The sequence below is a fragment of the Chionomys nivalis genome, chromosome X, assembly GCF_950005125.1.
Source record: "Chionomys nivalis chromosome X, mChiNiv1.1, whole genome shotgun sequence".
In the NCBI taxonomy this organism is placed as follows: Eukaryota; Metazoa; Chordata; class Mammalia; order Rodentia; family Cricetidae; genus Chionomys; species Chionomys nivalis.
Window position 1 is genome coordinate 30,808,364 of NC_080112.1, and position 576,716 is coordinate 31,385,079.

General features: G+C 39.4%; 4 protein-coding genes and 2 non-coding genes across 18 annotated transcripts; 3 read left to right on the forward strand and 3 right to left on the reverse strand.

The window, feature by feature from the left end:
- The first annotated feature begins 1,409 nt into the window (after positions 1-1,409).
- Nyx (nyctalopin) lies at positions 1,410-27,416 on the forward strand. The gene is made up of 2 exons (XM_057760358.1): positions 1,410-1,472; positions 25,342-27,416. The coding sequence occupies exons 1-2, from the start codon at positions 1,451-1,453 to the stop codon at positions 26,748-26,750; spliced, it is 1,431 nt and encodes a 476-aa protein (XP_057616341.1). The 5' UTR covers positions 1,410-1,450; the 3' UTR covers positions 26,751-27,416.
- Positions 27,417-79,816: 52,400 nt separating this feature from the next.
- On the reverse strand, positions 79,817-432,455 carry Cask (calcium/calmodulin dependent serine protein kinase). Of its 13 annotated transcripts, none has more exons than XM_057758918.1 (27): positions 431,713-432,455; positions 358,807-358,919; positions 287,867-287,972; positions 248,512-248,589; positions 244,518-244,590; positions 196,411-196,513; positions 190,373-190,548; positions 184,571-184,693; positions 179,111-179,194; positions 171,969-172,068; positions 167,879-167,896; positions 157,656-157,777; positions 138,981-139,058; positions 136,520-136,600; positions 128,282-128,470; positions 120,011-120,089; positions 118,110-118,195; positions 115,493-115,561; positions 112,925-112,993; positions 111,517-111,552; positions 109,789-109,985; positions 105,564-105,679; positions 98,457-98,522; positions 98,274-98,354; positions 96,135-96,337; positions 88,920-89,003; positions 79,817-84,959 (listed from the first exon to the last, which is right to left on the reverse strand). In XM_057758918.1, exons 1-27 carry the CDS (start codon positions 431,769-431,771, stop codon positions 84,783-84,785), a joined length of 2,766 nt encoding a protein of 921 aa, XP_057614901.1. In that variant the 5' UTR covers positions 431,772-432,455; the 3' UTR covers positions 79,817-84,782. The 13 variants fall into 13 exon arrangements, with proteins under 13 accessions (XP_057614901.1, XP_057614899.1, XP_057614897.1 ...); XM_057758916.1 differs by having other exon boundaries at positions 98,457-98,537; XM_057758914.1 differs by having other exon boundaries at positions 358,789-358,919.
- Gpr34 (G protein-coupled receptor 34) lies at positions 205,255-213,630 on the forward strand. Its single transcript, XM_057758927.1, has 4 exons — positions 205,255-205,339; positions 205,797-205,987; positions 206,605-206,672; positions 211,863-213,630. Exon 4 carries the CDS (start codon positions 211,958-211,960, stop codon positions 213,080-213,082), a length of 1,125 nt encoding a protein of 374 aa, XP_057614910.1. The 5' UTR covers positions 205,255-205,339; positions 205,797-205,987; positions 206,605-206,672; positions 211,863-211,957; the 3' UTR covers positions 213,083-213,630.
- Positions 232,784-233,984, forward strand: Gpr82 (G protein-coupled receptor 82). The gene is made up of 2 exons (XM_057758928.1): positions 232,784-232,831; positions 232,967-233,984. Exon 2 carries the CDS (start codon positions 233,001-233,003, stop codon positions 233,982-233,984), a length of 984 nt encoding a protein of 327 aa, XP_057614911.1. The 5' UTR covers positions 232,784-232,831; positions 232,967-233,000.
- An 11,975-nt stretch (positions 432,456-444,430) lies between the features above and the next one.
- Trnaq-uug (transfer RNA glutamine (anticodon UUG)) lies at positions 444,431-444,502 on the reverse strand. Its single transcript has one exon. It is a non-coding gene; the product is annotated as a tRNA-Gln (tRNA).
- A 91,040-nt stretch (positions 444,503-535,542) lies between these two features.
- LOC130868708 (U6 spliceosomal RNA) lies at positions 535,543-535,651 on the reverse strand. Its single transcript, XR_009056534.1, has one exon. It is a non-coding gene; the product is annotated as a U6 spliceosomal RNA (small nuclear RNA).
- Between the last annotated feature and the right edge of the window lie 41,065 nt (positions 535,652-576,716).

The window sequence follows — 576,716 nt, forward strand, 5'->3', positions numbered from 1 at the left end:
CTTATTACGGGAAGGGAATGTCAAGCTTCCTGCCAGAAGAGCCAGAATTTAGCATGTTTTTATGGATTCCTAGGGCTGATGTCTCACAAAGGAGCACCCTGCACCCCCCACCCCCCCACTTCCCCAACCCCCCACTACCCACCCCCACCCCCGCTTAGGCCTTGGAGGAGCTACTGGGATCAGGAGCATGGAGGGTCGCTGAACTGAGGCCGAGTGGCCAGAGAAACCTGCTCCTGCTGCCTCGACACGACATCAGTCTCGGCAAACCTTACAGGCAGACACTTGTGAAAATGTCGCCATCAGACGGTCTGGGGGCGGGGCGGGGCACCTGAGTTAACCAGCTCCCAGGCGCTGCAACTGTCGTCTCTGCTGCATCCACAAACCCAACAGAGCGACAAGAGCTTATGCTCAGGGCTACCGGGTTGTAAAACCTCAGCTAGACTCTGGATTTAATGGCCTTAGGCCAAGTATGGCCGTAAGCCTCACACCAAAGCCTCTTGCCTGCTTCGAAGGACCTCTGCCACCTTCTGCTTGGGGATCATCCACCTCTCCAAACAGATGAAGTCGGCAGTCGGCAATTTGGGCAAATTGTTCAACTGTTAGGTCAAACTCCCGGGTCCCTGCTCCAGCCCTCTAAATTACATAATGTGACCTTGTTGAAAAGACAGCTAACACCATTTGGGAGCAGGAAGCAGATTTTTGACTGCTTATGGCTGGTGGGTGGGGCTAGGGCTGGGGTCAGGGTACGCAGCTGAATGTGGGTGGGAAGGTTTTAAGAAACGAAAGGGGCTTGGCAGATGGAGAGGGCAGGAAGCCTGGGGTGGCCACGGCTTGGGGATAAAATTGATTGGTGTGTCATTGGCTTTGGCGATTCAAAAGGCAGACACGTTCTCTCATCTCTGCTAATCCTCATCTGATACAGCGGATTTTCCAGCCACTATATCTCCAGAAAAAAAACAAAACAAGCAGTCAAACCTGCACGCACAGCCCTTGCTCGTCGTCTGTGTGCCCTCCTGCTCCGGCCTTTATTTCCTATTCCAACATTTCCTGTGCTATGGAGGGGCTGGGGGCCCTGGGGCCAGACCCCCAGGATGGTAAGCAGCATTTTAGAGGGACCTTTAAGGGTTCTCCACAGATGCTTTTTCCATCGTCTATTTTCTTGCTGGATCCTGAGTGATACCTGAGTTGCTGTCGGGCCTTGGCTTGATGAAGGGTTTCCAAACTGATGGATGCGGAGAAATTGGGGCGAGCTTCTGACCAGCTTTTCTCACTGGTTTCTCTTAGTCTAACACTAGAAGGGAAAGTGGCTGGGCATAGCCAAGCGTGGAGGTGCGGACAGGATGTGTTTTGGGTAGCCTATGACCTGGTTGGTGACTTGCCCTTTCTCCTTCCAGGTAGGGATCCTACAGCTCAATGGCTCTGAGCCACCTGGTGCGAGGAAGGCCAAGGGATGCTGATCCTCCTTCTTCATGGTGAGTCCTGTTGTTGTGGCCGGGGATGGGACAAGAGTCACACGGCTTCTGCCTAAAGAATTAGGGCTCCAAGTGGCTTCAGTCATAGCTCTATCTGGCTGCTCTTTCTTAGCGGATTTCCCTGCTGTGTGACTGTGGCGAAGAGCTAGAGAATGAGAAAACAGTAGGCAGTAGATTGTTTTTCCTTAATTTGTTAATATACAAAAGTCCTGATCTAAATATGAAATAGCGTTCTTTTTTTATTTTATTATTTATATTTTTTTTTTGGCTTTCGAGACAGGGTTTCTCAGTGTAGCCTTGGCTGTCCTGGAACTCACTTTTTTTCTTTTAAAAAAAAAACACTTATATATCTCTATATTTTGTATGTGAGTTTATTAGTGTTATAACCCCAAACTAGTGATTTTTCTAGACATACTAAAGTCAAGGTGGATGCTGTGGCTCAAACCTTTAGTCTCAGCACTTAGGAGGCAGAGGCAGGTGGATCACTGTGAGTCTGAGGCCAACTGAGTCTACAGAATGCATTCTAGGGCTACATAGTGAGTCTAAGTCTTTTTTTAAAAAAGTTTAATATTTTAAACTCAGTGAAAAACAAAAAATCTCTTAGGAACAAATCTTCCTAAGGGGAGGGCACAATGGAACTGTGGCATAACAGATGTTTAAATATTTTTTATTTTTTTCAAACTTTGTCCCCCCCCCGTGTGTGTGTGTTGAAACAGGGTCTCATATATGCAGGTTAGCCTTAAACTTCGCCTCCCAAGTACTGGGATTACAAATCTGTGCCACTAAACCTCCCCCACTCCAGTATATCAAGATGGGGCTGAGCCTGTGGCTCTGTGGTAGAATGAGTGCTTAGCATGAGTAGGGTACTGGGAACCATCTCAGCACGGTAAAACCACAAACATCTCTGTCCCCAAAACTTAGAAATACTTGTCACAAAATACTTTATCCAGTGTTTCAAATTTCAGCTAGCCTAAGGGTAAAAAAAAATCAATCAATCAATCAATCAATCAATCAGCCAATCAATCATTTCCTTTTCAGTTCTTTAGTAAATGATTCTACACAAAGAATCTGTTTCTCTGACCTCTGTGGAGAATTAATTACTTGATGTTATGGCGATCTATGTAATGATCTTTGTCTATATGACACATGGTACAGATAGTTCTAAAATACTAGTAATAGACTCCTCTTATTTTGTATTCTAGCTTTCTTTATGTCACTGTGAGAAAACACTCCAACTAAAAGCAACCAAGGGGAAGAAAGGATTTATTCAATTCACAGTTTTAGGTCATAGTACACATTGAGGAAAGTCAAGGCAAGCTCAATGCAGGAAGTTGTGGGGAGGCTGCTTTCTATTGTGGACACAGGAATAGGAGCTCCCTTCATAGCCAAAGAAGTACAGTTGCTGGTCTGCTGGTTGGCTTATACTTAGCGAGATTTCTTTTTTCTTTATTATATTTTTAAATTTATTTTACATACCAACCACGGTTTCCTCTCCCTCACCTTCTTTCTACCCAGCCTCATCCACTCCTCAGAAAGGGTAAGGCATCCTATGAAAGTCAACAAAGCCTGGCACATCAAGTTGAGGCAGGACCAAGTCCCTCCCCCCTGCATCAAGGCTGAGTGAGGCATCCCACCATAGGGAATGGGCTCCAAAGAGCCATTAGCTAGGTTTCTTATTAGTCCAGAGCCACCTACCTAGGAATCGTGCTGTCTGTAGTTGGCTGTGGCTTCCTATAATCAATTAACAATCAAGACAATTCCTCACAGACATGACCACAGTCTAATCTGATCTGGGGATTTTCTCAATCAAGGATCCCTTCCAGATGACTCTAGATTGTTCCAGTTGACAGTGAGAGCTAACTAGACCACTCTATATTCCTTTTTTTAAAAAAGTGGGACATGCTCTGTTCCATCAAGCAATAGACAATGTTCCTTTAGTGTGTGCAAGGGATGCTATAAGGGGTACAGCCACATGGCCTATTGTCTTTGAGAAATCTACATTCCTTAATGGAGAATCAATCAATCAATAAAACCCAGAAAATAAAAATCATTAGTAGGGCATAGGGCACATCACGATAAGTAGGATATGAATTCCTACTGCAGGAGCCTCCAAAGGACAGAGGTTGACATTTATATAATCACCAATAGCCAGCGACTTGCCATTTCTCCTCCTTAGAAAGGAGATTTGACTTAGTCATGGGGACAGAATGTTTGCTTCCAAGAGCCAGGATTATTTTCAAGGAGTACCCAAAGCTCTGCTGCCACTCACACAATCCAGACAGTATTTGAGCCTGATGCTGCAGAATGGAACTGTCTTCCCTACAGAACCCTGAAAGACATCCAGACTACTTGTGACAGTTTGGCAAGCTCTGTGGTGACATCATTTACTAACAATAGACACACTTAAAATTAATGACCAGCTCCACATCCCTAGTGCTTTCATTTAAAAGACACTCCATCAGCACAGAGACTATTTCTCTGATGACGAGTCACAAGCGGTGGGAACAACATGTTCTGAAGAAGCAGGCAGGGATAGCGATCTGCCTCCTTGGCAGGGAGTGGGGGGGTGGGGAAGGTTGATTGAGCTTCCCCAAACTTGGACTTGAGAATCAGAAGTGGCTCAGAGCAGGGGAGACATGAGGCAGTCACAGTCTTCCTGGGGGCATGCTTCTCCTCACAGGTGGGTAAGGACACACACTCCCACAGCCTCCTCCAGAGTTACCAATCCCCTAGCTCCCTGGCATTCATAGCATCATATTTGAGTTCCAGACTTGCTTTCTAGGGTCCTTCACACCTTGCTTGCTCTCCACCGAGTCTTTAGAGTCATCCGAGTTCGTGTTTGTCCACTTCTCTCTCTTAGAATATAAGAGGTGGTACGTGGCTAATAATTGTTTGTTGTTTGAATGCATGAATCAGCCCAGTGCAGACTCTTGCTCGGTTGGATGCACTCTTTCCTACTAGGTATTAGGTCTCCTTCTAGAAGGATAAGGATTGCATTTTAAAAGAAGTCTGTAGAAAAGTAAAGTCACATGATGCTATTTTAAGACCCAAAACAATAGCCCGAATGTGAAAGACTGTGAAATCTCAAGCTTTGATGAGACTGGGTGGAATGCTGGAATCTCAATCAGTTTCATGGCATAGTAAACATATTTATATGGCTCAAGCAATCCTGCTCCTAGATAAGTGAGAAATGAAAATACATGTCCATGAACACACACACACACACATACACACACACACACACACACACACACACTCCCCTTGTGTTAGTTTTTGTTACAACAGACTAAAACTGGAAACAATACAAACGCCAACTGTTAGTTACTTTTTCTTTCTCTTGTGGCTCACAGTTTTGGTTGTCCTTCATGGCAAGGAGGGAACGGTGCAATAGAACAGTTAGCATCACGGCAGCCAGGACGAAGGAAAATGGGAATACAGAAAGGGGGCGAGGCGAGATACACCCAAAGATTTGTCCACCAGGCCTAGTTCCTCCAACTAGGCCTCACTTCCTCAACTTAAACTTAAAATAAATCCAGCATCTGGGACCAAGCACTCAATATATGCATTTCCCAGAGACCATCTGTATTCAGATCATAGCATGGCTCAACAGGTAAGGGAATAAGTTAGTCAAGGTACCCCCATTATCTATCACAGTCTAGTCAACTCAGAACTAACAAGTCCCGGTCAGCTGACCTGTCACAATACGGAAGAGCCCCATAAACACACTGGTGATTGAAAGAGCCATTTCCTACCATTTCTATAGAATCCTCCAAAGGCAGAGCTCATCTATAGTCCAGAAAGCAGTTTTGTTGTTGTCTGCAGAAAGGACACGTGTCAAAGAGACTTGAAGAAGCTTTCTGGAAATTCCATTAGCAATGCTCTCAGTCTTGATTGGTATGGGCGTGAACTCTTGCTATACTTACCGAACTGCACTTTAATAGGGTACTTTTTTGAGTTCCACCACACCTGCGTCTCCATGGTTCTCCAGCTGGGCCTTCATGCATGCTACATTCTACCTGCAGAGCCAGTCAGTAATGGAGTAACCAAAATGAGTACATTTTTTAAAGACGATCTTAACTGTACCTCAAGCAACTGAATTTACGAGAAGAAAGCAGGGGTGGAGGGAGAGACCAGCTGTACTCCAAGGGGAATTCTCTCATTGTAGACTTAGATACTATGTCATGTTGAGCAATACATGTAGAAGCTTCATTGATGCTATTGCATGGGCCAGTGGCTCTTGATTTTGTATGATATATTGTTTGTTTCTATATTCCCTTCTTGTTAGGGATTTAAAGTGCTTCCTGTTAGGGCCATATTTTTGGTTGTTAGACCAAAATGTCCAAGGCTAGGTACTTTATAAAGAAAAGAGGTGACGTCAGGTTCATGTTTTGGAGGTCAAAGAACATGACACCAGTATGTATTCAGCCTTGGTGAGGGTCTCATAGTAGATGAATATGCACTAGGCAGAGCTTACACGGTGAGACAGAAAGCAGGAAAGATTCTGGGGGAGGGACCAGGTTTGTTAATGACAATCTACCCTTGTTGAACTTCCTGAGAGAAGAAGAAATACATTAATCTCCTCTAAGCTGCACCCTCAGTGACCAAGTGACTTGCACAAATAGGGTGGTTTGAAAGAAAATGGCCCCCAAAGGGAGTGACACTATCAGAAGGCGTGACCTTGTTGGTAGGTGTGGTCTTGTTGGAGAAAGTGTGTCACTTTGGGGGCAGGCTTTGAGGTCTCATTTTTCAAGCTTTACTCAGTGCAACAGTCAGTCAACTTCCTGTTGTCTCTGAGTCAACTCCAGCACGTCTGCCTACAGCTGCCATGCTCCCTGCCATGAGGACAATGGGCTCAACCTCTGAAACTGTAATTGAGCCACCCTAATTGAATGTGTTCTTTTTTTTTCTCATTTTTTTATTCTTTTTTAATTAAAATTTCCAACTGCTCCCCGTTTCCCATTTCCCTCCCCCTCCTCCCACCTATTGCCCCCTCCCCCCACTCCCCTCCCCCTATCCCCACTCCTCTTCTCCTCCCCCCACTCCATTCCCCCTCCCTCTCGATGAATGTGTTCTTTATAAGGGTTGCCATGGTCATGGTGTTTCTTTTTTTTCTGATTATTTATTTATTTATTTATTTTTTATTGAAAAAAAAAATTTCCGCCTTCTCCCTGCCTCCCATTTCCCTCCCCCTCCTCCCGCCCCTCTCCCCCTCTCCCCACTCCTCTTCTCCTCCCTCTCCAGTCCCAGGAGCAGTCAGGGTTCCCTGCCCTGTGGAAAGTCCAAGGTCCTCCCCCCTCCATCCAGATCTAGGAAGGTGAACATCCAAACTGTCTAGGCTCCCACAAAGCCAGAACCTGAAGTAGGATCAAAACCCTGTGCCATTGTCCTTGGCCTCTCGTCAGCTCTCATTGTCCGCCATGTTCAGAGAGTCCGGTTTTATCCCATGCTTTTTCAGTCACAGTCCAACTGGCCTTGGTGAGCTCCCAATAGATCGGCCCCACTGTCTCAGTGGGTGGGTGCACCCCTCGTGGTCCTGACTTCGTTGATACTTATTGAGCTCTACATTTTTCTCTGTTCCCCTCCCTGTCTCTCCCCTCTCCCTTCAATCCTCCTCCGAGGTCCCCATGCTCCCAATTTACTCAGGAGATCTTGTCTTTTTCTACTTTCTACTTCCCATGTAGATTAGATCATGTAAGTCTCTCTTAGTGTCCACATTGTTGTCTAAGTTCTCTGGGATTGTGATTTGTAGGCTGGTTTTCTTTGCTTTATGTCTTAAAACCACCTATGAGTGAGGACATGTGATAATTGCCTTTCTGTGTCTGGGTTACTTCACTCAAAATAATGTTTTCTAGCTCCATCCATTTGCCTGCCAAATTCAAGATGTCGTTATTTTTTTCTGCTGTGTAGTACTCCATTGTGTAAATGTACCACATTTTTCTTATTCATCTTTGATCGAGGGACATTTAGGTTGTTTCCAGGTTCTGGCTATGACAAACAAAGCTGCTATGAACATAGTTGAGCACATGTCCTTGTGGCACAATTGAGCATCCTTTGGAAATATACCCAAAAGTGGTATTGCTGGGTCTTGAGGAAGGTTGTTTCCTAATTTTCTGAGAAATCTCCACACTGACATCCAAAGGGGTTGTACCAGCTTGCATTCCCACCAGCAATGCAGAAGTGTTCCCTTTTCCCCACAACCTCTCCAGCATAAGTTGTCATCAGTGTTTTTGATCTTGGCCATTCTTACAGGTGTAAGATGGAATCTCAGAGTTGTTTTGATTTGCATTTCTCTGATAACTAAGGATGTTGAACATTTCCTTAACTGTCTTTCAGCCTCCATTGAGTGTTCTCTATTTAGGTCTGTACTCCATTTTTTATTGGGTTATGTGATCTTTTGGTGTCCAATTTCTTGAGTTCTTAGTATATTTTGGAGATCAGATCTCTGTCTGATGTGGGGTTAGTGAAGATCTTTTCCCATTCTGTAGGCTGTCGTTTTGTCTTGTTGACTGTGTCCTTTGCTTTATAGAAGCTTTTCAGTTTCAGGAGGTCCCATTTATTAATTGTTTCTCTCAGTGTCTGTGCTGCTGGGGTTCTATTTAGGAAGTGGTTCCCTGTGCAAATGCGTTCAAGTGTACTTCACACTTTCTCTTCTACAAGGTTCAGTGTGGTTGGCTTTATGTTGAGGTCTTTGATCCATTTGGACTTGAGTTTTGTGCATGGTGATAGAATGGGTCTATTTTCATCCTTCTACATGTTGATATCCAGTTATGCCAGCACCACTTGTTAAATATGCTTTCTTTTTTCCATTTGATACTTTTTGCTTCTTTATCAGAGATCAGGTGTTCGAAGGTGTGTGGATTGATATCCGGGTCTTCTATTTGGTTCCATGGTCACAGTGTTTCTTTACAGCAATAGAAAACCCTAAGTAAGACAACTAAGTTCCAGTTGTTGAAGGGCCTACCACCTGAGCTGGGCATGGTGACACATGAATCTAAGCGCAGCACTCAAGAGACTGAGGCAGGAGCAGCAGGATCAGGAGTCAAAGGCCATCCTCGACCACAATAGATAAGTCAAGGTCAGCGTGGGCTACAGGAGACTCGGTCTCAAAAATAACTAAAAAGGAAAAAAATGGAGGTGCTGGAGAGATGGCTCAGTGGTTAAAGCACTGCCTACTCTTCCAGAAACCTTCGGTTCCATTCCCAGCACCCACATGGTGGTTCACAACTGTCTGTAACTCCAGTTGCAGGAGACCTGACACCGTCTCCTGGCCTCCACAGGCACCACACAAACTCCATGCACAGACATACATGCAGGCAAAACACCCACAGACATGTAACAAAAATAGTAAAGATGAAAGAAAAAGTCCCACACCTGCCATCACCACATTCATTTTTTTTTCTTCCTTTGCTATTTCTTTTCTTACAAGTCTTGTGGTACCTGGCCAGTTTCACATGTTTTGCGTGGATTTGCTAGGTTACAAGGTTCTCCAACTCTTTTCTGGAAAAGCTGCATTGATTTATTTATGTCAGACGCTGAGCCGTCTGTCTCTTCAGCTCCTTCTTTCCCTTCTTGTCACAGGTGTCTGCATGGTGTAAGAAGCAGGTTCTGGGGTCGCCTGAGGCCAGAGGCCATGGCGTGGTGCCCCAGGTACATTTCTGTTTCCCCCTGTTAGTTTTGTTTTGAAAACCTAGCACTGGGCTTGGCTGGAGGAGCAGTTGGGGAAGCATTTGCCAGGAGTGGGAAGAGAATGATTTCTCGAGCCAAAATGGCTAAATACATTCTGCTGAAACCAGAAACCAGACCATATTTTCCCATACTATTTTAGTTTTGGGAGGCACAAGCCTTTTTCAAACAATGAGAATAAAAAAAAATATTCCAAGCTCAGCCTGTGGTTGGAAACTCCATGAGTAACCATTCCCTCAGCAAACCTCCGGGGAGAAAAACACATTTGCCGAGCCTGGTGCCGCCAGGGAGAAGTTCCCCAGCTGCTCCTTATTAAGACAGCATTCTGTGAGGCGCTTGGGCCTCGCCAGCAACGCTTCCCTGCAGCTTGGAGCTGGTCCGTCCATCTCGCCAGGTCACAAACCCAGAGCTCCGATTTAGGGACACCTTGTAACTTCCGTTACAAATTGATCTAAAATTGACACAGAATGTACCACTCCTTTAAACTGTGGCATTTAGCACAACATTACGCAACTATCACTTTTATCTAGTCTCTACATGCTTTGCGCTGTCCAGAAGTTTTGAAATTTTGTGCTATTATCAAGCAGTTATTCACAGTTTGCCCTTCTTCTCGGCTCCTGGCAACCACGAATCTGCTTTCTGTCTTTATGAATTTACCTCTTCCGGATGTTTCCTGTAAATGGAAGTAACATGATATATGGCTTTGTGTGACTAGCTTATTTCACCAAACAGAATTTGTTTTGCAGTTCTGGGGATTGTACCTAGGGCCTCACCCATGATCTGTCAGCCCTCTATCACTGAGCTATAGCCCAGACCTCTTCTTATTTTTTCTTTTTAGTGTTTTGAGACAGGGTCCCGGCTGTCTTGGAACTCACTACATAGACCAGGCTGGCTTTGAACTCACAGAGATCCACCTGCCTCTACCTCCAGAGTGCTGGGATTAAAGGCGTGCGCTATCGTGCCAGGTGCTTTTTTTTGAAACAGGGTCTTACTATCTTGTCTAGGATGGCCTTGAACTTGTTGAACTTGTGCTCCCTCTGCCTGAGTAAGTGGGAATACTGACCCGTGTTGTGAATCCCAGCTTTCACGTTTTTAAAATTCATCAATTCATCCTTCACCTACATTTTGGCATGTGCCCATCACTTTTATTTTTAAGGTGGGATATTCCAGTGTATAGTATGCCACATTCGATTATCCAGTCACTGACCCACAGCCATTAGTTGTTTCTTCTTTTTAGCTTAGTGTTCACAGTGCTGCATATCTCCCTTCAATTCCTTCGACTATATACCCAGGAGAGGCATAGCGAGGCCATGCGGTCCACACTGCACCGGAACGCGCTCTCTCTCTCTCTCTCTCTCTCTCTCTCTCTCTCTCTCTCTCTCGATAAGATCTTACTCTGTAGGTCAGATTGGCCTTGAAATCTTGACCCTCCTGCTTTAGCCTCCAGAGTGCTAGGATTCCAGGTGTGTGCTCCAACACCTAGCTTACCACAACGTTTTGCACAACACAAATGAATCCCATTTTTACAAAGGCCACAAAGATTCTTGCTTTAGCTTCACATTGGAATTACCTGTGGAACTGTATTTGCTTGGATGGTGTGTGTTTGTGTGCATGTATGTATGTATGTATGTATGTATGTATGTGCATGACGAGACAATCTCTGAGGCTATCCTCAGGATGATTCTTTTTGAGACTGGCCTGGAACTTGCCAAGTAAGACAGTCTGACTGATTAGTGAGCCCCACAGATGAGCCTCCCCAGTTCTGGGATTAGCAGTGAGTGCATGACTCTGCCCGTCCTCTTCATGTGCTTTCTGGGGACGGAAGTCAGGTCCTTTATAGCGCTTTACAGACTGCACTGCTACCGCAGCCCCACCTGTGGAACCTTAAAGATATCAAGGTTCTGGCAAGACACAATGGTGTGCGCCTGAAATCCCAGCACTTGGTAGGTAGAGATGGGAGGGTCACACATTTGAAGCTAGCCTGACCTACATTGTGAGCTCCAGACCAATCTGAGCTATATAACAAGACCTCACCTCAAAACCCAAAACCAAACAACAACAAGAACAAAACAAGGGCTACGGATGTGACATCTAAGAGGCAGAGTGCTTTCCTAGTATGCACAAGCCCTTGGGTTTCATGCTCAGCATTGACAACTAAACAGACAAACAAAACAACAGAAAAACACACCAATGTGGGGGTTCATCTTTGTTATAACTGGCTTAGGCATTATGAATTGTTTTTTTTTTAAAAAAAAAAACTCCCCATGGGATTTTAATGTGTAACCCTGTCTTTTGCAGTCTCTCCATAGTAACAGGTTCAATATTCTGATACCTGATGTGCCAGTCAGCTTTCCATGGCCGTGGTAAAAATACTTGTGCTAAGAAATTGCTGAGGAGAGCTGGGTGGTGGTGGCGCACGCCTTTAATCCCAGCACTCGGGAGGCAGAGGCAGGTGGATCTCTGTGAGTTCGAGGCCTGCCTGGTTTACAAGGACAGGCTCCAAAACTACAGTGAAACCCTGTCTCAAAAGAGAGAGAGAGAGAGAGAGAGAGAGAGAGAGAGAGAAAGATTGCTGAGGAGGAGAGGATTTGTCGCTTGCCTTCAGAGGCTTCAGTCTGTGACTGGATTGCTTTGGGGCTGTGGTGAAGCAGAATATGATGGTGGGGAACACACGGTGGAGCCAAGCTTCTTACTTCATGGTAGCTAGGAGGGCGCGTGTGTGTGCTGAAGACCTAGTGTCCCTTCACAATGGCACATACCCAGCCACCTGACTGCCACTGAAAGGTTTCATAGCCTCCCAACAGTGCCACAGGCTGGGGGCCAAACCTTCAGCACATGAGCTTTTAGGGGATATTTAACCTAAACAGAACACCTGGTGTTTTGCTTCCTATTCTGGGACATATTTCTACTTGGTTTTGAGGGATTTGTCCCTCGATGAGCTTTAATCTTGTGACAAGTGGCTTGTGGAGTCCACTTCTGGCTTGGCCCAGTGCTCTCACGGCTGTCCCGAGCAGTACAGTGCCCTGTTCCTCATAGCTGCACACAATAAGATGAGAGAATGGAGTGATGGGATGGGATAGCCTGCCTGAGGCCTAAAAAGAAGGGGGCAGCATGGGGGCTCGCAGAGACTGAAGTGGCAATCATGGAGCCTTCACGATTTTCTCGAGGTCCTCTGGATATGTGTTACGGTTGGCTTGGTGTTTCTGGGGGACCCCTGACATTGCGAGTGGTGATGTCTGTGGTTCTTTTGCCTGTTTTTAGGACCCTCTTCCTCCAGCCTTGATGAGAAGGTCTGTGCCTGGGCTTGCTGTATCTTATTATGCTGTCTTTAGTTGATGTCCCTGGGAGGCTTACTCTTTTCTTGGTGGCGGGGAGAGATGGTGGGAAATGGATCCGGGGGAGAGGGAGGTGTTGGTGGGGCAACTGGGAGGAGGAGAGGGAGGGGAAATTGTGGTGGCGTTGTATTTTATGAGTGTAGTATGGAGCTGTGGGCCACTTCCTGCCACCCGGCTCCTGGCCACCGGCTAGCTTTACCCAAGATAATTACATGGAAACTGTATTCTTTTAAACACTGCTTGGCCCATTTAACTCTAGCCTCTTACTGGCTAACTCTCACATCTTGATTAACCCATTTCTATTAATGTATGTAGCACCACGAGGTGGTGGCTTATCAGGAAGGACCTTAACATGCATCCATCTTGGAGAGGAGAGCTATTGCGTCTGCCTCACTTCCCTTCTTCCCAGCATTCTGTTCGGTCTACTCCGCTTATCTAAATTCTGCCCTATCAGGTCAAGCAGTTTTCCTTATTAATTAGCCAATGAAAGCAACAGACAGATAAAGACACTCCCACATCATATGAGATAAGAGCAAATAAAAATTAAAAAAAAGAAAGCTGGGCAGTGGTGGCGCAAGCCTTTAATCCCAGCACTTGAGAGGCAGAGGCAGGCGGATCTCTGTGAGTTCGAGACCAGCCTGGTCTACAGAGCTAGTTCCAGGACAGGTAGGGTTACAAAGAGAAACTCTATCAAAAAACCAAACCAAACCAAACCAAAAACAAACAAAAAGAAGGGAGCAGAATGAGAAAGTGGGGGTGAGAGCACCCAAAGACCCAAAGCATACGAGAAAAGTAGGGCAGCAGGACATGTCCTCGGGGAAGGGTTTGAAGAAGGAATGTTTGGAAAGCCTCATGGCCGACGATGCCAGGCCCATCTCTAGTATTTCTAGTCCTCCCCTCCCTATTCCTTAGACCAAAGAGGAAAGCTCTGAAACCTCTTCTGGTTTCCAGATGGATCTATCCCCAGAATACCGCTGTGAGAGGGAGACATTGCTAAGCAACTGACAAATGAGTTGACTTTCTGTTCTCACAGACTGTGATCTTTGTTTTAATTGGGCAAATGGGTTTTTCTGGCCAAGGGTTTCCCACAGAACTCAGCTCAGGACAGCCAAGGAGACTTGTTTCTGGAATCATCACTGCTGATTCTGAGAGACACCACCTCCCATCTGGAGGTGGAAAAGCCAGGACTGCCCTGACCCTTTTCAATCCCCCCTTACAAACTTTCTGGGCAAGGAATCGGGAGGAATTTCCTTTTGGTTCTGAATTCAGGTTATTTTCTTGGGCAAGGTGAAGTGTTCACAGTTCCTCAGAGGCAAGGAGGAGGGAGGCCATACTACGAAATGAAGGGGTCTGGTTGTGTTAGCTTTCCATTTCTGGACCAAATACTCAAATAGACAGCTTACAAGGAAGGAGGGCTTATTGAACTTAGCACTTCGAGGCCTCCATCCCTGGTCACTTGGCTCTGCTGCTTTAGGCCTGAGATGGCACAGTATATCACGGTGGCTGGCAGGTGGCAGAAGAAGACCACTCAACTACATTCGGTAATCAAAGGAAGAGAAAAGCCCGGGGCTGGGATCTTAATAGTCTCTTCAAGGACACCTTTCCCTCCAAAGACCTATTCTAATCAGCTCCGTTTCTTAAAGGTTTCTCCTAGCAGTTTCAGGGGTTGTGGGCCTAGTTTTAGCATGTGGGCCTTTGAAAAGATATTTCAAAGCCAAACTCTAACACCTGCGTTGGGCTGTTGCCTAAGGATTTTTACCAGCAAGATGGCTAAGCGAGTAAAGGTGTTTGCCACAAAGACTGATCACCCAAGTTCGAGCCTTAGAACCCACATGGTACAAGGGGAGAAATGACTCCCACAAGCTGTCCTCTGACCTCCATATGCATGCTGTAGCACACACGTGTGTGCATATGCACACGTGTGCATACACAAAGAGACAAATGAGTAGAAAAAATCTGGCTGCAAACTCTAGGACCTACTCTAGGCTGCAGAGGCTAATGGGAGCTTATTTGCTGACATTAGGTATTCTTAGCATTCTTCAACAGAAGCTTCACTGACAGGAGAAATGCCTATATCAGGAAGTGGGCAAGTCTAGCACAGACCCCAGCCATTGCCCTTTAATGGGTCACCTGCACATGGGAAACATGTGAGGAGTCAGGTGCCAGCAATTCCACATGCAGATCTTTTTTTAAAATTTTTTTTAGATTTATTTATTTATTATGTGCATAGTGTTCTGCCTGCTTGTATGCCTCTAGGCCAGAAGAAGGCACCAGATCTCATTACAGATGGTTGTGAGCCACCATGTGGTTGCTGGGAATTGAACTCAGGACCTCTGAAAGAGTAGCCAGTGTTCTTAACCTCTGAACCATCTCTTCAGCCCCAGCATGCAGATCTTTTATTTTATTTATTTTTTCTTTTTCTTCACTACTGTGTAAATCTGAAAGCCAGTGGCTCTCCTGCCATTCTGACCAGAAGATGGTTTCTGCCTGAAGTCTCCTTCTGTTTCTAAATCTTGCTGGCTGGCTGCTTGACCAATCTAGGTCACTTCCTCTGGGCCCTAAATGCTAGACAAAGTGAGGAAGGAGAGTTCCTGGCTTCTAGGTAAATGTGGAAAGAATAGCGAAAAGGCAGCATCCTTTCTGCTGTCGCATGACTACTATAACCAGTGATCATTTGGCTGTAAGGAACAGAATCCTCTTGCAGATGGCTTCAGTGGATTTCTGAAACAGGAACAGGGCAGTAACACAGAAAGTTCTAGCAAGGCCCTGTGGGGACTCAGATCTATTGCTCTCTCTGCACAAGTGTACTGAACATCTGGGTTGCATTCCTAAGGCACAACTGAAATAAAATTCCTAGTGGGCTACAATGAGGAGGGAGGCAGGGTCTTTTGGGAGGTGATAAGGAACTCTCAAAACTGGAATTTTTGGGGGTGTGTGGGGGGAACAGGGTTTTACTATGTATCCATAGCTGGCCTAGAGCTCAGAGAGATTTGCCTGTTTCTGCCTCCCTAGTGCTGAGATTAAAGGTGTGCGCACCACGCCTGGCCCAGCATTGGTATGCTTATAAGGGAGATGTTGGAGAGCTCCTCCACTCCTTCTGCCGTGAAGACAAAGCAAGAAAAAGCCAGCCCCCACCAGCTACCGAATCTGCTTTGATTTGGACCTCCCCAGCCCGCAGAACCATGGGAATTGTTTGTTTACTAGCAAGTTACCCCGGTTTAGGACACTTGGCTATGGCACTCTGAGTGGAGGCACTATGCGTGCACTGCCTTCCTCACACTGCCCTTGGCTTCTGCCTCTGCATTGCTTTGAGTCATGTGTTGCTGTGCTGCATTTTGTTCATTTGGAAATTTGTTTATTAGACAGAACATACTCTAGCTCAAGCTGACCTCAGACTCGTTATGTAGCCAATGATGGTCTTGAACCCCAGATTCTCCTGCCTTCATCCTCCAAGTGCTGGGATTACAGGCCTGTATCGCTACACCCATATCACACGTGGCTTCCACACAAACTCCAGCCCCAGTAATTGACGGGCTTGCACTCACAAGAGCTTGCTGGCCAGTGGCTTAGCACTTGTTCCATTTTCATACAGAAGAAATGGATCCAATTAGATGTGCTTACATCAAAGTGGAATGGTGCAAACAGCTGTGCCTGGGAGGAGGCAGCAGAGACCCACGGACTTTGAGTGGGGCATGTTTTCTTAGAAACGGTGCTTGGTAACAATTGCTGTAGAAGCATGGACAATGAGTGCCGGAAGGCTCCTCAAAGGTCAGAACGTGCTGTTCTTTCATATCAAAGCCGGTCACAGCAGCTCAGATTAGGTGTGTGGGCTGGGAGACAGTAAGGCTCAGTGGAAAGAGAAACAAAAATTAATGCCATTTATCTCCGCCCATTTCACTTTCCTTTTTGAGATCAGGAGAATAATGCTTAGATGTAAGGCTGTAAGAATCGATGAAATAATGTCCTGTATCTATGAACAAACACTTATTAAACTTGAGTATTACAGCTGGGCACGATGGCATACAGTTGTCATTTCAGAATTTGAGAGGCTGAAGCAAGGGGATTGTAAGTTCAAGGCCAGACTAGACTACAAGTGAAACACTGTTTCAAAATTTAAAAACTTGGTTATTATGTGAGAAAAAGAAATCTGTAAAATCTGAGTGGCATTATACATGTATTGGAAAGGAAGAAGTTAAGCTTTCGTTATTTGCAGATGATATGTTAGTATACATAAGCGACCCCAAAAACTCTACCAAAGAACTCCTACAGCTGATAAACACCTTTAGTAATGTGGCAGGATACAAGATCAACTTCAAAAATCAGTTGCCTTCCTATACACTAAGGATAAGGAAGCAGAGAGGGAAATCAGAGAAGCATCACCTTTCTCGATAGCTACAAATAGCATAAAATATATTGGGGTAACTCTGACCAAGGAAGTGAAAGATCTATTTGACAAGAACTTTAAGTCTTTGAAGAAAGAAATTGAAGAGGACACCAGAAAATGGAAGGATCTCCCTTGCTCTTGGATTGGGAGGATCAACACAGTAAAAATGGCAATTCTACCAAAAGCAATCTATAGATTCAATGCAATCCCCATCAAAATCCCATCAAAATTCTTCACAGATCTTGAGAGGACAGTGATCAACTTTATATGGAAAAACAAAAAACCCAGGATAGCCAAAACAATCTTATACAATAAAGGATCGTCTGGAGGCATTACCATCCCTGACTTCAAACTCTATTACAGAGCTACAGTATTGAAAACAGCTTGGTATTGGCATAAAAACAGAGAAGTCGACCAATGGAATCGAATAGAAGACCCGGACTTTAACCCACAAACCTATGAACACCTGATTTTCGATAAAGGAGCTAAAAGTGTACAATGGAAAAAAGAGAGCATCTTCAACAAATGGTGCTGGCAGAACTGGTTGTCAACCTGTAGAAGATTTAAAATAGATCCATATTTATCACCATGTACAAAACTCAAGTCCAAATGGATTAAAGACCTCAATATCAGTCTGAACACACTGAACCTGATAGAAGAGAAAGTGGTAAGTAGACTGCAACATATGGGCACAGGAGACCACTTCCTACGTATAACCCCAGCAGCACAGACATTAAGGGCATCATTGAATAAATGGGACCTCCTGAGACTGAGAAGCTTCTGTAAAGCAAAGGACACTGTCACTAAGACAAAAAGGCAACCCACTGACTGGGAGAAGATCTTCACCAACCCCGCAACAGACAAAGGTCTGATCTCCAAAATATATAAAGAACTCAAGAAACTAGACCGTAAAAGGCTAATCAACCCAATTATAAAATGGGGCACTGAGATGAACAGAGAATTCTCAACAGAAGAAGTTCAAATGGCCAAAAGACACTTAAGGTCATGCTCAACCTCCTTAGCAATCAGGGAAATGCAAATCAAGACAACTTTAAGATACCATCTTACACCTGTCAGAATGGCTAAAATCAAAAACACCAATGATAGCCTTTGCTGGAGAGGTTGTGAAGAAAGGGGTACACTCATCCATTGCTGGTGGGGAATGCAAACTTGTGCAACTACTTTGGAAAGCAGTGTGGCGGTTTCTCAGGAAATTCGGGATCAACCTACCTCTGGACCCAGCAATACCACTCTTGGGAATATACCCAAGAAATGCCTTATCATACAACAAAAGTATATGCTCAACTATGTCCATAGCAGCATTGTTTGTAATAGCCAGAACTGGAAACAACCTAGATGCCCTTCAATGGAAGAATGGATGAAGAAAGTATGGAATATATACATATTAGAGTACCACTCAGCAGTAAAAAACAATGACTTCTTGAATTTTGCATGCAAATGGACGGAAATAGAAAACACTATCCTGAGTGAGGTAAGCCAGACCCAAAAAGAGGAACATGGGATGTACTCACTCATAATTGGTTTCTAGCCATAAATAAAGGACATTGAGCCTATAATTTGTGATCCTAGAGAATCTAAATAAGAAAGTGAACCCAAAGAAAAACATATAGGCATCCTCCTGAATATTAACCTTCATCAGGCGATGAAAGGAGACAGAGACAGAGACCCACACTGGAGCACCGGACTGAAATCTCAAGGTCCAAATCAGGAGCAGAAGGAGAGAGAGCACAAGCAAGAAACTCAGGACCGCGAGGGGTGCACCCACACACTGAGACAATGGGATGTTCTTTCGGGAACTCACCAAGGCCAGCTGGCCTGGGTCTGAAAGAGCATGGGATAAAACCGGACTCGCTGAACATAGCGGACAATGAGGACTACTGAGAACTCAAGAACAATGGCAATGGGTTTTTGATCTTACAGCACATACTGGCTTTGTGGGAGCCTAGGCAGTTTGGATGCTCACCTTACTAGTCCTGGATGGAGGTGGGGGGTCCTTGGACTTCCCACAGGGCAGGGAACCCTGATTGCTCTTCGGGCTGACAAGGGAGGGGAACTTGATTGGGGGAGGGGGAGGGAAATGGGAGGTGGTGGTGGGGAGGAGACAGAAATCTTTAATAAATAAATAAATTTTAAAAAAAATTGAGAATAGAGTGAAAAAAATCTTGAGAACAATTTTATTAGATTTTGAGAAAAACAACAACAACAACAACAACAACCACAAAAAAACCCACCAAAGCAGGCAAAGTGCAAAGGAACGCAAAGGAGCCTGCTTTGAATGGACACAGACTTGTCTGAGTGATTCAGGAAGGCAGACCAACCTTCTGGAAACTACTGGCCTTCAGGGTGGGAGTTGTGGGAAGGAAGACTACACTATCTCTCTAAAAGGGATTCATTATACCCCTAGCTTTTTAGTGAGGTTTAAGGTGAACCTGTCTTCTTGAGAGCTGTTCCCTTGCCTAGGTGATTGGCCAACTCAACTGGATTCTCTTTGAAGTTTTGGCAGCTTGGAATGTTAGGTCTCTATCCAGGTCGGAGAAATAGCTCTCTTAAATTGACCTCTTCACAGATCAAAGCTATTGTCAACAGTCTTTGGAGCCTGTCCTAGAACTTGCTCTTGTAGCCCAGGCTGGCCTTGAACTCACAGAGACCTGCCTGCCTCTGCCTCCTGAGTGATGGGATTAAAGGTGTGTGCCACCACCGCCTGGCAAATGGAAGATCTTTATGAAAGTAATTCATGCTTCTTTTCATCTTTTATATTACTTTGTCATATTTTCCCTCGTGTTTGTTATAAACTCATAATACATTGCTATTTTTGTTGTAAACAATCACTTGGTTGTAAGCAATTAAGGTGAGAAGAGAGAGGTTTTGTATGTTTAGAGACCATCTACCATCTCCATTGTTCTCCATTGTCTTCTTGTAGCTTTTGTCTACCTTCCTTTGCCTTCAAGCAGGCCCATAGACAGCTTACATTAGGATTACCAAGGAAAGGCTTATTATAAACATGCTAAAAGAATTCACAGGGAAAGCACAGGGAACATGACTTTCAAAAGAGAGGCAGGAACTAAAAATGAGGGCTGAAGAGATGGCTTAGCGAGGAAACAGTTGGATACACAATCAATTCCTAGCACCCACATAAAAAAACAGGAGCTGCAAGATTACAGCCTGTAAGCCCATTGTTGAGGAGGCAGAGACATGGGGCTCTCTGGGGTTTGCTGATGAGCCAGTCTAACTAAATGGGAGACCTCCAGGTTCAGCAGAAAACTGTCTCAATATGGTGGTCACTGAGGGAGACCCTTTTTTGTTGACCTCTGTCCTCCATGAACACACATGCATCCACAAGTGTACAAACACACATGCATACCCAAAGTATATTTACTTGTATGGCTATGCCACATTCGTTCAGCCACTCATCTGTTGATGTGGTTGCTGTATCTCTTGGATGGTAGGAAGACTGGGCTATGAGTGTTTCCAGCCCAGTGTTGGTAAACATCTGCTTACAACTAACTCCTTTTGTTATAACCTTAGGCTTGGAACTGCTAGCTATGCAGCGATCCCTCTGTTAGATCTTGTAACTTTCCCCCACCCCCTACCAATGAGCCCCATTTTTATAAAGTAGATCTGCTTAGGTCCTTGGTTTCTTACTTCGAATGCATATTGGAATCAGTCCCTTGGAGCTTTACAAATATCAGTGCCTGGTCTCACCCCTAAAGATCTTGATAGTATTAGCTTGGGTTTGTGAGTATTACAAAGGCTCATGTAATTCCAACGTGAAGTCCTGGGTAGCACACCACCTAGACCTTTTTTTGCAGTCTCCTTGTAGCATCAAGTATGGGCATATTGTAGCGACCAGCAGAAAGTCATCCGATGGAAGATACTGTTCTATGATTGCAAGCAGAACTCACCACAGTATGCTATTATTAGTGATTTTAAATAGTTCTTGGTGCCCCGCTTTTTTGGCTTACTAAGCACATACCTGGTCTTCATACCGGGTAAGTTAATACTGGAGTTTTGTTGTCTGTTTTGAGAACTGACTTGATTCAACTTAATTTTTTCTTACTAATCCAGTAAATTAGTTACTATTTCTAATGGTTATCAAGGTTTCAGAGACCAAAAATAGGTCTCTAATGGTGGTATATTGACAGACCATTTTGTAGAAATTTAAAGTAAACTACAATCTATTTTTTGAAATAGCTTAAGTATCCACATGGTATCTTTTTTCTCATCATGTTAAAAAGAAAATGCCTGACTCACACCTTCCTAGACCTGGATGGAGGGGGAACACAGGGCAGGGTACCCTGACTTTTCTTAGGACTGGAGAGGGAGGGGGAGTGGGAGTGGGAAGGAAATAGGAGGAGGGGAGGAGGTGGAAATTTTTAATAAATTTAAAAAAATGCCTGACTCAGTGATTAAAAGCAAGTACTGCTTTTCTAGCCAGGAACTCCAGCTCCAGAGGACCGGAAGCACTCTTTTGTCCTCTCTGGGTACTAACTCACATGCACAATGTGGATCATGGCTTCAGTCCGTGTCACTTTGACATTTCTGGGCCCATAGTGAAACAGTACAGCATGTGAGTGGTAAGGAGCAGAGCTGCCTGGCTCATGGCCGTCAGAAGTAAGGAGAGACAGAGAGTCCTGGGACGAGGCAGACCCTTCACAGCTCTCCTTATGGCGCTCCACCTCCTCCTCCTTCTTTGCTCCTTGGTGTTTCGAGACAGGGTTTCTCTGTGTAGCCTTGGATGTCCTGGAACTCTGTAGGTCTGGTTGGCCTCTCTGCCTCCGCCTCCCGAGCGCTTGGACTAAAGGTGTGTGCCACCACCTTCTTCCTCCTGCCTCTCAACAATCTACTGAGCTATGATCCAATCATCTCTCAAGGCCCACCAGCTGGCAGCTGAGCTTTTCCTGTATGAGGCTTTGAGGCATAATTTTTAGATTCAAACTATAACAATGTGGCTCAAATTTTTAATCATAAAAAAAGAATATACAGCAGCTGGACATGGTGGCACTTGCCTTTAATCCCAACACTTGGGAGGTAGAGGCAAGCAGATCTGTTTGAGCTCAGCCTGGTCTGTAGCAAGTTCCAAGATACCCAGGGCTATGCAAAGAAACCCTGTCTCGAAAAACCAAAGGAAACAAATACACCAAAAAAACCAACCAACTTGTAGCATGAATAATAAGAACCTACAGTCAGATATAGGGGTTAAAGCTGAAGGTCAGAGAGGCAGAACAGTAAGCCGCTAGAGAGACCTTTTCCCTCTACCAATGCTCAGACCGAAGGGGCGACTGCCTAGACTGCACTGTGTCTCCACCAAATATCAGACTCCACACTCCAGTGAGTTCCTGTCTCTTCCCCTTTATATGCCTCTCTCTGCCCAGCCATATCGCTTCTGTCCCCATCTCCCTAGTGCTGGGTTTAAAGGTGTGTGCCTCCCAAACACTGGGATGAAAGGTGTGAGCCACCACCACCTGGATCTGTTTCTGGATTGATCTTGTGTAGCCCAGGGTAGCCTTGAATTCACAGAGATGAGTTCATCTACCTCTGTCTCCTGAGTCCTGGGATTAAAGATGTGTGTCACCACTCCCTGACCTCTAGTGACTTAGATTTGCACTCTGATCTTCAGGCAAGCTTTATTTATTAATATACAAATAAAATATCACTGCATCAACCAAAAAAAAAAACCAAAAAACCAAGCAAATAAACCCCCAAAAGGGCAATATACAATGAAAAGCTTCATTCCACATCTCTCGATCTCTTGAAAGCATTTAAAATCATTAACAACCACCTTTTTGATCTTTTGCATTATACATATAGTATAGTTAATATATGGCTTGAGTTATAGACAGTTGTGAGCCACCTTCTTGTAATCCTATGAGTTGTCTACAACTTAAAACAAATGACATTGTTTGACAAGAATCTTACAAAGGAAGGCATCAATTCCATTTACTTCTGCAAGCATTTATTGAACCATACTGTGTGCTTGAAACAATGCTGGCTGTTCAGCAGGAGATAAACAAGTCATAGGATCGAGAGCATACTTTTCTTAATTATAAAGGAGAAGCAAGTAGAATGAAGGGCTGTTGGTAAGGAAACGTGAGACTTCAACTTGACCTAGTTGGAAGGGTTGATGAGAACAGGTTACCCCTTTGTTCTGCAGAGGACTGTAGTTAAGGTTCTTGGCCCTGCCTCCCTAGCAGGGTATACCAATCAACAGAGATCTTATTCACAGCCATTCTGATGGGATAGGTTCCTAGAATCTTGCTGGTAGCTCAATGTCTATTTCACAGTTTTTAGGGAGAAGGGAAAGCTATATCAAGCTTCCTTAACAGCAGAATGTCGAAGTAGCCTGTTTCAATTGAACGCTCAAAGACAAATCTGGAATGGCCGAATCCCCCCTGGAACAGCTGAGAAACCATGGACTGCTCACAACAAATGAACCGCTGGGGCTGAGTAAGCCTACAGAGGCGGCAGCAAGCACCTTGAACATACCCTATGTTGTCTTTGCCTTCAGGTTCCCACAGTGGCTTAGAGAGGCAAGGTACTGTGGACATGATGGGGGGGAAATGACAGACCAGGGGTGTTTGCTGGAAATTGGGCACATTTACACCTGGACACTCCTTTTCCTTATATAAACTGTGAAATTGAATACTGCCTGAAACCAGTTGGCTGGAACACCAAATGGTCCATCTGTCAGTGCTGCTTTCTCTCTTCTCTTCCTTCTCTTTTCTATAGGTTCTTATGTGTCCTTGGCTGGCCTGGAACTCACTGTGTAGCTGAAGATGAATTTGAGATCCTCTTGCCCCTACTTCCTGAGGGTTGGCATTACATGCATGTACCATACACTCAGTTTATATAGGGATATAGATGAACCCAGGGCTTTGTGTATGTTAGCCAAGTACTCTGTCTTTTTCTATTGGTCCTCAGACCAGGCTTGGGACCACAGTCTTGCATGAGGAAGCACATAATGATATCCTGTTTGTTGTCAGTGGCAACCATACTGGGAGAGGGCAGGTTCTGATGACTTTACTTGATCATCCACTTGAATTTGCAGAACAAAATTTATAAGCATTTTTCTTTCCCAGTATAATGTAAACAAGTTTCTAAAGAGTAAGCTGTTGAATGGAATTTAACTGCAGTGTCCATAATCAATTCTTTGGAGACGTAGGAGGTCACTGATAGTGTATTTAATATGCTATCTTTGAAATAATAGTCCATATAGTGCTGGTGAGATGGCTTAGCAGGTAAGAGCATCTGCCACCAAGCTAGAGACCTGAGTTTGATCCCTGGGACCCACATGATAGAAAGGAGAAAACTGACTCTTGTAAGTTGTCTTCTGACCTCTGCATGTAAACACCCCCACACAGGCACAAAATAAAGTAAAATAAGATGGAGAAAAAAGGGGGGACAGGAAAATAAAAGGTTCTCATGCCCTTAATTCATAACCTGATAACCCAGCAGGAGTCTCTTTTCCCTTATAGACAACGTATGGCATGTGCTTGTCATTTATCACAAGATAACAAGAAACCCTGCAGAGTGACTCACCAGCCACTGACCATGGTGACTAGCAAAACCCACTGGACCCCATACCGCTCAAACAACCCAGTCAAATGCCTGCACCTAACCCGGATCCCCCACAATGTGTCGTCCCCCCCTTCCTTCCAGTTGAACTTGTCTGAGAGTTCATTCTGTTTGTTTCAGTTTTTTTTCCCTGCCATCACTGGGATCTGAGAGTAGCCTTAATTTTTAACTTTCAAGTGACCGTTAAAGAAAAAGAAGGCAATAGACTTTTCTTTCATTTGCAACCCCCTTGCTCTTTAATTCTTCCTTTTTTTCATGAGGCTTAATGGACTCACTGGGAGTTTTTAAAAACTGAATTTTTATGGTGAAAGGGGCCAATGACACCAATAGAAATATAGCCACACTAAAAAGGTAAAAACATTTGACATTAACCCAATGTATCATATAAAAACACCATTTCAATATGTAACCCATACGTAATTGTTGATGTAATATTTTACTTTTTTAGCTCCCTCTGTATACTTGTATTGCTCAATTTGAGCTGGGCACATTTCATATGGTTAGGGGCCCATGTGGCTATTGGTCACTGCACTGGGCAGCACAGGGCTTAATGTAGGGTATAGTGACATCCTCAGAGATTCCCCTCCCCACACAAGTGACTAAGCTTCTAGTGATATTCTAAAAGCATACTGTGATGATACAGGCGAGGAAGCTTAGAGAAAAGGGACGCAAGGACTATAGCATAGCTTTTGCTCATTAAGGTAATTGGAAGCAAAGGGGAGGGCACTAGAGATGGGGAAATGTATGCTGGTAAGCATATGGGAAGAGGTCATTTAATGATGCAGGACTTGGTGGAGGGTCTGCGACTTGCTACTGGGGTGACTTCTGACTACTGTTCTTTGTCTTTTCTTCTTCTGGCCCCTCTCTTGTCCAGTGGTGGTCTTCGGCCTGCCCTGCACCCGGGCCACCGAGGCCTGTTTGCAGGCCTGTCCTGCAGCCTGCACGTGCAGCAGCATGGAGCGTGGCTGCTCCGTGCATTGCGACCGTGCTGGTCTCCTGCGGGTGCCCACTGAGTTTCCGTGCGAGGCGGTCTCCATCGACCTGGACCGGAATGGCCTGCGCATGCTGGGGGAGCGGGCCTTCGGCACGCTACCGTCATTGCGTCGCCTGTCGCTGCGCCACAACAACCTGTCCTTCATCACGCCTGGCGCCTTCAAGGGTCTACCGCGCTTGGCCGAGCTGCGCCTGGCGCACAATGGCGAGCTGCGCTATCTGCACGCCCGAACCTTCGCGGCGCTCGGTCGCCTGCGCCGCCTGGACCTGGCGGCCTGCCGCTTGTTCAGCTTGCCCGAGCGTCTCCTGGCCGAGCTGCCCGCCCTGCGCGAGCTCACGGCCTTCGACAATCTGTTCCGTCGCGTGCCCGGCGCGCTCCGCAGCCTGGCTAACCTGACGCACGCGCACTTGGAGCGCAGCCGCATCGAGGCCGTGGCCTCCAGCTCGTTGAGGGGCTTGAGGCGCCTGCGCTCTCTCAGCTTGCAGGCCAACCGCGTGCGGGCCGTGCACGCCGGGGCATTTAGCGACTGCGGAGCCCTAGAGCATCTGCTGCTCAATGACAACCTGCTGGCCGCGCTGCCTGCCACTGCCTTCCTAGGCCTGCGCCGCCTGCGCACACTCAATCTGGGTGGCAATGAGCTGGGCCGAGTGGCACGGGCCTGGTTCTCCGACCTGGCAGAGCTCGAGCTGCTTTACCTGGACCGCAACAGCATCACTTTTGTGGAGGAAGGCGCCTTCCAGAACCTTTCGGGCCTCCTGGCCCTGCATCTCAATGGCAACCGCCTCACCGTGCTCTCCTGGACCGCTTTCCAGCAAGGCTTCTTTCTGGGCCGCCTCTTCCTCTTCCGCAACCCTTGGCGTTGTGACTGCCATCTGGAGTGGCTGCGCAATTGGATGGAGGGCTCTGGGCGTGTGGCTGATGTGGCATGCGCCTCCCCAGGTTCTGTGGCCGGCCTGGACCTCAGCCAGGTGGTCTTTGAGCACTCCTCTGATGGCTTGTGTATGGACCCCGAGGAGCTGAACTTCACCACATCCAGCCCAGGCCCCAGTCCAGAGCCAGTGGCCACCACCGTGAGCAGATTCAGTAGCCTCCTCTCCAAGCTGCTGGCCCCAAGGGCCCCTGTGGAGGAAGTAGCCAACACCACCTGGGAGCTGGTCAACGGCTCACTGTATGACAGCCTTCCCTCCCTTGGAGTGGAGGTCTTAGGCTGCAAGGCCATGTTTCTGTTCGTCTCTTGCCTCTTGCTAACCCTAGCACAGTCTGTAGTGTTCAGCCTACAGAGGGATTGACTTTGCCACACTGAAGTGACCCAAACCACTTTGGTCAACAGGGGAAGGCTTACTTGGCTGTGATTTGGAGTGTCTGTAGTGAGAAGAGAGGGAATACGATTGGGGTTGGTGACAAAAGTTCTTGCTCCAAAGATAGCCCTAGGCAGAGGAGCACTCTGGGAAATGGCCCCGAAGTGGGTATACGTTTCTGCTCTTCTCACATGGGCATCCATTGAAGAAGAGAAGAATGAGCATGCTCTCTTGGGTGGGTAGGTGAGGAATGGAAGCTCCCGGAACTCCCACCCTTCCACCTCCAGGCAACAATATCCACGAGCCCTAAATTAAAGCGGGACTCGATCGGCTAAGTACTAAGAACCCATCACCTCTTCTGCTTCAGTAACCCACTAAACAATCCATATCTTTTCTACCATATCACTCCTTCTGCTCCCAGGGGCTTAGGAACAACAAGGTTCAGGAAGGCGGACAGGCCATTAGAGAAGGGGCCTGGGAAAGAGACTGAGATCCAAAGCAGGTGGTAGTTGCTGAGGTCTGAGGTGTTCCATTAAGAGGAATGGAAAACAGACTCACGTCTTTTATACCACAATTGATCCCTTACTACAGGCAGTGCCAGACCTATAGTAAGGTGTGTTTGTGGACCACATTTATAAAATGCTAAAATTAAAGTTAGACCAGTTTCTCTAACGTAAGACTTTTCAGTCTTTTAAATGCTATTGTGAACTTTCAAGGAAGAACAAATCCTCTTTTCTGGTTCTCCTAGCTACCTGCCTTCTCATCTCCTCAAGAAACAGCTGCCTGATGAAGGTTCTAAGGTGATATGCAAGATATTCATCAGTATAGGATAGGGTCATTTCAGGTTCCCTCTCCTCGATGGATCGAGGTAGAGACAGATTCTCAATTTGGAGCAACGGTCTGAGCTCTTAAGGTCCAAATGAGGAGCAGAAGGAGGGAGAACAAGAGCAAAAAATCAGGACCACGAGGGATGCACCCACCCACTGTGACAGTGGAACTGATTTATTAGGAGCCCACCAAGGCCAGCTGGTCTGGGACTGAATAAGCATGGGTTGATTCCGGACTCTCTGAGCATGGCGGTCAATGAAGACTGATGAGAAGCCAAGGACAATGGCACTAGGTTTCAATCCTAATACATGAACTGGCTTTGTGGGAGCTTAGCCTGTTTAGAAGCTCACCTTCCTGGACGTAGATAGAAGACCTTCGTCTTCCCGCAGGGCAGAGAATTTGGACTGCTCTTCAGTATCGAGAGGGAGGGGGAATGGTGTGGGGGGAGGAGAAGAGGAGTGGGAATAGGGGGAGGGGAGTGGGGGGAGGGGGCAATATTTGGGAGGAGGGGAGGGAAATGGGAAACGGGGAGCAGGTGGAAATTTTAATTAAAAAAGAATAAAAAATAAATAAAAGAAAAAAAAAAAAGAAACAGCTGCCTGAGGTCTCCAGGATGGCAATGGCAATAAAGAGGATGCCTCTCCAGCCACATCTCTCTGAGCATGAGCCCACCAACTCCCAGCTCTCCCCTTTCCCATGTCGTCCCATGCCCACAGGAAACAGCCAGACTTGAGCTGGTGCCCCTTTATATCCAAAGAAATGTTTGGTTGAGGGGCTTCACCTCAGTTCGCTGGCACCCCTTTAAAGCACCATCTCAGCTCCCTAACACCCCTTTATACAAAAAGTTGGGATTGTTTGCCTGGGGCATCACCCCAGCTCCTGGCATAAGCTCCCTCCCCTAGGAGTTGCCTCAGTCCAAACTCCACCTCCAAGAAAGCCTGTCAAATGGTGACCCCTCCCTAGGGAGGGTCAAGAAAGCTCGCCAAACAGTACCCCCCCAGGAAAGGTTGAGACCACTCCCACAGGCTATTTAAACTGCTAGCCAGAGAATGAACACATGGCCTCTGGGTTTTGCATAGTCTTCCCCTCTCCATGTTTCCCCTGGGGCCACTCGGGAGTAAGGCCATCTATTAAACATGGGCATCTTTTAATTCGGTTTAATTCACTCTAATTGGAATTATTTATGTTGGTGGAGAGGCTCATAGCAGAGAAAATGCCTAATAAGAAGAGTATCTCTTCTCACCAGATGCAGGATAGAGCATCTCCAGCTGTTAATATGAAATTATTATGAGCTGCTCGCATGGAGACTGACTAATGGCCAAGAGGGAAGAAAGCAGCAAGGACCTGGGAAGGGGGAACTCAGATTTCAAAAGGTCTGTGCCTAAGGGCAAAGGTCACCAGCACCTGTAATGAATGTTCAGGTACTCTGAGTGTGGGGTATATGAGGGTACAGATGCCAAATCCCACCCAGGGTCCCTGACACATTGGCGTTTCTTTGGGTGGATGTGGAAAAGAGCCAAAGTTGACTGTCTTGTCAGCTCCGGAATCGGCAGCTCTTTGGGCACTGGCAGGCTGCCCTCCAACTGTTGGCCCGTGGGCTGGGGGTTGTGGATCAGTGGTAGAGTGCTTGCCTAATATGGATAAGGACCTGGCTTCTATATTCATCACTGAAGACAACAACAAAAAACTGCCCAATCACCTCTCATCTTAGTTCCTAATTGCAGTAGAATCATTCTGAACTTATCACAATAGGTGCAGGTTCCTAATGGGCCATCAGGTGATCAGGTCAGCAAATGTGCCATGTGTCTGCTAAACAGATGCTCCAGTTTGTAGGAGGGAGCTGCTTGTTTGTCCCGGCCTCCCAGAACCCAGATAATCACACAGAAACTATATTATTTAATACACTGTTTGGCCCGTTAGCTCTGACTTCTTATTGGCCTCAATTGCTGGGATTACAGCCATGTGCTATCATGCCCAGCAACTTTATTTCTTAATACTAAGTAGTAGTACTAAGTCAAAACTACTGCAATGTTCAAATATGCTTGCCTACTACTTGGCTGAAGGGACACTAGCCCACTAGAGCATGTGGCTCTGGCAGGCTTGGCCCTGCTTCCCATTTCCTCTGCCTTGCTAAAAACTTGTTAGATTACGTTACCAAAACTAGCCTAAAGGTCCATTCCCTTATTTGGCCACTTCCTCCTCCTAGGGCTGACTACCCAGAGTCTAGCAATCAACCCCCCCCTCCTTTGGTTTACCTAATTAACATGCCCAATTAAAATTAAACACCTCATCCTAACATGAGGTTTCCCCCTTTACCTTTGTAAACCGTCATTTGCCTATGTCAGTCTCCTCTCTATATAGAGGCAGTCCTTTGTGCCTCCAGGACAAGTACCACTTCTCCCTTCCCCTTGGTCCCTTACCCTCTCCCTTATCCCTATCTCCTTTACCACAGTATCCTAGCCCATTCTAACACAGACCTCCCCTTTTCTCTTAAGGAGGACACCTGCAAGGTCATTTGCTGATGTTTTCTGCCTGGGTCAGAAAGCAGCCACTTGGCCTTTCTTTCCTGCTTCATGAAAGATCTCTCTGTAAAATACAGGTATTTGGATGTAGTTTGTGCCTACTCTGGGGTCCAGGAGGAAGCACCTGCTGCTGTGAAGGGATCTCCTTCAGTGGCTATTAATTCAGTTGAATGGGTAATGACCAGCATTAAAAACAATACATAAGAGGTAGGAGAAATGGCTCATTGGTTAAGAGCACACACTGCTCTTGAAGATTGGAGTTCAGTTGCAAGCATCAACGTTGAGCAGCTCACAACCACCTATGACTCCATCTCTAGGGATCTGACATCCTCTTCTAGCCTCCACAGGCACTGCGTTCACACACACACACACACATGCTCACACACGCACACATGTAAGTGCACACATATGGGATTGTAAGCACACACATAGAGGATTAGAAATAAAAGAAATCTTTAAAAGCAAACACAGGCAAGAGTGGCTTGGGGTGTAGCTCAGTAACAGAGTGTGTGTGTAGCATGTGCAAGGGCCTGTGTTGCCTCTCCAGTGCAGCACCATACAAAAAACCCAAAATCTAACAACAAAAACATGTTAGACTAGGAAAGTCACAAAGTGTCACATTTGAGATAAAAATAAGCATTGTAGCCAGGTGGTGCATGCCTTTAATCCTCACACTCAGGAGGCAGAGGCAGATGGATCTCTGTGAGTTCGAGGCCAACATGGTCTACAGAGCGAGTTCAGGGACAGCCAGGACTGTTACACAGAGAAACCCTGTCTTGAAAAAGCAAACAAAAAACAAAAAAAGTAAACATCATGCTGTGAAGCATGTAATTTGCATACTCTTTTTCATATTGTGTGTATATGTGTGTACTGGGTTGCTATGATTTATATTTTAGGGGGGGTTATAGTTTTAAAATGTCGAAGCTACTGGTCTGGCGCAGGTATTTGTTGCTGTATTTTAACTTTTAAAATTACACATATTCATCAGGAGGCACCCTCATGCCATGGCATGGCGTGTGTGGAGGTCAGAAGATGGCTGTGGAAGTTCTCTCCTGCAACCACGCGGGTCCTGGGGATTGAAAGTGCATGGTCAGGCTTGGTGGTGAGCGTCTTTACTTGCTGAGCCATCTCATTGGCTCTTGAGCATGCATGATTTTAAAGAGTCAGTTTACTTTTGGGGCCAGAGAGATGGCTGAGTCAGTAAGAGTGTTTGCTGTGTAAGTATGAGGACCTAAGCCTCAGACCCCATGTACAAAGCTGGTCACCATCCTGAGCATGTCTATAATCTGAGTGCGGTGGCGGAGTGGGGATAAGAGAACTCCTGGAACTTGCTGGACACCAGCCTGGCCAAAAACCATTTGTGAGCTCCAGGTTCCAAAGAGACCCTGTCGCAAGGGAATAAGGCAGAACAGGCTAGAGCAGTTCTGGCTCTGGGCTTGTGCATGAATGGGTGCATGCAGATGAGCAAGTGCTCCCACCATCCACAACACATAAGTGCATTTTTAAAGATTTTACTTTGAAAGGTTTTATATCTGCAGAAAAATTGCAATAGTGAAATGAATATTTTTGCCATTTGCCTAAGTTTTCCAAACTGTTAGGCCTTTGGCCACATTTTCTCCCTCTCTCTCCTCCCATTATATTTACTTCCTTCCTTCTCTTTCTTTCCTTTCTTTCTTTTCTTCCTTCCTTTCTTAGTTTTTTGAGACAAAAAAAACTTTATCAGTGTAGTGCTGGCACATTATTTCTTACTAATAATTAGAATGCAAATATTATGACTTTCCCCTAAGTACCTTAGTATTTCCTAAGAATGGTGCTATTCTTTTATCATTACCATTATCAAAAAACCAGGATCTCTATAACTTATAAAATACTATTATTTACAGTATATTCTTTGGGGATTGGAGCTATGACTCAGCTTATAGAGTACATGCATAGCATGCACAAAGCAATGGGTTCTGTTTCATCCCCAGCACTACATAAGCCAGGCCTGGTTGCATATGACTAGGGAGGTGGAGGCAGGAAGAGCAGAAGTTCAATGTAATTCTGAACTGTACAGCCAGTTCTCGGCCAGCCTGGGCTACATGTGACCCTGTCCCCAAAATACAAAGAAAACCACTCTCGTCTAGGAGTGTGGCCTAGTGGTAGAACAATTGCTTATCGTATATATAATCCTGGGTTTCTTCTCCAGAACCAGACACAAAATAAAAAAAAAAATTAAAAAAAAACACTATGTTGAAATATCAATAACTGTTGAATGGAGCATTCTGAGTAGCCATTCTTCTAGTGGTAGAAAATTAGATTCCTAAATCTTGACTTGCCTTCATTTGGTCACAATATTCATGACTATAAACCTGCTCATTGACTTCAATGTTTTGAAGCAAACTGCTTCTCTGAATGTCTTCCTTTCTAAATGTGAGAATCTGATGAGGAAGAAGTGCTGTTTGCTCAACTGTGTGCTGTGGCCATGGAGACCGAGTGAAGATCACAAGAGTCCTGGAGGGCAGATCTCTGTGTTTGGGTAACCATGGAAGTCCACCATGGGCACACAGCCTGCGTTACTGAGGAACAAGGTGTTGCCTTGAGAGGAATGCCCTTCCTTTCATTTGGAATGGCTTCAGGAGCTGGCCTCAAGGCTTTGCTCTAGTTCTGCCTGGGTTGGGTGACCAGCTTTTAAATGATCATTTACTTGGATGAATTTTTGAACAAATATCAACACTAAAATAGCCTCTTGGGAGACAGAGTTTTGCAGATATACCTAGTCCAATAGAATTCTGAGAATGTGGGAGCTACTCATTGTCAAATAGATCCAGAGATGCCTAAATAAATTCTCAAGAGACCAGGGAATAAACCTTTCTCATTATGAGTACATTGAAGTCTCTCCTGTGGGGAGCAGAAGAGGACCCGAGTGAATGAAGTCCTGAACAAATGTACATATTTGACACGTGCGTAGCCATGTCAAGGATCCCAATGCCTCAGCCCTGTGAGAGTGACAAGGCCTTCCTCAAGTGAGACTTGGAGGGATGGCAAAACCTTTCCCAGGGCTCTAAGTGTGAATTATGACACCGTGGGCAGAAAATGTCCACCATAACCTCCTTCCCCACCTGATATTTATAAACAGAAGATCGCTCCCCTACCGAGACTTCCCTACTGAGATTAGCTAAGCCTGTCCCCTTGGTCCATCTGTATACTCTGAACCCTGCCTCTCTGTCCAACTCGATAATAAAACATGCTGGGTTTGGGGGTGCTGAGGCTCCTCCATCAGAGAGCTCAGTTCACCCAACCTGATTTTCTCTGTATGTATGAGTGGTGCACCTCTGAAGGAAGACTTGTAGCTCGGAGGGGAAAGGTGTCCTGGCAGTCAGGAGCCAAGGAATACCACAGAGTCACAGTGCACAGCAAACCTCACACAAGTGACTTATTGTGAAAGATACAAGAGGCTGCTGCCTCTGTTCAGGGGAGAAGCCTCCAAGAACTGAGCAGGAGATCAGGCTTACATATGGTTTCTTGGGGAGGAGTTTTCCAGGGTCGAGATTTCTACGGTAGGCATTGGTGGGATTTCAAGTCCTGAGCTTGAGGAGAGCTCAGAGACTGGAGGGATTTTGAGCTCAGAATTGGTGAATTCTAAACTCAAAAGTGAGCCCGGACCTTTTACCTACAGTGTATGTGTCCATGTGTTTGCCATTTCTCCATTCCTTCATCACCCCATTCAGGTTAATTCCTAGAACCAGGCAAAGGTGCATCACTTACCCCATCATTGGTTAGTTAGCACTTAGGGAAATGTTAGCTACCAAGGGTTCTGCTAAGCAAAACTGTGTGCAACAGTCAGGATGTGCCATATTCTGTTGCAGTAACAAACAACCCCCAAACATCACTGTCTTACTGGAGTTTATTTCTTGCTTATGGTATAGCCAATGCAAGCTTATTAGGGGAGTCAATATGGGGCTTTCTCCTTGTAGCTACTCAAGGACTCAGGCTGATGAGTTCACCACCTCAGGCATTGTTACCAAAACACAACTTTAGAATTCCTAGCCACAGCGAAGGGAAGGTTGGGAGAATCAATCATTCTTTATAAGTGTTTCCACCCAATTCACACATGTTGATGTTGTGCGACAGACTTTTCCTGAGGAGACGCAACACACATATCTACTCTGTTGACCAAAGTACGGATACCACCAAAGTCCAAGTTGGTGAGCCTATGAGTTTTATTGAGGTAACTTAGAGGAATATAGGTGAGGGGTTACTTACAGGAGCAGACATGACTCAAAGACAGCTGCATCACCAGTGCCCACCTCAGCATGGGGGACAGCTCACAAAAATTGGAAACCAGCACACTGTACAGCCTGCAGGCAGTTCATTAGGTTGGAGGGTGCCCTTTCCAGATGCCTCAGTTCATCTGCACCTCTTCCAGGCAGTTGGGCTGCTCTCTGGTCCTTCTAGGCAGTTCAGCTGCTCTGAGTCTTCTTTGTATCTTGGTTCCTTTAAGAGCAATTCTCCACAGTTCTTTATGTTTCCTCTTGGATGGGAGGGGCCTAGTGAGTCTGGTCGGTTTCAGGGACTTCCTGAAGCCATTTGGGGTTGTTTACTTCCTCTCTTAAGGAGCTTTCCTGAAGGATGGAATGTTTCAGTCAAGGAGGAAAGCTACAAAACAGTGGATGCTCACATAAAACAAACTGTACTCACCAAACTGCTAAGCGGGATCTCTCATGTGCCCAGGAGAGGAGAAATGGGACTTTTTGTGACCAGAGCAAAACCGTTGCACTTGTGGCTCCAGTTTGACAGCTCACTGGGCAGAGCACTCCTCAGAACTACTTGAAGAAGCAGCGACTCCAGAGAAAAAGCCCTCAGGAAGGCTTCTGAATGCAGTGTTTACTCTGGCCAATCATGATGGTCTCTTTCTATTGGTTCTTTCAAGAAAGGGGAGAGATGCCAGGCGTGGTGGCACATGCCTGTTAACTCAGCACTTGAAGGGCTGTGGCAGGAGGATAGTTCAAAGTCAGCCAGGCTAGCTACATAGTGAGCTTGTCTCACAAAACATAAAAGGGGGTGGGGTAGATCTTGGAGGAGTTAGAGAGAGGAGTTGGGGGGAGATATGATCAAAATACATTTTATACATGTATGGGATTCTTAAAGAATAAAAGCAAGACAACAAAAAGGGTAGAGACAGAGTTCATATTTTTCTTTTTAAAAAGTGTTTTCCAAGCTTGGCAGTGGTGGTGCATGCTTTTAATTCCGGCACTCAGGAGGCAGAGGCAGGAGGCTCAAGGCTCTCTGTGAGTTTGAGGCCAGCTTGGTCTACAGAGCCGGTTCCAGGACAGGATCCAAAGCTACACAGAGAAACCCTGTCTGTAAAAAGCTAAGAGAAGAAAGAAAGAAAGAAAGAAAGAAAGAAAGAAAGAAAGAAAGAAAGAAAGAAAGAAAGAAAGAAAGAAAGAAAGAGAAAAGAAAGGTAGGTGTTTTCCAGCTGGATGTGCCCTCCCCCCTCCAACACACAAATTAATCTTTGAATTTGGGAAGCAGAGGCAGGAGAATCTTTGTAAGCTCTAGATCAGCCTGGTCCACATACCAAATTCCAGGTTAGCCAGAGTTATAGACCCTGTTTCAAAAAAAAAAAAAAAGTTTTCCAGCTCAGTAGAACAGTCGTCCAGCAGGCACAAGGCCTGGGCTACACCCTCAGCTCTGACAAAGGGTTTCCATACCCTCACTCACTTTACAATACTTAACTTCCCAAAGTCTGATCTTTGGAAAAAGTTCCCAGAGGCAAGGTCTGAAGGTGATTTGCAAACGGGTCCCTTATGCTGGCCTCCCAAGAATGGCCAAAAGCCATCATTGCTCATGCTCTTCTTTGCCAGGTCAGCACTATCCTCCCCTCAGAGGAAGGGCTGCTGCACACATCTGTCCTTATTCTTGGTCCTCACTGCTGCCCTCCCTCCTTCAAGAGAGAGGACCCTATTCTTTTTCGTTCTTGGCCAAAGTTGTCCCTAACGTCTGAATCCCTCGCAGTCTGGGAGACGAATGAAACTTTCCCAAAGGGGTGGTTAGTATGGGAGAGAAGAAAGTAGGCCAGCCAGCTGTTCCTGGGAGGGGCTGTTGGCAACACTCAGGGCCCCAGTCTCCTTACAGGCCTCACCCACATGCCCAGAACTGCCAAGGTGTCTCTGTGTTTCCCAAACCAAACTCCCAGCAGGCATCTTTTTAAAGCCTGCCTCTGAAACTCCACCTAGGAAATTCCAGTGTCTGGAAAGTTGCTGCCCTTTCCTCTGTAGCACTTCCCAGGATCACCACACAGTCCTATTGTGTGGCCACCAGAACAAGAGAGTTGGGGCTGTCAGCCCATCCGTTGACTGTAATGCAGCGCCTGCTCTATGCGTGAGCAGAGCAAGGGGCTGGAGATTGAAACACACACACACACACACACACACACACACACACACACACACGGGTCACTTTTGAAACAAGAATGCCAAAGAATGCCAATTTTATTGTGTTCTAAGGCAGCTTATATAATGCCTTCCCTGACCAATTGCCACGCCCCAACTCTCAGCTACAAGCCCACCAGAAACCACTCCCCTGTCTCGTGTTCAAAGCAGCTGCAAGCACAGGAAAAAACAAGTTGTTTGCTCAGAGCAGCAGCAAGCATAGGAAAACAAGTTGTTTATAGGAAATTCAGGGTCTGGGGGTCCACAGTTCCCAACAGTTGACCTTCTAGTCTTTTCTCCATCCCAGTTCTACACTGCTTAAAAAACTGCTGCTCAGCCTACAAGGAACAAAAATGGATAACAGTGACTCCAGTTAGCCTAAAGTTACATAGTCTGACACGTTGCTCTAGAAACAGTCCCAACCTCTGGGGAGTCAGGAGGAATCTCTTCTCTAAAGGATTCCACATACAATCAATGTTTTCCTCCTTTCTGCTGTCACACAAGACTCTCACACTGTTCGCAGGCTCCCCCAATGGGGTCTATCTTTGTAGTCACACGAGGCCCAGTGGCTTCACAGAACAAAGGATGTCTTTGTGGATGCCAGCCCATGTTTTTGTCTAAGGAGGCAGGGACTACTAGCCTGTCAGCCTGTCTGTCCCTGACCTTGCAGATCTAGTGGGTGCTGGGGCTGGCACCGCACCATATTCAGCATTCAAGGGAATGGGGGCGGGGAGCAGGGGTCTGCGGGTCATATGGAGATGATTTTTTTCAATGCTGGGAATGGAATCCAGGGCCTCATATATATTAGGCAAACTCTCTGCCTGTGAACCATATCCACAGCCCTGCTTTTGTGTCATAAGCAGCAGGAACTACTGGGTCACTGTCCCTTGAGAGGTGTCCTTCCTGCCCCTCCCCAGCTCGTTTGAGGAGGTTTTCATTCCATTCTCTCCTCCCTGACACACCACAGTCAGCCCCCCTACCAAAGCACAGTTTCGTGTCTGCTTCCCTGTGGCCTGGGGTATAGGCCAGAGTGAGGCCTGGCCTCCAGTCGCCCCTGGCCAACTTCAGTTCTTGAATGAATGCTACCTTTATTCCTTCTGTTTGTGCTCCAGGCAGACGAAACTGAAAGTCTCTCATGTAAACATACAATTTTGAAGGGCGTTCCTTTGAAATTTTGCTGACTTTTAGAACTCTGACCATAGGAGGAGAAAAAGAGCTTGTTTTTAACCAGACTGAGTCTCAAGGAGACCAAGCCATAGGGAGCCCCATGGAAGCTTTTTCTCCACTGTTGCTACTGGCAGCATTCCTTGTTAGCCGGCAGACAGGTTCTCATGCCCGAGGACTGCTCATTGCTCACTCTTTTGTTCTTTTGAGAGAATCTTACTGTGTAGCCCAGGCTGGCTCTAAATTCATGGCAAACACTGCCCCAGTCCCCTGAGTGCTGAGATGACAGGCATGAGTCACTGTGCCTGGTTCTTGTCACTCATCTTTTGGTACATTAGTGGTCATAGAACTTGTAGATACTACAAGCCTTAAAAAACAACAACAAAAAACCTGACTTGCTCAGTGTAGCTCAGTGGTAGAGTGTGTGCTTCCTAGGCCGTGGGCTCAGTCCTCAGCAGTCCCTTGGCCCCTTGTCTTGGTTACTGTTCTGGTGATAAAATCCTCTGACAAAAGCAACTTAACGGAGAGGGGCTTATTTTACTCACAATTAAAAGTACAAGGAAGTCAAGGCAGCAGGAAGTTGGACCAGAAGCAGACAAATGCTGTTGTTCAGTTCAGGATTCTGGCCAGGGAATGATGCTGCCACAGTGTGCAGGTCCTTCCCGCCTCAACTAATGCCATCAAGATAATCCTCCACATGCCTGTGCAGAGGTCCATCTCCTAAGTGATTCTAGATTTGGTTGGAAATTAATACTAATGATCTCTTCCACCCCGCCAAACAACAAAGTAAATGGGAATTTTAGCATGTATTAGAAGTAGTAAAAATGTGTTATTTCACTACACTCTTGATTCACTTAAATGTATGTGTAATCCATGTGTGTGTATCTGTTTACAAGATTCTAATACAAAAATCTATCTTTCCTTGTGCGTTATAATTTCTGTTTGTTTGCTTTCAAGACAGCATCTTACTATGTAGCTCTGGTTGTCCCAGAACTCATTGTATGAACAAGGGTGGCCTTGAACTCACAGAGATTCGCCTGCCTCTGCCTCCTGAGTGTTGGCATGGGCTACTATGCCTGATTAATTTTGACTATTAAGCCAGGGTCACAGATCTCTTTGATTCCTTCTTTGTTTTCAAAGAATGGATCATTGGAAGGAGATGCAAGACTCCATCCCATTGTTCTTTTTAGTCAGTCTTTTCTCATGCTGCCAGTGCACTTGCCTCCCCTGTTCTCTATTTAACATAGTTAGATCCAAAATAGTGAGAGCATACATTTGGAAGACCACCTGGGCAATTACAAGGATGGGCATCCCAGCCGCTAATGAGTGCTGGGCTCCTGCAGTGAGACTCTGCTTCATTTAATAAGTTAATAGCTATTAATGAGAATGTCCTTGAGTGACCCTCCCTGTGTCCTGCAGTGATACCTATTATTAATTCTCTTAATATGAAAAAAGGAAACCCCCAATTACCCAAGAAGAAATAACTACAGAGATTGTCAATAATAGGAGGAACCCATTCTAGTCAGCTTAACCGTTTCTCTGAACCTGAGGCATTGACCGTTGAGCTCCTGGAAATCTGATGTTCCTAGAAATGGGGGTCTTTAAGGCTATGATTGAGCCCTTCACTGACATTCATCTCTGGATTGCTTCCCTTAGCTAAAATCATGTTTGGACAGATGTATCGTACTTTACTCCTAATGTTATATATAGCTGCATTTTCTCCAAAATTTTCTGCCTTTATTTTAAAATGCATGCTCCTCTGCAAATGAGATAGTTAGCATCATTCTATTACGTGCCAGGTAGGGAGCAAATATAGAATTATCTAATCCTCTGTTGTAAGGAGGCCGCTTATTCATTTCCTGACTGCCTGGCAGCTCAGACCTGAAATAATCACACAGAAACTATATTATTTAAATTACTGTTTGGTCCATTAGCTCTAGATTCTTTTTTTTTAATTAATTAATTAATTAATTATTTGTTATGTATACAATATTCTTTCTGCATGTATGGCTGCAGGCCAGAAGAGGGCACCAGACTTCATTACAGATGGTTGTGAGCCACCATGTGGTTGCTGGGAATTGAACTCAGGACCTTTGGAAGAGCAGGCAATGCTCTTAACTGCTGAGCCATCTCTCCAGCCCTGCTCTAGATTCTTATTGGCTAACTCTTATATCTTAGTTTAACCCATTTCTAGTGTTCTGTGTATCACCACAAGGCTGTGGCTTACCTGCTAAAGTTCTGGTGTCTGTCTCTGGCAGCAGCTCCATGGCTTCTCCCTGACTCTGCCTTCTTCCTCCCAGCATTCAGTTTAGTTTCCCCCACCTAGCTAAGTTCTGCCCTGCTATAGGTCTAAAGCAGTTTCTTTATTCATTAATGGTAATCACAGCATACAGAGGGGAATCCCACATCACCTAGCCTTTTCTGTTTAAATAAAAAGGAAGATTTGAACTTTAACATAGTAAAATAACAAGAGAGGTATCAAGCAAGAATTACAGTTATATATTTATATCTACTTAATCTTTTATCATAACTAAGGAAAACTATAATTATCACAATCATCCCCCACTTACCCCTCTCCACACTTTCTCCAGTCTCCTCTCACTGTGTCCCCATCCTAGTCTGCCTTCTATTGCTGAGGTAAACATGATGACCTGAAGGGACCTGGGGAGGGAAGGGTTAATTTCAGCTGCCAGGTTATAGTACATCATGGAGGAAAGTCGGGCGGGAACCCAGGCAGGACCCTGAAGGCAGGAACTGAAGAGGCCATGGAGGAGAGCCACATTCCTCATGGTTCCCTCAGTTTACAGTTTGTACAACCCAAGCCCACCTGTCTAGGTGGCACTGCCACAGTGGGCTGGGCCCTCCCACACCAATTTGCCCACAGATTTGCCCACAGACCAATCAGATGGAGGCATTTTCTCAATTGAGGGTCCTTCTTCCCAGATGACTCTATTTTGTGTCAAACTGGCAGTGCCCTCCCAACTTAATGACCTTAAAAAAAAAAACCCTGAGTACAATTAGGGCTATTGATGAGAGTGTCTAGGACCATTCCTGAAGAAAACTGACTCTCCCTCCCCCACCAGATGATTACTGCCAATTACTCCTCTGCTGCTAGTGTCAATTTGTGAGCCCCGCCCCCATCCATGCTCAGGGTGTGTATGTGCACACACAGGTCCATGTGCTCCTGTGGATGGAACTCAGGACCTGGTGCATGTGAAGCACACTGAGCTGCATCTCCAATCCAGTCTTACTCTTTTTTTCCAAGACAAGGTCTAATATAGTGGTATATTATTTGTCCGAAGATCAGAGTGCAAAGCTAGCCACACTAGTCATACAGGCCAGCAGTGGTGGCACACACCTTTAATCCCAGCAGCCATAGTAGTTAGCAATATGTGCCAGACGCTGGTGGTTCACACCCTTAATCCCATAATTAGAGAGGAATAAGACGGGTGGAGACATGAACTCAAGGTCTCAGTGTGCGGTCAGCTGGCCGTCACTCTGAGGACAGGGTTGTCCAGTCTTGGTAGAGGTATGAGCTCTCTAGTGGTTGGTTGTTTTGCTTTTCTGACCTTCAACTTGAACCCCAATATCTCTGGGTTTCTATTTTTATGCTACAGTCTAACGGTGCAGTTCTGACTGGCCAGGAACTCACTATGTCATAGACCAGTCTGTTCTTAAACTCACAGATTCATCTGCCTCTGCTTCCCTAGTTTTGGGATTAACCAGTTTTATTCTTCAAAAAAGAATTATTATTGGGGCCAGGGTGATGGTTCAGAGATTAAGAACACGCATTGCTTTTGCAGAAGACCCAGGTTGGTTGACCAGCACCCACATGGCACCTCACAACCATCTGCTCCTGTCCCAGGGCGTCTGATTTCTTCTTGTGGACTCTGGGCACTCTATGCCCATACACATAAGCTCTTTTAAAAAAGAATTATTATGTCATAATACAAGTGACGAGCTTCATTACACGTTTCCCTACATGCATGTCGTCACCCTTTGCCCTCCTTTGCCCTTCGCTCTCACTGCCTCACCATCCCCTGCCTCTGCTTTCTGGTTTCTGTCCCCCTTTCAGCTTTCATGTCATACAAAAGCCATTGCACTCTCTCCCTTCTCCTTCTTTAGGAGTTAGGCTCACTTAATATGGTGATCTCCAGTTCTATTTCAGGGCAATACTGAAGTAGATTTGATTTCTCCATAACTGCACAGAATCCCACCGTGTGCGGGTAGCCACTTCCTTTGTCCATCTATGTATCATGAGCAGTGCAGCAATGTTGTGTATGGCTGTTTCCTACCCAAGCAAGCCTGGGGAGCTCTGCTCAGCCCCCTGCAACAGGATTCTTCCAGTTGGGCTTGCTTCTATTCCTCTCATGTAGGTCACAAGACCCTCATGAGTTTCCACCACCTGGTGTAGGCAATTCTCCTCTAACTGCAGGTAACCTCAGGGAGGGGCTAGAGTATATAAGGGTAGGGTGGGGGACTAAGGGAGGAGGACTTTATCTATGTGGCTATAGAGAAGCCCCCATCCTTGTTGGATAAGGGCCAGTGTGGCTAGTTGTTGGGGTAGCCCCTCACCTGTGCTCTGTAATGAAGTTCAAGAAAATCATTGGTTTTCCAGAGTGAACTTAGGGGGAATTGTGTCTCTGTTTGTCATTGGGTGGCAGATTGCTTAGGTCTTCCCGGTGGAAGGAATTTTAGATACAAGAAATAGCATGGATGGGGAAATATCTCCAGCGGCTGTCTATCCCACTCCAGATACACATATACTGGATCATAGTTCCTTTTTGTTGTTGTTGTTGCTTTTTCCAGACAGGGTTTCTCTGTGTAGCCCTAGCTGTCCTGGAACTCTCTCTGTAGACCAGGCTGGCTTCAAACTCACAGAGATCTGCTTGCCTGTGCCTCCCAAGTGCTGGTGTTAAAGGCGTGCGCCACCACCGCCCTGTTCATATGGTCAAAAAAGTTCTATTTTGAGATTTTGGAGGAACCGCCATACAGATTTCCCAATGACTGCACCGGTTTGCTGTCCAGTCAGCAGGGAGTGCTCTCTTCACCAGCATTTGTTGTCATCTCATTTCTTGGTGACAGCATTCTGAGGTGAGAAGGAATTTCAAAGCAGTCTCAATCTGCATTTTCCTGATAGCTAAGGATGTTGAATACTTTTCCAAATAGTTATTGACAATTTATATTTCCTCTTCTAACAGAATTAATTTTGATACAAAGGCTCACTATACAGACCAGGCTGCTGTTTAGATTGTAATTTTCTTGCCCTAGCCTCTAACCCCCCCCCCCACCATGTGTGTGTGTGTGTGTGTGTGTGTGTGTGTGTGTGTATGGTGTTTTCTTTCTCTACATTTCCTTTTCAAACTGAGAGGTGCGTGTTTGGGGGCCTTGTAAAAGCACCCGTTCATTAGGAGCTCCTGTTCTGACACCACATTCACCAGCACACTTCCGGGACTCCTGATTGTGACTGCAGAGGCCCGACTCCCCTGGCACTTCACTGACTAAGCCAGCAGCAGTGGGCGGGTGCAGCCTTCTGGAAAGACAAAGCCAGTATCATTTGTCTCTCCTCCACTGCCTGCAGTGCTGTGGCTCCCATTTTCCTCATTAGGAAAATTCCTTTCACCTCAAGGAGCTGATGTGAGGAGTGAAGGGGAGAAATAGCCATGGAGCTCTTTTTAGGAGCCAAGGAAAAGTGAGTCACTGCTGGAGGCCGCATGGCGCTCGGCAGAGGTAACATAAACCAGGGCCAGAGGTGGACATAAACTAGAAGTTTCTTTCTTTTGCACAATTCAGTCCAGAGCTGTGACAACATGGGTGAACCTGAAGGCTATTAAGCCAGAAACAGGAAGCCGAATACCACATGATCTCACCCCTACACGGAACCTGGAACAAGTTGAAACCATAGAGCAAAGAGTAGAAGGGAGGCTGCCTGCAGCTGCGGCTGCAGTATGGGGGTGTGTTAGTACAAAGTTTCAGATAAGCAAGATTGTAGGTGGGGGTTTTCATCAGAACTTCCTGCTCCCCAATAAATGACATGGAGACTTATTATTAATTATACATGCTCAACTGATAGCTTAGGCTTGTTACTATCTCTTACAACTTCAATTAACCCATATTTGTTAATTTACATGTTGCTACGTGGCTCATGGCTTGTTACCTCATCTTCTATACATCCTATTTCCTCTGCATCTGGCTGGAGACTCTGCCCTTCTTCTTCTCAATGTTTACTCAGTCTGGCTCTTCCACATAGCTGTTGGTCAGTTAACTCTTTATTAACTGATGAGAGCAACATATGTCACAGTGTACAAAAGGGTCATTCCACAGCGCAGGGTGAATAAGCCTTCTTGACAGCATGGTAACTCTACTTAGCAATATTACTTATTGAAATTCACTGGAAGGTTTTAAAATATTCTCATTATAGATGTAATAAATGAGGGGGCTGGAGAGATGGCTTAGTAGTTAAGAGCATTGGCTGCTCTTGCAGAGGGCCTGGGTTTGGTCCCCAGCACCCACATGACAGCATGGTAACTCCAGTTCCAGGTGATCTGAAGCCCTCTTCTGGCTTCCTATGGTCACCAGACATACACTTAGTGCACAGACATATATGTCGGCAAAACACTCATACACATAAAATAAAAATCAGCAAATATGTTTTTAAAAAGGAATATATCCGTGAAGCAATGGATTTAGCCATTTTACAAATGCATACACAGGTCAAAACATCATGATATACACCACAACTCTATACAAATTTTATTTGCCAATTCGTAAGTCACAAAGGGCAGAGAGTATAGCCCAGGTGCAGTCACAAGGTCCTAGATTCTGTCCCTACCATCCTGCATCAAACCAAGATGAAAACAACTACATAATGTTCAGTGGGAGGAAGCCTGTAGCCTATGTGGCAGCTGGGCCACAAAGCTCGAAAGACCTAGGTTTCTCAAGTTATCACTCCATTGTGTACAGTTCTCATTCTCATAGACATCTCAAAATCCAAGAGGGCTGCCAAAGCACCAGCCGTCACATACTTATTCAAGCTAGAAGGATCCCTTCTGACTTGCAGGGAACAAATACAACTATTTTTTCTATCAAGAATATTTTCTGGCCAGGCGTGATGGTGTACACCTTTAATCCCAATATTTGAAAGGGAGAGACGGGTGGATTTCTGTGAGTTCAAGGCCAGCTTGGTCTACACAGTGAGTTCGAGGATAGCCAGAACTACATAATAGAGAGATCCTGTCACAAGAAAACAAAACAAACAACAAACCCCAAACCAAACCAAAAAAAAAAACAACAAAACAAAACACGAACAAACCCTAAAAGGGATATTTTCTGGATATTTCTGCTACCAGAACTCATAGATTATTAAAGAAAAATCCCAGTGTCAGCTGTGGGTCCTTATGAAACACTGGTCAAGAAGGCCGTAGGGGACCCCAAAATGACAGGTGGTTTTGTTGTCGCTCATAGTTGCCCACTAGAACTAGATGAGAATAGCACACCCTTGGTGTTCTGGGTGCAGGGAAATCAAGCTGGGACTGCACTGGAAGCTTTCCCTTGCTCCTTATCTGTCATGGTGCAGGAAGGCGCTACACCGGCTGCCAAGGGAGAAAAGTTACCAGCCATCTTCCCCAGTGGACTGCCTGGTTCTCTGTCAACTTGACATAAGCTGGAGCCATCAGAGAGGATGGAGCTTTAGTTGAGGAAATGCCTCCATGGGATTCAACTGTATCTTAATTAGTGGTTGATGGGGGAGGGCCCAGCTCATTGTGGGTGGTGACATCCTTGGGCTGGTGGTCCTGGGTTCTACAAGAAAGCAGGCTGAGCAAGCCAGGGGAAGGAAGCCAGTAAGCAGCTCCCCTCCATGGTCTCTGCATCTGCTCCTACTTCCAGGTTCCTGCCCTGTTTGAGTTCCTGTCCTGACTTCCTTCAGTTATGAACAGCAATATGGAAGTATAAGCCAAACAAATCCTTTCCTCCAAAAGTTTCTTTTTTGTCATGGTGTTTTGTCACAGCAATAGAAACCCTAACTAAGGCACCCAGCTATGAACCCTATAAGCTACCAACCTGACAGATAAGATGTGCTCACTAGTGCAATATTGGCACAGATGCTAACCAACAGCTTTCTGATTGAGTTTTAGGCCTGTTCCACAAGAAGAATCTGTGTCTGCTACTGTAAACCTGGTTAAAATAACCCATGGCTAGGGAGGCCATAAGCCCTGGAGGTGTGGACTTATGAATTTCATCATGGACTGAAGAGAGGCTTATACAGCTCTGGTCCTCCTTGAGAGCTATAGACTCTAAGTGCTTATGGGGGGATCAGTTCCTCAGCAGTGTAGCCATGAGAAGTTGCCCTTGTGCAAGTAGAAGTTGCCTCCCACCCCATGCCCGTAGAAGCAAAGCTAATTAAATACATGGGACACACACAGAGGCGTGACAAAAGGCAGGGGGGACCTGCGAAGAAGGGTTGCTTTGGACTGAAGGGAAAGGGGATAAGAAAGGGTATTGGGGGTAAATATGATCAAAGTACAATTATGAAATTGTGAAAGAATAAAGAAATAAATGCAATTTTTTGTCAGTTGCCTACATCCCTGCATTCAGCCCCCTTCTGGCTAAACAAAACACACTGGAGGCTGAGAAGTGTTGTTTATTCTACTTGGTTATATCTCCCGAGGAAGGAGAGAGAGCTAGTTATGCCAAAGAGACGCTGAAATATGGATGTCCCAGCTAGGAAAAGGGCAACAGAAGAAAGGAGACGGCTATGCCCTGCTGGGTAAGGGAATGCTTGCTCAGCAACTTCCACCAGGGACCTAGCAGAAGGTTGCACTGCCTGGGTGTGTAGTGTGAAGCGACGGGCCGCTTCCCTGCTGCCCCAGCTCCTGGACGCCTGGCTCCTGCATGGCTAGCTTATGCCCTGAAATAATTGCACAGAAACTGTATTCTTTTAAATACTGCCTGGCCCATTAGTTCCAGCCTCTTATTGGCTAATTTTTACATCTTGATTAACCCATTCTAATTATCTGTGTAACACCACGAGCTGGTTTACCAGGAAAGATCTTAACCTGTGTCTGTCTGGAGTGGGAGAATCATGGCGACTGACTGACTCGGCTTCTTCCTCCCAACATTCTGTTCTGTCTACTCCACCTACCTATTTTCTGTCCTCTCAAAGGGCCAAGGCAGTTTCTTTATTTAACCAATGAAATCAACACAAAACAGAAGACTCCCACATCATTTCCCCTTTTTCTGTTTAAACAAAACAGAAAGGCTTTAACTTTAACATAGTAAAATTACATATAACAAAACAGTTATCAAGTAAGAATTACAGTTACAATATTATATCTATTTTATCTTTATCATAATAATGGAAAACTATAACTCCATCAAAGACTCCAGAAGGATATAATATTACCTAAGCAAACAAGAAATCCAAAACTCTAGAAATGACAGAGACATTTCGCTGCCTGTACAGTCACCCAAAGTTCCTCTGTACCATTGGGGCATCCATCTTCAGCCTTCAGACCCATAGTATTCAGCAGACATTTTCATAAAGCAGGAAATTTCAAAGACAGTTCAGTCACTAGCTGCTGTGGCCTGCAGAATGTCTCGTAGATCAGGAATCCCGAAAGGCCATCTCACCTTTTGGCAAGTTCAGCAGTCCTCTCTCTGAGGGTTCTCTGTGTCCAGTTTATGCAACAGTCCAGACAGGAACAGTTTCTTGCCCAAATGGCTATCCAACTCCATAAGGAGCCTCTTCGATGCCCATCTTCTTCTTGAAGTAGCTGGTGCTGCCAGGAGCAGACGTGTCTCATTGTCATGAAAAGCCCTAAGTTATTAAAACATTAAATGCCATATTCTGCAGTCTTTGAAAGATATGAAGAATGCCTATCTGGCTGAAATATATCACTATATATCTAGAAAATTTAACTAACATGACTACAAGCTTGACTATTATCAATGATTATCCATTAACAACCTATATTTCCTAATTATACATTACATTTTTAAATGAACTACATAATCACAATATCTTAATCAAGAGCAGAAATATACATATAACAAAATTGACCTTAAATTTCTATCAATAAGGCAAAGTTTATACCAATGCAAATTATTCATATCTATATCATATCCCCCTTTAAATGTAAAAGAACATTTATAAACAATATTTAGGAACATGGGCGCAGGTTTTTTCTCTCCAAACTGCTTCATGCTGAATGGGGGAGCTGTTATTTAGGTCTTTCATGGTATAACCTGTCTGCTAGGTTCATCTCAGTTGGCAATTGAGCAAAGTAATTTTTTGAGGGTGTTCACAGCAACCTTTCAGGAGGGCGTGGTCTATCATACCATATTGGGATAGAAGCAATCCATAGGGTCTCATCCTCTGTGAAAACAAAAGAAGACCCTCTCCAAAGCATCATATCCTTAGACCCAAATTCTGAAATCATAATACCCTTGTATCCATTCTGGTTTAGCTTGGCAGTCCATATAATGAAATGTCTCTCTGTAGTTAGCTCTTTCACAGTCAAAAAATTCAAAGAAAACACAATAAAATACATAATCCAGACTCTTTGTGAATTTTCCATTTTTACGTGGCTTATTTTTAATCTATCACTTTATTTTATTCTGTCTCTTTAAAGACTTTACCCTTTTTTAAAGGCATTAACTTTATTCTCTCTATTTTTTTTCTTCTCTCTTCCAAGCCTATGTCTGAATCTGTCCTATTGTGAATCTGTAATTTTTTTACTATCCAGGAGCACTTCTTAAAATGCTAAGCACTTCTTAAAAACTTAAGTTGCACCATGTAGGGGTAATAGGTACTGCCTGTTTACTGCCAGTCTAAACCTTAACTGTGCTGTTGTTATGGTAATTACGATCTTTCCTGCCTGAGGTCAGCACAGTTCAGCCTGGAGCAGCTCCAGCCTCATATCCATTTGGTGCCCCTGAGCTGCGCACAGTTCCAGGCACATAGCAAGTCCACATTGGAGCCGCACTCAGCAGTTTAACTCTGAGACTGAGCGTGCAGCACAGAAACTCTTTTCATCCAAGTTACAGCCAAATCTGACACACAGAGCACTGCGCAGTCTGAAAACATGTCTCTGTATGGAGGCAGGAATCTGCCATGCTCTTCCACCTGCCTAAGCCTGATTCTGCCATTTGCCCAGGTGCAGGCGGGGAGCACTGAGCCATTGGCACTCTCAGAGCACTCTCCTTCTGATCCCAAGCAGGAACACAAACATCCAGTCCCATAAAAGCCATTGAAATGCTTTAAAGTCAGAGTTTGCACTGGCGGCACAGTCCCAGGAAGCTGCGCTTTAAAATGACGCAACATTTTTTCTGCTGCTGTTGCTGAATTAGGAAATCTCTCTACAGCATGCCACCAACAAACAGCAAAAATCTTCATTAAACTCTGTTTTTTCTCTGTTTAAAATTAAGCTCTCTCAGGTTTTACATGGAGTTCGTTACCATGTTGGGTGCCACTCTGTAGTGTGAAGCAACGGGCCACTTTCCTGCTGCCCCAGCTCCCGGACGCCTGGCTCCTGCATGGCTAGCTTATACCCTGAAATAATTACACGGAAACTGTTCTTTTAAATACTGCCTGGCCCATTAGTTCCAGCCTCTTGTTGGCTAATTTTTACATCTTGATTAACCCATTTCTAATATTCTGTGTAGTACCACGAGCTGGTTTACCAGAAAAGATCTTAACCTGCATCTGTCTGGAGTGGGAGAATCATGGCGACTGCCTGACTCGGCTTCTTCCTCCCAGCATTCTGTTCTGTCTACTCCGCCTACCTAATTTTCTGTCCTCTCAAAGGGCCAAGGCAGTTTCTTTATTTAACCAATGAAATCAACACAAAACAGAAGACTCCCACATCATGGGCGACAACAATACGGACAGGTGAGAGCTGGCGAGATGGCTCAGTTGCTAAAGCACTTGCCATGCTAACATCAGGACCTGTGCAAACACTGGGCACAGCAGCCGTGCATCTCTAATCCCAGCAACTGGGGAGACAGACATAGACTGTCTCAAAAAAAAAAAAAAGGTGGACAGACTAGCAATATGGCTCATTTGGTAAAAGTGATTGCTGCGTGTAAGACTGAGTTTGCACCTGGAATCTGTGGTGGAAGGAGAGCGTCGAGTCCCAAAAGTTGCCCACTTAGTCACACTCACCCTACCCCCATGCCTTGAACTAATAAATTGTAATGAGCATGGAAACAGATTCCTCTGAATGAATAAATAAAGGGGAAATCTGTAGTGTAGATAGAGCAGGAAATTTATAGAATAAGAATGAATGTAACTTGGTGTAACGTAAAAGCATTTCTTCTTGTGTGTGGTGTGGAAAATTACTAAGGTGAAATATTAAGAGAACATTTGCCCGCAACTGTGGTAACGAAATAATCTTGCCACACAAGAGGGATCCCCACCCTTCTGTGGCCAGTCGATACTGATAACCTAGGACATCTGGTTATCAGAAGGATCAAACGAGGGAAAATTTTGAACTGACTTAAAAGAGGTGGCTGAAGCAGGATGGTTATCTCACTTCTCACAATGGCTCTGGCACCAGGCCTCCATGGAAAGAGAGATCCTCCTAGCCTGCCTCCCGAAAAGCAGAAATATTAAATGCCTTGCCTAAACATTTAATGCTCTGTCTCCCGAGTACAGAGTTTCGTCTCCCCAAAACAGACATTTAACGCCTTGCATCCCAAATGCAAATCCTTATTCCCTGAGAGTGGACATTGAAGGTCTGTCTCCTGAGAACAGACTAGATACTCTGCCTTTCAGAATGCTTTGCCATCCCGAGAGCAAAGCTTCGTCTTCTGAGCAGACAGAACGCTTTGCCATCCCAAGAGCTGTTGTGGGAGGTCCTTCCGCTCCTCCAGCCAATAGCCGCTGAGATACCAGCCCATTGGGGCGTGGTCTCTCTCCCTTTAAAAAAGCGGCTACTTCCCTCCTCGCTCTCTCTTTACTTCCTGCTCCCGTTCCAGCGACTAGACTTCTTCCTGATTGCGCAGAGGGCTGTTGTCTGGGACGGTGATCCGTAAGTTTTTTCCTCTTTAAATAAATACCACCCTATTAATCATAATTCCAAACTGGTGTGGGATTGTTTATGACTTATGCCTTCATCTGGCGCCCAACGTTTGGTTTTAGGACCCCCCTCCGTCCCCCCCCCCCCCCCCCCGCTCGGCTGCCTGCTGTGAATTCGGCGTGGCGCGAGCCCTCCCTTCCTCAGCCGCGGCCTGTGCCTTGCGGCCTGTGCCTTGAGGCCTGTGCCTTGTGCGTGGAGCCAGCAGTTTAATATAAATTATCATGCAGTGGCTTTTCTTGCTGCAGTTCTTTATATTTTCCCTTTAGACACCTCAGATTGACTTCAAGTCCCCATGCACCCTATTGTCTGCCTCCCCACGTGGATTTAAACTCCACAGGCCCGCGTAGTCTCTGCCCGCGTGGTTTGCTCTTTTCTGAGTCGTTTTTAAATCTCCCTTGCAAGTGCAGCTCTTAAGTGGCACGAACCAGAGCACGCGGTTGCTGGTTGCCGAATGCTGCAACACCTCAGGGTGACTTTGTCACGTGGAGGCATAAGTGGCTTCCAGGTTGCTCTTCTCTACCCCTGGATTCTGGGTTTCTGGTTCTGTCTATGGAATTGATTTAATTACATTTACTTTGTTGAGAAACTCGCATTTTCCAGTTTTTAACATCTACTAAGGCAGACACTGAAACAGGACCCCTTTTTCATCGCAACTTGGCAACAGCGCCACCTGCTGGATAATAGGTAATATGGCAGTTTTCGTTTCTAACACAAATTTTACTGCTTTGTTTTTACTAATACAATGGATTAGTAAATTTGTATTTACTAATACAATGGATTACGTCACACAAGGTTTATATGATTATGGGGATACCTTAATTTGCTTGTTACTAGGTTTCAGTTTTCTTTTCCATATTCTATCATTAAGGAAGAATATGGCACTCCTAAGAACGATAGAATCTTTACGAACTAATAATGGACAGAAGAATATGGCACTTCTAAGAATGATAGAATCTTTACAAACTAATAATGAACAGAAGAATATGGCACTCCTAAGAACGATAGAATCTTTACAAACTAATAATGAACAACTAATCGACAGAATTAAAATTACTGAAAATCAGAGGTTATCTGAACAAGTGGATACTATGTCAGACAAAATTGACTCCATATCCAAGGGTACTAGAAAGTTACCTGAAAGGGTTCAGGCTGTTGAATTTGGCATTCAGACTTTATCACAAAGTTTTGATAAGGTAACAGACAGAATGTACCTCCAAGATGGGAATCTACATGATATACAAGAAAGTTTAAGGAGGACATGTTATCTTTGAAGGAAAAAAATTAAAGCTTTGGAATCACAGGTGCAGAATGGGAACCAAAAAATTGATACCTCAGTGAAATCACTGGAAACATATACAGGTCAGGAGATTCAGGATTTAAGAGAGACAATGATAAAAAGATTTGAAAAGATTGGAGAAATTATTGGAGCTGGTGAACAGAGTAAGGAGGCACAAGGACAGGATACAATGCCTCCACCAGCTATTAGAACTGGCTTACCCAGGGTTTTAGCGACATACCCTATACTTAATTCTGACAAAGAGTCAACTTCTAAAGGCTCAAAGGGAGTCAGAGAAGCTAGATGGACGCCAATAGCAATGAATGATCTAAAAGAAATTAAGCAAGCTATTGTTAATTTTGGCTTTCGCTCTGCATATGTAAAGGAAATGATAAGGACTTGGGCTTCTAATGCTAGAGCTACCCCCCATGATTTCCATCAGTTAGTGTCTGCAGTTTTAGATAATGGACCTTCCTTGATGTTTGGAATTTATTTCAGAGAAGAATCCAAACATATGGAACAGCAAGGAAGAGCAAAAGGTGTTGAGGTTTCCCAAGATCAAATTTTTGGTGCAGGAGAATATGCTGATCCACAGGTCCAAGCTCTTTATGACGATGAAGTACTGTGTCTATGTCACCAAGCAAAACAAGTTGAATCATACACCAGAATTAGGCAGGGACAGAGAGAACCCTTTATTGACTTTTTGCAAAGATTAATTAAGGCTCTGGATATAGGGGTAACAGACCCGGAAGCTAGACGAATACTTCTTGAATCTTTAGCTTTTGAGAATGCAAACATAGAATGCAAAAAGATAATTGGGCCTTTAAAGTCTATATCAGCACCTATGGATGAATGGATTCAGCATACGATGAATGTTGAGATGTTTAGCTATAATGATGAATCTTGGGTAGGAGAAGCGATTTCCAAAGCAATGAGGAGACATCAAACTGCCAGGTGTTTTAATTGTGGTAAATTAGGACATCTAAAAAGGGATTGCAGGCACAAAATTTCTAGGAATAATATCTCTTCTGGAATGACAAAGATAGGAGACCTCGGCCTTCAGGTATATGTAGGAGATGCGGTAAAGGCCGGCATTGGTCCAACAAATGCAGGTCAACAACAGACAGACGGGGCAACACGATATCATCAGGAAACTCCTTGAGGGGCCTCTCGCAGGCCCCCAAGCCAACAGTGGCCCAGTCATTCCCAGTCACAGTGGAGAATGTGCCTCACCAAGAAAATTAAAAGCTCCAATTTCTGCTGTAAAAAGTAATACTGGTCTAAATGATGAATTATGCGTGGAGGATGAGTCAAAAAACCCAGTAGGACAGAGTAAACGTATATTTTGGCAGACTTCTATTAATGATCAAAGACCAAAGCTAAGAGTCTGTATAAATGGCACTTTTATTGAAGGCTTATTAGACACAGGTGTGGATGTAAGTATCATTACTCCAGAATCTTGGCATCTGAATTGGCCTCTTCAAGAGGTAGATGTTCAGTTCCTGGGAATTGGAACCCTATCTCGTGTAAAACAAAGCACAAGATGGGTTGAATGCATAGGGCCCAAAGGGCAAATAGGAATACTAAGGCCATATATAGCCAATATTGCAATAAATTTATGGGGCCGTGACCTGCTACAGCAATGGAATACCCAGATTAACATTCCTGTAGTTCCAGGAACTCATAATTCTGGGAAGGATATGATGAGGTATTATGGAAAAAGGTCACCAGCCATTCAGGCTGTACAAGAACATACAGCAAATAGCAAACCTTTAGAGGTACCAACAGCCCTACCTTTAAAATGGCTAACTGAGAAGCCAATATGGATCAAACAGTGGCCTCTAGCTGAAGATAAATTACAGGCATTGGAACAGCTGGTGCAAGAGCAACTAGATGCTCACCATATTGAAGAATCAACCAGCCCTTGGAATTCTCCTGTGTTTGTTGTAAAAAAGAAATCTGGTAAATGGAGAATGGTGACAGATTTAAGAGCTGTCAACAAGGTAATTCAACCTATGGGCCCAGGAATTCCTTTGCCTTCTCTGTTACCAAAAGGATGGCCTCTTATAGTTATTGATTTGAAAGATTGTTTTTTCACTATACCATTACAAGAAAAGGATAGAGAAAAATTTGCCTTCACAGTGCCTACTTATAATAATTCTCAGCCTAATAGGAGATATCAATGGACTATCCTCCCACAGGATATGCTCAATAGTCCTACATTGTGCCAATATTTTGTAAGTAAGCCATTGGAAATAATTTGTAAACAATTCCCCAAGTCCATAATTTATCATTACATGGTTGACATCTTGTTATCTGATTCAAATAAAGATACTTTAGAAAGGATGTTTGAAGAAGTAAAGAAAGTCTTGCCTAGGTGGAGATTACAAATTGCCCCTGAAAAGATTCAAAGAGGAAATTCTATTAATTACCTAGGTTACAGAATAGGGTTAGAGAAAATTAAAACGCAAAAGGCACAAATTAGGAGAGACCGGTTAAAGATTCTTAATGACTTTCAAAGATTGTTAGGAGACATTTCCAGTCTACGACCAGCTGTTGAGATAATACCTGATCTAATAGTTCATTTAAACAAAACCTTAGATGGTGATAAAGATTTGAATAGTCCAAGAAAACTGACAGCTGAAGCAGAAAAGGAACTGACAAAGATTGAGGAAAAATTACAGGAGGCACATGTGGATAGGGTGAACCTAAATCTTAGCTGCATCCTAGTCATATTGCCTTCCAGAATTTCTCCTACAGGGATTCTAATGCAGAGGGAAGATATTATTTTAGAGTGGATATTTATACCTAATAAACCAAGTAAAAAATTAAAAACTTATGTGGAAAAAGTCTCTGAATTAATTATAAAAGGTAAGCTGAGACTTCATCAACTAGCAGGTATAGACCCAGCAGAAATTGTAGTGCCTTTTACTACTGAAGAAATAAAAAAGTTATGGGAAGACAATGAACCATGGCAAAGAGCTTGTGCTAATTTTTTGGGAGAAATTAATAGCAACTATCCCAAAAGTGGTAGACTTAACCTCATAAAGAAAACTTCTTGGATTCTTCCTAGAATTGTATGTGATGCTACAATAACTGGAGCCTGTATGTTCTATACTGATGCAAATAAATCAGGGAAAGCAGGTTACAGTCAGATGAATTGAGTAAGGTGGAACAAAGCCCTTATAATTCTGTCCAGAAGGCAGAATTATATGCCATTCTTATGGTGCTAAGGGATTTTAAAGAACCTCTTAATATAGTTACAGATTCACAATATGCAGAAAGAGTTATCTTGCATATTGAAACCACTGAATTTATACCAGATGATACAGAGTTGACTTCATTGCTTATCCAGGTACAAGACATAATCAGGAATAGGCTTTGTCCGATGTACATAACACACATCCGGTCCCATACAGGTCTGCCTGGTCCTCTAGCACAAGGTAATGCTGAGATTGATCAATTATTAATTGGAAGCGTGTTGCAGACCTCAGAATTTCATAAAAAGCATCATGTCAATAGTAAAGGCCTAAAGAAAGAATTTTCCATTACTTGGCAACAAGCTAAGGACATTATAAAGAGATGTCCTACTTGTTCTTTCTATAATCAAACACCGTTGCCTGTAGGGAGTAACCCAAAGGGTACTAAGAGAAATGAAATCTGGCAGATGGATGTGTTCCACTTTATGGAATTTGGTAAATTAAAATATGTACACCACACCATAGACACGTATTCAGGTTTTCAATGGGCTACTGCCCTGAGCTTAGAAAAGGCTGATTCAGTAATCACATATTTATTGGCAGTTATGGCCATCATGGGTATATCCGCACAAATAAAAACAGATAGTGGTCCAGCATATGCATCTAAGAAAATGAAATGCTTTTTTGATTATTATAATATAAAACACATTACAGGTATACCAAATAATCCTACAGGTCAGGCAGTTAAAGAAAGATCAAATCGTACTATAAAGGATATGCTGAACAAACAGAAAGGGACCGAAAATACCCCCAGAAATAGATTACATAATGCTTTATTAACCTTGAATTTTCTAAACACTAATGAGAAAGGAACGACAGCAGCAGAAAGACATTGGATAATGGAAAAGTCTGCTCAACTAAATCAACCAGTTTATTTCAAAGATGTGCTAACCTCTCAATGGAAGCCAGGAGATGTGCTACGTTGGGGAAGGGGGTTTGCTCTTGTTCCACAGGAGAAGAAAAATTGTGGGTACCATAAAAATTAATAAAGGTTTGATTTGAAGAGGAGAAACCTCTTGGAAAGGAGAAATGACAACTCATCCACAATGATGATATTCATACAGGTGGTAAGAAAAACATATAGAATGGGGGCAGGGTTCTGTTCTTATCTCCACAGGAAAACACTCATCTTTGAAAAATTCAAGGGACCCTGGATGTTTGGATACTGACAGATGGAAAAATACCTGCCCAATAGGAAACATCAAGAAAACTGAATAAGTTGTGTAAGTAAAATATACTAAACCATATTTCTAAATTTATAGAGCTGGTTTTGAAGTTGGTCTCTGGCTCAGTCTCTCCAATTCCAAGCCTGTTAGTAAGAGAAAAACCCAGAGTTTCTGGAGTTTCTGTCTCATGTCAAGAGCCATGATATGGGACAGAAAGAAATATGAGTTTAGAAAACATCTTTGCTTTTCTTCATATCTATCATACTTTTCATTGAATATATCTATCATGCCTTTCATTGAATATATATATATATATATGTCTATATGATTAATGTTTAAGTTTTTCACAATGAACAATGAGTTTTTCCTGAAGTGACATTTGAAGTTTCCAGGAAGAAGATGGGGCCCCATAACAACAACTCCACCTGGTTGATATGACGTCATGATACTGATAGCGCTACTACAAGACCTGTTTTGGGTACTAGCTGCACAAGACGATCCCAACTTGGTTAGCTGAAATGGTGCACATCTTATACAACATTTTGGCCAGACCTGCACAAAATTACTCAGAGACTATTTGCAATTTTAAAAGACATTGATCTTGAAATTTAACCATCATTTTACTTTCACAGGATCCCCCAGAAAGAACGTTGCTCCCATGACAGCTGGAAGTAATTCTAGAGGACGACGTCCCCTCTCCCAGTAAAGTTTGCCCTTGGGTTTAGGGACATCATTTAGGGGTTGATTATAATTGGTATACGGTTGAGGGTTGGGGAAGGAATTTTATAAGCTCAAGGATCATTTGAAAAAAAAAGAGGGATGATGGGATAAAAGATTTGCAATTGTGAGTTACTGTTTTTAGACAAATATATTGGTATCGATTCTTGTATATTGATACAAAGTTAAATTATATTGACTATTGTATGCATGCATGCATGTTTCTACCTCTGTTTAAAACATTTTTTATGTATTGACATATATTGTATTGATATATATTGTATATATTTACCATATTGCAGTGTACATTTCTACCTCTGATTAAGATACTTATATATTGTTTGTGTATTGATATATATTTACCATACTGCAACTTATATTTTTACATTGTTTATATTTGGAGGTCATTGTCCTCATTTGTTTCACAGTCGTTTATTGTCTTAGTCTTTAAGTTAGATGGGTATTGAGAATTATATAGATCAATAGTATTCTAATTTTGTCATTTATAATTAGACTAATCAGGTCTTTTAGATACATAGAGATTATACTCAGTATAGATAGAAAATCTTCAACCTCTTTAAAGAGCTGTAGAAAATGGTCTTTAATCTAACTCAGAGTTTTGTGGTAGTGAGACACAATTGATCCTGGCAACACCGCTCTATTCCCGAGAGAATGTTGAGCACCAAAGACACTCCACCTGGAGCCTTTGTTTTTGGCAGAACTAGCTTTGAGCAAAGAAATGCCCATACCTCAACCACTGACAGAGATACAGAGCGTGCATCAATGGATAAAACAGGACTGTCATATCCTGCCAAGACAGGGTAAAATAGTTTTGAAAAGTTGCTTGCCTTTGAAAATGGTATGTCAGTTATGTTAGACCTTAGCCAAAGTTGGTTGCTTCAACGCTGCAAACGTGACTTTGGGTGATTGCCCAGGTAGCCAGTTGTCTCTGTGATTTGTTGCATGTTTTGGGAGTTGTTTGATTGCACTTCCTAATTACTCGGGTAACATTATTTCCCTCCTCAGATCTTCGATGGGGTTGAAGACTATATAAATGTAGTTACTTTTTTCTCATGACTTGGCCAAGTTATTTATTATACAAGACCTAAGCTAGTTAGAATAGGATATTTGTACTTATTGTATATAATTTCGTAGTAGGTTTAGAATTCTCTTACTTAAACAAAAGGGGGAGGTGTTGCAGGAGGTCCTTCCGCTCCTCCAGCCAATAGCCGCTGAGATACCAGCCCATTGGGGCGTGGTCTCTCTCCCTTTAAAAAAGCGGCTACTTCCCTCCTTGCTCTCTCTTTACTTCCTGCTCCGGTTCCAGCGACTAGACTTCTTCCTGATTGCGCAGAGGGCTGTTGTCTGGGACGATGATCTGTAAGTTTTTTCCCCTTTAAATAAATACCACCCTATTAATCATAATTCCAAACTGGTGTGGGATTGTTTATGACTTACGCCTTCAGAGAGCAAAGCTTTGTCTTCGAGAGTAGAGTATTAAAAGCCTTGTCTCCCGAGACTCAGTCACCCAAATAGCCGAGTCCAAGGCCCTACCAGATACCAGCCTGGAACATCGGAACCTTATCTCCCGAGTGCAGACTACGGGGTCAAGAGTTCATCTTCGCTACCCAGCCCCCAGTGCGGACAAGATCCCAGCCTGAAGAAATTTAAAAAGCCCTTTTTAAGCCAGGGAATACCAGGTCATATGATGCTATTTCATGTGTGTATGAGAGGTTAAGAGAAGAGCATAGATGTGTTAATACATATGTTTAGTGTGTGAAATGTTAAGAGATATTTTATGGATAATTGATAAGATTAGGAAATATTAATGGATAAGTTAAGGTTAAGAAGCATTTTATATATAATTAATGGATAAGTTAAGGTTAAGGAGTGTTTTATAGATAAGTAATGGATAAGTTGTATTAAGATTATAGATAAGTAATGGATAAGTTGTATTAAGGTTAAAAAGTATTTTATAGATAAGTTAGATTAAGGTTATGAATTGGTTTTATGTATTAGGTTTAGTAGGATTAATAATTGTGATATTGAATTGCCTGTGTGTTGCCCATTATCAATCCCCCATGCCTATTAAGATTGTAAACCCCATTGATGCATTGGATATTGAAGCTGCTAGTAAAGAATCACCATAAAAACAATTCTCTTGCTTGGTCTGGTTACTCATCACTCTCTGGGGAGAAGGGCACAGAGTCCTCATAGATATTACTCGAAAAGAACCTGGAGCTGAAGTCCCCCAGCTCGTAACATAAATAAAATGGAAATTTAAAAATAAAGTGGAGAATGATTAAGAAAGATGCCCGACATTGACCTCTGGACTCCATATGCATGCATATATGTAGACACACACGGGCACACACATATGCACAAGTATGTTTCTACTTGAAGTAAACCTTCTCTGGGGTTGTATCTGCCTTGAGAGGAGCTTTACCCTGACGAGCTCTGCCTGGGGTTTGGATAGCGCTGGATCTCAGGTCCTGGTGATGTCTGCCCTGTCTTGGCATCAGCATGGACAAAGGTAAGGGGCTTGTCTTTGCCCAGCCTTCAGGGCCTCTACTTCCTACTCTAACACCCTGCTACTTCCTGTTTGCTAGGCAAGAGCTCCCTCCACCACCAATGACTCCCCCCCACCCCTTCCCTGCTCCAGCTGTAGCAGTTCCTCCAGAAGTCTCACAGGAAGGGTTACTTCCCCTGTTCCCATGATCACTTCTAGTAACTCATAAGGGACACCTAACGGGGAATATGAGCAGATCATTCTATCTAGAACTCTCTCTCTCTCTCTCTCTCTCTCTCTCTCTCTCTCTCTCTCGTATGTGTGTGTGTGTGTGTGTGTATGTGTGCCAGAGCTTGACCTTTAATGCTATTAGTCAGGTGACACCCACTTTTGTTTTGTTTAGAAAGGATCTCTTGCTGTCTGAACTCCCCAAACGGGCTAGTATGACTTGTCAGAGGGTATCAGTGATCTGCCTGTCTCCGCCCTACCCCTGGCAGTGCTGGGATGACAAATGCAAACCACCTTGGGTTCTTTTGTTTGTTTGGCTTTGAAGTGGATTCTGGTGACTGTACTAAGGTCCTCGTGGTAGCATAGCGAGCCATTTACTGGCTGAGCCATCGCTTTTAGAATCCTTTGTATCAATGCAAATGATCTCAGTTTCGGTGTCTTACAAAGTGGATATGGTGATACCTACCTTCTAGGACTGTTTTGAGAAGTAAATGACATAGCTGTACCTGGTACAAAGTGCTTTTCTCTCTGTAATTAGTAAGTACCTTGTCTCATGTGACACTGTCTCTCGGGAGATATGAACAACTGCCCAGTCATTCCAGATAGGGAACTGATAATAGACCTAAGTATAGACACCACGAAAGTCTAACTTGGTGAACCAGTGAGTTTTATTGGGGTTACTAAGAGGAATGTGGGTGAGGGGTAGATTACTGGAACAGAAATGACTGAGACAGCTGCATCACAAACCCGGCTTGTACTGTGCTTCTTGCAGAAAGTCCAACCCCTTCCAAGCAGCTGGAGCGGCTGGATCCTCTTACAGGCCCCTCTGTGAGCTCTTCTTATTTTGGGGGAGATGGGGAGTCAGTTGCTCTCTGCTTCTTTTAAACTGCTTGGCTGATCTGAGCCTCTTCGAGGCAACTCAGCTTGTTTTTACTGCTTGTATGTGCTTGGGGAGAGGGGAGCCTAGTGCATCTGACCCGTTTCAGGGACCTCCTGAAGCTGTTGAGTTGTTTTGACCTTTGAGCAGTTTGCTTCATGAGTTTAACGAGTTTCCCTGCAGGATGGGATGCTACATCTCCCCTTAGAACATTCTACGTCTCGACATGCTTCACTCCACGATGCATGCTTTTATCTGGAAGGAAATGGTTGAAAAGACATGTGATTAAACCTTTCATTTTGTTGGCTTTTTTGAGACAGTGTAGCCCAAGCTGGCCTCAAACTCAACTACGTTGCTGAAACTTTCTTGAATTTCTGATCTTCTGGGATCCAGCTTTGGAATGCTGAGGTGAAAGGCCACCACACCCAGTGTGATGGTTAACCTTGTCACTTCTATGGGGTTTGGAACTACGTAGGAGACACACCTCTGAACAGATGAGATTTAACTGAGGAGGGAAGATCCACCCTGAATACGGATGGCACCGGCCTATGGGCCAGGGAAAGGAAAAAGTGAGCGGAACAACAGCATTCATCTCTGTCTTTGCTTCCTGACTGTGGACGTGCGGTCACCAGCAGCTGTGGACTGTGTTCCTTTGAGCTGTGACCCACAACCAAACTTCCTTCCTTAAGTTGCTTTCTGTCAGGTGTTTTTATCACAGTCATGAACAGAGGAACGAGTACGATGGACCTCATCTTTTCTTCCCTTTCCTTTCCTTCTCTGTTTATTTTTAAGACAGGGTTTCACTCTATGAATTTCAGGCTGCCTTGCGCTTGTCATCCTCCTGCCTCAGTTTTCTGAATGCTAGGATTAAATATATGTGCTACCACATCTGCTTTGCCTTTTTGTTTTATTCTTCAAATTTAAGTTTTATATTTATATATAATATTCATATATTTGTGTATGTGTGCGCATGAACATGGCATGGTAGCATGTGGAGAGCAGAGAAGAACTTTTGGGAATAGGTTCTCTCCTTTCGCCATACCATGTGGGTCCTGGGTATTGAATTTAGGCTTGGTGGCAAATGCTTTTACGTGCTGAGCCATCTTGTCAACCTTGCTTTGCTTAAAAAAGCATAATTGTACATATTTATGGAATACAGTATGAGATAAACATAAATTATCTCTCGGACCAGTGTAGAGGCATGGGAATAATTGAGGTACAGTTCACACAGAAATATCAGGAGGGAGTCTCTGGGTTCATTCAAACCCTGAAGATCACCCGTGTTTATTATCCAAACAGCTTTTATATCAAAAGGTAAACTGAGGGGGAAGTTCGTTAGCATTCTGTTTCAGGGTAGTGAACTTAGGTCACATTCACAACTATGGCTGAGCTGTCATGTAGACTGAATTAACACCTCTTTTCCAGGTGATCTTCCAGAATTACAAACAAGGAGCAGAGTGACATTAGCATATCCTGACCCTTTGTTTAGGATGGCGTCAGTTTGTCTGGAAAGGCTAGGTGACCACCTTCTGTGTGGCCAGGTGCAAACTGTGGCCTGAAAGTCTGGCCGCCATACAATGTAGAAATATGGGCCTGTATGATATGACCCTACACATGTATAAAACATGTAATGATGAAGTCAGTGTAACTGATGTATCTATAACCCAGATAAATATCATTTTTGTTGTTGTTGTTGTTGTTATTATTCTGGGAATACTCACAATAGTCTTTATTAATTGGTTGTCCAGAACCCTAGCTACTGTATCACAGAATATTTGATGCTCTTCTTCCTTTCCCACAGTACCCCTGAACTTTAGTAACTTCCATATGTTTGTCAGGGATGGGTTTCGAACATTACCAAATAATGTCATTGGCCCCTTATAGAGACACTGATTCTCTGTTAAGGTAGTATTTTCAGAGAAGCCCTAATTGTCTTTGAAGTTCTTCGTACTCTCGTTAATCAGAACCAGAAAAGGTTGAGTTACTCTCCTTAAAATGGGAAGCAAGACCATGGTAAACAATAACAACAGAGATATGATTGATGTTGCCATAGGAAAAAACCTTACATATTGGGAAAATGAGTATGCTTGAATGTACGCCTATCAAAACTGTGACGTAGGCCAGGAGCAGTGGTGCATGCCTGTAATCCCAGCTCTTGAGAGGCAGAGGTTGAATAATGAGTTCCAAGGCAGCCTGAGCTACAGAGTGAGACCCTTTCTCAAAAAGAGAAAGAACGAGGAGCTGGAGACACGGCTCATTGGTTAAAAGCACTTGCCGCTCTTCCAGAGGATCTGCTCTGTTTCCCCACCCCCCATGTTGGGTGCCTTATGATGGTTTGTAACTCCAGTTCCGGACAATCCAACATTCTCCTCTGGCTTCTATGAACACCTTGCACATATGTGGACACATACAAACCAAAATAAAACTAAAAAAAAAAAAAAGATTTTTTTCAACGCATGGTTTCTCCATGTAATACTAGAGGTCCTGATACTCTGTAGATCAGGCTGGCCTTGAACTCAGAGAACCACCTGCCTCTGACTCCCAATTCATTCTGGCATTGACTATTGCTCGCTTTAATGCTGAGATTCAAGGCATGTGCCACCACTACCCTGCAAAAACAAACAAACAAAGAAACAGTAACAAAAAGCTTCTATGGCGAGGGTGAGAGCTATGCTTATCTGTGGGCATAAGTGTTTAGAATGCAGCAGGGATTCCACTGTTTTGGAAAGCGGCAGTAATATGTTCTCTAGGGTCCACTACCTCATCAGTCACAGTTCAGGTTTCCAGTACCAGGCATGAATTCCCTCCCAAGTCCAATTAAGCAGCTGTTGGTTACCCTCAAGGTGTAAGTTGCCACCCTTGTACTCTAGGGTATATCTTGCTGTGCTGGTTATGGCTGTGGTTCATAGGTTTTACAGCTGGGTAGGACTTTTAATTGCTTTTCTCCCTTGGCACCTTGTATAGCACCTTCCACCCTGTGAGAGCTGGTGCTTAGGGAGAAGGCTTCTAGGTTACTTCCAGCTCAATTCCTCCAAGCCCTGTTTCTAAAGTGTGTGGTGTATTCAGCAACAGGATCTTACTTTCGAGAAACTTCTTTTTGTAGCAGATAAAGAGTATCACTGAAACCAAAATCTAGAGAATAATAACCCATGAGATGTTTATCCTCAGTTAGTACATCTACAGCACAAACCCTACATCTACGGCTCAGGGAACATCACCAAAGAGAGAGTAGAAAGATTGTAAGAGCCAGAGGACCAGTAAGTATGTCTGCTACTTGACAGTACTTCCCATATATGACAGGGAAACTATGCCCATCAAATCTTAACAATATGGCTGCCTAAACGCGACCTGTACAATGACAGCACCAGTTGACATCCCAACATGGATAGGGGACATTTCACAAGACCCCACCCTAGATGAAATGCTACAGGCAATTAATGACTTCTAATAGAGGGACAATCTTCTCCACGGATGTACTTTTAGGTTATCCCAAGTGGTCATTCCTAAACACATATATATATATATGAGCAGTACAAATGAAGTCAGTAGGTTACATTCATATTACATATATATGTCAGTAATACCTAAGAAGAGATAATGAACTGGAGAGGGAGTGGAGGAGCATGGGAAGAGCTGGAGAGAGAAAGAGGGAGAAATGTGATACAATGTACTCATGTAAAAAATGTTAAAAAAGAGATAATGAAAACCATTACCAAATGGCAACCACACTGGAACACATAGAAGTATGGAATGAAAATGGTTTTGTGTTGTTTTGGTACAGAATATTTCTATTAAACATTTTCCCCTTTATTTTTGATTTTTGCAGAGAAAAAGGGTCTGCGGCTTCCTTGGTTTTCCTAGGGGTCTCTCAGAGTTTGAGAGTCAGGGTTCCTGTGCTGTTCTGATCACTGCTGCTGCACTCCATTCTTCAGCTGGTAGTCGGTAACATCTCCCAGCTACTTGAGTGTCAAATGCTTTGCAGTGTATTTTGGTACCATTTTCACTGACATTAGAAAGCCTGAATTTGGGGGAAATGTTTGTAGTTTATCTTTGTCATGTGACCCTTCTTGGGGAGTTGTGAAACATCTATTTATTGCAGATGGAGAATTGATTACAGACCAAAGAAATGATTCCATGCAAGCCTAGCTCAGTGAACCAGTGAGTTTATTGGAGTTACAGGAGCATAGATGAGGGGTTACTTATATGACTAGAAAAGCCAGGACTACATAGAGAAACCCTGTCTTGAAAAGCAAATATTAAGATTCATGTATGTATGTATGTACGTACGTATGTATGTATGTATGTATGCATGTATGTATTTGTGTATGTGTGGTGGTTTGAATCAGTATGGTCCCCATAGACTCATGGGTTTGAATGCATGGTCTATAGAGAATGGTACTTTTATTTTTTCCGCCGGGCAGTGGTGGCGTATGCCTTTAATCCCAGCACTTGGGAGGCAGAGACAGGAGGATCTCTGTGAGTTCGAGACCAGCCTGGTCTACAAGAGCTAGTTCCAGGACAGGCTCCGTAGCTACAGAGAAACCCTATCTCGAAAAACCAAAAAAATCAAAAACAAAAACAAAAACAAAAAAACAAAACAGGGTTTTTCTGTAGCTTTGGAGCCTGTCCTGGAACTAGCTCCATAGACCAGACTGGCCTTGAACTCACAGAGATCTGCCTGTCTTTGCCTCCCGAGTGCTGAGATTAAAGGTGTATGCCACCACCACCGGGTGAGAATGGCACTAATCAAAGGTATGACCTTGTTGGAGGAAGTATGTCACTGTGGGGGTGGACTTTGAGATCTCCTACGCTCAAGCTATGCCGGGTATAGAGCACAGTTCACTTCCTGTTGCCTGCACATCAAGATGTAGAACTCTCAGCTACCTCTCCAGCACTATGTCTGCCTGCATTGCTGCCTTGTTTCTTGCCGTGACGATAAACCTCTGAAACTGTAAGGCAGCCCTAATTAATGTTTTCCTTTATAAGAATTGCTGTGGGCTAGAGAGATGGCTCAGAGGTTAAGAGCACTGGCTGCTTTTCCAGAGGCCCTGAGTTCAATTCCCAGCAACCACATGGTGACTCACAACCTTCTGTAATAAGATCTGGTGCCCTCTTCTGACCCACAGGCATATAGACAGGCAGAACACTGTATACATAATAAATAAATACATTAAAAAAAAAAGTTGCCTTGGTCATAGTGTCTCTTCACAACAAAAGAAACCCTAAGACCATATGTATGTATGTCATATATACATATGTATGCATATGTCAAAGCACGTGAGTGCATGTGTGTGAAGTGAAGAAAGGGGTATTGGGTGTTCTCTGTCACTCTTTACCTATTCCTTTGAAGCTGGATCTCTCCTGAATCTGAGGTTCATGTTTCCTTGGCTAGGCTGGAAGCCCCCAAGCCCCAGGGCTCCACCTCTCTCTGGCCCCAGTAGAGCTGGGGTTGCAAATCCATGCACCTTGCCCGGATTAAGTGCTGTGGGCTAAACTCTGGTCCCCAAGTACGTAAGTGCTCTTAACTACTGAGCCATCCCTCCTGTTTCCAGTTTTGGTTTCCTCCGTGTGTGTGTGTGTGTGTGTGTGTGTGTGTGTGTGTGAGAGAGAGAGAGAGAGAGAGAGAGAGAGAGAGAGAGAGAGAGAGAGAGAGAAGAGCTTACAGATATCAGTTCTCTCCTTCCACAGTGTAGGTTTTGGAGGCTAAACTGAGGTTGGCCGTCTCAGGACAAGCAGTTGTGGTTGCTGAGCCACCTCCTTCATCCCCACACTTTGGCTTATCTGTATCCCAGAACAATTCTTGGGAGATTATTTGCATCTCTGCTTTGAATTATGTCTGCCTCATCTTTTCTCCCTTTCTTAAGACTCAAAGACTCCAATGGGAGTGGCCAGTGGGTGGAGCCTCACTCACACCTCCACCTGTCAGAGAGGAGAAGAAAGAATATTCTCATCCTTTGCTATTTCAGGTGGGGAGTAGAGCTCCATCTGCATGAGTTGAAGCATCTCCCCAAGTAGGAAGGACACACAGATGCTTCACCCCTAAAGCTCAGTGAGCTGGGGAAGCAGTCATTCTTGCTAAGAAGGGGGAATCCCCCCTCCATGTTTGAACAGGTGGTCCCCTGCTGGTGGTGCTTTCAGGGAAGGTTACAAAATTTACAGGACTTGGGGCCTGGCTGGAGGAAGAGGGCTGGTTTGGTATAAGGCTTTATCTTCCTTTCTCTCTGCTTTCTGACTGCCATAATTGTATGACCAGCTGTCTCATACCCCTGGATACTAGCAAGCCATTCCTGCCCTCATGCCTTCCCCACCATGATGGATTATGTCGTGTTAAGCTGTAAACCATTATATTGCCTCTTGTCAAGTATTTGGTCTAAGTAATAAAAAAAAAATAACTGTATTAAACAGTTCAGAACCAAATGTCTCACTTGCTTCTATCCCAAGCCTGTTCTGTTGTCCCTTTTACAACAAATGCCCGTCCCCATCCCTGCAGTGAATATAAGAAAGCGGGAAGAGCTGGAGCTGGAAGTGCCAGCAAGGGTGACTAAGTCCTTCTGTTGTTGTGAGAATCTCCAACCTGTATTCAAAATGGATGCCTGGCAACATAGGTTAGGAAACTTTGCTATACATGTGAATGCAACTTTTTGTTTCATTGTTATTAATTTACCTATTTTCTTTTGTGTATGCCTCAGCATATGTGGGCACATGTTCACCTGTGTCACTACGTTGGCTTGTGTGTGGCCACCTGCCAGGGATTGATGTCTGGCACCTGCCTGGACTGCTCTCCTTCGCTTTACTTACTTATTTTGGAGACAGAGTCTTTCACTGAACCTGGAGCTTGCCAATTAGCCTGAGCAGTTGGCAAGTGAGTGCCCGCCCTCAGAGTGGCAGGTGAGTGTCTGAGTGCCCACCTCTACAAGTTCTCTGTTCCCGCCTCCTCCTGATGTGGCAGGTGAGTGTCTGAGTGCCCACCTCTACAAGTTCTCTGTTCCTGCCTCCTCCTGATGTGGCAGGTGAGTGTCTGAGTGCCCACCTCTATAAGTTCTCTGTTCCCGCCTCCTCCTGATGTGGGCTTTCAGAAGCATGTTACCATCCACACCTGGCGTCACATATGGGCTGTGGGTCCGAATTCTGGTCGGCATACTTGTGTGCAAAGTGTTTTACCCATTGAGTTGTTTCCTAGGACCCCTTGAAACTTTTTGGGTAAGTTTTAAAGTATTTCAAGTTTATTTATTTATTTTTCTCTTCTTTTTTGAGATTCTAGTACAGTAACAATGACATCATTTCTCCCTTCGCTTTCCCCCTTCCAAACCCTCCCATAAACTTTTTCTTCTTGTCTTTCAAACTCATGGCCTCTTTTTTCATTAGTTGTTGGTACACACATCTATGTATATGCATATATTCTGCAATATAATCTGCTCAATCTGTATAATATTATTTGTATATATGGTTTTCAGGGCTGACTGGTATGCTCTTCCCTGGGGAAGATTATTTCTTCCACTTTGAGCTTCCCTCCATTACCTGTAGTTCTTTGTGTGGGGCTGAGGCCTCATGGGTTTTTCTTTATCCAGTTTGGCATGCTATTTGGTGTCCTGCTTGTTCAGCTCATAATTGGGCAGTCATGTTGGAGAGACTTTATGCAGGTAGCTTCTGACATTCCCAGGAGACACCATCTCACAGCAAACTCCCTGTTCCTCTGGTTCTTACAGTCTTTCTGCCCCCTCTTCTGCAATGTCCCCTGAGCCTTAGGTGCAGGAGTTATTTTGGAGATGTATCCATTTGAACTGAGCTCCACAACTCATTTTGATTGGTTGTAGTTTTATGTAATGTTCTCTGTATTTTTCAAAGAGAAAATTTAAGTGTGCCGGGTGCCTACTATGCACAAAGCCCTGGATTCCATCCCCAACATTATGGGGGGGAGTATTAGGGGGAACTTAAAGAACCCAAGGTAGACCAGCTCTTCCACAGCGAAGAAAAACAAGCAAACACAATGAATAGCTCAAATTCTTTTGCCAGATCTCTTCAGCAAACCCCTCGGACACTGCTGCCAGGTGGAGCCAGAACTTTAGGCGCCTCTGCCTTGCAGCTGTATGCCTCTACTGCCACCTTGAGCATCAAGCTCACTGCTTCTCCATTCTGAGTTCAGGCGTCCCTCAGGGGCAGGCGCATGCATCACGGCCCATCTGCTGTTTTCTGCCAGGGAAGCTGGGAACAGAGCTCATGGCTTCCACTTTGGGAAGATTACTTACAATGTTGGAAGGTGTTTATATGATTCTAGGGTTTGTCTTTTTAGCCAGGTTCCCCGGCTGCTGAGGACTGAAGCAGGGGCCTGAGCACTAACTATAGGTTTTGGGTTTTGACATCCTAATTCTCTATTTGCTTTTGGCACAGGATCTCATGTAGCCCAGCTGGCCCCAAGTTCTCTATGCCTTGAACTCTTGATCCTCCTGCCTCAGCCTCCAGAGTGCTGGGATTACAGGCTACACCACCGTGCCTGGCTTCTATCTTAATTCTAAAGATCCTTAATTTGACAGCTGAGTTCATTAACACTGTTCTCTATGCTCTGTGCTTCTGTATGTTTGACTTAACTTGGAAGTTATATCTCTTGTTTTTCTTTTAGTGATTATGTAATGGGGCCCTAGGAATTAGGGTCTGTTTTAAAAAAGAATGTCTTTTTTCGGTTCCATCTCTCGACAGGAAATACCATACTGGAGTGAAAGCAGCCCCTCCTAAAATCTGTGGTATCTGGAAAAAGCCTATCTCCCTGACTGAGAACTGGAGCACACAGCTATATCTAAATATGCATATCTTCTGTTTTTTTGCTTCATCTTTTCTATAAACTGTAACACTGCTATATGGGCAAAACAGAGGCAGATGGAGAAATTCTGTCTCCTCAGTTTTGGCTAAATTAATTTCTCCCTCTCTTTTTCTCCCTCTCTAAGATAGCATCTTTGACTTATAAAAATCTGTTACCCCCCACCCCCGACCCTTGACAATGTAGAGTTAAAGCAATCTCTTTCCCAACTTCTGTGTCAGAGTTATAAGGTGTTCAGTCTCCAACAAAGAACTGAAATCCCTATTTAACATATCAAAGTGGATCTGGCCACCAGGTTCTCCCAGCATCCCTCAGTCCCTACTTGTTACAAGGTCCTCCTGACTGGCATACCCAGCCCCTACCATAAACTTCTCTAGCCCAGGGGCTGAACTGCCCTTCCCTATATAATCCAACTATTTTGGCTACCTGGCCCTTTCATCTACTGTCTTGGCCAGTCTCTTGGCCCAGGCTGCCCCTCTTATTTGGCAGCTCCTCTCCCCTCCCCATCTCACATGGCTCAGTCTGGACATGCTCACTCTGCACTCTCCCAGATGGCTATGCCTCTGGCTATGTTTCCCTTTTATCTACAATGAACTTGTTCCTCCAACATGCCTAGGAGCAGTCAGGCCCTTTCCTTCTTTATTTCCTTTTTTTAATCATCTGGTGCCAAAACCTGAGATCAGTCATGTCTATATTTCTTTCCGTTTTTATTTATTTTCTTTCATTCATAAAGTATTTAATTGTATGTATATTTAAGTCAAACAAGATATTGATATTTGGTGTACAGATGTAGTCATCTACTTTGCTATTTTCTTTTCACAAATCTAGTTAGTTTTAAAAATATGTATGTGAGAACCCTTCTTCCTTCTGCCCCCTTTCCTCTTTGGGCACATAACACCATCCAGCTCAGTCTGTCTGGCGCTGGGGGCAAATCCTCAGGGCAAGTAGGCAGGCGAGACTTCCTTTGTCTCTCCAGCCTGCCTGCATCAAGCAAGGTAAGGCCTTTGTTTACAAACTACCCAACCTGCACGGAGATCTGATCTAGGCACCAGGAGAGACAGCAGCGGGGTGAGTTTGTGACCTGACTGGCGGCGGCGGAAGCAGCCCTGGACAGGGAACTCTGAAGTTCCTCATCCCCCACCCTATACTCCCTGGGCTCCCTGCAGGGGCTCTACACCCTGCATACTGCCTCTCTCTTCTTGTCCCACCCAGCTTGCATCCAGAACCCTTCTTCCTTCTGCCCCCTTTCCTCTTTGGGCACATAACACCATCCAGCTCAGTCTGTCTGGCGCTGGGGGCAAATCCTCAGGGCAAGTAGGCAGGCAAGACTTCCTTTGGTTCACTGGCCTGCCTGCACCAAGCAAGGTAAGGCCTTTGTTTACGAACTACCCAACCTGCACAGAGATCTGATCTTGGCACCAGGAGAGCCATCAGTGGGAGAGCTAATCTGGGTACCAGGAGAGCCGTCTTTGGGCACGAAGATCTGATATTGGTACCAGGAGAGACATCACTGGAGCACCAGGAGAGCTATCACTGCAGGGTGCCATCACTGGGAAAGTACATCAGTAGGCAAGGAGACCAGATCCGGTAAAAGAAGATCCATAGGGGAGCATTCGGAGAAAGAGATGGGCAGGCGCCAATGCAAGAATTCACCCAACAATCTGAAAAACTATATGAAACCACCAGAACCCAGCGACCTCACAACAGGAGGACATGAACACCTTAATCATGAAGAAGTAAATAAAATTGACTTTATGAAAGTGATTGACGCCCTTAAACAGCATGTAAAAAATGCCCTTATAGAAATGGATGAGAAGTATAACAGAAAGTTTGAAGAATTGAGTAAATCAGTGAATGATACCCTAGGAAACCAAGGAAAAACAATCAAACAAATAATGGAAACAGTTCAAGACTTAAAAACTGAAATGGAGGCAAAGAAGAAAACACAAACAGAAGGCCAGCTGGACAGGGAAAATCTAGGTAAACGAATAGAGACTACAGAAACAAGCATAACCAACAGAATACAAGAGATAGAAGAAATAATCTCAGATTCTGAAGATACCATAGAGAAAATAAACACGCTGATCAAAGAAAACAGCAAGGCCAACAAATTCTCATCACAAAACATTCAGGAAATATGGGACACAATAAAAAGACCAAACCTAAGAATAATAGGAATAGAAGAAGGATAAGAAGCGCAGCTCAACGGTCCAGAAAATATATTTAATAAAATTATAGAAGAAAACTTTCCCAACCTAAAGAAAGATATACCTATGAAGGTTCAAGAAGCATACAGAACACCGAATAGGCTGGATCAAAAAAAAACATCCTCTCGCCATATAATAATCAAAACACAAAGCATACAGAATAAAGAAAGAATACTAAGAGCAGCAAAGGAAAAAGGCCAAGTTACTTATAAAGGTAAACCTATCAGACTTACACCTGACTTCTCTATGGAAACCATGAAAGCCAGAAGGTCCTGGATAGATGTACTGCAGAAACTAAGAGACCATGGATGCAAGCCCAGACTACTATACCCAGCCAAGCTTTCGTTCACTATAAATGGAGAAAACAAAATTTTCCAGGATAAAAACAAATTTAAACAATACGTAGCCACAAATCCAGCCTTACAGAAAGTAATAGAAGGAAAATCACTAATCAAGGAGTCCAACAATGACCACAGTAACTCAGACATCTAGAAACCCTTTACCAGCACATCTCAAAGAAGGGAAACACACAAAATCTACTACTAAAAAAAAATGACCGGAGTTAACAACCACTGGTCATTAATATCACTTAATGTCAATGGACTCAACTCACCTATAAAAAGGCACAGACTAAGAGATTGGATACGAAAACAGGATCCAACATTCTGCTGTTTACAAGAAACACACCTCAACCACAAAGACAGGCACCTACTCAGAGTAAAGGGCTGGGATAAGGCTTATCAAGTAAATGGACCTAGGAAACAAGCAGGTGTGGCCATACTAATTTCTAACAAAGTTGACTTCAAACTTAAATCAATCAGAAGAGATGGAGAGGGACATTTTCTACTCATAACAGGAACAATTCATCAGGATGAAATCTCAATCCTGAATATCTATGCCCCTAATATAAAAGCACCCACGTACGTAAAAGAAACATTGTTAAAACTCAAGGCAGCCATCAAACCGCACACATTAATAGTAGGAGACTTTAATACTCCTCTCTCACCAATGGACAGGTCAATCAGACAGAAACCTAACAGAGAAATAAGAGAATTAATGGAGGTAATGAATCAAATGGACTTAACAGACATCTATAGAATATTCCACCCAAATAGGAAAGAATATACCTTCTTCTCTGCAGCTCATGGAACCTTCTCAAAAATTGACCACATACTCGGTAACAAAGCAAACATTCACAGTTACAAAAAAATATTAATAACCACCTGTATCTTATCAGATCACCATGGATTAAAGCTAGAATTCAGCAACAATGCTACCCCCAGAAAGCCTACAAACTCATGGAAACTGAATAGTCAACTACTGAACCATACCTGGATTAAGGAAGAAAGAAAGAAAGAAATTAAAGTCTTCCTTGAAGACAATGAAAATAAAGAAACAACATACTCAAACCTATGGGACACTACGAAAGCAGTCCTGAGAGGAAAGTTCATAGCACTAACTGCCCACTTAAAGAAAACAGAGAAAGCACACATTGGAGACTTAACAGCCCACCTGAAAGCTCTAGAAAAAAAAGAAGCAGACTCACCTAGAAGGGGTAGAAGACTGGAAATAATCAAACTGAGGGCTGAAATCAACAAAATAGAGACACAGAAAACAATTGAAAGAATCAATAAATCAAAAAGCTGGTTCCTGGAGAAAATCAACAAGATTGATAAACCCCTATCCAAACTAATCAAACGGCGGAGAGAGAATTTGCAAATTAATAAGATCAGAAATGAAAAGGGAGACATAACCACAGACACAGAGGAAATTCAGAGAATCATTAGATCTTACTACAAAAGCCTGTATGCCACAAAACTGGAAAATGTAAAAGAAATGGACACTTTTTTAGATAAATACCATATACCAAAGTTAAACCAGGACCAGGTGAACAACCTAAATAGACCTGTTAGTCGTGAAGAACTAGAAGCAGTTATCAAAAACCTCCCTTCCAAAAAAAGTCCAGGACCAGATGGTTTCAATGCGGAATTCTACCAGAACTTCCAAGAAGACCTAATACCTATACTCTTAAGGTATTTCACAATATAGAAACAGAAGAGTCATTGCCAAATTCCTTTTATGAAGCTACAGTAACTCTGATACCAAAACCACACAAAGACCCAACCAAGAAAGAAAATTACAGGCCAATCTCACTCATGAACATCGATGCAAAAATCCTCAACAAAATTCTGGCAAACCGAATCCAAGAACACATTAGAAAAATTATCCATTATGATCAAGTAGGCTTCATACCAGAGATGCAGGGCTGGTTTAACATACGCAAATCTATCAATGTAATCCATCATATAAATAAACTGAAAGAAAAAAACCATATGATCGTTTCATTAGACGCTGAAAAAGCATTCGACAAAATTCAACATCCCTTTATGATAAAAGTCTTGGAGAGATTAGGGATACAAGGGTCATACCTAAATTTAATTAAAGCTATATACAGCAAGCCGACAGCTAATATCAAATTAAATGGAGAGAAACTTAAAGCCATCCCACTAAAATCAGGAACACGCCAAGGCTGTCCACTCTCTCCATACCTCTTCAATATAGTTCTCGAAGTTTTAGCAATAGCAATAAGACAACATAAGGGGATAAAGGGGATTCAAATTGGAAAGGAAGAAGTTAAACTTGCATTAGTTGCAGATGATATGATAGTGTACATGAGCGACCCCAAAAACTCCACCAAAGAACTCCTACAGCTGATAAACGCCTTTAGTAATGTGGCAGGATACAAGATCAACTCCAAAAAATCAGTCGCCCTCTTATACACAAAGGATATGGAAGCAGAGAGGGAAATAAGAGAATCATCACCTTTCACGATAGCCACAAAAAGCATAAACTATCTTGGGGTAACTCTAACCAAGGAAGTGAAAGATCTATTTGACAAGAACTTTAAGGCATTGAAGAAAGAAATTGAAGAGGATACCAGAAAATGGAAGGATCTCCCTTGCTCCTGGATTGGGAGGATCAACATAGTGAAAATGGCAATTCTACCAAGGGCAATTTATAGATTCAATGCAATCCCCATTAAAATCCCATCAAAATTCTTCACAGATCTTGAAAGGACAATAATCAACTTTATATGGAGAAACAAAAAACCCAGGATAGCCAAAACAATCTTATATAATAAAGGAACTTCTGGAGGCATTACCATCCCTGACTTCAAACTCTATTACAGAGCTACAGTAATGAAAACAGCGTGGTACTGGCATAAAAACAGAGCAGTCGACCAATGGAATCGTATAGAAGACCCGGATTTTAACCCACAAACCTATGAACAACTAATTTTCGATAAAGGAGCTAAAAGTATACAATGGAAGAAAGAAAGCATCTTCAACAAATGGTGCTGGCACAATTGGATGTCAACCTGTAGAAGAATGAAAATAGACCCATATCTATCACCATGCACAAAACTCAAGTCCAAATGGATTAAAGACCTCAATATCAATCTGAACACACTCAACCTGATAGAAGAGAAAGTGGGAAGTACTCTACAACATATGGGCACAGGAGAACACTTCCTACATATAACCCCAGCAGCACAGACATTAAGGACAACATTGAATAAATGGGACCTCCTGAAACTGAGAAGCTTCTGTAAAGCAAAGGACACTGTCACTAAGACAAAAAGGCAGCCTACTGACTGGGAGAAGATCTTCACCAACCCCGCTACAGACAAAGGTCTGATCTCCAAAATATATAAAGAACTCAAGAAACTAGACTTTAAAAGGATAATTAACCCAATTAAAAAATGGGGCACTGAACTGAACAGAGAATTCTCATCAGAAGAAGTTAAAATGGCCAAAAGATACTTAAGGTCATGCTCAACCTCCTTAGCGATCAGAGAAATGCAAATCAAAACAACTTTGAGATATCATCTTACACCTGTCAGAATGGCTAAAATCAAAAACACCAAGGATAGCCTTTGCTGGAGAGGTTGTGGAGAAAGGGGTACCCTCATCCATTGCTGGTGGGACTGCAAACTTGTGCAACCACTTTGGAAATCAGTGTGGCGGTTTCTCAGAAAAATTGGGATCAACCTACCCCTGGACCCAGCAATAGCACTCTTGGGAATATACCCAAGAGATGCCCTAGCATATGACAAAAGCATTTGTCCAACTATGTTCATAGCAGCATTATTTGTAATAGCCAGAACCTGGAAGCAACCTAGATGCCCTTCAATAGAAGAATGGATGAAGAAAGTGTGGAATATATATACATTAGAGTACTACTCTGCGGTAAAAAACAATGACTTCTCGAATTTTGCATGCAAATGGATGGAAATAGAAAATACGATCCTGAGTGAGGTAACCCAGACCCAAAAAGAAGATCATGGGATGTACTCACTCATAATTGGTTTCTAGTCATGGATAGGGGCCACTGAGTCTATAATTTGTGATCCTAAAGAAGCTAAACAAGAGGGTAAACCCAAGGAAAAACATATAGATATCCTCCCAGCTATGGGAAATAGACAAGATTGATGGGCAAAAAATGGGAATCTTGGGGGGTGGGGTGGGATGGGGATGAGGGGAGATGGGGAGAGAAAAGTGTGAAGGAGAGGATGAGGGGAACTGGGGGAATCGGGGTGATTGGGGGTAAAGGAAGGTTGGATGGGGGAGCAGGGAAACTCATACCTTAGTTAAGGGAGCCACCTAAGGGTTGGCAAGAGACTTGAACCTGGAATGGCTACCAGAAGCCCAGGGCAATGTCCCCAGTTAGTTCATTGGGGCACCTGAGGATAGGGAACCTGAAATGAACCTATCCTATAATCATACTGATGAATATCTTGCATATCGCCATAGAACCTTCATCTAGCGATGGATGGAGATAGAGACAGAGACCCACACTGGAGCACCGGACTGAGCTCCCAAGGTTATAATGAGGAGCAGAAGGAGAGAGAACATGAACAAGGAAGTCAGGACCATGAGGGGTGCACCCAACCACTGAGACAGTGGGGCCGATCTATTGGGAGCTCACCAAGGCCAGCTGGACTGCTACTGAAAAAAACATGGGATAAAACCGGACTCTCTTAATGTGGTGGACAATGAGAGCTGACGAGAGACCAAGGAGAATGGCACAGGAACTTTCATCTGGCGATGGATCGAGAGAGAGACAGAGACCCAATTTGGATCAACCGTCTGAGCTCTTAAGGTCCAAATGAGGAGCAGAAGGAGGGAGAACATGAGCAAGGAAATCAGGACCACGAGGGGTGCACCCACCCACTGTGACAGTGGAACTGATCTATTGGGAGCTCTCCAAGGCCAGCTGGACTGGGACTGAATAAGCATGGGTTGAAACTGGACTCTCTGAACAAGGCGGACAATGAAGGCTGATGAGAAGCCAAGGACAATGGCACTAGGTTTCGATCCTAATACATGAACTGGCTTTGTGGGAGCGTAGCCTGTTTGGATGCTCACCTTCCTGGACCTAGATAGAAGTGGGAGGACCTTGGTCTTCATGTAGAGCAGGGAATTTGGACTGCTCTTCAGTATCGAGAGGGAGGGGGAGTGGACTAGGGGGAGGAGAAGTGGAGTGGGGATAGGGGGAGGGGAGCAGGGGGAAGGGGCAATATGTGGGAGGAGGGGGAGGGAAATGGGAAACGGGGAGCAGTTGGAAATTTTAAGTAAAAAAGAATAAAAAAATATTGAAAAAAAATAAATAAAAATATGTATGTATGTATGTATGTATGTATATGAATGCCACAGTACATATCAGAGGACAACCCTCAGGAGTAAGTTCTTTCCTTTCACCGTGTGAGTTCCAGGGATCGAACTCACATCATCAGACTTGAAAGCAAGCGCCTTTACCTGCTGAGCCATCTTGCCGGCCCTAGCTAGTTTAGTTTTGGGTTTTGTCAGAAACTGTACCAACAAAATGACTTGAAGAAACTCTCTGAATCCTAGAGTGATGTGGCTTTCCTTCCGAGAGGAACGAAACCCTCTTCCGGGAGGCAGCACAAGGCCCAGGAAGTCTGGGATTGTCCACAGATGATAACAGGACTGGAGCAGATGAGGACAGTGCTGCCTTCCTTGTGTTTCAACCTCAGTCTTTGGCAGCCTTTTTTTGGAAGGGGCAAGTGGCCCTGGAGGAGAAGGCTTCCATATTTCCTCTCCCCACCCCATGTGTATGTGTGTGCGCTCGCATGCAAGTGGAGGCCAGAGCTTGACATCGGTCTTCTCCGAACTATGCTAGATTGGCAGGCCAGTGTGCTCCAGGGATCCTCTCGTCCCCACCCTTCCAGTTCTGGGATGACAGCCCTGTGTTGTGCTGCTGTGCCTGCCTTATGACATGGGTGCTGAGGACCTGGCTTCTCATGCCTGTGTAGACCCTAACGCAGCTCTTCTTTAGCTGCGAAGCATATTTGTCTTATGTTTTGACTAGATCCTTCTCAAATTAGGACTTGGCATTAGATTTTGCTTAATGATTATTTTGGGCAGCTGCAAAAAGGATCATAGTTGGCAGTTTTTGTTTTGTTCTGTGAGATTTATGTTATATTAAAAAAAAAACCCACATGGATCCCAGGTGTTGGGTCCCAAGTGTTCTCAAGGTCATATGTATCTCTATAAGCACCACTCCATAAGTCAAAGTGAACATTCATGGCACTCAAGAATGTTCTAGGGGAATTCTGTGAAAGCTGTTAATTCGTGGTGAACCTGCCTTGGGCAGTCTCTGCTTTCCCACCTCTGCCTCAGTTTCTTGCCTTGCAATCAGAAGCCACCGGTGAAGTCTCAGCAGGCTGTTTCTTCTGAATTTCTCTCCAGAATTGACCAGATGCTCTGGCAGTGAGTAGCTGTGAGGAGGGTTCAGAGCATCATCCTGGAGCGCCCTCCACTGATCTTCCCAGCCTGGATAGCCCCTCCTTGTGGCCTTATGCAACTGAGGCAGGGTTGCATACAATAGGTGGTAGAGGGGCTGATGCTCAGGCAGGTCTTGGGACCTTCCCTGCTCCCTCAGGAGTGGTGTAAATAGTCAACAGAGCCCAGTTAATGTGATTCTTTCTCAAGATGGAACAGCTCAACTCCCCAAGATGACTCAGATACTCACTCACTACGTACGTGCGTGCATGCGTGCGTGCGTGTGTGTACATATGTGTGGAGACCAAAGGTCAACCTCACCTTCCTCAGTATCCTTATGTCTTTTGACATAAGGTCTATTACTGAGGCCAGCTGAACCTCAGGATTCATGTCTGCCTCTCCAGCACCAGGATTACAAGGCTGTGCCACCATTCCTGGCTTTTTACATGGGCACTGGACATCAAACCCAAATTTTCATGCTTACTGGCAGGCACTTCATTGATCAGCTGAGCACACCCCCCTCTCCCGCTACCCCATCATACCTTAGTCTTTTTGTTTTAGTAAAGCATTGCAACTCTCCAAGTGAGCATGTGGAACGCACTGGGGCTTGCCTCCTTTCTGGGTATATGCAACACAGGCAAGTGTGGGTCTCTGCAACGACATTCTTGGGCAAAGCCTAAGGCTGGGGTAGGGAGTGTGCCAACTAGGTGAGCAGGGGCATCCCAGGGATCAAGTCAAGCAACCAGCCTGGAGTGCTTCCTGCTCCAGCTTTAAATGGAAACGTCAGACAAGCACATTTGCAGAGCAGTGGCACCTACATCACTAAAATCAATTTAGACTTCTATTTCCAGCAAATGTCACAACTTGTGTTTGTCTCCCGTCTTCTAAAGATCAGAAGTTATTTGAAATGTGTGTCCAAACGCAAGTTGAAATCTGAGATAGCCATGGATGGAGAGGAAGGTTTCCAGGATGGCCATCAGGAGCCTGGGACATGCTGTTCCCAGAGGGAGGAAGTCACCCCCTCTGGTACCGACTTTGTGGGGGGAGGTCTGTAAGCCTAGCCATGCAGAGGAGTTAAAATCTGGCCATCCCTCTTCTACCGGTCACGGTGTTTGTTTCCAAGCGGTTTGGCTGGAATCTGAGCAGACAACTGCCTTCATGTTTTATACATTTTATTCATACATTTCTCCAACTCTGAAATGACGAAAGCCCAAGTCTATGGTTTCCCATTACACAGCATCCTACAGATATGTATATTCTACAAAGAATACTATGCAGTTTCTCTTCTTCCCCTGTCACACGAGATAACTGATTAGGGTTTCGACTTGTACTGTGCTGGCAGTGCCACCAGCATTGTGGTTGTTCAGGCGACAGGGCAAAGGAATTGGGATGGGAGGGCGTGTGCTAAGGCATGTAAATAGATACACACAGAGAGAAAGAAAAGCAGGACATTTACAAAGAATCCGAACCTTTCCAACCCCTTCAGCTCCTCTTGCAAGCTAAGGCTTTGCTGTACCCTGCAAATACTTACAATCGGATACGGTGAAATATACAACAACCATTAACATCTCTCTCTTTTTATCACTGAGACAATACTTCAAAACCTTTTATAAAAAGGCAATAATACATACAGAAAGAAAGAACACGTTGGCAAAGCTTTAAGCAAAACCAGCCCAGAACTGAGTCTGAATGGCAATGCACCTACACTGCACTGAAACACGATGCTGTGGTCTCAGCACCACCTGCCTGCAGAGGACATCCCAGGCAACACCAAAGACTGCAAATCAACCCCTACCCCCAATTCTTGGTCTCTGCCAAATGAAAAATAAAAGCAAGGCCTCTTTCTGTGGAGGAATGCCTACTTCTACTCTCAAGCACAAGTCCCTCTGCTGAGATGCTCTCCTAGGTCCAGAAAGGCTCAGCCCTGGACCTTACGCTTTCGCATGCTATAGACAATGGATTTAACTCCAAGCAGTAGCAAAGTGCTGAGTTTTCCCCATACACAGAGCTGGAGTTGTGCTTGGGGGCTAGAAATGAGGTCTCCCGTGTGTGGCTGCAAACATCTCCTTCCATTTTCTTTTGCTTGGTCCATTTGCACAGGTTCATTCAAGGGAGTTAATGGAGGGTTGGTGACAGGCGGTAGGAAGTCAGGCGGTTTTCTCCCATCCCCCTAACAGCTAAGACTTGGGGATGCCTGCCCCAGGGATGGGGCTGCTCTCTCCCTCTAGCTGCTGCTGTGGCCCAGGAAGTGTAAATGTGAAGGTTGGGACACTCTTCCCCCCTACTTCCTGGACGGATGTGATAGCTGAAGTTCACTCTGTAAACTGGGAGATCCTAGATGTCCCACAAGCTTAAGGCAAATGGACCCATGCAGCGCCCAAACACACTGGGCCTCACAAGTATGGTCCTGTAGCCAAAAGTGCCACATTAAGAGGGAGACCCTATGTCTAAAGGGGCCAGAAAAGGGCAAGTGCCCCCAAACAAAAGCAGCGATGAGAAGAGCATGCAGCCCTTCTGAAAGCCGTAGTGAGAAGCAAAGCATCTTCCTAAAGGAATTAACCAGAGGCGCGGAACAAAGAAGATGCGCACAGGGGCTTCAGTGTGCCTAGGCATAGACAGCCCGTTAAGAGAATAGGCTGAGAGTGTGGTGCTCCGCTCTGAGAAACCATCCACACAAGCTGCTTGCCAGGCTGCTGACCTGAAACAAGGAGTGATGAGGGCTGCAAGGGCCTGGAATGCTAATCAGTGTGCCCTCTCTTCTTTCCAAGGAGACATTTTTATTACGAATTCACTAACCAAGCAGTTCTCTCAATAATGTTAATGGCAAGCGAAGCTTAATTCTGCTCAGCATAAGAAACTGATCTGGGATGCTAATGGAACATCCCATCAGTGAGAGACAAGAGAATGCTTTGGGCTGCCTCATCCTAAAGGGGCACTTTCCACTCTGGGTAGCCCTTGCTTCCTGGAGGGTGGTTTAACTGACTGAACTTTCGCAAAGAATAAACTGGCAGCCTTAAAGAAGAGACACCTGACTGAAAAACAAGAGAACTCTGTGCTGTAAAGTGTGAAAAGACAGCAGAAGCTTTAAAGGACAGCTCGCCCTGCCCACCTGCTCCAGGACTTGGATGCTGGGAAGGGATCCCCTTCTTCACATGGTGGGGGACCCTGCAGCCTTATTTATTCAGCCACCAATAGGGCCGGCTGAGACTCTGTCTTCTGAATGCAAATAGCAAGAAGTAGGTCAACTGGTTTCTTTGCCTTCCTGAGCAGATATTTTAAACATCTCACCTGATGGGGCTGCATCTAAAAAGGTTACAATGTCCTCTCGACACTGGGAAACTTCCAGATGAGCTAAACTGAGTGACACTTTCCTTTTCAGTGTTGAGATAGAAAGACGATGCGCCTGAAAACTAACTACAGCCTTCTGATTAGAAAATCAGGTAGCTCCATCTTAAACAAAGAACTAAGGAGATCCAAACATTCCCTCTCCTGGTGTGCGGAGTAGGGCTGAGGTGGCAGAGAGGACCTGCAATCTGACTTTCCCACACTTCAACCGGCCACTGATTTAGTGATCTCTGATCCTTTGCTTTAGTTTTTAAGTGTGTGCATGTGTGTCTGGTTCTGCTGAGGAAATGGAGGCAGTCAGGAAGCTTTAGCAATATCCCGATTGCTCCAGATAGGATTGTACGCATCTTATTGACTTCAGAAGGGCTTTCTTCTCTAGGTCCTAAACACACTGCTTTAGAGTGTGCACTAGTGGAGAAGACAGACGGCCCGTTGGAGAAGTCACTGGGCTCTAGGTGCAGGCTTTTCACCACCTGCATAAGGGTGCTCTTCTCTCAGAGTCCCTAGAAGGTCAGTGAGGAGAGAAGTCCCCCAGACCCCTAAGAGCCAGCCACAGCACTTCTTTCAGTCTGGGGTCCCAGACATTTAAGCTGGCCTCATTTTTCAAGGCTCATTCTACCTGTAGGAATGCGGTCAATGGCTACAGACAGGCCTTACCAGCATCTTGAGTTGTGTTCTTAAGAGCATGTGGGAGCAGGAGGGATTCTACCAGAGGGAGGGCCAGTTCTCTTTCCCATGCCTTAGTTACAGTCTTCTTTGTGCTTTACTGGAAGAGGCAGGGCAGGTACCAATCCACTGACAAGAGTGGCTTACGGTCAGTACTACTGCACAAATGGTGTCTGGCCCGGGTGCCACTTAGATGGAGGTCAGCACTAGACAGCCCTACGCAACTCCTGGACTTTTCTCCCTCTACCTAGCAAGAGACCACTGTTGAGCCTGTCTCTGGTATGGTATTTTGTCACCCCACTGTGGGACCGAACACAAGTTTTTCTCACAATGTCTTGTTGGTAAGTTGTGACCCGTCTGGGCACTGACAAAGAATGGTATGGTGTAATAGCTGGGGAGGGCGGGGGCCTGAGAATGAAGAGGTGTGTGGGCACAAACGTACCTTCTCTCTTCAGTGCCCAAGAGGAGCTGTTCAGTCCAGAACTCGTTTTGCACATCCTGCCAAGGCACAAAGTGACGGAAGCCACCTAACCCACAAGCAACGAAAGCGATGATGTGTTTCCAAGGATCAAGTCATGCCAATGCCTTGTTCTCGCACACAAGAAGAAGGGGAGAGAGTCTAGTGGCCTCTGGCCAAGAGTCTGAGAATCCCAGTCTGAACCTCCTCTAGATTCTGACAGCATGGCAGCGGATGAGATGGTGAATGCTTCCAAAGCAACAAGGACAGGTGACTCCCCTGTGCCAAGGGATAGAGCAAGAGGAAGGAGTGCCCACAGGTGGCCCTTCGAGTCAGATGTGAGCCAAGCTGTACTCTAGCAGGCTGCTCTGTTGCCCTGCCAACTGAACTTATTCCTGGGCCTGCCATGGGTCAGTGAGCAGCTATCGAATTTTAAAACAGAAAAGATTACCAGCTTGGAGACCTTAACAAATCTGTAATGAAATGAAGGACCCAAAGGCATTTGATTATTGAACACATACAATGAAGTATATTTTAAAAAAATTGGTCAGACTGTCCTGTTAGTTATCATTTTAAAGGAATTTACAGAGCTGTTAAAGATTATTCTTTTGGAATAATTCAGTTTATAGCGAATGCCTAAACTGGTTTCTTCATTGCACAGTATATTCTCTTTAAATGGGTGCTTAAAACAATTACATACAGATTAAAAATCCGCATTTCTTTGCTTAATTAAAACATTAATACTCTTAGACAACACAGATCTGAAATGGCGAAACCAGCAATACCCCCTCCCCCTTACAACAAATTAAATTGAGACAAAATTACAAACACATTTCACTACATGATTATTAATTAATAAAAATCAGTTTCTTTTTTTTCTGTTTTATAAAGTTGCCCTAAATGCAAGGGATGTGCATAGGTTTACAACTTAGTCATAATAGCAATTTATTCTTATTCCCCTGGGTGTGCCCCGTGAACGGAATGTACTTTGCTGTAATTACAGATTGTTTTGTCCAACACAGACACACCGACAGCATGAACGCTCGCGACTGTCCACATGCATTAAGAGTCAAGACCCAACTTCAAATCTCTAAAAGGTTTACAGGGTGCTTCAAAGAGACAGTATCACAGTATCTGGATGTTACATAAAGACTTAAAAAAAAGAGAGAGGAAAAAAGGCCTTTAAAAATTTATGACTGTTTTGTAATCACTAGACTAATTATCTCAAATAAATAAAGGAAAAAAGATATTCCAATCCATAAAATCAGACTCTAAAAAGAATGTAGTGTTCCACCCCCAGTCAAGGTAACAGAATCATTGTTTATTATTATTAAAATAGATTATAGAAAGCAGCATCTATTTTGTGCAGTTTTTAGGGGCCTTTGAAATAAAAAGCTATGATTTCCAAAAATATAACATTCCAAAGGATTGAATAATACATACATTTAAAGATACATTTTATTAAAGTTTAGGAGAACTGATTAAAAAAGATACTGTCTCTTTAAATTAGTGTGTAATTGTTTTTCTCCTCCTATCTATTCGGACATGACAATAATTATAAATGTAGGTCACACTACAACTAGGTAGTCTCTAGGGACCACGACCTGTTGACACAAGGCCGATAACAAAGAGGCTTTTCCATGTAGGAGGTGGCTCCCAGTTTTAAACTCAGATAGCCAGGGAAAAGCCTAATAGACCCAGGAGACCGGGACCCACTGTGGGGCTGTGCACACGAGCTCGACAGCTTCCTCCAGATGTCTGATTGTCTCATCAATTTCGTTGTTGATAATTGTGAGATCGAAGTAGTGTGCATATGTTCTCTGTAAGACATCGGACTCCTTCTGCAGGCGCTGGAGAGATTCATCCTGGATAGGCGGCATGGCAGAGGGGCAGGAATGGGAGAAGGGAGAAGCAAATATTAGAGTCAGTTGTAGCCTTTGTCTGTCTACATCTCAGTTCACCCCAGTGTCAGAACCCCAGGTCCAAACTAAACAACGGCTGTGTGACAGAGGAGACGGTAGTCCCTGTCCTGTGAGGGCAGGATTGTAGAACTCCCACTGGCAACTGTGACTTGTTGACACGTAACAGGGGCCACTGTGAAAAATAGACAAAACCAACACTCCGGCAAATACACGGCCCCCACCCAGGCCTACCTGGGCCTATTCCCAGAGCCACGTGGGGGGAGGCCACACAAAGCATGGGTTTCCAGTGGCTACAGTTCTTTCACTATTCCTCTAAGCCAGGGTGACCAGAGCTAACTCCTATTTGGTGGGAGTACAGTGTGGCTGGGTTGAACTTTTGTATGCCTTTCCTTGGGTCTTAAAGCTTATTTGAGTCTTGTATGTTTGTGCTAACAAGCCTTGTCTTCGGGTAACAAATTAAGTTGTATTTTCCCCTTCTACTGGAAAGGTTTAGTGTGTTCCAGGAATGGCACACAATAGCCTTCATTGCACAGCAGTCCATGCAGAGGCAAAGCTTTCTGCATGTTACAAATCATGGCTGGAATAAAGCCATTTCCCAAATATAATAGTAACTGCCATCTGAGGAATGTGCCCGTCTGTACTAGAAACGGCCAGGCAAATGTTTGCACGTACTCATGTCTCGAAAACAACTGCAAAACCTTGAGCTTTAAGAAGGCTTGCTGAAGGGTAACACCCCTGTACACAGCTGGCCTCAGACCATCAGAACTCTCTTCAGCTTGAGCTAACACCAGGAGGGAATTTGGGGTCTCTAGCTTGTCCCATGAATATTGCTTTTCTTTTTGAGTCAGAGTCTCACTATGTAGCCCAGGCTGGCCTGGAACTTGGGACTCTCCTATCTTAGTTTTCCGAGTGCCAGGATTATAGGCACACACAATCACACCCACCTCTAATGCTCCTTTAGTCTTCTAAAGAGCCACCAGAAAGAAGGTCTGCTTCTCTGTTTAATGGGCCAGATCTTCCTTCCTCCTTCCTTCCTTCCTTCCTTCCTTCCTTCCTTCCTTCCTTCCTTCCTTCCTTCCTTCCTTCCTTCCTTCCTCCCTCCCTCCCTCTCTCCCTCCCTTCTTCTTTCTTTTCTCTCTCTCTCTTTCTTCCCTCCCTCCCTTTCCCCCTCCCTCCTTCCCTCCCTCTCTCTCTTCCTTTTCCCCCTCCCTCACCCTTTCTTTCACTCACTCTCTATCTCCCCTTCCCTCCCTCCTTTCTCCCTCCTTAATTTTCAAACAGGGTTTCTCTGTGTAGCTCTGTCTCTGGAACTTAGTCTGTAAGTTCTTAGGCTGGCCTTGAACTCACAGATATTCACTTGTTTCTCCTTCCTGAGTGCTGGGATTAAAGGGCTGTACCACCACTGCCTGGCAGGTCAATTTTTTTATGTTGAATTCACAAAGGTCAAGGTAAAATTCAAATTTGACCTTTGTGAGTAAAATTAACTACAAGCTTTCTTCTCAATCTGTCAAATACTAGGGAGTTGTAAACTACTGGTTGGCATCTTACACACACACACACACACACACACACACACACACACACACACACACACACAATATCCCCTTAGGAGTAGAAGGGACAGGGTCTCTGTGTAGCCTAAGCAAGCTTACTCTATCTGCATATACGTACATATCTATAGTTTTATGTTTATTTGATTACTAACCCTTTCCTCAGCCAGGGCATAAAAACTTACGTTGCATGCTCTGCCACTGCTATGTCCCAGAGTTAAGCAGAGTGGCACACACGGTACGTGCTTAATAAATGCTATTGAAAGAACAAGTGGTTTTTTTGACTGATACTGATCCCTTTAGGATTTATGTAAGTATTAAGTCTATTGTCAAGAGACTGGGTGATTGTGCTAGGAAATGGGGTTCAGGGTAAGAGAATCTGATCTCTGGAGAATGTCAAAACTGTGATACCTTCAGGGACCAAGGAGAGCTGGGAACTCAGTCCTGGCTAAACAGGACTCCTCCTCTTCTCATAGGGTACAGCTCTCTGGCAAGGACATGAGCAGGGAGGAAATTCTATTCCAGCCCTCTGCAGGACAGATAGGCACCACAGCAGCCAGGAATTCAATATTCCTATTCTGGGCACTTTGACCAATCAAAGTCTACTAGCTTAGTCACCCTCTACAGGAATTTCAAAGTAGGACTCAGCATGTTTTGATTATCAGGGTTAACAATCCCAATGACTAGTGACCTCAGCCACTAGTCACCTTCTGAGGTTCTAAATAAACATATTCTACTTGTACCTGAAAAGCAAAGTATTTTCACTGTGGCTCAGTTTCATAAGAAACAACCCCCTCTTTCAGCATACATATTTTCATCAGAGCCAGGAGTGCTTCCTACCAGTCCCTGGAGGCACAGTTCCTAAGAAGTCACTCTATGTGCCACAGGGTTCTATGTGCTATGTTCCTGGGCCCGAGACACTGCTAGCAAATTCTGGTTTGTTCAGAAGGTTGGGCAGATACAGACATTTAAGAAAATTTATGGCTAGACAGTTATCTTTACTGAGCGACAAAGCTCCCTTATATCTGCATCCTCTAAAGTGAGGCTCGGTCACCTTCACATATAAGCAGGTTTAACTCAGTGAAAACAAAATGCCTTTATTCTATCAGCAAAAGCAAGGATTTATGGGAATGAAATGTCTACATTCTACATCTATTAAAAGACACAGGCTGTGTTTCATCACCTCCTAGCTGGTACTTACAGGCAATTTTCTGCACCATTTTGGCAGCTATGGAAAATTAGTAAAAGGGCAGAACAGGCAAAAAACAAAAACAAAACAAAAACAAAACAAGGATGATAATTCAAGAAAAATACATAGTAACCAAGGACAAATGTTAATCACAATGAGGAGTTTGAAACACACAACTTTCTGAAGGAATATGCCTTTTGCCAATGAGATGACAAAGAACGGAGAAGGAAAACAGGAGCAATAAAGGTCACTCTAAATATTAAAGACACACATGACTTCCAAGCCTTGATCTAACTGTACTGCAAGATGGGTCAGCATTCACTGGACATAGTCAAAAGTCTGCTGATGGTTCTAGAACCTGAAAAAGCATGCTCTTCAGGATAACTGTACAGGAGCGTCTTCCCAGCTCAGGACCACAGGAAGCAGATGTGGTTACACTGTCAGCATGTGCTGCTGCCCTTACCTTCCAGGAAGGGAGAGCCTTTGCGAGGGCTCAGTACGACCTGGGCCAGCCTGGCAACTGCTGACTTGAACTGGCTTGAAAGCACCCAGAATTTATTCCTTTTGTGGTGCTGGGGATAGAACCCAGGACAATGTTCATGCTAGGCAAGAAGGCTCCCTGCCCAGGGCAGCTCATTTCTAGGTTGGGTAGTCTCCAGGGGTCTTCATAGGCAGGGTATCTTGGGCAGCCCCACTGAGGTCACAGATTCCTTATAGCCCCTCTTGGCTCCCTGCTAAGGAGGCAGCAGTCTAGTTGCTCCAGAGGGCAGGGTCTGCTTGGACACCTTGAGCCTTGGGAATTGAGGGGGTTTATGCTTGTACTTCAGAAGCAGATGTACTGATTAAGGCTGCAGGCTGTCCCACTGACTGGTCTAGTCCACATCATATCTCCTGGAACAGACCTCCTGCTATAAATGGAGATGGATACACTTCAGACTGTGCTAGGGAGGAGGCTGGAATTTGTCTAATATTCTGATCCCAGAAGAAACGCCCTGCTTAGGCAGTCTAACTCCACATATTGAACAAGGCCCTTGTACTCTGGAAATCAGAGTGCCCTGCAAAAGGACAAAGCAGATCTTTGCTCAGGTGTCTTCAGTACAAGACATACTACACATTCCTTACCATAGAGCATGCTTGTCCAGAGAAGGGGGAGTTCACTCTTACCTCATTTAAACCTGGAGTGATAGTTGGCGCCGCAATGAAGACAACAAAAGGAGCAAACTCAGCAGTTCTCAGGACCTTCAGTGCCTGTGTGGAAAAGGAAGACTCTTAGAAGAAGAAATAACCGAGACAACATGCAAAGGAGTCTATAAAATGTGATACAACTGAAAAAGTCAAGGCCTTGGCTCAAGATTTTGGCAAGTTATAATTAAATGTACCAACTTTATAAGTAATGTCCATTGCTTTTCTTGTAAAGGGTAGCTAACAGCCCACATAAGAGCTGACAAGTAGGACATGTTTCTTAGGAATCTCCTGACTTTGCCGAATTTATTTTCCTTTGTAATAGTTAGCATTGACTATGTCGGTTAATGTTCATTTAAACCTGGTGATTTTAGTTGATGGCAAATGCATTCTAGGTGACTTAACTCTGAAGGCTGGCTTTCAGAGATTGTAAATCCACTTTGTCACATACCAAACTGCAAACTGTTAAGCAAAGAGAGCAAAGCCTGGTGGCCATCACTGTGTGGTATATTCACATTCACACAGGTCTTCTGTTGAGAGGCCCTCCAGGGGACTCATGGGAGAAGGGGAGACCCTTGCCCAGGGCTGCAATCATGAAGTCCTTCCACTAAAGACACTATGTGGTTGTGGTCAATACCTGACCCATTTGAGGACATGGCATTCAAGTGGAAGGCCCTTTGAGGTTACTACTAGTACATTTCCAAATTGTGGCAAATCTGTTTCTGTTCCTCCCTTGGGAAGCCAGAGTACTCTCAGAAGTAATAAATACCATCCCAGTCCAAAGTTGACCACACCCAGGTACCTAATCCACACAGGACTGACATGGAAGTGACCCATAGACATAAGGAGTAAATGCCTTTCTGTTCTCTATTTAATTTTAGTTCTCTTTCCCCTGAGATAGGGTCTTAGTATACGCAGGCTGGCCTCAAACTGGCAATTGGCTTGCTACTGGCCTGGGGCTTCATGTGTGCACCACCGTTGCTCTTTATGCAAGAATCAAACATGCCTATTTTGTTACCTATCTATTTTGCTTTCCAAGTGATCTTTACTTGTTTTCTTTCCCCTGTTTCTTATGCTCCATCCTTAGCCTGGTTTATAGTACTAGCCCTGAGACTGATTTCCTGCCTTTAGTTTTGGGACTATTAAATCCATATTACAGCCCACCACTAGATGGTCTTTCTGGAACACAAACTCCATCTTCTGCTCCTAACCTTTCAACAGCCCCCTCTGCAGTGCAGGCAGGGAAAACACATGCTCCTTTAGCATAAAGGCTGAGTCCCATGTTTAACTTGTTCTGCCTAGCTCTGCTCCATCCGCGGGGTACACTGGCCTTACTGAACAACTTTCAGTCTTGAAAAGGCACAACTCTTTCTGGCTTCTTGGCCTTTTTGCTTGGTGCTTCAAAGGAACCTACCCTCCCTTCCCACCCTTTCTCACTGTTCTTTCTGTTTGGCTGAATAATCCTTCAGAACCTAGTTTCTGGAAAGATTTATTTTTTGAAAATGATCTTATACAGACAAGAATGACTTCAAATTTCTAGTTCTCCTGCCTTCATCTCCCGAGTGCTGGGATTATAGACATGCCCAGTTTTATGCGGTGGTGGGGGTTGAAGCTAGAGCTTTGTGCACGCTAGACATGCATTCTAGCAACTGAGCTGGAGCTTCAGCTCCAGATCCTCTTGTGCTGCTGTTAGCACACCTGGCAGTTTCTTTGGAAACTTTGCCATTGGGCTCTGAGGCCCTGCTGTGTGTTCCTGAAGTAGCCATTAATCACACTGGAAATACAGTCACTGGCAGTGGCTTGAAGGCAAAGGCTGTGTCTTGTTCAGTTGTTTCTCTTATACTCAATATGGTACACCATAAACTGCCTTTATGATTCAGTAAAAATGCAGAAACAGTCAATCTAGTATGTACACTACTAATCCTGGCCATCACAGTAGGTCTAACTGGACAGCCTCTGCTCTCCTGGCATCTCTGAGCACACGGGATTCTAAGATGCAATCCGATATTGAGTCTAGGCTGGCGTGCACTAGGGTTCTAGCTCTAGTCACATGCTGTCTTTGGTGAGGGAACCTGACTCACTTTCTTATCTGTCCAAATCTCTTTATTCTACTAAGAATGCTTTCCAAGTCTGCCCATGTTCATTCCTGATAGAGGCAGCTGCCCATTTCTTTGTTCACCTGCTGTGACTGAGCACATGATTTAAGTAAGCCTAACCAGGGTCCTTATTTAGAAATGGTCACTTTGTCACTATTATCTTGGCTCTTTGTTTCTTCCTTCCTATGCTCTGGCAGCAAGGGAATACAACATCAGGCAGGATATAAGTTTTTCTCATCATTTCCACTGGATACACACACACACACACACACACACACACTTTCTCTCTCTGTCAATTAAGCTGTGGAAACATTCTCCTTGCTTTTCTCCCCGAGGTACCTCTGAGTGCCAGATAGAAGTGCACACAGCTTGTATGCTGAATGGCATTCACAGAAGACAACAATACCCCAGGGTGGAGATAGCTTTCTTCTTCTTAGTTGCCCACCCTGCTCGCCACCCAATCCTGTGAGTGCTTTCGATTCTAGCCTGCCATCATGCTACTGCACAAATTCGTTCCTTGAAAAGCAGCAGTTCAGCTCCCAGTGAACTAGCCAAACATGTACTGTGTGCTGCCCCAAGTCTACAGCTGTAAATAAGGAGGGCCACCCAACTCTTAACTGCATGAAAGCCCCGAGGAAGGCCATGTTTATCACATTTCCAGAGGTTTCTTGTGCCTAAAAATCAGCTCTAGGTTCCTGCCCCTGCAGCTGACAGAAAGTTTAGAACCAAATTTAATGCTTAGCATAAGAACTCCAGCAGTTTCTGTGGTTAGCATACTTGTTCCTGCGTCTTTTTCATGGTTTTCTATTTCTATCCTATATTATTGCATTTTCCAAAATACCAACGTGACTCAAGTCCCAAGTGCGACTTTCCTGTCTCAATGGGCTTCAGCAGCGTCAGCAGCGTCAGTGCGCATCTCCTCATTTGCTTCTCACAAGCTCTATGCTCACATCCTGCTCTAGGTATGGTTTTCAAGCAGGAGCCATTTTAGGTTCAGGCTCTTGGCTGAAGTTCAGAGTTACTTCAGGGACAGGAAATGGAACTACTCATAAGGAGTCCCCTCCCTCAGGTGGTTAACATAGGAGTTAAAGATGAACTCTAAACCTCTGATTTAAGGGGAGATACAAATTTGTTAATAGTCACAAGCAAATCTCTCTTTCTGGAAGGGAGGAGGGGAAGAAAGAGAGGGAGGGAGCGAAGAAAGAAGAGGAGGGCATGGAGGGAGAGAAGAAAGGAAAGGAGAGGAGACACATACATACAGAGACAGACAGAGAGAAAACACACACTCTAGAAAAACCACTGGAAACATACTGGATTCAAATAATCATTCGATTCGTACCAGATTTAAAAAGTGTCATTCATTTATGAGAGGTAATTTATGGAGATAAATTCATTTTTATAGCTCATCTATGTATGACCAAGAATTAATCTCAGGTTATCTTGCCAAGGAAAAAGAACTCATTTGACCCAAGGATCTAAGGTGCAGGTCTCATCAGACTAATGTAGTTTGCAAAGTTACAAAGTATACAGGGCAAGCAGCTCACTTATTCTGGGACACAAACACAAGGGTTTCAGGGAGAGTACAGTGCTAACCAGAGAACAGAATGGCCTCCGGTTCTGTTTACGTTTTGGTACTGAGGATGGAACCTAGGAACTCCTGCATGCTAAGCAGTGCCCCTGCCAATGAGCTAGGCCCTTGGCCCTGACTCTTTTTTTAAAGTTCAGGTTTTTACTAAGTTTGAAATTTTTCTGGATGGCAACTTTTCTCTCTTTGGGCAAAGGCAAAGCTACAGATAATCTGCTACTAACGGTTTTGGACATAAAATCTGGCTATATAGTCCAGGTTGCCCTTAAATTTATGATCCTCTTGCCTTAGCCTCCTGAGTGCTGGCCTTACAGGCACGCACAGCTATTCCCAGCAACTAATATTAACTTTGTAATGCTTCTGATTGGTATGGAGTTCAAGTTGAAAACCATTATAAGTTCCAATTACCTACTAGTTATTATTCTACAGTTCTGCTTTATTGGTGTAGATTAGTTCCTCAGGTTTTATTTTCAGGAGAAATGAGCTTTATTGTATTTTTTTCAGGTTTAATCTCCCTATGTACTTTTCTAGATGTTAAAAGAAAATAAATGAATGTTTAAACTGTAGTGTTATGCATAAGGTGGGAGACCTAGAGGGTGTTCAAGGTTTCCTTGCCTACAATGGCACAAAAGGTTGGGATTTATCATAAAAAAAAGTAACAAAACAAACAAACAAACAAAAAAAACCCAACCCAGTTCAAAGCTCATTTTCTCCCGGCTGGAAAAGCTTGTTTGATCACAATTACATTAAGTCTGTTTTCCTCACCTATGGCAGTACATACTGACAGCATTCACTGAGCTTACCAGGACTGGCAATATAGGGCTATAATCTCTTGTTATTTTGAAAGCAGCCAGGATACTGTTTTTTTTTTCCCCTAATTTGGTATCACTGTCATGGCCCTCTAGGTTGAAATTGGATCACCACAACTTATCTTAAGTTTAGCCTCAATTGTTTGAAATAAATTAAGATGGCACAAAGCATTAGGCATGTCCTAAACGAACTGAGCACCAGTGTTAGGTGTCATACAATGGGCCACCTATGGGACAAGTGGATTCAGCTGTCATAGATGTTGAGCAGATTAAAACAAGAAAAGCCACACGGCACTTTCCCTCTTCTGGGGAGTTCCTGAGGTATATGCAGAGAGGAATTTCATCCTCACCAGCGTATCTCTTTAACTGCATTCTTAGCTTATGCATGTACATAGCATGACATATTAGTGCTTTGTTGAATCAGAGTTTCTCAGATACAGTGGAAGCCTTAATCTAAATGGCTGGGGTGGGAAAGGGGCACTGAGGAAAATGTTTTAAGAACAAGGCCCTGCCTGAAAGTAATTCATTCATAGCCACAACCATCCTGAAAGTGGGGTGAGGGTGCTCCCCAGCCCTGGAGAGAGTGGGCTGAGTGCAGGGAGGCCCAGGGGAACCCTCCTAGTATAGACTCCATAGATAACTTAGATTATACTGCCATATATAGCATCCAGCTAGGAGTCTAGACCGGGCAGGAGAGTCTGGGACCAGAGTGGTCAACCAGTTCATACAGGGGCCAGATGGCCCTGGCCTATCCTAGGGCAGAGGCCAGAATGCTTAGGGCCTGCCCTCAGGGGCCAGTGGAACTGAGAAATCACAGTTGTGAGAGGAGGGGAAACAGGAAGCAGGAGAGGAGTGCAGGTGAGCTCATCCAGCAGTCAGGGCAGCAGGGGCCAGTGTGCCCGGCAGGAAGAGGTGCCGGGCCAAGTGCAATGGAGAAAGGATCGATCTGCTGTGGACGTCCTGATGAGTCTGAGAGATGGGTCTCCCGCTCAGCAGTGCAGAGCAGTGCATGGCTGTGCAAGGGCAAGGGACAGGGAGAGCTGGGTGCTATGAGTGGAGCAGCAGCGGCAGCAGCGGTGGTGGTGGTGGTGGCGGTGGCGGCGGTGGCAGCAGCAGCAGCAGCAGGGAAGGCAGAAAGCCCTTGGAAGTGGCCTGAGGTAATGCAGAGGGATCTGAGGAGCCCTGCAGCCAGCATACTGCTAGAGACATTACTACCAGCAGAAAACGACGTTCAGGTGAAGACCAGTGTGGAACCCAAGGAGAGGATGTCGAAGACCAGGACCAGGATTGAGACTTTGCCTCTAGCCACCCCTGGCCAGAAGATTTTTCCAATCCCTAGTAAGGAGGGATTAGTAGTTAAACAAAGATCAATCTGTGTTACACATCATCATATTTAGTTCTATATAGGTCCAAGTTAACCATTAAGTAAACTACAGTGTTTATTGTACTCCTCCCTAGCCCCTAACCAGATCCTACTGTAGTTTCCAAAGTTCTGAGTTCAAGAACCCCACTTGGTCTATAATGGAAATGAATGAAACTATTGGCCATAGGTTAGACTCTTGGAGCCCAGCAACTGAGCCATCAGGGCCCAGGTCACACAGACTGTAAATCTAACGATTTACGGATGGCTATGAGACCAAGTCTCATGTAGTGACCCCTCAATGGGGATTTTCCCTGCCTGCGATATGTACCTACGCCTCCTCCTGCTTAAACAGAAACTGCTCAACTAGGGGTATCTCCATAACTCAGCAGGTGGTCTACCCATTCTAGTCTAAGTGATGAAAGGCGTGGGGGTATAGAGCCATCACAGAAATGGCACACCTGAGTCCTGAGAGTCCCCAGCAGCCTGTCTTGGAACTTCCTCTGATGTCTATCACTCCCAAGTCCTTCTCCTTGTGCCCCACTTCTACCTGGCTTATGCTCAGACTTGAAAAATTAGCTTGTCAGCATTCCTGTTTTGTTCGTATATGCTAAGCATGTGCCCACCTTACTGCTGAGAGGCAATGATGTCAATCCCTATATGACGTCTTCAGTTTTCTCTTTCTCAAGTTCCATCATTGCTACTGTTTCCTACATAAGACTTGTTTACAAATTATTAAACCAATCATCTTTGTACCTATCTCCTTTTTGAGTCCTCCCTGAGTTTTCCACTTCTGTCCTCAGGAAAGGAAATCGCAGAGGCTGAGAGCCACCTAGGCTCTTAATCCCTGCTTCACCTAACGCTGCGTAGAAGCACTCACAATCACTGTCATGAAGCTACAGCTGTTTTACATCCAGACCCCAGGATCAGTTTCTCACACATGATCGACCTAAGATATTGGCAGATGCTCTACTGGGCCAGCATGGGCTGTACCAGGAGATCAGAGGAGGGCTGCTGTGATAAAAACTGTCAGAGCCTCATCCTGAGGGTGGGTAAGTGGAGGATTTCTGGCAGGCACAGACCCAAATGGGCACTTCACCGAGCTTCTGAGTATAAGCCGCAGAAGAGAACAATGTGCTTATTGAATGCATGTTGTGTGCGCTGAGTTCAGTGACTGGTTTACATCCTAGACTATTGACCCAGGCAGTTGTGAGAACTGAAATTTTCCTGTGGCTTAGAAAATTATTTCCGTGACTCCAAACTTTCTGATGGCATTTTGGATTTCAGAATCTGAGCTTATCAGCATGCAGGCAAGACGGAGTGGGTTCAGGGTGGCTTGGACATTACCTGAGGTTCCACGTCCAGTATTGCGATCAGCCCCTGCTCGTGGATTTTCCGAATGGTCTCCAGTTTTGTCCCGTACATTGCGTCCTCGTGGCTGCCATACTCCAAGTACTCATTATTTGAGATGTCTTGCATCATTTGGTCATGAGATACAAAGTAATAATTCTTGCCATTTTCTTCATCTTTCTTTGGAGGTCTGGTTGTATCTGCAAAGTTCCATTCATGAGAGGTTTAAATGGCTGGACTGATGAGTTATACTCCCAATGAACTTACTCAACTCAATCACTGTGTGTGTACATGTGTGCACACTCCATGTTGAGATACAGGCCTCTCTGCATATTAGACAAGCACTCTACCACTGAGCTGTAAACTTAGCTCCTCAGTTGTTTCTTAAAAGCTGATGAAACCAGGTATGATAGCACACAGCTGCAACCCCATCACTTGGGAGGTGGCAAGGGGAGGATTACAAGCCCAAGGCCAGCCTGGGATACAAGAGACCTTGTCTCAAAATGAAAAGAAAAAACTGTTGGTTCTTTAGACTGTGTCATATCCTCTGTTTCCATCTCCAGTAACATTGCATAAGCAAGTTAAAAACCATATTTATCTGTGTGCAGCAGCATAGCAGATTTTTTTGGATTGTTTGTTGTTTGGTGAATATTTCAGTGTTGTGAGAGATATTTCATACTGTCCTGGGAGGAAAGACAGAGTTGTTTTTTTAATGAAAAATGGCCCAAATAGAGTCAGGTATTTGAATACTTGTCCCCTGTTGGTGGCACTGTTTCGGGAGTTTGAGTCTTTCTAGAGGAAAGGTCACTTGGAACAGAATTTGAGACTCATAGCCTTTCCCCATTTCCAGTTTGCTCTCTCTGGTTTGTGTCTGAGGCTGGACATGTGATCTCTCAGCTTCTTGCTCCTGCTGCTATGTCTACCTTGCTATGGAACTGTAAGTCAACCAACTTTTTTTTCTTTCAGTTACTCTGGTAATAGTATTTTATCACAATGACAGAAAAATAACTAACTGACTCAAAATTAACATAACTCACTATCCCTTAGCTTACTTAGGTCCCGTGCAGAGGAAGAAAGAAGGAGAGGATGAATAACTACGTGTGGGGATTTCCATTTAAACGAATGAAACAGTTCAGTTTCTTATTTCACATTTCAATGGCTGGAGAGCCACAAAGGACTACCCTACTGGACAGTTCCGATACGGAAACATCTCCTATACCACTTCCCAAATGAGAATGTTTGTTGGAGGATAGCAAAAGGCACACCATACTGAAAACACAATGGGCTTAAAGACATGTGGCTAGGATTATCATAGAAGGACTAAACCAAAAGGTGAGGCAAGGAAGTGGTGAACTGGTTTACAGACCAAATAGTGCTTTAGAGATGTTTCTTGTTTTTAATGTTTTGAGACAAGGTTTTACTTTGTAGCCCTGGTTAGCTTGGTTCTTTGTATGTCACTGTGTCTGAACTCAAATCTGTAGCCAATGCTGGCTTGTTTCCTGACTGCCATGAGGTTAAGAGCTAGGACTTAGCCACCATCTGTTTCCTATACCTACTCTTGAACTTTTTGTACAACCGTCAAGATTGCTTCATTTCACAGTTGAGGGAATGAAAGAGGGCAAGAGGCTGACAATATGAAACAGACAAGTAGGGTGATGGAGAAATATCACAAATTTGAATTCCTTATATTAAACAAAAGAGAGTTCATTGCCTGGGTTTTAAAGAGATAAGAAGTCAATAATGTATGTAATGATTGGTGGAAACATGGTTGTATCAGATAAAATTATAAAACAATTAAAGCTTATTTTTAAAAGAATCATTCATCTAGATAATATTTATGACATACTGTTGGAAAAATTAGGTTAGAAACCACATGGCTAAGGCTAATGCTGTAACTCGCCACTGTGCATATGTTTACATTAAGAGAAGTCTAGAAGGGGTTTACAACAAATATTTGTGGTACTTCTTGTTTGGAAAATGATTTTGAAATTATCATATATTCTTCATTGCTCTTGTTTTGGATTTTACAAATTTCCTATAGTATACAATCATTATTTACATAATTAGAAAAATATGCATATTACAATGACAAGAACATGATAGGATAAAGAGAATTCAGATTGATGCATTGCTTACGTGGAATAGGGTAAGCAAACCGGTCCGGGTGCTTTGTGATGAGGGTGTTTTTTATGTGTCTTCTCCCAACACCATGTGCACCTATGTAATTTTTGAAAAGAATGGAAAAATTAACAACTAGTAAATGTTTGTAGAATGATTTGGAGGTGAGAATAAGCAAGCCACTGATACAGCTAAACTTACCTAATAAGACTAGTGTTTTCCTTTTGAATGCAGGCAGTTTGACGACTTCTTCATATGTGACAAGATCTAATTGATCAAACACTAAAATGCAAAGATTTAGAAGAAAGGTAAGTTTACGGGATGGATATCGCATGCAGGTGATTTATAATTTTATTGGAAAAAAACTAAGTTATAGTAACAGCATGAATTCTGTTTATGATATGTAGCCTACATGTGATTTAATTCATAATGCCATTATGGGAGAAAGTTTCATTTTTAAGCCCATGAAAATGTACTTGAGAACCAGGAACAACCAAAGAGATGATGCGTACATGCATGAAAGTCCAATTCTAAAGGATACATCATATTTTTTCATGCAGTATTCCAACAAATCATTTGAATTCACTCAGAACCACATGCTGTTCATATTTTCACAATTCTAAGCAAGTAGCAATATTCAAAAGAAAAAGTCTTTGGGCAGCAACCAACACAAGTAGAGAGCATGGGTGCAAGTGAAATTAGCGAGTAAGGGCCAGCTGTAGCACATCCAGAGATGGGTGAGAAATGCATGGTCACCCAGTTTTTATTTAATGCTATTGCCTTTATTACTTCTTAAGAATTGATGAAGGTGGCATGTTATAATCTGTCAAAGCCAGGTTCTGGCCTTGAACTCACAGAGATCCGCCTGCCTCTGCGTCCTAAGTGCTGGGATTAAAAGCGTGTGCCAGCACCACCCGGTATGAAAGAATTTTAATAAGCTTTTAGTTGAACATTTCACAAATTTGCTGTAACTCAGGTCTTGGGAAGGCATGGGTTTTAAGCAGGGAAACATGCATTCCTGGCCCGGAAACTATGTCAGCCATTAATTATATGGGAAGCCCTATAAGAAATCAGGATGCGCAGGATGGAAATAATCATGGCGAGGCTGAGCTTAGAAACCTTTGAGAAAGGGTAGTTCTTGAATTATTATAGACCGAGAAATACTTTTAAAATGTTTCAGAAACGTGCTTCTCAATAACACTATGGCAAGACCAATGTCAAGCAATACGGGGAAGTTATCATAGTGAATGGCCATGGCTCTTGAAAGGATCTGATTCTCAGACACATTTGAAAATTCTCATAAAAGGCTAAAATCAGACATCTGTGTTTCCTGTAAACTGCCCACCCATGGTCATACCCAACTGTTATCAAGTACACAGTGAAGTTTCCTCTTAAAAGATTGAGTTCTCCCAGGATTTCAGAGGGGTGAATTATTCAGTGAATTGGATCCCATGGCTGAATCATGCAGAGAGCGTCTGCTCCCTGAAACAATATGGCCAAATGATCTTGAGAATCAGCTCAGCCCTTAACATTTGTGATCTGCACAGTAGAAAAGAACCTTATGATGCAAAATAAGATACCACAGAGCTCAATAGACCACAAGCAAATAAAGGAATGAAAAACATAATTCTCAAAATATATAGAGAAAGGAATACAATATATTAAAATAAAAGCTAGTGTATATTAATGGGTCTTTCTGCATTTGTTTTCTTTTGATAACTTGATTCTATAAAAGCTGAATAAAAAAAATCTTTAGACCGATTTCTATATCTCTAGCAATAGCTTATATTGGAGAAATGTTTGCAGAATGGCATGGCTACAAAATTAAAACGAGCATGAGACTCCCTGTGGTAGAGCTAGTTTGCTGTGCTACAGTGCTAATGGAATAACGAGAATTGCAGAAATAAAAGCAGGAGTGCTTATGGCACTGCTTTCTGTGTCCACTGCCTTGAATATTTCCATCAAGGAAAAGTGTGCTCATGGGAAGAAGTGCATCGGCAAATTGATGTGTTTTAAGCTATACAAATATCATCAAGTGTTTCATGAAAGAACAAGGTGATGAAGACACAAAGTTTTCTGAAAGGTAGACACATCTCTCTCACTCTATAGAGACCTAAGTTGAGTCTTGTTTTTATTTATGCCTTTGTCATTTTCTAAAAGTACACAAGTTAGGGATTAACAATCAACATACCACAAACAAATGAACAGATAGGTTAAACATTAGAATCTTAGCCATGAATGGTAGTATGAAGAGGTTACTCTGGTCTAAATAAAATTGCCACATAGTCATAGGGTTGCAAAACAAAGCAAAACAGGATATTTGAAAGCAAGATATACAAGGAATATTAGAAGAACACTTAAAGACTGAACTTTTAAAGGGTTTAAACTGCTTGCTGATTAAAGAAAAAGGACTTAATAAAATGAAAGCATCAAGAACACAGAGGCATAGTCATTCAACAGGTTACTTACATGCACAGAGGCCATTGGGAGTGAGACAGCATGAAAAATGTACAGGGGTCATTGAAATATGACTTTTCATATATTAGTAAAATAAAAGTATAATAGGCACAAAATAAACTTTATCATGCAATATTTTAAACACAAGGTAAATAAACCACATTAAGAAACAAACTCATTTTAATACAAATTCAATCATACCCTTATATAAAAGCCAGTGGATTTTTATATGCTAGCATGTATACAGAAATTTTATGTGGAAATGATAAGAAACCCCTTTCAGAGAGAATAAATGTAGGGGCCTTTCACTTTTCACTTTGTGCATTTCTGTACCATCGGCAATTTCTAGCTATGTGTGCTTATTAGCTTATTATTGTACTTTATGATTCTGGGGATCAAACTCAGAACCTTGCCTTGCACATGCTAATAAAGTGCCCTATCACCAAGCTACATCTTCAGTCCCAGTTGTACTATGAAAAAAAAAAACCCAGTATCAGTGAGGTTATAGGCCACTTTTCTTCAGGATAGTTTTAAAAGGCTAATTACTAGTTTATAGTATTAAGCATAATTTAAACACAACTATGAATGAATGCTATTCCAGAAATCCTCTAAGTTCATATATATCCACATAAACAGTATTTTCAGGACATTAAATACCACTGTTTTGATGTCTCACAATAAAAAATAAATAAATACAGACTTTCTAATTTGTAAAAAAGTTTAAATTATTAACTTGAACTAAGAGTAACTTTATTTTTAATGTACATTGGTATTCTGCCTACAAGTATGTCTGTGTGGGTGCCAGATCTTGGAGTTACAGACAGGTGTGCCATGTAGGTGCCAGAAATTGAACCAGAGTCCTCTGGAAGAGCAGTCAGTGCTCTTAACCACTGAGACATCTCTCCAACACCCTAAAAGTGCCTTCTTGAAGTCTTGGGCTTAGGAAGCTCAGTGCATCTAGAGTACAGTTCTAGCAGGATGACAATACTCTTCACATCAGATGCATGTGCCTAAAAGGTCTCATGAGTTTGCAGAAACATTTGATGTAAATACTACACATACCATAATCCAATTCATTCCCAAGAATTCAGAAATATTTCCTGGCATACTTTGTTTATATTTCTTTGATTTCCTGCTAAGCTATTTAACATTTCAGGCACTTAAGTATTTAAGCAACTATTTGAAAAAAAAAAGCAAGTTGTTAACATTGTCTCTGAAAGGCTACAAGTAGCTTCAAATACTGAAAAACAAACAAATAAACAAAAACAACAAACAACCTCACCAAACCCAACTCCAGTTAAGAATGAATTCCAACTAGTACCACTGGTCCAGAGAAGATATTGTATGTTTGTAGTGGCCAAGACAGATAATGTGGTTGAATGAAGCAAGCCAGGCAAAAAGGAACAGGGGTATTTGGGTATTGAGGGGGATACTAGGGAATGAAACGTTCATCCAAAAGGAATATTAGTAACCCACAGACCCTAAAAAAGGAAGTGACTTAGTGATGCTGCAGTCACTATTTTGACAAGGGATGTCTAAAATATAAAGTTTTATATTACACAATCTGATTTTTAAATGTGGTATCATAACATTATTTAAATATTGTGTACGAATGAAATTTATACCACTGTATTATGTAGACTGCACAGTTTAAGCATAATTCTGCTTTAACTAGATGTGTAGGTTTTCCTGGTGACAGAAATAATAGCTTTTGATGCTATTATTGCCATTCTTGGTGCTGTGGACAGTCTTTATCCTTTATTCTACTTGAAGATATGAGTAATTTCCAACTTTGATGATAAAATTTAGAGCTTGCCGTCAACGTATGATGAATTTTCAAAGTCTTTGAATAGGTAACAAAACCCAGCACCTTATTTTGAATTACTGAACAACATAGAAAGAACAGAATGTGCTGTATTTATGGTTGGTTTCTGAAAGAAGTCCTTGAGAAAACTAGTTTGATTTGTGAGCATCTGGCTAGTTGTTGGTATGAAAGAATACACTATTTTCTCGTTTTCACAGCATCTGCCTTACCTAGATGGAGGCCAATGGTATTTTACAGCAATTCTTGACATGGGCAATACAATAGTCTATGAGGCAATCTCATCCTAGCCAAAGCAGACAGTTGTCTGACAGCTTCAGCTCCTGTAGTGATAAGCAAAGGCTTCTGGACGTTAGACTAAACAAGATGGAAACGTTCATTGAGAAAGTTGAGGAATCCTGAAGAGATGGCGACACAAAGGAATGCTAGGTTTAGTTAGGCCAGTATATTGCAGACAGAGCAGGCTGAAAGCGGTGGTCACCTTCTCTTAAGAGAGAAATTAAGGAGAACTCATGACTCTGCAGGGGCAGGACCCTGATAGCAATATTCTGACTAGAGACTCACAGAGAAGCAGAAACCCAAAGGTTTAGAAAGAAACTTCAGTGGCTATACAAGGGCCTTCCTTCCGAGTCAGGTAGATATACACGGACTGGAAGGATAACCCCTCAAGAGTGACAAGAACTGTTCAGATGCCTAGAAGAGGTCAGTGGTTAAGAAAATACTAAGGGCAGCAAAAAGAGTGGTGGTCCTCTGTCCCCTGTGCAGCTAAGATTATTTTTTTACAGTTTGAATTTATGAGAACTTTGGCACATGATTTGGAATAGGGGATGTCAGGCCAAAGGATGCAGAAGAGAACAATAGTACCCCGTTGTCTAAATCAAGGATAAATACTTTCAACCTGGACAGGCAGTGTTTTCAGAGAGCTACAGCCTGAGACATGGAACACTGCAAGATTACTCAGATCTACCACAAGGGTACCTGTTTGCCAGGCTGAGTGATGAAAGAACATTAGATGCACTGAGGTTTAGAATTAAGGACCACCTGATTGGCTAACCTGATTGCCTGATTTGAGGGCATCAGTAAGCTAAGTGACCAAGTCATATACTTCCTCTGGGTGGACTAATGATTCTGTCTCAGGCTGCCTATTTGGCCAATAGTCACATTTGCAGGAAGAGTGGACATTGCCTACTGGAATCCAAATGGCCATGATGGAAGAAGCACAGCGATGCCCTGGTGCTCCAAGAACAGAAAAGGTGAACCACAGAAAATGGGAACCACTAGCTGTCAGAGTTGATGCTAATTCTCTAGCAAAATTCTTCAACAGATGATTTGACCAAGTCTTTGTCAATACTTGGAGAAGTCGAGTTTTCTGATCAATTCACTTAATTATCCTTATAGAATATTGGCAAACTGAATACTGATACCTACATGCTTTCCAATTAGTAGAGTATAAAACCAATTACATATTAGCAGATTTACTCAGCTATTTCTTTGCTTTTCTACGTTTAAATTAATTTGAGTGTTGTTCATTTAACACTATAGAAATGGCAAGTTGAGCTTAGATAATGTCTTCTTTCATTTTCAATGTTGGGGATGGAACCCAGGGCCTTTCACATGCTAGGCAAGAACTTTACTACTGAGCTACAACCCCAGCTGATTAATTTATTTTGTATTTAACTCATGCGATTTAGATTTAACTAATCTCCTTGTGAGCTGGCTCGATTGTGTTAGACTGGTGGGAGCAGAGAGGAGAAGGCAGCTAAGAAGACAGCAATAAATGCTGATGTCAGGAAAAGTCTGATGAGAAACTCTGCTTTAAATATTTCTTCCCTTTATGAAACCAACACAAAAGCCATTGTGAGGCTACTGCACTATGGTAGTACATGAGAAAACTGATATTTTTAATTGGGAATAAGTGTGCACAGTGTAACTGGTGGGAAGGGAACAAGCCCTCATTTAATTGAGCCATTTCAACTTAACCTATGTGGACAATCACATTCATTCTGAATATGCAGCATTTCATAAATACTTACATTTAATTTCTCATGGAGAAATAAGAATTCAGAAGTCATAAATAACTTTTCCTAGTGAATGTTGATACATGCTAGAACACTGCACAAAGAAAGCTGCATTCCAGATTTCTCAGAAGCACACTGAATTGTGTATGAATGACTCGACTCATTTGACTTTTTTGGCCACATGTTTGATATTTCCGAGTTATTTCTGAAACCTTGGGAACTAATCTATTGCCAACTTTTAATTTCTCAGGAAAAGTCCATTATAAAAGGAGTCACATTGAAAAGTCATTGAAATTAAATATACTTCCCATATTTTCTTTCAGCTTAAATGACACCCTGTGAGTCTTCTGGGAATCTAAGTGCAATACCAGATGACACTTTCTTGGTATGCATTTTGGTTTTTAACACAACAGTAAACCCCGTGATTCAGTTGAACCCCAGCTTCCATACAGACAAAGGGAAGGGAAGGCATATATAATGAGGGCCTAGATAATGTCCTTTGTGTTTTTGTTTTTTTAAGAACTTCAAAGTATAATGAGGGTAGACGAACAGTCATAGAAAGTGACCATCTCAAGTTAGTATCCATGTCAGCCGTGCACTTTCAAACCAGCTACAGAATCCTCTGTAGCACAGCCCTTTTGTGCGCCTTTGTCATGGGTCCATATCCAAGGGCCAAGAGGAACTAGGAGGGAGGGTCATCCTCTCAAGGCCAATTTCAGCCAGAGAAGAGAGAACCTCAGGGACTCAACACACCCCAAGTACTTGTTTCTCAATGTTGTTCCTTTCATCATAGAGGATACTACCTCCGAACAGTGCCTTTGTCCTAGAAAGTAGAGCTCTGCCAAATAACTGGCAGAAGGCAGAGGTTCTTATGGCATCTGTAAGTTGGTCAAGGTCTCATAGAATACAATGTTCTGGAAAGAGAATTCTGAAGACCAAATGTAAATGCTGTATTTGCTTAGGTCTTGGATTTGTTTGACCCAGCCTCAGAAACAGACATGCTTTTCCTACCTGCATTGTGCTTTGCCAAATATTTATCTTTGTACTGCTTCTTTTTCTTGCCAAACCAAGTACAGCTGGCCTGCTGCTCTTGTTTGGTCTTCTCCATGGCAATGCAAGCTACTCGCCTAGTACACAAACAAGGGAAGAAAGAAAGAAAATAGAATCCAACATAGTTAATACATAGTTTTATGCCCGAGAAAAGAGAAAAAGTCATTTGAAAGCTACATAACAGCAAGAATATCCTCTGGACGTCCTTGACATCGCCGACCTAAGGCTGTTCTTAGCTTCCAGGACTGCTTTCTAGAAATGGTTTAAAGCCACAGGCTTATGTTAAAATTGCTTTGTGTTCCTTGAGTCCACCTTATCTGATAATAAGGGTCAGAAGTTTCAACATGTGATTATAAGATTCAGAATAATTATCACGGGATTATGAGTCAAGGCAGGCCTGTTTTGCATCTTGAATTTGTTACTCATTAACTTATTTTGAGTGCTTAGTACTTAGTGTTAGGCAAGTTTATAGGACTTTTCCAGGTATCAGCTCAGATAATCTTCCTGACATACTGAATCATACATTGCATAGAAATTCTTAAAGTTTATAGTTTTGTCTTCATATTTTATTAGAAATGTTCTTTGCTTATCATATGAAGTAGGATTCCAGTCTCTTTTGTCTCCTTTATGGATACCCAACTGTCCTAGCAGGATATACTGAACAAAGTGAGACCATTCCTCACTGCTGTGCAATGCTATTTGTTACATAGCAAGTACCTATTTTGGTATGGGAATGCTTTAGAATTTTTTTTCTCTTTAGTTGGTCTCTCTGAACACCTCTGAATTATTATTTTTTTTTTTTTTGATTTTTCGAGACAGGGTTTCTCTGTAGCTTTGGAGCCTGTCCTGGAACTAGCTCTTGTAGACCAGGCTGGCCCTGAACTCACAGAGATCCTCCTGCCTCTGCCTCCTGAGTGTTGAGATTAAAGGCGTGCGCCACCACCACTGGGATACTCTACCTCTGAATTATTATATCTTTATAATTGTAATTTGTTTTGGTATTTGGTTGAGTAAGACCTTGTTTCTTGTTCTAGATATGCTGACTATCCCTGAACTTGTGCATTTCCAGGCAAACTTTAAAGATGATTATGCATGCATGAATATATGTATGTGTGAGTTGGGTGTCCTACTTGCCACTCTCCACTCATTTGTTTGAGGTAGGGTCTCTCCCTGAATCTGGTGCTCATGTTTTCTTAGCTAGGCTGGAAATCAGCAAGTCTCAGGGATCCTCCTGTCTTCACTTTCCTAGGAGCCAGGGTTATAGGCATAAACCTGGTTTGCTATGTGGTTCCTGAGATCTGACTCTGGGATTCATGACTGCATGCATTACTCATGGAGTCATTTCTCTAACATCTCCATGTAAACTTTAAAGTGAGTTTGTCAATTTCAAAACTTGTAATTTTGACTGAGATTGCATTGGTACAATTAATGTAGGAGGAATAGACATCTTTACAATATTGAGTCTTATAGTCCATTACTGCAATGTTTGTCTATCTGTCTGTCTTCTTTAATGCCTTAGTAAAATTTATCTTATTTTGTTTGAGACAGGTTCTCTTGTATCTCAGAGTGGCTTCAGAGTCTTTATGTAGCCAAGTATAACTTTGAACTTTTGATACTCTTGCTTACACCTCCAAGTGCTGGGATTGAAAATGTGCACCACCATGCCTGACACGTTTTCTTATTCTTTAAAAACAAGACTTCATGTAGTCCAGGCTGGCCTCAAAGTCATTATGAAAATGAGGCTGGCTTTGAATTGATCCTCTTGCCTCCCACTTCCCAAATTCTGGGATTACAGGCATGGGCTACCACTCCTGGTTCATAACTCCCCCTAAGGCCTTGATAATGGTAGGCAAACATTCTACCACTGAGCTGCAGCTCCAGCCTTGTTTCAATACATTAAAACCAGTTATTTATCCTGCAGTTTCAGGACAGTCTAATTGTTTTTGCCATTTTGAAAGAAGGTCTCTGTAGTCCAGGCTAGCCTGGACCTCACTATGTAGACTAGGTTAGCCTTGAACTCCTGGAGATTTTTCTCTTTAGCTCACAATATATGGGGATTCAGATGAATACTACAACACTTGACTGACTAAATTGTTTTTTACACTGTGAGGTACAGTTCCTGACAGATTCTCTGTCTTTGTTCAGCTTATATCTTATTCTTGGTTCTCTGGCATAATAGCAAATGCCTTCTTGGTAAGACAGGGTACTTGGTGCTCTTAGATTTTGCTTATGGCTCTGGTGAAAGGGTCTCACAGAAGAACTGGATGTTGAGTTCCCCAGTACACTTTTGAGCTATTCAGTGCTTTCAAGCTCATTAAAATAAAACAAAACAAACTCCTCCATTTTCTGCAGCATTTTTTCTTTGCAGGAGGAAGATTGATCTGAAGAGCCTATACTTCAGCAGAGCCAAGAAGTGAACCATCTTTTTCAACTGTGGCTTCTCCAGATTCCTGCAGAGGACTAACAGCTTGTGATTTATATAGCTACTCTAGGTAGGAGGAAGTCTGGAATCTGCATAATTATTGTTTTGCTTCCCTTAAAATTTGTTTCCAATACAGTCTCTCGTGTCCCAGGATGGCCTCAAACTCTCTATGTTAAGTAAAGATGACCCTGAGCTTCCGATCATCCCATCTAAGCCTCCCAAGTGCTGGGTTAAAGGTCTGCACTACCACACCTTGTTTACTCAATGCTGGGAATCAATCCCAGGGTCTCACCACTTGACTACTACATCCCTAGCCCACACATGACTGTTCTGAATAAATGCTCGTATAGATGACAGCTCTCTAGAAGACATTTTGTGAACTGTATCATTCACAGCAGCCACAGTAAAAAGACTTAGAAATTGCTTTCTTCCTACTTATGCTAAACTGTATGCAGATCAGACTTAAAAGACAATGCCAGATGGCAGGCTGCTGCTTCTCTTTTCGGGCCCATATTTCTCCATGCGTAAATGATGGTGCCTGACCTCCTCATCCACTCCAACTTCCTAAATATAAGATTTTTGGAAAACATGAGATAGTTAAAAGAGGCAATCAAGACAAAGAGATTAACCAAAAAAACAAACAAACAAAAAACCAACGCTTTAAAACTCTTAAATAGCTGGGCGGTGGTGGCGCACGCCTTTAATCCCAGCACTTGGGAGGCAGAGGCAGGCGGATGTCTGTGAGTTCGAGACCAGCCTGGTCTACAAGAGCTAGTTCCAGGACAGGCTCCAAAACCACAGAGAAACCCTGTCTCGAAAAACCAAAAAAAAAAAAAACCAAACAAAAAAACCAAAACTCTTAAATAACTCTCGAAAGAAGGACTGGTGAAAAAGCAGAAATATTTATGGGCTTGGTATTTTTGAGTTTTAAGAAAGTTCAAGTAATTTTTTTTGGGGGGGGTACAGGTTAGGGGGTGGTAGAATTTTAGTTCTTGGCAGGTTACATTTTGTTACACAAAACAAAACCAAGACATTAGATTATCTTTTTTTTGTACTAGATTTCTGGTGGATATTGGCCAAATACTTAACAAATGATGTACATTCTCTCTTCTCTCAGCAATAGGGTCTAAAATGCCTGTCTGACTTCAACCTGTTTCACAACGTGAGCCTTCTAACAGAATAGATCATCTTTACCCCTGTCTCTTGCTCTGTGGATGGAACCCAGGACATGCCAGGCAAGCATCTACTTCTGAGCTAGAGAAACCATTCTTTAAACCTGAAAAAAATCATTTTTAAAGACTGGTAAGGCAAAGAACAAGTGTCCTTTCTCCCAAGAGTAACAGGTTGCATCGTTATATACCCTGAGTGACACTGGGTCATGGTATTGAAGATTTTCCCCCTTGGTATTGTAGGATGGTCATGAAAGAATACAGAGGAACAAGAGGAAGGTATATCTGGAAGAAAATGCCAATCTAAGAAGATGAGAACAGTTTGTAGGAGTTGAGGCTAGTCACTCAGCTTGTCTCCAGACCCCCCTTTCTTTATACATATGCAGATCTAACTGGAACAAGTATCTGACTATAAGGTGAGGATTGAGAATTTTTGGACAACTGATTTTTTTGGATTTGATCTCTAATCTCGGACAATTGCGTTTTGTATAGTTATCAAAGCAAAAGATTTATCAAGGAAGTTTTATAATACAAAATATGAAATTGAGAACTGGAAGGAAGGACATTGTTCCATCATAAAACAACAAAAACATACCATTCCTGAAGTTCAGGAGAAGGAATGAGACCTGCAGTTCCATTTTTGGAGTTTTCCAGTTTACCCTGCCACCAGTTGTGATCATCCTTACTAATAATTTGAATGATGTCACCAACTCGGAATCGGATGCCAGCTTCTTTGCAGGGGATGAGGTCATCCTTGGCAGGATCATATTCAAATTGTGCTCTTACATAGATCTATAAAACAGGAGTTTGTAAGAAAGGAGGCCACACTGATGTGAAGGAAAACAGTGACCAACTAATCTAATAACCACACATCAACATTTACAACACAAACAGGACATCAGATAGTGAAACTGAAACAATGTATGGAGGTAGGACACAGAAACAGGGTGCCATGTCTAATGATTACAGCTTCAACTTTGCTGTTTATAGCTAGAAGGAACACTTAAAATACTTGTTGAATAAATTCTGCTTTTAGTAACAGTATATAGAGCAGTATGCTCGCCAATTTTAAAGCTTGCTATGGCTATGATGATGGTATGGATAAGTCGTTACGTCCATGAGGCAGCCTTTAAGCCTTCAGCACTCAGAGTAGGTTTTTATCTTAAAGTAGCAAGAACCCTGGGCTGGTATCTTGCTGTTGGATACTTTCATGACAAGTGGCAGACAAAGCTATATGTAACTCAAACAATATTAAAAAGTTAAAAATATAGCTTTATTTCTTTAGAGGAATTTTGGCTTTGTATTTGTGCTTTACTATTCTGGGAAAATAAAGATGAATCTGAACCCTTGCCTTGCCAGTGTAACCCTTGAAATCAGTACATAGCATCAAAGCATGCATGATTCAAGGCTCTAAGCTTTATGGTGTATGAATTTAAGAGACATAAAAGCAGACAGGAGTTATAACACAGCAGCGTTTTATGAATGACTGGAATTCCAGTGTTTTAAAATAAGGTATTATATCCAATGTTGCCTCAGTTATGTAGTTCTGAGTGTAAACTGTGGACATATTCTACCAACTGCAATTTATAAAATTATTAACTTAAAATCAGATTTATTTTTAGCATTATATTTAAAGAAAAAAAGTCCCACGATTCCATCCCTTGATACTAAGTTTGAATATTCACATTTAAGTCACTGTAAAACCAACCTGAAGGCTTTGGAACCATTGTATGCTATTAATATTGTAGTAATCTAGTCCTTAAAATGAACAAATCTCTGCATTTGTACCTAAAATCCACACATTAAAAGTGCTGGCTGTTTGAAAGGTACCCGGTGATGCTACACAGCACTTAGCAATTGTAAACTAGCTCAGGAATATCAGGATGAAGACCAGGGTACTGATGCTGGTTTCCATCATATGTACCTTTTAGACATAGACAGGCAAATACAAATTTAATTTTAATTTAGTTTTAATTTCAGAAAATTCCCTTGAAATGTTTGCTAGGGCATGACTTTCGGTTATATTTAGAATTTTATGAACTCTTTATGCACCAGAGGCAGGTAGGACTCTCTAAGGCTAAACTATTTACTGTCAGTGAAAATGATCAGGTTGAAATTACAATAACCATCACAGCTACAGAGGTGTGAGTAAAAAAATCTTTATAGAGAATTAGTCATGTATAATGTGTTAAAATGAAATGGTACAAGCTTTCAATGCTCAAATGTTATGGTCCAAAATGCAGACATTATGGGATGGAAAGGGTTAATAAAGGAGCGACTATTAGCTCAGTGTAGAGAAGTTTCTATAGAGGTATCTATTCACCTGTCGTCCTTTTGGTTGGGTGGTTGACGGCAAGTCCTGTAGAATAAAGCCAACCCAGGAGAAAGAATTTTCATTTACTTGTCAAGAGCACAAAGAAATTTGTGTGTTTCTGTTACAATATGGTTAAAAGTGAACTAGTTTTAAGTTGTAAGGAGATCATATACATTATCACATTTCTTAGAAGTGTTGAGTTATTAAAAAAAAAAAAATCAAACCCAGGCCATTTAGCAGCAAGCTGAAGAAAGCAGGTAAGTTGAAGCAGAGAGATAATGTGTTCTTAAGAAACAACTCAGCATCTTCAACACAAAAGCCACTGCGGTTCAAACAGCCTATTACAAAAACCCCTGAGCAAGAGAACGGTTGTCTTTTTCAACTATCACTGCAACCGCTCAGATTTGGACAAGTTTAATGGCTCTATGGCCTTTTCCCATCATAAAAGGGCTACATGTGAACGGTAAAAAGGAATTCTTTGGGAGCCTAGATTCACATTTGGAAACACAGTTATGAATAATTTTCTCGCACAATTTTTCTTACTTAGATAATTGTGATATCATTCCATTTGAGATAATCTTTGAATGAGTTATGATTTTATTTGATAAAAAAGTTGATATATTTTTAAAGGGCAAATTAGAAATCAGGACAAAAGGTAACAGTGCTGCATTCTTAGAGCGCTTCTAATTGCAGCTGGCTGACAGGCAGCACCACCAACAACTTAGAGATTTGGCTATCCCGAAAAGTGGCAAACCTGCAGATGGAATGCTTCTGTTTGACTTAACAATTCTTTATAGAAGCCAAAATGGAGAGTTCTGAAAAGCAGCAACTTTCCAAGTTCAAGTCAAATATGTACTTTGTGTTAAAGATGTGATACCAGCGTGGCTTAAGTGCAGTTTGAAGCCAGTTCCTTTTGCTTTTCATATTCAGGCAAGGCTTATAATTCACAAAAATATGTGCACGTACCACAATAACAAGAGGGCACACCAATTCATAAACTTAGATAGCGGAAACTAAAACGTTGCTGATATCCCTCAGAACGGAAAACTGTAAAGCCCAAGAATACCCAAATCCTTATTCTGCAAAATCCCTTACATTTCTTTGTCAATTTTTTTAAATTAAAAAATTCTTAAAGAAATTTCAACCCAGTTCTATTTATATCCTCTGAACAGTCATACATACTGGTGGGGAGGCAGAGAGTAAATTTTAGAACAGCTCTAGCAGTCTTGTACTATGTTTCGTCAGATGTAACTGATTTTTGAGGAAGGGTTTTCCGGAGTGGAGTGCAGTGCTGCTGCAGTGGCCTTGTGCGTCTGCAGGAGACAATCTTTCCACTGAACACATGTAACTAAACACTCATGGCAGGTGAGCACCAACACAATTGTCACACTTGGCTGTGTGGAGCTAGAGTTCTTACCGAAACAGAATTGTTAGTGCTGCTATGACCATTAGCAGGGGACTGTCTGGAAGTGGAGGGGGAATCTCTCTGAAATAAGACACAAGGTTCATTAACACAGAACACCAGCACAGAAACAGATATTTACATCAACAGTTACAACCACAGTCTGACAACCATTTCCTTTGAGGTTAATGCTATAGAAGGTGCTATACTGACTTACTTGCATGATTTTGCAGAAGTATGAAAGAACTTTTTTGTAGTTTGAAGATTCCCATATTTTTAGTGAGGATGGTATTATCATTCATTAATGATTATTTTCCTCCTGTATCCCAAATTCTACAATCTTTGTTTTTTTTATTGGGACCCCAGGAGAGTGATATTAAGATCCTATCAAATATCTAATGATGCTATGTATTATAATACTACTGTGCTAAAGATCTCGACTGCCTAGTTTTATATTAAAGAATACGTTAAAGAATGCCTTTGAGAAGTAGCCAATGGTTTTTAGGTATCCCATTGTCAAGATATTTCTAGAATAAAAATTACTAGTGGGGATAAAAGAGTAAGCTGCAGCAGAGGGCAACTCTCTTCTGTTGTGTCATTTTAGCAGACTTAGTACAATAGTAACTCCAAGCAACAATGTTCTGCTTCTGGACAAACTCCCAAGAGTCACAGCATCTCCCTAGAGCCAGATTCCCAGACTGCTCTGCTGTCCAACCCACTCAGAATCCTTCGCAGGTTCCATTCCAAGTCAACTTTAATGAAAATAGCTAAGAGGAGAAGAAAATAAGTGCTTTAAATATTTAGATTTAGAGTTCTTTATGAACTTCTGTTCAAAACATAGGTATTTTTTTTCTAGAATATTGAAAGAAAACTTCTGGAATTGGCTACCCTGAAATAGAATGAGATCCCTCAGAGAACATTCTAAAACATTACTGAGTAGCTTGATCTCTATCTGTCAGTCTTTGGGATTTAAGTCAGTTGGGTAGGGTATGGTGGAAGTATGAGCCTTCATCTGAGAAGCCTTGCCATAGCCAGGTATGTACAAAAAAAAAAAAAAAAAAACAAACCAAAACAAACCAGTGTGTTTATATGTTGGAGGTGAACATATAAAGAATATGAAGAAGGGAATAATTACTTTTTTCTAATATTCAAAGGTATAGCATTTATATGTATAATACCTGTGTTTTCCTCTAACTAGTTCAACTATTTAAAAAAAAGAGAGAAACTTGTACTAATAACTAACAATATCTCTGGTTAGCATCCCCCAATCCAATCTATTTATTCAGTTTATTTAACACATGAAAAATGGTGTGAGGAACACCTATGGTTTTAGAGTATTTAAATTATCTATAGAAAAATGTATGCATGCTATTCTCTTTCTCTGAAAGGTTCATACTCTAACAAAATTCAGTGCTCCAAATCTTGAAGCTGGAGAAGTTCTGCAAAGATTTGAAATGTATTATTAATTGACATTCCATAGGAAGCCACCAAGAGGAGCTCAAGTTGCAACAAAATAGACACTTTGTCACTGCCTCACTAAAAATATATTTGACAAAAGCAAAGATCTTATACATATGTTGAATAGGCTTAGATGAAAAATATGAACACTCTAATTGTTTTCTTGTGATATCTGTAGCATCATTAAAGACTTGAAAAGTATAATTTCTATTTCAAATTTTCTTAAACACAAATCTAGTAAGTTAGCTACTGGCCCTTAAAAATTACCTTTATAAAATGTACACATTATATCTATTTATTTGCAGTGATAGGATTTGAACCTAGGGCCTCACACATGCTAGGCAAGCATTTTATCACTCAGCTATATCCCCAGCTCTTGTACTTTAGAATAACATACTTGGAAGATCCACAGGAAAAATTTTAAAATAGCTCCAATAAGTAATACTTGTGCTGAATACGCTACAACCAAAAATGTTATAATTTGTGTCTCGAAATATAGAAAGAATAGATTTTTTTTACTATAATGAACAACATAAAACTGAAAAAAATGCAAGTTGAAAGAGCTCTATTTGCAAGAGGATAAATATGTTTTAAGAAACTTTGGGGCTGTTATTCTACAAAAGGTATTTGTTTAGGAGTAGCTTAACATTTCACATATGCAGACTTTTCTGAAGGGTTACAAAAGCCCACAACCCTGTAGTGAAGTCAGTTACCAATTCCCCAGGGTCGTAATGCTCATCTTAAGGCCTGCAGTCATTCAAACAGCAGTGTCTCAACAGGACTTGATCTCGTCTCAGATTCTTGGAAAGAAGAACTATTTGTGAATGGACTTCCTGAAAATACTACTGTATTTTTTTGCCTCGGGGATTTCATGTTTTTCTGTTAGTGGAGTTTTTCTATATTTGGCTTAGATTTGGCTGCAGAAAGGCTGAAGATATCTGCATGGAAGTGGGGCCAAGGAGGTGGTTGGGACCTCCTCTGTTCCGTTATCTTCGTTGTAAAATTGGTGTGCAGTGATCTAACAGCACAGGCAGAAACAATTTTCCAGAAAGCAAAAACATTCAGCCATTAGCAGACAGTTAGTTAAGAACTCAGGAGATGGGGGAGGCTTGTTCGAGTTATTACCTCACAGGATGAAGACTGAGTGCGGTAGCTTGGCACAATCTTGAAGGTAATACTCCCCCGCATTTCCCTCTGCGAGGAAGAAAAGAGGAGAGTTCTCATGCAAACACATGTTGCACACAAAAACACAGAAGAAACCATTCAAAACGTACACACCACTTGACAGCACACAGCCCTAAAATAAAAACTCACTACAAGGCAAAAACCACTCAGGTCCCTGGGAGAAGTTTCTGGGAAAGGTCCGGTGAAGCCAAGGCTGACTGTCTCATACCTAGCAGTGAGTGGTCATAGAGATCTCTGATGGTTTTCTTTTTGTAGATAGGAATAAGCAAGAGTCGAAATGACACACTTTACAGGAATGATGACTATACATTGAACTGAACAAGAGACTATTTACATAAAAATTCTATTTAATATGCTACTTTCTGATGCTACCACCATAAAATTGCTTTTATACTTTATGAATTTTGGCAAACTTTTTTTATGGCAGCAAGCCTTGGATGCTTACTTCATGCCTAATAGGCATTCATTACATGGGAAGCAGAAAGAAGGACCCAAGGCAGAAAACAAATGTTTCCCTCTGTTTGCTACAACAGAGACACAGATGGGGGTCTGTCAACAGATGTCAATGCTTTTTATTGAAGGTCTAATTTCAGTACAGAGATTTTTTGAGTATGGTCAATAATGACCTGGCCTATAGTGACTTTCCTCTCCTTTGTGCTGTGGAGAGATACTCTACAGCTGGCCATGACTCAGCTAAACAGGAAAGAGGTTTCTGATACTGCTTATGTCAGGAGTCTTTTGAGGTCAGTGAGAAACTAGTTCACATGAGTACACATTGGGAAGGTTTTTTTTTTTTTTTTATAAATATCTGGTTGGTAAGAAACAGATGAAGGATGAACAGTGTAAAAGCCCACACTGCTAAAGGCAGGAAAAATGGTTCCAAACTCCACTGCAATTAAAACATTTCCCTGGTTGTCACTTTTTAATGAACATTGCATAAGTTCAACTTCACATGCATGATGGCACAAGAAGCATTCTGATTATGACTGAAGAACAGTGTTTGTTTTTAAATGTCTATTTATTTAGTGTATGTGTTAAGTATGAGTGAGAATGTGGTTCCTGTGTGTGTTCGGTGTATGTGCATGTGAGTATGAAAGTGTCAGCACCCATGTGCATATGCTTGTGGGGGCCAGAAGAACATGTGGAGTGGTCTGCCCCATTACTCTCTGCCCCATTTCTTTGAGACAGGACCTCTCACTGAACCTGGAGCTAGGCTGGTGGCTAGCAAGCCCCAGCTACCCTCATGTCTCCACCAGATACTATACTGGGGTTATAGGCAGGTGAGACCACGCCCTGCTTTTTACATGAGTGTGGCATCCAAGCTCAGGTACTCCCACAAGTGCTTTTACCCACAGAGCCATCTCTCCATTCCCTATATTAGGTATTGTTTTTAAACAAAATAAGTTAATGGTGCTGTCAACATGGCTCAGCAACAAGACAGAAACAATGAGAACATTGATAGACATGCTATCATGGAAGGGGGAAATAAAATTAAGCTTGGGTCAGGAGGCTGAGTTAGCAACTAGATGACATAAAGTAATCAGAGAGTATCAGAGGGCACCTGGAAGATATAGAGACACACCAGAAGCAGTGGGGAGGGATTTGGAGTGCCAGAGAGCTTTATTTGTTTGATGGAGCAGAAGGATGCTCTCTTTGGGAGAGGCCCACAAGGACAGAAGGTTAGCTAGTTGCTTCTTTCTCTCTCTCTCTCTCTCTCTCTCTCTCTCTCTCTCTCTCTCTCTCTCTCTCTCTCTCTCTCTCTCTCTCTCTACTTTTACCCCAGTCTTTGGATCTCAAGTCTTATTTATAAACAGAATGATAGAGGTTTAGTTAAAGCTACCTTTAGTGGCAGCAACAGAGCCCTTGCCTATGGGAACAGAATTCCAGCCAGGTTGCGGCCAGAGAAGCAGGTAGGTAACTGTGGAGTCATAATTGCTGGCTGAAATAGCAGCAGCTTAAGGCACAGCCATTGCACTGAAGCTATAACAACACATGGTGCTGCTAGCCTAGACAAAGAACTACAGGTAATTTAAGACTGTTGAGGGGTAGAATTATTCATTCCCAGGGACAAGCCTCCCACTTGGTCATTCAATTCTAAGTGGTTAGCTCTGAAAGCATGTACATACAATTAACATTTAATGCAATCAGCAAGTTGTATTTATATACAGAAACATTTATACATGTATAATAGCAAAGGGAAAGAGGCCATGAGTGAGAGGGATTGAGGGAATGGTCTACAAAAGGGGATGGAGGCAAGAAAGCGAAGGAGGGAAATGTAATTATATTTTAATTAAAAACATAATAAGTAAAAAAGATGGCTTGGCATGTAAAGGCACTTGCCACAGAGCTTGATGACCTGAGTTTAATCTCTGGGGCACACATGGAGGAAGCAGAGAACCAGTTCCTTCAAGCTGTCCTCTGAACTCCACATGTGTAGAGACACGTGTGCAAGCACACTCACACACAAACACATAATCAGTAAATGTAATAAAAAGGCAACATCTAAGCTAATGAACTAAAACCTAATCTTAGAAAAGGGGAAGCTCTCATTACTTACAAGCATTTTTTGTAGTTGTTCCACTGTTTGGTTAGCAACACTGATGCCATTGATTTCTCGAATTTCATCACCAACATGAAGTGTACCTAAAATATCACACAATTATAAACATCAAATGAGTAAATGTTCTCATAATAACAAAAAGCCAAAGGTATCAATGTAATAGGAAAATAAGTTACATATTTAAAAGTCAATGTTTCAGAGACAGAGTCATATTTGGCTGCAGAATTATTTAACTTTTACACAGTAAAACCATCCAAACAGACAGATCTACTTTCAGAAAGCACAGTTTTAATGGATGGCCACAGAAATTTGTTGACAACCCAATAAGAGACTATTAGGTATGAGCAGACAGAACTCAAAATAACACAAATGACTAGTACTTCTAAAACAAAAACATAAATGATGATATAAGCTAATAAATGGGTAAACTGAATAAGAATTCAGACATGGCTGAGGAGCAGTTCAGTGATCTTTAAGGTGAAATAAAAGATTACATAAAATGTAGGTCATAGAAACAAAGACATAAGGAAAACAGGAAACAAGAAATAAAGAATATATTTAAAAAGCTATGGAATATAGGAGTAACTTAAATTCAGAAAGAGCAGAGAACATGAAGAAGAGGAAATGTTTGAACAGCTGAATTTTTTTTGAACTGGTGAAAGTGTTACTATACAGATCCAGGAAGAATAAGATAAATAAAAGGAAATATGGGCCTTCAATAAAAGACTCTTGCCACCAAGTCTGACAATTTGAGTTCAATACCTGGATCCCACGTGGTGGAAAGAGAACTGGCTCCTGCAAATTGTCCTCTGACATCTACATGCACACTGTGGCATGTGTATGTGTGAATGTTTGTGTGTGTGCAGGAGTGCACATGTGAGCATGCACACAGAAATGAAACACAATAAAGGTATTGTTTAATTTGAATACGTAGAAAGCTTTAAATTTCAAGGTACCCATTAATATCACAGAAATAGGGTGCTGAAATTTAAAACTAGTAAATAGGGGGCAATGAAACAAACAAAAAATCCCCCCCAAATGAACAAGGAGAGCAAGATAGTAGAATCATCACAACAAACATTAATGAGCTACTCTATCAAAAACAGTGATCAACACTGGTCACAGTAGTGCCCAACCTTAATCCCAGCACTCGAGAGGTAGAGGCAGGAGGATTACAAGTTTAAAGTTACCCTTGGCTACATAGTGAATTTGAGGTCAATAGATCTAATTCATATAGTCAAATATATATGTCCAAAGAAAGGTTTAAGTAGACATTAGAATACTCTACTACTATAAATGGATATTTAAATATTAGTAAGTCATACATACAAAAATTTAATCAACACATAGAAGATTTTAACAAAAACATTAACAATACTAAGTCAATTATTATATAGGGAACTCTGTATGCAACAGTTAAAAAAATAAAGGTTGTTCATAAAGTTTCCCAAAAATGATTAAAGTGCTATGCCACTAGGAAAGTCTTAACAAACCTCTGAGAAATGATGTCATTCAGACCACACTCTGACCACAACACAATTGAGTCAGTTGTAAATTACAGAAAGATGTCTAGAAAATCTCTTCAAATATGATAAATAAAAACACTTCTAAATCACTTATAGACCAATGAAAACTTATAATAGAAATGTAAGAACACTGACGAATTACATATAAAAATTTGTGGGATACAGATAAAACAGTACTTGGAGTTTTTATTTTACTTCATTTCATTTGCGGTGGTGGGGATGGAACTCAGGAATGTGGTCTAGAATGACTGAAGCACAAAGACAAAGAGCTCCTTCATTTGAATCATAAAACAAAAAAGACCCCCCCATGATTTCCTTCAGTATGTGCAGGAAGAGTTAAGGAAAGTTAAGAAAATTACAAATGGAACGCACCTTGCCTGTGAATCATACCCCCGTGCATGATTCTCGCAACGATACAATGATTTAGCTCGTTCATTTTCAAAGTGATTCCCTGTAAGAAAAAAAAAAAAAGAAAGAAAAAGTTGGTAAGGGTACAATTAAATGATAGCACTACTTTATTTTCTTCCATATATTTCTTTTTTTTTTTTTTATTTTTTTTCTTCCATATATTTCTAATTAAAAAATTTACTTTTCATTGTACATACCAACTCCAGTTCCCCCTTCCTCACCTTTTCTCACCCCCCATCTCCCCGCTTCCTATGCCCCATCCATTTCTCAGAATGGGTAAGGCCTTCCTTGGGGAGTCAACAAAGTCTGGCATACCAAGTTGAGGCAGGACCAAGCCCTTCCCCCTGTATCAAGGCTGAGCAAGGTATCTCACCATTGGGAATGGGCTCCAAAAGCCAGTTTGTGCACCTGGGATAAGACCTGGTCCCACTGCCAGTCCCCCCAACAGACCAAGCCACATAACCATCACCTACATTCAGAGGGGCTAGTCTGGTTCCAGAAAGCACTATTTCCTATTTGTGATTTTACTGTAGGTAATTATAATTAGAAGAGTTATGAAATCATTAGAGAAAATATAGAAGATGAAGATCGTCTACTACTTTACACACAAAATTGTTCTATGACAGAAATGCTACTTGCTGGTGTTTTTATTGCTAGAATGGCATGCATGCATTTTATATAGCGTTTTTTAATCTTTTCATTATGTTTATTTCTCACATCCCTTTGTTTTTATGTTCCCAACTATTTTTAAAATTTTTTTACTCCTGCCAAGGGTATATTCTATTGGTATATCCTTTATATTCTACAAAAAAACTTTTATTTTATAACCCACTTAAAATATTTCAAACTTTAAAATTTTCTAAGTTTAACATATGTAAGCATGTGTGAATCTTTCACTACAATCAGATGGTAATTGTGTCTTATCCCCAAAGGTTTCCTCTTATTTGTTGGTAATCTACTCCCATTACTCTATGCTCTACACTCATGCCCAACCAACCACTGATGGGCCTTTCCCGACTATAGGTAAGGGAGCCCACCAAGGCCAGCTGGACTGGGACTGAATAAGCATGGGATGAAAATGGACTCTCTGAATATGGCGGACAATGAAGGCTGATGAGAAGCCAAGGACAATGGCATTAGGTTTCGATCCTAATACATGAACTGGCTTTGTGGGAGCTTAGCCTGTTTAGACGCTCACCTTCCTGGACCTAGATAGAAGTGGGAGGACCTTGGTCTTCCTGCAAGGCAGGGAATTTGGACTGCTCTTCAGTATCGAGAGGGAGGGGGAATGGAGTGGGGGGAGGAGAAGAGGAGTGGGGATAGGGGGAGGGGAGTGGCGGAGGGGGCAATATGTGGGAGGAGGGGGTGGGAAATGGGAAACGGGGAGCAGGTGGAAATTTTAATTAAAAAAGAATAAAAAAAATAGAAATTGAGCCACATTCATTTTGGCTGCTTTCTTTAACTTATCATAATTATTTTGAGATTCTACCATCTGTTATATTATCAAATAACTTAATCTTTGTCTCTGTAGAATGGTACTGCGTTGTTTCCACACAATAACTTGTTCATACTTCCCTCCACTGCACCTTTTCCAGTTCTGGCAGTTACAAAGGAAGCAGCATCTCAGACTTAATCTCCACTTACTCATAACATTTTTTTAAAAAAGGATTTGGGACATTTCATGTATTTGTATATCATCTTTCTACAGACAGCACGATAGTTTTTTTGTGTTAATATTTTAGTATAGCCGGGCGGTGGTGGCGCACGCCTTTAATCCCAGCACTCGGGAGGCAGAGGCAGGCGGATCTCTGTGAGTTCGAGACCAGCCTGGTCTACAAGAGCTAGTTCCGGGACAGGCTCCAAAACCACAGAGAAACCCCGTCTCGAAAAACCAAAAAAAAAAAAAAAAAAAAACAAAAACCCAAAAATATTTTAGTATATACTCTGTTGAAATGAACATAGATATTAGTATTTTCATGAACAATCTGATCTTCTGTTTGATTGATTTTGTTGAGTTTCTGTTTTCTATTCCACTGATTTCTACTTTTTTTTTTCAGTACCGAGGATTGAATGTAAGGTCTCATAGATACTAAGCCAGCACTTCACCACTGCAATATATCATCATTCCCATTTATTTCTATTGATTTTTCTTACATCTACTAATTTTGGCTTTAATTTATTCTTGTTTGCCTTTTTTTTTAAAGGTGGAGGTCTGAGAAAAGGTTGGTAATTTGAGAGATTTTTGTTCTTTAATATATATTTAAATATTAGAAATATTAAATATTAGTGTTACATATGTCTCCTTATTAAGTACTATTTCAGTTGTAGCACACAAATTTTGACACAGTGTAGTTAATTTTCATTAACTGCAAAATGCTATTACCTTCTGATTTTTTTCTTTTATCTATGGGTTACTTCAAATTGTGTTACTTAGTTTTCCAAGTCTTTTAAATTTTCTTTTCAGTTTTTATTTATTTTTGACACATTCTTGCTGTGTAGCTCAGGCTGGTTTCAAATCCACAATCCTCCTGACTCTGCCTCTTGAACACTGGAATTACAGGTGTGTAACAATATACCTGGCTTCTCTGTTATTAATTTTCAAGTTACCTTCATTGTGGTCCTAGAATAAACTCTGATATTAATATAGCAACTTCAGCCTTCATCCTAATAATGTTATAGTGGTATAGCTTTTCTATACTTATTTTGAAACAATTTTTCTTGTTGCATAAAGCACATTTCTTGTAGGCAGAATGTGATGAATGCTTTTTTTTAAAAAACCAATTTGACAGACAATCTCATCTTTTTTCTTGCAGGGGTGGGTTTCCAGACAGAATTTCTCTGTCATCTTTTTTCTTGCAGGGGTGGTTTCCAGATAGAGTTTCTCTGTGTATCCCTGCCTGTACGGGAACTTGCTTTGTAGACCAGGATGGTCTTGAACTCACAGAGATCCACTTGCCTCTGCCTCCAGAGTGCTGGTATTAAAGGCCTGTGAACCTTTTGCTTTTTAATAGGATAATTTAGACTATTAAGATTTAGTATGATTGTTAACATAGTTTTATAGTAATATTTCATTTTTGTTTAAATGAATAAAGCTTGCCTGAAGATCAGAACACAAAACAGCCACACTAGTCAGTCATAGAGGTCAGGCAGTGGTGGCACACACCTTTAATCCCAGCACTAGAGAGAAATATAAGGCAGGATGAGACAGGAACTAGCTTTCTTTTCAGTCTGAAGATTTCATACAGGTAAGAGTTCTTTAGTGGCTTGGTTGCTTTGCTTCTCTGATCTTTAGGTTGAATCCCAATATCTGTCTCTGGGTTTTTATTATTTGTGCTACATAGTTTGGTATAAATATATCTTCTTTTTATGTTCCACTTCTTCTAATGTTTCCTTTTAATGTCTTTTTCTGTATTCTTGTGGATTATTCTCATTATGTTGTATCATGCATTATTTTGGCTCTGCTGACAGTTAACAAGTCCTAGTGATTCTCCTCTGTCCTTCATCTCCAGTGCTGCAATTACAAGCACATCTGGGGATTCCAACTCAGCAAACTCTTACTCACTGAGCCATCTCTTCAGTCTCCCCCAATCCAAATTAGCTGTAACCCTTCATGTTGCTGCTTCGGTGGCTGTATTTGGCTTTACTATAGGATATGTATTTAACCTACCTATTTGTCTTTGAGTGATACTACACTACTTCATGTATGAGAACTTTCTGATAGTACATAGCCACTTCTTTATACTTGACTTTTGTGTTACCCTTGTAATCTGTTGTGCATCCCCATGCAAAGTATTTTTAATGAGACTTAAGAGATATGGGAAAAAGTTATAGTCTTTTAACTTTGGTGTGTCTACAGCTGTTCATATTTGGCCCATTTTTGGAAGACACCTTTGTTGGTCTCCCTAGGATTCTTAGCTCTGCTCCCTCAATTCAGGGACTCTGCCTGCTTTGCTTCTGAACTCCCTCCCCCTGGAGTGGCCTAGAAACTCTGATGGCAGGAAGGTGAGACAGTTACAGGTGTCACTGGCTTTGCATTTGCTCTCTCAGAGATCTCTGTCCTTTGTTGTTTGATGTCCAACATCTCAAAAACCATTCTCGGTTGTAATTTTTGTCCTAAACTGGGCGGTGGTGGTGCACGCTTTTAATCCCAGCACTCAGGAGGCAGAGGCAGGCGGATCTCTGTGAGTTCGAGGGCAGCCTGGTCTACAAGAGCTAGTTCCAGGACAGGAACCAAAAAAGCTACGGAGAATCCCTGTCTCGAAAATCCAAATATATATATGTATATGTATGTATGTATGTATATATATATATATATTTGTCCTAATTTCATCTGTTTCAGATGAGAGGGCCAGAAGCCCAAGTTTAGTTTCATGGTTATATTTAAAGCCAATTTACATTTTGTTTTTCAAATATTCCCTATCAAAAGACAAACTTCCATAAACATGCTTTTGAGATAGACCTGGTTGATCCTAACAATCACACAGGAAGCTGTTAAACAATGCTGACTCTTAAGTGCTCTTTAGATTTATATTCGTGGATGGGAATGGAGATCAGAATTGTGCATGTTTTAACAAGGTCACTTTATAGGATAGTGTTCTTGAATTTGAAGTGGTTAGTAGTAGGCATTCAGTTTTGGACTGAATAACATTTGGAAAATGGTGTTCTGTCAGAAAGCTTCATGGAGTTATCTGAGAATTTATATTCTAGCTTAATTTGAACCATGCCACAAGATATATTTTTGCATGGTTTCTATTTTGAAGCTCTCAGAAAGAGTAGGAAAGTACTGTGAATGGTATAGTTTATCAAAACGATTTTGGTACTAACAGTCAACTGTAATGTTCAGGTTTCATTTCCAATTGGTACATTCAATCAGCATATATGGTTACTTAGAGTAGTATTCTGGAAAATGCCATAAATAAATGTGTACATCAAACTGAGTTTCATAAGGGAAATGATGGCACAACAGAGATTCCACCCTTAAAGCTAACAGGTTTCTCTATTAACTCAGTTAACATGGATGAGAACCTACTATGTTATAGATACCCTTTTAGGCACAGTACTAAAGGAGTCAGACAGTATCTTCATTGCCAGGGAAATTTACTTCAAACCAAGTATAGCCAATATTTTTTATTCTGTCTGCCCCAAAATTTCTTTGCAGAGAAGAATTGACTCATGTTCTTTCGGTTCCCAAGATCATAAACTCCAGGGAAAATACTGGCTCAGCTTGAGGAATTGGGGTGGTGGTGGCATGTATTCCTTGTCTTTTATTGCTTACAGAAAAAAGCCTTTCCCTTCTTGTTAAGCTAGTTCAAGTAGGTTATTTGTCATTTCTAACTATGGGAGTCCCAGTCAACAGAGAAACAATTGTGAGTACAGTGTTAGAAACTGGGGAAAACATAGGGTATAGAGGAAGTGTATTACCCTTAGGAAATGCATGCATTATAGACGGTCCCCAGGCAGAAGAGGTTATGTAGATATAATCTTTAGAGTAATTCAGAGTTATGAAGAAGACAAGCAAATAGGCAAATGACCATAGTAACTGCAGTAGCTATATTCTAGTATTGTTAATATATATTTTACACAAAACTATTCCTGTTTACAAGGCAGCCAGTGAAAAATACGCTATCATTGAGATCACAAATGAGAACACCCTTTTAAAGGAGACTTTAAAGAGTGGTTCAAGGTCATTTTTGCTTTCTGAAAAAACTAACTCAGGGATAAATGTGTGTACTTTCCCTCAATCTGTATAGTCAGTCTCACTGAAAAGACAACTGCCATTATCTTGCTTCAGATTATATGATCACAAGGTATTCCGGGACTTCCTTATAGTCCTTTACATCCTTCTGTCTGCTTTGCTTGGTTGGACATTACCTCTTTTCCTTTCCAGACAGCCTTTTCTTGGCTCTAGTTTTGTTTAGTCTTGCCAAACTGTGCTAAACTGCAAATTTACTTCCTTAGCATGGACCACCCTGTGGAAAGTGGATATGTGGATATGGCTATATCTTGTCTGCCCCTATATCACAGGGATCTAAAGCAGCAATGTATCACATGGATTTTTAACATTTGCTTATTGGGCAAATCAGAGTATGAAATGAATGGATGAAATTTTTGACTTTCACAGTTTGGAGGGAACTCAGGGTCATTTCGTCAGTGTGCTTCTAGAAGTATACAACCTGATGGATATCAAATGAGATGCACAAGGCCTCAAAAACTGTTGCCACATACTCTTAAGACCAAGGGTTGCTAAGCCTAGAGAGCACCAGAACAGGTACCTGATTTGCATGCCCCCCTGTATGCTGCGAGACAATGGTAGACAACTGACAAAGAACAATGAACAAGAATACAGAGAACTGAGGGCTTTCTGGAAATTGTGGTCACAGATCTGTTCTTCTTTCTTAAGTAGGTATTTTGTGTTTTTAAGTCTTGAATAAAAGATAAATGCATATATTTGAATGTCTTCATCACTAGAAATATGCTCCCATCTCTAAACCTGAAGGTTGCCCAGTGCTCTTCTTCACAATGTCATTATCTCCTTATGCTTTCAATTGTATGAACCCTCAAGTTTCAGGGTCATCCTTGATTCTTGCTTCTTTCATTGCAACCTATTACATGCCTCATGGATTTACTTTCATTCGTTCATTTTTTTGAGATAGTATCTCAAGTAGCCAAAATTGGCTTTGAAATTTGCTATTAAATCGATTTTCTCATACCCTCAGGGCTGGGATTACAGGCATGTGTCAGCATGCCTGGCTCTTTCATTCTTTCTGCCTTGACACACATTCCACTAGTTCTGAGTACCATTATCTCTCCCCTGTACCATGGCAGGATCTGCTTTGTTATCTAGTCTCTCTAGAATCTATATAATACAGTTTTCAGATTGCTAAATCTAAAATGAAAACCTAATCCAGTTTCATGCTTAAAACCTTCAATAGCTTTCTGCTGTTTTTAGGCTAAAGAACGGACACCATAACATGTCTTTCACTACTGTGTGGTCCCACTCTCCCTGCTTGCTTACTACCGGGCTTCTGCACAGGCTCTTTGGTTTGCTCATCACCTTAGTTCCCCATCCTTTCCATCTGCTCAGTGACCACCCCAGAGCCCTTTCTGATCATCTCCATCTATGATGCTTCTGAGAATGAGTGGAGGTACAGTACCACTTCTCTGCCAACTGCATGCCTCAGCATGGGAAAAAATGAATAAACAGGTTGATGTGAATGGAAGAAATCTTATTTTAGCAACACCATTCAGGTCTCTGAATGTCTTCTGAATTACTTTTCTTCAAATTTTGGTGAAAGCAAAAAATATGGAAAGTACTGGAATTTTTATTAAATTAATTAATTAATTAAAATATGAGACAAGAAGGCACAGCCTCACCCTGTTCAACTTCTGCTGATCGTGTGCACAGGGGGCAACTTGAAATTCTGTCACGTTGTTGTGTCCACAAGTGAACAACAACAACAACAGAAAAGCGCTGCACATTGGCTCTGGAGATTTCAGGTGTGATCGTGAACAGGCAGATTTGCAGATAGGGAATCTACAGATAATGAAGGTTGACTACATATTTATGAATTGTAAACTGTTAATTGTGTCTGATACAAATAAGTTTTCTCTCCAAAGCCAGTCGTGTTATTTAGGTAAGCTTTTCTCTAGTGTGCTTACTGTTTGAAGCAGTGGTTCTCAACCTGTGGGTCTCAACCTGTTACAATGTTAATTCTTCAAATTGCCTCTTTCTTTGCTATATGAGAGGTTTTTTTGTTTTTGTTTTTACATTCTGGAGTAATGTACCTCTTCTTGGAAAGTTGAAAAGTAATTGTTACAGTAGAGGTGTGATGGCCAGTATGTCTAATAAATGAAGCAATATCTGCTCATTCCTATTAGACAGAAAACAGCTTGTTAAAAGGAAAAATTGGTAGGTGTATAAAGCCCCCTTCAAGCATTATATGCAAAGACTCTAAATACAGTCATAATTTCTATATGTGTAGGGTACCATTATGATCTGTGTAACAATATTTTAATAGTATCTTCATTTTAAATATAAAACATTTTTTGGGTTTCACATATTGTATACTTTCAGACTGAATATGTAATATTTAATTTCAATTCTAATATTATTTTGAACCTCTATAGGAAACTGATTTCTTTAGAACCATCCATTCCACCTTCTTCCCTTCCTCCTTGAGTAGCAGTCTGTACAGGTTGAGTTAGCTGATTGTAACTCAAGTTTTTCCTACTTACCATTGGTTCATCTGTGTTCTTTTGGAACTGTACAAGCCGAACTCTGGTCACATTCTCCATGTCCATGTCTCCATTAGCGCTTTCTGGAGAATCACCATTTAAATAGGGAGAGGTCGGGGGAGGTGTGACCCTTAGCGCTTCATCACTGTAAACTTCATGTGCCACTACATCGTGAGTCTGAAGTAAGGCCTGGCATTTTTATGAAAGAAGAAAAATATTAGTTATAGTATCATTCTAGAAGAAATATGCTATATAAACATATGCAATATCACTTCTCAAAAAGTATTTTTTCATTTACAGTAACTCAAAACAAACCATACCTCTAAACTACCTCAATTTCTTTGTGCCAAATTATCAAGATAGATGGATTTCTTTTTAAAAATAGAATGAGCAAGTAAGGGAGCAAACCAATGAATGGACGGGCCTATCAATTATCAGGGTTAGAGGTAGCATCTGGTGTTAGGCTGTAAAACTGTATCTAACTCACATGTTCAAATAAAAACTGAAATACTAAAATTTTAAATAATTTAGTAGAAAGAACATTTATAAAAATAACCAGCAAATTAGCACTGGGGCTTTAAACTAAAATAATCAAATTTAAAAGACATTGTGTAATAATTCCTGCACTGAATAAATACCTTCTGGGATATGAATGATAGTATGTTGATAATGGAAATGAGGAAGAAGCAAGGATCGAGGAGGACCCATAAACTTCAGGTTCATAACTGAGTGGACAATTATACAGTGACATCAATGATGTCTACCATGATATCTTCATACAGCCAAAATTATACAGTGACATCAATGATGTCTACCATGATATCTTCATACAGCCAAAGGACGAACATAATTTATAACATGGTTTCAGAAATAAAATTAAACTGTACAGACGTACTTAAGACAACAATTTTCTAAAATATCACACATATAAAACTCAAAATTGGAAGTTGAAATGTTTTTACATTTATCCATGTGTGCATGAGTGTGCACACATGTGTGAGTACACACGTGCTATGATGTTCATGTGGAGGCTAAAGGACAACTTGTGGGAGCAGTTCTCTACTTCCACCGTGTGAGTCCTTTTGTTTTTTGGAGCTCTTGGATAAATCTGACAATTATTAACTTTTTTTTTTTTTGGAGACAGGGTCTCATGTATTCCAGGTCGGCCTTGAATTCACTATGTAGGAAAGGATGACCTTGGCCTTCTCTTTCTATCTCCCAAGGTTGAGAACTACACGGGTGCATCACCATACTTGGTGCATGTGGTGCTGGGGATGGAACCTAGGGCTTTGTGAATTCTAGACAAGCACTCTACCAACTGAACTACACCTCTTCCCCTAAGTTGAAAATGATTACTTATTTATTTTGCAAAACTCACTAACAAAGAAAAATGATTTCTTTCTGCTGACATCTGTATGTCATCTTGGTGAATTCTGATAATAAATCTCATCTGTTTCTCTACAGAAGGATATCTTCCTGCTTTGTGCCGTCATAAGCCCTTTTTAATAAGCATGAGAAATTTTAGCTCAAAGAGAATTTACAAGTAACTATTGTTAGTCTGTTTGAAACTTTCTACAGTTATACTAATACATCTATTAGTGTGTATATGCTAATTCTAAATTTAGTTTGACTTCCAGCTGTAATATGTGTGGTAATGAGATATGTACAGATAATGAAATGCAATTAAATAGTATTTCAGCATTTGAAATCACTTCCTAAAAGGCTTATCAGAGCCATGACTTAGCTATTTTAAAGTCATGCATACAAGGCAAAAACAAGGTAATGATGTGTTAAAACCAGAAAGGAGATGGTGCTGAGTTGTCATCAGTAGGTGTCCAGAGTAATCCAGTTATTCCATTTCTAACGGAAAAGGTCAGTACTGCCACAATCCCAGGCTGCTGTTCTCAACTGCAGGCTTAGGTGACGCTTACTAAAGGGCACTGACAGCACACAGTTTTAGAGGAGAGCTCTGCAGGGGCCCTGCAAACCACAGCTACCAAGTGTAGAAGGTTGGACCATTTGTGCAAATCCTTCTTTCTGTGGTCTAATTGTAGCTAGCCACTAAAAAAGCTAAGATTCAGAATAGAGAGGCCAAATCAAGAATGGGCCAAAGTAGAAAAAGTCATCTGTTAAGGTCAGGTTCATCATATCAAGTAGAGAGATATCTTTTACGACTCATGACACTTTGACTGGTAAACACAGGCAAACTGTCATGGGGATAGGTCAGCCTCGAAGTCTCATGAATTGGATAAAATGTTTATGCTTTTTTTGTAGGTGTCTTCTATTCATCCTTTAACGTTATATAAACAGGCACTTGCATTTAATGTATTACTTATAAGGGAGAATAAGTCCTCAATCATAAAGCAGTACCAAACTGAATTTTTAAAAAGTTTAAATTAGGGCTGGAGAGATGGCTCAGCAGTTAAGACCACTGGCTGCTCTTCCAAAGGTCCTGAGTTCAATTCCCAGAAACCACATGGTGGCTCACAACCATCTGTAATGAGGTCTGGTGCCCTCTTCTGGACTTCAGGCATACACACAGACAGAATATTGTATACATAATAAATAAATAAATATTTTTTAAAAAAAGTTTAAATTATATCACCAAATATGGTCATACTTGATATTTACCAGACTTTGCTGCTATTAATGACTGCTGGCACAAAATAAAACTAAATCCCCAGCTCTAAGTCACATGCAAACAGGAAAGGGAAACATGTACAGAATGCTTAATAGGGTTAAAAAAAGAATCGACCAGGTTGGGTAACGAAAGCTTGGGGTAACTACTCATTTAGCTCCTAGTCATTTACTCTCCATTCCACATTTCCTGGGTTTTCATAGGACAGAGACATTAAAAAAAGTTTACCTGTTGTAGTTGGCTACAAATACAGTAAAGTCAAAGTTGAAAGCAAAAATATTTTCCTTTAAATGTCATATGGGGTGTGACTGAACACTTAGTACTAAGCTGAAATCGCTGCTAGCTTGTTTGTTTCTAGACACAGTTTTGCTACAGAAAGTTTGGCCTGGTATTTTCACCCTTTCTGACTCGGCACCCTGAGTGCGGGAGAGCAGGTTTGGGTTGCCATACAGAGTTTAAATTCCTCCTATTTTTCTCTCCCATTATTTTACATTTGTCTACTTGTCTTCTGTGCACACACACGCACCCCTGCCACCCTGCCATGGCACACATGTGGAGGTCAGAGGACAGCTTGCAGGAGTTGGTTCTCTTCTCTACCATGTGAGTTCCAGGAATTGAATTCAGGCTGTCAGGCTTTACCTGCCAGGCCATCCCACTAGCTCCCTTTATTTTCTCTCCTTTAAGTTATTGCAAATACTTTCAAACTGTCTGTGTTTTAACTGAAAGTTAAATGCTCCGGTTATAATGATTAGAAAGCAAAGTCCAGATGACTGAGCAAATTAAGTATAAAATACTGGAACTTTGGTAAAACAAAAATATCACACTTATTAAAATATTTCTATTTCTAGTTGTTGTTATTTTTAAAAGCCCAGGGTTTTTAAAAATCATTATTAAAATATACATAAGACAGAAAACTTTAGTACTTAAAAGCTTATGTAATATATATTTTAGAATTTTATTTCTTTTAAGTGACATTATCCACATGTTTGCTTATTTAAGAATTACCAATAAGCTTATTTAAGCCTCCAGGGAAACTCATCAGCATTACAAATAGTCTGCTGTTTAAGAGTCTGGGCTTTGGAGCCAGCAAGATGTGAACCTTAGGGAGGGCATTTTCTAGGTGGGTGACTTTAAATAAATGTCTATCTCACAGGGAAATTTCTACTAAGGAGGATAGTCACATAACTTTACATTCCAATTATGAGCAAGTCGTGTTGTTCTCTACCACCTGCCACAGGTGGGCAACCTGTCACCACTCCCATCTTTCTCTGAGCCTCCATCATTTCTTTCAATGTCTTCTAATGGGTCTCTCTCCTACAGTCTGTTTACAACATGTGAGCTCCAGAATTTTCCACCCCTTCATTTGAGACAGGCTGGCCTGATATTATGTACCTCAGGTTGGACTCAGACTGGCAGTGTTTCTCCCACCTCAGCCTATCAAATGCCGGATGACAGGAATGGCCTAGAAAGCATGGATTGCATCATATTTTCTTGCTTGCAATCACTCAGTGCAATTCCTAAGTAATCAGGAGAAAACTCTAGACTCTTTACTATGGTCTGGAAGAGCTTGGTCTGGCCTCTGCCAAGCTCTGTAAGCATTTCTGTGTCACTTTCTTCCGTTTTACTAAATCCAATCTTTAACGACTTAGCTGTACTCCTCGAACCTACAGAACTTCCTTCTGCTTCTTCCTCCTGTTTGGATGTTTGGGGGCCAGCTCTTCCTGTAACAAGTCTCAGCTTAGCTAACCCTTCAGAAGAGCTTCCCCCATGGATATAGAATAGCTGACACGTTACTTCTGTCACTGATCTACAATCTTTTCTTCAGAGTTATTATCACTGTGTAAAATTACCATGCTATTTGATATGTTCAGTCTGTTCCTACCTCTAGCCTGCAGTCTCACTGAAATGGGAAATTCCATGAGGGTTGGAACTATGTTTTTCCTGTTCACTACCAGATCCTTGGTGGCTAGCACAGTACACCTGGGACACAGTAGGCACTTAGATGTTTGATAAATGAATAAAGGTGTTTTATAAGCACTGTGCTAGGTATTCAAAGATTTTGGGGAATTATTATTTCTGAAAATGTTTACTGATAGGGAAACACAACACACACATTTTCTATAAGTTCAGAAATGCAAAATAAATCAAGGCTTAAAAGGTAGGTAAGCTGTGAGGAATTGGTCTGTGTGAGCTTTAATGATTTCTGGAAAAAACTTTATCCTGTAAAAAGGTCTTATTTGGGTATATGCTTGCTTGCTTATTTATTTATTTATCTATTTATTTATTTATCTGTATTTTCGAGACAGGGTTTCTCTGTAGCTTTTTTGGAGACAGGGTTTCTCCGTAGCTAGTTCTGGAACTAGTTCTCGTAGACCAGGCTGGTCTCGAACTCACAGAGATCCGCCTGCCTCTGCCTCCCGAGCACTGGGATTAAAGGCGTGCGCCACAACCGCCCAGCTTATGCTAATTTATTTATTTAGTCTCCTTCACCTCCAAAAAGATTTACTACTCTGAAATGTAGTAAATAATTCTATGAAATGGGCTCAGGTTATATATGAATTTATAGTCAGATAGATTTGTTTAAAATTGTGGAGAATAAACTGCACATAAAGAGCAGTGAGTGGTGAGGTGAACCTACTTGCAAATGGGCCAGTTACTATTGTACTCAGTGTTTTCCTGAGCTTACAATGTCAGCTCTGACCACGGGCAGATGACAGACACTGTGGGTAACTGTTAATTCTTACTAGCTAACACTGATGAGGTATTAAGCACATGTCAGGCAGAAAACAGTCTAAGTACAGTAAACATATCAATGTAGTTTTTACTCCAACTAAGGTTGAGCTTGAGTTCACAGAGCCAGTTCACAGCAGAAGGAAGGAATTTAGCCTCAGTCCTGCCTGAATTTAGAGCTTAAATCATACTTATCCCATAGAAGACATAATGTCTGGAGAGGAATGAATTGTAATCTGGTCCCCACATATGCAATATCTAGAAACAAGATAATAAATATCCAGGGCAATTCACTCCTGTTGTAATTATTCAAATGTGGGCACTAATAGGGCACCGAACCTTTTTATTTTCCTGCTTTGGTATATCAAGGACAACAATGATTAAATGAGATCACGCTCACAAAGCTAAGCTGAGCCTAGGACAGATGGAGGAGAACTGCCCAGGCTCATTCTGCAGGGAAAGGGCCTGCTTCAGCAGGTCAGCTGTATTAGAATGCACACACAGGAGCAGAAAGTGGAAAATAGAGAAGGTTAACATGGATTTAGAGTAATTTAGGAATGACTTTGATAGCAAAGGTGGTATTCAAACTGAGTTCAATATGACACATCTCAGCCGTAAAAGTAAGCTCGCCCAGACATAGAACTGTATTTCTAATTCACTACAATCAAATAGAATGGAGTTAAACACTCTCAGAGATGTGTTTGAATTTAGCCATTAAAGCTCAGAAAAATTAGATAGGGCCAAAAACAAAAACCCAAACCGAGAGAGAGAGAGAGAGAGAGAGAGAGAGAGAGAGAGAGAGAGAGAGAGAGAGAAATTAAATTAGGTAGGGGACATATGAAATTGCTTCTTTCAAGTTAGTTACTTTGAAGGACAATGTTTTAGAAATATTACAAAGTTTTAGAAACATTACACATAAAATGAAATAGCATGTATTTAAAAACTTGCAGGTATGGGTATGATATATGTTATATTGTAACTATTATTTTAAAATAAGCATTTAGGATGTGAGGGCGATCTGGCCGCAACATCTGTCACCCCACTGATTGCCCAGGTTGATTCAGCTGATCTGGCTGCCTAGGTGGGTGTCCCCTTCCTCACTGCTCCATGTGTGTCTCTCCTGAAGCTGTGCGCTCGGTCGAAGAGGATGACCTTACCCAAACAGAGGAGGACTGGTCCCCTGCTAGAACCTCCAAACAAGCTCTCAAGGCTTTAAAATAAGCATTTAAAATAAATAGTTGCAGTAAGAACAAGGTCATTTTCAGCATGAATTATGATCTGTAATTGTGTGGTTTTTTTTAGAAAAAAATGTATTATTTTTGCTGTGCCTGTATGTATACACCTCGCAGGTCAGAAGATGTCAGATCCCCTGGAGCTGGAGTTATGGCGGCAGTTATGAGTTTCCTGACGTGGGTGCTGAAAACTGAACTCGAGTCCTTCAGAAGAGCACAAGCACTCTCAACCATAGAACCTTCTTGCAAGCCCCTGCAATTCTACTCTTGAATTGCAGATTTTTTGTTGTTGTTGCAGATTTTGAACTGCAGTAGATAGCTATGAACCTCTTCTCTACAAAAAAAAAGCTTCTTAGCTATTTCACATTTCTAATAACTGGCTAGATGCAAGTGCTATTCCCATTTTTTTTTTTGTAGAAACTAATGAAAAATGTGCAGGAGTTCTGTGCTGTCTAAAACAAAGACACCCTGAGTTTAATTCCTGGAACCACAGGGTGGAAGGAAGACTCCTTCAACTTGTTCTCTGGCCTCCATGCATGCATTGTGGCACATGTGCCACCCTAAATAAATATAACACAAAACTAAAGTCAGTTTTTCATTAAAAAAAAAATCGCCCTCAATTATAGGTCTTTGTGGGTTAGGCAGCATAGAGTTTCAGTGAATGATGGAAGACTGGTAAGGAAGCAGATCCTTATCTGAGGAGTGCATAGTCCTTGAAGAGCCACTTTTACAACTATGATGCAAGGTCAACAAAAACAACAAAATCAAAATATTGGTTATTACCTGGGATTATACTTAGTCTGATACTATAGTCACAAACTACAAAATGATATTTCAGTCAATGGTATACTATATACACAAGATTATATTGAAGCAAAAAAATTCCTAGGGCCTAGTGACTTCATGGCACAATGCCTACTTACATGTTGCTGGTGTAAACAAACCTGTTGTATAGTCAGTCAGACGAAAGCATATATAGTTATCTGTGGAACATCAGACTAGAGAGCGATGATGTTACTGGCTTAGTTATTTACTAGGTTATACTTTCTATCATTATTTTACAGTGTGTTCCTTCTACTTAGAAAAAATGTTTAATCATGGTAGCCCATTGGTTATAATCTAAGCATTTGGGAGGCCAAGGCAGGAGGATCCTCAATTTGAGTCTAGTCTGGGCTACTTTGTGAGATCCTAGGTCAAACATAAATCAAGACCAAAACCTGAAACGAAGACACAACACATTTACTGTAAAAATGCATGCTGTGCTATCCTGGTACTAGCCACACATGCTTGTGTTTAATGTGTCTCTTGATTTCATCATTTTTCTTGTGCCTGTTAAATTTCATGTTGCTTTGCTCACTATGATTCTAAGAGCCTCCCAGAACTATGGCATATACATGTCTATACAGCGTGTAGCCTGGTGTACACCAGTAGCCTATATCACCTAAGCTCTTGTAAGAATACTCTATGATATGCTTACAATGACAAAATTGCCTAGTAACATTCCTCAGAATTTCTCTCAAGAGTAGGTGACATGATTGTATAAGGATAAAATACATTTGATGACACTAGCAATATTTTATGAAGGTTTTAAAAACTTCTTGTGAAAGTATGGTTTCGGTCTAGTGATGTGTTACTTACCATGAAATGAGGTTGTGTTAAAATACGCTTTAGTTCCTTTGCGTCATTATTCTCAGGGTAACATGAAATTTCTTCCAATACCTAAAAAAACAAACAAGAAACATACTAGTGCAAAATGATATGAGATTTATAAAGCATGGAACTCCTTTAAATTAAAAACCATGAGTGGGTTTTTGTAGTGGCAAAGATAATTTCTTTGAAAACATTTGTTGAGTTCAAAAGTTATTAAAATAAGAGAAAGATATTGATAGTATTAAAATTAAACAAAAGCAACAATAGTTTGCCTTCAATACTCAGCTATGACCCAATGGTAACAAAAAGTAAAACACAAAATGGGAAGTTTATAACACGTACTTATGACAGGTTTAGGAAACTTATGTAGCTTAATGAGAAAATTCAAATTTGCCCCCCAAATCAATTTGTACTGAAAGTTAGTAACAGCCTTTAAAATTGAATAGCACTGCTAGTTCCTTAAAAAGATGACTGGAGGTTCAATGAAAACAATGTACAAAAGAATGCTAATTAAGTAGAATAATTAATTATGAATACACTTAAGTAATTTTCCTTGCAGCCCAATGGGAGTAATGCTGTTCTCCATGCTTATCTTCCAACATAGAGAAAACAATGCTCCTGCCTTTGATGAAATTCCAGCAAACCTGAGACCAAATTTAACAACTCAAACACCTTCAGCAGCTTTTGTTCTGCACTCAAACTTTTCTCACCAATCAGGCAATAGGATTTTGTTTGCATTGGTGAAAATGCTGATTGCAAATCAACTGCTCTAAAAAGGCTCTCCCTTTCACCCAGGAAGGGAGCTCACCAGTTCACCTTAATCCAGGTCTAGCAGCCCACAGCAGTGCCTCAGTTTTCTGAGCAGGTACCTGTTACTGCTCTATTTGCAGATGGCTGGCCTCTAAATTGCACTCAACTGAATTCTAAGCATGGATCCAATCTAGGATTGCCTCACCACTACTGGGTGTAAGGGGCACATAGCCCTTCAACTAGCATGACTCTCCTGCCTCAACCTGCCAGAACTTCAGGAAGGGTGTCACATGGCTTGAGTCTCAGATTTCAGCACCCTACCACTCACACCCGTACTGCTGTTTCGTATTCAAAAGCCCTGCTAATGATTGTTGGTTATGCAGCTAATTCCTATTGTTTACTAAAATTAAAGTAGTTCTCTTTGGTGTATTCTGCTTCTCTCCCAGGAACAAGGGGAAAGCACAAACTCTCTTTCCCCTGCCACTTTCATGGTTTATGATTTTAATTACAGAGGTGTGATCTCCTAAGCTAGGGGAAATTCTTCAACTGTATAATTAGGACAAAGGATTGTCCCCAGAGTGTCTGAGCTTCTATCTATTTAGGTATTGATAAAATTGCTCAGTGACTCATGATTCCTGACTGATAGTGTTAATTCCTTTCAAAGAATGAAAGAACGCTTGCTGGGCCAATTAAGACAGATTTTTCTAACCCTATTCTCATCAAGCAAATAGGCCTGGCAGTCACCGTGGTCTAATTTCTCAGTGACTATGTAAGCATACACACACACACACACACACACACACACACACACACACATCAAAGGTCATATTTCACATCTGCTAGGAAGCTGGCTGTGCTGGTACACACCTGTCATCCCAACACTGGACTATATGGGGAGATCCTGTCTCAACAAAACAAAACCCAGAACAAAATCTACTGAAAAGGGATTATGTCTTCAAAATGCTTTCATTTAGTAATCAAACCTTGTAAGAAAGATTTTTAAAAGGAAGCATTCATTTGCATAAAAACTTTAAAAGATCAGACAGTTAAAAGAAAGTATTTCCTAATGGGGTAATTTCTACATCATTCTAGTAATAAGAAAAAAAATTACACAGTCGTTGTGTTATATTCATAAAGATCAAATAGAGGCACAAAATGCTTGTTACATATTAGATCCAAACCAACATATTTTGATCAAAGTCTATATGTAATTGAAAAAGATACAAAAATAGAAGCAACTGTTTTAGGGTGGTGGGATTCTGGGTGAATTTTGTTTTCCAAGCTTTCTGCATGCTTCTATAATAAACAAATATGAAAAAAATTGTGGCAAATACGTTTATCATTTTTATGATGCATAAAAATGACTTCTTTGAATTTGGTATATTGTTATATAAAAGTCATAGTACCACATTAAAGAAGCAACTCACATTTTTAAAGCATGTCTATTCCTACCAGGTGCAGTAAAATAACATCAAAAAAGAAAAGAGTACATTAATATGTTCATTTACACAGCAAAACCAGGAGAAATCTGGGAACTACAGTTGTTGAGACTTTTTTCTTCCCTACATGGATGTTCAATGATAAATTTAGCAATCGGAATCTGAGTATGAGTCAAACTGCAATCCTAATGAGTGCACCTCTTCATTAAAGGCAGCAAACGTGACAACACTAAATACTTTGAGAAAAAGATGTCACTTACCTCTTTGGCTCTCTGTACTGCATCGCTTGGAGGATTCCTGATTTGTGGTGAAGATTTTGTGTTAATTTTGTCATACAGCTAAAAAAGCAAAGAAGAAAATCCAATCAATATCCATCATGTTTTGCTACAGTTTACAGCTTTCTGTTTATTATTTCAACAATGTTTTCCTCTTAAAAAGTCAGGGAGATGATGTCACTGGGTCTTCTTTGCAATTGTTCATCATTCAAGGGAACTTGTCAGAATATGAGTTTCATGCTTATCTTTTTAAAGTCAATACTTTTAAAGAGAGCAACTAACATTTGTCAATACAGCAGCAATCCCAAGATTTCCTTCCAGACAGAAGCAACATTCACTAATGTAACTATGGAGTAAAATGGAAGAACAGTTTCTGGCCAAGAAGAGTCTAAAAGAATTTTCACAGAAACCTAGATCTTGGGAAAGGGCAAACCAACTCCTTCTAGGAAGGAATGTTCTCATAGAGGTTTTTCTTGTCTTACTAGGGATGGTCAATATCAGAATCAGTGCTGGAGCCTTCAGCAGGGAGTCAGGGACAGAAACTTGGTCTCTTTTGACTTTGCAAATTCAGAGTGTGACAGGACTGAAACAGTTCTAAATAAATCTACACTCCCTCGCACAACCGTGAAAGAATCAAGCACCAACTTGCTAAAGAACATTAATTTAATTTGTCAGAGAAAATATTCTGCAGTTTAGAAGTACAATTAAAATGCTAGTTTTACCCCAAACAGAATGGCCCACAGTGAACAGTGTGCTCTGAAAAGTAAAAAGTTAAAGTGACCTTGGCTAGTCTGATGGCTTCTATTTCCTAACTTCTCTAAAATAGCCTGACATTTGGGGATTGGTTTGTCCCTCCCCCAACTTTTCTCTGCATACCAATGTTAGTCTAGAGGTGAAATACTGACTGTAAACATTCTTCATATTATAGTTAGATGCCAGAAAAAATTTTCCATTTATTTATAACTTGTAAATATTCAGGACATACCATACATTAAAAATCCCTAATAAGGTATTAAAAAATGACCAAGAGAAAGTGAAAATAGAGGAGTGGCCATTTTGTGATGCCATTAATTAAGAAAGTACTGCTGAATTGAAGATTGAATAAATAGTTTAACCAGAAAAGTAAAATGCTACTCTACTTAAAACATTTTTGGGCATGTTGTGTGGTCAAATCCTTGGAGAATATACATGGATGGTCTCTGTCTTCTTAAGATTTACTTCTCTAGTGATTGCTAACTAAAATCTGGAATGAAAAAAAATGTACTTTTAAAAAAAAATAGATATATATTCAAGAAGGGTCTCACTATGTAGTCCTGGCTGGCCTGGAACTCACCATGTAGACCAGGCTGACCTCTTACTTGTAGATATCCAATTGTCTTTGAACTCAGAGGGTTCTGCCTGCCTCTGCCTCCTGAGTATTAGGATTAAAGGCGTGTATCACAGTTCCGAGCCTGTCAATGCCAAGTATGTCAACACAAACTCGATTCCCAGGACTCATATGGTAGAGGGAGAGAACTAACTCTCTCAGGATGTCTTATAATTGAAAAATACATGTAGTGGTTCTGGGATTGGTGGTATATGCCTTTGATCTCAGCACTAATGCAGAGGCAGAGGCAGAGGCAGAGGCAGAGGCAGAGGCAGAGGCAGAGGCAGAGGCAGAGGCAGAGGCAGAGGCAGAGGCAGAGGCAGAGGCAGAGGCAGAGAGGCAGAGAGGCAGAGGCAGAGGCAGGTATCTCTTTGAGTTTTAGACCAGCTAGGTCTATCTACATATTGAGTTCCAGGACAGTTAGAGCTACACGAGAGACTGTTTCAAAAACCAAAACAACAAGCACAACAACAACAACAACAAAGACATTTAGTGGGCCAGAAAAATAGCTTAGGTGGCAAAGGTGTTAACCATCAAGCCTGTGATTTGAGTTTGATTCCTAGAGCCTGCATGGTGGAAGGAGAGAACAAACTCCTACAAGTTGTTCTCTGACTTTCACACTTGTATTGTGGCACAAGTGCATGTACACAATGCGCGTGCACGCACACACACACAAATAGAAGTGTAATCTTAAAAAGATACTTGGCTATCCTTGATGTCAAAATATTAATAACTAAAGTTTAAAGAACTTAAATGAGTAATAATAATAACAGTAAAACCTCAAGGCCATTTAAAAAAATAACAAATTTAATTCAAGGCCTTGCAGGTTGATTGCCCTGTCACTTTACACTGTTCATGCTGCAAATTCTTTACCTCAAACAGCTTGAACGTTTTTGCAATCAAAGACTATTGCTGACACGACTTCCAACACTTTCAAATATAATTAGAATTGCTTTCTATTTACACAATTAATAAATGCATACCAACTTTTAATCACAGAGCAACAAACACCCACCCTTCCCAATTTCTGAACCTGGAGACTTGATTTTTAACCTGGTCTCACTAAGCCAAGTAGAGTCCCTTAGTTCTTATGTCAGCGCATTTTCTTTTAGGAAAAAAAAATGGTGCTAGGCACAGCACTCAAGGCTTTGACTCTGCTAACATCTAAAAACTACATGTTAGTATAGTGTCTTGAAGACTTTTATCTGGTCCCTAGAAGACATTCTTGAGCCTCACTCTAGACCTACTAGAGATGCTTTCATATGCTCTGTGAGGTTTTAGTTTATTTGTTTTTTTTCCTGAGACAGGGTTTCTCTGTGTAGCTTTGGAGCCTGTCCTGGAACTCACTCTGTAGACCAGGCTGGTCTCGAACTCACAGAGATCTGCCTGCCTCTGCCTCCCAAGTGCTGGGATTAAAGGCGTGTGCCACCACCGCCCAGCTAGTACTAACTTTTGAGTAATAGTAGTCATTCTAATTGCCCCCTCCACGAGATGGAACCCATACCTGACACTGCTTGGGTGACTGAGAACCTGAGACTAGATAGTCCAGGGGCCTAGAGAACAAATAACACTCTTCTAAAAAAAAAAGTAGCAATAAAATGACTCCTAATGGCATTCTGTTATACTCATACATATGCACGCACGTGCGCGCGCGCGCGCACACACACACACACACACACACACACACGCTCTAGAACGCCAAACTAAAGGCAACAGAAGTCTGCAGCACCAAGCCTCCTAGGAAGCTGCCAGTGCTGGTGGAGGGCTTGTTGCACAGCAGTCTGCGCTCCTTCCACAGTTGGCCTAGGCCTTATTCTGCCTGCAGAGGCAGAAGTATGACATGCAGGAGTCACAAGCTTGAGGAGAGAACACATTTGATTTTCCCTTCTCCTCCTCCTTGAGAACTGTTCTTCCATGATGTAAAGTGAAGGGTACGGGGACCCTCCAGACAAGCTTGCACAGGAATTGGAAGTGGCAAACAGGAGAACTCCTGGCGTTAGTCTTTGGCTAGAGCTTGCCAAGTTGCAGCAATTTACTGGCCCACATTGACACGCTAGGATGGGCAGCTTTGTTCAGAGACTCCTTGGGGAGGCTCAACACATGATATTTTAGGTCTTCAGTGAAAGGTGACTAGTGTCTGCTTTTTTATGCTGACCTGGGGTAACTCCCAGTACATATTAAGGTAAGAATGTATACTTCCTATGAGTCAAATAAACACCCGAGAGGGTAACCTGCCCAAGGTCATTCTGATCGAGTGCTGTCCAAGAGGATTGCCTGCACAGAGCAAGAAGGTCCAGAAATAGGGGTTATGGGTAATACCACAGGGCAGGAGACAAGAGTGTGCTTCTGAGGCTAGCTCAGGCTGTGCCAACAATGCTAAAGCTGCACATTTTCAACTCAGGACATCACCAACACTGGGATGCCTGCCATATCAAGGGCATCAACAACCAAAAAGGAAGTGGCTGTCTGATGTTCATGATTATAGAACATGCTGTGTAAGGGCTTCTTTTTCTTCTCCTTGACCCTTGAGTTCTCCAACAAAAGATAAGAGGACACAGCATATGTTTCATAATTGCTTCCTCAAAAATTAAAAATTTGAACTTGTACATAGAAGTTATGAATACATATTTGTAAAAAAATGTAGACTACCACAAAAATGAACACAGCAGAAACACCTATTTCAGTTGGTTTCTTTAGGAACCAGATACAATTTCTATTTGATCCTGCTTGCACACTAAAAATTCTCCCATATTAAACACATTTTGGCCATATTTAATTCTTGTTTGAATCTTTCAAGTCTGCCTTATCTAAAAAGATTTTTTTAAGATAGAAGATCTTAGATACTGATACAGTTCTAGTTCTTCATTTTGAAGAGCATGCCATAGTTTGGATAAATGTCACCCAAGTACCCATGTACAAGAAGTCTTGTTTGCCAGCTTGTGGCACCAGTGGGAAGCAGTAGAACCTTTAAGAAGTGGGGTCTAGTAGGTGGAAGTTAGGTCCCTGGGGCTGTACCTTTGAAGCAGTTATTAGTGTTCCCTTCCCTTCTCTTTCTTTCTTGTATGTCACGAAGTGGGCAGCCTTTTCTGCGATCATCTATTTATTGCCTTCCCACAAGCCCAAAAGCAATAGGAAGAACTGACTAAAACCTCTAAAACTGTGAGCCAAAATACATCTTTCTTCCTTTGAAGGTGATTATTTCAAGTATTTTGTCATAGCAACTAAAAGCTGACCAATGCAGAAGTGAAAACTAATGTCTACTGAGGTGAATGCTGCACTTAGGGTTACATAACCAGAGCAGTGGAGAATGAGTATGTGGCCTTTGTCTCACACCAGCTATCTTTGGATTGTATTGGAATTTAGTAATAACAACACATGTTACGGAGATGCCTTAGTAATACTTGGGAGGGGGTAAAAATGCATAAAATACTATTCATAGACCATGAAAAAAAATAAAGTAACTATGATTTGGAATTTATTAGCCAATCAATTGCAGGTTTTGTCATGTTAAGATCTTAATCTTATCCTGGCCAAAAGAAATGTTTTAGGCTTTAGGGGCTCTCTGGCCTCTGGCACTCTATTAAAGTCATTGTGTTGTGTAAAGACAGCCACTAACAATGAACAGACACGGCTATGTTTCAAAAAAATATTTATCAAACGAAGACTTGGCTGGATTTGGCTTGAGAGTGAGAACTTGTAACCTCTGCTTTAGAAATTTAAATTCAAGGTGGTCTGGCAACATCAAAATATATTTCTTTTTGTGATGTGCATTTCTTAAGTCTAAAGATAATAAAGCATGTTTATAAGACTGGCATGCTAAAGCAGGTGGCCCAGAGGATGAGAAGATGTTAATAAATTATTTCTAGATGGAAAACAAGGATGCAGAACTCTATGACTGTTTGCATTCTTTTTCTAAAGAAGTTAGCTACCCAAGTTCAGCTATATATCTTCAAACCACACACACAGCACAAGGCAAAAACAAGGAAATGTGAACAGCTGCAAGGGAAACTGGCTGTCTCACACTGTGTCACTTCCAGACAGTTCTGTTCCTTGCCAGTCTTTGGCACCGGGTCAGATATGACCACACACAGCTACATGGACACACTTCATCTCTGTCTCAAGGAGAGTAGGCACAGTTCCATAGACAAGCTGTGTTCTACGCTGTCGATGTTTCAAACAAAGCAGAGTAAACTCAGTGGTAATGTTCAGTTCTTATCTCCTGAGTATGTACTTTCCAATAGAAAGATGAAATCAATTAATATGTCACTTTTAATTTACTTACAAAGCATTAAATGAAGCTTCTTTTTTTAAATGTCATACTCTATTACATCTTACTTTTGATTTTGTAGTCCTCAAATAGAAGTGATTGCAAATTGTTTTATTTATCATTGAATATTTAAACTAGAATTAGTGAAAAGATGTTATGAAATAACTCTCCCTGGGTTCTACAAGCCATTTGCGCCCCCCCCCCCGAGAAAACAATACCAAAGAACAATGATATAAACCACTTAAGACAAGATTATAACTTTTTTTTTGGTTTTTTTCAAGGCAGGGTTTCTCTATGTATCCTTGGCTATCCTGAAACTATCTCTGTAGATCAGGCTGACCTCAAATTCAGAGGTCCGCCTGCCTCTGCCTCTTGAGTGCTGGGATTAAAGGTGTGCACTGCCACCACCCATCATGATTATAACTTTTACAAGACTGTAAGCATGGACCAAACAACGAATGGGCTTGGAGAGCTGCAGAGAAGAGTGAAGTTCATTAGCAACTGCTTACTTTAAAGACAGTGAAGCAACTTCCTGTTGAAAAAGAATTCAAGTTCGTACATAGACACAAAGTAATGAAATGCTTGCAATCCTAGTAAGACAGATAATAAGAGTACGAGGAAAGTTGCATGAAATGACAGTGGTGAGGTAAGAAACAGACTATCTTATTAGGAACTTCCTTCATAGTTTCTGTGAATCATCTGTGAAGAAGCTGGGTGAACAGGAACCAAGTTCCAATGTCACACCTTAGTGAACTGAGAAGTGAGAGGCAAAAGGGTTTTTCTCACGTACAATACATTTGAAATCCAGAAAAATGTTAGCAAAGGTAGTGATACAGGGAACTGGCAAGCAGTTATCACTTTGAAGATGATTTTTTAGGTTGTAAATTGAAAAAATAGTTCTGAGATCTAAACTCTTGTTTTCCTGCTCAGGCTAACATACCAACTTAAGATCTTCAGCATAAACACCTACCCAGCAGGCTTGAAGGGAGGAGGTCCAGAAAACCCCATCTCTTAAATATAAACAAAACCAAAAATGAAAGAGCCTTTCCAAGATCACTGGCACCATTAAACATGAGATAGTGCCACGGCAGCATGATGGGGCCACACATCCTTAGCATCATTAACATGAGATAATGACAAGATAGTCCATACAGGTCTGAACAAAACTGCAAAAGCTGAAACGAAATTTTCAAAAAATTTAAGGAGCTATATAAATCTATAAACTCCAAGAAAAATATCTTAAACATTTAAGAATGATTATGTATCATCGTGATTCCATGATTTATAAAAAAATAAATACCACCAGGGTGTGTCTTCCTTCTTCCTCCTTCCCTCCCCCTCTTTCTCCCTCTCTTTTTTTTTTTTTTTTTTTGAGATAGAGTTTCTCTGTAGCTTGGAGCCTGTCTTGGCACTGTGGACCAGGCTGGCCTTGAACTCAGAGATCCACCTGCTTCTGCCTCCCAAGTTCTGGGATTAAAGGTGTATGCCACTGCCTGGCTTTTATGGACTAAATATTTGTCTATCCTATCAGCACCACCTTCCCCTAAACACTTACATATTATGGAATTTTCAAATCTGTTCAATTAAAAAAATACCCCCTCTGTGTGTGCCTCTGAGTGCATTCCATATATGTTCAGGTGCCCATAGAGTCCAGAAGAGGGTGTTAAATCCCATGGAGCTGGCATTCCAGATGGTTGTGAGCTATTTGTCATGGGTTGCTGTGGACTGAACTCTGGTCCTCTGGAAGAACAGCAAGTACTTACAACTACTGTACCAACTCTCCAGTCCCCAGTTTATTTTGAATAGTTGAGGAAAGCATTCAAATATTAGTCATGCAGATGATTCTCCACTGCAGGGAGACCGTGCACTGCATGCATTAGAAAGATGTACTTCCATTGTCTTTGAACAGTATTGTTACAATTAATTCTGAGTTAACTTTCCCTCTAAATATTCAGAGAACAAGTAGTCTCAGCACCTTTTAGAAATCTTAAATTAAACTTGTGTTTCATCTCAAAAGTATGCTAAACCCTCAGAATCTAGTGATGGGAGTAAAGTAGTGAGAGTCTTAGTCTGGAATTAGCTTGTCCTTGGGTTCATACTGAATAGCTAGAGCTGGAAATAGACTGTTAGTGTGGCTGTGTTAGAGTTAGATGTGCCAGGAAAGCGTTAGCTAAATAGTATAACAGTGAAATGCTAGCTTAAGTCACGTTTTAGTGGGGAATATATCTGTACTTGAAGTTCTAAGAAGCAGATCAGCTGCCTGGTAATACGATAGTCTAAAGTAAAGCCAGGGCTGAAGTTTGCTATGGGCAGTGAAGATAACTGAAAGATCAGTACCTTTGGGCTAGCTGAAGAGTTCCTGAAAGTCAGTAAATGGGTGGGGGATACTGACACTGGGATTTAGTATTGTAGTATCTACTTTAGTACTGAAAGCCAATTTCAAACCCTGGTTTATGCAATCCATTCAAACAAACCAGACAAAACCTTGTATTCATAGCACATTCAGAGAAGATAGTGCATTCATTTTAAAAATAATAGAGACTATTAAAACTAACTTAGGATCCAGAAAGAACAATTATGTGAAGAAGGAACCAAAGTACAAATCTCTGTGATTAGCATTTTGAGAAGCAGGTTTTTCCTATTATTTACATTTACAATATAACATGGATAGTGGATAAGTGTGCAAACAAAATGCAACATATACACATACAACAGACTACTATTCATCCGTCAAAGGGAACAAGTTTTGATACATGCTCTACAACATGGAAGAACTTTAAGGACCATGATGCTAAATAAAATAGGCTAGTCATAGAAAAACAAATACTGGACAAGCGAGGCGTCTGATCCTTCTGCCTCCATAGTTTGCCTATTTTAAGTGGTGACTACTGGTTAACATATAGCTGTGCTGTTTCATCTTGATTGGCAACTTGATTGAAGTTGGGGTTAAGTTAGAACCACACTTCTGGGCAGGCAAGTGAAGAAAAACTCTAGCCAGGCAGTGGTAGCACACACCTTTAATCTGAGGCAGAGGCAGGCGATCTCTTGTCAGCTCAATGCCAGCCTGGTCTACAGAGCAAGTTCCAGGAGAGCCAGGGCTAGCTATGTAGAAAGACACTGTTTAAAAATAAAAACAAACGTACAAACAAACAAGAGGAAAGACCCTGTCTCAGAGGGGGCAGCACTCCATAGTGTAGGGGAAAAAAAGAGTCTAGGAGGAAAACAGTGCTGCTTTAGGCCTGCTTGCCTTAGTTCCTTGCTGGTAAATACATCTTATCTTGTTGCTGATGGGGCTATGGCCATTTTTTGCTGACAGTGGAATACAGCTTCTTCTTCCAACATGGACAGAAGAGCAGCAGCTATCTAGGAATCCTGCAGTCCTTGAGTACCATATCTGAATTGCTAAGGTGTGCAAGCTCATGGGATGAACAGCTCCTGGGCACTCAGTCTTTCCAGTGCCTAAACAGTCCCTGCTGGCTATCTGCCTACGCTGTACAAGCCCCTTTGTAGTGTGTATTAATCCTATTGGCTCTCTTACTGCAGGGAACCTTAACCAACAGTTACATAATTATTGTCTCAATTCAGTTTTTTGAGAAATCTTTGTCCATCCCAAGGCAATAAAGAATTGCCCCTATCCCAGCACTTGGGAGGCAGAGGCAGGCAGATCTCTGCGAGTTCGAGACCAGCCTGGTCTACAAGAGCTAGTTCCAGGACAGGCTCCAAAACCACAGAGAAACCCTGTCTTGAAAAAGCAAAAAAAAAAAATAAATAAATAAAATAAAATAAAAAAAAATTGCCCCTATATTTTCTTTTAAAGGTTATAGGGGCCATGCTACTAGGGCCTTAGTGGCAAAGTACTTGCCTGGCATGCATGTAATCCCAACATGCTCTCTAACACCACAAAACAATTTTTTTTTATTTTTTTAAAAAAGAAAACAAACTATCTTTTTTCATTTTATATATCAATCCTAGTTTCCACTCCCTCTCCTCCTCCCATTCCCTTCACCTTCCCCCCACCACACCCCCATCCACTCCTCAGAGAGGATAAGACACATTGCTTTGTGGAAGGTCCAAAGCCCTCCCTACTATATCCAGGCTGAGCAATGTACCCATCCAAAGAGAACAGGATCCCAAAAAGCCAGTACAAGCAGTAGGGATAAATCCTGGTACCACTGCCAGTGGCCCCTCAGTCTGCCCCAGCCATATAACTGTCACCAACATTCCGAGAAACTAGGTTGGTTCTATGCTTGTTCCTTCCCAGTCTGACTGGAGTTGGTGAGCTCTCACTAGCTCAGTAGACTGTTTCAGTGGGTGCCCCATCATAGTTTTAAACTTTTACAATGACTCTATTTTGAGATAATTTTTTGTTTATGGTGTAAGAGTCCATTTTTATATTTTTGCTTATGGAGCCCAATAGTGGTATCTCCATTTAAAGACTATTCCTTTGTCAATTAATTGTAGATATGATAGATAAAAGGGTAGATTGTTGAATCTACTCTTAAAAGAAAAAGGAGGATATAGATATGATAAGATAAAAAGGTAGATTATTGAATATACTTTTAAAAAGCAACTATTAGTTTTAAGTGTTTTACATTGGATTAGACTTTTGTATTTTGTATACAAATTCTGTATATTGATACAAATTTGAGATTAATTTTGTTAGAAAATACTGTGCACACATTTCTACTCTTGTTCAAGGTATTGTACCTATACAACTCATTTAACAATGTAATGCAAATTTCTAGTTCTTGAAAATTATTACCAACTGTTTAGGATAATAAGGAAATGCAGGCTAGTAGTTAATTACCGATTACAATCGAACTTGTAGTCACATTAGGTATGTTTTCAAGGTCAAACAAAGATATATTTTAGATAGAGAGGTCATCTTCAAACACTCCAGAGATCTACAGACTATGACATTTAAGATGTTTTAATAACATAGGCTCTTTTTTTTTTATGACAATGAGACACATGTGCTCTTGGCAGCACCAATCTACTTCAAAGAAGATGATGGCCATTGAAGAAACTCCACAAAGAATTTATTTTCTTTTTTTTTTCTTTGTTTGGTTTTTCGAGACAGGGTTTCTCTGTGGTTTTGGGGCCTGTCCTGGAACTAGCTCTTGTAGATCAGGCTGGTCTCGAACTCACAGAGATCCGCCTGCCTCTGCCTCCCGAGTGCTGGGATTAAAGGCGTGCACCACCACCACCCGGCAAGAGTTTATTTTCTTTGTGGAAAAAGTAAGCCACTTGGCAGGAAAGTGCCCTTGTCTCAACTGCTGACAGTATGCTGTCCTAATTGGACAAACAGAACACACACAAAAATGTGACTGCAATATTGTTAAGACAAGGAAGGACAGCCCTTTAGAATACCCTTCTTTACAGAAAAGTCTGTCAGATATGATAGGCCTGTAGGCCAAAGATGGATGCCCCAACATTGCAGAGGAACCTTGACTGATTGTCCAGGCAGCCAGCTGTTTCTGTCATTACTCAAATATTTTTTTGGAAGTCACTTGCTTGTACTTCCTGCTTACTCAGTTAATATTATTTCCTTCTTAGTTCTCTGAGGGAGTTGAAGACTAGAGAGTTATATAGTTTTCCTTGTTTACCAGACACAGAAAAGAAATTCACTAAAGAGGTGTAAAGTGTATAAGGTTGAGAGATATCAAAAGAAGTTTTGGATGGTAATTCAAATTATGATAGAAAGTAAATTAGGTACAAGACTTTGGACCCACCAAGATAGGCTAGGCTAGATAATGGAGTATTTTCTCTGAATTTGTCAAATGCAAATGGACTAGACATTGTTGATGTACTTATTGCCTGTGTATATTGTATACAGTTATTGTACTTATTGTATATGGTTTTTCTTATATTGTTTATAGTTTTTTTAAATTTTAGGCCAAAAGGGGAAATATGGTGATATTTTATTTGTATTTTAATAAATAAAGTTTGCCTGAAGATCAGAGTGCAAAGCTAAGCTACTAGAGGCCAGGGAGTATTGGCACACACCTTTAATTCCAGAACTCAGGAGACAGAGGCAAATATATCTCTGTGAGTTCAAGGCTACCCTGGGCTACACAAGATCAACCCAGAAACAGATCCAGAGTGTGGTGGCTCACACCTTTAATTCCAGCAGTAGGGAGATAGAGACAGAAGTGATATGGCTGGGCAGAGAGAGGAATATAAACGGGGAGAGATAGGAACCCACTGGAGAGTGGAGTCTGATTTTTGGTGGAGACAGTGCAGTGTAGGCACTCTGAGGATCATCCCTTTAGTCTGAGTATAGGTAGGGGTAAAGGTCTCTTTAGAGGCTTACTGTTCTGTTTCTCTGATCTTCAGCTTTAACCCCTCTCTGGGTTTTATTATTTGTGCCACATAATTGCCTTGACATTTTTCATGAAAATTAACTATAAATGTGGAAATTTATTTCTAAATCCCTTTTTGTTCCATCAGCCTATATATCTATTTTGTTTTTAATAGTTTTATAGTAAGTATTGAAATTATTTCTCTTACGTTATTATTCTTTGTCATCTTTTTGATATGTCCATATAAATTTCAGAATCACTGGGAGGTGGTAGCACATGCCTTTAATCCCAGCAGAGGCAGAGGCAGGCGAATTTCTGTGAGTTCGAGGCCAGCTGGGTCTACAAGAGCTAGTTCCAGGACAGGCTCCAAAACCACAGAGAAACCCTGTCGCGAAAAAGAAACACACAAATAAAAAACCCAAAAAACCAAAAATAAATTTTAGGATCATCATGTTAATTTCTAGTTCTCTATTACTCCCTTCCCCAATGCTGGGGATGGATGTCAGAGCCTTGTGCTGGGTAGCCAAAACACTCTCCCCTTGAGCTACCATTCCCCTAGGCCACATTGTATGAATTTGTATAAAGAAATACTGCTGGAATGTTGATAAGAATGGTATAGATCAGTATGGAAATGAGTTGTTACAAATAAATCTACCTCTCCACTTATCTGGTCCTTATTTACTTTCTTTTTACAGTATTTCAATTTTAAGTACATAATCCTTATGTTTATTTTACCACTAGGTATTTTTCCTTTTTGTGATAATATGGGTCTTTTCTTATTTTCACATTACTTTTGTTTCTATACAAAACACACATATTGATCTTACTTCTTGTTAACATGTTAAACTTACTATTAATTCTAATAGACTATAAAATAGATTATTTAAGATTTTCCATATGTAAGTCAAGCATAGTGGTGCATACTGATCTTAGCACTCAGAAAGGAGAGGCAAGAGGATCTCTGTAAGTTCGAGGCCAGACTGGTCTACAAAGTGAGTTCTAGGACAGCCAAGGCTGCTATAGAAAAAAAGCCCTGTCATGAAAAAACCTGAGAATGAAAAACCAAAAAGAGAAAGATTTTCACATCTTTGTGAGAAGATATTTTTACATTTTCCTTTCCAACCTTCATGCTTTGACTTTTGTTCTTGTCTTATTAAATTGTTTAGAACATCCAGTGTAAGGTTGAATAGAAGTGGTTAAGAGTTAAGTGGTTAAGAAGTGGTTAAGATCTTTCGAATGAATGAATAAAATGTAGTATAAAAATATTCGGAAAAACTATGCTACAAGAAAAATATAAAACCATGCCATTCACAGGAAAATAGAATGAACTGGAGATTACCAAGTAAAATGAAATAAGCTCAGGAAGAAAAACATATTTTCTTTCACATGGAGAATCTAGATTTAAAAGACACAAATCCTGTCTCTAAAAAATAAAACAAAAAAGTGACCATATCAAGCTCAATGGTATGCTGAAATATCTACATTAAAAGGACCCCCGCTGAACCAGCTCTCAGGTATCTTGTTTCTTGTAGTACTTTCCCACTGCAGAGTTGCAAACACAAGGAATTTTTTTTTCTAATCAGTTGGAAATGGTAGAGTAAGTGACTCTCCAAAGCAAAATCATTTTGATCTTCAGCCCTAGGAAGTGCACAACAGCACAAAGACCACCACCATGGGGCTTGGGTACCTGCCAAAGCTGATGATTTTTTCAGATTGGGTGGGGTGGGGACTACCAGTAACTGAGTCTCCCAAGGTCCTCAGGCTTCTCATTCCAGACATTTAAATCCAGAATTCATGAGAAACAGTTTTGGCATTTCCTCACTGGCAATGTCATTACACAGTCAAACTGTCGTAATTTATTTGTCAGACTCTAAGTTGCTAAAAAGTTCTACTTCTTTTTTCCTTTAGGAAACTTCTGAGTTATAAAAATACTCTATTTCAAACATGTCTACTAAATTAATGTCATCTCAAAGATGCAAAATAGTAAATCTAGAGTTGTAGTTTTCCAGGCTTGATGGAAAAACTCTTGTCTCTAAGCAATAAAGCAATATAATAAAGATGTCAGTCATACGCGATATGAGATTCCAGCACTTGTTTCTTTCTAATGCAATATTTTACCATATTATTTAAAACTAAAACACTACTTTATTAGTCTTCTTATAAATCAGCATCCAAATTAAGCCACTCCTAGAGTTGGCTTTGTGATTTTGGCAATTCATTTACTGGTTACAGTTTTGGAGAACAAACTTGAGATTTCCTACAAAATCCTATTAGTTAGGTGGGGCATTACAGTCGCTACCATGACGGTGCTACATGCCAGCAGTCAGGTATGACAGTGAGTGAACTTTTGAAGCTTAGTTGTCAAAATGTAGCAGAGATGATGAATGTGTCATTTAACAATATTTTATAAAACTTTACTTACAAAGTAAACATTTATTATGTAATAAGGAAATTTCTCTAAGAATGAGAAGACTGAGAATTGTTATAAAATAACATTTGCAAAATGCTTTTTAATCTAAAAAAATAAAACCATCAAAAACGTATACATCAACTGACCATCCAAAGTACCACACAAATTTTAAACCATCACTGATTCGAAAAGACCACAAGAAGACAAAGACTATACTTTAGCCCTTATTTCCTAGAAAGTAAAGGGAGTAACTGACAGAATGACATTGAATTATTTTATGCTGGATTTGTGCAGTTAGCATTCATACCTGATTGAAATGATTATTCAGGGTAAAATCAGTTTTTCATGTTGTACTGCGCTGAATTGTGTCTCCCAAAGTTCAGCTCTACCTAGAGACCCAGAATGTAACTTATTTGGAAATGGAGGTTTTCCAAATGTAATTAAGATGAGGGTCAACTCTAAACTCAATGCTGGTGGCCTTTCAAGGAGGCCATGTAAAGACAGATAAAAAAGCATAGACGACAGTGACATATGAGGAACAGAGCAGATACTGGAAGGAATTATCTACAAGTCAAGGGGTTGGGGACAGCCAGTAAAGGGTAGAAGTGGCTGCTTTAAACCACTTGATTTGTGATACTTTGATTTGGCAGCCTTAGTCAACTAGTATCCATGTCAAATTATATCTCACTAAAATGACCTAAATAGTTAATATGTAGATCATCTTAACATGGTGCCTTAGAGTTTTAAGCAGAGGCTGAAAGAAGCTGACGTAAGCAGGTTACCCTCATGCCTTTCTATATTTCTGCCTACAAAATGAGGAACAGTGTTCATGTGCTGGGAATAGTTAGGCAGCAAATATTTGGAGTGTTTTTTGACTCATTTTAAACTCTAGATTAACTAGAATTCAAGTCAGAACATATCTTCCTCTGAGGAACCAGTGGTTCTTCTCCTCTTATAATAACTACATTATTTGTAGACAATGATGCGATGTGTTAAGAGAGAGGGGAGAGGCAGGGAGGGCAACAGAGAAAAATGTAGAGCTCAATAAAAATCAATAAAAAAAGAAGAGAACATTGGGCGGCAATCACATCAAGGTATTTAGTATATCTGTTACCTCATACATTTATCATTTATTTGTGGTAAGAATACTTAACACCCTCTCTTATAGCTACTTTGAAATATTTAATATGATAGATATTGTTAACCAAAGTCACCCTACCGTGCAGGAGACTACCAGATCCCATTCTTCCCAGCAACTCTGGACTATTGGCCAACCTCTCCCCATCCTTCCGCCACCAACTTCCCCAGCTACTCATAATGACTATTCTTTCTACTCAGTTTCTATGAGGTTAGTGTTAGATCCCACATATGAGTGACACCACGCTGCAGCTGTCTTGCTGTGTCTGGCTGATTATACTAATCCAAATGCTTTCCAGGGTCACTCATGTTGCTGCAAATGACAGGCACGTCAACACTATGGTAATTTGTTCCCTCCAAATTCTAATGATGTCTTCCTGAATGCTAAACTTCTTGATCAAATTTGAAGCTTTGACTAGGGCAAACAAGCCCTCAGATGTTCTTCAGTCATCCCTAGGAGCTTACTCTTGTTTGTTTTGTCAGCTTAAAACTTCTGGTGTCCAACTTAGATATTTAGAATGTTACTGCATCAACAGAATAACATAAAATGGTTCCCTGGGATTCAGGCACCTGAAAGAATTCATAGTCCTCAAAACTATGCCAGTGGTTGTCACTATTAAGGACCCTGTAAAACAAAACAATTTATTAAAAGCATGGGGTGTAGAGTAGTGGAAGGAGGAAATATGGATGGACAAACTTTTAAAAGTTTCTCCCCAAGAGCTGTTCATCCCTACTATCTCTTGCTTTAGAATTTTAATTTGTTTACTATTGTTAGTGTGTGAGTAAGTGTGTGTGTATGTACGATGTGTATGTGTTTGGGGGGTTCCATGCTATGGCACGTGTGTGGAGGTCAAAGGCAACTTTGAGGAGTCAGTTTTCTTCTTCCACTGTGTGGGCTTTGGACATTAGACTTGGTAGCAAGTGCCTTTGCTTGCTGAATCACCTTATTGGCCCTTTCCCTTTTTAGGTAGTCTCACTGTATAGACCAGCTTGGCTTCTAACTTGTGATCCTTGTGCCTCCGTCTCCTGAATGCTGAGGATCAAACCAAAGATCTTGAACATGCTGAGCAAGTGTTCTACCACTGAGTTACACCTCCAATCTATGCCTGTGTCTAAACTGTATTGTTTAGGTCCCTTACATTCTGAAGTCAGAGGTCAAAGGACACCTTGCAAGAGTTGATCATCTCCTTCCACTATGTGGTTCCAGGGACTGAACTCGAGTCATTAAGCTTGGCAGCAGGCACTTTCACCCGCTGAGCCATCTACCAGCTCTACACTCACTTTAAATTATGTTTACATACATGTGTCTATGTGTGAGTATGTGTCTGTAAACACAGTTGCCTATAGAAGCCAGAAGAGGGTGTTGGATCTCTTGGAGCTAGAGTTATAGGCAGTTGTGAGATGTCTGATGTGGGTGGTAAGAACAGCAAGTGCTCTTTCTCTAGCCTCTTCACACAGAATTTCAGACTGTGTATTATAGCAGTTAACAAGCTCTGAATCATATAAAAAGCCAAACCAGGGGAGGGGTAGATGGCTCAGTGAGTAAAATGTGCACTGTGTAAGCATTAGGGCTTGAATTCAGGTCCCCAGAATCCATATAAAAAGCTGGGCTCAGCACTGTGTCTACAACTTCAATGCTGGAGGACCCCTATAGTTCACTGCCCAGTCCGCCTACATGAATAAAAAAGCTGCAGGCTTAGTGAGACAATTTGTCTCAAAAAATAAGGTAGAGAGTGAGTAAAGAAGATACTCCATGTCAATCTCTGGCCTCTACATGTATGTGTATACATGTACACATGTATCCACATAGCCTCATAAACGTCACCCCCCCCAAAGCTAAACTAAGGAAATATGATAATTAATTTTTGACCAAATTTATGGAGAGAAACCACTGTTCAATAACTATAATTATTCAGTGTGAAGCTGCAATATCATGCAACATTCTTAGCTCAGCTTTCCCCATAGCAGTACTCATCAAAATAGGGCTCTACAGGATTTCAAAGTAAAAGATTTGTGCCTGAATTAGTTTGAGAAATGTTATTAAATAAATCTCAAAAGGTTTCTTTTTTCAGGACATCTTAGCACTGTTAATATAATAATGCCCATTTTGAATCCCACACTTATTTAGTCATGACATAACCAATTAAAGTCTTTTCTCTCTTACTGCCATAGCAGAAGAATGATCTATAGACTATCCTGTAAAGCTTTGCTTTAATGTAATCTGTATCCCATGGTGCGTGAATCAAGTAGTACCAAATATTTCTAGGTCTTCCAAAGCAAGTTTTGTTCTCTTATTATGGCAAAAAGCTTCCTACAAAAATGACTGACATATACTCTTACCATCAGAACCGTCCAAGATTTTCACTGTAGAAATCGTGCGAGCTTTCTGATACTACACAGAAGGTAGGCATGGATGGTCAGTTTCTGTTTATATTCTTTTTGGGAGGGGGAATAGGGTTTCATTATGCAGTCTTGGCTGGCCTGAAACTCTCTGTAGACTGGGCTGGCCTGAAAATCATATAGATCTGCCTGCCCTAGCCTTCCAAGTACTGGGATTAAAGGCGTGTGCCACGACACCTAGTCTAGCTTCTGTTTTTGTTTTTGCTTTTTTGTTTATTTGTGCCCTAATCTGCTGGTGAAGAAGCCTGCCAAATTTAATGATGGAACACGCTCTTATGTTTGAAGACATCATTTGTATGAATCCCAGTGTACCAGTGATATTAAATATTTATGTGTGTGAAGAGAGCTAGTCCACTGCTCAGTATCTCATTTGTTTTTATCACTTCTGTATGCATGCTTGAGGAATAATGTTTTAAGGCAATAGAAAGAAATCACCGTTAAGATTAATAGTTTATTATAATAGAAATAAAATATACGTTGGTAAATTAGGGTTGTACTACACTCCTTAAAAACTCATCACTTGCATGCACACATTATTTGTAAATATAAGTATATACAATTTCCACATTGTGGTTAGATAGGATATACTGCATTTGTACTACACATTTGCTTTATTTTGGTTTGGAAGTTGTACTATATAGTTTGTCCCATTTTTAATAGATCCAAAGAAACTTAAAATGAAGTGCAAAGATAGAAATCTGCGAATCTCTATAAAGTAAAAAGGTCTGCTAAATACTAAATGTTTTCCAAACAAGAAAACTAAAAAGACGAGACTTACATCTAGCAGTGTGTGAAGATGCTGATCCTGGAAAACACTGTGTAGAAAATCTAGGTCCTTTTCACTGCAGTCCGTAAGTGCGTGAATCTCTTCCAGGCTGTCCAGCACCTGCGACACGGCTCCTGGAGGGTGAAATGGGAAAGAACTGCTAGCACATCATCACTGTTACACTGCCTTGTAACCTTAGGCTTGCATTTAATAATAATGAGCCTCAGGATTCAGAAGGCTTGCGTTTTTATGAAGGAGAGGCTTACATGTGCTTCATATCATTAAAGGGCAGAATATTTTGAGTATTTATGTTCTCAACAAAGTGTGTCTTTTGTTTTAAAAGTGAACTTAAGCATGGATATTTAAATTAAAGCATTCTGTAAACATAACTGGGCTACTATGACAGAAGATCTGGGTGCAACAAGTTATACATCAGCTAAAGAGTAAGGGTAGAGAACCCCAAGGCATTGCAATATTATAGAAACAACATAGGTGGGCCTTTTACACATGGACATTCTATCAAGAACCGAAACAACAGTCAACTATGGATAAGAGGCACAAACCCTCAATTGAGAGATCTTGCTGCTTAAAATAAGTTTGCAAATTCTTTTATAGTTTTAGTTTATTCCTCTTTAAACTTTACATTTGAAGTCAAGAGAACCAAAGTTACTCTCATTGTCTCAGGACATTATACAGACCCAAAGACAAAGGGTTGGTAGACAAACAGGTGCATGCATAATGGACACATCCAAATACCCACATGAAAGTTTTAGAAAATCGTTTTAGGGCAGAGAATGGAAGCATTATCAGTTTCCCTACATTTCCTCATGTTTAGCATACTAGGCAAGTATCATGAAAGATACACATGAACATTATTAAAGTCATATACACAGCCTTAAAGAATGTGTTTTACTCTACAGACAATACGTAAATAAACATTTCATAAGAAGAATCCGTAGAGGCTTCAGCACATTTGTATATACAAAGAAAGTCTAAGAATAAGTACTTCATCATAGTTATGGCTTCAGATTAGCGGTTCTCAGCCTGGTGGGAAATTTGGATTTTGTTCTCCAAGGGGATATTTCTTAGTGTCTGGGGCTACTCTGGGTTGTCATAATAGCAGAAGTGAGGGTGGCTATTGGCCTGTAGGGGTAGAAGCTAGGGATGGTACTGAATAATCTCCAAGGTCTAGGACAGCACTTCACAACAAAGAGTTGTCTGACCCAAAATGTCAGTGCTGTTTATAAAAATCCTGTTTCAGACAAAAGTGAAATATTCTTAAGAACTGCTTCTAGTTCTTCTTGTCTTAGATTCCATCCATTACAATACGTTTATTGGTAAGATCGTAAACAGTGTTATCCCCCAGAAGGTTATCTGGCAACATATGTCAAAAAACCTTAAATGCTAATGTGTTTCAATCTGCTAATTTCATTTGCAAAAATTGACCTTAAAGAGAAAAATAAGATTTTGTACAAGGATATTTATCATATAAATGGAAAAATAAATCTAATAGATAATGATTAGGTAAATTATAGGATGTTCACATAATGAAATACATAGATGAATAAAATTTTTTTGAAAAAATTAAAGATATAAGAAAATTCTCATGGTACAAAATTTAGAAAAGTAGAACACTAACCCATGTAACATATCTCCTAATTATGGTAAAAAAACAAGACAGACAGACACACACACAGTGGAAAAAATAGGCCTAAATCTACCAGAAGTGTAACAGTAGCTATTATTTCCCTACTCAGTTCATCCTGTTCTTGTTCATATGTTCCAAGGTTTCTACAATAGCAAAAACAAGTTGCTACCTAAGCTAATGATTTTCATAGTACTATTTAGCTAACATTAAAGTTTTGGTGTTTAAGTCACAAATTTATCCACACGGAAATTACTGTAGCTATTTAAAAATTGTCTTTATTTTGAGATAGTTATAGATGCAATGCACTTGTAAAAAAATGACACAAAGACCTAAGTTCATTCAGTTTCCTCCAATATTGCTATATGACAAAACCTTAGTAGATATCTCAGTCAGGATGATGATACAGGTAAAATAAGCTACAAACATCTGTCCCCACAAGGCATCTTCATGATGCCTCAGAGCCACTAATTTTCCTCCCGTTCTGCTCTTTCCTAAGCCCTGACAACTACCAATGTGTTCTTCACTTCTGTAATTCTGTCTTTTTGTGATATTATATAAGTGAAATCACATAGCATATAACCATTGGAGATTGGCTCTTTTTTTTTCAGTTTTTTTGAGACAGGATTTCTCTGTCATTTTGGAGCCTGTCCTGGAACTAGCTCTTGTAGACCAGGCTGACCTCAAACTCATAGAGATCCACCTGGTTTTGCCTGCCAAGTGCTAGGATTAAAGGTATGTGCCACCACTGCCTGGCAGGAGATTGGCTCTTTTTTTAAACCTGGCATACTTCTCTGCAGTCATCCAGTTTGCTCCTCTTTATTGCTGAGTTGTAGTCCATGGCATGAATATGCTAGTTTGACCATTTATTTGTTGAGAAGTAACAAGTGGTACTTTTAAATTTTGGATAATTTATGCCTATCAGGCTATTGAGATTTTCATCAGAAATATTAAGTAGGTATTGAATGGGATAAAAAGGTACAAGGTAGAAATCAGTCCTCTGCCCCTGGTATTCCTGAAGGTGTACGGACGGATGCAATCTATTGCCTTTTACCCGCTTTTAGGATTTTTATTTTGCTCAATGTAGCAAAACCCTCAAAGAACAACAAAAGAGGAACATGGGATGTACTCACTCATATTTGGTTTCTAGCCATAAATAAAGGACATTGAGCCTATAATTCGTGATCCTAGAGAAGCTAAATAAGAAAGTGAACCCAAATAAAAACATATAGACATCCTCCTGGATATTAACCTTCATCAGGCGATGAAAGGAGACAGAGACAGAGACCCACATTGGAGCACCAGACTACAACTCCAAGATTCAAACCAGGAGCAGAAGGAGAGAGAGCACGAGCAAGGAACTCAGGGCCATGAGGGGTGCACCCACATACTGAGACAATGGGGATGTCCTTTCGGGAACTCACCAAGGCCAGCTGGACTGGGTCTGAAAAAGCATGGGATAGTACCGGACTCACTGAACATAGCGGACAATGAGGACTGCTGAGAAGTCAAGAACAATGGCACTGGGTTTTGATCCTACTGCACATACTGGCTTTGTGGGAGCCTAGGCAGTTTGGATGCTCACCTTACTAGACCTGGAAGGAGGTGGGAGGTCCTTGGACTCCCAACAGGGCAGGGAACCCTGACTGCTCTTAGGGCTGATGAGAGAGGGGGAGTTGATTGGGGGAGGGATATGGGAATCGGTGGCGGGGAAGAGACAGAAATCTTTAATAAATAATAAATTAATTAAAAAAAAGATAAAAAAAAGTCTATGCTTTGCCTGACTTACTATACTAATTGCCTGGCTAGGAAGCACATAGGAAACTCTAACAGTCATGGTTCATGCATAGATATAGAGGCTGGAAAAGAACTTGGCCCTAGTGCATCAGCCCATAACTAAGTTCCTTACTGAACTGAATGTTTTTCCTTTGTGCCAGGTGCTAGGTAGGGGCTTCACGAAAAACAGAACTATGCTCTCAAGCCTCAAGGAGCTCCGGGGTTGGTGTATGCAGGAGGCAAACTACCCTGAAATGAGTGATCCTGGGACAGGGTTGGGGAGGAAGAGGAGGATGAGCAGAAAGTCCCCGCCTTAACCATGGGATAAATCTGCTGATGGGGCCACTGGATGGATGCCTTTTTGAAAACCTGGAAGACATCTGTTAGCCTGCATTCCCATTGTCTCCAATGGTCTACTATACCTCTACCTGTCACTTCTGGAGGGACTTATAGTCCCTTACTAGTTTATACACAAATGGGATTCATTTAATGTACTCTCCCCCACGAAAGGGAACACTTCCCCAGTTGTATTCAAGTCATTGAAAAAAGTCACTAAGTTTCTATAATTATGTAGAATTGTTTCATTTAATTTTTCTTTCTCAAATTGAATAAATCGTTTTGCTTTAATTTTAAAATCTTTCCTCTACCTGTGGCTGCTGTTGTTATTATTTTCAGAGCTGGAGATTGAAGTCAAGGCTCCATTCATGGCTGGCAGATACTCTTCTACTGAGCTATACTCCATCCCAAACTGTGACCATTTCCATAGCTTCTTTTTAAAGAACCAATTCTAGTCTTATTATTTCTTTATTGGCCTAGAACTTATAAGAGATCCTCCAGCCTCTGCTGTGCCATTGCCTGCAATCTTGTTATTTCTTTCTCTGGGTTTGACCAGCAGAACCACAAAACATATTTTGGGGCTGATGGATGTGTACAATTAGTATCTCTAATCAAGTACCAAACCCATCTAAAAGGCCCATAGTTCTTCAATGAAACAAAAAAATAAATTAACATGGGGCTAGAGAGATGGCTTAGTACTAAAAGCAGTGATTGCACTTGCAAAGGACCCAGGTTGGGTCCCAGCAGCCACATAGTGGCTCACAACCATCTGTAACTCCAATTCTAGGGGATATAATGCTTCTTCTGATCTTTGAGGGCACCAGAAACACATAGTACACACACATACACACACACACGCATGCACACACGCACACATGCAAAATATTCATACAAAATAAAATAAACAAACCTGGCTAAAAATACATTGACATAAAGATTTTGGTAAGGTTTTCCCACTGCTATTGCTTCAGATTTTAAATACAGGCACTAGACACAGATGATTAAGCTATTACCAGTATTCATTTTGTAGATCAATATTGTCATATAGGAACTAATGACTTTTTTAAAGATTGAAAATGATACTTTCCTATAAAACCCTGGAATAAATGTTTAGCTGCCTTAAAAAACCAAACCAATCAGCCAATAAGTAGTCCACAAGTTCTCCCTAGCTAGACAGCTATCTAATGGCACAACCACAGGCATCCTATTTGCTTTTATATTCTGGACTGTACCTTGTAGAGTGTGTGGCTCAAAAGGATGCTTTATCAATGATTCTTGATTAAAAGTATTTTTTCTAAACAAAGTTTGAAGAATTTAGAGTTAAGTATTAAAATAGAAGATTTACCCACAGAAAATATTTTTATTTTTTGGAGACAGAATCTTGCTATGTAGCTCAGACTGGCCTCAAATTCCTGTGTCAGTCTCCCAAGAGATGGGATTACAGGTGCGAGCTAGCACGCCCAGATAAAAATCAGAGTGGAAATTATTTTCATACAAATATATGTATGGTAATTTGTGTTTTATCCTTGCTACCTGACGTGATTTGACAGCAACACTGTCAAGCAGGCAAATGCTTTTACATTTGAAAAACTGGAAGCTTATCAGGGTTCAATAACCTATCTGAGGGCTCCTCTTAGATGGGGAGTGGAGAAATGAATCCTAGCAGCCAACTATGACTCCTGTTCCATTGTTCTCTCTATAACCTTATACCACATATTACCTCGGCAATGCACCCACATCACATGTTCAGTAATGCTGTGCTTTCCAATTTCTATTCTCTTTTTAATCTCATCTGCATTTACCATATAAGATTCTTTTCTAGCATTTTGCCCAAACTTTTACACTGATAAATTTACTAAAAGCAATTATATCCTGGCTTAGGATAATATTTTACACAGTTCATTCAGTAATCAAGTGTGTTTTTAAAAGTTCAGGTTGAAAATATTTCTATTTTTGTAAAGAATCTCATTTCTCAGAAAGTTTTTCTGAAAAGTCCTCTGCTGCTATTGTGAGACAATAGTAAAAACAGCATAAATATGTCAACCACTTTAAAATTGTTTTCTAGGCCTATTTATTTAAAGGGGACTATGTTTTTAAGGTCAATAAAAGCTCTGGATCCAGAACAGTTTTATTTCAAGGGTGGTAAAGTCTCACAAAAAAATTACCAAGTGAAAATAAGCCCCAAACGACAACAGAATAATGTTTAAACTATGTGGTTCTCAGTGTCGGTGCAGTCTGAGTCCCTCTCAAAACCTTTCTCCCACTTAGCAAACTATGAAGAACTCCAAACAGGCAGAAAGTCTGAGAACCACCCACGCCCACAGAGTCGTTCACAGCTTGTTGTACGGATCTATCACTTTATAGCCAGCCATCCACTGGCAAATCACTTTATTTCTCATTCATGGCAAAGTAAGTGGTGAGTGGCTAATACCAGTCACTTCATTCTTGAACAGTTCAGCAGAGATTTCAATTCTTTCCTAGATAAAACTGAAATACAGCAAAGTATATGAATCTCAAGTTTACCATTCAATGGGCTTGGGTGCTCCAATGTTTACCTGGAGTTATTTCAAGAAAGATCTGTGTGTATTTCTTGTGTACATACATTTCTTGTACAGCTAAGCAACATGGCAACACTGGCAAATGCAGCATGTGAAGGCAACCCACTTCTTTTGAAGGGAAAGCAATACCGTCTATTGCCCATTTCAGGAGAGGCTCATTAACACAACACTGTCCCACTGTACACGCTCTCGTCACCCACTCAAAGCCTCTCCCTTGACAACATGATACCTTAAAGATAGGGTTTCATTACGTAGCTCAGGCTAGCCTTGAAGTTATGATTATCCTGTCTCATCCTTCTTGGGTGCTGAGATTATAGATGTTAACCCTGTCCCCAGCTAAGCAATATAATGTTTATATATTTTGTTTTGTCAGGTTTGCTGGCACATGTCTTTAAATGTCAGTACTCAGGAGATAGAGGAAGGCAGATCTCTGTGAGTTCAGGGCCATCCAGGGCTACATAGTGAGACCTGGTCTCAAAATTTTTTCTTCTCCTCAGTTGCCCAAGGTACCAGCTGGGGACATCTCCCTGGACACCTGCGAACCCCTCTAGAGTCAAGTCTCTTGCCAACCCTAAGATGGCTCCCTTAGTTAGGATATATATTTCGCTGCTCCCGTATCCACCCTTCCTATATCCCAACCATCCCATTCCCCCAAGCTCCTCCCATCCTCCCCTTCTCACGTTTCTCACCCCATTTCCCCTTAGCCCCATGCCACCTCACCCGCAAGTTCCCAGGTTTTGCCCGGCAATCTTGTCTATTTCCCCTATCCAGGCGGATGACTATACGTTTTTCTTTGGGTTCACTTTCTTATTTAGCTTCTCTAGGATCACAAATTATATGCTCAATGTCCTTTATTTATGGCTAGAAACCAATTATGAGTGAGTACATCCCATGTTCCTCTTTTTGGGTCTGGGATACCTCACTCAGGATAGTGTTTTCTATTTCCATCCATTTGCATGCAAAATTCGAGAAGTCATTGTTTTTTACTGCTGAGTAGTACTCTAATATGTATATATTCCACACTTTCTTCATCCATTCTTCTATTGAAGGGCATCTAGGTTGTGGGCAACTGAGGAGAGGGAACCTGAAATGACCCTATCCTATACTGATGAATATCTTGCATATCACCTTAGAACCTTCATCTGGCGATGGATCGAGATAGAGACAGAGACCCAATTTGGAGCAACGGACTGAGCTCTTAAGGTCCAAATGAAGAGCAGAAGGAGGGAGAACATGAGCAAGGAAGTCAGGACCACGAGGGGTGCACCCACCCACTGTGACAGTGGAACTGATCTATTGGGAGCTCACCAAGGCCAGTTGGACTGGGACTGAATAAGCATGGGATGAAACTGGACTTTTTGAACATGGCGGACAATGAAGGCTGATGAGAAGCCAAGGACAATGGCACTAGGTTTTGATCCTAATACATGAACTGGCTTTGTGGGAGCTTAGCCTGTTTGGATGCTCACCTTCCTGGACCTAGATAAAAGTGGGAGGACCTTGGTCTTCCCGCAGGGCAGGGAATTTGGACTGCTCTTCAGTATCGAGAGGGAGGGGGAATGGAGTGGGGGGAGGAGAAGAGGAGTGGGGATAGGGGGAGGGGGCAATATGTGGGAGGAGGGGGAGGGAAATGGGAAATGGGGAGGAGGCGGAAATTTTAATTAAAAAAGAATAAAATAAAATAAAAAAATTTTCTTAATCAAAAGTGTACTTTATTAAGTTAACTCACCAATTTAAATATACTCTGCCATCACTCAAAAATATGGCCCCATCTAACTGCAGCCCATCTCTTCTTACCACCATCCCCTAGTCAACAGCTTTTATTTTCAGGGTCTAAAGCAAATTCAACATTTTAATCAAGCTATAATTATGTAATAGTAAATTCCACAATGGAAACTGTACTTTAAATTCTGGCATGTGTACTATATGCAGTTCCAGTTGTGAAAATTTGCACATGATGATAATGTCTCAGATTCCTTATATGTAGATTATGGTATAGGTACCTCAAAAATGTATTATTTTAAGTTTCTTAAGCAACTCTACATATGTACATATGTATTTCATCAGTATACATAGGCTATAATTCTAGTGACATCATGTTTATTAAAATAGTTGGTTTCCAAGAAGTAATATTCTTTCTTTATTTTTACTTTGTTTTTTTTTTTTTGAGACAGGATGTCACTATGCAGCTCTGGCTGTCTTGGAACTCACTAAATAGGCCATGCTGGCCTTGAACTCCTTGCCTCTGCTTCTCTGCTTCTCAAGTCCTGGGACTTAAAGGTGTGTGACAGTAGGCATAAGTAGTAACATTTTTTGAGCACGATTTTTTCAAAGTACTTTAACAATATTTGGCTATCCCTTAAATGGCTATTTGTGTAACGTTTAACACAGATTAGTAAGTATGACTGATAGGATGCTCATCCTCAATTGTGATGATAGGCGCATGGTTGATTAAAAGGGATAGTGAGAGAGGAATAAGGAAAGAGGAAAGAAGGAAGGAAGAAGAGATTGATTGCTTAATTGATTTCTATTTTTGTATTTTATTTATATTTTAAAATATAATATTGATTTATATTTTTATATTTATTTACTGGCATGGATACATAGGTAGCTGCTGGGTCCCTAAGATCCTGTCCCCTGCTATTCTTACCGTTTGTGATCAACTCCTTCTCCTGGCATGGGGACTGAGCATACAGAATGGCACTTCTGTGGCAAGGTTAAAAATTGTTCCCTGTCTTGGAAAAACAAGGGCACAACTCTTGGCTTCTCTTTAGTCATTTGTGTTGGGGCAGTAAGCTGCCAGGTTGTGAACAGTCTTATAGACAAAGCCACAGCCAGTGAGGAACAGAAATTTTCTATTAACCACTGGGTGAGTCATGTCTTCAAAGGGGGATGGCAGCTCTGGAGCACCACTGCAGGAGATCTTTGGGCAGGGGCACTTAGGAAAGCCATACCCCTACTTCTGATCCACAGGCACTGCACGGAGAATGAAGCAATCCAGTACTCAGCCACAGACCATCAGTAGATGATGGGATTTTTGTATTCGCTACAAATTTACTTATAAATACCAAATGAAAAAAAGTGGCAATGAATTTAATTGTTAGCACTCAGATTTTCTAATTTATCTTTGTCTCTTATTTACTTTCCTTTAGTAAGCATCACTTTGAAGTAAAGTTTTATTTTGCATTTTGAATACTGACGTTAATGCAAACTACCCACTTTATCTGGACTGCCTCAGTTTTACTTACATATGTGTGCATATTTCTTACAGATTAATTTCCCCAGATTACATCTTTTTGCAATTAAGGTAAACCCATCATTACTATTCTCTGTTATTTGTTTTTTTGAGACAGGGCTTCACTATATAGTCCAGACTGGTCTTCCATGTGTGACTTTCCTGCCTCACTCTCCTGAGTGCTGGGGTTGCACCAGTGTACTTCTATGCCTTCTGATAACTATATTTAATGGTCAAGTTATTAAAGGGCATGGTTTAAGGGCTCATTTCACAGCCCAACATTAAAGGACTCTGTATCAACAACAAATCCCACTCATGTATGAAACTGTCAAAAGGAAACTCACTTACCCTAAAAGTTTCCTTGAAACTTCAAAATAAAATGTTATCTTTTCCCTGAATGAATATATTAGTGTTTGAAATTCACATGTGAAATAATATTAAGTGTGGTTGAAAATTTAACTCTGCCTCCTTTTGACTTTTGAAATAAGTGAGAAATTAAGTTGAATAGCAATGCCCCAGGAAATCAATACATATGAGTTCTCATTTTATGGTCAGACAGTGTAAAATTCACATTTAAACATCTAAACACAAACAGCCATGGAAAAGTCAAGCCAATTATGAACCATGCAAAGCCAAACACTTTTGCATAAAGATAAACCTTAGAGGAAAACAAAGGGATACCTACTTTCTGCTGCTAGAAGTCCTAGGAGGAAGGCAGCATATGGACAAAGGACAAACATGATTTTAGAGCAAGCAGGTCATCAAGCCATAGTTGGGCCCACTAGATAAGCCACAAGCACAGTCCCCAGTCGACACCCCCCCAAAAAAATTTCACATCAGTCACTGGGATCTAATTCTAAATTCTTTGCTTTGGAATATGAAAACAGACTATTTCCACTTTGAATTAAGTAACAAAGTAACTGTTTACCATAAGATTAACCTTAGGGAATCTAGTAAATACATAATGAAGGTCATAAAAATCAAAATAGAAAAGTATCTTTAAGAAAAAAGTGTTTTGCATTAAAATAGCATAACCTAAACATGTCAAACTTTTCTTTGGATGACAGGCTGGGGAGCTTATTAATTTTTAAACTGTAATTTTTAAATACTCACATTTTCTCAAATGCATATACATTACGATGTTAAACTTTAATTTAAGGATATAACATGCTGCATTTTGTGGGCAAGCAGTTTTAGTCACTGTCCTCAAAAAATGTTGTAGAGAGAATTTTAAGAAAATCTGGGACACAAAATTGGGATTGCCAGTTATTACTTTTGTTAGGCTTATGTAAAAAAAGTACCAATCTATCACTCTGTAAGAACAGAAAAGGTATTATGAAAGGTGAACACGAGGACAGTCAGTGTAAAGAATGGGCAGTGGTGAAATACACTGTTCTGTCTTCCCAGCCCTTTCTCTGCCCACCCCCAGCAGTACCCTACAAGTGTAGGTTCTGCAGCTGTTTCTCTCTTTTTTGTCTTGGATGCATTTGCAGGTAATCACAAAATGTGCTTCTCGTTTTGTAGTGTAAAACAAACCCATACAAATTCAAACAGAAAGACAGAAAAGGTTAACTTTGGGAATTTAAAATGAACAAGTATAAGGATAAATAGAGAAGATTTTGGGTTTGAAAATTAATGGAAATACTAAAAAGAAGATGGATGTAATGGAAAACAAATGCAGATATTTTCATTTACAAAATTGCAAAGCTCTATTTGAGTCTAGATAAAATACAGAAATGGCTTTTTTTTTTTTTTGCAACGGCTGCACTAGTGTTGGCTGCAGAGAGGACACAGTGGCCAGATGGCTGCTTGGTCAGTAATGTTGATTACAGCAGAATGCCTTCCACAAAAGGCTTAGTATTAAAAATTAATTTTAGAAATGTATGAATAATTTCTCTTAGCTATGTGAAACGTGTAGGAAAATGTTACACTTTTCTTTAAAAACCTTCTTTGCTTTTGACTTCTGACTATATAAAAATTTCCTCTTCATTTATGGTAGTGACTTACATCTAGATTTTAATTCTTCTACTTTTTGTTTGTAGTACCCATATAGCATCACTGAAAAAAATCCTTTACAGGGAATTGCCGTAGCCATTTAAAATATACATTGCTTAGAAGATCATGAAATTTCCAGAATTAAAGAAAAGAGAAGAGAGAAAAAGAACGTAACAAAGTGAGAATGCAGGAAAGGGATGCCAAGAAGGAATGCTCAACTGTGAACAATTAATGTGAGATCTTGCAATTTGCCTACAAGATGGTGGAAGAAGCTTTTTTGTCGTTGCTTAAAAACGACAAAAACTAAGAAACTGTTTCAACCAAATCATTTAAAGATTGTACTAAAGAAGGGAAAACCTAGATGATAAAGTATGTTTAATATAAATAAGCATGACTATGAATATAATTTCTTTCTGTAAAGAAAAATTTCAACTTTTTCAGAAAAAGAACACCTACATTCTCATCATGTTCTCAGTGGGTAGAGAGGTAAATATTAATTAAAGGCAAATTCTGGAGATTAGGTTTATAAAGTGATTTACAAGGAGTACAACGTTTTCTAGAAAGTGACAGTATAGACATTGAGCACACATCTCAAAGAGATAATTTATTCTAAATATAGTACAAATTGTGAATCTAGTATGTCATCACAAATATGAAATAAAATCCATGCCTGGATGCACTCTCCCTACATAGGGTCAACTGTAGTCTATGCTGAAAGCCAGAAGAGAAATGGTCAAGCTCTAAAAATTGTCCAGGGGATGGGAACAAAATATAACGGGCGCGGGGGAGGGGGGGCAGAGACGAACTGATCCGAGCATGTGCATAATGAAAATTATGCCCCAGGCCACTGCACCATAAGGGCTCAGGCAGGTCCTGGGGCAGCACAAGAGGAAGCCTCTGGGCTTTCTCCCCCGTCACTTCTCTAAGATTCTGAATGTGTTTGGAAATCACCTTCACTCAAAAGAGGAAGATTCATATCCCGATCGGTAAAAGTCAAAAGGAGGAAGTACACACCTGCTGGATTGGGAAACTCAGTCCTGTCATTTTGCATATGGTGTAGACACATACTGCTTGGTAAGAGATTGAGTCTGTGTGTGCACATATGTGCATGAAGAGAGAGCAGAAGCATAAACACTGACATTTCTAGACCCACCAAGGAAAAAGCACTCTTATATTGCGAACTTTGGGAATACTGTTCATGCTGTAGGAAGGGTCTCAAGTCTGAATTCTAATGCTCATATACAAATATTAAAGAAACCAGTTTAGGTATATAAAAGTCAAATTAGAAGGACAAATCCAACCACATAAAAATTGTCTCGAACAGAAGTAAAGATGAGGCTCGATGACATACAACGTAGGAGCTAAGGAAATAAACCAGAAGGAGCCCATTTCCAACACTGGACAGCCAGGATCCAGAAGCTGGATGGCTGAGAGACCTAGGGTAGAACCAACATGACTGACAAAAGGCCAATGAAATTATTCCTAACGATATTCTGCTATACTCATAGATCAGTGTCTGGCCCAATCATTATCAGAGAGGCTTCCTCCAGCAGCTGATGGGAGCAGATGCAGAGACCCACAGCCAAACATTAGGCGGAGCTTGGGGAACCCCTCATAAGAGTTGGAGGAACGGTTGTAGTAGCCAGTGGGGTCAAGGACACCACAAGAAAATGATCCACAGAACCAAGTAAGCAGGGCTCATAGGGGCTCCGGGAGACTGAAGTGGCAACCACATAGCTTGCATGGGTCTGGGCTAAATCCTCTGCATATATGCTGTGGTTGTTTAGCTTGGGGTTTTTGTTGGATTCCTACCAGTGGGAGTCGGGGGTGGGGTGGTGTCTCTGACTATTTGCTGCTCATGGAACCCTTTTCTTTCCACTGGGCTTCCTCGATATGAGGGCTTGTGCCTAGTCTTACTGTATTTTGTTATGCCTTGTTGAGCTGATATTAGTGGGAGGCCTGTTCTTTTTTGAAGGGAAATGGAGAAGCAGTGGATCTGGGGAAGAAGGAAGTGTGAGGGAGGACTGGGAAGAGAGGACGGAGGAAAGGTTGTGGTAGAGATGTATTGTATGAAAGAAGAATAAATAAAAAGAAAAAAAGAAATCTGAGCACTTTGCATCTAAACTGGTCATTTAGAGTTTTAGTGAATGGTCCTGGTGAACACCCCACCAGTCAGATGGAAATGTGAGCATTTTGCAGAATGACTGTGTGAGCACTAGCAGCTTTTTCTCCCCCAGGAGTACTTACGTGTCATCCATCAAAACAGGTAACTCTTCTATGAGCTTCTTCCTTGAATACTTGCACACATGAGTTAGAGACTTTACAGAAAGAAGAACTTGGTAACTGTTTAAAGCTCACAAGACAGCTTTTATATGGAAGGACTAAATTTCAAGCAGTGCTGTCCCCAATTCTGATTCCATGGGAAAATCTTCTACTAGAAGGTTTTGCAGGGGGAGAAGATGATCGTCAAGATCCAGTGAATCTGATTATGACATTGGGGTGGATGAAATGGAGCATAGAGTTTGGAGTGTACAAAGGGGAAGAAGTATTGAGGTAAAGAGAAACTGGCATAATGTTGGTTTGGGAGCATTCGGGGAACACAGCTTTGGTATTCAAATAAAGAGGAACCAGACACCTGTAGGTAGGATTTGGTGGCTATCAAACTTCTTTAGAATCTCTTGGAGGTCTTGACTAAATTTCCACAAAGATTATTCAGAATGAATAAGAAAAGATGTATGCCAAGTGATTCACACAGGTGAATGAGGGAATTTCCCAATTACCTGAGGAGGTAGGGTCTTCAGAGAAATCTGGCAACTCTTCAGGAGGGTCCCCGTAGAAGGAGTTGAATTTATGACTTGACACAGCAGCTAGTACTGCACCCTAATGCAAAAAGATGAAAAACCATACAATTAAAACATACCCCAAAACATAAGGCATTATCTAAATGGTTATTTACCTTAAAAATTATGCAGAAAGTAAATTTGTAAGAAATGTTGGCTAGGAGAGAGGTGGCCCTCAAAACAACTTTGGATCACTTTATACCACTTCCATTTGCAGAATGAAGTATATGAACTAATTACATCTTGGACTTGCATATGTACCGTATGGTACAAGACTGTCATCATAAAATGATGTGGCAGAAAGGATATTTAGTAGAATAGAAAGATGTTTGCAATAAATTATATTTTAAAAAGCTTTCAAGACAGGCGGTGGTGGTGAACACCTTTAATTCCAGAACTTGGAAGGCAGATCCTGTGAGTTCAAGGCCAACCTGGTCTATAGGAGTTCCAGGATAGCTAAAGCTACACAGAGAAACCCTGTCATGAAAAAAACAAAAGAAAAGAAGCTTCCAAAATATAGTGCATAGTCTGATTTTTTCTTTGGGAAAATAGTAATTATAAAACAGTAAACATATATCAGAATATTAACACTAGTATCACTGAGTAGTAGGACTATGAGGTTTTCTTTTATCAAACGTTTTTCTCTTCTCTTTTTGTAACAATGACTACACTACTCTTGCACATCAATTCTCAATCAGGCTATACATTAGAATCAACTACATGTAACTTTTTTTCAGTTTTTGAGATTGAGTATTATGTAGCACAGAGTGGCCTTGAACCTGCTATGTAATTGGGGCTGCCCCAAACTCTTGATCCCATTGCCTCTACTTCCAAGTGCTGCGATTATAGACATGGAACAACACACCTGGTTATGTGTGGATCCTGGAAGCTACGGAGAGGACCCATTGAACCCTAGTAGAGAAGCATTGGCATACTAAGTGCCTGGCATCTTTCAGGAGTACTGTGTGGGAAAGCAATGGGAGTTATTGTTTTAGTTAATAGGAAAAAGCATAACCAGCCATGTTTGCTCTCTAGCTCTGCAACATTGCTTGAGTAGATCATTGAAGCTCTCTAGGTTGTCTTGTTCTTGTGTGTGTATTTGCGCATGTTTATGTGGATGCGTGTGCACAGGTGGTCAAACCTAGGTGTCCTTCCTCAGGAGCCATAGTTTGCTTTCTGAGACAGAGTCCCTAACTGGGAACAGGGGCTTGCTGATTAGACTAGGCTGCCTAGTCACCAGGCTCTAGGCACCCCCCATCTCTGCCTCAGGGCTGGGATTATGTGTTCTTATGCAGGTGCTAGGGATGGAACTCAGGTTCTTGTGCTTGTGTAGGAAGCACTTTTTGTGACAGAGTTATCTATCTAACGCCTCTCTAGGTTTTCTTATCTGTAAATTGACAATCTCAAAGGGGATGTACCTTACTTTGCTGTATAACATTGCCAAAAGTCTTAATGTACACAAAAGTGCTTTGAACGCTGTCAAACATTCTGGAAGTATAAATCATTACTAAGTCCACTAAAATAGAGGCAGGCATGAGTGTAAATCTTCTGATGCTCTATATAGAATTATTCACTTAGGTAGTTTAAATATCAAATAGCCAAAGTGGTCTAAATCTATCAGAGTTTCTATGTAAATTTTAAATGTTGAGCTCATGAGTTTTTCTGAAAGGAAAGATAAATCTGCCATGTATGTAGGAACTTGTTGGTAAATACATAAAAAAGCCAGTGGCAATGCATTTCCACAAGGTTCACTTTTTTGGGGGGTCATGTTAAGATTTTTCCTCTAAATTTTAATTGAAAAATAGACTACAGGAAGTAAAGAACCGATGCTAGGCATGATATTTTATGACTACGGGTGAGGCAGGGACATTGGGAGTTCCAGTCTAGCCTGGGCTACATAGTAAGACCATGTCTTAAAAACAGCAGCAGCAACAACAACCACTACCACAACCACTAAAATTATCACCTTAAAACAACAACTACTACCACTACAATTATCACCCTAAAAAAAGACAAAAAAAAAGTGAAACACATACAAAATAAAACACAAATGGTTTTGATACTGCCATTTGAGGTGACTGCCTAGATTTCCCATAGTATAGGGTTAAAACAAGGTTTCTAATGTAGAATTATACCAACCATATAGGAAAAATAGTGACTGTTGAGATCTTTCTACAGAAGAATCTTTTTCCTTTCTTTTTATTTAGTCTTTGTGTCTGTTACATTATGTCTCCCAACCTTACCCATCCCCCCCAGAAGAAAACAAAATAAGTGACAAAGGGGGAGGGGAGGAAGAAAGGGAAAATCTTGTTATGGAAGCTGTACTGTGACACAATGAGTCACGCAGTAAACCCCTTTTCCATATATTTTTACATGCAGGTGTTCACTGAAAAGAATCATTGGTCTGGTTTGAGGCCCCTAGTCTACACCATCGACACTGGGTCCTCCCTGGGACTCTTCTTGGGCATCCTGTTGCTTCCCTATTGGAGATCCTGCAGCCCTCCATCCAAAGGACTCCCTCCCCTGCTGTCCAGGAGATCACAAATGGGGTGGATGTTGGGGTGGGCCAACAACACATAACCCTGGTTCTGGACCTGGGTAGTTGCAGGGTTGCTTGGCATGCCAGCTTTCCCCTGTCTTTGCCACCAGGGTGAGTTCCACAGCATTGCCCTGGCCAGTTCACCCCTTGCAGCAGAGATGAGTAAGGGCCTGTTCTCCTGCTTTCTCATCCTTAGGGTGTGATCTCCCACAACTACACCTTCAGGGCCAGCTCCACTGTGCTGCCCAGGGGAGGTGCAGGGGCCACTCTCCTGAGTGCTGCAGATGAGGGGCAGGGGCAGCTCTCCTGTTCTTATGACCTCAGGGCCAGTTTTCCTACGTGCCCGGTGTGGATGGCCAGGGTGGGTATCTCTCCCATACCTCTGCCAACAGGGTACTACTGTATCGTCCAGGTAAGGTACAGGGTCCGCTTTTCTGAGTTCTGTACCTGGTAAGGGGGAGGGTCATCTCCCCTGCCCAGCACAGGTGTCAGCCATCTTTCCCTTACCCTCGCCACAACATGGCAGACGAGGGGAGTATGGCGAGCTCTCCCACTCTCACAGCCACAAGAGTCTCATTTCACCTTGCGTATTATACATGCTCCTAAAAGCTGGGTAGAATGGAATTTTTAGGCATCAACTCATATTTCCCACATACCCAAATCAAAATTTAGAGATGCTTTGTTTTATTTCCAAGCTAAGTTCAGCCAAGTTTCTTTGTATGTTAGTGTTAGGTTTTAAGGCTTTTCCCAACTACTTCTGTAGTTGAAGATCTTCTAAACACTTATACCAGTACTTAACAGAGCCAGAAAAAAACTGCTCTGAAGCAGCTAGTTCCTGATTTCTCCAGCCTATGGCTGGCAGTTTGGTCTATTTAGTTTTCTCAGCTCAGTGACCATACACGGTTCCACTATGCAATGCAAGTCAATTATGTGAAATAGGAAAATGTTTCAAAATAGCACAGGCTCACAGAATTTTATTATGTATTGAGAGTAAATCTCAGTGATGGGCAATTCTAAAAGATTCATTTCATAGGTGAGAAAATTGAGGTCCAGACAGGCCTAGCAACCTGTTATGATTAAAGGTGTTATCAAAAGTGGTCAGATGGTGGCGCACGCTTTTAATCCCAGAACTCGGGAGGCAGAGGCAGGCGGATCTCTGTGAGTTCGAGACCAGCCTGGTCTACAGAGCTAGTTCCAGGACAGGCTCCAAAGCCACAGAGAAACCCTGTCTCGAAAAACCAAAAAAAAAAAAAAAAAAAAAAAAGTGGTCAGAACTGAGATCCACTGACCATTCTTCCTAATTTAAATGTTTCTACTTTACCAGAAGTTAGCATTTTTTTTTACCCTGTAAAGGGACAGATCACAAATATTTTAGGCTTCGAAGGCTACATGATTTCTTTTGATACTACTCAATTCTGCCATCAAAGCACACAAATATAAATGATATACAACACTGATTTTCAATAAAACTTTACACCCCTCAAAGGCTGAACTGGATCCCCAGGCCACTGTTTGCCAAGTCCTCCAGTAAATTATGGCTAGTGAACAGCCTGATGGGCACAGCAATAAAAACAGTATCTTATATAAGCAGCTCTCCAATTTTTCTGGTTTATTCAACCTTGACAAAGAAGCTTGCTCTTCAAATTTACTAGGTATACTTTAGCATGTTTTAAGGATGAAACATAATTTTAAGTTAAGACTATTCAAAGTCCGTTAAGAGAAACCATGATAAGATTGCAACTTTCTGCTTTTAAAGTACTAAAGCGCCATTCCTAAACTGCCTCGTCTTAGAGAAGACTGATCAGCAGGCAGAGAAGCAGGCAAGGCATACTTTTGCAATTTGCAAAACTAATAAAGGAAAGTCAAAGAGAGTTGTCAGAAATCTCCCTTGCTGTGTTTTTTTTCCTTTTTAAAATCATTTCTTATTTGACAATTTCTACATGTATTTAATATATTTTGGTCACACCCAGACCCTACATCCTCCCACTACTCTTATCCTACTTTTATGTCCTTTTGTTTCGGGTCTGTTTTTTACTTTGTGACCTCACTGGGTGGAACAAGAGTTGCCTGCATGGATACAGGTATGGAACATGGGTAACTCACCCGTGACTACACTAAGACACAGAGACTGTAGATAATTTGCTCAAGGCTTCCAATGAGGGAGAGTCAGAATTGGGGTTCATTCACCCATTAGCTCAAAAGAGGCTCCTATGTATTGCCGTGTACTTCTTACTTCTTCTGCTACCCATAATCAAAATTTAGTAACTGGCTCTCAGTAAAATTGTTCTTTAATCATTTCTAAGGTAGTCTTAAAAATTAGGCTGCCACCCCATTTAGGGAACTTCAAATCACTGTCTGGGATAAAAATAAGTGGGCACCTAGCTGTTCATTTGGGGAAATCAACTGTGGGGTGGTAGGTGTTGTAAAGCAGAGAAGTTACAGCCTTTGTTCTAGAAGTTCATCGGAGAGGCATAGGGAGGAGAACAAGCTTCTTGAGGAGGGCAGGCATGGCATGTGTTAACCTGGTGGCCGACAATTCTCAGGAATGCAGTCTTGCCAGAAGCCGAAAACAAGCCTGTAATGATTAGGCTGACGTTCCTAATTCTATGTTGCTTGGCTGGTCTTGAGACTTTAAATAGCCTGCAAAGGGATGTGGTAAATCCACATGACCCCTTTTTGTTGTGATAGTTTGACCCCGTTCAAATGAATCTTAGTCACCAGTTTGGCTATTTTTGGTCTAAGTCTGCTTCTGTGGCACCAGGGGAAGAACATGTCTACTGTGACGGGCGAGCCTAAGCCCGAGTGAAAGATCTGGTTTTGGGCAATGGAAGGTTCAACCTTACATAGCACAATGTTATGTGAAGCCAAAAGAGGACGAAAGATTAAAAAGATTTAGAAAGAGTTAAAAAAGAAGCCCATAGTTTCTTTGAACAGTTGGACAGGAAACTTAACTGCAAAATTGCTGACCAAATTTTACTTTGAATGATTAGATTTTTTTTCCCCACATGATGCCTATACCAGTTTAGATACATGTCAAGGTAAAGATGTCAAACTTTAAGAAACAACCTTTGGCCAGGAGGCAGAGGCCAGTGGATCTCTGTGTTTGAGGTCATTCTGGTCTACATAGTGAGGTCCATAACAGCCAGGGCTTACACAGAGAAATCCTAGTACTTTTGGGCACTAGGTCAGTGATGGCATATCATTAATAACTATTTTTTGCCAAGGATCTTATAAAAGCAGATAGAGGAGAGCCAGTTTGAACTCCAACAAAAAAAATTAGGAGAAAAGCTTAAATAGGAAAGTTCAACATTAATAATGATATGTGAAAAGTTCTTTTTCTGTTCATTAGTATTCAATATCCAATAGAATCTTCTCCAAGGGTGGGAATGTTTTGTATCTATGCTGTTCAATATCATAGCTATTAGCCTGCTGAGCACTTGAAACATGATGGTATGAATGGGGAACAGGCACTTGGATTCTTAAATTTTAAGTAACTTAAATTCACATAGGTACATGTGGCTATCAGCCTTCCATGGTACTATTAGAACGTGAGAGGTTCCCCAAACATTTACATAAAATCTACAGCTGTATAAATATCATTCATAATCTTCAAGAGGTAAAGAATAATAAATTAATAGTGTAATTTAGGACATCTGAAAATACTCAAGAAGTTTTGAGCTTGTAGGAGTCACGTGACTAGAGACCATTATCTATCTAGTCAACCACTTACAGAACAGACTTAACACATTCAGCACCACAGCTCAAGTAAGCATCAATCATTTCCTCTGCATCTCTGCGGTCCGGTGTTGCTGTTCCACAGCACTTCCTCCCAGAGCTGGAGACATCCACCACTGATGTAGTTCAGGAAGCTCTGAACTACAATGGCTTCCCATGAGGGTATTATCACAGTGCCTTTTCACTTTTTGAGGCAGAGGATAAGAAAATTAACTTGGAAGAGTAAGGAGGGCGGGCGATCTGCAAACATTTTCTTACAGATTATGGTAGTGGGGCTTTCATTGATTGCTTTATGATGGCTGTTCAACTGTAGATCCCATGTTAACCCAGTTGCAGTTTCCGGTGAACCAAAAGCACACTTAAAAATTAAAGTCTTATTATCATTGTTAGTTTAACATTTTGAAGTAGTGTTTTTGTAGCACAGGTTGGCCTGAATCTAATGAATCTCCTGCCTCAGTTTTTTCAGTGGTGGGATTATAGATCATGCTATATTTTTCTGTCAATACATTTATGTTTGAGAAAACAAAGCTTAGAATCACAATGTAACCATATCTCTGCTATGAATTTTAAAGACAAAACAAATTGAAAATGTGTATTCTAGTTGCTATTGTTTTAATTCCTAGTGAAATATTAACTTAAAATGATCTTAAAGACCAAAAGTTTACCGAAATGGCAGCAATTTTTAAAATTATTTAGCTGTAGCAAAAATGATGGCTGACATAAGGATGTGTCTGTAGGAATGTAAGCAGAATAAAAGCATGATCACCTACTCCAGCTAGTACATTTTTTGCTGGTTTTTAAAATTTACCTTTAGTTTCCTCCTGGCATTGAATTTTCTCAGTTGTTCTACTGTTTCTGGAAGGTGAATTTTGTAGGCATAACGATCCCGCTCCTATAAAAGAAGATTATAATGATACATAATCACTGAAAAAAAGTGAAGAAGTGTAATATAAATTATGAAGGTCAAGTCCTTAAATGTGAAGTTTATATTTAATTTTAAGAAATTGGTTATTTTATTTTATATACTGATACATATTCTGAGACAAGGGATATAAACAGTAAAATTGATGGCTAAATAGTATTTCTAGCAATAATAAAGAACGAAAGTAATAAGCTATCTAATTTTTAGATATGTGGCTAAAGTTACAATGGCTGTGAAAATATGAAGTTATCTTTTTCTACTTAATTTTGTAGCTAGCATGCAAAGTAACAGATTTCATTATGAGATATATATATATATATATATATATATATATATATATATATAAATTGTATTGAGGCATTGAGGCTGTCTTCATCATGAGCTGTCAGGTAAAATGAACACTTAAAAATGAAGTCTATACTGACTCAGCGTTCTGCACTTTCAGGAATAACTGGACTATAAAAATCAGCAAGTCTTCCAACTAGGACAGACTTTTCAAGGGCATCTAATTCAGCTACTTCCCCCATGCAGGGTCTGCTTCAGTCCTTGCCCAGAAAGAAACCGTTCCCTCTGTAGCAGCCCTTTAGAATTCCAAAAGAGCAACTTAGAATTTTATTCTTAAAAAATGAAACTAGATTCCTAGCTTTCACCCCGCACAAAAGTCAGCTCCAAACGGATCAAAGACCTTACCGTAAGACCTGAAATTCTGAAACCATTTGAGGAAAAAATAGGGAAAACACTTGAAAATAGAGGTATAGGAAAGGTTTTTTTCAATAAGACTCAGGTCACTTAGGAAATGAGATCAACAATCAACAAATAGGGCCTCATGGTATTAAAAAGGCAAAGGAAACTGTCAATTAACCGGAAAGGCAGCCTATAGAAGGGGAGAAAAATCTTTGCTGGCCAGACATCTGGCAGAGAAGTAGTATTTGAATTATATAAAGGACTAACAAGAGTTAAGAAACAACCAACTCAACAAATGAGCTAATGAAATGAACAGACAGATCCCCAAAGATGAAATAAATATGGTCAATAAATAATATGAAAAAGTTCTCAACTTCACTAGCCATTTGAGAAATTGAAGTCAGAACTAGCCAGAAAGGCAATTGTTAAGTAAACAATTAGCAAATGTTGGGGTACTATTTCCTGAATGGTCAAAATAAAGCAAGTATCTACCACAAAGTTTAAGGAGCGAGAATGTGTGGAAATTCTGATAAAGATAAAGTAGATTAATACATGTGGAGAGAATGCAGAGATGGGACAGTGAAGACAGATCAGATGGGAGAGATGATAAGGAGGAGGCAGGCTAGGTTGGCTTTATTATGAGAGGGCAGAGATAAAGGTACTTGCTGCCAAGCCTCATGACTTGAGTTTGATGCCAGAACCTACATGAAAGAGAGAACCAACCCCACAAGCTATCCTCTGACTCCTCCCTCCAATGTGTGTCATGGCATATCACCTAAACAAATAAGTAAATAAATGTAAAAAAGCTTCTTATGAACATTCACATGAAACTCAGTCTTCATATGAATATACACTTAATTTCTCTAAGGAAAAGATAGAATGGCTGGGTCATGTGACTGGTCTGTTTAACTTTTTAAGAGGTCAAACTGTTTTACAAATTGGATGTATCCTTTACATTCCTAGTAAAAGCATGAGTTCCAGTTGTTCTATATCTTTGTCAATACTAGGTGTGGTTAGTCATTTATTAATTTTTTGTTTACATTTATTTAACACATGAGTGTTTTGCCTATATGTGTGTATATGCATCATGTGTGCACAGTGTCTGTAGAGGCCAGAAGATGGCATCCGATTTTCTGGAACTGGAGTTACAGATCCTTGTGAGCCACCATGTGAGTGCTGGAAATAGAATCTGAGCCCTCTGGAACAGCAGCCAATGAATGCTCTCAACTGTTGATCTATCTGTCTAGTCCCAGTAATTTTTATTTTAGCCACCCTAACACATCCTAACACTGTGGCATTATTTGGATTTCCCTAATGACTAATAATGTTGAACAGCTTTGCCTGTGCTTACCAGCTACCTGTGTATCTTTGAAAGAAATCTGCTTAACTATTTTTACATTTTAGATTAGATTTATGTTTTCTTATGGAATTTTGAGAATTCTTTACATTCTTTAGATGATTAGATCTTTATCAGATACATAATTTGCAAAGATTTATTCTCAGTTTACAGTTTGTTTTTCATTCTTTTAAAAGTATCTCTCAAATAATAGAAGCTTTTAGTTCTGCATGTATTTTGCAGGTAGAACAGGATGTTCTGACAGATTGAACATGGGTAGTTCAAGAAATTTGGGTATGAGTAACTGAAGTCTAATTCTAACTGTACTGGGAAGACTAGGGCAAGCAGTTTGAAAGATGCATGGCAACAAATGGGGTTTCCAGTTGATTTTGAAAACACTTCCTACCTAATAGCATAAATATATTCCCCAAAGTGTTAGGTACTGACGATAAGGAAATCAGTTGAGAAGTGAAGAACGGAAGTGACTGCCTGGTGCTGAGTGATGAGACAGAGAAAGCACATTTCATCACATGCTTCTGCTCAATAAGACCCTAGGGAGCTTACCTGATGGAATGGCTAGAAGACTGAAAGCCGGAGAAAAGAAGGGAGACATTTCAGGGATCCCAGGCTTTCAGGAGAACACTTAGGCTGACATTGCTGCTATTTCCTTTATCTATTTTACTTTAGTTTTGATTCCTGACATATCCTAGCCTAGGTATAAGGCTGCAGCCCGGAAAGTCAAAGGACCAAATGAGCCCTGAGAACAGCCCACGGAAAAGAGGATGTTGGTGAGGATAGAACCTTGTGGCCATTTCACAGCCTGACTCTGTCTTCCTTTTAGACTAGGAAGTTTACTGCAACTGTGACCCTGAATTCTGCCTGTACTTAATCTTGCTGTTGTTGGGATGCCTATTCTGGCAAGTATGATTAATTCAGATAGACAAAGGATGTTAAACAGATGCAGTCAACAACTATATAAAGGCATTCATATATTACTCAGTTTAATACTCAGATTATTTTCAACGCAGAATAAATAAAAAAGACCTATTTTATTTAACTGATGAAATAATTCTTTTGCTCTTATTTTTGACTCAAAACAATAATATTTTTGATTTTGGACACCCTTTATTACAAGAATTTTCATGATTCTATTTCTTTACTTTGTAGTTATTGAGGGCATTTTCATTAAGCCTTGGCTTACATTTTAGCCATTCTAAATCAACATAACTTGTATTCACTGTAATGAGACACATATAAACATGAACAAGGGCTAAATGTAAGAAAGTTGCTCCTTCCAGTTAGATAAACTCCTCACTGACTTCCTTATCTCCAGATGACACGCAAACAGTAAGAATAACCAGTAGTTCACACATGAAAGTGACTCTGAGTTTAGCTTTCCAGACTTTTCCTTTTATGGTACTGATATTTTAAAACATTTTGGTGCCAGAAATCTATTCTATATGGAACTCAGACTACTTAAGATGAGAACTATAATCATTGGTAGACACAAGAATTTCCAGAAAGAAATATGCTATTAGCCAAGATAAGCTTTGATAATGAAAGCCCCTGTAACTGTATAATCCTAAGACATCTTTTAAAGGATCTTAAAAATGACTTAAACAGCTGCCATTGTTCTTATTTGGCAGTAAAAGTAACTTTTAAATGACAAAAGAGCTTTATTGAAAAAAACTCAGAGAAGCAAAGAAAGAACAGGAATCTTCTAAGCTGTTCATTTCATATCAGGAAGAAAAACTACTAACAATAAAGTAAAAACTGTCGAAGAATCTTTGCTGGGAAAATAAAAAATATTAGTATTAAAATATCAAAAGATTGAATGCATATTTCAAAAGTAATATTCTTTTTTAATGCTACTGGGGACTATACTTGTGGGTTTTTTTATGCATGCTAGGAAAGTGTTCTATTATTGAATAATATCTCTCAACCCAAGAAGTAATATTTTCAAGGATAATCAAGATTTACCAAAATGCCAAAATTGCTGTATATTATTCCATGTCATTATCACCAGGAATACATTATTAATCAATACTTTTACATATATCTTAGTGTATTGCATAACCTTGGAGGGAGCAACATGGTATAACAGTAGCCAGGAAAGACTTTACCAAGAAACTGGTATGTATCTAAATAAGGATATGAAGATGGTGAGGGTACAAACCACAGTGTCCTAGAGGAAGAATATTCTAGGCAAAGGGAGGGTTGAGGCAGTGATGCAGGACATGGAACTTTGTCAACAGGTCTGGCCCTGTGATTTGACCACTAGACTTAGCAGCATGAAGGTCAGTAATGACTAGAAAAGAGCTGTTTTTCTTTTGAGTTTTTGAGATTCTGGGGTTGAAACTAAGGGCCTTGCATATGCTAGGCAAGTACTCTACTGAGGCATACCCATTGCCAATGGGGTTGGTAGGATTGAGATCCTGACTAGTATGAGTTCAAGAGAAAGGAATGGCAGAAATTGGGGAAATGGGTACATAAAATTCTGTTCAGTTTTGTAGTTGAGGGAAGCAAGGATTGGGGGCAGAAGCTGGAAGAGTTTGTAGGAGCAAGAGAAGACAGATGTGCATGTAGGCATGTGAACTTAAGCAAGAAAAACAAATCACAACACATTAGACCCCAAAGATCCAGAAAACTGATAATTTGGGAAAGAAGGAAATGGCTGGAGCAATGTCATCTAGCTAGTGAAAGGGACAGAATATAGGACATAAATGGTAAGTCATGGGAGGATGATCTAAAATCTTGGTTCTATCAGTGATAACTTCTGTGACTTGTGCCAAAATTAGGAACATCTCCAAGGATGCATTCTTCCTTATAAAGCAAGAATTTCCTGTAATTATAGCACAACATTTTAATGAAACAATATTATTTCCTGATGTCTCAAGATATGATTTCCCCTTCATCTAGAAAAATGGTATACAAAAACTTCTGAAATGTGTCTTTTCCCTAAAACAGAAAATCTATACCATGCCTATTGAAAACCAGTGAAGTACTACAGAGTATAGAGTCACACCCAAAATAAAGACAATGAAGACAACATGGCTACGCCAGCTGTTCCTTTTCATCTTTAGTACATATGTTGCCAGACAACAGCTTGTCTTCCCTTGCAGATTCTGTTGTAATCTGCTTTTGTGCCTTTCCAGCAGCCGACTATCATACATGTCTCAGACAAGGTGCAAGACAGCAAGCACGATGCACAACACCAATGGAAGGGTGAGAAACAAGCAAAGAGTGAAAGGTTCATCTTCTAGGGTGGTGCACTGCTGCCACTAGCCTTTCAGTCTATGTGGATGGTGAGAGATGAGCGCAGGTACCTTAAGCCATGGGTGATTCAGTGCTTCATAAACGGTGATCCTTTCAGCAGGATCCAGCATCAGCATGCGGCGTACTAGGTCTTTGGCACTTTCAGAGATATGGCTCCATTGCCTTGGATTCATCTGAGGAGGCAACAAGGAAAGTTCCACGGTTATCTTCAAGAAGTCAACACCTATAATTATTTAACATTCTATAATCTATACTATTTCAGCATAATATTCTCAGAGCAAATAACAGAGATTGGAAGGCCTGTTTCCTGAGGAAAAGAACACATGCAATGCTTTGTGATTTTTTTCCCTCATATTGTACCAGCAATTATTCTATTGGTGGTATTAGATTGCACTATTTCAATATTTAAAAGGTAGAATGCCCATAATTCTGGTTTCTAGCTTTTGATTCTCATCTAAAAAGGGTAGAATATATTGATCTATAAAGTACTAGAATAAATTTGAGATGAAAAAAAAATTAAAGATTCCTTTTTGGAGACAAGGTTTCCCAGGATGGACTAGAACTCACTCTATAGCCAGACTGCTTCCAGTTGCTTCTGCTTTAGCATCTTGAGTGCTAGCATTATAGATTTGTTCCACTATACCTGGCTAAATAAAGTTTTAAAAGTGATGCCTTCAAATACTGGGATTATATGCTGAGTGTGCTGTGCATCACTATAATCTTAGCAACTGGGATGCTAAGGCAAGGGAATTGTGAGTTTGAGTTCAGTCTAGGTTGGATAGAAATTCTGAAAGAATGAAAGAAAGAAGGGGAGGAAGAAGGGAGGGGAGGGAGGAAGGAAGGAAGGAAGGAAGGAAGGAAGGAAGGAAGAAAGAAAGAAAGAAAGAAAGAAAGAAAGATGCACACAAGCTCTGAAACAAAAAATAAAATTGGGAGCAACATTAATTGTAAAGCTATAAAATTAATTAACTGGATATTCTGATCAGAGCGTTCAAAATCTGAGGAAAACTATACTATCATCACAATCCCATAAAATAGCCAGTTCCACTTGTATAGTGAGTGTACTCGGTAAAGTCACTTCTTTCTTTTAGAGACAAGACAACCAATTTATGTGGTAAAATTGAATAGAACTAAACAGTAAGAATTCCAAGTTTTCCAAAAGTCTTCTGATAATGGCTATGGATCTTTGAGGCAAAGACTGGAAGGCTCTTGGAAGGGGATATGTCCAAGCCCAGAAATGAGAAAAACATTAAGGAAAGTACTCAGAGTTTGGGAGTTGGGAAGGGAAGTGGGAACTGGATGTAGTGACGGAGGTGAGTCTCATTCCCTGTTCAACACCAGGAAGTTGCCTGATTGAATAACTGACCATATAGGAGCTGCCTGATGCCAGGAACTTCATATAGTATCACAGCTTTTGTAACGGTTGTTGTTGTTTTTTATTGTTGGAGACGAAACCCTAGTCATCACATATACAAGGTCAAATGCTCTGCTAAGGAGCTACATGTCTGGCTCAGTGTGCTGGCCATAACCAGTAGGGATCTATGTTACCTCTTAAGAGAAAATGATGGAGAATGAATGCAGCAATTTAAAGCTAAAAGAAATCACAGTAATTGCATCACAGCATAAAAGAATCATTCCAGTTTGACCAAGGGCTAGCAACAGATACTGAGCTTTGGCTGAAGCGAGGCTTTGAACTTGTAGATATGGAGGGAAAAGCAGCTCCATGCTAGGGAGAGCTCTTAAAATTGGAGGATGTTCTATCTTCCCTTTTTTAGAGGTAAAATTACAAAAGCAACCACTTCCGCTTGTTGAATTTTGTGAGATAACCGGTATGAGACTACTTCAATATTGGCATCCCATTTCCTATTGGAATGTGGCCAATGGACCTGTTTGAAAGTAGTGACTAATTAGGCAGGGCCTAGACAGCTATACTCCCTTGTCTTTATTTTTTCCTTCCTTCCTTCCTTCCTTCCTTCCTTCCTTCCTTCCTTCCTTCCTTCCTTCCTTCCTTCCTTCCTTCGCCAACTTGACACAGCTAGACTTATATGGGAAGGAAAAGGTCAATTGCAAAAACGCCTCCATCAGATTGGTCTGTAGATAAGTCTGTGGGGATTTTCTTGATTAATGATTGATGTGGGAGGGGAGGGCCCAGGCCACAAGTAGTGGTTTTGAATGGTATAAAAAAGCAGACCAAGCAAGCGAAGGGCCACAAACCATAAACAACATTCCTCCATGGTCTTTGCTTCACTCTCTTGTCTCCACGTTCCTGTGTTGGTTTCACTCCCATTGATGGACTGTAACCTGCACCCAAATAAACCCTTACCCCCACAACTTGCTGTTGGTCATGGTATTTCATCACAGCAGTAGAAACCTAACTAAGACACTCTTCTTCCCTATCCTTGGGCTCATGTGATCTTCAAAATCCAATTTTCTTTTTCTTGGCAAATGAAAAGATCTGTAAGTGGTGGTTATGAAGTTTGAAGAAAGGATTCAAATGGTAATTCCCTGCTCTTTTTATGAGGATGTCTGACACAATGCAGTCCTTCAGCTGGCAAAACTAGATAACATTGAGTTATCAGGGGCAAAAAAACCCGAGTTAGAAAATAGTTACTCATTTGAATAGCATTTATTTGAAATATTAGCATGTATTCCAGTTAAATAGTATTCTCTGACATCTACCTTAAAAGAGCAAGTATGGGAAGAGTGATGACATGTAGGGAGAAGGACCAATAGCAAGTGTTGTCTTTCCTACATAGAATCTAGATTTAAAACATTTACACACATGAAAGCAGAAGGGGGCCTACTTGAAAAAAGGGAACCAGAGGGAGGGAGGAAGAAGAACAAGGCTAGGTAATGGAGGAGCAAATGTAAACAAGTGTGTGTGTGTGTATACAAAAATACCACAAGAAAACCCACTATTTTGTATGCTGGCAAAAATTTAATAAGAAAATGAAAAAAAAAAAAAGGACCAAGCAAGTCAGCAAATAAGAATCATGTCTAACCACTCAAGAGCAGGAGCAGCTTCCAACTGAGCTATAGTACACTTAGAAGGTGTCACTGAGCTTTTCTTACAAATGATAAGTACCATCAGGGTGTCGAATGATTTTTGTTTTTGAGATGTTTTGGAATAACCTGAAAGTCTGTGAAATTCAGAATAAGATTGCAATATACTAGCTTTCGAAGCTGAGGATTCTGCCCTATTCTTGTGTTATTGATGCTTTCCATAATAAAGAAGCAGCAATACACATTGATAGAATCATCACAGTATTTTTAAAAAAAGAGACAAGGCCCATGAAGTTCACAGAGGTAACAGAAGTGGAGCTATACTTTAAACTGCTGATGAAAACCTGGCCCGGGCGGTGGTGGCGCATGCCTTTAATCCCAGCACTCGGGAAGCAGAGGCAGGTGGATCTCTGTGAGTTCGAGACCAGCCTGGTCTACAGAGCTAGTTCCAGGACAGGTTCCAAAACCACAGAGAAACCCTGTCTCGAAAAACCAAAAAAAAAAAAAAAAAAAAGAAAAAAAGAAAACCTGGGCCTTTTGTAAATGAGGCATTGAAGGTAAACAAGAAGTGAGATTAGCCAAATAAAATGAGAAATAAGTTATAAGGCGCAAAGTTTCAAGTATTTAAAGCATTGAATACTTATTTTTATGCCTTGGTACAGAAATTATGGTATAGTTGCTACCTTATCACTTCCTATAATATTACCACCATTTGCTAGGAATAGGAAATTTTAAAATAATTTTTGGACATTACAAATAGTCCAAATTTCTTACCAAGGCATAAAAATAAGTATTCAATGCTTTAAAAATAGACAAAATCAAATACCAGAAGCTGTTGGAATGAAGCACATTGCCTTGGAAACCAGGAAGTTAGCAACAACTGAACAAACACAAAGGAAGACTTCTATTATTAGCAAATGCTTATAACTCAAAAAGGCAGGTGGGAGATTTTATTATATGGTAACTACGCCATCAGCTGCTGAGGAGATCTAGTGCAGTGCTCAGTGCAGTTCCAGGTGCATATGAAGTGCTCTGTCGCAGATGCTAGAATTCTTTATTTGCATTAACCTGGTACTTGTCTTTGTCTTTGTTTCTTTCTTTCTTTTTGGTGTTTTTGAGACAGCTTCACTATGTAGCCTTGGCTAGTCTGGATCTTTCTATGTAGACTAGGCTAGCCTCAAGTTTCAACAAATCCTCTTGCCTCAGTCTCCCAAGTGCTGGGGTTAAAGGTATCACCACCATGCCTGGCCCTTGGTGCATTTTTACCTGAGTTTCCTTCAATACATTAGTACCTGTAATTTCATTCTATTTGGTGACATTCAACTAGAAAGCCCAGTCTATGTATTTCTGATAACCACTCACAATCTCCAAGGACAGGAGGGCAGTGGCTACTTAAGAAGCAACCCCCTATAGTATTTAGTTACATTGAAAGTAGTGCTTTTATTTATTAGTCGTCAACTGACTCTAAGAGAAGCAGAAAAAGCTATACTTATAACTTCTGACAGTGCACAAGGCTAACATACTAAATTATTGACCATTTCCACCTCTGTGTGTTTTAATTATAGTTTGAAAGGATGAGGCTGCAACTCTGAAACTACCTTCCCACAATATGGGCTAGAAAGATGGCTTAGCTACGAGAGTGAGTATTGCTGTTGCCCAGAGCATGTGCTCAACTCCCTGTTTCCACAGGAGGCTCCAGGGAGATCTGGTCTCCACTGGCACTTGCTCTCCGGTGCACATATTCACACACAAACATATGCGCACACATAATTAAAAATCAAATCTTTCAAAAATATAACATCACTGACAAAATTAAAAGAAAATGTTAATGGTCTTAGTTTGGGAGTCTAGTGTTACATAAACTTGTATTTGTATTTGGTCTTATGTTACCAGGCACAGCAAAATGAAGCAATGATTCAGTTGAATAGAAAACATGAGCTTCAGTGATAATGGGAAAAAAATTCCTCAACATTAAGTGCCTTGACCAGAGACAAAGACACAGACTCTCATGGTTTCAGACCCTACCAGCTACATGCGTTAGAGTATGGTTAAAAATGTAAGAATAATTGGGACTGTGAACAGGCTTTCAGCTTACTTATTTCTGTGTTTTTTTGATATAGCCCTCCACAATGTCAGTAATAGCATTATTTTTTAAATGTTTTTTTAAAATAATGAAAGCAATAATCCTGCGATTACAAGAAGATAATAATAGTTGAGGTTTTCATTGCACAAAATATGAATTTTAAGTCATATTAATTGGAGCTGAAGAGATGGCTTAGCGCCTCTGGAGGATCCAAGTTTGGGTCCTAGCATCCACATTGGGTGGAACTCTACTTCCAGGGGATCCAACACCTCTGGCCTCTGCAAGAACCTGCATTCACGTGCAGACACATATTTAAAATTAAAATAAGAAAACAAATTCTTTTGAGCAAATACCTCTGAATTGTAATCATGAAGCATGGTTGTGATGCTCACATGTCAGTTTACTCTGTAATATAAAGACATTTTTCTGCTGTATTGGTCAAAATTTAAAATTAGGATGAGAAACAACTTAAAGTAACCTGAGTGAAATTTTCATTTGAATGATATAAATTAAGAAAAAAGCTTTAAAAATAAAGACCTTTTCATTACTATATAAAAAAGACCCACAGAAGTTTGCTTCTCATTGAGTTGAGCTCATGGTGACTCACACTTTATCCAGACTCCACTGTGCTTCACAAGACTACTGGGACCTTTGCTATGGTGGGGCGAGTACCTAGCTGACAGTCAGTTGGTGGGCAAGAGTAACATCAAAACATCTTTTGGGATCTTTTAATCTGAATGGAAAAGAAAAAGTCAGTATCCATTACCTTATATTTTCCTTTAATAATGCCTTCAAACAGTCTTTCCTTGGTTCCATAGAAAGGCAAGCAACCGCTGAGCAGGATGAAAAGGATCACGCCACAGCCCCAGACATCAACAGGCTTTCCATAAGGCTCTCTCTTGACTACTTCTGGGGCCATAAAGTGAGGTGTTCCAACGCGTCCTGTATTTAAAACAACAGTATGGAAAACTGGTTTTATGAAATGTTTTTTTTTCCTATTTGAAATCTGAAAATAAAAAAAAAAAACAATATCAGCTGGGTGGTGGTGGCGCATGCCTTTAATCCCAGCACTCTGGAGGCAGAGGCAGGCAGATCTCTGTGAGTTCCAGGCCAGCCTGGTCTATAGAGCAAGTTCCAGAACAGAGAAACCCTGTCTCGAAACCGCCCCCCTAAAAGCATTATCAGTCTGAATGTTCTTCAAACACTTCTCTTTATAAAAGGAGTTCATGGAAGGAAAAATAGTTTATCTGATCACCTTTTAAAAACACTGGGTCTAGAACAGGACCTGGTATTTATCTCTGAATTTTGCATGTTATGTAATAGGTTTTTATTTCTTGTATCTTCAAGAAGTTTAAATGTTGTAATTTAGAGTGGGGCAGGGAAGAGTGGGTTGACCGAGCCTGGAAGAGGTGGAAGCCTGCCTTGGGTAGAGGTGGGGCAAGGGCAGGGAGAGGGCATAAGTGAGCGACAATTTGATGGTAAAACAATTACTTTTAATTGCCAAGTTCCTATTAGGTTGGTTGCCGCAATTCTCAAAGGCCACTGGGGATAACCATTAGCTCCCCCCTAATGCTAACACTTGAAGAGAATGAGAGTAAACAAAATGAGGAACTCCCTCCCATGCACCCTCTTTTTTTTTTTTTTTTTTTTGAGACAGGATTTCTCTGTGTAACAGCCCTGGCTCTCCTTGAATTCACTGTGTAGACCAGGCTGGCCTCAAACCCACAGAGATCCACCTGCCTCTGCCTCCCAAGTGCTGTAGTGCTGGGATTAAAGGCGTGCGCCATCATGGTGGCTCATAGGAGCTGAGTGCCAAAGTATCATCTGACTCTTTCACTCTCATCTTCTTTAAAGGATTTTCTTTTTTCCTCTCTCTAGCACTATCTGCTTGTACATCATAACCATTTTAACTGAGTACCAAAAGATAGTCTTTTCCTCTATGGAGGAATAAAAGGCTTAAACTCCAGGGAAAGGACTTTGGGATGGGCCATTGACTACCAGACTTGGCAGCTCTTTTACATTTTGTAGGCCCAGCCCTGCCTTCCTTTGTCTGTTTATCTGCCTGTCTCTTCTTAAGCTGAATCCAAGATCATCTTTACTTTGAAGGTTGCAAAATACTTTATCTCACTGTGGTTCAAAGTTTAAAAACAACCTAAGAAATCTTTTAGTCCATCCACAGAGACTATGTTGCAAAGCCTGTTGGTTACCAAACTCAGCTGGGATGGAGAGGGCTAATGATCTCTGCGGCAGATTCTTCTGGTTTCCCTTTCATTCCTCAGAATGGAAGAGATTAATTTCAGGGTTCCAACAGGAAAAATACCCTCACTTAAAATGTACAATGAAAACTCAGTACTGGCTACAAGGACCTGATGAGAGAAATAGTTTTTATTTCTGGATTGCCTAATTTTGCTTCCTCAAGCAGCATAAAGGAGCTGCAGTGTTGGGAGCTGAACCTTCCAGTTCATTGGCAACTTCCAAAAGGCAGGGTCCCAGGATAATAACCATTGTTCTAATGGACAGGGCAGGAGCTGGCAGAAGTCGGGAAAAGTAGGTCTAAGAGCTCAGGGCATCATTTGAAACACTGCTCCCAGGACCCATGGATATCTGCTGAAAAGTTCACTTGGTACTTTGACACTCAACTCCTACGACTTCCTACTCAGGTATGAGTGACTCATTGTGTGTGTGTGTGGGGGAATAATCCAAACCACCACAGTCTAGGCCCAGCCATCTATCTGGACTGAAGAAATGAGTGCTCTTTCTTAGGGAGGATGCATACTCTCAGCTCAAGAATTTGCTCAGAGATGACAGATATACTTTTAAATTTTAAGTACATCTGTAATGTGAAAAACTTTACCTAACTCCTTGCTTTTGCTACCAATTTTTTGCAACTTTATTTTTTGCGACCACTTGACTTCTATGACTTTGATCACAAAATTCTAAGAACAGGAAACCAATTACCAAACCAGACATGGAACCTCAGATATTTACATAAATATTTAAATGCTAACTTAAATGCTGCAATAAAACCCTCCCTCAAACTTCAGGGAAGGAGTTGTTCTGAGTGGTTATGCTTTTACTACTTTAGGATTTGAATCTTCATACATATAGCCTTTTTTACCTTATCCTTTTTGTAGGCGGTTTACAATTTCCTGCCGAGTTTTACATTCAATGTTGTACATCATTCAGCCTTTTTGTGGTGACTTGCAGTTATCATCCTGGCTATCAACACAGGAGCCTTCACTACAGAACAGACTGCACTCCCAGGAGCCTCACAGGTACGGAAGGCTGGATCTCTGTGGTAAGCTGTCCTTGACTTGCTGTCACTGTTACTACATTTTCTATCATCAGCCTTTCATTTTCTTCCCCCTCCCCATGCTTTCTGCAGTGTTGGCAACTCTTATTATTAGCTTATTATCTGATACTGACTGGAAAATGCCTAGTCACTAGAGTCTTTCATTCAAACATTTCCAAAGTGCTTGTCAGGTCCTCACCATGGTGGTAGGTGTGCAGATGTGTAGAGGGATGAGCCATGGCTCTTCGACCCCTTACACATCTCTTGTCTGCTCTTATTACATGCCCTTGATCAGATTTTGTAAGGAGGTAGGTAACCTAGATAGTTCTGCTTAGATGGAAGAGGAGGGATGACAGTTATAATATGCTTGTTTTTAAAAGACAATAATTGTTAGCTTAGTCTTCAAGCGAAAGGCTAAACCTAACAGATAAAATGACAAAAGGCATTCTAAACAGATGGACTAGCAGTGCAAATTATGAGGGGACACAAAATCTACACAATTTTATGAAAACCAGAAAGAGGTCCTCCTACTGTATATGCATTTAGTTCTCAACAGAGAGGACTACGGATGGCTTTTGGGAGGACTTACTCTCTCTGAGGAGTGGATGGGGGTGGGTAGGGGAAAGTTAGGGGGAGCAGAAGGAGGGGATGGAGTGGGAACTAGCATTGATATGTAAAATGAGAAAAGATTGTTTAAAAAATAAATATTTTTTTAAAAGAAAGAAATGCAGGCAAGAATCAAGCCAAGCTAAGGTCGGACATTTATAAATAAGAAAAAAAAGGATAAATGGTTTTACTACATTGCAATTATTTTCTAGGTTGTATTTAGGGTAAGTGGGGGTCTCTAAAGAGTTGAGTGATAGATGGGGAATGTAAGTGGGGAGTTAAGTGGTATTAGTATGTAGAACATGTAAAGAAGATAATCCTTTCGATTTGGAAGCCCAGCTAATCAAAGATTCCAATCTACAGGAAAAAAAGCTTTCTGTTCCAAAGCTGATAAACATTAGCAAAATTTCAAAAGTACTTTAAACATCAGGAAAGCTTTTTTCTAAGGAAAATCATGTATCCCTTTATCTATTCACATTGTGTTTTTAAAGGCATCACAATATTTAAAAAGTTACTTCAAGAATATATAGAATGGTTTATTAAGAAATGACAGTATTTTGACTATTAGAAAGCATTTTAGGACTGGAGATGTAGCTAAGCAGGGTGCCTGCCTAACATGTACAAGTCCCGAGTTCCACCCTCAGCACCATATTAAAATTCGGTGTGATGGTTGGTGCACATCTGCAATCCTAGTGCTCAGGAGGTGGAGTCAGGAAGATAACATGTTTAAGGTCTTCCTTAATTCCTTGTCAAGTTGAAGACCAGCCTGGGTCACATGAAATCCTCTCTCGAAACAAAGTTTAAAAAATAATTTTAATTCTACAGCATGAAAAATAGTAATTTTTGAATAATGGATCTGCTGTGAGCTCAAAAGTAGTTGAAAAATAAAAATTAGGAGGAGGGTTCATGGACTTTACAAAAATGACTGAACAAGGATACAATCTTAATAAATCTACTCCTCCCAATCAAGATTTGTGAAATAAAATAGAGTCCATGCCACAATGAATAGAGAATGCAGAGTAACAGACACAAAGTCGCTCAGTATATAACACAGAAAAGGAATTTGGCTCATTCTCTCTCATTGTCATGTTATTGAAAGGGTTTAGCTGGAAAAGTATGCAAGGTCAGAAGAACTTAACACAATTTAATATCAGAGAGCAGTGTGCTAAAGAGTTATTGTTATTTACTTAATTTTCATATTTATTTATCTATTATGTATATAGTATTCTGTTTTCACATATGCCTGCACACCAGAAGAGGACACCAGATCTCACTATGGATGGTTGTGAGCTACCATGTGGGTGCTGGGAATGGGCCTTAGGACTTCTGGAAGAGTAGCCAGAGCTCTTAGCCATCTCTCCAGTCCCCAGAGAGTGATTTTTTTTTTGTTGTTGTTTTTTCGAGACAGGGTTTCTCTGTAGCTTTGGTGCCTGTCCCGGAACTAGCTCTTGTAGACCAGGCTGGCCTCGAACTCCCAGAGATCTGCCTGCCTCTGCCTCCCTAGTGCTGGGATTAAAGGCGTGCACCACCACTGCTCGGCCAGAGAGTGATTTTTTAAACTACAACTATAATTTATGTTCATTTTTTCAGAAGATAGTCCATATTGTTAGTGCTTGATGCTCTAGTCATAATCAAATTGAATGAAATATCTTCTGTAACAGACAGCTATTTTGACAGGTATGGTTTGGAAAGCATTTATATTTAACATAAGCATTTGCTTTTTTAAAAAAAAAAATAAAAGAGTATCTTGCTGTGTTGCCTAGGCTGGTCTCAAAGCAACCTTAGCCTCCATAGTGCTGGGATACCATGTGTCCATCACCACACCTGCTTAACAGAAGTATTCTGAAAGGTGGCCAGTTGACTGGAAGACTTCGTGTTAAAGGATACGTTTCATGTTGTTATTCTTCGCGAAGCTCTTAGTACTTGGAGGTGGAAAAGAGAAAGCACTGACTACACTGGCAGTATCGAATGGAGAACTATACAATTTGCAAAACTAAGAACTAGAGGTAAACTCTGGGCAGCATTGTGGGCTGGTCTCTGGTGAAAAGAATAAATAAAGACCCCACAATCCTGGGATCTTAATTAACATCCACTTCTATACACCAGTGAAGAAAGTTCCTACTTTTACTTTCTTGTTTTCTATTATGGCATAGGAATTTTAAAATCATGTTTTGATTTGGTCAATAAGACAATCAGCCTGTATTCTTATCTATTTGTTCTTCAGGAACACACAGGCTAGTGACTTCAGGATTCTTTGATATATAGAAAAAGGAAAATGGTACGAAATTAAACTTAGCCTGCTCTGACACTAGAAGGTAAACCTATACACACTAGAGGCGACTTTATTTGTCTTGTTCACCTTCCAAAGCTTCTATGCTCCAAACGTTAACCACTTTGTACACTGTTCTTGTATTGGGCTTCTTCTCTGTGAACTGCTAGGGACACAATACAGAAAGCTACACAGCACTTTCTACAGTACTGGAGATGGAACCCAGTGCCTCATACATGCTAGACAAGTGCTCTGCACCAAGCTACACCTACAAGCCCAGAGGCTTTTGTTTTTGCTTTTTTTTTTGTTTTTTTGAGACAGGGTTTCTCTGTGTAGCCCTAGCTATCCTGGAAGTCATTTTGTAGACCAGACTGACCAAGAACTTGGAGATCTGCTTGCCTCTGCCTCTTGAGTGCTAGAATTAAAGGTGTGCGCCAGCACCTCCCAGCCAGAGTCTGTTTTTAAGGGAGTAAAACAGTTATGACAGCAGTTACTGAGTTGAAAACTATCTCATGGTGCTGGGTAGAACGGGGTGTGAAACACTCAGGCTGGACTAGTATCTAGTTTTAAATTTTACACCAATTTAAAAGTAATCAGGTTTTGAAGGGGGAAAACAAATATGTTAAAATGGTCTTACCTCCAGCGACAAGTCCAGATTCTCCTAACTGAATAGCTACCCCAAAGCCCCCAAGCTTAACAGGTGCCGAGTTTTCTTTTGAAGCGAGGAGAACACAGTGGGGCTGAAAAGAAAAATCAACAATCAAACCTAAAGATAAGAATTAATGGAAAATAATTCAATTTACACAAAACTAAATAATACAATATAGTCATACTTAAAAGAATGTTGGAATTGGATCTGCAGAATGGCTCAGAAGGTAAAGGTACTTACTTGCCTGGTCGATAACTTGAGACTCACAAGATAGAAAGAGACAACTCCTACAAATTGTCTTCTGGGCCCTTTACCTCCCCCCAATAAAAAACACATGTGTTAAAAAATTAAAAACCTATTATTAAAAAACAAATTTCAGTTTAAAAAACAAACTTCTGAAGCTGGGCAGTAGTGGCATATGCCTTTAATCCCAACACTCAGGCAGGTGGATCTCTGAGTTTGAGGCCAGCCTGGTCTTTAGAGTGAGTTACAGGACAGCCAGAGGTCCACAGAGAAACCCTGTCTCAAATAAACAAACAAATAAATAAAAGCTTCTGAATTATTTTCTATGCTTGAATTCTTTATTGTCTTCTCACTTCTGAATGCTTTCTCTAAAGACTTAGGAATTGTTTCCTATATTAAGTTATCTTTCATAAAGCATTGATGTTCAAGAAGTGCAGATAGATTTTCTTTTTCTGAGCAATAATCTCTTCATTTGACAATTTATATTTTTTTTCAGCAAAAATACATGGTCTTCCTGTACAATGTGATTTTACTTAGAGTCACTATAGTTTGCCCCTTAGGGGATGCTAATGGCCTTTTCTTTCTTCACCCTCCCCATCATCTTTCTATATTTTTTTACTTTGTAAGAGGAATCAAAATGACTATTTTATTGTTGTTGTTTGAGACAGGGTTCCTCTGTGTAACAGCCTTGGCTGCCCTGGAATTTGTTTTATAGACCAGGCTGGTCTCCAATTCACAGAGATCTGTCTTCCCTTTCCTCCCAAGTGCTGGGATTAAAAGTGTGGATGTTGGGTTTTAATAACTTGAATTGAGCTGTGTTCCTAAGGATTTCTCCCTGGGCATGTCTTGCCTGTGAACCTATTCTTCTTTCCTGGTTTCCTTGTAGGATCTCATCTTCATGTGTTTGCTCTTGGAAGTTTGTTGGAGGTGGTATCAGAAAAGAAGGTAATTGTAATGACCCTGCTCAATTACTATATTCTCTGTTATACCTACCATACATTCAAATGATTCTTAAAACATGGCCTAATATGAAAAGGCAAGCCTTTTGAGCTAAAGCACTTTTTATTTTCTCTTATATGATGGACTTACAAGTGTCTATAAGCCACCTAGTGTGTGTGTATGTGTATGTGCACGCTTGCTAGGAACTGATATCATTTTAAGTATGTTTAGCTCACAAGATAGTTGGCTTGAAAAAAGGCCCTACCACCCTGCACAATAAAACTGAGCTAGTATATCCATACAGATGTTTGACAGTGATAAGTAGAAATGGGAGGGATCCTTCTTCTTTCTAATAAGAGCATCAGAAATGTTGGATGCTGGGCGGTCACGGTGCATGCCTTTAATCCCAGCACTCGGGAGGCAGAGGCAGGTAGAGCTCTGTGAGTTCGAGGCCAGCCTGGTCTACAGAGTGAATTCCAGGACAGCTAGCGATACACAGGGAAACCTTGTCTCAAAAAGCTGAGAGAGAGAGAGAGAGAGAGAGAGAGAGAGAGAGAGAGAGAGAGAGAGAACGAGAGAGAGAGCACGAGCGCATTTACTCTGGAAGTTATTCTTACTGTTAGAACATTTTAAAGGCCTTTACACTGAGTGCATCATAAAGAAAGATGAATCCTCAAATAGAAGTGTACATAAGTATATGAGAACAACAAAAAGAAAGGGAGCGGAAGAGAAAGCAGGTATACAAATCAATAGTGAACAAACTGGCATGACAAAACAGTGAGAAGAGCCTATGGGAGCTGGGGACATAGCTCAGTGGAGAGCACTTGTCCAGCACATGCAGGTTTGAGAAAGGATGGACAGGAGAAGAAGATACAGCTTAGATTCAAACAAGGTTTCTTGGTCATGCCTGTGGAAGCATTTTATCACTTTCTTAGGGAGGAGTAGAAGCCTCAGTCAGAAGCCTATGTATGGTACATTTCTCATAGTCAGTTGACTATACTAATTCTGAAGTTAATGTTATATTGTAATCTATGTGGATTTAGACATTTTCAATCAATCATGTGTGAAGAGTCATAAAATTTGTACTCCTGGTAAAAATGCAATAAATCAACAGATACAAATTAATAATTATAAAGCAGAAAGCATATAATATAAAATTAAGCTGGTGAGGATTTGGGAACTGCTATTTCATTTGGGTGTTTTTTTTATTGGAGCAAAATCTGAACAGAGACTAGAGTGAAGTTAAAGAAAAAGCAAGCCACATAGAAGCAAGTTATGGGCAGAGAAAACATTCAATAAATACAAAGGTCCAGCGATATGGGGAGGGTTTTATGTATAAATAGTGGAAAGAAGGATATTTGGGAAGAATGAGCAAAGATAGAGTGGTAGAAACTCTGATTACAACATCCTTAAAACCATGGTCAACACTAGATTTTACACTGATAATGATGGAAAAACTACACGGGAATTCTGAACGTGGAGCACTATAATCACCTTGGGGTTCAGAAAGGATCTCTCTGACTGCTCTGAAGACCAGTGATTGTAGGAACACAAGAATGAGTGAAAAGAGGCGACTACAGTTGATTAGGCATGAGATGATGGTGATATGGACAGAAGATGACAAGACCCGATCAAACATAGCTCATGTTCTAAAGGTAAAGCTGAGAGGAATTGCTGATGGATAGATGTGTAAGAGAAAGAGGCGGGTCAAGCTTGACAAGCAGGTTCTTGGAGTGAAAGATAAAGATCATATACTGAAATGGGGAATTCTAGGTGAAGAATTTGAAAGAAGAACTATTGAGTGCTAGGCCTGGTAAAATATTGTGGGGTAGGGGCTGGGATTAGATATGCAAATTTGGGGATCAACAGCATGCTAATAGTATTTACAGCAAAGATAATGACGCTTCTAAGGGAGTGACTACTATTAGAGAAGAGGATGCAGAGTTGGGTCTTCGTGGGTAAATGGAGGACAGAAACATGAGGTGAATCTGGCAAAATAAAACAGAATAGCCAGACAGTGAAACAAGATGAACATCAGAGTTTGCATCTTAGAAGCCAAGTGAGGAAGGAACCTTTTTTCAAGAAGAAATGCTTAGTAGTGAGTGACTAATGTTACTGAGGCCATTTTAAATTGAGAACTGAGAACAGATGATTAGATCTGGCAGTTTGGAAGTCACTGGTACCCATGATGAGAGTGGTATTGGTGGCACAGTGGAGATTATAATGTCCACTGAACTAGGTCTGCAGAGAATGGGAAGAGATGATGTGGAGACAGTATGTATAGATAGCTTCCAAAGTTTTCTGTGCTAGGATTTGAGACGGGACACAGTTAGAGGAACATATGGAACTGAAGAAGTCCCACCCCCACACTTCAACCTTAAGACCAATCATATAACTTCATCTATTTACCAAGTTCAGTGTTTCTAAAAGAAGACCTAAAAATAATTACATTTAAAATATAAAAAATTTATGTAATCATTTTATATAAATCATTACCACATCAAAAAAGCAATGACTGCAATTATCTTTCTTTGAAAAAAGATTTTATTTTTACATGTGTGTGTATGTGTGTGTGTGTGCGCGCGCGTGCGTGCATATGAGTGCAATGCCTGTAGAGGCTGAGAGGGCATCTGACTCTCTGGTGCTGGAGTTGCAGGAAGTTGTGAGCCATTGACTTGGGTGTTGGGAAGTGAAGCCTGGTCCTCTGGAAGAGCAGGAAGTCCTCTTCACTGCTGAGCCATCTCTTTAGTCCCTCTAACAGTCGCACTACATTCTAATTTTCCCGACTATCAAAACAATGCTTTTAGTTGTGCTTTAGTTTAAAAAAAAAAAAACAAACAAACCCAAGCCCTAGTATTTTGGAGGTAAAGAAAGGAAGATCAGGAGTTCAAGGGTGGCTCCAGTTGTATATTAACAGCTCTAAAAGATTCTATCTCAAAACAAACACCCAAATTAAATGAGATACATGACCTTCTATTATATACTTTCCCCTTCTCCAATCTCCCCTTCTATTATATTCCTCCCCCTCTCCAATTTTCACGGTATTTATTTAAGATACTCAGTAATTTCTACCACAAAAATCCCCTACAGTCTAGATTTGGCTAGTTGTACCCACGGGTTTATAATCTATTATGCTTTGTACTTTGCTGCATTTCATGGAGATTCATAGTTAGATCTAGAATCTTGATTAGAGTCAGGTTCAATTTCAGTTTTATGTATGGATACTTCATGTGGTTTAATTGCTATATCTCATCAGTAAGAGCATGTCTGGTTGCCCTGCTACAGGACTGAGCTGTAGGTTCAGGTGTTATTTACCTGACCCATCATGAGATTTACTATCAACTGTTCATTTAAAGGTGTCTCCAATTACAGATGTTAACAGCCTCATTCCATAGATTCATACTTTTGGATCCTAAAAACTTAGTGTCTGTAAAAATACTAAAGGGAAATTTACATAGCATAGAATGTACACATCAGAAGATACTCCCAGAGAGTTTGGATGAAGAATATCTTTGGAACCCAGAGACCTATCAGGACAGTCCCACCAGTCCAGAAACTTCCTTATCCATTTCCCATTCACTCTCTGCTGCCATTGCACATAGTTCTGCGAGTTTTCCAGCAGGGGCTTGCTTTGTCAGTGTTAGGACTTCGTATACATGAAAGCATAAAATGCACTATTTTGTGCAAGGTTCCTTTCAGCATATTTCCAAGATTCAGCCATTTTCTTGTGATCAGGAAATCCTTTCTTTTTATTACTATATTCCATATTTTTCCACTCTCCTATAGATGAACATTTTGACTGCCTCCTGTTTTTCTTTGTGTGTGTGTGTGTTTCTCTCTCTGTGCATGTGTGTTTGTGTGGTACATGCACATGTGTGTGCAAGTACACATGCCTATAGACATGGAGGTCAGAGGAAGTATTAGGTGTCATGCTCTATCACTTTTCACCTTACACCTTTGAGACCAAGTTGCTCCCTAAACCTGGAGCTACAATGGACCCCAGCAAAGCCTAGGGATCCTCTTGACTCCACCCTGCCACTTATCACTGAAATTACAGGCTTGGAAGGCCATGGCCAGCCTTTATGGGTGCTGGTATCTGAACAATTGCTCTTAGCCACTGAGCCATCTCTCCACCCCTCTTGTTTTGTTGACATTTATTATGAATAAAGGTGCTATGAACCATTTCCAGAATATACAGTTGATATCTAGGCAATTCCCGAAGGTGACTTGCAAGAATTTTCTATTATAGATTTATAGACTTTACTACATTTGATATGTTTTAATCAGTTGCTGTCTTTTTTTCATTTTGATGATTAACTTGCCCCACTTTTGGCTAGTGGAAACCCCTCTAAGTCACCTCTTAAACTCTTCCCTATGATTACAGGAGTCTGTTAACTTCATTGCTTTCAGGCACAAGAGGTCGTCCTAAGCTTGTCTTACTCTTGCCCCAGATCAGAAACCAGTCATTTTTCTAAGGAGCCCCATTTCCTTTTAGTGGGAAAAGGTATTTAAATTTACATGAGGCTCCTAAGCATACAGTTATTATTGTTTCTAGTAGACAAAGTTTAAAATGTGTACTTTATAAAAGGGGAAGAATTACACATTCACTCTTTTTCGACTGTAAGGTTTTGACTTCTTTGATTTAGCAAGTAATTTTGGAGCGTAATGACAGTGACACAATTATTCACTTGCTCTGTCTGTACCAGAGATTCTCAACCTGTGGCTCATGACCCCTATGGGGGGATAGTCTATCAGATATCCTGCACATCAGATATTTACATCACAATTCATAACAGTAGCAAAGTTACAGTTACGAAGTAGCAACAGCTAATTTTATTGTTGGGGCCACCACAATGAGGAACTCTATTAAAGGGTTTCAGCATTAGGAAGGTTGAGAACCACTCCTCTATACATACAGGTTTTAAAATAATAATACCTATAGCAGTAGCAGCAAGATTAATAACTATGTATGATTTCTTTGTGATTCTTTTTATCATTAAATTATATTATATAAGTTCAGTCATAATATTATTTCACTACTGAACAAAGTAAGAAGCTGTAAGTCTGTATTGATACAAATAAATCAGGAAACAAATACATGGGAAGGAGAGGAGATACTTTACAATGGCATGGAACTCAGAGATCCGCCTGTCTCTGCCTCCCTAGTCCTGGGACTAAAAGCGTGCACCACTACGCCTGGCAGAAATGCCTTTCCTTAAGTAAGTAAGTAAATAAAATATAATGTTGGAATCAGAAAATCCCCATTGGTGATTTTCATGAACATAATTTATCCAGGTAAGAAGCTCCAAGGATGCTAACTAGTTGGGCAAAGTTTGAAGAGTGATAGGATATTTATATATTCTCAAAGTACCTCCCTACAGCATACTTACTAATTACAAAAGGGGAATAGTTATATTTCAAGGGAGAAGCTTAAAAGAAAACAAGCACAGAGAACATTGCTAATACTGGGACTAGACAATAATGCATGGTCTCTGATATGACACATTGAGAAGCCAGTGACACTTTTATGGTATTCTTGGCAAAGAGTGCAATTAAATCTAACCATGGAGAAAAGCCCAAGAGACATTCTAGAAATTAGCAGGTTTATGTTCTTTAAAATGGCTCTGGATTCAAGGGTTCAGTGAAACTAAAGAAATATCACAAATAAATGTGATTTTGTTCTTATTTTTGCTCTAAAGAATACTACTATTAGGGCAAGTGATGAAATTTATAAGAAGGATTTTCAAATACATAATGGTATTCTTTTAATGTAAACTTCCTGATTTTGATTACTGTACTGCACAAAAAAAGCTTTTTTTTTGTTAAGTCTAAAATTATGTTCTGAACCACCCATCCTATTTTAAATGCACCTAAAATAACTTCTCCATGTGGTTATACTTTCATTTTGTCATGTAACAAGGCTCATTTAGTTTAATTAGATTTGTACAGTTTGATGTTTTACTTACACAAATATGCCTGTACTTCCAAACTCATAACTGCAAAACAAATAACACCCAGAGAAGTCTAGTTTTTATCTTCTTTCACTACTCTTCAATATCTCCTCATTGGAAGAGTACAAAAATAAGGAATAAAATACATACTAAAATACATACATTTCCTGTAATGCACCCTGTATATGTAGAGGAGGTTCCTTTTGAGCTGCTTCTATTTTCTCTGGGCAATGAAAAGCAACTACCAGGTGAGGGTGGGGGAAGGAAACAGGGTTGTTGGCACTTTGAGAAGGCTGAAGGTGTGAAACACTATTTTTGAAGGAGGATGAACTAGGGCAGTGGCTCTCCAATTTTAGCACCAGCATCACACAGATTGTTGGACCTCATCCCTGATTTCCTGACATTTGGGTCTGGATGAGGTTTAGAGTGTACATCTGTTACAAGCTTCTGAACTGTTGATGTCACTGGTCTGGGAGTGAATTTGAGAATTCCTGGATTAAGGACATTAGGATTCACATTAAGGACTGCTGGCAGCCCAGGGGGCCACTTAAGGTTTCTGACAGCTAATCTGAAGCCAGGCCACTGTGAAGGATCGTGTCCTTGTACCCAGCAGTCTTCATCTTCACTGCAGGAGGTAGTGAGCTCAACTTCACTAGGGTTGGATTTCACATAAAGAGGGCATGGTGACAAAAAGTTCAGAATGAACAGGACAGGCTCATAGAAAGAACTAGAAGATAACAGTCAAATCTGATGACAACCCTGATGATTCACACTGGGAAGAAAATGTGGCTACAATATGAGAACATGAAGGTTTAAGAACACTATTTTGAAATGGGATGGCTTAGGCGTGGGAAATAGTACAATACATAAATAGTATTTATATTATATTTTAGGAGACAAAAAGCACTTTATGACTCATTTAGTCATGAAAAATTTTGCCAGGAATTTTGAAGAGATATTTGCATATATACATTTGTTGCAGAAGTATTCAGAATTGCCAATAAGTGGAGACAACCTAATGCCCACTGAAAGATAAATGAATAAAGAAAATAAAATATAGCCAAAAATGGAATATATGGCCTTAAGTATTATGTTACATGCTACAGCACGAATGAACCTCAAGGATAATAGGCTAACTAAAATAAACCAGTCACAAAAGGTTTACGTTTGATTCTAGTCAACATCCCGGAGTCAAGGTTGCTAATGTTGAGACTAGGGGGAGAGAAAATTAGTGTACAGTGGTTTAGAGTTTTAATTTTGCAACATGAAAATGTTACAGTGATCTGTTGCATGATGACATAAGTACACTTAGCCACATTGAATGATAAACTCAAAACTGGTTACGTGGTAAATTCAGTGGTATGTCTCGCTTACCACAGCAAGAAAAAAAAATACTGCCAGACAAAAGCAGTGAGCATCTGCTTTCTCAGAGATTCACAAGGGGAAGTAAGAGTTATAAAATATTTTTAAACTAGCAATGTAAAATTACTGTCTGGTGTATTAGATTCTTAACAGTCTCTGGAGATTATGATATTCAGAAGAATATGTCTAGAAATACTTAAAATGTTAGACAAATCCCAATGAGTTAAATAATGTTTAAACAAAGCTGCAGACTGACAATTATGCTTTAACAACAACCAAAAGGGGAAATGACACTCAAGTGCAGGGCAGCAGTTACACAAATGAACTGGTGGTGGTTAAATAGTAGACTGGGACCAGAATGGAAGCTGCAGAGCCTCGTCATATTTTCCTTGAAATAGGAGAGACCGCTCCAGTTTACTTAGGTAAGTTTATTGCTGTGATGAGGAGAGAATAGCACTACAAATCACACCTAGTCCTCAGTTTTTCAGGTTGTTTTAGGAAATAAATCCAGGGTCTTAAAAGAAGATACAAAAGTATACTAACATAATGTAGAGACCAAATAAAACTTCAGCAAAACTGAAGAGTAAAAAAATCTATCACCAATGTTAGTATAATTCAGGGCAGAAAGACCATTTCATGACATGCAACTTCTACAATGAATCCATAAGAAACAGAAGTTCAGGGGTTGTATTCTAAAATTCATATAGCAAATCCCTCATCATTTCTTTGGAAAGGGGATCTGCTTGTATTTTATGGCTTGTTGGCATTTTATAGGATGACCGAAGCACTCCCTAGTTTAAGCTAGAAGGGCGCATACAGAAGATGTAATTTCCTAAAGTTCAGCTTGAAGCTGTTGCTCAGAGTGGGGTCTTTTCATAGCTTCAAAAGAAGCCCGAGGGCTGTTACACTGAAAAAAGAAAGAAAAGCGGAAAAACAACTGCACCACATGAGAATATAAAAAAGAAGAGAACTCTAGCCAATTGCACCATCACTGGATGGAAGAGCCCAGCTGTCACAACCTGTCTAGGGAGCTTTGGGTTTACTCTGTTTACTCCAGGAAAGCCTCAACTGTAAGTATTCTCTGATATTTTTAAACTGCATACACGAGCCTTTGTTTCAGTTATTGATTATCTGAACATTCAAAGTGAAGCTCAATGTATGCTGATAATGTTATTTTGATATCTGCAAAACTTTCCAACATTAAACTGCTTGGATAACACCTCTGCTTGGTTTTCAAACGAGGTTCTGTCTTTTTAGATAGGATATTTAATAAGAATGCAGTTGCATCATTTATATGATATTGTATAGTGTCAAAATGATTTGTAGTTCTACTTGAATCAACTGTAAGTCATTTTCAGACATTGTAATCTTAATTGTAATGTACTGTGCACTGTCTATCTAATCTCTTTACTTCACTAAGCTATACTGTCTTCCCATCTTAAATACTTTTTATATTATTACAATTTTATGGAACTTATTAGACCAATTAAAATTTAAGTTTTGTGTTTTGGAACTCAATAAAGGGAATACTCAAGAAAAGAAAAAGAAAGCACAATGTACTTTAAAAAAGAATTAATTCAAACTACTAAAATTAAAAGTTGACAGTTAAGTTTATAACAAAATGAAATATGTTACTAACATCATTATTTCCCAAATAACATGCTTTCAACTGTTGTTCTGTATGCAGCAACTACTGCAGCTTCTGAAGCATGGCCTGAATAGATTCCGTCATTTTATCAGTCCATTAGCGGATAGGTATGTATTTCAACATGTGATATTGTTAGAAACAATGCCCAAATTATGTTTTAAAAGCTATTTTCTTGGTTTCAGCCACTGAAGAAAAACTGGGAGAGATAGCATGGAGGTAGTGGGGGTACGAGTGCTCACACAGGGTTGCAAACAGAAAAAACGAATGACTACTGATTGAGTTACAAGTCAGGTCCACTATGTGAACAGAGCACATTCATTTTTTCTTGTCTTCTCTGGCAAATTCTTAATACATCAAACAAGTAGCCTTTGAAATATAAATAAACATTTTAATTCTTAATTAATTATAACTAATTCTGGGTGTGGTGGCTCATGCCTTTAGCATTACTGTGAACTTGTGATTCTCCTGCCTCGTACTCCCAAGGAGCTGTGATTACAGACATGCATGAGCCATTAAGCCCAGTTCTCAACTTTAAAGGCAACAGAAGTTAGTTACCAAGTTTGAGACAGGATATAATTTTTGAAATGGTTGATAATCACTGACTGCTGGGCTACCTGCTATCTGGTATGGTATAACATGTTCCTGTGGCTATTGAACACATTGTTTTTGCTTTATTCTTCTTCAACTTGACACTAACACAGTTCAAAAGACTTATTAGTGTTTTTGTCCAACCATTACTAAATAGTTAACCAACTAACTAATTAATTAATTATATTTGCATATTAGAGCTGAGGAAACGATTTCAGGGATATGTTCATTGTGCTACTATCTTCCTAGAAAGAACTTGATTGTTGTTCTTTGGCCTAGAAATAAGTCTGAAAATTCAGATCAATGATTTTATTCTGTGAAGTCTGGATTTATTTGCATACTGTTATAGACCAAACAAATGGGAAGATTAGTAATTCTTCCAAAGGAGCACAGCAAGGTGGTACAATCTCTTCCTAAAACAACCAAGGTAGATGGTGGTAAAGTTTGATCATGTCAAACTACTACCAACGTATAGAATTCAGCATTAATAAGGAAATGGTGATCAGCTATGATAGGACTGAAGGTGACTGAGGAGGTTCAGGGGTTTTCAGAGTCAGAGCTGAGTACTTTGGGCATTTCCACTTAAAAGCTTTGAGGTCATGGGTAAAGAGCCTACCTATGGCTCCTTTTTTTTTTTTAACGTCATGTAATATCAGAAAGACTATATAAAAGAAATTTTATCATGTGTTCAAACAGTATCTGGATCATGGCAAGTGCTAAATAATGATTAGTTAATCATTTGACCATTTAGCTCAATCATTTTTGACTCTACACTTTGGATACCTCCCAGGAACTTTTAAAAGAAACCAGTGTACAAAGCCCATTCCAGATAAACTATACAGGGTATCCAGGAAGAAGACAGACATGGGTATCTTTAAAAAGCCTTCACAGGGATGCTCATCAACATATTTCAGTACCACTAAGAACCCCTCCTTACAGAGTCCTGAAGCTTTGAATTCCTAGTGCGAAGATTGGAAGTACCTTCCAGGCTAGACTGCTTCATTCTACAAAAGCATCTACTCATAAGGAGGCAGTATCTGCCTCTGAATTTTCTATTGCTGATCCTTGCTTTGCTCTCTGCAGACATGAATAAGAAGAGAAGATCCTCTTCTCCATTGCCTTGCAAAACATTCTCATTTATAGGTTAATGTGCCTATTTCCATCAACTTATCTCTATGACATAATTCGAATCCCACTTCTCCCTATTTCTTAAGTATACCACCGAGGCTGATTAAAAAATGGTTATTACAGGACAGACTTTCAGCCTGGGACAGAATCCATGTAAATAATAACAATTTTCATGTAAAACCTTAGAGATGTATGAGTTTCAAAGATGGGGTTAGTTTTGGGGGAGGCTGTATTATATTGCTGATACAGCACAGGGAATTGTGTTTCCATGAATGCAGTTCAAGCTTCAGTACTTGAACTTTGAACACTTTATATGTACTTCTCCCAAATTCCTCCTTTCATTCAGGAATATTTATTGTGCTAAGCACCTGGACATAGAGGCAAACAAAATGGACTGGGTTCTTAATCCTAATGGGGTTCAAAATACATCAGAAAGAAAAACTACTTGTGATGGTTATTCCAAGTCACTTCAGCTTCCTGAGCTGTCAGTCATACCACCTGCGTCTCAGCATCCTTTTGCCTACAGATAGGATGTTTCCACCTGAGCCTCTGAGAGTTTCCTGAATAACCACACAACACAACAGTGAGAGAGCTTCTTGCTCTCTTTCTGGCAAGGCACACTGCACTATCAGAAGCCTGCTACCCTTCCTAGATTGTCCCATCATTCTGAGATGTCAGATCAGGCCTGTATGTTTCTACAAACATTGTGAAATCTGTCTTGTGCATCTGAGACACAGCCGCCAAGCCCCAGTTCTTCCTTCACTCCTTCCTCCCACTCCTTTTCTCTTTGTTCTCCCTCCATGGTCCTAAATTGTGGAGACAGTTCTCAAGATGGCTTAACAGAACTTCCTCCTCACCAGCCACTTCCTCTTCCTTGGAACCAACTCCTTTCCTCTGTCAAAATTTAAAGCTGAATGCCACTTTCTATTAAAAGCCTGTACTTAACCAAATACAGTTTTAAGAGAGGCTACATTCTTCCAAAATATTTTTCTCTCTATATAACATCAAATCAAGAAATTTATTATGCAAAGACAAATGTTGCATGTTTATTCTAATATAAAGAATCTAGATTTAAAAATACAGTATGTAGAAAACATAAAATCAGGAGGAGGATAATACGGGAGAAGAATGGGTATAAGGAAGGGGGAACAAGGAATAATGAGGTGAAGAAAAACAGGACTGTATATTTTCTTTCATGTAGATTATAGAGTTAAATATCTGTCTATTCAATTATCAATCAATATCACATTAAAGCAGAGGGGTACTATTAAGGGAGGGAAGCAGGGGGACAGGAAGGAAGGGCAAGGGAAAGCAGTGGGGGTGAATATGAGCAAAGTACATGGCATATAAAAATGTTATATTTAGTGAAATACATTTTGTATACTTACAAACTAAAAATGCTTAATTTAAAAAAGAAGCAAAACTGAAAAAAATGATTGTGGTGTGATGTGGCTCAGTGGTAGAATATTTGCCTACTTGTAGGAAGTTCTAGACTTAATACATAATATCATAAGACAATGACAACAAGGAGAGATTAATTATCATAATTAAGATCTATTCTTTCTAGCTGGGCAGTGGATCTACATATGTTTTATCCCAAAACTCAGGAGGCAGAGGCAGAGGCAGAGGCAGAGGCAGGCAGATCTTTGAGTTCAAGGCATGGTCTACAGAGTGAGGTCCAGGACAGCCAGGGTTACAAAGAGAAATCTTGTCTCAAAAAACAAAACAAAACAACAACAACAAAAACCAACAAAACAAACCCACCAAACTACTCTTTATTACTGCACTTAGGGTTTGAACATGCACCCCTATAAATGCTTACTGAGAGCAGGGTCTCTGTCTCAATACTGTTAATATCCAATATGTTAATACTGGTCTTAATATACAAGCAGTACTTGCGTGAATGTGAGATGTGTAGACTCATCATAGTAGGTCCCTAGATTTTTTGTTTTGATTTTTTTTGAGACAGGGTTTCTCTGTGTAGCCCATGGCTGTCCTGGAACTAGCTTTGTAGACCAGGCTGGTCTCAAACTCACAGAGTTATGACTGCCTCTGCCTCCTGAGTGCTGGGATTAAAGGCGTGCGCCATCATCATCTGGCAAGGTACCTAGTTTTTAAAAGATAGCTTGTTTTTCAGTGCTGGGAACTGAACCAGGGATGCACACATGCTAGACAAGTGTTCTATCACTGAGCTAGGTGAGCTAGGCTCAAAGCAAACGATTTTCAACAGTGATTATGTATCAGGGTTAAGAGTTTCACATAAAAGCTTTGTATTTTCACAAATGAGCAAAGAGGCTTAGAAAAGACCATTTGTCATTGATTATGAAGTTAGGTATGATTTTGAAAGCCCTGCTTTGAAAAATTTCACTACATCTATTCATTTGTGTGTATGCATGTATTACGTATTTATGTATGTGTGACATGAATGTGCCACTGCATACATCTGGATCTCAGAGAACCAGTTGTGGAGTCAGTTCTCTCCTTCTACCATAAGTCATGTTCAGGTAAATAGGCTTGGCAGAACATACCTTTACCCTACTGAGCCATCTCATCTGTCCCCAAAGTCTTTATGTTATGCCCATGAAAGGATTTTTACAAAATAACAGGGCTGTTACTATAAGAAAAGAATGTGAGGAGAGCTGCTTGATTTTTCCTTACATATATAATTGCTCCCAATAGTCACATGCCCGAGAGCTGTCCAATAGCAAGCAGCACTGGGACAAAGTAGAACTGACATACCTAGAAATTTCTGGAGACAATCTCAAATGATATAATTCAAGGCATAATTAAACTCTAGATAGTTAACCTTTCATAATCTTGGATTCCACGAACTGCTTCCCATCTATATTACTGCTCTACGCTTCAAGGGTGGGAGTGGTTTATTTGATGCTATCTGATCTGGTTTTATATGACCACTGTATTGTCCTGTGAAAGACTATAACAGTCTATGAAAGGAGGCAGGTATCAGACTTGGTCTGTTTTGGCAACTGCACATTTCTATAGATAAGTAATTTTTAATACTCTTATCTTGGTCTTAGATGAAGGAAGAAATTTTGTGTCCTTTTTTTTCTATTCTCATTGGGGAAAGAGAGATCACTACAGCATATTCAATATACATCATATGGCAATATATGTCAAAATGAATGGATGCCAACTATGAGGGAAGGGGCAGGACAGGAAGCATTTCTGAAGCTGGGCAGGGACAGCAGGGGATCCAGCTCACTCATGACAATAAACACCTTTAGGGGATATTGATATTCATCCTTGAAAAATATGAGCTGTTGTTTTTTACTGTCTATATTCCCATAACAATATTGGTAAGAAATGATGCTTATATGGTTCAATTCTTTACTTTAATATAATAAATGAAATGAATTGTCTGTGTGCTGTAGCAACAGAAAAGGTTAGAGAGATCCTACCGTATTTACTGCTGTTTTGTGACACAATAATGCTACTACACACATTATGTAGATAGCCAATGGTCCCAAAGAAGGTCTGAAATGAAACCCTTATTTATGCTTTGTGTTACAGTAGTGGCTATTATCACAGCAAATGACTCAATGTTTGACATTCTGTTATAGGAAACTGAAGAAATAAAGAAGTACACATAAAGAGCATGCCACTTAGTACTCTGGTTTGATAGCTACAGAAGACACTGAGAAGTCAAGTTGTAACAATGACGACTACTTCAGTTGACAGTTGGCCTTGCTCCTCCTATGGAATGTACTTTATAGCTAATTACAGTGACCAAGCGTCACAAAATTTCTCAAGAGGGTCAAATGTTACCAGCTGTCCGATGGATGAAAAATTACTATCTACGGTGTTAACAACGTTCTACTCTGTCATTTTCATCGTGGGACTGGTTGGAAACATCATTGCCCTCTATGTATTTCTGGGCATCCACCGCAAAAGAAATTCCATTCAAATTTATCTACTTAACGTGGCCATCGCAGACCTTCTACTCATCTTCTGCCTCCCTTTCCGCATAATGTATCACATCAACCAAAATAAGTGGACACTAGGTGTGATCCTTTGCAAAGTTGTGGGGACACTATTTTACATGAACATGTACATTAGCATTATTTTGCTTGGGTTTATCAGTTTGGATCGCTATGTAAAAATTAATCGGTCTATACAACAAAGAAGGGCAATAACCACCAAGCAAAGTATTTATGTTTGCTGTATAGTATGGACAGTTGCTCTTGCCGGATTTTTAACTATGATCATTTTGACGCTGAAGAAGGGAGGGCACAATTCCACAATGTGTTTCCATTACAGAGACAGACAGAATGCAAAGGGAGAAGCAATTTTTAACTATGTTCTTGTGGTAATGTTCTGGCTTATTTTCCTACTGATAATTCTCTCATATATTAAGATTGGCAAGAATCTACTGAGAATTTCTAAAAGGAGGTCAAAATTTCCAAATTCTGGCAAATATGCTACAACAGCCCGGAACTCCTTCATTGTACTGCTCATTTTTACCATATGTTTTGTGCCTTATCACGCCTTTCGATTTGTCTACATTTCTTCACAGCTCCATGTGTCTTCTTGTTACTGGAAGGAAATTGTTCACAAAACCAATGAGATCATGCTGGTGCTTTCATCTTTCAACAGCTGCTTAGACCCAGTCATGTATTTCCTGATGTCCAGCAATATTCGCAAAATCATGTGCCAACTTCTTTTTAGACGATTTCAAAGTGAAGCAAGCAGAAGTGAAAGCACTTCGGAATTTAAGCCAGGATATTCCCTGCACGATCTATCTGCAGCAGCCAAAACGCAGTACGGTACTAAGGGTAACTGAGGCAAATGTGCTAAAATGAAATGGTATAAGACAGCTTCTTCATTCCTTGAGATTGGTAAAATTATTGACAAAATCTCTAGCATGTCCAGAACCTTGATCTTTAGAAGTGATTCTTTACTTGCTTAATTGTAAACTAGTTCAAGGCAAAAGCTTACATTTATCCTTAGATTTTATAAATATATGTAGAATCTTCTCAGAATTTACTGTTAAGCTAACACTTTAACAACGGTTATAAAGTTAAGGGAAATTCATGGATTTAACAACAAAATGAATGAAGCACCATTGTTTTTCAAGTCACTAAAGAGTTACTAAAATTAGGCACTTGATACTAATTTTAAATATGTTTAAAAACAAAGCAGAAAACACGTTTGTTACTTCAAAAGTGTATATCACTTGCTGTTGTATTCATTTATGCCTAAAACTCTGCTAACAAATGAATTAATAAAATTATAATAAAAGTAACACTACTCACTATCACTGCTTCTATAAAAATGGGAAGAATTTAAATACTAAATATATAAGCTAAGAATTTGATAGCCTGCCAAAGGGACTGACTTAAAACAGATTCATAGGTGATTCATCCACCTCACATTCTGATAGCAGAAGAGGGTGCTCAAGCGATGATATGGCCCAGCAAGTCCACTGCAAGGTACAGCTCTTACAGAAGCATGCAAATACATATATAAAAATGTATGTACAAAGATGATCAGTTGTCATACCTGGGAACAATTAAGGATGTATCAGGAAAAGCATGAAGAAGTAAACTGTGGTTTATTTACCACATGAAGTACCATTAACATTTCAGTGCAATAAAGTACACACACATGCATCAAATGGGGACATTTCAAAAATAGTATTGGGTGGGCTGTAGAAATGTAAGAATCCTGGCTCCTCTCCCAGAAGACCTTGGCTTGATTCCCAGTACCCACATGGTAGCTCACAACCACCTGGAACTCCAGTTTCCGGGGATCCAGCACCCTCTCCTGACCTCCTGGGACAATGTACAAATGTGGTGCAAAGACATACATGTATGCAAAACAGACATACACATATAAAAATAGCACTGAGTGAAAAAATAGTACTTAGTGAGAAAGAAAACCACACATAAGAGTAAATCACTTATGTAAAATACTAAAATACTATCATTTTCTTTATGTACACACTATAAAAATTCAAAGCACACATGATAGTGTACAACATACATACCAATTTAAACTTGATGGTCACACGTGAAGAGTTCTGACACAAACTTGGTAAGAGTTTAATGCGCATTAAACCTAGGTGCCTAAGTGTCACTCTGAAAAATTTCTGAGTAAAATACTTTGTATATCAGCATGTTAAAATTGAAAGGAGCAAACTGAAAACTTCATGTATGTTCAAGAACAAATAGTAAGCTCTAAGGAGAAGGGACTTAACACTGACTCCTAGGTCAGTGTAGCTTGGCAAGTTAGAAATCAATAAATATTTTCCAAGTAGTTGAACGAACAAAGGAAATAAAGATAGATGGTCAAATAAGACGGGGGAAGAAAACTTGCTTTTAAAAATGGGCACGGTCAGCCTTTTCCCAGTCATTCTGAATAGAGCAGAAGGATAATTGGATATTGCAATCTAGAGAGGAGGTATCCTTAGGGAAACTGCAAAAATCTGGCTAGTGTGTGTACACACATTATACTACACACACTATACTACCTGTTACTCTAAGTTTAAGGACCATTCAAATAAAATACCCATAGTTCTGGAAACCATCTCATTATTTATATTAAGTGACACAATCTTTCTAAACTATTTGTAAAAGTTTACTGAATTAACTTATGTTATTTTCAATAAAGTAAAATTTGATTAAAGTCTATCCACCTGCAATATCATAATGGGCTATTTACTGATAGATATTTCATCTATAAACACTCCTTAAAATAACCTGAATCTTGAGAATAGTTCTAGAGTTTTTTAAAAATGCTAAATTTAGGGTTATTTATTATATATAATCTTTCTTTCTGAGCATTGGTGCATGTATGTATGTATGTAGAAAATACCGTCTTATCTGTCAACACAAGGGTTAGTTCTAAATACACACAGAAAAAGGAAATTCAGAAGTATATGCATATCTTCACCTTGCAAAAGATTTGCAACCAGAACAAGCTTCTAAATAATAACTCACATGGGCAATGCCATATAAGGACAACATGAATTGCCTGGCCCTTGAGTGACACCTCAATTGCTGCTAGTTTTGAGAAAGTATTCTGCACAGAACCAGGCTATTTGATGGTAACTATTTCTACAATCTTTGGAAAAGACAATTATACATGAACCTTGATTTTTAACTTAAAAAACAGATTAAACCTGCTCATACAAAAATAGAACTAATCAAATTACAACAATTTCAACCAAAGCCTACTGAAAAATTACTCATAAAACATAAAACAGGATTTTCTCAACAGACAATATGGATGCTGCAATTATTTTTTAGGTATCTAAAAAATATTGAGCATACCTAATTTTAAAATCCTCAAAGTCGAAATGCTCCAAAATCTGAAATGTTTTAAAGTTTCCAATACTGGGATTGTAGGGTAGAGATGATCAACTAGTAAAGTCTATGCAGATATTCCCAGATCAAAAACCCCAAGCTCCAAAACACTTATGGCCCTAAACATTTCAGATAAGGGATACCTAATCTGGTAACAGAAACTTACTTAGCTGATACTGAATATGTTCTTTTCCTCATTAGGAAAATCAAGGGAGGAGACACAGAAAGCAACTTTGATGATATGAGGAGAGTGCATGACATGTGAATGGTTCTCAGAATAGGGCAGGAACTAATCTGAGGGAGACCCAAAGCTTTGTTAGCTAAGGTGTGCATGGTTTTGAAAAGCTTCCAAGGTGATTGTCGTACATCCCTTTCTGAGAGATGATCACTGCGAATTAAAACCCCCAACACAGAACGCTTCTAGAAGGAAGAAATGGCTTAATAAATAGTGTGTGCAAATTTAAAATAAAAAGCCAATTTATGGCCTTACTTTGTATCACGCTAAGGCAATTATAAGTGGAATACAAAGTAAGCTGTAAAGCTGTAAATAAAGAGACCAAAAACATTAAAAAGCATAGATGACTAGATCATCTGTGGATGACTAATTAATTAATAATGATAGAAATCTCTATAGAGAAATGTCCATGTCATAGCCTGGCTGAGTGGTCACTGCAGTGCCACTGAGCTCTGTCTGGGTTTGCAGATGAAGACTTGGTGAGCTGCTTAGGTGGTGGGAACAATGGGCACAGATCTGGAAATGAGATATGAGATTTGTCCTAAATTCCCACTTTGTCTCTTATTTCCTTCATGTTTACAAGCAACTGAATGGAACTCCATGTAAAACTGTATTCGTGTGCGTTTCATCGTGCACCATAGCACTGTATTGTGGTGTGTAAGTGGCAGCTATATTTACCTGAGGGAATGCAAACTCATCAGCTTTCATTCCCCAGACACTGTCTTTGCTAAGACAATGTTTTTCCTTGTCATTTTACTCTACCTAAGTACCATGGTAATCGCCAAGTCTTTATATATTTGTGTGTTGCATGTGTGCAGGGGTTGGGGGTCAAAATTATGTAGGCCCAGAGATCTCCTTTCAAAAAAAAAAGAGGGAAAATTGAATGGGATAATAGGTAGATTCCTGTGAACTTACTCACACTAATATTAATAATAGTGAGTAATAGAGTGAATACTTGTGAGCTATTATTTACAATTTACATTGGTATAGATTCTTATATATTGATATAAGTTAGTTATATTGAATATGCTCCTATTTCTTTTTACAATATTTGTACACCTATACAAAGTTATTTTGTCAGATTGTATGCATGCATGTCTCTCTACCTCTCTTTAAGACATTGTGTATGTTGATATACTTCTAGGATATATTCATCATATTGCATTATATATTTCTACCTTTGATCAAGATACTTATACACTGTTTACACTTTGAGGTCATTAAAGACTGTTTAATATTCTGATATAAAGTCTTAGTCATTAAGTTATATAGATATTAAATATTATAGGCCAATAGTCATTCATGCTTGTCATAGTCAGACTAATTAGGTTCTTTAGATACATAGAAACTGTATTCCGCATAGATAGGTAATCTTCAACCACTTCAAAGAATTGTAGAAATGGCATTTTTAAATGACTTAGGGTTCTGTTGACGTGAGACACAATTGCTCCGGGCAGCACCGATCTATTATTGAGAGAATGTTAAGCACCAAAGACATTCCACTGGGAGCTTGTTTTCTTCTTGGCACAACTGGCCTTTGGGCAAGGAACTGCCCATGCCTTGACCACTGACAAAGTGCACGATGTCTGGACTGGACAAGCAGGATACAAGAAGAAAGACTGCCACACCTTGCCAAGACAGGGTAAGATGGTTTTAAAAAATTTTCCTGCCTCTAAAAATGGTCTGTTAGTTACCCTAGGCCTTAGCCAAAGTTGGTTGCTTCAACATTGCAAATGAGACTTTGGGTGATTGCCCAGGTAGCCAGTTATCTCTGTCATCTACTGCACATTTTGGAAACTGCTTGATAGTACTTCCTGCCTACTCAAGTAATATCTCCCTTCTCAGGCCTTCGATGGGGTTGAAGATTAGATAGTCGTAGTTACCTTCCTCTTATGATCTAGCCAAGCCACTACCAATACAAGACTTAGACTTCTTAGGATAGAATGTTTATTAAAACATTTAACATACGCTCCTTGCTTAATATTGTTTATGCTGGCTGTAATTCTAATTTTATAGTTGATATCTGTTCTTATTGTATATAGTTTTGTATTGGGTTTGGAATTCTCTTATTTAGACAAAAGGGGGAGGTGATGGGGAATCTCCTTTACCCAATGGCCTTTGGGAGGCTGGACCAGGTTGGAGGCGTGACTTTTGGGTTCCCAAAAAGCCCCTGGCCCGCCCAATTCTCTCTCTTCTTCCTACGCTCTCCTTCAGGTTGGACCCCGGCTCCTGTTCCGTGAGTTTTCCCCATTAGTAAAGAAAGGCCTTAGAACACAGTATATTGGAGTCAGTTTGGGATTATTTGACTCGCGTCACCCCTCTTTTATGCGTTCAGCTTCAATATTTAGTAGAGGCTGGCCTTGAACTTGTGATCTTACTGTTTAGTTAGGTCAGAATTTTACAGGTATGTATTGTTATACCTGACTATTTTTTTAAAAAACAGAAACATATTTTAAAGGGGGGATATCCATACTACAAGAGACAGTTAAGTACTTATGACTCAAAATTAACAGATGCTAATGTTTTGGTCTTAAAATTCTCACTGGGCATGTTGGTGTATGCCTGTAGTCCCAGACATTTAGCATACTGAGGCAAGAGATTGCAAATTCAGGGTCAGCTTAGGCTTTACAGTGAGTTCAGGGCCAGCTGGGGTGATGCACTGAGACCTTGTCTAAATATAGAAGGTAGCGATAATAATAATAATAATTCTCTAATGCCTATACACAAGATTCAAAGTTAGATATATTAAAGCTTACCTCACAGTATCCGTCAAAGTCTTTCTAAAGTTAATACATTATCTTTTCAATGTATATTTTTGTATTTTTATAACACTTACATGCATAAGATACACTTTGTTTTAAAAGTTTACATGTGTTATAAATACTATTTTACCATTTTATTATTTTAAATTCTATAGTTTCTTTATTATTATTATTATTATTATTATTATTATTATTTTATGTGCATTGGTGTTTTACTTGCATGTATGTCTGTGTGAGGGTGTCAGATCCTCTGGAACTGGAGTTACAGACAGGTGTGAGCTGCCATGTGGGCTCTGGGAATTGAACCTGGGTCCTCTGGAAGAGCAGGCAGTGTTCTTAACCATTGAGCCATCTCTCCAGCCCCTATTTTTTTTTTATCATTTTATAACTTTCCCCCACTATGGTTATGATTATCTATGTGTTTAACACAGATGAAGTGTTTTAGGATACATTTCCCCTACCAATGGACACTTAGGTGGTTTCCAGTTTTTCTGTCAGTAGGAGCCATGGTGAAGTGAAGAGAAGCTTTCTGTTCACCCAGGGTCCTTGCATGGAGGTTCCTTAGAGTTGACATCTACAAGCAGCAATGCTTGGCTGTAAGACTACACAGGTCATCAGTATGTCCCAGCTCTGATAATTAATTTTCCAAAGCAATTTTACTACTTGTACACTAAATCTTACAAGTGGGAGGAAATGAGCTCCTAGATGCCCACATCCTTGCTAACACCTACTGTTTGTCAATCAGATAGGTATAAGACGGTATCTCCTTGTGGCTTCAGTGCACACTTTCCTGATCACTAGGGCAATGGAGCATCATCTTCCATAACACTTCCCACATGTAGGCTTTCTTGAGTAAATGGTCTGCTCACAGTTGTACCTTCCTCTCCTCCCTAGTTGCTTAACTTCCTAGCTCAATTATTATCAGAGAGGCTTTCATCCAGCAACTGATGGAAATAGATGCTGAGACCCAAAGGCAAACATCAGGCAGACCTTAGGAAATCCTATGGAAGATAGGGAGGAAGAACTATGGGAGTCAGAGGAGCTAAGGACATCATAAGAAAACTCACAGAATCAACTAACCTGAGCTCATGGAGACTCACAAGACTGAACCAACAACCAGAGAGCTTGCATGGGACTGACCTAGGCTCCTTGCACATATGTTACAGTTGTGTAACTGTCTTCTTGCAGGACTCCTAACAGAGGGAGACTGTCTCTGACCTGTTACCTGCTCTCAGGACCCTTTCCTCCTACGGGGTTGCCTACTCCAGCCTTAATAGGAGAGGAGGTGCCTAGCCTTACTGCAACTTGATAAGCCATGGTTAGGAGGCCTGTCCTTTTCTGAAGAGAATGGAGAAAGAGTGGAGGTGAGACTGTGGGGAAGAACTGGAAAGAGAGGAGGAAGGGAAACTGTGATCGGGCTGGGAAAAATTGATTAATTGATAATAAAAATTGTTGAAGTAGTTCTTTATATATTCTGAATACTAATCTTTTCTTGTTCAAATGGTTACAAATAACTTCCACATGCATGTACTTATACTTAGGTCAATTACTTCTTCTGTCAGGCAACTGTAGCAAGGAAAAACCCAACTCATCAATAAATCTAGGTAGTCACTAGTCTTTTAATATCATTTCTCAAGGGTTCTACACTTTGTAGGTGAAATCATATTTTTGATAGCTTAGTCGTTTACTTATAAATAGTACAGAGGTGTCAAACGAGGGGACCCTGAGGACATAAAAATAGAAATGTTTTCTGAGTGATAAACTACAAAACCCAAATGCTCACGCATGATATGTAAGAACACATTTAAGAAACACTCTCTTAGATCAGGCCTTCTGATTAAATATATTAATATGTCACATGCTAATTAAAGAAAAGAATTAGTACTGTGCTAAGGAATGAAAGAAAATGAAGGGGAAGATGTGCTGGGGAAAGTCAGTTGTGCCTATTTCCTATTTGCACAGTCCAGGGTATTAGTGTTGGCCAATGGATATGGAGTCAGATCTATGACCTCATTGATATGACCATGGGGAGAATCTTGGGGAGGAGGAATCCAACTTAGAGCTTAATAACATTACAGTAAATAATGAACAGAGAGGCTGCATAACAGACAGGCTAGAGACTGCCTGAGTTCATATGTCTGCTCCACCATTCACGAATTGCCTTGGACAAGCTCTTCCTCCTCCCAAAACAAACAAACAAACAAAACATGAGTAATGGCAGTACCTCACTTAGAGAGTTGTTAAAAAGGTTGAATGAGTTAATAAATGTACCCAGAAAGCAGAAACTAATACATATGTTACCCAAATAGCCAAATGCTAGGGAAAAGGCAGAAATACACACAGAGCAATGACCAAGAGCTGAGGGTAAACACGAGATCTAGAGAAGTATACAATGAAAGCTGCTCTGGGCCAACTCTGGAAGAAACCGACAAAAGGAACCGAATTGTAGCTTACATTCCTAACAGCGGTGACTGGGATGGGAAAGCAGATCTATTCTGCGTTATTCTAGCCAGACCATCCTCTGAAACTCAGCAAGCAGACAAAGAACATGAGGGCATCTGGAAAGGTGCCAGAGGACACATTAGTATATATCTGTGGAATCTGGGTGGCTGAACTAGTCAGCACGCTGCAATGGAAAATGGTGTCAAGGCACCTTCTCTAAAACTCTGCCTCAATGACAGGAACGCGAGTGAGAGTAGCAATCCTAATCCCCTTGCTGTTACTTGTGTTATTCTTTTGGAGGCAGGGTCTCTCTATGTAGCCCAGACTGGCCTCCAACACACTACTCTACTGACCGAGTCTCCCAAGTTCAGGGACTACAAGCGCACATCACCATGGCCAGTCTGTGCTCTCTTTTCAAACATTGCCCAACAGGAAATTTCTAGATCAAAAGTTCTTTATGCCTTCAGCTGATACTGTTGGCATAGGTGTTACAGACAGTTCCTCTGCACCAGTTCCTTCCTCTGTTTCCTTCCTGCCCTTTCTGGTGCCCTATGAATGGAGACTTTCTTAGCAGCGGGACACTCCCTTCTGCTGTTTTCCTTTCCTGTACTGAGAGCACCTCTTTCTCTTCCTCAGTTCAGTTTTGTCTCTGTGTCTCTACTTTCTGTTTTAAGCCTCTTTTCTCATAATTGCATGCCCTCTTCTTTTCCACACCCCCTCTCCATCTGCCAGAAGCAGAAATGCTCATCTGGATGGGGAAATTCAGTCTGTACTCAGAAGAAAAACACCATTTCCTCTATATCCTTTAAACAAACACATTCAGTTGGCTGCAAAGGGAACTGATAGGTTTGCATGCATGCTCATATTCAGTTCCCCTTTGTGGCCAGTGAGGCTTGAAAAACACAGGACACATGGGGTCAGCTCTTGTGGGTAACGATTACAAGGTTCCAAGTAGCTGTGGCAATTAGAGAGCAAAGACTAAGTAAACATATGTGAGTATCCTGGTCCAATGATTTGAGATTTATAATCCTCAAAGCAGTGAAACCTTGAGTGATGGTGACAAGGACAGCCTAGTACGGTGGAAGCTCCTCCACCCTTCTGGAATGATTGTCTTTCCATCGATTTACCCACTCCCAGGGTTGAACAAACTACTAGAAGCTAGGATAAAAGCAGGAATAGGCTTTTCTCCGAGTTTTACTGCAAAGCCAGATTAATGTTCTGGAAGCAAAAGAAAGAGAAGGCTATTAATGCTGGATAAAAATTACAAAGGAAATGGCACATTTAATGTAGCTTTCAATATGAGGAGGAACCAAAGCAGTGCGACAGCTCCAAGACCTGCCTGGGACATGGCAGGTCCTTTATGAAGCACAATCTTCTTTGCTCTGAGGAATGTTGCCGAGGAAACCGTGGACTCAAAGGTACACACATCTTATTAAACCCTAAGGAAGGAGCTAGCTTACTCTACATGGAGGAAAAAACATAAAAGTCTAGTGAGCACATCAAATCTGAAAGCATATTAAGAGGAATGTGGTAGATGAGAATGAAAAGAATGTATCAAAAACAATTTCTAAAAAGGCGATAATGGATATAATATATCCCTTTAGGAAAAACTGAGTTCGTGGAGCGATTTTACTTGCCAGTTCTTTAGTCTGTCGGGTGGGCGGAGGGAATAGTGTAGTTATGTGATAGCCCCAGGCAGGATGGGAAGTGGCAGGAAAACTGAAGATTTGGTGGCAAACCACATTTTCTCAGGGCTAAAACAACATGTGTGCCCCTGATGCAGAGAAATGAATGGCGAGGAAGGATCAGGCCAGCTGATAGGCTAGAGGAGGAAGTGAGGCCAGCTGAGGATAAAGGGCATCTTTTCTAATACTTTCTTCAGAAAGTAAAATCTACTTTAAAATATATTTACTAATTATTTTCATTATAAGAATTTTAGTATTATCTGACTTTTCAAACTATATTCATCAGTTGCCATAATTTTATTTTAAAAGTTAAATACCAGAAGATGGCCACAAAACCATCCCATGATAAAATGTTAGATTTTCTTTTCCTTTTCTTTGGGGGAGGGAGGTCTCATTTGTAGCTGACAGCCTGGACTCACAGAGATCCATCAAGCTCTGCCTCCTGGGTGTTTGTGTCATCACACCATCCCATCAGACTTTAGCCTCCAGGATAATTAGAGTCTGAATATTTCACAGAGGCAACTCTTATGATAGTCATTAGAGCAAGACAAAACAAAAGCAAACCAAAGAACCCTTAAATGATCTAGCCTATTCATGGCTTTCATCATAAGGACAGAAAGGATTGTTTTAAAATTATTTTGATTTTATCAAATTTAAAGTGGTTTTAATCCACTAGAATAATGACATTTATAGATTTGTTAGGGCTTAAGAGGACGAACCCCACATTTTTCTATTTGCTTAGTTTCCAGCTGGAAATGACTGCAATGTAAGCAGGTCCAGTTTGCGCTAGCAGAGGGTTTGACACTGGTGATACACTGCCCTCTGGCGGCCAAGCTTTAAAGAAGCACACAGCTTAGAGAGCTGCCCTGTTTAAAATTTAATGCAAGTTTTTCTCTTCAATTGTTTTCTACTAGGTATTTATTTCTGGACATGCGGAAATGAAGAACATTTGTTATTTCCAAGCATCAATGCTTTAGTTTTATGAAAGCATCACATTTCAGGTTGCTTTTCCCTGAAAGAAAAGGCAAGAAGAAAATATTAGAAATAGTGCCATGAATAGAGCTGTTTAAAAGATTTAGAAAAAAAGACTTGCTTGGAATGATGACTTGAAATTATTATTTCAACTCTAACCTATTTCCACACATCAAAAGTTACCACAATGCAAGTGCCAACAGAAGAGACCCCTAGTTTAATAGGAATCATCAATGATTGCTAACACCTACTGGGTAAAGGGATAGCATTAAATTCAGAATCTCAAAGCATGACCCTCAGATTACATGGAAAGTTGGCAACGGGTACATAAGTAAGAACTGGTTTTGGCCAAAGGAGATACCTATTCGGCCACCTTATCAAAAGCAATAACCACAAAGCAGACTCCATGTTGTGCGTCTGTGTTTTTTGTTTTGTTATTTCTCACACATGCACACATACCCACCACTGTTTTGGTTTTGACTTTTTGAGAGAGAGACAGACAGACAGACACAAAGAGAGGGAGAACATAAAGTTGGGTGGATAGGAAGAATTTTGGGGAGGGGAAAATATGATAAAAATATATGGTATGAAATGTCTTTTAAATAAATAAATAAGAACAATGCAGATTCTGTGAGTGCGATCCTATTTGATGTGAGTCAGGATAAAGTAGCATTTAATATTTGAGGTCAAATCAAGACCTTATATTAGTTGTGTTACCATAGATAATAAGTTTGTCCTCTATGAGCCTGTATCTACCATATAGAAAGTAGAAGAAATAATGGCATTCATCGCCAGAATATCCTAAAACTTCTATGTATTAATATGCATAATTATAAAAATGTAGTTAAGGGATTGTCATTTATTATCAAATTCTCCTTTTCTGACCCTCACTCCCAGGACAGTGTCTCATTATATAGCATTGTTTGCCCTGGAACTTTCTATGTAAAGCCAGTTGGCCTCGAAGTCACAGAGATCCACTTGCTTCTGTCTCCTGAGTGCTGCGATTAAAGACCTGTGCCACCATGCCTGGCTATAAACAATTTTTCTAAGAGCAGTTTATGTAAAACATATTACTTCAATATTTGGGGCTTTCAGTGTGAGAAACTAAATACAGACACTAACAGGTACAGGAAGGAAGACCTCATAACTAGTTCTCCCTCATCTTCCCTTGAAACCCTTCCCTGCTTTCCTTGAATAAAAGACAGGAAGTGACATGGAACACAGCCTTGATCTCAGAACAGTTTTATCTAGAAATTCAAAAGAAGTAGCGAGTAATAAAATGGCCAGGAAACCGTGTTCTTGGAAAGAAGCAGTGGAGAACTCTGGCCGCTGATACGTGACTAATTACCTTCATTTCTCTGCATTCCCAGCTGCTGTTTTGTGGTGTAATGTGTGCGTGTGTTTCTGTCACATTACCTTTAGAACCTTGTCACACGCTTCAGGAAAGCAAGTTTCCACTTGGGAGGCAGAGGCAGGCGGATCTCTGTGAGTTCGAGACCAGCCTGGTCTACAAGAGCTAGTTCCAGGACAGGCTCCAAAACCACAGAGAAACCCTGTCTCGAAAAACCAAAAAAAAAAAAAAAAAAAAAAAAAAAAAAAAAAAAAAAAAAAAAAGGAAAGCAAGTTTCATTGAACACTACAAAGATAGCACAGGCATGGCAGTAACAGAGTTGCAGGTCCATTTCCATCTTTACCTTTGGCTGTCCAAGAACCCACAGAAAAGAATGGTTGCTTCTGAAACATGACTCACATTTGGCTGATTTAAAGAAGCCAAAAGTTCAAACTCTTTCCCTCAAGAGTTTATTCCATTACTAAGATTTCTGCCCTCCCCTAAACCTGCAAATTACGTGTTTGCATCCCAGCTGCCACCTCTGAGGTGACTCCAATTGTGTGACGAGTGCTAAGGAGGATGCTATAATGTATCTGTGCAGTGCTAAGGAGGATGCTATAATGTATCTGTGCAGTGCATTTCTGAAAGGTAATGTTTAGCTGTAGACTTGGGCCTATATGAAAAGCCAAGAGGCAAAGGTGAAGGCTAGCGAATCCTGGATTACCAGATTCACTGTTTGTCATTAGGACTTCTCAAGCTTCACAACTCTCTTCTGTTGCCTGTGGTGCTGGGATTGAAACCAAGGGCATCCGTGATATTTAGAAATGGCTAAATTTTGATTAGAATTTTCTACTGTTTTTTAGTAGTTACTGAGACAAATATGCTGCTTGGTAAGAAATCAGGTCTGAAAAGTAAGAAGAGCACCCTTTTGGGGCACTAATAAACAATGTTTAACAGACACTTAGAAACTGCTTTTGCTAGAAGGCCGGGGAGAAGGCTCAGGTGGTTAAAAGTGCTAGATGCAAACATAAAGACATGAGTTTGATATCCAGAACCCCTCCTCCAAAAAAAAAGTCCGGGTATGGTGGAGTGCTTTTAATTCTGGGCTGGGAAGGCAGAGTCAGGATCCTTGTGGCCAGCCAGTCTAGCCTCATTGGTCAATGAGAGAGCCTGTCTTCAATGGAGGTGGATGGTGTTTCTGAGGCTAGAATCTGCATGTGTCCTTTGCCTTTCACATGCATACATGCACCTGCATACACTCGAACTCGTGTACACACCTATACATGGAAAAAAGAAAAAAGTCCTGATCTTCCTAAAAATCATTACCTTCTCATTTAGGCCCCCATATAAGTCTGGCACCTCTGCCTTCATTTTACATCTATCCCTTCTACCTTCCCTTACTTGTTATGTTTTAATCACCCAAAGAATGCCTATGAAAAAAATCCACAATAACTAACTTATTCCATTGCCCTTCAAGGCCAAGGACACAAAGACAAGACTAAAGGAGGCCTCTTGGTATCGGCTTTTTACCATTTCCTGCTCTAGACACCTAAAAGGTGCCTAAAGTTCTGCAGTCATTATCCTAAACCAGCAGTCCACTGGAGTCTACCCCCCAGATTAGGACAATTCTCCACAACAAGGATTACAGTATGAGCAACCATCTCCTGAGAACCACCCTGTCCCCTCCAACTTCTACAGCCCACCTTGCTGAGCCAGAACTGAGTTAACAATTTGTTGATCACAAGGTGATTCACACAAAGTACTGGCTACACCTTGACAAAGGCAGACAATTATGCATAGCTCTTGACTTCTTGCCTCAATTTGTCCTCTACTTAAAACCCATAGCTGGCCTGGAGGTGGTGGCGCACGCCTTTAATCCCAGCACTCGGGAGGCAGAGGCAGGCGAATTTCTGTGAGTTCGAGGCTAGCCTGGTCTACAAGAGCTAGTTTCAGGACAGGCTCCAAAGCTACAGAGAAACCTGTCTCGAAAAAAACCAAAAAAATAAAATAAAATAAAACCCATAGCTGATGTCAGTAACCTGCAGAGCGGCCTGGGGCCACTAGACACTTATCTGTTTCTATTTTCGATGTGTGCATGTGATTAACTCTCCTTTTCCTGCTCTTTGCAATTTTTCATTTGTTTCTTGAATTGGCATATTAGGATGGGTAGCCTACTCTTTTAGAGCTATTGGAGAAGGGGCTTGAACTCTAGGTACAGATGTGTCTCCCATGATTACCACTTCTTGTAATAGACATGAAGGCCTGAGAGCAGTAGAACTGGAAACAGGGCTGTGGCCAGACACCACATCCTGAAGAGAACAGGAGGTTGAGTGAGCCTGAACAAACCACATCTTTGAGTAACAGGATTGCACTTCACTTCTAGAGCTAACTGCCTTGGGCCGAACAATGCACGGCCTTCTTTGAGAGAACTCATGATCTTTAGTATGTAATGTTCTAAATGTGCACGAAATAAGATGTGTTCTTGTCTTGTATATCAGTTTCTCTCTTAATGCCCTGAGCTTCTGTGTGGTCAGATGGACAATTTAAAAGGCCAGTTACAGCCAGATTAGATACTAGCATGAAGAGGTAAAAATAACTTCCCATTTGAAACACCTAAGTTCAAATATGACTAAGTTATCTCACGTCCTCTGGCTTTTGGCTTTGATGGGTACTGGTACATGTGACCTTGAGCACCCTCCTGCTCCCCAAGTTCACATAGTCACAGCTCACCATGGGTTGCAAAATGAATGAGAACATGGCCATTTTCTGGGCCACTCTTACTGAAGTACTCCAAAGGAATTCTGAAGCCAGATTTGATACATGCACCAAGAAAATTTAGCTCAAGGCAGAACTTAAACTTGGGGAAGATAACATTTCCAAGAGGCAGATCATAAGGATGAGAGCAGAAGACTTTGTTTGGTCAGATGCTAGAAGCAGTAACCACATAAGAACATTTACATGTGGACAAATAAAGCAGAACTTTGAAGAGGTGAATGACGGGGAACACAAAGAACCAAAACAACATCAACAAAAAAACATTAAAAAAACCTCCTTGTAACAAAGGAACACTTTTTATTTCCTAGAGAATTTACAACTTGGCTTAATACTCTTGAACTGTCTCCCTGAGAAGTAACATTTTTGCTAGTGTACTATCACCTGATGTTGATTTTTTTCTACTAGTGGAAATATTTTCTACTTAGAAATTTCCCATCATTTTACCAGTAGTGTCACGCTAGGTGCCTGTCATTCCTCTGAGCCTCGTTTCCCCACTGCTCCTCACACTCTCTGTTCTCTCCTTTCAGTTACAAAGTTTTTCTGGAACCATCTTGATTTACTGTTTCTTCCATTTTCTACTTCACAGAGCATGTGAAGTCTGTATAACACATCACATCTTCGCTGAATTTTAAGAAACTCCAGTTTGTGGTTAGCCATTCTATTTCCTTGACCTCCACATGCCACTAGAAGCGTGGCAGAAACTCCAATAACTATCCGCATGAACCGCACTGTTCAAGAAAAATACAGAACACTAAAATACAAAGCAGTCAAGAATGTAACAATGGCCACTTTTTAAGGTGTTGTCCATCTTGGGGAATTCAAGGGGCCTGCTGGATATGCAAAAGTCCCTGAGTTCTATCCCTATTACTGCCAAAAGAGAAACAGCTTTTATAAAGGCAGGGAGGGGCTGGCTTTGCAGGAGGAGAAAGCTATGTGCCCATCCCTCCTTCCCTTGCTGGCAGTTACCTTTGCCTCTTTTGCCTTTTGTTACTCTAAATGCTGAAGCAAAGTATAGCAAAATGATGAAGATGGTAATTGCCAAACAATTTATAGATCCCGAACTTCTGGTGACTTTCAGATAACATCAGAATGTGTAGCCCTTCTTGTTCTTTTAATTCTCTGCATCAATCAACATAAAGCATACAAATCGCTGTGAAGGTTAACTTGTAGAAAACTAGTATGTTTGTAAATAGCCCTAGAAGGTTAAGGTTGATTATCATGTTTTTGCCAGAAGGGGAAGGGAAATGGGCACAGAGCTTCCTGCCCATTGTACCACTACACAAACCAGACTTACCCTCCCTATAAAAGCCCTTTCTTGTAACTCAGTTCTCTAAGGTAGAGCATTGCTAATGATAGCCCTCTCTAGCTTCTCAGGATCAATCTTGGAATAAACCTCATTTTTCAACTTCTGCATACTGGATGAATGGTAAGCAGATGGGGTGGAACTGGGTCTGGAAACAAGAAGTGGCAAAACTGGGCTAGGGATGTAGGTAGCTCAGTGGTGCAGTGCTGAATGTACATAGCTCTTAGACATAGCTCGGCTATGTGCATTTACTCTTCACTTAGTGGGTCGCTCACAGACTGACTAAACAGCCTTGTGTGTAAGCTTAATTTCATAGTTTGTTATGACTATTAACTTGTTCTGAAACACATTTGCTACTTCCAAGGATCCCCAAATCCATCATCAAATGCTCTAACTGATGTACTCACTACTACTTCAACTCCAAATGAAGGTAGTACATTCCAATTTGAAGTGGAGAAAGAGTTGGTTTTAGAAACCAAACTGGGTTCCTGTCCCTGGGTATAGTCTGTGTACACAGTGAGCATCTCTGGGCATCAGCCTTTTCAAACTCAAAACAGCCTTAAGATCACTGATGACCATGAGGTTTTAATCCAGCAGAGTGATGCTTGGTTTGATTGAGCTATCAAAACTAAGAAAACTTGATGTTTTGTTTTCCTCTACTCTTCGAAAAGATGGATTGCAAGGAGCAATCAGCAGACAATTTTGGAATTAAGCTTAAAGACAAATTTATATCGGTACTTTATTGAGTTACTGGAGAGCAGTTCCTTCTGTCATGCTCACAGAAAAATAATTAGCTATGTGGGATTAATCTTTGAATGTAACTTCAGCCAATCACAATAGTAAAGTTAACTACTTCAGAAAATAAGCATAAGGAAGTACACTAAATATGTTTATAGGTGGATTGCCCACTAACTTCCTCCCACTAAAGAAATAGAGAAATAAGCAATGTTTTTTTTGTTTTGTTTTGTTTTTTTGAGGGAAGAGGTAGTTGCTACATTTTCCATAACTATTGAATTTCTTCAATACCCTAATTTCCTTTTTCTCCCCATTGCAGTTGCTGTCATGCAAGACTATTCATATTGGTTAAAGATACTGGAAGGGTGAAGATCGGAGAATTGTGAGTCTGAAATTTGGATCACTAGCCCGAACAGTACACTATTAGTCAGCATAAACAGGTAAGGACGGTTCTCTGTTCAGTTTTAGCTTAACGATGAACTAGAAATGTGTGAAAGGAGTCAACTGTTTGAACTGTGAACTCTGATCATTAAGTGAGGTGGTCAGCAGAGTAAGTGTCTAGCTAGCCATGAGTATACCTGCTAGAGTTGAAGACATCTTCTCACTTGTCACATTAGCAGAGAGCCAGCGTGTAGACAGACACTCTGTCAAGGGATGCACACTTGCAGACATTTTCTTGGAAGCAATTCTGTAAGCGCTGACTTTTATTTGACTTCTGAAGTTTAGTGGTATTTTACAAATTTTACGAACTGTTTTTCCAGTAGGTTTAGAATCCAAGGCTATTACTCAAGGGGACACAAATTTGGGAAAGTGAAGAAGTGTTATTTGTTTCTGTAGAGACTCAACATCATTGATCCTTCTTGATATTCTCTTGCCCTCCTTTCGTTAGGGAATATTTGCTAAGGATATTCATGGTGGCGCCATTCCCTCTGCTGCTTTTTAGCATGCAGTGCATTGTCTCTGCAGCAGGAGCTCCTGCTTTTCATATAAGACACTTCATCCCTTAAAAGAAGCTTTGGCCCCTCTGGACAATCAAATTCTCCTTTGAACAGAAGGATTTTACTTAATAAATGAACTGGTTCACTTAAATCTCTATTTGTCTGATTTTGAAATCAGCAATGTTACAGATTAGGGTTGCATCTGAAGACTTTAACTGCAGCACACTGCAGTTCAACAGCTGCGAAGGCACTCTGAAACATATGGTGCAATTTCTAAGTAAAAACTGTGAAAAAATAAAATGAAGACAGTGCTAGACCTTAATTCAGGGTCTCAGAATTTGAATGCAGACAAACTACACAGTCTTTAAGTCTTTCAAGAATGATAATGTATTAGGAAATAATCCTCATTTTTGTAAAATCTGGCATATAATTCTAAAGTAATCTAAGATATAGAAAATAATAAGACCACGATTCTGAAGAGGGATAGAGAATACAATAATACCAAGAAGCAGAGGTCAGAGAATGGGAAAATCTTTTCATGTTTATCATCAAAAGAGTGAAGGGGATTAAAAAAAGAGACCCTGCTGTATATTCTAAAAGAGCAGAGTACGGCGACCACAAGTTAATGGTGAAGACAGAGAAAAGGTTCATTCTAGAGAGAAAGCACATTCCTTAAAAGGAAAAACCATTTTGATAATTGCAACTTTGGGAGACAGAAATCATGATTCTTATTTGACTAGAACCCAGTAACTTTTCTGTTTCTCTCACCTGAAAAAATTAAATAAAGAAAAAAATAAATAAGTTTGTATATGATCCCTCAGTTTCTCTCATATACCTCTGCAGCAAGAAAGATTTAAAAATAAGATATAAAAAAGTAAAAACCAGCTGGACTGTGGTAGTGGTGCATACCTTTAATCCCAGAACTAGGGAGGCAGAGGCAGGTGGATCTTTATAAATTCAAGGTCAACCTGGTCTACAGAGGGAGTTCTGAGACAGTCAAGGTTACACAGAAATACTCTGCCTTGAAAAACAAAACAAAAAGTAAAAACCAGGGCTGGAGAGATGACTTAGTGACAAGAGCACTGGTTGCTCTTCCAGAGAACCCAAGTTCGAGTGAGTCTCAGTAGCCACAGTAGTTCACAACCATATCTACTCCAGTCCCAGGGGAGCCAACATTCTTTTCGGGCCTCTGTAGGCATTGCATACACCCAGTGCATGAACATACATGCACGCAAAACACCCATGCATATAAAATAAACGTTTTTAAAAAGTAAAAACCACAGATGCATTTACACTGGATTAAAAACACCATGTCCTCTAAATAAACAAACAAATTCTACGAAACACAGATACTAGATTACAGAGGAGGACACATTAGGGTATCTAGCTACCAAGCATACCAAGTATAGTTTTGACACAAAATTTAATTTACTGAAATATAAGAGTTTAGCACTATTTGGCAGGAGAGATTACTGATGACCTCGTAATGACCATGGGTTCTGGAGACCTTGGTCTTAATGTTTTCTTGCTGTTTAATTCAGGACCTTGTCTGAGTTTTGTTCATTTGGAATTTTGGGTTTACTTCTGAATTATGAAAAAGACCCTTCTAATAGTACTATAGAAAAGTGTTTTAATCTAGCCATAAATATACTTGGAAACTACATATAATCAATGTTGTAATGAAAAACTAGCTTTCATTTACTTTGAAAAATACGAGCTATAACATAAGAACTATTTATTAATTTTTAAGTTATCATATAAAGTGATGAGTTTTTCATGTCTGCTAATGTGACTACATTTCTAGCACTGCCTCTGATCAGCATGTATTAATTTATATGTGCATTTCGCTTTCTACGCAAAACCTATCATGATTTACATATTGCTTTATAATCTAAGGACTAAATTCCTCTAGCCTAGCAATGATAAATCTCAGGCATTTTTAACTATTTGTATCAAAATTTGTTTTTTGTTTTTAGACGAAGGCATTACCCATCACTTTAAATACTGTTGCTTTTATTTCAACTGGCCCACTGTGACAACTAGAAAAGGTAAAATACCAACCATCTGCATTTTCTAGCTCCATCCACTGCATTTTGCTGGTTTTACCCAAAAGCTTAAAAACAGAGACTTAACTTAAATACCATATAGAGTTTTAATATTAAGTATATGTAATTCTGTTCTAGCTCCTGTGACAAAATTCAAGAAAATCTGGTATAAATGAGTAACAACTCGACATGCATCCAGCCCTCCATGGTTTCTACCACAGCTTTACCCATCACTTACATGTTTTTGTGTGTTGTTGGTCTCTTTGGAAACTCACTTGCTCAATGGGTATTTTTAACAAAAATAGGTAAGAAAACATCAACACATGTCTACCTGACAAACCTTGTGACTGCAAACTTACTTGTGTGCACAGCCATGCCTTTCATGGGTACCTATTTCTTGAAGGGTTTCTATTGGAAATATCAATCTGTACAATGCAGACTGGTCAATTTTTTGGGAACCCTATCTATGCATGTAAGCATGTTTGTCAGCCTCTTAATTTTAAGCTGGATTGCCATAAGCCGTTATGCCACCTTAATGAAAAAGGAATCCTTGCAAGAGGCCACCTCATGCTACGAGAGAATGTTCTATGGTCACTTACTAAAAAGATTTCGCCAGCCCAACTTTGCCAGAAAAATGTGCACTTACATATGGGGAGTGGTGCTGGTCATAATTATTCCCATTATCCTATACTACTCAGTCGTAGAGGCTACAGAAGGAGGAGAAGGACAGTGCTACAATCGGCAGATGGAACTGGGAGCCAGCATCTCTCAGACTGCGGGTCTCATTGGAACCACATTTATTGGATTCTCATTTTTAGTAGTAGTGACATCATATTATTCTTTTGTTAGCCATCTGAGAAGAGTAAGGACCTGTACCTCCATTACAGAGAGAGATTTGACCTACAGATCTGTGAAAAAACATCTTTTGATCATTCAAGTCCTCTTAGTTGTTTGCTTTCTTCCATATAGTATTTTTAAACCCATTTTTTATGTTCTGCACAAGAGAGGAGACTGCCAGCAGCTGAATTATTTAATAGAAGCAAAAAATATCCTCACTTGTCTTGCATCAGCCAGAAGTAGTACAGATCCCATTATATTTCTTTTATTAGATAAAACATTCAAGAAGACACTATACAACGTCTTTACAAAATCTTGATTCATCACATATGGTTGACTTGTGCATGGAAACCACCACAAAAGAGAAAAGCATTCATGTGACTCTATTAGTGACATTAAATTAAATGATGAACATGTCACAGCTTGGTTGACAATGGGCACCAAGGAATTTTTCTTTTAGTTTTATAAACAAATATAGGCATAAAATCGGACTTGGAGTTCTACTGATACTGAAAGTTGAGATGGCAGAGACTTTCAGAAGCAAGTTGAGTACATCAAAAAGATTCTACTGTATATGAAATCAAACAAACTTTTTCTGTTTTCAGTCAACTGTGGATCTTCTGTCCAATACGCAATATTTTATGACTTGAAGGATAAAGAAGCAAAAGGTTTATGGGTTTGCCTCCTTTCTAACCTAACACACTAACCCATCTATGGTTAAATTTTATTTTGTTGATAACTTTAAAAAAAAGAATTAGAAACGGAAGCACTAGAAAAGTCAACCAGTAAAAATATCTTCATTTACATCCTATCTAACTGTATGAATAGTGCATTGTAAAGTCAATTTAGTATTACCTGGCTTATTTTACTGTGAAAGCCAACATTCGATGATTCCAATATTTAATAAACAGATTTCACTTACAAATATGCTTAAACATCTGAATTATACCTTGCCAAAATAAAAAGCAATATAATATATAATTATATGCCAATCTTCATGCTATTTTCATATATTTCCAATATAAATAATATTATTAATGACAGTACCTGCCATATAGTTATGTTCGATTAATTTTTGTAAACTAAATGAATGAATGATAAAGAAGTGTAATCTTGTCATATAAAAGATTAGCCTAAGGATTTAAATTATCTGGGTTCAGTATTGGCCCCATCTCTTATTTAGCTGGACAATCTTCGGCAAATGACTTACCCTCTTTACATGTTAATTTCTTTAATTGTGGAACAGAAAATATGATCTGATTCATATCATTACTATTAAATTAGATATTGTTACTATTGTGAGCTAGCAGCTAGTCAGTACTTGCTGTGTGTTAGGTCCTCTGTGTATATGATTCATGAATAAAATTTTAATAATTACGATAATAAGCATGTTAATGTACTACTGATGAGAAAATCCAGATGCATAGTTAAGAGGTCATCTCAATTCCTCCAGTATATAAGTATATTTAAGAAGTAATTATTTCTTAGTGACCATTTCTTCCATGTAATCTTGCCAGTTAGAAAAATAGTAATTATATTCTGTATTATATACATTATGATTAAACAGCAAAAATAAAAACTGTGTTCCCCAAATTATCATAAGCTCCACTGGAGCTATAATCTATCTTCTTTTTCTACCTCCATTCTTTTCTCACAAAGAAACCAAAGAAAAGAGTTGAGCAAAATCTTACCCCTGTTAGACACTGCTTAAAGACTCATTTTCCACTCATCCACATGGGAATCACCTTGGTGTTAACATAAGTTTACATTAAGTTCATGTGATACTACAAATCTTTAATTTTAAGGCAGGTTTTGTACCTGAACTAGAAGTGTAGGACAGATTTTCTAAGAGCTATGTGCTCAAATTACTAGACATTTTGTGTAATTTTTATCAAAACCCAATACAGAAATATACCCAATAAATTCCTGTTGCTTTTATTTCATTCTTTAACTGAGAGATGAAAATATCCAAAATTCTAACATATTCTGGCATCGGGTATTAACAGTGTATATCTATTCTGTGTATGTGTTTGTGTTTGTGCGTGTGTGTGTGTGTGTGTTGGGCATGTGCTTGGATGTGGCAACTGTTAACTTCAGGTCTTATTCCTCAGAAGTAGTCAGCCATGTTAATTTTGAGAGAGGGTCTCTCGCTGGGACCTGGGGCTTGCAGATTACCTGAGGCTGGCTGGTCAGCAAGTGCCAGGGATGTGTCTGTCTCCCCAACACTGGCATCATGTGTCACTAAACCTATCTTTTTATTTGGGTTCTGGGGACTGAACTCAAGGCCTTGTGCTTGTGTGGCAAGCACTTCACCAACTGACTTATCTCCCTAGCCTGTGTATCCATTCTTTCATAGTACTGATTGAATTTTTGGTTCAGTAACTTGCTGAGACAAAGAAGAATTGGAAATTCCTGGTGACTTCCTTGTGTGCAGGTTGAAAACTGAGGTATCTAATGTAGTAGATATGTAAATCACAGAGTAACTCAAAATTCATTGGGAGACTGCCTGAGATGCTCAGATGTCTCCACAGGTACAACACATTATCCTTACATGAGTTTTAAACCCCAGACTCATTAGACTAAGAGCAACTGAAATGATCATAATTTTTATGGAAACTATATCACATTAATAACTCACTGCAATAACATATATAAAACTTTAAAAAGTCATTATTTAAAAATCACTTCGCAGGGCTGGGGAAATGACTCATCTGTTAAGAGTACTGGCTACTCTTCCAGAGGACCTGAGTTTGATTCCTAGCACACACACTGTGGCTCATGATTGTACCTCTAGCTCCAGGAAATCCAATACCCTCCAAGGACACCAAATTTATATGGTACACAGACATAAATGCAGGCAAGACACCCAAATGCATAAAATACTTTGAAAAATCACTTTATAGGCCAAGCATGGTGGTGCTTTAATCCCAGCACTTGGGAGGCAGAGACAGGCAGATCTCTGTGAGTTTCAGGCCATCTAGGGCTACATACTGAGACCTTGTTTCTTTTAAAAAGTTGCTTTACAGCTCTATGCACTATGTTAAAGATAAATGATATTACCAAAGTAGAATTACTTATATTTAAAACTGACATGCTAAAAGGTACATGGTTTCTCATTACTTTGCTCATTTTGATAGAAAATGAAAGCTGTATTAAATTAAATGTTGAGTTTATTCTCAACACATTAGTCATAACATGATTTCCTAAACAGGTAACTATTGTGCTGATTTTTTCTTTGAAATTGAAGAATTGGTTATTTAATATCATAGAAAAATATTTTATATAAAGTATCACTTTCTAAATCTACCCTGATTTTAACATTTGTACTTTAGAAATCTTAACCAATATTTTAACTATAGAAAGCAGGCACGATTTCCCTCTCCTTCCCTCCGGATGCACAGTCCTTAAGGCAACTGTGAAATTATAAAGCAGTAATTCAAAGTATTAAGTCTGGACAAACAGAATTCAGGATGCACTATTTAATCTGAAACAAGTCAGCTCTTTCTGGGTAGGAGAGGAAGATGGAACATGGTTCTGATTTGGTGAGGACTTCCTGATCTTGCAGTCTGTCAGGATGGGAGCTAGGCTGGATAAGCGGGTGAAAGGAAAGTTTGCTGGCAAACCACAGAGGGAAACACTGGTAATTTGCTGAGCATTTCGGTCATGTAGCCTAAAGCTGGGATTGCCATGTGATAGCCCCTACCCCACTGATACCATTTCAAAAAGTTACTGCAGATAGAAAAGTTTTATAATTAGTGTAAAAACCTGACTGGCTATATGACACATGACTCCCTGGGCTCAGGTAAGGAGTAATGGAAGAAGCTACTTCTAATAAGCAAAAGAAATATTCATCCTTTAAAGACCTGTGGGACTTTTTTCAAATCCCAATGATTAAGAGCTTATAATCCAATGAAATATGTACAAGATGCCCAAGGACCTTATAAGAGTAATGCTCATCATGGGGACCTTGGGGGAGGGTTGAATGGGAGGGGAGAGGCAGGGAGGAGAGCAGAGAAAAATGTAGAGCTCAATAAAAACCAATAAAAAAAGAAAAAAAAAGAAATGCTCAAGTACAAATTATCAGTATGCTTCTTACAATAAAGACAGAAAGGGAGTGGATCTTATGGGAGGGGAGGTGGGGAGGAACTGGGAGGAGTTGGGAGAGGGGAACTGTAATCAGAATATATTCTATGAAAAAAATCTATATTCAATTAAAAAAAGTAAACTGGTTTGAATAAGAATGGATTCTTTAAAAGAGAATACAACACAGGGGCTTTTGGAGTTGTGGTAGCTGGTGTAAAGGAAATGTTAGCGAGTGAGCACAAGAGGAAGGGATATTTCAAGAAGTCAGCACTGCTATGGCAAGTCCTGGTTATTGTAAATGTGAAGAACGTACATTTCTAATAAAGTCAGGCACTCAGCAGGTGAAAGGAGAACTGAGAGCACAAGGGGACCAAAGAGCAGTCAGACGTGCTGACACAGGCTGCAAAGGAAACCACCGAGGAAGCACAGGCAGAAAGACTGAGGCAGGAGGCCATAGGCTGAGTGTATGTGCAACTCAGGCTAGCAGTTTTGAGAACTAAAAACTGAGCTCCCAAACCTCCTGGGCCAGGCCCTGCTCAGAATGGAGAGTGGTTGTGCTTGGCAAGCAGTCTGTATGCTCAGCAGCTGCTTTTCTTCGACTTCAATTTCTGAAGCTGCACCAGAGTGAGAGACACAGGGGGCTGAGGAGTGCCATGTCTCTGCAAACCCAGGCAATGCTTTGGGATTCAGGGGAGCTGAGAGAAGCAGGCCAGCTCTCCCAGAGTCAACCAAGGAGCCAGGAACTGCACTGACCTTGACAATGGTCTGATTTCCCTCCAAAGTATGTTGAATTTAGGGATAAGAAGACTAAAGAGGGGCAATATCACTGAATCACAATGGAAATTTCCCTGACCTTTCACAAGATAAAGAATTAAAGGGAAGAAGATGGCAAGAGAAAAAAACAGAACATGCAAGCTTCAGTGCCCACAAGGAGGCAAACCACAAGCAATATAATATTACAACAATGGGTCTTAACAGGGGGCAGTTTTATACCTCAGGAGACATTTCTGGTTGCCGCAACCTGGAGGGCTGGAGATGTTACTGGTCTTTAATGAACAAAGGCTAGGGTACTGCTTAAGCATACTACAATATCCTAGACAGCTTCCCACACTAAGTGTGAAAGTCCCAATCTTACTAGTATGACTGCTGGGATATCCTTCATTATCATGACATGGCTTCTTAAATTAAAAAAAAAATTAAAAATACAACTTCTTAAGAAATTGCTTCTCCAAAGCAAGCAGCTTCCACTATGGTTATGTGGTACTATATGCTTAAATCTAACCAAAACACTTCTTTTCAACTTAATTATGATTTCCAAAGGAAACACTCACTAAGGAGAGGAAAAAGTACGATTAATCAATATAAAATCTACCGCTTTTAGATAATCAGGTAAGGCAGGGATGAGGAAGGAGAAAGAAAAGGGGGAGGGAAGGGAGGCAAGGGAGAGGGAGAAGGAGGAAGGGAGGGAGGGAAGGAGTGAGGGAGAGACAGAGAGAGAGTGTGTGTCTTAAGTTCTATCATGTAAATAAAGTATTGCTGTGGTCTTTATTTTCTTCATTAACTAAAAAGGATGTAAACAAACAAAACATTTTAACTGTAGAAATCAAAATATACACCTACACACACACACACCACTGACTTGGATGCAAAAAAAAAATCCTGGATAGGCTGCTTTAGTGGTAAAAATAATAGCATAATAAAGCAAGCGAAAATTTAAATCACTAGTTGTGTGAAATATATTGTCATTGCATGTGAGAGGGCATAGCTGAAGACTTCCTGGCTGATGTCCTGAGATCTAACAGGCATGAAGGCTTTACAATGACAAGCAAGCAGGATCACTCACTAGAACAAGCACTTGAATCTCACTAAGTTTAGATAAATTACTAAAGTATTAGGAAATTCTCTTGATACAACCTTCAAAGCACAGCTGCAATCTAAGTGCTCTTTCTTTTTGGCCACCTGCGATGCTCTTACTCTGCTCTGAGCCGAGCACAATCATCTCCAGTCTCTATTCTGATTTTTGATCACTCTGCCTGGGCCTTAGTGACTTCCATACTCCTTGTCCAAGCAGGACACTTGTGTTCATGCCTTCACTCTTAGGTATCGGCTCAGCATACTTCCTCTAGTTTCTTCGAGTCTCTGCTTGGGTGCCATGACATCTCAATGTGTCTGCTTTGACAACTCTATTTAAGCCTGTAGCTCCTCCTCCTGCATCCCCCTCTTCCTCTTATCCCCCCCCCCCCCCAGACAGGGTTTCTCCGCATAGCCCTGGCTGTCCTGGAACTCACTCTATAGACCTGGCTGGCTTCAAACTCACAGAGATCTGCCTGCTTCTGTCTCCTAAGTGCTCTCAGTGTCTGAACTGCCAGTTTACTTCTTTTGGCACAATGACTTGCTATCTATCTCCCTGTATTATAATGGCAGTCCCATGAGGGCTGTGACTGTCTTGTACACTGGTGTAGCTCCAGGTCCTAGGACAGTAGGTGCTTGAAAAGTATCCCTTGGATGAATATCTTAAGAAAATATACCCAATTCAACAATGTCAATGAAGTAAACTGACTATTCCATTCACTCATACAAAATGCCCATATTTCAGGCACCATTAACATAATGGTACCTGAGTATAGAGGCCAACACACTGCAAGTCCTCTGCTGAGTCTCCCTGACATCTGAAATATGGAGCTTTTGCCTAGTGATTTCTTAATTTGCAGTCTGAGAATTACTTCTCTATTTCCTTCTTTAGTAGGTTTTTAAGTGCTTCCTAAAAATTACATGGCATGTTCCTCAGAAAAAGAAACTAATTTAATATAACCCAGTATAAAACTACTTTCAGGCCTTTGCACACACTGTTCCTTCTCTGTGAACTATTCCCTTGTCCTCATTCAAGACTGCCTTCAGGAAACCGTCTGATGCTGTCCCTTAATGATACTCACCACCTCTCTAAAAATTGGTTTGCCTGTCTATAAAGATCACACCCCAAAACTTCTTTTACCCTTGTATATTTCAAAAAACAAAAAGATGTGGCTAACTAGACATGATGGGATTACATTTCTGTAATTTCAGCACTTAGGGTAGTAGTCAGGGGGCCAACCTCAACTACACAGCAAGTTCAAGACCAGTTAGAGCAATCATTAGACCCTGTCTCTAAAACCCAAAACCTAACCAAACCAAACCAAAGCAACCAAGACAAACAAACAAAACAGACCCCACTAAAGACAATTATATTTCTTTCCCCGGAACTCATACTAATTCCATGACCTTTTATAATTGATATGATCAATCAAATGCTAAAGGTGCAACACGGAGATGGAACTGGGATCTAGGCATCTACAGGCCTGGCAATTTCCATTCCTTTGAAGAAGCGAGCCACTGTCCTTCTGGGGATAGGGCCACATGAAAAGAGTGTGGGAAGTGTTGGCTATGAGAGAAGGAAGAAGACCTAGTCAGCTCTCTAGTTTTAGTTACCTGAGCTGAGATGTCAGCAGACTGACTGAGGCCTCTGTGCGCTGGCCCCATGACCTTGGCCAAGTCTGGGTGACAGAGGTGAGCAGTTCCAGTCTATCTCTAACCAAACTGTACAGGGAGCAATGATGTCAGCTGTTGTTCAAAGTCACTTAGTGTTGACACGTGGTCGGACTCCAGCAGTATGTAATGTGTCCCTTAGTCTCTTCTCTGACACTGTCATACTTTCAGGGCTTGCACTTCATGTGAATCAGATATTTATGGAATATGTAAACAGATGCTAAACTAGAAAATGAAGTCAAATATAACTACTTTCCCGCTTTGTTTGGTTTACTTCCCATTATATCAAATACCATGGCCCATCAAAACCTGATTATATTATTAGAAGTATTACACATAATCATAATTTGTAATATAATATTTACAAAAATTTATTCTGTCAAGGACAGAATTCACACAAAATAAAATTGTTGAGCAGTTTCACACACAATGTTGTTACATAACTAACACTGTGTTTTACAAATGTTAAGTTTCCAGACTATTTTTTCTTGTATGTATTTTAGAGAGTAAAATATTTGTTTTATATGTATATATAATGAGAAAAATTTTACTCTGTATATATTCACTTTTTTGTATTCATTAAATGTAAAAGAACCACATACTGTAACACTCTATTGACAATTTTTCCTGTTTAATTTTGTGGTGGTTTGAATTAGAACCTGCCCTGCCCCCAATAGGCTCACATGTTTGAATGCTTGGTCCCTAGTTGGTGAACGATTTGAGAAGGATTAAGTGGTGTGGCTTTGTTGGAGGAGGTGTGTCATTGGGGGTGGGCTTTGAGGATTTTAAAGCCCACGCCAGACCCAGTTTTTCCTCTCTCTGCCTGCTGTCTACGCATCAGGATCTAAAGCTCCAGCACCATGCCTGTCTACTTCCTGCCACGATGACCATGGATTGACCCTCTGAAACTGTAAACAAGCTCCTAATTAAATGCTTCCCTTTTTAAGAGTTGCCTTGGTTATGGTGTTTTATCACGGCAATAGAATACTAAGACAATTTTCTACAATTCTTACTCTTTGCATAACTGAAGACTAAAAAATAAAAGTATTATGTATCTATTGGGTTGTTTAGTGTCAAGTTTTCATAATGACAGTATTGATGTTAGACCTTCACATGTGAAAAGAATGAACAATAAGATATAGCACAACTAATTTGCACTAATGGGTATTTTGTACATTTTACATTGGTTTTCATTTGCTGTTCTTACATTTAATTAGATGGTTTTGGAATTGCTCATGAGGGTACTCAACTTTTAGCAACAAGAATTTCCACTAGTAACTTCTATCTAATTTCCTTAACCATTTAAAATATTCCAAAGAGTAAGGCCTTTAAAAATATGCCTAGAGGGAAGGAATCACCTCTGTGCATGCTGAAGGTTAGAATAGGCCAGGGCCAACACAGCTCTAAGCCTGAAAGCATAGCCTAGGGCTAGAGAGATCTCAGAGACTCTCTGGTAGTTAAAAGTGTTAGAAGGTACCAGGTATGAGTGAGAAAGCCCACTGAGCTCCTTTTATGGCCTGATTCTGTGTTTTGTGACAGTGATGACAGAGACTGAGACTTCTCATTAACTCAGTGCAAAGATGGAACAGGAAGAAAGAAAGAATAACAATCTTACTGATATTCTAAGAGTACAAAGTGCATTCTATCTAGAACCGTGACTTCCTGCTGTGTTTCAAAACTAGCTGCATGATAGCACCAAGCAGAAGGGAAGGGGGTGAGCTTGAGCAGGAGCAGGAGGTGGAGAGGAAAGAGCAGTGGGCTGCAGCAATGTTCAACACTTCCTTGATCATTCCCTTGCTCCCTGGGCCCAAGTCCCTAAGCTGCAGAGTTCTTCTCAGTCCTGGCTTAAAGACTATTATCCTTGGCTGTAGTACTCCAAGGGTACCAGCCTTCTGTTTTACTGCTGGCATTTAAGACATCTGAGGATAAAGAAGCATGGTCTTCCCCAAATAGGACACGGGGAGCTTTCATGAGGGACCTGCAATTATAAGAAACTTTTGCTCCTGAGGCACCATGTGTCTACTGAGCAGACTCCATGAAGCCAACATCAAAAATATCATGAGTCAGAAATGACAACAAGAAAAGGCTACTATGATTTTTAATAGTAAGACAAATGAGAACTCTTACTATTGCCAATTTCTTCTGCAACTAGATGAACAGAGAAAGAAAGATACTTGTGACATCAGCAGTATGATTAATGGGAAAATTTTCGAAGGTCATAGGAACATTCTGACTAGAGGTAACCCTCTATTTAGACTTTACAACGCATTTCAAACAAAGACCTAACCAGAACAATACTGCCTATTTTGATATCATTGTAATTCAAGGATGTTTTACGTATCTTGGACTCCTTGTGCTCTAGTAACTTGGTACTCAAAGAATAAGGTACATACTGGATGGCAATTAGAGTGCTGTGAACACTGTAGGGTCAAAGCTTTACAGCATGACATTTGAAAATGCCATGCAAACCACCACGGAGCTGGATTACAGAGTCCCCACATATGCCAACAGTTACTGAGTAAACTATGTTTTATTTTTAGGATATATGGTAGCTACTTGGGTCCTATCAAAATATAGTAGTTGTCCTTTATTCAGCTTACATCCATGTGCCACTTTAACATGAAATGTTAAAATGACATCCACAGTGACAGTTGACCCAGTACCCCTGTTCATCAAGACACTCAGGCTAATTAATACTACTAGAGTTTTGATTCTATTTCTATTTTAATATTTTATCGTGTTAATACAGACTTTAGTGAGAGGATTTTTTCAGCCCACTAGTTCTCTCTTCTTTGATATGATTCATAACCTACCCTAAGTCTCTTCTAGCCTTAGGTACTGTTTTTAATTATTTTGTGCTGACAGGTGTGCTTCTAAGAAGTCAGAAGGTAATGAATTGGCTTATTTCAGCATTCCTTTCTTTTTTGAAATTGATTTTTACCACCTCACAAATAACAATGATGCTGCAAAGTAATGGTGGTGAAGTTGGCAAAGACCATGAAGATGATTCTGATTCCAAGCAACTTTCTCCCTTGGCTCAAATCTAATAAATAGTTTTTGGTTTGGGATATCTGCTACTTTGGCATTATTCTTGTCTCCTAATATTGTTTTTTCAGTTTACAATACTTCAGCTTTACTTGAAAGACAGAGATATGGTTGCAGAAAAGTTATAGAAAAATAAATGATATATTTAAGCATATGGTTAATTTTTCAAAAATGGTTTTCTTTCCCTTACTTACTGGCTTACCTTCACATCCCTGTGAATTATGTTATTATCATGACAGTAGCGCAGAGCTTCCAGTATCTGTCTCATGTAATGGCTGGAAAAAACAAGAGAAATCCCAAACTGTAAAAACTTGCAGTGTAAAAGTTCATATATAATGTCTCTACTTTATAATCCCCATCTTTATATCAGCTAGTCACAAACATGTTTCATTTGACTGAATAAGACAGTGAGACTTAATAAAAAAGTTGACAAACTATGTCCTTCAAGAAACAGAATGCTCTTCTGAGCTAAGTCAAAAGAATGCCACATAATCAATAAACAGCAATAAACACACTAAAGAAACAAGCCTAAAGTAATTATATATATATATATATATATACACCCCCTCCAATATCTTGGTTAACTCTCTTTAGCCCAACTGGATTCCTATGAAGGAAACTGCTCGGAGCTATCAGAATGATTCCAACTAAAGGGGTCATGGCCTTCAGTCAGCCACTCAAAGCATCTCTCTGCCTTGCGTCTATTTAGCCATAAGGAGATGCTACAGAAGCGCTATATGGGATTTCTCTTTGTAACGTAATCAGGCTTTAGCTGAGGGTACTCTTGAACAAAACAAAGCTATTTCTAAACAGCTGGGGTCTGCAGGGGCTTCCACTGGGTACAGGTAAAGAACAGAGGAAGAATGAGAAAAAAATGATAATTCTATACAAAAAAGAACTGTCCAACAGCTCATTTACTTCCTCTAAAACAATGGTTCTCAGCTGGGCTGTGGTGGCGCACACCTTTAATCCCAGCACTCAGGGAGGCAGAGGCAGGCGGATCTCTGTGAGTTCAAGGCCAGCCTGGTCTACAAAAGCTAGTTCCAGGATAGGCTCCAAAGCCACAGAGAAACACTGACTCAAAAAACCAAAAAAAAAAAAAAAAGGTTCTCAATCTGTGGGTTGTGACCCCTTTGGTAAACCTCTATCTTCACTAAATATTTACACTATGATTCATAACAGCTGCAAAATTATGAAGTAGCAATGAAATTAATTTTATGAAGGTTGAGAACCACTGATCTAGAAGGAGTTATTCTGAGGGTAAAGATGGTGGGTAACAAGAGATGACTCAGCTTACTCCTGTGGTGAACACTGGGTTTAAAAATCTAAATATCTGTCGGGCAGAAGAGATCTGATCTCTGATATGTTCCTAGCTAAAGATTATCTATGGTAAACAGAACCAGGAATATTTGAGGTGTGGACAGCTTCACAGACAAGGTAATATAAGCCAACTAACATTCTCAGGTATAAAACAAAGATGTTTCATAATGAAATGCTCTCTGAAGCATGTGGAATCCACTAGCCCTAAAAAGAGAATTTATTCTAGACCAGAGGTGCATTGTTAGCTAACGTGGGAAGAAGTGGTGTGGGGAGCCCTTGATAGTCCTGGTCTCTCCCTGCTTCAGATGGGGTTTTGATTGTCTTCATCCTTCAAATCAGTTAGCAAAGCTTGACACTAGGAAAGAAATCACTGTGATTTTAAGAGTTGGAGTCGGTAGCCCGATGTTAGCCTATTCTACAACTCATTAGCACCAGAAGGATAGAGGCTGTCACTAACTGGGCTGTGTTATACTGTACTAAATAAGCACTACACAGATGTGTGCTTTGCGCCATATCGTGCTACTCTTCTTAAAATTCAGCCAGTTACAGAAAAATAGCTTTAGCCATTTGATTATTTGAGTCTTTAAGTCTTGCAGGTACTCACTAGAATACCCATACAGCTGAATTCTCTAATAGTAAATCACAGAACTAGAGAGAAGAAAGGAAAGTCAAAAGTCACTTGGCAAAACACTACACACCATGAGAAGACTTTCTATACCCTGTTATTGATCTGGCCTAAGAGGGAACACAGCTAATGATGCCACCTGAGCCTCCCTGCTTCCCTTTTCATTGTTAGAGAAGAAGAGACTTTAATAAGTTGTGCCCAAACATTTCTGAGCAATGTCACTTACTGGTCCCACTGCTGCTCTTTTCTGCTCCATTCTGAAGAGATCCTTTCATAAAACCACCATTTAACAGCAAATATAAGTGGGTTTTAAAAAAATCAATAAGATTTTATCTTGACATATACACAAACATCTACTTTTTCTATAAGTCTCAAGATTGAGAGAGCCCAGAAGTCATTTAACTGCATGACATCACCTCTACATGTCTATATCAAGACACAGACCAACCGTAAAGCCAGGATTGAAGTTAAAAGAAAACCAAAAAGAGTTACCAAAAACTAGAGATGAGAGGAAAAGTAGTGGTCACCATGTATGCCGGGTGCTCCAGTGTTACTGTACTTCAAAAAGGAAAAAAAAATCATCTTTACTGAGGGAGTTCAAAGAATGAAAATTTTGATTTTTCTTACTTTATGTTGTTTTTAATAACTGTACAAAGGCCACTAGAGGGTATGGGGTAGAGAACTTGACCAGCATGCAAGAGGTCCTAGGTCCAGGTCAATGCTTAGTGATTAAAAAAATATAAAAATTTCTTTGAATTCTTTAAGAAATGTGTGTGGGGGGCTGGAGAGATGGCTCAGTGGTTAAGAGCATTGCCTGCTCTTCCAAAGATCCTGAGTTCAATTCCCGGCAACCATATGGTGGCTCACAACCATCTGTAATGAGGTCTGGTGCCCTCTTCTGGCCTGCAGGCATAACACAGACAGAATATTGTATACATAATAAATAAAGAAAGAAATAAAGAAATGTGTGTTGTGTACACAAAACTCTGATAGTTCCATTTACTTTAATAAGATATTTCACAACAATGGCACAAGAAAAATCAAGATAACACTGGAGTTACACTTTTTGGAAGCACAACCAACGATGACAATTTAAAAATTGTGATATAAGCTCAAAAATAGAAGAGAGGGACTTGAAAGCAACTAGAACATGCTTTAGAAAGCATGATACACAGGAGGATATTTAATTTTCATTCTATCATATGTCAGTGATACAAGCAAATAGTATAGTTAACATAGTAAGTCTTCTCTTGCTTCTTTTTCCCCAGCTCCAAGAGCACAAAAGCAGCAACTATGCCACACTGAGCATATTCTTGTTCACATTCACTTCATCCTCTACACTGGGGTCTCTTGCTCCTCAGCCAATCCATACAGGGTTACAAGTTGTATTAAGGTAGTTATACAGCTGTTTCTAACTATGTCCTTCTAGGATGCTATAGTTAGAAAACAAATGATAGGAAAGTTATAATCACTCAATGTAACTGTTTTTCAAATGATAAAACAGTTTACTAAATCCTTGTAGGTTTTTGAGTCTTATCCCTTCACCATAGTGTGGCCAGCGTCTGAGGAGGTATTCTCTAGGTCATGTATCAAATCAGTAACCTGCCAGTGCATAATATGCTGGGACTGAATGCAACCAAAGCAGAAAGCTGTATCGCTTTAAGTCTATAAGCTAGTGGTACAGTGCATGCATGGCTACTATCACTTTTCATATTTACTTCTCTTTTGCGTCATTAGGTTTTTATGACTACTGCTCCACTTAGTGTAACAGTCATTGCTTTGGTTGAGAGACCTGAAGCAACAGATTCAGCAGAAAAATGGTGCTTTTATTTTTGCTCCTCTTGTTCTTCTGTGCTTTCCTTATATTAACTGGCCACATAATAATCTGAAAATCACTAAAAAGGAAAATGAAGAGCCAATGAGGTACAATTTGAGAAACCTTCAAGCATAATTCTACGTGGTTCCTGGGCTACCAAACCACTCTTTGTAGAAAGACACCAGGAATGGGTAAAATAAAAGCATTTGTGTGCAAAAGCAAAGTCATGCTAGCAGATACAGGGTTTGGCATTCATTTCATATTTCCAGGTACTGTGAGCTTCTACCATACGTACATACTGAAGCAGCTAAGTTATCTGCAGAGGCTCCAGCAATATGCTTGCAGACAGGAGAGCTGATTACTTCTTATAATTTCATGATCAATTCTGTCTCTTACTTCCACTTTACTTCTGGGGAGTATATGCAGATTACATACCTGGCTACAGCTTCACTGTACACAAAACCAGCATCAGCTCGCTTTACGATTTCAAAACACAGATCTGCTCCATCCATACTGCAGAGAAATGTGAAAAAGAAAATTAGAAAAGAGAAATTTCCAAGATAGCGTGTTGGACGTGTGTCTAAGTGAACACATTGTTGTTGGGTGTTGACTGACTACTGATGATTGTGAATTATTTAAATCTTCCATTCTTTCCATGAAAAGCACACACAATTATAACCACCTGTTGAAAATCTACAGAAAAAGGCTCTTTTAGGGAGATTAAGCTAACAGAAATATCAAACCAACACAATATTGTAGTAATAAGTCTCAGAAGAGAGCAACTCTAGAGGTGGTGGGTATAATTTTTGAATTAAATTACCAAATTCTCTATGTTAAGTAATGTAGTGTTTTAAGAATACAAAGGTTTTTTAAACAATATTTTTAATAGTTATCATCAATAATGGGAAATTTAAATTACATTCTGTGAAAAGAAAAAATAAGCCAATACAAAATTTATTATACCTTCCATTATCCAAATCAATTACTAAAGACACATTCTAACACAAATCAATTACTACAGACACATTCTAACACACTGATGTGATGGTAATATCCTGTTACTACCTTGCCCTAAAATTAATTCTCAATTTCTCATCTTAATAATTCTCAATTTCTCACCCTGTAAGTAAGAATACTTTGATCTAATCTGCCCATTTACATTTTAAGGAAATCAAATTGTACATAGGCGGATCTTAACATGCCATTTCCTCTTCCTGGTATATGCTCTTGTAATACTGTTTTTCATATCTAAAACATACCTTAATTCAAATTTCCATTCCATCCCCTTCTACAAAGAAATCTCCTTCATGACTGCCAGCTTTTAATTGCTAATAAACTACAGTCTGCATCATAACTTTGAGGCTTTATGCAACCTAAGCACATATCAACATACAGATACATAAATGAAACTCATGCAAGATTACTTGTATTAAAATTACTCAAATATTAACAGCTAATAATTTCATAATGCTTCTAAAGTATTTTAAAATTCTCTAGGTCAATTTTTAATACAATTATTGCAGGTAAAATATTGAGAAACGGAAATTCCTGGAATGGAAAGTCAAGGTACCCACTCAGTAGTATTATGAGATTTCATGGAAAGCAGTCTATCAGATCTCCTTTCATACTTAAAGTTGGTATTTTGGTTCTCAAGTAAATCTAGTTATTGGATAGAGTGACGGGGACAGGACTCAAATCAGTCCGGTTGTGTGCACTGCTTTCCCCAATGACTACAGCTACACCTATTGGGTATGCAAAGAACACCCTACATAGCCCCCAAAGAGTATAAAGTCCTAAAAACCAGTTTATACTTTCAACACATTTCAATCTAATACTTAGTAGATGACTGAGCACACAGAACTTTAATGAACATTTGGTTTTGTCATTTGGATCTTAGTGGTGTTTTATGCAAATGAAACATTACCATATTTATATAAGGTGTTTACATGTCATACTTAAATGTCAAGTCAGATTTTTCAAAAAGTTTATTACAAAATAAAATTGTGTGTTTTTTTTTTTATTCCCCCATGTACTTAAGGCTTGAAAACAACTCTGATTATGTGCTAGGAGAGAATTCCTAGGTGAGAGTTGCTAGTCAAGGTATTTACGACAATACTTTGGCTATCCATATTGCCAGACACATTTTAAAAATTCACACAGGTACTGGAGAATCTGAATACCCTTTCCTGTGCCACAATGACTACTCTTTCTCATCTTTGCCAGAGAGGAGGAAACCAGCTCTTTATGCTTGCTTTATAATTCACATTTCCTTGATTACCAGAAAAGCTGATCATTTTCTTTATTTCTTTTCACTGTGGGGTGAAAAATGGCTGCAGTTTAAGTTGGTTAGTTGATCTATGAGAACTAAAAAAATGAAATCTCATAGTGAAGAATTTCTCTTATTTAGGCACCTTCCCTTTTCATGGAAATTCAAGGATAAGTGCCATTCAAGAAGTTAGGTAAAGGAGAAAGCCAAATGGTTGACACAGTATAGTACTAAACAACTGAACCTGTCCTGAGATCTAAAGGAAGACTGTTCAGATGGATCTAGGGCAGGAGAGGGGAAAAGGAGATGGTGGTGAGGAGGTGGCAAAGTGATGAAAGCTCTAAGAAGGGAATGATTCTGAGAAACAACTAGGAGTTACTTACTGACCAGGGCTATGGCTAACAGCACTGATCAATCTGTTTCTGGTCATATCTAAAATACTACTGCCTCCAATGTCAATTTTCATACATGCACATACACACATAGGCATTTTTATCTTTATGAACTTTTCCTCCCAGTTAAACATTAAAACATTTTTGAAACTGTAACATAGCTTTATATTTTAGCTAAGATGGAATTTATATATTAACTTCCAGAATTTAATATTTTCTAATATTTTTATCTCTGAATGATGAATCTCCTACTTTTCATATCATTAAGTTAAAGTTTTAAGCTTTTTAAATATTTATCCCAAATAGTGATTATTAGTTTCTTCTATAGGTATTATATTTATATATAGCTAGTTCTCGCTTTTTCCTCCCTCCCTCCCTTTCTTCTTTACTGTAGTGCTGAGGATAGAACGCAAAGCCTCACACAAGCTAGTCAAGCACTCCATTACTGAGCTATGTCCCTAGCTCTGGTATTTTAGTTAATAATACATGAGATCTTTTTAACATTATATTGTTTTTTATTCAGAGATTCATAATCAGGATCACTGAATAAAATCACAGGCATAACTTTTAAATATACAAACATATTTTAGGAAGGATTGTTTGGAAAGACATCTGATTATTTATAACAGTAACTGATATTATGTAAAAGCAATGTGCTAATTTTAAGCTTCATGAGACGCAGAAGTAAAAACTAAAAATACTGTTATATAAGCAAATTTTATTCACCATAAATTTAATCTATACATATTCATAGTTTACAATCCTGATATAATAATAACCTTGAATGTTTTAGACAAAACTGATGATTTGTTTCCTTTGATACATTATTTGAAAGTATAATACTTCCAAAATAGTGAGAAAGCTTCTTTTACTGCTTTTCTCTTTGGTTTCCCTTCTTGGTGTACTTACTCAGCAGTTCCTGAATTGTCACAGGGCACGTTTTACATTTTCCTAGGTGTCTCCTGTGCGAGTGAAATGAAAGGGAGAAGAAATTCTGTTTGGAAAAGGATGGGGAGGGCGTCTGTACTGCACATGCAGAGAAACTAGGGAAGTTTGTTATAAATCATGAAAAGTGGTGGAATTATGAATAAATGACTTTAACTGCTCCTTCTTTCTGTCTATATGAATCAAGAATTATTCATATATTAAGAAAATGATCCAAAGTCAATGTATCAAACAAAATAGGTCACAAGGTATGATTGCGTGTGTATTGAAAAGGATGAGAATATGCCACTCCCAATTCTGCCACTGTGGTCTAAGGATGATTTTGAGCTGAAAGCATGGCATCATACATTATGATTTCAGAGACATGCCAAATTGTTACAGCAATTTGTACACATTTCCAGTCAGTTTCTATACTGGTCTCAAAGCACACCAACTTGTAAGAGATGGCAGATTGGCATTTGTATGCAAATGACTCTTTGAGGAACTATTATAAAGGACAGACAAATTTCTCTGACCAGCATTTTCCCTGAAGATGACAAAACAACCAGAAAATCTAGATGAAATTAGAAAAAAAAAATTTACATCTTCAAAGAGGAGCACAGCGAGTTGAGAACAGAGAAACATTAGAGCTCAAAGACATGAGCAAGAAGAGCTGCTTGTGTTCTGGGCAGTGGGGGTGGTGAGGTAGCGTGGCGGTGGCTTGCAGAAGTGAGTCATACAAAGGAGGCAGATGTAGGAGAAGACTTTTGGGGAACTATGAAGTGATAGGTTCTGATGCCTCTGCATCTGGATGGTCTAAGAGGGGAGAGTCAATTCTTGTCTGGCAGATGTCTGAAGAGTCTGCAATAAGCTAAACAGCTGCGTTTTGAAAATTGTGATATAGAGTGCATTCTACTGTGACATACTGGCAGCATAGAAACCAACCCCTAAATGTTTATTATTAGTTACTAGGTAGGTAAAAGTTAAGCATAGAGATTTCAGCAAAAGTAAGCATTCAGGGTATGTTTCCTGGTAATAATGCATTTATGACTGAAGTAAGTTGATAAAACAACAATAAAATTCCCCTAAAAATTGTTAGTTGAAAAAAGTATATGTGCAGTAACTCATCAATCAAGGAAAAACTCATAATGATAATTAGAAAAAAATTCTAATATTGATAATAAATAGTAGGGGTCAAAACTTATGTAAGATTGAGGTATTGGCCTAGGTGTGTTAGTGTACACCGTTAATCCCAATATTCTAGAAGCAGAGGCAGACAGGATTACTGTCAGTCCTAGGCCAACGTGGTATATATAGTTGAGTTCCAGCACTACAATTTAGTAAGTTGGGGAATAGTTCTAATCTTCCACTGTAAGAAGGCAATCCATGTAACACACACACACACACACACACACACACAGAGAGAGAGAGAGAGAGAGAGAGAGAGAGAGAGAGAGAGAGAGAGAGAGAGAGAGAAAGAGAGAGAGAGAGAAATATAACTTGGTAACTTGGCCTTGGAGAAACTTTTGTTTAGTCAGCAAATTTATTGTTCATGGAAAATATATCAATAATCAATATAACCTTTCTGAGAAAGAACTTTATAGTGCTTGTCAAACTATTTAAAATATGCACATGTTTCTTGACTCAGTTAATTTTATTCTAAAGGGAAGACTTAGGGATATCTCCCAGTTTTAATGAGAATGGTTTATCATAGTTATTAGTAAGAGGAAATTGGAAACAATTGAAATTCCAGTACTAGAAGAATGTCTATATAAACTGGCAAGCTCACATCACATTAAATGATGTTCCATATTATTGACATAAAGATGTTCATAACATAGTAAGACACATAGGCAGATATATATATGTACAGGTGTCTAAGTTGCTGATTAGTAATGGAGTACTAAAGAGTGGCTAGAATGACACTTTAAACACTTTGCTTCCTTTTACTTTTTTATAAGCAAAGAGGCATTTATCACATGAGATCACTTCTAATCTTTCTAAAATGTGAAAAGGTTCCTTCAGAACAGCACTAAAGTAGGCCTTGCAAAATGGTTTGAATCCATTAATTTGTGACAATGATCTTATTTTGCTGTAATAAAACAATTAAGTTAGTATTTAGTGCATAGTTATGTGATGGGCATTTTCTTGGTGTTTTCCATTCACTAGTTTATTCACTGGCTACAAGAAATCTATTAGGTAAGGTAGTACAAACATCTCCATTTTATTTAGCAGAAAACTGAGAGACAGCACAGGATAAGTGAAAGGTCACATGATGCTTTTTTCTCTTTAACTTTTCAAGGCAGTATCTTACTACATAGCCCTGGCTGGCTCTGACCTCTGATAAGGTCAGGATTCAAACTCTGGCAGTATGACTTTGAGGTTCATGTACTACCCCTGAAACTGGATAGGTTTCAAAGAGTAAAACATCCTAATTCTGTGCATCATTCATTTTCATGCCAACTATGGGGGTCCCATGGTCTAGATCACTGTACTCAAGAGTGTGAGCATGTGTGTGTGTGTCTTCAGAATGCAGAGCTCCCCATCCTCACTCTAAATAATATATGTAGATGCTATTATTGTTGCTGTCGTTTAAATGAGTCCTCTAACCATCTACATTTAATAAGCCTCCCTGTGTGTGTATTGATCTTTTAAGACCAAGGTCTTACTTTGTAGTTCAGGCTGGCCTAGAACTCAGAGGGCGCCCTCTGACTTCAGTTTTTTAAAGTGCTAAGATCACAGGTATATGCCACCATGCCTGTCTAGTACTCTTGATGATAAGTGCTGTAATCCTTGCATATACAAAGTAATTTTTTGACTAAAAAGAATCTTCTTAATTTTGTTTAACTTTCCTCAAATTTACAGCTTTGTTTGTGGGATTGATTTGATATCTTCACAAATGCTATATAACTGGTATCTCTTCCTTATTCTTTTATTTTTTATTTTTATTTATTTTTTTTTATTTTTATTCTTTTTTAATTAAAATTTCCACCTGCTCCCCGTTTCCCATTTCCCTCCCCTCCTCCCAAATATTGCCCCCTCCCCCCAATCCCCTCCCCCTATCCCCACTCCTCTTCTCCTCCCCCCACACCATTCCCCCTCCCTCTCGATACTGAAGAGCAGTCCAAATTCTCTGCCCTGCGGGAAGACGAAGGTCTTCTATCTATGTCCAGGAAGGTTTGGCCCTTGCTATGCCTCTGTCTAGAATATCCTCTGTTTATTTATACATGTCTGCACTGACGCTCTTCATCAGCTTCCTATGAACCTTCCTGTCTATCACAGCTCCCAACTCTTCTCTCTACTGAACATGTGAGCTTTAAGAATCTGGGCCTAAGACCATTTGGACCTGTACTGACAGTTACTATTTATTTTATAGGCCTGACTGGTCTATATAATTCGACTGTAGGCAACTTTGAGGGCAAAGCAGCTCTTTTATCTTCAATATGAAACCACATACAATGGTGATTATTTATTAGCCTTTATGGGGAATGAGTTCATTTCTAAAAGACAGAAAACACACACAGAAGCCTTTGTCACTCTTCCTACATCTATACCATATCCCACAACTGGGAAGTGGATTTAGCCTTATTAAGTACAATTAGTGAGCACTTACTACAGGTTGAGAACAGAAAGACCAGCTATTTCATGAATAGTTGATCTTTTAAGAGCCTACATCACAGAAGAGGAGATAAAGAAAAAATGAAAGCAAAACAAAACAAAAGATGAGTGCATCTTAAGAGTTCTGATGGAGGGAGATGCTCAATGTTGGAAGAATTCTGAAAGTTTCTATGAAGGAGGCAGCCTCTGAGATGGGTTCTAAAGAAAAGAGGTAGGAAAAAGATGAAAGAAACACAAAATAGTGCAAGAACATAGTTTAGAGGAAGGTCAGTGTCTCAGGGAATTTCTTCTGCTAAACAAGCAAAAATCAAGCCTGGATGGAGTCCCAGCAAGTGAGTCAGCATGTGAGGTAGGTTTGTGGTGGATAAGGAAATGTGTGAGGCTATAATCTGAGATAAGTTCTCCCTTTCTATGGATACTACAAAGAGGCCATAATGATAGTCTTTCAGTGGGGAACTAGGCAGGGACCAGTGAAGTATTTAGGATTGTCAATGAAAAAACACTATCATGTATGTCATTGGAGAAAGGACTCACTCACTGGGATGGGAATTCAATGGTTTAATAAAGCAATTATGATATATTGTCAAGAACATTAAAATAATTTGAATATAGCCCCAAGTGTCTATTTCCCAGTTGTATTTATTTTAGTGAAAATCATCTATTTTTGTCCTCACTTACTTGTATGTGAAGCTTTATATCTTCCCTTTCTTTGTTTTTTCCCCCCAGTGTGTTTTATTGGCATGAATGCTATGCTCAATTGAATATAACTCTTTCATATTAATACTGAATCAAATTAATTTTTTTCAGTTTTAAAAATCTATTGATGTTTTCCTTTGTGAACCTTAGTCCTTTGAAGTTTTAAAAGCTAACCAAAGATCTGGTAATCAATATTCTATTTCTTGTTGGCTTTTCCTGATTAGTTATACAAACTCAATTTTGTCTGCAGTATTCCTATTTGTGTTTAGGGGTAGGGTGGGATTTCTGAACTGATAGTTTTCTCTGCACTATTACAAATTCTCTTCAATTTTCTGAACTTTATCACATGTACTGCTCAATGGACTACTATAGAAAGGGAACGCCAATACTGCCCACCTGGAGCTCTGGTAAATCTACTGTCCAGTGTGGCCTCTCATAGCTTTATGGTTCTGAATGTTTGGTAGAACCTAAAAAGAAAACCCCCTCTGAGTGGGTGGTAAAGATCAGGAAGTATCTGAAGAAGCTTCTTCTCATAGATCGTGGAAGGAAGGAATGTACCAAAAAGGGCATCAAGTGAGGGTAAGTAGACACAAGTAGACAGAACACTAAAGGAAGGGGAAGATCATGGAGAGAAGGCTGGACAAGTCCAACACATCTTTCTTTGTAATTTGCTAGTCCACCAGGGTACAGATCCATACTGTTTTAACACATATCACAGGCAGCCTCCCTTAGTTTAGGCCACCCCTAGTATGTTTTGGGCACAGAGAGTGTTCAAAGGAAGCCTATGTTATCCTGTGTCTGAGAATTTAAAAGCTGTAGAGGCAATGTCTCACTTATCCAAAGTACTCAAGATCAGAATTTGTTTTGAATTTCAAAAGTTTTTTAATTTTTAAATAGTGGATCATGCACATGTTCACACATGCACAAACACACACACACATTTTTGGGATAGGACTCTAGTTTAAACACAAAATTTATTTATGCTTTATATATAAAGACTATAAATATCCTGAAGGTAATTCTATCAAAATTTTCATACACCCATGTTTTTACTGTCATCTGTCACATGAGGTGAGTTATAGAATTTTCCACTTATGCCTTTATTTTGCCACTCAAAAAAGTTAGGATTTGGAGGTATTCTGGATTTTTGGATCAGGAATATTTACTTGTCCATCAAACTTACAAATTGCTAAACATGTTCTACAAGGCTGAGTGTGGTAGTGTAAAAGTCTAATCCCAGAACTCAGGAGACAAGTGGGTCTCTGAGTTTAAGATCAGCCTGGCCAGGGCCACATAGTGCAACACCGTCTTAAAGAAAAAAAAAAAGAATGCCATTAAATGTGTTTTAGGTGCCTTGACAAATTGCAAACAGATTTTTAAAAGTACTTGTAGTTTTTTGTTCCTTACAAATCCTCACTAGAACTATGTTTGATAATGGTGCCTCCTAGTGGATAAAAGAAAACCAAAACCAAACCAAACCAAAATTGCTTCAAAGGACTGCAGATCATCTTAAAATAGTAGCAGCAACAGTCTTCTGGAGTATTAGCTGTTCATGGTCCCAAACCTCCCTAAAGTTCTGTGAACTTTCTAGTCAAAAAAGGTGGTAGATGGGAACCATAGTTCTTGTATCAAATAGCAACGCAACTGTGTGCTCAGTGTTTTCACGAATCCCCACAGCTGAAAACCTATCTCCCCAACAATAGTCACATCACAGATTTTTTTTTTTTTTTTGACACAAGGTCTCACTCTTCAGCCCAGGGTGGCCTGGAACTCATTAGGTAAGTCATGGTCCAAAGAGACCATTATTTCCAGCTATCTATAGATTTCAACTACAACACTAAGTGGTTTGATTATACTCTCACATGGTAGTCTAAAGTCCAAGGTCCTCGGGTCTTTCTTTTCTACCCAGCCCTCTACTCCTAAACTGCTTTTTTGTTTTTTAAACCATCATTAGTTCTAAAGCGTAATCATGTAAATATACCTTACATGCAACTCTTCACCTAGTGTGTATCAGCTCATCTAGTTTAAGCGCATTTCTTTTCAAGTTTCTTAGAGGTCTGATCTAGTATTGTACACCCTTGTACATGAAAGCTGGGAGAGAACCCTGGTCACCTCAAATCAATCAATCACAATCAACACACCAGTTTGCTTCCAATCTCATCTAAACACTGTTTGTGGTGTATGTGTGTATGTGTGTGTGTGTGTGCGTGTGTGTGCGTGTATGTGTGTGTACACGTGCATGTATGGAAGCCAGAGACCAATATTCAATGTCATTCTTGATGGCTTTTCACTCTGTTTTTTGAGACACGGTCTGACATTCAACTTGGAGCTCATAGATTCAGCTACACTGGTTGGCCAGTGAGTTCAAAAGATCTCTGTCTCCACCTCTTGAGCACTGTGCTTACAGACATGTGCCACCATACTGGCTTTTTCCATGGTTCCTAGGGTAGGCACTATCTCCCCAGGTCCCTGAACTCTTTTATCTGACATGGGTGAGTACCCATGGTTAGTCTTAAATAATCATGAAGTTAATTATTGGTTTTCTGGGTCTTTTTTTATTCTATCACTTTCACACTGAAATCAAACCAGCTGGTTTAATTCTTCTGGGAATCTCTTAGCTAAAATGAAATGTTAATATTGGCACTTATAAACAATATAAACAAAGCCAGGTACAAGTATTGGTATCTGCTTAAGACTGAACTGTTCTAATTTGGCAAGAACAAAATTAAATCACTTCTATGTCCAGAAGAGGACATCTTATATGCCTGTAAATTAATTCTAATTTTTGGGCATTATGGGGCAAAAAAAAAATGAGCCCTTGAATGTTCAAATAACATCATGGCCAAATTGCAAACAGCAACCAAACTGTTTACATGGATAAATAAATACCAGCAGTTAACTAAACTGATCCTTTGAGTATTATTATAGGAACACATAGAAACCTAAATTTATTATCCTTATATACTGCAATTTTTATATTAGTCACTCCTCTGGGATTAAAATACTGGATGTTCCTGTTAAATACAGGTATGTTAATAGCTAATACTAAAGATTTACAAAGCATTCAACTATATGCCAACCACCATTTGTAAGTATTAATTTGATGTTCATAACAACACTAGGAGACAAATATTATTTTGCAGGTGAAGAAATTGAAGCTTCATACAAATATTATGCAATTTGTCCAAGGTCACCTAGTTACAAAGTAGTAGTACCTTAAGAACTGGAATGTAAGCAGTGGACTCTGGGTTCTGAAATCTTAAGCCCTAATCCTGAAGCTCTATACTAAATAGCACACATTATTATGACAGTAAAGAGAACATTTAGCATAGTGGTAAACTACTCTTTCATTTCATTTCATTCTCACAAGTGGGCAAACTAGAAACTGAGGTGGCAAGATGTACAATGGACCCTGTGTCAATGGTAGTGACTCCTATGTGTACATTTTTTTAATCAGCATAAATGCAAACAGCCTGAGCTGATGAGCAATACCTACCTATTCCCAAAGCTCACTTCTGAAAAGCTAGTGTTTCTTCAACCTGGGACCATTTTTGGCTATTTTGTCTCCTTCCTTCCTTCCTTCCTTCCTTCCTTCCTTCCTTCCTTCCTTCCTTCCTTCCTTCCTTCCTTTGAGACAAGATTTCTCTGTGTAACAGTCCTGGCTCTCCTACAACTAGCTCTTGTAGACCAGGTTGGCCTCAAACTTACAGAGATCCTCCTGCCTCTGCCTCCCAAGTACTGGTATTAAAGGCATGCGCCACTACCACCTGGCTGGCTATTATTTCTTTAGTAGTAAGACCTTTTTTTTATCATCCCCTCTACACTGTACTTGTAGAATTCCTATTCCTAAGGTATGTTGGAAGTTCTCTAAATGACTTTCAGGGTTCTCAGTTTCCTTTTTATACTGTTCTTTGTTCTCTATTGTTTCTCCACTGCTGCCTTTCAACTGGCCCATATCAGTTCCAAAGACAGAAACACACTGACAAAGATACATAAACATTGCACGCACATATAACATACACTCTCTTATGGCTTTTTCAACATTTACCAAATACAACAGCCTTTTTTTTTTTTATATGGTTGCTATTCCTTCAAAGAGTCCTGATGTGGGATTTCCCTCTGTATGCTGTGATTGCCGTTAATGAATAAAGAAACTGCTTGAACCTATAGCAGGGCAGAACTTAGCTAGGTGGGAAGAACTAAACTGAATGCTGGGAGAAAGAAGGGCAGAGTCAGAGAGATGCCATATAGCCCTGATGGAGACAGATGCTGGAACTTTAGCCAGTAAGCCACAGCCATGTGGCTATACAGATTAATGGAGATGGGTTAAATTAATATGTAAGAGTTAGCCAGCTGGGCAGTGGTGGTGCATGCCTTTAATTCCAGCACTTGGGAGGCAGAGGCAGGCGGATCTCTGGGAGTTTGAGGCCAGCCTGGTCTACAAGAGCTAGTTCCGGGATAGGCACCAAAGCTACAGAGAGACCCTGTCTCAAAAAACTAAAAAAAAAAAAAAAAAAAGTTAGCCAATAAGAAGCTAGAGCTAATGGGCCACACAGTGATTTAATTAATACAGTTTCTGTGTCATTATTTCAGGGCTGAGCAGCTGGGAACAAACAAGCAGCCTCCCTACTACAAATTGGCATGTCAATGTGGTGAACTAAATCCATGTAAAACCCGAGAAGACTTGGAAAGGAGCTCTACACACAAAAAACCCCCCACAAAGTTTAGCTGCATTTTTTTTTCAGCTGGCAGCTTGTTGCAGCTCCTTTAAGAGAGGTTTTCCTGATTCAGTGATAGCAGAAAATAAGCTGCGCTGTTTTGAAATGAAGCTTTCTGGGCCATGCTACCAGTAGGAACTCTTGACTCTTTTAGGCAGGAGGTCCAGCTACAGAGCATTTGAGAGGGGTTTGTGAGCAGACTGCTGCAGCTTGCTTAATGGCGGCATGGACTAGCTGTGTGCCTAAGAATGGGGCTGTGTGTATGGTTCTCAGAGGTAGAAAACAACTCTGTCATGCTGGACTGTGTGGAGCAAACAGATAGTACTGTATATACCCTAGCAATGGCACAGCTTAAGTTTTAAAGAAGCACTTAGCATTTTAAGGGCTCCTGGACAGTAAAGAATTACAAATACACAATAAGACAAATTCAGATGAAAAAGACCTCTAAATTAGATGCAGTGTGTTTTTAAAATGTACATAGGCTTGGGAGAGAGAGGAAAAAGAATATAGACAGTTATAAAAAGAAGTAAATGGTATTAAAAATGATAAAGTCTTTAAAGAGACAGTACAGACAGTTATAGATTAAAAGAGTAAAAAGAAAATAAGCCACATAAAGATGGACTATACACAGAGAGTCTGGATTATGAATATTATTGTGTTTTTTTTGAATTTTCTGAATTAAGGAGCTAAATACAAATAATCATTTCATTGTATGGCCTGCTAAGCTAAACTAGCATGTATCTTGACTTCAGAATTTGGGTCTAAGGATATGTTGCTTTGGAAAAGAAGTTCTTCTTTTGTTTCCACAGAGGATGAGAACCTGTGGAACCCTCCCAGACTAACGTGATTTGATGGACAAAGACCCCCTGAATGTTTGCCTTGAACACCCCTCAAAAATTACTTTGCCCAATAAACAGCAGGAAACACTTTGGAGAAACTACACCCATATTCCCAAATATTGTTTATAAATCCTTCTTTACATTTAAAGTGACATATACTAGAGTGATTTGCATTGGTATAAATCTTTGTTTATTGATGCAAATTTAAGCTCAGTCTTGCCATATGCATATTTCTGCTCTTGACTAAGGTATTATGATTGTGTAGTTCATTTAAAAATGTAATGTATAATTAAGAAATATAGGTTAATAGATAGTTATCTATAACAGTCAAACTTGTAGTCATGTTAGTTAGGCTTTCTAAATACAAAGAGATATATTTTAGTTAGGTATTCTTCAAATCTTTCAGAGTCCTTCAGAATACGGTATTTAAATGTTTTAAGAAATCAGGACTTTTCATGACAGTAAGACACATCTGCTCCTGGCAGCACCAATTACTTCAAGAGGAAGGTGGGCATCGAAGAGGCTCATTATGGCATTGGTTAGCCATTTGGACAAGAAACTGCTCTTTCCTGGACTGCTTGATGAACTGGACATGTAGGACCCACAGAGAAGTGACTGCTGAACTTGCCTAAAAGTGAGACGACCCTTCAGGATTCCTGCTTCATCAAAGAGTCTGCTAAGCATTCTGCAGGAAACAGAAAAAAGTGACTGACAAACTGCTAATATAGGCAGAACTGTCACTGAAATTTCCTGCTTTGTGGAAAGTCTGTTGGATACTATGGGCCTATAAGTTGAAGATGGATGGATGCCTCAAGATACAGAAGAACTTTGGGTGACTGTCCAGGCAGAGAGATGTCTCTGTCAATTCTAGAGTTTTGGAAGTTGCTTACAATGCACTTCCTGTTTATTTAGGTAATGATATATCCTTCTGGAGTCTTTGATGGAGTTGAAGAACTTATAGTTATAGTTTTCCTTAGTCATGATAAAAGATAAAATAAATATAAATATTATAACTGTAACTCTTGCTTGATACCTGTTTTGTTATATGTAATTTTAGTATGTTGAAGTTAAAGCCTTCCTTTTTGTTTAAACAGAAAAGGGGAGGTGATGTGGGATTTCCCTTTGTATGCTGTGATTACCATTAATGAATACAGAAACTGCTTTGGACCTATAGCAGGGCAGAACTTAGTTAGGTGGGGAAAACTAAACTGAATGCTAGGAGGAAGAAGGCAGAGTCAGGGAGAAGTCATGTAGCCCTGCTGGAGACAGATGCCCTGGAAGTTTAGCAGGTAAGCCACAGCCATGTGGCAATACACAGATTAATGGAGATGGGTTAAATTAATATGTAAGAGTTAGCCAATAAGAAATCAGACCTAATGAGCCACACAGTAATTTAATTAATACAGTTTCTATGTGATTATTTTGGGGCTGAGCAGCCGGGAACAAACAAGCAGTCTTTCTCCAACAGAGTCCCCTTTAATATTATCTATATTTTCTTGAGCTCAAATTATTGGAAACTTCAAAATTCCTTTTTCTATTATCTACATTTTCCTGAGTACAAATTTTCCATCTTGAGAGTTTTGTGATGTTAGCTTTGCCTTGTATCTTTTAACATGAATACTAATCTTAAGTGAAGATTTCTTTTTCTTCTGAAGCCTTCTTCATATCTACTGGTCACAGTCTTTTTCACTCATTACAGCAGGCTCAGAATCTCCATCCATCTCTTGACTTCACTCATGGGCATGGTTCCTATTCCAACTTCCCTGAAGGAGCTTTTGATCCCTCTTACAATAAAGAAGTTGAACCTCAAATTGTATTTTGCATGGAATTTTCACTGACTTTTGTTTCAACTGTCTGCTACTGTTTTTCACACTGAACTCAGAGGTCTCTTTCATGTACAAATCTGATCATATTGCTACTTTGGAAAATTATTCTAATGTGCTCTATCGCCTATACAGTCAAGTTTTACATTTGATTAAAGGTCACTTCCTGAGACAGGGCTTTCATGAATATCCTATCTGAAGCAAGTAGTACTCTTTAATGCTCAGCATTCCCTACCTCTCACCTGGTTCCACTCCTAATGACACATCCACCATTCACTTTTAGCATTACATAATCATTAATCTTTTCCATTAGAATATTACGTCCATGTATTTATGGACTTAGAGTTGCTCACTGTTAAATCTGTAGTGCTTAGAGAAGAGTACCTGGCACACTGCAGGCATTCTATAAGTATTTGATTATATGGATTAAAAACTGTGGTAACATGGATTCAAAAGACATAGATGTAGTATTGTAATTATGAGTGGAGCCCTAGAATCAAACTGCCTAAGTTAAAATCCTGGCTGCAGCACATAGTTTTGTGAACTTGAACAAGCCACAACTTTGTAAGTTTTATTTTCTTATCTGCAAAACAGACATTGCAATTCAATCCAGTTGGCTATCAAGAAGACTTAAAAGACAATAAAAATATAATGTGCAGTATGATGTTGTACACATTACTGATGGTTTTATTATTACATGTTCAAACTTATCTCCAGCCATGTTCTTGTTTTATGCTTTACTTCAAAGTTAGCTCTACCATTATTAGAAATGCCCCAAGCACACACTCTGACTCCCGTTTCTGGTCAATCTACATGCTTGCTTTTCTGGCTGTAATGCCTATTTCTTTTTACATGAATGTAGTCAATCTGCTCCTGACAGTCTAGTAAATTTATCCAACCTGCCTGCCATGGAAACAAGAGTGAATTTTGATTTATCCTGGTTTCAAAGGAAGTCTATCTATAGTGGACCAGGTAAATAACTTAGGGCACTAGATGCTAGAAAAGCAAGTGGGAAGCGAGGCAATCAGATAAAGCTATTCGTATTTTCCCTCTGTATTTGGAATGTGAAGTAAGAGACCCTTAAAGTAAGAGACTCTTTCTTTTTCTTTTCTTTTCTTCTTCTTCTTCTTTTTTTTTTTTAATTTTTCAATATAGGGTTTCTGTGAGGGCCCACAGATGTGAGCCCGTTCCACTTTAACTGGATGTCAGAGTTTAAGCTTATTTTTGTTCTTTCAAAGTTGTTGACAACAGATGTGCATACAAACAAGAGATTCTGCTAGGTTGCATCAATGTCAGTCATCTTACTGTGACTTATACTAATTTTGTAGAATGCTAAGTTTTGATGAAACTAGGAAAATCTACAAGGATCTGTTTTCTTTCTTCCTTTTTTTCTGAAACAGAGTTTACTGTGTAATAGCCCTAGCTTTCCTGGAACTCTGTTGTACATAAACCAGGCTGGCCTGGAACTCAGAGACAGGCCTGCCTCTGCCTCCCTAGTATTGGGATTAAAGGCGTGCACACCACACCTGGCAGAATCTGTTTTATTTCTTACACCTATGTGTGAATCTATAATTTTCTCAATAAAAAATTTAACCAAACAACTGGCTGGGCATGGGGGCACATGCCCTAAATCCCAGCACTTGGGAGGCAGAGGCAGGCAAATCTCTGTGAGTTTAAGGTCAGCCTGGTCTACATAGAGTTCTAAGTCAACTAGAGTTACATAGTGAGACCTTGTCTCAAAAAAACAAACAAAAAAACATTTCCCACAAGAAATAAAAACCCAAATAAACCTAATCTTATCCTTACCAAGTTTGTGGCATAACTACAAAAAGGAGATATTCCAAATCACTTTAACCTTGACATTTTGTGTACCTATATAAGGCTACAACCAAAGTAAAAAAATAAGTGCAATGAAATACCAACCTGTTTTTAGTAGTCATACATATATTATATATTTAAACTAGTGGGATGAAGCAAGTAAATGTGTTAAAATGGTAAGAAACCAAACTTTCTTTAAGATATGATTTAGAGATAGGTTTTTTTTTTGTTTTGTTTTGTTTTGTTTTGTTTTGTTTTTCGAGACAGGGTTTCTCTGTAGCTTTGGTGCCCATCCCGGAACTAGCTCTTGTAGACCAGGCTGGCCTCGAACTCACGAGATCCACCTGCCTCTGCCTCCTGAGTGCTGGGATTAAAGGCGTGCACCACCACTGCCCGGCTTAGAGATAGTTTTAAAAGTTAAAAAAATCTGTTATTTTTTACTAAAAACCACAACTATAGAAAATTTCAAATATTAAAAATATGAAACTTCTGTAAAATGTAACACATTAGCTAATTTTCTTTTACATATAATCTTGTGTTGGGGCCCTACGTTGAGCCACATTCCCATAGGTCTTGAAGGAGGATCCAGTCACTGATCTAGCTAATTCTATTTTCCCTACTGCTTAAGTCTCTTGAGACTTTCTTTCTTACTGTTATTTTGGATCCCAGGAACAATAGGTATAAGACTTGTCATAGCCAGAACCTGGAAACAACCTAAATGCCCCTTGACCGAAGAATGGATAAGGAAAATGTGGTCCATTTACACAATGGAGTACTACAGAGTGAAAAAAAGGACATATTGAAATTTGCGGGCAAATGGATAGATCTAGAAAACATCATATTGAGTGAGGTAACCCAGACCCAGAAAGACAATATCATATGTACTCACTTACTCATAAGTGGTTTTTAGACAATAAACAAAGAAAAATCAGCCTACAATTCATAATCCCAGAGAACCTAAACAAAAATGAGGACCCTAAGAGACACATACATAGATCTAATCTACATGGGAAGTAGAAAAAGACAAGATCTCCTGAGTAAATTGGAAGCATGGGACCATGAGAGAGGGTAGAAGGGGAGGGGAGAGGAAGAGAGGGGGATGAAGAAAAATATACAGCTCAATAAAAACAATAAAAAATATATATATGAATGTGTACTTAAGTGCACCGTAGCGCATGTATAAGACTGTTTAGAAAACACGGCTCAAAATAGCCAAATCTAGAAAGCCCCAAATACTCATTAACTTTAGAATAGTGAAAGTTTGTTCATTGCAATACTACATAGTGATGAAAAGGAATAGATGCACAAAGCAACCTGGATGGGTCATATAGATCTAAAATATATATGACTCATAAAACAATTGATATAATAACTTTTTATCTAATGAATGAAAATATTAATTGCTAACTTAATCAGGACATTATTGTGTAAACTCATGGTTTATTTTATATGTTAGGTTTCCATTAAAGATAACTTTAAAAAATTATGCTACAAAGTGCTGTGCACTCAGGGCTGGAGATGTATACAAATTAAGCGACAGTCTTCCTTCAAAGAGCACCATAAAAAAATCATTTTTGTTTTATATTTACATGTAAATTGCAAATACAGAGAAATCATGCACACCTATCAGCAATTTCTCTCATGATTAACACCTTAGGTTACAGTTTCTTAGTTTTTCCTTGCTTTTAATGACCTAGAAAATAAAAAAAAGACTGGCCAAGGATTTTATAATGTCCCTCAACTGGGTACTGTCTGATCATTTCTTCTTCCCTAGATTAGGATTGTGCTTTTCTTGAGGAGTGGAGAGAAGAGTATCAGAGCTGAAACACCTTTCTTACCAAATATCAGAAGGTGCTCAAGAGAATAGGACTGTCCCCACAGAGTACCCAGCAATCCTGAGAGTTTTGCTGCTGCTTTTCCCTTTCTTGTCTACTTCTAAGCTCTATGTACTCACACATTCTGACACACTTTGTGGTATATATAATACTACTTTAGTTTGCTGCTCCAATTGCTCTAGGTTTGGCTACTTGGAATGCTTTCAGGTTGGTTTCTGTGTCTCTTTGACATGCATGTATCTTTTGGAACATGTCAGTACCTTCAGACATTCTAAGATGCTTTAGACTTAGCTTGCATTTCTCTGACTTAGCCGTAGAATTAATAAACATTTTTTCAAGAAGCCCTAGCTCCTATTACAGAAGCATATTTAGAAATGAAGGCTTGGGAGGGTATGTATATATAATAAATAAATTACCTCTAAACAGTAATATAGAGTTCACTTTAGCCCATCCTCTTGCTTGTTTGTAACTTCTTCCTTGACAGAATTTCAGCCTTCTGACTTTTTTTAATTAACAAGCAAAATAATCAAACACTATAATAAAATTAAGCATTTTTTGGAGAAGCATTGGAGACACATGAAAAGAACAAAAATGCTTAGAAAATAAAGAATTCTTTAGGGTTAGAAAGACCGCTTAGTGGTTAAGAGCACCTATTGTTCTTGCACAGGACCTGGGTTCAGTTCCCAGCATCCACATGTTATCTCACAAGCAACAGTAACCCCAGCTCTAGGTGCCACCTTCTGACCTTCAAAGGCATCAAGCATGTACGTGGCATCCATACACACATAGAGGGAAAGCATTCACACATAAAATAAAATGAACAAATCTAATACAAACTTTCAAAACAAAAAAAGTGAATGGAAGAGAAAAAACTATTGAACATGCTTTAAAGCATTTTATAGAACTAATGACAAAATAAATGCCAGTTAACCCAAAACATCATTTTGACCTATCAAAATGTAAAATCTGGGGCTGAGATAGCTCTGTTCATAAAGTACTTCTTGCATAAGCATTAGGACTTGAGTTTGTATCTCCAGCACCTACTTAAAACCCAGGCACAGTACTGTGTGTCTGTAATCCTAGAACTGGCAAGACAGAGATAGGCAAATCCTTAGGGCTTATAGGTCAGCCAGTCTATTCAATCAGCAAGATCCATGCACAGTGAAAGCTAGGTCTCAAAAAATAAGGTAGAGAAATTATGACCATTGACCTCTGGCCTCCATACACACTCACACACATTTGAACATAAACACACAAAATAAATATGAATCTGCTCATATCCCAATGGTATGAATATAAAAATAAATATCTACAGAAAGTAATGTGAAACTACATAAAGATCTAGCTGTGTGTTGTAAGTAATTATCCAATCCACAGATCCGAACCCTGACCTTATATCTAGGTATCCCCAAACATCTAAATCTTGAACTTTAAAACAGTTTCAAACTGATAGAGTCTGAAGGTATCTAGCAGAAGGGGAAAAATTCTCTTTTGAGGAAGAAAAGCATCATTTTAGGCTAATAAGTTTCAATATAATTTGCAGCAGAAAATAAAAATGAATCAGATATTTGACAAAGAGCCAGAAAAGAGAACAGACAAAAAAAAAACAAAACAAAACAAAAAAAAAAAAAACCATGTGGAGTCCTTGAACACAAGATTATTAAGTAAGGAAGCTTACTATGTTTCTAGAATACAAAAATCCATCTTGAATTTTTTTTGCAAAAATGTAAAATAATAAAAAGCAATATAGTAGATATTTAAAAAGATAGAGAAACTATAAAACTCAAAACTAAAAGTGTAACTAAAAATCTAGATGGTAGATTGACAGCAATTCAGCAGGGCTGAAAAAAGAAACAGATCTGGAAGAGAGGTCAGTAAAAAACAAAGGAGGGGCTGGAGAGATGGCTCAGCTGTTAAGAGCATTGCCTGCTCTTCCAGAGGTTCTGAGTTCAATTCCCAGCAACCACATGGTGGCTCACAACCATCTGTAATGAGGTCTGGTGCCCTCTTCTGGCCTGCAGGCATACATGTAGACAAATATTGTATACATAATAAATAAATATTTTTTTAAAAAAAAAAGAAAAAAAAAACAAAGGATGGGATGGAGGGGGAGCATATTGAAGAACTAAAGTGGGGGTGCAATTTGGGATCAGGTAAAAACATGGCATAAGGGAATCTCCCAAGAGAGGCTTCACCTACCAACTGATGGAAACAAATGTAGACCCACAGGTAAGCATTAAATGAAGCTTAGGGAATCCTGCAGAAGAGGGGGAGAAAGGATTTAGGAGCTAGAGGGGTCAAGGACACCACAAGAAAACCCACAGAGGAGTTCCATCTGGACAGGCTACCCACCCAGAGCTGTGAGTGCCTGCCTACTGGGCAGGCCTCAAGGTCCCCCCACAAGGGAGCTCGGGCACCTTCAGCTTGTGCTGCAGGGTCTCCTGTGCTCTACTGGACCCCGCCCTGCCTGCCACGTTCTTCCTTTTGTCCCCGGCTCATTGGGCTACCAGGCGTCCCTCTTTAGGTGCTGAGGAGTTCCATCTGGACGGAGCTTCAGTATTAAAAACAGCTTGGTATTGGCATAAAAGCAGAGAAGTCGACCAATGGAATCGAATAGAAGACCCAGATTTTAACCCACAAACCTATGAACACCTGATTTTTGATAAAGGAGCTAAAAGTATACAATGGAAAAAAGAGAGCATCTTCAACAAATTGTGCTGGCAGAACTGGTTGTCAACCTGTAGAAGAATGAAAATAGATCCATATCTATCACCATGCACAAAACTCAAGTCCAAATGGATTAAAGACCTCAATATCAGTCTGAAACACTGAACCTGATAGAAGAGAAAGTGGGAAGTACTCTACAACATATGAGCACAGGAGACCACTTCCTACGTATAACCCCAGCAGCACAGACATTAAGGACAACATTGAATAAATGGAACCTCCTGAAACTGAGAAGCTTCTGTAAAGCAAAGGACACTGTCACTAAGACAAAAAGGAAACCCATTGACTGGGAGAAGATCTTCACCAACCCTGCAACAGACAAAGGTCTGATCTCCAAAATATATAAAGAACTCAAGAAACTAGACTTTAAAATGCTAATTAACCCAATTAAAAAATGGGGCACTGAACTGAACAGAGAATTCTCAACAGAAGAAATTCAAATGGCCAAAATATACTTAAGGTCATGCTCCTTAGCGATCAGGGAAATGCAAATTAAAACAACTTTGAGATACCATCTTATATCTATCAGAATGGCTAAAATCAAAAACACAAATGATAGCCTTTGCTGGAGAGGTTGTGGAGTAAGGGGTACACTCATCCATTGCTGGTGGGAATGCAAACTTGTGCAACCACTTTGGAAAGCAGTGTGGCGGTTTCTCAGGAAAGTCGGGATCAACCTACCCCAAGATCCAGTAATACCACTCTTGGGAATATACCCAAGAGATGTCCTATCATATGACAAAAGCATTTGTTCAACTATGTTCATAGCAGTATTATTTGTAATAGCCAGAACCTGGAAACAACCTAGATGCCCTTCAATGTAAGAATGGATGAAGAAAGTGTGGAATATATACATATTAGAGTACTACTCAGCGGTAAAAAACAATGACATCATGAATTTTGCATGCAAATGGATGGAAATAGAAAACACTATCCTGAGTGAGGTAACCCAGACCCAAAAAGATGAACATGGGATGTACTCACTCATAATTGGTTTCTAGCCATAAATAAAGGATATTGAGCCTATAATTTGTGATCCTAGAGAAGCTAAATAAGAAGGTGAACCCAAAGAAAAACATATAGTCACCCGCCTGGATATGGGAAGTAGACAAGATTGCTTGGCAAATACTGGGAACTTGGGCGTGAGGTGAGATGGGGGTAAGGGGAAATGGGGTGAGAAACGTGAGAAGGGGAGGATGGGGGGAGATTGGGGGAATGGGATGGTTGGGATAAAGGAAGGGTGGATATGGGAGCAGAGAAGTATATATCCTAATTAAGGGAGCCATCTTAGGGTTGGCAAGAGACTTGACTCTAGAGGGGCTCACAGCTGTCCAGGGAGATGTCCCCAGCTAGTACCTTGGGCAACTGAGGAGAGGGAACCTGAAAAGACCCTATCCTATAGCCATACTGATGAATATCTTGCATATCACCTTAGAACCTTCATCTGGCGATGGATGGAGATAGAAACAGAGACCCACATTGGAGCACCGGACTGAGCTTCCAAGGTCCAAATGAGGAGCAGAAGGAGGGAGAACATGAGCAAGGAAGTCAGGACAGTGAGGGGTGCACCCACCCACTGAGACAGTGGGGCTTATCTATTGGGAGCTCACCAAGTCCAGCTGGACTGGAACTGAATAAGCATGGGATGAAACCGGACTCTCTGAACAAGGCGGACAATGAAGGGTGATAAGAAGCCAAGGACAATGGCACTGGGTTTTGATCCTACTGCATGAACTGGCCTTGTGGGAGCCTAGCCTGTTTGGATGCTCACCTTCCTGGACCTGGATAGAAGCGCTAGAATACAAAAATCCATCTTGAATTTTTTTTGCAAAAATGTAAAATAATAAAAAGCAATATAGTAGATACTTAAAAAGATAGAGAAACTATAAAACTCAAAACTAAAAGTGTAATTAAAAATCTAGATGGTAGATTGACAGCAATTCAGCAGGGCTGAAGAAAGAAACAGATCTGGAAGAGAGGTCAGAAATTCTAAGCATTTTTGTTCTTTTCATGTGTCTCCAATGCTTCTCCAAAAAATGCTAAATTTTATTGTAGTGTTTGATTATTTTGCTTGTTAATTAAAAAAAGTCAGAAGGCTGAAATTCTGTCAAGGAAGAAGTTACAAACAAGCAAGAGGATGGGAGGACCTTGGACTTCCCGCAGGGCAGGGAATCTGGACAGCTCTTCAGTCTTGAGAGGGAGGGGAAATGGAGTGGGGGGGAGGGGGAGAGGAGTGGGGAGAGAGGGAAGAGAGGGGGGATGGGGAGAAGAATGGGAGGAGGGGGAGGGAAATGGGAAATGGGGAGGAGGCGGAAGTTTTTTTCAACAACAAAAAAATTTAAAAAAATGATAAAAAAAGAAAACTCACAGAATCAACTAAGCTGAGCTCATAGGGGCTCACAGAGATTGAACTAACAACCAGGGAGCAGCATGGGACTGACCTACGCCCTTGGCATATATGTGACAGTTGTGTAGCTTGGTTTTCTTGTGGGACTCCCAACTATGGGAACAGAGTCTCTGATTTTTTTATTGGCTTTTGGAACCTTACTACTCATACTGGGTGACCTTGGCCAACCTTAATATATAAGGAGGTACTTAGTCTTATGCAATTTGGTATGCCATGTTTGTTGATACTCACGGGAGACTTGTCCTTTTCTAAACAGAAATGGAGGAGTGGATTAGGTAGTGGGACCAGAGGGGGAGGGAGGGAGGGACTGGGAGGGATGTAAAATAAATAAAAAAATTTATAAAACAAAGAATAATGTAAAATATAAGAAAGATTCAGGATACATACAGACTACCATAAGGTTTATCTCTAAGTATACTTAACTGGGTTATAAAAATGATGAGTGAAAGGGACAGAGACAGTACTTGAAGATATAATTGCAGAGATGTTTTCATAGTCATGAATATCAACACAATGATTTAAGACAGAGAACTCAAGGCAAGGTTAAAACACAGAGACACAATTCTTAACATATATCACAAGAAAGCAAAAGATGAGGGGAAATTTAATAGCCTGAGAAACAACTACTACTACCTTTAGAGGAATGTCAGATTATTAGCTGAATTCTCAGCATCAGTGGAAGCTGAAAATGAGTGATGTATAATAGACAGAAAATGCCAGCCCAGAATTCTCTATACAGCAAACAGCCACAAGACTAAAGGGAATATAAGAAAATTCTGAAACTAATAAAAATAGAAGTTTGTACTTAGGAGGCTGACACGAGGAGAACAAACCCAAATAAAACCATAGCTGTGCTCAAAGAATAAAGAACAAAGATAGGCAAGTGTAGGGGTAAACCTAAATGACCAAAATAAGCTAGGAATGATGTGAATGTATATAACTCATATTTTATCTATGTAAATAGATTAATGAAATATGGAATATAAGTCAAAGGAGATATTAAATAAAATTAATGGATTCTATAGAACTTGTCTTTTCAGAACTCTAATTGCTTACAAATGTTTGAATGTGATGGGTTAGGGAATATATATATATATATATATATTGTAATTTCTAGGTTACACAATAAAGTAACAGGAGAGTGTTCAATCTCCGTAATTAATAGAAGGAAAATGTAAAGACAAAAGATATTAAAATGATCTAAATAAATAAAAAGGGGAAGAAACATGTCAACAAGTAGCAAGAGTAGACTATAACCTCAAAAAGAAAAGATATAATATACCAGGACAGGCTCCAAAACCACAGAGAAACCCTGTCTTGAAAAAACCAAAAAAAAAAAAAAAAAAGAAAAGAAAAGAAAAGATATAATAAAAATTAAAAGAAATAAATTAAAAGAAAACAAAACAAACAGCAACAAAACAAAGCACACAAGAAGGCCACACATGTAAATCAAAAGGTATGAAATAGGAAGGCAAGATGTCTAAGGCACTTGCTGCCAATCCTGATGACCTGGGTTCGAAAATGAAAAAGATATGGCTACAGAGTGCAAAGAAATACCATAAAAAGCTTCATGCCAAACCTTGTTTAGGATCCACTGCTAAACATGTCATACTGATATCCAGAGCTTCTGAATATTCCAAAAACTATTTAAAGAATTGAACCAGAAACAGAAACTCTTCTCATAAGAAACTTGTTCAGATGAGTTTTATGAATCATATATAGAAGAAGAGAAAAGCCAGATAAAGAGAGGAGCCTTCAATTATTTTATAAAACTGCTGTAATATAGACATAAAAACCTGGTGTAGATAGTACAAGAAAATTATCCCATAAACATAGAAAGTTTAAACAAAATTAAGCAACATAAAATGATTATAAAGATTATTTATACATCACAATTATGCTGCGTCAACCCAAGAATCAATGCAATTGAGTACATAAACAGACTAAAGGCTGATAGTAAGCGACTGTTTCAAAATTCTAGGAACAAAGCTGTGGTAGTTTGAATGCAATTTGCCCCCTAACCTCATAGGGAGTAACACTATTAGAAGGTGTGGATTCGTTGAAATGTGTATGGCCTTGTTGGAGGAAGTGTGTCACTGTGGGGGCAGGCTTTGAGCTTTCCTATGCTCAGGATACTTCCCACTGTTTCAGTAGACTTCCTGTTAACCTGCAAGATGTAAAACTCTCAGCTACTATTCCAGCACCATGTCTGCCTATATGCCACGATGCTCCCCACCATGATGATAATGGACTGAACCTCTGAAAATCTAAACCAGTCACCCCAACTAAATGTTTTCTTTATGAGAGTTGCTATGGTTGTGGTATCTCTTCACAGCAATAAAACTCTAAGACAGAAGATGGTACCAGGGACTGGGGTATTGTGATTGATTGACCAAGGTTTTGTTTGGAGTAATATGTCCATATTTGGGAGTTTGGGTTAGGAAAGAAGTAAAATGCTTTAAGTACTGTTTAATGGGCCATGCTAGTAGGAACATGGAAGACAGTGGTGCTGAATGTGATTTGATGAACTGTGGGGATCAAAAGGTTTCAGAGGAGAAAAATTTTAGTATGTTGCCTACAGATAGTTCTTATGATATTTTGGTGAAGAAGGTGGCTGCCTTTTGCCCTTGTCTAAAGAGTCTGCCTGAGATTAAAGTGAAGAGTTTTAGATTAATTCTGTTGGCAGCAAGAAATCTCAAAACAGCCTATTATAGACTCTGTCCTGTGGTTAGTAATGGTAGCTCTAATGAAGATTTATAATGAAAAGGAGGAAGCTGACAGAGTAAATTACAAAACATAAATTTTGAGGGGAAAAAAGAGCAACAGGAAGTGGAATGGAGCTAATTCACGTGTTCAAAGAGATAAACGGATTAAGAAATGGAATATAGGAGTGCTGACCTCAGGGCAAGATCCTACCCAGCTAAGCTTCCAATTTGTGAAAAGGAATTAAAGACAAACTTAGAGTCAGCTGTTGTGGGGCACAACTTTTACCCTAGCACTGGGAAGGCAGAGGCTGGTGAATCTCTGAGTTTGAGGTCAGCTGGTTTATAGAGCAAGTTTCAGGACAGCCAAGCTTAGGCAGTGAAGGACAGAAAGCTGGTGAAGATGTAATTGAATGAGGGTGTCATGTTCCAGCCCTAGTAAGTAGCAGAAATTGGCAGCTTCTGCTATGAGGTTCTAGCTTTAGACTTAGGGATAGAAGAAATGGTTTATGGAATTTGCCTCCATGCCTAAAGAAAGTCACTGAGGCCAGGCATGTGTCAGGAGTGTCCCTGCCTAGAAGAATAGTGAGGTCATTGTGTGAAGCTGTGAAATTGAAGACCGGATTGCCTTGGAGAACCTAAGATGTTAGAGATGCCAGAGACATGAGATAACTGCCAAGGAAAACTGCTAACAGGTGGTGGAACCAGCCCAAAAGAAAGAAGTATATTGCAGTCAACAAGGCTGAAGGGAGTTGGAGACCTAAATAGTGTTCTGATAGCACACATGGAGATGCACAGTTTAGAGTTTGCCTAGCTGGTTTCAGGTCTTGCTTTGGTCCAGTATTTCCACACTATTCAACCTTCCCTACATTTTGGAATAGTAATGTATATCTAGTGCCATTATATGTTGGAAGTATGTGTTCTGTTTCTTTTTTTTTTAATTTTGTTTTTATAGGAGACTACAGCTAAGAGATTGCATTAATCTCAGGAGAGACTTTGGACTTTTAAACATTGTCAAGATCGACAGACTATGGGGACTTTTAAAGTTGGATTAAATGCATTGTTTATTATGATATTGTTACAAGCTAAGGGGGTCAGTGAGTGGAATGTGTTAGTTTGAATGTAATTTGGCCCCGTAATCTCATAAAGAGTAGCACTATTAGGAGGTATAGCTTTGTTGGAGTGGGTGTGGCCTTGTTGGAGGAAGTGTGCCACTGCGGGGGTGGGCTTTGAGGTTTCCTATGCTCAGTATACTACCTAGTCTCAGTTGACTTCCTGTTGTCTGCAAGATGTAGGATTCACAACTACTCTAGTATCACCTCAGCCTGCACTCTGCCGCTCCCCATCATGATGATAATGGACTGAACCTCTGAAACTGTAGGCCAGCCACCCTAATTAAATGTATTTTTATAAGAGTTGCTGTGGTCATGGTGTCTCTTCATAGCAATAAAAACCCTAACTAAGACAAAATCATTTGATGAAATTCATTTTCCATTTAAACTTATTATAGTCAGTGTTTTTCTATCACAATAAAGGCAAAAAAATAATTATTGGCTGGCAAGATGGCTCAGTGAGTAAACACACCTGTCAAGGAGCCTGACAAATTGAGTTTGATCCCTGAAACCCATACAGTGAAGAGAACCAACTGTCAAAAGTTGTCCACTGACCTTCATATGTGTGCCCCCAGTAAACAAACAAATAAATGTAATTTTAAAAACAGAATTAGAATGGAATAAAACAAATCATGATATTCAGATAATGTGATCATATATTAAGAAAGTCCAAATTATTCTATTAATTAATGACTGCAATGAAAGCCTGCTGAATGGAAATGGAGATAGTATGAGGAAGAAGGGAAAGAGGGGACAATGAGAAAGGCTCACCCACCCTTAAAAGCAAATAGATATGAACAAATGCAACAAAACTTAATTAATATAGATAACATCTATATTAATTATAATTAATTATACAGATGTAATCTAACATGTGTTAGATTTAAAATAATACATCTAACACAGATGCATATGGTCTCCCTAGAAAAGCATCAAAGTTCACTGAAACTTTCAAAGAGCTAAGTGGGAAGCTACATATGATATTAATGAATTAGAAGATTAAATATTAATATTGTTATCAGGTGAATTATTCTCAAATTGTTATAAATATTGAATATAAACATTAATGTCAAAACTCCTACGTTTTTCCTGGTGCACACTGATAGCTGCATTCTAAAATGTTTTTGGAAAATGCATAGACAATTATGTCTTCCAAACATGCCTGAAGAGAAACACAGGTAGAAGGACCTGCTCCACAAGTTTCCAGAACTCATAAGACAACACACTCCCGGCACAATGCCAGGCGAACAAGCCAATGGGTATAAACTGAGCCTGGAAAAAAAATCACTCATATACAGATGCTTGATTTATAGTACAGGCTCTACTGCATAGCTGGCTGTTTAATAACTGTGCTGAGACAATTGAATCTCCATATCGAAAGACATGAAATTGGGCTGCTATTTTACTTCATATCTCAAACCAATTCCAGATTGATGATAAAATATAGGAGAAAATATTTTCTCAGGATTAGTAAATGGTTCTTAAACTTAAGGTACAAAATGCTAATATTACATTATATTAAAACTACTAACTTCCTTTTCATTAAAAAACCATTAAAAAGGGAGAAGACTCCAAGTGGCAAGTAGAAAGAACAATGAAGAAAAACTACTATGGAATCCTAATACATACCAATTGACAAAAAAAAAAAAAAATTCTGACAACACTAAGTATCAGAAGGGATATACACCCAGGAATAGATAACTGAGGATAAAAAGGGAGCGCTGCTTAGTAAGGACCGACAACAGGCTGAAATGAAGGCAGTTCCAGGAAAGATCACCCTAGAGACCCAGGATCCAGTGATGGGCGATGAGTTTATACATACACTTTAGAAAATGGATTGCTATTTTCTGGAAAAACTGAAGTTGAAATACTCAAAAGTCCACCAATGCTACTCTAAAAAATGTATATATGAACAAGGTTGTCCACTCTGTCCATATCTATTCAAAATAGTTCTTGAGGTCCTAGCTAGAGCAATAAGACACCAGAAGGAGATCAAGGGGATACAAATTGGAAAAGAAGAAGCCAAACTCTCACTACTTGCTGATGATATGATAGATTACATAAATGACTCCAAAAATTCTACCAAGGAACTTCTACAACTCATAAACAAACACCTTCAGTAATGTGTACTTAAGTGCATCATACTGCATGTATAAGACTGTTTAGAAAACACGGCTCAAAATAGCCAAATTTAGAAAGCCCCAAATACTCATTAACTTTAAAATGAATAGTGAAAGTTTGTTCATTACAATACTACATAGTGATAAAAAGGAATAGATACACAAAGCAACCTGGATGGGTCTTACAGATCTAAAATATATGTGACTCAAAAATAATTGATACTGAGTTATATCATCCAAGGACACTTATTTGGAGATATAGCTATAGGAGCACAAAATTACATACATATTAAAATTATTTCTTACAGAGAAAGGGGTTATCATTAGAAATATCTATAATTAAGGCTATGAAAGTGCTGGTAACTATTTTTATTTCTCGACTTGCGTTGTATTTTTGTGAATGTTCCTTTACAGTAACCTTAGAGTGTGTGTTTACGCATATGCATTATTCTAAATATTATGCATGCATTAACTTAAATCTATGGATATTATTTTGTTAAAACTCATATACTGTTTATATAGTAATTCCGTTTAGGTAATTGTTCATTTATTTATTCAAAGCTAATTGGGTTTCTCTGTAACTTTGGAGCCTGTCCTGGAACAAGCTCTGTAGACCAGGCTAGTCTCGAACTCAGAGATCTGCCTGCCTCTGCCTCCTGAGTGCTGGGATTAAGGCATGCGCCACCACTGCCTGCCGTTTAGGTAATTGTATACAAGAATATTTATTGTTAAGGGCCTGTGGTGTGCTTAGCCATAAATGGAAAATCTATATCATACATCCACCTGCAAGACTTAGGAACTATAGTGAAAAAGGGGACAAAAAGATTGTAAGAGCCAAAGGTCAGGGAGGACTGGGACTAAACAGTGTCTTCTGGACACAGTAAGACTCATGAACTTACAGCAGCTGTGGCTGCCTGCATACGATTTGTTTAGGATCAAGTCAGTCAACATTCAGCATGGAGGCGGAAGGAACTTATAAGCACCTATTCCTAGCTGAGGAACAGTTACTGACAGTTGAAGGCTGCTAGGAGGGGGACGCTCAATTTTCTTTAAGAGTAGGGCCCCTGATAGGTTGACCATGCCGCAGTGGATTGCCTCACATTCTGAATATATGGACAGCACAATCCGGACTCAATGGGTTACTGAAGTGCTCAAAGATTTAATAAACATATTTCTTAGGAACTGGAAATGGCTCAGCAGTTAAGAGCAATTCTAGAGGACTGGGGTTTGAGTCCCAGAACTGACAAGGCAGCTCACAACTATCTGGAACTCCAGTTCCAGGGGATCTATCTGATGGCCTCCACAGGCACCAGACATGTACATGGTGCACAGACACTCACTCAGGGCAAACACCGATGCATATACAACAATAAAATAATAATAAAATATTATACTAAAAGGTATATTAAATACAGCATTAGTTCTAATAGATATGGGCATTATCAAATTAGATATGCACATGCACACATCTAGGTACCTTATTGTAGTCTTAAGATACTATTTAAAAAAAAAAAAACAATGTCAAAAAGAAATGCTTAAGACCATTAACTAAAAAAAAAAAAAAAACCCAGGAAACACAATTAGGTATATAAAAGGAAATGTTCTAAAATCTCTGCTGATTAAGTTTTGTGAGTAGCACTATTTGTGGCATTATAATTTCCAATCATTTGTCAATTGTAACAAAGTAGGTATATTATAAATATATTATATATTAAGTTATTTATAATTTTAAAAAATTAATTGTACTTTTAAATACCAGAAAAATTGAATTGATTTATTGTATAGGCATATAATTAATTAAAATTATTTTATTGGAATTGAAGATCAGATTTAATATACTGTGTAAAAATTACTGGAGTGACAACTTCAGATATGTTTCTCTGTTATCAGAATATAATTTACTTTCAAGTACAACTTCAAAGCTTAAAATTTATACTACACCATAAAATCTCAATCAACAATTTGTTTCAGAAATCTAGCCACCTAAAATTTTTTCTGCTACATATTAAAATGATATCATAATTACACTTAAAAGTTAAAAACAATCCCAAACCTAAAGCTTATAATTATCATCATAAGCAATTACATTTGGTTTGTGGAGCGAGTTAATCAACTCAGAAATCTACCATCTAGTTCTCTCTGTTTTAGTTTGCTCAGGATCAGCACGGCAGATCCTGCGAAAGGTCTGACAGGCCTGTTTCCAGTGTTGGCTCTGATGGCAGGCATCCAAGGTCTTGAACCCCAGTAAGTCCTTATCCCACTAACTGAAAAGAGCGGCTCCTTGCATCTAAACTGTGCAAACACCAGTTAATGCTGAAAATCTCCTTCAGTTCTGGGGCCTGGAAGCTAGTAGTGCCAGGCATAAGATAGCTATGCAGCCAGCCCTCAATAAAACCTCTGGGCACTAAGTCTCTAATGAGATTCACTGGTTTTCAGCATTTCATAATAGATTGCTGGAGAAGACCATTGGAAGCTGGGCCCTATGTACCATTTCCTTTTGCTGCAACAACTCATAGCTGTGAATGCCATCACACACTGCACCCTTTGAGTCTTTTAAGTAAACCATCAACTTGAGAATAGTCTTGGGGACCATGAGCTAGTATTTAGAACTAAGATCGACTGAACATTTTGATGTAGTGAGCTTGAAAAATGTTAGTGTGTTGCACGGATAGTAATTTGTATCCTCATACATAATAAAAGTCTGATATAGTAGAGAAGGCTATTTAAAATACAAATAGATTTTTGAAATAAATTAAGACACTACAGGCCATATTTTTGTTGTGTGATAGGAGACAAAGGCATTTTTAGCTTAAAATGCCTGTCACAACTTTGCTGGCAAGTAATAATTAGTTCCACTTAGTTTAACGAATTTCACAAATACTCCCTTCCCCATGCATCCATATCAGACAAAAATTAAAGTAAAAAAAAGCAGTTCCAACCTATTATCTCCTTTATAAGCTTCAAAAATACAAACTGAGAATGTTATTTTAAAAGATAAAAAACTATTGTTTTCATGTCAGATGTGTTTTAAATCCATATTTAATTACTGTAAAATTCTCCCTGTGGTATATGTAATCATACTATAATAAGGTAATTAAAATTCCTTAGCCAGCCAATTTAGGATTTACAGCTTAACTCAAGTACCAGACACTACTAAAAACAATCCTGAATGTACTACTGAGAAACAAATATTTAATTTTTTTGGAGGGGAAACACAACTCAGCCTTATCTTCAAAACTAAGTCTATATTTTAAAACAGGTTTGGCAAATTACTGCAGCCAGGTTCAAATTGAAGAATAATCCCAAAGCAATGGCACTATACACTTGTCTAACAGTCTGACTGCCAGTGGTGGCAAGATGATAATATAATCACTAAGCATTAGGCTTGCTTTAAAGGCCACTCTGCTCACCTGGTTCCATGAAGATCTGCATCTGTTCAAACTGACCCCAAGGACGGACCTGGATATGTGCTTCACTAAGATATTCTGAATAGGATTTTCTCTTGTAAATGACTATGGATTTAGTTTAATACTTCATATTTTACCACAAGGCTTGTGGTTTGTTACCTCTTGCTTCTTGGTGGCTACAAGGCATCTCCTGGGCTCTGCCTTCTTTCTCTCTATATCTCTGTATGGATTTCCTGCCTGACTATATTATGCCCTGATTAACCAATGGTAATAAAACATATTCACAGTGGAGAATTCTCTCTCTCTCTCTCTCTCTCTCTCTCTCTCTCTCTCTCTCTCTCTCTCTCTCTCTCTCTCCTCTTTCCTTCTTTCTCCTCTTTCAGGATTTATCCATTCTCATTCTCTATCTCTCTCCCCTCCTGCCCTTCCTTCCTTGCTTTAGAAAAGAGGTTCTGCTCTTGTTTCCACAGAGGATGAGAACCTGTAGATTCCTTCAAGATTAATGTGGTTCGATGGAACAAGACCACCCCCTCAAAGGTCTCCATAAACCTCTAAAATTACTTTGTCCAACAAAAAGCAAGAAGCAGTTTGGAGAAAACTATGCCCAAATTCCCAAATATTGTTTACTTTACATTGATATGGATCTTTGTTTATTGATACAAATTTTAAGGTCAATTTTGTTATACACACACACACACAAGCACACACACATTTCTGCTCTTGATTAAGGTACTGTGCTTATGCAGCTCATTTGAAACTGTAATGCATAATTAAAATACAGGTTAATAGATAGTCATCTATAACAATCAAGTGTAGTCATGTTAGGTTTTTTAGATGTGCAGAGATATATTTCAGGTAGATAGTTATTCTTCAAAATTTTCAAAGACTAACAGAATATGGCATTTAAAATGTTTTAAGAACTTAGGACTTTTTATGACAATTAGACACAACTGCTTCTGGCAGCACCAATCTAGAGGAAGATGGGTATCGAAGAGGCTCCTTTATGGAATTGGTTAGCCATTTGAGCATGAAACTGCTCTTGCCTGGACTGCTTGATTGTATGCTGAGTGAACTGGACATGCAGGACCCACAGAGAAATGACTGCTGAACTTGCCTAAAGGTGAGATGGTCCTTTGGGGTTCCTGCTTCATAAAACAGTTTGTCAGACAAACTGCCAATATAGGTGGAACTGTCTTTGAAAATTTCCTGATTCATGGAAAAGTCTGCCAGATACTATAGACCTATAGGCTAAAAATTGGATGCTCCAGTGTTAAAGAAGAACTTTGGGTGGCTGTTCAGGCAGTGAGATGTCTCTGTCAAACTCTAGAGTTTTGAAAGTTGCTTACAATGTACTTCCTGTTAACTCAGGCAATATTATATCCTTCTGGGGTCTTTGATGGACTTAAAGAAAAGATAGTTATAACTACAGTTTTCTTTAGTTATGATAAAAGATAAAGTAGACATAAATATTGTAACTGCAATTCTTGCTTGACACATGTTTTGCTATATGTAATTTTACTGTGTTAAAGTTAAAACCTTCCTTTTTATTTGAACAGAAAAGGGGAAATGGTGTGGGAAGTCCTTTTGTATATGCGTTGCTTTTATTGGTTAATGACTAAAAAAGCTGCTTTGGCCTGTGATAGGGCAGAATAGAGCTAGGTGGGAAAGCTAGACTAAATGCTGGGAGAAAAGAAGAGGCATCAGAGAGATGCCATGTAGCTGCCACAGAAGACTGACATGCCAGAACTTTGCCAGTAAACCATGAGCCTTGTGGTAAAATATAAAATAGAAATGGGTTAATTTAAGATGTAAGAGCTAGCTAAAACTATGCTTAAACCATTGGCCAAACAGCACTGCAAATAATATAGTTTCTGTGTGATTATTTTGGGTCTGGGAGGCTAGAAACAAATGAGCAGTCTCCGTCAACAAGACAGGGTTATTCTGTGTATCCTTGGCTGCCCTGGAACTCACTCTGTATTCCAGGCTGGATACCAACTCATAGATTGGCCTGCCTCTGCCTCACGGCCTCTTGAGTGTTGGGATTAAAGGTGGGTGCCACTTACAAAGGATTTTCTAAGTTTTGAAATCTAATGCTTTAAATCTTTGCCAATTCAACTCTGGTTCTGTGAATCTGTATTTAAGTATGCTTTAATTTACAAACTATTTGTAATTATGTGTATACCTACTATTTCCTAGGATTTTCTAATACTCAGGCAACATAATTATGCCATATGATTTCATAAGAGCAATTAAGAAAGAGAGTATTGGTGACACACAGACTGCACCAAAGGCAGATACAGATACCCAATTTAAAAATGTGCTGGTAATCCAAATATGTTGTTCAGTCTAGCCTTACCTCCCTCATAAGAGCTTCCAAGAAGCCATGAAACAAGAAAACCAATTGGCCTAATTTCATTTGTTTCCCCTTTTCCTGTCTAGATGTAACATTATAAAACTGTGAAAATGATCCAGATCCCTCATAACTTAAGCAATGAGCCTTTGAATACCAGGGGAAATTACATTTATTGCCAGGAATATGGAACAAATTCTAGAGTAGCTTAATCCACACTGCAGCTGTAGATGCATTCTCTCTTTTTGCCAGTAGGTGGCGGCACACACAAATGTACTGGCATTAGTCTTTAAAACATAGGACCACAATTCTTAGAGCAATCTGTTTCTGGTTTTTTGGTTTGAAACCAAGAGATCAAGAGGTACAAAACCCGGGCAGAGATCGCTGTGAAGGTTCATTTATAAAATAATGATAAAAAAGAAGAGTTTTATATTTCCATTTTGGCTCTGGCCTTTTAAAGGAATCACTGTGATTTTAGCTGTGAATTTATAATCTACTTTCAGATCCCTAGAGCTCATAAAAAAGTTCTAAATTTAGATAGCTGTCATTTAAGATTCATGTTCAATTAGAAACAACTGAAAGTCAAGTGAATATGATATGATATTAAGTAATTATTGGTGATTTTGTCAGGCATGATAATTGTATTATCATTTAAAACAGGAGTGTTTCTAGGGGAAATGGCACTGCTTTAGCAATCTCCAGGGGCCAATGATAACAGGAAAGGATAGCTTGTCCAGGGAGCAACAAATGGTTGAAGCTCAGTGCAGCCCTTCACAATATTACTCTCCCTTTTTATTTGGAATTTTCCAAAATAAAAGGTGAAAAAAGAAAATAACCATGTTCTATTAATTTAGGCTAACATTAGGATTAGGCCAGTGGTGAATGTTTATCTTCAATGAGATGTCATCTTCAGTCACTGTCACTGAATTATTTTAATCAGAACAAAAATCTTATAAGGATCACCTTAACACTAAGATGCCAAAAATCCAGATTTTCCAGCAACAAAAAGCATCTTCTCTCGACTACACCATTATGTTAGGACCCTTTCAGACAAGCAGCATGACTGCCAAAAGTTAGATTTTTTTTTAACATTTTGTTTTCTGTGCTTGTTACTTTATAGCACACGATTAAAACTGCTTTTAGTTTTCTCAAAATAAAATATGGGCAGAGACAGAGTTCTTGAGTGAAGAACAAAATTGAACCAGAAAAGTGATTTAAAAAGAATTATAATCTTAAAAACTGAATGGGATGTCAGAGGCCCTCTGTAGTCTCAAAGTAAAACCCTACCTTCAGGCTTCTTGGATGGATCCAGCTCCTTGAGTATGAGGAGGTAAGTGTGCCCTGTAAGACAGCAGCTTTATTCCTGGACTAAATCTTATCATTAGAGACCCTTCCTTACTTAACATCAAATCTGTCATTTGTAGATTCTAGTGGTGGCCTATAAGGCCACAGTGAAGAAGCACATACTCTCAAAGAACTGAAGAGTCTAAAATCAATATATTCTTGGATAGCTATGACTCCAATGTCTTTAAGAGCTCTTTCATCCCAGGGCACTTCATCTTGGATTCACATATGTCTAGAAATGCTCAAAATCTTTCCAAGGAACACATGAAATAGATTTATTATCATTCGTGAGCACCACAGTGTGCATGTGGAAGTCAGAGGCCAGCTTTCAAGAGCTGCTTCTCATCTTCCTCTTCGTGAAGGCAGGGTTTCCCTTGTTTCTGCTGCATTGTGTACTCTGGGCTATTCTGTTTGGGGAATTTAACTCAGGTGACCAGGCCTACGCAATACAGCAAGAGCTGTTATCTGTTGGAGCCATACTGCTGGGCTCCAGACATGGGATGTTTTAAAGCCATCAGTTTCCATCTCCTCATTTACTATCTATCACCCGGTCTGCCTGAAAACAAATGCTATGATCTGTTAGTTTCCCTTTCATATCTTGGGATCTACAATCAGCCATCTCAAAAGAGCAACTGTTCCCCTAGCCCCAAAAGCCTGTCTACCTTCAAAGGCAGTTGGGAAATGCAATGCTCCTGCAGAGAAAGGTGTACCTTCTCCGAGGCCTCAGAGAAGGAAAGGAGGTACCACCTTTTATCCAGAAAATGAGTTTCACGGGACAGCTTCATCAACTTAGAATTTGAAATCAATAGTTACATGAATCTCATCAGGATGCTTATTTTACTTTTATATAAAAAGAAGTCAGACTTTTTTCTTTGTCAGAAAGCAAGTCTGACTGGGCTCTGTAATTTGACAGAAAGGATCTATTTTGCCGCGTAGGTCACAGAGTAGACATTTCCTAAAGTGTAGCTATACTGTTGTGAAGGAAATATATTTAAAAGAATATTCGAGGTGCTGAGAGTAATATTCTTAAAATAAAATACTTTAAAATTTAATTTTTATGTGTATGGTGCTTTGCTTGCATGTATGTCTGTATACCATGTACATGTCTGGTGCATACAGAGGTCAGAAGAGGGCAATGGATCTTCTGCAACTGGAGTTGCATGATTGTGAGCTATCATGTGGGTGCTGGGAATCTAACCCAGGTTCTCTCCAAAAGCAGTCAGTGCTCTTAACCTCTGAGCCATGTCTCTTGCTCTCAATTCTAGCACATCTCCCAGCCAGTGTCTTTACTAGGGACACTCTAGGAAGAAAGAAGAGTGTGTAAGGTAGGAGTATGGCTTTGTTTTGAATTCTATATACTTTCTAATTAACGTAGCCTCAGATTCCATTTAGGATTTCTAAGTTGTTGCAAACAATCAAAACATTTATATCTTTTCCAAGTAAATAGTCATAATTAAATTCACACTGATCTTGCACTTATGTAGCTGAACTTGTCTTCAATTTTACTTTCTTCGTTTAGTTCTTTGAATACAAATTTCTATCTAGATAGGCAATGAATTAGTTAGCTTTCTGTTGGGAGCAACTTGTGAAATGACTCCCAGAAACTCCTATTTCTTGCTATGTAGGTCCTGGTATGTGAGCTGGATCTAATGAATCATTTATAGCTTATAAATTATGGCAGAAGAGATGATGTGCAACATTTGAGATCAAGTTGTAAGACCGATCTCTACCCTTGTTGCTCGCTCTGTCAAAGTCAGTAGCCATGCCAGTCTACGAAGAGGTCCATGTGACATGGGACCAAGGGATGCCTCAGGCCAATAGCTCTTAGGAAATGAGTCCCTCAGTACATGATTGCTAACATCCAGGCTATCGGCAACCTCCAGAGCCATCTTGTGAGAGATCTAGAGCCAGAGGATTTGGCTAAGTTTGGCCTAATTCCTGATGCACAGAGTGAGGTTAATTCATGGGTGTTGCTTAAGAGCCACAAAATTCTGGAGTAATGTGTTATGAAGCAATGCACAATCTGATTTTGGTTGAGAACTGAAGCTAGTATATCGTCTTTTTTCTATTTTCCTAATCAAAGTTATGGGTTAAGTTTGAACAGAGTAAGGTTAAAGACAAAATAGTGTATAATGCCATCCCTTAAAGCTTTCTATAATCTCTTTGGGCATTTATCTAGGCATCTACAGACTATTTAGTTGTACTTGGCTCACACTGCTCTATTTTAAATAAAATTATGTGAGAAACAAGTGAGGCAGTTAGTATATTAAAATCAAGAAACTGTTACTTGTGAAGTTTCCTTTTATATAGGAATATGATTACATCAAAAGAAACTTAAGTATATTATTACACATTTTGAATTGCCAGGGAGACTCCTACATGGAATTCTCCATTCTCATCCTCCCTCTTCTTCACCAAGACGCAAACTGAACACTTTAGGTGTGTTATCCCTTTAAACTCTTCATTTCGGAGCCTCTTCTCTGAAATGTGCTAAAAAATGACTAGCTGATGTGCCTAGCCTTTGTTTCCTTTGCCACTATAACCTTAAACAAGAAAATCCTTTTTCACCTGTGACTTTAGGTCTCTTGAAACAGACGAGTCCACGATTATTGCTAAACTTGAAGAGAAAGGTTAGCTTTGTTACAATCAGCATCACTTAAAACGTTACTCAAGCAAGAAAATATAAACTCACAATTCAAAAACCATGTAAAGCATTCCATCTGAACTATATGTCTCCAACAACTCTACAATGTGTGGATGCTTCAGCATATGACAGATACTGGCTTCCCGCTTTAGATCTGCAAAATAAACATACAACATACTTCATTAGGTAGGAACAAAAGACAATTAGAGTGAAGGATGAATGAATGGATGGATGTGATCTATGGTAACGTGAAGACTTCTCTGACTAAAGAGATGAAATCCCCCATTTTAAATTAATCCTGGCTTCTTATCCTTTCAATATTGCACCAATACAACCTTTTATACTTTTTCTCAGCTTCCATCTATATATGGGCGGAAGCTCTTACTAACAGGCGTTTTCATTTCTTAGTGCAAAGAAATACCTTATACCAAAGTAAAATAAGTACATGTATATTTCCCACAAACTCTTTTTTTTTTTTTTTTTTTTTTTGGTTTTTTCGAGACAAGATTTCTCTGTGGCTTTGGAGCCTGTCCTGGAACTAGCTCTGTAGACCAGGCTGGTCTCGAACTCACAGAGATCCGCCTGCCTCTGCCTCCCAAGTGCTGGGATTAAAGGCGTGCGCCACCATCGCCCGGCGTCCCACAAACTCTTATAGTCACTTTTCTACCTACAAATTTAGAACTTTTCCTTGACCTACTGATAAGTAACTCAAATTTACTGTTTTGAATTTTACCTTTGTCTTAGTTTTCCTTAACTCAGATAAGAATAAAATGCAATATTTATAGACATATCATAGAAGTTTTGTGAAATACAAAACGAAATAGTATGGTTTACACAGAAAAGGCACCATTCCCAGAGCCAAAGTTAGAATTAATTAGTGTTTGTAATGATGGAATTGGAATTCAGAGTCTTCTATAAGTAGGTACTCTGATGCTGAATTATACCCCTAGCCTGGGAAACTTCTTTTAATACCATCTATAAAATATGCTGAATAATACAGGATCTTTTAAGTACTTTGCAATGCTATTCTGAAGAACAAACAGATAATGCAGGTAGTAACTGCTAGGCATGGTGGCATATGTCTGTAATCCTAACCCTTGGGAAGTGGAGGTAGCAGAATCAAGAGTTCAAGGCTATCCACTGTTAGATGGTGAGTCTGAGGTCAGTCTGGGCTACATGAGACAATATCTTATAGCAACAACAATAACAACAACAAACAGGCCCTATAAGTTTGGGCAGGGGCATTCCACTACTAATAGGGCGATACCTGTTTGCTGATGTATAAAATACAATGTGGTATTTTTATAATTGAATGTAGAAGGGAGACAAGAAAGTAAGAACCAAAGGCAGATTGTACAATGCAATAGATAACATGATCTCTTTTCTGGTTATTTAATTCAACTTAGTCCTATCAACAAGAGTAATGGCTGCAGGTAGAATCTTATAAAACCTACTCACTTACAGGCAAAATAAATGAAAGGCAGTACAGAATAGACACCATCAGAAAAGGAGGGATCAATAAAACATTAAGAAAGTCAGTGGTATAGAGGAAATAAGAGTCCATATAGGTGAAGGAGGTTGGAATCTGAGAAAAGGCCATGAACATTCTGAGCTGGTAAAATTCCAAAGAGAGGTCAGTTAGTATATGGAACTAGTGAAGTCTTGAAGTGAATGTATGCTACTGACACGGCACAGCCATGTCAAGGATCCCAATGTCTTAAGACCCATGGGAAACTGCACCACTCATCCTGGCTTAGGCATAGGGAAATGGCAAAGCTTTCCCTCCTGGTCGAAGTGTGAATGTGACAGTGTATGCAGAAAATGTAGCTTTCTTTCCCTTCCCCCATGCCTACAGCTTGGTGACTGTCCAGAGACAGCTCCTGTTATGATTTACTAAATGTGCCTCCTTGATTCAGCTGTATACCATAAGCCCTGCCTCTTTGATCTATATTTAATAATCATGCCGAGCTTGGGGGTGGAGGAATATTGCAGCTTCTCCATCCAAGACCTATGCACCTATCTCATCTTTCCTTGTGTCTACCATTCATTCCCTTGTATCCATCCCCTAGGCAGGGTCCTGGAACCCAAACTATGGAAGGATGTGGCAGGTCAGGGCTGAACTTAGTATACAAGAGACAATTACTTAATGTTAGATTAAAATTTATCATTTCTCTCACTGAGCTGAGCACTCCAACAATTCTGTGAGGTAGGTACATTACTGATGAGTAAGCTTACTCAGGCTTGGAAACATGTTCATGATCATGTTTACCACAGGAGTGAGTTTTGAACCCTGATTCCAAAGTCAGCAATCTTTCCATTAAGCTGTGTTATGGGTGTGAATGTGACCACAGTTTAGAAGAATTTTGGAAGAAGAAGAAGGAGGAGGAGGAGGAGGAGGAGGAGGAGGGGGGTGGAGTAGGGGAGGAGGAGGAGGAGGGGGAGGAGGAGGAGGGGGAGTAGGGGAGGAGGAGGAGGAGGAGGAGGAGGAGGAGGAGAAGAGGAGGAGGAGGAGGAGGAGGAGGAGGAGATGGCTGGTCCAAAGCAGGTTTTGCTTGTTTGCTCACTGTGATTGTGAAGGAAATGCTATGTGTGGCTGTCCACAGAATCGGGAGTCAGAAACTGGGTGTGATGGCTTTTGTCCCTGCCACCTGCATATCAAGTGCCAACTTCTATAAATGGCTTCCAAAATGAGAATGGTGACAGGTGACGCTGTACCTTCAGAAGCTACTAATTGGCTTCAAAGGGCAGTGCTAAGATTGCTTCAAGAAGTCACATGGGAAAGGATCATGTAGAGCACAGCATGTGGGGGAAGGCGTTAAAGGGTGTGTGTTTGTGTGTGTGTGCAATGCTCACCACAAAAGAAAAACTGGAGGCCCAGAAAAAAAAAAAAAGGCTTTTGTGCTTTAAAGTAGTTGGGAAGGCCCCATCAGAGGCAGGAATGAAGCAGCTGCAGGGCTTGCACAGGGAGGTGCCTACCATAAGGACGGTGTGTTGGAGGGCCAAACTGAGCCCCACAACATCAATTCAGATGTTTGCATGGCTCCCTCCTCTCAAGAATGTTCTGCTTTCAAACTCCAGGGAAAACTTGAGAGTTTTACGACTTCTTTTTATGTTTTCCCTAGCTCCTCACTATATCACAAGTCACCCTTCAGACCCGTTTTCCACATTAGTGACTGCTTCCTATCAGTTTGTTATGATGAAAGGCAATTTTAACTCTGTGCTCACACTGGAGTCATAAAGCAGACATGCTTAGTGTCTGCCATAGTAAAGACTTCTCTTGCTCCTGCTCCTCAGGTCATTTTCCACTTTGCCCCTTTCATGTAACTACAACACACTCCAATTCCCACTCACCCTCTGCTCCATGACACCTTTGCTACACTGAGAGCTTTCAGTAGAAAGAGATCTGCTGAAGACCCTGGGCTTGGCATGGCGAACGGCTGAACAAGCTCTTGGTCCAGTCTTAATTCCACTCCAACCAAAGACAGAATTTCTGGGGCCCCTGCTTTCCAGTAACAAAGTGGTATAAATGTCACTGGATCTGACATTTTGGAGCCTAAAATCAGAATGCTGATAGCGTAGCATAAGAATGACAATATAAAAATAAATTTGCAATGATAGGGACAGCCAGATACACAATTATTTTCCATAATTCAAATATCAAGTAAATAATGCAAGTAGAAAAGCATACTTTAAAGAACAAATATCAAAATAAAAATTTAAATTAAGTAACTCAAAAAAACACAGATACATTCTATGTACATTTTAACTATAGACTCCAAAAATAGGAAGCTCAAATGATCATTTTAAAATGTGAATATGACCTAAGAAAACATGTACCTGTTGACTGCTGTTAAGTCTATGACATCATAGTGGATAAAAACTATTGCTGCCTACATATTGTTTCATGAGGCAGAGGAAGGAAGGATTGGAAAGCAGATGGTAATACTTTGATGTACGACTGTCTGACTGCTCACAGATACTAGCATGAAACATACCTGTGAGGAACATGGCTTAGCGGTGCCACCTCTGCCTGGAGTGACTGCTTGTTTACTGACTAGTGACTGTCAACCTCTCCTTCCCCCTTCTCTTCCCATTATACTTTATTTTATAATTTCTTAGGAAAGATTTGAAAGATACTTTCAATCCTCTATTTCTATATCTAGTGTCCTGACATTTAACTATGTAACTATATTTAACCAATTCATTTCCCTTTTTCCTCCTTTTTAATTATTCCTTGTGTCTTTCACATCATGCATCTCCATCCCATTCACTTAATCTTCCTTTTAAAAGAGGCACTAATGATATTGAATTTTATGCTTCAAATAAGTAACATATTTAAATTAAATCAACATGCTGTACAACCTTAAAACTACTATTAATTTCCTCAGAAGTTTGGGCTGTCAATGGAACTAGGACTGCCTTATCAATCTCCTAAATAAAGAGTAGCTAGGGAAGCTGTTTCAGTAATAAGTTTAAAAACAATTTGCCTGAAAATATCCTTATTATTCATTTTACTTCCACTTAGTAGAGTTCTTTCATAAAAATTGGGTACCACTTAGTGCTACAATTCTTCAGCAAGCTCATTTGACAATGGGTAAAAAATAGGTTTGGTATTTATAAACATGGTTGAAGAAAGAGCAATTTCAAAAACGTTTAGCCTTGAAAAAGCAATCTGAATCTCAGTTTATGAACTAAAGTTTCTACATTTAAAAGTCAGTTTGCCCAGGAACATTCAGTGAAGATTAGATCAGCTATTTTAATAATATCATATTCAACCCAGTATATGAAAAGTATTATTTCTTTTCTTTTCTTTTTCTTTTTGGATTTTTAAGACAGGGTTTCTCTGTAGTTTTTGGTGCCTGTCCTGGAACTAGCTCTTGTAGACAAGGCTGGGCTCCATTTCACAGAGATCCGCCTGTCTCTGCCTCCCAAGTGCTGGGATTAAAGGCGTGTGCCACCACCACCCAGCGAAAAGTATTATTTTAACACATACTTAAAATTAATAAAATCATAGCTTTGTGCTCTTTGAGACCCACTATGAGTCTTAGGCTTACAGTCTACATAAAATTTTGCTACAGTTTAATTATTTAACAGCAACATATGATTAGCGGCTACAAATTAGAATGGAACAGCTCTAGATAAATTCATTTGCTTTCTTCTTTATTCCATTTATTTATCTGTGTGTTCATGTGCACATGTGCGACAAAGTCACATGTGGAGGTCAGAGCATAATGTGTAGAAGTCAGTTCTCTTCCTCTACTGTGGGTTCCAGAAATGTTCTTAGGTTATCAGATTTGATGGCACGTGACTTGACCCCGAGTCATCAGCTCACCAGCTTGATTTGCTTGAATTCTTACCCTTTTCAGTGATCCTTTCTCCATCAAATTAATGACTACGCACTGCCAGGTGAGCATTCTACCCATAAGCTACATTCCCCAACCTCTTTTTTGCAATTCTTAGGCATACATTTGTAGCCAGTCATTAAAAAAGAACCTAAATTCAATTATGTGTAACTCAAGACTACATCTATAAAAGGAAACTCTATAACTCATCTTAATAACCACATTTTACCAATGAATAACTAAATCTGGTTTTCCCACTATTGTTAATCTTTTATTTGTTCTGTCATTTAGAATTATTTTTATTTTGCTTAATTTACCAAACAAGAATAGTTAACATCACTGTACATAGTTTGCATAGAATGGCTTTATAGATCCTAACACTAGACTATGCAATAAAACATCTGAGGATTTACTAAGTATCTTTTGTGATTTTCAAGCACCCCCTTTTCAAGTACTTAGTGAATAATTGTGACCACTCGTGTGTGTGTCCTCATTTTACAGAGGAAAAATTGAGGTCCTGGGTTCAATGAGGTCCTGAAAAATCATATAACTAGTATATAGAGGACAAGAATAATGGCAACAGCCCAGTGTTCTTGATATTACATCATAATGGCTCCCAGGACTGTGTAGTTTACATATGAACCAAGACCCAACTGAAAACCAGTGCTAGTATGGTAGCGCAGGCTTGGTTGGGCAGCTAGCAAGGCTGTTACACATCCAGCTTCTTCCTGCTGCAGCGTTACCACAGATGGTCAGAAGTCAGACCCAGACTTCCTGACAAAACACTTCTAAGTAATCATCCACTTCTAAATAATATGATGCACTTCTAGGTTGCATCATAAACTCAACAATCAAAATTAACTGATTCAAGCTCCAAACTCAAACAGAATATCCTGATGTTGTCCTAGAAATAATTGAGATCAGTAGTAGTGTGTTTATTTGAACAAATGTTAAAACAAATAGTAAATGAAAATCAGTATGGATAACATATCTCCTTGGTATCATAAAACTAATAACCATATATTTGAAGAAAGGAATATAAGCAGAACCTTGGAGAAGTTATAGTAATAAAGTAATTTTCTGCTGCTGAGTTCCACCTTTATATAATAACCATTTTGAAGGCTAATGTACGGGTCAGGTTTGTTTTAATAAGGCTATTTTTCTGTAAGCCAAAAAAAGGCCTTTTTCTTTCATTCTTTTTCATATTTGCTTTTGTTATTTCGAGGCAAGGTTTCTCTGTAGCCCTGGCTGTCCTGGAATTTGCACTGTAGAGCAGGCTGGCCTCATACTCACAGAGATCCACCTGCCTCTGCCCTCCGAGTGCTGGGATTAAAGGTGTGCACCACCAATGCCCGTCTAAGGAAGACCCTCTCAAACAGTGATGACCAGAGGCTCAGGCAGATTTACACAAACATTTTGGCTAACTGCAAACTCATCATTTCTTTGATCTTTTACTCATTTTTATTATTTTCTCTAGAAATTTTATGATTTTCACATACTTGTAGAGTTCTGTGCATTTTCTAATTTCTTTGTGTTCTTGTCTACCTTTTAATCTCAGAAGTTAAATTTTTGTTCTTTGAATGAAGAAAGAGAATTGGAAATGCTGGACTAACAGGGTTTGTTTTATTTCTTAACTTGACAAATGTGCATTAATTGGAAATTAATATTAACTGCACTGGATATTTCAAAATTAATGAGACTTTGGTAATATATTTCAAGTTTTGGTTCTGGTGCATTAAACTAACACATTAAAACAGGCCCTGTTTAATATTAAATTTAAACTAAAGTCCAAAATATATGTACAAATACCAATCAGCTATAGAATAAAGCCAATTACTGTGACAACTACTTCTTTTCTTCATTATGATGAGTTGATAAATAACTGCCTAAAATATTACTTATTTACTTTGGATTTAAGTCATAAAAATGTCAGGTCATTCCTAATCCATATTTAAGTATTAAAAATCATTGATCTTACTAGCTAGATATTAAAAATTGTTCCAGGTGACAAATTAAACTGGAGAAACCCTAGTTTATGCTTCAATTAGTTTTCAATATTCAAGTCTTAAAAAGTATCATACATATTGGGGAATGAGGGTGCTTTGTAAAATGGTAAAATACAAGCATTTGTTAAAGTTCAGTGATCTACAAACTTATTACTAGGGTTTATTATATTGTATATAAAATCTCCAATAAAGTTTAAACAGCAAAAGAAAAAACATTATTACAATAAAATAGTTCAACTAAATTGTCAAAGTAATAAACATTATGTACATACCTAGTGAATACTATTTCCTGATTATGTTATGCAGATTTACTTCCTATTTTTATTTATTTAGCTATCGCTGGGGATCTTCCAAAGAACACATACAAGACAGATTGCACTGCTACTTCTCTCTACCAAGCCTTTCTCCCTCACGGAGCCACTGCAAGAAATACTGTCAGTAAGGGCAACAATTTCCACAGAAAACAACTTGTAACTGATTTTAATATTTAAATAAGCAAATAACTAAGATCAAAAATCTCTATGGTACAGTAAAATAATTACCGAGGCTTTTAATTACATAGGTTTCTACATCTAGTCATAAAAATCCTCATAGAATAGTATAAGAGTTGTACAGAATCTGTTTGCACCTGGAATCCCAGCAATTTTGAGTGTGAGGCAGAAGGACTGCTAGGCATGCGCTACAGAATGAGACTGTCTCAAAAAGAAGTATGAAATCTCCTATTAGTGTGTGGAGTTTAAAGTGCGATTTAAGTTTTACTAACGTTTCTTTTACATACGTGGGTGCTCTTGTATTAGGGGCATAGATGTTCAGGATTGAGACTTCATCCTGATGAATTGTTTCTGTTAAAAGTATAAAGTGTCCCTTTCCATCTCTTCAGACTGATTTTAGTTTGAAATCAATTTTGTTAGATATTAGGATAGACACACCCACTTGTTTCTTAGGTCCTTCTGATGGGAAAATCTTTCCACAACCATTTACTCTGAGGTAGTGTCTGTATTTGAGGTTGAGGTGTGTTTTTTGTATACACCAGAAGGCTGGAACCTGTTTTCGTATCCATTATCTTAGCCTGTGTCTTTTTATAGGTGAATTGAATCCACTGATATTAAGCAGTATAGCAGTATTAATGACCAGTGGTTGTTAATTCCAGTTATTTTTTTGGTAGTAGCATTTGTGTGTTTTCCTTCTTTGGGTTATGCTGGTGTGTGTGTGTGGGTTATCAGATGCCTGTGTTTTTGTGGGTGTAGTTAGCTTCCATGGGTTGGGGTTTTCCTTCTAATACTTTCTGTAGGGCTGGGTTTGTGGATACGTATTGTAAATCTATTTTTTTTGTCATGGAATATCTTGTTTTTTCCATCGATGGTGTTTAAAAGCTTTGCTGGGTACAGTAGTCTGGGCTTGCATCCATGGTTTCTTAGTGTTTGCAGAAAATCTATCCAGGACCTTATGGCTTTCATGGTTTCCACTGAGAAGTTGGGTGTAATTCTGATAGGTTTACCTTTATATGTTACTTGACCTTTTTCCTTTGCAGCTCCTAATATTCTTTTTTTATTCTGTATGTTTTGTTTTGATTATTATATGGCGAGGGCCTTTTTTTTTTTTTTAATCCAGTCTATTTGGTGTTCTGTAAGCTTCTTTAGGTTAGGGATATCCTTCTTTAGGTTGGGAAAGTTTTCTTCTATGATTTTGTTGAATATATTTTTCTGTGCCTTTGAGCTGGAGTTCTTCCTCTTCTACCCCTATTATTCTTAGGTTTGGTCTTTTCATGGTGTCCCAGATTTCCTGGATGTTTTGTGTTAAAAATTTGTTGGATTTAATGTTTTCTTTGTCTACTTCCTCTATAGTATCTTCAGCTCCTGAGATTCTTTCTTCTATCTCTTTTATTCTGCTCGTTATACTTGTCTCTGTAGTTCCTGTTCGTTTACCCAGATTTTCCATATCCTGAGTTCCCTCAGTTTGTGTTTTCTTTATTACCTCTACTTCAGTCTTCAAGTCTTGAACTCTTTCCTTCACCTGTTTGATTGTTTTTTCTTGGTTTTCTTGGGTTTCTTTGAGAGATTTATTAATTTCTTCCAATTTTTGTTTGTCTTCTCCTCCATTTCTTTAAGGGAGTTTTTCATTTGCTCTTTAAAGGTCTCCATCATGTTCATAAAGTTATGTTTAAAGTCGTTTTCTTCTACTTCTTCTGGGTTAGGATAATCAAGTCTTCCTGTTGTGTGACTACTGGGTTCTGGTGTTACTATGTTGCTTTTTAGGTTGTTGGAGGAATTCTTGCATTGGCGCCTACCCATCTCTTCCTTCAAATGAGGTCAGCAGTGTCTTTGCGTCTTGGTCCAATCCTTGCAGTGGCTGTGTGTTTGGGAGTTTTTCTTGGTCTGCTCTGTACTGTCAATGTCTGTCTCAGAAAGCCTCTGAAGTCTCTATACACCTGCTCTCTTGGTCTTCTCTCCTGGTTTGCTCTCTTGGTGCTCTCTTAATCCCCTCAGTGTTGTAGCAAACTCTTGGCCCTCTCAGTATTATAGCAAGCTCTCAGCTCTTAAGTGGGGTGTAGCTAGTAGCTTGGGGGTCCAGTGGATGGGTTTGGGTTTTGGGGGAGCTTACCCACAGGAACCTCCCTGCTGGCTGGTTAGAAGAGTCTAGGGAGTTGGGGGAGGGGCCCGGGAATTTGTTCCACGGTGGAGGTAAGAAATAAGGTGAACCCAAAGAAAAACATATAGATCCACTTGGAAATTGGAAACAGACAAGATCGCCTGATAAAATTGGGAGCATGGGGGTGGGGAAAGAAGGAAGGGTAGAAGGAAAAGAGGAGGGGAGAAGGGGAGGGTTGAGAAGAACTTGAAGGAATGGGATAGTCGAGATGGAGGAAGGACAAAGATGAGAGCAAGGAAAGAGATATCAGGATTGAGGAAGCCATTACAGGGTTAGCAGAAACCTGGCTCTAGAGAAATTCCCAGGAATCTACAAGGAAGACCTCGGCTAAGACCTAAGCAATAGAGGAGAGGGGGCCTGATCTTGACTTGCCCTGTAGTGAGACTGATGAATATCTTAAATATCATCATAGAATCTTCATCCAACAACTGGTGGAAACAGAGGCAGAGACCTACATCAGAACACTGGACTGAGCTCCCAAAGTCCAGTTGAAGAGTGAGGGGAATGAGAATATGAGCAAAGAGGTCAAGACCATGATGGGTTGACCCACTGAAACAGTTTACCTGAGCTAATAGGAGCTCACCAACTCCAGCCAGACTGGGAAGGAGCAAGCATAGGATGAAACTAATCCCTCTTAATGAGGTTGAGAGTTGAATTGCTGGGGCAGATTGAAGGGCCACTTGCAGTGGCACTAGGATTTATTCCTACTGCATGTACTGGCTTTTTGGGATCCTATTATCTTTGGATGAATACATTGCTCAGCCTAGATATAGTAGGGAAGGCCTTGGACTTTCCACAAAGCAATGTGCCTTACCCTCTCTGAGGACTGGATGAGGGTGGGGTGGGAGGGTATGTGGAGGGAATGGGAGGAGGGGAGGGAGTGGGAACTTGGATTGGTATTTTTTTAAAAATCTAATAAATTAATAAAAGAAGTAAGTATGAAATAAATTTATATCAAACATACCCAATGTCTAACCAATGGAAAGAATAAAATAGTTGTTTTAATAAATACTTTAAAATCACGGACAGAGATAATACTTGTAGATTTATACATACAGCCATCAAATTATTTGGATGTTTCATTTTGTTAGTCTACTGACAAAACACAAAGTATATTATCAATAGAAGATTGCTAACAAGTATGTGTAGGAAAATATCTAACCTGTAAACAGAGACTGTGCTTTTGTTTCCTGTCCACCCAGACCCAAATAATCACACAAACTATATTGATTACAAGACTGTTTGGCCAATGTCTTAGGCATATTCCTGGATAGCTCTTACATCTTAAATTAACCCATTTTTATTCATCTGTACATCACTACTAGGATGTGGCTTACCAGTAATGTTCTGGCATCTTTCTCCTTCAGCAGCTACATAGTATCTCTTCAACTCTGCCTTCTCTCTCTCTCTCTCTCTCTCTCTCTCTCTCTCTCTCTCTCTCTCTCTCTCTCTCGACGGGAACTGCTTCTTTGACAGAGAGAGAGACAGAAAAAGAGACTCATATCTGTTTGGACTTCCCACCTGGCTTTACTCTGCTAAGCCATTGGCCAAAACAGCTTTACTTATCAACCAATAAAAGCAACACATATACAGTAGGATATCCCACACCACTAACCATTTAGTTTATTTAGTTTTAACTTTTTAAAACAGTCACAAAGCTTTGAAAAACATTAGAAAATTTTTAGTTCAAAGTAGAATCACCCAACAGTTGCCAGAAAGTGGCAAAAAGATGTTTTATACATAGTGAAACTCTGGTGTAAGGAAAGAGCCTTCTGAAAGTTCTCTATTTTCCCAGTGTTTTGATAAATTTTAAGTATGTGTTATACTATCCTGACCTTGTAACGAATCTTTCATTTTATCTTTTCTAAAAATAAGGAAGTATCTTGTTTAGTACTCAAAATGTAGTAGCAAATTAGATATATAATTTAAAATTTATTTGGAGTGAAAAATCATTTAGAAAGTCTGGTGAAGTAGTAGGTGTTCTGCCCCCAAAGCTCTGTCCCAAAACAGTCTGCAGTGACATTTAAGGGAAGCACAGAAGCTATAATGAGTGAGGTCAGGGTCAGGAAGGTAATCGTTTAACCACCTCCTGGTTGTTCTGTGAGCAATATGTGAACCTGGAAACGCAGGCTCTGTTTTGTACTCCAGCAATGATCAGTTCTGAGAAGAAGTCTTTAGGATTTAAAAAGTACAACTCATATCATTTCAGCTGTTTGATGCCAGACCCAGCACTGTGCTACGTGAGATGCAAAAAACTACGATTAGCTGTATTTCTTGTTCTTTGAAAAATTGTAAGAAGTTCTCTTGGGGACATCCTATGCGGTCCAACTTGCTGTTTCCATTCTTCATATCAAAATAATATAAATTATGTACTAATTAGTATATAAATGTTTACCAAAATGAAATAAATATATTTTAGAGTGTCTGCCAAATAATGACACTAAAGCTCTTCTCTATGGTTTTTTTGTAGGCAGAATGCCAGAATGTGCATTTTCTTACTCTGTAAAAAACACACATTTATAACCAATCTTTAATCTTGTTTTTTTTTTTTTTTTCCCTTTGAATAGCTCTTTTGCCAGTTCATCAAACTGGGAATGAATAAATCCAGTTTCCTTAACAATCGAGTTTGGGGGCAGAGGCTTCTTACATCTGATTCACATATAGCGGAGTGGAACCACAGCAAGGCAGTATGCTCTGTGCTAGTGAAAACAAATGGAAAGCAGATAGGCTGACCTCAATGCCTCTTCATTTTAAGAGTAAGTGGTCACTCAGTTGTAACAAAAGGCCTAATGCATGATGTAGTATTATGGTAAACAATTGCAATGAACACATTGTTTAGGCCATTCTAGATAATGATTTCATTTCTTATAAAATTTCATACCAGCCTCTTTGATTTGATTAGGACTTTCCTGGCTATAGAACTGAAAGGCCCGTGTCTTGAGAAGTTACCCATAGTTACAGCAAACCAGGCTGGTCACCTTATTCCACAGATCTGGCACGTGTCCTTTCAAGCACTAACCCTTTCTGCAGGAAGGTGGTTATGCTATAATAGGATAACAGACTTAAAGTCAAAGGGTCCATTTTCAAATCCTGTCTCCAACACCTGGTAGCTGTATCGCCCTTAAAGCCTCACTTTCCTCATCTGTAGAATGGGAAGAATAAGACAACTTCCCCCAGGATAAGGGAGAGGCCTAGAGAGTCCACAAAGCATGGGAAAGCATTTTGCACAACACATGGCATGGAATGTGTTTCTTTCTCTTTGACCATTTTGGTGGAAATCAAGTCCTTCCCAACGATGCCAAAATCATTTGAACCAAGTCTGAAGACAAAAGGATGACCCATTACTAAGCCACGCTGTTATATAGCTCAACACTGTATTTTTCATCTACGACTTTTTGTGCAATCATTCATCTAGGTACTTCTTGGAGTCATCCTTACACAAACCACTGCTTCTCTTCCACTTTGTAGTCACAGCTGCCAAAACCTGTCCATTTTATTTCTTCATCACTTGTCAAAACTGCTAGCTACCCAGTTGCAGCACTCACCAGCTCTTGTCTGGGTCACAGCAAGGATCATCTATTGGGCTCCTTTGCCTTCAGTTTCTTATTTTATTCTACTCACTGAAGTGTTATCAGAGTTTAAAGCAGATATTATCATATTACTCCAAACCCCTCATTGTGTTCTGTTCCATGCATTAAAATATCATAATGCTTCAGGGTGGCTTTGATTTTATCTCCAACGTCTTAACTAGAGTCCACAAATCCATTTAGCAATAAAATTGGAATCTAAAGGCTTTTTTCTTCTCTCTAAAAAATTTCCACATACAACATTCTATTTCAGCTGCTTTCCCTCCAGCTTCTCTGAGCCATGCTTATGTGTTTTCAAATGCACCTTATTTTGAACTTCCACAGATTCCCATAGAAAAGGAAGGGGACTAGTGGGAAGGACTTTGGGGAAGCTGAAAGGTAGAGGAGGGTGAATATGATCAAAGTGCATGGTGCACTTGGATAAACATATCTTTATGAAATGCATTGCAATAAGTGTTCCTTCCCCATTCAATACTTCACATGCTTCTTTAGCTTGGTGAAAGCCACTCGCTCACCAAAATACCACATCCATTTTGCCTGACAGTTTTCCTTAGCAGTCTTCAGCAGAGGTAAGCACATGCTGCTGTGATGACACGGCAGTCACCCTCATCGCTGCATGCCCATGCCTCAAAATCTCAGCATTACCAATGTAGCCTGCTGCTGATGATTTAGTTTTCTACTCATCTTGCTGGAAGACAGCACCAAGCACAGGGAACCCATCCAACCTATGTCTATTACATATCTTTGTCACACAGAAGTGTACACGTCATCAAAGTATACAGAATGTTAAAAATGAATGTAATGGTAAGCCATCATCATAACACTCTTTTTTATGTTCATATTTTACTCAGAAAGAAAATGAGGCTCTGATAGGCAGGTGCCATGCTCAAATTCACATGGCTAATTTATAACCCAAGTGAAGGATGAGCACAGGTTTTTTGATTACCAATCCAGCACTCTTGTTATTCCATACTTTCTAAGGAAGATAATGCTAAAACCATCCAAATTTTGAGGCAATCTCTTCTCAGTGTCACAGTCACATTGATTAGACTTTTCAGAGAATAGTTAAGACATACAATTTATATGAAACAAAAGGGTATGGATATTACCCTGAAAATTTGTTACCATGACTGCAAATAGAAAACTTACAGGCACTACCATCACAGACTGCACCAACTTTAGGCAAAGTAGTATATGCCTGCACTTCTATGCCACTGTGTAGTTATGTACTACATTATTTAATATTATCATATAGCTATAAGGCTTTTCTTATAAGGATCAAATGTTTCATGAAAAATTTAACAATTAAGGCATTTACATATGTGTATCTGTCCACTACTGGTTAACCATTCAGGAGCAATTAGATTAAGATCACAATTCTGAAAGAAACGGTTTTTAAAAGAGAGTATATCTGATTTTCCTCCACTAGAGGGACCTAAAAATCATCTACACTTAGCAAGGAAGGAAAGTATCACTAAGATCTATGTATTCAGACAGTTTTGAGGTGGTCAGTGGAGACTCTCTTGTCACTGACTGGGTTCTTGTCTTGTCCTTTCCAAGAATGAGGTAGTCTGACAAACACAACAAATAGTGTACAAAGGAGATGTACTTTTTTTAAATCGCAGGATTAATTTGAACAACTTTAAACTGGAAAAACAGGTCTCTGTGAAGCTGAGAAGAACAGAATAGATTTGAACTCTTGGTAGCTTAAGATATTAGCCAGGAGTGTTAGAGCTATGAAAAGTATTGTGACTCTTGTAGGTCTTAGAGCAATAGATCTCAAAGTCTGGGGTCATGGGTCTCTGAAGCAGTGAGTCTTGAAAGCTAGGAACAGCCAAAGGAATAAGTTCCTGTCAGCTGCCAAAGTATTGAAGACTGAGGCATAAATGAGCCCCCCTGAAGGTGTGGATTCAGTTCTGTGGGTTGCCTCACTGAGTTCTCTCTGTTCCCAGTCTGCTTCTGATGAGTCTTGAAGGTAGTCTTCATTTTCTCTTTCCTCAGAAGAAAAAAAGTACATCTCCTTCAACAAGACTGTTTATTTAATGTTCATCCCACTCACTTATACAGAACCACTTGGGCCCTGACTGGCTGAATGTGTGTGTATAAAAATAAGGTGAAAAATGCTACCAATCAGAGAACAGCTGTCCAGCCTGGAGTGGGAGGGAAACACTGATGCACCAAAAGTAGCCAATCAGGTTGCCAACTGTGCTTCCCACCACTACAGAGATAGGTACACTCAGCTGTCAAAACAGTTGTATTTTGACACATCACCTTCACGAGCTACGCCTGTGCTCTCTTCCAAGTCCATCTCATCGCTGTCGGGAGAACAGTGTTAGGGCTGCAGTCTATTCCTCATTTTGATCCACTCAGGGACTCTTCCTGTCATCTTTCCTTCAGCCAAGGTTCTCTGCTGTGTTCCCTGCTGCTGCTTCACTGACAGTTTGGATGGTGACAACAGGGGGCTGTCAATTGGCAGTCTACCACCAGTAATTCATTGTCCTCAGGGTTGAGCATGGGGACCCCATCTTATTCCTATCATTATTGGTCTTGATGATATAATACACAAATGAGATGATGATTTGCCTTTAACTTGTCTGTTACAACAATAAACACCAGCTAACTTTTACTGGATATGTTACTATGAGTCAGGCTCTATTTTAAATGAGTTGACCCACTTAATCCTCACAACTTTAAGACAATACTTATATAAGACAAAGGCAGAGAACAATTCAGTAGACAAATATTTGAACCCAGGGAATCTGTCTCTGTCTCCTCTCTTTGTTCCATGCACATTATGTACAGGTGCACCACACATGTAAGGACATGTGGAGTTGAGAAAACGACGTTGGAAAATCTTCCTCAATTGCCTTTCCATCTTAGTTTTTGAGAGGGTCTCAGTGCGCCTTAGAGCTCACTGTTCTCCTAGACTGGCTAGGCAGGGAGACCCAGGGCTCTGCCCCTTCCCTGTAAGTGCTGTGGTTACCAGTGTATTCCATAAGCTGACTTTTAGGTGGGGCCTGGGGATCCAAACTCAGGTCCTCATGTTTACACTACAAGCACTTTCCCCACTGAGCCCTCTCCTCACTCCTGGATCTATGTTCTTAATTCCCTGACATTATGCTTCTGAAATCTAGAACTGATCAACTCTGAATAGGAAACTTACAGGTCAACTATTTCTTTGTATTATTTTAAAAACCAAACCCTAGACTTCACTAAAACTAAGCTTATTCAAAGTTTAATAATGAAATTCCTATATCTTTTGAAAAATCTGTTTTCTCAGTTTATCACCTGATTAGAATTTAGAAAATTACCTTTAATTAAGATTCAGAATCATTAAAGCACAATGACTAGGTGGGGTTCTTGGGCAGCTGTCGATGGATTCGAGGACCCTACACCCACACCAGAATATGTGGATGTTCAAGTACAATATGTAAAACAATGTAGTATTTGCATGTAATTTATACTTAAGTCCTCCCTAGATTGCTTATGATACTAATGCAATGGAAATGCTGTGTATGTAGTTGTTATACTGTATTATTAGGGAATAATGGCAAAGAATAAAAGTCTATACTTGCTCAGTAAACACACAATTCAAATATTTTCAGTTCAAGGTTGGATGAGTCCCTGGATGCATACCCTGCAGGTACAGGGGTCTTACTGCATTTAGCTCCTTGGAACCAACAAATACAATCACTTAAAGTCTCTGGAGACAGATCAAAAGGCTAACAACAAATTGTGAGGCATTTATTCAATACAAACTACAGAAACTGGCTAAGAACAATGCGAGGCCTCCACCATGGAGAGAATGCACAGGGAGCACACTTACTTTCCCGGTGTGCCTTGCAAAAAGAACTGTTTTAGGGGGCTCAGCAGCTGGAGTTCAGATCACCTCAAGGTAAAGGTGGTATTCAGGGTGGAGTAGGTGACCAGTAGCTATCATAGTGTGGGAAGCCTATAGTGAACAGGTCAAAACAGCTAAACTGTTTTCTCTCCCTTCACCTGCAGCTAAACTCAGAGGATTTAGGAGAAGCTCTGAGTTGTGAGAGAGCTGCAGAGATGGGCTTGGTAGCTGACTTACAACTCCCATCTTCTTCAGTTTCCTGGAGTAGAAGGTCTATTCAAGTACATTCAGTATCTGGTGAATGCTGGCAGATTTCATGCTCCCTGGCTTTAGGCCAGGATATCTCTACCACTTCACATCGAGCCAGGAGGGCATCAAGGTATTCCACATACTCCCTTACAAGACAAAGCCCCTGTTCCTAGCAATAAAAATCTGCATGGAATGGCAAATGAAGTGTAAGTTCCCTATACCTTGCCATGATTCAAAATAACTAAGGTTAGTCATCAGCAAGCCCACAAAGGATTGCTTTATAGGAAAAGGTAAATAGAGAGCCATATAATACAACAAAATAGAATGTATATTGTTCAATAACATATTTTAACTTTATGAATAAGTGAACTAGTATTTCCATTTAAACTGGTTCAAACACATATTTCTCTAGTACTTCTTTCTGAAAATTCTTCATAGACTTGCTTTATTGTATGAGAATTTCAGACATGCATTTAAGATATTTTGATAAAACCTATCCCCCAGTTCCTGCCAATCTCTACTAGTCCTTGAAAGCAAGCTAATATTTCAACAAATGAATTACAAGTTAATAGCTTAACAGAACAAGTTAGGAAGCAGTAGTATACTGGATAAGTAAAACAAATTTCAGGTAGGAGAAAGTAAGTGGTCAGTTAGCAGATCAAAGAAAGCTGAACTTCAAATGTGGTTACCATTATGATGTGCCCCTCAATCTATGACAGGAGGGAGTGCAAACGGCTGACAAGGTATAGCACCGTGAATTTATTATACACTACTTCTCAACAGAAACACTCTGTTCTGGAGAGGAGGGAGGCTCATATAAGATCAAGAAGTAAAGGAAACATACAACCCAGGAAGTAAACTAAAACTTAAAAAGTTAAGAAGCTTCTGAAAGCCCTAAGATTTATAAGCTCCTTTGCCAGGAGCAGTAACAAACTCTTGGAAGAGGGCACTGTTTGATCAGCCCTACCACCTGCAAGGGCTCCAGGGACAGCTTCCACTAGTTCCCACTGATGCTGTGGGTGGCTATTCAGTGATGCCTTTAAGTGACTCATGCTCCTCTAAGTAGCACTTCATCCACATTCCTATAGACTCATTGCTCCTTAAGCTAGACTTGAGTGGAATGGTTTCTGTGACCTAGAGAAGGGGAATAGTGGGTGGTTTGTTTCCCCAGTAAAAGTCATGCAACACAATCCATCATTGCATTCTCACTAAGTCTATGCTTACAATGCTACAAACAGCTACTGACAAAGGGACAAGAGAATACAAAAGCAAGTTTATCCTTCTGAGATATGGGACTGCAATTGGCAGCTTTGGCATAAGAACTCCAGGTAGTATGCTACAGGGTTCAAAGCACCCTTGAAACTGTCTGGAAATTTCCCACCTAGAGCAGTGGTTCTCAACCTGTGGGTCCTGATCCGCTGGGATTTGTCAAACGACCCCTTCACAGGGGTTGCATATCAGATATCCTGTATATCAGATACTTACATTACTATTCATAACGGTAGCAAAATTATAAAATAGCAATGAAAATAATTTTATGTTTGGGGGTCACCACAACACAAGAAACTGTATTAAAGGGTGGCAGCACTAGGAAGGTTGAGAACCACTGCTCTAGAGGATTAATAAAGCACACTTCTGAGTTTGTCTGTGAACGTGTCTGTGTGGTGTTTCCAAACAGGATTAACTAGGAAAGGGAGACTGTTTCTGAATATCACCCACACAATCCTATAGGTTGGAGCCTCAAGAGTGTTAAGTTTCTTTTTTCTTTTTTGAAATAACAAGTAATTTTAAAAAGCCAGACCTCTCTGCTTACACAGAGTGGCCTAAGAATGCATTTCCCACTACTCAGCAATTCAGGCACTCACAGACCACTGCAGCCATGGCCCAAAGGGTCGTCCTAGCTCTTACTAGAACTGTTGTAGACTTTGGCACAGTCCATGGGATTCTGGTTTTGCAGACATGCAGAATACAAGGGTTGCAGGGTCCTGGAGGCATCAAAACAAGGTTTCAACAGCCAGGCAATGTGTGACAGAGTCAGGTTTCTGCAGGCAGCTCTTGAGATGGAAATGTAGGAAGTTAGATATCTGGAATATAGAATATCTGCTGAGGAAAGCTACAGGCAAGGAACAGAGCCAGGCCATGACAGTGGATAAGCAGGCTGCAACTGCTAAGGTTATTGGGGCAGGGCTGCCCAAGCCCCCTGGGGCTCATATGACACCACCTTTTACTCTGGAAGCTACCTATGGCTTTACGAGGTTTATTGCTTACCCTGGGGGTTTTCAGCAGCATCTCTGTCCCATTCTTTTTTGCTACTCTCCTGTTTGCCCTTTGTAGTACAAACATATACTCTGTGTCACTGGAGTTTGGAAATATCTGAAGACTTCCTGACTGTATAGAGGCTCACAGCTAAGAGTCTCAGATTTTGAAATTGGGCTTTTAAAAACTTCTTTTTCTGTTAAGACTAAGAGAACTCTTGGAGTCAGAATGAATATGCTTTTGCAATATGAACTAGATATGTGGTTTTTAGGAGGGAGGGGAATGGGTAAAATATTACAATTTAAGGTGACATATTTGAGTGTCAAGTTGACAAGAGTGGACTTGTGATTGCTGATCTCGTTTGTTAGCTTGATTAGACTGAGAAACATTTAGATTAATAAAGCATGTTTCTGGTTGTTCCTCTGAAGGTATTTCTAGAAATTAACTATGGAAAAGGATCTTTCTCCCATAGGCTAGACTCCTAGGTTAAACAAAGGGGAAGGGGAAGAAAGCCCTCTAGCATAAAGCACTCTTCTGTGTCTGTTTCCTGGCAACCATAATGTAAGTTGCTTATGCCCTCCCTGCCACGATGAGCTAAAACCTCTGGCACAGTGTGCCCAAATAAATCTTCCTGCCTTAAAGATTTTTTTTTTTTTGCTCAGATACTTTGTTGGAGCAGTGAAAAAAACTAACAGAGTAGGTAAGAATTATATGAAAGTGTACAATACTGACAATTTAAAAGTGAAATAGTCAATAATGTCATTGGAAATAATAAATTAGAGCAAAGATAGGAGATTCAAATAGATGGATTAGAAGATCAAGTTGAAAAACTAAAGCTAGGACAAAGAAACAAGAGACAGAAGAAGGAAAGAAAAGGTTAGCGATGGTGGCTAATTATTTATGCCATGTTATTTAAATAACAGCAACTATTGAAAGGAAGAACTGAGAAAATGGAGGGATCTAGTTAACTAAGAATTTTTTCCCTCTGAACCAAAAAACAATGAGTTTCTAGATATAAAGATTCCTAAGCATAATGGTTTTTATAAGAACCCATAGTAAAGCCTATCACTGAGAAGTTTCAGGGGTTACTAAAACAAATTCAAAAGAGAGAAACAGGGCCAGATATTGTTCTTTTTTTTTACATTGCCAAATTCGTTTTATGATGCTATATTTATGCTTTTACACAAACCATACATAGATTCAACAAAGAATTGATACCAATTCCCCTTTTGAACATGATTCCAAAAATACTCAATGAAACACTTGAAAACCAAATCCAAGAACACATAAAAAAAATCTGACCATATGATCAACTAGAATTCTTTCTGAAGATGAAGGGATGATTCAATATGTGAAAAGATGAGTCAGTATAATTCACTGTATAAACAAAGAAAATAATAATACATCATTTCATTAGATGCCAAAATTGCTATGGAAATTTTCTTTTAAATTTTAATTAATTGAATATATTCATTTGTTTAACATACCAACAGCCATGGGTATTTTCTATTATGGTCTTTTCTTTTAATTTATTAAAAATGTCCACGTCCTCCCCTCTTCCCATCCCCCCCCAGTCCTAAGAGAAGTCAGAGTTCCCTGCCCTGTGGGAAGTCCAAGGCCCTCCCCACTCCATCCAGGTCTAGGAAGGTGAGCATCCAAACAAACTAGGCTCCCAAAAAGCGAGTACATGCAGTAGAATCAAAACCCAGTGCCATTATCATTGGCTTCTCAGTCAGCCCCCATTGTCAGCCACATTCAGAGAGTCCAGTTTGATATACTATACTGGGGCTACAAGAGTATAACAACAATAACAACAAAAAGGTATTTTTTAGCTATTTCATTTATTGTATAAAACTTATTAGCCAATTTTAGTGTTTGTTCTCCTATATAACATTTTTTAAACCTCCTGTTAAAATAGTAGAAATCTGAAAAGCATTATTATCAAAATGATAGCAATACTCACTTAAGTATAAGATACTCTGAAATAAATCCATATCTCTGTACTAAATATGGATGACTCCCCCACTTAAACATAAGTACTCATTTTATACTGTCCTAAATCACATAGAGTTTGATCCACTCTTAATGGAGTGCTAAAAACCACAGTTAAAAAGGTCCTTTTCTCATTTTATTTCTTGGTTAATTACAATGTTCAAACAGACCACTGGAAATAATTTCCTTTTAAAATTATCAGTTTTGCCTGTTTTATTCTCTTTCTCTCTTTTTAATATGGCACGGGTCTCATTAATGTCATTAGTTGCAGTGCCTGCTGAGAGAAAACGCTGACTTCATGCACATGGAATCAATTTCCTGAAATAAAAAAAAAGAGCTTTGTGAAGCTACTTATTGTATAGTATTTATTTTCTTAGAAGCTTTCTCTGTCGGAAATGCTTTGAGTAGTGTGATGGGTGCTGGGTTGCCAAATCTCATTTCTGCAATGTACATAGTCTTGAATTGTGTTCCTCTTTTTGTTTCCAGCTACATTGCAAATTATGACGTATGAAGCAGTATAAACAGACCTTATTAAATGTCTGTCTCTAGGAAGACTGTATACTCTCTACTTTTATATTTTGGAATTTTGTGGTCAAGGTTACTCTTGAATGAAAAGAGAGCATGAAACCAAGAAGGCATATGAAGAAAGGTAGAGGCAGAAGGGAAAGAGGGAACCATATGCAGAGTTCAAGAGTGATTAGCATAGCAGGTCATGGACAGGAGAGCCAGGATGCGCAAACAAGGCCTCAGATAGGTTTTAGAGCCAAAACTGGAGAACAAAGAAAAGAAAAACCAAAGTTTCAGCAAGATAAAGGAGAGGCACCAAACTTAAGGATGAAAAATCAGAGTTAGTGTCCAGAAGTAGTGTGAAGATGCTGTCCTCACACCTGACATAGAAACTGAAGGACAATGTCTACCACATTTGCCCAGTTGTCTGACAAAGGGTTATAGTTATTCATCATTCTGTACTATATTCCCACAGATCTACTGCCTATGGATTTGAGGGAAAGTTTGTGTTTTTATAAAAAAAAAGACATAACAAAGAAATAATAAAGAGGTGATATTCAGAATAGAAAACAAAACAACAAACAAATACAAACATAATTATAAGATTGTCAAGTATGACTATCCTGGGTTTTTTGCTTTTCTATATGAAGTTGAGTACCGTTCTTTCAAGGTCTATGAAGAATTTTTCTGGAATTTTGATGGGCATTGCATTGAACCTGTAGATTGTTTTTGTCATATCCAGAACCTGGAACAACCTAAATACCCCTCGACCGTAGAATGGATAAGGAAAATGTGGTACATTTACAAAATGGAGTACTACACAGCAGAAAAAAATATTGACATCTTGAAATTTGAAGACAAATGGACGGAGCTAGAAAAAAAATCGTATTGAGTAAGGTAACCCAGAACCAGAAAGACAGATATGATATGTCTCAGTCATAAGTGGCTTTTAGACATAAAGCAAAGAAAACCAGCCTACAATTCACAATCCCAGAGAACCTAGACAACAATGAGGACACTAAGAGAGACTTACATGGACCTAATCTGCAAGGAAAGTAGAAAAAGACAAGATCTCCTGAGTAAATTGAGAGCATGGGGACCATGGGAGAGGGTTGAAGAGGAGGGGAGAGACAGGGAGGGTAGCAAAGAAAAATGTAGAACTCAACAAAAATCAATAAAAAAGAAAAAAGATAACTATACATAAAAAAGATTGTCAGGTATGGTAGCATACACTTTTAATCCTGGGAGGCTAAAGCTGGAGGATCATGAGTTCCAAGGCCAGCCCAAGATACAGTGAGACCATGTTTCAAAATTCAAAGACCAAATAAGCAACTAGAAAATAATAGGAGGAATACAGTCAATAAATGGATGCTGAATTCTCAAAACGACAGTGTACATATGAAAGTCAGACTATATGACACGTTCTGAATTTACATGGATAGAAAAGTATTTTGAAATAGCATCCTCCCTCCCTCTCTCTCTCTCTCTCTCTCTCTCTCTCTCTCTCTCTCTCTCTCTCTCTCTCTCTCTCTCTGTGTGTGTGTGTGTGTGCGTGCAGGTTGTATCCGAGGAGATTCTTTCTTTTCACCTTTATGTGGATTCTGGGTTTCAAACTCAAGCTCTCAGGATTACATGACAGGCGATTTTACCTGTCAGGCAATTTGCTGGCTGTGTTGTCATAGTTCTTGCTTATATTTTATAAACAACTATTTAAATATTCTAAAGATTGAGATATACTCTAAATTATTAGGTTTACAAATAATATATGAGCAACATTAAACATAGCAGAAACAAGTGCCATAAACTGTTCTAGGAAGTCTTCAGTAAAAATGAGACTGGTAAAAATAAACACTAAGGAGACAGCTACTGTATACTGGAAAAAGAAAAATGTTTAAAAATATTTTTCAACTCTGTAAGTTGAATGCAGGTGAGAATATACTAAGACCACACACTACATCTGATAGAACCTATCAGATAAATGGTACACATAGCAGATAGTACATGATTACCAAATGAGATTTTGAGGAATGTCAAACTAGAGTTACAAATAGATTAAGGCCAATCTATATATCCTGCTACGGAACAAATCACAGAATAATTATTTTTTCCTCAAAAAGGAAGATACAATGTAGTACATGAAACATGTCTCTTTTCAATCAAGAAAGAGGGATATATTTGTGTGTGCTAACAATACAATATTTACACTACTGAAACAAAACTATATAATCTGAAACACAAAGAATTAAAGCTACTGAAAATGATTAAATACGAAGGAAACATGACTAGAAAACATTTATGTCAGTGTATCTTATTTCACAGTTCACATTTAGAACCATCAAATTGTTTTGTATAATTTAAAAATATTAAATAGAAATTAAAAATAGCTTGAAATAAAGCTAGAGTAAAACCAGTTAATAATATAGACAGTCAGTGGCTAAACCAAAGAATAGTTATTTTAAGATGGGCAGTGGTGCTACACGCCTATGCCTTTAATCCCAGCACTCAGGTGGCAGAGGCAGGTGGATCTCTGAGTTCAAGGCCAGCCTGGTCTACAAAAGCTAGTTTCAGGACAGGTTCCAAAGCTACAGAGAAAACCTGTCTCAAAAAACAAAACAAACAAACAACAACAACAACAACAAAAGGGAATAGTTATTTTAAATAAACTTTGTATCCAAAACACTTTTTACTTTGAAATAATTTCAGATGAAGAAGATTACTGGAATAGAGTTACCCTGTTTCCAGTAGTGTCCTCTGTTTCCATGTCATTTTCTCATTACTAAAACAATTGTCCTCACACAATTACAATAAAAATGATAGCCAATAACAAGGTTTGCAATCATATGTAGATAAAAGGAAGATGTCATCAAAATCTTCATGTAAGTTGTGCTTAAAAGATGGATAACTTGATCTGTTAAAGGAGAAAAGGTGATTGAAGAAGACTGCTGTATGAAACCTGGAAATGCTGCCCCCCAATGGCACCCCAAACAGTGAATCTAAGACTTCAAGTTCTGAAGGTGATTCCTTAGCTGTCAGAGCAGCCTATTCACTTAAAGACAGTACAATGTTGTGATTATGAACAAGACCTTGGAGACTGACAATGCTGACCTGGACTTTGACAATATTGAGTTAGAATCTAGGCCACTTACTTGATTGTTTTCTGAGTCTGAACAAACCACTTAACCTCTGTCAAGCTTCAGTTCTTTTGTCTGCAAAGTTGGCATAATTTTGAAACCATATAATAGAATTGTAATGAGGAAAATGAGACACCGTTTAGCAAGGCATTTTACACAACTAAAATGCTAAGTAAATGTTACCTGTTGCTGGCATATTTTTGTATCTTTAATTCTCATCTCTGTAAGATCCTATTCATCCTATTTCATTCTAACAGATTTCTAATTTTAACCACATTGGAAGTATGGTGATAATTTTCCAACTACAGCATCAGTGGAAATAAAATAAGCTGGATCATATTTGACAGAATTCAATAATAGTATCTCCCTTTTAGTAAGTCATTAGAATTAAGATTCTTTGAAATCACATAAAAAATAATGATGAAGACTTTTGCGAGGCACAAAAGTTTAATTGGATGAGAACTTTCTTTTTCCACTGAACTAGAAAGCTAAACAAATGTACAGAATAAATATTTTTCAGATACGGAACTCATTCTTTCCAGAAGCGGTGCCCACTTCCAACACTGGGAGAGGAGACAAAGCAGAGCATAATAGCGTCTTTGGGTTGAGAAGACAGATTACTGTTTGAAAAGTATGAAGGAGAGGGAATATTCTGGGTGCAGTACTAGAAGAAAGAGCAAGGCACAGAAAAAGTTTCAAAAACCTGCACAAGGAACACTGTGGTATCACACCTTAGTAGTAATTTGGATAGGCACAGCTTGAAATTTCATAAAGCTAAGTGTGGAGAGCAGGTGCTGGAGGAAAAGTGCTCTGGACTAATAAAAATCCTACAAAAGTACCATTTTTTTAAAAAAGAAATTAAAACCATCCCTCAATGAAAACTGCAGAACTACATGGCACCAGTGATTAATTCTATTAAACATATAATAATGTCAATTCTACACAAATCTTCATCCTCAAAACAAAAAGGAATATATCTCAACTTGGTATATAAGACCAGCATAACCTTGTTATTAAAACCAGCTGGGGACATTACAGAAAAAACTACAGACCGATCTGAATTTTTCAGAAGTGGTTTATCACTACAGAAATCAATATAGCTGATTGTTAATAACTTAAAAGTAAAATACAAAATTATTTTAATAAATGAAAAAATAACATTTGACAAAATACAACATTTATTCCTAAAAACAACAACAACAAAACTGAGTAAGGTAGGAATAGAAAGGAATTTCTTTGATCTGAAAAAGGTCATTTACAAAAGAAATCCCTGCAGCTGACATCATGCATAATGGTAAAAGGCCAAATGCTTTATATCAGAAAGATGACACATTTGTTCTCAGCACCAGTTATAATTTTATACTGGAGAAGAGATCTAGCTGGTGCGGTACAGCAAGAAAAGCATATTAGAAAAGAAGATGTGTATTTGAGATGCACAGTGAACACATAAGCAATCTCCCATGGAGAAAATCAAAGGAAATCTATGACAAAATTCCAAAAGTACTGAATTTAGCAAGACTGCATAATACAAAAAACTAACAAATCAAAAATCAGTTGTATGCATGTATCTTAATATAAAAAAACTGGACACTGAGACTAAAAATATCATAGAATCAAATTTAAGGAAGTTTAAAAATGGTATGAAAAGATTTGCAATAATTTAAAATATTGTTTAGGCATATTAAAACAACTAAAAGAGAGTTTGAGGTGATGAGTTAGAGGACTTTCTATAAACTTTCAACAATCATCAATAAGAAATCACTTATTACCATTAAATATATTAGGTACAGAGAAAAACTAAAATCATTTCCTCTAAAATTAACATGACAAAGATGTCCGGTATTTCCATTCTTATTCACAATCCTTGAAATCTTAGTCAAAGCAATAAGGCAGGAGACTGACAAAAAAGAACACGAACACAAAAAGAAGTAAAATTATCCCTCTTTGCAGACAATAAAGCCCTACATTTCAAAGACCCAAAAGACTACACTATAAGACTAGTAAATCTTAAAACAATCTTTTCAAAAGTAGCAAGATACAAAATTCAGTAGATTCTCTACACAACAGCAATGAGCTCACTGAAAAAGAACTCAAGGAGACATCATTCACAATAGCTTAAAACTGCCTATTCATAAATTTAACCAAAGATTATTAATAACTTCTAAAATAAAAACTTTAAAACACTAAAGAAATTGAAGACATGTTTATGGATTTGATTAATACTGCTAAGATGCAATGAAATCCTCATAAAAGACCTACAGAGAACTTAAAAGGGCTATCTTAAAATCCCACACGGAAGTCAGGTGTGGGATTTTGATCCCAGCACTAGGGAGGCATAGGCAGGATGATCTCTGTGAGGTCAAGGCCAGCCTGATCTACACAGGGAGTTCCAAGACAGCCAGAGTTACATAGAGAGACCCTGTCTCTAAACAAATTCCATGTGGAAATATAAAAGATCCTAAATAGACAAAGCAATCTTTAGCAAAAAGAAAAATGCTAGAGGTATTACAATATCTTACTTCAAACTATACTACATACATACAAACAAGCAACACGCAAACCCCCACAATATGACCCTATTAAAGTAATACACACATTTAATACACACACACACACACACACACACACACACACAACATGAAGAGCAATGGAATAGGGTGGAAGATTCAGAAACAAGTCCATGTAGCTACAGTTCTGATTTTTGGCAAAGGTAACAAAAGCATATTCTGTAGAAAAAGATAACCTCTTCAACAAGTAGTGCTAGGTCAACAGTACATTCACAGGAGAAAACTGGATCTAAAACCTGCTCTCCCCCACTATATAAAACCAAGTCAAAATGGATCAAAGATCCTAATCTAAGACTAGGCATGGTGGCACGCACTTTTAATCCTAGCACTCAAGAGGCAGAAGCAGGTGAATGTCTGAGTTCAAGGCTAGTTTGGTCTACAAAGTGAGTTCCTGTCCATCTGGGTTACACAGTGAGAACCCCTCTCAAAATAACTTAAATAGAATAAAATAAAAGATAATCTTATTGTAAGATTCCAAATTTGAAACAGTTTGTGGAAAATACACATTAAGATATCATCAAAGTATAAACCACAACAATGACCAGCATGGTATAATATCCTTAATAGTTCAGTAGTAGCACACATACCTTGGCAGTAACTAACACTTCTCTAAATGAAATTAAGACCACTTGACAAGAGGGAAGTCATATATGGAACAGAAACTTAGTCAATTGCCTAGGGCTAGTGAAATCCTGGATCTTGGAGGAGAACCTACAACTGCTGATTTACTAAACCAGCATAACTACACTCTAAATATTTGTCTTTATGCCTACAGATAAGTGTAGCTCTCATCTCTCATCAAGGAAACTTCTCTTTGCAAAACACAGAGACCACTACAGAAAACCGCAGCCAATTAAAATGCAGAACTAATGGATACCTATAAAATGCTCCTGGACCGAAGGCTCAGGGAACATTGCATAAGAGGGACGAAAAGATTATAAGAGGCAGAAGATCAATATGTTTGCTGTGAGGTTGTGTCTTCCAGTGATGTCAGAAGCTATCTATACCCACAGACCCACCAACATGACTGCCTAAACATGAGCTGAACAAGGATGCTACCAAAAGACATGCCAAAGCATATGGGGGAAGGAACACAAGGCCTCAACCTTCTACACAAGAACTGCAGGCAACTAAAAAATGCTGATGGTGGGCAAAGTAGTCTTCACTAGGGAGGAGCACAGCAATTGGTTGTCAAATACCAAATAACCCTGAAAGCATGGATGCAAGTAACATTATACAGACTGAGTAGTTTATATTTAGGAATATACGTACGTATCTATACACATACATATATGTGTGTAACACCAATAAATGAAAAGAGGCCACGAACTGGAAAGAGAACAAGGAGGTGTACATGGGAGCACTTACTTGATGGAGGAAAGGGAAGGGAGAAATGATGTAATTATATTATAATCTCAAAAATAAAAAAAACAACTTTATAAAAAAGATCCAGGCATTGCCCATGCCACCTGTGGTGGGTGAGGTAGCTGACCTTTCCCCTTATCAGTTGCAGCACTTGCGAGAGTGGACCCTGCACCTCGCCTGGGCAGCACAGAGCTGGCCCTGATGGTCAAGGTATAGGAGAGCTGAGGCTGAGGGCATGAAAGCAGGAGAGCTGGTCCTGCCCCTTGATCATTGATGCAAGAGATGAACTAGCTGTGGCAATGGGGCAATGTTGGAGCGCTCACCTGGTGGGGAGGACAAGGAAGAGCTGGCAGGTTGACCAAGGCTGCAACTACGCACCCCCAGAACCAGAGTTATGAGTTGGCCTGCACCAATATCCACCCCATCTGTGATCTGTGGAAGCATGTGGAAGGGACCAGTCCTGTAAACCGAAAGCTGCAGGATCTCCACAACACAGGGCAACAACAGGATAGCCAAGGAGTCTAAATGAGAGCCCAGCACTGATAGTATAGCAGAAACCAGAGGCCTTGAACCAGATCAATTACTCTTTGCAACGAGCATTTGCAAGTGAAGATATATTATATGGACAGAAGAGTTTACTGCATGACTCACTGTGTCACACTACAGCATCTATGATGAGATTTTTCCTTTTCCTTTTCTTTTTCCTCTTAAATTTTATTTTATTTTTGTGCGTCGGGGGGGGGGGTTACAAGAGCAGAGGGCAGATATAAGGGACAGGGAAATGAATGGGATTGAGGTGCATGATGTGAAAGACACAAAGAATAAATAAAAAGTGAAAAAATTCAGGCATAGCCAATGACTTTCTAAATAGAACTCTGATAGCTTATTAAATAATAGCAAGGACTAACAAATGGGATTGCATGAAATTACACAATCAGCACAGAGAAAAGACATCTTACAGAATTAGAGGAAGCAGCTGTTTCTCCAGAATATATATAAACTCAAAAAATTAAACATCAAAATATCAAATAATCACATCAATAAATGAACAGAAAAGACAATTTTCAAAAGAAGAAACAAGAATAGCTAATAATACATTAAATTTTTTCAGCATGTTTAGTAATAACGAAAATGCTGGAAAATGCAAAAACTATATTGAGATTATTTCTCAATCCACTTAGAATGGCTATCATTAAGAAAGAAACAAAAAATTCCAACAAACATTAGCAGGATGTGGGAAAAAATGGAACACAAGAAAATTTACTTTAGAAAGACAAAATTTGTCTAAACTTGAGAAATCACAGAAAGTCCTAAAAATGAATTAAATATGTATGTGCTCTCTACTCTTCAGAATACAAAAATATTTACTCACAAAAAGTTGACATACATAAATAGAAAGAGTGTTCATGTCTTGAAGGACTTAACACAGTTAATTTAAGATGACTTATTCTTCTCAAATTTGTACGTAGATTAAAAATCAATCACAATCAAAACCTGATGCTTTTTTTTTTAACAAAAGAATTATCTCTAAAACTTTTTTACAATAATATAGAGAACTTAGAATAGACCAAACATTTTTGGGAGTAATGACAGAATTTAAGTTACTATAACTTAAGAGTTAATTACAGAGTAAACCCGACTGCATGGGTTTGACATTAATAGGTCAGAATAGAAATTACAGAGACAGAACAATATATTATTTTTGATAAAAGTGCCAAATTACTCTGATAGACAAAGGTAGTTTTTCCAATAAATATTAACAGAACAAGTAGTTTTTCATGAGTTTCAACTCTAATCTCCCACTGAAAAATAAACTACTATCAAAGGGGTTCATAAATCTAGAGGAATGGCTAAAAGTACAATTACACTAGAATATGCAATAAAAAAATTCACAAACGTGATGCTGACAAAGTTTTCTTAAAATATAGAAACCATAAAATAAATCAAACTGAACTTTCCCCAAATTAGAAATATTCATTTTTTAAAGATTTCATTAAGTATATAAAATGGAATGTCACAAATTGTGGGAAAAAAGTTGCAATAAATATACTTGATAAAGAACAAGTAGTCTAGCCGGGCAGTGGTGGCGCACGTCTTTAATCCCAGCACTCGGGAGGCAGAGGCAGGCGGATCTCTGTGAGTTCGAGACCAACCTGGTCTACAGAGCTAGTTCCAGGACAGACTCCAAAACCACAGAGAAACCCTGTCTCGAAAAACCAAAAAAAAAAAAAAAAAAAAAAAAAAAAAAAAAAAAAAAAAAAAAAAAAAAAAAAAAAACAAGTAGTCTATATATATATGTCATTGCAGCTTAATATAATGAAGATATACTCCACTCTGTCTCTGTCTCTCTCACACATACACTACTATTCTTCTACTACTACTATTGCTGTTGTTAATGGCACACAATGGTCCTTAAGCACAAATGTATGTAGTCATTAAGTTAATACATATTCAAGCTACATGAACTACCATAACACATCCTCTAGAATGGCTAAAATGAAAAAGATGATAATCCCAAGCACTGGCAATGATGTAGCTGTAACTCTAACATGTTACTGGTATTATCACTGGTAGCAAAGTAAAAACAGTACAACAATCATGGAAAATAATCTGGCAGTTTCTTAATAACCAAAATACAAGAGGTCTGTAGCATCTCTCCCTGTGAGGAGACCCAGCAATATCACCTCTTACCTCCCTTCCATTTTCCTAAGGTGCTATTATGAACCTTTCAATTTCTACTGCCACTATGCTTCCCACTTTGCCAACAAAATCACTTGGCTCCTCCTGCCTTCGGCTTCTCTTCTAGTTTCTTTTCTGTTACTGTGATAAACACCATGACCAATAGCAGCTAAGAGGAGGTTTATTCAGTTTACAGGTTATAGCCCACCATCGACGGAAGCGAAGGCAGGAACTAAGCAGAGACTTAAAACAGAAGCTACTGAGGAAAGCCGCTTGCTGACTACCTCAGGTGCATGTGCAGCTAGTTTTCTTTCTTTCTTTCTTTCTTTCTTTCTTTCTTTCTTTCTTTCTTTCTTTCTTTCTTTCTTTCTTTCTTTCTTCTCCTCCTCCTCCTCCTCCTCCTCCTCCTCCTCCTCCTCCTCCTCCTCCTCCTCCTCCTCCTCCTCTTCTTCTTCTTCTTCTTCTTTTTCTTCTTCTTCTTCTATGTATAGCCCAAGCTAGCCTCAAACTCGTGATCCTCCTGCCTCTGCCTCCTTCAGCAAATCCTACCGGCATGTGCCACCACAACGGGCAACAGGTAGCTTTCTTATACAACCCAGGACTACCTACCAAGACAATGGAACCAATGGATGGTTCCTTTTACATCAATTAGCAATATGATGAGACAATCTGATCAGATAATCTATCAACTGAAGTGCCCTTCTCAGGTTACTCTAGGCCAGCAGTTCTCAACCTGTGGTCATGACCCCTTTGGGGGACGCACTATCAGATATCCCACATATCAGATATTTGCATTACCATTTATAACAGTAGCAAACTTACAGTTATGAAGTAGCAGTAAAAATAATTTTATGGTTTGGGGTCACCATAATACGAGGAACTGTATTAAAGAGTCAGAGAGAGCATAAAGGTTAAGAACCATTTATCTAGGCTATGTCAAACTGACAATTCAAACTAACAAGGACAGCTTCTCGTTTATGTCAAGGAATGCCTCCCCCAGCGGTTTCCTATCAAAAATCCCTTCCATCAGTCATGCTTCCTTTTTCTTTCCTATTAGCTTGTACTTTCCAGCAACACTGATGCTGAACCTCCCTGCCCCCCTTAATCTCCAACCCTATTCCTGTTTCTAGGGCTTCCAAATCTTTTCTACTTGCAATTACTTTTTCCTCAAAAAAAAAAAAAAGTACCTGACCTCGGGTATATAAAAATCAAACATTTACAGGTGTAGGAGGCTCTTCTGTTCATATGTTGCTCTCATTGGGTAATGAATAAAGAAACTGCTTTGGGCCTGATAGGGCAGAACTTACGTAGGCGGAACTGGGAAGAAGGGCAGAGTGAGAGACGCCATGGATCTTCTGCCTGAGACAGACGCTTGCTAGAATCTTGCTGGTAAGTCACAGTCGTGTCATGATACACGGATTAATAGAAATGGGTTAAACTAAGATGTAAGAGTTAGCCAATAAGAAGTTAGAGCTAATGGCCAAGCAGTGTTTTAATGAATACAGTTTCTGTGTAGGTATTTCGGGTGTATGCTAGCAGGGCAGCCGGGACAAACAAAGGACCCCTCTCCTTGTAACAATTTACTGATAACAAATCATGAAGAAGCTTTAAAACAATTATTTGACATGTATATAATTTTACTATTGATTAAAGATGAAAGCAAAGTTGCATACTAATGAGATATGTGCTTATTTATTTGCAAATAATTAAATTTTGGCTGGATATTGGATACTGCAGGACAGAGAGCAGCTTTGTTTATCAGAGTTGATCAATATTTTGATTTTATAATTGTCAATGCTGAGATTGCCTCTTTGCATAAATATGTAGTATAAAATGGCAGAAATAAAATTAGGACTATTTCAGAAATTGCTGGAAATTCTTTCCTAATTGAAAGCCAAATTTATTTAATGATTTTTAGAAAATGAAATGAAAGCCAGTAACTCAAACAGTAATTTAAAAAATCAAAAATTTAAACACAATTCAACTTATTTAGGGTAATATTGCCTTCTTTTTATAATTAAACTATTATTATGTTTCTATAAATCCCCAATTTTTTTATGTACAAGAAAAACACTAAGTTGTAATACACAACAGTCTCGATTCTGAGCTGAGGCGTTTGTTGGTATTACATGATGTGACTGGATGTAAGGTACAAAGCATGTGCACTGTGTGTTCAGAAGCAAGGCTTCAGTGAAGTCATATAATGTAACATGGGTGATTGCTGCTGGAAATATTTCAAATTCAGTATGCATTCGCTTCTGAATCAAGTTTTCATTGTTCCATGTTCAGAAACTGTTTTCTGTTGCCAAATTTTCACAGTCCCCATATTCTGTTATATGATGTCATATGGGGTTACCACCCACAGTTTAAGAAGCCAGGATCTGGCGGACCCCCGGCCCGCGCAGACAGAAGCGGCGGATGGGGGATAGCCAGGCATGAAATAGTGAAGCCCACACTGAGAGCAGATTGCCCCACTACAATTAAATCAAGAAGGGTTTTTTGGGGCCTGGCCTGCAGAGTGGGAGGCCTTTTATTGGCGAGGTCCACGGGCGAACGGGGAGCCTGGTCCTGTCCCTGAAGACCCTCCTGAGTGGGGAGAGTGTTCTAGGCCCGCAGCGGGACACAGGAAACGGAGCGGGAGCATTCCCCAACCCCCTTCAACCCTCCCCCCCCCTTTAGCCTGCTAGGGCTGATACCCTCTGCTGGGGCTGCTCCTCTTCTGCTGCGACCTCTCTCTACCTGGCACATCCCAGCTTGTGCCCAGGGGCCTCCTTCACTCCCCCTCCCTTCTGCGGGGCCATGGGATCAGCCAGTATAGCCTGTTTGGGCACTGGGTCGGGAGCTTGGGGCAGAGGGCAGTGGGAGTTTCTCTGTTTTGGTGGCTGGCCTACAGAGGGGTAGGCCTTTTGTTGGCGAGGTCCCTGGCGAACAGGGAGCCTGGTCCTGGTCCTGAAGATCCTTCTGAGTGGTGAGAGCGATCTTGGCCCACAGCGGGAGCCAGGAAACGGAGTGAGGGCACTTTGTAACCGGGGCCCTTGGCCAGCAGGGAAACCTGTTCCTGTTTTAAAAGACCCATTAGATAGCATCGATAGGAGGAGATGGGCAGGCGCCAAGGCAAGAATTCACCCAACAGTCTGAAAAACAACATGAAAACACCAGAACCGATTGATCTTACAACAGAAGGACTTGAACACCCTAACACAAAAGAAGTGGAAAAAATTGACTTTATGAAAGCAATAGAGTCTCTTAAACAACATGTAAAAAACACCCTTATAGAAATGGATGAGAAGTATACAAAAAAGTTTGATGAAATGAGTAAATACGTAAATGATACCCTAGGAAACCAAGAAAAAATGATCAAACAGGTAATAGAAACAGTTCAAGAATTGAAAACGGAAATCGAAGCAAGGACGAAAACACAAACTGAGGATCAGCTGGATATGGAAAATCTAGGTCAACGAGCAGAGACTACAGAAACAAGCATAATCAACAGAATACAAGAGATAGAAGAAAGAATCTCAGATTCTGAAGATACCATAGAGAAAATAAATGCACTGATCAAAGAAAACAGCAAAACCAACAAATTCTCATCACAAAACATTCAGGAAATATGGGACACAATAAAAAGACCAAACCTAAGAATTATAGAGATAGAAGAAGGAGAAGAATCACAACTCAAAGACCCAGATAATATTTTTAACAAAATTATAGAAGAAAACTTTCCCAACATAAAGAAAGATATTCCTTTGAATATTCAAGAAGCATACAGAACACCAAACAGACTGGATCAAAAAAAAAAAATCCCCTCGCCATATTATAATCAAAACACAAAATATACAGATTAAAGAAAGAATATTAAGAGCTGCAAAGGAAAAAGGGCAAGTTACTTATAAAGGTAAACCAATCAGACTTACACCTGACTTCTCTATGGAAACCATGAAAGCCAGAAGGTCCTGGATAGAGGTACTACAGAAACTAAGAGACCATGGATGCAAACCCAAACTACTATACCCAGCCAAGCTATCGTTCACTATCAATGGAGAAAACAAGTCATTCCAGGATAAGAACAAATTTAAATAATACGTAGCCACAAATCCAGCCCTACAGAAAGTAATAGAAGGAAAATCACAACACAAGGAATCCAACATAGCCAACACTGCCTACAATAACTCAGGCATCTAGCGACTCTTCACCGGCACGACTCAAAGAAGGGAGACACACAAACTCTACTACCAAAAACAATAGGAATAACTGGAGTAAACAACCACTGGTCATTAATATCACTTAATATTAATGGTCTCAATTCACCTATAAAAAGGCACAGACTAAAAGATTGGATATGAAAACAAGATCCAACATTCTGCTGTTTGCAAGAAACACATCTCAACCACAAAGACAGGCATCTACTCAGAGTAAAGGGTTGGGAAAAGGTTTTTCAAGCAAATGGTCCTAAGAAAAAAGCAGGTGTGGCCATACTAATTTTTAACAAAACGGACTTCAAACTAAAATCAATCAGAAGGGATCGAGATGGACACTTTATACTCATAACAGGAACAATTCATCAGGATGAAGTCTCAATCCTGAATATCTACGCCCCTAATATAAAAGCACCCACTTATGTAAAAGAAATATTACTAAAACTCAAGGCAGACATCAAATCACACACACTAGTAGTAGGAGACTTCAACACACCTCTCTCACCAATGGACAGGTCAATGAGACGGAAACCTAATAGAGAATTAAGAGAATTGTTGGAGGTAATGAAGCAAATGGACTTAACCGACATCTATAGAACACTCCACCCAAATAGGAAAGAATATACCTTCTTCTCTGCAGCTCATGGAACCTTCTCGAAAATTGACCACATACTCGGAAACAAAGGAAACCTCCACAGATACAAAAAAATATCAGTGTCCAACTGTGTCTTATCAAATCACCAAGGATTAAAGTTAGAAGGCAACAACAATGCTACCCCCAGAAAGCTGACAAACTCATGGAAACTGAACAGTCAACTACTGAACCACACCTGGGTCAAGGAAGAAATTAAGAAAGAAATTAAAGTCTTCCTTGAATTTAATGAAAATAAAGAGACAACATGCTCAAATCTATGGGACACGATGAAAGCAGTGCTCAGAAGAAAGTTCATAGCACTAAGTGCCCACTTAAAGAAAACGGAGAAAGCATACATTGGGGACTTAACAGCACACCTGAAAACTCTAGAAAAAAAAGAAGCAGACACACCCAGGAGGAGTAGAAGACTGGAAATAATCAAACTGAGGGCGGAAATCAACAAAATAGAAACTCAGAAACCAGTCCAAAGAATCAATGAAACAAAAAGTTGGTTCTTGGAGAAAATCAACAAGATCGACAAATCCCTATCCAAACTAATTAAACGACAGAGAACACGCAAATAAATAAGATCAGAAATGAAAAGGGGGATATAACCACAGACACAAAGGAAACTCAGAGAATCATTAGATCTTACTACAAAAGCCTGTATGCCACAAAACTGTGAAATGCAAAAGAAATGGACATTTTTTTTGGATAAGTACCATATACCAAAGATAAACCAAGAACAGGTGAACGATCTAAATAGACCGGTCAGTCGCGAAGAATTAGAAATGGTTATCAAAAATCTCCCTTCCAAAAAATGCCCAGGACCAGATGGTTTCAATGCAGAATTCTACCAGAACTTCCAAGAACAGCTAACACCTATACTTCTTAATGTATTTCACAATGTGGAAACAGAAGACTCATTGCCAAATTCCTTTTATGAAGCTACAGTTACCCTGATACCAAAACCACACAAAGACCCAACCAAGAAAGAGAATTACAGGCCTATCTCACTCATGAACATCGATGCAAAAATTCTCAATAAAATACTGGCAAACCGAATCCAAGAACACATCAGAAAAGTTATCCATTATGATCATGTAGGCTTCATCCCAGAGATGCAGGGCTGGTTAAACATACGCAAATCTATCAATGTAATCCACCATATAAATAAACTGAAAGAAAAAAACCATATGATCATTTCATTAGATGCTGAACAAGCATTTGACAAAATTCAACACCCCTTTATGATGAAGGTCTTGAAGAGATTAGTGATAAAAGGATCATACCTAAATATAATAAAAGCTATTTACAGCAAGCCGACAGCCAACATTAAATTAAACGGAGAAAAACTCAAAGCCATCCCACTAAGATCAGGAACACGACAAGGCTGTCCACTCTCTCCATATCTCTTCAATATAGTGCTGGAAGTTCTAGCAATAGCGATAAGACAACATAAGGGGATCAAGGGGATTCGTATTGGAAAGGAAGAAGTTAAGCTTTCGTTATTTGCAGATGATATGATAGTATACATAAGCGACCCCAAAAACTCTACTAAAGAACTCCTACAGCTGATAAACACCTTTGGGAATGTGGCAGGATACAAGATCAACTCCAAAAAATCAGTTGCCTTCCTATACACTAAGGATAAGGAAGCAGAGAGGGAAATCAGAGAAACATCACCTTTCACGATAGCCACAAATAGCATAAAATATCTTGGGGTAACTCTGACCAAGGAAGTGAAAGATCTATTTAACAAGAACTTTAAGTCTTTGAAGAAAGAAATCGATGAGGACACCAGATAATGGAAGGATCTCCCTTGCTCTTGGATTGGGAGGATCAACATAGTAAAAATGCCAATTCTACCAAAAGCAATCTATAGATTCAACGCAATCCCCATCAAAATTCTTCACAGATCTGGAAAAGACAATAATCAACTTTATATGGAAAAACAAAAAACCCAGGACAGCCAAAACAATCTTATACAATAAAGGATTGTCTGGAGGCATTACCATCCCTGACTTCAAACTCTATTATAGAGCTACAGTATTGAAAACAGCTTGGTATTGGCATAGAAACAGAGATGTCGACCAATGGAATCAAATAGAAGACCCTGGCGTTAAACCACAAACCTATGAACACCTGATTTTTGATAAAGGAGCTAAAAGTTTACAATGGAAAAAAGAGAGCATCTTCAACAAATGGTGCTGGCATAACTGGATGTCAATCTGTAGAAGAATGAAAGTAGATCCATATCTATCACCATACTCAAAACTCAAGTCCAAATGGATTGAAGACCTCAATATCAGTCCGAACACACTGAACCTGATAGAAGAGAAAGTGGGAAGTACTCTACAACACATGGGCACAGGAGAACACTTCCTACATACAACCCCAGCAGCACAGACATTAAAGGCATCATTGAATAAATGGGACCTCCTGAGACTGAGAAGCTTCTGTAAAGCAAAGGACACTGTCACTAAGACAAAAAGGCAACCCACTGACTGGGAGAAGATCTTCATCAACCCCACAAATGACAAAGGTCTGATCTCCAAAATATATAAAGAACTCAAGAAACTAGACCGTAAAGGGCTAATCAACCCAATTAAAAAATGGGGCACTGAGCTGAACAGAGAATTCTCAACAGAAGAAGTTCGAATTGCCAAAAGACATTTAAGGTCATGCTCAACTTCCTTAGCGATCAGGGAAATGCAAATCAAGACAACTTTAAGATACCATCTTACACCTGTCAGAATGGCTAAAATAAAAAACACCAATGATAGCCTTTGCTGGAGAGGTTGTGGAGAAAGGGGTACACTCATCCATTGCTGGTGGGAATGCAAACTTGTGCAACCACTTTGGAAAACAGTGTGGCGGTTTCTCAGGAATTTCGGGATCAACCTACCCCTGGACCCAGCAATACCACTCTTGGGAATATACCCAAGAAATGCCCTATCATACAACAAAAGTATATGCTCAACTATGTTCATAGCAGCATTGTTTGTAATAGCCAGAACCTGGAAACAACCTAGATGCCCTTCAATGTAAGAATGGATGAAGAAAGTATGGAATATATACATATTAGAGTACTACTCAGCAGTAAAAAAACAATGACTTCCTGAATTTTGCAGGCAAATGGACGGAAATAGAAAACACTATCCTGAGTTAGGTGAGCCAGACCCAAAAAGAGGAACAAGGGATGTACTCACTCATATTTGGTTTCTAGCCATAAATAAAGGACATTGAGCCTATAATATGTGATCCTAGAGAAGCTAAATAAGAAGGTGAACCCAAAGAAAAACATATAGGCATCCCCCTGAATATTAACCTTCATCAGGCGATGAAAGGAGACAGAGGCAGAGACCCACATTGGAGCACCGGACTGAAATCTCAAGGTCCAAATCAGGAGCAGAAGGAGAGAGAGCACGAGCAAGGAACTCAGGACCTCGAGGGGTGCGCCCACACACTGAGACAATGGGGATGTTCTCTCCGGAACTCACCAAGGCCAGCTGGATTGGGTCTGAAAAAGCATGGGATAAAACCAGACTCGCTGAACATAATGGACAATGAGGACTGCTGAGAAGTCAAGAACAATGGCAATGGGTTTTTGATCCTACTGCACGTACTGGCTTTGTGGGAGCCTAGGCAGTTTGGATGCTCACCTTACTAGACCTGGATGGAGGTGGGTGGTCCTTGGACTTCCCACAGGGCAGGGAACCCTGATTGCTCTTAGGGATGATGAGGGAGGGGGACTTGATCGGTGGAGGGAAATGGGAAGCGGTGGCGGGGAGAAGGCAGAAATCTTTTTTTTTTATTTTTATTCTTTTTTAATTAAAATTTCCACCTGCTCCCCGTTTCCCATTTCCCTCCCCTCCTCCCAAATATTGCCCCTCCCCCCACTCCTCTTCTCCTCCCCCCACACCATTCCCCCTCCCTCTCGATACTGAAGAGCAGTCCAAATTCCCTGCCCTGCGGGAAGACGAAGGTCTTCTATCTACATCCAGGAAGGTGAGCGTCTAAACAAGCTAAGCTCCCACAAAGTCAGTTCATGTATTAGGATCGAAACCTAGTGCCATTGTCCTTGGCTTCTCATCAGCCTTCATTGTCCGCCATGCTCAGAGAGTCCACTTTCAACCCATGCTTATTCAGTCCCAGACCAGCTGGCCTTGGTGGGCTCCCAATAAATCAGTTCCACTGTCACAGTGGGTGGGTGCATCCCTCGTGGTCCTGATTTCCTTGCTCATGTTCTCCTTCCTTCTGCTCCTCATTTGGACCTTAAGAGCTCAGACCGTTGCTCCAAATTGAGTCTCTGTCTCTACCTCGATCCCTCGCCAGATGAAGGTTCTAAGGTGATATGTAAGATATTCGTCAGTATAGTATAGGGTTATTTCAGGTTCCCTCTCCACAGTTGCCCAAGGTACCAGCTGGGGACATCTCCCTGGACACCTGCGGAAGGCAGAAATCTTGAAAGAAAGAAAGAAAGAAAGAAAGAAAGAAAGAAAGAAAGAAAGAAAGAAAGAAAGAAAGAAAGAAAAAAGCCAGGATCTAGTGGAACACCTGTGTTATACATGTCTCTTTCCTTCCCACTCTAGAAAATGTCTGGAATTTCTCCACAGCAGTTTTTTCTCTCAAAAAGTATCCTGTATTTACTTACTTTCTGCATATTCCTCCCTCAGCCTACCGCAACCTGGCTTCTGGCTTTACAACAGTACTGAAGAAGCTCTGGCCAAAGCTCCCACTGATTTCCACACTGACAAATTCCACTGACACCACAGTTATTCTATCAATTGGTCTGGAATCCCAGTACTGGGGAGGAAAAGGCAGGTGGATCTCTGTGAGTTTGAGGCCAGTCCGGTCTACAGAGAGAGTTCCAGGACAGCCAAGATGTTACAAGGAGAAATTCTGTCTGGAAAAACAAACTAAGAAACAAAAAGAAATTCTGTTGTAAGAAGAGTATGTGGGAAAAAAAAGTTTTTTTTTTCACGCTATCTTCAGGTGTATTTCTAGCTAGCTCTTACACCTTGAATTAACCCATTATTATTAATCTGTGTATTGCCATGAGACTGTGGTAAAGGTTCTGGGTGTCTCTCTCCTTCGGCAACTACATGGCATATCCTTGACTCCTCCTACTCTCTTTCTATATTGCTGTTTGGATTTCTGGCCTGGCTTTACTCTGCTAAGCCATTGGCTGAAACAGCTTCATTCATTAACAACTAAAAGCAACACATATACAGAAGGACATCCCACATCAGTCTGCCAGATATTCTAGGGTTATAGGCTGAAGATGGATACTCCAACATTGCAGAGAAACTTTGGGTTCAGGCAGCCAGACATTTCTGTTATTAGTTAATATTACATCCTTCTGGGGTCTTTGATGGAGTTAAAGACTAAACAGAGTTATTGTTTTCCTTAGTTATGATAGAGAACAAATTAGGTATAAAACTTTGGAATCACTTTGGACAGATAATGGAGTATTTTGATGTTGGGAGCAGTGAGACCCCAGATCCTGACTTTCTTGTAATCCCCTGATCTGAGTGCCTACAGCTACTCTGAGCACGAGACCTTCAGGACTTCCGGAGAGTGGTTTCTGGTGGGTTTGGCTGGGGCGTAGCTATTTCTATATAATCTGCCCCTGAACACAATAAAGGGGGCATTCTTGGGAAATTCAAGGATGACCCGTGTCACTGTCTCTCTGTCTGTGTGTGTCTGTGTATTTTAACCTCCAGCCCCCTTGCCTAAAGCTCGCGAACTGGGTGCCAGCACACAGAACACAGACACGGGGGCGTGGTGCGCAGCAATTGGAGGTCCCACTGAGATATGAACTCGGATCGCTGGATTCAGAGTCCAGAGTGCTAACCATTACAAACAAACAGGGTTGTCCCCAGCCAGAGGGGACGTATGTATTGGGAAAAGATAGAATGTATATAGCTTAAAAAGATAAATGTGTACAGATGTATGATATGTTGATTGTGTTGTTTTTTGTGTTCTGGACTGGAGAAAGACATTTGATTCTAGGAACTGCTAAGAAAGGTATCTTGACTTTAAAATATGGGCTTAAGAATTTGATGTTTTGGAAAGGAGGCTCTGTTTTTGTCTCCACAGATGATGAGAGCCTAAGGATTTATTCGAGATATCGGTATTTTCTTTTTCTGAATTTGCTAAATACAAATGGACTTGTAAATGTAATTCTTGATAAGTGCTTTTGTTGTATATAATTTTACTATGTTAAAGTTAAAACCTTTCATTATTATTTAGACAAAAGGGGGAAATGTTGTAGAATATTAGTTTAAGATATGATACATTTGTTTATGCTGTGGAATATTAATTTAATTATGCAAAGATATATTGCATTCTTTTATGTTACATTTGTTTAACCCTGTAAAGCTGTGTTACTTTGCCAGTCTAAAACATCTGATTGGTCTAATAAGGAGCTGAATGGCCAATAGTTAGGCAGGAGAGAGAAATGGGAGGAGCTGACAGGCAGAGAATAATTAGGAGGAGAAATGTAGGCTCAAGAGGAGAGAGAAAAGGAAAAGGAAATGAAGACACCAGCAGTCAGCCACACAATCACAGCCATGGAGTAAGAAGAAAAGAAAGACACACAGACTAAAGAAAGGTAAAAAGCCCAGAGGCAAAAGGTGAATGGGATAAGTTAAGAAAAGCTGGCTAGAAATAAGTCAAGCTAAAGCTGGGCATTCATAAGAAAGACTTAAGTCTCCGTGTATTTGGGGGCTGAGTGGTGGGCCCCCAAAGAGATAATACAAGTACACTCCAGGACAGTATTATTCATGTGTGCTCTCTCTCCCCAGTGTGTTAGCTGGCATTTATACAACACACTATTGAATTCATTTGATCACACCTACTTCTTCATACTCTTCTTAGAATCCTTTCATTTTCAGGGAGAAATTCTGGCTTTTTACTTTAATATCAATAGCATTTTCACAAAAACTCACTCACTTGGTCATTCATATTATTCTACACAAATTCTCTAGGCACTATTTGTGAAATCCTACCAAAACAAGCCCAAATATACAATCTGGATTAACACAATATTCTGAATCAAATCATGAATTTATGTCATTATGAGGGTGATGATTTAGGTAAAATTTGATTTTCAAAACTGAATTTTTCCAGAATCAATACTAACAGTTCTGCTGTGGATATGCTATGGTATTTAGTCATTGATCATTTAAGAGAAATAAGGAAAAGAAAGCAAAATAAATTGAAAACACTATGAAGTATTACAAGATGGAGTAGCTAGATACAATATGGCATCATGCTATACCATTTGTGTGGGTACAGGTCATGAAACTATAAAGGGAGTCTTACAGGGGAAAAAAAATCTTAAGAGGGAAGTAAAAACAGAAAAAGGGAGGTAATGGCATAAAATTGACACGAAAGAAGAGAAGAGGTCTACTGGGAGAGGGGACCATCAAGAGGAAGACAAGTGTACAAGGAAGGGCAGCAAGGAGGGAAATGAGTAACAAAGTATACATGAAAATATCATAATGAAACTCAGTAATTTAACTTAAAAGCTAAAACAACAAACTACACTAAATTCAATTAAGTATGGTGGCATACGCTTGTAATCCCAGAACTCTGGAGGGCAAGGTGGAAGTTTAAGGCTAGCCTGAACTGTAGATTGATGAGACTCTGTCTCAAAAAAAAAAAAAATACAAAAAAGGCCTACATTATATCAATTGTTAAATAAAAAAGCTCCATGCCCCTACATTACTTATTAATTCACAGTCTCTGCATTTCCTACTTTCATTGACTGCTTTGTACTACTGAAGTCGGACTCGATGTTTTTTTTTCCAGCTAGCACAACATTAAGGGCACTGAGTGGACACCAGAGAAGTATTTTGCTCTCTGGTGCCAGCGGGTTTTCTCATAAGGCTTGGAAGTGTATGCTCAGCATGTAGCACCTGTCCTTGGGCAACTTCTCTCAGAATCCTGTCAGGTGGCTTTTCAGCTGAGTGCTGCTGGGAGAGCACTCTCTCTGTGCCCAGCGTCCTCAGACACATCTTTAGTCAGCTTTCTCCACATGCAGAGGTGAAGCCTATCCCTAGGAATGGCTTCTAGTGGACCCTAGAAGGCAGATTCCATTGTTTCCCACAAGCATGATGTCTCAGCAAACCTATGGTCCAATTAACGACTACATGCTCTCTTCAAGAAGGCTTCTTACTAGCCCATACCCCAGGTGGCAATAATTCACTATACTAAGCTTTTCTTGTTCAAATAATTGCTGTTTGGCTTCCATTTCTGGAAGGAACTATGAATGACACACCTTAGGTACAACCAGAGTAGGTAAAATGATAAAACTATTCAACAAACCCTTTGAATTCTCAAAACTATAGAATTTAAACTGGTTATGAACAGAATCAAAGAAAACAGCCTTGGATTTTTTCCTTATTTCAGGGTCAAACATTTAAAAATACACCATAAAAGCAACAACAACAAGTACACTTCCTTTCATGATTTTTTTTCCAATTAAACCACCTGTATCTGTCTATTGTGAGCACACCAAACTAATTTTCTGCTCAAATCTAAGCAGTTTCGTACAAAAGAATTTCATGCTGTTTTCCAGGATATTCTACCACTGATGATATGACCTTTTTTGTAGACCAAACGCATTTAGCAAAATAAGAACTATTTTACAGTTCAAAAGGCAATTGTTATCCATTTCCTTATATTCTTGAGAACCATGTGAAAAGAATATAAAAACAATCTGCCTAAAATAATTTATCTTTTGATCATAAAACTATTAAAAATTCAGTTTTAATGAACAGCACTAGAATGAATTTAGTATGTAATTGTAGAAAACAATATAGCCTTATTTTAGTCTTTGATTTAGAGACAAATTATTCACCGTTGTCATTTTTATCTTCAATTGAAGACATCTGCATACTGGTTTAGACTGGATTAAGGAACAAAACCAACTATATCATCACTCAAACATTTAAGGTATCAGTCTGAGTTTTAAAATGTATTTGGTATAGCAGAGTAAAGACAGTCAGAGATTTCTTCCTTTTCCATCTAGAGATAGGATCTATATCCTTGCTTTTTCAACACCAAAAAGTTGTGACTTTTCAAATCAATAAAGAAGAGTGGAAAAGAAATTGCCTGTTGACCATTTTTCTTATTATCTAGGTAGCCCTGTCACCATACCACTTGAATTTGTGGGTGAGATTATTTTTTTCATTTTTTTTCAATTTTTTTATTGTGCTATACATTTTCTCCACTTCCCTTCCTTCCTCCACTCTCTCTCTTCTACCCTTTCCTGTGACTCCCATATCCCCAATTTACTCAAGAGATCTTGTCTTTTTCTCCTTCTTATTTAGAACCATGTATGTCTCTCTTAGGGTTTTCTGGGATTGTAAACTATAGGCTGATTTTTCTTTGCTTTATGTCTAAAAGCCACTTATGAGTGAGTACATATTATATTTGTCTTTCTGAGTCTGAGTTACCTCACTCAATATGGTTTTTTCTAGTTCCATTCATTTCCCTGCAAATTTCAAAATGCCATTATTTTTTTAAACTGCTGAGTAGTACTCCATTTTGTAAAAGTACCATTTTCTTTATCCATTCTTCAGTTGAGGGGCATCTAGGTTGTTTCCAGGTTCTAGCTATTACAAATAATGCTGCTATGAACATAGTGGAGAACATGTCCTTGTGCTATGAATGTGCTTCTTTGGGCACATACCCAAAAGTGGTATTGCTGGGTCTTGAGGTAGACACATTGTTTATTTTCTTAGAAATAGCTATACTGCTTTCCAAGGCGGTTGTACAAGTTTGCACTTCTACCAGCAATGGAGAAGTATTCTCCTTACCCCACAACCTCTCCAGCATAAACTGTCATCAGTTTTTGTGATCTTGACCATTCTTACAGGTGTAAGATGGAATCTCAGAGTTGTTTTGATTTGCATTTATCTGATGACTAAGGATGTTGAGCATTTCCTTAAGTGTCTTTCAACCATTTTAGATTCCTCTGTTGAGAGTTCTCTGTTTAGGCCTGTACTACATTATTTTATTGGATTATTTGTTCTTTTGATGGCCAATTTCTTGAATTCTTTGTATATTTTGGAGATCAGACCTGTCTGATGTGGGGTTGATAAAGATATTTATTTATTTATTTATTTTATGTATTTATTAAAGATTTCTGCCTCCTCCCCGCCACTGCCTCCCATTTCCCTCCTCCTCCCCCAATCAACTCCCTCTCCCTCAGCAGCCCAAAGAGCAGTCAGGGTTCCCTGCCCTGTGGAAGTCCAAGGACCTCCCACCTCCTTCCAGGTCTAGTAAGGTGAGCATCCAAACAGCCTAGGCTCCCACAAAGCCAGTACGTGCAGTAGGATCAAAACCCAATGCCATTGTTCTTGGCTTCTCAGCAGCCCTCATTGTCCGCTATGTTCAGTGAGTCCGGTTTGTCATTTTGTCTTGTTGACGGTGTCCTTTGCTTTACAGAAGCTTTTCAGTTTCGGGAGGTCCCATTTATTAATTGTTGCTCTCAATGTCTGTGCTACTGGGGATATATTTAGGAAGTGGTCTCCTGTGCCAGTGTGTTCAAGTGTACTTCCCACTTTCTCTTCTATGAGGTTCAGTGTGGCTGGCTTTATGTTTATGTCTTTGATCCATTTGGACTTGAGTTTTGTGCATGGTGATAGATACGGATCTATTTTCTTTTTTCTTTGTTTTTTTTAGGGACATTGGGATTTAGAAATATTAGTAAAGAAGAATACAAAGACGTGAAAATAATAAGACAGAAAGCGTAGAATAGTATCAGGAGGAAGTTACTGTGAATACTGAAAATTGCCTGCATTTAATTTCCAATTTCTTAAAATACCCCTGACTCCAAGAGATAGAAGTAAGACAAAAAACTACATTAACATGACACAAGAAAATGAACAAACCAATTGAAGGCTATGCCCATAGTTAAACGTTCTGTTGCTAAAACAAAACAAGTCACACTCACACCCTAGACCAAAACATTCTGAGGCAAATCACTCCCTGGGTGGTTAAAGGAACTGGAATTTAGTTGGCTATAAGCCACACCTGTTGACAATAATATTAAGAGAGCAGAACTCTCTGGTCTAAATCTAGGAGGGACCTTTGTTTGAGGTAAAAACAGATACTAATCTTGAAGGAATAGAGGTAAGTTCCAACTCTCTGACCTTTGGTCATTGTGGAAATATGCTTATATTTTTGGGTCTCTAAAATCCCTCCCTTTTTAGTAATTTTAATAAAGCCCGTGCTTCTGCAACAACACAGAGTCTGCCTTAGGTGAACACTTTTCCATTTCCCAGATTTACCTATCTTCCATACATGCATTCCAACTACGCATGTCTATGTCTTAGGCACCTGGGGGGAAAGGATCAAACCTGTCACTGACTGCCAACCTCTGTAATCAAAGGGTTAAGAGAGAAAGGACCTCTGTGCTCCATGTCTCTGAGCCAAGTAATCAAGCAGGCAATACTTTGTACTACGCATACTTCTATGGCTATAGTATTGCCTAATTAAAGGAGTGGATAATCACCAGGGTTGGGAATGCCCACTTTGAATTGGTCTAAAGTGTTTCTTAACAATTTTTAGCTGTATCAAAATCTAAATTTGCTTATCAAACATGACAATTCAAGAATTTATTGGTAATGTCAAACTTTTCTTAGACAAGTTCTAATCTTTTTCTAATCATTAACATATTTACAGTGAACTAAAGCATTAGTAGGTCAGTACCATAACATAATTTGTCAAATCATAATTCTCTTAAATCCATTCTAACCAAAAGACAAGAAAAGGTTTTTGGAATGGGTGAGATTCTAAATGCAATGCTGTTTTAAAGCAATTGTCCCAGTCTCTGAGCAGCAGCAAAAATAATTAAGCTACCCTCCTCATATATGAAGAGGGGCTTCAAGTCACTCCTTGTAACGAATCTTTTTGTTTCCTGAGGGGAAAATTGAAGTCTCAGTTCTCAGGTTCTCTAAACATTTCAACAGCAGACTGAATACCTCACTGGAAATCTGAGTTCTGTGTCCCAAAGAGTAAAACAGTCATTTTTGATCTGGCTCCAAGCATTTCTGATCTGGCTCCAAGGTAAACAGAACTTACTAGGTCTGAAAGGTTGCACAGCAAGTCTATGAAAAAAAAATTAGGAATCAACAGTTGTCACCACAATCTTCTTTCCCTTCTCAGAGTGCAGCATGATGTTGTGGGACAGGAACATTGGTTCAGGTACCCCAATCCTCATTCTGCAACATGGTGGTTCAAGGAAGTTGGGATCATGAATCATAAACCTCTTTCCACTTCTTCTATGGAGTTATCAGTGACTCCATATGTCATCAGGGCATTTCTCTGCTATATGCATTGAACCAGACCATTCTGTAAACCATCTTGCTGAATCCTCATATGTGGCAGGTTCTGAGCTCTCCCCACTCTCCCCATGGCTCATGGCAGCAGGTCACAGTAAAGCACAGGGAACCACAGAAATTCCCTCTGGCCTGGGTCCACTGGAGCCTGCAGCACGGCGAACAATATGGATTTATTTTCATTCTTCTACATGTAGATATCCAGTTATGCCAGCACCATTTGTTGAATATGCTTTCTTTTTTCCATTTGATATTTTTGGCTTCTTTGTCAGAAATCAGGTGTTTGTAGGTATGTGGATTGATATCTGGGTCTTCGATTCGGTTCCATTGGTCCTCCTGTCTGTTTTTATGCCAATACCAGGCTGTTTTCAGTACTGTAGCTCTGTAGTAGAGTTTGAAGTCAGGGATTGTGATGCCTCCAGAAATTCTTTCATTGTACAGGATTGTTTTGGCTATCCTGGGTTTTCTGCTTTTCCAAATGAAGTTGAGTTTTGTTCTTTCGAGGTCTGTGAAGAATTTTGCTGGGATTTTGATGGGCATTGCATTGAATCTATAGATTGTTTTTGGTAAGATTGCCATTTTTACTATGTTAATTCTGCCTACCCAAGAGCACGGGAGATCTTTCCATGTTCTGGTGTCTTCTTCAATTTTTTTCTTCAAAGATTTAAAAGTTCTTGTCATACAGGTCTTGTTTGGTTAGAGATATTCCAAGATATTTTCTTATTTTTGGCTATTGTGAAGGGCAATGCTTCTCTAATTTCTTTCTCAGCAAGTTTATCATCTGTATAAAGGAGGGCTACTGATTTTTTTTCAGTTAATCTTGTATCCTGCTATATTACTGAAGGTGTTTATGAGTTTTAGGAGTTCCCTGTTAAAATTTTTGGAGTAACTTATGTAAACTATCAGCAAATAGAGTTTGATTTCTTCAATTTTTTATCCCTTTGATCTCCTTTTGTTGTTTTATTGCTCTAGCTAGAACTTCCAGTACTACACTGAATAGTTAAGGAGAAAGTGGACAACCTTGTCTTGTTCCTGATTTCAATGAGATCACTTTGAGTTTCTCTCTGTTTATTTAGTTTGATGTTGGCTATTTGATGTTTTATTATGTTTAGGTATGTTCCTTGTAACCCTGATATCTCCAAGACCTTTATCATGAACAGGTATTGAATTTTGTTGACTTTTTTTTCAGCATCTAATGAGATGATCGTGTGGCATTTTTCTTTCAGTTTGCTTCTATGGTGGATTAAATTGACAGATTTTCATATGTTGAACTATACCCACATTTTTTGTATGGATAGTCTAATAATTGCCAAAATTCACTCAAACTAAGTCTTTACATTAAAATACATTACTGCCACTTTTCTAAATAATAGTAGCATTATCACTAAATAATTTAAAGTATTAATCACCATGGTTGGTGATGAATGCCTTACTCACTGTTTCACTGGTCCCATATCAGAAAGATCTTAATATTAACTCACTTAGTTTTCATTTAGTAGAAACCTTTTACTGATCTCATGCTCATAAGCAATTTTACTTATTAACTAAGATCTGTATATGATTCAATGCATTTTAAATTTGTATTGCCTAACTGTAAGTCCATATTATAATTATTTGAATATTTGTTTTCTATTTTGCCATCAATATCCTAATTTTATATTCTAATGATAATGACTCAAGATTAGAGATTTTTAGAGTGATATCTTACATTAAACTGTGTCCCAATTCTGGCTTTGTTATAATGCCAGCTAGGTAAGTTGTTTTCATTTTGAAACTCCGTTTTCCTCTGTCTCAGTTGGGCACAACAAACTGGGTTGCTGTGAGAACTAAAGAGATAATGATAAAGCAATATCTTAGTAAAGTGCTTGGTATTTAGTGTGCAATATGCTTTCTTACTAATGTCATTATCTTATATAACTATATGTCATCTCCTAATTATTCTATACAATCACATTCTTATATCATCTTCACTTGTCAAATGAAGAAACTGAGTTTGAGGTCTCCTTAAAAGGATACTGGGTACTAAACCTATTCGTGGGGATTTTGTCTCTGTGATATAATCACCTCCCAAAGCCGTATCTCCTAATCCTTGGAGAATAGGATTCAACTATGAATTTGGGGAAAAACACAAGAATTCACATGGTAGTAGATTCAAGCCACTTCTCCTAAATCTTCAATATGTCAGTCTTGTAAAGTAGAAAATTATTTTTATTAGCCACTCTGTTGACAGAGAATTTGAAAGCAAACAGTAATATCCATGTGGATGTTTGAATTTTTTATTTAAATATTTTTGGATATTTTCTAAACAGTGTTAGAACAATTTTTCTTTTCTCATATCTTAGAAAAACTACCTCTGGTAGTCTTATTTGGGAATAAATAAAACAGAACAATTAAAATAAGCAAAGAGAAATTGTAGGCATGAGATTGATATTGCTAAGATTAAGGTAACTCCAGAATTAATTGAAGATACACTGTCACAACAGAGGATAGGGAAATTACACACTACCTATAATATGGTACGGTATAAGTTAAAGAACTTCAAACATCCTTACTCTTAATCTACTGCCAGCCCTTTGAGGACAGTATCATGGCCTCATGAAAGCAGAGAGCATGATGTACAGATAATTTGGAATGTCTGGCATGTCTGACTTCAGTTCTACCTAGGCTTTTCCTGCTTTGGTGGATCTAGAAGAAAAACTAAAGCCTTTTTTAGCTATAATCCACTTAGAACTGAACAACCTTAAACTTTCCTTGGATTTAATAAGAATTCAACAGGATAGAAATGTCATTTACTTAATCTCCATAAATAACAGACACATTTTAAAATATCAGGAGCCAAAATGATCACATTAAAACTAAATGAACTCAGTAGGAGGCTCTATTTATGTATAAATTTGTATATGTGCAAGTGTGCGTGCACACATACACACACACACACACAGAGGTCATGAACTTGAGAAGTGGGGGGAACACTAGAGGTAGAGGGGGGAGAAGGTAGGGTAAAAATGATGTGAACACAAGTACTCATGCATGAAATCTTTAAATTTTTTTTTTTTTTTTTTTTTTTTGGTTTTTCGACACAGGGTTTCTCTGTGGTTTTGGAGCCTATCCTGGAACTAGCTCTTGTAGACCAGACCAGGCTGGCCTCGAACTCACAGAGATCCGCCTGCCTCTGCCTCCCGAGTGCTGGGATTAAAGGCGTGCACCACCACCACTCGGCCTTTAAAAATATTTTTAAAAACAGTAAAAGTTAGTTTCTAAAGCTTAGTTAAACAACAGAACTGAGGAGGCAAACAAACTACAGTAGAGATAGCAAAGATCCTTTGCAATACTTTCATTCACATATTGAAAGTGTTCAAAATATGTACACATTATAGAGACAAACTGGCCATGCTTCTCAGAAAGCCAACACTACTTACTAACTTTACACTCAATAATGAGTAATTTGGTAATCATTCCCCAAATAGTAGTGTTAAATCTGCTGGCAGTTATTTCTGGAGTATAACACAGAATAGATACAATTTATTACACTGATGGGGAAGAAATTTAGGCAAGCCAAGATAAAGGTTAAAGCATAGAAAATACAAGGCCAAGTCAAACAGACTAGAAAAATTCTTTCCTAAACATTTCAGAAATGGCACTACATCATAATTTTAGATAGTTTTTAAATCATTTTGAGCCAGATGACTTGTCCTCATTTTCTATGTATCCAATGAGGATTACAAATCAGAATTATCAGATTTACAAGTGTCCTGAGTAATTTTTTTGTAATATTTGCTACTGAGATGACAATCTTCTACCTGGACTAGCAGACCTATAGTTATCTATGCTGTATACCTATTTGTACACACCCAAGTCATTAGTATTCTGCAGAATAGTTACCTAATAAGCTTTGCCCTAGCATAAAATTGAAATAAAGCTTTTGAGAACAAACAAAACTCATTTACTTAAAATGTAAATATCTAACCAGCTCATCTTTACTACATGAATGGATAAAATAACTTACTGAAACTATTCCAGCATTTTGTCCTTGGGACAGTGCAACTGTCTTTCTAATGCTGTGAAGAGACACCATGACCATGGCAACTCTTATGAAGGAAAACGTATTTAGTTGGGGCTGGCTTGTAGTTTCCGAGGTCTAGTCCATTGTCATCATGGTGGGACATGGCAGTGTGCAGGCAGACATTGCTGGAGAGGGAGCTGAGAGTTATACATCTTGATCCACAGACAACAGGAAGTGAACTGTGTCACTGGGAGTAGCTTGAGCATAGGAGACCTCAAAGCACACCCCCACAATGATACACTTTCTCCAACAAGGCCATACCTATTCCATCAAAGCCATACCTCCTAATAGTGGGGGCATTTTCTTTCAAACCATCACACATACCTATTCATTGTTTTTAAACTATGTGTGTGGCTTGCTGAATGTTCAATGAACTCTTTAAAAATAACAATCAAGAAGCAAGAGTACGCCAGGTGGTAGTGGCGCACGCCTTTAATCCCAGCACTCGGGAGGCAGAGGCAGGCGGATCTCTGTGAGTTCGAGGCCAGCCTGGTCTACAAGAGCTAGATCCAGGACAGGCTCCAAAGCTACAGAGAAACCATGTCTCGAAAAAAAAAAAAAAAAAAAAAAGAAGCAAGAGTACAAGCAGCAGCTTAGTAGCCCTTCTGTCCCCCAATAGCCACTATCTTCTTCCAGAGGTAACTACTAATTTGGACTCAAATATAAGATTACTTATAGTACTTTTGTATTTTTAAATAAATGGTGTCATATAGTAGGTAGTCTTTTATTTTATATGTATGTATGTGTATGTTGAGGGCAGGACATGCAACAGCATGCATGTGGAAGCCAGAGAACTTTTGGGGGCCCTTAAATCTTGTTGATACAGGGTCTCCCTTGTTTCTGCTACTGTGCTGTATACTCCAGGCTAGCTGGCACCTGAACTTCCAGGCACCTACCCTGCCTCAGCCTCCCATCCTACATACAGTAGTATATTGGGATTACAGAAACTTGATACACCTGCTTTTTTCTGCGTTCAGGTGATTGACTCAGGTCATCACGCTTGTACAGCTATCACTTTTACCTGCTAAGCCATCTCCCCAGCCCAGTGTGAGTAATTATTTATGCCTGGCTTTTTCTTCTTTTTCTTTTATTATTATTTTTCATTTATTTTACATTCCAACCACAGTTTCACCTCCCTTCTCTCCTCTTGTTCCATTCCCCCACATTTACTCCTCCGTTTCCATTCAGAAAGGGGCAGGCTTCCCATGCATGTCAACAAAGCACGGCATATCAAACTGAAGTAGGACTAAGCTCCTCCCTTTGTATTAAGGCTGGGCAAGGCAACCCAGTATGAGGGAGGATTAGGTTCCCAAAAGCCAGCTCAAGCATTAAGGACAGGCCCTGCTCCCACTGCTAGGAGTCCCAAAAATAGACCAAGCTACATGACTGTCACACATATGTAGAGGGACTAACTAGGTCAGTCCCACGTAGGCTCCCTAGATGTCATTGAGGTTCTATGAGGATAGTTATTTCTGTGGGTTTCCTTGTGATGACCTTGACTACCCCTGACTTGTACAATCCTTCTTCCCTCTCTTCAACAAGATTCCCAGAGCTCAGTCCAACACCTGGCTGTGGATCCCTGGCTTCTTTTAAATATCATGCTTGTAGGAGTCATCTATGTTTTTTGTGTAACAAAGATACATCTATTATCTTTTTACAGCTTCACTATATGAATACACTATAATTTACTGTGTTATTCTTTTTGGAATATGGGGTACTTCTAATTTAGACTATCACAAGGAATTAAACTAAAACCACATTTGTACACATTTATGTTAAAGTATTTCTATTGGGTGCACACCTAAGGAACGGAAATACTAATCACAAAGTCATTAGGCATGTATGCTAGCTTTGGTAGATACTTCCAATCTACAAATTTATGCTTTCATTAGAAGAGTTCTGATCAGTTTGCATCCTCACTGACATTGGGATTATTGTTTTCACTGTTAGCCATTCTGTCAGTAATGTAGTGATCAATTTGGCTGATTTGGTTAAATCAGTTTGCGATTTAACCTCAGTTTTTCTGATGACTAAGTTGGGTACCATTTACTGATCATGTGAGTAATTTTTTTTAACCCACAAATATTGTAAGTTTTTGCCCATTCTTGATGTTTCTCTGGGATCTTGGCAGGGTTTACTTTGAGGACACCTAGGCTGGACTTCTTATAGTATGAGAAGAGTCATCAGCTACTACCACAATGATTATATGACAGCTACAGAATAAGTTCACACAACAACATGGTTTGGATAGAGAGTTGGCCAGGTTAAAGGAGATAAACAGTATTAGAATTATGTATTTTTATAAATGAACATTGGAGGACTGACCATGAAAAGGTAACAAAACCATTTAAACTTTTACAGGTTACCAACAAATAAAAATCTTCATGCACTATTAATACCACACCAATGTTTTACTGTAGTATCCCTAGAATACTCAATACATTAGGAAAATTTATGGTATTTATGGTATTTCTTTATTCACTGAGTAAATATTCACCAAGTGTCTACTATGTGCAATTCTAGATAGTAAGAGTAAATTAAGCTGGGCAGTCTAAAATGTAGTTAAAATATATGCTTGGAGTCCAAAACATAGATCAACTTAGATTCATCTGGCTCTATCACTTCCCATGCATCAGTAGGAAGTTCTTAAATACCTCTAAACCACAACTGTAAAATGTATTTTTTCAGAAGATAAAATAAAACAACATATATAAACAGCACCTACCAACATGCCTGGAGTTTCAAACAGCAAATGGCCAGTACATGACAGCTCTTTAAAAAGTAGAACATGATTATTCATTTGAGTAATTGTAATTTTTTTGATACTTGTTATTTAAATATTTTCATTATATAATCAATTTTTCATGCTACTAGAAGGGTTGGGTTTGTGTAAAATTGTCAAATTAACAAGTTCATACATAAGGCTCAAGCACTCTAGATGCAATGCTATAAACTGGCCATGAGGGAACTGGGCAATATGGAAGTGATACAGGTGGCAAAAAGTTGATACAAAGAACAAAGCAAAGAATCCACTTCAGGAAAATTGTAAATGTTCCTTGAAATCGGGCATTTCTCTTTAGGGGAACTCGAAAGCTATGTATATTTAAGTGTCACAAAAGATAATCACCATATATATGTGTGACGGGTGTCTAAGGGCAAGTCCCATACCTGCCCAACAATGAAACAATTTCCATGTATCTGGTAGAATACGACAATGTTCAACAAAATGCTACGGTACAGCCTAGCAATGCTACCCTTTTATTTCTACTTTGGTTGTAGGGGGAATGGAACTTAGAATCTTACAGATGCTAGTAAAAACATCTATAACTGAGTAACATCCCCATACTACAACAATGCTACTCTTAAACACACACATACACACACACAAATATATATATACTCAAGAGAACTTCAACATATATAGCCACAAAAACCATATACAACTGAGTTTTCATTCATTATTCATAGTACTTATGTTTTCTAAGTCAGCCCATGCATGGGATAAATACTGAGCCATTGTTCTTCAGAAGAAATAGAGGGCTATGTTCCTGTGAATTTTTGGTCACACATTTTTTGGTGAAATGATCAATCCATATCCTGTATATGTTTGTGTAAAGATACATTTCTGTCATATATATTGCTGATTTGTTAACTGAAATCATGGCCAACAGCTTTGTAAGTCATATCTGACAAAAGCATTTTCTTTGTAAAAGCACATAATAGCATTCTTACATTTAAGGAATGCTAGGCAACACTTTGGCACTATACTTGGTGGTCACTTTAAAGCAGCCAAGTCAACAACAGAAAGCACAAAAATGTGAAGTGTGGAACTAAACAGACCTTGAAAAGGACACTCACCTACAGAATGAGAGCCAAAACAAGAAGAAAAGAGCTGCAGTGTTTAACCTCAACTAGGAACACAAGTGTTGAGCAATTCAAAAATTTCACTGTTTTGCAGGTCTGTGGGTGACCACAAAAGTGCCACAAGTATTATTAGTTTGAGAATTACAAAGAAATAGTGCTGAATAGATGAATGCATAAAGTACAAAAACCATGAATGAAGACCAAGAGTATGTATGTGTGTGTGTGTGTATATATATACATATATATATATGTATATATATATACATTGTTAACAGCAGCATTACACATGACAGCTAATAAAGTGGTCAAATACTAACCTTCAATTAATGAGTTGATATAGAAAATATGGTATATCCATACAATAGACAAAAAAGCAACCAGATTACTGATCCAATCTATAATGTGTAAAATGCATTTTTGAAACATATTAAGTGAAATAAAGCAGCCATAAAGGTCTCTTATTAAAAACAAAGGTCTCCTATTAAGGTATGACTTCATTAATGTCCAAAATGTATAAATCCATTAGAGACAAAGTATATTCAAGGTTGCCAGGTGGTGGAGGGTGGTGGGTAAGGGATCATGGGTCTACAAAAGGCAAAACGTTTCTTTGGGAATTTGATGAAATGTTCTAGAAATAAGAGTTGCACCAGTGAAAACCACTAAAATATACAGGCTAACAAACTGTATTTTATTGTGCATAAATTACATCTGAATAAGACATTTTAGTATTTTATTATTTATTAACCTGTATTAATTCTGCTTATTAATGAGGCCAAGGATGGTATTTCAACACATGCACTATCACAAACTAATCAAATACAGCCTCCTTTTATCTCCCTGCTTTTCACTCCCCCAAACCTGTAGGTCATCCTTCCCTAACTCCAGTCACACTACTGTTTTCAGTTTGACTTGTTTGTTTTAAAGAGACCATATACAGTATTTGTGTTTCTCTGGTTAACTTATTTCATTAAACAAAATTTCCTCAATCCGAACCAGTTTGCTAGTGATGACAAGATCTGATTCTTCTTTATAACTGAACAATGTGTCCATACATGCCTGCACATAAGTGTGTGAGTATGCATTTGCCACAATGCACGTGTGCAACTGGCAAAAGTGCATTCTTCTCTTCCACCATATGTGTTCACAGTATCAAACTCAAGTCATCAGGCAAGAACCTTTACCTGTTGAACCAGGTATGGCCTCTATATGGCCATTTGCCCACTTTTAAAATTAGGTTTATTGAGGGTATGTATTTTTAGGTCGCATATGTAATTGGGCATTAATCCTTTCCCAGATATATAGTTGGCAAATATTTCTTCTATTCTATATATTGTTTCTTCTCTATTAATTCTACTCTATTATTTTTTTTTTAAATAAGTAGCTGGAAATGGCTGGTGCTTTGTAAGAGAAATCTCTTTCTGGTTTATATACCGTGAATTCCATAATGAATAAATAATTAGTTTTAGTGATTCACCAGCTAGGAAGTTGATTGTGTACCATGAATTTTACTGAAAGTAAACAGAGAATAAAACTAACTAATTCCTTTCATCAACCCTGATGCCAATTTTCAACATGTCCCTTTTCCTGGCACTCTAGATACTTTTTACAGATATTGCAACACACTACAATATTTTACTTGGGAGAGAAGACTTGATGTAATGTAAGACATAAAATATTATGGAAGGTAATATGAGAGAGAAAAAACTGCATATCCATCATAAGCATTTTCTTAAGCATATCAATTTTATAAAAATAATAAGAGAAGATGAATTCAGAAATGTGTTCCTTTCCAAGTACCTATGTCTGATGCTGTGTGGAAGTCTTCATGAACACTTAGAAATACCTGTAACCCCCAGTCTGAAGAATGCCTGCTACAGAGTGAGAATTCAAGCATCAATTCTCTAAATTCTCTTTTCACCATCAAACTGAATTGTTTATTTATTGACAGGTAATGCATGCTACCACTTAAAATTTGTAACTTCCATATTCTCCCCAAATGTTTCGAATTGCAAGGGGACAGACCGCTTATGTTTCTTTGAATGGACATCAAATTCTCAGAGTAGCACAATGTTAAATGGTATCCAGTATTTTAAAGCATCTCCAGGTTATTTTCAAACTCCAAGTCATTTTTCAATTATGCTGTTTAGAGATTCATGACAAGATAAAAGTCTGTAATTGTTTGGTACTGATTCATTTTTTTCCCCCAAATATTTCCAATCTGTGTTTGGATGAATCTAGTGATCTGGAGCCTATGAATAATGAGGTAGGACTGTATACATAAAAAAAATGGTGACAATAAAGTCTAGTCCTGGCCAAAGAAAACCAGGACTAATAATATATTTTTGTATAAATTAAAAATATAAAAATAATGTAGTGAAAATAAATAATATTTCAAAGTCTTTACAGTTGAACATTTGTTAAACTTTATTTAAATCCCTTAACCCTTGAAAAAATAGCAAAAGTTAATAAATTTACCAACTTTCATGTTTTGGACAGCTTACAATGAAGAGACCTTTCCTTTATGACTCAGATAAGATTCATGGTGCTCCTTCACTTAACTATGATAAGGCCAAACATAGACACTCTAAACTACCATTCTTTACCTTATAATTGATGAGCTCAACTCTTACCCAACAAAAACAATATTAAAAATTTCTGTTTGCCTGATCTTTGAGAAGTAAGTAGATCTTCCTTGAATACAGATTTCCCTGCTATAAAACAGATCCCACTCCCTTTGTTTGGCATCCTGAAGATGTCTGTACATATTTCAGTGGACCATAATAAGATTCTGGGTGGGACTAATAAAAACTCTCATCCATAAGATATTTCAATAGTCCCTTTCTCTTTTGTGCAATAACCCTTTTGAATAGATGTTCTCCTTACTAAGTTATAATTTGTTTTTTTTGCAAATACACATTCAATTAATTACATAATATAAAACTCTGTAGAACAACCACCTTAATAAAAAAGATGATTTCTTAGATTATTTCAAATGCCTATCCATTTAGCCATAACAATACCAACGCAAACATATAAGAATTACCCCTCAGCTACTTTAGACTTAAATATAATCATCAACTACACTGCAAAATTCTCATACTTACTTTACAGAATCTTTCCCATCTTCACCTAGCATGGTTTATGCATCCTCTAGCCATCATTGCCTATCTTTATGGCTTCCAGAGAAATTCTCTAAATCACATAATATAAAGGATAATGAAATGAAGATTTGAGAGAACAGGTAGCTATTTGCATAAAAAGGGAAACAGGGAAATGTTAAAAAAAATCCACATATGGTGGAGGTGAGATAACCTACAATACTATTTTATTTCTGAATAAATATTGAAAATAGGTGCTCATTTTACAGTTTTTCATACTGTTATATATCCTTAATGTGACATTAAAATGAAATTTAATATAAAAACCAAAAGGCTTTGAGAGCACTAGTATATAAACATGTAAACATGACAGCCTCTTTATCAACACATCTAGTATATAAAATAGAAAATCCAGATTAAGAGACATTTATAATATTGATATCAGGAATTACAGTCAACAAATTAAATGCTTACATCAAGAATTATACCTAGTGAGTCCGAATCATTTTAGATAACAAACAAGCCATATACTTGTAGAAGTAGTTAATCTGGACTAAACTATCGCCACATTCTTAAAGAGTAAAAAATATGTAACAAATCAGAGCTTTCTTTTCCCCATGGCTGATCTCAAGAACAGTCATTGTAAATTGTTCCACTTCAGAGACACATTAGCAATTTCTGATGGAACTAGTTGCAGGATATGGTTAGTAAGACAATCAGAAACTTCACAACTGGAAAATGTGCATCTTATTCGAAATGTAGTTATCCAGAAATAGTTGCCACAGCATCACAAGTAATCATTAAGAAATGGATGCATATCTTTCAAAGTTGACTTTTTAGCTAAACAGGGTTCAATATAGACAGGCAGGCAGGCAAACAGAAACATACACACAGTTCCCCACCCCCCCCCTCCGAAGACGTGCCATCAATGTAATTTGCTAAAAAGCACTAATTCTATTACCTAGGACGCATGAAATACAAAAATATGTGAATTCTTTTTAATATATGCTTCAACAGTATGGAGAAAACTAATGGGAAAACCCTCTTTTAGATTCTACTAGTCAGTGTGACCCATGCAGTAATTAAATGGGAACTATGATAAGAAATGGTGAAAATAGACATTCTGGAGAAAATTATACAACTGTGAGCTGGTCTTTAACCAGTTTTGCTCAAATATTTCATTTAATAGAAAGTCCTTTCTCTTTTCTACATAGGATTACTATAAAAAATAAAGTGATTAAAATATTAATCACAGTTAATTATCTCGTGATTCTCAGGAATCCATATTTAATAATATCAATGCTAAAGATGATTATGTGATAATTCCACAACAATATGAATTTATGCTTTACACACATAGAATGAGGCACATATAGGATAATTCAATAACATTTTAAAAGAATGGGTGTTTTCATTTCGAATACTAATTCGCAAATTACAATTTGATTCCTTAAATCTGTGACCAGGACTTCAGAATGCATGATGAAACTGATGAGGACTGCACTCTCTAGTATGTAACACGATAAAATTAAAGTATAAAGGCTAATATCTTGATACATATTTGCTGGGTTAATTCTATACATGCCACAGCAGAAGAAATGCTAACACTAAGGAATACTACTGTATACAAAAGGTTTTCACATGCTTTCTGCATGCTGAAGGAGGGATAGAGATTAATGAGCTAAACCAGGAATTATCCCACAAAATGAGAAAGTACATTATATAAATTAGAATTATTGAATATTCATGTGTCCTAGGGAAAGCAAGTAACAATGTTTGATGATGTTCTCAGTTATATCAATCACGATATGCATGTATGTACCAATTTGAACCCAAACCTTAGTATTAGAACCCAAACCTTTAGTTAAAGTTTTCCTATATTCTTGAATATTTGGCAGACAATTATTACTCTTGTAGAAGACTATACAAACCACAAAGAAAGTTTTAAAGAACATCTTTTATTCTAGAATAATTATACATTAACAGAAATGTGCAAAAATAATACAAAGAAGCTTTGTATATTATTAGTCTAGTCCTTCCTTCCCTTGGTAACAGCTTACACAATCATAGTACAGTATCAAATGCAGGAGATCGACACTGATACAAACAACAGACCCCATTTTGCTTTCACAGGTTTACATGAATTAATGTATTATATGTAAAATTATTCAATTTTATCATTATGTGTAAATTCTTGTCACCAACAAAATGGAAATCAGTTGTGTTCCACAAAGAGCCCATTTTTACTATGTTGATCCTCCCAATCCAAGAGCAAGGGAGATCCTTCCATTTTTTGGTATCCTCTTCAATTTCTTTTTTCAAAGACTTAAAGTTCTTGTCAAATAGATCTTTCACTTCCTTGCTTAGAGTTACCCCAGGATACTTTATGCTATTTGTGGCTATCGTGAAAGGTGATGCCTCTCTGATTTCCCTCTCTGCTTCCTTATCCTTTGTGTATAGGAGGGCAACTGATTTTTTGGAGTTGATCTTGTATCCTGCCACATTACTAAAGGAGTTTATCAGCTGTAGGAGTTCTTTGGTGGAGTTTTTGGGGTCGCTTATGTACACTATCATATCATCTGCAAATAACGAAAGTTTAACTTCTTCCTTTCCCCTTGATCCCCTTATGTTTTCTTATTGCTATTGCTAGAACTTCAAGCACTATATTGAAGAGGTATGGAGAGAGTGGACAGCCTTGTCATGTTCCTGATTTTAGTGGGATGGCTTTGAGTTTTTCTCCATTTAATTTAATGTTAGCTGTCAGCTTGCTGTATACTGCTTTTATTATATTTAGAAATGAACCTTGTATTCCTAATCTCTCCAAGACCTTTATCATAAAGGGTTGTTGAATTTTGTCAAATGCTTTTTCAGCATCTAATGAAATGATCATATGGTTTTTTTCTTTCAGTTTATTTATATGATGGATTACATTGAATCTATTCCTTTAAAAGCACACTGATCACATTTCATGATTTTTATTCTAATATTGCAGTGCCACAGACGAGAAAATTAGTACTCTGTCCTAAAGTTCAAAATTTTTATCAGTTTGAAACTGGTAAAAAGAATTCTATAGAGTACAATGTTATTTACAGGTAGATTTTAAATGAAACACAATTCCTTGGGATCCATTAAACTGTTCAATGCATTACTATTTTTCTTTCTTTTTTTTAATGGAGTAGTATTCCACAACACAGATATACCACATTTTATTTAACTATTAACCCGTTGTAAAGTATTTCAGTACTTTCCAAATTTGACCTAGTACGAACAGAACCACAATGAAAATTTGATTATGATCTTGCCATGAGCATAAATTATTTCTCTGGGATGTATATTTTCTTTTAATATAATGACTGGGTTGTACGGAAAGGGTTTGCTTGGAATTTTTAACTTTTTATTTCCCAGAGTTACAACACCACTTTATAGTCCCAGTAGCAATATATGAAAGAGCCATTTTCTCTACATTGTTGCCAGAAAAAAGTATCATTATTTTTAATTCTATACTTACTAGAAAGTATTTAGTAATATGTCATTTTGGCTTTGATTTCCCTAACGAATAATTAGGGAACATTAAGCATACTACTGTACACTTGGTAGGACCTGTATTCTTTCTTAACCTGCAATAGAATTTTCTTTTTTTAAAATTGATTTTATTGAGATATACATTTTTCTCTTCTCCCCTCCACTTCAACACTCTCCCATAGTCCCAGGAGATCTTGTCTTTTTCTATTTCCCATGTAGATTAGATCCACATATGTCTCTCTTAGGGTTCTCATTGTTGTCTAGGTTCGCTGGGATTGTGATTTGTATACTGATCGTTTAAAAATCACTTATGAGTAAATATATATGATAACTGTTTTTCTGGGTCTGGGTTACCTCACTCTATCCATTTGCCTGCAAATTTCAAGATGTTATTTTTTTTCTGCTGTTTAGTACTCCATTGTGTAAATGTATCACATTTTCCTTATCCATTCTTCGGTTGAGGGGCATTTAGGTTGTTTCCAGGTTATGACTATGACAAACAATCCTGCTATGAACATAGTTGAGCACATGCCCTTGTGGCACAATTGAGCATCTTTTGTATATATAACCAAAAGGAGTATTTCTGGGTCTTGAGGAAGGCTGTTTCCTAATTTACCAAGAAATCATCATACTGATATCCAAAGGGACTGTACCAGCTTGCATTCCCACCAGCAATGCAGAAGTGTTCCCTTTTCTCCACAACCTCCCCAGCATAAGTTGTCATCAGTGTTTTTGATCTTGGCCATTCTTACAGGTGTAAGATAGAATCTCAGCGGTCTTCTGATTTGCATTTCTCTGGTGACTAAGGATGTTGAACATTTCCTTAAGTGTCTTTCAGCCATTTTAGATTCCTCTGTTAAGAGTTCTCTGTTTAGGTCTGTACTCCATTTTTTATTGGATTTTTTGTTCTTTTGATGACCAATTTCTTGAGTTCTTTGTATATTTTGGAGATCAGACCTCTGTCTGATGTGGGGTTGGTGAAGATCTTTCCCCATTCCGTAGGCTGTCGTTTTGTCTTGTTGACTGTGTTCTTTGCTTTACAGAAGCTTCTCAGTTTCAGGAGATCCCATTTATTAATTGTTTCTCTCAGTGTCTGTGCTGCTGGGGTTATAATTAGGAAGTGGTCTACTGTGCCAAGAGTTCAAGTGTACTTCCCACTTTCTCTTCTATAAGGTTCAGAGTGGTTGGCTTTATGTTGAGGTCTTTGATACATTTGGACTTGAGTTTTGTACATCGTGATAGATATGGGTCTATTTGCATTCTTCTACATGTTGATATCCAGCTATGGTAGCTAGCACCATTTGTTAAATATGCTTTCTTTTTTCCATTTGATATTTTTGGCTTCTTTGTCAGAAATCAGGTGTTCGAAGGTGTGTGGGTCTTCGATTTGGTTCCATGTGTCCTCCTGTCTGTTTTTATGCCAATACCAGGCTGTTTTCAGTACTGTAGCTCTGTAGTAGAGTTTGAAGTCAGGGATTGTGATGCCTCCAGAAATTCTTTTATTGTACAGGATTGTTTTGGCTATCCTGATTTTTTTTTTTTTTTTTTTTTGCTTTTCCATATAAAGTTGAGTACTATTCTTTTGAGGTCTGTGAAGAATTTTGCTGGGATTTTGATAGGCATTGCATTGAATCTGGAGATTGCTTTTGGTAAGATTGCCATTTTTACTATGTTAATTCTACCTACCCAAGAGCATGGGAGATCTTTCCACTTCTGGTGTCTTCTTCAATTTCTTTCTTCAAAGATTTAAAGTTCTTGTCATACGGGTCTTGTTTGGTTAGAGTTACTCTGAGATAGTTTATGCTATTTGTGGCTATTGTGAAAGGTGATGTTTCTCTGATTTCTTTCTCAGCCCATTTATCATCTGTGTAAAGGAAGGCTCTTGATTTTTTTTAGTTAATCTTGTATCCTGCTATATTACTGAAAGTGTTTATGAGCTGTAGGAGTTCCTTGGTAGAATTTTGGGGGTCACTTATGTAAACTATCATATCATCAGCCAATAGTGAGAGTTTGACTTCTTCTTTTCTGATTTGTATTTCCTTGATCTCCTTTTGTTGTCTTATTGCTCTAGCCAGAACCTTAAGAACTATATTGAATAGATAAGGAGAGAGTGGACAACCTTGTCTTGTTCCTGATTTCAGTGGGATGATAGCTGGGAGTTTCTCTCCATTTAGTTTGATGTTGGTTGTTGGCTTGCTGTATATTGCCTTTATTATGTTTAGGCATATTCCTTGTATCCCTTCTCTCTCCACGACTTTTATCATGAATGGGTGTTTGTTAAAGGGTCAATGATCATGTGTTTTTTTTTTCTTTCAGTACGTTTATATGGTGGATTACATCGATAGATTTTTGTACGTTGGTTTTTTAATGTCTGAATCGTGCACTTGCTATCCTGTCTAACAATTCTTCATCAAGTTTTATAGACACAATGATTTTCTGGTATACTGTATAAGTGATATAGCTTTAAATTTTACATTTAAATCTGTGAGCCACTTTGCATAAATTTCATACAGGGTTAGAGTGAAGTACACTTACCATGTTGGCTCCTAGGTCAACCCCAAGTTGTCATGCTTAGAGGCAAGTGTCTTCACCTGCTTAGCTATCTCACTGGTACCCAAATAGAAATACCTTAATATAAATTCACTTAGCTTTCATTAAGCAATTTTACATCTTTATACATATAAAGGAAGAAATTCTAAACCATTTAGGAATGATAGGTCTCAGAATCTCCTAAAAACTTACAGTATGATCAGATTTATATCGAAGTCTAGACAAGATCGCTGGGCAAAAGTTGGGAGCATGGGGTGGAGGTGGGGTGGGGGGAAGGGGAGATGGGGAGAGAGAAGGGAGAAGGGGAGGATTGGGGAGAGCTTGGGGGAATGGGATGGTTGAGATGGAGGAAGGGTGGATATGGGAGCAGGGAAGAAGATATCTAAACTAAAGAAGTCATTTTAGGGTTGGCAAGAGACTTGGTTCTAGAGGGGTTCCCAGGTGTCCAAGGGGATGTCCCCAACTTGTTCCCTTGGGCAGCAGAGGAGAGGGTGCCTGAACTGGCCTTATCCCATAGCCACACTGATGAATAGCTTGCATATCACCATAGAACCTTCATCTGGCAATGGATGGAGATAAAGAGACCCACATTGAAGCACTGGACTGAGCTCCCAAGGCCCAGATGAAGAGCAGAAGGAGGGAGAACATGAGCAAGGAAGTCAAGACCACGAGGGGTGCGTCCACCCACTGAGACGGTGGGACTGATCTAATGGGAGCTCACCAAGGCCAGCTGGACTGGGGCTGAACGAGCATGTGATCAAACCAGACTCTCTGATCTGAATGTGGCTGAGAATGAGGGCTGAGTGAGAAGCCAATGATAATGACACCAGGTTTTGATTCTACTGCATGTACTGGCTTTTTGGGAGCCCAGTCTGTTTGGATGCACACCTTCCTAGACCTGGATGGAGGGGGGAGGGGAGTAGGGGGAGGGGGAAGTAAATGGGAGGATGGGAGGAGGTGGAAATTTTTAATAAATAAATAATATATATATATAAACTAAAAGAAAAATAAACACATACATAACAATCTGTTTTTATTTTCAAGGGACTACTGAAATTTGTGCAATATGAAAAATCTCATTGAATAAAACATTAGAATATTGATGGCAAAAAATAAAGAATAAATATTCAAATTATAATATGGACTCTTCAGTACAGCAATACAAATTTAAAATTAATATAATGATCTTCAATTAATAAATATTTTATTTCAAAACTAAATTTGTATGTTATTTATATATAATTTACTTTGTATTTTTCTAATAAAATCATATGATAAACAAAACTTTCAGGTGGGCCTCAGAAGACATATGTACTCATATTTGTTATCAGTTTCTTTCTTGAGACAGGGTTTCATGTAGCACAGGCTGACTTCAGACTTACTAAGTAGCTAAGGATGACCTTCAACTTCTGATCTTCCAGACTCCACCTAATTTTTAGATTATAGTCCTGCTCAACCACATTTAGTTCATAATATATTTTGAAAACAGATATGGTAACAGGAAAAAAATGGGCAGTGACAAGGATCAAATAAACCAGAGGGCAAATGGAGGGAAACTATGAGGAAGACAAGAATAAGTGATGGGGTGGAGTTGTAAATGATGTGCTGCTGCTGAAATCTGAAAATCAAAGATATTTCTAGATAGTCTTACTTGCACTTATGAATTCTGCTTTACTGTGCTACACTTCACTTCAAAAATTGTTTCTTCTTCATACAGTATTCTTATATGCTTTGCCATGGAACAGGCTATATTTGAACCCTAACAATTTATAAATGTAACAGAAAAAAAAGAATCAGACACTGTTGCTTATAGTAACTATAAAAAGGGTTAAAAAGAAGTTAGGCAGAAAGGTCATGAAGGGATCACTATTCAAAAATTTTATACACCAATTTACTATTTACTTCATCTATTATACATCTTATAAAATGTGGCTAAGTTATAATAGAGTAAGCTAGTGTGAATAAGAGCAATAGAGAGTATGGGAATTCCATTATAAGAAGTGAGAGAGTACTAGACATGAGATTTGATTCTTTTCTTGGTTAACTTACTGTATGTCACTGTGCTGAAAAAGACAGGAAAAACTAAATAGTAATACCATGAATATGACAATAGTATAGTTTCACTAGAATACCACTAAATTTTGACCCAAACCAGATAAAGTCATCATAATAGGAAAAATTCAAATGGGTATTATTTAAAGTCTGTAGGTGGATAATACTGATATAAAAACAGGACAAAATTCCAATTGGTTCGAAGAGACATAAAGGATCAATTGAATTGCTTGGTCTTGCTTTCAGGACAGAACTTGACTTTTTTTTAATTACCAAAGCAATGAAGATGTGAGTTACAACTTCACTGACAATTTCATATTAAGTAGAGACAACTTCAAACCAGGGATATAAATAAATTATATGTACTACTTGCCTTCCTCTTTTACAGTTTGGTGTTTGTTTGTTTGGGGCTTTTTTTTTTTTTTTTTTTTTGAGATAGGGTTTCAGTATATAGTCTTGGCTGGCCTGGAATTCTTTATGGAGATCAGGATGTCCTTGAAATCACCTGTCTCTGCCTCCTAAATTCTAGGATTAAAGCTATAAATTACCATACCCTGTTCTAACTAAGTGGTAATAGAGATTTACTCTCATATTCTGGCTCCAGAGTTCCAGAGACCTGGCTAAAGAAATCTGTCAATAATTCACCATAAACAAATGAGAAAGAGGTTGTCTCCTTTAAAAATGTCTTTAGACTGGAAAGACAGTGAATTAGGTATACTGATAAGACAAACAAAATGTTTGATATTAAAAATTGGGGGCTAAGAAATAAGTTCTGAGTATTTAATCATTTATAATATATAGGAGGATCTCACCTGTTACTGTAACTTAATATAGGTAATTAAGGAAATTATTTAACATTCATAATTTTAAATTAGAGCCCTACTGAATTTATAGACAATATCAGAACATTTTTAAAGCTTTAAAACACCTACTTGTTTAATAATCATGTTTGTACAAAATTATCTCAGTGCTCAGTTCCTATACTGACGCATAGGAACTTTAAACTCAAAATGAATTAAGAGAAACAGTACTTGCTTAGCTTGCCTGAGGCCCTGGATTTGCAAACAACACAACCAAACATAAAACAAAATAGTTCAAAGAAAAAAATTAACTGTAAAGTTCACTGAAAGGCAATTTTTAATATTGTTAAGCATATAAAATAACCTGTACTTAAAACGTTAATGACTAATTCTGATAATGAAATTATGAACTATGAAACATTTAAATTTTACTACAAGTTTTCCCCAAAAAGAGTGTTCATGTTTATTCAATAAATGTATGTATACCCTTTGACCTGTAAACAAATCATTACAGGATTCTTTCGTAGTAGTGACTTAACGAATACAGTTTTTTAAAAGATTTGTTTACTTTTATTTTATTTGTATGGGGGTTTTACCTGCTTGCATGTCTGTGTACCAAGTGCATGGCTGGTATTGACAGGGGCCAAAAAGGGCATTGGATCCCCTGGGACTGGAGTGTCAGATGGTTTGTGAGACCTCATGTGAGTGCTGGAAATCAAGCCCAAGTCCTCTGGAAGAGCAGTTAGTGCTCTTAATCACTGAGCCACTTCTCTAGCCTTTTTAAGAATCTTCTAAAACATTATATTGATAATAATAATTTAAAGAGTCACAAAATATTTAAAAGTAATCAACTTGACTAAAAATCTATAGAAATAGATTAAACTGGTACACACAGTGTGTGAGATTCTACTTTCCAGAAGAAGATAATTGGGTGAAACACAAATGGGATACTTCACCTTGAATTTTCTAACCTAAGTTCTCAATTGCACTGCCTTAATATTAAAAAACAAAAGACTAAAGAAGGATACATCATTTACTAGGCTGTGGAAATCTAAAGTTAGTAGATAGGCTAATTAGAAAAGTCAATAGAATAATTAGTTTTGTTACCTTTAGTGTGAATCATGGCACCTATTTAAAAAGTAACTTCAAATGCACATATATGTAACAATATCTTAAAACATAATTCTAAGTTCTACAAATTCTAATACTACTGACCTTTCAACTTTCACACATACTGTGATTAAGCCAAATGTGAATCAAACATCGATCTTCTAGTTATACGAGATAATAACCCTAAAAGCAGCAAATTACATTTAGAAGGACCTTGGCTGCTTTTAAATCTTCAGTAATCATCCATGCAATTACTTCCCTTTCTGTACTATATCTCACACATTAGAACTCAAATTAGACCCTAAAAACTTATGTCCATATTTCATTCTCTAGTTAAAAAAAAAACAGCTTATAAAGATCCCAGATGACTACAACCCTTCCATATTCCAAAGCTATCTTTTAGATTTCTGAGCAACTGTTTCAACTGGAGTTCAAACTGTCTCCACCCACTTCCCCGCTATATCACACCCTCTGCTTCCCCACCCCCAGATGAGGATAGGTTGATAAATGGATTTTGGAGATGAAATAAAGCCAGACATCAAATAACTTACTTGAAATCCATCTCTTACCTTCTGTACTTAACCCGGGACTTGATGTGAACTTGGCTACATCAACAATTTTTACAGCAAATTGTTGCCCAGTTTCTCTGTTGATACATCGTCGTACAACACTGAAGGGACCCCTAGAAAACAAAAAGTCAGTTTAACTTCACTGACTTTATGTTCTTCTTTTTGACCAACAATTTACTGTGTTTTCTTATTTGCCACAGTCAAACTATATAACCAGTGACCTACCATATTTTAATCTTCATATAGAGCTTCACAATAGAACTTAACTAATGTAATTTAAAACATTATTATCTAATTCACTAGTTAAAACAAAAAAGGAAGCCAAATAATTAGGTTTTTAATTCAAGATCATTTTAAAAAATCTAAATAGTATCCTTATATTCAAGGCAAACAATAACTGTAGTAATTACATATAATTACCAACATCTTATACATAGGGAAGTTTGTAGAAGCAAAGCTCACACAGCAGGGAAACAAGGGTTAATAATGTTAACTTTCAGATCCCAACTCTAACTAATCACACACAACCATTAGAAAATAATCCTCTGTGACAGCACAACAAATCACAACACAGCAAATGTTTCCATTTTTAACCTGGACGTCTTTCTTGTGAATATTTGGTCTGACAATAGCATGCAATTTCAGGAAATATTTAACATGATCAGGTTTTGTCCAAACAAAACCTCTCTGGGTTATGTATGCATTTGTGTAGTGTGATTCAACTCAATGCATCATTCTGGGAAATTTCTGATTCTGTTTGTAGAATTGTCTGTGGTCAATACAGTCAATTTTTAAAACCCCTTTCCTGTTTGAATAAAGGTAAGGAAGAAAGCATGAGCTTCTCCTGCTACCTTTTTGTAAAATATAAAATTAACATAGGTAAGGAAAAAGGAGAGAAAAGGCAATGAGACAACAAACCACCTCTTCAAATTAGGAGCACACACATACTCACAAAACAACAACAATTAAAGAAAAAAGAGGGCAGTACATAAAGGAGGACTTTGAGGGAAGAACGGGAAGGGAGAAACCATGTAATTATAATCTCAAAATATTTTTAAAATCTGAATAAAAGTCAAATTAAATTCACTAATTCACTAAGCTAATTTAATGAGATTGAATAATGACTGTATTTATGAATTCTTCAAGTCATAAGTAAAGCATGTTAAAGGTTCTTCCTTAATGACACGCAGGAAGCTAACAAAGGTGAGCTGAGTCAAATTTAATAACCTTAAAGGACATCAAACCATACTCTGAGATTGCTTGTGGATTTCATTCACAACTTGAAACTCAGCAGATACCAATAAAAGATATAATTAGAATTTTTTATGAAAATGAAAAGGGTAAAAAACAGTGCTAAGATATAACCATATTATATTTATATTTGGTTGACAGTTTAGGGAACAATAAAATTTCAAGAAGAACAGCTTGGCTTGTACCCTTTCTTGACACTTGACATTTTTACCTTAGTTTTAAAAAATGTACTGCAGGAAATGTTAAATAAATAAATTTTTAAAAAAATGTACTGCATAGTCAATTCTTGAGTATTGATGTGGAAGAAAATAAGTCATTATCTTTTTTACTAGGATATTGGTCAAAACAGAATGGTAACTGATGCTATTTCTGATTTGATTAAATATTGCTGGGGGAGAGTCATCTATATATGTATGTATGTATGTATGTATGTATGTATGTATGTATCTATCTATCTATCTATCTATCTATCTATCTATCTATCTATCTATCTTGGATGATGTAGCCACTGGTGGGTTCCCCATGCTCCAGTGACTGGTGGGTTCCCCATACTCCAGTGACAGCCTTGTACCCATGCACATACGGGCAATATTAACAGAACTTAATGAGTCATTAAATGAAAATGGCATGAAGTTGGAAGGGGCTGTGTTAGAGATATTCAGGGAACCACAGAGGGAAGTTATGAGTAAATAGGATCACATTTCATTATGTACATATATGAGATTCTCAAAAATAAAGAAAAACATACTAAGACAAAACAAATATCTGTACACACACACACACACACACACACACACACACTTTCCATTTCAAACATTGGCTGAAATTGACAAAGTTCTTACTGAGGCAGATAGCTACTCACATAATTCTATGGGTTTTTAATTTTTAAAATTTACTATTTGGCAACTTAATATATGTAAATAATGCATACTAACCACTCTTAATCAAATCCTCACACATCTCACTATTACTCCTATATACATACACCCCTCTTTCCTACAACTTTCTCACATTCATGTCTATTTGTTTTTCTTTGACCCACTGTGTTTAACCAGGGCTGTGCAAGTGACTGTGGGTTTGGAGCTATCAGTTGGAGGCTGGTGGGTCAGCAGTGGATAGACAACTAGAGACAATTATTTCCCCATTCCCAGAAACTCAATAGCCAATAGTAGAACAGTAAGATGCACGAGTCCCTCCCATTTCCATGACTATTAACATGATCTGTCTCATGTGGGCCAGGGAGGGGAACTGCAGTTGCTGAGTTCGTGGTTGTGACAGTTGTAGAGTCCAGAACATTGCCTCTCACAGGCTTGCACCGTATCTTCTGGCTTTTCCATACTTCCTACACCCCTCTTCCACAGTCTTCTCTGAGTCTTAGAGGGAGGAGTGCAAATGTCTTGTTTAGGACTGAGCCTTCAGCCATCACCTATTCTGAGAATACTCAGAAGATTAGAGATCTATGAGATTAGTTTCTACATTCACTGCTGTTCATTGTAAAGAGAGGCTTTTCTCACTACAGTTGAGAGTAACCTTTGCCAATGAGTATAAGCATACATATTTAGAAGGCAGTTTGATGTTGGATCAATTTAGTTACCCCAGTTGGGCCTACACCCTCCTCAGGCATAGGCTGTTAAGTACTAGCTGTGAGTTCCCCTCTTGTACCAGGTCTCAAATCTTATGAGATGGAAGTTGGTTATCCCCCAAATTATGCCACTATTGTACAGGAAGGCACATCTTGCTGGGCAGGGTTTTTTTCTGTTTGTAGGGTAAGACCAATGATACCTTTTCTCTCCCAGAAACCTGCAGAGTAGCACCTTCTAGGATGTGAGAGCAGCCAGCAGGGAGGAAATTTCTGACTCAGTTTCGGCTTGCTTTCTCTCTATCTTGCAACCAGTATATGCAGTGTCTTTAGCAAAAAGGTCGTAGACTCTAATGGTAGATAACTAAAAGTACCGACAGAACCTAGGTTGTGTTGCGGATGTCTGGGGCTTCCCTGGTGAACTCCTATGGAGATATCTCATACCTGGGACTGGAAATTTTGCTTCTAGGAGTATCATTATCTAGTCACACAGGTTCACTTCCATTTGAAAGATCCCAAATAAATAACTGAATGATGCATCTCAAGTCTCGGAAAAGCAAGAACAAACCAAGCCTGAAAACACTAGACAGTAAGAAATAAGATCAGGACTGGGCACAGAGTAGTCAGGTTTCTGTGAGTTTGAGGCCAAAATGCTCTATATAGAAAGTTCTAGGCCAACCAAGTTTACACAGTGAGACCTTGTCTCAAAAAATTTATAGAGCAGAAATTCATGAACAAAACACAAACAGAAAAACAAGTATAACACAGAGAATCAATAAAACAAGGAGTTTTTTCTCTGGAAAGATGAGCAAGACTGCTAAACTCTTTGCCAATTTCACCAAAAGAAAAGACAGTGAAGACCAAAATCAATAAACTTAGATATAAAAAGTGAGATGTTACAATAGATACCAAAGAAATACAGAGTATTTTGAGGACACACCTTAAATCTATATTTTACTAACTTGGAAAATCTAAAAGAAGCAGATGAATTTTCAGATGCATATGACCTACCATAATTAAACCAAGATGAAATGAAAATTTAAATGTGTATGCACACACACAACAAGAAGATTTTATTACTATAAAAAGTCTCCCAACTAAAGTCATCTCAGAAGCAGGTAGAGTCACTGCAGAATTCTACTAGGTCTTCAAAGAACAATTCTTACTTGATAATACATAGATTATTACACAAAAAAGAAAAGGAACATTTCCAATTTTTTTATGAATCCTGTATTACCCTGATAATACAAACCCAGATCCCCCCCCAAAAAAACAAAAACAAAACCTGTTAGGTAAAAGATTAATTAAACTAGAATACAGTGTATGGCTGCTGGAGTTCTGGAAAGATTATAACTGCCCTATGTAGACACAGAATTATCTTCCCTTTTCATTTATAAGAAAAGTTAAATGTAAGCAATAAATAATTCTAATAAAAAGCTAAATATATTTGATAAAAGAGACTAGAGTTACATGAAACTATGCTACAAATTATGATAGTATGTTGCTTCCCAGAATACCAAGATAAACTGAGTATAGTGAATCTAATTTATTTCCCAAATCTACTGGAAGAATTGGGAGGACAAGAGAGGTGAAATAGTAATAAATAAATTTGAGGGATAAGAATACACAATGATGCAGTGATGCTAACGGATGCAAAAAACTTGGGAGAGCTGATTTGGAGAAAACAAGGAAGGCTATTTGAAAACAAACCCCTTCACATTACAGAATAATCAAGAATCTCATGAAGCTGGAACTAGAAGAAATATGTCAGAGAAGCTGTTAGGTCTCTAACCGTCAATACACCATATATTTATGGACCGCCGCAGTCCTTTTCCCTAACAAAGAGAATGTTGAAAGTTGGATCTTTACCCTAAGACAAGAGATTAAAATTTCTTCTTATTGAATATCCGAGAAGTCCAGTGGAAAAGATGAAAAGATAACATGAAGTTCCCAACATCATTGAACTATATCTCCGCTTCTTACAATGTAGGATGTGATCCTATGAAACCACAAAGGGGAATGTGTCACAGACACAGCAGATACAAAAAAAATTATGGTGAAAGGTTTCTTGCTCCCAAAAACCCTCCAAAAGATTAATTCAAAACCAAATGCGTAATGAATCTGAGGTGTTTTTGGCAGCAGTCACTGGTCTTGTGGCACAGCTTTGGCTTTCTTTGCAAACACAGCATGCTCATTTTGCACTGCACACGTCTCTACCCCACTAACCACCAATGCATGCTTCCTAAAACACCTTAGCTCAGATTTGAGACTGATGTCAGGAGCTACAGTGTGTTAACGTACGCAGAATGTTTTCTGTTATTACAGAAACATAACATTTTGACTATGAAAAACAAACTTTTAATATTTTACCGCTATGATTCCTGAGCATGTAATAAATTAGTATGCCTTTGGATTGGATTGGGTTACAATGACTGACTTTCAAAATTGCTATTTGAGCTTCTGACTTTAGTTGCATTAAAAAAAAAAGTTCAATGCATTTTGTTTGATATCAGAACAGAATTTTTAACAATTTCTAAAATGGCCCTAAAAGATTTCTATCGTTGTATTTATGTATACAATGATCTCAGCATTGACAATCATAAAATCAGTATCAATCAACTCTGAAAAATATTTAATATGCTCTAAGCTCTTTGATTTCAAACATTCAGGCAAAATTTAATTCATGTAAAAATAAGCACATCCATTTAATTAGTGTGCAAATTTGCTTTCATCCTTAACAAACGGTAAAACTATAAACACACAAAGGAATTGTTTTAATATAAATTTCTTTATGACTTATATAGTAAGTATTTTATCTGTATACATATTTTTACCCGAAGCTGCATAAAAATTTCTCAGGTGAAAAGGAGTCATAATTAGAAAAAGTTTAAGATGCCCTGAATTAATTAGATCACCTTCCAGAGAGACTCCTGAATCAGCTGTGGGATTTCTTAAGTTAACACTATTGCCATTTTGAGCTAAATTTTTTGTTTTGTTTTCTTGTCAGGAATATAAATATATATGCATTGCACTCACTGAAGATTAGTAGTAAACACCTAGAGTTTAATAACCCAAAATGTCTCCAAGTGTTGCCTGAGTGGAGGTAGCACTACAGCCTCCAGTTGAAAGCAATGCTTGGTTTATAATCATGTCCAGACAACCATGGCTCTTAAGACTTCTAAAGAAGAGTCTAATTTAGAAAACAGGAGCGCCGGGCGGTGGTGGCGCACGCCTTTAATCCCAGCACTTGGGAGGCAGAGGCAGGCGGATCTCTGTGAGTTCGAGACCAGCCTGGTCTACAAGAGCTAGTTCCAGGACAGGCTCCAAAACCACAGAGAAACCCTGTCTCGAAAAACAAAAAAAAAAAAAAAAAAGAAAAAAAAGAAAACAGGAGCAAACACAAACATAAAGAATAATTTAGAGGAAACAGACCAAACAAGAGAAGCACTAAAATTAGCATTAATATTCTTAGTAAGATTTAATAACTATGAAACAAACCAGACATTTTAGAAAACAAGAGACTCTTAAATAATAAACGACAAATAACCCTAAAATTCACATAAAGGTTTACAGGCAGTACTGAGAAAATCTCCCATAAGACAAGCAAAAATAATAAACATTCAAGAAAATAAATAACTCAAGTCTATACACACACTACTGTGAAGTAGCATTTTCATGTTTCCAGATATGGAGGTAAGAGTTCACAGAAAGCCAAAGATGACCACACTTCATAGTGCTCCAGGCAAACTAGAACAAGAACACAGTAGAGGAAAGCCTTCGGAATGAAGGAAAATGACTTTTAACCTTTTATTCTGTATCCAGTCAGAGCATCAAAAACTATTAAAGTATTCTTAGATACTAGAAAACCAATAACTTATTTAATATGCATACATTATGGAAAACTTATTATAGAGTGTATTTGTTCACAAGAGTGTATAATCAAACTGAAAAATAAAAACTACACGATCAACTCATTAGATGACCAAAAAGCTTTCAACAAAATACAACATCCCCGATAAAGGGTCTTGGAGAGAACAGGGATACAAGAACATACCTAAACATAATAAAGGCAATATACGGCAAGCCAACAGCCAACATCAAACTAAATGGAGGGGTTTTTGAGGTAGAGGAGTTAGAATGCACTGTTATAAAAGGTTATAGGGGACTTCTGATAAGGAAGGGATAAACTGGGTTGGAGTAGGGGCAGACAGGGTAAAAGAGGGGAGCTGAAAGAGATAAATCACACTAAAGAGTTTCAAAAAATAGGCATATGGAAATGCACTACTGTAGAAGCTTCCTAAAATACATCTATACATAAACATAAAAAGTTAAAATGGAGCTACAATGCCCCTACCAGACACCAGAGGCTAACAAATAAAAGGCATAGTCTCAGGAATTGGTTACTGATGAGGTCCCAAAGATCCCCAAATATTTTAAGTCATTAATAATGTTCTTTGCTACCCTCCAGAACTTGACAGTAAGACCCTATTGCTGAAGATGCCATCCACTTGAGTCACAGAACATGGAGCTAGTACTGGACTGGAAACTTCATCCGTACTGGCTAGCTTTCATGGAAGCTCATGAACAACCAGAGACTAAAAGTACGCATCAGTCTTACCCAGCGGTTAATAACCTGGGGAGCTACAATAATGAGTGGCTGGCCAAACATGCTCAGTAGTGGTACAATAGTGGCACAAATGTGGAATTAACCAACCACTTCCTGAATAGATTTGTCAGGAAGATCCCTCCACAAGATGAAGCTCATCCCTGGCATCAAGTCAAGAACCCATGGTTAGACAGATCATAGACCCTAGGAGAGCACGTATTATATTCTGCTAAATGGACACAACTATTAAATAAACTCTTCATGACTTATCAGGATACCCAATACTACGCCCCCCCCCCAGTCCTTATCAAGAGAACCTTCTTATTGCTGTAGATGATCAACACAGCAAACCACAACTAGCTAAGGTGTAGAGAATACAAGAATGCAGAATGTTCAACCTTAAATGGAACATAAATACTGTACCCCTCCTCTAAAGGCTCAGGGATCATTGCAGTAGAGGGGGTGGAAGAGTAAGAGCCACAAGTGGTGAATGAACACAAGGAAGCAGCGTCTTCTACACACAGCAGGGAAGTTGCACATATGAACTCACAGCAGGTGTGACAGCATGTACAAGACCGGTGCACACCCAATCCAGACCAAATCCCAGCATGAAGAGGGGAGGTGGGCACAAAGATCCATCCTAGCCAAGAAGCTATTGGCAACTGTTAGCTGCTAAGAGAGGAAGTCTCAGGAACTGCTGCTAAATGTTAACAACTAAAGATTGACAAAATACTTTGAAAACAGAAAATAAAAGCGTACTTTGAAAAATTGGCAATAGATCTCCAATAACTTAACAGCACAAACTACGTCCACCTGTATCTTCAGAGAGTTAACAGGTAACATTTACTAACTCAGTACTTAAACTGATATAATCAGTACCACTGTCAAATCTTAAGAGTACAATGAAAATTTTAGTAGGCCTTACTCTAGTTCTCATGTGCCATGCTATCATCCAGTCTAGCACTACATGAACTGGTACACTTGTCTTTTCTTTTCTGAGGACTAGAGGAGATACATAGCTAATTCTGCTCAAATCAAGTAATCTAGAATATGTGGTAGTGGTAGTGGTGAAGTATGTCTGAAGAGTTGGGCTTGGGTTAGAACTAATGTAAAGGACTTCATCAACTCATGCAGGATGAAGAAAAACTCAAGAAAAAGAAGCTCAAGAAAAACCACTAAGAGAGGAAAAATATTTTTATAAATGTAAGAAACAGAAAAGAGATTAAACATAGGAAAAAAGAAATATGTAAAAAAACTGAAGGTTTCTAAGAGAAATAGCACAAATTACTTTGACTTCATTATACATGTATAGATCCTCTTAGCTTAATATGTAAAGAACGTTCAGAAATAGATATTGAAGAACTGACATTTTAAGAATTCAATTGACATTTTCACATTTTGTTTATTCACAACATTGTCTACAATGGAAAAATACAAAAAAAAGAAGGAACGTGCAGATAAAAAGGTTTAGCAAAGTAATTCCTATTTCTAAAGAACTCCCACTAGATGACACTGCTATTGGTATATATAAACAATGTCAGTATAAGTCTAAGGACTCAGTACTGAAACAACACAATGCTATAAGCTTATTATCTATGTAGAGGAAAGTGCCCAGAGAAGTCTTTTATGAGACAGGGAAGTTTGGAAGGGCAAGTAATGGTCAACAGATTTACAAAACAAGAGGAGATAGAAAACTTAAAGGGTAGACAAAAACATGTGCAGTGGCCTAGAGTGACATAAAATACACAATGTGTGCTGGGTACTCCAAGCTATTTAATATTGGTGGCAGGAAAAGTTGGAGGGTATAAAGTGGCTGGAAAGGGAGAATGGAGTATGTGGGAGCCAGGATAGAAGCTATTACATTAGCCCAAGAAAGATGTAAAGACCTGAACTAACTCAGTTGGGACAAATGAGAGACATTTTAGTATATAAATTGACAAACAACCTTGAGGGACAGTGAGAGTGAACTGAGAGAATACTGATCGATTTCTGGCAATAATTATTGAGTAAATAATGGTATAGCTAAATGAGAGAGAAGTCATAGGAAAAAGAACTGGGATACTACTCAGAAAATAAGAGAACATATTTAGAAGTTTATTTAGTAAGAGTTATTTCCATAGAACACCCAGGTACAGACTTAGAGCAGAAAGGTAAAAGTCTGAAATTTTAAGGAAGAAGTAAGGAGGCTGGGTAGATGGTTCAGTTGGCAAAATGCATGCTATACAAGTATGTGGTCTTGAGTTTGGATCTCCTATACCCAAGCAAAAGTCCAGGGTGGTATACATCTATAATCTATGCCAGGCAGGCACAGACAAGGATTACTGGAGTTTGCTGGATAGCCAGTCTAGCCAAATCTGTGATCTCCATGTTCAGTGAGAGTCCCTGAGTCAAAAACTAAGATGAAGATCAGCTGAGGAAAATACAACATAGATTGCTGGTTTCCACACAGGACATGCACACATGCATATGTACCTACTCCACATGAGCTCATACACATACAAAAAGGAGGAGTAAGGGTCAGCATGGATATGGAAATTAAGACATTAAAAACTACTATTTATAACATACCAGAGTGCCATGCTGCTAGGACTTTTCAAAGATTCTCTTATTATTTATCATCATCCATAATACAATACTTGCTCCTATTTTATACTATTTATACTATTGTGAAAGTAATCTAAATAATAGGGGAGGCAATGCACCAACTAAATACATCATGCTACCAAGTAAAACCTCCAGTATCAGGAAAGGGTTATACCTTGTTGAGTTGTTGATCAAAGGAGTCCCATGAAGCTGCATCCCCATCCCATGAAGCTGCATCCCCATCCCCGAACATGACAGCCAAATGCCAAGACTATTGGTTGTTCTCCACTACTAATGATAAAGCTTTATGCGGAAGACAACACTACGTATGTCATCAAATACAGAGAGTTGAGCTGTTACCTTACTAAAAGTTCCACTCCTACTGACTAGCTTTCATAATGAGGGAGGTAGGTACTCTATACACTACTAGAAGAGAAAGATAATCATCAATATCACAGAACTATAAACCCTGCCGCCTACAACAATGACAGGCTTGCAAGTGAGTAGCCAACTACTTTTGGTTTAAAGTCCACTCCATGAGATGGAACCTACAGCAAATACTGCTAAGAACCTGAGACTCAACAGCTCATGGGTCTAGGAGAAAACCTAATACTAGTATCTTGCTAAAGGTACATAGCATTAAAATGACTCCTAATGACATATTGCTATACCCGTATAGATCAGTGTATCCCTTGACCACATCATAGAAGCTTTCACCTACAGCAGATGGGAATTAACAGAGACCCACAACTAGACAGTGTGCAGAGAGTAAGAGACAGTGGAGCACTCAGCCCTAAATGGGATGTCTTCATCAAAGCTCTCCCCTCAAAGTTCAGGGATCTATGTGGAAGAGAAGAAAGAAAGAATGTTAAGAGCCAGAGGTGATGGATGATTCCACCAAGGAAACTAGCTTCCAGATATAGCAGAACTGATGCACAGATGAACTCAAAGAGATTGTGGCAGCACACATAAAACCTGCACAGGTTCAAGCCAGATAGTGTCCCAGCACTGAGAAGGGAAAGTGGACCTGAGCTCCCATCCCTAAGCAAAAAGCTATTTGCAATTGATAGGCCCTGGCAAGGAGAATTCTACAGTTTCTACAATGCAGTGTCACTGGGTATATCAACCACACTGCAGGGCAAGTCCCATACCTGGGAGTAGTTGGTCACCACAAAACAAATCCCATACTTTCCATAGTTTTTATTTGTATTTGTATGCTTGTGTGTATGTGTGTGTGTGTGTTAGCATTCTTGTTTTGTTGCTTATTTATTTTGATTTTTGTTTTTGTGGGTTTTATTTGGTTTTGGTTTTTATAAGAGAGAAAGAGAATATAAAGTTGGGGAAGTAGAGGGACCTGGACCTGAGAGGAGTTGGGAATGGAGAAGGAACATGATCAAAATACATTGTATAAAAAACTTTTCTGACACAGAGTATCTATATATGGCCATGATTGTTCTGGAACTGACTTTGTAGACCAGGTTAGTCTTGAATTCACAGAGACCCACCTGCCTCTGAATGCTGGGATTAAAGGTGAGTGTCACCATGCCAAAAGACAAGCTCTTAGATCTCAGTATCTTGCAGAAATGAAACACCAAGGCCAAGTATCTAACGAAGTCTGACCTACACAGTATCACAGGGGAACTGGCCCACCGGAGAGACAATATTTTTGAAATCAAGTCTTCACTTTTTCTCCTTTTTACTAATTTTCTACTAGTGCTCACAAACAAAATTACTTATAATTAGTGCCAGCATTATCACAATTGTCAAATTATCTGTGTATAATCCAATTCTTATAAATTGAAACTAACAATTATTGAAGTCTGAGAGTGTGAAATTACATTGTAAATCGCATCACATCATTAGAGTGATGTGTTTTGTTGGTATGTCACTAACATAGATTGTTTTCAAGACAGCACATTATCATATAATAGTATTGTTGGAAGCCATTATTATAACTGCAACTAAGAGTGAGGTGGAATTAATACTTGGCTTAGAAGCTACCTTTAACTGTCGGCTTTTCAGTGATATCTATGTGGAATATTATTAGTCTCTTCCTGTTCAGAACCATGCTTTAAAGAGCACTAGTTAAACATGCTAGTAAATTACATAAAATTAATGTATCTAATTTAAGTTAGTAAAAGAAACCTTGAGGCCAGCAATACTCCTTCCTTCCTCTAATACTCATTTAGTTGCTTAACGTTATACAATATTGACATTATAATAAAAGAAACAAAATTTAATTTGCTAACAGTCGGAGCTGAAGTTTTCTGAATTGGTTTACTGTGGAGTTCTTTTTTGTTGTTGTTGTTTTGTTTGTCTGTTTGGTTTTTTTTTTTTTTTTTTTGGGACAAGGTTTCTCTGTGTAGCCCTGGCTGTCCAGGAACTCACTCTGTAGACCAGGATGTCCTTCAACTCAGAGATCCACCTGCCTCTGCCTCCCAGGTGCTGGGATAAAAGGTGTGTGGCACCACCGCCTGCCTATGCATGCAGTTCTTTAAAGAATGAAATCTTCTGTGTAAAGTGAGGTTGGAAAATATCACAGGAAGACCTACTTTATATCTCCCTCATATTTCCTGTGACATGTTAAAGACCCAGTCTTGTGGTTGGGAGCAAGTATCCTTCCCTTGCTGTGCTGTACCCCTACCACCATGTAGAAACTACTAATCATTGGTGTTCTCTGGAAAAAACTGATGCTACAGTGATATGAATCTTTCTCTTAAGGATTAAATCTGTTCTTTTACAAAATTATATACATAAATATATATATATATCTTAATGTTTAGAATAACAACATGAATTATGATGTTGTAATATCTTAGGAGTCATTCAAATATCATTTTTTTCTGTAACACCCAAATATGGCATGTAAACTGTTGATTAAATAACTTGGAGGCTGTTAATCCAATTGTTTGCTTAATAAAGGATGGAAAAGATTGAGCTATGTAATTTAAATGTCTATTCATTAATACTCCCCAAAGTAATTTACTTTCTTTTACAATTGTTAATATAAGCACATTCAGCAGTCAACCTCTAGTCTTTTAACCAAAAAACACTTAACACAATGGCAAAGCATGCAAAGGAAATAACCATTTACACTCAATTACCCAGCTCAGTGCAGGGCAGCAGAAAATAGGTTTTGAATTATAATTGTAGTAATCAGTTTCTAGGTCTAAAGAAGTATGTAGATGATCTGGAAAATAATTGCTTTGAGGAAAGAAAACTAAAAATAAGAATACAATGAATGTAATTGTTTAAGCAAGATAGTAAAATATCAAACCATTTAGGGATATAAATTAAGTTAGGTAAGAAACCAGAGTCCCTCAATGTAACAATAGAATATGCTGGTCGGTAATGATCAATTGTAGCCAGTCCAAAGAACAGAACAACTTCTCAGTACTTAAATGACTTCCTATTAGTAAATAAGACACACAGCAGAACATGGAGAACAAGAAAAGAACAACCAACCATATCCCTCAAAATAAGTGAAAGTGAACTTTTTCTTGAGTGTCTTCTTCTCTCCTCTCCCTTTTACAATGGACTCCTAATAGCTTAGCCAAAAATTATGGTACCATTCTTTTTTTGGTTTTTGGTTTTTTTTTTGTTTGTTTGTTTTTTTGTTTTGTTTTTGTTTTTCGAGACAGGGTTTCTCTGTGGTTTTGGAGCCTGTCCTGGAACTAGCTCTTGTAGACCAGGCTGGTCTCGAACTCACAGAGATCCGCCTGCCTCTGCCTCCCGAGTGCTGGGATTAAAGGCGTGCGCCACCACTGCCTGGCTTATGGTACCATTCTTAAGCACTTTCTTCCACATTCTAATTTTAATGAATTGGGTAATGCCCTGCGTGCACTTGGCAAATCTTTTCATTCAGCTGATTGTTGGGGCAACTTTAGAACTTGAACAAAAATCTTCTTCATCAGATCATTCCAAATCAGTCCAGATCATTAAAGACTCAGTCTTTAAGTCAGTTGAATACTTATTCTCATTTAAATTGTTTTTACCTGGTACTTGTGCTGTTAGTATATGGTATAGTGTGTATATTATTCATGGACTGGGGATTATGGGTTGTTTTATTTTGGCAGGCAGCTATCATGTTCAGGTTTAGTGCATAGATCATAGAATACTTTCATAGGCTTTAGTTCCAATGGAAGTTTAATTTTCTCAGCAATCACAAGGCTATTCTGGCTTATTCTTCTGGGGCTCTGTAATAGCTAGTATTCATTGTCAATTTGACAGAGTCTAGACTCACCTTAAAGATAAGATTCTGGACAGGTCTACAGAAACTGTCTTGAACTATTTCATGTTGGAAGGCCTACCTTCTGTGAATGGTAGCATTCGCTGGCTCAGATCCTGGATTATGTAGGTGGAGAAAGGGAGCTGAACAGCAGCAAGCTCAGCTTTTCTCTGACCTCCAAATAGCTGTGATGTGACCAGCTCCTTCCAGCTTCTGCTACCTTGAACCCCTCACTATAATACCCTTACACTCCAAGCCAGAACAAATCCTTCCTCTCTGATGTTACTTGTGTCAGCATATTTTGTCAAAGCAACAGGAAAGGAAACTAAGAGAGGCTCCAATTCAACCTCTACGGATATATCATCTGTAGGGATAAAAGGTAATTCCCAGGGCCACATGTTATTTATCATTGGACAGTTCTGAGGGAGAGAGCTCAGAAGCTATTGGGTTTATGGTGTCCTTGAGACACACGGTAAAGGAAAGGTGCACACGTGAGTGCAATCTACGAAACACACCCCTTGTCGGGGGCAGAAGGAGTAGAAATAGGTATAACATAAATTTTGCAGCTGTCATTTCAGACCACAAGGACCAGCGTTATGGCACAGAGGATGAAATGACCAGGCATTGTATTTGTTGTCAGATCAACAGACCACAATGGCTTAGAAAGACTGCATATTTCAGCTCCAATGACTGCCCAGAGGGGTCCAGTGTGGAGCAGCAGGGATGAGTACATCTGATTAGGTCTCTGTTGGGCTTCCTACTTCCTGGTCCTTTTGTCAGAGAAAGTGAGCTTTGGGGATTTTTGTCTTCTGTGTCCATTGATAATATGTATTATAGATCTCTCTTGTGTTCAGTCTGGGAGCAAATAGAAGGTAAAAAGAAAATCTAGTGAGCTAATTAATGCTTGCTATTTTTATTAAAATTCTAAGGTTCCTAACTGCTCTCTCTATTTTTTAATACCAAACTTCAGGAAGCTTTTTTCTGTTTTTACATGACCCCATTTTGAGGACAGTGAGCGGTATTTATAAGGAAGAGATGCTGTGGCTTAGATCTGAAATGTTCCCTATTGGTTCATGTTTTGAACAGTTGTTCCTCAGATGCTAGTGATACTTTGGGAAGTTGTGGAAACCTCAGTTTATGAAAAGGAGCCTCATTTGAGGAAGGTCACTTGGGGCAGTCTGTGATTAAATACTTTATTATTCTAATAACTGAAAACAGGCCTTGGAAACTTCAGATGTTTGCTAAAACAGTACTTTATAATGGCAGAGAACCAAACACAGCTCTTCTAAAGCTTACAAAGTTTTCCATCCTTAAGTTTTATAAAAAAGAGTTATGACAACAATGTGTACATGATTCTATAGCTCATTAAAAACAGTTCAGTTTGTTTGATTAAATGAGTATCAGCTATTCTAACAGCTTATCAACATAAGATATCCTAAGTGGGAAGAAACTCTTTATCCATATAATCACTATTTTTTTCAGGTAGACAAAGACTTTAAAATGTCATGGATCCAAATTAATGCTGAGCATGAGTTTAAATTGGTAGATGGCCATTGGACAGGCAAACAAAACCAAACAACCCCCACACAAAATCTCCAACACAGTTTAGCCAATAACAATTCATCAGTTCATTTTAAAACTAACACATATATAATTATCATGCATCACCCTGGAGCCAAATCCTTTCTTTCATATCAACTAATAGGAAAATATAGAATAATACATGACAGATATCTAGTATAGACACAAAACAAATTGATTAACCATAACAAAGAATATGTTTTAAATGTAAGGTTTTTTTTTGGGGTGTGATATATGCATGAGTGTGTGTGTGCACGTGTGTTATGTGGATATATATGGAATCAGGTGTCTGGCTATATCATGCTGCACCTTACTTACTGGAGGCATGATCTCTCACTTACCATTTTGACTAGATTGGAAGTCAGCAAGTACCAATGATTCTCTCATGTCTCTCCTCAACAGCACTGAGGTTAGACCCTCAAAGAGGAACTGAAAAATTCCGTTAAAGAAATAGAGGAAAAGAAAAACAAAAAATTGGAAGAAATGAATAAATCCCTTAAAGAAAGCCAAGAAGACTACGAAAAAACAACAAACAAGTCCAAGACTTGAAAATTGAAATAGAGCCAAAAACAAAAAACAAACAAACAAAAAAAAAAAAAAACCACAAACCAAGGGAACTCTAGAAATGAAAAATCTGGGTAAATGAACAGGAACTACAGATGCAAGCATAACCAACAGAATGCAAGAGATAGAAGAGAGAATCTCAGGTGCTGAAGATAGAATAGAGGAATAGAGTCATCGGTCAAAGAAAATGTTAAATCCAACAAATTCTTAAAAAAAAAAAAAGAAAACACTCAGGAAATCTGAGACACCATGAAAAGACCAAATCTAAGAATAACAGGGACAGAATTCCAGAAGAAAACTTTCCCAACCTAAAGAAGGATGTGCCTATGAAGGTACAAGAAGCTTACAGAACCCAAATACACTGGACCAAAAAAAGTCCCCTTACCATATAATAATCAAAACACTAAGCATACAGAATAAAGAAAGAATATTAAGAGCTGCAAAGGAAAAAGGCAAAGTAACATATAAAGGCCAGAATTAAACCAGACTTCTAAATGGAAAATCTAAAAGCCAGAAGATCCTGGATAGACACTAAGAGACCATGAATGCCAGCCCAGACTACTATGCCCAACAAACCTTTCAATCACCATAGAGGAAGAAAACAAGATATTCCATGACAAAACCAGATTTAAACAATACCTAGACACAAATACAGCCCCTCTAGAAAGTACCAGAAGGAAAACTTCAACTCAAGGAAGTTGGCTGTACCCATAAAAAACACAGGCAACAGACAAATTCACAACAGTAAACCTCAAAGAAGGGAAACACACAAACACTACAACCACCAAAACCAAATTAACAGGAATTAACAACTACTCATCATTAATATCTCTTAATATCAATAGACTCAATTTGCCTATAAAAAGACACAGGCTAACCGAATGGATACATAAACAGGACCCATCCTTCAGCTGCATACAAGAAACACATCTCAACCTCAAAAACAGACATTACCTCAGAGTAAAGGGTTGGAAAAAGATTTTCAAATCGAGTGGACCTAACAAACAAGCAGGTATAGCTATCGTAATATCTAATAAAATAGACTTCAAACTAAAATTAATCGAAAGAGATGAAGGACATTTCATATTAGTCACAAGAAGAATCCATCAAGATGAAGTCTCAATTCTGAAAATTTATGCTCCAAATACATCACGGACATTTGTTAAAGCCCCACACACTAAGAGTGGGAGACTTCAACACCCCACTCGCACCGCTAGGCACGTCTGCCAGACAGAAACTTAGTAGAAAAATAAGGGAACTAACAGATGCTATGACTCAAATGGACTTAACAGACATCTAGAGAACATTCTACCCAAACACGAAAGAATATACCTTCTTCTCAGCACCTCACGGAACCTTCTCTAAAACTGACCACATACTCTGTAACAAAGCAAATCTCAACAGATACAAAAAACCTGGAATTAACCCCCTCTATCTTATCGGATCACCATCCATCTTAAAGCTAGAATTCAACAACAAAACTATTACAAAAAGCACACAAACTCATGGAAATTGAACAATCCTCAATTAAATCATCACTGGGTCAAGGAAAAAATACAGAAATTAAAAACTTCCTAGAATTCAATGAAAATGAATGCACAACATACCCAAACTTATGGGACATTATGAAAGCCGTGCTAAGAGGAAATTTCATAGCACTAAGTGCCCACATAAAGATCCTGGAGAAAGGTCACACTAGCGAGTCAACAGTACACCTGAAGGATCTATAACAAAAAGAAGAAAACTCATCCAGGAGGAGTATACAACAGTAGGTAATCATATTGAGGGCTGAAATCAATAAAATAGAAACAAAGAAAATACAAAGAATCAATGAAACAAAGTTGGTTTTTCAAGAAAAATCAACCAGATAGACAAACCCTTATCCAAACTAACCAAAAGTCAGAGAGATAACATTCAGATTATCAAAATCAGAAATGAAAAGGGGGAACATAACAACAGACACTGAGGAAATCCAGAGAATCACTAGGTCATATTTTGAAAACCTATACTCCAAAATATTAGAAAATGTAAAATAAATGGACAGTTTTGGATAGGTACCAATACCAAAATTAAATCAAGAACAGAGATACATTTTAAATAGACCTATAACCCCCAAAGAAACAGAAGCAGCCATAAAAAGTCTCACAACCAAAACAAACAAACAAACAAACCAACCAACCAACCAACCAACCTAGGGCAAGATGGTTCCAGTGCAGAATTGTACCAGAATTTCAAAGAAGAGCTAATACTCATACTCTTCAAATTGTTCCACACAATAGAAACAGAAAAAAACATTGCCAAACCCTTTTTACAAGGCTAATTACTCTGATACCCAAACCACACAAAGACACAACAAAGAAAGAGAATTACAAATCAATCTCCTACATGAACATTGCAAAAATACTCAATAAAATAACAGCAAACCTAATCCAAGAACACATTAAAAAAAAATCACCCACCATGATCAAGTACGCTTCATCTCAGAGATGCAGGGATGGTTCAACACAGGAAAATCTGTCAATGTAATCTATCATATAAATAAGGTGAAAATAAAAAAAACATATGATCATTTCATTCGATGCTGAAAAAGCCTTTGACAAAATCCAACACCCCTTCATGATAAAGGACTTGGAGAGAGCAGGGATGCAAGGAACATACCTAAACATAATAAAGGCAATATACAGCAAGCCAATAGCCAACATCAAACTAAATGGAGAGAAATTCAAAGTGATTCCACCAAAATCAGGAACAAGACAAGGCTGTACACTCTCTCCATATTTATTCAATATTGTATTTAAAGTTCTAGCTAGAGTAATAAGACAATAAAGGGAGATCAAGTGGATGCAAATTGGAAGGGAAAAAGTCAAACTTTCACTATTTGCAGATGATATGATAGTATACATAAATGACCCCAAAAATACTACCAGGGAACTCCTACAGTTGATAACACCTTCAGTAATATGGCAGGATACAAGATCAACTCAAGAAAATCAGTAGCCCTCCTGTATACAAATGATAACAGGGTTGAGAAAGAAATCAGAGAAGGATCACCCTTTATAATAGCCAGAAAGGAAGTACCTTAGGGTAACTTTAATCAAACAAATGAAAGACCTATATGACAAGAACTATTGTATAATAAAGGAACTTCCGGAGGCATCACAATCCCTGACTTCAAACTCTACTATAGAGTTTTAGTAATGAAAACAACTTTCTACTGGCATAAAAACAGACAGGATGATCAATGGAATCAACTGAAGACCCTGACATTAATCCACATACCTAAGAACACCTGTTTTTTTTTTTTTTTTGACAAATAAGCCAAAATTGTACAATGAAAAAAGAAAGCATCTTGAACAAATAAATGGTGCTGGATGTCAACAAGCAGAAGAATGAAAATAGATCCATAGCTGTCCCCATGCACAAAACTCAGTCCAAATGGATCAAAGACCTCAAAATAAATTCAGTTACACTGAACCTGATAGAAGAGAAAGTAGGCCCAGCACTCGGGAGGCAGAGACAGGCGGATCTCTGTGAGTTCGAGACCAACCTGGTCTACAGAGCTAGTTCCAGGACAGGCTCCAAAGCCACAGAGAAACCCTGTCTCGAAAAACCAAAAAAAAAAAAAAAAAAAAAAAAAAGAGAAAGTAGGAAGTAGCCTTGAACGCATGGGCACAGGAGACCACGTCCTAAATATAACCCCAGCAGCACAGACACTGAGAGCAACAATTAATAAATGGGACCTCCTGAAACTGAGAAGCTTCTGTAAAGCAAAGGACACAGTCATAAGACAAACAGGCAGCCTACTGAAAACATCTTCACCAACCCCACATCAGACAGAGGACTAATCTCCAAAATATATAAAGAGCTCAAGAAACTAGACACCAAAATACCAAATAACCCAATTTTTAAAATGGGGTACAGATAATTCTCAACAGAAAGAAACTCATTAAGTTCAGCAATTCCTTAAACCATCAGGGAAAGACAAATCAAAATAACTCTGAGATACAATCTCACACCTGTCAAAATAACTAAGATCAAAAACACTAATGATAGCTTATGCTGGAGAGGATGTGGAGCAAAGGGAACACTATTCCACTGATGTTGGAAGTGCAAACTTGTATAGCCACTTTGGAAATCAATATGGTGGTTTCTCAGAAAATTAGGAATTAATCTACTTCAAGACACAGCAATACCATTCTTGGGCATATACTCAAATGCTGCACTTTCATACCACAAGGACACTTGCTCAAATATGTTCATAGCAGCATTATTTTTAATAGCCAGAACATGGAAACAACCTAGATGCCCCTCATCAGAAGAATGGATAGCCAGGCGGTGGTGGCGCACGTCTTTAATCCCAACACGAGAGGCAGAGGCAGGAGGATCTTTGTGAGTTCGAGGCCAGCCTGGTCTACAAGAGCTAGTTCCAGGACAGGAACCAAAAAGCTACGGAGAAACCCTGTCTCGAAAATCAAAAAAAAAAAAAAAAAAAAAAAAAAAAAACAAGAAGAAGCATACAGAACACCGAATAGACTGGATTAAAAAAAAAAATCTCCTCACCATATAATAATCAAAACACAACACTACAGAATAAAGAAAGAATATTAAGAGCTACAAAGGAAAAAGGTCAAGTTACTTATAAAGGTAAACCTATCAGACGTACACCTGACTTCTCTATGGAAACCATGAAAGCCAGAAGGTTCTGGATAGATGTACTGTAGAAACTAAGAGACCACGGATGCAAGCACAGACTACTATACCCAGCCAAGCTTTCGTTCACTATAAATGGAGAAAACAAAATTTTCCAGGATAAAAACAAATTTAAACAATATGTAGCCACAAATCCAGCCTTACAGAAAGTAATAGAAGGAAAATCACAACCCAAGGAGTCCAACAATGCCCACAATAACTCAGACATCTAGAGACCCTTCACCAGCACAACTCGAAGAAGGGAAACACACAAACTCTACTACTGAAAAAAAGAAAAAATGACCAGAGTTAACAACCACTGGTCATTAATATCACTTAATATCAATGGACTCAACTCACCTAAAAAAACGGCACAGGCTAAGAGATTGGATAAGAAAACAGGATCCAACATTCTGCTGTTTACGAGAAACACACCTCAACCACAAAGACAGACATCTACTCAGAGTAAAGGGCTGGGAAAAGGTTTATCAAGCAAATGGACCTAAGAAACAAGCAGGTGTGGCCATACTAATTTCTACCAAAGTTGACTTCAAACTAAAATCAATCAGAAGAGATGGAGAGGGACATTTTATACTCATAACAGGAACAATTCATCAGGATGAAGTCTCAATCCTGAATATCTATGCCCCAATATAAAAGCACCCACTTATGTAAAAGAAACATTACTAAAACTCAAGGCAGTCATCAAACCACACACACTAACAGTAGGAGACTTCAACACTCCTCTCTCATCAATGGACAGGTCAATCAGACAGAAACCTAACAGAGAAATAAGAGGATTAAGGGGGGTAAAGAATCAAATGGATTTAACAAACATCTATAGAACATTCCACCCAAACAGGAAAGAATATACCTTCTTCTCTACAGCTCATGGAACCTTCTCGAAAATTGACCATATACTCGGTAACAAAGCAAACTTACACAGTTACAAAAAAATATTAGTAACCACCTGTGTCTTATTGGATCACCATGGATTAAAGTTAGAATTCAACAACAATGCTACCCCTAGAAAACTTACAAACTCATGGAAACTGGACAGTCAACTACTGAACCACACCTGGATCAAGGAAGAAATAAAGAAAGAAATTAAAGTCTTTCTTGAATTCAATGAAAACAAAGACTCAACATACTAAAACCTATGGGACACTATGAAAGCAGTGCTAAGAGGAAAGTTCATAGCACTAAGTGCCCACTTAAAGAAAACGGAGAAAGCACACATTGGAGACTTAACAGCCCACCTGAAAGCTCTAGAAAAAAAAGAAGCAGACTCACCTAGGAGGAGTAGAAGACTGGAAATAATCAAACTGAGGGCTGAAATCAACAAAATAGGAACACAGAAAACCCCTATCCAAACTAATCAAACGGCGGAGAGAGAATACTCAAATTAACAAGATCAGAAATGAAAAGGGGGACATAAATATAGACACAGAGGAAATTCAGAAAATCATTAGATCTTACTACAAAAGCCTGTATGCCACAAAATTGGAAAATGTAAAAGAAATGGACACTTTTTTAGATAAGTATCATATACCAAAGTTAAACCAAGAACAGGTGAACGATCTAAATAGACCTGTTAGTCGCGAAGAATTAGAAACAGTTATCAAAAATCTCCCTACCAAAAAAAGCCAAGGTCCAGACGGTTTCAATGCAGAATTCTATCAGAACTTCCAAGAAGACCTAATACCTATACTCCTTAATGTATTTCACAATATAGAAACAGAAGAGTCATTGCTAAATTCCTTTTATGAAGCTACAGTTACCCTGATACCAAAACCACACAAAGACTCAACCAAGAAAGAGAATTACAGGCCAGTCTCACTCATGAACATCGATGCGAAAATCCTCAATAAAATACTGGCAAACCGAATCCAAGAACACATTAGAAAAATTATCCATTATGATCAAGTAGGCTTCATCCCAGGGATGCAGGGCTGGTTCAACATATGAAAATCTATCAATGTAATCCATCATATAAATAAACTGAAAGAAAAAACCATATGATCATTTCATTAGATGCTGAAAAAGCATTTGACAAAATTCAACACCCCTTTATGATAAAGGTCTTGGAGAGATTAGGGATACAAGGGTCATACCTAAATATAATAAAAGCTATTTACAGCAAGCCGACAGCTAACATTAAATTAAATGGAGAAAAACTCAAAGCCATCCCACTAAAATCAGGAACACGACAAGGATGTCCACTCTCTCCATACCTCTTCAATATAGTGCTTGAAGTTCTAGCAATAGCAATAAGACAACATAAGGGGATCAAGGGGATCCATATTGGAAAGGAAGAAGTTAAGCTTTCATTATTTGCAGATGATATGATAGTATACATAAGCGACCCCAAAAACTCTACCAAAGAACTCCTACAGCTGATAAACACCTTTGGTAATGTGGCAGGTTACAAAATCAACTCCAAAAAATCAGTTGCCTTCCTATACACTAAGGATAAGGAAGCAGAGAGGGAAATCAGAGAAGCATCACCTTTCACGATAGCCACAAATAGCATAAAATACCTTGGGGTAACTCTGACCAAGGAAGTGAAAGATCTATTTGGCAAGAACTTTAAGTCTTTGAAGAAAGAAATTGAAGAGGACTCCAGAAAATGGAAGGACCTCCCTTGCTCTTGGATTGGGAGGATCAACATAGTAAAAATGGCAATTCTACCAAAAGCAATCTATAGATTCAACGCAATCCCCATCAAAATTCTTCACAGATCTGGAGAAGACAATAATCAACTTTATATGGAAAAACAAAAAACCCAGGATAGCAAAAACAATCTTATACGATAAAGGATCGTCTGGAGGCATTACCATCCCTGACTCCAAACTCTATTACAGAGCTACAGTACTGAAAACATCTTGGTACTGGCATAAAAACAGAGAAGTCGACCAATGGAATAGAATTGAAGACCCTGACTTTAGCCCACAAACCTATGAACACCTGATTTTCGATAAAGGAGCTAAAAGTATACAATGGAAAAAAGAGAGCATCTTCAACAAATTGTGCTGGCATAACTGGATGTCAATCTGTAGAAGAATGAAAATAGATCCATATCTATCACCATGCACAAAACTCAAGTCCAAATGGATTAAAGACCTCAATATCAGTCCAAACACTCTGAACCTGATAGAAGAGAAAGTGGGAAGTACTCTACAACACATGGGCACAGGAGAACACTTCCTACATATAACCCCAGCAGCACAAACACTAAGGACATCATTGAATAAATGGGACCTCCTGAGACTGAGAAGCTTCTGTAAAGCAAAGGACACTGTCACTAAGACAGAAAGGCAACCCACTGACTGGGAGAAGATCTTCACCAACCCCGCAACTGACAAAGGTCTGATATCCAAAATATATAAAGAACTCGAGAAATTAGACCGTAAAAGGTTAATCAATCCAATTATAAAATGGGGCACTGAGCTGAACAGAGACTTTTCAACAGAAGAAGTTCAAATGGCCAAAAGACACTTAAGATCGTGCTCAACTTCCTTAGCAATCAGGGAAATGCAAATCAAGACAACATTAAGATACCATCTTACACCGGTCAGAATGGCTAAAATCAAAAACACCAATGATAGCCTCTGCTGGAGAGGTTGTGGAGAAAGGGGCACTCTCATCCATTGCTGGTGGGAATGCAAACTTGTGCAACCACTTTGGAAAGCAGTGTGGCGGTTTCTCGGGAAAGTCGGGTTCAACCTACCTCTCGACCCAGCAATACCACTATTGGGAATATACCCAAGAGATGCCCAAACATACAACAAAAGTATATGCTCAACTATGTTCATAGCAGCATTGTTTGTAATAGCCAGAACCTGGAAACAACCTAGATGTCCTTCAATGGAAGAATGGATAAAGAAAGTATGGAATATATACATATTAGAGTACTACTCAGCAGTAAAAAACAATGACTTCTTGAATTTTGCATACAAATGGACGGAAATAGAAAACACTATCCTGAGTGAGGTAAGCCAGACCCAAAAAGAGGAACGTGGGATGTACTCACTCATATTTGGTTTCTAGCCATAAATAAAGGACATTGAGACTCTAATTCATGATTCTAGAGAAGCTAAATAAGAAGGTGAACCCAAAGAAAAACATATAAGCATCCTCTTGAATATTAACCTTCATCAGGCGATGAAAGAAGACAGAGACAGAGACCAACATTGGAGCACTGGACTGAAGTCTCACGATCCAAAGGAGGAGCAGAAGGAGAGTGAGCACGAGCAAGGAACTCAGGACCGCGAGGGGTGCACCCACACACTGAGGCAATGGGGATGTTCTATCGGGAACTCACCAAGGCCAGCTGGCCGGGGTCCGAAAAAGCATGGGACAAAATCGGTCTCGCTGAACATAATGGACAATGAGGACTACTGAGAACTGAAGAACAATGGCAATGGGTTCTTGTTCCTATTGCACGTAATGGCTTTGTGGGAGCCCAGGTAGTTTGGATGCTCACCTTAATAGACCTGGATGGAGGTGGGTGGTCCTTGGACCTCCCACAGGGCAGAGAAACCTGCTTGCTCTTTGGGCTGAGGAGGGAGGAAGACTTGATTGGGGGAGGGGGGGGAATGGGAGGTGGTGGCGGGAAAGAGGCAGAAATCTTTAATAATTAAATAAATTAATTAATATAAAATAAAAAAATAAATAAAAAAAAATTACAGCTACTTCAGAAAAGGGTTTCTAAAGGGTTGATGTATGATGTTGATGCAAACTGAAGGATATCCTGGAATTTCAGAAAATATTTGCAATTATTAAATTATCAACAAAGGTGAGATGAGAAAAATAATCAGTAAAACCATGCTTCTTTTTGTTTTCATGTATATTTGAATTTTTCAGTTATGAAATGGGAATAATTAATTCATTAAAAAATTTAAAATAAAAAAAATTATTTCAAAAAAAAAAATAGTACTTGAAGTTCTAGCAATAGTGATAAGACAACATAAGGGGATCAAGGGGATTTGTATTGGAAAAGAAGAAGTTAAACTTTCATTATTTGCAGATGATATGATAGTGTATATAAGCGACCCCAAAATCTCCACCAAAGAACTCCTACAGCTGATAAACTCCTTTAGTAATGTGGCAGGATACAAGATCAACTCCAAAAAATCAGTTGCCTTCCTATACACTAAGGATAAGGAAGCAGAGAGGGAAATCAGAGAAACATCACCTTTCACGATAGCCACAAATAGCATAAAATATCTTGGGGTAACTCTGACCAAGGAAGTGAAAGATCTATTTGACAAGAACTTTAAGTCTTTGAAGAAAGAAATCGATGAGGACACCAGAAAATGGAAGGATCTCCCTTGCTCTTGGATTGGGAGGATCAACATAGTAAAAATGGCAATTCTACCAAAAGCAATCTATAGATTCAACGCAATCCCCATCAAAATCCCATCAAAATTCTTCACAGATCTTGAGAGGACAATAATCAACTTTATATGGAAAAACAAAAAACCCAGGACAGCCAAAACAATCTTATACAATAAAGGATTGTCTGGAGGCATTACCATCCCTGACTTCAAACTCTATTACAGAGCTACAGTATTGAAAACAGCTTGGTATTGGCATAAAAACAGAGAAGTCGACCAATGGAATCGAATAGAAGACCCGGATTTTAACCCTCAATCCTATGAATACCTGATTTTCGATAAAGGAGCTAAAAGTTTACAATGGAAGAAAGAGAGCATCTTCAACAAATGGTGCTGGCATAACTGGATGTCAACCTGTAGAAAAATGAAAATAGATCCATATCTATCACCATGCACAAAACTCAAATCCAAATGGATCAAAGACCTCAATATCAATCTGAACACACTGAACCTGATAGAAGAGAAAGTGGGAAGTACTATACAACTTATGGGCACAGGAGACCACTTCCTACGTATAACCCCAGCAGCACAGACATTAAGGGCAACATTGAATAAATGGGACCTCCTGAAACTGAGAAGCTTCTGTAAAGCAAAGGACACTGTCACTAAGACAAAAAGGCAACCCACTGACTGGGAGAAGATCTTCACCAACCCTGCAACAGACAAAGGTATGATCTCCAAAATATATAAAGAACTCAAGAAAGTAGACTTTAAAATGCTAATTAACCCAATTAAAAAATGGGGCACTGAACTGAACAGAGAATTCTCAACAGAAGAAATTCAAATGGCCAAAAGACACTTAAGGTCATGCTCAACCTCCTTAGCGATCAGGGAAATGCAAATTAAAACAACTTTGAGATACCATCTTACACCTGTCAGAATGGCTAAAATCAAAAACACAAATGATAGCCTTTGCTGGAGAGGTTGTGGAGTAAGGGGTACACTCATCCATTGCTGGTGGGAATGCAAACTTGTACAACCACTTTGGAAATCAGTGTGTCGATTTCTCAGGAAATTCGGGATCAACCTACCCCAAGACCCAGTAATACCACTCTTGGGAATATACCCAAGAGATGTCCTATCATATGACAAAAGCATTTGTTCAACTATGTTCATAGCAGCATTATTTGTAATAGCCAGAACCTGGAAACAACCTAGATGCCCTTCAATAGAAGAATGGATGAAGAAAGTGTGGAATATATACATATTAGAGCGGTAAAAAACAATGACATCGTGAATTTTGCATGCAAATGGATGGAAATAGAAAACACTATCCTGAGTGAGGTAACCCAGACCCAAAAAGATGAACATGGGATGTACTCACTCATATTTGGTTTCTAGCCATAAATAAAAGACATTGAGCCTATAATTTGTGATCCTAGAGAAGGTAAATAAGAAGGTGAACCCAAAGAAAAACATATTGTCATCCGCCTGATTATGGGAAGTAGACAAGATTGCTGGGCAAATACTGGGAAATTGGGCGTGAGGTGGGATGGGGGTAAGGGGAAAAGGGGTGAAAAACGTGAGAATGGGAGGATGGGGGGAGCTTGGGGGAATGGGATGGTTGGGATAAAGGAAGGGTGGATATGGGAGCAGGGAAGTATGTATCTTAATTAAAGGAGCCATCTTAGGGTTGGCAAGAGACTTGACTCTAGAGGGGCTCACAGGTGTCCAGGGAGATGTCCCCAGCTAGTACCTTGGGCAACTGAGGAGAGGGAACCTGAAATGACCCTATCCTATAGCCATACTGATGAATATCTTGCATATCACCTTAGAACCTTCATCTGGCGATGGATGGAGATAGAGACAGAGATCCACATTGGGGCACCAGACTGAGCTCCCAAGGTCCAAATGAGGAGCAGAAGGAGGGAGAACACGAGCAAGGAAGTCAGGACAGTGAGGGGTGCACCCACCCACTGAGACAGTGGGGCTTATCTATTGGGAGCTCACCAAGTCCAGCTGGACTGGGACTGAATAAGCATGGGATAAAACCAGACTCTCTGAACATGACGGACAATGAAGGCTCATGAGAAGCCAAGGACAAGGGTACTAGCTTTTGATCCTACTGCATGAACTGGCTTTGTGGGAGCCTAGCCTGTTTGGATGCTAACCTTCCTGGACCTGAATGGAGTGGGGAGGACCTTGGACTTCCCACAGGGCAGGGAATCTGGACTGTTCTTCAGACTTGAGAAGGAGGGGAATGGAGTGGGGGAGGGGGAGAGGAGTGGGAGGAGAGGGAGGGAAATGGGAGGCGGAGAGGAGGCGGAAATTTTTTTCAACAAAAATAAATAAAGAATGAATAAATAAATAAATAAATAAATAAGAAAAAAAGAAAATGTGGTGCATTTACACAATGGAGCATTACTCCGTGGTAAAATAAATAAACAAACAAACAACAAAAAATTGGCATCTCCAAATTTGCAGGCAAATGGATGTAACTAGAAAAAGAAAGACAAACAGTATGCATTCACTCACAAGTGGATATTAGACATAAAGGAAAGGATAACCAGGCCACAATACCTGAGAAGCAAGCTAACAAGGAAGACCCTAAGAGAGGCATTCATGGATGCCCCTGTGGGAAATAGATCTCCTGAGTAAATTGGGAGTACAGGGAGGGGGAGAATATGAAGGAATGGGGTGGTTGAGGTGGGCGAGTAACAGAGAGAGAGAGCAAGAAAAGAGATATCTTGATAGATGAAGTCATTATGGGGTTTGGGAGAAATTTGGTACTAGAGAAACTCCCAGGGATCCACAAGGATGACCCCAACTAAGACCCTAAGCAATAGTGGAGAGGGTGCCTGAATTGACCTTACCTTGTAGTCCAATTGATGACTATCTTAAATGTCATCATAGAACCTTTATCCAGCAACTGATATAAACAGATGCTGAGATCCACATCTAAGCACTGGGGTGAGCTCCTGGAGTCCAGTCAAAGAGAGGGAGCAGAAATCATATGAGCAAACGGGTCAAGACAATGATGGGGAAACCTACAGAGACAGCTGACCCAAGCTAGTGGGAGCTCACTATCAGCTGGACTGATAGTTGGGGAACCTGCATAGGATAGAAGCAGGCCTCAGAATGTGGGTGATTGTTCTTTGGCTTGGGCAGTCTGTGGACCCACTGGTAGTGGAACCAGGATTTATTCCCAGTGCATGAAGTGGCTTTTAGGAGCCCATTTCCTATGGAGGAATACCTTGTTCAGTTGTGATACAAGGGGGAGGGCCTTGGTCGTGCCTCAAATGATATGCCAGACTTTGTTGATTCCTTACCTTTTGAGGAATGGTTGGGGGGGGGGGATGGTGGGGGAGCGGGAGGAAAGGAGAAAGGGGGAACTGTGGTTGGTATTTAAAATAAAATTTTTTTTCAATAAAAATAAAAAAATTGTACCTAGGCACAGAGTAAAAAATAATGAAATGGAAAAAAATATTACTCTGAGTTTAAAAAAATTATTTTTAAAGATAGTATGAGAGCCAATAATAGAAATCAGAAGATGATTAAATAATGATGCATTTTATGTGTTGAAATGAAGTGTCATTCAACCATTTCTGTACCAAGAAAAATTACTTGATAATGGAAGCAAACTAAAGATAAACAGAGACTGATAGAGTTTGTCACAGCAGGCAAATTTCTCAACAAATTTCTGAAAACTCAACAAACTTCTCAAAGATACTTCAGAGATACAGTAAAAATGGAGGGGAAAACAAGACGTACACACATGTGTAAATCTAAACAAAAATCATCTGTAAAAAACAACCAATACTTGTAGGATTTTCAAATATAGAAAACATTAAAATATGATAGATATTATATATTAAGGAGGATTGAATTAAATGTCTGAATATCCTTGCACTGTCTGAGATAAAGAAAATGAGACTGGCTAGTATTACTTGGACAACTGGACAGTATATGTTAAGGCTAATCACTAAAAAGGTTAAAAGAGGTATCTATCTTTCAAACTAGGGAGGGGAGGAGATTTTTTTAAAGGTGATAGATTGGGGAGTGATTTCAGAAAAATAACATAAAATGAAAATAAAGAATAAAACAGGATATGCAGAGACTTAAATTTATTACTGCCATATATGCAAACAGGAAGAAATATACAAACAATAAACAAAACAAAATATAAAGTGCAATAAGGGGAATGAGAGAGTCTACAGGGGAAAAAGCAGAATATGGTAAGGGAGTTGAAGTTCTAAAGTGGTGTTGGGATAGATTTTAGCATTTCATGGGACAGCCAGGGGGAAGTCTCTTTAAGAAAGTGGCATAGATCAGCACTGGACACATACGTTTCATCTCAGCACACGAGTGGCAGGTAGATGTCTGTGACCAATGTTTTTAATATATTTTATCCTTCCATTTGTGAATCCCTCCATTTTGTTGGTGCTCCAAAGTTTCATAACTAGCTTGGATGTGTCCAGAGGATGACAATAGAAATATTGCTACCATTTTTGGTGATCTAGTAAGTGTGTTGCAAAAGGTCTTATTCAGTGTTCTCAATACTTACAAAAGATAAAACCATGAAGACTTTGTTTATTTTAAAATGTTGCACAATGCTCCACACTGCAAAGCTAGACTTTTAACATAAACTCTACGTAGCTATAAGATCTTAGAGGTTTTCACTATCTGTACTACATCTGGTGCCAATCACTATAGCCAAAAAAAAAGGAAAAGTAAATTTAGGATGAGTATTTCTCTGTTACCCACCCCAAAAAAGAAAGGTTCGTAGATGCTTTTGATCCCATTAAGGATGCTCATCGAGCAATTAGCTGGATGGAAAGTACAAAGAAGAAAACTATGTATTATATTAAATAATGCACAAAGAACTGAGTTTTCAGACTAGAGTAGAAACCGACCACTGAGCCATTTTCAATAGCTCCATGCCATAACTCATTGCTAGTCATCCTTACTTGCTCTGGCTTCAAATGGTTCTCTTTGATTTTATCATCCTAATGTTCACAAATTCTTAGCTGCTCTTAATCTCTAGACAACACCGTGTTTCCCTGTCCTATTACCTTTGTCTAGCCTGAAATGTTATGATCCTGTTTCTTAAATTACATGTTGGGTGATTTCTCCCAAATAAGGAAAACTTCAAATCCAAAAAAAAAGAAAAACTAAATTAACATTTCCAGGTGTTTTAAAGAAATTCCTATCTAATATCTTATTCTGTTAAGCCGGCCACACTACAATCAGAGATCTTCCTGTCACCATATCAGAAGTACCACCAAGACCTATAAGGACATAAGTACTTAATAGACTACTTTCCCCAAATTTCTTCAATCTGTCTTTTTTTTGGGGGGGGGGGGAATGACTCTGGGGAGAAGGGAATAATCTCTAGTAGCGCAAGGACCAGTAAGAATGTAACTATCCTGGCAAGAGTGAAGATACTCTAAAGCACCATTTCTCAACTTGTGGGCTGTGACCCTTTGGGGATCAAACAACCCTTTTACAGGCATCACCTAAGATATCGGAAAACAGATATTTACAGTACGATTCACAACAGTAGCAAAATTATAGCTATGAAGTAGCAACAAAAATAATGTTATGGTTGGGGTCTCCACAATGAGGCACTGTGTTAAAAGGTTGCAGTATTAGGATGGTTGAGAACCATGCAGTTGTTCCCAATTTTTTCAGTGTCCACATTATGACCACCTTCTTCGTGATTAAAAAGTAAAATAAATGAAAAGCTTACAGAAAAGTGGTTTTTAGCACAATAATTAAGAAGATGGAAAAGATTACTTGAATACTACCTGAAAGACATATTTTCACAAAGGCTTTTTATCCAAAATATTTAGTTATTATATTATTAATATTAAATTTGGGCCAAAAAGAAATGAGTACTTTTGATTTGACCTAACCAACCTCAGTTGCATTCAAAGAACACCCTGAGAAGGAGAGGCAAAGTCAATGCTGATCTTGCTTTCCTACTTTGGGGAAAAATTTGAGAATCCAATTATGTCTTCTAGGACACATTTATATCACTTAACATTAAGTGCTCCAAACAAACGGCTAATACGGAAGCAAAACGTAAAAAACGCAAGCCGAGAACCAAAAATTTACAAGTGCATCTGCTGTGTAATTCACTACAGGTTGTAAACAATTAGGGTTTACTCAAATCTTTTTCAGAACGCCAGCTATAACAGAAGAAATGAGCTCTACTGCACAAACTTACTTTATTTTGGTTGTAATATTATTAGAAAAAATATCAGAAGCACTAAATAACACAGAATTTATCAATTGGCAAAATTATGACATAAATTCTTTCCGGGGAACAAATCAAAAAAGCCATTACCATTTCACTTACAAAAATCCTTGTACTTCCACAGTGCACAAATTCAGAGTTACTATCCTTAATGAGAATGTAGTTTGTAACTTCCATATAACAGAGTGCATTTTTAAAAGCTTGTTTTATGCCTCTGGTTTTCCACAAATAAGCCAAAGTACTACGCATCTGCTGCTTCCATTTATTATACAGATAAAATGGATTTTGATACTAGGTAAGCAAATCAAATTATAGTAAAAATCTCATATACAGGTAATATACTATTGATAAAACTTAGTCATTTTCAAGACATCATTCAGTTTAAACCTTAACTGTCATAATAAAATTTCCCATAGTAAACAGAAACTATGATTGCGATCAGCATGCTGCATTAGCAAAGGCTATTTCGAACACAGCTCTCTATACTCTTTTTTTTTTCTGTGAATAAAACTTTAATAATGTACAGCAGAAACCGGACAGGCTCGTTTTTATATTAAAACAAAAATTTCCTATATTACAATCTATTTACATCTGCATACTGAAGAGGTAAAGTGTCTAAGTGGCTATTTTACAGTCCTTTCTAACAAATTGTACAAAAACAAAGCTCTCTATACTCTTAAGCCTTGCCATAATACTGTTTGCCACAGAACACGACAAGACAGAATAGTAACAGATGCTTACTAATTTGGATTACTACTTGATTTGAATATACAATGATCTAAAAATTAAATAAACTATTAACAACAGCACATAATGCTAAAGCCATTCGAGAAAATCTGTCTTCATTGCTTTATCTAAAATCTTGGGAGAGAGCTCTATCCTGAATCAAAGTCATTATTTTACAAGAGAGTAGTCTCAATAATGTGTTCTTTATAAAGTGAGATTCTGTTTGTATCTTTGATGGGAGTGGAACTGATCTGAAAAGCACTTTAAGTTTCTGTGAGTCTTCTTTTATTTAGATAACATTTTTTTAAATTTTACATCTCAGTTTCCCCTCCCTCCTGTCCTGACATCCCCTCCCCCATCCACTCCTCTTCCATCTCCATTCAGAAAAGGAGCAGGCCTCCCATGCATGGGCTTGAGCAAAGCATGGCCCATCAAGTTGAGGCAGGACTGAGTTCCTCCCCTTATGTCAAGGAGGGGTCAGGCAATCTAGCACAGGAGGTGGCGGGGGGACAGACATGTTACCAAAAGCCGGCTAAGTGCCAGGGAGAGGTTCTGCTCTCACTGTCAGAAGCCTTACTAAGAGATTAATTAAGCTACATGATTGTCACACACATACAGAAAGCCTAGGTTGGTCCCATTCAAGCTTCTGTAAAGTTTTCTTTACTGCCAGATTAAACATTGTGGCCTTCTTTCTCAGCTGAAGGTCCTATGACTTTCTTTCTTTATTGTAATTATAAGGTCTATGGCCTTTTTCCACCTCTGAATTCTGATACAGAACAGCTTGGCTAAGACATGCATGCTACTCTTCTAACCATTGGAAGCATTGCTACAGGGACACCTGACTCTCATCCTCGTGCTAACATCTGTACCTGCCGAAGCTCTCGGACTCTAAAGTCAATGGGATGTTAGAAGATAGGGTATTAACAATATCACAGTGGAAGGAGGTTGATAGAAATGACTGGAAGGGAAACAAGAATGTATTTTAAATGAAGCATGACAACCATAAAGGCATAATAATGCTTCTTTTCAAAGGTTATATTGGCTTTCTGCTGTGCACCTGCTGGCTGCTGTCGAACATTGATGATATAGCACCTCAGGTCACTCACTGCTAGGGATATACTCTGGTGGCCGGAATTCTCTGATACATGTAACAGATGAGTTTACCTCTAATAAAGGAGATAAAGATTACATAATTTCAGCGGGAGTCTAATATAGCTACAAAACAAGAATAGCATAGTGATTAAGAAAATTATTGACATTACATACAGAATTTTAAAATGTGAAATCTGATTGAACTAGTTACAAATTTGGGGGCTGTTGCCAAGTTATTTAACTTCTCTGTACCTCAGTCTGCTCATCTGTAAAATGGGGCTAAAGAAACCACTACTGACTATAATTGGTTCAGAATTTTTGTAAGAATTAAGTGAATGACTGGCATGTAGTAGGTATTTAATATCTAATTAATTACAATATCTTATACCTTTTTGTGCTAGGATAACATTATCACAGACTGGGTAATTTATAACAAACATTTATTAGGCCATGGTTCTGGGGTCTGGGATACCTAAGAATGAGAGCTGCATATAACAAGAGCTATATTTCGAATAAGATAAAGTCAGGCATAGAGTTGATTCCAAGGCGTCAGTAGACCTAGCCCCTTGTTTTGTTGACGACTCTATGCCTGTAAAACACAAGAGATGATCGCTAGCTTTCACACAGCTCAAATGAACCCATGCATGGACACACAGGCACTAGGGACAGAGATAGAGCTAAAAGGATTAACATTTTTATTTACATCATACTATTCTCTATTTCTTTTCCTTCTAAATGTCCACACTGACTCAAGAGTGAAGATTCATGTGAAACACCACGACTTTAGAAAAAGAGGGAAAGCCTCACTTGCCATGGGTAGTTGGCTAGGCATGAATTCCCTTCTGCTGAGTAGCCCTTAAGTTCAATCAGAAAGCTGTTGGTTACTGCCAAAATATTAACGCCACTATTTTCACCCTTGCAATATAATTATTAAAACTCAGCATGACTCTGTCTTGTTGGCATATTGGTGAACAAACATTAAAATTCAAGTTTAGCTTTTTATGTAATGAAAAGTTATTACACTTAGCTGTATGTATGTGTGTGCACATGTATGTGAGTGTATACCACAGCATATGGAGGTCAGAAGAAAACTTGTGAGAATTACATTTTGTGTGTCCTGGGGGGCAAACTCAGGTCGTCAGGCTTTGGACACAAATGCCTTTAACTGCTGAGCCATCTCACCAGCACAATTTTTGTGTGATTTTTATATTATTTAAATTGTCCTTTTAGGGCAACAAAGGAAGAATTGATCTGGTGGAGAGGGGAGATAGGGAGAGGGACTGAGAGAAGCAGAGGGAGGGGAACTGTGGTTGGGATGTACTGTATTTTTTTCTATAAAAACATAAATTAAGAAATTGTGATTTTAAATGTAATCTTTAACAACACCTTGGCAACCCCAAGAACATTTACCAATATTATTTTCTATTGGAGATTTGAGTAGGACGTGTCCTGAGAATTCTGCTACATGTAATGTTTTTAAATTTCATTTCATTTTACTGACATAAATTTGTGCATATTTATGATCCATATGCTGCTTTAAAATGGTTACTAATGTTTTAAACATTTTTATTTTTAGCTCATTAAAAACAGATCAAATAAAATGCTAGTAAAAAGAATTGCTATCAACTAACTACATATCTAATTCTTAGGGAAGAAAAAATGTGTCACAATATATAGATACTAGACCCTCCAAAATAAAAGCCTAATTTCTGATCGATCATTTTTCTTTGATCATTTACTGTAAAAATCAAAATACATTCTGATGTTGAATGTCTTTATTACATGGACACAAACTTTTTTCTAAGGACAAGATTTGACACATTAGAGGCAGACAAAATACATGCTACTTCTACTCCAAAGAATAAGTGTTTTTTAAAATTGATATTCTTGCTCATGGCTTGGGGAGTATTCTTTCTTTTGAAGTGATTATTAAGATTTGATGGCAACGTGAAGAGACTTTGAATATTTCCTGCTAATCTGAAGGTAGGAGAGATGGTTGAGATTATGCTAACCAATCAGAACAGCATTTAGTTAAATTCTATGAGCACTGAATATTAGAAATTTGATGTGGAATTCCCCTCTGTATGCTATGAATATGTTTTATTACCATTAGTTAATAAAGAAACTGTTTTAGCCAATGGTTTAGCAGAGTATAGCCAGGAGGGAAATCCGAACGGAGATAGAGAGAGTAGGTGGAGTAAAGGAGATGCTATGTAGCTGCGTAAGGAAAACGACACCCACCTAGAACCTTACCGGTAGACTACAACCTAGTGGCAATACACAGATTAATAGAAATGAATGTAAGTTATAAGAGATAGGAATATACCTAAGCCATTGGCCAAATAGTATTATAATTAATATAGTTTCTGTGTAATTATTCAGGTCTGAGCAGTCGGGAAACAAAAGAGCAGTCTTTGCCTACCGAAATTTTATATAAAATATAATTACATACATCCCATGTAACTTGAAATGTTTCTTCTAGTTGTATCAACAAAAACAGCAAACTATCGGATATAAGTTATAAATGTTTTTAAACTTTTATCAATTGCCTAATAGATGGCATGAACAAGCTCTTCCCCTTTACTCAATAAGATTTGTTTTAGTAATAAGCTTTTGTTCCCTGAAAAACACTCCAATATAGTATTGGGAAAGTAATTTTCCAGTGAGGAGGGCTTTACCTTTATGTACAGGTGAATGGGGCAACCACTCCCTTCTGCCTAAACAGCTGGAAGAAATTCAAATACATGAGACAATTACAAGTGTCTTCCGAAATGGGCTTGAATTTAAATTACCTTATGTTGTGTTCATATTTAAGACACTTTCTCTAACCACTAACCTGCATTCTGTCTTCTAACTTGTTTCTCTGTAATGACTCAACATCAAACCTCTTGAAATCCAAAAGTATCCAATGAATTCAAGATCTGTGTCCATTTTCAATACTTGACTTTTCATTTCAGGGAGCTACACAATTTCTTAGACAGTATCAGACAGTAAGAATGGTTGCACATTTGTTAGCTGTGTAAAACTACACATGTTCTATTTAGAATAATGGGTTTTAGAAACTATGTAAGGCACATACTGTGCCCACAGAAACATAATTTAAAAACTTATCACATTTACGTGTTTTCCTGGGTGTGCATGAAGGGAGGCATGCACATGGAGGCCAGAGAATAACTTAAGGTGATCAGCTCTTGTCCATTGTGTAGGGTCCCTAGGAGCACGCAGGTGGCCGTCAGACTTGCCGGCAAGTGGCTATTCACTAAACCATGTTGCTTATATGCTTAGTTTTAGACAAATAACTATGCCATTCTTAGTTTTGCAGTTTTCCAAGTTATTCCCTCAATCACTTCAAATTTAAGAGGTTTATTAGTAATGCTGCAAATTAGCTCTTTTGGATAAACTGATCTGATGTCTTCATAATCTTAGGAGGGGTGTGTTTTGTTTGCTTTCTTTTTACTTTGTTTTCTTTGCCTCTTGATACTCCTAAAAAGTGAAAAACACCATTTCCCCCATTTTCAGATAAAATGATAGAACTAAAGGTAGTAAAAAACAGGGCTTTTGTTGATGTTCTAATTTCTTTACTTGGGTGCTAGTTTACAGGAGCTAACTACATACACTTTTGATTTTCTGCTGTACTATATATCACGGTATATACCAAGAGGAAGCTTTGAAAAGTAAAATACTGATTCACACTCCGGAACACTCAATAGTCAGGGCTAAAGATTAGTAGTTTCCAGCTTCAATGCACACCATTCACAGGTAGTTCTCAATACTCTGTATCAAACCCTGTGCTGCATTCACTGTTTATTTCCTCTTACTTAATCTCTTATTTTGCCCCATGATCACTAATAAAACACTCTGCTCCATCAACAGAAAATATCTGGAACACCATGGTTAAAAAATTTATCTTTGCAGTGTGGAGAGATAGTCCAGTGGTTAAAAGAACTTGTTGATCTTGAAGAGGGCTCAAATTCAGTTCCCAGTACCCACCTCACTAAGCTCACAACCTTACCTGTAAAATCCAGTTCAGGGATCTGATGCCCTCTTTTGGCCCCCATGGTGCCTGCATGTACATGGTAAATACACATACACTCAAGCATACATATACATAAAATAAAATATATAATTCCAACTTCCTTTTCAGGGGCTATGGATCAAAGTCTGTGGTAGAGCACTTGACCTGGCATGCATACGGCCTTAAGTTCACACCCCAGTACTGGAAAAATAAAACAATGCGGATTCTTGGGACTGGGTTTGTTTGTAGCTCAGTGGTAGAGAGCACTTGTTCAGCATGGGCAAGTGTCTGAGTCCCAGCCCCATCACACACACACACACACACACACACACACACACACACACGAGAGGGGGGATGGGGAGAGAGGGAAAGGAAGATGAAGAGGGTGAGAGAATGAACACCACCTTTCTTTTCAATCTGACTTGATCTTACAGAAATGATAATACAGTCCTCCCCCTTATCTATGTGTAATGGTTCCTACTCTAGCTCTCTATATTAAATGGGATATTTTTACACAGAACTAAGGCAGATCCACCTACATTCTTTAAATTCTCTATTACTCAAAATACCAAATATAATGTAAATGCTATAAGTAGCTTCCATACTAATTATATATATAGAAAAACATGCACAGTGTTAGTAGAGATTCGATATTTTAATGTATTTGCTTAAATCCACAGATGTGGGACTCAGACATGGAAGCTAACTCCATAATGTTTTACTACCTAAGCCTCAGCGCCTCGTGCATTTCACCAATTAATACCCTTGGCTTTTTGTATTAGTTACTTTTTTGCTGCTGTGATAACATAACATGATCAAAGCAACTTATGGGGGGGGCAGTTTATCTTATCTTACAGTTCGAGAGAGATAAAAGTTCACCACAGCCAGCAAGCATGGCGACAGGCAGATACAGTAGTGGCAGGAGGAGGCTGAGAGCTTACATCTTGAACTACCACAGTTGGCCCCCAGTGATCTATTTATTCCAGATAGACTCTACCTTCTAAACTTCCCCCAAACAGCTCCAACGACTGGAGAGTAAATGTTCAAGTATCTGAGCCTTGGGAGATATTCTCATTCAAATCATTACACTTTGGCAATGTTACTTTAACCATTATTACTGCATCATGTATGTTTTTAGAACTATAAGACATCTCATTATCCAAACTACTTTAGTCAATATTGATATACTTTACTTTTTTTTTTTTTTTTTTTTTTTTTTTTGGGCTTTCGAGGGTTTCTCTGTAGCTTTGGAGCCTGTCATGGAATTTACTCTGTAGACCAGGTTGGCCTTGATCTCACATAGATTCACCTTTCACCTGCCTCTGCCTCACAAGTGCTGGAATTAAGGGTATGTGCCACCACTATCTGGCTCATATAGTTTGCTTTTAAAAATGTTAGCAATTAGAAAATAGAAAAAATAAAATTTAACATTTCTTAGATTCACTGAGGTGATGGGAGAAAGGTTAATCAAATTATATTCTAAAAATTTGATTTTCATATTTGATTACATAAATATTTCTATCTTCTGTCTACCTTTCCTGACTCATTTTTTAACACAATCTAGGCCTGTATCACATTTAACTACACCAATCACAATCATCTTCCTATGGTTAGCTTCTTCTCTTTCCCAGTGCTTGTGTAAACTTTACATAAACTTTTCCTCAGTCTAAAATACCCTTCTTTGCTCCCAAGGTCCAGATGAAGACGAGAAGGAGGGAGAACATGAGCAAGGAAGTCAGGACCGCGAGGGGTGCGCCCACTCACTGAGACGGTGGGGCTGATCTGATGGGAGCTCACCAAGGTCAGGTGGACTGGGACTGATGGAGCATGCGATCAAATTGGACTCTCTGAACGTGGCAGTGAGTGCTGACTGAGAAGCCAAGGACAATGGCACTGGGTTTTGATCCTACTGCACGTACTGGCTTGGTGGGAGCCTAGCCTGTTTGGATGCTCACCTTCCTAGTCCTGGATGGAGGGGGGAGGGCCTTGGACTTCCCACAGGGCAGGGCACCCTGACTGCTCTTTGGACTGGAAAGGGAGGGGGAGGGGGATGGGAGAGGGAGAGGGAAATGGGAGGATGGGAGGAGGTGGAAATTTTTAATAAATAAATAAACTAAAAAATAAATAAAATAAAATACCCCTCTTTTACAACACCTACCTACAATCCATCGAGACTTAGATCAAGTAGCTAAGAACTGCCTTTCATTTCCTTCAGATCAAGTAAAGCTCAGTCTTCTCCAGTGACACAAGTGCAGGTCTGCAGTATACTTGCAGAAAGAAAATTGAATTAAGAGTCACAAAACTCAGTGATAAAATATTAGGTTATGGAAACTGAGAGACCTCTACTCAGAAATGGACCATCCCATTAATTGTCACTTCTGAAGTAGATTTGATTCCATTTTTAATTTCTATCACAGAAATTCTGTGACTTTCCTTCATAGTAATCAGCATCAATGGAATTTAAACAATAGTTTATGAAGTTATCTCTCTCTGAATTGCAATGTCTACTACAGAAACAGAATCCTATGCAATACTCAGCACTGTATCCTCAAGGTCAAAAAGATCCCAGAACAAAACTTCTCAACCAGTTTTGCTGAATATTTCCCAAAAGTTTCATCCTATTTGGGGTTGATATATCATTTTACTTCACTAAGCATTCCAAAGATCTTTTGCATGTATAGTTTTCAGACACTGCAAAGGAACATAACAACTACATCTAAACTAAGAACATGAAATAATTCAATTTGCTATATCTGTTTACTTCCCCCACATAATTGTAACTGAAAAGTTCAGACTTTAGACTCGAATTAACTTAGACTTTCAACTTTATGGCTTACATCTCTCTGAACCTCAGTTTACAAATCTCTAGAAAGAAAGGAAATGCTTTAGATCTTAAATCTCCCTCATATGCTAGGCTAGGGAAATGGCTCAGTTGAAAAAGTACTTGCCATGTAAGTATGAGGGACATGAGTTTAGATGCCCAACACCCACATAAAAGAACCAGGAGGCATGTTCCTATAAACCTAGTGCTGAGAAGGCGGCAACGGGAAGGTCTGAGGTTTCTGGACATATAGTCTAGTTAAATGCATGAGAGCTATGGGTTCAGTGGTAGACTCTGTCTCACAACATAAGGTGGAGTGTGATTAATGATGATAAATGGTGTCAACCTCTGGCTTACACGCACAGGGTGCGGGAAGATCCATGAGGTAAATCTCCTTCCTTAGCACTGCACTTTGGGAGGTTGTGTAACCTTTAAGAACTAGGGCATAATGGGCAATCTTAAGATCAATGCAGGTGTGTCCCAGTAGGGCCCCAAACATCCTTCTCTTGTTACCCAGTCATGAGGCAAGCAGTTTACCTCCACAGTCATGATGTGCTGCCTTGTCACACATACAAAACAATAGGTACAATTGATCATGCTCCAAAATCTATGAGGCAAATATATTGTTTCTCATTACAAGCCTATTATCTCAAGTATGTGTTATTATGCCAGAAAACTAATACAGGATATTATCTATCTTTAGGGATTATTCTGGGGACTAAAGGATATGTGATATTTACTATTATGCCTGGTATTTAAGAAATACCCAACAAAACAACTATTATTTAGCATTATTAAGCCCTGACATCTAATATAATAACTAACAACTGCTTTGGTTGGGAAGCTTCTTTTTGGGGGGTCAGTGGTAACTGTAGAGACTTATAACTGTTCAAAGTAGGTGCCTTTTGAATGCTCAGCTACAAGTGGAACCCTTATTAGGCTAAGAGAAGATCACAGAAGGGGAAGGAAAAATGTAAGAGCTGGAGGAAAGTGAAGAGAGGAGTACTTGTATAAACACTGACTTGTAAACAAACACCAGCTGTGGGCACCTGCACAACACTGGGTCCATAAACAACCTGTTGTGGAGAGGGCAGGGATTTGTGGGGCTCCAAGTCCTCCCTGAGGACTGAGACACATTTAATGGTTAACGGGGGAGAGACATTTTTCTTCAGAGGTATAGCTACTTGAAAGGTACACATGCTCCTGAAAGAATTGTCCTCGAATCAACTCTAATGACACTTAATGGACCACCAAGAAAGACATGAAAGTGGCAAAGAGAATCAAAGAATCAGAGAAACTGGGAGAGGGACAAAAGAAGGTAATAGGGTGTGTGTGTGTGTATGATCTGAACACATTATTGTGGATAATCTAAATACATTCTGCATTTAAGCAAATGAAACTTATTATTTTATACAATTAATATATGCTAGTAAAATATGTTTAAAACACCTGACAATTGGTGCACAAATACACGTCTTGATAATTCTTCTCTTAATGTCTTAAAAAGTTTCAAAGTATTTGGCTGTTTTAGAAAATGAGATTCTAGTAAAGACCACATGCTATTTAGTCTCCTCTTTAATCACCATTTTTTAGAGATATGGTTAAGGAAAACTAGCAAAGTAGAAAATTATAAAACTAAAATATTTCAAGTTAAATAGCATGAAAGCTAGAACTTGTCTTTCAGGTTAGCTTAGTCTAACACACTATTTAAAAGAAGTGTTTTTAAGGTTTACTAAAACTGGGCATATTTTCATAAATGCAAACCTAAAAATATGTAAGGTAATAGGCATCTACATCAATGGAACATCTGTATCAACAACCTCCTTCTAACCCAAGGCTCATGGAACATCATATTAGATGGAGCAGAAAGAAAGTAGGATAGGTATGTGTGCTGTGAAATGCTGTCTTCTAGACAGAACATGGATATTGCAATCGTGAATTCACGGCAGCTATGGGTACCCACTTAAGACCCACAAAACATCGAGCCAGTCAACATTCCAGCATGGATAAAGGAGGGACTCACAAGACCTCATCCCTAGCTGACAAGTTATTGACAATTGATGGCTATTAGGAAAGGAGAGTCAAGTTTTGCTAGGAGTATATAGCTGCTGGTAGGTTGCCCGTGAATGGCCCCATTCAGGCAGCATTAAATAAACTGAGTTACACACGAAAAGGGTACACGTAAGTGGTAGAGGGGTGTGTGTTGAGAGGGTTCAAAGGGAGTGGGAGAGGAAACCTGGAGGGGTAAATATGATCAAGATACACTGTATAAATGTATGAAATTATCAGAGAATAAATAAAAACATTTTAAAAGAGTATGCAAGGTAAGTACTCTAGAAAGCAGAGCAAAAGAATTGTTTTCATTTCAAGAAGGAAGTGATTATATAATAGTTCCTATTTTATTTGTCATCTAAAGTTTCCTTCACCAGCTCATGTTTTGAATGCTTAGTCCCCAGTTTGCAGCACTATTTTTTCTTTTGACAATTTTATTCATACTTATTAGTGTATGTGTATGTGTGCTTAAAGATGAGAGAGTAAGAGAGAATGTGTACTCCATCACGTGTGGAGTCCACAAGACAACTTTCAGGCATCCATTTTCTTCTTTCACTGTGGCTGAGGGGAAGAATAAGCTACTGCTGATGTTTGCTATTAAAGATAGTCTAACGGCCTTCTAAGGATCTATATTTATACCCATAAACTAGTGTTGCTCTCAACTTTGATCAGAAGTTTCGCTGTGGCACTCTTTCGGACTGTGGATCTCCTTAGGGCACAAGGTCTATCTGGAGAAAGGCTAGTAAAGGCCTTGAAGGTTACGCTCATCCTTGGTTCCAGATGGTGGGCTCTGCTTCCAGGTCGCTGTGATGAAAACCTACCTCTGCCATGTTTTTCTGCTGGTAGGTTTGGTTCAAGTATGAAGCCTTCCCATAAAAAGTTTGGTCCCTAACTGGCAATGTTACATAAGAGTGGTTCCAGAAACTTCGGGATGTAGAATGTAATTAGAGGAAGTAGGCTTACTGCCAGCTGGTCCTTGGGGGCTGTATTTTCTTCTGCCCTGCCCCTGCTTCCTGATATTCTATGAAAAAAGTCACCTCTGCCACAGGCTTCCACCACCACAGAGCCAGAAGCAGTAAAGCCAAGGACTGTAGGCTAAAGCCTCTGAATCTGAGCCGAAACTCTTTTCCTCACCCTAATGGAGAAGGCTGGACATCATCAAAATATTGAGGGCTTAAAGTGCAGATGTTTCTATCATGGAAAATGTGGGCAGTTATCTGTACAAAAAGATAGTAGTATAAGGATCAGATAGATAGCTAGAAAGTTATTTTGTAGCAAAGATTATTAATCATCTGTTCAATATTTATTCTCCCCCTTTTATCAGAAGTCCAATGCTGTTGGGCTCTAATGTTCAAGTAAAATACATTGCCCAGTTTTGTAGCAGATGAGATAGTTACATGATATAATTCAGTTAGTAAGATAAAAGCATATTTCACTTGATTTTCAGGCTTATGTGAAAGCTCATTCAAGAGGGTTCATTCAGCTGGCAGGCACCATCTTGTCCTGCCTTCCAACATGGCTGGAACATAAACACAATGAGACTCAGGAACTATTTTGTAATCATAAGTACATAATAAGGATAGTTGAGAGGCAGTGCCAGGTCCCAAATAATACCTTAGACACACCATGCTAGCCATGGAATATACTTTGGAATTCTCATTTTGTGAGAAAAAAAATGGACAAATTTACTTAGGCTATTGTTTAGATTTTCTGTACTAGACAGGAAAATTTAACTCCTAATGATATATACAAAATCTTGTAACTTACTATGATATTGGCTATACTTTTCCTTAAAATACCTGACAAAACATAATCTGTAAGAAAAGCTCTATGAAGTACTTTTTAAAAGTTGTAAGAGGTTTGGTCAGATTACTACAAATTTATCATTCTCATGTTAACATATCTTCACTTCAGGCATGGGTAACTGACCATGACATTCTCTGCCAATAAACTGGGAATATTCCCCTCAAAGGTCTCAAAAGCTACAATTGCTATTGACTTATCACTAAATATCTTAGAACTTATGTTCTATTTGTATAAACTTCAGTTTCTTCTCAACTCTAGATCTCAGAGATTCAAAGACAAATTCTAGACCTAAGAATGAAGATGTGTTAAGATTTCTCTACTTATTAAATAACTGTGATCTAATTAAATCATCTAATTCTTTAACTTTGGATCACATTTCTTTAAAAAAAAAAAAAAAGCTGTTTATTCACCCGGAGATAAGAAAATTAGAAAAACTGGCCGGGCGGTGGTGGCGCACGCCTTTAATCCCAGCACTCGGGAGGCAGAGGCAGGCGGATCTCTGTGAGTTCAAGACCAGCCTGGTCTACAAGAGTTAGTTCCAGGACAGGCTCCAAAGCCACAGAGAAACCCTGTCTCGAAAAAAAAGAAAGAAAGAAAGAAAGAAAGAAAGAAAGAAAGAAAGAAAGAAAGAAAGAAAGAAAGAAAGAAAGAAAGAAAGAGAAAATTAGAAAAACTGATTTATCTCACAAAACTGGCATGAAGGACATATACAAAATAAGTGTTAAAAAAGACTGAACACGAAGAGCTCATGCAGTGGCTCAGAAGGTAGAGGGCTTGCCAATGAGGCATGACAAACTGAGTTCAATCCTCAGAAATGACACAAAAGTGGAAGAAGATAACCAAGGCCCAAAAGCTGTCATCTGACCTCCACACACAGACCATGACATGAACACCTGCACGAACATATCATAAACATACATACAATAAAAAATAAAACCCCAAACCCTAATATACTGTGATTACAAATTATTAATTGAATATATAATATGTAATCTATTCTTCACCTCTAATATAATAATTTACTACCCCTTAGCTGCACCCAACACCTTTTTTAGGTTTTCAGTTCATTTAAAGGGCACAGCTATACTGTCCCACATAGAACTATATTCACTGTTCTGGGTTAATACCAAAGAAAAAATAGAGAGTACATAAAACGATCAAAGGGCATATTCCAATTGTCTCTATTGCTTTGGTCTCACCAGACAGCACACAGTTGACTGCTGACTAAACATAATCATCTGTTGTTATGATAATATCACAGTTCCCTCTGATCTCAAGCAGAACAATGAAGCAGCCCAAGATAAAAATATACCTGAAATGTCAGTAATATTAAAAGCCATTAAAATCTCACTACCCATGTCTTTAAAACAGGTGCTATTACACATTTCCCTCTGAAGTCCATGAACTTTTTCTCCCATGCTGATGGTGGAAACTAGGGCTTTGTGCAGGCTACACTTAGTCAGTCCTAGCCCCCATTAACATTTTTCAATGTCCTTGTCAGCACACAGGAAAACACTTGAAAAGTCTAGAAATGTTACCTTTAAAAGACTATAAAGGAAACAACAGCAACGTAGAACAAGTTACAAAGACATCATTAAGGTCAGGTTGTTTAGATCACTTTTGGAATACCTTATACATTGAATATATAAAATATAGCACAAATCCCAACTACAGGGGAAAAGGCATATATGCAGAGAGCACAAATGAATTGCCTGCTCTACTGGAGGTTATAAGTTAATGTACCTAAATGCTAAAAGAACCTTAGCATTTGTTTCTGGAGGCTTTTTGGTGGTGTTTGAGCTTTATTTAACCCAGGGTCCTATATATGTTAGGCAAGCTGTCTACCACTGAAACTATACATGTAGCCCCAGGACCTTAGTTTTTAAAAAGTAACAATTAAGATCAAGCAAGTAAGAAAGTTCCAAGTGAAAATCTGGCTAAATAAGAAGGTCACAGGTTTCCTTCAAAAATACAGTTACCTGCTAGAGATAAAAACAAAAGATAAATTTGATAGCTAATCTATGTACTTGGCTGATGTAGATGAAAAGCTTCAGAAACTTTCTAAAAGCTACTTCACATAATATACATGCTGCAGCACACCTTTGAGACACCAGTTCACAAACTCATAATTAGGAAACATATGCTAGACCTATGGTATTAAAGGCTTTCTTCCTTGCTATTACTATCCATAATGGCCACCATCTGGGCTGACTGAGAGAGTAATACAAGTGAAAAAAAAAATAAAACCAAAAAGTTTAAATATGTTTCATATTCTCCTATACAAATTTATTTATATATAGTTACTTAAGTGGTATTAGATTTTGAAAAATGGAAGTAAAAACTTCTGAGGAATATGATCAAAAATTAAAAGATGCATCAAGATGTAAAAATGAACCAGGCAGTTGTGGCCTTTAATCCCAGCACTCAGCGAGGCAGAGAGGCAGGTGGTTCTCTGTGAATTTGAGGCCAGCCTGGTCTACAGAGGAAGTTCCAAGAAAGCCAGAGCTACACAGAGTGACCCTGTCTCAATACCCCACCACAAAAGAGGTAAAAATGAAATGTACACAAACCAAAGGCAAATTCTTTATCACAGGTATAACCTAAACATGTTCTCATGTTACTCCTCTGACTTCTGACCTGCAGGCATGTATCTTTCTTCTAGGTTAGCTGTGTATATGTGTGTGTTTAAATATGCACATAAATACACACAAAATGTCAAGTTTCTAGTCAAACAACCAAATATTTAACAGGTCTAAAGTTTCTATCAGATGCCTATGCAAATAAGCCTGAGTATACTGCTGTATTTCTAAGATAAATGCAATTAAATAGCCAGATATGTGAAATATTAAAACTTAACACATTAAGTTTTATACATACATACAGTGAAACATTAAAACTTAACACATTAAATTGAGGAAATCACCTTGAATTCAATTCAATTAAATGGGGCAGTCAGAATACAGTGTTTGTTTAAAGCTATTTTAGCCTTTTATTTTATTTTTATTTTAATGTGTCAGACACATCAGGTAAACAAATACAAACACTCTTTTTGAAACCTTTACAAAGTAATGACACTTTTCTAATTAGTTTAAGCCTCATTGATGAAGACACTGGCAATAAATCATATCTATGGAAGCTGGATATGATGGTTCATGCCTTTCCCAGCACTAGTTAGGGAGGCAAAAGGATGTGATCTCTGTATGAACCCAGCCTGGTCTATATAGCAAGTTCTAGACCAGCCAGGACTATAAAAAGGAGGAGGAAAGAAGGAAGGGAGGGAGAGATGGAGGAAAGGAGGAAGGTATGGGTATATATTATACCATAAACTCTTATAAATGCCAATTTGCCTTAGCTAATTCCAGGTTTAAAAAAAAGTGAATCTGAAAGAAGAAAAAACAAAAATGATAGCCAATCCAAAGCAGCGATGCTATCATCTATCTACATATTTTGAGAAGTATCAGTATTTATCAGTTCACAGAAAATATCACAACTTTCTTTTCCTTATTAATTACTTTCATTTATTTTACATCTCATCAAAATTTTCCCTCCCTCTTCTCTTCCCATCCCCTCTGCCTCTCCTCTAGACCCCTATCCACTTCTCTTATCTCCATTCAGAAAGGGGCAGGCCTCCCATGGGCGTCAACAAAGCACAACTTTCAATATATCGTTTCTCCATTTCATTTACAATTCTATTTTATTTATTTATTTTTAATCTGAGCATTTCTTTATTATATATACAATATTCTGCCCGCACGTATCCTTGCAGGCCAGAAGAGGGCACCATATCTCATTGTAGATGGTTGTGAGCCACCATGTGGTTGCTGGGAATTGAACTCAGGACCTCTGGAAGAGCAGCCAGTGCTCATATCCTCTGAGCCATCTCTCCAGCCCTCCACTTCTATTTTAGAACAACAACAAAAAAAAAAAAACCAAGATAAATGAAAAGCCTGACACAAGGATCTCCTAATTTAGCCATCTGTCAAAAGATCATAAAACCATCTGAAGTTTTAGACTACAAGGCAGCCACAGGTAGTTCCAGATGGTATGAAAAACTTGGGGCACTGGCTCCATGTGCTTTGGTTGTACTTTCGAGCAAGAACATCCATGACTTAAACCTGGGAGAGGAAAAATATAGGTCTTGAAATGAGTGCATTCCAGGGGAAGGAAAGGAAACTACTTTAAGACACTGACACTCTGCAGTAGACACCAATCTCCCTGTTGGTTGGTTCTTATCTGTGTGCTTTAATGCAAAGCTGGTGAATCACTCTAAAGTTACTTATGTCAATATATGGTAGGAAGACTAAACAGAATCTATCAACACCAAACATTTTGAAGTTAAAATTAAACACTAGTCATTTAAAGCATTTAAAAAGCTAGGACTATAATGTAATAACATTTTCTACTAAGAACTTTTGCCTCACAGCAGTTCCTTAATATTGTTTTCCACATAATACTAAGAGGTCATTCATAGTCTTAAACAGCATACAGTCAATGCTTACTAGCTGATCTAAAGACATGACCCAGGACAAAATAGTTGCACCAAAGGGAAACTTACATGAAAAATATCATATTTAAAAGATGAAGTATTTTCCAAAAGAAACTCACAAAACTCAGAGAGCAAATCATGGTTTCAAGTTGGACAGTTTTATAGAACATTCTTTAATTACTTCTATGTTAATACAGTCTTTATTAATGAACTACACTATAACTATGCTTATTAAACTGCTTAGGTAACAAACTACTTTATCCACTATTATCTAAGTAGAGATTAGCTACCCCTTCAAATGTCCATTTGTGGAAGAGTCCAGGTACTATAAAGGGCACCTTGAGAAATACCTACTTCTAAATAGTGCTGTTCTTGCCCAAGTTTTCAGTCCTTGTTTTTTTTTTTTTTTTCTCTGTCCCAGTTCCTCTCTACTGGGATGAAACTGCTATGTGTGCCCTGCTCTAAGCTACTCCAAATTGTGTAAAACAGTGGTTTGGGGGTGGTACCGTGCTCTGGGTGACTCCATTCTATAAACAGCATTTGGCTTCATTTTGCATGCAATGCTCAAGTAGGATGACTCTGTACTTTACTGTACACATGAATATCACCATCTATATTCAGCACTGCTTATGAGACTTATGAGACTGATTAGTCCTAAAAAAGGTACCACCCTATAAGAATTAGCAAAATAGACTGGTATGTATCGACACGTAAGTATATTAAAACCATATCAGAAAAACCAGGCCCAAGAACTCATCAAACATAGCAGATCCAAGAATGGTGCAATGCCCTCAACTGGACCCCATAAAAAGGAGAACACCTAACAACAAAGTAAAGGTGCTGGCCCTGACTGTCCTATAATCTGACCTATTATCTCTGGGTCCAGAGCAAAAAGGAATTGACAGGATTCAGTTCCGTTTTCACTGCTGGCACAGTGAATGGGCACCCAACAGTCTATCCTCTTTTTTCCAACCAGGACTTGACCCTACATTTCACCCCCATGGTGCAGTGGTCCTGAACCTCACCTCTTACAGTCTCTACAGTCCTGTAGCTAGTCTCTGCAGCAATACTCAACTCTAAGGCCCACTAGCTCAACCCTGTGGACCTGAAACACCTACAGCTCAGCTTTGTATCTTCAACAGCTTTCCAATTCAGTGTATTATATCTAAACACTGAAATGACTCTACATTTCCCTAAGTTCTCTGCCTCTGCCTAGCTTTTATGGTCATTTTGTAACCTAAGTAATTAGGTAGATGATAGAGATAAAATTACTGTGAGATATATAATTCACAGGCATGCATGTGAGGGAGATCTAAGAGTTTAAATTTTAATAATTAAGATTAGAATAAAAGAACCGAGTTTACCAGCTATCAACTGAGTTGGGACTACTTGACAAGTTGCAGTCAAGGAAACTAACATAGCCAGCACATTTATTATTATTTAATAAATTCTGGCATTGTGGAAAACCATAAATATGTCCATCTATGTTTCTCACAGTGTATTCATAACATTGTGCCTTCCTCCACCCTTATTCCTCCCTCTTTCTCTGCTCTTCAATTCCATACCCCACCTGCCCTAACCCCAAAGAAGTAAGAGTGACTTTGCACTCCAAGGATAAGCCTTATTCTCTTCTGTTGACCACTGTTCTAATTATGAGAAAACAGAAATGATGTCTTTGATCTCTCTCTTTGAAGAAAGCATTTTCTATACTGGGGGTGGGGGTAGGGAGGAGGGTTCCTGCCACAGAATGAGAGTAGAAAAATATCTACTCCACTAGGCCTAATATCTTTATTATCCATTCAAAAACTAAATAAATGTCAGATTAACCAAAGACAGTAAGAAATCAAAACAAAGGAAGAAATGTAGGTGAATTTCCACATGGTGTTCAGGAAACATCAGAACAACTAAAGAAATAAAGAGACTGCTAGATTATAACTATGGGAGAGGTGTTTTTAGCCAACCTCCACTTAACAGACTTCCCAGGATGAAATCTAATGAATGCCCACAGCATACTGACTGCTCAATGCAGATTGGCTACTGGCAAGTGCACCTGCTCAAGAGTTCCACAAACTACGAACCAAGGGTCATTTGTTTGTTCGCAAATGTGTTTCTTTTTATGCTAGTTTTGTAGGTGTTTCTGGAATTCTTAATTACAGGTTGCTGCAAAAACCAGATAAAGGTGATCCTATATTAAATCTGCAAAACATTTGGGGGGGGACTGTAAGAGACACGAAAGGGTCCAATAGTCAGATTACAGCTTATTATTACTCCTCTTTAAAGATGTCTAAACTCAGAAGTAGAAGACATTAGTGAAATCAGTCAGCCACAGAAAGGCAAATACTACATGTTCTCACTTATATGTGGAAGCTAAAAACACTGTAGTACCCAGAGGCTGGTAAGGATAGCAGAAGGGAAGGACGTGGGTAGATGGAGAAAGCATAGCTAACATGGTTGACAAAAGCTATCTATAACAAAATAGAACAAAGAGGATCTTGGGCTGGGCATGGTAGTGCATGCCTTTCCTGGCACTTAGAAGGCAGAGGTAGGCAGATCTCTGAGAGTTTGATTGAGGCCACCCTGGTCCATATAGTGAGTTCCAGGCCAGTCAGAGTTACGTAGTGAGACCTTGTCTCAAAAACTCAAACGAAACCAAACAAACAAAAACAAAACCTTGAATTTTCTCAACACAAAGAAATGACCAATGTTTGAAATGATGACCATATCACTCACGCTGATCCAATTGTTACACATAGTATATATTATTGAAATACCATGATTACTAATAAATATGTACAATTCTGTCAATTGAAATTTGTAATACATATTTTAAACGATCTGCTCACATTAAGCTAGAAGCTGCGAAGGCTATAGCCATGTTTAAAATTGGAAATAATCCCTTCTCTCTTTAATAAACCAGCAATGAGATTCAATCACATCAAATAGAGGCTCTTTCTAAATGATTTTTAGTTTTTCAATATCCAAACTCATTAGAAAAAATTTTAAATTAAATTTGAAATATATTTAAAAGGTAATAGCAGATTAGTATCTTTGTTATATGGAATTTATATAAATTAGAGAGAGGAAAGAAAGGGTGTGGATTTGAATGGGTAGAGAAGTGGGAAGGATCTGGGGGTGTTGGGGGAGGGAAAACAATAATCAAATATATTCTATAAAAATCGACTTAAAAGAAAAGTACTGGGCAATGAGGGGAAAACAGATAAAACAAATTGGCAATTTGTAAAAGAAATATTTTAAAAATTGAACATGAAAATTAAGACTTTCGTTGCTTAAAAGAAAGATAAGATATAGTTCTATGTGTTACCACTTTTTGCCTATTAGATCAAGATCAATAAAATGTAAGCAGTAAGTCAGGCATGGTGGCACACAACTCTAGTTATAGCACTTGGGAGGCAGAGGCAGGCAGATCTCTGTGAGTCTGAGGTCAGGCTGGTCTATACCGTGAATTCCAGGCCAGCCAGGGCTGCATAGTGAGACCCTGTCTCAAAACAAAGCAAAACAAATGTTTTCAAGCAATAAGCACAATCGACATTGCCAAATGCACAATACAATAAATTTATCACCAAAATCAAACATTTTGTTGTAAGTTTCCTAAAAATGACACTGGCAATCCTTCTACACCTGGAGCTTTAGAAATGTCAAGACTGGTAAAAACAGATCAGTGGGCAGAGCTATTTGCTTTGCAAGCCCAGCAACCTGAGTTCAATCCCTGGAATCTGGGTGAAAGTGAAAGGAGATAATCGACTCCACCAAGTTGTCATCTAACACATAAGCCAATAATAATTTAATGTTTCTGTCATTTGACTAGGCAGTTCCATTTCAGAAACTCCATTCTTGGTAATACACACACGTACACACACACACACACACACACACACGATAAAGTTTTGGCAGCAAGACATACTTTCTGAAAGTACTAACTGTAACATTTTAAAAAGTGGGGAAACAAAAATTACTATGTTAGATGCTGAGGGTGAAATGGTAAAACAATTCCAGGCTTTCTGAGGTTAGAGCCTATTGGGAAAGTCAATCAAATTAAACAAGTAATTATCTAAAGTACAATAATAGGGGAATCACCAAGTAAATTGTGAGGCATTCAAATAAATGATGAGATGACACAGTCATCAGAAATTATTTATAATGAATTATCAAGAACATGAGAAAATACTTGTACTAAATGAAAAGCTATCAAATTACAAATACAGAGTAAACCTATGGGGAAGGGCGAGATAAAAAATGGCATGAGACTTCTGCCTGCTGATGATAGGTAAGATCAGCAGGTCTGTGGCATTAGACATGGGGCTGTTTCTATCCTATACCAGAACTCTGTGGTCTCCTAGCTTTGTGGACACTGCCACTGAAGGAAATTGACCTAATTTTGAACCCCATTGTTGGGACACTGCTGAAAAGAATAGTAATCATTAGTGAACAATCAAAAACCACAGCTGCTTAACCCTGCACTATTTCTTTGAGGCAAATGAGACACAGCCAAGCATGGAAATGGAAGATCTTCACAATGACACAATAGAGGGTTTATTAAACACTCATGGATTCTGGAGGTCCAGGAAGAATGCATATGTGCAGAGCTATGTGCATGTCCAAGAGGCACTGGAGAGGGTCCCAAAGACCTATGTCTGCTGTCTGGTTGTGAGGCTCTGCACAAACTCTGAGTGAAGTAAAGGTAGGCGTGTGTATGTGTGCATGTGTGTGCGTGTAATTTTTAATTTCTTTTTTGAATTAGTTGACAAAGTAATGGGTTTTCATGCATGTTTGGTTTTGGCTGGCTCACCCACCATCCCTTGTCAGTCTGCCTTTCTCACCATACTTTCTCCCAGTATTTGTCCCTTCCACTTCAATTGTGCCCACTAGTGATAACTGGTAGAGCCTCTTTTTTTCCAGTCATATTCCCATTTCTAATTTCCTGGCCTTTGCCCATGCTCCCTCCCACCTAGATATGCATATTTTACAGCTAGAGACTAGAATCTGTATATGGCAGAGGACATTCACATTTGTCTTTCTGAGCTTTCATTACCTCACTTAGTATCTTCCAATTCCTCCCAAGTATATTTTTCTTTATCATGGAATAAAAACTCCATTTCTCTCTCTCTCTCTCTCTCTCTCTCTCTCTCTCTCTCTCTCTCTCTCTCTCTGCCATCTTCTGTTGATAGATATCCAGACTGATTTCATTTCTTTGCTATTGTGAAAGGAACTACTAAACAAGGATATGAAAGTATCTCTGTAGTAGGATTTGGCATGTTTTGGGTAGATGCCCAGGAGTGGTATAGCTGGGTTACTTGATTTCTATGGTGGTGCATTAGCCTACACTTCCCATCACACAGAAGGGTTCCTTTCCTACACCCTAACCTGAATTTGTTTTCATTCATTTGCTTGAGGGTTGCCAATGGGGTGGGATGGAATCTCAAAGTAGTTTCACTTTGTATTTCTTAATGGTTAAAGCTGCTGTTAGTTTCTTTTACTGCACAGCAGCTTAATTTTCATGAAATTCCACTTGGCAATTATACAGTTGTTTCCTGTGTTATTGATGTTAGAGTTAGAAATGTGTCGCTGTACCTACATTCTGAAGTACCCCCTTTGTTTTCCTTTAGCAGCTACAGTGTTTCCTGTTTTAAATTAGTATCTCTGATTCAGTTTGACTGGATTTTTATGCAAGAGAGATATGAATCTAATTTCACTCTTCCGCCAGCACCATTTATTGTATAGGCTTTTTTCCAATTCATGTTTGATGCCTTTGTAAAAACTACGACGTCTGGTGTTGTATGCTTTGTCTCTGGGCATTCTACTAGGCTCATTGGTTTACAAGTCAAAGAGATGTTTAAAGATTTTATTTAATTCATGTATATGTATGTTTATGTGCAAATTAGTGCAAGCACCTAAGGAGTCCAGAACAGGGTTTGGATAGTGTGGAGCTGGAGTTTCAGGTGGTTGTGTGCTACCACTGCCAGACATGGATACTGAGAACTGAATTTAGGTTCTCTGTAAGAGAAGTACAAGCTCTTGACTGCTGATTCATCTCTTCGGGCCCTAAAAAGACTTTCAAACTATCTGAACGTGAAATGTATGCCCCACTCCATATACAATTTCTCCCTAAGAAAAGATGTGAGGCTTACTGGCTCAAAATGTTTAAGGAAAACTGGCCAATAATTGATTCCCCATTAAGTTATCCTGACCCAATGGAAAATCTTAGAAAGACAGATTTTAAAAACAAAGGATTTAAAGAAAACAAAAGAAAATGCTCATCTAGGCAGGATGCCATATGCCTTTAATCCTAGCATTCAGGAGGCTAAGACATGAGTGCTACTTTGAGTTTGAGCTCAGTCTCAGGTACATAGTAAAGATAACCCAGGCCACAGAGATTCTGTCTAAAATAAAGCCAAAACTTTCTAAGAAAACAAAACTCAACCAATTAACAACAACAAAAAATCTCTAGCATAGACTTCAGTAACTCCATACTACTAAAGACTACATAACTAGTCCAGACAATCACTGAACCAAATGAAAACAAGAATAACTACTACCTTTGGAAGCTTATAACAGAATTGCTACAATATATTATTCAAAGTAGCATCATATTGAGAAAAATTGCTGAAGGAAAATAGTAGCCAACAGAAATCGGTCCGGAAGGGACCCAACTGTTGAATTTAGTAGAATTTATGTTTTAATTTTTATTAAATTTTTTACAAGTATGTGCATATAAGCACATATGAACATGCCACAGTAGGTATGTGGAGGTAAGACAACAACTGGAGGACTCGGTTCTCTTTTTAATTTTTTTATATTTGTTTGTGTGTGTGCATGCACATGCACATATGCAGAAGACAACTTGTGAGAGTGTGTTCTTCAAATTCAGGTCATTATACTTGATAGCAAGCACCTTTACCCACCGAGCCCTCTTGTCCGCCAGGAAGTTAGTTATCTCCTTCCACCATGTGGGTCCCAGGGATTGAATCTGTAAGTCATCAAGCTTGCCAGCATGTACTTTTATCCACTCAACCATCTCACCAGCCAGGGTTTAGGAGATTTTAAATTAGGTATTGTAAATATGATCATATAATTAAAAGAAACTTTATCTAAAAACATAAAACAAAGTATCATGACTCATCAGATAGAAAATAATAAGGAGACAGAATCATACAGAAATTGTGATGCCAGAAATTATCTTTGTGCCCTTTCCCTGTTACCTCCAAATTACCCAGAGAAGTGGCTGGTTTGAACACACTCAAGATTAGGCTTCATTTGTAACTCACCACTATGGTCAAGGAAGACACTGCTACTAAGAGGTGCAATAGACATTAGTACCATACTGCTTTACAAGTGGTGTCCTAAGACCACCCTCATCTATGATAACCTAGTAAATAGAGAGAGTAGAGCTGTTGACTTAGACAAGCACCAAGTTCATCCGTGGGGCTCTGAATAAGAATGGCCCCCATAGGTTCATAGATTTGCATACTTAGTTATCAAGGAGTGGCAGTACTAGAGAAGGGTTAGAGGAAATGTGGCCTTGTTGGAGGGAGTCTATCACTGGTGGTGGGCTTTGAGGTTCAGAAGCCCAAGCCAGGCCCAGTATCATTTTCTTCCAGCTAGATGTAACTCTCTGGTACTTCTCCACCAACATATCATAATAGGCTAAACCTCTTAAGCTGTAAGCAAGCCCCAATTAAATGTATCCTACAACAACATTTCTCAAATCTCTTCCAGGTTCTTGGTGATTTACACACAGCGGCTTTTCTTTTGCTTTTTTTTTTTTTTTTTTGTGAGGTTCCAAATTGAGAATCTCAGTTCCTCTAGATCAGTGCTAGCTAACAAAACTTTGTTTGATGACAAAAATGTTCTAAATTTGTGCTACCAGCATGTAGCCACTAGCAACATAAAGTTAGTGAGCATGTGAAATGTGGCTGATGTGACTAAGGAGCTAAACTGTTTAAAAAACATATTTTATTGAGCTATTCATAAATCCTAAAATTTACTCTTCTAAAGTATACAATTTGACGGGCTTTAGTATATTCAGCTGTGCCCTGATGAGCAAGTACTATTCCAGAGACCACAGAAGAGATCCCATGCTGTTATAGCTATTCTTCATCCTGCCCTCCCTACAACTCCTGACAACCACTAATTTAATGTCTCTCTCAAAAGTCTTATTTATCCTGGACATTTCATAGAAATGAAAATTATATCATGTGATATTTTATGCCTGGTTTCTTTCACTTAGCGTAAGTTTTAGAGGGAATCTATGTTGAAAATTATACACATGCTTCACTCCTTTTATGGTCAAATAATATTTCAGTGTGCAATTACCCCATTTTCTTAACTGTTCACTCACCAATGAACACTCAGATTGTTTGTACATTTTGACCATTTTGAATAATGTCAGTATTAATATTTTATATTTATAATTTATTTATGAGTTTCATGTAAATATAAGTTTTATTTCTTTTGGCTAGATACCTAGTAGTGGATTTGCAGGGTCATATGCAACTGTAAGTTTTTAAAGACCTGACAGCATATTTTCCACAGTGGCTGTACTATTTTATATTCTCACTAATCTACAATCTTGCTATCATTCATCTTTTGCAAGCAATTAAGCAAGTTCTTTGGTAATTTCATATGTATATAAGGCATTCTGGTTACTTTTCCCTCCCACTCTCTTTTACCTTCCTTCCATTCATGTGAACCTGTCTCGTTTCCTCTAAGCCCTTTTCCCAGATTCACGACTTTTGGTTTTATGATTCATTTAGTTTAACTAGGGCCACCTGTGTAAGCACAGTCACCCATCCTTTTAGTTCTAGCCATCCTAAGTGTAAAGCGTTTGTCACTCTTGTTTCTTATTTGCATTTTTCAATGCTTTGAAATTAATTAATGTTGTACACTTTTTCATGAGTTCACTGATGATTTAGAAATCTTTTCTGGAGGAAGGACAGGTTAGTGAGTTTTATTTAATAATGACTAACCTGAAATAGCTGCATCCTAGCAGCTACCATATTACCTACCTTTGCTCAAGATCAGGTGGGGTTAGCTAATTGACTGAAAGTCAGTTCTATCCTCATGGAGTGCACTAGGTCAGCAGTTCTCAATCTGTGGATTGCAACCCCTTTGGGGGCCAAAGGGCCCTTTCACAGGGGTCGCCTAAGACCAACAGAAAACACAGATATTTACAATATGATACATAAAAGTAGCAAAATTACAGTTATGAAGTAGCAATGAAAATAATTTTATGGTTGGGGTCACCACAACATTCAGTAACTATATTAAAGGGTCGCAGCATTAGGAAGGTTGAGAATCACTGTACTTGCTGCTACTAGTGGAACAATTAATAATCCAGCAAGGAGAGAAGGTGAATCAATGCAAAATCTAGAAAAAGGTTGTACCTAGTATAAAGTTTAATGCTTTGAAAAAACTAGGGAAACTAATTAGCTATTAGTACTAAATAAGATTATACCATTATGCTCAATATCTCCAATATAATTCTACGCTTACTAATGTGTTCAAAGAGGCACTGTGAGACTTCAAATTTCTGCTTTTGAAACAGGAAAGCATTAGTACTAAATTAGTACTAAAAGCAAACAGCCTTGTTACCTAGAAACTTGGGTGCAATGTCTATTCAGAAGAAGCTGAATCTGATACTGAAGCATAATTATTCTTAAATAACATTTTCTGCTTACTAAGAAATTTTGAACCTGAACATTATAGCCTTGAAAATGGTTCTTGAAAATGGTTCAAACTCCACATTCGGCAGAATTTATCTCCAGCAGTTGCTTCTCTGAATGAAACACTCAGCTGCCAAGCCTAACTGGCTGCCAAGGAAGTGAGGAAAATTATTGAAGCTTACCTCCAAATCTGTGGGGCTGTCCCAAACACCTCTGCACGCAAGGACAAGACAACAGAGCACAAACCACCAGATCTTACCTAAACTATTGTGTGATTTACGAAACTTCTATCATCGCCCACTCCTGACCTCTATCTCACGCAGCTAACACAGAAAGGATGGGGCTGTTGAGATGACTCCTGTGGCGGATTATACTGTCTGGGAATATAACACTATCTTCTTTTAAAGAGTTCACATTTTAGTCATCACCATAAATAACTTTAAAAATTCTTCATTTCCAACACTATTTTGAGGAAACTGTAAAACTCAAATTATCTGACAGTCAGGCTGCCCTGGGCAATAGACCGGAATGACCACATTTTGTGTACTTGCCTTTGTCTGTGTCTTTGTATCTCACCACTGGGATGAGTAAGCAGGGCAAAGGATATGAATTAAGTTGGTTGGAAAAGGCTAATTCAGGCATGTGCAGTCTGAAACTCATTGACTTCTTTCCATGTCTGGGATAAATCATGAACCAAAACAAATTCGCAAGTAAGGTAGTTCAGAATCACTTAGTTAAGATCTGTTTTCCAACTTAAAACATCAGTCACAGAAGGAAAAGAAATACAAGCAAGGAATCACATCTGCAACAAAACCACTTTTTCTGGTTTTTGATACTAGAAAGCAGGAGACTATGGAATGGCCTTTTTTTTTTTCCAAAAGAAAACCATTGGTTTTCCTTCAGTGATGTGAGGAGCCACAAGTAGCCCAGTCCAAACAGTAGTGCATTTTATGTGAGGTTGACCACCACTCACCTTACCAACTTAGAGCAAGTACAAAAGAAACGTCAGGAGTTTTGAATGGCACCCCAGCTATGAACATGAGCAGCTATCCTTGGTTGGATGTGCAAATGCTAACAATAACTCTCCCAGGAAATGCTCAAAGATTACCCAAGACACTTGATAACTATATGTTCAAATTGTTCTGGTGAAGTGCAAGCAATTACAGCACTACAGGACAAGGGTAACAGTACTCCAGGCACAGCAATCAGCTCACACACATTCCTAAGCATAGTGGTCACAAAGTGGGATTTGTCCTGAGGAAATAAATAAGGCAGTAAGAATAGAGAGAAATGAAGATTACAATAGGTGATTAAGTTAGATTACACTAGAATATACTGAGGACACACGAGCATGGAATCAGTGAGAAAGGGTCATAGCATTATTAAACAGTTAGTACTATTACTGAGCACAAAAAGGGCAATGTAGAACATTAGTAACTGAGTTAATAAGTTGATATTAGAGAGAGGAATGGGCTTGTAGAAAAATGAAGGTCATGTGTAAAGGCGGAAATGGGTATTTACCTAATAAATAACTACTTACAAGAAAACAATTATAAGACTTCACCTCAAGCAGAGATCAATGAGCTTTTTTATTTACAGGGCCAAGTAACAAATAGTTGAGGCTCCACACAACTGGTTCTGCATAACTACTCAACTATGCCTATAGCATAAAAAGCATCTGTAGACACTAAATAGGTAGTGACCAATTTAGGATATAGACCATCACTTACTAATCCAGAATTCTAAGGGGATAGTTCTCAAAATTTGGTGTGAATCAGAATTCTTGGAGGGTTTGTTAAAACAGTGATAGTGGTATTCTATTCCCCTAACTTCTGATCTAAGGGTCAAGGGGAGGCCCTAAATCTGCATTTCCAACACATTCCTAGAATGCTTAAATTGTTCCTTACAGGCTAACCAGATGTTGAAGAGTCTAAGTTCATATCTGATTGGACACAAATGTTTTTTATGTGAACTTCCAAATTTGAAAGTTCAACTAAAATTTTACAATTTAAGGGAAAAGGGGGCAACATGCTAATTCAGATTATTTTTCTTTCCTTTGACTTCAGTGTAAATTTATTATTGCTCCATCAGTAAAATAAACATACTTGGCCTTCAGACAGTCAACATTTTGACCTAATGTGTTCTAAGTCCTACCTAAGAGGCAAAGCATATTAAGTAAGACTCATAAAGATAACACTAAACCAGTTTAAAGGCAAAGGCAGGGCCCAGCAAGATGTTGGAAAGGCACTCACTACACAAGTCTTACAATTTGGGTTGGATCTCTGAGACCAACAAGATGGATGGAAAAAACAAAATCATTCATGTTGTCCTCTGCCAGCCTGGTCTACAGAGTAAGTTCCAGGACAGGCTCCAAAGCTACAGAGAAACCCTGTCTCACTCCTACCCCCAAAAATCACATAAAACAAGCAATGCCAGTCATTACCATCCCTTTTTAAAAGGGTGGATTTGCTTTTGTTTTATTTTATGAGCCTGTGTGTGTGTGTGTGTGTGTGTGTGTGTGTACACATGTATGCCATGTGCATGCAGTTACTCACAGACACCAAACGATAGCACTGGATCCCCTGGAGCTGGAGTTAGAGACACTTGTGAGACGCCCAACATGGGTGCTGGGAACAGAATCTGGGACCTCTGCAAGAGCAGCAAGCTCTCTTCACTGCTGAGTCATCACTCCAGCTCCCCGTTCTTCTTTTATGAGATGAAGAAATAGAAAATAATTCAAATACTGATGTCTCTCTGAACTATTTTTTAATAATTTTCCAACAGGCAGGGTGGCTTATGCCTTTTCAGTGCACAGGAAGCTGAGGGAGAAGAATCTCTGTGAGCCTGAGGCCTGCCTGGTCTACATAGTGAGCTCCAGGCCAGTCATGGAGACTCTGCCAAACAAACAAACAAATAATTCTAGAAATAAAGTTTGTTTAGAATACTTACTTCTCTTGGTCTCTTTTGGAGAGTGTATTTTAAAAGAGTTCTCACTCTGTAACCCAGTCTGGCCTTGAATTTACAATAATCCTCTTGTCTCAGCCTCCCAAATGCTGGAATTGCAGGAATGAGTCATCACGCCTGGACTGACAATTACTAAACTGCACTTCTTAAAAATCCAATTTACAGTTCTCTATGTCTAGAAATGAATCTGGAAATGAAGGGGATGTGCTAATGAGACCATCAAGTCCACATTCATATTTGTAAGCCTCATACTAAAGCTATTAGGGTAAGTCTAACCAAGAAGCCTGAGATTCCAGATGTCAACTAAAGCCCACTGAGCTTGCTTACACGTCACAGACTATGAAGCATGATCCAGCAGTATAATGGGAACACTCAACCATGGAAGAAATATTGTCGAGAAACTAAAAGGTGTAACAGCAAGCCTTGAATGCTCCCTCTTCAGATTTCCAGGCTTTTTTTGCAATGATGATAACAAAGCATTTTCACATGAATAGATGTTTACACAGATCAGTTTAATTGCCATGAGAGAAATCTCCTTAAAAAATGTTTGAGACTATAATTACGACATTTCTCCATTCTATTTCCTCCCTCTAAAACCTCCCATATACTTCTCCCCACTCTCCTTCAAATTCATGGCCTCTTTTTTCACTAATTATTATTGTATGCATGTATGTATATATATGTGTGTGTGTGTTATTTATATTCTATACATTTCTATATATGTATATACATGTAGTATATGTATACACACATATATAACATATACATAGGCATATTTCTAAATATAACCTCTTCAGTTTGTATAATGCTATCAGTATGTGTGTTTTGGGGGCTGTTTGGCATAGGACAACCAATTGGTGTGATCTTCCCTGGGGAGGTCTACCTCTCTCACTCCTAGCTTTTCTCAACTGTCTGTAGCTCTTTGTGTAGGGTTGAGGCCTCTTGGGCTTCTCTCCATCCAGTCTGGCATGCTTACTGGTGACATCCTTGTTAACTAACATTTGGGCAGTTATTTTGGTGAGACTTATGAGTATGGCTTCTGATATTACTAGGAGACACAATTTCACTTATCTCTGGCTCTTAGAATCTTTTCACCCCTTCTTCAATGTTCCCTCAGTCTCAGGTTCGTGTTTTGTAGATGAAGCCATTGTGAGAAATCTTTTTAAGAAAAAAAAAAGCACAGCTTACAACATATATAATTAATAAAGTTTTTCCCCACATCTTAGCATGCCTTTAAAATACACTGATTAGAGTGTGAGCTAAATATATTCTCAATCTGACCTGTTATCTGAATAGTATGATTTTTCCAAATTCATGTGAAATATACTTAAGAATGTTCTCAGTGAAAAGAAGTTTTTTGCTTGTTTTACAAACATCTAATTTAACTTAAAAGAAAATATTAAAAGATAATCATGCTGGTGTGATGGCCAGGTAGTTAATGATGCATGCTACTCCTCCAGAGGACCCTGGTTCGGTTCCCAGCACTCACCTGGCTACTCATAAAAGTAAGGAAGCAGAGGTATATGGATGTTGGTGAGTGAGGCCAGTCTGGTCTACATAGTTGAGATCCTGTTTCAAAAAAAAAAAGATAATCTCAAATTTAATGTCATATTATACTGATAGAACTAAAGCCTAATTAAGATGATATTAAGCCTAAGTAGAATACAGGAAGTTATTCATATACAAATAAAGTCAGACAATTCTCCTTTTAAACTAATGAGTTAAAGGAGAAAGGGAAAGTCAGAAAAACTTCTAACCTAAACGATGCAATAAAAATAACACTGGTCCAAAATCATGGAAAAGGTACCTTTAAGTGACCTCTGAAGCCAGCCTATTTCCAAAGTCATGATCTAAGTAGACCACCCTCTTCCAGCATGAAGATCATTCTTACAGGGTATGCATTTAGGTAATCTACAGTCAGTGCCCAATCTTTCACAGACTACAATTTTGAGGTCTTTCTGTCTCATTTGTCCTCAGTTAAGATATGGAAATTGCTGTCAAAACAAAATTTGGGAAACTATTACATTATAAGTTTAACAAATCTTGTTGTATACAGCTATTTTTAAAATATTTATTCTAGGATTTTCATTTTATTTTAAAAATGTACCATAATCTGTATTGTATGTATATATGTACACACACCAGAGAACAACTTGCAGGAATTGGTTCTCTCCTTCTACCACGTGAGTCCCAGCAGGAAGCAAACTCACAAGGTCAGGCTTAGTAGCAAGTGCCTTTACCCTCTGAATCATCTCACCATGGGTCCTAGATGTTCCTTTTCCTCAGCATGAAATCTCACATTATGAACAATTAATTAATTAATTTTACCAAATATCCAAATGCAAAAGTGTGATACAAAACTCTCTTTTAATAAAATCTTTGGAGCTTTTAACAGCAGTGTAAAACTACAGCTTAGACAGATTTACAAATAAATTATGAAAATCTGTAGACTCAAAGAGTACCCTTCCTAGGAGTAGAGGAACTCTAATAACTTAGAAAGTTTTAAAGACTAATTCAAGAGCATTTAGTGTCTTTTAGCTGCTTACTGGCTTGCTCAGCCTGCTTTCTTATACAACCCAAGACCACCTGCTAGGAATAGCACCACCCACTTGGACAAAGCCCTCCTACATCAATCATTAATCAAGAAAGTACCCTAAAGAGTCCTACAGGCCACTCTAATGAAGGCATTCATTAGTTGACATTCCCTCTTTCCAGATAACTCTAGTGGGTGTCACGGTGACAAAAACTAACCAGCACAAATGACAACAATCCCATCTTAGGCTGACATACACCAAAGTACATATTCATCATTGTGTGTGTGAGAGAGATTATTGCTTATTTTGAAACATGCAGTCCAGGTTGACCTCAAATTCATTATGTAGCTGAGGCTAGCCTTGAACTCCTATTCTTCCTATCTCTATTTCTCAAGTGCTAGAATTATAGGTGTGCCTCCCCTTGCCTAGCAATATTATATATATATTTATATTGGATTTTCGAGACAGGGTTTCTCCCTAGCTTTTGGTTCCTGTCCTGGAACTAGCTCTACTAGACCAGGCTGGCCTCGAACTCACAGAGATCCGCCTACCTCTGCCTCCCGAGTGCTGGGATTAAAGGCATGCGCCACCACTGCCTGGCTGCAATATAGTATATTTTGGAGAATAAACCACAGGGGAGAGAGAAAAAGAATGGAGGGAAGGAGGATAAGTATGAATTATTCACTGTACATGATTAAAATAGTCACAATAATGATATAAAGCCAAAAAATACACTAAAAGAAATATAAAATTTGGTTTTTAAAAAGATGTACAGGAAACCAATAACAGAACACAAGAAGCTGAAATTAAATGTATCCTTAGATAAAAAAAATATATCGATTTAAGTACAATTAAATAACCATTTTCTATTGTGAATAAATGGACAATTTAAAGAGCTAATGAACAAATTTGAAAGGTGAGGGAAAGAGGATGACAAAGGAGAGGAGGAACCGTACACTAGCGCTATCCACGGTCAAGAATCTTTGACACTAGAAGGAATTAAGATCTCTATAGTGGAATAATTTCAGAAAACAGCATTGGTGTGATAAATACCAAGAAATTAAGATAAAATTTAAAGGATCAAATATTTATTTTGTCACGCAATGAAAAATTTCCATATAATTCATGGTCATATACAAGCAAGAGAACGGAAATATCATTTTTGGAAAATCAAATTATTTTAATTAAAAGCCAGTAATCAAAAATCTATAAAACAGAAATATGGTGAAAAAGAAATCTGTATTATAAATTTACAACTAAAAATATAAGTCCCCAAATGGGAAAGCAGAATATCTTATCAGCTTGGTAGCTGGTAACAGGTACTTGCTCTACAGTGGTACCTGGACAAAACTAGTCTTTTGACTACTTAATTGAACAATATTGGTAACCAGCTGAGAAGCTACAGTTTAGGACATGGTTTTCAAAATGAAAATACAATTCAGTTTTTAATCACAGGACATAAGAATTCACCCCACCCTACCCTCCAACAAATACCTCTCTCCGCAAACCTCACTACTTCTAACTTAGAAATGTAGAGTAATCAGTCTGGAAAAAAGCACTTGAAGTAAAAGGGATGGAAAACACTTCAAAACCAATTGTATTTAGCTGGGGGGTGGTGGTGCACGCCTTTAATCCCAGCACTCGGGAGGCAGAGGCAGGCGGATCTCTGGGAGTTCGAGGCCAGCCTGGTCTACAAGAGCTAGTTCCGGGACGGGCACCAAAGCTACAGAGAAACCTTGTCTCGAAAAACCAAAAAAAAAAAAAAAAAAAAATTGTATTTTAAGACAGATGGTCAAGATTCCTTACTTCCTCTGCTAAGTAATGCATAGATTTATCAGTTAGTTTGGTAAATATTATTTCATCATAGAGCAGTGGTTCTCAACCTTCCTAATGCTGTCACCCTTTAATACAGTTCCTCATGTTATGGTGACCCCTAACCATAAATTATTTTCATTGCTACTTCATAATTATAATTTTGCTACTGTATGAATCATAATGCAAGTATCTGAATGCAGGATAGCTAATATGCAACCCCTATGAAAGGTCATTCAACCCCCAAAGGGGTCATGACCATGGGTTGAGAAGCACTGTCATAGAGCAAGAGAAAAAAGAAGCAACAAAGAAGCAGTAGTATATGTCACCAAAGAGATGAGAAACGTAACTGGAAAGAAAAGAGATCATCTTTTATAGTAGTAAATTTTAAAAATGAAAATTAGTCTTATTTTAAAGAGTCCAATGCAGTCTTAATCACAACCAGAATCACCAGTAGAATGTGGTCAAAAGGAACAATCTTTAGAAGCAGAGAGAATCCCATGTGATCTTGGCCAGATCACTCCACACCACCTCTTGCGCTCAATCTTCTCTGTAGAAGGGTTAAAATTAAATGAGATGATACATATAAAATGCCTACTATTAGAAAGGTGAGTCAATGTCCTTTGCCAAGTAGTCATTAGGTTATAAAACATTTTTTTATTTTAAAACTTATTGCATCAAAGTTCCTTTAAACACAGTTAAACATGAAACATTTACAAAAAGACACCCATTCAAGCACCATCTCAAAGCAATGTTGGTATACCTATTTTATATTTTACTGATCATAGCTATAGAGATGCGGAAACTTTCAATATAAAGAAAATATCTAAGAACACAATTTAAGGGAATTTAGAAATACAGCCCATTGAATAAAGCTTATATATACAAGAGGAAAATGGAAGGTGAACTGCACATATCAAACTGTACAGCAAGTATCGTCACCATCATGGAAGTTAAGGGAGTCCACATGAAACAAATGACAACTCCAAAAGCAATTGGTAAAAATCTACTAAAGAGATACGTACACAGACAAGTAACTAAAGAGCTCACTTCCTCCCAGAAGGCCCCAGAATCCACTGCTCAGGAAAGGACCTTGTTCCAAAATTCTGTAGGCTGTCTTCTGCAGGAGGGCAGCTGAATCCCAAGTGTGGGAATTATCTAGATTCTTAGAAATGTAGCTGGTGACTGACTGTGGGTTTCATTTGCCTTACTACAAGGGTATTGCTGTGACCATGTTCTTTTTTCATGTAACACTGCTTGCTTTGGAAAGTTTTTTAAAATCATTCAAACTTACACGTGACCTTTTCCTAACATTTAAAACTAGTTTATGTACAGTGTCCACTTAAATTTTCAGGAAGATCCTTCTGCATAATGTAAAATTCCCTCTGAGGTACTAGAATTCCAAAACACTGAGAAAATAAATGAGAATTCAGAGTAATTAAGACAAATCAGTAAAGGTGATTTTTCCCTGTATGTATGTTTATGTTTGTGTGTATGTGTGTGTGTGTGTGTGTGTGTGTATATATCCCACTATTTACATAAGATTGCATTTAACTCAATTCTCTGCCAAATTGCATTATTGTAGTCACAGGTACAGAACTTAAAGTATGCAAGTAACTTAACCATTCTCTTTTAATCAAATGTGTGTGCAAGCAATCCATACAAACCTAATGAATTTCTTATTAAATTAAGCCATTGTAGTAGAAAACTATCATCTATGGTTATTGAAGCAATCCTTGTTCTGTGTTGTTCTAAACATCAGACAATCACCATGTTAGTGTTAGATGAGTGTCATAAATCAATGTGAATCTTAAAAGGCCCGTGAAACCAAAGCCAAACACAGGCTGAAACTAAATTCTTCCACAACAGCCTTAGAGACATGAATGCATAGAACACAAAAATCCATGTTTTGGCCTGATAGCTGAAATGCATTACAAAACATATTTACTCTTCTCTGTAAAAATTTTAATTCTCTGAAAAGTTAGTCCCAGAAAACTACATATATCAGCTAATTTTTAAAACAGTGACTCTTCACACAAGATTTATTTAGTTTAAAAAATACCTAACATGTCCCCGAGATTGCGCCTTGCACTGCTCTGTCAAGGGCCTGCAATGACCGTTTCCACAGCTCCCCTGACTTTAATCTAATTCAGCCTTTTGGGGCAATTACTCCAAGGCTGATAAATATACTTTTTGTCTTTTAATGAGATTTTATTAAAACTACTCAATTTATTCCACAGCTAATGAGTGACTATTACATTGCAGGCAGTGTGTTTAGCAATGGAGAAAGATGCATGTTATATATTTCCCTGCCTTCAAGAAGCTACCTATTAGCTAGGTAGAGAGAGCATAAATAAGTAACTGTAATTAAATATGATAAGTGCTCTTGGGGTGAAAGAAAATACAGCATGCCTGGCGAACTGGCGTGCCATCCTCGCGCGAGGGTCATGCCGCATCATTCCAGTTTTAGTCTATGTCTTAGCAGAGCAGGAGAGTCACAAGTCACAGGTTACCTAAATCCTAAAATTCAAGACAAATATTCATCCTACACAAGTTAAAAATTGTACATTGTGTGATCCTCTTTCAAAGACACTGCTTGTGACAGAAAGATGGTGTGTTTTTTATGTTTTAATTTAAATGAACTGTTTTAAAACTTCTTTCACATACTAATACTGATTTTACATTTATCTATAAAACTATAAATCTACAAAAGGGACAGTAAGTAGTTATGACACAAATTAGTCATTAACTTGTATTTGCATAATACCTTTTCTTTCCAGTAATTGCTACATTTGTTAGGACAAGAAGTCTGGGGACTAGATGGGTGTGGTGGTACTGGACAATTAATCCCAGCATGTAGGACACAGAGGCAGGTAGATACCTATGAGTTTGAGACCAGCCTGATCTACAAATCAAGTTCCAAGCCAGCCTGGGCTAGACACTGTAAGACCCTGTCTCAAAAACAAAACCAAACAAAAAAAGGAAGTTTGGGACTATAACTGAATTTACTTCAATAACTTGAAAGATGCCACATGAAAAATGTTATGGAAATAAGGGGCACTGAAGAGTTTCTGCAATTTTCAAAAAGGAGGGGTTTTTAATTTTTTAAAAAGAAATGGCACCTTGATGATAAGATTCTTTCAAAGATAGCTTTAGCAAGAGTAAAGGTTGCAACAACTACAAAGAAAATCTATTTCAAATAGCATCTCCCTTCAAACCTCCTTAACCAAGAAAAAGACACCTAAGGGGGTCTAAATTACATCGGGAATTAAAGCCAGGTGTGGCAACACACACCTTTATTCCCAGCACTCTGAAGATCTCTCTGTGAGTTTAAGATCAGTTCGAACTACATAACAAGCTCCAAGCCAGCCAGAGCTACAGTAGTGAGACCCTATCTCAATAAACAAACAAACAAATAAATAAATAAACTGGAAACTTCCTTCACACCACCAATAATGCCTAGCTCATAAAGGATGGATGAGTAGGTGGATGGGTAAGCAGAGGAGTGAGTGGGTGGCCAATATGTCTTGAAAACCGAAATCTATTTTAAAGAGCCTCAGTGAAATTTAAAAACTATTAAGACATTGTGGTGTAAACACAATTTGTGGTACTAATTTGCTATGAAAGAGAATCAAAATTCAGTGGAGTCTGGGTAGAAATTAAAAGGATTTTCAGGATGAATGATGAGGCCTTTCTGTTTAAGCTCATAATTGAACAAATTCTGAGTTTAAATGTATGCTGTCAAGACCCCGGCAATAAAAAAAAAATCTGAAACGAATTTCAAATTCAGGATCAATATATAGTGACACAAATTTACTAGAGAAACCTTCAACCTTTGCCAGGGTGAGGACCACCATCATTACATTCTTTAACACTGAGGCTACCTAGGATTCATTATTTCAAGAAATGACATTTTATAAATGACATCAACCAAGTCAGATTTTGTAGAATAGGAATAAAATTTCACAGTTCACAGACATGCAGGCAGCCACTGACTACCTAGCATCTCAAAACAGAATTCTGCCAGGGCGTCTTCTAAAATATTGTGATCAATTTCACTTCAGCTAACACGAAGGTGACCACTTTTCAAAATCCAAAGGGATCACACTGTCATCCTTTCATACCTGAAGGAATGAAAAACAGTCACCAAAATTGATTTAATGACGGCTATTTTCCAAGATCATAATATATGTAAGCATCTTAATTCCACACTTTCCAGTGATCAACTGCAGACTCACAACAGCCATAACTAAGATACAATCAATATCACTCACTCACACATGGTCATCTGGGTGTTTTTGAGAAACATCTCATTTACCTTCTTTGTGTGCTCTAACACTGAAGAAATGAAGGCGATTTCTGATATTTTTTCTCTAGAGATGTGGTAGTTGATGTGGCTAGTAAGCACTTGAAATGTGGCTAATCCAACCGAGGCAATAAATTTTGCATTCTGCTTAATTGATTAAAATTTAGAAATAGTTAATTCAGTTACTGGAAAACTTTTATGTATGTTTGGAACAATTTAAGTATCTGAATCTACTTTTGTACATGCAAATTTTATGAGACCTAAATACAGATCAAGTACTTCTGGTGAAAAATTTAGCTTAGCGTCAAAATTGAGATGTGCTGTTAGTATAAAACACACATTGGATTTCAAAGACTTAGTATGAAAAGATGCACAGTATTGCAAAAAAAATTCATGCTGAAATCACTAATTTAGAGGTAATGTATTAAATAAACATTGCTAAAATTAATTGCACCTTTTTGTTTGAAATCTTTCTAATGCGGTTACTTGAAAATTATAAATGACACGTGGCTCTCATTAAATAGCTTTGGGCAGCGCTGCTGCTCTCGGGCACATCCACGGCTCTAGCAGACAGACACATTTGGACATCTTCCTCCTGACAGACAGGCTGGTCACTGAACAATGGGGCAAGGAGGAATGCGTCCTCGAAGCATATGGATCTAAGGAAAGAAGGTAGCAAGCTCTATCCACAGTTTCACCGTGTGAGCAGCAATGTAATACCTCAATATAGAGGAAAAAATGAGTTATCAGCACTCAAAAAATTGAAACTGAGTATACTGCAGACAACTTAAAAGAGGTAGAGCCAACTGCTCTGTCTTGGTTTCATTTCCTAACTGTGGACCTTAAAATAGACAATAAAGCACCGCTTCCAAAAAGAGGTAAAATATTCCGATACTAGCTATCTAACGAGCACTATTAAATAAGCAAAAATTGCTCTTAAATCTTATCTCAACTTCCAAAGCCACAGAATACACGCTGAGCTGGGAAATCAACTTCAGATTGCCAGCATTTCCCTCACAAGCAAATTAGCAGGATTGTGCACTTGGAATACTGTTTGACAAGAATGAAAAGGAAACAATTCAAAACAGATTTCAGGACTGGACAATTAGATGAGGAACTGCAGATTTAATTCTCAATCAGTACTGTGATTAATCTGATTCCCTGCTTTTCCCTGGTGTAATTATACAACCCAGATGAAAGGATGAGCATTTGGACTGTCAGTTCTATATTCTAGACCAGCCCGGTGACTCAAAGCAGACGGCTCTACCACGCTAACCACCATCCCAACAACAGTGGAAGGGAGCCTCGAGCACTGATTGTACAGTCATTGCATAACGAGGCATTAAAAATTTGGGTGCCCCTAACTCTTTCTACGTTCGTCTAAGGCAGGTGAAGAAATTGCTGAAACTGGACGCACCCGTCTTCAATGACCCTCTTAAATCCGGGCACGGGGTGAACACAAAGGCATCTGTCTAATATCCTGGCACAATAGACACACACCCCACAATTAAAAACCCTGGACGCACTCTCTCGCTCTCTCCACACAAGCACACAAAATGCAGGCTGCTCTTTTCGTAAAAGGTCTAAGGTACAGGAAAGGTAACAATAACCCCAACTGTTCCCAGTAAGCAACTATAAAATCGGTCCTGCCACGTCCCTGTATAACCGTCAGATAAAATGCAGGGAGCCCGCCCCACGCCTTATGGGGTGGCCGACCCGGGCTCGCTGGTCTCCACGGGTCGCTGAGAGCCCCCAGACCCTCTCCTGGCAGGAGATCCAGGTACACGTCTATAAATACTACAGGGTGAAGAGGACAAGGAAGGCAAAGGAGAGGGAGAGAGGGCAGGGGGCAGGCCCGGAGCGGGTGCGGGAGGCCCCGGGCATCGCTGAAATGCATTTTTCCACACTCCCGCTCCCTCGCGTTGAGACTCACTTGCCGATCACCTCGCACAGCTCGTACACATCCTCGAACAGCACGTCGTCGTCGGCCATGGTCCGGAGGGGACAGTGGCCGCAGCGTGGAGGGTTCTGAAACCTGGGTTGGGGGCGCCCAAGAGCTCAGTGCCCGGGCTCCGGGATCGCGTCCTCTCCACAGGACTCTCAAGCCCTGAGTGCCGAGGAAGCTCAACTGGGGCGGCGAGGCCCGGAGACTGCAGCGCCTCTCCTCTGCCGGCTGCCGTCCCGGCGCGGGCGGCGGGGCCGGGGCGTGGGAGCGAGGGCGGCCCGGGCCCGGCGCCGCCCGCCCGCCCGCTGCTCTTGGCGCTGTCGCTCGCGCTGCCGGGCGTGCGGACCCTCTGGGACCCGCGAGGCACCGCTGCACTCTCCGCTCGTCAGCCCGCGCGGGCCGCGAGACCGCGACCGCTCCCTCTGCCCGAGACCGGCTCCGGCGCGGCGCGGGGCAGCTCGGGCTACAGGGGGGGCCGCGACAGCACCACGGAGGGAGGATCGTCGCGAAGGGAGGTGGTGGCGGCTGCTCGGCGCTGGGGACCAGGAGGCGGCGGCAAAGACGTTCCCTCCTCCTTCTCCTCCTCCCGCCGCCGCCGCCGCCCGCCCGAGTGTGGGAGGGGGCTTCACGGAATGAGTGTTCAGTGCGGGCGGGAGCCGCGACCGCTGCCTTCAGCTCCACCCCTTAGCTTCAGCTGCCGCCCGGCTCCCAAGCCTGGAGCTCCCGCCTCGCGCACGCTAACCCTCCTCCCTTTCGGCCCGCCGGCTGCTAGACCCGAAGGCCCCGCCCACTCCAGCCCTTTGGGAGGCGGGGACCACGGAAGAAGGCGGGGGACCGGGAGGGGGGGCGGGGGAGAGGCGAGCGCTCCCAGTGGCGCCTGCGCGCAAAGCCCGCAACGTCACGGAGAACCGGCGGGCGCGGGGAATCTAGAGGGCGCTGGGGGTCGGCTGGCGGAGCTCCACGGGTTGCAGCTGCTGAGGTGGGGCTGGTGGAGGTCGTCGCTTCTATTCCCAGGCTGCGACCAAGTGGAGAAAAGGGGCTGGGGACAAAAGGTTCACAGCAGTTTGCACGTTTTTTGGGACGGCGTGCTCAGTACTCTGGCAGCTTTCCCCTTCTTTTGTAACCTCAGGAAGCCGGTCCCAGTTTTTGGCTGGGAAAAACGCAGGGAAAGGGTTCTAATGAATGGAAAAGCCAGAGAGGAGGTGGAGAGAGATTGTCACTCAAGACCGCACTTGGCGGCGGATGCTTTTAGTGCCACTCTGTCATTCCTTAATGAAGATGAGGACTGGGGGGAGGGGGAGAATTGTCCAGGGAAAGGATCAAACAAAAACTACTGCAGAGAAAGGTGTGCAACAACGAACAGTGAACTAGAGAAACAGCTTCTCCTGCCGCCTGCCCCAAACTCCCCAAATATCTATGCAGTATCTGTTCCTGCTAGACAAAATACAGAGACGGGTCAGGAAGATAGTGACATAAGCAGACTTTAAAACCATTGTATATTGTTCGCCAGCCCCAGCATCTACTTTGTTTAGTGTACTTCCTACAGATGTTGGAGCTCTCGGCATAAAAATGCAACTAGAACGAATGGAGGCACAGGGTCAGGCACGGAGTAAGACTTTGGGTGTTGCCACTGTGCCGGGTTGTATGGCATATGAAGATTTCTGTTCAACTGAGCATGTGCAGAATGAGCCAACGCCATGAGACAGGTATATGCCTTAGTTGAAGACCAATAAAAAAAGAAGTCTTTGTTCCTCCACACAGCAGAAGTGTCCAATTAGTTTATAAGTCAGCTTTCCAGAAATCATCTGTTAAAATTCTCAGCGCGGTATTTTTAAAATAGTACTTACCAAAGTGCAGGGAACAGGGTGAAGACTGGGCTTATTTTCCTTCCAGAAACGATCTGCACAAACCCTTGATTGCCCCCTCAAGAGAGACTGGGAGATTTGCATGTTAAATATTTGGGCGCTAAACCCCTTTCTTTTTCTTTTCTGTCTTTCTTTTTAAAAAGCAAATCATGGGAAAATATAATTGGATGAGGTTTTTCTCCTATCCCAGAGATTTTGTGTTTTCCCTAAAGAATGAGCTTCAGAGTCCAAGAAACTGTCTTCTGTGGAGGTCCAACAGTTACAAGTCACTTACCCCAACCTATCATGCTACCTGCCACCTAATGAGTAAGGCATCCTTCATTCCGCTCTGAAGCACACAGAAATCCTCAAAAGTCAACTTGCCGGCTTAGCTTCCTTTCTCCAGCACAAATAAGAGCTATGCTAAGGCTTGCCCACTTTACTTTGGAGTTTATCTTTCATGGAGAATTCCTCTCAGAAGTAGAAATGGACAACTACAAAGCAGAAAAGGAGGTGCGGGTAGAAAAATAAAAAGAACTGCACGGATAGGCAGGCTCTCTGCTCGAAGACAGCTGGTTTAGGACTGAAAAGTCCAACTCCAGGAATGGAAGGTTTATAGGTCGGTTTATAGGTCGGTTTATAGGTCGGTTGCTCGACCAAGAGCTACCCCATGCCTCCACTATTCAATAGCAGTTCTAAGTTTGATGTGCAATTATACTCAATCTTTGTTGGAGAAGTAGAGGTAGATTCATTAAGTTAATCAATGCAGCACTCCACACACACAGTGGGTGGTCTAATCTTATCTGCACTTGACACTTCCTGGTCAGTCCTTGCTTGAATGGTTCCACATCTCCCAATCAGCACAAAGTTCAAAAGTTTTTCTCCAGCTAGAATGTCTACTTCCGAGCTCCTAGGGAGGATTTAGTCACCCACAGGGTCCAGTAGTCCACAGCTCCAAGAGTTTGCATCACGGCTGACAGCAAGCAAAAGCTCCTCTCTGCTTCCAGGATGAAAATAACCAAACCTTTCAAATGAACTTAATTTTTTTTTCTAAGTTTCTTCCAAAAATCCAATACTTTCCCCCAAATGTAAGTGGTCAGGTGTTAATAATTTAATTCTCTCTTAGCTAATTAAAGGGAATTTTCAAGTAACTAGTTGCATAAGTTAAAACTACATTTGATTTTGCTAATAACTGAATCTTCAAATAACAGTCATTTAAACAAATGAGGGTGGCGATGTTCTGGTTAACACGGAATCTGGAGCTGTGTGGTTGCTGACATTGGCCCCACTACTCCACAGTTGCATCAGTGACCTAGTTTGTTCTTCCCACTCTGCCGTCCTTGATAGTTCGCCTCTTTTCCTTTAGCCGTTTTCCTCATCTCAAGATGGATGCCACTGTTTCAAGCATTGGCAATGTGGAGCAGGAAGGCAGGAAGGGCAGGGGACGTTTTTTTACTCCCTGTCTCATCTCTATTAAAGAAATAAAATACATGTTCTTATCTCATTTGTCCAGACCAGAGTCACCTAGCAGGCAACCTCACTTGCAAAGGAGGCTAAGGACATAGGTGTTTTTGCCTTCTCTATGGAGGTGGATGGGAAAAAAAGCAGGTAGGGAACAGACTCCAGTAATCAATCAGCAATCTGTCTAGCATGGGAAAATGACCATTTATTATCACCATACCACTAATATATATACCACTAATGTATAGCTGATAGGCCTGAATTTTTGGAACTCTCTGAAAGCTCCATGGATGTTATAGATGCTACATAAATTTGATTCTTAGACATCATTACAAATCTCAAATGATTTTGAGTATTTGTTTGAATTTCTCAGAATTGGGATACACATTTGCAGGTTGCCCAGCTCCCATGTAATTTCAATATTACATAGATATAGAAGGGGAAAACACACTCCAGGGAAATATTAGGATGAGGGCCACACAAAGGGCAGTGCAACGTAAGCCTAATTTTGATAATTTGGAAACCAGTCTCATTCTGCAGTATGATTGTTTAATCGTATAAATTATCACTGAATTAGTGAATAAAACTAAGATTGACACTGTTCTCAACTGGAATAAATTTATTGCCTCGTGGCATAAGCAGAGTTTCTAAGCTCAAATGGAAGACACTACCCATAGTTCCAGTAAAAACATATAGATTACACTTATTCTTCAATACTTTGTGGTTCTTTGTTGGTTAGGCATTGAGAATGTTTAAACAAGCTACCAGGGCTTGTGACAAATAAGGCAGGCCCATTCTCAGCTGTACCCTAAAAAAGGATCAGACAAGTAATTACAATGAGAAGTAATGGTCCTTAGGGTTTAGGAAGTTTGAGGGAGCAAATCTGAAGAAGGCCTATGGTGCTGGAGAGATAACTTTATGGATGAAATGTTTATTGTGCAGGCATGGGGACCTAGATTCAGATCCCAGAAGTCAATCTAGTTGAAGCAGTGAGATTTGGACTTAGCTAAAGACCCTATCTCAAGAGATAAGTTAGACGGTTAGAGGAAGACACTGGATTTCAGCCTCTGACCTACTCACGTGCAAGATGATAGAACACACCTGCACACACACTCACACACACACCACATCCATCCATCCATTCATCCCACAATTATCTATCAATATATTACATATATGTCATTAATGTGAACATATATATTGGTTGAAGAAGACTAAACTAAAGAAATGTTTACACCAAGACTGAAAAAATATAGAAATTAGCCACTTGGAAGGATTGGGGCCTGTTGGGAAATAGCAGAGAGAATAACATTTATGGATTCATGGAGGCAAGCAAGAATATACTCTCTGAAAAAAAGACAATGTTCTTTTGGAATTCTGGATAATACAGTGTAGGAAGAAAGTGGCCATAATATGTTAAAGAAATAAACAGGGGCCAGATAGTAGAATATATTAAACGCCAAGTTAAAAAGTGTACCTACTAAAATGCTTGATTTCACTGATACTGACTCTTCTATGTCAGCTTTGGTCCCCTGGCCCTGTGCATGAACAGAGTGCTACATTTTAATGATTTTGTATTAATGTGTTTGTGTCTGTTGCTGTGTGTACATATGTGTGTGTGTGTGTGTGTGTGTGTGTGTGTGTGTGTGTGCTGGGAACTTATCTCAAGGCCTCTGGAAGGACAACAAATGCTCTTAACTGTGGAGCCATCTCTCCAACCCTGGAATTATGCTTTTAAGTCGTTCTTTCTTTAGTACTTGATGTACACTCTCTTCTCCCACCAATACTTTTTAAAATGTAGAAACTCCTCTAATACATTATTTCAATCCTCTCTGATCCCATTTAGCATTTCTGAGTGCCCCACTCCAGCTTCAGGGTAGTTTTGCACACAAAGACTATTCTTGTGACTTAAAGGATTTCCCACAAGCTGCTGGAACTGTTTTGCAATGAGGAAGCTTAGACCTCCTGCATCTGACTGTTAGCTATTAGCCAATCACTGATAGCGCAAGAATGTGGAGGTCCAATTCCCTTGGCTGGGAAAGAGGGAGCATTCCATTACATAGCTTCCCTGTAGAACTGAGCTCCAGGTATATACGCTTTGCAGGCCGTTACCTAAAATGACACCCCGGCTTAGCTCCTTTCCCTTCCGTTCCCCACTTCTCTCTTTTCCTGTTTTCTCTTGGAGTATTATTGCCTTAATGACTCACTTGTTTATGGTTCTGTTATCAAGATTAACTTTTGGGGAACCCTATTTAAACCAGTGGTGTTTCTTAAAGTAGCTATTTCACCAAAATCATCTGGGAGTTTATAAAACGTTTTTGTTTTGTTTCTTAATGTAGGTTCCCAAGCCTTACCCCAAACCTACCAAATCTGACTCCATTGGAGATGTCTCTGGAATGTATATTAGAATCTTTTTAAAAGAGATTTTAAAAGTTTTAATTTTATGTGTGAATCTCTCTGTCTCTCTTTCTCTCTCTCTCTCTCTCTGTATCCATAAGGCCAGCACCCAAAGGAGCTAGAGGCTCCAGATCCCCTTGGATCTGGAGTTACAGGCAACTGTGTGCTACCCAATGTTGGTGCTAGGAACTGAACTTGAATTTGAGTCCCCTGCAAGAGAAGTACATACTCATAATGGAAGAGCCATCCTCCAGCCCCAGCAATCTATATTTTTATATGCTCCCACCATGTGAATCTTATACACCTAAAATTGAATAATAAATAAATAAATAAATAAATAAATAAAATAAAATTGAATAATACCTGCTCTAACACTTGCTTGGAGAACTATCTTGAGGGAAAAAAAAGGTTGACATCACTACTAGAGAATCTATAGGACTCCACTACTATAGGAAATCCATTGAAAATGTACCAGAGTGCTCTAGGGAGCAGGAAAGGGCCTTAATAATGTGTTTGCTACCCAGTTTCTTCAAGTTCCAGTCCTGTAAACTTCCCTCTAAAGATTCGTTTTGCCTTTCTTCCTTTAATAGCCCTGAACAAGTCACTGGCAACTTTTTTTTAACAATAAAAACAATATTGCCTTTGGAAACAACACAACATCAGCATACACTGAATATTATCATTTAAGAATTAGCCAAAATACATCAGTTCTTTTAGCCACTTATGATCACAAGTTCATCGGACTTCCAGAACCTCCAGTGTACTGCATGCTGATGAGGACTGCATTAGACAGAAAGTAGCACACAATCCAAATCATCCTTAAAAATCCTGAGAATCCATTGACTCACATAATTGAAAAATTGGGGCTTAAATTAACATCCAGTGAGATTTGATTCAGGACTCAAGAAAAGTCATTGCTGAGCCTCTTTCCCCCAATTTTTATTATTCTATAAATTTTTATTATTTATTTTACTATGTGATAGTGGCTTTATTTTTATTTGTTTGACTGGTTGGTTGGTTGGTTGATTGATTTTTTTTTTTTTTTTGAGCCAGGCTCTGGTAGCCTTGGCTGGCCTAGAACTCACTATGTAGACCAAACTGGCCTGGAACTAACAGAGATTTGCCTGCCTCTGCCTCTGTATTGGCTTTATCTTTCGATGCCATAAGACAGTTACTGGGTCTCTAGGTGCTTGCCTTGAACTATCAAAATGTTTTTCAGAGTTTCTGACTTCAACTTATACACAAAAGAAAAAGGGTCTTGTCTATGAGGTCCTATTCCTGCTCAAAGATTCCTTCTTTCTCATTGGCCCGACAATGAGGCTCCTAACTATGCTGGGACCAATCACTGTAGGCAGGAAACAAGAGTCTTGAACTCATTTCATCAATCAGGGCCCACCTTTATACATAGGAAAATCATGAAAAAGGCAGAAGCCCCCCAGTTCTAGTCACCAAAAGCTAGCATTGGCTGTGTCTTCTCGCAATGTTGCCCCAAAACCCCAGTTCTAGTCACCAAATGCTGGCCTTAGCTGTGCCTTAGCGATCTGTGTTGTTCTCCAGTTCACCTAGTTACTGCATCCTGTCAACTTTTCTTTCAAAATTTCATCTAAATTCCTCCCTTCTCCATTTTTCCAGTCTCTGCTCCAAATCTACTGTCCTATCAGCTTACATTTACATGTTCCCCAGTCTTCTCATTGGACTACTACCCCCAACTGCTTGTCCTATCCCTGTTCACTGGACAGGGTCGGGGATATCCAGTTTGTGTTCAAGAAAGAGAAATCTCAACATTGAGAATTGGTTCTTGTGTATGGTGAACATTCTGAAGGTGTTTTGCCAAATCTTGAATGAGTGAACAGATTTACAGATCTCATTAATTCCTGAGATTCTCTTTTATTGACTTTTGTTTATAGTCTTGTTTCTTCATGCCTTCCACCTAGAAAATGTGTGAAGCATACTAGGTCTTCCATGTGCATTTGTTAAATAAGTGAAAGACTGCAGACAGTCCCTGATTTATAACGGTTCACCTTATGATTATCTAACTTTGCTATTGTCAAAAAGGGACATGCATCCAGTAGAAACCATACATTGGGCTTTGAACTTGGATAGTTATCCAGGATAGCTGTATGAGGGCTTATCTTCTCTCGTGATGACGGACAGCAGCAGCAATGGCAGCTCCCAGTCAGCCTCATGATCATAAAGGAAATCAGCAATGCTCCCAAGTGTGTTTGTTGTGTGACTAAGATGGGATGAGTGGGACACAGTATATTAAATGCATTTATATCTAGGGTATTTTCAGTTTATGATGGGTTTATAGGCACATTATCTCATCATAAGTAGAAAATCGTGTGTGTGTGTGTGTGTGTGTGTGAGAGAGAGAGAGAGAGAGAGAGAATATACTGAGGAAGGAACCCAAGGCTTCTACATTCTAGGTAAGTTCTCTACCACTGAGCAACACTCTCACCTTAGTTCTTCACATCTGATTTTGAGACAGTGTTAAGTCTCACTATATATAGCACAGGCTGCCTCCAATTCATGATCCACCAGCCTCAGCCTCCAGAGAGCTGAGATTACAGGGATGTGACACTATGAAGGACTTCAATCAAGTTATAGACTCATTTTATACTTAGAACTAGAGTTTGAAACCTAAAGAAATAAAATGATTGAATTCTTAAAAATGGAAATATGTGTCACGGAAAGATCAAGATTTCTATGGAGGAGATGGTCAGCACCATCCTAACTGGAGAGCTGTCAAGAGGAACAGTGGCAGACATAAAGGCCATTGAATTTATTTCTACTAATTGAAAAAGTTTTATTAGTTACCTTTTGTCTGGGGAAGCAAATTAAAATCTCATACGGCATTGGAGTTTTTCCTCCTGCTTAGCTGTAAGAGCTTTCAAAGGTAAACATGGGGAATTAAATCCCCTCCTTAATTTCTTTTGTCTGGATTTCCTAGTTCATTCTTTCCAGGCTGGCATTAAAATGTCACACACGGAAAAACATGAGATGAGCTACAATATGTTCAGTGCATGACTTATATCGAGCCTGGGCCTGGCTACATTACAAAGAGTCATGTTAAGTCACCCAAGCTTCTCTAGAAAGGAGTATAATTTACTATGCTAAGTGCACTGTAGAAAAGGTCAAGTGATTAATAAGTCACCGATATGAAATACAAGCCTATCAACGGTGGGAAGTTTAATCATTTACCCTCTGTGGGCTTGGGGGAAGCAGATTCTTGCTGGGGGTCTTTTGTGGCACTGGGGTCTTTTGTGGCACTGGGGGTCTTTTATGGTACTGGGGTCTTTTGTGGCACTGGGGGTGTTTTGTGGCACTGGGGTGTTTTGTGGCACTGGGGTCTTTTTTGTGGCACTGGGGTCTTTTGGGGCATTGGGGGTCTTCTGTGGCACTGAGACTCTACAGGCCTTTCAGGCAGGGATTTCCTTCTTATCTTACTTTTTCCTAAAATAAATGAGCTCTCTTCCTAAAAATCCTTATTCTCACAGAAGTGATCTATAATGCCGGCTCTATACTCACACAGTATTTTCCATTTTGGTCAAGAGGGAAAAAAAAAAAACACAGACTGTTTGCCATAGTTCTCAAGTCTGACAGGAGTTTTTCCAGTGATATTTTACTTCCTGGGTACTAATCAAATACCTCCCACTCAAACCTGTTTACCATGGTTATGGCTTTTAAATTGTCTTGTAAATAGGGACAATAACTAAGAAAGTAACCTTTTCAATGAACTAAGGGGGAAAGAGAGATTCTAATGATGTGTAAAGAAATAACTGAAGGACCAATTGTTGAGGGCTCATTATAAATGCCAGGCAGTTGGAGAAGACATTACACATATTTCATTCATCTATGCCACAACCGTATGAGGGAACTATCATCACCTTCCTTTTACAGATGAAAAAACTGAGGCTTGAAGAAAGGTTTAGTGATGTGCCAAGGACCATATGACTAGAAAGAGATGGGACCAATGTGGGGAACAACTCTGCAAGTCTCAAAGCCTGAACCATTCTGCACCCTGCCATTGGCTTTCTCTGAGGCAGCCGTAGGTCTGCCTTCTTAGGTTAAGCGGTTTGCCTTGAGCAAACGACACAATGGGTTGAATGACAACAATGGCAGTTTCTGCTTCTTGAAGACTTTTTTTTAAAGTGCCAAGAACAGCAAGGTCTATTTCCAAACACTTATTTGTTCATTGAATAAAACTTTAGTCAGTTAAATCAGATCCTCCCCCCCCCCACCTCAAGTTTGAGGACTGCTCCATTATTAGAGTTTGAGAGAAAAACCACAAGACAGGCAAGCTGGAAATTTCAGCAGCTGCCAAGAGGAGGGAGCTGGAGAAGCAGAAAAGAGAAAGCGTGCCTTTTGAATCAAGGTCAGCCACAGAGGTCTGCAAGCAGCTGTATGAAGAGAGCAGGAAGCGGGAATTCATAGACACAATGAGAAAGCTCCGAGTGAGGCTCAAGCAAGCTTAGGATCTCAGTTGGTATCCAAAGAAGAGATAGAGAGGGGTAAAGGAAATGGTAAGCGTTTAAATGATCTAATTTATTTATTTGACATTTACATTTTTAAACATTCAAAAAATTTAAAATACATTTATTTATTGTATTTGTGTGCCATCACACCTGGATGGTTGTTCATTTATTTGTGTGGTGTTTGTATGTGTGCGTGTGTGCATATGCCTATGTACTATGGCCTGTGTGTGTAAGTCACAGGAAAACTGTGTGAATGAATTCTCTTCATCCACCATGTGGGGCCCTGGGATTGAAATCAGGGTATCAGGATTCTTCAGAAAGTTCCTTTACCTGCTCACCATCTTGCTAGTCCTCAAAAATTATATTTTGAAGTTAGAATTCAGAAAAGTAGGCAGGCAACTGCCTCAACCTGATTCTTGCCTTCTTGTAGCTTATTAGTTACTGAGGGAAGCGATGTAATCCATCACAGTAATAAATTTATGATTATTTCAATAATAGTGCAAGGATCAGGCCTGGGAGTGTAGCTTAGTGGGTAGAATGCTTGCCTGATAAGTACAGGCCCTGGTTTGATCTCTAGCAGGGGATGAGCAGGCATGGTGCTGCGTGCCTGTAATTTCAGCACGTAGGAGATGGACCTGGAGCTCCAGTTCCAGGGGATCCAATGCCCACTTCTGGCTTCAAGGGTATCTGTGCACAAGTTGGCATATATTCACACAAACACATAAATCTTAAAAGAAGAAGAGTGCAAAGACAACTCAACAGGGAAATAATCATTTCAATTAATGATGATGGGGAAACTGGATATCTATAATGAATTCTTTCTATTACCATATTGAAACTTAACTGAAAAGGAATCATTCACTTAGTGTATGACCTAAAACCACAAAATTCTGGAGTAGAACAAATAGTAAAATCTTCATGACATTGGATATGGCAATAATTTCTTACATATGATAGTAAATACAAAAACAACAAAAGTAAAAATAGGTAAATTATGCCATATCAAGACTTTAAATTTCTGTGCACTGAAGATACAATCACCCTGAGAAAAGGTTGTTTTAAAAATGAAGAAAAAAAAGTACAATCAAATTTGAGTGTGATGATGAAAAAAAAATGAAAAGAACAAAAAAAAAATTCCAAGGACGCCAAAGGTTTAAGATTTCCCTGGGCACAGCACAAGCGAAGAGAGGGGAAGGAAGAACTAGGAGAATAGTCTGTATGGAGTGCCCCTTGGTGTTCTTACTACACAAGAGGAAATGACCCCGGGGGTGGGGGTCAGAGCAGGCCTCTCACGGGTAATCATGGCTTAGTCATTCTAAGCAATCCCACTTGTTTGTCCTAAGCTATCCTGGCTAAAATATGTTGTTTTCCTTTCATAAACAACTTTTCCTTAGCCGGGCGGTGGTGGCGCACGCCTTTAGTCCCAGCACTCAGAGGCTTTCTGGGAGTTCCAGGTCGGCCTGACATACAGAGTGAGTCACACAGACAGGACAGCCTGAGATACACAGAGAAACCCTGTTTCGGGGGGAAAAAAGAAAAAAAAAACACCTTTTCTTACTGACATGGTTGTTATGTTCATTTAACACGGGTTAGCCCCAGTGCGTGCTGCCTTCAGGTTCCTCGGAATCAGTAAGGCCACCCTGCCTGCGTTCTTTGTTCCGGATCTGCCATGCTAACCCATACTTGAACCTCTTTTTCGGTTTTACATGCTCCCTGATTGCGAGCAGTTTCTGCTAACATCTCTTTCCGTGGCGAGTCGGAACGTCTCGTGATAGCTGTTCCTCTCCTTCGTTCTCAATTTGCTATTAGAAACTTTGTGGTAGGTGGGGGTTAAGTGAATGATTAGAAACGAAATGAAACACTCTTGGAACTGAATGGTAAAAGGCTGCGATGGCTTAGACCTGTAATTCCAGAGACGGAGGACTCCCAATTTTAAGCCACTTTGGGCCACGTAGTAGCAAGTCCCATAAAAAGGTAACCTATGAAAGGGGAGAAAATATTTACAAATCAACCCAACCACACAACAGGTCAATTTAAAATGTTCAAAAAGGGGCCTGGAGAGATGGCTCAATAATGAAGAGCCTGTATTGCTCTTCCAAATGACCCGTTTGATTTCCAGCATCCACATCAAGTTTCTCAAGGTCGCCCGTAACTCCAGCTCCAGGGGAATCCCACACCCCCGACTTCTACACGCAAAATTCACTGGTGCACATACCCTCTCACACATACCACATACAAAGCTCTTGGCGTTGGAGAGATGGTTCAGCTCTTTCGTAGGACCGGATTCAGTTCTCGGAGCCAAGTATAGTAACTCTCAACTGCCGGTTAACTCCAGCTTCAGAAGATCAAGTGCCCCTGCTGGCCGCCATAAACACATGCTCCCTCTTTCAAGGACAAATGCACACAGACACACGGACATACACATATATAAAATATAGAAACCAAATAAACCTTTAAAAAAGCTTTTCATCAGTCATTTTACATAAAAGTTGAGGCATTCCTGACCACCTAGTGTCAAAACGCTAAGGCTGGTCTCACCGAGACTCGAACTCGGATTGCTGGATTCAAAGTCCAGAGTGCTAACCATTACACCATGAGACCACCACACTGAGTGCTGTCTATTATCGTACTTTTATGGACATGTCTAGCTTCTGAAAGGCCGATTTACATGCCTAATTCATGGGTGCGGATGGAATTTGATTATATTTCCTGACATTTAGGTTTATAGTTTACACTGTCACTCAGCTCAAATAGCCAGATCTAAAAATTAAAATAAAACGGAAGAAAGAGGAAAACCACCTCACCTCTTGATGTTTGGTGACCACGGTATGAGAAATCCCAAATCACTAGATTTAGAATGAAGTGTGTATATCAGTGGCTGTCTAGGTTGCCTGTCTCCTGTAATTTTTCCGGCTTCTCTTCACATCCATCCCCATTCTAGACAAGGAGAAATGCATCTAAATGTGGAATTAGGATAGCAGTTTACTCTCTTTCATTTCAACTCTGAAAGCTTTCTTTTCCTTCTGCAGTGACGATAACACCCTAAACCAAAGTGGAGGTAGAGCATAGAATTTTTTTAGTAGAGCAACTGCCTTAGAAACCTGTCAGAGGAACATATTTGGGTTCCTAAATATGGTAGCTGGTGGATGTGAGCTGGAAAGCAGTTTTCTCAGGGAAGAAAACAGGCATATGCCCGACTGCACCAACATGGGGGATGTTGGTGGTGTTATAACATGCTGGAGCTTGCTGAGATATTTCAGAGTGACGAAGTTACTAAAGCTACTATGACACTAAAGAAAGCCACGTACATGCAGTGGCTCAGCAAGGACTGTACTTAAGGACAAAAGAGAATTTCAGGAAGACAGGCAAGGACAGGGCAATGGTAGTCTTGATAGAACCTTGGAAGGAATGTAACCCTGTCATCCAACCTTGGCTCTGAGGGGATAGATATAACTTAGGGTTGCACAAGCAGATTATGTTTTCATTACCAGAAGGTCTGGTTCTATAGAAATTCTTTTGGGCCACGAATTTGAGAATATAGAAGTGGCTAGAGGAGTTGAGAGAGATTGCTCAGTGATTAGGAGTAGTTGTAGCTGCAGAGGACCCTGATTCAGTTCCGAAAACACATGTGGCAGTTTATAATTGTAAGGACAGTTCTGTGGGATCTGTTCTCCTTTGACCTCTGAGTATTGCATGTGCATGGTGAACCTATTTGACAGCAAGATTTTGATAATACAACTTCTTTATCTGATGTGATGTTCTTTCTTTTCTTTTTTTCTTTTTTCTTTTCTTTTTTTTATTTTTTTATTTATTTATTTTTTTTGAGGCAGGGTTTCTCTCTGTAGCCCTGGCTGTCGTGGAACTCATTCCTATAAATCAGACTGACCTTGAACTCAGAGAGTCACCTGCCTCTGCCACCCAAGTGCAGGAATTAAAGGTGTGCACCACCACTGTCCAACTTGATGTATTGTTTTAAAATAACATCAAAAACTAAGCCAGGCATGGTGGCACATGCCTTTAATCCCAGTACTTGGGAGGCAGAGGCAGACAGATCTCTGTAAATTAGAAGCTCGCCTGGTCTACAAAGTGAGTTCCAGGATAGCCAGGACTGTTACACAGAGAAACCCTGTCTCAAAAGAAAACAAAAGACCAAAGACTAGGCAAATGATTTATCCCCTTATCCTCTAAAATATATTCCTTATAATTGCCCTTTCCCCTTATTTTTATTTTATGTGCATGCATATTTTGTCTATATGTCTCTCTGTGCACCATGTGCATGTCTGCTGTCCACAGAAGCCAGAAGAGAACATTGGATCCCCTGGAACTGGAGCAGCACACAGTTGTTAGCCATCACGCTGGTGCTGGAAATGGAGCTAGGATCCTCTGAATGAGCAGCCAGTGCTTTTAACTACTAAGTCACCTCTGGCAGCCCCTCTTTTCTCCTTTTTAATAGAGCCCAACTTTGCAGCCCAGACAGGCCTTGAATTCACAATTCTCCTACCTCATCCTCCCAAGTGCTGGTATTGCTGGTATGTACAACAATGCCCAACTCTATAATTACTTTTTCTGGAATTGAGGAGGAAAATTAAAGGGGTACAGGATAAGAAAGGAGTCTTCTTGAAGTCTCATCTGAGCTCTGAGTAAAGAATTTCAGAACAATTGATATTTGCTGGGAAAGTTGCTTCTCTAGAGACATTATTTCCCTTTTCCATACCAGAGACTGAACCTGGTACGACTGAACTCAGGCAAGTACTCTACCACTGAGCTACAACTCCAACTCTCAAAATTCCTTCACAGAGAAACATTTCACATAAGAATGTTAAAATAGCAATGAAATATACTTAAGGTGGATAATAGCTGTAAAATAAAGGATAACTATGCTACAATCCGCAGACCCAGAGAGACTAGGGAACAAGGACAGTTCATGGGGGAACACCCAATCTCCCTGGGAAGGGGAAATAGAAGAGATTTTGTGAGTGGACTGAGTGCAGGTGGGGATGGGAACCAGAGTGATCAGGGAGGGGGAGGGCACTGAGAGGGAGAGTGCTGAAGGGGACAGCTAGGCAAAGGGCAGAAGCCTGGCTCAGGGAAATCTCCCAGGAGTCTTTGGGGAGGACTTGAGTTTAGACTCCCAGCAACAGCAAAGAAGTAGTCAGAACTGGCCATCTCCTGTAACCAGATTGGTGCCTGGCCCAGTAGTCATCAGAGAGGCATCATTCAGTAACTGGTTGTGAAAGACCCCCGGTGCAGGGAGACTCTCACTCAAGTCTCGGGATAACACGACCCCCCCCCCAGTAACTCACGAGAGACCGTCCTTGCTGCAATCACACGAGGCTTTAATTGATGAGATGAGATGGGAACCAGTGCACTGGGGCCGAGACTCATAACCCACGCAGGGGAAGAGTTCGACCCCGAGTGACAGGGAGAAGGAGTTTTTAAAGGAAGAAACCGCAGCCCAGTAATCCAAAAGGGTCATAGAAAATTCCGAAAATCCAGTGACGGTCACAAGGGGGCAACTCCCTGCCTCTCAGGACCACTCCCAAGGTCATAATCAGCTAGTTCCTAAAACACAGTACAATGATAATCACAAGGGGGAAACTCCCTGTTTCTCAAGATTATTTTCAAGATTACAATCTAACTTTATCTTCAGCTAGTTCCTGAAACACAGTCACTGAACCAGCTAATCCTAGATTCCTGATTCTTCTCTTCCTGCTGGGCGCAGGGGTGGGGGGGTGGGGGGGGAGGTGTTTGGATTTATCCAGGTCTTTCAGTGGAAACAGATGCAGACCCACAGCTAAACATTAGGCTGAGTTCGGGAATCCTGCAGACGTAAACGGTGTTGATGATAAAAGGCTGAATGCATCCTTATCGGTTTTCAGCTATAGCAGGAAAAAAGTTGCACTGTTTTAAAATGCCAGCTTTCTGGGCCGTCCTGCCAGGGCAAACTCTGACTCTTTCAGGCAGGCAGTCTGACTGAGTGTGGTCTGTGAGCAGAATGTTGCAGCTTGCTTGCTGGCAAGGACCTTGAAACGCCATAGAGTTGTGGCAATAAACATGGCTCCTGCAGGTACCTCTGCCATGAGGCTGGAAAGCTAAGAAATGGGCTGGATCCAGCCATCAAAGCCACGGCTTTAATCCTCTCCTTAGACTCATGTAGTTAGAAAAAGAGAGATATATAGTAAAGAAATTCAAAGAGAAAAAAAAAACCTCTAAATGGTTTACAGTGTGTTTAAAAATATATGCAGGCTTGAAAAAAAAGTTAAAGTTCTTAAAGTAAAGAAAGAAAGAGAGTAGTTTGGGTGTGGTGATACACACCTTTAATCCCAACACTTGGGAGGTAGAGGTAGATTGACCTCTGTGACTTCAAGGTGTGGTAGCACACTCCTTTAATCCCAATGCCTGGGAGGCAGAAACAGACACATCTCTGTGAGTTCTGGCTGTGGTAGGACACACCTTTAATCCTAGCACTGAGGAGGCAGAGACCAAGGGACCTCTGTAAATTCAAGGACAGCCTGGTCTACAGAGTTATTCCAGGACAAAGATATACAAAGAACTTGTCTCAAAAAGTAAAAATAAATGAAATAGAGGTTAAAATAAAGCCACACAAAGATGGAAAATACACAGAGAATCTTGATACTGTATGCTATTATGCTCTCTTTGAATTGTTTGAATGCTGAGGAAGGGGCAACAGCTGCTAAAAGATATTTGTTTATAAATGCTGCTGAACTAACCCAAGATAGATATTTTGAAAATACCTTGACTTCAAAATTTGGATCTAAGGTTATGATGCTTTGGAAAAGTCCTTTTGTTTTCACAGGGGATGAGACCCTGTGGATTGCTTCTATCCCAATATGGTATGATAGACCACACCCTCCTGAAAGGTTGCTGTGAACACCCTCAAAAAATTACTTTGCTCAACTCCCAACTGATATGAACCTAGGAGACAGATTATACCATGAAAGACCTGAATAACAGCGCCCCCATTCAGCACGAAACAGTTTGGAGAAAAATAACTCCACCCATATTCCCAAATATTGTTTATAAATGTTCTTTTACATTTAAAGGGGGATATGATATAGATATAAATAATTTGCATTGGTATGGATTTTAAGGTCAATTTTGTTATATGTATATGTGGTTTTGCTCTTGATTAAGGTATTGTGATTATGTAGTTCATTTAAAAATGTAATGTATAATTAGGAAATATAGGTTGCTAATGGATAATTATCTATAATAGTCAAGCTTGTAGTCATGTTAGATTTTCTAGACATGTAGAGATATATTTCAGTTAAATAGGCATTCTTCATATCTTTCAAAGACTACAGAATATGACATTTTTAAATGTTTTAATAACTTAGGGCTTTTCATGACACGTCTACTCCTGGCAGCACCAATCTACTTCAAGAGGAAGATGGGCATCGAAGAGGCTCCTTATGGAGTTGGTTAGCCATTTGGGCAAGAAACTGCTCTTGCCTGGACCGTTGCATAAACTGGACACAAAGAGCCCACAGAAAGAGTACTGCTGAACTTGCATAAAGGTGAGATGGTCTTTCGGGGCATAAGCTAGCCAGGCGGCTGTGCAGCAGGAACCCATCCCACTGTTTCTTCTACAGGAGAGGGGAGAAAGGAATGTAGAAGTCAGAGGGGTCAAGGACACCACGTGAGGCTCACACAATCAACTAACGGGGCTTATAGGGGCTCACAGAGACTGAATCGAAAACCAGGGAGCCTGCATGCGACCGCACATGTGTTACAGTTGTGTAGCTTGGTCCTCTTGTGGGACTCCTAACAGTGGGAACAGGGGCTGTCTCTGACTGACTCTTTTACAGGCTTTTGGGACCCTACTCCTCATACTGGATGGGCTTGCCCAGCCTTAACACATGGGGAGCTGTTTAGTCTTACTGCAATTTGATATGCCATGTTTTGTTGATATTCATGGGAGATAGACCCTTTCCTGGATGGAGACAGAAGAGGAGGGGATTGGAGGAGGTGGGAATGGGAGGGAGGGACTGGGAGGCTAGGATGAGGGGGAGGCTGTGGTTGGGATGCGAAATAAGTAGATGAATTTTAAAAAAAAAACAGAAATATATTAGCCGGGCGGTGGTAGTGCACTCTTAATCCCAGCACTCAGGAGGCAGAGGCAGGCAGATCTCTATGAGTTCGAGGCCAGCCTGGTCTACAAGAGCTAGTTCCAGGACAGGAACCAAAGCTACAGAGGAAACCCTGTCTCGAAAAATCAAAAAAATATATATTTAAGGCCTGAAATGCATGAGATTAAGTGTGGCATTTCTTCTTTTTTTGTTTTTGTTTTTCATTTCTTCTTTACTACATTTAAATCTGAAATTTTCTGTGAGTCTCGTAAATAATACTCTAAACTTTGTCTACAGTAATGAGAATCCTGTCCTTTCTGACCCAAAAGACAGGACAAAAGTTCAGGAGCAAGTACGGAGTGGCATCCACTTAAGTCACCTTTTGTGTCTAGAACACGAGACAGTCTTACTGTCCCCTACGAGGAGCTTGAAGGAAGTCCTCCTTTGAAAGATTTGGCACAGATGCCGTGCTGGAGCAAGAGCTTATAGGAGAATGATAGGAAGCAACACTGTTCTCAGAAACGAAGACATTTACAATGTTCCTGCGAGGAAAAGATTGCTTTCTTTAGCTGATTCCTATAGAAGTTGGTTTTAAAGCTTTCTTTAGCTGATTCCTATAGAAGTTGGTTTTTCTTTCCCACATCCACTTTAGCTCCTGAATGAATTAAGAGAAATAAGCTCAATCTCCGAGTAATTTGTTAAAATTTTATTTTCATCATTTTGGAGCCTAGGTATGGGGAACTGAGTTCATCAAAGGATCATATCCAGTGGACACAGAATTCCCAACTAAGATATCTCAGAATGACACCACCCATCCTGAGGAAAATGCAGGCTTAACCTAGACTTGAACGTGATAGTGGGAAGCCAGATAAGGCTTCCCTAGAGGTGGTATGGGTTAGCTCAAGGGTTGGGTTAGATGTTGGGAAGCACACACAAAAAAGAAAGAACATATATAAAGGGCCATAATACTAAAAGACAAATCCTGGACACTAATAATCCCCAATTTTGAAATCCACAAACATCAAAAGTTATTAATATCTAAAATCCTCCAAATATTCTGGAAGAAATTATTTAAAACATCATTGGACACATTTATTTACATTTTTAAAGAACATCAATTTGAGAAGCATACAAAAACATGAGAGAACACTTTATAGGCTGCATTGCATGTTAAAATTAGAAACAAAACCATACATATTTTTGTAGGCATGCACACTCAGGTGTTGCGTGTGAAAGCAATATCATAAACATTAAAAAGAGTTCTGGCATTCAAGATGTTCAGTAATGAATATTTTAAGGAAACATAGAATTTTCTTTGAGTAGATTTATCATATGAAAGACCATATAGATTATTTAAGAATGGAGGCTCTCAAACTAAACAGAAAGATGCTCATTGCTTTCTGAAGAGTTCAGTTAAGGTAACTAAACTAACAGAAAGTGCAAGACATAAGGTGTAAAAGCCATATTCAAACATAAATAGACCAAGAAGTAAGTGTATAAATGCATATCACTGTGGCTAGTAATTGAATGCACCCAGGTTTGTAGCTACTATTATCAAAATACTGTGAGAGATAACCTCATGTGTGTGTGTGTGTGTGTGTGTGTGTGTGCCACTGTGCAGCACAAGTTCGCTTGGGATTTGCTAGTAGCCTAGGCTGAGCTCAACCATACCATCCTCTTCCTTGTCTCCTGAGTGCTGAGATGACATGTCTATCCACTATGTGCTAATCTTGATGTTTCTTTTTTCTGCTTCAGTCTTTTTATGTGTTACATGCCTATTCAGTTATTTTTTCCCTGAGTGAGTTTTGAGTTTGTGTCTTTTTAGGTTTCATCTAGGTTATATAATTTGTTAACAGTGTTGTTTAACATGTTTCTATAATCCTTTTATTTCTGTGATACCAACGAGATATTCCCTCTTTCATTTGTTCTTTTCCTCTTTTTAAAAAAATAATCCTTATTTATTCTTTGACGGTTTCATTCATGCATACAACTTAACTCAATCCTATGTACTTCTAACTCCCACTATAGTTTCCCAAAACACCACCTTCCCACTTCCATATCCTCGTTAAATATAACCTACTGAGTCAGGTTAGTACTACCTGATGGAATATTGAATGATCTTGTTGATTTTATCTTGTGAAAATGTTGGGCAGGAGACAATAACTGAAGTGGATTCATGGGTGCAATGGCCAAAGCATGTCTGGGAGAGAATATCTCTCAGCGTTCTCTCCATCTCTGGCTCTTTCACTCTTTCTGCCCCTTCTGCAATGTTCCCTGAGTTTTGATGGGTATATATATATATATATATATATATATATATATATATATATATCTTAGCTACTGCACTGTTACTGGGAGGAGACACTATGACAAAGACAACTTATAAAAGAAAACATTTAATTGGGGGCTTGCTTAGAGTGTCAGAGGGTTAGATCATAATCACTATGGTGCAGAGCAGGGCACCAGGCAGGCAGGGAGGCATGGTGTTGGAGAAATTTGCTGAAAGTTCACATCTGATCTGCAAGTTGGAGAGAGAGAGAGAGAGAGAGAGAGAGAGAGAGAGAGAGAGAGAGAGAGAGAGGGAGAGGTCCTGTCATGGGCTTTTGAGACTTCGAAGCCAACCCCCCAGTGACACACCTCCTCCAACAAGACCACGTGCTTAATTCTTCCAAAACAGTTCACCAACGGGGGGGGGGTCAAGCATTCAAACATATGAGCCTATGGGATCAATTCTTATTCTTATCACCACAATATAGACGTCCCACTGATCTGGGCACTCAGCAGCCACTTATTCTCAGCTCTTGGACCAATTATGAGTCATCACACTAACTGCCCCACTGCAAAAAGAAGCTTCTCTGGCCAATGTTCAGAGGAGCAGTAATCTATGGCTATAACCATAAATATTTAGAAGGCAGTTTGATAACATGACCGTTTAAGAGAACAATAGAAGTTGATTCCCTATTCCCCACCCCTGCCAAGGCCTGCAACTTCCCAAGCCATGGACTTTTGACTAGGTTTACAGTACCAGGTATGAATTTCAACCGAGAGAGGTAGTCCTCAAACCCAATCAGAAAGCATTTGCTTACCTCTGAGCCTTCATGTTACTATTGCACCCGTGGGAATATTTCCCCTGGCAGGTCAGTCTTGTCGCACCCACAGTTCACCACCGGGCAATACCATTAATGACGTTCCTCCTCCAAGGGCTCACATAGCACCTCTTAGTACTGGGAAAACAAGCCTGTGGAGAAGTTTTAGCTTAGTTCCAGCTTGACTTCTCTATGGCCAGCAACCGAACATGTGTTTTTAGCAATAAGATCTTACCATTTAGTTATGGTGGGGAACCAAGAGCAATGGCAATGACCTGTGTTGTTTGGAATGCAACCTGTAAGGCAGCATCTCATGCCCGGTACTGAGATTTTCATCTAATAACCCATGTCTTTTGGGAAAGTATTGTTTACAATGCAGGCTAGTTGTGCTCATGCTCTTCTATGAAAAATTACATTTTAAAATTAACTTACAAAATAATGGGTTTCCACAAGAGATTTTTTTAATACATCCTTAGATTTTAAACCAAGACTATTGACAAAATTGATTAAAAACAAAACAAAACAATGATTCACTCACTATTCATGAATAGAACCCAAGAATGGTTAGCTTAAGTAATTTTACCTTTTGTTGTTTGAGACAGGTCTCACTATACAGCCCTGGCTGGCCTGGAAATTGCTGTGAGACCAGGCTGACTTTTAACGTACAGAAATCCACTTGCTTTTGCTGGTATTAAAGGTGTGTTCCACTATGCCTAGTCAAGAATTGTATCTGTTGCCAATTCCAGTGTACATAAATTCTTATTGAAGGATTTCAACATTTGAATACACATTCCCAGTGCTTCACACAAGGACAATGTTGTGATGTGTGCTTTGTGGAGTTAAATTTGCAACATAATGCACAAAATAAACTAGAACTTTCTGAAACTCCATGTAGCTTGTACCTCCAGAACTGCAAGTGAAGTATAAATGAAAAGCATACCAAGGAAACGCTAAACAATAAGATGCCAGGCATGGTGGCACACGCCTGTAATCCCAGATTCTGGAGGTGAAGGGAGGAGGATCACAAGTTTGATGCTAATGAAAATAATAATGATATTGACAAGTTAAATTAGCAGGAAAAAACTAAAATGAGGAATTGAAACTTCCAAATGAGTTGTTTTGATATAATTTTGACATATGGAAAAAGTGTGTTACAAGAATAGAATGTGAGCAATTGTATAGTGAGACTCCATACAAGGTCATCAACTACTAGATTCTGAAGTCTGGTATTAGCGTAAATAGCTGTTCCTTTCCTTTAGGGAATAGCTTATTATTGAAGAATATTACACAGTCACATTCATTTTCTGTTGGGTACTGCTCTTTTAAAAAGTCTTTTAGGATTCCATATACATGTGAGCGTGTCCAGTGGAATTTTCTCATCATTTGTGCAATGTTTCTATTTGTTTTGGGCACATGGAAATCCATTCCACATTCATTCCTCCATAGACCAAAGATCTAGGAAACATAATACTGACGAGGTCAGTGAGATGATGACTCAGAAGGTTTGCTGCCAAGCCAGACAACCTGAATTTGGTCTTCGGGCCCCATATACTAGAAGGCGAGAACAAACTTCTGAAATTTGTTCTCTGTCCTGCACCTGTTCACCATGAAACTCACAGGCACACACACACAATAAATACAATTAAAAATAGTAATAATAATACAGTTGATCAAACAGAAACATAATTCCTTAAGTCTCTTCTTGTCCTATGGTGCACAAAATTAGTTTAGAATCAGCCAGCAGCTTCACTGGCTCCATTTAGATAAATGTAGCTCTGATTTATTGAGTCCCTAGATTTTCATTATCTGGTATGAATGCTAGTGCAGAAAAATGATGTATTTTCAATCTAAATTTCTTATCATTGGTTACATTATATGGCCAGGTTTTTTCCTAAAATTAGTTTTCTATTTCTCTCCTATAGACTTTGTTTTCAAGAGTTTGGCTTCCTGTTTTTTCAGCATTTGGAATAATAACCTTTTAGTATGGGAATTCAAAGTGGAGGAATTTAGACTTAAAGAATTTGGGTTTTCTGGAATTTCAGCATTTGGGATTATAGCTTTTGGGGTTTATGATTAGTGCTGGAAATCAAAAGACTTGGGTTTTGATAGACATCCCTCTTAGGGCTGGCTACTCCAAAGTTTTGCATTTTCTGCACATTGTCTAGTTTGGGGTCTCTGTGGAAATTTCCATCAAGGCTCAGGTATCTATGCCAAAGAAGCAGAAAGATTGTAAGTCAGAGTGGTGAATGACTCCAAGGAAACAGGGCCTTCCAGACACAAAAGAACTGATGCACTTGTGAAATCAAAGATACTGTGGCAGCATGCACAGGACCTGAACAGTTCCAAGTCAAATTAGATCCCAGCACCCATAGTGGGCAGTAGACATGAGCTCCCACCCCTAACCAAGAAGCCCTCTGCAGTGTACATCTGCTTGCGAAGGAAAAATTAATCTTCTATGGAGTGACACTGAGTATATCTTGAGGGTGGGCCCCATGCCCAGGAGTAGTTGGCTCATACCATTGGCCAAACTCGGTCAGAAGCTGGAGAGGAAGGGATGCTGTTCTACAGTTGACACAGTTTGACTTCTCACAGAGTAGTGCTAGAAGGGGTAGTGAAAAGAAAGGTAACGGAAGTGTTTCACATCAGCTGCAGTTTGGAGAATACACCCAAAGGGAGCAAGAACGAAGGACGAAATTGTTTGGGCTTCTCTGTGGCAGAAAGATGAGGATGGGAAACCTCTGATTTAAAAAAATAAAAAGTAAAACCTCAAATTTCCCCCTCCTCCCGTTCGTGTGTGTGTGTGTGTGTGTGTGTGTGTGTGTGTGCTGGGAATGAAATGCAGCCTCTTGCATGCTAGGTAGACATTTTAACCTTGAGCTAGTTCTCCAGTCCTACAAGGCTCTATAGCTTTTAGTAATTGTTCCCTGACTGCTCCCTCTAGGCTTGTAGGTAGGGATATTTACTCTGAATGGTTTCTATAATTTCTACTCAGCATGCTTTTTCTGAACTTACTCCCAGTGTAAAGAGTTCTGCTCCCAATTCTTATAGTTGAAATGTGTCATATCGTTTCCTGTTGGTACCTTTACCAGGTAGCAGGATATGAAATGGAGTGAACAGGTTAGAGATTAAGTTGAGAAATAACTTAGCAAGATAGTTGATGATGAAAAAGCATTCTTTACAGATATGAAAATGTTACTCACAACATTTTAAGTTTTTAATATAGACTTGTTTATATTATATATATTATACCCTGACTATAGTTTCCCCTCCCTCATCTCCTCCCATTCCCACTCCCCATCTGGCATTTTAATTTTTATGACAAATAAAATACAGGGTGTGAGCTGTTAGCTGAGAATGATAACATTTGTTGTATTTTAGTTACTTTTTCATTGCTGTGACAAGATGTCTGACAGAAAGAAGATCTGGCTATCTCCAGCCCTGCATCTTACTACAAAAATGTTTCTCCCACCAGGTTCCAAAACTAAGAGAATGCAGAAAAGATTCAAAAATTATGTGAATGCTCAAAATACTGTTTTTTTTTTTTTAAGTGAGAACAATTAAGGAGTAAGAACTCGAACATGAGATCCAAGAAGTTAGGAAAACTCATAGCTCAACTTGATAGTAACAGAATACTTAGGCAATAGGAACAAAAGGGATACCTTGGGGGAAGATGAGGAATGCAAGGAACAGAGTGTCAGAAATGAAGCTGTAGGAAGCAGAATAATACCCACTGTACCACAAGATGTCTGAGAATCTGTGAATATGCACCCTTACAGAGGAAACTTTGTAGTGAGATAAAGTTAAAGTGAGATAGAAAAGGAATCTTGGATTATTTAGGCTGCCCTTTAACCTACACAACACACACACACACACACACACACACACTGTGGCACTTACACACACACATACAAATAAAAATAAAATGTAAAAATTTAAATAATGTCCCTTTAAAAAGACATTATAAGATATAATCAAAGATATTATTAGTAATGTTTTTCATTAATAGGTAACATGAGGAAGGACTATTTCTAGATGCTTTTATGAAATTTCATATATTTACCAGTGTTCCACAATGAATGTGCAGTTTTATAATTAACTACAAGATAAAAAAACATGTTTACAGTTTTTTAAGATTCCATGATAATACTTACCACTAGATTTATTATAGACCTAGAACAAAACTTGCATTATAATTTAAGCACTTTCTTTCTTGGAAATCAGGAACGGCTGCATAATTCGTGGGCCCTGTATAAAATGAAAACATGGGTCTCCTATTCAAGTATTAGTCCAAATTCCAGCATTGCAAAAGTAAAGCAAGCATTAAATGAAGTGTAAACCCCTTCTAATCACAGAGTTTTATTTGACTGAATTGGTCTTCTATCCATTAAATGCGCCCCGGTTGTAATCATTGCCATATGTAAATACAATGGACTTTGCTTGACATTAAGCAAACAATGTGAGCATTGAAGTTGGTTTTGAACATTTCAGTGATGAGTGACATGTGTTGAGTAATACCTTTGTCTTATTTTGCCGTTTTATTCTTCCTTTTATATTTTGGACAATGATTATGAGTTTTACTGTGTCTACCTGCTAGCAAAATCCCTTTGAAAATGCTAAGCATTTAGTCAGTTCTTTGGCTCTTTCCCCAGAGCTACATGTTTTACATCATGCAACCAATAAACAGTGACTAAGCCTGCAATGACTAAATCTAGCCTTGCTGCTGCCTCCAGAATCCCTCATCTCTACAGATTGGAATACTTTATTCCGCTGATAAAAATGAAACAAAAATATTTGCCCCTCAAGTTAGTCCTGAAAACATTGGGCTTTGGTATGAGTGAAATTTCTTCCTTAGCATCATGTTTAAATTGTTAAGAAGAGCTTATTTGTTCTGCTATAAAAGAAAATAATTGTTACAGTCTCAATCCAAAGAGACACCAGATAAAGTGAGTTATTGGAGATCCTTAAGTCAAAGGATGCCCTGGAAATCCAAATTCTTCTTCATTGCATAGTGTCTTTAGCCCTACCTGCTATTTAAGTAAAGGATAACCTTTCCCTAGAAATCTTTTGAAATCTAATTTTATCTTATTTTTTTTTTTTACCAAATCTACTTTTAAGAGGTACAGAAAACAAGAATTGTCCATATTTTGGGATAGCAGATGATAATGTTTCAATATGTACATAAATTACATAGTGTTTAAATCGGGTTAAATACATTTGTCTCCAGAAACACTTATCACTTATTTTTGGTAAAAATACTCAAAATACTCCTTTTTGAGTTGTTGAGATGCTCAGCAATAAAGGTACTGGTCTTGGAAGCCTGGCAACTTGAATTCAACCCCAGAATCAATATAAAGATAGTAAGAGAGAAGCTCTTCCCTGCCATCCACACATCTGAAATCCCCCATAAAGTACATGGGGACGATGATGAATGATGATGATGTGGAAATCCCTTTTCCTGTTTTTTTTTAAACAGTACATTGTTGTTATCTATACTCACCTAGCAATACAATAATACATTAATATAATAGTCCTTTTTGATCCCTTCTCTGATCCAGTCTCTGCCCTATGTCTCATCTTACAGGTACTGATTCCCAATTCCACCTCAAGATCTGCTTTTGGAAAATCTAACCTACAGTACAGGTTCTGAGATCCTGGTTTCATTTGCCTTTGCAGTCATGACCCTTAGGACCTTCTAAGGCCATAGTGAACACTCAATAAATGCTGATTGAATGAACACTGTATTATGGACTAAAAATACATAACATTCTTCTCTTTTTTCCTTTTCCTTGTGACAGTTGTATGATGAAAAACATAATGATACATTTTAATATTGTTAGACAACCAATAAAGAAAATGTAATAAAGTGATGCTGAAATATCTTTAAGCAAGTGTTTCAGCCAATATAATTTTTATGTGTTATCTGTATAATCTAACATGATAATATCAGCATTTTAATATAGTATTAGACTTTGCCAGTCTTTTTATATATTGTTAAAATAGAGCCTTTGTTAAGCCCTGGGAAAATGATTATTGGTGGTAGAAATGAAGACAATCCCCAAAGTGCCTTTTAATATGAAGAATGCAGCACAAATTCTTAGTTATGGGGTTTCCTTATGGTACATTCTTGTTTGTTTTTTAACAGGATGCTTAAGAATAGAAATCAGGTCAGGGGTATTGAAGGAAGCAATGAAGAGAAGTAACAAGTTGCTAGGAATGCCAAGAGGCCTTGAGTGATGTGATACTGTGAAATCATTTCCCACTGCAATTAGGATTGGGAAGAAAATTGAAAGAAAAATCAAAAGAAAATGAGATGAGTGCCAATCAACGTCCCTACTATTTCCTGAAGACACCTCCTTCAAAGTCATAAAAAATACCTTTCTAATAATCAAACATCATAGTCATTACAGAAGCTTTGATTTCCAATTCATAGGCAATCAATCAATATAAATGCAATAGATTTTGCAGCTCAAAAGATGTCAGAATTCAAGGGATGGGAATTCAGACAAGATCAGACACATTCCAGATATAGACCAGGAGGGTGCTTAAATGTGGGAAGGTAACAAGAGGCAAACTGGGGTAGGATTAGGGATCTGAGAGAGTAGATGTCTACTCACAAAAGCAAATTGATCAGTTTGCAAAATAATAAGCATCTTTAAAAATGATGGAAATTTTGGTAAAAGCAAATGGTATCATTTTCAAGCTTTACAAAAGTGTTTATTCAAAACAATGTTACAGCCCAAACTATGGCAACTAAAGTTGAAGGGAAGAAGGGTTAGGATGCATCTGAGGAACCCAAGGGATGCTTGGGCCAGTAAAATCATTCTGTGTCATACAGTAATGATGATCACATGACGTTATATCTCTGGAAAAATCTATAGAGTATATGACACCAAGTAGAGCAAAACTAAGGACATTAGTAAATAATATTGTGCTGAAACTAATTAGACTACTTCCTCAGTAGTGATGGGGGAGAGTCTTCTGTTTTGTGTTAATTTCATTGGTTAAATAAAGAGACTGCCTTGGCCCTTTAATAGGACAGAAAATTAGGTAGGTGGAGTAAACAGAACAGAATGCTGGGAGAAAGAAGCCAGTCAGGCAGTCGCCATGATTTTCCCACTCCAGACAGACGCAGGTTAAGATCTTTCCTGGTAAGTCAGCTCGTGGTACTACACAGAATATTAGAAATGGGTTAGATCAATATATAAGAGCTAGCCAATAAGAGGTTAAAACTAATGGGCAAAGCAGTGTTTAAATGAATACAGTTTCCGTGTAATTATTTTGGTTTAAGCTAGCTGGGTGGCGGGAAGCAGCCCGCCACTCCACACAACAAGTAGTAACACATATACCATTCTATTAACATTTCTACCATTCTAAGGCTAGAAATTAGTAGGGTGGATGGGAGGGGAAAGGGCATGTATAAGAACTCTCTGTACTTACTGCTCAGTTTTCCTATAAACTAAAAATTTCTGGGAGTGGAGATATGGCTCATCTGTTAAGAGCACTTGTGCTCCACAAATTCTTGTGGCATGCACACACACACACACACATCTCCAAAAACTGCTCTAAAATTAAAATTTATTCACTTAAAAACAAACCCCACTTCTGTCAATCTGTCAATATTAATGGTGCTAAAACTGAAATAAACAAGTTTTGCTATGATCTTCCAGGAGATCTTTCTCCTGTTGCTGGGTTCGAAAGTGTGTACATTGAAGCCTTTTGTGAATATTGATAAATAGGTCTCTAGAAAACTTTATTGTTTGTATACCCACTAATGGTACAAATTGCAATTTCCTCACACCTTTGGCCATACTACTTGACTTTTTAGATGCTATTTTGGGAGGATGCTATTTTGAGAGTACACTTGGAAAGAATTTCAAAATTGTATAATGAGTTTTGCTTCCTTTAAGTTCTAACAATAATACTGGGTGGAAAAGTCATTTATTTATTCACCCAATATTTCAGGTACTGCACGTGACAACAGTGTTTGGATGGCTGGAGATTAGAAGCCAGTGGTCACACTGCTAAAGATGGTCAATTCAATAAGGTGAGGTGTCACTCCATCCTTGAAATCTCAGCATAGGGGAGATAGAGGGAGGGACATCATGAATTTAAGGGGAGCCTGAGGTTCACTGTGGTTGGCCAGCCTGAGCAGCTAAATAGTGAGATGTCTCAAAAATCCACAAACCCAAAATATCTAAAGCCAAACAGACCACCACAACAAAATATACTACTACCTGCACAGCTGTGACTTTAGAAAAAAAATGGTACTGCGTTTGTTACTGGTAGTAGTTGTTCATGGAGCTATGTCCAAATCCTCTCACCTTTACAGCTTCAGAGTGGCATTGGCCTTACATTCTTTTTCTGCCCTCTGAGGCTTACTTTACCTTTCATGACCATGTCAGAAGCACATATAAATTAGCACTTTCTCAGGAATATGTTTTAGTCAATGAATGACAGTAATCCACGGTGTACTTCAGCTATCTGGTCCCTTTTGAGAAACATCTCTGAGGTGTGTGTGTGTGTGTGTGTGTGTGTGTGTGTGTGTATGTGTGTGTCCTGCAGCCATTCCAAGTTCCTTAGCAGAATTAATTCAAATTGCTCATGGTAAAAGCAGACGGTTTTGTTGAGTCTTTCTTCTTTTCTGCCTCATTTCTCTACTCTGTTACTGAGTGTTGTAATATGAGTGGCGGGGCTGCGTCCCCGGCACCCGGCCGCCCACATGGCTTATGCCCCAAAATAATTACACGGAAACTGTATTCTTTTAATCACTGCCTGGCCCATTAGTTCCAGCCTCTTATTGGCTAGCTTGTACATATTGATCTAACCCATTTCTAATATTCTGTATAGCACCACAAGCTGGCTTACCAGGGAAGATCTTAACCTGCGTCAGTCTGGAGTGGGAGAATCATGACGACTCCCTGACTCAGCTTCTTTCTCCCAGCATTCTGTTCTGTTTACTCCACCCACCTAAGGGTTGGCCTATCAAATGGGCCTAGGCAGTTTCTTTATTAATTAACCAATGAAAGCAACAGATTAATACAAGACCCACCTCCATCAACTGAGTGTGTTTACCTTCCAAATAAACCACGAAGCCTTCTGCCTCATAGCCATGTGCACAACCATGTCTCACTAATCTAACCTGCACTCAGAGGCTTCTCCAGTGAATTGCCCCGTGATTGATTTTTAGTCCTAAGTCTCTTTCACAGTCTTGGACAAATTATAAATCACAAGCAGTAGTAAACTGTTAAGATTTTCTTCTAAAATGTATCTGAAGTTCAGAGAATTCATAATAAGCAGTAGAGTCTTAGCTTTAGATGGTTAAAGGAAACTTGGCAAACAGTCGGTGCTATTTATTCTCTCATAGCTTAGAAATAATCTTTGGCTGAAGTGTAAAGGTTATTGTTCTCATTTGAATGTCGTGCATTCTACCTTTTACATCTGAGGTGTGACAGATATGTGTGCCCTTTGTTCTCTGGGCCTTTTAAATATGCAATAATTATCACACACAGACCACAGTTCTCTATCTTCACAACCCTCTCTCCTCTCACTTGATTGCTGCATTGAAATGACCCAGCGCTCTCTTTTCTTTTGGATTATTCCACCCGAGGAATGTGAGTACAAATATATAGGCTTTATTGGATTCTCTAAACTTAATTCCATCCAATGGCAAAACTGAAAAACTTTCTTTGTCCCCAGTGAATTTATTCAGCATGGAATTCCATAAAGCTACCACAGTCCTGTGAACTGTGAGGCCATAATATATTGAGTGAATTTGTTTCAACAAAACTTTGTGGATTCCATTGTATGTATTGATTTTCAGATCTAGTGCAGTGACACATTCTGTATCAAAATGCATGCCAATTGGAACTTTTTTCAGATGTATTTTTTCATACATTTATATAATGAGTTGCAGTAATTTTCATCCCCTATTTCTCTCCCTCATCCCCATCCATCTCCTGCTGGAACTCTTCTCAACCATTCCCTCTTTTACCTTCATCTTTTCCTTTTATGTGAGGTCACTGAGTTGAGTTACAGTTCCTTGCCAGAGTGTGGGTAGGAGATTATTTATTTGGGCAAGAGCAACTTCTAGTGGCTATACCACTGAAGAAAATGATGTCCTCCTGTTGTGGAATATTAGCTTAAGATGTGTTATATTCATTTATGCTATGGAATATTTAATAATACAAAGATGTGCTGCATTCTTTTACATTGCCTTTATTTAACTGTAAAACTGTGTTACCTTGCCTGCCTAAAACACCTGATTGGTCTAATAAAGAGAAGAATAGTCAATAGCTAGGCAAGAGAGAGAATTAGGCAGGGCTGGCAGGCAGAGAATAAATAGGAGAAGAAATCTAGAAAAAGAAGGAAGAACAAGAAAAGGAGAAGTAGAGGAGGACACCAGGGACCAGTCACCTGGCCTTACAACCAGCCATGGAGCAAGAAGGGAAGAAAGACATACAGAGTAAAGAAAGGTAAAAAGCTGAGCAGCAAACCATTGAAGAAATGGGTTAATTTAAGTTAGAAAAACTGGCTAGAAACAAACCAAGCTAAGGTCAGGCTTTCATAAGTAAGAATATGTCTTCACATATTTATTTGGGAGCTGGATAATGGGCCCCCAAAGAGTAAAAAACCTAACTACATCCCCTAACAACTGTCAACTGCCAAAAGGCTCTCATGGGCTTCACTCCCCCATGGCTGATGAAATGTTGAAATGTTGGTAGGACCATGTTTTGTGCAGTTTTTGTTCATATAACCATGACTTCAGTGAATTCCTGAATGTAACAGTTAGCTCCTTTCAAGAAGACATCTTTCTGCTGTCTATCTCTCCATCCATTGGCTCTTATGTTCTTCTGTGAAATTCCCTGAAACTTGGATGGTGTTATATACCTATCCCGTATGGGGCAAGCATCCATCCTCACTTATTCTTGACACTTAGGCAAGTCATGGGTTTCTGCATGGGCTGCTGTTGGCCTGCTGCAGTCAGAAACTTTTCTGATGAAAGCTGAGCACATTCCTATTCTGTGGCTATAAACACAAGTATTTAAAAAGACACTTTGACAACATGACCATTTATCAAAGCAATAGTAGTAGGTTTCCACTTAGGGCCTATGACCTCCTTAGTCATAGGCTCTTGACTAGGGTTATTGTCATATTTTAGTGACTTAAATTTCTACATTCAGGTGTTGAGGCAGAAGAAGAGCACACACACAAACACACACACACACACATCTCAGAGATGTTTCTCGAAAGGGACCAGAGAGCTGAAGTACACCATGGATTACTGTCATTCATTGAATAAAACATATTCCTGGGAAAGCACTAATTTATATGTGCTTCTGACATGGTCATGAAAGGTAAAGTAAGCCTCAGAGGGCAGAAAAAGAATGTAAGGCCAATGCCACTCTGAAGCTGTAAAGGTGAGAGGATTTGGACGTAGCTCCATGAACAACTACTACCAGTAACAAACGCAGTACCATTTTCTTCTAAAGTCACAGCTGTGCAGGTATTAGAATCTTTTGTTGTGGTGGTTTGTTTGGCTTTAGGTATTTTGGTTTTGTTTACATTTTGGAAATTGGATTCTTTAGAAATTGTATGACGGAAAAATTTCAGAGGAAAAAAGACCTAAACTGCTGTTGGCTTTATAGTCATAAGGCTTTTTTTTTTTTTTATTTGCAAAGGAAAATAAATTTGAAAAGGAGAACTCTGGCAGGGTTAGGAGAGATTCTGGAGGAAGAGCACCTAACAAGGCCCAAAACTACTGATGGTCAACACAGGTCTGCTATGCAGCTTGTTCTGGTACAGATGGAAGGTCATGGTTGTGGGCGACAGTGCAAGCATAACGGAATGAGTCATTTCGCATGCTAGACACTCTCCGACTTTAGTTAAATCTCACAGTTGCCTGGCTCGAAGAGAAGGCAGGGATGCCTTCAAGGACAGAGCAAAGCAGCTGATGAGAAAGCATCTTATCTGACCCTCTGGGCCTGCTCATTTTTCTCCTGCTTCCAGCTTCTTTCTAGCTGGCTCTCCCCCTGTAGTATTTAACACCAGCAGGCTACCTCCGAGGAGGAAAGGATCAAAGCAGCTGTGATCTACAGGAGCCTCTGTGTGTAAATCCTGGAAGCCTTTCATGCAGATGCTGTCTGGGAACCTAGGCTTTGAAAACCTTTTTGCTGAAGGTTTGAGGATAAACTTGGTTTCCTTGGCATTAGACAGCTCCTATGGGTCATGCTGATTGAGCCTGAGATTCATTCTCTGTCCCATGCTCTCTTTACTCAGTCCAGGCTCCACATTCAAATCAGCTTCCAAAATGCAGTTGCTTAAAGAGAAGAGGCAGGTTATTTACTATGTTCTAGTTAAAAGTATAAAGATGTAAGTTCTATAGAAAATAATAAACTGCTCTGGGCATGGTGGCACATTCCTTCAATTCCAGCACTCGGGAAACAGAGGCAGGCAGATGTCTGAGTTCACACAGAATGAGTTCCAGGACAGCTAAGGCTACACAGAGGAACCCTGTTTTGATAAACATAAACAACAAAACAAAAAGAAAATAATAAACTAGATTTACCTACTTGGTATGAACCAAAAGTAGTAATTCCTTTTTGTCCATGTGGGTACTGGGAATTGAACCTAGGTCCTCTGGAAGCACAGCCAGTTCTCTTAGGCACTATGCCATCTCTCTAGCTCCCATATGACTTCTTATATTGCTTACCCTTCTAGTATGTTAATTCTAAATTCTTCATACCTTTTTTAATGGCTTTCACTTGCTTTTATTTTTTATTTGCTATTACATTTTTAACTTCATAGGCAGTGAATTAAATTTATTAAATTTTTATATTATTTAATCAATTTTGTATGTGTATGGACTTGAACATGCCATGGTGAGTGTGTGTGTTTAGGTTAGAGGACAAATTGCAGGAGTCAGCTCAATTTTCTCATGGAGTCCCACGAATCAAACTCAGGCTTGGCAAAAAGTGAGGCATCTCACTGGCCCTGTAAATTTACATGTTGGTACCTCAAACAAGAACCTCAGAAATATGTCTGTGTCACTTGCCAAATAAATGGATTCTTGTTTACAAATATTTTCCATGTTTCATGGGCCTCTTTTTCCCTTCTCTTGTGTCCTTTGTCCTTGCAAGTTTCTTGCACATATATTCCGTATTCACATGATCTCAAAACCAACGAGAGTTTGGAAGGGAGTATGCTGGTGGGGGTGAGGGTTTGAGGGAATTTGGGAGTGGTGGAGGAGATGATCTACATGCAATATATACATGTATGATATTCTTGAACAATACATATGAAATATATTCTCTTTTTGAAAGTCAAATGGATACATATGTTTACATATTGAAATTTCTACTTAATTTCTGGTCTCACTCACTCAGTTCCCCTGCCTGAAATAGCCACAATACCAGTGTGTGAGTGTGTCTGTGAGGGGGATAGGGAGAGTGAGAGGGAGGGAGGAAGAGGAAGAGAGGGAAGGAAGAAGAGAGACAGAGGTGGGAGGGGAGAGAGAAAATGTGTATGTATATATATATATATATATCCAAAGATATTTTATGACCATAGAGGTCATAGACACACATATATAGGCTATATATTTTTTTTCTTTAACCATATAGATGATAATCTATCATGAATATTATTCTGTCATTTTATTTTTTCCACTTACAAATGTGAAAGTATCCCATTTTAATGCATAAAGTGTCTCTTCATTCTTTTTAATGGATCTATAGCATTCTCTGGCATGCATATGTCATGGTTGATTTAACTAACTTCTTATTGATAAAAAAGTTAGAATGTCTCCATTGTTTTCTATTACATGCAGTGCTAAAAAGCATAGCTATGTATTTCATTTTCCCTGAGAAAATATGTCTCTAGAATGCATCTATAGAAGTAAATGATAGGTCAAAAGTAATATGCTTACTATGCTTTGCAATTTTGGTATATGTGGACCAATGTTCCTACAGAGATATCACCACTGAGTACTGAATCTCACTTGTACATTGACTACTGAATCTCACTTGTACATTTTTTTCTACTTCCTATTCATCAGGCAGACCAAGGTCTTTCTTAGGTTAGTGACCGTTCTTTATTTCCAGCATTATACAAAATAATTGATTAGTATATCAAATAGTGATACTTATTTAATTCACTTTTGTGATTTTGGGGGTCAAACTTTGGACCATCTGCATGCCAGGAAAATATTTCACTGAGCTACAGCTTCAATCTTTTCCCCTCTTTTTTTTTTTTAATGACAGGATCTCTCCCTTTGTATCCCTGCTATCCTGGAATTCACTCTGTAGACCAGAGCTTTGTCTGCTTCTGGTTTCTGAGTGTTAGGATCAAAGATGTGCATCGCCACACCTAGCGACACACCTCACAATTTTTTTTTTGAGATAACGTGTTGCTAAGAACTCTGGCAGGACTGAATAAAAATTTCTCTTAAGGAAACTGGAGTGAAAAAGACTTGTGTGTGAGTCATGGCTATATCTTTACATTCCTATGTCATTGAGCAAAGTGCTTTTCTACTCTGAGATTGCTTATTATCTGAAAACCTGGATATCTTTATATCAAAAATGTCATAAAAATTAAGAGACACTACATAAGAAGTGCTCAATAATGTCTTGGCACGGAGTAGGAATCCTATAATTGATTGTTTCTTCCCTTCTTTGTCGTATTATTTTGTCTCATTTTAAAAAAATGGGCATGAGGTTTCTAAGAATTTTAAATGATGTGTTGCTATTTGGAATTGTTTTGTAAACTATACCTAGAAGGCAGAACTGTGAGATAGTCTTCCATGGCTCACATTCCTACATGATTTTCCCTAGAGAACATGAAAGGGATGTAAATATACCTCAATACCCTTTCACTATTATTTTATCTTAAATTCCACTGTTAACTTTAAGAAAGGGTGATTAGCTTTGGTGGGGTTGACCTGATCCAGTGAGATCATTAGAAGCCAAAAGTGTTCCTTGACTGGTTGTCGAAAAGGAAGGTGAAGTGACGGTCTCTGTCTGGCTCAGAACTATGGGGACTGCCTTTGGACAGCTTCCAAAAACTGACATGTGGTCCCTAGTCAACAGTTAAGGAGAAAATGAGGTTCTGTCTTTCAACTATAAGAAAACAAATCTTCCCAACAACCAGTAAAACCGAAAGGGCCAGAAGAGAGTACTAGATCCAGCCAACTGGCTCTGTGATGCCAGTCTGATGAGATGCTGGGAAGGAGAATCTGAACACACTGTGCTTAGTCTCCAATGTACAGAACTTTAAGACAATTGATGTATGCTGCTTCATATGGTGCTTTGTGGTACAGTACTACAAAAACACAAATCTCATGTTTGTGTGATAGACCAGCAATGAGGCTGAACAGAGGCCAAAGAAAACAAAAAGTAGTATTTGTGGCCTTTTATTTCTTTGTAAGATTTTATTAGCAGTTACTAGTTATACACAATAGTGGGCTTCATTATGACATTTTCATACAGGTACATACTGTATTTTTGCCATATTCACTCCCTGTTACCCTGTGTAGTTCCTCTCCCATCAATCCTCTTATCAACCAGCCTCCCTCCCTTCCTCTCTCCCCCCCTTTTCTTCCCCCTCTCTTTCTCTCTTTTTCTAGAAGGAGGAGTTTATTTTGTGCTTAGTTTCAGAAGTATGAGTTCATCATCACCACCATTACAGTGGGGAGCTGTGGTAGCAGGCTGGTATATGTCTTGAACCACAAACAGGAAGCAGAGAGAGCAAACTCAAAATGGCACAAGTCTTCTTGAAATCTCAAAGCCCGATGTTAGTGACATATTTTCTCTAGCAAGGCCACACCTTCCCAGCCTCCTCATATAGTCATCAACTGAAGAAAATGTATTCAAGTGTCCACACCATAAGGAGCATCTCATTTTAAACCACTGCACGGGAAAAGGGCAAGCTTGGTTTATAATAGACTGTTGTGCTGGTTTGAATGACAAATGCCCCACATAGGCTTGGGCATTGTGTACTTGGCTCCCAGTTGTCCCAGTTGTTCATGCTGTTTGGGTAGGTTTTGGAGGTGTAGAGCCGCTGAAGGTGTATGTGACTGGGGGAGGGCTTTGAGAATATATACAACCTCACCCCATTTCCAGTTCATTCTCTCTACTGCCTGTTTGTGGTTGAAGACGAAGTCTCCTAGCTTCTTGATCCTGGCACCATGCCTGTCATTTGCTGCTGGACTCTTTCTGAATCTAAAGCCAAAACGAACTGAACTGAAGTGGCTTTTGTGGTTCTTTCTTTCTTTCTTTCTTTCTTTCTTTCTTTCTTTCTTTCTTTCTTTCTTTCTTTCTTTCTTTCTTTTGCTTTTCTCTGTACAAGCTTTATTATGAAAAACAATCACGTTCTTTTTATTTATTTTTTTTGTTGAAAAAATTTCCACCTCCCCACCTCCCATTTCCCTCCCCCTCTTCCCACTCCTCTCCCCCTCCCCCCACTCCTCTCCTTCTCTCCCCCACTCCTCTACCCCTCCCCCCATTCAATTCCCCCCCCCTCTCGAGTTTGAAGAGCAGTCCGGATTCGCTGCCCTGTGGGAAGTCCAAGGTCCTCCCTGCTCCATCCAGGTCCAGGAAGGTGAGCATCCAAACACGTTAGGTTCCCACAAAGCCAGTTCATGCGGTAGGATCGAAACCTAGTGCCATTGCCCTTGGCTTCTCATCAGCCTTCATTGTCCGCCATGTTCAGAGAGTTGTGATTTTTTCTTTTTAAAATAAAAATAAAGTAAGACAAAAGTAAAACTAACACATTAGACTTGGACAGTCTGTTTTGTTAGATTTTAATATGGTTACACAAGTTTGCTTCTGGGGTCCATTTGCTTGGAATATCTTTTTCCAACATTTTGCCCTCAGTGATGTCTATCTTTAATATTAAGGTGTGTTTCCTGGCTGCAGCAGATTGTCCTGTTTTCACATCCATTCTGTTAGTGTGTGTCTTTTTAATGGGAACTAAGACCACTGATGTGTAGAGATATCAATGAGCAATGTTTTCTGATTCTCATTATTTGTTGTTGTTGTTGTTTTTGTTGTTGTGGTGGTGGTGATGGGGTGGTGGTGGTGGTGGTAGTGGTGTGTGTGTGTGTTAATGTGTATGTATATGTGTGTTTCCCCTCCTTTGATTTGCTGGTCTGGGATTATTAATTCCCTATATTTTCTTGGGTATGGTTAACCTCTTTAGGTTGGAGTTTTTCTTCTAGTACCATCTGTATAGATGGATTTGAGAATAGATACTGTTTAAATTTTTTTTTTTATCATGGAATGTCTTATTTTCTCCATCTATGGTGATTGTAAGTTTTGCTGGGTATAGTCTGTGCTACTGGGTATAACAACCTGTTATCTTTTAGAGTTCTCAGCACAAAATTTTTCTGGGTATAGTAGTCTGGTCTACTGGGTATAGCAATCTTTTTTTTTTTGGTTTTTTTTTTTTTGGTTTTTCGAGACAGGGTTTCTCTGTGGTTTTGGAGCCTGTCCTGGAACTAGCTCTTGTAGACCAGGCTGGTCTCGAACTCACAGAGATCTGCCTGCCTCTGCCTCCCGAGTGCTGGGATTAAAGGTGTGCGCCACCACCGCCCAGCTAGGGTATAGCAATCTTTTGTCTTGTAGAGTCTGCAGCACATCTGTCCAGGTCCTTCTGGCTTTTAGAGTCTCCATTGAGATGTCAGGTGTATTGGAAAGGAGAAATAGACAAGATTGCCTGACAAAATTGGGAACATGGAGGTAGGGGGAGTAGAGACGGAGGGGAAGACGCGGGGAGAATGGGAGAGGGGAGGAGAACTTGAGGGAATGGGATAGTCAAGATGGAGGAAGGACAGAGATGAGAGCAAGGAAAGAGATATTTTGATTGAGGGAGCCATTATGGGGCTAGCAAGATACCCAGCACTAGAGAAATTCCCAGGAATCCACAAAGATGACCCCAGTTAAGACCCTAAGCAATAGAGGAGAGGGTGCCTGAACTTGCCTTGCCCTGTAGTTAGACTGATGAATATCTTAAATATCACTATAGAACCTTCATCCAGCAACTGATGGAAGCAGAGGCAGAGACCTGCATTGGAGCACTAGACTGAGCTACCAAAGTCCAGCTGAAGAGTGGGAGGACTGAGAATGTGAGCAAAGAGGTCAAGACAATGATGGGTTCACCCACTGACACAGTCTACCTGAGCTAATGGGAGCTCATCAACACCAGCCGGACAGAGAAGGAACCAGCATGGGTCCAAACTAGTCCCTCTGAATGTGGGTGACAGTTGTATGGCTGGGGCAGACTTCAGGTCCACTGGCAGTGGCACCAGGGCTTATTCCTACTGCTTGTGCTGGCTTTTTGGGAACCCATTCTCTTTGAATGGATACCTTGCTTAGCCTAGGTACAGTAGGGTGGGCCTTGGTCCTTCCCCATCAATGTGCCTTACCCTCTCTAAGGAGTGGATGGGGGGTAAGGTGGGAGGTAGGTGGTGGGAATGGGAAGAGAGGGTGTGGGAACTGGGATTGGTATGTAAAATGAAAAAAGATAGTTTGTTCTCTTTTAAAAAAAATAATAAAAAAGAAAATAAATAAGATCTATGCTATTCATTCTGTAGGTTGTACATTAAGAGAAGATAAGAGAATAAAACTCTATAGCAACTCTTTTATACAATATAGAATGTATATTTTTCCTGAAGAATCAAGAAAACGTAGATTCTTACTAGATAAATGGTTATTTCCTTTGTATAGTAAATTCAGAATTCTTAAAATTGTTAAGGCCTTCAAATACCAGAAGTTTGGTATGCTTATCTATTTGCTTGTTTTGAAGAGAAATCTATGAACTACAGACATATCATTTTAAAATATTTAATTTAAGTTTTGGTAAAAAATTAAATGTATAATAATATGTATATATAAAGCAATAACATTCTGTAAATAAAATCAGTGAATTTGCTTCAGAATAGGATAAAACGTAACTAAATGTTAAACTTTGAAATATAAATGCTAACATTATCTTAATTGTCTATGAATTTACGATCATGTAACATATTTTTAAAAATTGTTTTCATATCTGCATATATTTATTGAAATTTTTACAAAGTATATGAGCACTAAACAATGTTGAAAAGGCTAAATACAATTTTTGAGGTGTGATTTCCTCTCATCACTTGGAACTGATTTTTGTACTATTTTTCAAGACATCTCTGCCAGGACACATGTACTCAGAGTTCACAACTAGTATCTCAGGGGACTAGCATGGCACAGATGCTCATAACCACACTGTGTTCATATAAAGTGCTAATGCCTTAAGAAAAGAAAAGAAAAGTCAGGTGTAGTTCTAATAGGCCTTCCTTTCTGTTACTTGGTCTTTTATCCTTGCAGCTTTTAACATTCTTTCTTGGCTCTGTATGCTTAGTGTTTAAATTATGTGATGCAGGGACTTTCTTTTCTGGTCCAATCTATTTGGTGTTCTGTATGATTCTTGAACCTTGATAGACATCTCCTTTTTAGGTTAGAAAAAACTTCTTCTATGATTTTGTTAAAAGTTTTCTGAGCCTTTGAGCTGGGTTTCTTCTTCCTCTAGTCCTATTATTTTTAGATTTGGTCTTTTCACAGTGTCTCAGATTCACTGGATGTTTTGCGCCAGGAGTTTTTAGATTTACCATTTTTTTGATTGATGTATCAATTTCTTCTATCATGTCTTCAATGCCTGAGATTCTCTCATCTATCTCTTGTATTCTGTTGGCAAGGCTTGTCTCTGTAGTTCCCATCTGAGTTTCTAAATTTTTCATTTCCAGACTTACCTCAGTTTGGGGTTTTCTTTATTGATTCTATTTCCACTTTCAGGTCTTGAATTGTTTTCTTCATTTCCTGCCACTGCATGTTTGTGTTTTCATGAATTTATTTAAGGGATTTATTCATTTCCTCTTTAAGAACATCTATCATATTTATATAGGCTATTTAGAGTCTCTCTCTTTTTCTCTTTCTCCCTCTGTGTGTGTGGTGGGGGAGTGGTGGAGGTGGGTGTGTTCTTCAGCTATGTTGCAATACTCAGTGCCTGCTGTGGCAGGGTTGCTGGGCTCTGGGGAAGACATATTACCCTGGCTGTTAGTGACTGTGTTTTCATGCTGCTGTCTAGGCATCTGGGTTTGAGAAACTGGAATTCTAGGTGCTGATATCTTATCATGTCTTTGTTGGCTCTGTGTGTTTTGTTCCTTGGTTTCTGTTTCTCTTCTTGGTTCTTAGGAGAGAATGGTGGCTGTGTGTTGCCTGGTAGAAAATTCTTCTGAGATCCTGCTAGTTGTGACAGCTGGGGATTTCAGTAGAATGTGTTTTTAGATATTGGGAACAGACACTTAAGAAAAGGGATATGCTAGGACGGGAGATGAGGGGTTCCACAGAAGGGAGGAAAGCAATGTGTTCTACCAGGGCCTGATTGGTCTGCTAGGAATGGGGCAGAGAGTGAGGAGAGGTGAATTTAGATGGTTTGCTACAGAGTTGGGGCTGAGACTGGGGAACTGGATTTGGAGGAATGGGGTAGAGATGAAGATCTGCAGGTACCCAGGCTAGAATCTCCAGCCTCCTTTCTATTTCCCCTTCTCCCTCTCTCTGTTTTTTCCCCCAATAAGTTTCATTAGATTTGTTTGCAAGAGTGTGGGTGAGATTTTGTTTACAGGGGCATGTGGACCTTACTAGTGGGTAGACTATTAAAAACAATATCTCTTCCTCACATCCATCAACCTGCAAATAAATCCTCGGGGTGGGGGAGACTCCTCATGAGATTGTCCCAATTTGTGACAGATTGTTGACAGGGCCAGTCTTGTGCAGGTTTGCTGTGAGTTAAAGAGAGAAATAACCATATTACAGCTGGAGATCAATGTTCTACACAGGTCCCTACTACCTTTTTACGGCTCTTACATTCTTTCTGCCTGTTTTTTTTCATATTTTCCATATTTTCTGAGCCTCAAAAGAGGTGACATAGATGTTCTATTTATAGGTGTACATATGTCATTAAGTCTCTATACTTTGACCAGGCTGGCCTCAAACTCACAGAGATCCACCTGCCTCTGCCTTCCAAGTGCTGGGATTAAAGACATGCACCACTACTGCCTGGCTGTATTTTCTGCCTTTTAACACAATACTAACATCATTTGATTAGATTATGAATTAATGTATTTGAAGCTTTTCTTCTTTCTTAGACCCAATTTGCTCAAGAACATGGCACCTTAATAGTCCTTTTTAAATTTTTATCTTCTTAACATTGATCACATATCTATATTATAGCTTTGAAACAGAGTCTTGCTATACAGCTTAGTCTGGCTTTGCCCTCTACAAGGAAACAAATCATGTAAGGACTCTTACTGGTCACCACCATTCCTAGCCCCATCAATTGCTTCTGAGAGTGCACTTTTTCTTTTTACTTAAGACAATTTTTGTTTAATTGAGTAATTAACTGAACTATGTTTTTATTACTTTTTATTGTTTTTATTGAGCTATAAATTTCTCTCTGCTCCCCTCCCTTCCTCTTCCCCCCCCCCCCTTCAACCCTCTCCCATGATCCTCATGCTCCCAATTTACTCAGGAGACCTTGTCTTTTTCTAATTCCCATGCAGATTAGATCCATGTATGTCTCTCTTAGGGTCCTCTTTGTTGTCTAGGTTCTCTGGAATTGTGAATTGTAGGCTAGTTTTTCTTTGTTTTATGTCTAAAAGCCACTTATGAGTGAGTACATATAATAATTGTCTTTCTGGATCTGGGTTGCTTCACTCAGTATGATGTTTTCTAGATTCATCCACTTGCCCGCAATTTTCAAAATGTCATTATTTTTTTCTGCTGTGTAGTATTCCATTGTGTAAATGTACCACATTTTCCTTATCCATTCTTCAGTTGAGGGGCATATAGGTTGTTTCCAGGTTCTGGCTATGACAAGCAATGCTGCTATGAACATAGTTGAGCACATGTCCTTGTGGTATGGTTGAGCATCCTTTGGCTATATACCCAATAGTGGTATTGCTGGATCTTGAGGTAATTTGTTTCCTAGTTTTCTGAGACATCTCCATACTGATTTCCAAAGTGGCTGTATCAATTTGCATTCCCACCAGCAATGGAGGAGTGTTCCCTTTACCCCACATCCTCTCCAGCATAAGTTGTCATCAATGTTTTTGATCTTGGCCATTTTTACAGGTGTAAGATGGAATATCAGAGATGTTTTGATTTGCAATTCTGCTGGCTATGAATGTTGAACATTTCCTTAAGTGTTTTTCAGCAATTTTAGATTCATCTGTTGAGAGTTCTCTGTTTAGGTCTGTACCCCATTTTTATTGGATTATTTGTTATTTCGATGACCAATTTCTTGATTTCTTTGTATATTTTGGAGATCAGTCCCCTGTTCGATATGGGTTTGGTGAAGATCTTTTCCCATTCTGTAGGCTGTCATTTCGTCTTGTTGATCGTGTCCTTTGCTTTACAGGAGCTTCTCAGTTTCAGGAGGTCCCATTTATTAACTGTTTCTCTCAGTATCTGTGCTACTGGAGTTATATTTAGAGAGTGGTTTCCTGTACTGAATGCATACTGAACCATGTTTTTAACAACAAAATATAGCTTTAAAAGCACTGATATGATTTTTGGTAATTAGAATGATTGCATTCTAGTACTCAGAAATGGTAGTGCTCTCAAATGAATAGATTGAGAATCCTGGGTTCTGATGCAATTCTTTATTGACCACTCATATTGCATGTGCTTAGTGTATTCTTAATCTCCTATAAAGATAATTGTTCATCTTAAGTAAGATGAACAGCTAGCCAGGAGCTTTCTAAAGAGAAAGCCATTAAGTAACTTGACTTTAACTGATACCAGTAATACCCATAAGAACAAAATTATGAACCAGGAGAGCGTGTAGAAGCTTAATTTGAAAGTTTATGAAGGGTATAAGATGAGCTATTATATAGTAACAATTATCTGAGAGATAAAACTGACACATCCTATAAATGCTTCAAGTGTGCTGGTTAAGACTTAACTTTTCAAATTACCATCTTACTATTTTTAACCTCAAAATTAAAACAATTCATTAAGATACATTTGAGAAAAAGATGTTATCCAAGGACACATGCAAACCACATACTTTCAATAGAAGAGTACATGTTCTCCTGTATTGTCAGAATGCAAAATCATAATTATAAAATTTCGAACAAATATTGTACCTTAAAATTACATTGATTTTTTTTTTCTTTTTTGGTTTTTTGAGACAGGGTTTCTCTGTGGTTTTGGAGCCTGTCCTGGAACTAGCTCTTGTAGACCAGGCTGGTCTCGAACTCACAAAGATCCGCCTGCCTCTGCCTCCCAAGTGCTGGGATTAAAGGCGTGCGCCACCACCGCCCGGCTACATTGATTTTTAATAGCCAGACAAATATGTCTAATTATCATATTGTTCTTGGATAACATCTTTTTCTCAAAGATGATGCTAAAGGTGCTTAGGAGAGCAAATTTCTAAATGATGTTTCTATTTTAGGTTATTAATTCATTAATTGATTAAGGACTTTTAATATAGAAGTGTTGTATATTGCAGTAACAAGTAATATATTTACTATTCTAAAGCTATTGACTTTTTGAAAATTAGTGTGAAAATTTAAATAGTATGAATAATTTGAAAATTATGTGTGGGGTGAGGGGTCAATATTTAAGAGTCTCACATGCTCAGTGTGGCATGGAACTTGTAATCCCCCTGCTTTAGTCTCCTCTGTGCTAGGATTATGGATGTGTGCCACCACACCCGGCCAAAAATTAATTTTGACAGTTAGATTTCCTAAATAAGTGAATAAAAATATCAACATGTTGGCAATCTGTTCATGATAGTGGCTCATTCACATCCAATTAATAGACTTCTATAAGTGAAACCTACATAACTCACTTTCTCCTCTTGGGGCTCAAGGGATTGCACAACTAATCCTCCGAGCATCAGTTTATACTTGATTAAAAACAGGTGGTAGTATCTTCATTTCACAAATAAGACTCATATACAGAAAGAGGTTAATGGTTTGCTGACAAGCCAACAACCAAACTGGCCTGGCAGCCCTCATGGCTGTTCTCCCAGTCCAGTATTTCCTGTTCTGAACCAACATGCTTCTGCCCTTACAGCCATAGTCTCAGCAGGCTGGTTTTCATTATTAATCCCATGCTTGTCTTGATGCTGAAAATGGAAAACTAGACAAGCATGTCCTTTATCATCCTATTGCTTAAATAGTCACTGGCCAAAGTATTTGCAAATTTATTTCTGTTTACTTCTTTGTTTCTCTCTTTTGACTCTCTATGTGAAGATGCTAGAAATAAATGGTATGGGTTATCATGTTTTTATTTTTAACAAATGTCTCTGGAATGCTGTTATAATAACAAAACACAATTTTATGGTGAAAGGTTACTATGAGAGATCATCGACCCAATAGCATTGAACCAGCTAAACACCAAAACAATCTTTTATTCCATGAGGATTTTATGAAATGTGCTTTCTTTGTAATCATGTAAGACTGCTAAGATACAGAAATCTTTTATGCAGTCATGATTATAAAATAAGTCTTTGCTGTAGAAACATCAAAAACACCTTAGGATCACACTCTAAAATCTGAGTAACCACAGTGTGTTATAAAATTTAAAATGAAGGAAGTAATTGCAGGCCTCACTTTAAAGATATCAAACATGAGAACTTTACACAAGCTGCTTCCCCCTTCTCCAGCTGGCAGCATCGCCGCTAGAATCACAAACAACAGCAGGTAACTTTAGCAGAATATGTCACATCCAAAAGAAATAAATGCAGTTGTACCAACAGAGAAGCAAAATTCAACAATTAAGCAACAATTAACGAATAATGTGCCATCGATTCTATAAAGAATATTTGAAAACTGTAACTGAACTTGGAAAGGTGCACATTATCTTTTCTAGAAAAGAAAATGATTCAAAGACAGAAAGCTCAAGTTGTTTAATGTGGTTAGAAAATGAAATATTTCTATAAATCAAAATCTTCATCAACAGAAGCACATACAACATTAATTAATCTCAACCCACAAATCCATGAGTTCAAGAAATGAGCTTTTAAAATATCACTTCAGTCATTTGTGGGTTTCTCTTCTCTAAAATGTTATTTCCCGTGCTAGGATCTTTCTTATTCAGGGTCAAGGTACTGTATGGAGTTAAGCATCCATTTCATTCTCTATGATTGCTTTGTGCCAGACATATTCTGACTTTGTCTGTGTGACTTCCCTTCCTGTCTCATGTGTTGGTCCCTCTCTAAGGTCATTGCTGGGGAGTAGGCTGCAGCTGTCTTTGCTGTAAGGATTATCAACATTTAACCCCACCAATCTTAAGGAATCTCCTTCTGGTTGTAGGGAAATATTTCTTTAAAAAGCTCTAAGCTTATAGACCTACAAATCTTTTTAGGGAAAAAAAGGAAGATTTGTAGGCCTTTTCAGCTTTCTGCACTGACAAATAAATATCTCTCTTGGGGCAACAGAGTTGCCTACCTAAGGATTGCTGAGCACCTCTTATATATTGGGCATTACATGGTGGCCGTGGGGTGTAATAGTGAACAAAACAGGGGGACTCCTGCTCAGGGGCTTATATTCCAGGGGAGACACACATTAAAGAGTGGCTAATTGATTTATTATATAATTCCAATTGCAAAAAGTGCTGTAAGATCCAAGTATGATGTGCTCAGTATAAGTGGAGCCCATTGAATTTGGACTTGGGAAGCTTTTTCTAAGAGTTCTGAAGGATGATCAGTAATCAGTCCAGTTGCGGTAGGAAAGAAGCATTTGGACAGAGAAGAAAGTGTGTGTTGGACATATGGAAGGGCAATGGCCTGTTGAACAAGGTGACATCACATATCATGCTACAGATTGCAATGTAATATTAACATTTTCTGTCGTCAAATTTAGCTCTAGATCAAGGAAGCTATCTAGTTGAATCAGACAGTCATTCTATCCCTTTATAGCATGCCTAATCCAATTTATTAAATATCATCTAAATTGATGACTATTATTTGTTACTACCAAATTCAGAAGTGTGTCAGTTATTATTTGACACTATCTAGTGGCACATACTTGGACTGCCACACAATCATCTAGGAGTTTCTAACTCCTTTACCTGCCCCTGATTTGGGGGACTTTGGGGAATGAATCCTGAGCATTCCTGTGAAAGCAGGTGTATTAACCTTTCCTTTCTCTGTAGCATTGAGAACGGATGGGAAAAAGGTAAAAGAACACAGGGGACCTGATGTGAGCCTGAGCTCAGGTGAAGAAGAAATAGCAGTGATGATGTAACAAGTAGATGGAATCGAGGCATAAAGAAGAGGGATAACAAGAAGGATTAGTGATTGGTTGGATGTGTGTGAAGGGCCTTAAGGGGAGCCCTTTTGGCTTTCAGGATAGATGCTGCTACTTACTGAAATACGGAACATTTGAGGAAGTCCAGGCTTGGACGAAGAAAGCTGGATAGGAAATGTTTCATAAAACAGCATTTTTCTGGCAGAGGCTGGCCAGAATTGGTGCCTCAGTTAGACTGTCTGCTGGGTTGGGTGGGTCGGTTTGGTTCAGATCCTGAAATTCTCTCTCTCTCCCTCCCCCACCCCCAAAGCCTAAGTTTTTCCTAGCCTAGGGTAGTATTGAACTTTTTAAAAAACTATTCATTAGTTTTCACTTTTGTGTATGTATATGTGTATGTGCTTGTGTGTCAGTGCCTAGAGAGGCCAAAAGAGGATGCCAGATCTCCTGTAGCCGGAGTTATGAGCTCTTTAAGAGCATGGGCACTGGGAATCCAACTTCAGTCCTCTGCAAAAGCAACACGTGCTCTTGTCTCCTAAGCCATTTCTACGCAGATCCTGAGAATTTTCTTATGTTATACTAACCTCTCCAGTCTGTCCTCGTAAGTATGATATTGATATCTTATACTTAACATGTCCTGAGTGGAGTTTGCAGTCTTTAAGAAAAAAAAACAGGAAGACTTGATTGGGGGAGGGGGAGGGAATGGGAGGTGGTGGCGGGGAAGAGGCAGAAATCTTTAATAATTAAATAAATTAATTAATAAAAAAAAGAAAAAAACATGATTCTATCTATCTATCTATCTATCTATCTATCTATCTATCTATCTATCTATCTATCTATCTTAAAAATTTCCACCTCCTCCCATTTCCCTCCCATTCCCCCTCCCTCTCCAGTCCAAAGAGCAGTCAGGGTTTCCTGCCCTGTGGGAAGTCCAAGGTCCTCTCCCCTCCATCCAGGTCTTGGAAGGTGAGGATCCAAACAGACTAGGTTCCCACAAAACAAGTACATGCAGTAGAATCCAAAACCTAGTGCCACTGTCCTTGGCTTCTCAATCAGCCCTGATTGTCAGCCACATTCAGAAAGTCCGATTTGATCACATGCTCCATCAGAAACATGATCCTCTTAAAGTGCCCATTGTCCCAGTTGTTCTGCATGAATTCCTGAAATAATCTTTAGTTTCTCTCTTTTATACCACACATAAGCAAACAGCTATTAGCAAATCCTAGTAAGTAGTTTTGCCTTCAAATTGCATTTAGAATCTGATCATCCCCCCACCACACACACACACTGCCGTCCAAACCAAGATCATTTATTTCTTTTCTCTTGGACTATTACAGCAGTCCCATATAGGCCTCCCTTCTTCCACTGCTCCTTGAGACTCAGTCGTCCACAATCAGTCAGACTGATCCTGGTAAAATAAGCCAGGTCATGCCACTGCTGTGATCAAACTCTGTGACTTGTTACAAAAGTTAAAATCTTCCTAGTGGCCTCTAAGGTCCTCCATACTCTGTTTCTGCCTACCTGACCTCATGCCCTACCAGTCTCCCTGCTGTACGTTTCTCTGCAGCCACTCTGCATCCATCCACACAGCTTCACAGTGATAGCATGAAGAAATTCTAAGCCTGTTATTCTCATCTCAGGCTCTTTGCAAGTAGCTCACTCCACTCTGCGGATGCATGCTTCACTTTCTTACTACTGCACCATGTCAGGGGAGCCATTTCTGATACCCCACTTAAAATTGTAGCCTCGCTCCCACAGGCATCTGGGTTCCCTTTCTGTGGTTAATTTGTTTCCTCACTCACACTCATCTAAAGTATACTGTTACTTGATCTTTTCATTATTTAGCTCCTCCCTCCTCTCACCACACTAGAATGCATGTTCCTAGAGGGAAACAGTTTTTGTTTTCTTCCTGGCTTTGTTGGTACTTGACACAAGAAAGAGCTTGAATGGCTTTTCCTTGTCACCAACCCAGCTGCATCTCAAGTTTGGCCTTATATTGGAAGTAATCATCAGGTTTGTACAGCTGGGACAACTTAGGGCTTGGAGCAGTCCCAAGGTTTAGAGATTTTTTTAGTGCCGTTGGCTTTAGCTGTGACATTACCATTCCAATTACTAAGATATGACTCTTTTCCAAATGGGTCATTAGTTTTAATCCAGAGAATCCAACATGACACAAAAGCCAGTGCCATTTGGCCAGGCTCAAGCCTACACCCAGAACAGCCTCACAACTGTCTCTTCATGGAGGTCCCAGTAGACTTCCAGCATACTGGGTCAGTATGTTGACATGGCAGAGACACTAGCCTTCTTATCTGAATTGTTTTCCTATCTAGGAAATCTTTATGAAAAGAGATGGTCCAGGTTCAAGCAAGGCAGCAGCCCAAAAGTGAAAATGTATTGAGTTGATTGGGTCCTTTCCAAAACCAACACGGATATGAAGTAAGGACGTTAGAAAACATGGATATGAAGGACATTAATTGTTTTTATTGAATTTATAAAGCTTGCAAAAGGTAAAAGGGAGCTGAAAAATGATTAAGCAGAAAAAGGTTACAGACCATGATGCTCATGTAGTTAATAACCAACCCAAACATAACCTCTAGCACAAATAGGAGTCCTGCATTGGACAAAATGGCCAAGTCTCTGATCTTTTTGCTTAATCGAGGCATTGGACTGGGCTGCCTAAGAAGAACTTGGCCTCAGCCCCACAGCAACCTCTATGAACACACCCTGGATGTGCTGATTATTTCTGGATCCTCATGTTGGCCTATGATGAGCTGAATGAAGAGGCAGGGAAAATGCAATCAGGTGCACTCATTTTTGTAGCGTCTGAGGGATGTTGGTCTGACATTAATTGGCTCAGGTGGGAAATTTTTCTTTCTTTTTGATTGGGCGAGACAAAAACCAGTAAGTTATTGGGTTTTGTTTTCTTTTCATGAATTTGTTAACCGAAGTCTTGTCTCTCCAGTGACAGATAGGCAATCCAGCACTACAGGATAGTATCAGTTCTGTTTATATTTTAAAAATATATCTCACAACAAATGCAAATCAAATGCCTTAAACTTCTGAATCATTTCCACCAGCCTACACTTCAAAAAACAAAATATCATTGGCAATTACTACATCATCTTAAAACATATACTCTCTTGTAATCAATTAAGCTCATTATACCTGAGTAATCATTAGCAATGATGCATAATTTAAATAATCTCTTCAAGATGATTTATTTACAACTGTCAAGTCTCCTAACAACTTTCTAAGGCACCCCTCAGTAAAGTATTATAAAGTTTCTTATGCAAGTCCTTTCATCTTAGGGAATTATCAGTATTTCTTTGGGACAAAGTGTTATGGACAGAAAGAAAGGTCCATGAAAATTACCTAAGTGTCTTGCTTGTCCTTATCTTCCTCTAGCTGGGCACACTAGGGGGATTTGTCTCTATCTTGATGTTCTTTGCTTGTTCAAATTTTCTTCTATTGGATACCAGGTTCCTCGAATCCCCCACCTCAATGAATATTTATTTGGAGAACCTTGAGACTTTTGACTATAACTTTAGCAGTTGCTTTGGAAATACACAGACTGTCATTTTCCTGCCATGGCATTGGGGCACCTCATGACTATCAGTCCTGTTATTACTCTATGGCTGGTGTCATAGTTTCTCTTATGATCCACCGTATGTGGCTTTCCCCCACTTTCGATATGCTTGTAGCAAGAGACAGAAGTCTACTCTAGCTATGTTGAAGTGAAGCAGGGCTCATCATCACATTCTTCTCTTAGTAAAGTTGTTTGGTCCTACCTCCTATGCCCCACCATTCCATAACTTTAATTCATTCACACGGGGCTTTTGCTTGCCATCACACTGCCTCCTGCCCTGTCTTGACTTGATTCATTTTCTCTGTATCCAGATTTCCCCGTTCAGTTTCTGAATTCCTAGGAGGAAATCACCTTACAGGCTTAGATTGGCTCAGGTGTACTCTAATTCCCTAGTCTATTCAACTGTAAGTGTAGAGGTGACATAACATGGGGCTTAGTAAACCTAGTACTTCTATCGTTGGAGATGAAGCAAGTCGTTTAAGAAAAAAAATATGGGCAGTATGTTAATGAGTAGCATATGTCAACTAAAAGTAAGATGTAGTTTCTTGAGTTCAAGAAAAAGACTGTTAAAAAGGAGGATAAGATTAGATGTAACTGTTTGGAATGATTTCATTATCAAGAAGTCATATAGGTTGGAGAGATGACTCAGCAATTAAGAGCACTTACTGCTCTTGCAGAGGACCTGGTTTTGTTTGCTAGTACCCATATGGCAGCACAGCCTCCTGGACCTCCAGTTCCAGGGTGATCTGATGACTTCTGGTCTCTATGGGTGCCGGGCATGCACTATTATCACAGTGATTAAGATCATGAGCTTTGGGGTCAGACGTTTATAACCTTCCACATGTTATTCAAACTCTCTGCTAGTTAGTTTCCCCATCTATAAAATAGAGATAATGATACCTATCTTGTCATCTCTGTGTGTGTTTGTGTGTATGTGTTGTGTGTGCCCAAGTGTATATATGTGGGCAGTATGTGTGATGACAACTTGTAGAGTGGCTCTTCCTTCCTCTGGGTGTGTCTTGTGAATTGGAGTCAGGTTTAACAACCTGAGTTAACCTGGGTTATCTAATGACTTGGTGATCAGCACTGCTACTGGCTGAGCCCTCTTGTGCCAGTTTAGTTTTTATGAACTTAACTGCATATTGTGTAGGATTCTTTACTGAGTAGCAGTAGAAATGTTATATTTTTTGTATAAATTCTATTTATATCAAAACAAATATTCTCCATGCTATTGGCATAAAGTGATAAAACTGATAAAGGGTCTGCATAAACAGATAAGTTCAGTTCTATGGCTTGGGGGTGTTTTTTTTATTTATTTATACTTATTTGTATAAATACTGACTTTATTGTATCTTTATACTACTTAACCAAATCTTTCTTTAGATTAACACTTAAAGGGAGAAAAAGATCTTAATTACACTACCTTAAAAGAAGAAATACTTCATCATGACAACAAATGAGGTTTGTGTCACTTGCCTTAAACAGGAGATTATAATTTGCATAAATACAATGAAAATAGCACAGTGCTCCTAAATGCTAAAGAGACACATTTGCTTGTTTAAAGCCTGAATTTGGCTTCTTTTAGACAGAAAAAAAGAAAAGAAAAGAAGAAAAGAGATCTGATGTGGGAGTGTCATATCAATCTGTTGCTTTCATTGGTTAATTAATAAAGAAACTGCTTGGCTTCATAGGTTAGAACATAGGTGGGTGGAGTAAACAGAACAGAATGCTGGGAGGAAGAGGAAGTGAGCTCAGACACCATGCTTCTGCTCTCCAGGGCAGACGCGATGAAGCAAGCCGCCAGGTCAGACATGCTGAATCTTTCCTGGTAAGACTGGTGCTACACAGATTATTAGAGATGGGTTGATTGGGATATGAGAATTAGCCAGTAAGGGCTAGAGCTAATGGGCCAAGCAGTGTTTAAAAGAATACAGTTTGTGTGTTGTTATTTTGGGGCACAAGCTAGCCAGGTGGCTGGGAGCTGGGTGACAGGAATGCATCCCGCAGCTCCTACTACAGAGATCAGCAAGTGTTAGAGAGTATTAAAGACTAACACTGAGTTGAAACTTTGGTAATGATGTAATCAGAGGATTAAAGAGAATTGAGCATTGAATAGGGCATAATGCTCTCACTATGGAATTTACTGTTATTTAATGGTAGGTGTGAGGTCTGCCCTAAGCCATGCATGGAATTATCTTTCCCACCACCAGTGGTATAAGCACCTCAGAATAGGAAACCACTGTTTAGACTAACAATTCATTAGCAAGGAGGAGAATAGAAATGGTGCTTTATTCTTTTTTTTCTTATTTCATTTTCTCCATAGGAGAATTATGCCTCTAGGAAAATCGGGGGTCTGGAGTCTAAATATTTTCCCCACCACTTAATTAACCTCGAAACTGTCTTATCTTTGGATTCTTGCTTGCAATGAGGAGAGAAATAATAATGCTTAATATGCAGAGTTAATGTGAAAATTAAATATGATAATACATGATAACTACTTGGCCCAGGACTTGACTAAAATAAATCCCAATAATATATGTTTATTGTAAATGGGATCATGTATGTACTGACTTGCTTGTTATTCTTAGCAATAAGTATTATATCTCCATGCAGGTTCATGTAAACCTACCTTACTTTAAAAGTGGCTGCACAGAGTCTCAAAATATGTATCATTCATACCTTCTTTAACTACTTTTTTGCTTAGAGCCTTTCAGCTCAGTTTTTGTATATATCTGTGTGTCCACATAGCTATTTTATAGATCAGGTATAAAAGGCTAAGCAAGGCTAAACACCCCTAAGGTAATATCATGTTGCTTGACATTGCTGATGACAAGCTTATCCCCACCAATAGTGGCACCTTATTTATATATGCCAGAGAGATCCGTTGCCCATCAGTGTCTACTGAGATTTGATTGACTTGTAAAAGGGCAAATGATACTGCTTAAGGGGTATGAAAAAGCCTGCCTGTAAAAAAGCTTCTTTGTATGGAGAAGAAGGCAAAGGAGACAGTCAGAGGTCTGATAGGGCTGGGAAAAACTAGAAAGATCCCTGGGGTGGGGTTTGGGGAGTTGGGACACAAAAGCAAGAGTCACAGGGAAGAGCAGTGAAAGGATTTTTTCAGAGATAGAGTTTCACTATGTATCCCTACCTGGCCTCAAACTCTGCCTCTGCCTCTAGGACACTGGGATCAAAGATGTGCACCACCATGCCCCACAGGATCTTCTTTTGTCACCTGTTTATGGTGTAGAAAAAAACAACAAATGGCATTTCATGCCCTGTCTAACACAGTGCTTCGTTCTGCAAATGCTCAATCAATATCTCTTAAGTGAACAGGTACATTACCTTGCTTATTACTGAGGACTCAGAGAATGTTGAGTTAGGTCTCCAGGTGTGACAGGGACATAGGAATGAGAGCATTATCCCATGGAGCCCCCAGTGACAAGCTAAGTCTGAGAAACATTCTCAATGGGATGGTTGCCACATGGAGTTACACAATTAATAGCATTGTTTCAGGTGTTAGAAGAGGGGAAAAAGAATCTTAAAAGAACCATTACAAAACTTCCCATACTCTTTGTGCAAAACCATAAAAACAGTATCTGACTCAAGTTTCTGATTCCATGTTAAAGGAAAAATAAAGCCACTAGCAAATCCAAGGAAAGATTTGACTACATATTATTTAGCCAAGTCAGTTTATAGAACACATTAAACTGGGCTATGTGACCCGTAAGAGTGAAATCTATGAGTTATGTTGGGTATTAGTGGATGTAGAAATAAGTTCAAGGCTTTCTGCCTTGGGCAGCTTATTTTGGGTAACCATAACATCCCCTTTAGACAGCAGACATGATTCCAAGGTGTCATACTAGTAGCCCAGACAGCTTGTTTTCTAGGTCAAATGGCTCTGAACTGAGTACTTTCAGAGCAGTAGAGCAAATTGATTGGAAACAGTTCAAATATGGGCTGTGGTGGTTGCATTCTGGTTGTACCTTGTCTCAGCTGTGCATATAAGTCATGACTTTCTAAAATGATGCCCTCTATCAGTTATCAAGCCTCTCTTATTTTCTTACCCAAAAGCCATTGGGTTGAGTGTGCTTTTGTTGGTTCAACAGGATTGTCTGGGCTTACTTTTAGGAATTAGTCTGGTCTTGGGTCTGTTCTACATTGTCTTCTCACACGTTTGCTTTTCAAGCACGGTCTCACTTTGTAGTACATGCTGGTCTCAAAATCATGGTTCTCCTGCCTTAGCCTCCTCAGTGCTGTGTATCCAAGCTTTTTTCTTTTTTTCTTTTTTCTTTTGGACTGCCAGCTTCCGAATAATGACACAAATACTTTTTATTAATTCTGAAAGCTCGGCCTTAACTTAGACTTGTTTCCAACTAGTTCTTAAAACTTAATTTAACCCATTTATATTCATCTATGTTCTGCCATGTGGTTTGTTACCTCTCCTCAGTACCATATGTTCTGTTTCCTCTTCCACTGGCGGGTGAATCTCCTGCATATCTGTGTCTTTTCCAAAGTTCTTGTCTGAAGGTGTAAGTCACAAACAATCCCACACCAGTTTGGAAATATGATTAATAGAATGGTTATTTATTTAAGGGGGAAAAAACTTACAGACCACCATCCCAGACAACAGTCCTCTGTGCAATCAGGAAGGGAGCCTAGTCTGAAGCGGAGCCGGAAGCAAGCCAGAGAGAGAGCGTAGAGGGCAGGTGCTGCTTTTTTAAAGAGAGAGAGACCACGCCCCAATGGGCTGGTATCTCAGCAGCTATTGGCTGAAGGAGCGGAAGGAGCTCCTACAACACTTATCTCTTCCTGGAATTCCCTCCTAACATTTCCTGCCTAGCTATTGTCCTTTCAGCTCTTTATTAGCCAATCAGAAGGTGCGTTAGGCAGGTAAGGAAGGACAGAGATACATCTTCACACAAAGATTATTCCAACAGTGCTGGAATTATAGGCATGCACTGCCACATCTGGCTTTACTTCCTCATTCTTGAGAAACTACTTAGGGTATGTTCCCTCACAGGGGGTAGTGAAAGTTTCAGAACACAATTCAAACCACACAGACATACTTGACATGGCTGTTCATGTTAACATTTCATTGTTCAAAGCCTGTGTCAATAAAAAAGGGAAATTTCCTTTACCTATTGAGGGAGGACATGGCTAGACGGAAAAAAAAGAAGCATATAACGCAATACAACATACTATGTGACCTTGGTTAAGATGACAAACCTCTTTGAACCTCAGATTTCATAATCTGCAAGATGGGTGTTGTAATTTTAGGCATGGATATGTCCAATTAAAATTCCAGGACTTGGGAGGCTGAAGACTTGGCAAGAACCAATCCAGCCTTGACTACACAGTATAACCCTGATTCAAAACAAAAAGAACAAAACACTATCCTATTGTTCTCTATTTTCAGAAGGTATTTACCAATTAAGACATATGAGTTAATGCATAAAGTACTTGGAAAAGTGTTTCAATTAGAATAAATGCTAAAGGTCAATAAATATCAACTTTCCATACTTAAGAGTTTTGTCTCGACAAGAAAACCCATACATTTTATATTTCTACCAATTTAAATTATAAATGAATTTGATGTAATTATACTATTCATATTGATGAATGTATTAGTGTACTCAGAAAGATGACAAAGTATTAGCAGAGAAAGTAAAACTTGATTAAGCAGACCTCAATTAATTTGGCTCTTAGAATGTTTTGGCATATGTATGTGTGGGTGCATGTGTGTAAGTACACATGCACATGTGTGTGCATTCATGTGCTATATAAAATTTAGGGGAAATTTAAATGACCTTAAATTTGGCAATGATTTGTTATTAATTCTTAGCAGCTTTTTATGTATTTTTCGTATGTTTACCAGATATGGGATTTCTTAGTGCATGCCTAAAGGAAAAATAAATACATCAGATTTCATAAAAATAAAAATTAAAAAAAGCCACAGGCCATGTGTGATGCACATACCTTTAATCCCTAAACTTAGAAGACAGAGGCAAGTCGATCACAGGAACATAAGCAAGTTCCAGATAGTGAGACCCAATCTCAAAACATACACACACACATAGATACACAGACAAAACCCAACAAACAGATAAACAAAAACAAAAAAGCACCTCCCACAAGAAACAAACTATTAAAAACAAACCATTGATCATCGAACAACATTATCAAGTCAAGCAAGGAAGCATATACATAAAATCCCAGTACTTTGGAGAGCGAATAAGACCTTATCCAACACCAAAACCAAAGCAACCAGAATAAAGACAATCTGTAGAGTAGGAGAAAAAGCTTTGTCAACAATGCACTGTGGACTGAATGCTTATGTGCCCACAGGATTCATATGTTGAAACCCTAACTGCCAAAATGGCAGTATTTGGATATGAGATTTTTGGGGGATAGTTAGGTTGACATGATGTCATAAGGGTGAAGCCCCATGATGGGACAGTGTTCTTGAAAGCAAAGGAAGAGAGAATAGAGTGACCTCCCTCCCTCCACCCTTCCCTCCTTCCCTCCTTTCCCTCCTTCCTCTCCCACTACCTCCTTCTTCCTTTTTTCTCCTCCTTCCTCCTCCTCCTTCTTCTTTCTCCTCCATTCTTCCTCATCCCTCCTCCTCCTTCTTCATCTTCCCTCCTTCCTCCTCAGCTTTCGTCCTCCGTTCTTCTTCCTCCTCCCTCCTTCCTCCTCCTTCTTCCTCCTTCTCCTTCTTTCTCCTTCCTTCCTCCTCCTCCCTCCTTCTTCTACCTTCCTCCTTTCCTTGCTTCACTCTCTCTTTAGTATTCAGTCTGTGGTATTTTGATATAGAAGCTTGAAGAGACTAAGATATTCCATATCTGATAAACATGAAAATCTTCCAAGATTCAATAACAAAAAGGCAATTACAATTTATAAACAAATAAATGACTTGGATAAGTATTTTATAAAAGTTGTATATACCCAGGCAGTTTTTTAAAAATATAAAATATTGGTCCATGGGATTATAGGGCCTGAGATACCCCCACCATTTGCAAGCTAGAGGTTCAGGAAATTTAGTAGTGTATTTCAAAGACTGAAAAGTTGAAGGATAGGTGGTGTAGACTACAGTATGTATGTGGGGACCCAAGGAAAAAGAGTGTTGAAGGTGGGAGACCATGATAGACCAGCTTAGAATTCAGGTAGAGGGAGTTCAAATTCACATTTTCTTTACCCTTTTGTGTTCATCAAGCCCTTGGTGGATGCAATGATGCCCAGTCACTTTAGGGAGTGGCCACACTCAATCCACCATTCATGCACTATATTAATCTCTTCTCTCATAGCAACATAATCACAGACATGATCAGAAATCATGATGGTCAGCTCTCTGGGCATCCTGTGGTCTAGTCAAGTTGACACATAAACAAACCATCACGGGGAATTTTGTTCCATATTAGATAACCAGAATATGTATGAAAGAAGAAGAAACAGAATTTAATAGCATCTTCAGGGAGGCAAGGGGATGAGGAAGCAAAGACCATTTGTCAAACAGTCTCTTACTTGAGGACTAAGAATGATGTTCTTCATTACTCATGGAATGCAGGCTGCCAGGGATAGAGAAGAATCAGGGAGGGAGGAAGAGAAATAATCATTTCTCCATGGAGCAGAATCAAATGGCAGAGTCCTTCTGTTTTGATGAAAGCCTTGTAAGTGGTCTTTCTATAGCCCACCTCAGTACTCTAAGGAACACCAATATAGTTCTTAAAAGTATTAAAGTTTCAATTTATTGCAGCAAAATGACCCTGGGAAAAGGTTGCCCAGGAATTACTTTCAGTTGACTAAAGGAGAGTATAGTCCTGTATCTTGAAGTGCCAATGAGGAAAATGTTCCAACACACTGAATTCTTATGAGAAAACTGTTAAATAATGAAAATTACCACTGATGCTTGCTGTAGGCTTTTCCAAGACCCCTCACTTATGACTGTTTAATAAATACAAAACTGAAAAAATTATGAGATTGAAGAATTATATGTAGGTTCCAGCTATCCTCAGAGGAACCAACAGAAATACTCTTATGGAAAACAGCCTTAGCATTCTACAAACAACTGGTCTTAAGAAAACAGGCTTTAAAAAAAGAAAGAAAACAGGCTTCAGTGTTGAGGTGAGTGGCCTGTGCAGTCACCTGAGGCCATGGTGATGTCCATGATCTGTATTGCCAAAGAGGGCCATGTCTGGGTCTGAGGTCCTATGGCATCTGGGGACCATGTTCATATCTGTGTCTGTGTTACCAGTGAAGATCACATGGGTCTCCGTGATCTGGACTGGTGCTTGAAGCCTCATTGATATCTGTGGGCTTGCTACTTATGGGGCCACTTTGATGTGGGTGGCTTTCACTGCCACCTGAGGCCGTGTTCATGTCCTTGGACTGGGGGCCATATTGATGTCCTTGGCCCATGTTGCCCAGGAGGACTAGGAAGTGAATGTGATCAGGATGCAGGATGTGAAATCCCCAAATAATCAATAAAAATATGTTGGGAAAAAGAAAACATGCTTCATTTGATAGATTAAAATGGTTGCTAACTGAACCACAGACTCATCATAATAGACACCTGTAAGCTATGAAAAGCTGGGAAAAGACAGACTACAGATGACTGTGATTTTATTGAAGAACACATTGGAAAGAATTTCATGAAAAGCACAACAATTTCTTTTTTTTAATTAGCAAAGAGCCCAATTGGTGACCACACCTATGTTCTTTAAAAGGTTTTGGATTCTGCACCAACCATCATTAGAACTGCTTCATTTGAGAACCATTAAAACCATTTGACCCAAACCAGTCATCCAAATCAATTTTCATTCTTAGTGACTCAGCTATGTTATATTAGATAACTTGCTCCCTTTAAATCTCACCCCTTTAAACCTCTTTTACAGTTTGGTACTCTGTGTTAATTTGTGGTACCCCTCCCCGTTTGACTCTCCTGTATCTTTATTAATTTTATCCTTGTTGACTGCCCTTTGCTTTTCATTTTGGGCTTCACACTGTTTCAAAAGCTTCTTACTGATTCTTCCATCTGTGTTTTCTGGTTCTTTATTCTAAGCACTCTGAAGTTCCACTTCTTCATTTAGTTGTTTTGCCTAGTTTAGGGAAAAAAGAACCTATTAGTTTACATTACTGGAAAGAGTTGTTTTATGTGGTACTGGGGATCAGACTGAAGCTGAGTGTTTATTAGGCAAGCAATATGCCCAGTGAGAATGAGTTTTAGTGGAGAGAGTCATCGTACCTTTTAATTATAATCTAATACATCTTCCCATGTGAATTCTACCTTCAGGAAAAACATATATAAACTCTAATATAAAATCTCGCTTAGCTATCCTGAATTACTCTGATCTAAATCATGATAATTAAAAAAGAAAGCAGAAGCCAATATTAGATAACGTGGGCATTATATTGCAGACCTTGAGTATGGCCGTCCTCCTCCATTAGCATGTGAAGTTTGAGGTAAATCACTACTTGTTAAATTGATTGAGCATTTGGGTTCTGTGGCCTTTGTTCAGGAGTGTCAAGCTGATGAGGGAGGGAGCATGTAACAAGAAAATCTACCTGTCTGTTGCGTTGTTTCATAAATGTCAACTAGAAGGACTCAATTTTCAGTTTTCTCTGTTTTCATTTTTGTTGCTTGTTTTGTCATGTGTGTTTGACACACACACACCCATGGTGGGGGGTTCTGATGTAATTCAGACTGATGTCAATTATGCAATATTTGAGGTTGGCTTTGAACTCCTGATCCTCCTAGCTTCACCTCCCAAGGACTGTGATTACAGATATGTGACATCACACCTGGGTTTTATATGTTGTAAGACTTGGTTTGTACAAATATTTTATAGTCTAGGTTTAAAAAACACCTTGCACATTGTCTATATATAGGGATTATATATAATTATATATAATATATATAATTCTGTCAAGTCATAGAAAAGAGGTTTCAGAATGAGGATATAAACAAAATTTTCTAACATATGCTCTTTGCATTAGACAAGTTCAGGCAGTAAGCATGAAAGAAGCATTATTCTGTTGGCTTGATTTGCAAGCAGTAATACTCATGGTTTACTAATACTCTTCAGTTTAGAAAAACACATTTTCACAGGGCAGCAAAGAGATATCTAGGAAGAGTCCCAGTGAGGGCCTAGCACTGATGGTGTATCAGAGACCAGAGACCTTGAACCAGACCAATGATTCTTCTCAATAAACGCCTGCATGTAAAGATGTATGGATAAAGAGGTTTACTGCAGGTCTCACTGTGTCACACTGCAGTTTACTGCGGGGCTCACTGTGCCACACTGCAGTTTACTGCGGGGCTCACTGTGCCACACTGCAGCTTACTGCGGGTCTCACTGTGCCACACTGCAGTTTACTGCGGGACTCACTGTGCCACACTGCAGTTTACTGCGGGACTCACTGTGCCACACTGCAGTTTACTGCGGGACTCACTGTGCCACACTGCAGTTTACTGCGGGGCTCACTGTGCCACACTGCAGCTTACTGCGGGTCTCACTGTGTCACACTGCAGTTTACTGTGGGGCTCACTGTGTCACACTGCAGTTTACTGCGGGGTTCACTGCAGTTTCAAGGATGACATTTCCCCCCTCTTTCTTTTTTTCATTCTTTTTCTCTTAAATTCTATTTTGTTTTATTTTTGGGTGGGGAGGGAGAGGGGAGATGGGTGGTATTGGGAGGCATGATGTGAAAGACAGAATAAAAAAATCATATTTTAGAAACTGTGCATTAAGGCATTTTGGGGTGCTCAATAGGTAGAACTTGAAGGCTTAGCAATTGGTTTAGCAGATGCTGGTGATGCCCCCACTGAAGCCTTTCCTTTTCTACGTCTAGAGATTCTCCTCTTAACACTGGCAGCCCTCTGCCATAAGGCTTTCTGTGGATACAGGAGCATGCTTTGTCATTGCATGAAGAAAATTAGAAGTGTTGGTAATTCATTATGCTAGGATTAACTCTAGAGTCAGGAAGGACAAGAGCTGGTGGAAACATACTTCAGCTTTATTACTCGCTGGAGTGGGACAATTTTGAGGCATGTTTTATAGTCCCTGAATGATCTCCAGTATGTCCCCAGCACTAATGTCATTAACTCAACCATTTCACTGCCTCTCCCGTTTACCCTACCAAAGGAGGTGAGGTTTTCCTACTGTCACCTTCTAGGTAAACTACTCCAGATAAGTTATTTGACAAGCACACTGCAGTGTAAAGAGCTTGCCATGAAGGTCTGGCAACCTGAGTTTGATTCCAGGAATCCAACTGGTGGAAGGAGAGAACTGACTCCTTCAAATTTTCCTCTGAACTTTCACAGATGCTGTGTGTGCTCCATTATCATATAACAATAAATCATACTAACAATAAATAAAAATAAAGAAAAAATTGGCTATATACACAGTTGTTAACTTGACATCTGTCTTTTGTTTCCTGGGACAGCTGTAACCAAATAATATAAACTGGGTGATTTCAATAAGAGAAATATACTGTGCTATGATTCTGGAGGCTCCCAAGTCTAAAGGGTATCAGCAAAGTTGATTCTTTCTAACAACTGTAAGGGGTAATCTTTCTCCCCTTAGCTTCTTGCAATTTGAAGCTTTCTTTGACTTGTAGATGACGTTCTCCATATCTTCACATTGTATGCCCTCTTGTGCATATTTATCTTCATATTCAAATTTCTTCTTTTTATAAGGACATTAGTCACATTGAGTTAGATCTTTCTGTATGAACCAATCTCAAATCCAATGACTTAATCTTGATCATTTGCACAGGCCCCCTTTCAAAATAAGGCTACATCCACAGCTCCTGAGCTGGGTGTGGTGGCACATGCCTGTAATCCCAGCACTCAGGAGACTGAGGCAGGAAGACTGTGAGAGTTTCAAATCTGCCTGGACTATACAGGGTTCCAGGCAAGCCTGGGCTATGAAATTCTGTCTCAGACACCAAACAGGCAACTGACGAGCATTACCATTGCCATTAACATCAGACAAGCAAACAAGCAAGCATGCAAATAAACAAACAAACAAACAAGTCACAGTTACTTGGGCTAGGATTTCAATATTGTTTCGCGAAGAGAGTACAATTAAATCTACAGCAGTACTCAAGAAATTTTTTAAATGAATTCTAATGCACTGCACAGATGACAGTGTTTACCAACCTTAGGACCCAGAGAGCTGAAACAACTTGCAGGGCTAGAGGAAGACCCTCGTAAGGTTTAAATGCAGATACTTGAGGGAGAGACACGGTTTGGCCCTTGATAGCGCCTCTGTGCTGAGAAGAGTTCCCACAGGTCTGCACTTGGACGTCTGCAGAAAGGATGCTGGCTGGCTGGTGCTGCTGTTCTTCAGGGGGAGGAAGAATAAGATTGCTTTTATAAGTGCAGGAAAAACTGACAACTGGATCGCACTGCTTCTGTAGGGAGAAACTGTGGCTTAGGGCAAAGAAGAAGTTAACAGGAAGAAGGAAGCCCTTTCATCCTGCAGCCTTGTATCCCTCTCCAGGACTTGGCATAGGCAAGGGGGCAACAGAGAATTGCTGAATGGAAGACATTGCTTTGTGGGGTTCCAATCCCATAGTCAGAAAGCTGGCTTTGGATTTTGGTGTAAAAACTCAGGCAATTAGGCAACTCAGAAAAGTAAGATTTCTGTCCCAAAGGAGAGGAAAGGGAAGGAAAGATTAGGCCCAAGAACAGTAGTACAAGTGCTTGATTAAAGCTGGCCAGAGAGGCAATGCTTGACTCAGAGAGAAGCACCTTCTGCAGAGGTATGTCTAGAAAATCATGTGACTGATTTTTTAAAACCCTATTAGAACTCTGGCATACAAATGAGAGCAGTTCCCTTCGCAGTAATTCCCAGGATTTATTTTCCCTGCTGAGTCTTTAAACTGGCCATGGCCTACTGCTGCGAGTGCCTTTGTTGATACCTACAGCCTACACTTTTGATTCCACCCAGGGTGTCATTCATTTGTGTTTTGAGAGCGAATTAACTTTTTGGGGAAATCTTGTCATCTCAAGTTACACATGGTGTGTGAGAGCTACTCTGCCAGGTTTTATTCCTCTTTTCTTTTGACAAGTTGAGAGCAGAGGTTTGGAGGGCTGGCACGTCAAAATGAAGGTCTAATGTTTTTCTAAAGATAGTGTCTAGCTATAATTCTCAGTTTGTCAATAAAATCACTCTGAACACAGAAAAGGCAAAGGCTTGCAATTTGAAGAAAATCAAGATTAATATTTTGTTATTTCCATTTCTATAGAATTTTATTCAATTATAAGTTTTTTTTATTCTTTGAAAATATTATACCTATGTATACTGTTGCTCATATTCATCTCTGTTCCCTTCTTTCAATTCCTGCTAAATACCCTGACATACCTTTCATATTACTTAATGTCCTTTTAAAATTAAATTTAATTAAAATGCAATTATTTTTCACCTTCCCCCATCCTGCCTATGCGCCCCCCACTCTCTCTCTCTCTCTCAAATTCATGGCCCTTTTTTCTTTAATTATTATTGTTACCCATGTATAAACAAATAAATATGTAAACACAATGTGCTGGTTAATGTCAGTTTTACAAAACATGATCTGCTGCTCTAACTCATGCTGCCCATATACACATGCCCTCCTTTAGCAGCTCTTAGCTTCCCATAGCTCCTAAGCCAGAAATAGGTTTTACCTCTCCCCATTTAAACATTAGCATTTAAATTCCATGCTAGAGTTTTTAGATCGTATAAACTATTTATTCTCTTTCTCTCCCTTCCCCAGCTGTGTGTGTGTGGAGGTCAGAAGGTGTTGGAGCCTCAGGATCTGGAGTTATAGGTGGCTGTGAACAGCCCTATGGAAGTGATGGGAGTACTGGGAACCACACTTAGATCCTCTGGAAGAGCAGCAAGTGATCTTTTTTTTTTTTCATTTTTTTTTATTCTTTTTTAATTAAAATTTCCAACTGCTCCCCGTTTCCCATTTCCCTCCCCTCCTCCCACACATTGCCCCCTCCCCCCACTCCCCTCCCCCATCCCCACTCCTCTTCTCCTCCCCCCAGTCCATTCCCCCTCCCTCTCGATACTGAAGAGCAGTCCAAATTCCCTGCCCTACAGGAAGACCAAGGTCCTCCCACTTCCATCCAGGCCCAGGAAGGTGAGCATCCAAACAGGCTAAGCTCCCACAAAGCCAGTTCATGTATTAGGATCGAAACCTAGTGCCATTGTCCTTGGCTTCTCATCAGCCTTCATTGTCCGCCATGTTCAGAGAGTCCAGTTTCAACCCATGCTTATTCAGTCCCAGTCCAGCTGGCCTTGAAGAGCTCCCAATAGATCAGTTCCACTGTCACAGTGGGTGGGTGCACCCCTCGTGGTCCTGATTTCCTTGCTCATGTTCTCCCTCCTTCTGCTCCTCATTTGGACCTTAAGAGCTCAGACCGTGCAGCAAGTGATCTTAACTTCTGATCTGTCTCTTCAGCTTTCTTTTGATTTATTTTTTTAATATTGTGTGTGTGTGTGTGTGTGTGTGGTGAGAATTTGTGTAATGTATGTAGGTGTCCGTGGGAGCCAGAGAGGGTATCTGATCCAGTAAAGCTGGAGTTACAGGTAGTAGTAAGCTTCCTGGTCTAGATTCAGAGAACTCAGCTTGGATTCTCTGGAAGCGCAGAAGCGAACCATTTATACAACTTCATGTTGGAATTTTTGACTGGATTGATCTTTTGCAGGTCTCATGTAACCACAACTGCCTGAGTTCATGTCTGCAACAGCTATTTTATATCGCAAGGACAGCATTTCACAACACTCCAATTTTCTTTTGAAAACTGTAATGTGTTTTTTGTTGCCAATTAAAGAAAAAGTCTACTAAGGTGATAAAGGCAATCATTCCAAGCCTTTTTCCTTCTTTTTTTTCTGTGACTCAAAATCATCAGATCTGGACTATTAGTAAGCATGGCAGCCAACTATTTCTCAATGGGAAGATTCTGTGTCCCTACTCACCTCCTTTTCTATTAGTTTATCTCTTCATATATTTAGTAAAGAAAAATGATGATGTGCTAATCCTGAGCCACACAAAAAAGGGAAAGGGATTTCCTTCATCACATTTGCAGGATTTTTTCTGTATTGATGATAGAATTCCAGTAGATCATAAGTTTTGAAAAACAACAACAAGAACAAACTGTTGGCAAGTAAATAAAAGAAGGTTGGGACTTTCTTTGGACCACCACCTCCCAAATAATGACATGGAGACTTTTTATTAAGTATGAAAGCTTGGCCTTAGCTTAAGCTTGTTTCCAACTAACTCTTAAACTAATCAGTTTATATTAATCTATGTTCTGCCATGTGGCTTGTTTGCTCTCCTCCATACTGTACATCCCACTTCCTTTGTGTCTTGCTGGTGAATCTCTGACTGTCAAGTTCTTCCCCCAAGATATTTTTTTCCCCCGGAAGTTCTGCCTATCCTCTCCTGCCTAGCTATTGACCTTTATTAAACCAATCTCTTTATTAAACCAATCAGAAGGTGCCTTGGCAGGTGAGGAAGGACAGATGCACCCACACACAGTGTGATCAAATATCCTGCAAATAGGATAGATTATGCTTCATTGTAGTTAAAGAGACCAGAAGAACCATTATCATAAGCGTATGCTAACAACTGCAGTTTTTCATGTTTTTTTGTTGACTGACAGTCTCAGAAAACCAAGCTCAAAGAAGTCCCTACATTAATGCATCAGAACTTCTGGTAACTCAACACTGGAATTAGAGCAATACACATCAACACAATTGAATTCTCCAAGGTAAGTTGATTAATGTCCAGAGAAAAATTAGAACAACTAAAGTCTGTTTTGTTTGTTTGTTTATTTTAAATAAAGCTAGTCAAGGTAGATCCATGTTCACTTTGGGGATGAGAAAATAGAAAAATTCCTAAATTTTGCTATGACAAGCAAGCAAGCAAACAACAGCATGGAAAAATTAAAACCCAAAAGACTCAAGGAAAAAATGTGACTGGGAAAATGATCTTTAAAATTACAAGCTGCAACTTCTCTGAAAGAGGAGTAGAAGTTTGAGAATCTTGTATAATAGAAATGATGACATCTATTAGAGAATAACAATAAAACATTGATTTAAACAAAAAATTAAAAAAATGAGTCCATAGTGAATTAAGACTGTAGTAATAGAATAAAAATTTCTTTCTAGAAAAAAAACCACTCAGATTTTTGTTGCTGAATTAACAATACAGAAAACAAATACAATTTCCTCCTGAATGTGAGAAAGTGTGAGGATGTTTACCAGTCTAGAGATAGTGGGAACTGGAAAAATAGTCTGAAAATGAGGCGGACTAAAGTCTCATGTTATAGCCAACTTTCTTCAGAACATTAGGCAGTTTATACTCTGAGGGTTAAGAAGAATCATATGAGCAAAGTGATCAATGACAAAGACAAGCTTTGTGGAGCAAAACCATGCTTTTCCATAGAGGCATATAAGCAAATAGCAATAGCCAATTGTAATGAACAATCTGAATTAAACTCATCCCTATGTGCTACACTGGGAAGGCCACGAAACCACCTTTCAAGAACAATTCCGTACTTTTGAAGAAACTGAGGTCATAAGACTCTTGTCTTGGTTTCTTGGAGTTTTCTCAGAAGCACTCAGAATTACCTTCATTCAACTCCATTTTTATACTGTGTTCCTACATAAGGGGAATAATGATCAAACCTAAAATTTACAGACATACGAGAGAGAGAGAGAGAGAGAGAGAGAGAGAGAGAGAGAGTCACCAGAGCTTAAGAACAATCAGACATAACTTTAAAATGTGTTCCTGAATTAGAAAAAGATATGAATTTGCAATCAAAAGAATGTAGGCTCTGTCTGTTGAAAAAAACTATAAGAAATTCCCAAGAAGATACACTTTGAATCATAACATTTAATATCATCATAGTAACTTTTCTTGTCACTGTGACCAAATACCTGATAAAGAACAGCTTAGGGGAAGAAAGATTTATTTTGGTTCATGGATTGAGTGGGAACAGTCTACCACAGTGGGTAAGGCATGGTGGCTGATTGCTTACACCTTGGCACATCAGGAAACAAAGACCCTGATTAGAACCAGGGTCAGATTAAAAAGTCTCAAGCCTATATGACTGCAAACTAGACTCCGCTAATCAAAAGACCACCATCAGCTGGGGAGTAATTGTTCACACAGAAAAGCCTATAAGGAATATTTTATTTTCAAACTATAACAAATATATCCTACAGATGTCTAGACATTTAAATAGCTAATTAATAGGGGAAAGCCAGGCTAATTCCAGTGTTTACAACTAAAGTAAATGCTTAAGTACTGCAATGCTTTTGGATAATAATTGTTGGCTTTAACAAAACAATTTTCACTTATGAATAAAGGCAACAGAAAGGCAACAGCCAACATCACACTAAATGGAAAGAAACTCCCAGCTATCCCACTGAAATCAGAAATGAGATAACGTTGTCCACTCTCTCCATATCTATTCAATATGGTTCTTGAGGTCCTAGCTAAAGCAATAACACAGCAAAAGGAGATCAAGGAGAAAAGATAAATCGGGAAAAGAAGTCAAACTCGCACTATTTTACCAAGGAACTTCTACAACTCATAAACACTTTCAGTAATGTAGTAGGATACAAGATTAACTCAAATCAGTAGCCCTCCTGTACACATATGATAAAAGGACTGGGGAAGAAATCAGAGAAACATCACCCTTCACAATAGCCACAAATAGCATAAACTATCTCAGAGTAACTCTAACCAAACAAGTGGAAGACTTGTATGACAAGAACTTTAAATCTTTGAAGAAAGAAATTGAAGAAGACACCAGAAAGTGGAAAGATCTCCCATGCTCTTGGGTAGGTAGAATTAACATAGTAAAAATGGCAATCTTACCAAAAGCAATCTACAGATTCAATGCAATGCCCATCAAAATCCCAGCAAAATTCTTCACAGACCCCAAAAGAACAGTACTCAACTTCATATAGAAAAGCAAAAAACCCAGGATGGCCAAAACAATCCTGTACAATAAAAGAACTTCTGGAGGCATCACAATCCCTGACTGAAAACTATACTACAGAGCTACAGTACTGAAAACAGCCTGGTATTGGCATTAAAACAGACAGGAGGACCAATGAAACCGAATAGAAGACCCAGATATCAATCCACACACCTACAAACACTTGAGTTTTGACAAAGAAGTAAAAAAATATAAAATGGAAAAAAGAAAGCATATTCAATAAATGGTGCTGGCATAACTGGATATCAACATGTAAAAGAATGAAAATAGATCCATATCTATCACCTTGCACAAACTCAAGTCCAAATGTATCAAAGACCTCAACATAAAGCCAGCCACACCGAACCTCATAGAAGAGAAAGTGGGAAGTACACTTGAATGCACCAGCACAGGAGATCACTTCCTAAATATAACCCCAGTAGCACAGACACTGAGAGTAACAATTAATAAACGGGACCTCCTGAAACTGAAAAGCTCCTGTAAAGCAAAGGACACAGCCAATAAGACAAAATGGCAGCCTACAGAATGGGAAAAGATCTTCACTAACCCTACATCAGTCAAAGGTCTGATCTCCAAAATATACAAAGAAATCAAGAAATTGATCATCAAAAGAACAAATAATCCAATAAAAATGGAGTATAGACCTAAACAGAGAACTCTTAACAGAGGAATCTAAAATGGCTGAAAGACACTTAAGGAAATGCAAATCAACTCTGAGATTCCATCTTACACTTGTAAGAATGGCCAAGATCAAAAACACTGATGACAACTTATGCTGGAGAGATTGTGGGATAAAGTGAACACTCCTGTATTGATGGTGGGAGTGCAAGCTCGTACAGCCCCTTTGGATGTCAGTGTGGTGATTTCTTGGAAAACTAGGAAACAGCCTTCCTCAAGACCCAACAATACCACTTATGGGTATATATTCAAAGGATGCTCAATCGTGCCACAAGGACATGTGCTCAACAATGTTCATATCAGCATTGTTTGTCATAGCCAGACCTGGAAACAATCTAAATGCCCCTCGATCAATGAATGGATAAGGAAAATGTGATACGTTTACATAATGGATCACTACACAGCAGAAAAAAAATAATGACATCTTGAAATTTGCAGGCAAATGGATGGAGCTAAAAATCATCATATTGAGTGAGGTAACTCAGACCCAGAAAGACAATTATCACATGTACTCACTCATTAGTGGTTTTTAAACATAAATCAAAGAAAACCAACCTACAAACCACAATCCTAGAGAACCTGGACAACAATGAGGACACTAAGAGAGACATACATGAATTTAATCCACATGGGAAGTAGAAAACGACAAGATCTCCTCAGTAAATTGGAAACATGGGAACCATGGGAGAGGTTTGAAGAGGAGGGGAGAGGCAGGGAGGGGAGCAGAGAAAAATGTAGAGCTCATTAAAACTCAAGAAGAAAACAAAATATAACTATAATCTATTATTCATGTTTAAATATTTACTATGTCGATAACAAACATTTTATATTTATATCACTTAAGATAAGTTATATTACCTAACTACTAACATATAATAAAAAGTAAGAAATATAACAGCACACAAGGAAAAATAGAAGAGATAGGAGGTATATCATCATTTTAACCTAGAAAACTGGGTGGCGGGGAGGAGGCAGAAATCTTTAATAAATAAATAAATAAAAATAAAAATAAAAACCTAGAAAACTGGATCTCTAAATTAAAGACTAGCCTTGACTCTCTTTGGTATACGGTATATACTATAACAAAATAATGTTTATACTTTCTAAATGTCCAAATGTGATAAGCATAAAACATTTTTATAACATGTTGTTTTAGAGGAACAGATATATAAAAATGACATACAAGCAAAGAAAGCAAGTAAAACAATAAATTGTTGAAACTGCCTGTGGTGGTTTGAAAGAAAATATCCCTCAAAGAGAGTGGCATTACTAGGAGGTATGGTTTTGTTAGAATAGGCGTGGCTTTGTTGGAGGAAGTGCGTCACTGTAGGTGCAGGCTTTGTGTTCTCCTATGCTCAGGCTACTCTCAGTGATACCTCCTGATCAAGAGGTAGCCAGCACCTTGTCTACCTGCACACTGCCATGGTCTACGCCATGATTATAATGGACTGAACCTTTGAAACCTCTAAAAGCAAGCCACCCACAATGAATTGTTTTTCTTATAATATTTCTGTGATCATGATGTCTCTTTAAAGCAATGAAACCCAAACTACAACACTACCCATTAAGGGGCTGAAGAGATAGCTCACTGTTTAAGAGCCCTTGCTGGTCTTGCAGAGATCCTCAGTTTGATTCGCATCTCTCATGGAAGGTAACCCACGTATAACTCCAGCTTCAAGGGATCTGATGCCCTCTTTTGGTCATCAGAGTCATGTACACTTGTATAGGTATCCTTCTATCATACACATGAAAACCCTACTTGTTAAATAAAAACATTCATAAGCCAGGTGGTGGTGGTGCATACCTTTATTTCTAGCACTTGGGAGACAGAGGCAGGCAGATCTCTGAATTTGAGTCCACCCTGGTTTAAAGAACGATTTCTAGGACAGCACAGAGAAACACTGTGTTGGAAAACAAAACAAAACATAAAACAAAAAAGGGATAAGATTATAATACCCTTTATTATTTGTTAGAGACAGAAATGTTGAATTTTAATTTTAGGTAGTGTCTCACTGTGTAGTTGACCTGGAACTCACTCTGTAGGCCAGAGTGTCCTATAACTCACAGAGATTCACCTGCCTCTGCCTCCTGAGTGCTGGGATTAAAGGTGTGCGCCAGCAAGCCTGTTCACAAAAGTTGATTTTTAAAAAGATTGGACAAGTGTTTTCTTTGTTTGCATGTAGAAACAAAAGGAAAGCAGAGGCAGCAGTAGTAATTTCAGACGCAGAATTCAATGCAAAGGGGATCGTGAGAGGCAAAGTCTTAGTGTAGACATCAGGAAGCAGAAGGTGTCCGAAGCACGCTCACAGATTCACACAAACCTGATAACTTTGAGGGCCTTTTGGAAAACCTTGGTCAAATAAAACAGGGAAACCAAAGACCACATAGAATATAAATAACATAGCTAAAAAGTAAATTTAATAAAATACATTGAATTTTGCTCCTTATACACAATTTATTTTCTTTCCAAAATTGATTTTATTAGGACTCAAAAAATCTTCAATCTACTTCAAGAAATAGAAATCGTGCATGTCGTGTATTTGAGCACAATGCAATCAAACTAAAAATAATGACACTAATTTAAGCAATCTCCAAAACATTTAGAATGTAAAGCTATACTCTTTTGTTTTGAGACAGGATCTCATTATGCGGTCCTGGAACTTGCTGTGGAAACCAGGCTGACCTTGAACTCAAAGATGTGCTTGATTCTCCCTGCCAGCGCTAGGATTAAATGTGTGTACTATCATACCCAGCCAATGTTAAAACATTTAAATTATATTTATTTATTTATGAGGTGGTTTACATGTGCCATGGTGCTAATAGGAGTCGATTCTCCTTCCACCATTTGGGTTTTAGAGATCAAATCCAGGTCTTTAGGTTTGCTGGCAAACACCTTTACCCCATAGAGCTGTCTCACGAGCCTTCAAAGCCACAATCTTCTGGATTAAGAATAATATTTGTTATAAATGTAGCTGTAGTTTATAGTCCAAGGCAATTTAACAGTTTCATTTTTTGTTTCTTATTAACTTGAATAATGAAAATAAATTAATTCGGCTTAAGAATTAAGAGTTTCCAGCAGAGTTTGGCTTTGGTCTCCCCGCCTCTTATCTGAGACTTCTCAGAGGAAAGTACTTTGACGGTTATACTTAGCTAGGTCTTCATATGGTCTTCCTTGTTGAAATTCATAATGATAGAATACATATACTTTCTTCCAGTCTGTGATACAGACCTATGCTGGTCATTGAGGGCTTGTTAAACCTATCTTTCTTTTCTATTTGGCTGCAGTTCTGAATGAATTTTCTTACGTTAGCTTCATCAAGAATGAAACCATAATATTAATTTTTACCTATTCCCTGTGCTTTTGCACCCAGTTAGGCAAAATCTTGAGAAGAAAAGAACAAAAGCATGGGAATCCTGGACAGTTTCTTTGGAAGAATAAACAGTGAAATATTCTCAAACCTGCCGAGTAAGAAACATTTGCTGAGCACCTACTATGTACCAGGTGTTGTGCTATGAACTGGACACAGAAATCAGAAATAATGAAGAGACACAGTTAGTATGCTTGCCATCTGGTAAAGAAACAGTCAAGTAAACAGTCAATGCATAACATTATAGCACAGTATAATCCCTGTAATGTGAACAAGTCATTTTGGGGAAACTGGAAAAGCCACTTCAGCATTCCAAGAGCACAGGTTTGAAGGGGTTGACTGGTGAGAGATAAATTGAGAAAAAGCAGGAATCCAATCATGTAAGACCTTTTAAGCCCAAGGGATACCACATTCATCCTAAAGGCAATGGGGAGCCATTAAAAGGTTTCAAGCTGGGGAAGCTTAGAATTAGATTTTCATTTTGTGAAAATCACTCTGATCATAATACAGAGAATGACTTGATGAGGGCAAAACTAGAGTGCAGTTTTTACACAATTGCCCCAATCTATTTGGGAGTCTGTCTCTCCAATTTGCTTGACAATCTTTTTCTAACCACAATGTCAATTATCTAGAATATCTAGGTAGTAGACAGTGGAAATGGGAAAGGGTGTGTATGGATGAGGGGAATCGATAGGAGGTAGATGAGCATGATAGGACCTTGTCACTGATTGCATGTAGGGAGTGAGGGGAAGAGTGACAGATGCCAAGCTTTGTGGCTTGGACAAATGCACATAGAAAGGGCATGCAAGAATGAAATTATTAGGTGGCATTAGTGAGCTTCTTCCTTTCTCTATTTCTAGCTGTAAGGTTTGTGCATGCTTCTGTGGCTATCTGCTGGAGTAATTTACTTGGAAGGAATACACTAAATGCAATTGGGATAGAAGGCTCATTAATATGCAATATACCAACTTTGCAGATACTTCGTTCTCATTCCTTCAAGATTTTTCTGGGGTTCACAAACAGAAACTGCTGAGTCACACTGCAGGTGATCCAGGCTCTATTGCTATATATCATTTTTTTTCTTAAAAAATAAGTAGGTGGAAGCTTAATTAGTGTACACTGTGTAGGAATGAGTCACAATCAGTTAAAAAACTTCTTGGGACACACCCACCCATTACTCAGATTGATGTAGTCATGATGAGCCTTTGTTCAACAGTACACCATCCCTACCAGGAAAGTTGTGATACTCCTAAAAGGCAGGTGGGTGGGTGGGAATAATTTGTTTTTTTTTTTTTTCAGAAAATACTGGAGAAGGCCAAGGACTTTTCAGATTAATGTGCTGTGTACAAAGTAAGCTTAGTGCAAAACTAAACTAGGTAAAGATTTTGTTTGAAGCGCATTTCCTGGACTGGTGAGCTTTAATCATAAAGGGTGGGCATGAAATGGGTCAAGTTAAAACATAACTTGATATGAATGTTATCTAATGTTCTACTCTTCAGGGATGACTCCCTTCAAGTAAAGACGGAGATCTAGTCAGTGAAATAATTGATTTAGGTTGAAAAATTTATAATCGGACGTGGGGAAATGGTTCAGTAGGCAAGAGAGCTTGCTATGAAAGGAAGAGGACCAGTAGTTAAGTCCTCAGAACCCATATGTTCGGCATGGCTGTCCATGCCTACAGCCTGAGCATTGGTGGGGCATGGAACAGAAACAACAGGCAGATTTAGGGAACTTGTTGATTAGTCAGCTTAAACCTAAATGGTGATCTTTGGGTTCAGTAAGAGATGCTGGCTCAAAGAAATAAGAAAGAGAGAAATCAGGAAAAATAGGCAGCGTCATCTGGTTTTCACATGTAAGTGTATGGTGAACATACTTGCAATCACATGTGCACATGCCCCACATCCCCCACCAAATAAATAGTGATTTTTTTAAAAAAAAATATACAAACCTGAACTTTGTACTGAAGCTGTGCATTTAGAGTATAGTTCTCAAATTCAGGTTTCAGGGCCTAAATCTTGTGGCTAAATATCTAGCTACATAAACAGTACCACAAATAGAACTGCAAGGGCCTAGTGAGTGAGTGGAATGAAGAAAGAAGACTCACTGTCTGGGTCGAGCTGCGTAGCTGTGCAAATATATGCCAATTCTCACTGTATTTCTGCACCACTGTGATTTCTGCTTGAGCATGTTAAATACAAAGACGGAACAGGAAAGCAAAGAGAAAGGAGGTGTGGACACACAACCATGAAGTTACTCTTTCATCTAACATTTGTCGAGTCCTCATTGCGAGTCACACATTGTGTTAGTCTGTGGGGATAAATTAAAAGCCCCGAGGACTTTTCAGTCTAGCCGGAGAGAGAAAGACAATCAGATATAACACCTGTGATGCATGCTGGATCCGGGCTTCTGAAATTATCATATGTATGAAGAAATACCTGAAGAGATTGAATGATGCACACGCTCAGATAGAAGCACACACAGGGTGTGCTGAGCCAACCAAGAGGGAGTCATCTGTTTTTCCTGAAGGTAATGCTGGAGCTGAGTCAAAAAGTTAACTAAGTAAGCAGATATTTGCCAGAAAAATTAGGGGAAGTGGAGAGAATCCAGAAAGACAGTTTGCTGCATTTGTGTATGATAGGTGAGGATGCAGAAGTGAGTGTGGGCCGTACCACTAACGGCCTTAAGTGCCGGGCTGAGGAGCTGAAATTTTATTCTATAGGCAGTGGAGAGCTGTTGAGAATTTTGAACAAGGGAATAAGCTACGAAGGTATTTTGTAAAGAACATTCCAGTGCTAGAAAACAACACGAGTAAAGTCCTTGTTGTTGAAGTGTCCTTGGCCTGCATCCAGACAAGCAAGGAGGCAAGTGTAGCTGAAATATCAAATGAGAACTGTTTGGTGATGATGTCAGGGATGTTGGTGGGGGCCAGGTCAAGTAGGGATTCGGGGGCTATGGTAAAAACACTGGGTCTAGCTTCATTTTGTCAGGTATAGGCACAGTATGGTCAGAGTGGAGGTAAGAGAGCAGTTAGAAGATCACTGTGGCAAGCAAGGGCGGGGTTAATGCTAGCTTGAACTTGTAGTATTTTAATAAAGTCCTATTTCATGTACCTACTATTACTACAGTGATGGTATAAAGTAATTCAACTGCTATAAAAATTGCCTCAAATTGCCTTTTTGTGATCATCCCCCATCCCTTCACGTCCAACCACCAGAAATTACTGACCTGTTTTCTGTCCCTATAGTATCATCTTTTCCAGAAATTCACACAGACGGAAACATGCAGTGCTTAACTTTCTGTGTTTGGCTTCCTCTATTAAGCAAAATCCATTTGATGCTCACTCATGACGTGTGAATAAATGGTTAACTCTTTGTCATTGCGGATTTAAACTTCCTTTGTATGGAAACACCACAGCTTATTTTCTCACCCATCAGCTGAAGAACATTTAGGCTGCTTTCATATTTTGTGATTATGGATAGACATTCACAGGTTTTTGTAGAAATATGAGTTTTCATTTTTTAGATAAATATCTTAGAATAGAATATTGTACTAGCTGATTTTGTGTCAACTTGACACAATCTAGAGTCATTAGAGAGGAAGGAGCCTCATACCTTCATGAAATCCAGCTGTAATACATTCTCTTAATTAGTGATCAATGGGGGAGGGCAGCCCATTGTGGGTGGTGCCATCCCCGAGTTCTATAAGAAAGCAGGCTGAGGAAGTCATGGGAAGCAAGCCAGTAAGTATCACTCCTCCATGGCCTCTACATCTGCTCCTGCCTACAGGATCCTGCCCTGTTTGAGTTCCTGTCCTGACTTCTTTCAATAATGAATAGCAATATGGAAGTGTAAGCCAAATAAACCCTTTTCTCTCCAACTTGCTTTTTGATCATGGTGTTTTGTCACAGCAATAAAACTCTAACTAAGGTAAGACTATATATATATATATAATATCATATAAAATATACATTTAATATATATCATACTCCTGTATATAAATGTATATCTTGCATATTTAACTTTATAGGAAGCTGTCAAATTGCCTTCCATAGCAACTTCTACCATTTTGCAATTTGCTAATAAAACAAGAGCTCCAGTTGCTCTGCAGCCTCATCAGCCTTTGGGATTGGTAATAGATTTATTTCAGCAATTCTAGGGGATGTGTAAGAGTAGCTCACTGTGGCTTTAATTTATGGTTTCCCAACAACTAATGTTCCTGAGTAAAGGAGAACCAGATTTACTGGTGCAACGGATATGGGGTGTGTCACAAAATGAGGAGTTAAGGAGAATCACAAGATTTTTTACCTAACCAAGATCATAGCGAAAAAATGGACAGAATTTCTGACATGAATTCAATGGCTCAGGAAAAGCTCAGACGTAGTCACTAGGAAAGAGAGAATGGGTGATGTTACTTGGGCAAAGGAAAAGTGATAGCATACTCCTACCCCATATGCCCATGAGGAATTGCAAATGAGATTTATTCAAAGCAAATAGAGTTAAAGATGATTAAAGGACTTTTATGGATGGTGTGTGGGTGGAAAATGAAAGGTGCCACCCTCAAGGAAAGACATATTCGTCTGGGAAAAGCAGGCTCCTGTTAACATCTCAAGGATGTGATTCACTGTGGAAATCTGAAACCTGTTTTATAGTCTGGGTGGGTGCTGGCTGGTGCAGGGTTGTTTTTACTGACACAGAGCTGGGAGCAGTTGATGGATTGGATAATGGAATTTGGTATCTGGGCATATAATGAACCATGATGTCACTTTGAATAAGCAAATCTAAGAAAACAGTTACCCTGCCCATACCAGGTAGATCACACAAAAAGCTGGGAAAGTAAAGGACTCTACTAGGAATACTCTGCTGTGGGTTCACTACCCAACTTCTCAGAGACGTCCATGCTAAGTATACATAGGTAGGTAGTCAGTTATCTAGAGTTAATATATAGGTGATAGTCATCCAAGAAACAGTAAAACCAGAGCTGGAGAGCTGGTTAGGAGCACTTTCCATTCTTCCAGAGGACCTGGGATTCAGTCCCAGACTCTACTTCAATGGTCTTTAATTGTTGTTAAATATATGTGTTTATGTATTCCTAGAGATATAAATACAACTTTCTTAGTCTTTGTAATGTTACTTGTGCATGTATGTTTCCAGGATAGCCAATTGGTGTTCCCTGCGGAACATTGTTTCCCTCACTCTCAGCATTCCTTTAGCTGCCTGTTCTTTGTCTAGGATTGAGGCCTCTCTAGTTTCCCACTTGAGAGTTAGCATGTCTATTGGATAATCTCAAAAATATTTTAAAAGGCATTATAAAAATAAATAAAAATAAAAAACAAATCTTAAAAAAGGAAATGGTTAAAAAAGAGAAACAATCTGTGGGAGCCCCTGACACTGGGGTCATAGTGACAGGTTCCAATCACGGAAACCCAAAGCCATGTTTCCATCGTATTTCTGAATGTTTCATTGCCTGCTTTCTAATTCTACTTTGGCTTCTTCATCCATTTCCTTTCTTTAACTTTCTACCTTTATTTTTATTTATTGCCATTAATAATGAAACATCTTTGTAATTTTTTCGCTCTTTACTCTCTGGGGACCTGCCATCCAGCTCCCAAATAAATAAACACAAAGACACTTATTAATTATGAATGTCTGGCCTTAGCTTGGCTTACTTCTAGCCAGCTTTTCTTAAATTATCCCAACTACCCTTTGCCTCTTGGCTTTTATATTCCTTTATTTCTGTATACCTTTCTTTACTTCCTACTCTGTGACTGGCTGTGTAGCTGGGTGACTGCTTCCTGATGTCCTCCTCTCTTTTGCCTTTTCTTGCTCGTTGATCTTCTATTTTTCTCCTCATACTTATTCTTTCTGCCGGTCAGCCCTGCCTATCCTTTCTCCTGCCTAGCTATTGGCTATTCAGCTCTTTCTTAGACCAATCAGGTGTTTTAGACAGGCAATGGAACACAGCTTCACAGAGTTACACAAATGCAATATAAAAGAATGCAATACACCTTTGCATCACTAAACAAATGTTCCGCAGCAAAACCACATTTTCAGCTAATATTCCACCACAAATCTTTAACTTTTTTCTTTAAAAAATTGAAACAATGAATTCAAATATTTGGAAGAAAATAAACCTTTTCTGAAATCTTATAATTGCAGAATCCTCATCACTAATTTTTTTGGTCATACTTTCATGTTGATGTCTACATATTCTTAAAGGATACTTCTGTGTAAATTATCCCACATGCATTTTTAAATAATGAAAAAGTTTTGAAAAATATCAAGTTTTCTTTTTTATTTTTATTGACACTTAAACCCTCCATTGATATTCCTAATAACCAATATAAATGAATTGTTTGTTTTTCTAGACATTGCTCCATGACCATGCAATTTGATATACACACATACACACATTGTTTCAAAAATCAGAATCTAGGTATAGAGAGAAGGTATTTCAACACAAAAAAGTCATATCTCACAAGTCCACAGCTAATATCACAATTGTGAAAATTAAAAACTTCTTGTCTAACATGAAAAACAAAACATATAGTACTGGATGTTTTTGTTTTATTATTTTTTAAGATAGGGTTTCTCTGGGTAGCCTTGGTTGTCCTGGAACTTACTCTGTAGACCAGGCTGGCCTAGAACTCAGAGATTCACCTGCCTCTGCCTCCCAAGTGCTGGGATTAAAGGCATGTGCCATCACTGCCCAAGAACTACTGGAATTCTTAGCTAGAACAAGTAAGCCAGGTTAAAAAAAAAAAACCCATACAAACAAAAAACATGAAGGCATCCAAACACAAAAGGAAGATGTTAACTTGTCTTTATTTACAAAATTTTACATATAGCAATCCCCAAAGATACCACAAAAACCTATTAGAACTAATTTAATGTATTTAGGAAAGTCAAAGCATGCCAAAAATTACAAAAGAGTAACATTTGTATATTTTAGCAAATGGAACATGCTAAAATTCATTGAATTGTGCATTTCAAATGTATGGATTGTATGGAATATGAACTATATTGCAATGAAAGTGGTATAAATTTATTATTATTATATTTTGTTTCCATCCTATAGATTATAACATGTAATTGACTTTCACCATAAATGAATGCCTTTATCATTTTGAACAATGTTTCAGCTTTATAGCTCCTAACTCTGTTTGTTCTTCTTCATATTGCTATGCTACTAATGTTAGTACTGAATTATTTAAATATTTTTTTATCTTACCATGAGATTTGAAATCCTATGGATGAGCCCTAGGGGGAAAAAAAACTATAGCTATTATTCAGCTAAAGGAACATGGCAATAAAATGAGTCTTATGACTCCTTATAGCATTCCTCACCCCTCATTAGAGAAGCTTCTTCCTGCAGTAGATGGGAATTAACAGATACCCATAACTGACACAAGGTGTAGAGAGTGAGAGACTTTGGAGTACTTTGTCCTAAATGAGATGTCTTTATCCAACCCTAGTCCTCCAAGCTCGGGGATCTATGCTGAAGAGGAGACAGAAAGATTGTGAATGCCAGAGGTCATGATTGACTCCAAGGAAACAGTGTCTTCTAGACACAACATGAAGCACATATGAGCTCACAGAGACTGTGACAACACACAGGACCTGCACAGACCCAAGCCTGGCAAAATCCCCAGCACTGAGAAGGGGAAGTGGACACCAAGTCCTACCCATAACCAAGAAGTCATTTGTGATTGATACCTATCAGAAAAGAAGAAACCAGTTTTCTCTAATAGAGTGTCACTGAGCTATCAACCATGCTGCAGGGCAGGCCCCATGCCCGGGAGTGCTTGGCCAACATAAAACAGACTCCATGTTTTTTGTGTGCTTTTGCTTTGCTTGTCTTTTTTGCTATTTGTTGATTATCCATTCATTTATTTGGAGAGAGAAAGAACATGAAGTTGGATGGGTAGGGAAGTGGGGAGGATCTATGAGGAGTTGGAAGAAACAAAAGAATATGATAAAATATATTGTATGGAAGTTTTTTTTAAGTGAATAAATAAAAAATCTTAAGGATTGTGTACTCATTCAGATTTAGCTGTGTTTTTGTCTTTCCTGTGCTCTTTGTTCTGTATGGTATTCTACTTCCACCTAAAGAACTCCTTTTCTCACTTATTTTGTTGTCTGATTTTTATTTGTGAGAACATTTACTTTGTCTTCTCTTTTTGAAATAGTTTCACTAAGTTGACTTCTGGGATGGTAAGCAGTTTTAGGATGTCTTCTGGCATTTCTGCTTTCTTTTGAAAAGGCAGTTGTTGAAAATACTGTTATTGCTATTTTGGCAATGTTTCTTTTTTCCCTTTGGAAATTTTTGGTGTATCCTACAAAGAGTTCATAGGAATTCTTAAACTGATATTTTGACCATATTGGCCATCATTTCTTTGATTGGTCTTTTTTGGCTCTTCAGTTTTTATTCTTAAAGACTAAACTAATCACACATCTTAGATTCTTTAATTTTGTTCCATATGTTTCTTCTTATATTTTTACATCTTTATATTTTCTATCAATTGTGAATGGTTCCAGTTTATTCTCTTTGCTGCTATTAAATTCATCTATTGAATTCTTAATTTTGGTAAAAGTGCTTTTCAATTATAGAATTCCTTTTGAATCTATCTGCCTATGTATTACTACTTTTACAAGTTGTTTATTTTAATGTGCATGCACTTGTGTGTGCATGTATGTGTGTGTGCCACCTCATGGGATCTGGAGAGCCAACTCACCAACCCTCTAGTGAAATTCTTAAGTCTTTTGCTTTCTTAATTGTATTTCAATGGTTATTTAAAGTTCTTCCCCTCTAGAAATATGAAAATATTTGTCACTTATTTGTCTATTTTTATGGTCTGGTCTTCCTCTTGATTTATTATTTGTTCATATTTCTTGACATGTGAAGGACTTTTTGCTTGGAGGCAAGACATTGTATATTGAAAATTGTGGAATGTTTTTCTTGCAGGATTAAACAGTATTGAAGTGTGCCTTGATTTGCTTGATGGTAGATATTATCTTTGTCATGGCTGATCTATCTACAGTTTGCTGTTACTAGTAAGGGACATTTTTGTTCCTAGGGATTTTTCTCTTCTATTGTTGCCATTTAAAGATTAGTATGCTGAAAAGGGCCAACCCCTTTTCTAATCTGATTCCCTAGTGCTATCAGATTACTGAAATATTTTCCTAGATATTTTGCATCCTAAATATTCCTTTCTCTTTGAATTTGGTACTTTAATTTGAGGTATATGTATAAGTTGGAAATCAGGGAATATCTGAAAATAAGATTATACTAGAGTTTTCTTGATCACCTCCCTCATCCCAGCTGAGTTCAGGGTTCCCTTCCCTGGTCATACCAAAGCTGAATGTCTCTCTGAATTTTGGACAGATTTTCAACAGGCCTTTGACCATTGCTTTCTGGTGGGCCTCTATTTATTCCTGCTGCAACGAGCCAGCAAATTTTCTAAAGGAAAAGCCCAAGCAAATGTGGTACTCACATTAATTTATTCCCCTCCTCTTGAAAGATTCACTCCTGCAATCATTCCTGTCTTCTTGTGCTCCAACATCTCCAAATACTTCATATGTTCTTCAGCTTTTGAGATGGTTTTTGTCAGGAAGTTATGCTGAGAAAGATGCTCTTTGTGATTTAAAACTGAAGATCCTTTTATTTTATTTTGAGATGTTTTCACTCAGTGTTTATACTACCAATATAGCTTTTAGAAATAATTTCTTTCTCTTATATCCACTAGTTTTTGAAAAGTAAAAAAAAGTTATGATTTTGATCCAAATTTTTTTGATAAATTTATTTGATTATTTATTTTTATACGTATTTGTGTTTTGCCTGCATATATGTCAGGACAACATGTGGGTACAGTGCCCGAGGGGGTCAGAAGAGGGCATTGGCTTCCCTAGGATTAGAACGACAGACACTTGTGAGCTGCTATGTGGGTGCTAGAAATCAAACCCAGGTCCTCTGGAAGAGCAACCAGTGCTCTTAACTGTCGAACCATCTGTCCAGCACCTGCCCACCCCCAAATTTATTTGAATTGTGTGAGCTTTCCTTAGGTGATCTTTCTTTCCTCCCATGCTGGTACCTGTGTTCCCTAGTAATTTTGTTTCACTATTATGTTCCTCTTTGGCAAATAGATACCAAGATGATGTAGAATTTTCATCATCTTTCTAGACTGTAAAAGGGAACTCCTGCAACTTCTCTGGCAGAGGCAGGTGGGACTTGCCTTCAGATTCAGCTTTGTATAACTTTCCTTACCTCTTGGGTGGTGTGGTTTGAATTGCAACAGCTCCCATAGGCTCATATATTTGAATGTTTGGTTCGCAGTTGATAGAACTGTTTAGGAAGGATTAGAAGGCCATTAGTGATGGGCTTTGAAGTTTCAAATACCCGCACCATTCCCAGTCTCCCCCTCAGCTCTCAGTTACTACCTCAGCGCCATACCTGCCTGGCTGCTGCCATGTTCCATGAAGATCATTGGCTAACCCTCTGGAAACTGTAAGCGAGTCATCAATTAAATATTTTCTTTTATAGACTGCCTTGGTTTGTGGTATCTCTTCTCAGCAATAAACAGTAGCTAGAGAGGTGGGACACTCGTTGAGATTTTAATGAGGCTGACATATTTGTAAGAACTAAAAAACTTTAGCTATGGGTCATAGAGTTTATGCCATAATAATTTTCTCCACTTTCTAGCTCTGTCTGGAAGGAAGCAAAAATTTTGTGGAAGCTCCTCTTTCTGGACTTTGAGGTGTCTGTTCAGGCCTTCACACTCTGAAACCTACTTACTGGGGTATGACTGATCCTGTACAGAATTAAGAGGCAATTATACAGGTGTGATGAGGCCTTGGGCACCAGAGATGCATGTTTTTGCTGATATCTTCCAAGAATCTTTTGTAACTTTTGGTCCACCTCTGAATTTATGTGGTAACCACAAAAAATATGTCAATGCTATTGATGAATATTAGAAAACTATGTGTTCCGTTTGAAGAGACTTGAACATTGCTTAGAATAAGGTATTCAAAAATTAACCTGTCATCATGAGAAAGCAAACTAAAATATATTTGGATGAAATGAAATTTTGGCTTAAAACACTGAATATTCTAATACTGGTGTACATGATTTAGTTAAGCTCCAAATCTCCATTGAAAGGAGAGTGAATACAATTTCATTGAAGTTAGAGACATGCCTGCTGCAATTTCAGCACTTCCCAAACTATCCTTAACAAGGACGCCAAATACATTGGTGTAACTCAAAAACCAATGTTAACTAGGCTTCTGTTTTGCTGATGCCCCTTTCAGTACCACTCCTATCCTACCGTGTAGCATGAATCTCCAGAACAGGGAAAATCAGTAGTCACATATAGCTTGCTAAATTTCTGTTTGGGAGAAATGCTGTTTTATTCCAGTAGCTTATAAAATAACAGTTCAAAAATGTCAATCAAAAATAACATCCCTAGTTGCCTGCATGTTTTAGTTCATTTGTCTGTATGTTTTAGTTCATATCGTCCCCCTCAAATCAGATCTTTTGAGTAAACCTGAGTGAAGAATTTTATTCAGGAAGTGATGCCAGACTATATTACTAGGGATACAGGGATGTGAAAGAATAGCCAAGACGGGTTCTTTTTAACATGGAATGTGGAGGCAGTCTTGCCCAGAAAGCATACCAGGTCTTGAAAAGTGAGCAAACTGAGGAATTTATTAATCAACTTCAATCCTTATGAATCTGAAGGCAGTATGTAGAGATATAATGACATACCCACAATATCTGCTACATATTCTAAGCAATACTGCAAAAGATGATGTATCATATACATATGATATGTTTCCTATTTTTCTTGTATACCTCATAGCACTGCTTTTTAACTAATTAAATATTGTGTATGGGTGTTTTGCCTATATGTATGCCTATATAGTATGCATCCAGTGCCTCAGAGTCCAGAAGAGGGTGTCTGATCCCCTGGAACTGGGGTTATAGAGGGCTGTTATGCTAGGAATTAAGCCTAGGTCCTCTGGAAGAGCAGCTAGTGTCCTTAATTATTGAGCCACCTCTCCAGCCCAAGCCCTGCAATTTAAAATCCTAACTAAGTTTACCTTCCATAGCAAATACAACTTCTATCTGGAGTTTTTCCTCTAACTTTGTGGGTACAAGTGACATTACTAATTATGCGCACCATCATGGCATTCATCTTTAAAAGTTACTTGAATAATTTTGCTCTTGGGCAACTCTCTGTTATTGTATTATAGTTACTTACAAATAAATTCCACCCCCCTTTACAAGATATTTTATCCTTGAAGAGACAGACAAACCGTTTTCAGCATTTTAAACTTGCAGCATTTATCACAGTTGCTTGGCAGGACAAGAACTCAATCAATGTTTGTTGAATAATTGTAACTCAAAAGAAACAATGTGGTGAAGGCTGAATTGAAGTATGAAGAATTTGCTCCTTATTTCTAGCAGTAAGAGAATTTAGTAATTTACTTTTGGAATAGTTGTCAATATTTGTTGGATGAAGTTTTATCTAGACAGTCAGATATTTAAATAAATGCCAAAAGGTGGTGCAAAATTACCTCATGCCATCTGGACCACATAACACATGTATGGGTGTGTCTGTTCTGAAGTCATTCTTAGAACTGGTTAAGTATGTCTTCAGGAATTTTCAGACTTTTAAGGACAGATACTTTCCTTTTAAAATTTATTTTCTAATTTTGAGTTGCACACAATAATGAATTTCATTATAACATTTTCTTAAATATATATCCTTGTACTTTGTAACTACTCACTTCCCCACTGCCATTCCTGGTCTACTATTTTCCCCTCCATTCCTCGCCCTAATAGTTCCCTTCTGTTTTGATCACACAGATGTTTTCTCTAGCTACTATTGGCCTTTGTTTAGACAAATGTAAAAGCCAGCATAGTTTCATTTGCCTTTTCAAAACAAAACAGAATAAACTGGTTTTGCATGAATTACAATGAATTTTTATAGCCATTTTTATATATTAAGTGCTATTAATCAGGAGAAGTAATCTGAGTTAAGGTTTTGTCCTAAATGAGTAAAAATGGGAGCATAATTGGCAATGGTTTTCCTTCTCCTATTTTTGTGCTGTTCTACTTAATATTTGGCAGATGGAGTATGAATAGAAATGCTTAAGTTAGAATGCTTTATGGGGTTTTAAACTGTTGTTAATTAGTCATGAAATAATTTTAATTACTTAAAAATTCCATTATGACCATGTTTCAAATATGTGCTTCATTTTGGCAAACTACTACAGACCATCATTTTATAAATCATTTTACTTACACTTAAGTTTGTGGGAAGGAAAATAAGGTGGATATACTTAATATATTCATAGAGAAGAAATCTTACAGGGCAAAGAGAAACTGTTTACCTCAAATTGAATTATAAAAACCTTGAAGTCTTTTGATGGAGGAGTTACTTTCATTTAATAAAGAAACTGCCTTGGCCCATTTATAGGCCAACCCTTAGGTGGGTGGAGTAAACAGAACAGAATGCTGGGAGAAAGAAGCTGAGTCGTGAGTCGCCATGATTCTTCCACTCCAGACAGACGCAGGTTAAGATCTTTCCTGGTAAACCAGCTCGTGGTACTACACAGAATATTAGAAATGGGTTAGATCAATATGTAAGAGCTAGCCAATAAGAGGCTGGAACTAATGGGCCAGGCAGTGATTAAAAGAATACAGTTTCCGTGTAATTATTTCGGGGCATAAGCTAGCCATGCGGGCAGCTGGGTGCCGGGGACGCAGCCTCGCCGCTCTTATTACAACAGTCTTTGGCACTTTATCAGCAGTTCAAAGCAAATTTTAAAAAGTTAGAAAGTAGTATGAAAGAGTATTGGTGTACAGAAGAGTTCCACAATAGCCCAGAACAGAGTATAATAAAGGTTTATTTATTGGAGGATAAACTCACAGAAAGGGTAGTGATATGTAGTCTTCTGTGTGCACTAGGAACTGAAACAAAATCCAGCAGTCAAGAGGCCTGCACAAAAGAAGGCTTTTTGTCTGCATTTATAGTATGTGAGATCACACTCAAAATGGGCCAGTATTTAAGAGGCTATTGGCTGAAAGAATTCCCACAGAAAAAGAGAAGAGGGATCAACTGAATGTAAACATCTTCTACACTCTTCTTACTCTCTGTACTCTTTATTTGCCTCTTTGTATTTTTACTACTAGTATAGAGAAAAGAGATGGCAGCCATGGCTTAATGGCAGCCATTAGCTTCTCTTAATTTTCCCAGCTTTCATGAATTATAAAATTGCATCATAATTAAACACATAATTAAACATAACATAAATAAACACAAATTATGTATTCAAGATATACATGTATCTTGATATAACTATACATTGTTGAATTACTATCAAAATCAAGGTAACTAACATGTTCGTTTTCTCACAAGTTATTTAAAACATACTGGATTTTTTGTATTAGGTGAGAACAGGTAAGGTGTACTCACTGTAGCAATTTGCATGTTTATAATACATCACTATTATAGTCTCCATCCTGTGCTGCTGGCAGGACTTATTTACCAAATCATGAAAATTTGTTCTCTTGACTAACATCTCTCCATTTCCCCCACACTCTGATTCCTGGAAAGAACCATTCGACTTTGGTTCCATGGGTTCAACTATTTAAAATTTCATATGTAAGTAAAAGCACGCAGTACTTTGATTTTCTGTGTCTTGTTTATTTCACTTACCATAATGTCTGCCACGTTGTCCAAATGTCTGGATTTCCTTATTTTTAAAACCTGATAAAGTAAACATTTTTGATAGCTCTGGTAACTGTTGATGAGAAGGGGATGATGCTATGTATAAGGCATGAAGGAGTAGAAACTCCTCTGTTTATTAATCATTCAAATATTTGTTGAATGAGTAAACAAAAGATTAAGAAGGCATGTTCTCAATTTTAAGGGATTTATAATCTAGTAAGAGACATAATACATGCAGTCAAATGGCAATTATAAATTATAGACTAAGTATTGTTGGACAGGCTATAATATGTTTTTGTTTAAAATGTTAAATCCTTCCTCAGCAAAGCTGGAGAATCACTTCCTGTTTAGGAGTGCCTGTTGAGTCTTGAAATACTTTTATTTTTAATACGGTGTGTGTATGTATGTGTGTGTGTGTGTTATATGTGTATGTGGGTGTGGGCACATGAGTGGAGACCAGAGTTTGATTGTGTGTCTTTCTTAGTTATTGCGTGCATTATTTTTTGAGACAGGCTCCCCCTATGTACTTGTGTCTCACTAATTCAACCAGATGTCTCTAAGAATCCATCCACACCCATGCCCTTCTCATTCAGCATTGGAGTTACAGATGTGGGTTCTGTAGATCCAAAGTCAGGACCTCATGGTTGTACAGGAAGAATTTTACCAACTGAACCATTGTCTCAGTTCTTGAAAACACTTTAAAGACACAGCATCAAATCTTATCCTGAAGCATATATAGAATCTTAATAGGCACTTAGGAGAATAATCACAAGAGCTATATTGTCAATTTCTTCTTCCTGATTGTGCTTTCCCCTCATCTAATGCATGTTGGGGCAACCTTGAGGGGTGCCCAGGTCACAGGAGAAGCCTAAAATACCAAATCCCCTGGAGACTGTGTGAATTGAGAATTGAGGAAATGGTGGGGGGCTGGGTGGGGGTGGGGGAGAATCCTAAATATTTATACACTGAAGAATAACTAGATCAAAATCTAGGAACAGAATAACGGGAACACAATTGTTATAAGCAAACAACTACCACATGCAAAATTGTAACCCATGTATTTCATGTGACATTACATGTTCACAGTCTGAAAGAATAGGGTAGTCCTCAGGTCAAAAATATTGGTGAGAATACTGCATCAGAGACCTGGATTTGAGTAGGGCAGAAAGCCAGACATTAAGATTGAATAGTAGAGCTAAAAGAGTGCTTGAAACTTGGCACAACTCTGTTAGGAATTGTATGTCCTGACTCTATCACTCAGGTTAGAGTAGTTGATTCAATTTGTCATATCAATTTAAACATAGCAAACAGTGAGAACTTGTTCCCATTATTTGTGCAGAACTCACTGCTGCTTTCATACATTGGTTTTGATCTACTGAACTGTTCAGCCTGGTTTTAAGTGGGTGTCTTCTCCCAACACTCATTCTTGTCTCCAAAACAGGGGTGGGCTCTTTTGTTTTATTTAAATTTTTATTACATTTATGTGTGTATGTGCACATGTGTGGGCATATGTAGAGATCATAGGACAACTTCTTGCAGGAGTTTATTCTTTCCTTCCACCATATTGATTCATGTTGTTAGGTTTGGTGGCAAGCACCTTTAGCCACTGGGTCATCTTATAGCTATTTTTGTTTTGTTTTGTTTTAAGGCAGGATCTCACTGAGTAGCTCACGCTGGCCTTGAATTGGTTAAATCCAAGGACGGCCTCCTCCTGAGTGCTAGGATAACAGGCATGCACAACTATAACCATCTTTTCTATTACATGGCCATACATTCTCAGCTCTCTGTACTTACTTTCTGTCCCCACTGTTGCTGCCTTTAGTTTTCCTGTCATTTTCCCCTCCCTTAAAACAGAACAAAACCCTCCTAATTTCTCTCCCTGACTTCCATCTGACAGCTTGTTTTGTCTTAATGACTTTGCTATGGCCAAATAAAAGAAATCTTATTATGTTATTTGCAGGCCTTGTCTTTCATTACTCTCAGTTTTCACCTTTGCCATGATCATCTGAATGTGTGATGATTTGCTAAATATCTTGATACTCTCTACTTTTACACATGGTGGTTCTTTAATTTTAACCATTGTATTTCCTTCCTTCCATTTCCAGAATTTGATCCAGTCCATCTCCAGAGTGGGGCTATTTAGGACTGCTCCCTTTCCCTTAAATCTCAACCCACACAGACTCAGGGCATTTGGTACTTGGGGCAGTCACTGGGCAGCAGAGAGCTGGCTGGTTTATATTTCAGGAAGTGTGATACAAAGTTGACTACCCTATCCCATTCCTCCAACTCTTATGGAGCTAACAGTGAGTGAAGGCTGGGCATTGAAGAGGCCATCTGTTAACTAAAGTCAAGACAGCCAGAGACCAGGATCTAGAGACCCATAGATTGAAGGACAGTCTATAGTCAAGACACATGGGAGTTGAAGGCTTTGGACTTGTATACCTTCTCTGTCTGCTACTTTTATATTGCGCAGTTTGTTTGTACCACCTTAAATTCCTAAAAGTGACTGATAGAAGTTATCTTGATGCTGAAGGGAACTTGTTTTGTGCCAATTTAAAATCTCTTTATAAAATTTAATAGCAAGTACTCCTAAGTTTTGAATAGGTTTACATTGCAAAAACTCTCCCACTAATAGTCATTGCTAAACTAATTTTATTCTATAGGTAGAGAGGGCTAATTAAATCATTCGTAAGAATGAGATTTTAGAATAACTCCTCTCTTGTCTCAAGCAACATGGAATTTTAACTAAGTACCAGATAAATTAGTTCTGCCTCTGTGGCATTTTCCATAGCTAATGTTTTACAACTGTTCAAAAACATAATCAGTCATTGTAGAACAACAGGTTTTGCAGCTGCATTAACAAAGAGAGCTGCATAGTTTAGATTTGTTATGTTCACTAATCTTAATATTAAACACACACTAATAAAGATTCAATAAAGTCCTTTATTGACAACTCAACTACATATTGAGCATCTGGTATAAACAAAACAACACACGATTTTAGGTACTGGATGGGGTGCAAGGAAGAGGAAGACCCATTCTAAATATCAGGGAGAGATTTGTAGGAAATGCAAAATACAGAGAGAAAAATAAAAACAAAAGGGAGAATGTAACGTATCACTAAAGAGGCATAAAGTTTAGCTATTCCAGGGGAATGGTTAAAGAAAAAAATCAAATCTTGCGTATATGTAGGTTGCAGACATGAAAACAGCAGGAAATAGTAGCTAGGGAGAGAGAATCCCATGAACAAGCAGTATGTATAAAGATTGTTCAATGTAGTGATGAGGAAATATTTGGGAAAGATTATCCAAAGCTTTTAAAACATGCCAGTGGATGAAACCATTTTAGCCAATGTTATGTTAAAAAAATGTTATTGGCACATATTCATTGTACATAGGGATGGGTTTCATAAAGTATATCATGTGATTTGAGCATATCTACCCCTCAACTCCCTTCCCCTTCTCACATCTCTGCCCCATTGCTAAGCTCTTTCTGTCCCCGAAATAATCTTGCTTCTAATTTCATATGGTTTTATGTACCTATATATAATCTAGAATCTATGATGAAAGAAAGCATGCTATTTGTCTTTCTGATACTGAGTTATCTCATTTACTATGATGATGCCCAGTTTCATTCTTTTTTTTCAGGAAATGATTTAATTTCATTCTTTCTGGTTGAATAAAACTCTGTGGTCCCTATAATAGACCATTTTCTTTATTTCATCTGTTGATGGACACCTAGAGTGATTCTCATATATTACATCCTGACTGCAATTTCCCCTCCCTTCCCTCCTCCCAGTGCCTGCATCTCCCCCCATCCACTCCTTCTCCATTTCCTTTCAGAAAAGGGTAGGCCTTTCACAGCTATAAACCAAACATGGCATAACAAATTATAATAAAGCTGGGCACATTCCCTCAAATTAAGGCTGGATGAGGCAACTTAGTAGGAGGAGTTGGGTCCCAAAAGCAGGCAAAAGAGCCAGAGACAGTCCCTGCTCCCACTGTTAGTAATACCACAGGAACCCCAAACTACAGAACTGTAGAATATATATGCAGAGGATGTCGGTCAAACCCATACAGGCTTTCTGATTGTTGATTCAGTTTCTGTGAGTCCCTAAGGGCCTTGGTTTGTTGATTCTGTGTGGGCTTTCTTGTGATGTCTTTGATCTCTCTGACTCCTACAATCCCTTCCTTACTCTCTTCTGCAGGATTCCCTGAGCTCCGTCTAATGATTTGCTGTGGGTCTCTGCATCTGTTCCTATCAGCAGTTGGATGAAACATCTCTGATGACTGTTATGCTAGATACTGGTCTGGTTACATAAGATGGCCAGTTCAGGTTCTCTATCTCCCATCACTAGGAATCTTTGCTAGGCTTACCCTTGTGGATTCCTGGGAGTTTCCATTGTATTAGGTTTCTACCTTGTCCCCATGTGCCCCCAGTTCCAGTCGTCTCTTTCTAGTACTATTCCACTACCCCACCTCATGTTTCTGTCCCCATCCATTTCCAGTCCCCACACGAAATCTCTTCTATTTCCCCTTCCCAGGGAGACCCATGCATCCCCCCATCAGTCCTCCTTGTTACCTAGATTTGCTGAGTCTGTGGAGTGTAGCATGGTTATCCTTTACTTTACAGCTAATATCCCCTTATGAATACCACATTATAACAAAGTCAGAAACGACCACTCATATTAAGGCTGGACGAGGCAACCCAGTAGGAGGAGTAGGGTTCCAAAAGCAGGCAAAAGTGTCAGAGACAGTCCCTGCTCCCACTGTTAGTAGTACCACAGGAACCCTAATCTTGTCTTTCTGGGTCTGGGTTACATCATTCAAGATGATTTTTTTCTGGTTCCATCCATTTGCCTGTAAGTTCTACGATGTTAATTTTATTTTTTAAAAAGCTGAGTAATACTCCATAGTATAAATATGCCACAATTTCTTTATCCACATTATGTGGTTGGAAGCTCTATTATGAATAGAGCTTCAGTGAACATATTTTGAGCAAGTGTCCTTGTGATAGCATTGAGCATCTTTTGGGTATGTGCTGGGGTATACATTGGGGTAGACCTGTCTCCAGTACCCTGAGAAACCACCATATGATACAGAACATTTGAAAATATGCTTATTGATTATTTATAGTTCATCTTTTCCCACAACCTGTGCAGTATGTGAACTTGAAGATTCATGTCCATTTGGGCTGAAAATTTGCTTAGTGGTGAAGTGAGTATTGGTTGGGATTTGGTCTCTGAATTTTCTGAAGTTCTTTGTCTTAAGTCACAGTCATCCCTCTGCAGTTCATCCACACCACAGTGGGATCAATGTACCCCCTCCCCCACTGTGAGTTGAGCCCTCCTGGGTCCTTTTGTTGTTTCATTCCCTGAAGCTCCTCTTTCCTCCTTCACTGTTGAGTCTATGTTTTTCTGCCACCATCTTCCTCACTGGATAGCCACTTTCCCACTTCCCACTTCCCCTGATTGGAGCCTAGCGTCATCTGCTACACTCTCTCCTAGGCCAACATTTCTTTAAATAGTATCAAACCAAGTCTGTAAGCTCTAGGTAATTTCTTTAAGATTATTTTTACAATGGAGGACTATTTCTTGTTTCTATCACATCTATGTTTTGGACTAGTTGTGGTTGTGGATTCAAGTTTTCATCAAAGCATCTGTCTGGAGCATGGCTAGAAAGCAGGATGGAAGCAGAATACAGAAAGTCATGCGATAGCCTATAAAATGGCATAAGAAGTGATATGTTTCATTGGCTAGCTAATATCTGTGAGATATTAGCTAAGTTTTAATGTTATTTTTTTGTCCAAAGAACAACCTATAAAAGCAACTCCAGTGTAATACATGTGACCCAAATCTTTCATCTTGAAACTGAAAACAGACATAAGATTTCAGCCAAAGCTGGCTTTCATGATTAGATGACTCCAAATCGTACCACCGAGTTGTTTGATGAGCACTTCCTAGGCAATTAGAGCCATTCGGAAAAAGTAAATGATAATGATGTCTTTGCCCTAGTTGAAACTGGATGACATCACCAGTGTACAATGGAACTGTTCCAGGGCTTTGAATAAAGACATGGTAGGGTTTAGTCATCACAGGTGCATCACAGTAGAGGGAAGCCAGAAACAACTACCACCGTTACCAAACCTGTGTGGTAACATGCAACTCTATGCTTGTGTCTAAGAAGATAATTACCATATAATTCTATGCTTAGATTTAAGGAGATAATTTAGTTTAAGCCTAACACTAGCTATCATATTAAATTATTTTTGTTAATTTGACTTTTATTGGTTTGGTAATTTGTTTTATTTAATTTGTAAAGTTATTTAGTTTGTGTTTATATAAAATATTTAAACATAGGGAGTTTATGTTACCTTTGTATTTGCCTATAATTAGATAACATGTTGATGAAACAGTTTAAGCTTTCTTTTTTTCTTTAAAAGTATATCTAACCATGTATGCATCAGGAGGCCAAGGCAGAAGGATCATAAATTTAAAGTCAGCTTGGGCTCTTCTGTTAAAGACACACAAACACACACACACACACCCCAAATGCATTTGCATATGCCTTGGGATGTAGAGACAGGAAGATTGTGATTTCAAGACCAACCTTGACTGCCTAGCTAATCTGAGTCAAGACCCTGTCTCAAAACAAGTTTTGTCAAACCGGGCGTGGTGGTGCACACCCTTAATCTCAGCACTCCAGGGGCAGAGGCGTGCAGATTCTGTGAATTCAAGGCCAGCCTGGTCTACAAAGTGAATTCAAGGACAGCCAGGGCTATAAGTAGAGAGATCCTGTCTCAAACAACAAAATACAAAACAAAATAAAATTTTGTTTTCATATTACTAAAGTTTGAGAGATGCTTAGTAGGGAATGGAAACTCACTGAAGAATTTTGTGGCTCTGCGTGACATAGTTAGGGCTGTACCTAAGAAAACTGGCCTGACGACAAGAGCGGTTTTGAGAAGATAAATACATAAATAGGAGGAATAATATGATTTTGAGGGTCCAAGTGTGTGACAATAAAAGTTGCTGGGAATGGAGCAGGCTGTGATAACATATGCTTGTAATCACTACACTCAGGAGACTGGGCTCATGAGTTAATGGCTAGCACGAACTTTATGAGTTTCAGGCTTTCAGAAACCTAAGACTTTGTGGAAGAAAGAAGGGTTTATGGAAATGGTAGAAAGAGACAGATGGGGAGATGTAGGTAGAAGAGGATTGGTGGGAAATCTGTAGGGACTAGTTTGATATATGGAAGAGAGGTTACTTCTTGAGAGATTTTAAACTTTTTTGCTCAGTTTTTTTTTCTTTTTTTTTTGGACAGTTTTGTTAACTCTAAAGGGAAAAATTTCAGTAACATGAATAGAAAATTTGGAAGCAATCAGTTTAACAAAATGAAAGTATTTGACTTTAGACACGTTTTTGCTTTCAATGATAGTTTTCAAATAGACTAATGGATTAAAAGTACATGAAAATAAAGAGAAAGAAGAATGCCTTTTAAGTGATTGAATCTAATAAAGTAGTTTCCCTACAAACAATTACATTTTTATATTTTTAGTGTCACCTAATTGTCTTGTACCCAGTATGCATTTGATAAACGTTTTGATGAGCTAGATTTTCTGATGTATTTGGAATAAGTCTACTTAAAACACTTTGCTAAAATAAATGTACACTTTAGGTTTTGTGAATGAATTTGAAGACTCCCCAATGCTTCAAAACAACTGTATCCTTCACAGGACATACTTTTTGAAAAAAAAAAAAACCAAACCAGAGACTCCTTCATTGAGCCAACCCTTTCAAGATGAAGTAATCCTTTGGTTTCTGGAAGAAACAGAAGCAAAAATTCTCTAGAGGAAAACCTCTTCAAATTTCATCTGCAAAACTTCCACTGGTGAAAATGAAACAGTGAGCTCATCATCAAAATCATGAAACACGTGGTACGGAAAGTTACCCTGAGTGAAGGTCAGCACGAACAACACAAGCTCCATTTGGAGTCTCCATGGACACAGGTATCAAAACGCTCATGTATCCAACACTGACTGAAAAGGCATGGGATACATAAACAAAGGGCATGATAAGGAATATAAGCATTCGGTATGATATTACCAGAAACAGCTGAACAGAATTCTGTGAAAAATTTAAATTATAGAAACAAAAACTACAATTGTTGAAGTGAAAACTTAGTGGATGGAATAAACAGCGCATCAGAGAAAACTTGAGGAAGAATTAATAAATGCAGTTTAGAAGGAAAAAATATAGAAAAAAAATAGGACTAGCAAGATGGCTCAGTAGGTAAAGGAATTTGCTGCCAAGCTGGTGACCTGGGCTTGAGTCCCAGGATTCACTTGGTAGAAGGAAAGAAAGGATTCTCTTAAGTTTTCCTCTGACCTCTATATGCCCCATGGGACGTGTGTGCGCACGCACACACACACTAACTCTTTTGTTTGAGAAAGGATATTATAGTTGATGTCAACTTGCCACAAATTAGAATTACATAAGTAAGGATCCTTAGCAGAAGAATCGTCTGGATTGACTTTATGGATGTGAGAAGATTGGCCAGTATTGGACTATGGGCAGCTCCTTCTGGTATCAGGACAAATTTAGAAGAAAATGTATAATTCAGAAAGAAGTTTACTTGGCCTTTGTCCTAAATGCCTTTCATCTTGCTGCCAAACTGCTTCACCCTGCTGCTGCTGCTGCTGCCGCCGCCACTGCTGCTTCTTCCGCCACTATCAGAACCAATATTCGCATGCTTTCATTGCGGACTAGTGACCAGCAGATTGGAACTACAGAAGCTCTCGTCCTTGTGAACCGAGCAATAATTGTCCTCCCTTCCCATCTTGCTCTGGTGTAAGAGGCAGTCATTGTGTGACTACTCTGATTGTTGAGACATCAACGTTAAAGGAACTAGTAGTAACTACAGGGTTTCCAGCCTCAGGTATGATAATCAATTCGCACTCATACATTTATCCCATTGATTGTGTTGCTGTAGAGAACAGCCTGATCAATACAAAGGGTCTCACACTGTAGCCCTGGCTACATAGAACTCATATAGCTCAGACTAGCCTCAAAGTTGTGGTTTTAGCTTCCCATGTGTTAGGATTACAGATGTGAACCAATGTGATTGGCATGAAACACAACTGGTAAAAAGAAAACAAAAAATTAGAGACTAGTCGAATAAGTACCTAATATAAGTGCCAGAGGGGAGACCAGAAAAATTTGCGAAAAGATAATAATAAAAGGAAAGTAAATGGGAATTTTTCATGCCTGATGAAAAATATGAATTCTGAAGCCCAGGAAGTGCAATGTCCAAACAGGATCATAATATACAATTGGAATGACAGTATAATTCCAAAAGCAACAATGGAAATCAAAAGTACTAGAATAATGCCTTCAAAAGGCTCAGTGGTTAAGAACAATGGCTTCTCTTCCGGAAGAGCAGGTTTTGATTCCTAGTATCTACATGGCAGCTCACAATGGTCTGTAACTCCAGCTCCAGCAGATTTGATGCCCTCCTTTGGCTTCCATGAGCAATATACACAAGTGGTACACAGGCAAAACACCCATACACATAAAGCAAAAATAAAATATACAGAGTTTCAAAGAAAATAATTACAAGATTGTCTTTCAAAATTAACAGCAAAGCTAAGACATCTGCATAAAACAAAATTAAGGAAACATCATTTCTCAAATAGATACACTAAAAGAAATTCTAATTATTTTCTACCTGTATTTGAAAATTATCCTACAAAAACATATAAAATGCAAGATGAAACGATTCATGAATAAAATTATGGGAGTTGGGGAGATGGCTCAGTTGGTAAAGTACCTGCTGCCAAAACAAAGTTGCTAAAGATCCTGTTTGAGTTTGGGTCCCCAGAACTCATGTAAAAAGCTAGGCCTGATGCTGTGTGCTTGTTACCCCATCCTTGAGCAAGTGGATACAGAGGGGTCCATGAAATCACTGGCCAGTTTGCTGCAATCATCGAGCTCTAGGATAAGTACAAGACTATGTCTCAAAAAAAAGGTGGAAAGTGATTGAAGGGGACACTTGACATTGATGTCTACCTACATATGCATGCATGTGCACAGGCATGCACATATATACACATGTACATATACACAAACAAGTACACACCATATACACAATAGAAATTGCATATATTGACTTTATTAGCCCATGTGTTGATTGGCAGTTTTGTTTTCTTTGTGTTTACTTTTTGCAGTTCTTTGTAAATTCTGGATATTAGCTCCTGCCTGACATGTAGCTGGCAAATATTTTTATCTTTGTCTGTAGTATAATTTGAGGTCAGTAATTGTGATACCTTCAGTTGAGTTCTTTATCCTTAGAGTTGTTTTGGCTATTCGTGATTTTTTTTTTTTTTGTGGTTCCATATGAATTCTTGAACTACAATGATCACAGAATTACTAAATTGGTAAAATAATAATACGCCAGAATGGAGATAATGAACATTAAAGTGTTAAGGAGAAGTGAAGGTTTTACTTATCATCTATTTATATTTTGCAAACTAAATAGTAATCACAAAAATCCATGTGCCACTATTAAGAAATAAAGTGCCTAAGTTTGATACAAGTATAAAAATAAGATGAATAAATTCAACTGAAGAAACTCAATTCTACTAAGTATTAAAACAGAAAAATGGAGCAAAGTGAAAACAAATCATAAAAGAAATAAAACTATATATTATACAAATAAGATAATGTATATGAATAATCACAAGAAACAAATGCAATGATACAAAATCACAGAACACTCAATTGACAGAAATATATGAATATTCTAATTTTATACATATTTAATAAAATATCCTGATAATATAATGCAAAGTGATATAACTTTAAGAATTTAAATGGACAAAATGAACATCATAGTGTATTTTAATATTTTAATATATTTTTTCTTGCATTTCAAAGTACATGGAAGATTCAAATGATTAGCAATCTTGATCTAATTATCATGGACTGAACTCTCCACTCAATTTTTAAAACTGTATGTTTTTCTTCATGTCATGTGAAACATTTATAAATGGTAGGTTAGAGCTGGAGAGATGGTTTAATTGGCAAAGCACTTGCTGTGTAAACATAGGACTTGAGTTTAGATCTCCAATACTCACATAAAAAGCCAGGCATAGTGGTAATGACATGTAATATTAATGCTGCTTTCAACCTTGAAGCTTCTTCTTGCAGTGGGCAGTGGTTAACTTCAGACTCACACTCTCAAAATGCTGGGGAAAGGGACTGCTGAGAGTGCCTGGCTCTAAATAAGACATCTCCATCATTTCCCCCACTCCACAAGACCCAGGGAGTATCATGGAGGAGAGTGGAAAAGGTGTGAGAGTCAGAGGGTGGGGAGGAGTGTTGGGAAGTGCTGTCATGTGGACAAGACATGGTTGTTGCATTCATGAGCTCACAACAGCTGTGTTTACCTGTACCAACTGTAACCTGCCTAAGATCTAACCTGTTAGCATGCCAGCATCCACGGGGAAGTGGCACATGAGGCACTTTCCTACCTAAAGAGCTCTTGACAGTTAATGGTTGCTGTGGGGTAGGCAGAGAGGTTAATTTTCTTCAGGGGTATAGCCATTGGTATGTTGTCCATACTCTAATAAATAATCATGTACCATACAAGCAACTTAAACTCTGTGGGTTGTTGACATAGACTGCTTGTTCGTTCCCAACTGTCCAGACCCAAAATAATCACACAGACTGTATTAATTAAAACACTGCTTGGCCAATCACTTAGGCGTATTGTTAGCTAGCTCTTACATCTTTAATTAACCCATTTCTATTATTTTATATTGTACCACGAGGCTCATCATTTACCAGTAAAGCTCCGGGGCTTCTGCCTCCTCTGGCAGCTACATGGCTTCTCCTGACTTTGCCTACTATCTTCTCTATTTCTGCTTGAAATTCCCACCTTACTCTATTCTGCCCTGTGATAGGCCCAAGGCAACTTCTTTATTAACCAATGGCATACAGAGAGGGCTTCCACATCACTGAATAGTAAAAAAGACATGAAATTTGAAAGCAGAAGGAAGATGTGTTATGAAAAAAGGTTCCAGGGAGACTGGGAGAAGAATAAGAGAGGAGAGTTGTAGGGGGTCACTGCATGTGATAAAAAATGTAAGTGTATGAAGCTGTCAAATAATAAAATTTAAAATATAGAGAATAAGGTGAAACAACTGAGAAAGACACCCACTGCCAACTTCTAGCTTCCAGACCCATATCCACACATATGCATACATGAGCATCAACTTCCACATGTAGACAACTGAACACACACACAGAGCAAACTTTAATATATTTCAAATAACTGATATTGTGCACAACACATTGCTTTGCCATAATGTATCTAATCTAGAAGTTAAAAATTATTTTTTAATATTATAATGTATTTAGAATTATATAAAGTCTTCCTTCTGAATCAAATGAACAATAAGGGAAATTAAAAATAATAATATTGTACATCATAGTTTGGAGGTACAGAGAAGTTAGAATTATCTATATACACAGGGAACTGCAATCTTAAAATGTTTATGTTAAAAAGCATATATAATACCTTAAATTAATGAGCGAAATGACCAAGTAAGAAAGTAGAAAAATAGGAATATAATGAGTCAAAATAAGTAGAAGAATGAATAGGGATACAATAGAGAAGACTGACAAAGCCTAGCTTGTTTCCTTGAAAATATTAAAAAGGATAAACGTCCATACAATTCTTCTCTTTCTAAGTACAGATAACATATTCTTTCTCACTCAAATATCCTGAGAAATGATTTTCCAAGAAAGATTTCCTGTTATAAAAATCTTCATATTTTTAGGTCCTCCACTTTTACATACAATCTCTTAATCTCTGCTGGAGGAAATGATGCACCCTTGGGGACAAGATCACAGATAATAACGGCCTCTACTTTCAGCTTATCAACAGTGCCCATATCAATCTACTTACTTCATGTTTACATTCAACAGATGAAATGAGCCTATATTTTTACAGAGAAAACAGAAGTGTGTTAGCCATGAGATTCCTTAGGACTCAGTAGTGTTCATTACTGATCATTCTGGACAAGTAGCTTAAATAGGTGCAGTGAACAAGTGAATATAAAATGGAAGGTGGGGACTGGCTGGACCAAGAGCTAATCTTTGCTATGTGAGAATGTGAACTTAGATCTTCTGAGTTTTCGAGAGAAATTGAAGCTATGGATTTTAAATAGCTACTGAATACATACATATTCAGTATGTGTGTGTGTGTGTGTGTCTGTGTGTCATGTTGTAACCTTTCCTATAATGAACATTTTATGTTTTTTTGGCTACAGTTTGAATATGGAATAGGGAATGTACCCTCAAGGTCCACATATTGAAGATTTGCTTGTCAAATTATGGTACCACTGGGAAATGGGGAAACCTTCAGAAGAGGGGTGCTAGTGAGAGGGAGCCAGGTCACTGTGAGTTCCTTTTTCCAAAGCCATTTCAAAGGCCTGGAACATAGTGAATTGGTCACAGTGGTCTCAATGTGTTCTTGAATTAAGTGTGAAAGAATTTTATTGAGAACGTCTGTCTATGCTCATCAAGAAATTTAGTCTATAGATTTCTTTGTTGCTGCTGTTGTGTCTTTGTTTAATGTTGTTATCAATTCACAATGGTTTTATAGAATGAATTAGGCAGTTTTCTTCTTTATTTTATGAAATAGTTTCAGGAGCATTGATCTTAGCCTTTCTTTAAGAGTTTGGAAGAATTCAGCCACGGATATATCTAGTCCTGTGATTTTCTTTGAGGTGAGGCCTTTTGGCTATCTATTCATTGTACATAGTACTCTGCTCTACAAGGACAATTCTATACAAGTATATTATGCATTTTGAGCAATTCCTCACCTACCCCCTCTTACCCTTACCCCATCCCTCTCATTGGTCCCCTTTGCTCCCCTAGACAGTTTTGCTTCTACTTTCTTTTTTGAAAATTATTTTATTAATTTTTTCATATAGTTTTATATTAGTCTTTCCCTACCCCAACTCCTCCCAAATCATCCACACCTCCCTACCTACTCAACTTCTTGTTCCTTCTCTTTTAAAAAAGAAAAAAGTGAAAATCAAAGCAAACAAGCTAAAATAAAACTAATATAACAAAAATACCCCAAACCAAATAAAACAAAAACAAAAAGGACACAAAGACATGGAGCCTTCTTGCATTAGTCAACTACTCCTCAGCTTGGGACCTGGAGTGGGGCTGATTTACCCAGTGACACTCCACTGGAGAAAACTGATCTTCCCTTTCCCAACAGCTATCAATTGCAAATAGCTTCTTGGTTGGAGGTGGGACTTTGTGTCCTCTTGCCTTTCTCAGTGCTGGGATTTGCTTGTTTGAACCTGTGTAGGTCTTTGCCTGATGTCGCATCTTTATGCTTTCATTTCTGTATCAGTCCCAATATGTCTGGATGGGACTATTACCTTGTTTGTACTTTCATGTCTCATATGCATATATGATTTTATATATCTATATAAAAATCGAATCCACAAATGAGAGACAATGTGATATTTATCTGAGACTGACTTAATTTGCCTTAATATGATAATCTCCAGTAGCATTTATTTTCCTGCAAATGACATAATTTTTTCATTTTTATGACTAAAACTAAATTGTATGTATGTGCGAAATTTGTTCTCCATTACTCTATTGATGGACACCTGGGATACTTTAATAATTTAGCTATTGTGAATATTGGTGCCAGAAAATATAGCTGTGCAAATATTTCAGTGACTTAGCTTAACTCTGAGTTTCTTTGTTGATACTTAGTTTGCAGTGCCTGTATAGAGATGAGAGTAGTATATTGAAACACCATACCATTATTGTATCAAGTACTTTCTGATGTTTTGTGTCCATTACTACTTGCTTATCAAATTGGGAGCATCAGTATTGGCTGCATCTGAATTGACAGTTGCTATGCTTTGTTTATGTTATTTACATTTTTTTGGAAAGTTCATGCACAGGTATTTATATCTTTTCTATCTACCCCTTTCCAAACCAACTCATATATTAAACCTACTAAGCCAAATGACTATTCTATGTGCTTAAGGCTTATCACTCAGGACTGGGGGCTTGTTCATGAATAAAATTGATTTCATCCCCAGTAGCCATTTACCGTATGTAGCATTTCATCTAGAAGCAGTACCCTGTGAAATTAGGCATGCCAAATAGTATGGTCTTTGAAGGTCTGGTGCAGGCAGCTATATCATTGAGATTTCATAGGTGTAACATTTCTGTCATGTCAAAACACAATATCTCAGCAGTTGTCCCTGTCCCCAAGCTTTTGCAATTTTCCCGTGCCCTCCTCCTTGATGTTCCCTGCTATTTAAGTGTTGTGTTATAGATGTCCATTATGAGAGTGGGCACACCATGACTACTTAATCTCTGTATTTTGATAGATTGTAGATACCTCTAATGGTCTCCATCTGTTACAAAAGGAACCTTCTTTGGTTATGGAGGAGAACTACACATACCTATGGGTATAAAGATGATTAATTAGAAGGCAATTGGAAACTGTATTAATTTAGCACTGTGGTAGTAGAAAGTTCTACTATAGGGTTGCATCTCTTGGTGAATTACTGCACTCATTGTCTCTCTTTATCTTTTCTAATTTTGGCTTTTACACAAGCTTTGTTTTGGTTTCTGTTCACTTGATAGATGATTTTCCATCCTTTGATTCCCAGTCTGTGGATGCCCATTTGGTCTATAACATAGTTAAGCTCTGAAATTTCTTTGTTCATTTTTATTAAAATGACCTTTCTAGATATGAGAGTGAAGTAATAAAAAACTTTGGAATGCTTTATGGATTTGTGCATCATTGCTGTGCAGAAGCCATTACTACTCTTCTCTGTATCTTTCTAATTATAGTCCATATAGTGCAGAAGCAAGCACTAAAGGCAAACCAGTGTCTTAAACTGTGACTTGTGACCTCATGTGGAATCGTGGCACTAAATGTGGTGGTTGTGAAAAGTTTGGCAATGCTAAAAGATTTCTGAATACATAATGATCAAAATTAATTCAAAATCAAGTGTGTTGTGAATCTGAGGTGGTTTCAGCCATGCTCATTTGTGTTGCCTCACAGAACTCCACTGCAGCTTGGAGTCAGAACACACAACGCATGCATTGTGTACTGTTCATTATGTTATACCACACAATGTGAATTAACAATGCCTGGGCCCAGATTTAAGACTATTGCATTTTATGAATGACAAAATGGACATAGAAAGTTACTACTCCTAGAGAAACATAATGGTTTAATTACAGAAAACGAAGACTTTAAATATTTTCCCACTATCACTACTCAGCATGTAAGTATCAAATTAGTATATCTTTCAACAGAGTTGTGTTTGAATGTTTAATTTTAAAAATTACTGTTTGAGCTGAAGACTTGAGTTTTATTCAAAAAGATGAAATGAATTTGGGGTTGAGATTAGATGAGATTTTCAATAATTACTGAAATGTCCCCAAACATACTATTGCCATTTTATATTACATATTTATATGAAATGGCATTCTCAGTATTGATAACTATAAAATCAGAATATTGATCAACTCTGAAAAATATTGGAGGTATTCTGCAACTTATAGTATCAAAGCCCCACCAAAGACTTAATTCTTCATGCCAAAATTCAGTGAAGCATCTGCTTTCTTTCATGGTTAATAAATGGTAAAATTATATGTATACCAAAGATTTCTCATAGCAAGTTTCAGTATGATTTATTCTTTAGCAAGTGTTTAGTTTGTCTACTTATTTTATAATTCTCTGTACCTTGGGACACATAAGAATCTTTTGGGTTCATTGGAGTTTGAAGGGGGTCAACCTTGAGAAGACCTGTCTTAGAGCAGTCTTCTGGATTCATTCTGAGGCAAGTACAAAGATGGTTCTGGTTTTTCTTGGGGATCTAAACAAGTCTTTACAACATTGCTTCTAAGGAAAAACACACCCAGGGTTCCAAATAATAAAGAAACACATTTCTTAAAACATGATCAGTAACTATGTTAGGAACAGCCTGTTGTAGAAGCCAAAATTTTCTTTAAAAGTGCATTGCAAAACTCAGTTTTCCTGGTTTCCTCAGGATAGCTATCCTTTGCTGAGTCTTATTCTGTATATTTTGCTATGTCACTTAGAAAATATTTTCTCTGAAGTTATTTCAGAACATCTGTTCATACATCTATCAATGTTACTTCTTGAATATGCTAATGATAGTGTTTTTAAAGCTTTTCCACTATTTACATTTATACTTGTAGCTATACTTCTACTTGCTAAGAAATTTGTACTGGTTGCTTACAGTTTTCAAGCATGTATTAAATGAATAGAGTAAAATGTTTCATTGTGATTTCCCTATGCATGTGTACAGTATACATTGATCATATTCGTCACGTCTATTACTCTTTTTGTATTAATTAAACTTGTTCCTTGACAATTTCATACATGTACATCATGACACTGACTACTCTCATTCTCTTATCCTCTCTCATTTCTTTACTACTCTTGTCTACCCTCCTCTTCCCTATGAATATCTATTGTGCTCAGGTTTATGTTCATGTTTCACGACCCACTAAGTTTAATAAGGGCCATCTGTGTGAATATGAATCTGAAGTTATGTATTGGAGTCAGTGGGGTCAGTAAGAAGTTATTATGCAACTAAAGATGATGATGTACATTCTTCTAGAATATATCAATAATCAATAGTTCAGCAGTAAGGGGTAGGAAGGGCTATTACTCTTTTTTCTCCCTTCTTTGTCCTTTACACATCCCTAGTAGTCTCCTTTTTTGTTATAGCTGGGTGAAAGTGAAATAAAAGTTCTATTGGTCTATAAAGTTTTCTCTTGTAGTATAAGGCCCACGACTAAATCTTATTCATCTTTGCACATCCTTTCTCTATCACAGGTCTTGAATGGTAGACACTAAAGAAATCCTTTTTACAAAGAGCTGAAACACTATTGTCATGTTTCATTTTGAAATATGTTACCATAGCTTCTGGCAACAAGAAACTTAACTCATTACAACTTCCTTGACTACTAAAATTAGTCAGGTTAAAAATCTAAAATCACAGTTGCTATTTTCAGGAACAGGAAAACTATCTTATCCCCTTGTGATAAAGACTCCTACTTTTTCACCAAACCCACTTATTCTCTTTGAGTTCATAGTTAAAGTGCATTTCCTGAGATATATACAGCTGAAAGTAGCCTAAATTCTGGGCAGTGTTTTCACATATAACTTTCCATTGCTCTTTCTCCATTTTTTGGTTGAGTCTGAAGAACTGTGGCACCTAGGAAAAGGTAAAGACTTGAAATGGAAGGCTATTTAATCAGGAACACCAATTTTGAATTGTATATGGGCAAGAAATAAACTTCTGTTGAATTTAGCCACTAAGATTGAAGGGCTTGTCACCCAAAATAATACATTTCCTGAACAATCTTGAGAAGTGTTTTATTCCTTTGTATGTGTATAGAATGTTTGTTTTGTGACAGCAATTCTCTGACACCAGCTCAGTGTCCTACAACTCGACTGAATTTTGGCATTAAGTAACTGGAGCCAATGCAGACCTTGCAGGTTAAGGGGCTTAGTCCATGGGGCTTTCTTAGCCTTAGATGCCAGTTATAAGTCTTTGGTGTTCCAAAGTCACCTGGGCATTTTTCTAGTCAGTAAAAAGTTTGAGTGATCTCAAGACCACTCCCTTTTGATCCAGAACTCACAGAAAGCACTACTTTTTTTTTTTTTAGGACTTTTTTATTAAAAATTTCCGCCTCCTCCCTGCCTCCCTTTTCCCTCCCCCCACTCCCCCACCCCACTCCCCTCCCCCTCCCTCTCCAATCCAAAGAGCAGTCAGGGTTCCCTGCCCTGTGGGCAGTCCAAGGTCCTCCCCCCCCTCCATCCAGGTCTAGGAAGGTGAGCGTCCAAACAGGCTAGGCTCCCACAAAGCCAGTACATGCAGTAGAATCAAAACTCAGTGCCATTGTCCTTGGCTTCTCAGCAGCCCTCATTGTCCACCATATTCAGAGAGTCTGGTTTTATCCCATGCATTTTCAGTCCCAGTCCAGCTGGCCTTGGTGAGCTCCCAATGTGAGGTAACCCAGACCCAAAAAGATGAACAGGGGATGTACTCACTCATAATTGGTTTTTAGCCATGAATATAGGACATTGAACCTATAATTCGCGATCCTAGAGAAGCTAAAGAAGGAGAACCCAAAGAAAAACATACACTTATCCTCCTGGATATTGGAAGTAGACAAGATTGCTGGGCAAAAATTGGGAACTGGGGGGTGGGGTGGGATGGGGAAAGGGGAGATGGGGAGAGACATGTGAGAAGGGGAGGATGGGGAGAGCTTGGGGGAATGGGATGATTGGGATAATGGAAGGATGGATATGGGAGCAGGGAAGTATATATCTTAATTAAGGGAGCCATTTTAGGGTTGGCAAGAGCCTTGACTCTAGAGGGGTTCCCAGGGGTCCAGAGAGATGTACCCAACTAGTGCCTTGGGCAGCTGAGGAGAGAGAGCCTGAAATGGCCAGATCCTATAGCCATACTAATGAATATCTTGCATATCACCATAGAACCTTCATCTGGCGATGGATGGAGATAGAGACAGAGACCCATATTGGAGCAATGGAAAGCACTACTTTTAAGACAAACTTTTTGTAAAGGATGCAACTTAGAAGCAAGCCAAATGGGAGAGATAAATAGGGCAACGTCTGGGTGAGGAGGAGGGAGGGACATGGAGCTTCTATTCCTTCCCTTCATGGAATCTGAACATCCACTTTGTAAGAACATCAATAATTTTGCCAATATGGAGGTGTTATTGAGTCTCAGGGTCAAAAGATTTTATTGAGATTTTTATTATGCAGCATGTCTGCTTAAATCATTGGCCACATGACTGAATACAGTCTCCATCTCCTCTCTTCTCTTTCCAAGTTGGGAAGGAAGTTTCAACTTTCCTGCTTTGCCTTTTTGGTGATGAGCTTCCATTGGAAGTCATAGGAGACCCACTGTGAGTCATCTGATTAGCATAACCTCAGGTATGAATGAAAGGGAATTACTATGAATAACAAAAGTACTCCTACTAGATATTTCAAGGGTTTTTGTAGCTTTGTGCCAGGTAAAAAACCAGATATATTCTTTATTATATCACAGTGGTTAATGACAAAGGCCAACCTTTGTAGTGTAAAAAATTGGTTGTTTGAGATTATTGACCAAAGATTGTCTGGACTGGGGCTTGCTTATGAGGCCTTCCCTGCTTTTAAACTCTAAACTTTTCTCTTACGTATTGGATACTTTCAGTTCTTCACCCCTATTACAGATTCGGCATGTATTTGCTTTCAAGTTAACCTAGAAAGGAAGTTCCCACTCAAGTTTGACTGGCCAACAGGTAGTTTAATCATCTTAACTTCACTATTCTTTTGAATTGTTTTATATTCAGAATTCTACTATGCTGATAGTTTACTTGTTGTGATAACTTTTTTTACTATTTCTGATTATAAAATGCATCTATGATAACAAAAGTATAGTAAGAAATAGCAACTATTAATATCATAGTATATTTTTACAATCTTTTTGTCTGCACATATTTTATAAATTAATAATATTTTTACTTACATATTTAGAATTATATTGCATCTAGAAATAGTACTTTTTACTTTGTTTTAAAAATAATTTCTTATACCACTCAATACTTTTTATAACCATATAATATAGTAAAAAAGTAACAAAAACCCACATGTCTACTTTATTTGCAGATATATCATAATTTATTTACACATTCACCAATGATATTAATAATTTGTTTTTTGTATTTTTAGTGCTACAGATAATATGATGAGCATCTTTTATAGTAATCATTGTGATTTTTGGACTATTTCTTCCTTTTTTTTTAAAGACAAAATTTAGTATATTTTGAGTTATTTGCATTTTCAGCAATGTGAACCTTTCTGTTGAACAAATTTGGTACTAGGGAAAAGAATAAAGGCACTGTATCTTTTGATGTGGTGGTTCTTTGATTATGGAAAAATGAAAGTGAATAAACAAACAAAAACACAAGGAGTTTGTCCAGAGATATTGTAGCAGTTCTTATTTATAACCATGAACATATAATATATAATAACCATGAATATAACCATAGCAACTAGTCAAACATGTTCAACTACATATACATATACAAAGTCATGAGCATAATATATGGATGGAAAATGATTTGTTGTGTATACACGTATTTGGAAATTAACAATAGGTTAAAAAGTAGAATGGGGACAAGAAGTATACACTGACTGCCTATGTGAAAATATATTGCTCTGTGCTGATAAAAATTGGATGAAATTTATTTACTGTGATATCAAGACTGGTGATTTAAGTTTATGGAAGCCTTTTCTGTAAGCTTGTTTAAATATTGTGACAGTTTGCCTTTTAAATTTCCTCCCTCAAATTACTTCAGGAAAGAAGAATTTATTGTTTGAATGTTGATCTACTGGAAATAAATGGTAGGAAGTTGTCAACAAGTGGCAAGGTTTTAGGAAGAAGAGCTTCTCTTCTTTAGTCCTGTATATCTTTGTGCATCATTTTTACTTCATATAAGGATTCACCAAAATTTGGTTTTTATAATTTCTATGCAGTCCTTTTGGAATCTGCTTTCCATTAGGCTATTCAGACGTTAGAACTCCCAAAGTCATTTTAAAGAATGAAACACTCTATCTTGCTTAGGGAAATGTTGTTTGAGGTCTTGGGATCCTGAAGCCACTATCCAATCTATATCTAACCTGGTACTGCTCAACTCATTCTTTTTTTAATTTTTTTTATCTATGTGTGTATGACTGCATATGTGCATGTGTATGTGGATGCCCATGGAGGCTAGAAGAGGACATTATAATTCCCTGGAACTAGAGTTAAAGGTGGTAGTGAGTTGCTTGACATGGATTCTGAGAACCAAACCTAGGCTATCTGCAAAGAACAGCCAGTGCTCTTAACCACTGAGCAATCTTTCCAGCCCTTCTCAGTTCATTCTATTGATAAGGTATTTGGCACATTGCCACATTTGTCTACTTCTTCTTTGAAAGGTACAGACCATGTGATGTCATCCCAAGTTAAAACAGGGACTTTGAAATTTAGGTGTGCTTTGTTTTAAGTTGATGGATCTCTAAGTGGTTGAATTTTAGGTATATAAAGCAGATATTTAGGATGAAGTCTGCCTTATTTAACTATAGCTGGGTAAAAAGGCAATTCTTTTTTAAGTTCTATGAAAGTTTTAATGATACCCTACATCATTAGATACTCCTTGGAATAAGATATCAAAATGGTAGGTGGGGATAAAAAAGACCTGGGCTATGGAAAACTGAATATTCAGAATAGAGCTTACAGGTTTTTTCATGTAGAGAAACCAGCTTCCCTGTAAGTGATTTTTATATGTGATTTTTAGGTGGTGAATTTCATATAATAACTAAACCAAAGGCTTTTCTCTGGATCTATTCTTATATTTTAAAAAATTCCTAAGTGTATAGAAATGGTCTGTGTTTCCAGTTTATAACTCATGTCATCTTGCAGCTTCTAGGTTGTCCTGGTGTCAAGGGATTGGCATGTGATGTTAAAGAAAGCATGGGAAGGGCTGGTAAAGTGGTTTAGCTGATAAAACAATTGGTGTGAAAGCATAAGGGATCACTTGAACTCATGTAGTGTTGGGTAGGTTCCTCCCCCTTGATTCTAGTGCTCAGAAGATAGAGACGTAGGGATCCCTAGAGCATGCTGGTTAGGTAGCTGCTCTGGATTCAGGTGAGAGACCCAGCCCCCCCCCATATATAATGATAAGGAGGACACCTGAAACTAGCCTCTGGTCTCTATGCATAGGCAAACACATGGATGAGAGCACCTGTACACAATTGCACCTACATGCATACAAATATACATAACATTCACATCACACAAATGTACACATGCACACATATATACACATAAAGCATGGAGGATAATGTACATGAAAAGTCCTTAGTTTAGAATTGATGATGATGGATCCCACTGAAATCCCTTGGCAAGAATTAGGCACATGTCTCAACTCATTGCAGGATAGTGCTAGGTTAGTTGGCAGAAGTAGTCTGTTGAAACGGCCACTTTCAAGCACTGGAGAAGGTTCTAATTTTATTGGCCAGTTTATTGTCTCTATGCCAGTCTCCCAACTTATTTTCTGTCTACTTAATTAAATCTACTTTACATATTCACAATGGATTAAGCAGCTCTAATCACGTTAGTTAATTACTTAAAAAAAATCTATGATTCCCCACTGGCTGCAAAGTTAAGTATCGCCTCTTTACCCTGGTACTTAAGACCTGAAAGAACATAATCTCAGCTTGACATTTTGGCCTCATCTTTCAATACTCTCATACCTTTTTCAAATGTTCTAGTCCAACGAGACCACTTGCTGTTCTTCAAACACAGGGTCTTGGATTCATCCTATGTGCCCATCTGTTGTTCTGCCTACCTCTCCATTCTGTCACTCATGGGTAGTATACGTTTTAAATCATTTCAGCATGGTTTTCTCATTTTATGCTTTTCTTTCGGAGTCCTTCAGTGAGGGCAGTCACTGAATTCAGAACTATCAGTGTCAAAAATGATATTCGTGTTGAATGTTACTGTACTTGGCAGCAGCCGGAGCCTTGGCCTGCCAGCCAGAGAAAGCAAGTCCCTTCTTCGACATGTTACAATTAGCGCCCATAGAGACAGCAGCTTATGCACATTCCACTGTTTGTAAGTACTAGTTGAGAGCTTTGGCACGAAGTCATTTCCTAGGGCACAGTGCTTACTAGCTCGACATCAGAATTTTACTTCTTTATAAAGCAAAATTCAAGGCTTTTCCTTATAAGTGCAAAGGCTCATCAGAGTAAAAGAAAAAAAATAACACACATATGAAACAAAAGACCACACACAGAATACAGCAATGAGGGCCGCGGTGCGGTAAAGAAATGAAAAGAAAATATAAGGACTTATGAAAAGTCTGCTTTAGATTTATTACTCAAAGTTTCTGATGCCAGAAGGTCAGCTCTGAAAACATACATTAAAGTAACATTATACGATCTGAACAGGTTATATTTAGGGATACACACACACACACACACACACACACACACACACACACACACAATAAGACAATGAAAAAAGATACCATAAATTTAAAAGAGAGCAGACTTTGGAAGGAGTAGCGGGAAGGGAGGAATGTTGTAATTAAATTATAATCTCAAAAATAACAAAAAGAAAAAAAAACCTAAGCAAGTTACTAGTTCTTGGTTCCCTTTATGCCTACTTATATATACTAGGTTTTCTTGAGGTTTCTGATTCTAATATTGTGTCAGTGTGTGTGTTGTCTTAACAATCTAACCACTTTCTCCTTGGACTTACTTCTCTATCCTCTTTAAGTATGCATCTTTGAAGACATGCATTTGATATCTGTTAGCTGTCTTTTCAGCATTCACTACACAGATCATGAATCTATTCTGACTTGGCAAGCTCACAGTACCCACTGTCACGTTCTTGATAGATAAAATGTCACAGAACATATAAGATTGAAAGGAATGTTTAAAATGAATATACAAAATCGTGTAGACTTTAATATATAAGGAACCCGAACTAATATCGATTCTCCCTCTAAATTGTTAAGTGGAGAAACTGCCTTGACCATGTCCTTTCCCACCCAATCTTTAGACAGCCCTTCCTTCTATCCAGATATTTGTCCACCTAGTATTTTCTGTAAACTTATTATATATAACTATTGTGCTTGTTTTTCCCAAGGCTGTTCAATAAAAGACATACGAAGCTTCCCACTAAGCTTTAATCTTTTCAGAACTCTTGGATATTTTTGAGTTATTTCCTCTTTTTTTTTTCCTTTTTAAAATTTGAACATCATTAGACCAGATAAGTAGCCACCGGCTGCATTGCTTTCATGAACTGAAACTTTCAGTATTCTTGAAAACAAGCAAAACGTCCCAAATCTACTGGACAACACAGCAAGAAGGAGCTAGAAGTTTGCCAGTTTGCAGTTCAAAGCTTACTCTAATGCAGCTCCCACTAGCTTTTGTCTAGCTTACTTCCCAGTCCTCTCTTTCTTCTACTTATCTTAACTGATCTTTTTGCAATTCTACGATGTTCTCTTTTCCATGTCCTATGCCAAGAGCTTTCCTAATGTGATCTCTTTATTAATTTATGTCAAAATTCTATTTTCCCAGGTCTGATGCAACAGGTTCTCAACGTTTCCTTTTTAATTTACATTATTTATCCATTTATCCTTGGCTATGCACAATGACAATATTTTATATGCTATGTGCTTGTGTGCATACTTTTCACAAGGTATTTGATAATACACAGACAACTTTAAAACAACCCATTTCCCCCTCCAATTAAAGAAGGTCCTTCTTAATCATTGAAATCTAGAGTCTCTGGGAATGTTGATATGCACAGTTATGTTTGCAATACATTTTTGTTGGCTTGACTAGGCATGTTCACTCATTTAGAGTCTATTGAAAGGAGAGCAAATGGCTAGGGAAGAATGGAGAGATGACAAAGGACAAGGGATAAGTTACTGTTGTGAATGAGAAATTTTTAAAAAGCATCTTGATCTCAAACAAAGTGAGACTGGAAGAGGGGTATGGCCATCAGGGCCCATGATGTGGGATTCCCCTCTGTATGCTGTGAATATGTTTTATTACCATTGGTTAATAAAGAAGCTGCTTTGGCACAGATTATAGCCAGGCTGGAAGACATACAGATAGACAGTAGGAAGAGTCAGGGAGACACTAGTAAGCCACAGCCTAGTGGCACTACACAGATTAATAGAAATGGGTTAACTTAAGATGTAAGAATTAGCTAGAATATGCTTAAGCTATCGGCAAAACAGTGTTGTAATTAATGTATTTTCTGTGTTATTATTTGGTTCTGGGCAGCTGGGAAAGGAACAAGCAGTCTCCACCTACAGGCCCATGCAAAGAACAAATTCTAGTAGGAGAAGGGAACAGGAGTAATGACCTTCTGACTGAGGAAACAGGAGCATCCTTAAGAAGCACAAAGAAGACTGCTTTGGACAAACAGGAAGTGATATGAAGCAAATAATGAAACCAAAGCTTCAGGTACTGAGTTAGAGGGACAGACAGAACCCCAAGGAGGGCCATGGCAGGTTGCTAGAAATGTGAAATTGCACCTTTGTGAGGCCCTTGACTTGAAGGTGATGGTTGGAATTAAAGAGGAGAAAACTCTTTCTAGAAGAAGCCCATGGGTCAAGGAAGAGAGCTGGAACTAGACCTTAGAGAATGGCGATATGCTCAGAGCATTGTCCCGGGAGACGCTTGTTCAGTACCATTTGCTGAGGTAATGATACCCAGCCTTTAGCTGCTATTTCACAGTGGCTGCTGAGATGCTTTCTGTTTTCACAAGTCTCCTCTCCTTCTCCCAGAGTTTATAGGGGAGGGCAGAGTGCTACTTCCTAAACCTTGAAATTTGGTCATTTAGAAGGCTCCAAACACAGTAGTTACTTTTTAACCTGGGAACAAAGCACAATGTGCAACAGTTAAAGATAGTGAACTGCATTTTACATATCAGAGCTAAGTGTACTTTGAACTTGGAGTGGTGAGCAAAGAAAAGTACATTACTGGGAAGGAAAGCAAATAACTTGGGTGGGAACAGACAAAGCAACCTTGGGGGATTTTATGTTTAGACAGGAGATAGACCACAAATGCTTAGTTATTCATTTATTTTACATATCAAAAAGCCTCCTAAAGAGATCCAATACACATTTATTGAGTATCTGCTTTCCACATTTAATCAAGTTTATTTTTTATATATTTAATCCCTCCCCAAGTCCTAGAGACTTTTTTTTTTCATTTTAAGGAGCAAATGTCTTGGGCATTTCTGAGATCATAAACTCTGAACTAGTTCTGTTGACCCCACTGCCAGGGGCACTGAATATTGAGCCTCCTGCATGCATCAAATGCCATTTCCTCAATTGCTAATTTAGTCTTAGGTGGCACTGGGTCATATCTGTGTCTTAGCTGTCAGGACTGGACTTTGTATAGCTTCATTTCATTGCTTCCTCCAAGGTTCATACAATAGGGCTCCCCTCCTCCTATAGAAAAGAGAACAAATTCTGGAAAGGCTCCAAGCTTTTAATAAGAATCCATTTCAGTGAAGAAAGAAATTCTATGTCCAGGAGCAGCAGGACTGAACACAATCCTGGATACATCTTTCTGTTGGACTCTTGGTGTCTTTATGTACTTTTTTTTTTTTTTTTAGGACAGTCAATTCATTTCCTTCCTCATTCCAAAACTGCCCACAGTCAACAAAAATTTTGGGGCACTTATGATGTAAATGCTTTAAAAAAGCCCACATGGTTTACAACTTATATAAACCTTCTAAAATTACTGTAAGGAATTAGTACACCCATTTTATAGGTTGAGAAAACTGAGGTGTAGAACCATTCATTATATGAGTTGGTCCAGAATTAAGTGTTAAGTAGAGGGCTCTAGCCAATTACAAAGTTGGTGACCTTTCTATAACATCACGGCTTCTTCTAAGGCTGGAGAGTGGTAAGGATTTGGTGTGTGTGTGGGAGGATGAGACAGAGTCTTGCTATGTAGTTAAGGTTGACCTGGAACTCATTGTGAAGCAGAGGCTGATCTCTCATGCTTGTGATTTTGCTTTGTCTGGCTGAGAAGGGTAAAGATTAAAGGCTAATTTGCTTTTGCTTTTCTTGTACATCCAGCTCTTAATTCAGTGGATGACGGTACTTATTAAATGAACTATTTGGCATAATTGAACTAAATGAAGTAGGTGGGAAAGAAAACTTAAGTAGGTATGAGAATATTACAATGACGTTGATTTTTTTAAAAATGGATTTATTGGGGCCAGCAAGATGTCTCAGTGGGTAAAAGTGCTTGCCTATAAGCATGCTGATCTGGGTTAGAGCTCTAGAACTCATGTAAGGCTGACATGAGAGAACAGATTTTGCTTTTTACAGGTGCCATGGCATCCATGTCCCCCCAAATACACATCATTCATTCACACACATATAGTAATGATAATAATAAGATAAGATGTATTGGGGTTGGAGAGATGGCTCAGTGATGAAGAGTGCTTGCTGCTGTTCCAGAGGACCCGAGTTTGGTTCCCAGCATACATGTCAGGCTGCTCACCACCACCTGTGACTGAATCCATCTTCGGGAGATCTGATACCTCTTCTAGGCTCTGCAGACATCTGCATATACCTCCACAAACATACATATACACATAAATGAAAAGAAATCTTAAAGAAAAGTTTATCGATTTATTCGTTGCTCTGTGTGTGTGTGTGTGTGTGTAGATGTGGAAGCCATAAATGGGCATTGATTGGAAGTCATCTTCTATTCCTCTCTACCTATTCCTTTGAGGCAGTGTTTCTTCCTGAACCTGGTGCTTTCATTTTCTTTGCTAGGGTTAGAAGCCAGAAAACCCCAGAAATCTTATTCTTGCTGCACTCAGAGCCTCAGTTACAAATGCGAACTCCATGGGTGCTGGGATCTGAATGCCAGTCCTCATAATTGTGCAGCAAGCACTCTTAACTGCCAAGACAGCTCTCCAGTCCCTAAAACTCATCAATATGTACTAATTAAGGAATAATTTCAAATGTAAATAAATTCTTCTTCCAAAAAGGGCACCTTTCCAGAGTGATTGTGAGGGTTACTAGTGAGGGGTTTGTGAAGGAGGCAAGAAGACAGAATACAAGAGAACGAGAAGTTTGCCTCTCACTGCACTGAAAAGCGAAGGCAAATGAGCTAGAAGTTAAGGCACATTTAGAGAGCTCCCACGGTGGGCGTTCCACCTAGGACTACGAAAGGCCAGCTTCCTTTCCTCAGGTTTGCACGACTCTGCAGTGTACCTTCCACTATAGAGCTCAGGTTTTGTCTAACACATTCTCTTGCTTGGCCTCTGCCTAGCCCCTACCCTATTTCTCGCACTCATTTCCTAACTTTGCTGGAAAGCAAGTGGTTTCTTACTAATTTACATGAGCAAAGATTTTTCAAACAGTATCTGCTTCTGGAAGCCCACTCCTGAACCTGGAAATCATTCGAAAACAGTATGTCTGATACTGCTGAACACTCTGTAAACACAAATTGAATGAATAGACGCATGAGTAAATGGGTTTCAAAGATGTCTCTCTCTCTCATGCTAAATATGCATGATTATTAGAGCTATCAAGAAGTTGATATTCTTTTCTATATTCATGTCTCTGCCCTTCTTCTATTACCACTGTCTGAGCTAAAACCTTGCTTACTCCTCACCTCCATTATGTAGCTAGTGCCTCCTACAGGCTTTCTAGGACTATCATCCACATTCTTCACTGTAAGTACTAATTCTGAAGTTCACACTGCCCTCTTAAATTTCTTTAGTAATATCACCTAACTCTCAAGGTGAAGGCCATATTGCTTAGTACAGCTGGTTCCACTTTTGTCTCTCTACCTCACTTACCCCCACCAACTCTCTTCTAGATATGTCCTTTACTATAGAAACATTGGGATACTGATATGTTTAAAATTTTAACATTTCTGTTTAGATCTTTGTTATAATTTTCATTCTGTTATGATAAAACACTGATCAAAAGCAAATTGGGGCAGGGAGAAAGGGTTTATTTCAGTTTATGCTTTGAGGTCCTATTCTATCGCTGAGAAAAGTCAGGCCAATACTCAGGGAAGGATCAGAGACCTTGGAAGAATGCTGCTTCCTGGCTTGCTCATTGCCTTATGCTCAGATACCTTTCCCCCAAACCAGACAGACACACAAACAAACCATTGTTTTTAGAAATTCATGCATAAATAATGCATCTATATGCCCCTGCCTCTCCCCCAACTCCTCCAGAGGAGTCCCTTCTCTCCCTACCCAATTCATGACCTCTTCTTATTAAATTATTGTTTCATATGTAAACATATATGTTTATACAACTTAGAGTCCACTTAGCATTGCTCATATTTGCACGTTTCCAAAGCTGACCACTTATATTTGGACAATTTATGTGAGAACTCATCTCCAGAACAAACTGATTCTCCTTCTCTCAGCAGGCTCTGACCACCTGGTAGCTCTTTACCTAGGGGTAGATCATTGCGGAATTTCCCCTATCCACATTGGCATGTCAAGTGGTGTTGTCAGATAACCATAGTGTCCTTAAATGGTAGATCAACTTTTAGCTTTCTGAGAAATCTACACACTGATTTCTATAGTGACTTTTCAAACCCACCAATAGTGAATGAGGGGTCCCCTTTCCCTCCATTCTCATCTCAACTATATTTCTTATATAGTTGAGGCTCACTTATCCAGGAATGGTGCTGTCCACAATGAGCTGGACCTTCCTGTATCAATCATCAATCAAGACAATCTCTCACAGACATGGCTATAGGCCTATATGATCTGGGGTTCTCTCAATTTAGACTTAGTATGCCCAGGTGACCCTAGGTTGTGTTGAGTTGACAATAAAAAGTAGCCAGGACAGTCTTGATTCATTTTGAATCCTTTTTTGTATATGGTATAAGGGTCCAAATTAATTATTTTATATACATGTATCTAATTTCCCCAAGATCATTTAGTGAGTGGTCTTGGCACCCTTATCATAAAGTCACTGGACATATGTGAGAGTATTTCCGAGCTCTTTTATTTTTTATTTTATTTTATGTAGATTTGTCTATACATCTACCCTATGCCAGGATCATACATACTCTTTTGCTTATTGTAACTGTAGTAAAGTCCTCCAACTGTTGTGGGAACTCCTTTAACCAATAGCCAAAGAATCTCTCCTAAAAAGTTTTAAAGGGTTTCACTCTTGTTTCCACAGGAGAAGAAAAGCTATGGATACCATAAAAATTAATAAAGACTTGTTTTTTTTTTAACTCTTAAAAAAGAGGTGACATCATACGGGGGTAAAAACAAAAACCTCGTAAGGGTTAGGGCAGGGTACTGTTCTTGTCTTTACAGGAAAATATCCATCTTCAAAAAAAATTGAGAGACCTTGGACATCTAAATGCCTAAAAAAAAACTATCCAAAAAAATCACCAAGCCAAAAAAAAAAAAATCTGACTTATGGTGATATATCATCTGCAGGGTAAAATTTCTTCACCTAAACACACACACACACACACTTAAAAATTAAAGCTGGTTTTAGAGTGAGACAATGGCTATCCTTCTCTAAATCCAAGCATGTTGTTAAAAAATTTCAAAATTTCTGTCTCATATCAGGAGCCATCTGGTATGAGACAAAAAAATTTAAAAAGATTTTACTTTTCCCCATAAATATTTTTGTCTCTATTGTACCTTTAATTAAATTTATGTCTATATAGATAATGTTTAAGTTTTCCACAATAAACAATAAATTTTCTTGTAGTAATCTTTAAAGTTTCCAAAAAAAAAGATGGGGCCCCACAGCAATGATTCCACCTGGTTGATATGATGCATAGTGCTACTTTAAGACTGGTTTTGGATGCCAGCTGCTCAAGGTGATTCCAACTTGGTTAGGTGAAATGGTGCACCTTCTTCCAACGTTCTGGCCAAACCTCAAACAAAAACTTAAAAAAAAAAAACCTACCGACTACTCAGAGACTATTTACAATTATACCAGACAGAAATCTCAAAACTTAACCATCATTTTAGTTTTACAGGATCTCATAAAAAAATTGTCCCATGACAGCTAAAAGTAATTCTAAAAGATGATGTTCCCCCTCCCAACAAAGTTTATCTTCAAGGTTAGGGAAATAAATTAGAGGTTGATTATAACTGGTATAGGGTTGGGGGTTGGGGTGGAAATTATGTAGGCTCAGGGATCTCTTTTGGAAAAAAAAGGGAAACTGGATAGGATAATAGGTAGATTAGTGTGAGCTTACTCACAATAATAACAATAGTGAGTAATAGAGTGAATAATTGTGAGCTATTATTTATAGACAGTTTACATTGGTGTAGATTCTTGTGTGTTGATACAAATTCAAATTATATTTGTTATATTGAATATGGTCTTACTTCTGTTTTCAATATTTGTACACCTATGCAAAGTTATTTTGTCATATTGTATGCACGCCTGCCTCTACCTCTGCTTGAGACATTTTGTATATGGATACAATTTTATGATATATTTATCATATTGCTCTATAAATTTCTACCTCTGATCAAGATACTTATACACTGTTTACATTTTGAGGTCATTGTCCTCATTTGTTGCACAATTGTTTAAAGATTGTCTAATATTCTAATATAAAGTCTTAGTCTTTAAGCTATATATGTATTAAGAATTATAGGTCAATAGTCATCTATGTTTGTCATACTTATATTTAGACTAATCAGGTTGTTTAGATACATAGAGATTGTATTATGCATAAATAGGTAATCTTCAACCACTTCAAAGAACTGTAGAAAATGGCATTTTAATAACTTAGGGTTCTGTTGACATGAGACACTATTACTCCTGGCAGCACCAATCTATTCCCGAGAAAATGTTGGGCCCCGAAGACACTCCACTTGGAACTTTTTTTCTTCTTGGCAAAACTGGCCTTTGGGCAAACGACTGCCCATGCCTCGAACACTGACAAAATACACGGTGTCTGGACTAGAGCAGAATACACACACACACACACACACACACACACACACACACACACACACACTGCCAAACCTTGCCAAGACAGGGGAAGATGGTTTTAAAATTTTTCCTGCCTCTAAAAATGGTCTGTCAGTTACTCTAGGCCTTAGCCAAAGTTGTTTGCTCCAACATCACCAATGTGGTAGCCAATTGTCTCTGTCATTTGTTATACTTCCTGTTTCCTCAAGTAATATTATTTCCATTCTCAGGTCTTGGATGGGGTTAAAGTCTAGATAGTCATAGTTACTTTCCTCTCATGACTTAGTCAAACCATTTCTAATACAAGACTTAGACTCCTTAAAATATGATAATTATTAAAACATTTAGCATGTTTCTTGCTTAATATTGTTTATGCTGGTTGTAATTCTAATTTTTATACTTGATATATGTTCTTATTGTATATAGTTTTGTATTGGGTTTGGAACCGTCTTTTTTAGACAGAAGAGGGAGGTGCTGGGAGAACTCCTTCAGCCAATGGCCTTTAAGATGCTGGCCTACTTTGGGCGTGGCTTTGGGTACTATATAAACAGATGTAGAAACATGTAAGTGCAGCCTCTTGGCTGCTGGATTCAGTTCCTGTTCCCCGCTCATGCAGAGGACTGTTGATCTGTAAGTCTACCCCTAAATAAAAAAGCCCTTTATTATACTCCATTCTGAGCTGGTGTGGGACTACTTTATTGTAATCGCCTACATCCAACTTTGATTGTTTGGGCTTCTTTGAGTCCCTTGAAATTCTCTATTATAGTTTTGCAAAAATATTTTGTGTGCCTTTCATAGCTATAAAATTTCTTTATAACTTTAGTTTAAAAATCACAGCTTTAGTTGCATCCTATTTATTTTAGATGCCATATCTTAGTTATCAATTATCATGAAATATAGTTTCTCTCTGGATTTATTCTTTGATTTAATTATTTGAATACATTGTTTATTATAATTTCCATGTATGTGTAAATTTTCATAATTGATTTTTAACTCTAATTTTTACTTTTATGTGTATGTGTTTGGTGGTCTCTGTGTACTAAAAATAATTGCATTACTATTCTTAACTTTCTGTACTAGTTTTTCCAGACTAGAAAAGAATTTTAAAAAAAGGAGCAAGCAAACTGAGCAGCAGCTTTCCTCTCTCTGCTTTCTAACGGTATATATAAGATGAGCAGCAGCTTCAAAAACCTCCTTCCATTTTTTCTCTCACATCAAACAAATTGTGAGTACAAATAAACCCTTTCTTCTTTAAATTGCCCTTCTCAGGTATTTTATCTTTTCATGTAGTCTGAGACCCCAGCCTGTAGAATCATGTTGAGTACCCTTAGAGTGCATCTTCCTGCCTCAATTAGCCCAGTCTTAAAACTCCCCAGAGATATAGCCAGTGGTTTGGCTCCTAGGTAATTCTAGGTCCCTGTTGACTTGACAATCAGCATTAACCATCCCAACTACCAAATTTCAGAAAGCAGAGTTTCAAACGAGGTCATGATGTCATGTTTTAAATTGCACCAGTGGATGTGGCTTCACACAGCATAAAAAGCTCATAGGTACATGAAAGGAGCTCAGCCATACCTCTTTAATGGGGGAAAACTTACATAGTAACCTTCAAGAAAATTTGAGCAAACAAAGCATCCATAATTAGCCAATAAAGCCCACCTCCTAAGCAAAATTTTATTGAGGGGCATTGCTATTAGGTTTTCATGCAATGGGCACATTTAATAGGTTTAATCATATTGATTATGCTCTTTTACATTTATGACTTGATGATAATCTAAAAATATTTTCTGGGTTGTTTCATAGTCTGTATTATTAGGACTTGATAGACTCTAATTTGTTCTTCCAAGTTAATGCAACATAATTCATTTATAGCTTCCATTTTTAAACATGGTAACAATGAACATCTTCATCAAGTGACCAAATTTTCTGTTTAAATAACTTTCTTAATTCCTTCAAAGTTAACATTCTTTGTCAAGGGGCAGGAATTGGTTCTTGTCAACAAAAATCATTCTAATTGCTGAGAGGGGAGTAGACACAAGCCCCCATGTCTAACCCAGGGCTATCTCCAATTGATAATTGGTTGCAAAGAAAAAATTAATTTTCTCCATTGGAGTCTCAGTGAGTATATCGACTATACATAAGGGCAGGCTTCATGTACAGCAGTAGACAGCCAACACAAAACAAACTCAATGGTGCTTTTGGAGGTTTTCATTGTCTCACAGTACTTTGGGCATTTTTTTAAACCTTACAGAACTTTTGCTTATGTGTTATAGTTTCTGATTGAGTTTTTCTAATGGAATTTTTGTGTGTGCAGATGTGTGTCTTTGTATCTGTATGTTTCTTGTGCTTTATCGACTCTTTCATTTGTATGTTTGTTTTTTCTTATTATGATTTACTTTTATTTTATTTTTTAAATGCCTTTTTTTCTGAAGAGAAGGACAGAGAAAGTAAGGGTGTGGATTTGGGTGGATGGGGAGGTAGGGAAGACCTGGGAGGAATTGGGGGAGGGGAAACCATGATCAGAATATATTACAAAAACTAATTTCAATAAAAAAATGAAAATCATTCTAATTGTATATTAGCATAAATGATACCTCAGTGGTGGTGCATAGCTAGAATCCTATTTCCATGGAGGCTGAGGGAAAAGGCTCATGAGTGTTAGGCTAGCCTGAACTACATAGTAAGAACATTAAAAAAAAACCATTATATTGCATTTACTCATTTGGGAAGATACATATATTCTCATGTCATAATTTCCTGATGTTAATTATGTCTTTAGCTCACTTAGTACAGTTGATTTAGAACTGACACAGCACACTGGACATCCTTCCATCTGTCCCAATAAGAACTCAATGAAGAGGAATGCCCTTTTGTTCTGTATGTTCTGCATAGGGTGTCTGCTCATAGTACATCTAGTATTTGCTTTTAAGACTTTCTTTTTGCAGCTCAGCCTCTGCAATATAAGCGAAAGTTCTTCAGTACACTTGTCCTTAATGAGAACACTGAATTCCGCTGTCTTAAGAACCTTCCAAGAATAATGCAAATGTCTAGACTTTTTATTTTTTTCTCAGCCAAATAAAATGGTAGATTTCACCATCTGTGATCTATTTAGTTAAGATGTACTTTAGTGGTGTCCACTGTAGAAGTGTTCCTCTTGAACTAAAAAACAATTTTTCTTTTGACTTGCTGATTGCCACCAACTGATTTCTTCAGATTGTAGCTCTTAGAAATTTTCTAGTCAATGCCTTTTTCCTACCTTGGTCCTAAAACCATTAGCATCAGCAGGGAAATATCGGTAACAGTCATAATGCTTTCCCCCAAAACTTTTACTTTCCTTTAGGTCCTATGTTTTACTGGTGGTTGAGCGTCAATGCATATATTAGCCTTAGGTGCTTCCATTGTAAGTGGAATAAATGTGTATAGCATTGTGTGTTTTCATTCTCATTTTATGATTTCATAAAAATAGCATTGTAATATCATCCCTAGAGCCCGCCCCATGGTCAGCGCAAACCTTTTCTGTTAGAGACCAGATAGCAAATTCTTTAGCTTGTGATATAAGATCTCCATCTCTCCTACTCCTTACCTTCTTTCTCCTCCCCTCTGCCTTCTTCTCCCCCCTTTCTCCCCATGCCTCCTTCTTCCCTGCTGTGGGACAATGGTCTGTACCCTGTCAATTGAATTTTAATAAAATGCTCATTGGCCGGTAGCCAGGCAGAAAGTAGAGGTGGGGTGACCAGGCAGGAAGTAGAGGCGGTGCAATGAGAACAAGAGAATTCTGGGAACAGGAAAGAGTCAGTCTACAGTTGTTACCCAGATACAGAGGAAGCTAGACACAGAGCAAGCAAGATGTGACTGCCTGCCACATAAAGATACCAAGCCATGTGTCTAATACAGATAAGAATAATGGGCTAATATATAAGAGCTAATAAGAAGCCTGAGTTACTAGGCCAACCAGTTTATGATTATTGTAGACCTCTGTGTGTTTATTTGGGACTAAACGGATGTGGGACCTTGTGGGACAGAAACCTCAGTCAACACTTCCCTTAAAATATAAAAAGCATTCTATGTCTAGACCTTACTAAAATAGTATATGGTTGTATTTGGGTTTGGCATGTGAACTATAGTTGGCTATCCTTGAGCTAGGATAATTCCAAAAAAACAAAATAAGTTTAAACATTTTAGATTTATTTTAATTGTGTGTGTGTGTTGGGGAGTATGTGTACGTATATATAGGTACTCACAGAGTGCAGAAGAGGACATCTCTTTCCCTGTAGCTGAAGTTGACGTTACAAGGGGTTTTGAGTCTTCTGATGTGGGTTCTGGGAAATGAACTTGAGCTCTCTGGAAGAGTATCAAGAGCTCTTAAGTGCTAAACCATCTGTCCAGCCCCCTACCCCCAATAAGATGTTTGTGTTTTATTTTTGGAACTAATTAATGCATGAATAAGATTATTTAGCTAGTTATGTTTTTTCCCTTGTAAATAATAAAAATGCATGGCAGTAGGGAGGGGGGGCCTCATCTGAATGGCTAATGTTACTTATCTCAAGACAGCTATTTTTACATCACTATTGATATTCTCTCAAGAAAGAAAAACTGGCAGGCAATACTTGGAGCTTGGGCTTATTTATTTCACTTTGGCAATTGGAAACCAAATGACTACATTTCCTGATGGTGTATTGAGAAAACTAGAAGTGTTTATTGTAAAAAAATTTACAGTTGAATTAAAACATGGTCACTTAAAGGGTTTCATACTAATATTGTTTTCATACTTAGATTTGTATCACCAGTATGCCAGCCAGCTATGCTTTATGTGAACCACCAGAACTTATTGCACAAATATGCAAATGAGTATTAATTGTGACATTGGATTTTACTTCATGACATATTTTTGTAGGTCACAAAATGGAGCACTTCTATCAATCTTTATTTTATAATACTGTATTTGAATTTTAAAAATTTATTTATATTTCATGCACATTGGTTTTGCCTGCATGTCTGTCTGTGTGAGGGTGTCAGATTCCCTGGAACTAGAGTTACAGTTGTGAGCTGCCATGTGGATGTTGGGAATTTAATCTGGGCTCTGTGGAAGAGCAGTCAGTGCTCTTAAATAATAAGCCATCTCCAACTCCTTGCATTTGATTTTTTTAAAGTAAATTTTTACTCATTGTCATGAATGAAATATACCGGAAACACATAGATACACACCATGTCCTTCCACAATGTTAGAATTTATTAAATAACAACAAATTTCCAAGCTGCCACAATGTCTTTCACTATAATATGCCATATACCCACAATTTCCATTGGTAGCTAGTCTTTGACAAATACAAATTCTTTCATTCTAATCTTAATTACTAATATGAACCCTCAGATCACACATTGACTACCACAAAATAATTACTTATCTCTCTACACACACACACACACACACACACACACACAGACAAATAGATTCATGTAGGCTACGGGAGGGCTACAAAAGGGTCAAAGAGGCTACAGAGTTCAAAGAAGCCTTGTAAGAGGCAGAGACCAGAGCAGATACAGGTGCAAAGAGGGTCACTTGAGGTGGCTAGAGCAGAGATTAAGGAGCCCAATTGGAAACCTTCTGGAGGTGTGCAGGGCACAGAGGCTTAGGAATGAGCAGGGCTCCAGAAACACAGGACCATATGAGACTGCAGAGACAAGCTGCAAGCTGCGGTTCAGATGGATGGATGGAGGAATGGAAGAATAGTAATTTGTGAGGCCGCTTTAAGCATTGAGAAGTCTGCTTGCCTTGAAAGCCCAGCGGCAGTCAGACATTTTTTTGTCAGTTTCTTTACATGCTCATACCAGGGGTTCAGTTGGTGGAACAGTCACCACTAAATGGTAGGTAGCCTATTCTTTATGGGGTCCAGGGGAGGGTTTTGATCCCTCTAATAGTTTGGTGTGTTTAATAAGTCCTTGGGCTTTTTGGAGGGTATGGTTCCATTCTATTTTGATGAGTTTCATAAATAAAAATATGGTACCTTTTTATCTTTAGGAATCAGTTATTTACCAGGCTGTTTCTCATGGGTGGTGCTGGACAAGTAGCTGTGTTTAGGTACACAGCCATCCTGCCTCTACATTTGTATGCACAATGGAGTCAAATGATGCTTTGTAAAGTAGAGCCACCCAGGGTGAGGTACAGCCTCTGAAAGCCATTGTTTACATGATATGACATACTTTAGCACAGGGAAAAGCCTGATTTCCACACCCTTCCAGAAATCTCACCTATATGTAACACAGGGAGGTTGCCGAAAATGAACACATTCATGCAACAAAACAAAATAAAAACCCAAAAAGCCACTCGGTGGCTTGTTATGAAGTCTCTCCATGCACTCATGTCTTGGGTACTTGGTGCTCAGGTGATGATGCTATTTGGGGAGCTTGTGGAAACCTTAGGAGGAGGGCATAGCAGGAGGAAGAGTATAACCGGGATTGTGTCTTTGATGGTTATATGTGGTTCCTCACTCCTTCCTTGATCTACTTCCTGCTTGCCTTTGCCACATGTTCCCATCCCTATGACATTCTGTGTCACTGTGGGCCAAAAACAATGGGGTTGACTATGAACCGAAAACCCTGAGGCTGTGCATGAAAATGAGCCCTTCTGTCTTTAGCACAAGGGTAAGTAGAGTAAGCAGTCCAGTCTATCAGTGTGCCCAGAGTGCCAAAATAGAGCCTTAGATAGGATCATTTACACAAAAGCTTTAGTTTGTCACAGTTCTTGGTGCTAGGAGTCCAAGATCAAGGTGACAGCAGGCTTGGTGTCTGGTGTCTGTGAAGGCTCTCTTCCTAGCTTAGAAACAGCAACCATCTTCCTGTGTCTTCTAAGCATGAAGGCTTTCCCCTCTAGTATCTTCTTATGAGAACACTAGTTCTAGTTCAGAGTGGTGGTGTTCCCACCTTAATCTTAGTTCTTGGGATGTGGAGGCAGGGGAATTAACAGTTCAAGGTTGTTAGCATGTATATACTGAGGCCCTGTGTCAAAATTAAAATAAAAAAGAAAGAACCCCACTCGGTGACCTCAGATAACTTCTGCTACCCTTTTCTATGTTCTCTAAGTACAGTTAGAATGAAGGTTAGAATTTCAACACAGAAAGTTGGAAGCGGAAGCACAATTCAGTCCACATTATAGGCAGAACAGAAAGCCCAGTCGCTCAGGCTGCCCTTCAGCTTGCAGGGATTCTCCTGCCTTGGCTTTCCCCATGCTAGGATTGTAGGCGTAAACCTCCATACCCTCCTCTACCTTTCAGTTCTACAAATGTTTCATTTCAACCCGACTTTCTCAAAAAGATTTGATTCGGGGACCCACATGATGGGAAGTTATTGCCAACTCCACAAGCTGTCCTCTGATCTCTGCACATGTAGCAGGTGTGTACCCAGCCCCTACACACTCGTGTCAATGGGTACACACACAACAAATAAATGTGAAAAAAAAGAGCAAATGAAAACAAAGGAGTGGACCTGCTATCAGAAGACTTACAGAATGACTGGATACAGGAAGAGATATGGCTAAGAAACTGTGGTCAGCAGATGAGAGAAAAAATATGAAAAGATTCAAACACCTGTTAGCATGGTAGAGTGGAGCTGTTGCATGCGGAGTGCCGACCTTACTGATTGGCCAGAAACTAAAGGCAGCACTCACTGGAGCTGCCTTGTGGTGCATAACCACCATGTCAGTAAGAAAATGCTTTCTGGGACTGGAGAGATGGCTTAGCAGTTAGGAGCATAAGTGCTTTTAGTATTTAGAAATTCCTTAGTAATTATAGTAAATCCTCCTGTATAGGACCTGGGTTTGGTTGCTAGCACTTCTATGGTGACTCACAACTGTCTGTAACTCCAATTCCAGGAGATCTGATGCCTCTCCTGACCTCCACAGGCTCCTTCATGCATGTGATGCACACAATACACTTAGACAAACACCCAGATCATAAAACACAACTTTTTAAAATTTTTCCTTAGATAAAGAAAATGTTCTGTTTAAGTGTGGTGGCGCAAATGAATGTAGACAGATTATATAGATATATACAGCTTTAATAAGGAAATAAACTTACAGGACCACAGGTTCCCGCGGTGTACCGGAAAAGCAGAGCAAAAGAAAAAAGGGCTGCTGGGCTCACGCCCGGCAGATTTATCCGTAAACATTAGCCCGAGGCGAACACGCCCCCAATGGGTGGGGCTATGTCCCTACATTTAAGTGGGGGGAAAAGCATGCTGGGTTCAGTGGTGCACGCCTTTAATCCCAGCACTTGGGAGGCAGAGGCAGGTGGATCTCTGTGAGTTCAAGGCTAGCCTGGTCTATGTAGTGAGCACTAGACCAGCTAAAGCTACGTAGTAAGACCCTATCTTAAAAAAACAAATGGAAACGAGGAAAAAATATACTTTAGACAGGACCGTGTAGGACAAGAAAGTGGAATTGCTTAGAATGATCTAGCCTTGATTGTAGTAATAAGGAGCAGAGGGCTAAGTTCCTAGCACCCAGCTGCCTGCATGGCTAGCTTACGCCCCGAAATAATTACACAGAAACTGTATTCTTTTAATCACTGCCTGGCCCATTAGTTCCGGCCTCTTATTGGCTCGCTCTTACATATTGATCTAACCCATTTCTAATATTCTGTGTAGTACCACGAGCTGCCTTACCAGGAAAGATCTTAACCTGCGTCTGTCTGGAGTGGGAGAATCATGGCGACTCCTGACTCGGCTTCTTTCTCCCAGCATTCTCTTCTGTTTACTCCACCTACCTAATTTTCTGTCCTATTAAAGGGGCCAAGGCAGTTTCTTTATTACTTAACCAATGAAACAACAGATAGAAAGATGACCCACCTCTATCATTTCCCCTTTTTCTGTTTAAATAAAAAAGAAAGGCTTTCACTTTATCATAGTAAGATTACATATAGCAAAACAGTTATCAAGCAAGAATTACAGTTACAATATTTATATCTATTTTATCTTTTATCATAACTAAGGAAAATTATATCTATCCATTCTTCAACACCATCAAAGACTCCAGAAGGATATAATATTACCTAAGTAAACAAGAAATAAGAAACTTCAAACTCTAGAAATGACAGAGACATCTTGCTGCCTGGACAGTCACCCAAAGTTCTTTTGTACCGTTGGGGCATCCATCTTCGGCCTACAGGCCCATAGTATCCAGCAGACATTTCATGAAGCAGGAAATTCCAAAGACAGTTCAGTCACTATCTGCTGTGTCCTGCAGAATGTCTCACAGACTCTTTCATGAGTCAGGAACCCCGAAAGACCATCTCACCTTTAGGCAAGTTCAGCAGTCCTCTCTCTGTGGTTTCTCTGTGTCCAGTTTATGCAATAGTCCAGGTAAGAACAGTTTCTTGCCCAAATGGCTATCAAACTCCATAAGGAGCCTCTTCGATGCCCATCTTCCTTTTGAAGTAGATTGGTGCTGCCAGGAGCAGACGTATCTCATTGTCATGAAAAGCCCTAAGTTATTAAAACATTAAATGCCATATTCTGCAGTCTTTGAAAGATATGAAGAATGTCTGTCTAACTGAAATATATCTCTATATATCCAGAAAATCTAACTAACATGACTACAAATTTGACTATTATAGATGATTATCCATTAACAACCTATATACATTACATTTTTAAATGAACTACACAATCACAATATCTTAATCAAAATTAGAAATATGCATATACATATAACAAAATTGACCTTCAAATCCACACCAATGCAAATTATTCATATCCATATCATATCCCCCTTTAAATGTAAAAGAACATTTATAAACAATATTTGGGAACATGGGTGCAGTTTTTTTCTCCAAACTGCTTCCTGCTGAATGGGGGCGCTGTTATTCAGGTCTTTTATGGGATAACCTGTCTGCTAGGTTCATCTCAGTCGGCAGTTGAGTGAAATAATTTTCTGAAGGTGTTCACGGCAACCTTTCAGGAGGGCGTGGTCTATCATACCACACTGGGATAGATGCAATCCACAGAGTCTCATCCTCTGTGAAAACAAAAGAAGACCCTCTCCAAAGCATCATATCCTTAGACCCATATTCTGAAATCATAATACCCTTATATCCATTCTGGTTTAGCTTGGCAGCCCATATAATGAAATGTCTCTCTGCACTTAGCTCCTTTACAGTCAAAAATTTTAAAGAAAACACAATAATACAAAGAATCCAGACTCTCTGTGAATTTTCCATTTTTACGTGGCTTATTTTTCTTTATTTCTTTTAATCTATAACTATCTGTACTCTGTCTCTTTAAAGACTTTACCCTTTTTAAGACATTAACTTTATTCTTTATATATATATTTTTCTCTCTCTCAAGCCTACGTACATTCATCCAACAGTGTCTGAATCAGTTCTATTGTGAATCTGTAATTTTTTTACTATCCAGGAGCATTTCTTAAAATGTTAAGCACTTCTTTTTTTTTTAGCTTGTTAAAATTTATTAATCATGCAAAAACTTCTTTTATTTATTTATTATTATTTTTTTTATTAAAATTTCCAACTGCTCCCCGTTTCCCATTTCCCTCCCCCTCCTCCCACATATTTCCCCCTCCCCCCGCTCCCCTCCCCCTATCCCCACTCCTCTTCTCCTCCCCCCAGTCCATTCCCCCTCCCTCTCAATACTGAAGAGCAGTCCAAATTCCCTGCCCTACAGGAAGACCAAGGTCCTCCCACTTCTATCTAGGTCCAGGAAGGTGAGCATCCAAACAGGCTAAGCTCCCACAAAGCCAGTTCATATATTAGGATCGAAACCTAGTGCCATTGTCCTTGGCTTCTCATCAGCCTTCATTGTCCGCCATGTTCAGAGAGTCCAGGTTCAACCCATGCTTATTCGGTCCCAGTCCAGCTGGCCTTGGAGAGCTCCCAATAGATCAGTTCCACTGTCACAGTGGGTGGGTGCATGCCTCGTGGTCCTGATTTCCTTGCTCACGTTCTCCCTCCTTCTGCTCCTCATTTGGACCTTAAGAGCTCAGACCGTTGCTCCAAATTGGGTCTCTGTCTCTCTCTCAATCCATCGCCAGATGAAAGTTCTCGTGCCATTCTCCTTGGCCTCTCATCAGCTCTCATTGTCCGCCACATTCAGAGAGTCCGGTTTTATCCCATGTTTTTTCAGTAGCAGTCCAGCTGGCCTTGGTGAGCTCCCAATAGATCGGCCCCACTGTCTCAGTGGTTGGGTGCACCCCTCATGGTCCTGACTTCCTTGTTCATGTTCTCTCTCCTTTTGCTCCTCATTATCTCAAAAAAATTGGGATCAACCTACCCCTGGACCCAGCAATACCACTCTTGGGAATATACCCAAGAGATGCCCTATCATATGACAAAAGCATTTGTCCAACTATGTTCATAGCAGCATTATTTGTAATAGCCAGAACCTGGAAGCAACCTAGATGCCCTTCAATGGAAGAATGGATGAAGAAAGTGTGGAATATATACACATTAGAGTACTACTCTGCGGTAAAAAACAATGACTTCTCGAATTTTGCATGCAAATGGATGGAAATAGAAAATACTATCCTGAGTGAGGTAACCCAGACCCAAAAAGATGAACATGGGATGTACTCACTCATATTTGGTTTCTAGCCATGGATAGGGGCCACTGAGTCTATAATTTGTGATCCTAAAGAAGCTAAATAAGAGGGTAAACCCAAGGAAAAACATAGATATCCTCCCAGCTATGGGAAATAGACATGATTGATGGGCAAAAAATTGGAATCTTGGGGGTGGGGTGGGATGGGGATGAGGGGTGATGGGGAGAGAAAAGTGTGAAGGAGAGGATGAGGGGAACTGGGGGAATCGGGGTGATTGGGGATAAAGGAAGGTTGGATAGGGGAGCAGGGAAACTCATACCTTAGTTAAGGGAGCCACCTAAGGGTTGGCAAGAGACTTGAACTTGAAATGGCTACCAGATGCCCAGGGCAATGTCCCCAGTTAGTTCATTGGGGCACCTGAGGATAGGGAACCTGAAATGAACCTATCCTATAATCATACTGATGAATATCTTGCATATCGCCATAGAACCTTCATCTAGTGATGGATGGAGATAGAGACAGAGACCCACACTGGAGCACCGGACTGAGCTCCCAAGGTTATAATGAGGAGCAAAAGGAGAGAGAACATGAATAAGCACTTCTTAAAAACTTAAGTTGCACCATGTACAGATAATACGGTACCGCCTGTGTCCTGCTCAGTCCAAACCTTAACTGCGCTGTTATTATGGTAATTATGGTAGTTCCTGCCAGAGACCAGCACAGTTCAGTGAGGCGGAGCTGAGCCCTCCTGCTTCAGAGCCATTTGGTGTCCCTGAGCCACTCACAGTTCCAGGCACACAGCAGTCCACATTGCCATCAAGCAAGCCATAGCACTTTACTCCAAATGCGCCATTCAAAGACTCTGTCTCCCGCAGGAGCCAGACAGAGATCATGATGGCGGCACAGTACAGAAAGCCGGCATTTTAAAACAGCCAGCTTTTTTTTCCTGCTGCTGAGTCAGGACAATTTCTTTGCGGCACGCAACCCACAAACAGCAAAAAAACTGTCTTGAATTCTCTCTCCTTTTTAAGCCCTCTCAGGTTTTATGTGGAGTTCATTAGCACATTGGGTGCCACTCTGTTGTAATATGAGCGGCGGGGCTGCTTCCCACCACCAACCCTGCTAGCTTTACCCTGGCTCCCTTCAAGGTTATTTCTGCCTGGGAAGTAGGAACTTGGCCCACCGTCCTGGTCAACTTGCAGTCCCACCTCTTTCTCCTTTTTCCTGGCCTTTGCCCAGAAGTATCTTCCTATCTTCTAGGTTCTAGAATCTTCTTTCATTTTCCCCTCAATCTGTTCTGTATTCCAGTGACTCTTTTTGCAACTAGAGGAGTAAGCTTTTGTTAGCCAAAGGCAGCAAGCATGAAGACTGCTTTGACCTTTGGCCCAGGTTCTTTTTCTACTCCTGCTCCAGGCAAGCAACTTGTACTTGACTCTGGCCTTGAGTCAGAAGTCAACAAACAATCCTTGGAAAACAAGGAATGTGGGGAGTGGAGAAAGTCCTTAGTAAGTGAAATCCTAAGGGAATGTGTGCTATTGACATGGGCATGGACACCTCAGGGCCTCCAGAACCTCAGACTCAGGAGTGACAAAGCCTTCTTGGGAGGACTGAGTGAAAGCATTGTTGGTAGTACGTGCAGAAAATGTTGGCCAGAGCTTTCTTCACCCAAGGTTTTCCAACATGAAGACTCTTCCCTTTAGAGACTGCTCCTATCTATATTAGCTCAACCTGTTCCCTTGATCAAGTATATAGCAGAAACTCAGTCTTCTTGTTAACCCTGCCTCTCCAGTCGACTCTCTGAACTTCCAGGGTGCCGTGGTTTCTCCATCAGGGAGATCCCAGTTCACCTGACCCCAGCCTTTCTTCTCATCTGTCCATCCGTCTGTCATTTCCTTTTTTTTTTTTTTTTCCGAGACAGGGTTTCTCTGTGGTTTTGGAGCCTGTCCTGGAACTAGCTCTTGTAGACCAGGCTGGTCTCGAACTCACAGAGATCCGCCTGCCTCTGCCTCCCAAGTGCTGGGATTAAAGGCGTGTGCCACCACCACCCGGCCTGTCTGTCATTTCTTTTTTTTTTTTGGGTTTTCGAGACAGGGTGTCATTTCTTTATTCCCTTCACTGCCTCTAGTAAGGTCAGTCTCCGGAAGCCCTGCAAGAATGTAACAGAGGAATGTATCCATTGTCTCCCAGAGCTTGCATGACAATACATTGTGGTAGACCCTTTTTGTTCCTTTTGTGGGGAGTGGAAAATGATACTCAGAAGGGTTAAATTGCCCAAGAGTCAAACAGCTTGCAAGAGGATAGTATAGTCTGGGCTGGGGCTCAGTGTTAGCTGGACATAGTGGGGGAAGCCTATCATTGTAGCATTTGGGAGACAGAGGCAGGAGGATTGCTGAGAGTTTGAGTCTGGGCTGGGCTACATACATAGCAAGTTTTACACCAGCATCAACTACATGGTAAGGTCCAAAAAGTCAGAGAGAAGAAACTCAGTTTTCCTGCTTCTATGCCTAAAGGTCCCTCCATATGTTCTCCTCAGAAGAGCAGAGGATCATCACTGATGTGATAACTCTTTGAAGGAATGAACTCTGAATCATTTTTTAAAATTTAACTTCTTTATTGATTCTTTGGGTGTTTCATATCATGTACCCCTATTCCACTCACCTCCTGGTCATTCCATATCCTCCCCTCACCCCTGCAGTGCCCCGCAAAGAAAACAAAGCAAAGCAAGCAAGGAAGCAAGCAAGAAAACAAAAATAAGAACTCCCCTCAAAACCTAAACAAAATAAAAACAACAACAAACCTCTTTGCTTCTCCTTCCCTGTCTCTCCAATCCCTCTTCATTCATACTGGTGGCTTTGGGAGCAGAGTGTCATATAGTCCTTTTGTCCTGTCAGCTTTGCTAGCAAATGTTTGTACTAGCAAATGCTCATTGCAATGAATCACCGGTCTGCTTCAAGGCCTCTGGTATCTGGTACACCATTATCACTGGACCCTCACTGGAACTCCTCTGGGATATCCTGTTGTTGCCAGAGTCTTGGGGATCTTGCTGGTATTGTTCCATAGAACCTGGTACTAGATAGAGAAGATGTCAGGGTGGATCAACTCTAGGCCCAGCTGTGGGCCTGGGTGGTAGCTAAGTGATCAGTCTGGGCCACTGGGATCACCAGCCTCAGGTGAGAGGGCAGAGCCAGCTCCCCTACATCTACACCCTCAGGGTCAGTTCACCCTCACTTATGGTGAGGGGTGGGGCCATTTCTCCTGAGTACAGGCTTGGATGGCAACTCTTTTGCTGTAGTGTCCAGTGAGAGGCATTGTCAAGGCCAGAGAAAGATGGGGCTATCTCAGCATGGTCCTCTGATTTCATCTTGCATGGTTCTGAAGGTCTTCTGAGGTGAAACTGGCCACAGACATCAATACAGACCCCTGCTGCATCTGGACCATGGGCCATGGTAGCAGCTTGGGCCTGGATGACATCCTGGCCCTGGGTGGAAGCAATGACCACTCCACTCAGATTGTAGTTCCAGTGACCGCATGACAGCTGAACACTATCAAGGCCTCAGGTCATGGCCCCAATCCTTGGCTTCTATGTGACCTTTGGTGACAGTATGGGACTTGGACTTCAGCAGAGACTCTAGTCATGATAGGGCCATGGACCCAGACATGGTCCTCAGCAGCAGCTGGGTCTCTCTCTGTGTAGTGGGAGCTGCGGGCTGTGTTCCTGCCGCCCCAGCTCCTGGTCGCCTGGCTAGCTTATGCCCTGAAATAACAACACACAAACTGTATTCTTTTAAACACTGCTTGGCCCATTATATCTTGCCTCTTCTTGGCTAACTCTCACACCTGGACTAGCCCATTTCTAATAATGTGTGTAGCACCCCAAGGTGCGCTTACCGGGAAGATTCTAGCCTATGTCCATCCTGGGTCGGAGCTTCATCGTATCTGCCCCAGAGAGGAGAGCTATCGAGTCTGAGCTCACTTCCCTTCTTCCCAGCATTCTGTTCTGTTTACTCCACCCACCTAAAGGCTGGCCAATCAAATGGGCCAAGGCAGTTTCTTTATTAGCCAATGACCTTCCTCCATCATCTCTGATGTCACCACTGCCCCTGGTGGTAGTGCAGGTTGGCACAGGCCTCAACAGCAGTATGACCCTTAGACACCAACATGGCCTTTGATCTCACTCAGTGTCTACAAGACCTTTGATGGTAACAGGAGCCTTGGACACCAGCAAAGAGCCTGGCTGCATTAGGATGATTGACCCTGACATGACCCTCAGCTGCAGCTCTGGCCTGGACGTCACCAGGACATTGAGTAGCAGCGCAGGCCGCTCAGATCTGCATGCATCTTGTCCCTCAAACACCAACCTGGACTCAGGTGAGTGATCTGACCCTGGGCATCCTCTTGGCTCTCAGTGGTAGCAAGAGCCATATATGTCAATCCAGGTACTGTCTGATATAGAGCCACATACCCAGATGTGGCTCTTGGGAGCAGCCTTGGCCCAGATGACCCCATGGTCCCTGGTGGCAGCACAGGCCACTCATATCTATTTGGTCTCTGGCATGGCCCCCAGATTCCAACCAAGCCACAAGCTCTGGCCCAGATCTCGGGTCTCTGTGTAGGCCCTTGTGGCAACCTGGGTCAGAGATTTCAATATAGACCCTGGTTATAGTTGGGCCATGGACCCGGACATGACCCCAGGAATCTGCTCAGTCTGGTTGACATCCTTGCTCCAGGTGGTAGACCCAGCTACTGAGATCAGGAAGGCTCTGGCAGCAACATGGCCCCTGGATACCATAAAGGCCACAGATTGTAGTCCAGACCCCAGGCTTCTTGCGGCCTTTGGTAGCAACATGGGCCACGAACATGAATCTAGACCTGGACTGCAGTAGGACCATAGACCCAGACATGGTCCTTGGCAGCAGCCTGGGTCTGGATGTCACCATGGCCCCAGGTGGCAGCAAAGGCAGCCCAGATTGGTACAGCCCCATTGGTAGTGTGGCCTTTGGACCCAAACAAGCCCCAGAAGGTGGCCCAGACCACTGGAATCAGGATGGCATTCAACAGCAACAGAAGTCATGGGCATCAACAAAGACCTTGGCTACTATAGGACCAGGGACCCTGAAATGGCCCTTGGCAGCAACCTTGCCTGAACATCATCATGAACATCTAGTAATCTGCCTACTCCTCACTGTCTTCATTTCTTCCTTTCTATGTCTTTCCACGGTGTGTGAACCATTTTGCTTCTCTTTCTCTCCCATTTCTCCACCATAAATTTCCTTGTGGCACCAGGTGGGCCCAGGATGTCTTCCTGCCAGCCAGGGCCTTGAGAATCCTGGCTGGCTGGTCCCTGTCTGAGCAGAATGGCCAGGCAATGGTTGCTTCTACAGTCCTACTTTATGGGGTCTCATATTTCTCAGCAGCAAACCTGTGACATGGCAACTAAAGGCAATCATGGAATAAAAACCAATACAGACCATGAGGTCTAAAGAATTGGGCTCAGTAAAATATAGAAATAACACACTAAATGTAACAAGGGTGCATCCTACTGCATTCTTGCTGTTTAATTTCAGGGGCAACAGATTTTCCTTTCCTTTGGTTATTTGAGACAGGGTGTCATGTATTCCAGGCTGACCTCATTCCATTGGTGATATCTAGTCATATGGCCAGAGTTGGCGAATAAAGAAGGTTGGGGAATGGTGTTCTGTTGGTGTTTATAACAAGTCTACTCTACCAAAGAAAAACATGAATTTTAGTAGAAAGCTTACCATGTTTTTGTTTTTCAAAACAATATATTACATCATATTTGCTACCTTATGCTTGACAGCAAAATAGAAGTTACATTTGTAACTGCAGGAAAAGAAAGCTGTTCTGTTATTGGAAAAAAACAAATCTTGGGCCTTTTAAAAATTACAAAGTCGTAGGCTTGTATGAAATGACTGAGCAGGAAATATATTCTTAGAAATAAAGGGCTTAGCTCAACTTTTTTTTTTTTGCCACAGAGATATATCCCATGCCTATAGGTATTTGAGAATTTGAAGAACATATGTTTGTGATGTTGAGATCAGGTTATGGCCTTTCTACATTACTCCATATTGTATAAACTGGTGGGTTTCCAGTCTCCCCTGAGACACTCCATTTTACATACAGACTGTGACTCTATTTTGAGGATGGAGAATCAGTCTGCACCTTGGTAGATGCATAAATAGGCACAGACTGATAACTTATTCCTAAAGCCATAAAGGGTGCCACCTTACACATTTTTTAAAGAAAATTGGGACTATAGGAGTACATAATTTACTCAAGTGATATCCAGAAAACCCATCCCAAGACTATTTGTACACTCCAGACTGAGAAAAGTGCATACGCACCCCACTTTGCCTCAATAAAGAGGAAGACACCTAACACTGTCATGGCTCCACTGACCTGTTATCTGACCATCCCATGTATGTGTCAAGGGACTGATGGGCAAAGAACTCCTAGCTGCGTCAAAGTTTCAGACATAGCATAATTGAATTTCCAACTGCTTGTCCTTCTCTTTGCCTGTCTGGACCTGACATCCATTTGCCTATGTGTTCATTTACCTGGCCTCAGTCACTGCCCTTTGGCTTCCACAGTCTTTACTGTCGCTGGCTTCTGCAGCTCAATCCTGACCCTGCAGCAACAATAGGTGCTGCAGCGGTGGTGCCTCCAGCAGCCTGCTAGCGTAATTCCTTATCTCATTCTTGCAGGGGCTCTCTTTGTATGTCTCTCAGGTCCACTGGCTCTCAAGCTGCTTTGAAACCTCCTAACTCTAATGTGCCCCCCCCCTTTTTTAAAAAAACAAAACAAAACAGTTTGTAGCTATTCTGCAACCCCCTCCATTTCTTCCCTCAATCTACCTCTTTCTCTCTCATAAACACACATGACCTACTGGAAGCCCTGCTGTTGCTCCTAATACACACACACACACACACACACACACACACACACACATGAGTATATAATGTGTAATGTGTGATCTGGGCGTTAATATTAGTAATTTCATCCAAGGCTATTAAGGAAAGTAGGACTATTTGGCAAATTTCTGAAAATGGAACTCTTATACCTTGTGAATTTATTGTTCAATAAATACTGACATAAAATACATAAATGTGATCATCTATGTTTGTGGTAACAGCATGCTCACGACCAACTAGAAGAAAGTACCAGAGAAAAAGCTGTGTGGAAACATATGATCTGATAATTCACATAAACTATAATAAAAAGGGATAATAGAACACGTGATATGAACTATGAAAAGACAGGGGAAGAATACTGGACACTAAAGATTTGAGCAGGGATGGAAACATGAGGATGAGGGGCAAGAAGGTGTAGGGAGTGGGTTAACCAAAAATAAGGAAGTATGAAAAAGCCTTAGAAAATCAGTAATCTGTAAGTTGCTAAGAGTAATCTTGGTTGTCAATTTGACAAACCTGGGGAGAAGGACCCACAGTTGAGGGATTGCCTCCATCGGATTGGCCTGTGGTAATGTCTGTGGGTCATTTTCTTGATTGCTAATTGATGCAGGAGTACCCAGCTCATTTTTGGGTACCGTCCTTAGTCTGGTAGGTCTCAGATATCCTAGCTAGCTCACAGAGTTTGAACTGCCTACCCGGGAGCCTGTATGGGACCCACCTAGACAGCCTGCATACATGTGACAGTTATACAGCTTGGTTTACTTATGGGGCTCCTAACAGGCGAAGCATGTTGGAGGCTATGGACCCAGACCCTGAATTTCCTGTAAACAAACTGTTATGCTTGCAGTTGCTCTGAGCAAAACAACTTGTTTTTCCTGTGTTTGCAGCTAATCAGAGCATGAGACCCTCAAGAGTTCCTGATGGCAGGGGAGTGGTTTCTGGTGGGTTTGGCTGGGGCGTGTCTATCAGTTAAGGATCCATATATAAGTGGCTCTGGTACACAATAAAGTTGGCATTTTTGTTTCAAGGATGGCCCATGGCTCTGTCTGTGTGTCTTTGTGTGTTTAAATCTCCAGGCCCTTGCCTGCACTATAGGACATTCACGAGTAGTACAGATGGTACAGAAGCAGGCGCTGTCCCTAACGCTTTGGCTGCCTCTAGGGAATCTGTTTCTCATACTGGGTTGCCTTGCTCAGCCTTAATACAAAGGGAGGTGCTTAGCCCCTTTCTGAACAGAAGTGGAGAAGTGGGGGGCACAGAGAGGAGGTGGAATGAGAGAATGGGAGATGAGGGAGGGCAAACTGTGGCCAGGATGTAAAATAAATAATTAACAAAAAGAATAAAGGAAGGAAGGTAGCTGAACATGAGCTTTGAAGCAAACTTTCTCCTGTGATTTCTACTTCAAGCTCCTATCTTGAGTTCCTGCCTTGGCTTCTTTCAACGATGGGCTATAACTTATATGACAAAAGAAATGCGTTCCTCCCAAGTTGCTTTCAGTAATAGTGTTTACCCCAGCAATGGAAAACAAATGAGCTTTAAAAAATTTCAAAACCAGAGGTTTGTACGCAGGCACCTGGAGTGTGTGAATAATGCTGCTCCCAGGAGACAGGAGTTAGTAAATGAAGCTGTCAGGGCTAGGAATGCATTATTCCCTATGAGTACTAGTCAGGAGGCCCCAGGGGCACCACTACAGACTATTGCCGATGCTTTTGATTGCCCACCATAAGGACTCATAAGACTCACTTGTAGAAGACACCATACACTTTGGTTGCAGTACATGGAGAAATCAGTCTTGATCTGACCAGGATGCTCTCCCTGCTGAGCACCTTTTATTGTGCTGGAAGGTGCTATGCAGACTGCTGGAGGAGAAAAGATACAAGTGGTCTTATCAAGCACTGGCCCCAGCATGCTATAATACTGACCTGCAAGGCAAGATGTGTCCACCTGTGCAATGGGAGAAGACTAAATATGGGAGCAGCCAACCACTCTCTTTATTAAACTTGAGGCCTGTACTGCAGGAGGGAATTCCTACTTGGCACCATAAACATGATCAAAATCAATGACCAGGGAGGATGTAGGCCCTGGTTGGGGGAGCAGGATACCTGCTATTGTTTTTCTAAATGGGCATGTTGTCAAACTACCTTCTAAATGTTTATGCTTATATCCCAAAATTTGTGCTGCTCTTAACCTCGATCAGAGAAGTTTTTATTGTAGTGGGCAGTGATTAATATAGAGGCTCAAAACTGTTCAAATTATTAAGGACAGTCACTGTGAGTGCTCAGCTATAGGTATGGTATCTTTGTCAACCTGCCTCTCCTCAAGACGTCACGGGAAAAGCTGAAGAAAGAATGTAAGAACCAGAGGATGGCAAGTGTGCTGTGAAATACTGTCTTCTGGATATGCCTTGGCTGTTGTATACACAAACTTATAACAGCTGTGGTTACCTAAATAAGACTTGAACAAAATCCAGTTGGTCAAACTTCAAGCATGGATGAGAGAGGCGGTAGGGCGGCTCAACCTCTAACTGAAGAGCTATTGGCAGTTGATGATGGCTGCTAGGAGAGGGACAGTCACTTTCCTTGGGGTAGGTGGCTACTGGTGGGTTGTCTATGTCGTAGTGGATGACTCCACACCCACGTGATCTAGGAAGAACTAATTTATTTCAGTGAGTTAAAAATAACCAGACAAATAAGAGGACATGAAGTTGGGACAGAGACGGTTTAGAGGGTCTTTGGGGGCAGTTGGGTCGGGAGTGGGTGTGATCAAGATATATTGTATACATGTGTGGTGGTTTGAATGTAATTGCCCCCATAATCTCATAGGGAGTGGCATTATGAGGAGTTGTGGCTTAGTTATAGTGGGTGTGGTCTTGTTGGAGGAAGTGTGTCACTGTGGAGGTGGGCTTTGAGGTCGCATATATGCTCATGTCATTCCCAGTGTCTTAGTTCATTTCCTGTTGCTTGTGGGTCAAGATGTAGGACTCTCAGCTCCTTCTCCATCACCATGTCTGCTTTCATGTCACCATGTCATACCATGAAGACAATGTACTAAACCTCTGAAAAAGTAAATCATTTCAATTAAATGTTTTTCTTTTATAAGAGTTGCTGTTGTCATGTTTTTCTCTTCACAGCAATAGAAACCTGAAGGCAACATGCATAAAAATTTCAAAGAATAAATAAAAATTATTAAAAATAACATATATTTGTGTGTGCATGTGTATGTGTGTATTTCTCTTGAGTCCTTCTTTCTTCTTTTCTCCTGTGCTCAAGAATATAAGACCAATTGTCAGGGAATGATGTTGAAAGTGATGTTGATCTATTTTCCTGGTCATAGTAACAGAAATATGGGCCAGGAGAACAAAACAAATCTATTTTCTTGCTTTCTGTCATAAGCATCAAAGCAAATTCCAAAGCTTTGCATGGCATCTTGAGTTTTTTAAATACTTAAATTTCAAATGATTTGAAATTAATTTGGGAACAAATATGCTTCCTACTGAGAAAGGAACATAGAGAATTATTATTATTATTATGTTTTCAAGACAGGGTTGTCAGCCGGGCGGTGGTGGCGCACGCCTTTAATCCCAGCACTTGGGAGGCAGAGGCAGGCGAATCTCTGTGAGTTCGAGACCAGCCTGGTCTACAAGAGCTAGTTCCAGGACAGGCTCCAAAACCACAGAGAAACCCTGTCTCGAAAAACCAAAAAAAAAAAAAAAAAAAAAGAAGACAGGGTTGTCCTGGAACTCACTTTGTAAACAAGGCTGCTCTTAAACTCACAAAGATCTGCCTGCCTCTGCCTTCCACATGCTGGGATTAAAGACATGTGCCATGAACGCCCGGCTTATTTTTATTTGTATCTTCCATATTAACGTATCCAGTTTCCACTCTCTTTTCCCTCTTACTTCTCAGTTTTATCTTCTGAGAGCTTAAAATAAGTCCTGTGATGGTCAAAATGCCCTAATGATGCCACTCAGGTTATCTGTATGTTATGATATTGGGAGGTTGTTATTCAAATCATTGTTTCTATTGTGTTCATGCTTATCTACTGCATTTTAACAGTGTTCCATGAATCAAAATATCAATAGCAAGCTAATAAAATAGTATTGAGCTGGGGTTGAATGAGGGGAATCAGTGAGCCACAGGATTTTCATGCTCTCTTTTGGCATATAGATTTAACATCACATGTGATTTAAATCCATACAGAAGCTAAGCTTACCATGCACTGTTCTCATTTTTTTTTTCAGCCGCCTCAAACACATCTTGCCAGGTCTATCTTTTTTTCACTTTAGTACCTTTTAAATGATTGAAAATCAGATTTTCCTACTGACTGTGCCTTTTGTCCAGAATGATAAATGATGATTTCTGCCTCCTCCCCTCTCTGTCTGCTTCTGAACGTTGTTCAAAATAAGCTGGCTCTTTGAGATGAGTTTTGCTGCTGTCAGGGGATTTATGTAGGATGTGAGCTGAGCTATGGCGACTGAAGTGATTGGATAATGGTTCCTACAGAGCTGCATGCATAGGACAAGCCATGATGGGGCTTTTTTTGGTTCTTCCTCAAATAGCTACAGTCCTTGTTTGGGGAATTTAAGATGTTCATATATTTGTAAGTAAGAGAAGGAATGGGCAAAAAGTTGACAATTTATGACTTGGCAAATGAACCTTATTTTGTCACATTTGATGTGTGATTTAGACAAATCATGTAACCTTTCTGAGTCTCAATTTATTTATCTGTAAAATGAGATTGATGCTGTGTGAATTTTATGGTCCCTTCCATGTACAAAATTTCATGTTTGGAGCCTTATATTACTTGACTCAAATGCTGTGTGTGTGTGCGCGCACACACACACATGTACTCATGTGTATGTGGGTATACATGTGTGTAAGTACACATGTATATGTGTGTATTCATGTGGAGTCTTGAGGTCAACTTGAGGTCGTGTTCTTCAGATACTGTCTACCATTTTTGTCTTTCACTAGGGTCTGGGCTCACTGATTATGCTAATAGGCTGACTTTCTAGCAAGCCCCCGAGATCATCTTGTCTCCATCTCACCAGTGCTGACATTTCCAAGCTTTTTTGGCACCACGTTTGCCCTTTTACATCTGTTCTGAGTATTGAACTCGGGTTCTCAGGCTTGTGTAGATAGCACATTATAGGCTGAGCCACCATCACAGTCCCTGTGCCAAATTTTATATTAAAAATTGATTACCACCAGGTCATTAAAAGTTGATTAGGTGGTTAAGAAGAATTAATACAGCCAGCACGAGACTGAATTGGTTATTAGACGAAAAAGTGGGTTGTCACAAAGTAAGGTTGTCTTGTGTGTGTGTTGTTTCTTCTGCAGGTGCCTACCTTTCCTTCCATCTATTTGTGACACAGTGAAGTAGCATATATAAAGCAGAACAAGGCTCAGCACTATATTATTGTGGTCCTCAGCCCATAAAAATGCTCCCTAACCCCCTTTCCTTTATTAATTATCTGGCTTCACAATTCTACTACAGTAAGAGAAAGCAGGCGAAGACCCCATGGTAACAACAGATTTATAGGCTTTTTTTTTTGGTTTCTGTCTTAAAGCTCTGCTCACTTGGATGGCTAGGAGGATGGGTGGTCAGTGAAAGTGGATGAATCACTTTGATGTGTTGCCACCTCCCACTCAGCTTCATGACTCATCCACCGTGCCCTGTACACAGGAACTATGCCCTTCAGCTGTTAAGCACCATTTTTCTTACTTCCCACAAAGATATAAGCCTGCCAGTTTAGTCTTCTCCATTGATTGTTCATTTTACTCTGGCGTTCTTCTTCCCGATGACTGAGCCACCCTCTGTTCCCACTTAGCGTTACTGAGCATGCTAGATGATATTTTCCAAAGATGGGCATAGCATAACTTTCATCTTTT

Coding starts and splice junctions, on each gene's coding strand:
- Gpr34 (XM_057758927.1), top strand. CDS start 211,958: ATGACGACTACTTCAGTTGACAGTTGGCCTTGCTCCTCCTATGGAATG.
- Cask (XM_057758913.1), bottom strand. CDS start 431,771: ATGGCCGACGACGACGTGCTGTTCGAGGATGTGTACGAGCTGTGCGAG. Junction 172,069..179,110: donor ATGCCAGGAGGAAACTAAAG/GTAAATTTTAAA, acceptor TTTTTGCATTAG/GGTGCAGTACTAGCTGCTGT. Junction 139,059..157,655: donor ATCTTCACACACTGCTAGAT/GTAAGTCTCGTC, acceptor TTGCTTTTTTAG/CTGTATGACAAAATTAACAC.
- Nyx (XM_057760358.1), top strand. CDS start 1,451: ATGCTGATCCTCCTTCTTCATG. Junction 1,473..25,341: donor GCTGATCCTCCTTCTTCATG/GTGAGTCCTGTT, acceptor TCTCTTGTCCAG/TGGTGGTCTTCGGCCTGCCC.
- Gpr82 (XM_057758928.1), top strand. CDS start 233,001: ATGAGTAACAACTCGACATGCATCCAGCCCTCCATGGTTTCTACCACA.